Raw genomic sequence first — 552845 nt, 5'->3', positions numbered from 1 at the left:
GCTCTTCTCGGCGGCCATTCTACGATTCAAAAGCTGCGCCTCCGTCCTCCGCCTGTGATAGGCGGAACACTCAATTTCCCAGCAGCCTGTGTTCCGCCTATCACGGACATCCTCTCATACTCGTCCGTAGTATGAGAATGAACGGATGTCCGTGATAGGCGGAACACTGACTGCTGGGAAATTCAGTGTTCCGCCTATCACAGGCGGAGGCGGAGAAGGAGGCGCGGCTTTTGAATTTTAATGTCCGCCGTCTGTCTGCTCGATACGCTGATCGAGCAGTCAGACAGCGGTGACTCGAGTATAAGCCGAGGGGGCACTTTCAGCCTCAAAAAAGAGGCTGAAAATCTCGGCTTATACTCGAGTATATACGGTATGCAGATCAGGAAAGCCAGAAGTTCTCATTTGCAAACTTGCCGAAGGTCAGTATCTCCGTACTAAAGCTGGAGGGTCAGCATGAGGTCAGTCAAACCAGCATTTGACAAAAAGACAGCGATGGCAGCCTCAATGTTTCGCTAATGACAGCTTTCCTTCATTGTATTGCAGTTGACAGAATTTATTTAAATAAGGGAAAGAAAGAAGTCCGTTTTCTGGAAGCACATTCATATGCTGCGCTCATAGTCAGGAACACAAACCTTTACTGTGCGAGTCTGCTCTCTGGGAGAGGACAGGCTCTGCCACAAATATCTTTCTTCTGTTAGCTTGATGAACGTATGCAAATGATGGAGCAGACGAGCAACTACTGTGTGTACCTACATAACCGACTTACTGTTCTCTCAATCACTTTGGGATTATTCCTTATATAGCCAGCTATTGCTGCTATCCTTTCCTCTTTCTTCTCAAAATGTATATTTTTTTTCTTTTCTTGTTTGTTTGTTTTTTGTTATGGAATCTTTTAAATTTAAGTACATTTTAATGCAATTACTATGGAATTCAGTGTAAAAATAACAATAAAAAATAAAGAGTATATTGAAATGATATACAATGCATTGCTGTGATATGTCTGCTGCATTTCCACTAAGTAGGGATCCATCCTTGTATGTGGTTTGGTGCTTGACCCAGCACTGTCTTGAGTTCAGGGAGAAAGTTACTGACCCAACCCTATGTAAGATCCCCCTAGAGAAAACTGAAGCTTCTACAAGGCTTCTGTGCTTATTGGCAACTGAACAGGGTGAGCAAAGAATGGTGAGTATATGTTGCTGAAAATGAGACATTAAAATAAACTTGTTGCTTAGCCCTACATTAGGGTTTTGAAGCTGGCATTTGGTAACGCGAACCTTTAGGTCCCTCCACATATTTTCTATGGGATTAAGGTCTGGAGACTGGCTAGGCCACTCCAGGACCTTAATTTGCTTTTTCTTGAGCCACTCCTTTGTTGCCTGGGCTGTGTGTTTGGGGTCATTGTCATGCTGGAATACCCACCAATGACCCAATTGTAATGCTCCCGCAGCGTGCCAATGTACAATGACAGGGATTCGAGCAGGGAGCCAACCTGCTGCAGTACAACTGCGGCTGCTGGTCCTTAAGTGGTTAAACTGACTGCTGAGTGCAAAGGATTTACCTTCATTAGCACAAACGGAGCAATCCCAGGGTAGTAGTAAGAAAGTAGTCTAGGATTAAAGTGCCTCACCAATAATAAAGCTCCTGGTGTCTGTAATTTGACTTCAAGCTCTTAACAGACTTTAGAGAGCAGAAGTTTGTCAGTCACATGAGCCGGAGAGGAGATATTTGGGGTTACTCTGTACACAATGTGCAAACCAACCTCTAGTTACAAAGTAGTTTCAGTTAAGCCTTTTTTGGCAGTTTTAGAAAATCATAGCAACTGCAATGTAGAATTCAAGTTTAATAACTTCAAATGGCTTATGTGACAATTCGTTTTTATCAGCTTTTTGTGCTGCCTGAAATACAGACTGCCATTGATAAACTTCAACTTACTAATCCGAAATGTGGATCCAATTGCTTCAATTGTGTCTTTTGAAATCAACAAGTTTGCAGAAAGTGAATTACACCTGCTTCATTACTTGTTACAGGTCATTGAGTTTGAAAGTATTAAAACCTTTAAAACTATTAAAGGCTTAGTTAATTTTTACCAAAAAACTGCCTATGTTTAAAAGAGGTGTCTGAAAAAACCAAGCAGCTTTGACTAAAGTTGAATAATGCCCTTACTATAGGTGTAGGACCTTTATGTACCCCCTAAAGTCTGAGTGGAATATGCCCAGGACATTTCTAAGTGAGGCCTAGTTATTACTGTTCACCTCCACCATCACAGAAGGGAGCTCTCATGTGCTGAGCTCAGAGCTACTGCATCAGACGACACAAAAAGCATGTGAGGAAGTTTGATCAGAGAAAGAGCTTGCTCCTGTGATGGGGTGAGCAGTAAAGCTGCGTACACATCATTGGATTTTCTGCCGGGGAATGTTCGATGACAGGCTGTTGAAGGTAAATCTGACCATGTGTATGCTCCATCGGACAATTGTCGGATTTTCTGTGGGCAAATTTTGGATAGTAGGCTTTAAAATTTTCTGCAGACAAATGTCTTTTGTCAGATTTTCTGTGCGTGTGTACACAAGTCTGTCGGACAAAAGTCCAAAGTACAAACACGCATGCTCGGAAGCAAGGACGAGCCAGAAACGGTCAGTCTTGTAAACTAGCATTCGTAATGGAGAATTAACTTTCGTGATGTGGCAAATTATGAAATCTCTAAATGCAGCGCACATTCTCTTCTTCTTTAATGGGATAGTAACGAAGCTGCTTTGCTGGTGATACTGATGGAGTTATTGCAAACTAATTTTCAAAGGCGTTTTTTTCTAGTGATATCAAGAATATTATTATGCTTTTTTTTTTTGGGCACGTTACCACAACACCATTATCCCGTAGTTTGTAAGATGAAAGATACAACGATGTTGGTGTCCCTTGCCAATTTTACATTGTATTTTTTTTAAATGTAACTGCCTACTTCCAAACTGTTATTTGAAGTAAACACATAGCCAAGTATTATTCTACACAATTTTTTTCTTTGTGCATTAAAAAAAAATAATAATTTAGAAGTGCTATCTGCCAATAGAACTTAACCAAAAAGTTCATTCTATGCATCAAAAAGCAGAAAGTATATCAAATCATTATTCAACCAAAAAAATAATGTCAAAGCAATAACTCCAAGGCCAATAATAACATGTTATCCCCTCCGATTCCGCAACATGGCTGGTTGACAAACGGGCGTTCAGATACAAACTGAAAAGCGCGAAATGAAAAGTGTGAATCAACACTCACCAAACTAACATGAAATTAGCAGAAGAAGCCCAAAGGGTGGCGCTAAAGAGCAGAAAAAAACGATGTACTACGTTTGGGATTGTTGGCCAACAATTGTGTGCTGTTTGTTTGCAAGACAAGTTTGGGCCAACGCCCTTCGGACAAAAGTCCAAGGTTTTGTTCGCGGAAAATCTGATCGTGTGTACGAGGCTTTAGCGTTAGGCCTCTTAGCAACATCCTTAAAGTATTCCAGTCAGGCTTCAGAAGGTACATAAACAGCCTACACCTATAGCAAAGCCATTATTCAACATTTGCTTGTTGATCTACAGACACCTCTTACTTGCATTGGCAGTTTTTTTTTTTTTTGATAAAGGGGAACTAAACTCTAAATCAGCGATAGCCAAACAACTATCTTTTGCAGAAGGTGGTCAGAAATACCCTTTTAAATACAGCAGACTTATTAATGTGAATGTAAGGCCTCAGTTGTCCTTTTAGCTGCCAGCACATACAAAAAAGCAGCTAGCCCACACATATACTTATGTCCTAGAGCGAGCTTCCCCCAGTCAGTCTGGCCGCTGTCCTCTTTCCACACTCACACTTCCAAACCTTCACCGAAGTTCTGTGTGTGACAAAGTCATTGGCTGCTCAGGCATAGACAGACAATCAGTTATATCCCACACAGAGTCACAGTAAATATGCAAGAGTGAACCCAGCAGGCAACTGGACTTAACGTACAACTAAAGGATCCTGTATGATATCTGAACAAGTTTCAAATCTAGCTACCTTGTGATGCACATTAACCACTTGCCGACTGCTGCACGACGATATACGTCGGCAGAATGGCACGGGCAGGCATATGGGCGTATATATAAGTCCCTGCCTGCCCGCGGGTGGGGGGCCCGATCGGGCCCCCCCCGGTGCCTGCGGCGGTCGGCATTCCTTCGAGAGCGATCCGGGATGAGGGGGCGGCCATTCATTCATGGCCCCCCCCTCGCGATCGCTCTCGACGAATGGAAATCCTCCGTGACATCACTTCCTCTCCTGTAATGTAAACACAGGAGAGGAAGTGATGTATTCTCTCCTCCGTGTCGGTATTTTTCGTTCCGGCACCGAGGAGAGAGGTTCGGTGAGTTGCACCAACACACCACACATACAGTAGAACATGCCAGGCACACTCACACCCCCCCTTTACCCCCCGATCACCCCCCCAATTACCCCTGCCCCCCCCAGTCACAGTGACACCAATTGCTTTTTTTTTTTTTTTTTTGCATTGGTGTCATTTGTGACTGTAATAACTGTTAGGGCAGTTAGGGTTAGCCCCCTTTAGTTCTAATGTACCCCCCTAACCCCCCCAATAAAGGTTTAACCCCGTGATCACCCCCCGTCGCCAGTGTCACTAAGGCTGGGTTCACATTGCAGCGGTTTGAGAACGGATGTGATTCGCACCGCACTGCAGTGCAAATCACATCCGATCTCTGTGCGATTCGAGTTCAGCCATACAGATAGTATGGCTGAATTCGTGTCGCACCCGCCGCAAACTCGCACGGGACCCTTTTTTTGGTCCGCAGCAGAATCGGATCGCATGGGTGTTCACACCAGGCGATCCGAGTTTGCAGATCGCACTGCGATATGCGAACTGATCTGGGGGTGTCATTATTTCACTGACACTCCCAGCAGTTCGCATAGGGCAGTGTGAACTGCCGCCGGGAGGCATGCGATGCGGGAACCCGCCGCGGATTTGTGGCGTTCCCGCATCGCTCCAGTGTGAACCCAGCCTAATAAGCGATCATTTTTCTGATCGCTGTATTAGTGTCACAGGTGACGCTAGTTAGGCAGGTAGGTATTTAGGTTCGCCGCAACTTTTTATAGCGCCAGGGACCCCCATATACTACCGCATAAAGCCCCCTGATTGCCCCCTAGTTAACCCTTTCACCAGTGATCACCATATAACTGTTACAGGTGACGCTGGTTGGTTAGTTATTTTTTTATAGTTCAGGGCACCCGCCATTTATTACCTAATAAAGGTTTAACCCCCTGATCACCCGGCGGGTGTCATTTGTGACTGTAATAACTGTTAGGGCAGTTATGGTTAGCCTCCTTTAGTTCTAAGGTACCCCCCTAACCCCCCCAATAAAGGTTTAACCCTGTGATCACCCCCCGTCGCCAGTGTCACTAAGGCTGGGTTCACATTGCAGCGGTTTATGAGAACGGATGTGATTCGCACCGCACTGCAGTGCAAATCACATCCGATCTCTGCGATTCGAGTTCAGCCATACAGATAGTATGGCTGAATTCGTGTCGCACCCGCCGCAAACTCGCACGGGACCCTTTTTTTGGTCCGCAACAGAATCGGATCGCATGGGTGTTCACACCATGCAATCCGAGTTTGCAGATCGCACTGCGATATGCGAACTGATCTGGGGGTGTCATTAACATTTCACTGACACTCCCAGCAGTTCGCATAGGGCAGTGTGAACTGCCGCCGGGAGGCATGTGATGCGGGAACCCGCCGCGCATTCGTGGCGTTCCCACATCGTTCCAGTGTGAACCCAGCCTAATAAGCGATCGTTTTTCTGATCACTGTATTAGTGTCACAGGTGACGCTAGTTAGGCAGGTAGGTATTTAGGTTCGCCGCAGCTTTTTATAGCGCCAGGGACCCCCATATACTACCGCATAAAGCCCCCTGATTGCCCCCTAGTTAACCCTTTCACCAGTGATCACCATATAACTGTTACAGGTGACGCTGGTTGGTTAGTTATTTTTTTTATAGTTTCAGGGCACCCGCCATTTATTACCTAGTCTCACTAGTGTACCCCTAAATTTAGGGGTGTCTACTTTCCAAAATGGGGTCATTTGGGGGGGGTTTGTGCCATCTTGGCATTTTATGGCCTTCAAAACTGTAACGCCCTTAGAAAGCCTGAAGGCGGTGCTTGGTTTTCGGGGCCCCGTACGCGGCTAGGCTCCCAAAAAGTCCCACATATGTGGTATCCCCGTACTCAGGAGAAGCAGCAGAATTTATTTTGGGGTGTCATTTCACATATGCCCATTGCATGCGTGAGCAATATATCATTTAGTGACAACTTTGTGAAAAAAAAAAAAAAAAAAAAAGTTTGTAATTTTCCCGCAACTTGTGGCAAAATATAAAATATTCCATGGACTCAACATGCCTCTCAGCAAATAGCTTGGGGTGTCTACTTTCTAAAATGGGGTCATTTGTGGGGGTTTTGTGCCATCTTGGCATTTTATGGCCTTCAAAACTGTAATAGGTAGTGAGGAGTGAAGTCAAATATTTACGCCCTTAGAAAACCTGAAGGCGGTTCTTGGCTTTCGGGGCCCCGTACGTGGCTAGGCTCCCAAAAAGTCCCACATATGTGGTATCCCCGTACTCAGGAGAAGCAGCAGAATTTATTTTGGGGTGTCATTTCACATATGCCCATAGCATGTGTGAGCAATATATCATTTAGTGACAACTTTGTGTAAAAAAAAAAAAAAAAATTATTTTTTTGTCATTATTCAATCGCTTGAGGCAAAAAAATAAAATATTCGATGGGCTCAACATGCCACTTATCAATTTCCTTAGGGGGTCTACTTTCCAAAATGGGGTCATTTGGGGGGGTTTTGTACTGCCCTGCCATTTTAGCACCTCAAGAACTGAGATAGGCAGTCGTAAACTAAAAGCTGCGTAAATTCCAGAAAACGTACCTTAGTTTGTAGATGTGACAACTTTTGCGCAAACCAATAAATATACAGTTATTGACTTTTTTTTTTACCAAAGACATGTGGCTGAATACATTTTGGCCTAAATGTATGACTAAAATTGAATTTATTGGATTTTTCTAATAACAAAAAGTAGAAAATATCATTTTTTTTCAAAATTTGCGGTCTTTTTCCATTTATATCGCAAAAAATAAAAATCGCAGAGGCAATCAAATACCATCAAAAGAAAGCTCTATTTGTGGGAAGAAAAGGACGCAAATTTTGTTTGGGTACAACATTGCATGACCGCGCAATTACCAGTTAAAGCAGCGCAGTGCCAAATTGTAAAAAGACCTCTGGTCATTTACCAGCAAAATGGTCCGGTCTGAAAGTGGTTAAACTAAACCAAAAACTTTCTTCATTGCCTCTTTTGTGACTCATGGGGGTTTATTTACTAAAGGAAAATACACTTTGCACTACAAGTGCACTTGGAAGTGCAGTCGCTGTAGATCCGAGGGGGACATGCAAGGAAAATAGAAAACTGCATTTTTGCTTGCACGTGATTGGATGATAAAAAATCAGCAGAGAATGCCCTCATTTCAGATCTTCCCCTCAGATCTACAGCGACTGCACTTTCAAGTGCACTTGTAGTGAAACGTGGATTTGCCTTTATTAAATGCCTTCACCCCAGACAATACAGGCTTGTGAATCTGCAGGGACAATCCTGATTGCCACACTCCCAGAATTTTTTTTTGCATTTCAATGTGGTGCAAGTGTACACATGAGGATGGGATCTGATTTCAGGTGCAGTGCAGCATCACTACCAACCAGGGGCGGACTGACCATTGGGCCACTCGGGCACTGCCCGAGGGCCCCGGGCCACTAGGGGGCCCCATCAGGGTTGCCAGCCTCAGTAAAACCAGGGAAAGTATGTAAAAATCTGTGTTTTTTTTACATCTGTCTCTGATATGTCCCTTACCGACATCCTTTTGGTCTAAAAATCCAGAGATTATAGCTGCCCTACCTCTCCAGTACCTTCTCAGCCAATAGAACCATGTCTGTGTATACTGTGTGATTGTATACTGTGTGTGTGTGTGTGTTTGCCTGGGGGCCCCATAATCTCCTATTTCCCGGGGGCCCCATGAGTTGTCAGTCCGCCTCTGCTACCAACCCAAAACAAAAAGCTGCATTAGGTGGCCTTTCCTGGCCAAATCAAAAGGTATTTGAGGGACTTTTTAGGGGGTGTAAGAGAAAACTGTAAGTGCAAAAGCTACAACATATTAATGTGTTGAAAGCAGAACAAATGGGCAAACTGAAGTATTTAGGTGACTTTGACAAGGGCCAAATTATACTGACTAGATGACTGGGTCAGATCAACTTTGGAACTGCAGCTCTTGTGGGATGTTCCTGATCTGCAGGAGGCATTACCTACCAAAAGTGGTCCAAGAAAGGAAGACCAGGAAAAAGGGTCATGGGAATCCAAGGCTCTTTAATGCACATGGCAATGAAAGGCTGGCCCTTGTAGTCCAATCCAATAGAAAGGGTACTGTAGCTTAAATTGCTAGAAAATGTAATGCTGATTCCAGTAGAAAGGTGTCAGAGGACAGTGCTTTTGCAATTTGTTTTGTATGGGGCTGCATAGCTTGACCCATGTCCACAGCCAAAAGTGCATATAATGGGCATGCGAGCAGTTTGTATGCACCTCTGAGCTACTCTTATCTTACACAGTATCACTGAGCTGTCCTAGTTATTATCTGTATTATCATTAGTATCTCTTGTCTGGACCGACTGGATAAACTTGTGCACTTTTAGCCCAAGGAAACAGAACAACAGACCAATACAGCAAATAATTACTTTCCATTTAAACTCTTAAAAATACTAATGGATTGCAAGCACCTATAAAATGTCCACCTATAAGATGTCCATTAGCAAACTGATATTGGGTATTTTTTTTGTGTCTTCTGTGTCCCAGTGGAGAATTTTCTCTCAGTTCCTGTCCTTTAAACTGGCCATACACTAGTAGAATTTCTTTCAACCATTCGTACAGAAATTCTCATCAGTACACTCAATCACTTGACTAATACCTTTCAAAAGTACTTTAAAAATTTTGCTTACTTTTAACATTTGATTTTGGAATGAATGTAATTTCCTGAATGAATCCACATTCACTGTTAGAAATCTGCTTGCTGACTCAACTAAGGCTCCATTCACACTTGTACAACTCCAAAGTTTCCCTGACTTTGGAGTGCAATCTTGACACAACTTTGGGTGGGTGCAACTTGGATAACACTTTGGCTTTGACCAGAGATAATGGACAACTGTTGCATTGTATAACATTCAGGTACGACTTTCATGCAACTTTTGAGGGTTAACATTGCAGTCTATGGCCCTCAAGTTACATGAAAGTTGGACCAAAGTAGTGCATGAACTATGCATGAATCACACATGTATGAATGGTTATTATTGAAAAACATGGGGTACAACTTGTCATGCATCTTCGATGTTCAAAGTTGCACAAGTTTGAATGGAGCCTTACAGTATGAAATTTAAGTTTTCAAACAAATATTTTCTAGTGTATACCCATTACATGACTCCACAGGATGTGAAAAGAAATCTCCCTGAAGTGAGGGAAATCCATTCCCAGACAGTTTTCAAAGGGGACAACTGTCCCCTTTGGAATATTTTCCCTATATTTGTTTCCTCAATATTTTGGGTTTCTCCTCATTTCCAGTCCAGATGATAATGGCCACCAGGACAAGCAGAGAATATGAATCTCTTTAGTGTGTACAAGAACAATAATAAAAACCTTAAGAGCCCTTTCACACTGAGGCGTTTTTCAGGCACTAAAACTAGCGGCACTTTACTGCTACCGCCCCCTCTGCCCCCTCTAAAGGGTTTAATCCACCATTCTAATCAAAAATTTTAAAATAATTCTTGGATTTTGGGCTTTAAGGCTCATCCACATGAGTTCTGTGGGCACGGTACAACTGATATTAATGTTTTCAAATTCCACTATTCAACAAGCTGGTACCAATCCTTTGAACTACAAGTGGACATGCATGTATGCTGTAAGAAGAGGGGTCTATACATCAAAGCCGTGGATATGATTCACCCAACCAACCACTCATGCAACGAGCCATTCTGCCAAATTTAGTATTTCAACCCTTAGCAATATTTTGCAAATTGAATAGATAAAATCTGCTATCTGACATACCCTATAATTGATGGTTTGCTGCCATAAAACAATAGGAGGTCTCTCCATTGCCGGTATTAAAAAAGAGCTACAGTCTCCTATTCCAAAATGCAATAAAACATCCCTATGATCCTTAAAAAAAACTGTTTTAAAATTTGGATATTGCCAGTATTGTAAATAAATTGCCAAATGTCTGGGTTAGTTGCCCCTGATGAAATGCTGGTGGCGTCCATCCTAGGTGTAGGCATCTGAAGCCGGCACCAGTGAGTTCCAGGATGTAATGCAGCTGGTTTACCCAGCATGCACCTCCCGATCTCACATATGTGCACTAGTGGCGGTGCCCGGCGCACAGATTGCAATAGCAATGATGGTGAAATACCACAAGATTACACTATAAGCTTTCCCAAAGTCTCCTGGGATAGATGACACTGATCTCCCAGGAGTCCAAGGTAATCGCTTAATGAAATAATCGTCTAGGCGGCTGGGACCAAAAGTGCCACTAAATTACATTAAGAAAAGGTATTTATAAATAATAAAAGAGAATATGTATTTAGCCCTGTACTGCGGATGGTCATTGTGACCTGAGGGTTGGTTAAAGCTCCTGTATAAGCATCTTCAAAATTCCTTTCTAGTCGTTTACATTGCTTTGCTGAGACCATGTGATCATAATATTAATAATGATATAATATGTCAATGCCGATAAAACCCCAAAGATGCCATTTCTGAAACCATTAATAAAGGTTAGCTAGGTATCATCAATAAGGAAAAAAATGATGGAATCAGTAATGTAAGGGCTGTCAGGGACAAACCCTGTAGGAAGTAACTTTCTGCATTAATCACCTTGTTGCATGTCACCAAGACATCAATGATCACTGATAGAACTGTTATTACTCATGTGATGAGTCACTCATAGTTGTGTAACAAATGACTGTTTAAGAGAATAAAGCAATTACACATTTACATGATAAGAGTATATCTAATTATAAGGGCTGGTGCAGGTAGCTGTATGCAGGTGCACTAATCTTATAATCAGGAGGTATTTGCCCTGAGCTAACCAAAACTTGAAGCCCATCATTAGGCTTCCTATAAATGGAAGCTGGATAAAAAGACCATGTATTTCAGCTCCTAGGTGTCCTAGATAAACAAGAGGCCCCCTAGGATGCCTGAAGGCTGGTAGATCCCAAAGGGGACTTCAAGATCTGCCATTCCTCGAAGTGACATCACTTCTAACTTGTTTGCGGGTATGCAGTGAAAGGACTGTACTTGTTTTCTGTACAAAATCAGGTGATCAAAGACAAGTTACAGAAAATCACACTCTGGGGCAGATTTATTTAATTATTTTGCACTCACCATCATCATATGTTAATAAAGGTGAAGGTAATCCAGTGAAATACATTTTTCTTTCAAAACATGTTTCTATAGCAAACATGAGAAGAGAAAAAAAATACCATTTCGTACAAATCAGGCGAGCAATTATGCTGAATATTTAGGTAAAAGGATTACATATAAAATACGTTTATTGCAGACAGATACTATTAGATTACCATAGATTACTATTTTTTAAATCAGTGTTTTACTTTTCTGAGAATTTTTTTGTACCATTCAATGTTTAGTTATACGTGGTATAGAAAAAATGTCCCACTTGTGCTAGCCTGGCTGAATCTATTTGTTTTAGGTGTAATGGTATACAAAAGAAAATATTATGCAAATTAAATTGATAGATTGTAAATCAGATGATAACACATAGGCCAGCTTTAACCTTTTCAACATATCCAATCACTGTGTACTACACTGTCATCCAATATTATGAATATATTTGCGCATATACAGTTGTGCTCATAAGTTTACATACCCTGGCAGAATTTATGATTTCTTGGCCATTTTTCAGAGAATATGAATGATGACACAAAAACTTTTCTTTCACTCATGGTTAGTGTTTGGCTGAAGCCATTTATTATCAATCAACTGTCTTTACTCTTTTTAACCACTTGCTTACTGGGCACTTAAACACCCTTCCTGCCCAGACCAATTTTCAGCTTTTGGTGCACTGTACCCAAATGAATTTTTTGTCCTTTTTTTTTTTTTTTTGCAAATATAAGTTTATTCAAAATTTTCACATACATGGGGTAGGGCCCCCAAAGAAAAAGGGACAACAAAGACAGTGAAGGTCGCAGCCTCCATAATGTGCAGCATAGTAACAGGAAATACGACTATCAGCTACATATTACACCGTAAAGATGTAATCGACCTCATCAGGAATCCCCCCTCTGCCAGGACCGGCAAGGGGGTCCAAGAATATACCAAGTACAGTGAATAACCCAAGGTCCAGATCCAGAGGCCGAAATCACGACCACTGTAAGCAGTCATTAGGTCGCATATATAAGAAAAACTTTTGCAACGGCGCACAAACATAAGAAAAAGAAAAGGGGGGGGGGGAGATGAGAAAAGCAGAAAGGGGGGGATGATGTAGAAGAGAGAGATAATGAAAAGAGGGGGTGGAGGATTAAGAAAAAGGAGGATAAGGGAAGGAGGGGCAAGGAAAAGATTAGGGAAGGGGAGTGGAGGAAATTCGGAGTCCCCTGCACGAATGCCTATCAGCCCACCTGACTTCCCCTAGTGCCTTATAAGGGCTCTGCCTTCTGTCGAGTACACTAACACATTCCAGAGGGACCAGGTCTTTCGGTAAATTTCCTGCCTATCCTGAGCAGTCAGTATCAAATCTTCCATTTTGTTAATTTCTTCCACCCTCCACAACCACATGGCCACGGAAGGGGGAGTTTGTTGTTTCCAGAGCAGAGGGATACAAGATTTGGCCGCGTTGGTGAGATGGCGCAAGACTGACCGCGCATATCTCCTAGGGGGCAAGTCCGATAAATGTAAGAGGAAGATGGCTGGGTCATTCGGGATTTGCCATTCCGTAAATTTTTGGGCAATATTTCGGACTGCAGTCCAAAAGTCCAAGAGCTTGGGACAGGACCAAAAAACATGTATGAGCGTACCTCTATCTTCCCCGCAACGCCAGCAATGTGCCGGCGTGTCCGGGAAGACAAGGTGGAGACGGCTAGGGGTCAGGTACCATCTTGTGAGGACTTTATAATTCAACTCCTGTGTTTTGGTGCATATTGAAGATTTCAGGGTAAACCGTAGAACCTGCGTAATCTGTGCAGGCGTGAAGGTGCAGCCCAGGTCCCCCTCCCATTTCGCAAGACTAGAGATCCGGTGCGTTGGCGGCGGCGTATTCAGGAGCACATACATTTGAGAAAGTTATCGGGGGATAGGTTCCGTGCCAGAGAAGTACTCCTCAAATACCGTCAGCGGTCTAGAATGAGCCAAGGGGCCAAGGGGCTCGGGATGGACTGGAGGAAGTGGTGCAGACGCGCGGCATCCCAAAAATCTAAACCGTAGGGACCCCTTCGGTCCATAAGGGCACCAATAGAAACCCAGCCGTCGCGCGCTATAAACTGAGACGCCCTAGTAAGGTCGGAGTCACGTAATTGACGAAACTGCGTTGACGGTAGGCCCGGCGGAAATCTAGGGTTACCCAGAATCGGTGTCTGCGGGGACGACGCTGTCGTCAGGGAGCGTTGGAGCGCCGCCCTCTCACTCTGATACAAGGTGTTGCCTATAAGCGGATGGGTCTTCACTTCCCTCGGCAGCGCAGCCCTGCACCATAGGGCAGACTTCAGCGGGACCGGGCACTGATGTTGTTCTATCTGGGCCCACAATTTAGTGGGAAGATTGCGGGCCCAATCAATCACTCTACTCAAATGGGAGGCACTATAATACTGCCGAACGTCTGGTAACGCCACCCCTCCGTGTCGTTTTGGAAGAGACAATTGGGAACGCGGTATTCGAGGCTGCTTCTGTGCCCAGACAAAGCGGGTAAATAATGCCTGTACCTGTTTAAAATAAACAGGGGGGATTTTGATCGGCAGAGTCTGAAATAAATACAGAAATTTTGGCAAGATGCACATTTTAAGTAGATTACATCTACCGAACCAAGAATGGGTCCCCTTGTGCCATGAGTCCAGAAGCAGCCGCGTCTTAGTCAGCAAAGGGGGGAAATTGCATGCGTAGAGGTCTGCAAGGTCCGGAGGAATAGTAGTGCCAAGGTAAGTCAGGGTGGTCTTTGTCCATTTGAACGGAAAGCTGGATTGCAGAGCAGTGAGCAACCGTGGCGGAAGCAACACCCCCATGGCTTCCGATTTGTTAAAGTTGATTTTCAAATTGGACAACTTCCCATATACCTCAAATTCCTTGAGTAGATTGGGTAAGGAAATGCCTGGGTTAGTTAACGTGAATAGCATATCGTCGGCGTATGCCGATATTTTGTGTTGCACACCCCCCACGGCTACTCCCTGTATATCCGGGTTCAGCCTGACCGTGGCCAAAAAAGGCTCTAGAGTCAATGCGAACAGGAGAGGAGACAGTGGGCAACCCTGTCGTGTCCCGTTATTGATTGATAAAGGATTTGACAGTGCCCCATTAACCTTCACTTGGGCCGTCGGCGTGGAGTACACCCCAGATATACGTGCGATCATTCTGTCGCCTAGCCCTACGTGCCGAAGTACCGCAAACATAAATGGCCAGTTTACACGGTCAAAAGCCTTTTCAGCATCTGTGTTTAAAAGTACGCACGGCAATCCCGCCTTCCTCACCACATGAATCAGATTCAGCACCTTCGTGGTACCATCTCTGGCCTCACGGGACGGAATAAATCCAACCTGGTCCAAATGAATCAGTCGCTGGAGATGGCTTGCTAGCCGTGTAGCTAAAATCTTGGTGTAGATTTTGAGATCTAAATTTAGGAGAGAAATCGGCCGATAACTGCCGCAGCATGTCGGGTCTTTCCCCTCCTTGTGAATCACCGAGATGTGAGCGGCCAACGAGTCTCTAGTAAACTCCCCGCCTTCCCCTATTGCGTTGAACAGAGCAAGCATGGGTTGCCCCAGCAGGTCTAACAGGCGCTTATAGTATTGCAGTGTATAACCGTCTGGTCCCGGGGCCTTCCCTGGCTTCATTGTCCCTATAGCTTTATGAATTTCCGCTAAAGTGATGGGGGATTCCAGGTCCTCCCTCGCCGTCGGGGACAAGGAGGGCATTTGAGATTTTCCCAAGTAGTCAGTCAGGACGGTTGGGGGCGTGGGGCATGTTCGTAGGTTGTATAGGTCTGAGTAAAAATTTCTAAATTCACTAGTGATGTGCATGGGTAGATGGACTCTCTGACCTCCTGGCGCCACGATATGAGGAACATACGTCAGTAGCCTACGTTCCCTGACCAATCTTGCCAGGAGCTTCCCGCATTTGTCGCCGGACTCATAGGTCATCCTACGGCAAGTTTTGTCCTTTTTTTCCCACAAATAGAGCTTTCTTTTGGTGGTATTTGATCACCTCTGGGGTTTTTATTTTTTGCGCTATAAATGAAAAAAGACTGAAAATTTTGAAAAAAACCCGCATATTTCTTTGTTTCTGTGACAAAATTATGCAAATTATTAATTTTCTTCATAAATTTTGGCCACAATTTAAATTTATACTGCTACATATCTTTGGTAAAAAAAAACAAATTAGTGGATATTATTTGGTCTTTGTGAAAGTTAGAGAGTCTACAAGCTGTGGTGCGAATCGCACAAAATTGATCACATCTGATGTACTGGTGGCCTATCTCGCTTCTTGTGACCCGAACAAGCCAGGAAAGTACAAATACCCCAAAATGACCCCTTTTTGGAAAGTAGACATTCCAAGGTATTTAGTAAGAGGCATGGTGAGCTTTTTGATGTTGTCATTTTTTTCCCACAATTCATTGCAAAATTAAGATTTTTCATTTTTTTTTATTTTTTTCCACAAAATTGTCATTGTAATAGGTTATTTCTCTCACATGGCATGTGTATACCACAAATGACATCCCCAAAAAATTCTGCTACTCCGCCTGGCCACATAGAGAGACCCAACATGCAGGGAGCGCCATCAGGTGTTCTAGGAGCATAAATTACACATCTAACTTGTTGACTACCTATTACACTTTTGAAGGCCCTGGAGCACCAGAACAATGACACGTGACACTGATGACACATGGCACTGATACGTGGCAATGATGACACTTATACGTGGCACTGATGACAGATGGCACTAATATGTGGCACTGATGACAGATGGCACTTATACGTGGCACTGATGACACGTGGCACAAATACGTGGCACTGATGACAGATGGCACTAATACGTGGCACTGATGACAGATGGCACTAATACATGGCACTAATACGTGGCACCAATGACAGATGGCACTAATACGTGGCACCGATGATGCGGGACACTGATGACAGATGGCACTGATAAGTGGCATTGATGACACATGACACTGACAACAGATGGCACGTGACACTGACAGGTGGCACTGATGACAAATGGCACTGATACGTGGCACTGATGACAGATGGCACTAATATGTGGCACTGATGACAGATGGCACTATGTGGCACTGATGACAGATGGCACTGGGGACAAATGGCACTGACAGGTGGCACTGGGGACAGATAGCACTAACAGGTGGCACTGGGGGCAGGTAGCACTGGGGTGGATGGCACTGGGGCAGGATGGCACTGGGGTGGATGACACTGGGGCAGGATGGCACGGGGGCGGATGGCACTTTTTTTATTTATTTTTTTATTTTCGCACTTACGGCCGCTGCAGCCGTTCATCTCTCCCCTCTCACACGCTGTCTGTGTGAGGAGGGAGAGCGGCGCTGAGAGATGATCTCATATGTTTACATATGAGATCATCTCACATTGGACACGCCGATCGCGCTGTAAACGGCCGCTGTGATTGGCCGTTTACAGCGATCTGTGTTTGCCTGTCTCCGGGGTACACGTCAAATACAGAACTTCCCCGATGCGCGCCCGCAGCGGCGCACATTGCAGAAGTAAACACCAGGACATCCAGGGACGGCCTCCCGGACGAAAGCGACTGCTCTATAGCCGTCATTCGGCTATAGGGCGGGCGGGAAGAGGTTAAATCATAATGACAACAGAAACTACCCAAATGACCCTGATCAAACGTTTACATACCCCAGCTCTTAATATTGCCCCCTTTAACATCAATGACAGCTTGAAGTTTTTTTTGGTATTTGTGGATGAGGCTCTTTATCTTCTCAGATGGTAAAGCAGCCCATTCCTCTTGACAAAAAGCCTCCAGTTCCTGTAAATTCTTGGGCTGTCTTGCATGAACTGCACGTTTGAGATCTCCTCAGAGTGGCTCAATGATATTGAGGTCAGAAGACTGAGATGGCCACTCCAGAACCTTCACTTTATTCGGCTGTAGCCAATGACAGGTTGACTTGGCCATGTGTTTTGGATCGTTGTCATGTTGAAATGTCCAAGTACGTCCGATGCACAGCTTCCTGGCTGATGAATGCAAATTTCTTGTGCCTTTTGTAGCTCACACATCCCCAAAACATCAGCAAACCACCTCTGTGTTTCACAGTAGGTATGGTGTACCTTTCATTATAGGCCTTGTTTACTCCTCTCCAAATGAAGCATTTATGGTTGTGGTCATCATTATTACTTTTTTATCACTGATCTGGACATTTTGCATTTGCTCTGATGACAGATTTTAGCTTTTCGACTCAAAGCCATAAACAGCCAGGTAACTAGATCTTTTAGAAGCAGGCAGTGTACACTGTTCTCTCTGTATTGGTTGCCTTACCTTTGGGTCATTTTATAATTGAGGTATAGAAACTGGCTGCTGAAATGTGAAATCATGGCATCACAAATTACAAACTGTACCCAGCAGGTAAACATGGTAAATTATGCACCTCCTGGTGGACTATAATATGTAGAATAATAAATAAATTATTTAGAGCCAACTGCAAAATAGTGATATTTTAGCTGTTGCCTTGTGGTAGGTAGCAGAGACAAGTACATTTTGAAGCCTATTAGAGACATAAGACTTTACTAGATAATAAAACACACTGAAGGCTTGATAATTTATGGTGGTTCATTGAGAGATCTAACCGGTGTTAGAACATAGGCCACTGGATTCTAAACCTCCATTTGACTTAAATTTTTATATTAGTAGAAGGTTTGGGTTGGGATTGCATCTGGATATGAGGGAGTTTGTAGGCCTTGACAATGTGGAGATCTATAACGTTAGTGTTAATATAGCAGTTAGCGGCTCCTAAACCAAGGTTACCCACTACACCGGCCTTTCTCGCCCAGGGCTCTGCGGCACCCTGGGCATCGATCCTTCAGAGATTACTGGAGGTTCCTTGAGCAATGAGAAATTTTTGCCTCTCAGACAAGTCACCGCTGACACCAATGATTTTTTAATGTATCTGTAAGGCTTACATAGAAACATAAAAGAATGATGGCAGAAAAAAGACCAAGTGGTCCATCTAGTCTGCCCCATTTTTTTTTTTTTTTTTAAGCTTTTTTGTATGAGTATAGATCTATGTTTGTCCAAAGCATGTTTGAATCCACTTACTGTTGAATACTTCACCACCTCTATTGGAAGTCTATTCCAAGCATTAACTACTCTTTGGTTAAAATAAAACTTTTAGGGGTTTGCCGTTGCACACTTTTATATAATATAAAAATAATACTTCCTAAGATTTGTTTTGAACTTCCTTCCTGCTAGTGTGAGGTCATGTCCCCATGTACTTGATGTTGGCTTCATATTGAAAATACTTTCTTCCTGAACTTGCTGCATTTAAAGTTTTCAGTCATATCTCCCCTTTCCCTTCTTTCCTCCAGACTGTACATATTGAAGCGGTTGTAAACAGCTGAGCAGTTTTTTTTTTTGTACCTGCAAGGTAATTTAATAAGGTGCTAGCATGCTTCGCATACTAGCACATTATGTTAAACTTACCTTTAACCACTAGGGATCTGCGCTATAGCCGAATGACGGCTACAGCGCGGACCTGCTTTGCCGGGACTACGTCTATTGACGTCGTCCCATGCACGAGCGGCCTGCGCGCCCCCGGAGACTCGCCTGATCACGAATCGAAGCAAGGGGGCGATCCTGACCCCTTACCACGTGATCAGCTGTCAGCCAATGACAGCTGATCATGGGATCACAACAGAGCCGGTAATCGGCTATTTTCCTCCTCGAGCTGATAGCCTTTTTACTAAATTCTCAAAAGTTAAAATAAAAAGATATTTAACCCAAAAAGTTTGGAAATGGCTGCTCTACACATTGAAGGCCCTTGGGTGAAGAGTAGAGTTATAGAAGAAAAGGAGTGCTGAAAAGGATGAATTGATGCGATGGTTAGGCACGCATCATTGTCTTGCTTGAAAGCCAAAATCATTTTGGGGTAACATAATCCACTGTGTTCAGGGCTGGGGGACAGGGCTTAGTGATTGACTCTGTAGTGTAAAGTACAGTAAAAATTGCATTTGCTACAGAAAACGTCTGTGTATATTTTTTTATCTAATAAAATCTTAAGACAGCAATCCAGTGCATGTCGCCAATTATTTTTATTGGTGTCTTTTTATACGATTCGCTTCATTTTCTGTGCAGAAAGAGAAAATGTTTTATCTACGTGCCCTTGTTTTATAACAATCTCCTACATGTTTATACAGTTAACATCTGCCAAACTCTTAAAAGTGTCTTCACATATCACGCTCCCCTTCTCCTTCTGTAAAGTGGAATGCAGAACAAACTGTCACATTTACAAGTTAATACATATGTTTACTGTTTTTCCTGCCAAAGAATTTGCAATTCTGTTGTTTGGCTATTCTTGTGAATCTCACACCTTTGTCACGGATAACACTGCTACTTCTGCTTCATCACCCTGCCCACTGGTCAGATATGACGGTTCTGAATTGTGTGTCACCTGGCCGGCTATGTAATGTGGTAGATGTGTGTAAATGACAAGATTGACTGTACAGAGTAAAAGTATTACTCTACCCACTACAGTAAAATCAGTCTGTATATGCAGTAAAGCATGCTGGTTATACTCACTGTGGAACCTAAGGGGTTAATCCGTTGCATTGTGTAAAAAGGTTGTGTGATCTTCTCTGATCCTCCCCTCCTTCCACTGTCCCTAATAATTTCCTGATAACACAGAGTTAGTGGAGTCAGGCTGCACATGCTCAGTTTGGTGTGTATTGCTAGAGAGGTTTTTTTTTCTTCTTCAGAGAGTGCATGTGTTCAGCTCAGGACCAATCAGCACTGTTCAGACAGAGGGCCAGGGGTCCTGCAGTCTCATAGGATAGTCAGAAAACTCCTCCTACAAGCTTTAACCAGTGTTTGGCTGGACACTGATAGAAGTCACAAGCCTTCTCTAACTGCTGATGAGAAAAGGTATTTAGCAATTTATATTTACTAAAATAATTGTATTTCCATGTTCTGTGTACTGTGGGAGACCAGATATAGTGAATGCAGGGTCCTGGGTTTAACAGACTGAAAATGTAATCTTAATTAAAGCTGAAATTATATCTGCTTATATTTTACCCTCTCTAGGCCCCCCCCCCCTTATCAACATACTAATGACAATTTTAATTAAAACCTGTTTTAGTTACACATCTTATTTTAGTTCCAGTGACGTCATCTATGAGCAGTGGCGGTGCGTACATAGAGGGCGCAGGAGCACCGCCCCCCCCTCTCCTGCACCGCCCCCCCCTCTCCTGCACCGCACTATCACTATCACCCACTATCACCAATAGATAGATTCATGCATTGCATGAATCTATCTATTGTCACCGCTGCTGCCCCCTATTCAGGGTCCAGCCCCTTGTCGGGCGCCGGGCATCTGAATTACAGTGGCGGGGTTTCTTTGGAAGTTCCTGATTAAAGCTGTGGGCTCTGATAGGTGTCCTGATTAGAGCCGTGGGCTCTAATAGGCTTCCAAATGGGTAAACAGCGGGCGCAATGCTGTGCGTTCGCTGTTTACACAGTGTTGTGTTAGAGAAGCGAATACAGCGCTTCCCTAACACTGAAACGCCTCTCAGCCAATCAGGTTGCTGAGTCTGTGTTACCTGTCACCTGATTGGCTGAAATCACAGGCACTGTGATTGGACGCCTACCAGGCGTCCAATCATTACAGAAGATGAGCGCGGGAGAAGACATCGGGGTTGGATTTGGAGGACACCGGCACCACTCGCCGCCTGCTGCCGTCACCCACTGCACAGAAGAGACAAGGTAAGTGCTGGTCACAGTGGCAGCACACAAGGGGCACAGTGGCAACACACACGGGGCACATTGGCAGCACACAAGGGGCACAGTGGCAGCACACGGGCACAATGGCAGCACAGTGGCAGCATTTGGGGCACAGTGGCAGTGTTTGATGGGCAAAGTGAGGCTGCAATTGATGTTTTTTTTTTTTTTTTGTTTGCGCCCCCCCAAAAATTTTGAGCACCAGCTGCCACTGTCCCTGAGTATGTGTGTTTCTCTATGCAATGCAAGCAGATCATGTCTGGTGGGAGGGGTTAGCAGGGTGCTGTATATAACTCCCTGAAAGCATCATAGCACCATACCTCCCAACATTTTTAGATGGGAATGAGGGACACCTACTTGAAAATGTATGTAGGCATAAGACACACCCCCTGCCACACCACCTTAAAGGAGAATTAACCAAAAAAAAAAAGGTTAATTAAATCCACAAGTGCTTTTTTTTCCCACTACTATTGCTTTATATTGGCTTTTAAAATTTACAAATGCATCACTTTAGAATTTGGATGAAAGGTTTAGCACTGAGAAACACTTTTTGAAAGATAAGTGCATTTTATATACAACTGTATAGATCAGACCAAAATGAGGGACAGAGGGACATTGCTCCAAATCAGGGACAGTTGGGAGCTATGCACCACCCTGTCTCAGTATTTCTCTCAAGACCCCTCAGACCTGATTCAAGCAGTGGTATGGTTCTAGGGAGGAACTGTGTAAATATTAAAATGACTTGATGGGTGGATGTCAGACAGAGGCATCCATAAGCCTGCTCTGACCCTCAATGATTGAAAGAACTCCAATTAGCGAAATGGGTGAGCCAGAGTAGTCAGGCTGGGGAGGAAATGGCTAGATGATGCTGTATGCCCTCCAGCCAGGAAGTGAAGAGGGCTCCATCTGACTGGCTGCAGTTTCTAATACACACTGTGAGAAGCTCACAATGTGCAGTGAAATTGGAGGAGTAAGCAACTTTGTACAACAGTGCAATAGTGTTCAGTTTTAAATGTCCTTTTATAAATAAAATAGTACAGTATATATATCAAATGTGTATTTAGCTGTTGGTCTGATGTTCTGCTTTATTTTATCCCTAAAACTGTGTTGGGGGCAAGTTAACAATAATAAAATCATCATACCTCCAAACATGAGATGTTGAGAAAGAGGCACAGCCTTGAAAGAAAAAAGATGCGGCAAATGCAGAGCACTATGCCGAAAAAATGGATGTGGCAACACTACGCTAAATACTGTGCATGGCCGAAGGAACATGGTTAAATATAGTCTGAGCCTACTCACAGTATATATACAATATTCTGCAGCCCTTCTTTGTACCCATAGCATACTTCTTAATTACTGTGCCACAATCAAGGGTGTCACAGACACACATAAACCTGAAGGATAATTCTTAAAAATAAAAGGGACATTGAGCCAACACTTTGAGCATACCCTCGAGAAAGATTTGTTTAAAGCAGAACTACACTGCATCTGAGTACCACAAACCAAAAATTACGTTTCATAAATTTTTAATATTCAAACCAAACTCATCTATCCATCCAAGTCTCCATGCTTTATTTTGCTGATAAATCACTTTCCCGATGGACACCATGGCAGCATACATTTGTGTAGCCCCGCCCTCACTGCTACCTCATAGGACCCCACCCCCATACATTTTCAGGCTAAGCCAGAGGCCGTGTTCCTTATTTGTCCCCCTCACTCATAGGACCATTTTGTATGAAGTTTCCTACCTTTTTGGAAGACGTGGCGACTGGGTCTCATGCGGGACAGCAGTGTGGATATTGGGAGCATCCTGGGGTGTTCTGTGGTGTCCAAAAGTTTCCAGGATGGCTCCAGTAGTGACCGAGTCCCCGGCTAAAATCGGGATGATGAATGACACACGTGCGCAGAAGATTGACACCTGTAATAACGAAAGCTCTGCCAACAGCGAGCAGTTGCCCCTGGTCAGATGCCCTGCTAGCAGCGGGTGACCTCTAAAGTGCACCCAGCATGATGGTGTGCTCTGCTGTTCCTACCTCTGGGATCCTGGTCGCCTTGCATATGCATCGATTGCCCTGTGGAAGAGGTCCAGGATACATGAGTATGTTTGGCTTGAGGTCAGCAGAAGGGACCAGATGCAATGCGGGCTGCTAGGGGGGTAACTCCACTTATGGTAAAAAAATAATACCAAAATTAAAACATATGGAGAGGTTTATGCTCTGATGTTTTATCAATGTTTGGTGCAGTTGCTTTCTGTCCTGAACAGATATCTATCCATAAGGTTTCTGTTGGTTACGCTGGAAACCTTACTTTTTTCTGCATCCCACCCTTGTTTTTTGGGCTAGTTCCCAAATGTATGCTGCCATGGAGCCTTTTAGGAAAACGGAAAATTTCCTTTCAAATACTTACCGCCATTTTCCTTTCTTGATGGGCTCCATGACAGCAGGAGTTCCCTCCCAGTGTCATGAGTAGGCTAGTTATGGAACGCGGCCTCTGGCTCAGCCTGAAAATGTATGTGAATGGGGTCCTATGGGGTAGAAGTGAGAGCAGGGCTACCCAAACGTATGCTGCCATGGAACCCATCAGGAAAGGAAAATTACGGTAAGTATTTTATTTGAAGGAAATTTTCTGTTTTGAATCCCCCCCCCCCCCAGCATTTCTGGCTGTGGCCATCTTAAATAAGGACAGATGATTTATGTAGCATTTACTTCCTGGAATCAATCTGCCCTTAGCTCAGACATGCAGGAAGGAAGGCAAGGAAGGTGTGCTTAGCTGAGAAAACACCTCCTTTCAGCTGAAGACTCCTGGGATGGATGACATAATTTGCCTAGGCCTGGAAACCAGAAAGTAACTGAAGAATTGTAAAAATAGTCAATGTTGATTGAGAGACTGAAGTTCTACTTTAAACAAATGGAAACTACTTAGACATCAACAAGGAGTATGTAATGTGCAGTGTTCAGTACCATGCAAGGTACAATATAATGTATAAATATGCAGTGCAGGTCATAGTGCCCCTTCCACTGATGGTCAGTGGGAGGAACAAAAAGCCCAGCATCTGTGGTCAGTAGGAGGAGAAATGTTTGACGCATGATTTTTATCAGGAGGAAACCTAAGTAGTCAGTGGGAGTTAAATACTTGGCATCAGTTAGCGGAAGGAAATAATGGCCAGCAGAAGGAAAACAATACCTCAGCATCAGTGATTAGTGGGAGGACAAAAATTGCCATTGTTTATCAGTGGGAGGAAAACATGTCTGCTGTTGGTGATGGGGAAAGGGGTGGGAAAGGGTTTTCTTGACATTAGTGATCAGCATGAGAAACAATATCAAATGTCCCATTATCATTGGGGGATAAAATAACAGCAAAGGGCAAAAGTCCAGGGTAGGGTGACCCATAGGTAGACATGGCAATCATCCTAAGTGCAGCACACTATAGGCAGAGGTGTCTCTTTAATTAGGCACATTAGGTGGTCGCCTAAGGTCTCGCACTAACATGGGCCTCGCAGCTGCCTAATTTGCTGAACACATTACCCCAGTTTTGAGGGACAAGGGACCTTAACGCTGCTGTGCTCAGGCAGCGTTAAGAGTCCTGTCTCACTCGGGAGAGGACCAGGAAGCTGGCCGCTGTGTCCTTAACAATGAAGTCATTAGCTGTCAGCGGGGTTTCCTGGCCTGCCAGGCTACATGCTTGGATTAAGGATTTTAAAAAATGTTGGCGTGGGGGTTCCCCTCTAAATCCTTACCAGACCTTGGGGTCTGGTATGGATTTGGGGGGGACCCCATGCCATTTCTTTTTTTATTTTGGCGTGGATTGCCCCTTAAAGTGGTTGTAAACCCTTACAACACACTTTGACCTACAAGTAAGCCTAGATAAAGGCTTACCTGTAGGTCCAAGAAATATCTCCTAAACCTACACGGTTTAGGAGATATTTGCCGAAAGATAGGCACCGCTGTCTACGGCGCATGTGCCGTAGACAGCGGCGTGCAGGCGCACTGAGCGCGGCACCCGTCAACGGCGATATGCGGCGCGTGGTGGCTCCCGTGCGCATGCGCGGGAGTGACATCATCGTGGCTTCGCCGAATGACAGCGGCGGAGCGGCGAGACCCACTGAGAAGATGGATGCGCCGGACTACAGGGGACAGCGGTGACTTCGCTGGCTCCTGTGTCAGGTAAGTGACACATAATGAGCTACTATGCGATGCATAGTAGTCCATTATGAATGAATGAATGAATGAATGAATGAATGAAATACTTGTATAGCGCACAATGTGAACTGAATCGCCTCTAGGCGCTGTGGCGAGCTTTGATCATCTGCTAAAAGAGGAAGGTCTTGAGTTTTTTCCTAAAAGCCAGGTGATTTTCTTCCAGGCGGATGTTGATTGGTAGAGCATTCCATAACCGAGGCCCTTGGACAGCGAATCTCCGATCCCCCTTGGATTTATACCGGGCTTTGGGCACGAGGAGGAGGTTTTTGTTGGCTGATCGAAGACTGCGGTTTGGTGTGTAATGATTTATTTTCTCCATTAGGTATTGTGGAGCCTCTCTATGCATGCATTTGTGGGTGAGGCAAAGGGTCTTGAACGTGATCCGATTTTTTACGGTTAGCCAATGTAAGCTCCTCAGCGAAGGAGAGATGGATTCCCAGGGTTTTTTTCCTGTTATCAGCCTTGCCGCCGTGTTTTGGATCAGTTGTAATCGCGCAAGTTGATATTGTGGTAATCCTATGTAAAGCGAGTTTGCGTAGTCCAGTCGTGAATTAATGATTGTTCCAACAACCACTGCTTTGTCATTCTTTGGGATAAAAGGGATGAGTCTGCGAAGCATGCGCAGCAGATGGTGAGATCCACTGACTACAGATCCTATTTGCGCATCCATTGACATTTGTGCGTCTAAAATAACCCCGAGACTCTTCGCTTTGGTCTTTGGGGAGATAGTCTGCCCAAAGACGGTTGGTGGAGACCAGGAGGTTTTGGTTGCGGGCTTATGATTTGGGTGTAAGATAAGAAGCTCTGTCTTTGATTCGTTCAGCTGGAGGGAGTTAGTGGTCATCCAGTCCTCTATTGATTTGAGGCAGTTTTCAAGTTGTTGTTGGTGATCTTTTTTTCCATTGATCCGGAAATAAAGTTGCGTGTCATCAGCGTAAGAATGGAAGCAGAGATCTGAGCATCTGATGATTTGAAGGAGTGGGCGAATGTAAATATTGAAGAGAACGGGTGATAAAGGAGAGCCTTGAGGGACTCCGCAGGTGACTGCCCGAATTTCGGAGAGGAATTTTCCTAGTTTCACTGTCTGTGACCGATTTCCTAAGAAGGATGCGAACCATTGGAGATCTATGTCTTGGACTCCGGCTACTTCTGTGAGTCGGACGAGTAGAGTATTGTGATCTACTGTATCAAACGCTGAGTATTTGAAGTAGCACATAGTTTGTGGATGCTGTTGATGGTACTATGGGCCTAAGATGATGATCCTGATCAGGGTATTGATCCTGAGGAGGGGCTAGGTATCAGACTTGCCGCCGTGCCTGAGGCTATTAGCGCGCAAGTTGATCAGGGGATGCCTATATGGATGCGGAAGGAGTTGTTGTATTTGGTTGCTGGCTGTTCCGGCTACCTTTACTTAAAGTGAAGGTCTCTGCTCAGAAAAGAAGTCTGGCTGTGATCTGGAATAGTCGTCCTAGGATAGCGTGAAAAATGGAATGGAGGCCGGAGGTAGGGGTATGCTAACCTATTGGTTGTTCCTGATTGTTCCAGAGGAAGGCGAAAAAACCCCTGACAGTAGCAGCCAAACGCACCAGTGGGGCAAAAATTCCTTCCTGACCCCCGTAGGCGGTCGGACGGAGTCCCTGGAACAATCACTGGGGGGGGGGGGGGGAGTGGAGGTGCGAGCTTACCTGGCTGCGGTGGTCCCCGTTAAACACTCTGGTTCTGGTGAATCTGGCTTGCTGTCAGCCTGACGTTTCTGGAGAGCTGTCTGGTTGCCCCTTGCAGTGGGATCTTTAAAATGGAGGGGAGGATGGAGGTAGAATAGAGGTTAGAGACTCCTGTCTTAACTCCTGTTTTCAACTCCTGGTTATTAACTCTCCACTTTAGTTCACAAAATCCACATGCAAGCCACTATCAGGGAGCAAGCTCCTGGAGGAGTTTGTATAACTACCTTTATACACCTGTGCACAATTAACCCCTCCCCTAAATTGTCAGGAAGAAAGAGAAAAAAAAATGCTGTTTAAAAAGTGTCAGAAAAAAGGTCTTTTAAAAACTGCTAGCAAATGTATCAAATAAAGGAGGGGAGAGAAATAAATAAAACACCCCCAAAAACAACACTTGCAAGCAGAAGCAGTCAAGCAGAAGCAGTCAAAGCACAACTCCTGGTTATTAACTCTCCGCTTTAGTTCAAAAAATCCACTTGTGTTCACAAAATCCACATGCAAGCCACTATCAGGGAGCATTATGCTTTACCTTTGCAGGGAATGAAAGAGGAAGTAAACCCATCGGGGTTTACTTCCTCTTTAAAATCCATACAAGACACAAAGGGCCTGGTAGGAATTGGAGGGACCCCACAATGTTTTTTTTCCCACATGTTTTTATTGCTTTTTTACATTCAGCTGTCAGCGGGGAACTCCGCTGACAGCTGATGAGTCATCCGTTGTTAAGGGAATGCCTGCTGCGTAGCTGATGAACGGATCACTTGAACAATTTTTCCCATTATGGGCATGAGTGGGGCCTCATGTCTAAGTTCTACCTAAAGCCTCACAAAGCCTCTGACTATGGGTGAGATTCCCCAGATCAGCGGCACTGGCTGCCAACTCTGTGTGTGATTATGTCCAAGCCAGCTAAAGTGTTGCTCTAGTATATTTTGCTCTACCTAACCCTGCCCTGATGCTATTACTGCCAAATCCCAACTGTGAAACTACAGCCTGGATATGCTCAATAATAGGTAGCTTCTGAACACAGTCCCAACACAGTTAAAGTTGTAGTAAATCGGTGGTAGCTAAAAGTAAAAAATTCCTGCAAGGCAATGTCATAATGTGCTCGTATACATCGCATACGAGCACATTATGAGAAACTTACCTTTGAACTGAGCACTCCAGCACCGCAATGTCACCGCTGACAGGGTTAACATCTTCCCTCGGTCTTCTTTCCAGGTTCGCTATCATAAAATATTTACAAAAGTGTGAGGGGTGTACTAACTTTTGTGAGATACTGTATATCCAGTTATGTATTTACTCCCAGCATAAATCAATGCTTTATGTTCATTCCTAGGATATTTAGCACCATAAAGTCCCATTTTCTACCTTGGAATTCTTTTAACCTTTAATATGTTTCCATTGTCATTCCTTTTGTTTATTAATATTTCTGTGTGTTGCATCAAAAAATGTAAAAAGTCTTGCTTTCATTTGTAATAGGCTTTTCAATTCCTTTGTACCAGATAAGTAATTTTAGTGTCATAAAAAATAAAATGGATACTTTTTTTATATGTTAACACCAGAATTTTAAAACGAATGCTCAACAAAGTAGAAAAGGGCCACTAGTGCTCAGTGGAGGATAGAGAGGACATCGGTGTTCAATGGGTTACTTACAAGTGCTCCAGCAGCAGTATATGCTAGACAATGGGATCCGGGATTGAATTGAAATCCTGTGGAATCGGAGAATGGTGAGAGGCATAAAATTAACTTTACGTCTTAAATTCACACTGATAGTGAAAAATATGCAGCTTAACAACCTATTTTTATATCTCCATCTGTATGGTAGAAAATTGGAGTTGGGAAATCTCAAAACCATTCTAAGCCTGGAAACGGCAGTTAAGCATTGAAAATGTCTGTCCCCAGGATGAACCTAAGATTACATTGTAACATTAATCCAGACATTTACTGATTCAGCAGCAATGTTATTTATTTTAGTAGTAGAATGGCTCATGCCCATACATTACACAAATAAAATTTTCTTCTTTGAACATTTGTTTTGATGCTGGATTGCCTAATTGAAGTTTAACACAGGGGTAGGCAACCCCCGGCACTTGGACCACAAGCAGCGCACAAAGCCTCTTTTGCCGGCACTCGACCCCCTCCCCATCACAAGCACAGGGAAGTGTCAGTGAGACACTAATGCATTCCAATTTCAGAATTCCCCATGTCACACCTGCACATTGTAAAAGATGGGAAACATTGTTTGGTTATCTAACTTTGCTGTAGCTGCGATCGTCAGCTTTTGTGACGGAGGCAGAGATTAGGTGCAGAAGAGCAGGGTGGTACAGTGGTGGGACAGAAGAGTGGGGGGTACAGTGGTAGGGCAGATGTGCATGGGGTTACAGTTGTGGGGCAAATAAGAAAAAGGGTACATTAGTGGGACAGATGAGAAAGGGGGTACATTGGTGGGGCAGATGAGGAAGGGGGTACATTGGTGGACCAGATGAGCAGGGTGGTACAGTGGTGGGGCAGATCAGCAGAGCAGGGGGTTACAGTGGTGGGGCAGGTGAACAGGGAGTTACAGTGGTGGGGTAGATGTGCAAGGGAGTACAGTGGTGGGGCAGATGTGCAGGGGGTTACAGTGGTGGGGCAGGTGAACAGGAAGTTACAGTGGTGGGGTAGATGTGCAAGGGAGTACAGTGGTGGGGCAGATGTGCAGGGGGTTACAGTAGTGGGGCAGATGAGCAGGGGGCTGATCTGAGGCGTGAGAGTGCAGGATGTTAATTTCTCACTACTAAAGTAGTTTACATAATTTATTTTATAAAAAATACTTTTCATGATGGAGAGTGTGAAGTTGAAATTTTTTTGTTATAAAATCGGCGTGCTCAATTTCTTTGAAAACATTTTTCAGCACGCTGGGCTCAAAGGGTTGCCTACCCCTGGTTTAACACATAAATTTTGATCCATGTTATTGGAACACCATTTTACATTTTTGAAGATGTAGCATATATTTGTTTATTTTCTTATAGATAAAGTATAATAAGAATCAAGCAGTCTTAGCCAAAAACTCAGAAATAAGCTATAAACTATAACATGAATAAACATTCGTTGGAAGAAAAAAAACTATATGAACTTTGATGTTTATTACATAAAAGCAAATAGGATGTTCAAATTTTACTATAACCTACTGAATGGGATCAAGCTCTGCTAACTTCCATTATTCAATTGTAGCGCCGACTCCTGAGGAGCATGCGCTATATGTTTTTGAAAATGAATATTCCTGAAACCACAGTTGGGTTTTAGGGCTAATTTTGCTAAATTATGGTTTCAGTACCAGTCTGGCTGGATTGCACTGAGTTCTCCTTGGCCACAGGTGTTGCTGTCACCGCCGGCAAGTGGTAGAACACAGTTTAGCTGGGTGTATTGAGTACCACTTTTTTTGGAACCAGCCCAGTGGGAGTGTTCTCCTGCTGTGCACTCTGGGAGGTGGTATTTAAGGTACTGACGTCACGTGCTTTGGGGTTCCGGTCCAGAAGATATTTTCTGTCTGTTTGGTCTTAGTCCTCCTGACCAGCCCCCATGGCCTGGGGTGTGGATCCATGCAATTCCAAGTCTCGGGGCTGGATAGCCCGTGGCGAAGTAACTGCAGGGACAGGCCTGAATGGATATTGAGGCCTGAGGATTCAAAGGTGGTCCGATGCCGTCTCATCTAAGCAGAGGCCCAGTAACTGGAGAAGCATCCAGGGGAGGACTCTTCGGGAGAAGGCCATGCACAAGGCTTGCTTCTCTGAAGAAGCCTGGAGGCTCAGTTGAAGGACATTTTATGGATCTACACGCATACAGTATCGCCGGACTGGCTGAGAGATACTGGTACCGTATGATAGTTCTCTAAATTTGTCTATGTCCCTCGGTTACACTCAAGTCTGTGGCAGAGACTTTTCTCAAGTATTTCACATTCAAGTCTGTGGCAGACTTTTCTCAAGTATTCTACCTCCAAGTCTGTGGCAGAGACTTTACTTTACTTAACACCCTACCAGCTGCTAGGCCTAGTGAGGAGGTCTATCCAGAGGTTGTGAAAATCCAGCTGTGAAATGGTTATTCTCTGGATTTCTTCTATAAGAGACTTTCTATTTTTGCAGTCCTAAAGTACCTGAACTTCCTCCTAACCCTCTACCCTAACCTGAGAGATCTCGTTTCTATTTCAAATAAATAACCCAAAAAGGAGATCCAGTGTCAGTTTCTGCATTTCTTTGGGCCATCTACCATGGGAAACCCTAGGCAGAGACGAGGTCAAGAAGGTAACGTTAAGCCCAATGAAACCAGCAGCTCCTTTGGGGGTCAGTGCTACACACTCATATGCAAGCAAAAATGTCGTTTTTTTTTTTTTGCTTGCATATGGTTACATTCTAAAGGGACAGGGTGGTGGTACAAAAGGTAATAGATGCGGGGAATGATTTGATGAGGGTGGCTCGGGGACAGTTGTTAAGTAAGTGTGGGAGAGACTTCCCTGAATAAGTGTGTTTTCAGCAATCTCCTAAAGGTGGACAGGTTAGGGGCTGATCGTATATACGGCGGTAGGGAGTTCCAGAGGATGGGAGAGGCTCTGGAGAAGTCCTGAAGGCGAGCATGAGAGGAGGTAACAAGGGAGCTGGAGAGCAGGTGGTCCTGGGAGGAGCAGAGGGGACGATTTGGGCGATATCTACAGTTGAGGCTGGTGATGTAGCTGGGGGCAATGTTGGGGATGGCCTTGTATGTTGTGGTTAGCATTTTGAATTTTATATGGTGGGGTAGGGGAAGCCAGTGAAGGGATTGGCAGAGAGGGACAGCAGTCACGGATCGATTAGTGAGGTGTATTAGTCTAGCAGCAGCATTCATATTAGACTAAAGGGGGATAGCCTGCATAAGGGTAGGCCATTAAGTAGAGAATTGCAGTAGTCAAGGCGGGAAATAATCAAGAAGTGAATAAGTTGCTTTATGGTGTCATTAGTAAGGAACAGGGGCGGACTGACCAGTCAGTCACTCGGACGCCGCCCGAGGGCCCGAGGACATTAGGGGCCCGGACTCGGCCACTTGCAGTGGCTGAATTACATGCTGTGATGCGATAATAATACTGCTAACTGCGCGCTGCTCCCCGCCGACCCCTCCTTCCCTCCCATCCGTCCCAGGTGCTTGTACTGTATGCGTTGTGACATCACCTGGGACGGACGAGAAGAGTAGAGGGGCCGGCGGGGAGCAGCGCGCAGTTAGAAGTATTATTATCGGCATCCGGTTACTCGGTGAGTGAGGCCAAGACATCAAGGCCGCCACACGTGATGGGGGGTACAGATGTATGGGTCCCGGGTCCCCCTACCCCACAGTGTCCTCCTGGCTGTGCGTGTCCCCCTGTGTGCATGTCCTCCTGTGCTGTGTGAGTGTCCCCCTGTGTGCATGTCCCCCTGCGTGCGTGTCCCCCTGCGTGAGTGTCCCCCTGTGTGAGTGTCCCCCTGTGTGCGTGTCCCCCTGTGTGCATGTCCCCCTGTGTGAGTGTCCCCCTGTGTGCGTATCCCCCTGTGCTGTGTGCATGTCCTCCTGTGTGCATGTCCCCCTGTGTGCATGTCCCCCTGTGTGCATGTCCCCCCTGTGTGCGTGTCCCCCTGTGTGCGTGTCCCCCTGTGTGCGTGTCCCCCTGTGCTGTGTGCATGTCCTCCTGTGTGCATGTCCCCCTGTGTGCATGTCCTCCTCTGTGCATATCCCCGTGTGCATGTCCTCCTGTGTGCACGTCCCCCTGTGTGCATGTCCTCCTGTGTGCACGTCCCCCTGTGTGAGTGTCCCCCTGTATGCATGTTCCCCTGTGTGCGTGTCCTCCTGTGTGAGTGTCCCCCTGTGTGCATGTCCCCCTGTGCTGTGTGCGTGTCCCCCTGTGCTGTGTGCGTGTCCCCCTGTGCTGTGTGAGTGTCCCCCTGTGCTGTGTGCGTGTCCCCCTGTGCTGTGTGTCCTCCTGAGTGTGTGTCCCCCTGTGCTGTGTGAGTGTCCCCCTGTGTGCGTGTCCCCCTGTGTGCGTGTCCCCCTGTGTGAGTGTCCTCCTGTGTGCGTGCACCCCTGTGTGCGTGTCCCCCTGTGTGCGTGTCCCCCTGTGTGAGTGTACCCCTGTGTGCATGTCGTCCTGTGCTGTGTGAGTGTCCCCCTGTGTGTGTGCATTCTGCCTCCAGTGTCCCCCTGTGTGTGTGTTCTCCCTCCAGTGTCCCCCTGTGTGTGTGTGTGTGCGTTCTCCCTCCAGTGTCCCCGTGTGTGTGTGTGTGCGTTCTCCCTCCAGTGTCCCCCTGTGTGTATGTTCTACCTCCAGTGTCCCCTTGTGTGTATGTTCTACCTCCAGTGTCTCCCTGTGTGTGTGTTCTCCCTCCAGTGTCCCCCTGTGTGCGTGTCCCCCTGTGTGCATGTCCCCCTGTGTGAGTATCCCCCTGTGTGCGTGTCCCCCTGTGTGCGTATCCCCCTGTGCTATGTGCATGTCCTCCTGTGTGCATGTCCCACTGTGTGCATGTCCTCCTGTGTGCATGTCCCCCTGTGTGCATGTCCTCCTGTGTGCATGTCCTCCTGTGTGCATGTCCTCCTCTGTGCATGTCCCCGTGTGCATGTCCTCCTGTGTGCACGTCTCCCTGTGTGCATGTCCCCCTGTGTGTACGTCCTCCTGTGTGCACGTCCTCCTGTGTGCACGTCCCCCTGTGTGAGTGTCCCCCTGTATGCATGTTCCCCTGTGTGTGTGTCCTCCTGTGTGAGTGTCCCCCTGTGTGCATGTCCCCCTGTGCTGTGTGCGTGTCCCCCTGTGCTGTGTGAGTGTCCCCCTGTGCTGTGTGAGTGTCCCCCTGTGCTGTGTGCGTGTCCCCCTGTGCTGTGTGCGTGTCCCCCTGTGCTGTGTGTCCCCCTGCTCTGTGTGAGTGTCCCCCTGTGCTGTGTGCGTGTCCCCCTGTGTGTGTGTCCTCCTGAGTGTGTGTCCCCCTGTGCTGTGTGAGTGTGCTCCTGTGTGTGTGTCCTCCTGTGTGCGTGTCCCCCTGTGTGCGTGTCCCGCTGTGTGCGTGTCCCCCTGTGTGAGTGTCCTCCTGTGTGCGTGCACCCCTGTGTGCGTGTCCCCCTGTGTGCATGTCGTCCTGTGCTGTGTGAGTGTCCCCCTGTGTGTGTGAATTCTGCCTCCAGTGTCCCCCTGTGTGTGTGTTCTCCCTCCAGTGTCCCCCTGTGTGTGTGTGCGTTCTCCCTCCAGTGTCCCCGTGTGTGTGTTTGTGCGTTCTCCCTCCAGTGTCCCTCTGTGTGTGTGCTTTTTCCCTCCAGTGTCCCCCTGTGTGTGTGTGTGCTCTCCCTCCAGTGTCCCCCTGTGTGTGTGTGCTCTCCCTCCAGTGCCCCCCTGTGTGTGTGTTCTCCCTCCAATGTCCCCCTGTGTGTGTGCGTTCTCCCTCCAGTGTCCCCCTGTGTGTATGTTCTCCCTCCAGTGTCCCCCTGTGTGTGTGTGTTCTCTCTCCAGTCTCTCCCTGTGCAGGTGTGGCTTGAGTGTAGAGAGCAAGGGGGCCCCATGAACTTCTATTGCCCGGGGGCCCGATGAGTTGTCAGTCCGCCCCTGGTAAGGAAGGGTCAAATTCTGGAGATGTTGCAGAGGTCAAGGTGGCAGGATTTAGCTAGTGATTAAATGTGGGGGCTGAAGGAGAGGTCAGAGTCAAGGATTACACCCAGCACCCTCGCATGTGGGGAAGGACCAATGGTTGTGCTGTTGATCTTTTTTAAAAAAAAAATCACGGTGGAGGTACAAAGCAGGGCCCTTGGGGCATACCCCGGCCAATTGGTGCACATAACCGTGTGCATAACAGCATACAACTCACGGTGTATCTCAAAACTAAACATACTGTATCTAACTACAGTTAAAATTACTAACAACATATCTAGTATCCAGTTTCAACATGGTAGGATAGTGACAGGATATATCTATTCCTGTAGAGGACCTCTCATGCCTCTTATCTGTCAGAGCCGGACATTGCACGGACCGCTAGGGTCAAGTGAAATCACTTGACTATTAGTGTTTGTCTCCTCGGTCTTGTGGAACAGTTGGCGTTAGCTAAAGCAATCCACACCCAAGTGAGTGGTGGAGTTAGTACAGAGGTCAAGTGAAATCTAACCAGGGTGGCCCCCAACAGGCTGGTCATCTGTCGTGGACTCCGAGTCTGTCCACGAGTGCCAGACTTTTTCATATTTTTTGGGGCAGCAACGTGATAAATATGTTGCTTTGTATAGGGGTATAATTATGTTAATTAATGTTTTCCACAATGACAAGGTAGGAGGGTTGGCTGACTTTCATTTTTAGTACTATGGCTTTTCTTGCATAAAATAATAGGATATCTATTAGGGTGTGGATTGCTTTAGCTTACGCCAACTGTTCCACAAGACCGAGGAGACAAACACTAATTGTCAGAGGAATAGGTATAGTAGTCAATCTGTGGATAAATTGAGTTACCTCCCTCCAATATTCCTGAACCTGTGGGCAATCCCAGAATATATGTAGGAAACCAGCAGGGGTGCCATAGCATCTCTGGCAAGCAGCCAACGAGGTTGGGTATATCCGATGAAGGCGGTGGGGCATGTAGTATATTCTGTGCAGGATTTTGAATTGTATTAACTTGTCCCTAGATGCAACTAGTGGTTGTAGTGGGTAATCCCATGTCTTCCCAGTCTTTGCTGTCCAGCTCCTGCACCTCCTCCTGCCACAGGTCCCACAGCCCATCCAATCCAACCTGAATGGATGGCAGCAGTGCCTTGTATATTTGAGATAGTGGATTAGAGAGATTAGTATCATTTAGCAGAGTTTCGAGATCGTCATGCTCCACCTGGAGCTGAACCAATCTGAATTGTGAGTCAAAGGTGTGATGGAGCTGCAGGAACCTGAAAAAGAAAGAATTTGGGAGTTGGAATTTGTGTTTTAGTCAGTCTGTCAAAGGTAAACAACCCCAAACCATCGCAAATATCCTTCAAGTATTTGATGCCCTTGCTGGCCCACAGGCCGGGGTCTTGTAGAGAGGGAAATTCCTTCAGCCTTGGATTACACCAAAGCAGTGTGTTAGGGGACCATATGCCTTTCACCAGATTAGGTTATATTACCACTGTGTGCTAAGCCCTGACAACCGCTTTCATAGCTTGTGTTAAGTGTATCAGTGAATCCCCTATCCCCCTGAAAGGGCTTTGCAAAGGGCCTCATAAGATCCCAGATGTACTGCCTCAAGGATTACTGATGCACTGGTATCATTTGAGACCAGCCAGCTGTGGGCATGGGTGAGCATTGCTGCCAAATAGTATGCGTGAAAGTCGGGGCAAGCAAGTCCCCCCCTGTGTTTAGGGCCTGCATAGAATTTTCCTGATAAATCTAGCCGGATCTGATTGGGATCTCAAGTGAAGCTGAACCCTCCTTGATCACCCAATATTCAATAAGTTTGGGTCCCACTATTTCCTGGATTTGAGGGTCCTCTATCCAATGGGATGCCAGCCTCCAGCATCCCGGCTCGCGAGAGGTGCCAAGAGTCAGGCACCGCTCCAACGGGGAGTGATCGGAAAAGCCTGCCAGGACGTAGGAGGCCACCCCCAACATGCGACAGAGTTGAAACAGACCCAAACAACAAATCTATATGTGATCCCGATTTATGTGTAGCTGAGATATGTGAATAAGTCCTGTCCTCTGGATGTTTCCATCGACAAAGCTCTTGAAGACAAAGAGTGTCTGCCCATAGCATCAGATCAGGACGGGCAGATCTAAAGGGGTTAGAGGTGTCTTTGGTATGATCTAAAATGGCATTAAAGTCCCCCCGACTATAATTTTGTGGACCTGGAGGGGGGCGAATTTTGTGAAAATGGCATATAGGACGGTGGTATCAAATGGAGGAGGGAAATACACATTAACCATTACCCAGCATTGAGCATACATTTCAAGAATCAAAATTATATAGCGCCAGCCAGGATCGAGGAAAACCTGTTCCACCGAGCAAGGTAGTGACTTGCCTAGTAGAATGGTCACCCCCCTCGAATAGGAGGAGTATGTGGCATGAAACCCCTGTATAACCAATGCCCTTTTAAGAGCTAGGATCTTACTGCCTATGAGGTGAGTTTCTTGCAGAAACAGAACATGAGGTTTATGATGCTGCAGAAACTTAAACAACAGAGATCTTTTCACTTTGTCATTCAGACCTCTGATTTTCCAAGAGATCAACTTCAGTTCTGTACCCATCCAAAATAGAATAAATTTATAACCTTAGGAGCTAATTAGGTCCATACCCAGCAGTGTCCGGCTCTGAGGCCAAGGGGGGAGGCAGTCCAGATGATGCGGCTATCTAGGTATTCTGAGGGGAAATGAAGGAAGGAGGAAAACATAGTCCAGCAAGAAAAACAATGTAAGTAGTCTGGGTAATTAATTAAAACTAGATATAACTCCCTACTCCCTGACATATCCTCAACTATCGCCAAAGCAGTTTTAATCCCAAAACTTGATTGTAGAGAATGCGCACTTGAGGCTCAGTGTTCCAAGGGAATTCCAAGCTCGTGTGCAACCTGTAAGGCCGCGTACACACGCGCGGACTGTTCGCCCAACTTTGTCCGCTCAAACTTAGCATGGACGGACATGGCCACACACGACGGACGAACAGTTTGCTGAAACCGTGCGCGATGACGTGAACGGCACGTACGACGGGACGAAAAATACGACGTCCTATACACTGCATTATAACTTTCGGCGTGAAAATCCTTTCTGAGCATGCGCGCAACTTTGTTTGACGAACAAGCCTACACACGAGCGGACTGTTCGCTGAAACAAGGTTTCAGCGGACAGTTTTTCGGAAATTCCGAAAAACCTTGTCCGTCAAACTGTCCGCTGAAACTGTCCGCTGAAAGCCCACACACGAGCGGACTGTCCGCCCAAACACTGTTCAGCGGACAAAGTTGGGCGAACAGTCCGCCCGTGTGTACGCGGCCTAACAGTAGGCGAAATTGGGGGGAAAAGTATCCCTTCACGTTAGAGGGACTGGGTGGGAATTCTTCCAGATAGATGAAGAACACCAGGTCCTCCACTTAAAACTATCAGATCGTGGGGCTTGAGTGTGGAGCTCGTGTTGATGCATCACTGAGGTGGCTCTGTTGCTTATAGGATGTTTGGTAGGATAGAGCAGGCAAGGATATGGGGAATCCATGCAGCAGATAACTTTGTGGGGAGAGCCATTCAATGTAAGTTGGTCAGCCAGTCATCAGTATCCGCTGGGTATTCAAAGAACGAGATTGTTCCTTCATATTGAACCCGCAGGTGGCTAGGGTAGAGCATGCTTTATGTTCTTATATCAGAGCCGTCTACGAACATCATTGAAGGTTTTTCTCTTTTCGCTGCAAGTCAGCTGTAAAGTCAGGGAAGAGATGAACGGAGGGGTTGCCATATTTAAATGCAGGATGTTTGTGGGCTTCAGAGAGGATCCTATCCCTGTCCCAGCAGTTAAGGAAGCAGACCAGAAAAGGCTTGGGAAGGTTCCCTGGGATAGTACGGCCTGCGGGCACCCAATGGGCCCTTTCGACTACATAGTTGGGTGGGACTTCCGGAAGACCTAGAAGATTTCTAAAGAACCCTCCGAAAATTCAGCGGGGTGGTCCCCTTCATCCTTCTCAGGCAGCCCCAGGACTCTGATATTGTTATGCCTGAGACGGTTTTCAGCATCATCAGACTTTGCGACAAGGGACTGCACTGTGCGCTGCAATTGGGCAATGGAGGTGGCATGTGTGGCTGTAAGATCTTCGATGGCTGACTTCTAGACTCAGTTGCAGTCTTTCTCCCCCTTATTTTGTCGCGGTCATTCCTTAAAGGATTACACTCTACGGCTAGATGGTCTATGCACACCAAAAGTGAGCTTCTACTTTGCTCAATTACGGCGAGGATCGTGGCAGTGTTGTCCGGAGGCAGTGGGGCCGGCTCTACTGCTGCCGGGACCCTACCAGGACCCATCTCCAAATCTGCCAGCAAGACCTGAAGTCGACCGACTAATGTGGGATCCGACTGCGGGGAGGAAGACAATTGTTGAGGCTCCAGAGGGGAACACTCAGGGTCCAGGACAGCGGTCAGGAGGATGCTAGGGGTGGACCCAGGCGGTTGCAGGTATTGAGCCCCCAGAGGTCACAGTCAGGAGAGGTAGGTTGTATTCACTGTATACACTAGTAGCCCTCCACCCTCCGCTTAACCTGCAGGTAATGGCAGTCTATTGAGGATGGCCGGCTGGTGTTACCAGGCTGTGAAGGCTCAGGGAGCCGGGATAGAAGCAGAAGAATGTTCAGGCCAGGTTGGCCCTGGCGCTCCTCCGCAGGCCATTGGCTTAGGAAAGTTTGGTGGGTGGCAGGCTTCACTAGGCTGCACTAGGATGGACAGGCGATCTCGGCGGCCCCATGGACCACTGGACCCATCCAGGCACACAGGAAGACAGGCTGGATGGTGAGGGGAGTCCCTTGCCTCACTGCCAGGCAGGAAGTAGGCGGGGAAGATGGCGGCGGCCGTGGGTGTGCAGGATCAGTGTTTCCCGGGCCAGTCACGGACGGATCCTGCACAATATAGGCACAGGCTGCAGCGGCGTATGTAGAGGGATGGGCAGGCGGATGAACTGGCTGGTTAAAAGTAGTTAGGTGCATGGATGGCTGAGGATGGAGTTTAAAATTCCTGGAGTGCCTCACTCTCACATCTGCCGCCACTCACATCTGAACACGCTCCCCGTGCTGTTGATCTAAATGGTAATGTCATGGGGGGACCAGGAAGGAGGAAATATAACAAGCTCAGTTTTAGAAAGCTTGAGTTTGAGAAAGTGATGTGACATCCATACCGATATGTCATTCAGTAAGCTTGAGATCTGTGAGGAGATCGAGGGGGTGAGTTGAGGAGTGGAAAGATAGATCTGGGTGTCATTGGCGTAGAAGTGGTATTGGAAGCCATCAGAGGTTATCATCTGGCCCAGGGAAGAGGTATAGAGGGAGAATAGGAGGGGCCCAAGGACGGAGCCTTGGGGTACCCCAACAGAGAGAGGAAGAGGAGTGGAGGAGATGGAGTTGTAAGTGACACTGAAAGTACACTGAGATAGGTAGGAGGAGAACCAGGATAAAGCAGAATCACAGAGGCCAAGCGAGTGTAGTTTGCTAAGAAGGAGCAGGTGGTCAACTGTGTCAATGGCAGCAGAGAGGTCTAAGAGTATGAGTATGGAGCAATGGCCATTGGTTTTAGCTAACTAGTAGGTCATTGGTGAGTTTTAGTAGGGCAGTTTCGGACTGAAGATTGTTGTCCATGAAATAGTAACTCATTCGGTCATGGACAAGACGTCCAATGAGCTTGGAGGCAAATGGGAGCAGGGAGATGGGTCTTAAATTATTCAAACAGTTGGGGTCTAGTGAGGGTTTTTTAAGTATGGGGTTAACCAGTGCATGTTTGAGCAGGGAAGGAAAGGTGCCAGAGGAGAGGGAGAGGTTGAAGATGTGGGTTAGGGAGTTTAGGATAAAGTAGGACAGTGGTCACAGTAATTGTGAGGGGACAGGATCCAGGGGACAGGGGGGAGGTGGGCCATGGAGAGTAGTTTATCAACTTCATTGGTGGTAACTGGACAGAAGGAGGAGAGTATTGAGTGTGGTGTTGGACCTGATGTGTTGGGCAGGGGAGGAAGTTGAATGCTGGATATCTCCTTGCGAATTGTGTCGATTTTGCTTGAAATGGTTGGCAATCTGTTGAGTGGTAAGCAAGTTGGTGGGTGGGGGCAGTGGGAGGTGAAGTAAGGAATTAAGGGTAGAAAAGAGTTGACGAGGTTTGGATGAGAGGGTTTTGATGAGAGTAGTAGGTTTGTTTAGCAGGAGGCTGGAGTTGTATTTGGGAAGGGCAGATTTGTAGAGGGTAAAGTCTTGCAGGGACTTAGATTTATGCCATGTTCAACAAGAGAACAGCTGCATCTCTTGAGACTTCTGGCGTTGTCTGTTTGCCAGGGTTGTGGCACATGGGGCCTGGTTCTATGTGTAGAAAGAGGAGCAAGTATGTCTAGGGAAAATGACAGTGTGTTGTTGTAGATGGAAGTGGTTAGGTCTGGGCAGAACAGGGGTGCAATTTTGTTGTAAAGGCCATCAGCAGCAGAATGAAGAAGGGGTGAGGTTGTGAACAGCGGCGGACTGACAACTCATGGGGCCCCCGGGCAATAGGAGATTATGGGGCCCCCAGGCAATCAGAGATTATGGGGCCACATAGTATACACAAACACACACACATTAAACAATCACACACACAGTACACACAGACATGTTTCTATTGGCTGAGAAGGTACTGGAGAGGTGGGGCAGCTATAATCTTGGGATTTACATACTGTCCCTGGTTTTACTGAGGCTGGCAACCCTGATGGGGCCCCCTAGGGGCATGGGGCCCTCGGGCAGTGCCCGAGTAGCCCAATGGTCAGTCCGCCCCTGGTTGTGAAGGTCTCTGCAGGTGGTGGTTTGTGGGTTGGCAGCATGGGAGGTAGGAGACAAGGAGAGTGTGAAATGAATAAGGTTGTGTATAATGTATATACACACAAGTCACATACATCAATCAGCAATAACATTATGACCACCGACCAACCATCTGTGAATAATACTGTTTATCTGATTACAATGGCATCTGAAAGTTGGTGGTATATATTAGGCAGCAAGTGAACATGTGGTCCCTGAAGTTGATGTGTTGAGCTCTTTTTAAGTGTCAGAGACTTCTTTCCTGCGTTTCTACAGCCCTACACCCAGCACACAGATACATAGATGTGATCCAAGCCTAGGGGCTCATTCGCACATGAGGTTTGGGGACAGTGAAACCATGCAGTTAAGCTATATTTTTACCACCCCCAGCTGCACCGCCTTTAGCTGCAGAAGCAGCAGCTGAGGTCGTACACATGCTTCAGTCACAGCAGGAAATAGAATAGTGCCGTTGAATGTGATGAGGTATATCAGTATATAAAGTAACATACAATCATACATATACATACATAGGCACATACATAAACTCACAAGCTTTAATATACGCACATAGACTCACATACATACATACGGTATATATACACACATTCATACATAAAGTCACATACATACACACACATATTTACATACATACAAACACACATACATACACGTATATACACATAAGCTCACATATACATACACATATTTACATACATACTCACACATGCATGCATACATACTCACACAAATATAAACTTACATATACATACATGCACACACATCTATACATACACACACACATACAATACATACATAAGGCCTTTTAAAAACTGCACACACATCAGCATTATTTTCTATATTAAGTTGCGCTATGCTCTCATGTGAGTGAATACTAGCAATAAACCTTAATAATGCTAAATTATATATATAAAGTGACTCCATAAACAAATAAAAATTGATTGATTAACTGATTAGATCATGTTTTAAATAGTCCACTGTTTTAAGGTGATTTTCAAATGTGAAATTAACACACGATACACCCAAGAGTGATAGTTAAAAGAGATACAGACCTCCAAATAATCTCCTATTACAGGAGATCACACTCGCTTGTGGCTTAATACCCAGCCCAGGCCTTTTTAGAGATGGAACGGTGATCCCAACGTCTTCACAGAATGTAATCTTTCAGGGGCACTTGTTGATCATTGATCCCCAAAAAGGCATAAAAGCTTCCATAGTGTAAAATCCTAGGTTAATTTATTTAAATAAGAAAGTATTGCACTTACAGTTAAAACAATAAGAGATTGCAGAATAAAGGAGCTGGCCGGTTCTCGATAGCAGCCCGTCACTCCGGGACCTGCGTGAATGCGGTGAGGTCAGCATGTCGCATCTCCTTACACGTTCCGTCACTACTGACGTCAGCCTGTTGAATGCCACTATGTGTCTTATTCACACAAGAAAGGAAGCATACACACACATATTTACATACATACAAACACACATACATATACACATAAGCTCACATATACATTAGAGCTGCATGATTCTGGCTAAAATCACGTTTTTTGGCTTAGAAGATCACTATTCTCTCAGGATTCTCGAGGCGTAACATCATCTTTCACATTAAAACAAAAAAAAAAAATTGGGCTAACTTTACTGTTTCGTTTTTTGTTTTTTTATTCATTGAAGTGTATTTTTTCCCCAAAAATTGCGTTTGAAAGACCACTGGGCAAATATAGTGTGACATCAAATATTGTAGCAATTGACATTTTATTCCCTAGGGTCTCTGTTAAAATATATATAATGTTTGGGGGTTCCAAGTAATTTTCTAGCAAGAAAAATATTGATTTTAACTTAGGAAACAAGTCAGAAAAAGATTTAGTGGTTAAACCTGCATTTACACATCGTTAAAAACTTGTCAGACTGCCTGGATTCTTTCTTTACACACAGAAGTATATCCCTTTTGATCTAAGAAGGAAGAGTTAGTTACAATGTTTCATGTTAAAAACTTGGCAGTCTGCCTGGATGTTTTCTTTTGACAGCTGAGTGAGGAGATAAGTCTCTCCACTTGTTATATGAAAGAATCGTCAAACTTTGCATTGCAGAGATCATCAGGGGGGTTGAATCGAGATCATGATTTTTTAACGATTAATTGTGCAGCTCTAATATACATATTTACATACATACATACTCACACATACATACACACACATACATGCATACATACTTACATGTATATAAACTCACATATACATACATGCACACACATCTATACATACACATACAGTACATAAAGCCTTTTTAAAAACTGCAGTACTGTACCCATACCTGCACACACATCAGCATTAACCACATTACAACCCCAGCAAAAATCCACAGTCACACTTCATGAAAGGCAATTAGTTCCAGCATGTACATCAAACCTCTGAATATGAGATGCCAAGGGAGAGCTCACACTATTCTATGGGAAATGTTATCTGCATACAGCAAGTCTTCTAACCTATAGAGCATAGCTATGCTTTGCTACAGACTTTCCTGCCTGCTGGGTGTATGGCTCTCATATGAGGCAGCTGGACTGGTCATAGGCACATGCTATAGGGCTTCTGCACTGGTCACAGACTCATTTTATAGGGCCACAGGCTATTGTGCTTGCCAGACTGATACTATGGGGCTGCTGTGCCCGTAATCCACTTATCCTATAGGACAGAGGTACTGGTATCATATTAATTCTATAAGGTTGTTGTACTGGTCACGTGCGCCCCCTATGGATGGGCCACCACTGGTCTGCATAATATTAAGAAATCGTATGGTCTTATTTATCATTAGACATATGGCTTAGCATTTAAAATTTGTTCCCATTCCCATTGCGGAATCTGTAATTTTACTTCAATCTCTGCAGTAGTAAACCAAAAACCTAAGGAGGTAAAATAGCTATCCATTCACAAATTGGACAGATTTCCTCTAGTTGCTAGGTTTGCTAAGAGATGACACTTTAAATTTTTGTCTGTTATGGGAAATCACAGACAGCAACAGCTTGCTATACAAAGGTCATTATAGCATTTATTTTTGTCAAAGTGGAGTATTCCTTTAAAGGATAAAAAAAAACCAAAAAAAAAAAAACAGACTTAGTGTAAATGTATGCAACCGTTGCTTAGAATTCGAAACAAGAAACAAAATAACATTTGAATGTGTGTCTTTGATGATGGTTTCTTTGGTAAACTGCCTCTTGTAATGACGAAATCCTGAGCATTTTATCCATAGCACAAAGTCACCATTGTTGCCTAACATATGTTACCCTCCTCCCCCTTCCTCTCTGCTGCCTCTAGCTCTCAGCATGGTTTGCATACTTAGGGACAAGAGGATGTTGTGTTTTGTCCTATAGGAAAAGCAATAAGATACTTTACAATGACAAAGTCATAGTATTCTTACCAAAAATATCTCTACCAACCATAATTTGCCCTTTATGCAAATTGTATGCAAACACAAGTATGCATCTGCCAATAATACAGCTATAACAATAGAAAACGCTATGAAGATAGTTTGTGCATGGTTGCATACTATACAATAAAGTACTATATTGATAATGGACAACTAAAAAACAAACTGAACACAAAAAAATAAACCAGGAAGAGTTTGAGAACACTGGAGTTCTGCTTACAAAAAAAAAATACAGATCTGTGTTCCATGAACTATTTTTTTAATGAAACTATAGCATGAAAAATGTGTAATGACATATCAGCAAAAATCATAATAAATATTAACATTAATGTAAAGAAGAACAATTAGCAGCCACAAGTGCTTGGCCATTGATAGACTTATTTATTGGTACCCACGGGGCTTTTTTTCAATGGGAACGTGGGGGAATGCCGTTCCAGCACTGAATATATTTTATAGCAAGGAGTGCTTTGGTGTGCTGGAGGGTCTGTTAATGCTGCCTGCTGGGGGATCTATTGTCTCTGATGGGAATTTGTTTTTTTGTGGGAGTTTATTGTTGCTGGCAGGGGGTCTAATGTTGCTGGGGGTGGTCAAATGTTGTTAGGAGGGATCTACTGTTGAGGAGAGAGAGGTCTAATGCTGCTGGCTTCTGGAGACTCTATTGGTGCTGACTTCTGGGAGATCTGTTGTTGTTGCTGGGAGCCTATTGTTGCTGGGGTGGTATTTTGTTCTGGGGGGTCCATTGTTGCTGGGGGGATCTATTGTCGTGTGGGGATTCTACTGTTGCTGGGGATTCTACTGTTGCTGGGGTGGGGTCTATCAAATTCCATACAAATCACTTAAAGTGATTGTAAACGATCACACTGTAAAATAGCACATTCAGTTTAAAATAGAAAGGAAAGGCAAAACCTTTGTGTACAGAAAAAAAGGCATTTGTAATGTTTTTTTTTATAAATGATAACATTCCCTTTGTTCTCAGCTGCATTAGAGCTGGGGGGAGGAGAAGCAACCGTACACAGAGCTTGTCAGGGGGCATGTTAGGACAAGTCTGATCATTGGAGGAGAGTACACTGAGTTTCCAGCATAGGACTGACCATGATGTGTTCTCCTGTGTGGTCAGTTTTTAATAGGAAAGCAGAGGGCCTGGCAGGAACACCAGGGATTTCACATAAAGGAAGCAATAAAAAGAGAACAGGATACTTTTTCATACAAGTGCAAGCAGGCACATATCAGGAATTTGAAATGTTTGGGTAACAATAACATTGGGTAACACAAACATAGCACAAAACACTTTGTTCTGTATTCTCTAAACGGGGTGGTACAGAGAGGTGGGTAGAGGGTGAAATCATGGGACGGTGCTCAGAGGTGGTTAAGTGGAAGAGATGAAGGATGACTCAGAAGGGGGAGTTCCTGCACCTATTCTCTAAGAAAAAAGTCCTGGGTACCCATATTACCTATTTCATTATTTTAGACCTTAACTGCCAATGGCCATCTTGGCGAGGGCAGTAGGCCCCTGTTCCACCAATTCCAGTCAAAAAGTGAAAACAATCAGTGAATAGATTTGGCCAAACAGTTTGAGTCAAGCAAAAATTGGGGCCAAACATTGTGACCAGCTAAAAGGGCCTCTCTATTGACAGCTGAATGAAAAAAAAACATTGCTGACAATAGAAAACAGTGGAAAAAAATGTCCCCCCCCCCCTCCATACCAAGCCCTTCGGGTCTGGTATGGATTTTAAGGGAAACATGGCAAAATAAAAAATGGAGTGTGGTCCCCTCAAAATCCATACCAGACCCTTATCTGAGCATGCAGCCCGGCAGGTCAGGAAAGAGGAGGGTGAGCAAGCGGCCCCCTTCATGAAACATACCAGGCCACATGCCCCCAGCATGGGGGGTCCCTTGTCAAAGGGGGTTTCCAGATTCCGTTAAGCCCCCTGCCTGCAGACCCCCACAACCATCGCCCAGGGTGTTTGGGAAGAGGCCTGGTATGGTTCAGGAGTGGGCGGGGCACTTGCCCACCCCCCCCCCTTTCCAGACTTGCTGGGCTGCATGCTTGGATAAGGGCCTGGTATGGATTGGACCTCCATGCCATTTTTGAAAATATTTTTGGATTTGAATGCAATGGAATCATATTGCCGGAAAATTAAATGTCATTTTTTTTTCTTTATATATATGTCAGTTTTGCCGCAGCAGGTTTTATACACGATACAGATGCACCACTTTACAGGCAGACTAAGGGGACCCCTTGCACTATAATTTAAAGGAATATTTAATTTTTATTGTTTAAGCATCATTAAAATCCCTGCTCCTGTAAAAATTATCTTTTAAAAAATACAATTTGCATTGGTACATGTCCCCCAGGGCAGTACCCGGGCCCCCGTACCCTTTTTATTGGCAATAACTTACAAATAAGCCTCAAAATGGGCTCTTTTGATTATTCAAGTTCAGGTCCTATAGACTTTAATAGGGTTCGTGGTTCAGGTCCAAACTTTTGCGATGTTCCAGAATTCTGGCGTGAACCGAAACGGTTGGCGTTCGGACAAATTCTATCAGTGCACTGCTAATACTCTTGCTCAAAAATCAGAAAGTTCATTCAATTTCCTTTCAATTGAGTTCTGGGTAATCCAGTGGGAGAGTACATCCTTAAGCCAGTGCTGCTCAACTTCCGGCACTCACTAATTTCTGAAGTACATCTAAAGCTGAATTTTTTTTTTTTTTTTTACAAACCCCTCCCCATTTACTTTTGTATTTATTATTATAAACCCCACACCCATGCCTGCAAAACAAAACCAAAGAAATTCCCAGCTCAACTTACTGATCAGCCTGCAAATAACCAAATTATCCTGTCAAAGGTATACTGTATAGTTTAATTATTCTGCGCTCACCAAACCTAATAATGTGATCAATATTGTATAACATACAATATTACAATGGGGCGGGGTCACATGGTATATGTCACATGGGTTGGTCACATGGTGACCCCGCCCCCTTACGATGTCATAGTCCCCATGTGACATCAACCCATGTGACCAACCCATGTGACATATACCATGTGACACCGCCCCATTGTCACTATATAAGTGACCGCACAGCGCGGCTCTGGCATTCCGGCCGGAGAGAGCGACGTGTCAACATCTCCTGGAGAAGAAGAAGAAGAACAAGAAGAAGAAGAAGAACGGAAGGCGGCGACAGCGACAGCGGCGACAGAAGACCGGCTTTAAAAGAGCTACAAGAAGGCGCGGTGGCCCGGCAGAAGAACCGAAGGCGGCGACAGAAGAACGGAAGGCAGCGGCGACAGAAGACCGGGCCACCGCCTGCAAAAGAGCTACAAGAAGGCGCGTGGCCCGGCAGAAGAACCGAAGAGGGGGACAAGACCCCCGAAGTCGGGAGAAGAGGCCGGCGGCGGGGAGGAAGAAAGCCGGACTCCTCCGCTAGCAAAAGAGCTACACGAAGATAGCGGAGGAGTCCGGCGAGAAGACCCCCGAAGACGGAAGACCCCCGGAGCTGTGCAATAAAATATTTTTTCCCTGTGTTGTGTTTTTTTTTGTACTTTATTTCACAGGTGAATGGGTAGGGGTACATTGTACCCCATACTCATTCACATAGGGTGGGGGGCCGGTATCCGGGGGCCCCCTTCTTAAAGGGGGCTCCCGGATTCCGATAAGCCCCCCGCCCGCAGACCCCGACAACCAACGGCCAGGGTTGTCGGGAAGAGGCCCTTGTCCTCATCAACATGGGGACAAGGTGCTTTGAGGCACCCCCCCATGTTGAGGGCACGCGGCCTGGTACGGCTCAGAAGGGGGGGCGCGCTCGCTCGCCCCCCTTTCCTGACCGGCCGGGTAGCGTGCTCGGACAAGGGTCTGTTGTGGACTTTGGGGGGACCCCACGCCGATTTTTTTCGGCGTTGGGGTTCCCCTTTAAGTCCATTCCAGGCGGCGGAGCCCGCGACGTCTCCTTCGCGGGCCCCGCCTACCTGTACACGCGCTCGAAATGGGCGGATTTGCCTCCGCCTTACGTGGGCGAGTCCGTTCATTTCAAAAGTTGAGCGAACTGTTTGGCAAACAGTTCGCTGAAACAGTCCGCTCAAAAAGTGCCGTGTGTGGCCATGTCCGTCCATGCTAATTTTGAGCGGACTGTTTGCCGAAACTGTTTGACGAACAAAGTTGGGCGAACAGTCCGCCCGTGTGTACGCGGCCTGAGTGAATCAGTCCATGTGAATCAATTGTTAATGAGTTAAAAAGTCACAAAAAAACTCAAAAAACGGTTTTAAAAAATTTAACAAATGAAAGCAACTTCTGATTATTTTGTTACAAAAGTCCCAAATCACACGAAAAAATTGAAGTAACAATGAAGGCAACTTCTAGTGCTGCAGTTAGAAATCTTCAATGGCAACTGGCCAGTACTTTATATCCAAGTGGAGAAGTGAGCTTTTACGCGTTTCCCTGTAACAAGCATGGATATAAAGTACTGACCAGTTGCCATTGCAGATTTCTAGGTGCTGCACCAGAAGTTGCCTTCATTGTTACTTCATTTTTTTCTTGTGATTTGGGACATTTGTAACAAAATAATCAGAAGTTGCAACAGTACAAACAAATGGCCACTACTCTTACCTATTAATGGCCTTTGCAGAAAGGAGCACATGGAAGAGCAACACATGCAAAACAAAATCAAGGAAATTCCTAGCTCAACTTACCGACCAGTCTGCAACCACCTGAATTATCCTAACAGTATGCGGTAAAAACAGAGGTTTCGTTTGCGCACATTTGCATCCAATTCTGGGGTGCCTTGATGGGGCTCTATAGCTTACGCATGTATTTGCGTAACTCTACAGTCACATGCATACCTCCCAACTTTTTGAAATGGGAATGAGGGACGCCTATCAGCAAATGTATGCAGGCATAGGACACACCCTCTGCCATGCCCCCTTAAAGGAAAAAACAAAACCTAAACCTAAAAAAAACAGATTGATTAAATCCACAAGTGCTTTTTTACCACCACTATTCCTTTATATTGGCTTTTGGAATTTATAAATGCAGCCATTTAGAATTCAGATGAAAGGTTTAGCACTGGGAAACATATTTTGATAGATAAAAAGTGCATTTTATATACATTTATATAGATCAGACCAAATGAGGGACAAATGGGGAGGAATGAGGGACAGAGGGACATTGCTCCAAATCAGGGACAGTCCCCTCGAAATCAGGGACAGTTGGGAGCTATGCACATGGGCTGCTAAGATGTGATAAGGGGGAAATACATAGAGTAGAATACACACTGAAAACTGAGCATGTGTAGAGCTGCCAACACTGCTTGAATGGAATGACAAGTGTATGTCTGTCCTAAGTATTTCTTACAGAAATGTGTAAAATCTACAATGGTTGAGTGACCTCACTCTTTTCCTCATAGAATGATATAAGGTATCTGATAATAGGCATCCTTTGGCATCTGATTTAAGAAATCCTTTGTCCTCTGTATATACAGGCATGGGTGCCACATTTATATCTGTCAGATCACATGGACGCCCCACCTGTTGCAGTTCAGGCCTCCAGAAGTTGAGAAGAAGTGTCAGCCAGTCCAATCTGTTTGTGTGTGGGCAGTTTTTTTAAAGATCTTGCCACAAATGACCAGCTTTAATAGAGCTAAAGTAAAAGACAGAAGAGCGATAAATCACATCACAGCCAGTAATACATAGCAAAATGCAGATTCCAGGCCACTGCACCCCATCAGAATGCAGCGTAGAGACTGAGCTGTGCTCACCGAAAGGCCGAACTGTCCTTAGAGGGTATGTCATGGGACTGTCAGATATACATGTGAAACAGCAGAATGTAGGTCATTACTAGAGCCAACAGCCCCAGGCAGTGAACATGGTTAGCAGAAATCACTCTACTTCTATTAGGTACTTACAGAGAACAAGCCCTGTGAAGCAAAATGATAGCTTCTGTGCCTGAGAACTCAGTGAACAATATAGAAAAATAAAATCTATTTCTGACCAGAGGAAATGTGAAGGCACAAAGCCAAGACCATTTTTTTCATGCATATATGGTTATGTCGTTATGAATGCACAAGCTTCCTCATGATGATGAACCCTGGAGGCAAACAGTTCCCATATTAATGGAGGACCTACCCAGACATGGACAGACCAATGCCTTTCATAGAAATTGAAGGTTAATAAAGTCATATGTCATAAAGTCATATGCCAAATTTAGTGCGCAAATGCAAAAAAATTGTATTACTGCGTAAAAAAGGGCAAATTAACCTCTACGCTAACCTTTCCGGGGCGCTAATTGTCAGACTTTTTGTCTCCCGTCCATAATTGCTATTTCGCATCTGAAAGCTTCTGGCCAGTCACGTGAGTATCATGTGACCACCATGTGACTAGCACTGATACAGTGCACAGGACTGAAAAATACAAAAATAATAAAATTGAAAAGCCTACCATTGCTTAAAGCTAAAATACTATAGAGATTATCTGATTCTTCCAAATAATCAATATGATTGTATTTATTAATAATAATAATGAAAAAAAAATGATGTATTATTTCAACTGTATCCAAGAAAAATAATATTAATGCAACTTATCCATACTGCAACTGATCAAAATTCTTTTGTATTGAATTGTGTTTTAACTGTACTGGGTCTGCCTTTATTTTGTAATGCACTGTACAAAATGTTGGTGCTAAATCAATCCTGTATAATAGCAATAATAATACCACCAAAGTTCTTTAAGCTGAAATTGAATCTTTATATTTTTTCTCTTGCTCCGTTCTTCCCTTTCCCCCCTCATCAACATGCTAGTGAACTTTTTATATATTCCTTTCTGTTTTCATTGCATAATCATCTTCACTGGATGTCTGTGTTTCACTATGTACTGAGGCAAGAGCCCTCAGCACTGATGCAAGCAATAAGCTGGCTGTTGGGTGGGTATGCATGTATTTAAATGGCTTAATAGTGGATGTCAATCTGGAAGAGTGGTCAGTCCTAGGCAGACTGCATTGGCATGCGGGCCACTCTAGGCAATGCCCACATTAAATGCTAAGCCTTCATGATTGAAAGAACTGAAATCCAATTATTTAAATGGGGAGGCCAAGGACATTGCATCTGGGGTCATCCTCCAGTCAGGAAATGAGGTGGGTTCTATCAGACTTGCTGCAGCTTCTAGTGCACACTACGAAAAGCTTACAGTGTGCAGTGAAATTAGGGTAAGTAATCTTAGCAGGAGAGGAGCCACTTTAATAGTGCAGATAATTTCTGGTTACCAGTCGCAGTAAAAGATACTCTGGAACTTGCTCTCCAAGGTATGTAAAAATTGTATTTATCCTGCTTGCTCCATAGCAATGCAGGCAAACATATAATTGATGCTGGCAGCGCTCAAGGACTTTCTAGTATTTAGTGATCATTTTATCTTGGATGTTGGTCAAATGGTTATTGGCTATTGTCCATGTATCCTTTAGTAGATACACTTTATAGGGTTTGGACTTGACCATTAGTTGCATGGGGGCTCAGATCTTTGTCTCACACAAAGGCCCTTTATTGGCCAACTGCATGTGATCAAGAGGGAGTACTACCAATGGTTGGGGTGTGTGGAAGACTAGCTGTGAGTTTAACGTTTGAGGAGAATCTGGTTTAAATAAAAAAAGCTGCTGTAGGTATAAAGTGCAGGAACTAAGAAGTAACTACACAGATCTGCAACAGACTCCGAATACCTCCCAGTCCTGGCCGCATGTTAGGCTGTTCTGATAGACAAAGCTTTGCCACTTTCTGAGAGCTCTAAATCTTTTCTGCCTCCTACTTGCGCACTTTTTTTTTTTTTTTTTTTTTAATCATTTATTTTAATGTCATAAATTAGATACCCTGTAGTCCAGTGATGGCGAACCTTGGCAACCCAGACGTTTTGGAACTACATTTCCCATGATGCTCATGCACTCTGCAGTGTAGTTGAGAATCATGGGAAGTGTAGTTCCAAAACATCTGGAGTGCCAAGGTTCGCCATCACTGCTCTAGTCTTATCAGCTCCTATAACTCTAGTTCAGTTTCAGGAAAACAGCAATGTTTTCTGTACATTGCTGTACCTTTTCTGTGTTACTTCTGGTCACTCTTTCTTAGACTACTGCAGTCAAAAACTTTTGGATCAGGTACACAAGACGGTCTGCTACAATAAAACCATCAGGAACTTTACTTCTTTTGTTTCATGTGCTTCACTGGGTGGGCTAACAACACAATGATAAAAAATTGTTGCCACTGGCCACAGACATCTGGTTCTACATATCAGCTGTTCTGTTTCCAGCTATTCATATGTAAAATAAAACCAAACTACTGACATTAAGCCCAGGAAGACAAACGAACACACACAGATGAGGCAATTGTTTCATATAAAATTTTATTGTTCCAGCCAGGAAAAACACACAGGAGGGTGGTCACCAGGTTGGGGAGGTCAGCATGTTTTCTAGCTGATTCAACAAAGTTTTATTGAAGGAGTGACCTCTTCGGTGAGCGTCCAAATATCCTCTTGGGCTTGAGCACATGGAGTGAATATGGGCTCCTTGGCTGGCATCTAGAATACCCACAGGTGAAGATGTATGAATTTTGGGGAGGTGGTGGCTTCTGTTTCAAAATACTTTCATTTTGTAAACTTATACTGGTACCTAATAGGACAGGTGATAATGGTTATTTTGAGAGTCTGGTAAAGAGAATATGGGCCATATCCATTTGTAAAAAACAGAGTAGGGGTAAGTGCTAAGGAGCTGGGTGGACCAACTAGCATCAGAGGCAGCTGTGTAAACCTCCTGGAAGTGGAAGCAAAGTAATACAAAGAAAAAAAAATGAAAACCGAGCACTAAAATTGAGCGTTAGTAGCCAATGGTATAGGAAAATCTTGTCCAAGAAGAGGCTAAAAAAACATTGCAATGCTGTCCAATATTGAAGAATAAAAGTACATCTTTATTAGTAACAAAGGTGTGTAACAATATATAAAACAACTACCATATGGTGGTATATGCTCATGGTATCAATACTTTCTCACCAGACCCATGGTAATATCTCCTGGTGGGATGAGGAGAACATGGTATGATTGTGGATTGCCTGCTTGATGATCCCAGAGTGAGCAAGGTATCGCTAGTAATCGACCTACAGGGTTCTCTGATCAAAACTGCTGTTTGCAGATGCTGTCCGCAAGGTAACCAATAGGTAACCAACAGTATGGCCTCTCTCTAGACCCGCGATGGCGGCGACCATAAATTATGTCACCACTAGGCCAGATGTAACGTCCACGGGACCACGGTGTAGATGGTGGCTGAGGGAACTAAAAAAAAGCCAACCTGATGGATAACGCGTTTTAAAGCAAAAGCTTCTTTATAAAATCCAAACAATGAATAAAAGGAAGTTATTTAGACAACCCTGGGGTGGAAATGGGAGGGCCTGGGAGGTAAATATTCTCCACATCACACCAGCAATCCTGCCTGTCAAAATGGGAATATATTTTTATTATTCCTGATGTGGTATAAGGAAAAATTGATTCATAATCCTGATGTTTGTTTGGGGAAAGGGGGGGTGGATGGAACCCCATTATTGAAAGATTTAACACTTTCATTGCCAAATATCCATGTCTAAACAGTCGTGTTCACTGTCATGTTCTCCAAATCCCACCAGGAGATACAGTGCCTTGCGAAAGTATTCGGCCCCCTTGAACTTTTCAACCTTTTGCCACATTTCAGGCTTCAAACATAAAGATATAAAATTTTAATTTTTTGTGAAGAATCACCAACAAGTGGGACACAATTGTGAAGTGGAACGAAATCTATTGGATAATTTAAAATTTTTAGCAAATAAAAAACTGAAAAGTGGTGCGTGCAAAATTATTCCGCCCCTTTACTTTCAGTGCAGCAAACTCACTCCAGAAGTTCAGCGAGGATCTCTGAATGATCCAATGTTGTCTAAATGACTGATGGTGATAAATAGAATCCACCTGTGTGTAATCAAGTCTCTGTATAAATTCACCTGCTCTGTGATAGTCTCAGGGTTTTGTTGAAGGCGCAGAGAGCATCATGAAGACCAAGGAACACACCAGGTAGGTCCATAATACTGTTGTGGAGAAGTTTAAAGCTGGATTTGGACACAAAAAGATTTCCCAAGCTTTAAACATCCCAAGGAGCACTGTGCAAGCGATCATTTTGAAATGGAAGGAGTATCAGACCACTGCAAATCTACCAAGACCTGGCCGTCCCTCTAAACTTTCAGCTCAGACAAGGAGAAGACTGATCAGAGATGCAGCCAAGAGGCCCATGATCACTCTGGATGAACTGCAGAGAACTACAGCTGAGGTGGGAGAGTCTGTCCATAGGACAACAATCGGTCGTACACTGCACAAATCTGGCCTTTATGGAAGAGTGGCAAGAAGAAAGCCATTTCCAAAAGATATCCATAAAAAGTCTCGTCTAAATTTTGCCACAAGCCACCTGGGAGACACACCAAACATGTGGAAGAAGGTGCTCTGGTCAGATGAAACCAAAATCGAACTTTTTGCCCACAATGCAAAACGATATGTTTGGCGTAAAAGCAACACAGCTCATCACCCTCAACACACCATTCCCACTGTCAAACATGGTGGTGGCAGCATCATGGTTTAGGCCTGCTTTTCTTCAGCAGGGACAGGTAAGATGGTTAAAATTGAGGGGAAGATGGATGCAGCCAAATACAGGACCATTCTGGATGAAAACCTGTTGGAGTCTGCAAAAGACCTGAAACTGGGACGGAGATTTATCTTCCAAGACAATGATCCCAAACTTACAGCAAAATCTACAAAGGAATGGTTCACAAATAAACGTATCCAGGTGTTAGAATGGCCAAGTCAAAGTCCAGACCTGAATCCAATCGAGAATCTGTGGAAAGAGCTGAAAACTGCTGTTCACAAACGCTCTCCATCCAACCTCACTGAGCTCGAGCTGTTTTGCAAGGAAGAATGGACAAGAATTTCAGTCTCTCGATGTGCAAAACTGATAGAGACATACCCCAAGTGACTTGCAGCTGTAATCGCAGCAAAAGGTGGCTCTACAAAGTATTAACGCAAGGGGGCCGAATAATTTTGCACGCCCCACTTTTCTTTTTTTTATTAGTTGAAAAAGTTTAAATTATCCAATAGATTTCGTTTCACTTCACAATTGTGTCCCACTTGTTGGTGATTCTTCACAAAAAATAAAACTGTTATATCTTTATGTTTGAAGCCTGAAATGTGGCAAAAGGTTGAAAAGTTCAAGGGAGCCGAATACTTTCGCAAGCCACTGTACTTTTATTCTTTAATATTGGACAGCATTGCATTGTTTTTTAACATCTTCTTGGACAAGATTGTCCTACATCGTTGGCTACTATTACTCAATTTTAGTGCGCTGTTTTCATTTTTGTTCTTGGCGTATCCATTTGGCAGTCTGTAATCGTAAAAATGTTAAGAACCTCTGCAATAGAGCCTTCATGAAACAGAAGAGATCTTCATGTGTAATTTCCACCACCAATCCAAAAAATAAGAGGTTTATACCACATTTTAGAATAGTGGATGGAGCCATGCCTGTTGAATTTCTGCCTGTTAAACAAAGCTTCTGGGTTTAGTGGAAGGCTTTCAGTCCACCTAACCCTATAACTAGTGATGGACGAACTTCAGAGGGGACGTTTCGCGAACGTGCTCAAATATTCGGACCCCATTCACTTTAATAGCAGGCGAACCTTAAAAACCTCCAGGTCATATTTTCAGCCACAAAATACTTACTAGCTGTGCACACATAATCCCACACCACGGACACTGACATACCAGAAGTATTAAGTGAATCTGGGATCGACAACGACAAGCATTCTTTTTTTTATCTGTGAAATTTTGACAATTCAGGAGCGCATGAAGGCCATAAAGGAGAGGCAAGGTCAGGCCAGGCTATAAAGGGGGTGCAGGGGATGATCAGTGTCACAGTCAGGGCAGCGCAGTCCTGTGCCAGTGTCCCAGTGTGCCAACCTGTGCTTGAGCCCCACCCTCTGCCCGGCCCTTACCCCCACCTATGCAGGGCTGCACTGCGGTGATCCGGAGGTGCCAGCCCAGTGCTGATCCTCAGCCATGCTGCTGGCACTGCCTGTTGATTGGCTTCTCTGCTGCTATCTCCCTCACTGTCTGAAACCAGCACCGCGATAGAGACTGAGAACTGACACCAGCACCGTGACAGAGAGCACTGACACCAGCACCGAGATAGAGAGCACTGACACCAGCACCAGCACCGAGATAGAGAGCACTGACACCAGCACTGTGATAGAGAGCACTGACACCAGCACCGCGATAGAGAGCACTGACATCAGCACCGTGATAGAGAGCACTGAGACCACACCAGCACCGAGATAGAGAAAGCGCACTGACACCAGCACCGAGATAGAGAGAGAGCACTGACACCAGCACCGTGATAGAGAGCACTGACACCAGCACCAGCACCGAGATAGAGAGCACTGACACCAGCACCGTGATAGAGAGCATTGACACCAGCACAGTGATAGAGAGCACTGACACCAGCACCAAGATAGAGAGCACTGACACCACACCAGCACCGTAATAGAGAGCACTGACACCAGCACCAGCACCGAGATAGAGAGCACTGACACCAGCACCGACATAGAGAGCACTGACAACAGCACCATGATAGAGAGCACTGACAACAGCACCAAGATAGAGAGCATTGACACCAGCATAATTAAAGATCTCGGAGAAGGCAGCAACAGCGGGGACCAACCTCCTTGGGCTGATCTGGGTACTGTCGTCAGACTGCTGAGTGGCGGTTGTTGCTACCTCCTCTTCCTGATCCAATGCCAAGAATGGCTGCGCATCGGCAATGTCTTGTGATGGATCGGAAAATAATTCCTGTGACTCAAGCGGAGGGTATATGGTGGTGGTGTTGGTGGTAGTGTCTTTGGGGGTGCACACAGCAGAGAGTGAAGAGGGTGCAGATCAAGAGGATGAGGAGGGTGCAGAAGAGTAAGGCTGAGTGAACCACTCAACCAAGTCTGGTGCGTCCTTTGACGTAATCGAACGCACCTTCTGCAATTTGCCACTTTGGCTCAAGCCTGTTGCTCCTGCCCTACCCCTACCACCCCTGAGGAAGGGCCTGCCTCTTCCTCTGCCTGTCATTTTTTAAATGACCCTGTGACAAAAGTCTCTAGAGAAGTGCAGTATATGTGGAAGAAGGTATATAACACCCCGCTTCAATCTGTCGTTTTGGGGGCCACTGGTCTATCACACCAGTTATAATACTTTTTTCTAATTGCGTTTTTTCACTATTTGTAGTATCGCTGCAGAACCACTCAGCAGTCACAATGCTGCACAGTGGAAATGCACTATACTATGCTTTCTATATTTGAAAGTATTTTACACGTGTATTACACCCCTATATACTGCACACCAAATAGTACACCTATACCTATACCTATATACCTATACCTTGAAAGGACCTTTGTGGACCTAATAGTAGCTAGCTAGTAGCTAGTGAATTGCAGACTGTCCCTGCTCCAAACACCAAACTGTCCCTACGCTGAGAAACGACAGCTGCAGAATCGGTCAGCACTGCATGCAGTGCACTATAATATGCTTTCTGTATTTGAAAGAAAGTATATTATACGTGTATTACAACCCTATATACTGTACACCTATACCAGTCCTTAAAAGTACTTTTGTGGACCTAGTAGTAGCTAGCTAGTAGCTAGTGAATTGCAGACACCAAACTGTCCCTCCCTACACTGAGAAACAACAGCTGCAGAATCGGTCAGCACTCAGCAGCACTGCAGTGCACTATAATATGCTTTCTATATTTGAAAGAAAGTATATTATACGTGTATTACAACCCTATATACTGTACACCTATACCAGTCCTTAAAAGGACTTTTGTGGAGCTAATAGTATTAGCTAGTGATTCGCACAGCATCCTTTCCCTACACTGACAAAAGACAGAATGTAAAATGGCTGCCAGATCAGGTCTATTTATAAGGTAGGGGGTATGTCCTTGTGCTGAAATGTCTCAATTGGCTGTCCTGTACCCCATGATGGATGTGTCATGGGTCAAAATTCTTCACAATGTAAACAAATATGTCCGTAGCGAACAGCGGCAGAAGTCCGCCGGTTTGGCGAATTGCGAACGAGCAAAGTTTTCCGCGAACCAACCGCCGGGCGAACCGCAAGGCCATCTCTACCATTAACCTGTCGAGGAACACCTTCTAATTTGGTAGTGGGAAGTTTATATGATCATCAAATGGATGTCAGTTAAAAGTGGTTTATGAAGCAGAACAGTAATTAATGTCTCCTGCCTTTCCAATTATGGCTTGCAAATGGAATAATCTCTGGCCAATATATAGTGGATAAGGAGTGTTTTCTGTGTGTCAGTAGGGAAAACACCTGTGGTGCTTAATAGGCAGCACGGTGCAGATAGAGCATGCCAGCCTCATATATTCATAATTGATCTGCCGCCTCCCTTGTCTTGGATTCTGCAAAACCAACAGGGAATGCGAGCGTCCTTGCAATTACTGGATGAGGACAAGCCCTTAGAATTCAAGTGCAGAGTTCACACTGACAGTGTTGTACAGGGCTATAAGAAGCCAATGAGTGATTTAACCTGTCGATACTTTGACCTTTCAACCTACAGCAAGCACTGCCTGCATAAATGATTCTGAGAATAATCTCTTTGAGTGCTATTCATTTGATGAAACAAGGACAAAAAACATATAAATATAATAAAACGAAATTGCCATAAAGGTTAATCATATTGATAGGTTTTCTTGATAGAGCACCCTTTCTTTTCAGTTTTGTTCGATATTCACTGCCTTGCATCACTTACATGTGATGTGTAACTTGCTGTAAAGACTTTAAGGATATGGTGGCGTTACATACTGTATGCACGTCAGCATACATTGGATTTATGCGAGATCTTTAGATTAACAAATAAAACAGATCTAATTGATGTAAATAATATGAATTTGTGTTTTTGGACTTTTATTTATATGTAATTTGCATTCATGTTTTTAAATGGAGTCAGACATATTTTCTCATTATATACTCAATCTTTGCTTCGTGCTTTGCAGCACTACACAGTAGTTGTTCTGTCTTCCGTTTTTTTTTTTCAGACTAATACTCTACCGATTAAATGAAAATCGTACAATCTGGCAATGTACAAGAACAATTTTCATGTTTATCTCTTTGGATAATTTCAGGTAAACTCTAAAAAGCTGTGTACTAACGATCAGATTATCGTACGATCAACTTGAAAGCGATATTTTTCATCTGATTTTCTGATCATGTGTACCAGACTTAAGTACCTGATTTGTCAAAGTCAGCAGCTACAGAAATTGACTTTTACTTTTTGCAGACTCGGCTGAAGTTTCTACTTAAAACCTGAATAGTATGTAGGCAGGCTATTCGAATTGGCCTGCAAAGTAAAATCCAAAGTACTGCAAGTTATTATATGTAAAGGTATGAATGGGCTCTTAATCAAAAACGTAACTGTAAGCTGAAATAATGAAAATGGAATGTAACATACAGAGGAAGAAAATGCTATGTAGTAGTTGGTATTATTAGTCAAAGATAAGAATTGAAAGTAAAGGGACAAGATTCCAAAAATGAACATATAAAAATCTCCCTCACCATTAGTGATGGACGAACTTCCGACAGGACGTTTCATGAACGCGATCCGCGAACGTGCCCAAATGTTCGGACCCCATTCACTTTAATGGCAGGCGAACCTTAAAAACCTCCAGGTCATATTTTCAGCCACAAAATACTTACTAGCTGTCCCACACCATGGACACTGACACACCAGACGTACTAAGTGAATCTGGGATCGACAACAACAAGCATTCATTTTTTATCTGTGAAATTTGTCAATTCAGGAGCGCATGAAGGCCATGGAGGAGAGGCAAGGTCAGGCCAGGCTATGAAGGGGGTGCAGGAGATGATCAGTGCCACAGTCAGGGCAGCGCAGTGCTGTGCCAGTGTGCCAACCTGTGCTTGAGCCCCTGACCCCTCCCTCTGCCCGGCTCTTACCACCACCTATGCAGGGCTCCACTGCGGTGGTCCGGAGGTGCCTGTCCAGTGTTGATCCTCAGCCATGGTGCTGGCACTGCTTACTGATTGGCTTCTCTGCTGCCTCTCCCTCACTGACACCAGCACTGAGATAGAACACTGACACCAGCACTGCAAAAGAGACTGAGCACTTACACCATCACCAGCACCGAGATAGAGAGCACTGACACCAACACCGAGATAGAGAGCACTGACACCAGCACCATGATAGAGAGCACTGACACCACAGCAGCACCGTGATAGAGAGCACTGACACCACAGTAGCACCGTGATAGAGAGCACTGACACCAGCACCGAGATAGAGAGCATATTATACATGTATTACAACCCTATATACCAGGGATATGCAATTAGTGGACCTCCAGCTGTATCAGAACTACAAGTCCCATGAGGCATAGCAAGACTCTGACAGCCTCAAGCATGACACCCAGAGGCATGATGGGACTTGTAGTTTTGCAACAGCTGGAGGTCTGCTAATTGCAGATCCCTGCTATATACTGTACACCTATACCAGTCCTTAAGAGGACCTTTGTGAACCTAATAGTAGCTAGCTAGTAGCTAGTGAATTTCAGACTGTCCCTGCTCCAAACACCAAACTGTCCCTACACTGAGAAACGACAGCTGCAGAATCGGTCAGCAGCACTGCAGTGCACTATAATATGCTTTCTATATTTGAAAGAAAGTATATTATAAGTGTATTACAACCCTATATACTGTACACCTATACCAGTCCTTAAAAGGACTTTTGTGGACCTAACAGTAACAGACTGACTGTCCCTGCTCCACACAGCGTCCTTTCCCTACACTGACAAAAGACAGAATGTAAAATGGCCGCCAGATCAGGTCTATTTAAAAGGAAGGGGGTATGTCCATGTGCTGAAATGTCTCACTTGGCTGTCCTGTACCCCGTGATGGATGTGTCATGGGTCAAAGTTCTTCACAATGTAAACGAATATGTCCGCCGCGAACAGTGCCAGAAGTCCGCCGGTTTGGCGAATTGCGAACGAGCAAAGTTCGCCGCGAACTGACCGCCGGGCGAACTGCAAGGCCATCTCTACTCTCCATTAGCATAATTCAGTGATCCAATACACCTTCATGAAATTCACAAGTCAATACCTTCATATTAGTATGTAATATTATTTTCGATCACAGGACCGCCAATCAATTACAAACTCTTGTTCCTGTACAGGCAGTGGGCAGCCTTCTGAGGAAGCTCCTATGCCATCTCTCTCTAGCATTTTACATTCTAGACTGGGATGAGAAGAGGAGCAATTCTGAATGACAACACCTGTACTGTGATGGACACTACAAAAGTTAGCCGAATGGAATGGCTCAGCAAACAATGCCACAACCAGAGAGCTGGTAGGATTTACCAGTATTACTTGATGATGTGTCATCACCAACCTTGTTCTCCTTGAAAATGTGATTGTTACAACCCTCAAATTCTGTGCACTTGAGCTACATGGACATATCACATTACAGCAATTATAAGCATTATTTTTTTTTTTTAAACAAAAAAAAAGAGGTTTATACTTACCTGCTCTGCTGGAAGCACAGAGCATCCCTGAACCTTCTCTTCTGGGGTCAACCCGCCTGCACTGTCTACTCCTCTGTGTGCTCCTCAATAGCAAAATATGCACTAGGAACCAGGAACCAGGAGCCAGGAACTCTACTGCTGTGATCGGCAGAACATAGAGGGGTGTAGGTATGCTGCTGTGTCCATTAAGAGCATATATGCAATTACTGAAAGAAGGTGCCACTCTCCTGACTAGCCAGCGTGACACAGACAATAAAGGACGGCTTCAGTCTACAGGTTTCCACCAGGAGGCCATGCCCCCTTATGCGTTCATAGGGGGAATAATTCCTGATGGACAGGGCGAAACGCATCGGCGAGCGTGGTCTATTGGTGTGATGTGGCCAGGAGAGTGGCGCCTTCTTTCACTCAGTGCCTCCCCATAGCAAATCACTTGCTATAGGGACACACATGTGGGCTTGCTCCCGAGTTAAGCTGTATGCGTCCATTGACACGCAGAGCGACTTGGCCCCACCCCCACTCTCCCATCACAGGATTTGACTGACAGCAGTGGGAGCCAATGGCTCTGGCTGCTATTAGTGCAGCTTGTGACAGCAGGAAGAGAGGAGAGAAGACCTACAGCTGGACACAGCACTGGATCAGTAGTGGGGCTCAGGTAAGTATTAGTGAGGGGGGTTGGGGAAATCTAGCATTTGAAGGCACAAAGAGTGCACAAAGGCAAGGAAAAGTGTTAATATTGCTTACGGTAGCCAACATTTTTTATTCTCCTGTTTTTATTTTTCTACCTTTGTACAGTTACTCCCTATACCTGATTTCTGGGAACAGTCTATGGTTCGGTGGATTTGACCCTTAAAGTAGAACTTTCAGGCAAAAACGCAGTATTTTCTTAAAGGCAAAGCTCACCTTTTTGCACAAAATATCCTATGTGATTAGGAGCCCAATAGGGACTAAAAAAGTGTGCAGCTTTGTAAAATGTTCAATAATTTTACGGTCATACCTGTAGGCTATTTGGACTCCCCCACCCTTGCAAACTTGGCTGAAAAACTCCTAGTTAGCAATCCCCATGTCTTGCATTGTTGCTAGGATGTGGAAACTGTTGTTTTTCACTCCTGAGCATCCAACAGTTTTCATGTCCTAGCAGCAAGACAGGATTAATGGATTGCTAACTGTTTTTTAAGCCAGGCTTTATCTGGGCCCAAATAGCCTACAGCTTTCACAAGCTGCATAGTTTTTTTTTAACACCACTGTGGTCCCTTGACTGCGTAGGCTATTTTCTGGAAAAAGTAAACTTAGCCTTAAAGGAAATTTTATGTTGTGCTTGAAGTTCCACTTTAAGGATCAAATCTTCAGATCCAAAGATCATCCCAGGAAATCATTTATAATCAGCAATTATACACGTGGAAAAAAAAGAGAAAAAAAAGATTTGGCTGTAATAAGCAATACAGAAGCTTTTCCTTGCTCCATTTTGTCTAGTCGTCTGCTTCATAAATAAGTACCTTTGTGCACTGTGTGTCATGGGATAGATGGTAGGCTTCTTGTCAATGAATGAGTTAATGTGATATGCCCATGTAGCTCCGCCGCACAGAATGTGAGGATTGAAACGATCACATTTACAAGGAGAACAAGGTTGGTGACGACATGAGGGAGGAGAATTACATGTCCCAGAGGGAAGCCCGTGTTTAAGTCGCTCTACTGACTGCGGGGCGTACACAGCGCTAGACCAAGCTGACAAGTTTATTTTCAAACACACTAATTGGAACTTGCTGGGGGGGATTTCAAGGAAAAACATCTCCTTCTTAGAGCGTCAACGGCCATCTCAGGCTCACATAATTTGAAATGGATATGAAATTTGCTCTGCACGTTTGCATCTGAACACACATAAACAATCAATTTCCTCTTGTTTTGAATGCAAACACATTGTGGAGAGTATCCTGTAGTCAGTGTGACAGTTGAAATGACTCCATCTTGTACTGAATATAAGAAATATAGGACACCGGGAAGACGATAAATAAAAGATTACACATTACAGAATAAAAAGCAAACCTGTGACCCAAAAACAAAATACAATAACTGAAATTCATAAAGTCTGGCGCAGAGGGACTTTGCGAAAGTCTCTAACATGCATTCTAAAAGTGGCTCAGCGTGCGCCAAATTTATGTATCTGTCTAGAACTTGTACTTGAATTTGGTGCATGCTGTGCCTCTTTTAGAACACACGTGAGATACAAAATCTGTCTCTGCACGCCAAAAGAAAGTTGGTCTTAGTTAGCTCTGCTTTTGTAAGATACAACTGTCAGTATTTTATTTTAACTTTGGTGCAGATGTTGCGCCACAATAGAAAAAGTGAAGCAATCTAGAACCACCTGAATTCGGCACATGAGTCGCTGTCAGAGCCAAAACGATTGCAGATGTTTTTTGAATTAGGTGCAATACATTAAAGCGGTTGTAAACTATTGATTTTCAAAAAAAATAAAATAAACCTGCAAGGCAATGGCATAATGTGCTAGCACGCATTGCATACTAGCAAATTATGGAATGCTCACTTTGGAACAAAGCCCTCTAGTGTTATAAAATCACCGCTGATAGGGCTGACATGTTCCCCCGTCTGTCTTCCAGGTTCGTGAGCTCTGGCTATTGGCCGGAGCCGCAATGATGCCACTCCTGCGCATGGAGCTGCTGTTTCCAGCATGGGCTCTGAAGGTCCAGCACTGTAAGCCGGACCTTCAGAGCGTATACGCCGATTATGTCATTGGCTACATGCACTCTATATATCTCCAAGTTTAGGAGATATTCATAGTACCTACAGGTAAGCCCCTTTATAGGCCTACCTGTAGGTACAAATGGTAGTATAGAGTTTACTACCACTTTAACAAGAGCAATTAATGCCAGAAAAGCGGTTTAGCAGCTTTACTGAATTCCTCCAATAAATCTGTGGCTGAAGAGTGATGGGTACCTCTACACTGTTTGAGATTGAAAAGAAGAATAGAAACATTTGAGAAAAGACAGACTTCTGCCATTTCCCTGAACACAGGGCATGAAGAACTCATGTAAAAACAACTAATTATTACACATTCACCCACATTTCAATGGTTAACATCAGGAAAAAAAAAAAAGGGGTACTTTAATGTACAAAATTGCTTTAACCACTTGACCACTGGGCACTTAAACACCCTTAATAACCAGACCAATTTTCAGCTTTTGGTGCTCTCACATTTTACTCAGTCATGTAACACTGGACCCATATGAAATTTTTGTCCTTTTTTTCACACAAATAGAGCTTTCTTTTGGTGGTATTTATTCACCGCTGGGTTTTTTATTTTTTTGTGCTATAAAAGAAAAAAGACCGAAAATTCTGTAAAAAAAATAAAATTTTCTTCGTTTCTGTTATAAAATTTAGCAGATTAGTCATTTTTCTTCATACATTTTGGCCAAAATGTATACTACTACATATCTTTGGTAAAAATAAATACAAATTGGTGGAAATTTTTTGGTCTTTGTGAAAGTTATAGAGTCCACAAGCTATGGTGCCAATATCTGAAAATGTATCACACCTGAAGTACTGACGGCCTATTTAAATTCTTGAGACCCTAACATGCCGTAAAAGTACAAATACCCCCCAAATTACCCCTTTTTGGAAAGAAGACATTCCAAGGTATTTAGTAAGAGGCATGATGAGTTTTTTGAAGTTGTCATTTTTTCCCACAATTCTTTGCAAAATCAAGATTTTTTTTCCTTTTTTTTTCACAAAATTGTCATATTATCAAGTTATTTCTCACACACAGCATATGCATACCACAAATTACACCCCAAAACACATTCTGCTATTACTCCCGAGTATGGCAATACCACATGTGTGAGACTTATACAGCGTGGCCACATATAACCCAACATGCAGGGAGTACCATCAGGCGTTCTGGAGCACCCAGGCCAATTCTGACATTTCTCTCCTACATGTATAAAATAATTTATTTGCTAGAAAATTACATAGAACCCCAAAACATGATATATGTTTTTTTTGCAAAGAACCTAGAGAATACAATGGTGGTCGTTACAACGTTTTATCTTGCACAGTATTTGCACAGCAATTTTTCGACCGCGTTTTTTTTGGAAAAAAAAAATGTTTGTGCTTAAAAAAAAAAAAAACAGTAAAGTTGGCTAAATTTTTACATAATGTGAAAGATGAAGTTATGCTGAGTAAATAGATACCTAACATGTCACTCTTCAAAATTACACATGCTCGTGGAATGGCACCAAACTTCGCTACTTAAAAATCCCCATAGGCAACGCTTTAATTTTTTTTTACTGGTTACATGTTTTGAGTTACAGAGGAGGTCTAGGGCTAGAATTATTGCTCTCGCTCTAACGTTCACGGCGATACCTCACATGTGTGGTTTGAACACCATTTTCATATGTGGGCGGGACTTGCGTATGCGTTCGCTTCTGCATGCAAGCACATGGGGACGCATTAACATTTTTTTTTTTTTTTTTATTGTTCATTTTACTTTGAATTTTTTTTCCCCAAAAATACATTTTTTGATCACTTTTATTCCTATTACAAGGAAAGTAAACATCCCTTGTAATAGGAATATGGCATGACAGGTCCTCTTTACAGTGAGATATGGGGTCAATAAGACCCCACATCTCACCTCTAGGCTGGGAAGCCTGAAATAAAAAAAAAAAAAAAAAAGATTCTGGCTTTGATCGCATTGGCGAGTCGGTAGAAGCACCAGAGGGTGGCGAGGGGGGGGGGGAACGTCTATGGCTGGGTATTGCAGGGTATCACCGAGTATGGCTGGGTATGGCTGGGTATCTCCGAGTATGACTGGGTATTGCAGGGTATCTCCGAGTATGGCTGGGTATTGCAGGGTATCTCTGAGTATGGCTGGGTATGGCAATTTATGGCAGGGTATTGCAGAGTATTGGCGGGTATTGCAGAGTATTGGCTGGTATTGCAGAGTACTGACTGGTATTGCAGAGTACTGGCGGGTATTGCAGAGTATTGGCAGGGTATTGCAGTGTATTGGCGGGTATTGGCAGGGTATTGCAGAGTATTAGCTGGTGTTGCAGAGTATTGGTGGGTATTGCAGTGTATTAGTGGGTATTGCAGAGTATTGGCTGGTATTGCAGAGTATTGGCTGGTATTGCAGAGTATTGGCTGGTATTGCAGAGTATTGCCAGGGTATTAAGGGGTTAAATTCAGTGAGCAGTGATGTGGGCATTGCAGATGCAGCCCACAGCGCTGCTGACACCGATCTCTTCCCCCTCCGCTGTACCGATCGGTACAGAGAGGGGAGGGAGGAACCGGCGTCATAACATGACGCCGGTTTGTTTACAGGTGATCACTCCGTCATTTGACGGAGCGATCATGTGGTAAACGGGCGCGATGAGCGTTCACGGATGCTCTCGAGTGCGCGCCCCAGGGGGCGCATGAGAGCAGAATTCTGGGAGGCCGTTAATTAACGGCCTCTCAGCCCTTGTACACACGCTCGGAGAATCTGTCGGAATGAGTCTTATTGGACCGTGTCGTCAGATAATCCGACTGTGTGTGGTATGCATCGGACTGATTCTGTCCAAATCTCCGTCCGACCCAATTTTCCAACATGTTGGAAATATTTCCCGACCAACTGGGCCGGACGGACCTAATCCGATCATGTGTAGAGCATTTTCATCGGACCAAGTGCCATGCATGCTCAGATCAAATTCCTACATCAAAGCTATTGGCTACTAGCCTGAATGTAGTCCCATCGTAACGAAATTACGTCATCACGTTCTGAAAGATCGGATTTTTCGCCAACTTGGTCTGACCGTGTGTATGCAACCGTTTCGGACACAATCCGTCGGACTAAATCCGACGGGCAAAATCCGACGGATTTGGTTTGCAAAATCTCGTGTGTACAGGGGCTCAGAGTTAAACAACCACCCTGTAGCCGTTAATCGGCTATGGGCCGGTTGTTAAGTGGTTAAAGAAGAATTCCAGGCATGGATGTGGTCCAGGTTGGACCAGTGTAATTTTAGTCTTAAAACTAAAATGGCATTTTAGTTTTAGTCCCATTTTAGTCTTCTGCAATTGTTTTAGTCGTATTTAGTCGACTAAATCTCCAGTACATTTTAGTCGACTAAAATGTCCTACGTTTTAGTTGACTAAAATCTCCAGTACATTTCAGTAATTGCAATTTAGTTGTAGTCATAGTCTTTTGACTAAAATGGCATTTTAGTTTCAGTCTCATTTTAGTCTTTTGACTAAAGTGGCATTTTAGGTTTAGTCGTATTTTAGTCTTCTCAATTGTTTTAGTTTTAGTCTTATTTTAGTCCACTAAAATAGTATTCATTTAGTCGACTAAAATGTTTTAGTCGTTTTTGTCAACTAAATTAACACTGGGTTGGACCAATGTAACTATGTATATATCATAACTGGCTAATGCCCCTGGAAGCTGGAAATATACACTGCTACTCCATTTACTTCTGGGACCTGCTCCGAGGAGCTGCCGCGCTGCATTCTAAACATAGAAGATCGGACGATTGGTACAGGCGCCATTCATGGTTTGCAAAGCATTCTCTGATTGGATGCGGTTGAGAGGCGGGGCCGTAATGTCACACTTTTCACATCGTCCAATCAGAAAATGCTTTGCATTCATTCAGAGGTTGCAAAGCATTCTATGAATGGCACCCGTTGTAAGCAGCCAACATCCTGTGTTCAGAATAGAGCAGGGCAGCTGCTTGGCGAAGGGAACCAGAAGCAAATAGAGATCACTGGAGTAGTGGTGTCTTCCAGCTTCCAGGGCCATTGACCAGGTATGGTATGTGCATCGCTACGTTGGTCCAAGCTGGACCAATGTAACTCTGGATAAAATATCTATACCTGGAAATCTTAGTTAAATACTGTGGACCATCAATGGACACCCAACAACAATGCTTGGCAAATATTAATTAAAAACTTGAACTAATTAATACCACTTTAATGTACTGCCTATTCTGTGGAATGATGCTGATTATACTGAAACACTCACTGTGATGTGAAGAAATACTAATTACTGTTGTTTAGGTAAGTTCTTACAAGAGGCTATAGAGCTATCATCAGAGGATTGCTTTTTCTTCTGCTCCTGACATGTCCTGAGATCCACTGGTGTTTATGAGCCATTTCTGTCAGGGCTCCAATATCACCTTATTCATACAAAGTACGCTCTTAACTCATTTCTTGCTTCTCTGGAGCTTCTTTGGTATAAACTTCTCAGCGTGTACTTCACACTATCAAACAGCTTTGAACTGTCACATGTAATTGAGTTTAATATTTCTTGCTAATGCGCTTCATGAAAAAGGGAAATTAGTAGGAAACTACACCTGACCTGACATTTCCCTTAAAATATAACTGAAGGCAAAACTTTTTTCTTTTTATGTAGAGGAGTGGAGAGGGGTTAGGACACCTGTCAGATTTTTACTGTTCTCTATGCCCCTTTAAGGAGATTCACCTCTATTTCTTCTGGTGACCATTATCACCAAAAGTAAACGAAAATCCCAAGTTTACCAGAACAGGAATATAGGGGAAACCTTCCAATGGGAACACTAGTTATGGTGACTAGTGATAGACGAACTTCCGATGGGACGTTTCGCAAACGCGAATCGCGAACACGGGCAAAAGTTTGCGAACCGCAAAGTTCGAGGCGGACCCCATTGACTTTAATGGCAGGCGAACCTTAAAAACCTACAGGTCATATTTTCAGCCACAAAATACTTACTAGCTGTGCACACATAGTCCCACCACATGGACACTGACATAACAAAAGTATTAAGTGAATCTGGGATCGACAACGACAAGCATTCTTTTTTTAATCTGTGAAATTTTGACAATTCAGGAGCGCATGGGCAGGTCAGGGCAGGCTATGAATGGGGTGCAGGAGATGATCAGTGCTACAGTCAGGGCAGCGCAGTCCTGTGCCAGTGTCCCAGTGTGCCAACCTGTGCTTGAGTCCTTCCCTCTGCCCGGCCCTTACCCCCACCTATACAGGGCTCCACTGCAGTGGTCCGGAAGTGCCAGTCCAGTGCTGATCCTCAGCCATGGTGCTGGCACTGCCTACTGATTGGCTTCTCCGCTACTATCTCCCTCACTGACACCAGCACTGAGATAGAACACTGACATCAGCACCGTGATAGAGACTGATCACTGACACCAGCACCAAGATAGAGAGCACTGACACCAGCACCGTGATAGAGAGCACTGACACCACACCAGCACAGAGATAGAGAGAGAGCACTGACACCAGCACCGAGATAGAGAGAGAGCACTGACACCAGCAGCGAGATAGAGAGCCCTGACACCACACCAGCACCGTGATAGAGAGCACTGAGACCACACCAGCACTGAGATAGAGAGCACTGACACCACACCAGCACCGAGATAGAGAGCACTGACACCACACCAGCACCGAGATAGAGAGAGAGAGCACTGACACCAGCACAGAGATAGAGAGCACTGACAGCAGCACTGATACCAGCAACTCGCTGCGGGACCCAAAAATATGACACCGCTCAACTGGTGTGCTTTTTTTGTACAAGGAAGTGAGCCAAAGGTAGAAAAAAGGTCTGTGTGCTCGATTAAATAAATTGTTTATAGAGTTATGCATATACATGGTCTACTGGTCACGTGTTGAAGTCCTCCGAGATCCATGCCTCATTCATTTTTATAAATGTGAGGTAGTCAACACTGTCGTGAGCTAGGCGAGTGCGCTTATCGGTCACGATCTCCCCTGCTGCACTGAACGTCCTTTCGGACAGGACACTGGACGAGGGGCAAGCCAACCGTTCCATTGCAAATTGGGCAAGCTCTGGCCAGAGGTCAAGCCTGCCAACCCAGTAGTCCAGGGGTTCATCACTCCTCAGAGCGTCCACATCGGCCGTTAACCCAATGTAGTCGGACACCTGACAGTCTAGGCGTTCCCTGATGCTGGATCTGGATGAGACCTGTCGATGGGTCGGCTGAAAGAATGACCTCATATCAGAAGTCACCAACACATCTTCAAACCGCCCTCTTCTTGCAGGCGCTGTTGGATTGGTACCCGCAACTCTTTGGGAGTGGGAATTCCTCCTCTGCCAGCACACGCAAAAGCAGAATACAGCATTTCTCGAAGTAAGGCCTGGAAGTGCTCCATTCTGACAGCCCTCTGTGACGCTGGTAACATTTCTGCCATTTTGTGTTTGTACCGGAGGTCTAAGTACGTTGCCACCCAGTACTGGTCCTTGACCCTTATGCTTTTTATATGGGGGTCCCTGTTAAAACACTGGAGCATGAAGGCCCCCATTTGCATTAAACTGGAAGCGGTGTGGTGGCCTGGCTCCTGCTCATCATCCAGGATAATGTCATCCTCCTCGTTCTCCTCTCCCCATCCACGCACAACAGGGATCCCAGAAAGGTTTAAAGCATGCTCTTCTTGCTCCTCCTCATCTGCCCGGCACCATCCTCCTCTGACTCCTCTTCAGACTCCTGTTGTTGACTTGTCTCAGAGTAGCCCCCCCCTGGGAATTCATCCAGCATTGCGACTTCCTCATCTTCCTGCTCCTCCACAGCTTGATCAATGACACGAAGCAATGCACGCTCCATAAAGAAGGCATAAAGGTACCATGTCACTGATGGCGCCATGGCTGCGACTGACCAGTTTGGTGATCTCAACAAATGGCCGCAGAAGTCTGCATGCGTCGTGCATGAGCAGCGACTGGCGCAGTGAAAAAAAACAAGCTCCCCAGAACCTGTCCTGCCGCAGAGTTCGTACAGGTAGCCGTTAACTGCACGTTGCTGCTGGAGCAGCCTATCAAGCATATAGAAGGTTGAGTTCCATCGCGTCGGGCAATGCAAATAAGACGTCTGACCGGCAGATTGTGTCACCGCTGAATGTCAGCAAGGCGAGCCATGGCCGTGTAAGATCTTCTGAAATGGCCTGAGATATTCCTTGCCTGCCACAAGATGTCTTGGACCCCAGGGTATTTGACAACGAATCGCTGCACGACCAAGTTTAAGACGTGTGCCATGCATGGCACGTGCGTAATTTTCCCCTGTTTCAATGCGCTAAGCAGATTGGCACCGTTGTCACACACCACTTTACCAACTGTCAAATTGAGCGGTGTTAGCCACTGATCTGCCTGTGAACGCAAAGCTGAAAGGAGTGCGGGACCAGTGTGGCTCTTGGCTTCCAGGCACAAGGGACGCAGCACAGCATGGCAACTTCTCACCTGGCATGTCGAATAGGTTCTGGGGATCTTGGGCCGCGCAGCAGAAGAGACGCTAGCAGTGGAAAAGGAGGAGTCACAAAAGAAGAAGAAGGGGGCGCCTCTGGGTGTAGATTTTTTTAAAAAGCAATTTATTCACAAGTCATTCTAAAACAGAGAGATTTTGCACTCACATTTTCCATAAAATAAGCAGGCATGTAGAATAAGAGGGGTCATCTGATTTAGTCCGTCACTTCTGTTCTGTGATTGGCCTGATGAAAGAGCGCGGTCGTCTCCCCACCTCGACCCGAACGCTCAGGAAACGCGTCGCCCGCCGTGACGTCACAATTCCGCGACCCGCGTGTCACAGTAAACCAAGCCTCGCTTTGGAAGAACATCCCCTGCGTCCACCGAGCCGGCTTTTTTGAACAACAAACCAGTGGTAACGCCAGGAGAGGACAATAGGACACTTGCGGACTGGAACAGAAGTGACGGACTAAATCAGATGACCCCTCTTATTCTACATGCCTGTTTATTTTATGGAAAATGTGAGTGCAAAATCTCTCTGTTTTAGAATGACTTGTGAATAAATTGCTTTTTAAAAAAATCTACACCCAGAGGCGCCCCCTTCTTCTTCTTTTGTATCTCTGTAATAATCTAGGAGCCTGGTTTCAGCTCCCTGCGGTGGCAGCCCTGCGTGTTGAATTCCTACTTAAGGAACAAAAGGCATTCTCCTGGGACTTGATAACTATACTATCGCTTCATATACTTTTATACAGACAGCCTCTTTGAGCATATTATTATGTGATGTTTGCGCCTTAACTTGTTGTGTGAAAAGGAGGAGTCAGCCGAGGAGGAGAGGGAGGAGGATGGAGTAGGAGGAGGAGAAGAAGAGCCAGGCCTGCATGCAATCCGTGGCGGTAAAACCAAATCTACACGGGTGCCACGGGTTACATGCTTGACGGCCGTCAGAAGGTTCACCCAGTAGGCAGTAAAAGTTATATACCTTCCCTGCCCGTGTTTGCTAGACCACATGTCTGTGGTCAGATGTATCTTGGCACGACACTGTGTGCGAGAGATACATTCGCTTGCCGCTGAACATGGCCATAAAGCTCTGGGATGCCCTTCTGTGAGAAATACTTCCTTCCTGGGACCTTCCATTGTGGTGTTCCAATGGCCACAAATTTTCGAAAGGCCTCAGAGTCTACCAGTTTATATGGCAGTAGTTGGCGGGCTACCAGTTCTGACAAGCCAGCCGTCAACCGTTGGGCAAGAGGGTTATCCGGCGTCATCATTTTTTTATGCTCAAACATTTGGCCCACGGAAGCCTGCCTTTTGCAGAAAAATGTGAGGACGGCATGATGGAAAGTGGAGTGGAGGACAATTGTGAGGAGAGAGGAGAAGGAGAAGTAGAAGATGAGGCTGGACGGTGAGAGCCTGGAGTGTGGCTTTGTGGGTTCCGTTGCTCCCACTGGGCTTGGTGATGGCAACTCATGTGCCTTCTTAAGGCGGTCGTCCCTAGGTGAGTGTTGGGCTTACCACGACTTATGCGTTGACTGCAAAGATTGCAGATGGCAACACTATTAGCAGCGGACACGTTAAAAAAAGCCCACACTGCGGAGCCATGTGCCGGCGTCCTGGGAGCGCCAGATGTGACCGTACATGGTTGATGCCTCGCTCCTGATACATTAGCAGTCTGCTTTGTCCCTCCTGTGCAATCTAAGTTCCGCCTGCTTCTCCTCCCTATCTGCTGGTCCATATCTCCCTCTGAACTCCCCTCCTCTTCCTCTCTTGTGGGCACCCAGGTGACATCACTAGACACTTCATCATCGACGTCACCTTCCCCACCGCTATAATTAGAGATCTTGGAGTAGGTAGCAACACCGGGGACCAACCTCCTCCTTGGGCTGATCTGGGTACTGTCATCAGACTGTTGAGTGGCCGTTGTTTCTACCTTCTCTTCCTGATCCAATGCCAAGAATGGATCAGAAAATAATTCCTGTGACTCAAGCAGAAGGTATATGGTGGTGGTGGTAGTATCTTTGGGGGTGCACACAGCAGAGAGTGAAGAGGGTGCAGATCGAGAGAATGAGGAGGGTGCAGAAGAGTAATGCTGAGTGAGCCACTCAACCAAGTCTGGTGCGTCCTTTGACGTAATTGCATGCACCTTCTGCTGTTGCTCCTGCCCTACCCCTACCACCCCTGCGGAAGGGCCTGCCTCTTCCTCTGCCTGTAATTTTTTAAATGACCCTGTGACAAAAGTCTCTAGAGAAGTGCAGTATGTATGTGGAAGAAGGTATATAACACCCCTCTTCAATCTGTAATTTTTGGGAGCCACTGGTCTATCACACCAGTTATAATACTTTTATTTAATTGCGTTTGTCACTCTTTGTAGTATCGCTGCAGAACCGCTCAGCAGTCACAATGCTGCATGGTGGAAATGCACTATACAATGCTTTCTATATGTGCAAGTATTTTATACGTGTATTACACACCTATATACTGCACACCAAATAGTACACCTATACCAGTCCTTACAAGGACCTTTGTGGACCTAGTAGCTAGTGATTTGCAGACCGTCCCTCAGTCCCTACACTAATAAAAGACAGCTGCAGAATCGGTCAGCAGTCAAGTATAATAGGCTTTCTATATTTGAAAGAAAGTATATTATACGTGTACAACCCTATATACTGTACACCTATACCAGTCCTTAAAAGGACCTTTGTGGACCTAATAGTAATAGCTAGTGATTAAACTGACTGTCCCTGCTCCACACAGCGTCCTTTCCCTACACTGACAAAAGACAGCTGCAGAATCTGTCAGCAGTGCACTCAGCAATCAGCAGCACAGCAGTCAGCAGCAGTGCACCAGAACCCTATATACTGTACACCTATACCAGTCCTTAAAAGGACTTTTGTGGACCTAATAGTAAAAGCTAGTGATTAAACTGACTGTCCCTGCTCCACACAGCATCCTTTCCCTACACTGACAAAAGACAGTTGCAGAATCAGTCAGCAGTGCACTCAGTAATCAGCAGCACAGCAGTCAGCAGCAGTGCACCAGAACCCTATATACTGTACACTTATACCAGTCCTTAAAAGGACTTTTGTGGACCTAATAGCTAGCGATTTGTGTCACTACAGTCTGTCCCTGCTCCACACAGCAACCTCTCCCTACACTGACAAAAGACAGAATGTAAAATGGCCGCCAGATCAGGTCTATTTATAAGGTAGGGGGAATGTCCAATTGTCCATGTGCTGAAATATTTCAATTGGCTGTCCTGTACCCGTGATGGATGTGTCATCATGGGTCAAAGTTCTTTCACAATGTAAATGCATATGTCCGCCGCGCGAACAGCGCCAGAAGTCCGCCGGTTTGGCGAATCGCGAACACGCAAATTTCGCCGAGAACCACAAGGTCATCCCTAATGGTGACCACCAGGAATTTGTCTCACTTCCTGTTATGACTAGGGCACAAGGAGTGGAGGGAAATCTCCCTAAGAGCAAACCTAAAAACTGACAGGGATTATAACCCTCCCTTACTTATCTAAAATGAAAAAAAAAAAGTTTTGCCTTCAGTTCTACCTCTAATTCTTTTCAGGATAATATAGCCAGAAGGATAGTTAGCTCTTAAAGTGGTTCTATACCACCATATTAATGTACATTATATAATGATGTCTATTAGTTACTCTAAGCATACATCCACGATTATCTTTAAAAAAATAATCTGCCCCTTATATGCAGATATACATCATATATTACTGCCCCTTATATGCTGCATCCACTGCAATCCTGCCTCTGCACTGAAAGAACTTCCAGCCAGGGAGCTGAAACAACATGTACCAGCATCTTTGTGCTACCGAGCATGCATTCCCCATTCATTTGTAGCTTGTGTTATGATCTCTGGAGTCCATTGTCAATCACTGTGCACAGGAGGAGGAACAGAGGTGGGCAGTGGTGGTGAATCCATAGAGGGCGCAGGAGCCCCGCCCCCTCTCTCCTGCACCGCTCTATCACCAATAGATAGATTTATTCACGCCACTGCCGCCCCCTATTCAGGTGTCTGGCCCCTTATCGGGCGCCAGGCATCTAAATTACAGCGGCGGGGTTTCTTTGGAAGCACCTGATTAGAGCTGCCGGCTCTAATAGGCAACCTGATTAGAGCTGTTGACTCTAATAGGCTTCCAAAAGGGTCAACAGTGTGCGCATTGCTGTGTGTTCGCTGTTTACACAGCTTTGTGTTACAGAAGCGAATACATTGCTTCCCTAACACTGACCCGCCTCTCAGCCAATCAGGTTGCAGAGTCTGTGTTACCTGTCACCTGATAGGCTGAAATCACAGACACTGTGATTGGACGCCTACCAGGCATCCAGTCATTGCAGAAGACGAGAGGAGGAGTGCAGAAGACATCGGGGTCAGGATGAAATGGAGGACACCGGACACCGCTCGCCGCCTGCCGCCATCACCCGCTGCACACTAGAGACAAGGTAAGTGCGAGTAGGGGGCACAGTGGAAGCACTTAGGGCACAGTGGCAGCATTTAATGGGCACAGGCGTAGCATTTAATGGGCACAGTGGCAGCGTTCGATGGGCACAGTGGCAGCGTTCGATGGGCACAGTGGCAGCATTTGGGCAACAGTGGCAACATTTGGGGCACATTGGCAGCGTTCGATGGGAACAGTGGCAGCATTTGGGGCACATTGGCAACATTTGATGGGCAAAGTGGCTGCATTTTATGGCACAGTGAGGCTGAAATTGATGGGTTTTTGATGTTTGTTGTTTTTCTGAATTTTTCAGTTTGTCCAGTTGTAGTCATAAAATAAAAATAAACTATTCTTTTTTTTTTTTGGGGGGGGGGGGGGGTTCAGACCACTGCACTTACACAGGGAGTAGCTGTCTTGGTCCTTAGCCTGCTGTTGGGGGAAGGGCTGTTAGGTATAGGTCTGGAGCACTTCTACTAAAAGAAAATTACAAATGAATAATTTATTTCTGATACAGCCTTACTTGATAGAAAAGTAAAAAAAAAAAAAAAGAAAGCTAAACTTGTACTAGAACCGTATAAGCTGCGTGTCAAAAAGCAAAGAGCAAAAGACTAGTCATTAGTATTATTTGTGGTCGGTGGTTATGCCCAGTACTAGCCTACCATGCTTCGTTCCACACTGTGCTGTGTGTGTTGTCATCTTGGTAGGGGTGTTGGACTTTGCTTCCTCATGTCAGAGCTGCCCCCCTCCAATGACTGGTGATCTGATGATTGGTGGGGTAATAATCAAGAAGCAACAGTAATCATAAAGCCAGACAATGAATAAAGCAGAAGCGGGGAGATTCTTATACTGCAAGTCAAAAGGTACAACCTCCTCTCCAGCCAGGAGAACATAGAGCAGCACAGTAGTAACATCATAAATCTCACTCCGTATCTGGTCAGATTAGCAGTTAGTGGCAGCGAAGCCATAGATGATTTCACACCGCAAATATACCGCTATGAGGCTTTAAGAAGAAGAAATTCACTGCTATTTTTCAGGAGGCATTCAAGCAAAAGGTAGATTTTTCAGGTAAATCTGAAAAAATTTCAATGTATATTTCAGGATGTTACCTATAAAATAGCCTTTGCAGTTCAGGTCCACACAAGTTTACACTTTAGTATAAATGGTACCTTTTCAGCTTAGGCTGGGCCAAAGTCTGTCAAATAAAAGCAACAAGGACAAAAACCCAAATACTTTTTAGTAAAATGAAGTATAGAAACTTGTGGCAAACCCTTAAATATTTTATCGTTCTAACTGCTATAAACTGATGAAAAATAAAAATGTACAAGGTCTGTGTCTATTGGTTCTGTCATATTAAACAAAACACATACTGTATTATGGGGTTTGCCAGAAAAACCTGATTTTTTTTCTTATTTTCTATATTGAAAAATCAAAGACAAGATTATTTCATACTCCTTAGATTAGAAATTTTATCCACAATATTTCAATATACAGAGAGGCCACGGAGCAGCAGCCGAAGGCTGCTAAGCGGAGGGACAGCATGACAATTGTTTGCATGCACTGTCGCCGCTTTAATGTGTATTGCACGGGCCGCTTTAAGAAGCCGGGAGGCGGGGCCAAAGGGGGGGGGCGGAGCCAACACGTTCAGCGCGAAGCCGAGCGGAAGCCAGGTCACTCGTAGAGCGGAGGAGGAAGAGATTCCCACCCACCCTCCCCTGGGGTTGGTAGGATTTTAGTGTATGGGTGTGCTGGTTGTTTGGGGGGTCAGTTTAGAAGGGTAAGTGGTGCCGGTGGTAATTAGGTTGTACCCATCCATGGGGATGGGGATGGTTGTTGATGTACTTCCTGGTTACAAGGGGGTAACCGGAGGAGAAAAGGGGTAGGTCACTGCATTGGTTTGGGTTTAGCCTCCGAGACAGGGGATGCCGTCTGGAGGTCAAGAGGTAAAATAGATGGTGCAGTGATCAGTAGGGTCTTTGATATGCTAATGACCCATGTTCCAGTGTTAAAGGGAAAGTTTACAAGTTATTATTATTAAAAGTTATTTATAAAAGTTTATATTTTTTATTTATATATTTTGGTTAATAAATCAAGGCCTTTGGCCATTTACTCCAAACACAGTCTGGTCTGGTTTAATGGGGGGTAAGGGTTTGGAGGAAAGGAGGGGTGGAAGTGTCAGACAATACAAATGTCATGTACCAGAAATCATAACCAGTGCTATTTTTACAGGTATTAAAGTTAACCAGTAGTATGAGAATCAGAGACAGATTAGGAATTTTGGATTACTTGCTTCATACTTGTTCCACATTAATATTTGTAGCACATCTAAATCCCAAAACCAAAAAAATTATATATTGCAATTTACTGGTCCTTAGATGTGGTGGTTGCATTCGTTTTTTTTTTTTCAGGCTTTTTTTATTTTTACTTTTATCTGTTGACACTGCCAGAGAAATATTCATGTTGCAGGGGTACAATGATCACTTACCCTATTATACCAGCATAACAGGACAGGACTACATAAACCTCAGCCTCCTCTTCTCTATAACATAATTGGATAAGGTTCTGTAGTCCTCACAACAATGTCATTGATTAGAATGTAGCACACAGAGAACATAGGAAGTTATTAACTAACAAGATTGCTGGCAAAACCAGATTTTTTGCACTTAAAATTCAATGGTATATTTAACAGACTGAAAGGGCACAAATAAAGCTGGCTACCGTTTAGTTTCTTCGTTCAGTCAGCCGACAAAATGAAAAAACTGATTCCTGAATCCACACAAGTGGGACAGCCCCCGCTGTCAGAATACATTGATCAGCACTGTAGCAGATTGGCTGCAAGTCGCTAATCAAACAGTTTTCCAGTGGATCCATTCAACAAAAAACGATCTAAAGATCAGCTTCTTTTGAACAGGGAGGGATAGACAAAGGTCAAATTTGTCTGTGTGTACCCATAATTGGAAATCCGATCGTTTGGAACGTGATGACGTTATTTAGTTACGACGGGACTACGTTCAGGCTAGTAGCCAATAGCTTTGGTCTAGGAATTCTCTACAAACGATCGGACAATGTCCGATCGGATCATGTTGTTGGAAAATTTTATAGCCCAGCTCTAAAACTTTGTTGGTCGGATATTCCGATGGAAACAGTCCGATGGAGCCCACACACGGTCGGATTATCCGACAACATGGTCCGATCGGACATTTTCCGTCGGAATGTCTGACCGTGTGTACAAGGGCTTAGAGTTAGAGACAAGTAATCAACTAGCATTTTCACAATGTGGCCAGCAAAGGACAGCCTCCACGTCATTACCAGGGGGTTCCTTGAGCAATAAACAATATCTGTCTCTCAATGACCACTGATATCAAAGATTGTTTTAGCTAGCTGTAGGGTGGGTAATTTTCAAACTGATCAAGAATATTTGAATGGAGTCCTTCTTACACTAACAACTAACGTAAGGGAACCCTACACTGACCACTAGTCATGAACTTAGGGCTTGGGTTTGGTCTGAACCCAAAATTGTTTGCACCTGGAAGTTACTTGTCATTGCTGGAACAATGAACTGCAGATGGGAGATTCCTTGCCCCACAGTTGACTAATGCAAAGTAATGGGCATGCACGTGATATCATTGATCTAATGGGGGTTATTTACTAAAACTGGAGCAAGCAATGTCTGTTGCAGATAAAGTAAAAGCTTTAATGTACTAACTAAACTTAGAAGCTGTTTGGTTGTCATGCACAGCAGCACCAGATTCTGAGTGCACCAGTTTTAGTAAATCTCCACCAATAGGACCATTTGGTCATAGTAGGTTAATGATGTCATGAGCATACCTGCCTGTATACATGCAGCTGTCATGTCAGGAACATTCTGCCTGTGGGCCATTGGCCCAGCAATGACAGCTAACTTCTGGATTTTGACTGAACCTGTTTTGGACTGAACCCAAGCCATCCCTCCTGACCACCAGTGTTAGAAGGCACTTTTTCATTGACCATGAATGTCTGGAAGCATTTTTCCACTTAGCACAATTGTTGTCTTTTCTAGCCATTTTAACTATTCATTTAACCACTTCAGCTCCGGACCAATAAATACCTTAAGGACCAGAGGTCTTTTTGCAATTTCGCACTGCGCTGCTTTAACTGGTAATTGCGCGGTCATGCAATATTGCACCCAAACGAAATTTGCGTCCTTTTCTTCCCACAAATAGAGCTTTCTTTTGATGGTATTTGATTGCCTCTGCGATTTTTTTTTTTTGCGATATAAATGGAAAAAGAGCGAAAATTTCGAAAAAAAAAGATATTTTCTTCTTTTTGTTATAAGAAAAATCGAATAAACTAAATTTTAGTCATACATTGAGGGCAAAATTTATTCAGCCACATGTCTTTAGTAAAAAAAATGTCAATAAGCGTATATTTTTTGGTTTGCGCAAAAGTTATAGCGTCTACAAACTAGAGTACATTTTCTGGAATTTACACAGCTTTTAATTTATGACTGCCGATCTCATTTCTTGAGGTGCTAAAATGGCAGGGCAGTACAAATCCCCCCCAAATGACCCCATTTTGGAAAGTAGACACCCCAAGGAAATTGCTGATGGGTATGTTGAGCCCATTGAATATTTATTTTTTTTGTCCTAAGGGATTGAATAATGCCAAAAAAAAAAAAAAAAAATTTTTTTTTACAAAAAGTTGTCACTAAATGATATATTGCTCACACATGCCATGGTTATATGTGGAATTGCACCCCAAAATATATTCCGCTACTTCTCCCGAGTATGGGGATACCACATGTGTGGGACTTTTTGGGAGTCTAGTCGCGCACGGCACCCCGAAAACCAATCACCACCTTCAAGATTTCTAAGGGTGCAAATTTTTGATTTAACTCCTCACTACCTATCACAGTTTCGAAGGCCATAAAATGCCAAAATAGCACAAAACCCCCCAAAATGACCCCATTTTGGAAAGTAGACACCCCAAGCTATTTACTGAGAGGCATGTTGAGTCCATGGAATATTTTATATTTTGCCACAAGTTGCGGGAATATTACAAACTTTTTTTTTTTTGCACCAAGTTGTCACTAAATGATATATTGCTCACACATGCTATGGGCATATGTGAAATGACACCCCAAAATACATTCTGCTGCTTCTCCTGAGTACGGGGATACCACATGTGTGGGACTTTTTGGGAGTCTAGTCGCGCACGGCACCCCGAAAACCAATCACCACCTTCAGGATTTCTAAGGGTGCAAATTTTTGATTTAACTCCTCACTACCTATCACAGTTTCGAAGTCCATAAAATGCCAAAATAGCACAAAACCCCCCCAAATGACCCCATTTTGGAAAGTAGACACCCCAAGCTATTTACTGAGAGGCATGTTGAGTCCATGGAATATTTTATATTTTGCCAAAAGTTGCGGGAATATTACAAACTTTTTTTTTTTTGCACAAAGTTGTCACTAAATGATATATTGCTCACACATGCTATGGGCAGAAGTCAAATTACACCCCAAAATAAATTCTGCTGCTTCTCCTGAGTACGGGGATACCACATGTGGGGGACTTTTTGGGAGCCTAGCCACGTACGGGACCCCGAAAACCAAGCACTGCCTTCCGGATTTGAATATAAAATGCTACCAAAAAACCTGTTAGCGATGGCAGGGATCAGGCCTGACTCTGCGATCGCTGCAGTTATGTGTTTAGTGTTTTGTAAGTGACAGTGATCGATCGATACTGCACTTGGGTGGGCTGGGCAGAGGGGCAAAACGCAGGTGCCAGCAGGTATTTGGGCTGATCCCGCTAACAATGCGTTTTTTTGGAACCCTAAACTGCTGGGGACGCTAGTATAGATCTGATCAGATCAGATATTGATCTGTTCAGATTCTATACCACTACGGGAGGTGTATGCTTTGCGTGTGGGTGTTAGCGGTACTGGCACTAACCTAGCGCTGCCTGGGGCGACGCAGACCCTGACCCTAAAACCTAATTGATATCACCCGCCGGGTGATCAGGGGGTTAAACCTTTATTGGGTAATAAATGGTGGGTGCCCTGATGCTATAAAAAACAAACTAACCAGAGTCACCCGTAACACTTATACGGTGATCAGTGGTGAAAGGGTTAACTAGGAGCAATCAGGGGGTTCAAATTTTTATTAGGTAGTATATGGGGGTCCCTGGCGCTATATAAAAACCTGACGGGGAACCTAAATAACTAACTGGCTAACCAGCGTCACCAGTGACACTTATACTGTGATCGCTGGTGAAAGGGGGTGAAAGGGTTAACTAGCAGCAATCAGGGGGTTAAAACCATTATTGGGTAGTATATCGGGGTACCTAGCGCTATAAAAACCTGGCGGTGAACCTAAAAAAATAACTAGCTACCTAGCGACACTAGCGACACTGATGCAGCGTTCAGAAAAATTATCGCTTAGTGACACTGGCAAAAGGGGGTGAAAGGGTTAACTAGCGGAAATCAGGGGGTTAAAACCATTATTGGGTAGTATATCGGGGTACCTAGCGCTATAAAAACCTGGCGGTGAACCTAAAAAAATAACTAGCTACCTAGCGACTGTAGCGACACTAATGCAGCGATCAGAAAAACGATCGCTTAGTGACACTGGCAAAAGGGGGTGAAAGGGTTAACTAGCGGCAATCAGGGGGTTAAACCCATTATTGGGTAGTATATCGGGGTACCTAGCGATATAAAAACCTGGCGGTGAACCTAAAAAAATAACTAGCTACCTAGCGACACATGCAGCGATCAGAAAAATGATCGCTTAGTGACACTGACAAAAGGGGGTGAAAGGGTTAACTCTAGGGGCAATCAGGGGGTTAAATCTTTATTGGGGGGTGATAGGGGGCTACCCAGTTTTTACTGTCACAACTGACACTGAATGCATTGATCAGTAAAGAAATGATCAATGCAATCAGTGACACTGTGACTGGGGGGGGAGGGGGGGCGGGGGGGGATCGGGGGGCGATCGGGGGGGGGATCGGGGGGGGGTTTGTGTGCCTGTGTGTACCTACATGTCAGTGTAGTGTTGGTGCACACTTACTTTTACTCTTCTCCTCGTAGTCCGGTCAAAAAGACCGCCCCGAGGAGAATGACATCACTTCCTCCTTCCTGTGTAAACAATACACAGGGGAGGAAGCTTCTCATTGGCCAGGAGCGATCCAGAGGGGGTGGCCGAAAACCAACGGCCATCCCCTCATCACGGAGCGCTCCTGGACCGAATCGGACCGCCGTAACCAGCGGGAGGGGGTCTGATCGGACCCCCCACCCGCTGGAAGGCAATCACGTAGATGTACGTGATTCTGCCTGCCTGTGCCATTGTGCTGACGTACATTGGCAATACGGCGGTCCTGAAGTGGTTAATATCATGATTATTGCAGAAAACATTTTTGCCTTATAGGGGGTTATTTACGAAAGGCAAATCTACTTTGCACTGCAAGTGCACTTGGAAGTGCAGTCGCTCTGAATCTGAGGGGTAGATCTGAAATGAATGGAAGCTCTGCTGATTTTATCATCCAATCATGTGCAAGCTAAAATGCTGTTTTTTATTTTCCTTGTATGTCCCCCTTGGATCTTCAGCGACTTTACTTTCAAGTGTATTTAGTGCTACAGAACGATCTGCACTGGGTGTCAAATGTCTAGGAAAGCCACATTATTCTTTTAGAAATCGTTAAATATTTACAGCTTACTGTGATCAGGCTAATGTACTGTGAGCTGTAGATGTATTAATTTAGCAGGGGTTCCCTGAGACAAAAAAAAAAATGCTTGAGAGGTTGAGAACGACTGATCTAGATTGTGATGAACATTTTCTTCCATTTTGTGAGAAGATAGAATTTGCCATTCATTGATGATAATAGCATTCTTTTACAAATGTATACAGAACCCTTGAAAACACAAGCTCATTTATTTAATAAGCTGGGAATTAAGAACATAACATTATGGCTCTTGGGGATCAGGAATGCCACTTCAAGTAGTGTTTCCTCCAAGATAATAGACATTCCACAAAGAAGTCCAAGAATTGTGGTCAAGATGTCAAGGGAGGCTGCTGCAGTGCATTGTGGGATGTGGCCATGATTGTGTTTCACATCAGTAATTTGGCCAGTCCTCGCTCTTCCTGTCAGCCGTGCACCATATTCGCTCTCCACTGCCTCTATATCCTAATTCTCATTTCCTCTCTTACTTTGTCACTTCCTAACTCCTGTTTATAGGAGATAAGGCAAGAATGTTTCTGTAATTAGAAATTAGGCCTTAGCCTGTCTACCTCTCATCACATCTAATACTTTTCTTCCTCCTTACTGAATGGCGTTGCTTCATTACTGGTGTAGCTGTGTGAAAAACGACAGTTCTAAAAACCTGGGCACCCTTACAATGGCTTTTCCACTCATAGTGACCCGTGTATATAGGAGGCAATGCCAAAACACATTTTCCACATGCACGAATGGCAAATATGTGAAGAACGTGAACCTGCTGAGGACGTCAATGTGATTTGTGTGGGCTATGTCACATTATGAAGTTTATTTGGAATACATGTGCTGATGTGTTTTATTTCCCTGGGAAAACTAGCACGACCTTTCCAACTCTGTTTAGTCAAGTCCTCAAGCACTTCTCCAAAGTAAATCTGCCAATTATTGCACTATTCGCTTATTGTTACTTATCTAATTAGTAAACTGCTATATGCACTAGAGCATTTTACTTCCAAGTTTTCCACGGCCTGATTTTGAGGCCGGTCTGTTAAACAACTGTAGAAAAAGGGCCTTAAAAAAATGGAGGAAAGAAAACAGTCTATGTAGTCTACTGCAGACCAAGGACTCAGCTGTACAGTAAACCTGTAGCCATTTTGTAGCAGCACAAGAACCTGTGCTACAAAATGTGGTTTGTCAACCACTAAACCTAAATCTAGACTTGCATCTAAACTGCTGCTCTTATGAAAAACAACCTGCGCTGTGAACGCTTTTTAGATGCGTTTGACAGGTGGAGAGGAGGCGATGTGATGCCTCCTCACCCCTGTTTGAGAGACTTCCCCATTTTCTTGAATGGGTTGCATTCAGTGAGTTTTTCTCCCTCCGAAAACACAGCAGGAGTGATCATTTTTGCAGCAGGTGTGAAGCAAAACATTGGCACAATGGCATGGGCACACCCCCCTTCTCTACCTTTACAGCTTTAAGGGGGCGGTTGGGCTTAACCATGCATTTTTAATTCCTCCCAAACATTAGTCTAAACAAGCCCTCACCTGTACTATACTGAAATTGTTGTTACAAATAAAGTGATTGATAAAGTGTATCTAAATGCAACAAAACATAATTAAATCTATTGAAGCTTACTATTTTTTGGATGTGGCGACTGCATACGTTTTATTTTTTCAGACTGTATTCCTTTATTTTCACTTGGTGACCCTGCCACTCTCTCCGCTGTCAGAATACAAAGACACAGCTGGTAGGATTCCCCCATCCACCTCAAATGTGTGGATGGGGAAACCGGGTCAGTTTATTTCATTCAACCCACTAGTTGAACAAAAAAACTGACTAATGTATGGGCAGCTTATACACTATATTGTCAAAAGTATTGTGACACTTGCCTTTACACGCACATCTGTAGGATTCAATATTGAGTTGGCCCACACTTTGTCAAGTTCCTCCACCCCAAACTCGCTCATCCATGTCTTTATGGACCTTGCTTTGTGTACTGGTGTGCAGTGATATTGGAACAGGAAAGAGACACCCCCAAACTGTTCCTACAAAGTTGGGAGCATGAAATTGTCCAAAATGTCTTGGTATGCTGACGCTTTAAGCGATCCCTTCACGGGAACTAAGGGGCCAAGCCCAACCCCTGACAAATGACCCCACATCATAATCCCCCCTCCACAAATGATTTGGGGCAGTACACAAGCAAGGTCCATAAAAGCTTGGATGAGCGAAATTGGGGTGGCGGAACTTGGCTGGCCTCTAGATATAAACAAAGTTTATGTCTAGCAGTATCTCTGAGCTTGGCATTTGATGGGGAAGGTGAACATTAACAGTTAGGCATCCCTTAGCAACATCCTTAGTAACATCCTAGGAGTTTTCCAGTCAGGACTCATGAGGTACATAAATAGTTTACACCTATAGCAAGGTTATTATTCAACTTTAGTCAAAGCTGCAGTTTTTAGTTTTTTTTTTATCTACAGACACCCTTTATCTGCATAGACAGTTTTTTTTTTTTTTTTTTGGTAAATATGAACTAACCCTTTAAGCTTTTTTTCATCATATCCTCAGTTACATTCACCTACATTTTTAACTTGTTTACTTTAAATAAAACATGTTTGTGGTTACTCGCTGATTTACTTTACATCACACATATTGCTGACCTGTCATTCTGGAAATGCTAGTTGCCTGGCTGCCATACTAGCCCTCTTGCTCCAAAATAGTGAGTCATTAACCATGCAGATGATGAGGACTTTTCCATCTTGCTGGATTAGCATACTAGTACCTTGTGAGTGGATCAGGAAATAATAAAGGTGGGGGGTAAGCATAAAGCCAGTTTTTTTAGTCACGTAGGTCAGTAATGGCCACATCTGTGCTTCTCCGTGACAAATATCATTTAAAGAGGGAGTAAACTTGCTGACATTTTTTTTTTTAGACCTGCAAGGGAAAAGGCATAATGAGCTAGTATGCAGCACATACTAGCTCATTATGAAATACTTACCTTAGAACGAGGCCCCGACATCTCGCCTGATCCATGCCGAGGGAGCTGACATGTTCCCTAGGCGTGTCTTCCGGGTATCGCGGCTCCGGTGCGGAGTGGCCAGAGCCGCGTTATCGTCACTCCCGCGCATGCGCGTGGGAGATTTCTTTCCGGCAGGATGTGGCGTCTGCCGGGCTTTCAGCCAAAAAAAACCTGTGCGCACGCACCGCTGCAGTCAGCGGCTCATTGCGAGGGGAATATCTCCTAAACCAGGGATATGCAAATAGCGGACCTCCAGCTGTTGCAGAACTACAACTCCAATGAGGCATAGCAAGACTCTGACAGCCACAAGCATGACATCCAGAGGCAGAGGTATGATGGGACTTGTAGTTTTGCAACAGCTGGAGGTCCGCTAATTGCAGATCCCTGTCCTAAACCTTACAGGTTTAGGAGATTTTTTTTTTTACCTACAGGTAAGCCTTATTATATGCTTACCTGTAGGTAAAAGTAAAAAAAAAAAACACTATACAACCAGTTATCTTGCCATAGAGCTGGAAATAGCATAATGATTCAGTCTTATATAAGGCTTTATGTGGCTTATAGTCCATGATCGCTGTGCTTACATAACATGACCCAAATATGACATAAATGTCATACGTTTACTCATTTCCTCTACCACATGCCTCTCACCTACTTTGTTGTGAAAACCTCCTGATGGTAGGAGTGCCCATAGGCAGGAGAGTGTTACAAGGGCGGAGATGGAAAGAGGTAATTAAAGATTTGTAGGGTGGATCTAACCACAAGCAGCGATCACTGGTTACTAGCAGTGTAGATTCAGTCACATACAAAGTGATATACTGCATAGTCACCAAACGTAATTCAATTCATAAACTGACACTTAAAATATAACAACTTTTTTTTTTTAGTTTTGATAGAGTGGAGTGGGATTCGAAAACCTGTCATTTTTTATTGCTGTCTGTGTCCCTGTTAAGCTGGCCATACACAATACAATTTTCTTATTCAATTTCCCAACTATGTAGGCCTGCCTGATTGCATACAAATTAACCACTTACCGACCAGCCACCGCCGTTATACGGCCGTGGTTCGGCACGTTCCCACAAATCACTGTAGGTGTACATTGGCTCCTGTAAAGAGCTGTAGCAGGCACGTGGGCGCACGGTTTATTGCGAGGGGGGGACTCAATGTGCATGGCCAATAGCTGCGATGTCCGCCGGCCACCCGCGATCGAGGCAACGTGAGCCAGAAGGGAGATCTGTCAATGTAAACAGACAGATCCCTGTTCTGACAGGGGAGTTAGAGAGAGATCTGCTGTTCCTAGCTATTAGGAACAGCAATCTCTCTCCTCCTCCAGTCAGCCCAGCCCTCATACAGCTAGAAACACTTAAACTCTTGATCGCCCCCTAGTGTTAACCCCTTCCTTACCAGTGACATTTATACAGTAATCATTGGCTATTTTTCGTTATGTATAAATGTCAATGGTCCCAAAAAAGTGCAAAAAGTATCTGATCTATCAGCCGCAATACCACTAAAAATCGCAGATCACCGCTTCTAGTAAAAAAATAAAAAATGATAAAAATGCCATAAATCTATCCCCTATATTGTAGATGCTATAACGTTTGCGCCAATTAATCAATATACGCTTATTGCAATTTTTTTTACCAAAAATATGTAGAAGAATACATATTGATCTAAACTGATGAATAAATTCGTTTTTTTTTATTATTTCTGGGGATATTTATTATAGCAAAAAGTAAAAAATGTAGTTTTTTTTCAAAACTTTCTTTTTTTTTGTTTATAGCACAAAAAATAAAACACACAGACGTGATCAAATACCACAAAAAAAAGCTCTATTTGTGGGGAAAAAAGGACGTCAATTTTATTTTGGTACAGCGTCGCAGGACCCCGCAATCATCAGGTAAAGCGATGCAGTGCTGTATCCCAAAAAATGGCCTGGTCATTAAGGGGGGAAACCTTCCGGTCTGTAAGTGGTTAAAAGTGTTTAGGTTTGACCTCATATTATATGGTTTTGGTAAATCTAAAGAAAGGTTGTACAAGAACATTATATAATGTATGGCCAGGGAGATTCACTCTCTCTATTTCTCCTGTTTTTAATTTTCAATTATAATTGAATATGAAAGTAAAAAAACACCCACATGTTGGGTTGTTCCCAGAAAAGTAATAGAGGGGAAATCTTCCAATGGGGACACTAGTTCTGGTGACCCGGGGGGGGCCTCTAGGTAGGATAAAAAAAAAGCAAAATGTGCACTACTGTTACTGGGCCCTACAACGGATACAAACAACAACTAACCTACACAAATGTGATATCGCTGCGACTGTCAGGAGCAGGAGAACTTATTTTGGGTTGTTCTTTGTTGGTAGATTATGGTAGTAGCAAGAACTATACAGTTAAAAAACTATTTTGGCCCAGCTTTCCTTTGATAAAAAAAAAGGAGGCAATATCCATTACTATATACCAGCAAATGAAAGCCCAATGTGTCCTGAAAAAAACAAGGTATAATCCACATGGATGCACAAAATAGTTGTTACTAACAAAGCTGCAAAATTATGCTTAGGCATTAACATTTTTTTTACCTTTAGGTGCAAAGCAGTTAAAGGCATAGTCCACCTTTGGGACCATGCTTCATGTTACACCCCAATTTATGTTACACCCCAATCTAGGGTGTAGCATGAAACACAGCCACAATGAAATCTGAGCGCTGGGTGGCCATACAAGCACCTCCTGGCACAACAAAAGTAGATTTAAAAATTGACAGCTGGTGGAAAATGATCGCCCAAACACAGACTGCATCCAATCAGATATAGTCATTGTTCAGGCATTCACATAGCCTTGGGCAATGGGGATTTTCTCCTTTTGCGCTGTTATTCTGCACTCATTCTTTTAGCGCAAAGGGATGGATGACACCTGGGCTAGGTTACATAGTTACATACTAGGTGAGGTTGAAAAAAGACACAAGCCCATCAAGTCCAACCCATGTGTGTGATTATATACGTGTCTTATTTTCTTTATTTTGTTTTGGCGTAATCACACCCTGTCATCTTTCTCCACCAAGAGTGGCCTCCCTGTTGGAGCATATCTGTGTGGGGCACTCATGAACAGGTTAAATTAAATTGAAGATGTTGGTTCATTTTTGCCCATCTGTTTTTAACCACTTCAGCCCCGGACCAATAAACACCTTAAGGACCAGAGGTCTTTTTCCAATTTCGCACTGCGCTGCTTTAACTGGTAATTGCGCGGTCATGCAATATTGCACCCAAACGAAATTTGCGTCCTTTTCTTCCCACAAATAGAGCTTTCTTTTGATGGTATTTGATTGCCTCTGCGATTTTTTTTTTTTGCGATATAAATGGAAAAAGAGCGAAAATTTTGAAAAAAAAAGATATTTTCTTCTTTTTGTTATAAGAAAAATCGAATAAACTAAATTTTAGTCATACATTGAGGGCAAAATTTATTCAGCCACATGTCTTTAGTAAAAAAAATGTCAATAAGCGTATATTTTTTGGTTTGCGCAAAAGTTATAGCGTCTGCAAACTAGAGTACATTTTCTGGAATTTACACAGCTTTTAATTTATGACTGCCGATCTCATTTCTTGAGGTGCTAAAATGGCAGGGCAGTACAAATCCCCCCCAAATGACCCCATTTTGGAAAGTAGACACCCCAAGGAAATTGCTGATGGGTATGTTGAGCCCATTGAATATTTATTTTTTTTGTCCTAAGGGATTGAATAATGACAAAAAAAAATAAAAATTTTTTTTACAAAAAGTTGTCACTAAATGATATATTGCTCACACATGCCATAGTTATATGTGGAATTGCACCCCAAAATATATTCCGCTACTTCTCCCGAGTATGGGGATACCACATGTGTGGGACTTTTTGGGAGTCTAATCGCGCACGGCACCCCGAAAACCAATCACCACCTTCAGGATTTCTAAGGGTGCAAATTTTTGATTTAACTCCTCACTACCTATCACAGTTTCGAAGGCCATAAAATGCCAAAATAGCACAAAACCCCCCAAAATGACCCCATTTTGGAAAGTAGACACCCCTAGCTATTTACTGAGAGGCATGTTGAGTCCATGGAATATTTTATATTTTGCCACAAGTTGCGGGAATATTACAAACTTTTTTTTTTTTTTGCACAAAGTTGTCACTAAATGATATATTGCTCACACATGCTATGGGCATATGTGAAATGACACCCCAAAATACATTCTGCTGCTTCTCCTGAGTACGGGGATACCACATGTGTGGGACTTTTTGGGAGTCTAGTCGCGCACGGCACCCCGAAAACCAATCACCACCTTCAGGATTTCTAAGGGTGCAAATTTTTGATTTAACTCCTCACTACCTATCACAGTTTCGAAGGCCATAAAATGCCAAAATAGCACAAAACCCCCCCAAATGACCCCATTTTGGAAAGTAGACACCCCAAGCTATTTACTGAGAGGCATGTTGAGTCCATGGAATATTTTATATTTTGCCAAAAGTTGCGGGAAGATTACAAACTTTTTTTTTTTTTGCACAAAGTTGTCACTAAATGATATATTGCTCACACATGCTATGGGCAGAAGTCAAATTACACCCCAAAATAAATTCTGCTGCTTCTCCCGAGTACGGGGATACCACATGTGGGGGACTTTTTGGGAGCCTAGCCACGTACGGGACCCCGAAAACCAAGCACTGCCTTCCGGATTTAAATATAAAATGCTACCAAAAAACCTGTTAGCGATGGCAGGGATCAGGCCTGACTCTGCGATCGCTGCAGTTATGTGTTTAGTGTTTTGTAAGTGACAGTGATCGATCGATACTGCACTTGGGTGGGCTGGGCAGAGGGGCAAAACGCAGGTGCTAGCAGGTATCTGGGCTGATCCCGCTAACAATGCGTTTTTTTGGAACCCTAAACTGCTGGGGACGCTAGTATAGATCTGATCAGATCAGATATTGATCTGTTCAGATTCTATAGCACTACGGGAGGTGTATGCTTTGCGTGTGGGTGTTAGCGGTACTGGCACTAACCTAGCTCTGCCTGGGGCGACGCAGACCCTGACCCTAAAACCTAATTGATATCACCCGCCGGGTGATCAGGGGGTTAAACCTTTATTGGGTAATAAATGGTGGGTGCCCTGATGCTATAAAAAACAAACTAACCAGAGTCACCCGTAACACTTATACGGTGATCAGTGGTGAAAGGGTTAACTAGGGGCAATCAGGGGGTTCAAATTTTTATTAGGTAGTATATGGGGGTCCCTGGCGCTATATAAAAACCTGACGGGGAACCTAAATAACTAACTGGCTAACCAGCGTCACCAGTGACACTTATACTGTGATCGCTGGTGAAAGGGGGTGAAAGGGTTAACTAGCAGCAATCAGGGGGTTAAAACCATTATTGGGTAGTATATCGGGGTACCTAGCGCTATAAAAACCTGGCGGTGAACCTAAAAAAATAACTAGCTACCTAGCGACACTAGCGACACTGATGCAGCGATCAGAAAAATGATCGCTTAGTGACACTGGCAAAAGGGGGTGAAAGGGTTAACTAGCGGCAATCAGGGGGTTAAAACCATTATTGGGTAGTATATCGGGGTACCTAGCGCTATAAAAACCTGGCGGTGAACCTAAAAAAATAACTAGCTACCTAGCGACACATGCAGCGATCAGAAAAATGATCGCTTAGTGACACTGGCAAAAGGGGGTGAAAGGGTTAACTAGCGGCAATCAGGGGGTTAAAACCATTATTGGGTAGTATATCGGGGTACCTAGCGCTATAAAAACCTGGCGGTGAACCTAAAAAAATAACTAGCTACCTAGCGACACTAGCGACACTGATGCAGCGATCAGAAAAATGATCGCTTAGTGACACTGGCAAAAGGGGGTGAAAGGGTTAACTAGCGGCAATCAGGGGGTTAAAAACATTATTGGGTAGTATATCGGGGTACCTAGCGATATAAAAACCTGGCGGTGAACCTAAAAAAATAACTAGCTACCTAGCGACACATGCAGCGATCAGAAAAATGATCGCTTAGTGACACTGGCAAAAGGGGGTGAAAGGGTTAACTCTAGGGGCAATCAGGGGGTTAAATCTTTATTGGGGGGTGATAGGGGGCTACCCTGGACCTAACACTAACTGTCCTGACAGTTTTTACTGTCACAACTGACACTGAATGCATTGATCAGTAAAGAAATGATCAATGCAATCAGTGACACTGTGACTGGGGGGGGGGGGTTTGTGTGCCTGTGTGTACCTACATGTCAGTGTAGTGTTGGTGCACACTTACTATTAGTCTTCTCCTCGTAGTCCGGTCAAAAAGACCGCCCCGAGGAGAATGACATCACTTCCTCCTTCCTGTGTAAACAATACACAGTGGGAGGAAGCTTCTCATTGGCCAGGAGCGATCCAGAGGGGGTGGCCGAAAACCAACGGCCATCCCCTCATCACGGAGCGCTCCTGGAGCGAACCGGACCGTCGTATCCAACGGGAGGGGGTCCGATCGGACCCCCCACCCGCTGGAAGGCAATCACGTACATCTACGTGATTGTGCCTGCCTGTGCCATTGTGCTGACGTACATTGGCAATACGGCGGTCCTGAAGTGGTTAAAGATTAATTATAAGCTACAGTATATATACAGTACATATATATATATATATATATATATATATATATAGTATTTCAGAGAACTCTTTAAGGTAAGATTAAGGTAGATTGAGGTGATTTTCTGTTTTAGCATAGCTGTTGTGCTTTCTACATACAACCTGATCTGTTGTCTGAATTGCTCTATAATATTTATACAGTGCCTTGAAAAAGTATTTATACCCCTCAACATTTTCTACATCTTGCCATGTTACAACCAAAGACGTTAATGGATTTTATTGGGTTTGGACCAATACAAAGTGACACATACACTGTAATTGTGAAGTGGAAGGAAATAAATAAATGGTTTTCCAAAGTTTTACAAATAAATATGTGAAAAGTGTGGCATGCATTTGTATTCAGCCCCCCGAGTCAATACCTTGTAGAACCCCTTTCACTTCAATTACAGCTGCAAGTCTTTTTGGGGATGTCTCTACCAGATTTGCACATCTAGAGAGTGACATTTTTGCCCATTCTTCTTTGCAAAATAGCTCAAGCTCTGTCAGATTGGATGGAGAGCGTCTGTGAACAGCAATTTTCAAGTCTTGCCACAGATTCGGAATTGAATTTAGGTCTGGACATTGACTGGGCCATTCTATCACATGAATATGCTTTGATCTAAACCCTTCCATTGGAGCTCTGGCTTTATGTTTAGGGTCGTTGTCCTGCTGGATGGTGACATTTTGCCCCAGTCTCAAGTCTTTTGCAGACTATAACATATTTTCTTCCAAGAATGCCCTGTATTTGGCTCCATCCATCTTCTCACCAACTCTGACCAGCTTCCCTGTCCCTGCTGAAGAAAACCAGGGTTCAGGGCGATGTGCAGTGTTAGTTTGCTGCCACACATAGCATTTTGCTTTTAGGTTAAAAACTTACATTTTAGTCTCACCTGACCAGAGCACCTTCTTCCATACGTTTGCTGTTTCCCTCACATGGCTTTCATTCAACAATGACTTTCTTCTTGCCACTCTTCCATAAAGGCCAGATTTGTGGAGTGCATGACTAATAGTTGTCCTGTGGACAGATCCTTCCACCTGAGCTGTGGATCTCTGCAGCTCCTCCAGAGTTACCATGGGCCTCTTGGCTACTTCTCCGATTAATTCTCTCCTTACCTGGCCTATCAGTTTAGGTGGAACGGCCATGTCTTGGTAGGTTTGCAGTTGTGCCATACTCTTTCCATTTTAGGACGATGGATTGAACAGTGCTCCGTGAGATGTTCAAAGCTTGGGATATTTTTTTATAACCTAACCCTGCTTTAAACTTCTCCACAACTTTATCCCTGACCTGTCAGGTGTGTTCCTTTATGATGCTGTTTGTTCACTAAGTTTCTCTAACAAACCTCTGAGGGCTTCAGAGAACAGCTGTATTTATGCTGAGATTAAATTACACACAGGTGGACTAATTAGGTTACTTCTGAAGGCAATTGGTTCCACTAGATTTTAGTTAGGGATATCAGAGTAAAGGAGGCTGAATACAAATGCACGGCACACATTTCAGATATTTATTTGTAAAACATTTTGAAAACTATTTATCATTTTCCTTCCTCTTCACAATTATGGGTCACTTTGTGTTGGTCTATCACATAAAATCCCAATAAAATACATTTACGTTTTTTTGGTATTAACATGACAACATGTGGAAAATTTCAAGGGGTGCGAATACTTTTTCAAGGCACTGTATGTGAATGCATTGCTTGCAGGTCATTATGAGTGGTAAATCAGAGGTCCTGCTCTGAGGGTGGGGAGCTCAGGCACAATGCTGGCAAGATGTAGAACAATGAGGGTGTGCAGGATGTTGATTGTTGATAATAGTTTCCCATAGCATGTGGAAGAAACTTCGAGAAAGAATGTAAATACTGTAAATGCGCAAGATGGTCAGACCTGGATATTGAGAACTGAGGAGGGCAGGGGGTTCATGTACCTGTCGGTGTCATGATAATTGTGTACACCAGAGGTTCTCAACCCTGTCCTCAAACACCCCCAACAGGCAATGTTTTGGGAATTTCTCTTAGATAAAATATCTGTCCAAAATACTAAGCCATTGACTGATTTAAAGCGGTAGTAAACCCGCTAATGTTTTTTTTTTACCACCTGCAAAGCAAAAGGCATAATGAGCTAGTATGCACCGCATACTAGCTCATTATGAAATACTTACCTTAGAACGAGGCCCCGACATCTGGCCCGATCCACGCCGAGGGAGCTGACATGCTCCCTCGGCGTTTCTTCCGGGTATCGCGGCTCCGGCGCTGTGAGTGGCCAGAGCCGCGATATCGTCACTCCCGCGCCGGTTCAGCCACTGCTGGATTTTCAGCCGAGAATCCCCTTGTGCGCATGCGCCTCTGCAGTCAGCGGCGCATACCGAGGGGAATATCTCCTAAACCGTACAGGTTTAGGAGATATTTTTTTTTTACCTACAGGTAAGCCTTATTATAGGCTTTCCTGTAGGTAAAAGTAAAAAAAAGAGTATTCAACCACTTTAAAGCACCTGTGCAAGATAAAGGAACACATGTAAACAGGGCCTGATGGGGGTACTTGAGGGCTGAGGCTGAGAACCACTGGTGTACAGGAGGGCATGTGCATTCTGCAGCATAGTTGTTAATGCTTTTGAGATGTTTAAAGCCGCATTAACCCCTTACCGACCGGCTCACTTCTGAAGTTGTATACTGTTGTATGAGAATTTTCGCAATTTTAGTATCCTATTGGTTTTCAAAATGAGACTAGCATGCGAAAAAAACAGACAAGCCTTTGTCCGATATTCTTATCATGTGTACAAGGCATTACAGAGCAGATTGATTGGGGGAGCCAATGGCTCCTGCTGCTGTCAATCAAATCCACTGAGGAGGAGCAAGGGAGTAGCTATGGACGCACACAACCCAGCTTGGGAGCGAACCCGCACATGGGCCCCCATAGCAAGTAACCTGTATAATCACTTTAAAATGAATAGGTAGAAACCAGTGATTCCAGTAAAGACATGGCTACCATGCAAATTGCCATGGTAATTGGATACCATTCTAATTACACATTAATTGGAAGAACATAGCTGGCAAGGCGTGATCATGTGCCAGGTAAGAGATGACATCTTGGTATCCCGCCACTAGATCCATAATGGTTGATTTACAAAAGACAAATAGGCTGTTCACTTTGCAAGGAAATTTTTGTGTTCAGAGGAAATGCAGAGGAAATCTTCCCTTAGCTTAGTGAATGTGGGGAGAATTCACCATGCAAAAAATGCCCAATGCAATGAAAAAAAAGTATTTTTGCATCTACATGATTGGATGATGGAAGTCAATAGAGCACCCCATTCAATAAGTGAATACAGAAAGTAGAGAGAGAAACTGAGGGGGGGTTGTAGTCACATATGGTGTGTATTATATGCATCCATAAAACACAAAAGGAATAAACAAACAGCATTTATAAGCCTGAAAAATCTATTAAAGTGATGAGCAAACGGTTACTAATACCACTGACTGTTTGGCTTGTGCTTAATTTATCCAGGAATGCTGCCAAGAGAACGTATGGGTGTAGCCATTCCTTTAACCTTCAGTAATTAACCCACTAAACGAATCAAGGTGACTATACAGATGACAAATCATTAGTGTCTTCAGGACAACCATATGTTGCAACTCTACAAGACTTCAATGTGTTATCTGATTCTTTTATTTTTATGAACCAAAAGGGCAACTCCACTCTAAATTTTTAGAGAGTAGGTGGAATTACCCACATAAACCTGTATTAGGGGCTCCATTGATGAGATCTCACCTACAATAGTCTATATTTCATACCCTCTCCTAAAAATCCATAATTAAAGTCATTTTAAACCCTTTTTATTTTTATTCAAGAATTTTCAACAGCAGATTCCATCACTTAACGCTTGATGTATTTGTCAGGCACTTTTTTGATGCGTTTTGTATTTTTTAACCCTCATTTTATATGAATATTTGCATGCAGTTTTCATGCATTTTGCATTACGTCTTTTAAAAAAGAACATACTGTAAACACTGTTTTTTGGGGTGAATGGGTAGGGGTACAATGTGCCTGATACTCATTCGAGTAGGGGGGGAGCCCTAGACCCTGACAACCACAGCCCAGGGTTGGGGGGTAGCAGAGGGGACCCCACGCCATTTTCTTTTCACAATTTTTTTTGACTGCAATTTTTTTCATATTCTTATATTCAGCTGTCAGTGGGGAGCCTCGCTGACAGCTGATGACTCATCAGTTGTTAAGGACATGGCAGCAAGCTTCCCGGCCCCTTAGCAACCAGCTATAGACAGTGTTTTAAACAGAAAAATAAAAACCGCAAAACACATCAAAAATCACATCACAAGCATAACACTTGAATTTCTGATGAGATTCCATTAGTCCAGTCTATTAGACGCAAAACGTGTAAAAAAAAAAAAAGTTCCTGACACTTTCCAAAATCGCACCAGACGCAAAACGTATAGATGTGAGCGTGTATCATAGAAAACCATGTTAAATGGACTGTAGTGCATTTCTGTAAACTGCAAAACACACTAAAAAAAATGCAAAGGTGTGAACCTAGGGTTACTGAGTATGCAGCATCTTTTAATCCTTGCCTATATTCCAGTTTAGGGCCTGATTCACACCTATGAAGTTTTAGTGCTTTTTGCATTTTGCAGATTTGCACTACAGAACGTGTTCCATAGGAAACCATGGTAAATGAACTGTAGTGCAAATCTGCAAGATGCAAAAAGCACTAAGAAAGCATAGGTGTGAATCAGGCCTAAGCTGGTGCCATGACTGCTGCCCCGGGTTTCCTGTTTTAGGGTGACTCATTTCTATTGCACTGTCCTATGGAGCCACAGCCCATAGCTTAGGATAACAAGGCACTCTCCTTCTCCTAGCTCCTACCTTCTCCACCATAACAAAGTGACTTTGAGACTGCACTGCCCACTTTTAACTCTTTCTTGTAAAGACTGGAAATTCTGGAAAGCTCACCAAGAGAACAGGAGCCAGCAGCATTGAAATTTGTAAACTGCAAGGTTTAACCAAACATTTTTATTTTAGTGTGCTCAATGTCTTAAGCTAAAGAATGCCAAGGTCATACAGTAATACTGCTTTAAGGCCATTGTCCCAGAGAGCAAGTAATTGTGCTGCAAGTTTGAAAATGACTTGCTAAGCTCTTGCTAGACTTCACAAGTTTGTTGCACAATTGCAGCAAGTCCGCATTGCATGACTCCAGATCAACATTCATTGCAAACATTCTGCAAGTCTGTTGCAAGTTCTAGTTCAGTTATGTTGTGTAATAGTCATCCCACCACAGGGGGGCACTGTGGCTGAATTTTCATCATTCCTCCCTGATGTGTGTATCCTTTAAATTGGTGCTGGGGAGTGGTGTGCGGAGAGGTGAGTGGTATCCATGAGATCTGATATGGAGTTCAGAGAGGTAGAAATCAAGGAGTGACTAACCCTAATATCCCATTGGTGGAGCACAATCTAGAATGTTTTATTTTTCCTTGTTTATACGCTAGCAGCTCACCTTAAACAAAGACCACAGCAGGTCTAGTGGCGCTTTTAGGAGAGGAGCGTGGAATGTGATTTTCCATAAGGATTCATATATTAAAGACTTGTCAGACCAGCTGTGGATTTTGATGCAGGTGAGGAGAGGAGAGTTGGAAGTGAACTGCCATTCAGGATGTGTGGGATTGAGGGATTAAATAAAATTTGCTGCCACATAAGTACCGGTGAATCACCAGCATAGGTTTGTGACCCCAAAGATCAAAAATGTGTGTGTATGATATATATTACATATACCGTATATACTCGAGTATAGGCCGACCCGAATATAAGCCGAGGCCCCCAATTTACCCCCAAAAAACTGGAAAACTTATTGACTCGTGTATAAGCCGAGGGTGAGACATGGCTGTCCATCCCTGTGTGTCCGTCCATCCCTGTGTGTGTGTCCGTCCATCCATCCCTGTGTGTGTGTCCATCCATCCATCCATCCCTGTGTGTGTGTCCGTCCATCCATCCCTGTGTGTGTGTCCATCCATCCATCCATCCCTGTGTGTGTGTGTGTGTGTGTGTGTGTGTATCCATCCATCCATCCCTGTGTGTGTGTGTGTGTGTATCCATCCATCCCTGTGTGTGTGTGTGTGTGTGTGTATCCATCCATCCATCCATCCATCCCTGTGTGTGTGTGTGTGTGTGTGTGTGTGTGTGTGTGTGTCCATCCATCCATCCCTGTGTGTGTGTCCGTGCAGCCTTGTGTGTGTGTCCAGCCTACCTGTGTCCCGAGCCTCCGTCCCGAGCCTCCGTCCCGAGCCTCCTCCGTCCCGAGCCTCCTCCGTCCCGAGCCTCCTCCGTCCCGTGCCTCCTCCGTCCCGTGCCTCCTCCGTCCCGTGCCTCCTCCGTCCCGTGCCTCCTCCGTCCCGTGTCGTGCCGATGGATCGCCGCTCTTCTCGGCGGCCATTCTACAATTCAAAAGCCGCGCCTCCGCCTCCGCCTGTGATAGGCGGAACACTCAATTTCCCAGCAGCCTGTGTTCCGCCTATCACGGACATCCTCTCATCGTCGTCCGTAGTATGAGAATGAGCGGATGTCCGTGATAGGCGGAACACTGACTGCTGGGAAATTCAGTGTTCCGCCTATCACAGGCGGAGGCGGAGAAGGAGGCGCGGCTTTTGAATTTTAATGTCCGCCGTCTGTCTGCTCGATACGCTGATCGAGCAGTCAGACAGCGGTGACTCGAGTATAAGCCGAGGGGGCACTTTCAGCCTCAAAAAAGAGGCTGAAAATCTCGGCTTATACTCGAGTATATACGGTACTTACAGACACACCTACTCTTATGGTAGAGCCTGTACAGTGAAAGAAGTACTGTAGCACTTCATGAATGGCAGAACTGGTCAGAGAGAGATATTTCCCATCTCCCTGCCTGCACACAGAGCGATAATGCGCTTGGGGTGATTAGGGTGGGCCCAGGCACACCGGGCACACTCCCTGCGTATGCCTATGATCACCAGTTAAAGTGGAGGGCCACCCTAAAAAAATATATATATATTAATATTCTTAAAAATATATAAAAAAATACATTTGAAAAAAATAAGTTTTTTACTCACCAGAAACCCCTGTTGCTGCCTCTTCCTATTCCGCAGCGCTGTTTCCTCAATTCCTCCTCCTCGGTGAGCGGCCCCGTTGTCTTCTGGGATATGTGTGCGTCCCATGTGTGTGTCCCAGGAAACAACAGGGCCATTCACAAAGTGCCGCGCGGCTTGAGCATGCGCAGTAGGAAACTAGCCTGTTTCTCCTTAGTTAGGATGGCAGCGCCGCCAGCCGATCCGATGGACGGATCGGCCTCAGGGTGGCCAACATCGTGGGCTTGCTGGACAGTAATTGTCCTTATTAAAAGTCAGCAGCTACAGTGTTTGTAGCTGCTGACTTAAAAAAAAAAAAGGCCGGAACACCCCTTTAATCGGCAGAGAAAAAAGAAGCAAGCAGCGCAAATCTATAATCCCACAATCTGATGATAGTGAACCCACTGCTATTACCCTAATCCCTTACTGTACACGTGTGAAGTGCATTCAATCCAACAATCATATAAAGATACACTATGTGTCATTGCATAAAAGAATTAAACTATATAATAATAATCTAACATACAAAATTATTTGTTTCTATGAAACAAACCAAGTGCAAATGAAAAAACTGTGAGCTGACACAATGAACAATAAGTGTTTAGTGCAAGAAAATATTATTCATTAGTAAAGTGCATGCATCAAAAATGAATTTGTGTTCATTGTGAAAAATCCAAGAAAGTGATAATAATCTTGGATTTTTCTTGGGATTGCAAAATGGACTGCAAATATTTTGAACTTGAATTTTTAATGCACTTTACAAATGAATAATATTTTCTTGCACTAAGCACTTTTTGTTCACTGTCAGCTCATCATTTTTTCTTTTGTACTTTTTAACAGCATTTGCACTTTAATTGTTTGTTTCATAGAAATAAATACATTTTGTATGATAGATGAATTATTTTATACAATGACACAGGGTTTATCACTATATGATTGTTAGTTTAAATATATTTCACATGTGTACAGTAAGGGATTAGATTTAGACCCCTTTCACACCACACCGCTCATAGCGCGGGCGGTAAAACGCCGCTATTTTTAGCGGCGTTTTACCGCCGGATTTGCGTCGCATTTTGGCCGCTAGTGGGGCGCTTTTACCCCCCACTAGCGGCCGAGAAAGGGTTAAAACCGCCAGCAATACGCCGCAATAGCGGAGTTTTGCCGGGGGTATTAAAGCGCTGCCCCATTGATTTCAATGGGGAGCAGCGGTGGAGGAGTGGTAAACACACCGCTCCTTCACCGTTCCAAGGAAGTTGCTGGCAGGACTTTTTCCTGAAGTCCTGGCAGCGCACCGCTGTAGTGTGAAAGCCCTCGGGCTTTCACACTACACATAATGGTGCAGCTTCTTTAGGGCGGATTGCAGGCGCTATTTCTAATGCTATAGCGCCTGCAAAACTCCCTGGTGTGAAAGGGGTCTAATAGCAGTGGGTTCACTATCACCAGATTGTGGGATTATAGAGTTGCGCTGCTTGCTTCTTTTTTCTTGCCAAAAATGGAGACTTGCATAACTCTGGCTAAAGGCCCCATTTCCCTGGAGGGGAAAAAATCTATTATTCTCAATGGAGATGGTTCACATCTCCACTCCAAGTCACCTGATGCCGAACGCCTGTACCTCAAACTAATTCTGGAGCTTTTTTGTCGCTCGAATCGGGCAGATTTGGGCGTTTTTCTACTTTTTACATTGGTGACCTTTTGCCCTGTACAATTGCGGCAAAATGCGGTAAAAAAACGCAACAAAATCACGGTAAAAATTTGCACGATTTTCTGCCTGAAAACGTTATGCTCGGGTGTGAATGGGGCCTTAGACTTGCAGGGCTCTTGCTATAGACCAGTGATGGTGAACCTTGGCACCCCAGATGTTTTGGAAGTACATTTCCCATGATGCTCCTGCACTCTACAGCGTAGTGGAGCATCATGGGAAATGTAGTTCCAAAACATCTGGGGTGCCAAGGTTCGCCATCACTGCTATAGACTAACCACTGCAACTTTGCTCTTGTTAGAGACTTTCCATGCAAATTTGCTTCAAATTGGAGAAGTGTCAACTAGAACTTGTGCTTCAAGTGCACAACTTGCCAGGGAAGATGTGCAGCAAGTTCACAAGACTTACAAATCAATACTGCCACAAATGTGTGGCAAGTTATCCTTGCTATCTGGGGTGCCATGGCATGCCATGGCAATTCTGGTGTTGATATCTCATCACTGGCGCCTTTAAGTGGTATAAAAATGTGGCATCCAGCAGCTGCACAAATGTAAAATAAGTAATATAGATCAATTGACCAAGATTATAAAATATACTGGGAAATTACATTTTAAATATATAGGTAATATATATAATACTTTAATTGATGATATGACTGGGTGAAAAGAAAAACTGTTGTGTGTCATGATAAAAAAGGAAAGATCTATTTAGTGCTCTATTTAGTATATGAGATTGATGACATCCTTTTATAAGATTCTTTTCCTTTTGTCACCAACCGTGCTCATGACTCTGATAATAGAAAAGAAAATCGAATCCCTCCTAAATGCACAAGTGACCGTGTTGGTGTATATGTATCTATAATAAGGCTTAGCTGTAGCTACCCCGGATATCTCCTAAACCTGCACGGTTTAGGCGATATCCCCTGTATCAGCATGTGCTGATGTCATTGGCACATGCACACAGAAGCATGGTTTGTGCTGTTGCTTCAGTTAATGTCCCGTTACTGGTGGCTCCCGTGCGTATGTGCGGAAGTGAGGTTATCTCGACTCCGGCCACTCACATCGTCGGAGCCTGCGATACCCGGAAGTAAGTCCGGGAGCGATGTCGCCGACTGGAGCAGTGTACGGGGACTGCTACGGGGGTAGCAGTCCCCGATCTAAGGTCGAACTAAGGTGAGTATTTCACTATGCATACTAGCTCATTATGCCTTTGTCTTGCAGGTTTGTTTTTTGTTTTTGTTTTTTATTGTGGGTCTACAACCACTTTAAGTGACAGTTGGTCTTCACCAGAGCTCCTGATGGTGAACAGAACAAAGAATGCTAGTGGCCCTGGTTTTCTTTGCTAGGGCAGGTGAAAGAGTAGTTAGGTCCTGGCAGGGGTAACAGCAGGCAAGAGAGTAGTCAGGTCAATTCAGGTTGGCAACAAAACAGGCAGCTGGCAAGTAAGTATTTTGGCGCTTTCAGTTCTTAGGTAGCTTGCGATAAGACACAGCAGCAGTGAATTCAAAGGCTTTTGCTTAAAGCAGAAGAACTCACTTTAAATAATTTGTTTGGTCCAGCTTGGATTAGATTGATTTTTACCACTGCAGAATGGTTCTGGATGCTATGATTGAAAAAAAAAAAGATTCCTGTATGGTCAGCTTACCTGTGCTGTCTTTCATACCATATGACGTCTGTTATACAGCATCTCCGACATTCAAAACAGCCCTGCATTGTCATCAATGAATACAAGGCATTTTTTTAATTAGCTGAGGTAGAGATTGTGACATCATCCACCTGCTTCTTCATCTCGGGCAATCAGAGAGTGCCTTATATTCAAATTCTTTAATAAAAATACAAGACCTGGCTGAGATACTGTATGGCACTCTCATTCTGGGCATGGAAGGGAATTGTACCATACCCGTGCAGGAAGACAGCACGGCTTACTGTATGTAGTACAGACTATTACAAAGTGACCTACTATTTTGCCCAAATTAACATATAGCACCTTACTGCTGCATTTCTAAATTGGCTCCTTATAAGCAAACCTTTTTTTTTTTTTTTAATAGAGTAGGAAAGTGTTTTACCGTCTGTCAAATTTCTACTGTTGTCTTTATACTCACTGGGGGAGATTTATACCTATATTTGTGCCATCATTGAAGAAAGAATTTGCAGGGAAATATAACATTTTAGAGTTGTCTCAGAACAAGAGATAAAGGGAAATCTTCCAATTGGGGCACCTGTATCTCTCTTTGGGAGCTTTCTACTAACTTGAAATTCGACATGGGTCGAAAATCGACATGGGTCGGATTTCCAAACAAATTTTCTTTCTAAAATCAGATATTTTTTGCATTTTGTGATCCGATGGTGCTACCATTGATTTTGAAATTTGACCAACCAAGCCTTCAAATTTCACCTCCTGTTGCTACAGAAAAGATTTTTCTTGACCAGGAATCTTCTTTTCTTTCCGGGAATTCTCCTTTTTTGTGCCCATGTGCCTTTCCTTTTTCGATTTCTATTTCTAACACGAGTCTCCCATCATTAAATGGAAAAACTTTGACAGGAAAAAATTTGACAGGATATGCAGGGAACATTACCCAATTGTACACAGACAGGAAAACATAATCTAGTATTGGTTTAAACCCTTCTCTTCTTTATCCCAAAAATGTGGTATCTTTGTACAGTTTAGGGAAAATACTGACTACTGATAGTTATTACCCCAGACAGAAGTTGTATGTTCTTAATTTACTATCCACTCACACATCTGCAGCTAACCAGCACTACCATATGTTTGTTTGCATACCATGCCATTCTCATGAGGTTTGTTTTATTACCACGGATGGTCTAAGGCCGGCTATAGACGGGCACGGGTTGCAGGAAAGAAATTTGCTCAATTCCCCCATTAACACAGACAGTGTTGACAGGGGAATCCCTCCCACTGAGCCATTGTGTTCTCCTAATGGGGGAAACTGTCCCTGCCATGATTACAGCTAGCAGCTATAACAGCCGCTAGCGATTATCGCTTGTATAATCCTGCAGGCTGGTTATAGCCAAGTTTATTTATTGATCAACTTGGGTACATTCAGCCTGCCCATACATGTTTCGAATCTTGGCCGGTTTCTGCTGAACCTGGTGGCCTGGCTATGGTCTGTTTGACAAACAGCAATAGTAGGAGTATTTAAGAAAAAAGGGATGTGAACAACATCCATCATTTCCTAGGATGATAAACCGCCTTTTTTTATTTCGAAACCCCTTATCAAATAGACCAACAAACAAAACAGATGCATATAACATTTATGGGGAAATATAAATATGCATGTTTACATTTTCATGTCCAATGATTATGCATACTAATAATAATGTTTTCAGTCTGAGGCTGGGTTCACACTATTGCTAGAATTGGATGTGGGCTTCACTACATCCAATTTGCATATCAGGAGATTGCAACCGTCTCTCTATGGAACCTGTTCACACATATCCTGGGTGGCTCCAATGCGAATTGCACAGGAGTCCTGTGCGTCTTCTGGTCCAAATTCAGCCAAAAATTCAGACTGAAATCGGACCTGAAACGGTGACCAGAGATGCACCAGACCCCTGCAGTGAGTCGCTCCGTGCTTTAGTGTAAACCCAGCCTAAAAGAAAAATGACATCATTGCATAAAAATTCCAATTTGCATTGTTTGCATTTGTGTCTAATTGTTATATGGCCATTTGAAAAGGAGAAGAATGCGGTCAATAATGCATTCTGTGTATTGAGATAATTAATAGGGAGGAAGTGACTCAGTTAGAAATTGCCCTTCACATTCCACATAGCACTAGTGCTGTGCTTGTGTACTTAGGCTTTGCAAAGAGTATCATAAGTTACCTATTAAAAACATTAACTGAGACAGAACTATATATCCAATTATTGAAATGAAAAACCACAATGCAGTGCCCTGTGAAGGCATAATTACAGGATACCCATGTCACATTTTCTAATTACTTAGCTATATTTCAGGATGAATAATCAGCTGAAGAATCTGATTTATCTTGCAATTCCATCTAGAAAAGTAAAGGTTACAACATACTGTCATTACAAATTATAATATAAATAACATTATGCTCCCCTATATTCATTATTTTAAGTATATACATCTTCTCTTTTTATTTGTCTCTTTTAAATCCATGTAAAATGACATATATACTCAACCTGTATTTGATAATTGCTATGATGTCATATTGTCATCTGTTATAAACTTTCAATAAATTTTGACTGTGAAAAAAAAATAAAAGATAAATAATAAATAAAAAGATAAAAGATAAATAATAAATGGTTATGTTCTGCTTGGAAGAGAACATGTTTTATAATCTTTTTGATCCATTGAAAATAAAGGCTAACACAGTTAGGCCGCGTACACACGGGCGGACTGTTCGCCCAACTTTGTCCGCTGAACAGTGTTTGGGCGGACAGTCTGCTCGTGTGTGGGCTTTCAGCGGACAGTTTCAGCGGACAGTTTGACGAACAAGGTTTTTCGGAAATTCCGTAAAACTGTCCGCTGAAACCTTGTTTCAGCGAACAGTCCGCTCGTGTGTAGGCTTGTTCGTCAAACAAAGTTGCGCGCATGCTCAGAAAGGATTTTCACGCCGAAAGTTATAATGCAGTGTATAGGACGTCGTATTTTCCGTCCCGTCGTACGTGCCGTTCACGTCATCGCGCACGGTTTCAGCAAACTGTTCGTTCGTCGTGTGTGGCCATGTCCGTCCATGCTAATTTTGAGCGGACTGTTTGCCGAAACTGTTGGACGGACAAAGTTGGACGAACAGTCCCCGCGTGTGTACGCGGCCTTAGGCTAGATGGATAACAACCTACCATCACACAAAGTGAAATTTCACTCTACAATTAAATGAATCAGAGACATCAGAGGGTTTTAGGGGGTATGGCTCCATATTATGTGCCAACTAGAGGTCTCCTTTAATCTTTTAACATTTGTTAAATAATCTTGCACTTCACTGTTCAAGGTAATGGTGCATATGAAGAGGCCTCATTCAAGGTTTAAAGCACATATGCCATTCACTGTTTATTCAGCAAATTACACTTATCTTTTTATAATGTTTTATTTCACTCTAGTACATGATAAACTGCTTGCCTGTTGCAAGATTTGCCAGGTAGGATATATTTTTCAGATGGGAGCAGATGGTTGCTTTTTTTTTTTTTTTAAACATCTGTCAGCTCTGTCATTCACTATAAGTACAAGAAAAAAAAGGGTTCTGTAAATAATTCTAAACATTAGATGATAATTTTCCAATCCAGACAAATTGGGTAACAGTTGTAAAGATGTGACAAGATACCCTCAGTTGATCTATCTTGGAGAAGTCTGTTGGCTCTGTTGTATCTTACAAAGCATTTTCAGTTTTTCCCAATAATATACCTGCATGCAGGATGTCAGCTTATCAAATAGACATGCTGCACGTGTACCTATATAGACCCTTACACCTTTTATTCTGATGCATTGGTTTAACACATGCACACAACCTTGTGTTGCATTAAGGCAAAACTGCACCTGTACCTTTTTTACCAACATAGTGCACCACAATGTACAGTACTGCATTACCATGGCTTGTGGTTCACTGTAACACAGGTGAAAATGAAAACTGTAAAGCATTAATGCTACACATAAATGTGAAGGGACCCCATTAGACTGGTTTCACGCCCATGCAATATAGTTATGCACCTTTTTTGCATTGGTGTGCTATGGTGGCATTCATTTTGACCGTGCCATGTGGTGTGCTGCAATAGAAAAAAATACGGAAAATGCATTTTCCTGTCCGCTTTGGTGTAATGGTAGCTCAGGGCTGCCTTAATGCAATGCCAGCAGGTGCTGGCTGTCGGAATACAATAGCTGGCAGGGGTAATTCATCCATCCAGTGTGGATGGAAGAATCTGTTAGATTTCTTGAATCTCAGCATAACCGCACCGAACGTAATACCAATGGTCCAGTAGGCCACTTTTAAATTTAGATGTGGAAGCTAGGCAACTAAAAAATGAGTAGACCCTCCCTGAGTGAACCATTTCAGAGAAGAAACTGAGTTATTGAACCGCATTGTTGAAAGGTAGAAGGATAAGGTCCCAAAGGGTATGGTAGTTCATCGGTCTGAACCAGATAAGAAATGAAAAGAGGGAAACAGATACAATAGAATGAAGAAAGAAAGAGAGAGGCAAAGGGGGGCAGTGCGGAAAAAGGAAAATATGGAGAAGGGTTGGTGGGAGTTGCTTAGGTTGTCACAAAGGTCTTGTGATTCAAACAAAAGAGTTTATTGGGAAGTCAAAGAAACAAAAAGTTGTGAGTTAAGTGCTCAATCTCGGAGGAGGATCCAGGAACTACATGTAGTGCAAAATTGAGGGTATCTATCATACAAATGAGCTGTAAGTAACTCCAATTGTATTAGGAAGTTAAGTTTGTCAATCCATTCCTTTGTGGATAAGGAGATGGTTGTCTTCCAATGTCTAGGAATGATTGCTCCTACTGCAAGATGGAAGAAACGGAGTAGGCCCTTCTTTATAGTGGATAAGAACCTGAGAACATTGAGAACAAAAGTACTGTGGTGAGTTGACATTCATTCTGAATGACACCCAAAAGCAGTATAGTATAAACAAACACATTTACCTTTCAGGGTACTACAAAGCAAGATGTATGCATCGTGGTAAGCTGCTTTGGCCAAAAATGGCACTTGTCCACTTGAGGCTGAGGCAATGCACATCAACGCATACATTAATATTTGTTAACATGCACAGACAGATGTGAATTTAAACACTTTATTGATAAAAAGATTTAAAAAATAGGAAATGTATTTCTCCTTTTAGGATAGTGGATTGGGCCATGGCACAACTCATTACTTGGAGCCAACTGTACATTCATAGTACAGAAACAGTATTTTTTCCAAACTGCATACAGTTGTTTCAGACTGGTTGGCCATCCAATGTTCATTAGTAAAACCATATAATCATCCAGAAACATTCCAAAAAAGCATGATGTAGCAGCTTTCCTGAGTCTCATTTGTAAGTCTCTCATATGAGTCAACAAGTAAAATCTTGACCTGGGGAGAAGCTGAGATCTTTTCTAAGCCTGGATTTGCAGCAGCCGAAGGAAGCTTTCTTCTTGTGCTCATGTTATTGTAATCCCTTCTTAGAAAACTGGCCTCCTACACTAGTTTAACCAGGGAGTGTAACTAATACCATTACCACAGGTGTTAACAGTTTCATTCCCAGGGGACTTGTATTGTCAGTAACTCTTTGACACACCTTTATCTTAAAGATGTAACAGCTAGACTGGCAAGGGGGGAAATTAAATGTCTCTCTTACACCTTTGCAATGATTTCACTGTCCGTAGGATCCATAGCAATAACTGATGGCTTTGGAGGACAAGGTTAAGTTGTTACTTCTTTTCTCTGCTTTTGGTAAATAGGCTCTTTTTAAAGTCCAAGTCAGTTTTGTCCATACTTTTTTATGAGACAAACATCATATCAGTGATAAGGCGACAAAAAAAGGTCACCATAGTCTAAGATAATGAATAGTTTTATGTGGTAATGTGAGTATTTTCCACCCTAAATGAAAGTTACAAATAGATTGATATGGAGCTGAACACTACTTACGAAATAAATCTTTCTTGTTTTAATTAATTAATATAATATTTTTCTCATGACTATTTATCACTTAGTATCAAACAGATGGTACAGCGCTCTAACTAAAATAAAATGATTACTAACATATTAAAATTTATTAAAAGTCCAAAGATAGCTTTTGAGTCAAAAAGTCCACGTGAGGAATCTTCAGTGGTATACAGTCAGTTCATGCATAAAGTGACTTAGTGCCAAGGGGGGGACCACCACCAATGGTAGAATTGGCTGCTCACCTCATTGTATGGACCCTTTAAATTACAGAGGGTCGTATGCACTTAAATATCAACGAATGCTTATCAACTCGTCCAATCGCTGTACTCCTCTCAGACAATATCCGACCAATGAACAATGACCGCGGTTGACGTCACGTAATCTCCGTACGGACGGAGATCACGTGACGTCACCCGTGGTCATTGTTCATTTTAATGATCGTATGAAGCTTCGTTATTGTAAATGTGTTTTTTATGTATATTCATCATTAAAACGTTTTTCTATGGAGAGCACTATGGCCTGTCTTTCTATCCACATGGTCTTAGGAAATGTGAATACTGCTATATACCGATCCAGTGTGGGTATTCCACGAACGTGTCAGTTCAGTTGACTCTGAATGGGAGAAAGCTGTGTTTTCGTTTGTGAACCGGTCGGATATTGTCTGAGAGGAGTACAGCGATTGGATGAGTTGATAAGCATTCGTTGATATTTAAGTGCATATGACCCTCTGACCCTCTGTAATTTAAAGGGTCCATACAATGAGATGAGCAGCCAATTTTACCATTGGTGGTGGTCCCCCCCTTGGCACTAAGTCGCATGAACTGACTGTATACCACTGAAGATTCCTCACGTGGACTTTTTGACTCAAAAGCTATCTTTGGACTTTTAATAAATTTTAATATGTTAGTAATCATTTTATTTTAGTTAAAGCGCTGTACCATCTGTTTGATATATTGTATTTTGGGATTTGGTAATTGATCCTTGGTGTTCAGCAGCTTTTCGTAAAGGGGTTTTACTGCGCTGATTTTTTCTGTATTTATATTTATCACTAGTACTTGGTCTGCTTGAAGTGCTTGAAGTGGAGACAAGTGACTGTCAGTCACCGCTCCTTACTCTGCTCCTCCAGCGCTCACTGTAGCACTGGGCTGTGGAGGGGGCAGAAGCATCTTGCTCTGGCTCTCAGCCATGCGCTGAAAGGTGGATCTAGCTGTCAGGTTATTGTCAGGATCCTTCCCAAAGCCTCCATCAATGCTGGGAGTGATTATAGTTCAAATCATAAACTGACCGCCAGTGCTGGGGAGTACTTTGGCTGTGCCATCTCAGATGATATTGAGAAATAAACCCCCTAACAGCTAACTCTTGGTCACTGGAGAACAAAAGTAATTGTACTCCTGTGACTCAAAAGTTGGCCATATACTAGGTGAATTTTGACTTGTTCCTGATGAACTGGTTGAAAATTCACTTTGCGGGTGGCCCTATCAGCGCCCTCCCCATCCTGACATCTTTAAATTGAAAAACTGAAGGGGAAGGGTGGAAAGCTGAAGACTGAACAACTCTACCCAGCTGTTGAAATATTAACTCATCCATGCTCTATGGACAGAAGAATCAGCTCAATTTATTTTATTCAGCCTGCAGGCCAAACTAAAAAAAAAAAAAGATCAATGTATGGCCAGCTTTAGTTGAATGCCACAGAAATCTAAATAAGCAGAGCCAATGTAGATGGAATTAAATAAGAAGGCACAAAACAGCTTTTTTTTTATTTTTTATTTTTTTTTCACTTAACACACTGACTACAAAAAAATAGCAATATTATGTGTCATCCAATAATTAGACACCAATTTTGAGGACCTAACTGCGGATAGTAAATCCATTTTTACTTTGCTTAATGCATAATATAATTGTTTTAATTGGAGAGGACAGTTGTAAGACAAATTCTGTTTTTAAAACCTAGGTGCATTAGCGTATACATGTGATGGACTTCACTGCCTCCATTTGTGATAATAACCTCCTTATTGACACTTTAAATTTGCTTGCTGTTCTGCTCGTTAATTGTGGTTTCAGCCGAGACACAGACTTTCTCATGTTTGAGACCTCACTCTGCATCTCAAACAGCAAGGATATACCAGATGATTTGCTAATCGTATAATAGGGAATTATTGGTTAACAAAAATGTGACTCTTATAATAAAAATAGTAGGTTTTTACCAATAATATAGATTTTTTTCCCATATCTTGTAGGGGTGTAACGGATCAAAAAACTCACGGATCAGATTGTTCCTCGGATCAGAGTCAGGGATCGGATAATTTTTCGGATCAGCAAATAATAATTTAATTTGCAAAAACCTGTGAAAATTCCACCACCATATAGTCCCCACTGTAATATCCACAATCCCCCCCACTGTAATATTGGCTGAGTATGGCTGGGTACGGCTGAGCATAGCTGAGTATGGCTGGGTATGGCTGAGTATGGCTGGGCACAGCTGAGTATGGCTGGGCACGGCTGAGTAAGTCTGGGCATGGCTGGGTATCGCAGAGTATGGCTGGGCACGGCTGAGTAAGTCTGGGCATGGCTGGGTATCGCAGAGTATTGGCAGGCAGGGTATTGGCAGGCAGGGTATTGCTGAGTATTGGCAGGCAGGGTATGTCTGCATTTGTAAATTCCAAAAAACATTAAAAGGGAATAATAGTGGAAAAAAAAGCACTTGTAGGTTTACCCCATAATTTTTTTGTATAATTCTCCTTTAAGGGGGCGTGGCAGGGGTGTGTCATTTGCCTACATACTTTTACTAATAGGTGCCCCTCATTCCAATCTCAGAAAGTTGGGAAGTATGGGTGTGGCCTAGTAAAATCAATTTATTAATTTAGGCAGAAATGAACAATAAAGGGGCCCGGGCCCCCCTGTTTAGCTGACGAGGCCTGGGCCCCATACACCAGAAGCGGTTGTACTTCCTTATCAGCTGCCCTGATCACCAGTGTATATTCAGCTGCACTAGAGAATAAGATAATATATGTATTCTTTTTATTTGCTTTAAAAAATACTTTATTTCTCAAATGTTCATTTAAAAATGCCCATTCACACCAGCTGCCTTGAGCTGTGCTGGGCACCTATTGCAAGAGCAGTTCCAATGCATAGAAAATACAATTTGTTTGCTTTACAATTAGGGATGTTCACACTACTGCACTGCTGAGATGTGCACTGAAAAAAAAAAAAGCCCGGCAGGACGTACATTTTTCACCACAGTGTGCTGCATTGCAATGTGGTGAATAGAACTGAATGAAATGTCACCCTTTGTGACATTCCAAAAAAGTTTCTTACAAAAAAGTTACAATGTGATGTGCTGTTTTCAGTTCATCAGCACTGCCCCTGGCACAGCACATGCAGCTGCTGGCGGGGATAAGCCCTAACAAGATGGTCAGCAACTAAATAATATTTTAATCTTAAACTAACTTTGATTTGAATGTTAACATTATGCCTAACAGAACTTTCATCACTTAAGGACTAGCCTCATTTTGGAATTTAGGTGTTTACATGTTTAAACAGTTTTTTTTTGCTAGAAATTTACTTAGAACCCCCAAACATTATATATTTTTTTTCTAACACCCTAGAGAATAAAATGGCGGTCATTGCAATACTTATTTTTACATCATATTTGCGGAGCAGTCTTACAAGCGCACTTTTTTTTTTGGAAAAAGTGCACTTTTTAAATAAAAAAAAAAAGACAACAGTAAATTTAGTCCAATTTTTTTTATATTGTGAAAGATAATGTTACGCCGAGTAAATTGATACCCAACATGTCACGCTTCAAATTTGCGCCCGCTCGTGGAATGGCGTCAAACTTTTACCCTCAAAAATCTCCATAGGCGACATTTAAAAAATTCTACCGGTTGCTTGTTTTGAGTTACAGAGGAGGTCTAGGGCTAAAATTATTGCTTTCGCTCTAACAATCGTGGTGATACCTCACATGTGTGGTTTGACCACCGTTTTCATATGCGGGCGCTACTCAAGTATGCGTTCGCTTCTGCACGCGAGCTCGTCGGGACGGGTGCTTTAAAAAAATCTTATTTATTTTACTTTATTTAATTTATTATATTTATTTTATTTTTAATTTATTTTTCACTGTTTTAAAATAAATAAAAAAATGGGTCACTTTTATTCCTATTACAAGGAATGTAAACATCCCTTGTAATAGAAAAAAGCATGACAGGTCCTCTTAAATATGAGATCTGGGGTACAAAAGTCCTCAGATCTCATATTTGGACTAAAATGCAAAAAAAAATTAAAAATTGTCATTTGAGAAAATGACAACAGAAAAATGTTCCTTTACGAGCTATGGGCAGAAGTGACGTTTTGATGTCACTTCCGCCCTCCTATGGTATGGAGACGGGTGGGGGCCATCTTAGCCTCCCTCGTCTCCATACCCAGGACATGAAAGGACCCGATCGCCTCCGGCGCTAACGACGGCTCCAGTGAGCGGCAGAGAGTGCGGGAGAGGGGTAGCACCTTTTTATATAAACTTTTAAATATATGCAACAAAAACCTCTCATTTTTTAAAATGCAAATATTTAAATGGTTTATTTAGGTTGTGCTGACTAATTTATGTACTGGAAATTGTTTGTATTGTTTAGCATCTGGCCCTTCCCACGTGCACTTTACCTCTGCTAGTTTTCATTTGATATAAGTGGCTGTCATTTATTTTTTTTAATTTTTTTTCTAGAATTCTTATCCAATTCTATCCGCTTCTAGCATAACCACTCGCAGAAATCTGTACAAAGTTTGGGTTAAAATTATAGAACATAAGGGGGAGATTTACTAAAACTGGGGCAGCTGTGCATAATAACCAACCAGCTTCCAGGTTTTATTGTCAAAGCTTAATTGAACAAGCTGAAGTTAGAAGCTGATTGGTTACTATGCACAGCTGCACCAGATTCTGCATACATAGTCTTATGCTGGCCATACACTATATGCAGGGCCGGACTGGCCTACCGGGATACCGGGAGATTTCCCGGTAGGCCGCCTGCCTTGGGGCCGCTTTTGGTTGCGGCTACATTGCTCCGCTCTCTCCTCCTATATGGATCACACAGTGCGGGCTGGCAGTGGCTGTGTGTTCGGCCGCCATGATGTAACACAGCCCCGCCCCCCCAGACCTGCTCGTGTGATAGTAGATAGAATCAAAGCTCTGTCTATCACACGAGCAGGTCTGGGGGGGCGGGGCTGTGTTACTTCACGGCGGCCGAACACACAGCCACTGCCAGCCCGCACTGTGTGATCCATAGGAGGAGATGTTGCCTCTGCAGTCCCGCTCTGTGTGCCTGGATAGAAGGATCGCCGTGGGGCTGCATATAGAGGAAATTATCTTTCTATATTCCTCCATGCAGCTGCCGAATGCTTGCAGATGTGAAAGGAAGAGAATCAAGCATTCAGCGGCTGCATGGAGGAATATAGAAAGATCATTTCCTCTATATGCAGCCCCCCCCCCCTCGATCCTCCTATCCGACTTATTTTACTGCCCCCCCTTCACCTTGTGCTCCCTGCCCTCCCAGTGCTCTACTCCCCCACCACACTCTCCTACCCCCCCCCCGCTCTCCACACCCCTCAGTGCTCTTACCCCTCCCCCCCAGTGCTCTCCCCTCAGTGCTCTTCCCCCCTCTCTCCCCAGTGCTCTCCCCCCCAGTGCTCTCCCCTCAGTGCTCTTCCCCCCCAGTGCTTTTACCCCCCAGTGCTCTCCCCTCAGTGCTCTTCCCCCTCTCTCCCCAGTGCTCTCCCCACTAAGTGCTTTTACCCCCCAGTGCTCTCTCCTCAGTGCTCTTCCCCCAGTGCTCTCCCCCCCAATGCTCTTACCCCCTTAGTGCTCTTCCCCCAGTGCTCTTACCCCTCAGTGCTCTTCCCCCCTCTCTCCCCACAGTGCTCCCCCCCAGTGCGCTCTCCCCCCAGTGCTCTTCTCCCTTAGTTCTCTCCCCCTCTCAGTGCTCTCACCCCCTCAGTGCTCTACCCCCTCAGTGCTCTCCCCTCTAGTGCTCTCCTCCCAGGGGCTCTCCCCCCAGTACTCTTCCCCCTCTCTCCCCAGTACTCTCCCCACTCGGTGCTTTTACCCCTCAGTGCTCTCTCCTCAGTGCTCTTCCCCCAGTGCTCTCCCCCCCAATGCTCTTACCCCCTTAGTGCTCTTTCCCCAGTGCTCTTACCCCTCAGTGCTCTTCCCGCCTCTCTCCCCACAGTGCTCCTCCCAGTGCGCTCTCCCCCCAGTGCTCTTCTCCCTCAGTTCTCTCCCCCTCTTAGTGCTCTCCCCCCCTCAGTGCTCTCCCCCCCTCAGTGCTCTCCCCCTCAGTGCTCTCCCCTCCAGTGCTCTCCTCCCAGGGGCTCTCCCCCCAGTGCTCTCCCCTCAGTGCTCTTCCCCCCGCCCCCTCCAGTGCTCTCCCCCCAGTGCTCTCCCCCCCGCTCCCCCCAGTGCTCTCCCCCATTCTTTCTCACCCCCAGTACTCTCCAGCTCTCCCCATCACTCTCCGGCCTCCACCCCAGTGCTCTCCCCCCAGTGCTCTCCCCTTAGTGCTCTTCCCCCCGCTCCCCCCAGTGCTCTCCCCCCCGGTGCTCTCCCCTCAGTGCTCTTCCCCCCGCTCCCCCCAGTGCTCTCCCCCATTCTTTCTCACCCCCAGTACTCTCCAGCTCTCCCCATCACTCTCCAGCCCCCGCCCCAGTGCTCTCCAGCCCCCCATTCTCCCCACCCCTGTTCTTTCTGGCCCCCTGGTGCTCTCAAGCCGCACCCATCGCTCCCTGCCCCCCCCCCCCCCCCCCGTGCTCTCCACCCCTGTTCTTTTTGGCTACCCCCAGCACTCTCCACTCCCCACCCCTTTACTCTCAACTCCCCCCTGCATTTTGCCCCCACCCATGTGCTCTCCAACCCTGCCAGTGCTCTCCACCCCCATAGTGCTCTCCAGTCCCCCATTCTTTCCCCCCCTGTTCTGTTCTTTCTTGCCCGCACTGGGGCTCTCAAGCTCCCCCCCATTGCTCTCCACTCCCCTCCGTTCTTTGTACCCCCCCAGTACTCTCCAGCCCCCGTGCTCTCCAACCCTGTTTTTCTGCCCCCCCCAGTGCTCTTCGCCACCCCACACTCTTAGCCCCACCCAGTGCTCTCAGCCTACCATGCTCTCTGTGTTCTTTTTGGCCCCCCCGGTGCTCTCAAGTTCCCCCCCAGAGCTCCCCGCTCCCCCCTGCTCTTGCCCCCACCCATGTGTTCTCCAACCCCGCCAGTACTCTCTGCTCCCCCTTCTCTCCAGCTCCCACTCAGTGCTCTCCACTTCCCCAGGACCAGAGGACAGGCTGACTGGGGCCAGAAAATGAGGACAGCTGAAGGTGCAGGTGGTCAGGGACCACTCCATCTCACAGCAAACAGATCCTCTGGAAGGAGCACCATCCCCATCCAAAACAAGAACAGACCCTGCCTGCTGCTGGCCGTCATGGATATCCTGCTGGCATGCAAGGTACCGTACCGAACATCAACAACACACCTTCCCACATACAGGGACTGCAGACTGGGACATGGGGCACAGGAGGGGCTGCATTCATGGGCATAGTGAGGCTGCATTCATTGGCACAGTGAGACTGCATTCACAGCAGAGTAAAGCTGCATTTGATGGGCAGAGTGAGGCTGCATTAGTGGGCACAATGAGGCTGCAATGGTGGGCACAGTGAAGCCGCATTTGTGGGCACAGTGAGACAACATTCACGGGCAGAGTAAAGGTGCATTTGGTGGGCAAAATGAGGCTGCATTGATGGGCACTGGTGAGGATGCATTGAGCTCTTGCATCAAGTCTGCAGTCTCTGTCCATCTCCTGTATCATGTCTGCAGTCTCTGAGGGATTCTGGAGAGGAGTCAAGAGTGGGAGCGCCGCCAGGATGGGGGTCATGGGAGAAGTCAAACTTGTGTGGACTGTGGACAGGAGACTATAGGATAAAACCAGAGCCACCAAGCTGGAGCCGACTGACTGAGCCCTGCACAGTGCACCTGAGAGGAGGTCAGTGACAGCACCGCCAGGCCAGTCTGAAGGGGGGGGGTGACTGATGTAAGGGGGGAGTTAATACGATAATGTAAGGGGGCACTGATATAAAGGTTTTCCCCCTTATATTAGTAACCCCCCCCCCCCTTACCTTAATGTATTTCTGTGGAAGGTGGTCCCCCCCCACGTTCTGAGTTCCCCCCAGGATGATTGACCACTTACCACTTTTAAGTGGAATTTGCATGCATATGCATAATATATATATATATATATATATATATATATATATATATATATATATATATATATATATATATATATATATATATATAAAGCCCTGTAGAATGTCATATCTATATATAATACACTCTTTATCAAATGTGCTTTAAAATGTATGGTTTTTGCTTTCATGAACAAGGAAATAATGACGTTATGCTTTGGGGCTGGTATGACATTTTTTCCAGGGCTGGTTTTTATTCCCAGTCCGGCCCTGACTATATGTAAAAATTGTCTGAAATTTGGTCATTAGAACGTTTGTTCGTTCATTCGTTTTTTTTGGCCAGTTAATGGGCACAAAATCAAGATTTTTTCTGTGAATGCAGTAAAGTATTTATTTCTTCAAAACTGTATTTCCCCTTTAAATAATAAAGGGTGTGTACATGGCTAGAACAATCAATATAGCTGTAATTTAATCATATGAAGCAGCATTATTGCACATCTTAATGGAAGCACTTGCCTGCTGAAATCTATATATCCAGTTCTGCTCTGGATCCATTAATCTCTGTATGGTCACAATATTTGCTGGTTAGCATAAGTCTGTGATTGCTAAATGAAGAATTACCCTGGATTATTCAACTAAAGCACTGCTGAGTCTGGTTCCCTTGTCTATAGTGTACATCTCATACAGATATCTCATGTTTCATACTCAATTTCCAGATTAGAAAGCTTTCTGCTGGTCCATTGTTGAAGGGGTTGTAATGCAACAGGGCTGTGTCTGCAGATGGATTTAAAGGCAGTCATATATACAAGATAACAGGGCTGATGCCAAGGGGCTTCATTTGTATTAGTGATATGCAATTTGTGGAGCCCTAGTCCAACAAACCGATTTTAGATTGCATAAATTAGATGAGTAAAATATGAATTTTGATTGGTTAATATGGATTAAAAGAGAATTATAGCCAAAGGCTTTGGACATACTTCTCATGAGGGTCACGGGAGTGCACTTATGTTTGCACTCATGTGGCAGAATCAGCTGTTGGCAGGCTAAAGTCTGTCCTTGTCTGATATCACAGAGCCACTCCAGTTTCTGGATGTATCTTGACAATAATGTTGTTATCCAACCAGATGCCTGACCGCCAGCTTTCTCAGAAAGCCGCTGAGATGCTCCCACCCCTCCACAGCCCAGAGCTCCAGTGAGCGCTGGAGGGGTAGAGCAGAAGACCAGTGACTGACAATCACTACTCTATGCTCAGAGCAGACCAAGAACTGAGCGATCAGCAGTCACATCATTGCTCAGTTCTTGGGCTTAGAGCCAGAGGGGGATGGCTGCAGAATCGGATCGATGCTGCAGCCATATAGGTGAAAATGCATTTTTTTGTTGTTTTTTACTTCCCACACTTCTCCTTTAACATACACTTGAGTAGTGCACTCCTAGTCAGTAGGAGTTCCCTACAAGTTCACTGCTGTCCATAGGACATAGTGATCGTAGAGTGCGCCGCTGTGCACCCTAGAAGGCACACAAACAAACAGCGTGGGTGGGATAGTCAGTAGGAGTGCACCGCTGTCTTAAAGAACACAGTGATCACAGAGCGTGCCACTGTGCACCCTAGGGGGCACACAAGCAGCATGAGTAAGAAGTTTTATTACACCCTCCCAACTCCAGGAAGCAGCCGTACAGGCATATAGGCACCCCTAAAGTGACCCTGTTACCACAGGGTGATTTCTAAATGGACACCAACATGTAAAAGAAGAACATCTATACTTACCTGTGTCTTCAGCTCTGCTACTCCCTAGCCCTAATGCTGTGTACACACAGTTGGACATCAGAAAAGGTCCGACAGAATCTTTTCATTGGATATTCCGATCGTGTGTGGGCTTCATCTGACTTTTTTTTCTGAAAATTCTGACAGAGCTAGAAATCGAACACGTCTTTCCGACGGAATCAATTCCTATCGGGAAAACATCTGTATGCTATTCCGTCGGACCAAAAATGACGCATGGCCAGCTATTGGCTACTGGCTATTGAACTTCCTTTTTCTAGTCCTGTCGTACGTGTTGTACGTCACCACGTTCTAGACTTTGGTGTCATCGTGTGTAGGCAAGACCGTTTCAGCGGAACTCCGTCGGTCCTCCTTTGGAAAGACCGTCAGAGTTTATTCAGACGGAAAAAACAGTCGTGTATACATGACATTACAGGCATCACACAATTTGAGGTGTGTCAAATACCAACTCCCGTCACCGTATGGTTCCCATCATGCTTATAACATTTACTACAGGTGAATGTTTCTCTTGCAAGTGTTTCAAATGATAGTGATTAATCTAGTGAAAGTCACTTTTACTGATTTACAAATATACCCCTAAGCATTTGAAAACAATGCATTATCACAACTACTGAAACAAGAGAATCACACTTCAATGGACCTCAACACATGTGCTTTTCAGTGCACAAACATGCACCAATGTGAAATATCTGTGCATTGTGGTGCATTGGAAAAAAAATACCCAACAGAATGTCTAAGCTTTAGGCACTTAACCCCAAATCATAAAAAAAAGTGGTCACCTTTAGGCCTATGGCTATTGCATGGCTATTAAAAACATAGGTCTTGTAATATTCCTGTATTTCCTAACTACTGTATGTAGCACCACAAAATGATACTTGGTTCTGTATTTTCCAAAAGGAGTGGTAATGATAGCTGGGTAGGGGTGGAACTAAGGGATGGTGCTCAGAGGTGGGTAGGGGTGACTCATAAGGGGGAGAACCTGCACCTATTCTCTGAGAATAAAAAAAACTTGCACATATGGGAGCAATTTTACCAACTGAACAACCTGTATTTAGATTTACATGGCCCTTCTAGACAGCACATCCTGATTGGGGACCTCACTTTTTTCTAACTGTAGTTAAGAAAAATGGCTTGGTCACCTTACTGCCATCAGCCTCTGATTGGACAGAGTTAGTCAAGTTGAAAAAAGACACAAGTCCATCAAGTTCAACCAAAAATAAATAAATACAATCCCATATACACAAACCTACACCCACAGTAGATCCAGAGGAAGACAGAAAAAACAGCAAAGCATGCTCCAATTTGCTACAGCAGGGGAAAAAAATCCTTCATGATCCCCTGAGAGACAATTGGATTTTCCCTGGATCAACTTTACCTATAAATGTTAGTACCAAGTTATATTATGTACGTTTAGGAAAGAATCCAGATCTTTTTTAAAGCAATTGGCTGAGCTTGCCAGAACCACCTCTGGAGAAAGTCTATTCCACATTTTCACAGCTCTTATGCCCCATACACACGGTTGGACATTCCAACCACAAAATCCGTCTGATTTTTTCAGACGGATTTTGGCCGAAACTTGTCTTGCATACACACAGTCACACAAAGTTGTTGGAAAATCCGATCATTCGGAGCGAGGTGATGTACAAAACGTACGACGGGAATACGTAGAGGCCAGTAGCCAATTGCTTTAGTCTCCAAATTTTTTCTGAGCATGCGTGGCACTTTGTGTGTCAGAATTCTCTACACACGATCAGAAAAAGTCTGATCGGATTTTGTTGTTGGAAAATTTTAGATCCAGCTCTCAAACTTTTTCCATAGGAAATTCCGACAGAAAAAGTCCGATAGAGCCCACACATGATCGGATTTTACAACAACATAATCCGATCTGACTTTTTCCATCGGAATTTCCGACCGTGTTTATGGGGCATTACTGTGAAGTAACCTTTTCGTATTTGGAGATGAAATCTTTTTTCCTCTAGATGTAAAGAGTGCCCCCTAGTCCTCTGTGATGACCCTAAAGTGAATAATTCAACATCAAGTTCACGATATGGACCATTTATGTAGTTGTGTTGTACATGTTGATCATATCCCCCTTAATCTCCTCTTCTCAAGAGGGAATAAATTCAGTTCCTCTAATCTTTCCTTATAGCCTCTTATCAGTTGTCCTTCTCTGCACTTTCTCCAGTTCCCCGATATCCTTTTTGAGAACTGGTGCCCAAAGCTGAACTGCATATTCCAGATGAGGTCTTACATTGGACAGTGAAGGAGCAACAGCAGATAGAAGAGGTTATCTCTATATTCCTATCAGCAGGGCTTTTTATTCTCAGAGAATAGGTGCAGGAACTCCCCCCTTATTAGTCACCTTTCATCTCTAGTCCCCTGCAACCTCCGAGCACTGTCTCTTGGCTCCACCCCTACCCACCTCCCAGTACAGCTCCTTTTAGAGAGTACAGAACCAAGTATAATTTTGTGCTACTAAATTGTATGGAATCTGATAGACCCCCACCCAAGCAGCGACCCCACCACAGTAACAATAGACCCCCCCCCCCCCACATACAACGACAGACCTTCCCCCAGCAACAATGGACAAAATATCTCCCCAGCAACAATAGATCCCCACAAAAAATAGATCCCAGTGACAATAGATCCCCCAACATGTTAAACGGGGCTCAACAGCTTCCCCTCTCTCTCCAAGTCTGATTTCTGCAATTTACAAGTACTTTAATTAACTGCATTTAAAAATACATGTAATTATTTTGAATTATTAATTCTTAATGAATTCTTAATGAATACATAATTGGTTACTATTTTTCTATCACTAGGGCAGCTGCAAGCTTACAAATAACACAAGTACAGTAGATAAACATTGTTTTAATAAAAGATGTGGCAGATTGTACAATAGTGCTCATCACAGACTGAAGCAGTTTCCTTCTTCAGATACTTTCCTCGTCTGGAGAGGATGTTCCACACCGGCAGAGAGGAAGTCTATATTTGTTCAGGGTCCCCGGAGGAGAATCAGCAGTGGGAGAGTGACTGAACTCCTGTAACATTCACATCTCACATGTTTCCCATGTCCTGTAACCTTGAGGAAGCCGTACGCCACGCAGCACAGAAAACACCAGGATGTGGCTCCGGAAAAAATAGATAAATAATCAAACTGTTTAATCCTTCTTTCCAGTGGCTGGGGGTGCCTCATTTCCTGCCGCTCTGTTTTTGTACGGAAAGTGAAATCCATTTTCAAAGACATCCTAAAAATAACTAATCAAATCCATTTCTAGATGGAGAAACTGGAGAACCACATGGGACATGATGATTGTATGGAATATTCAAATGCAACCATTCTCAATCTTTTACATGATGATATATAACTGCAACTACAAATGGAAAAACTGACTTTAAAGTAAAAAAAAAAAAAAAAAAAAAGTTTTAATAAAAAACAGAACATTTTGTAATGATTTTTTAAGTGAAACAATTCAGTTTGCTTCTGTACTGAACTATGAACTTAAAGTGGTACTAAACCCACAACCGTAAAATTAGTTTGTTTAAGTAGTAAAGCATGCTTGTTATACTCATTGTAGAACCTAAGGGGTTAATCCTCTGCATTGTGTAAAAAAGGTGCTTGTCCTGTATGCACAGATCCTCCTCTTCTTCCACTGATTCCAAAACATGTCTGGATAAGACATAGCCTTTGGTGTCAGGCTGCACATGCTCAGTTTGGTGTGTATTGCTAGAGAGGTTTATTTTTTTTCTTGGGAGAGTGCATGTGATCAGCACAGGGCCAATCAGCACTGTCCAGACAGAGGGTCAGGGGCCCTGCAGCCTGATAGGACAGCTCAGTGCGGTTTGAAAACCCCTCCTACAAGCTTCACCAGGAACTGATATAAATCACAGGACTGCTATAAACTGCTGATGAGAAAAGGTATTTAGCAGTTTGTATTTACTAAAATAATTGCCTTGTTCTGTAAACTGTGGGAGACCAGATATAGTGAATGCAGGGTCCTGGGTTTAGTAAGGCCCCTTTCACACGGGCAGCTGTTCTGCCGCTGTTAAAAGCATGTTTTGTTATTTTGAAATTCAGAAAATCCTGGCACAGCGTTCACTTGCAGTTGTACATTGTGATTAGCTGCGTTTACATGCATTTAGCTGCGTTGGAACATTCTTGCCATTTCTGATATGCTTCCTGTTGTTTTTCTTTCCTTGTTGCCGCTGCTATCTGCAGGAGAAATAGTACACTGCGATTACCTGCAGTTATGTGCAGATAGCTGCAATAAATCGGTCCTGGACGCAGTCAAATAAATGTTTTCTAACTGCATCGAACCCCTTGTAACAAAACTGTAAACTCAGTGTGTGAATAGAGCCATAGGAAAGCATTGTCTAAGTATAGGTGTGGTAGATAACTTCATGTATCTGCAGCTAAAAGCTGAATTCTATCCGCCCGTGTGAAAGGGGCCTAACACATTACCATTTGCCGACTGCCTGCCTGTCGATTGACAGGCGCAAAATGGCACCCCTGCGCAAATCGCCGTAGCTGTACAGTGGGCGCTTTAACCACTTGAGACCCGCGCTATAGCCGAATGACGGCTACAGCGCGGACCTCCTTTGTCTATTGACGTCGTCCCGTGCACGAGCGGCCTGCGCTGCCCCCTGAGGGGCGCGCGCGGTGCGCTCTGTGATCGGCGAGTCTTTGAGACTCACCTGATCACTGGTCCGAGCAAAGGGTCGATCCCGACCCCTTATCATGTGATCAGCTGTCAGCCAATGACAGCTGATCATGTGATACAACGGAGCCGGTAATCGGCTATTAAAAAAAAGAGCCGATCACCGGCGGCCGTGATCGGGACATCAGTCCCGATCACGGCCAGCCCTGCCAGTGCCCACCTGCCCCCTGCCAGTGCCCACCTGCCCCCTCATTAAAAAATAAGTGCCCCCCGTCAGTGCCACCCAGCAGTGCCTACAGTGCCACCCAGCAGTGCCCACAGTGCCACCCAGCAGTGCCCACAATCTGCCTCAACAAAGGTGCTGCACCCCAGTGCCACATATCCGTGCCCATCAGTGTCATCTACCAGTGCCCATCAGTGCACAGCAGTGCTGCCCATCAGTGCCCAGCAGTGCCACCTATCAGAGCCACCTATCAGTGCCACCTATCAGTCCCATCTATCAGTGGTACCTATCAGTGCCCCTTAGTGCCACCCATCCGTGCCACTCATCCGTGTCACCCATCCGTGCCATCTTATCTTTGCCCATCTTTGCCCATCATTGCCGCCTTATCTGTGCCCATCGGTGCCGCCTTATCTGTGCCTATTAGTGCCGCCTTAACTATGCCTATCAGTGCCCACCAGTGCAGCCTATCAGTGCCCACCAATGCAGCCTATCAGTGCCCACCAATGCAGCCTATCAGTGCCCACCAGTGCAGCCTATCAGTGCCGCCTCATCAGCACACTTCAATGAAGGAGAAAAATGACCTGTTTGCAAAATTTTATAACAAACTATTAAACATGATATTTTCTAGGGATGTGGATATGACAAACTGTCTCTAGAACCGGTCCAACAATTTAATATATGTAAATTCCTCTCTATCACATTTCTGCAGAAAACCACAAATTTTGGATTTTCTATTGCATTCACTTTCAATGATAATGGTAAACATGACTAATAGAGAGGGTCAATCTACTTACCGAGGGCACATATCGCAACAGAAACTGACAGGTATTCTAATCCCTCTACGCTCTGTGCAAGATTAAAAAAGAAAAGTTTTCCCATTAGTAATACTTTATGGTAAAAAAAACCTTCTGTGGTGTGCTCTCCTCCAAGCCCCCCCTTATACTTACCTGAGTCCAAACTTGATCCAGCAATGTGCAACTCAGTCGCTCCTCATTAGCTGAGAGCAGCGGGAGCCATTGGTTCCTGCTGCTATCAATTTCAGCCAATGAGGAGAAAGAGGGGGTGGGACGAGCCATGCCCCACGTGTCAATGGACACACAGAGTGGGGCTCAGGAGCGAGCATGCACAAGTGCTCCCATAGCTAATGGCTAGGCGAGGAGCCGGGAGTGCCAGCAGGGGACCCAAGAAGAGGATGATCGGGGCTGCTCTGTGCAAAAACGGGACAGAGCAGGTAAGTATAGCATGTTTGTTATTTCAAAAAATAAAAATCCTAGGTTTACAATCATTTTAGAGTGGTTGTGAAGTTACTGTCCTAAAATTACACACAGACCTGTCAAAGAATATAATGTGCAAATTCACTGTTGAAAAATCAAAAAAATGGCATTTAGATACTTTTTTAGTTCTTTTTGATTATAGTCACGTGATGACTGTTGGTCAGTGGGCGTGACCATCTGTGACTGATGCAGCTCTAATGACTCAGAGATACTGCAGTTTGACAGTGAGGCTGTGGCTTGACATCGCTGTCAATCAAGAGAGGAGGGATGGGCAAGAGGCATGGCTCCAAACAGACTATGGAAGTTACAGGCAAGCTTGAAGATATGCAAACAGACCACACTGGCACAAATCGACTTCCATGCTTAGTTTACAACCGGGAAGAAGAACTGGCAGGATCAAGAGACACATTGTTAAATTTAATAAAAGGTAACAAACATTTTGGAGAAAACTAGTTAAACATGAACATTTGTATTTGAAGGAAATTTGTATTTTGCCCATTCAAATCAAAGTTGCAATTTTATTATAGTAGGGACAATAAGAAATACATACATATTGCATGCAGTGTTACTCTATCTCAGTGATGGAGAACCTTGGCACCCCAGATGTTTTGAAACTACATTTCCCATGATGCTCTGGCACTCTGCAGTGTAGTTGAGCATCATGGAAAATGAGGTTCCAAAACATCTGGGGTGCCAAGGTTCTCCATCACTGCTCTAAAACCGCCGTACAAAAGTGCTATACCAGTTCAAAGGTTAGAGGGGGCTAAAGGAGCGCAATACCAGATGATAGTGCTTGGCCTGATAAATGTCTGTCCAGGCATAGAAGCTACATTCCCATAAGCACGAGGTTTTCCTCCAACTTTATAGCGCAAGAGTGCTGCAAGTATTGATGAGAGGGTGTGTATGTGCAAAGTACAGAGCTGGTTTACAGCTGATCTCCAGACAAAACATTAATCCTTTAGAAAAAAACAAACCTAAAATCTCTTTGTACTTACCTGAAATTGTAATCCGTTGTTATTAGATCAACTTTTGTCAAGCAGGAACAGCCATAGATGGACCGAAAATAGGCTGGTCCCTGAATGGGCTGCTTAGTCATTTTTGGTAAACCACCTCTCCATTTATTCCCAGCCAAGCCAGTTCAGTAAATGACAAATACAGAGAGCTACATATACGCTAATTGTATAAAGCCATGGTCAAAATTTTTGATAATGACACAAATATACATTTTCACAAAGTCTGCTACCTCAGTTTTTATGATGCCAATTTGCATATAAAGTGCCTTGACAAAGTATTCATATCCCTTGAGGTTTTCCACATTTTTTCATGTTACAACCAAAAATGTAAATGTATTTTATCGGGAAGGTAAAGTAATTTTCTCGAATGAATCCCCTTTTCAATTGTTTGGGGCATTCGGAAAAAACCTTGTCCAGAGAAGAAAAGGTGAGCGCTACCATCAGTCCTGTGTCATGCCAGCAGTAAAGCATCCTGAGACCATTCATGTGTGGGTTGCTTCTCGGCCAAGAGATTGGGCTTACTCAAAATTTTGCCTAAAGGCCCATACACACGATCAAACTTTTTGACAACAAACATGCAAATTAGCTGTTATGGAGCAACATCCGACCGTGTGTACGCTCCATCGGACAAACTTTTTTGATTTTCATCGGACTTTTGTTGGCTGTGCGAACGGACAAACTTTCTGGCAACAAAAGTCCGATGGAGCAAAGTCCGATCGTGTGTACAGAAAACCATAGGACTTTTGTACAAAGTACAAACAGGCATGCTCAGAACCAATGCAAAAGATCAGACAACAATACAGAAGTTGACCAAAGGTGGTGGTAAAGAGCAGAAAAACCACATGATTTGGTGAAAGTTGGCTGAAAAAGTCCTGCCGTGTGTATGCAATACAAGTTCAGGGCCGACACCCTTTGTACAAAAATCCAAGGGAAAGTTTGTACAAAGTCCTATCGTGTGTATGAGGCTTTAGAAACAGCCATGAATACAGAATGGTACAAAAATATCCTCCAAGAGCAACTTCTCCCAACCATCCAAGAACAGTTTGGTGACGAATAATGACTTTTACCACATGATGGAGCACCTTGCCATATGCAAAAGTGACAACTAAACGGCTTGGGAAACAAAATATCGAAATTTTGGGTCCATGGCTAGGAAACTCCCCAGACAGTAATCCCATTGAGAACTTGTAGTCAATCCTTAAGAGGCAGGTAAACAAAAAACCCACATATTCTGACAAACTCCAAGCATTGATTATGCAAGAATGGGCTGCCATCAGTCAGGATGTGGCCCAGAAGTTGATTGACAGCATGCCAGGGTGAATTGTAGAGGTCTTGAAAAAGGAGGTTCAAACACTGCAAATATTGACTCTTTGCATAAACTTAATGTAATTGTCAATAAAAGCCTTAAGCCCCATACACATGATCGGACTTTGTACAAACTTTCCCATGGACTTTTGTACAAAGGTCGTTGGCCTTAAGTTTGTATAGCATACACACGATCTGACTTTTTAGGCAACAAACACGAACGTAGTGACGTTTCAACGTACTGACGACACTTCAAAAGAGGACATTCAATTACTCCAGCACCACCTTTGGTCAACTTCTTTATTGTTGTCTGATCTTTTGCATTGGTTCTGAGCATGCGTGTTTGTAAGGTCCGATGGTTTTCTGTACACACGATCAGACTTTGCTCCATCGGACTTATGTTGTCAAAAAGTTTGTCCGTTCGCATCGGGCCAACAAAAGTCCGATGAAAAACGAAAAAGTTTGTCCAATGGAGCGCACACACGGTCGAATGTTGCTCCAAAACAGCTAATTTGCATGTTTGTTGTCAAAAAGTCCAATTGTGTGTACGGGCCTTTAGACACTTATGAAATGCTTGTAATTATACTTCAGTATACCATAGTAACAGCTGACAAAAAAGATCTAAAAACACTGAAGCAGCAGACTTTATGAAAATTTATATTTGTGTAATTCTCAAAACTTTTGGCCATGGCTGTAACACACTTAAAAAAACGATTACTTACAGATTTATTTAAGTACTCCCATAGAGGTCTATTAAGAGAGGTCTTCATAGTTTGCATATACAGTAGATCAGCAATAAGGAAACACACAGGAATCTTGTGGATGGTTGAATAAATAAAGTGGCTTGTAAAGGTGAAATGAAAATGTCTGACCTTATGTCATTGTTGGAGAGTGTCTAACCTTTACGGTCAGACTTGTTGCAGATCTATCTCTATGTCTAGCTTCTACTGACCTTTCATATGCAAATTTTTTCCTCTGTATGACAGATACTGAAAATAGGACATCAATATATTTTAGGTTAAAAAAAAGTCTGAATCATTGGTCCAGAATGATAGGAATTATACATTATAAACATATTGTATGTAGACAGATTACAAAAATATAGCTTCTGTATAATATATTTATAAACCCCTTCTCTAAAATCGCATGTAATCTACAAGATGATTAAGTCAAAATTCTTAAACTAGTAAAACCTAGTGGTCCAGCCAAGAGGATCCATATTCAGACATTTACTGTTATAGAGTGACAAAGCACTGTCGCTTTCTCCTGGTTGTTCGCCTGCATTGTCACCTGTCACACAGGCTTCTGATACAGAATACAATTGTTTGTTTCAGCCCAGGTGGGGCGGACGGACCATTGGGCCACTCGGGCACTGCCCAAGGGCCCCATGCTGCTAGGGGGCCCCATCAGGGTTGCCAGACTCAGTAAACCAGGGACAGTATGTAAAAAAAATTTTTTTTTACATCTGTCTCTGAAATGTCCCTTACTGAGATCCTTTTGGTCTAAAAATCCTGAGATTATAGCTGCCCCACCTCTCCAGTACCTTCTCAGCCAAGAGAAACATGTCTGTGTATACTATGTGTACATGTCTGTGTATACTCTGTGATTGTATACTGTGTGTATGTGTTTGTTTCTACTGTGTGGCCCCATAAACTCTGATTGCCTGGGGGCCCCATAATCTCCTATTGCCCGGGGGGCCCCATGAATTGTCAGTCTGCCCCTGTTTCCAGGTATGTTCCACTGTTGTCACCATCAGGAAGCTGTCCTGAGAAATTGCATGCAGCCATCTCAGGAGTAGACAGTACAGTAGACAGTAAAGGGCCATACACATGGGTCGGATATCGGGGTGGCATTTGGCCCCTGTGTACGGCAGCCAGTCTGACAGAAGCCGGACGTTCATCTGGCTTCTGTCGAAGGGGTATAACCAAAAAAGATCTGCTGATCAGCACCCGATGGCTTAGAGCACCAATTTGTTCTAGCAGGGAAGCCACCCCCCTGTCAGAACACGATAGCTCAGCAGGGGAGATCAATGTACTAACATCGGATTGTTAGTACAGTGGCTCCTCCTGAGCTCTTCAGTTTTTTTTTCCATTCAGCCCACTGAGCTCACTACACAAATATAACTTATACATCGCAGTAACTGAAGGAGAATGGGTTCCCATCTCTGTATAATGGGGCAGAGCTGATCAGGTTTGTTTCATTGCTGTAGATAGCAGTAACAGACATGCATCTATTGTAAATAATTTATCTTAGACCTTATGTTAGTCTAATTTAGGGCCAGTTCACAACAAGGTCCCATAGGAATGCGTGTGCAGGTGGGGTGAAATGTGGCACGGAGACAATAACTCACACAGGTAGGTGCAATAAGAACTTGTATTGAAGCAAAGCAGCAACAGCTCACAACAAACCCAGAGGGATAGCTAATCAGCCGGGTGTACTCACAGTTCCAGTAGCGCAACAGGAGCAGGTTCCAGCCGGAATGACTGTTGAGGGGGGCAGAATGCGGCCTAGCCGTCTGGTGCCAAATACGACAGGAGTCCAGAACACCCTATGCTTTCCCTCCACATCAGAAACCTTTGCCTTCCACTATTACTGTCCCTAACAACCAGGGGTACCTGTCCCTTCTCTGTCCACTCACAAAAAGCACACCAACCCTGGGAGACAGAGCCTTAAATAGGCTCTCGCTGACCCATGAGGGATGCTTGAGTCACATGGGGTGGCAGCATTCAATGGGGGATAGTTTCTCCAGGAAACCACAGAGGAACCCGATTCCTCCTGACTTCCTATCCAACAACAGTAGCACTGTGGAGAGCGCCCCCATTCCGTGTAGAAAGTTGACTGCACCTGCCTACACATGTCCCATGAGGTGCATTTTGACAGCAGAGTAATTTGAATGGGCTGCAAAATGCACTGGACTGTGCAAAAATGAAGACTTGCGCAACTTTTAAACTTTTAAAAATGCATTGCATCAAACCACATGGTACTGCAGTACAATTTGATTTGTTGCCTGCAAACGCACTGAAGATTGCAAGGCAAAAATTGTTACTTTGTTTTTTATTTCTATGCCGATTATTACAGCAAGTTCATATTCTCCAATTAAATGTAGTAAAAATGTTACAAACTATCTCAATAATGTGTAATGGGCACCAATAAAAAATAAGTCTGCACAGCAGGATGGCAGTGAGGGAAATCTTTATGTTTGACACCTGGAACACATTGGAGCAGATTATCCCTCTGACCACATCCTGAAATGTAGTGTTGCTATCAGTTTTCCTCTCCCATGCAGTAATTCAGACCCTCTATACACATGGGATTGCACTCCAAACCCCCCCCCCCCCCCCATCTCCAAACACAATAAACAAATAATTAACACCACACTCAAATATTGGCATAAACTGGCCTTGGCACTTTTATTGGTTTTCAAATAAATTCATAACTTTTTATAACCATATCACAATTCTAAATCAAATCAAATTATCATTTGCAAAATTGCTTAGCTTTAATGACTCAAGCAAATTACATTTGATCAACTTTATAATAACAAGTCCCCCTTAGATACAAGGTGACATACCACATAAAGTGCACGGGACGGGGGGTGGGTATCTCTTCTTAGGCCGCGTACACACGCAGGGACTGTTCGCTCAACTTTGTCCGCTGAACAGTGTTTCGGCGGACAGTCCGCTCGTGTGTGGGCTTTCAGCGGACAGTTTCAGCGGACAGTCTGCTGAACAAAGTTTTTCGGAAATTCCGAAAAACTGTCCGCTGAAACTCTGATTCAGCGAACAGTCCCCTCGTGTGTAGGCTTGTTCGTCAAACTAAGTTCCGCGCATGCTCAGAAAGGATTTACATGCCGAAGTTTGCATTGCAGTGTATAGGACGTCGTATTTTTCGTCCCGTCGTACGTGCCGTTCACGTCATCGCGCACGGTTTCAGCGGACTGTTCGTTCGTCGTGTGTGGGCAAGTCCGTCCATGCTAATTTTGAGCGGACTGTCCGCTGAAACTGTTTGACGGACAAAGTTGAGCGAACAGTCCCCGCGTGTGTACGCGGCCTTAATACGAACCTTTGACTGGCAGCCAGAATTCTGGGACAGTGGGCCCTTTATATAATGAGCCCCACTGCTTCCCGACAATTCCACCAAATCTCATTGGCCCTGCTCTCAGGTAAGCTGGAATATTTAAAGGGCCACCGTATATTAGAATCCATTCTAACCAGTTTAAACACCCGGGGAAAGGCAGATTTAATTAATAATTGTGCCCCCCTTTTACATTTTACTTCCACTGTTAAAAATCCTAAGAGGAAGTTTTTAAAAAAAACTTTTATATGCCACTGCTGTCATAGTTAACATACTGTATAAAGCAGTGTGCACATACAAAAATGGAACTGGTAAAACTAAAAGGAGGTAGATGTGTGTTGGAAAAAAATTTCATGTCTTTTTAAGATGAGCTATCCTTACCCTTTCGGGAATTTATTGATGCCCGGAAAAAATGTAGCTGCTTCAGCATGTGTCAGTTAACTTAGGGCTAAACTCCAGAAATAAACTATTTTTGGACATTTGTTATATGAAATTATATTACCACTACCTTTTGTATCTCTTGACACTCCCTCTTAGATTGTAAGCTGTGATGAGCAGGGCCACCTGATTCCTCCTGTATTGAATTGTATTGTAACTGTACTGTCTGGCTTCATGTTGTAAAGCGCTGCACAAACTATTGGTGCTATATGAATCCCGTATAATAATAATAATAATAATAATACCACTAATGTTGGATGCCTAGCATGTGGATGTTGCTGAGTTATGTAAACTTATTTGTTTCATTCATCCCCAACACTACTGTAAGCACTGAACATATGGTGCTGAGACTTACAGTTCTGTTGGACAAAAACTGCATGTCCATCCTTGTGTCTCGGCAGCCCATTAAAGAAGAATGGACAGGTCTGATCGGGCCCTTAAATGCATGGCATTGCAATTGAACATTGCAGCATTGGGTTGGCTGTGTTAAAGAGGAAGTAAACCCTGGTGAGTTTACTTCCTCTTTCATTCCCTGCAAAGGAAAAGCACAATGGACTACTATGCATCGCATAGTAGACCATTATGTGTCACTTACCTGACACAGGAGCCAGCGAAGTCACCGCTGTCCCCTGTAGTCCGGCGCATCCATCTTCCCGGTGGGGTCTCGCAGCTCCGCCGCTGTCATGGCATGCGCACGGGAGCCGACACGCGCGGCATCTTTGTTGTTGACGATGCCGCTCTCATTGCGCCTGCGCGCCGCTGTCTACGGCGCATGCGCCATAGACAGCGGTGCCTGTCTTCGGGCAAATATCTCCTAAACCGTATAAGTTTAGGAGATATTTCTTGGACCTACAGGTAAGCCTTAATCTAGGCTTACCTGTAGGTCAAAGTGTGTTGTAAGGGTTTACAACCACTTTAATCTGTAGGCTGAAGACTTTTGTTTTTGTCAGTGGAGCCTCCAGCCTACATGTGATCAGGGGTGACATTGTAATCTCATGATCGAAAAGGATTTCTGCTAATCAGTGGGGACCTCAGCTGTCGTTGACAGCCAGGATTGACAACCAGCAGCCGTGCAAAGTGTGAAAAAGGGGATTGTCACAAGTGGCTCTTCTCTTCAGGTTATGAAGATTTTTGTAAATTTTTATGTTTTGGTTTTACAGTGAAATTGTGCTCTATTCATGTAGGACTATGCATAAGGCTCAATTTAAAGCCCATCCCTCTTATTGCTTATGTTTCTGTTTCCTCCCTAACTGCCCTGTTTGTCTGTCTGAACCACGTAAAAGCCAGGTTTAAGGTTGATCGGTAAACCTGGCTAAATATACTGTTTGTGCAAAATGTGCAGCTGTACAAGATCCCCCTGGGAATTAGAGATCTATTTTTGCTAGATGTGGGTTGGATGGGACCCCTCCCACTATCAGCTATATGTTGCTCACTTCTTTCTAGCTTGCAATGGATACACAGTGATTAAACCTAAAATACTTGGCCAGTAGTTCAACACTGGAGTCCAAAAACAGGAGCTCTTTGGAAACTGCCAACTACTCTCTAGTTACCATACACAGGGTTATCACTCCCCCCACAATCTAATGACAGCACTCAGTGCTGGGAATTGGCTACTCACCCAGCATTGTGGAAAGGGAGAATCCCAAGCTCCTCCATACCCAGAAGTACAAAGCATATCACTTCAGTGCAGCAGGCAGATCAGCTGAAGAGCAGACAGAAGGTGAATATTAGTAGCTAGGGGTAAGGGATGGATCATATGAAGTTGAAGTTACTTGCACGAGCAAAGCACAGGCTCAAAAAGGCAGACCCTAACAGTAGCATTACATTATACACGAAAACCCTCATAATGGAAAAATAGCCACCTTCACAATATATCCTCCTAAAATCTCTCCGATTTCATGGCAGTAATCATATACTCCTATACCACTCTCATTGCCTGTAGCAAGCAAGGGAAATCATGCTGCTACTGTGGGGTTGCATTTGCAAGTATATTGTTCGTTAAAGTGTGTCCATATCAAGTTCTTAAAGTGGTTTTAAAGCTTCAAGGTTTTTTACCTTAATGCATTCTCTGCATTAAGGTGAAAAACCTTCTGTGTCCAGAAACCCTTTAGAGGCCCCCCCTCCCTTCTACTTACCTGAGCCCCATCTCGATCCAGTGATGTGCACAAGAGCAGTGGCCATCTCCCTTCTCACGGGGCAGATTGATTTCCTCAATCAAATCCTATGACGAGGGAGCAGCCCCACTGTCTGTATGTATGAACGAAGTTAGCGGGGATCGGGAGCAAGCCTGTGGCTAGCTGGGGGGGGGGTACTCAAAGAGGGGAGAAGTGCCAGTGGGGGACCTGAGAAGAGATGCATCAAAATCATTGCACAGAGCAGGTAAATAAATATGTTTGTTTTTGTTTTTTTAAACCCTGAACCTGTAATATTACTTTAACTAAAACCCCTAAAAAAAAAATACCAAAACAATGATTTGTTAAATTAGTGTTAAGCCTCATTCACATGGGGGATTATGGGCATACAGTAGACACTTGCAGCTAGGATCACAGGTGTATGTGAAAAGCTGCAGCCAAAGCAATCACAGGCTGAGAGGAGTCGTTCTAATTCACATATCTTCACATCAAGTGGTTACCTGTGGTAAGGGACAGATGTCGGACCTAGGCACAGACATATGCACAACAGATGCTCTTTTCAGCCTGTCATTACTTTGCACAGGTAAGGCAGCTACAGCTGTTCACATACATCTGCATCCCCAACAATTTGCTGATTATGCTCACTGGAATCTACTGCATGCCCAGATTACCTGTGTGAATGAGACCCTAATGACAATGACTTTACACAAAGGTGTTTACTTCCTCATCCTCCACTCCAGCTACTTGGCTCCTGCCTCCACCAGCTTTGTATTTATATACAGTATGCACAATTAGGACAAAGTGTAGGATGCCTGGCTGCTCCTTCCTATGCTGCCCATAAACTAAGTAATATGGGGGCTTTCAATCAACTTCAATCAACTATTTCAAAGCTTTCAGCAACAGAATATTAAAATACAATGCAAATTGGTATTAAGAAAAACATATGACTGCTACCAAAAGGGCATTTTCTATTGGTTTATTTGGTTTGGTCACTTTAAACCAGGACACATATGTGGTTCAAATGTTGCCTCAGCAGAATAAATCTGAGCTGTGACACAGTAATGTCAAAGAACACCATTATTTTTCAATAGTCAAAGCAGATGCCAGATTTTGCCTACTGCTGCTCAAAGCTCCTGGCAAACTTTAATCCCTTTTGAAAAACCTAATAAATTATTGATTTTACGGTCTTTTACAAGCTTTACTTGAATTAGATCAGAGTAATCAGATATTTCTTCTGTAGAAAGAGTTACAATTATGAAGGTCTTTCTTCCAAGTATTATTTTAGTTTTTATGGAAAATAAGAAGTCTGTCTTGTTTCAAGTCTGTAAAGACCGTTGTGGTGGGTGGGTGATGTCACGTCAAGGCAGAATCAGGCTGAGTAATGAGACCTGAAAATCCCACAGCTGGTAACTTAATAACGTTTGACCTTGTGAATTTAACCTTGTAACCAATACTAGCATTTGTTTCCCTGGTCTTACCATATGTGCTTTATAAGGTCCCAACTTCCCATAACATACAAATGTGCCAGGAACGTCTCTATTTAATTGAAATTACATTTGTGTGTATCTTCCTGGGAAAGCTCCTTGAAATAATGCAAAATATACTACACTTTGTATTTTATTTAGTTATAATATATCTATAGAAAATCCAACCAGAACGCTATCACTGATCTCAAACGTATTCAAGCGCTCTATGTCATTTTTTGACGTAACCTGTCATAATAAAAATAATGGGCTGCCATTGCTTAGATCTCCTTCTGAAAATGCTAAATGCCCAACTATCATGCCAACTTCTGCAGTCCATACTTTCAGAGTCACTAACCCCAAAAAAGCATGAAAATTAGCAGTTTAACTTGGCACATAAAATTTTCAGGTCAATGACTCGAAAGGGACTTAAGTTTGACAGCCAGGAAACTAGTATTTGCAGAAAGAGGTGAATGAGTGCAGACTCACAGTACAGGAACCCTCTAAACACAACAAGAAGCATCAATCAAAATGACATGCCAGCAACTACAGTGTAACAAGAAACTGCTCACAACAAAACATAGAAGTAATTATTGACTCCCCCATCTAAAAATGCTAGTTAATTGCCTATCATGCTGGTCCTGTTGCTTCAACACTTATAGCCAGATCAAATATGCAATTGAGAACTTCTTTCCTTTCTCCTTTTCCTTATCTTTTCTGATCTGCACACTGGTTCCAGGTTGGTGACTTTGAATTTCCATAAGCTCTTTGATAACAATGAAACAAGATGAAAAATACATATGAGTAATCCAGTAGCAATGCTCATCACTCCTACGTCTCCCCCTTTAAACACCATTGAAGATTTTTTTTTACGAACCATCCCAATCACTACCCTCTGGTCCAGATGGATTTTCAGCACTTTCCTAACAAAAACATGTTGAACATAGCACCACACCTGCCCCAACTCTTTATTCAAATTAAAATAGATGTCTCTTTCTCCTCCATAATATTGACTGCCAAAATAGCAATGGCTCCCAAACCAAATAAAGATCCCAAGTCCTGATCAAATGGCCATCTAATTACTTCTTGAATATGGATGAAAAACTTCTCTCAAAAGAAGCAACACATTACTTAACAAACTCATCCAGAATAACCAGGCTGGGATTGTTCCTATCCACCATGGTGACTACATCCGAAAGATTCTTCAATTTAAATTTCACTTTCACCTTATAGTAAAATGCAAAATCTGCTAATAGCACCACATGTCAGTACTGCATCAGTGGGCCTTTGGTACTTTCTGTCATGGATGCAAGCTATTAATACAGAACTACAAACCAAACTTTAATATTATGGCTTTAAATCTTTTCTGTTCTGGATTAAATGTGGCACTTAACAATTTGTTCATATCATCCCTGGAACCATGGTCTGAAACCATAAGACTAAGCTAAAATATTAAAGAAGTTATGACCAGTTTTTTGCCTTCCTCTGGATCAATTGTGGGCATAAAATTGTGTATATTGGATTGTACGATATTTTTTATTTTATTTATTTATTGTTTTTAAGGTTGAACTGGATGGACTTGTGTCTTTTTTCAACCTGACTAACTATGTGACTATGTAACCACTGGTGGCCGTAGAACATAAAATCTCGTTTTCATGAATGATATATTGCTGTCTCTAACTATTCCATGTTCTCCTCCCAAACTTGTTTGTAAACCTGGATGATTTCGCCTCAGATTCATGGCTCGGTATGAGCTGATCCATATCAAAGGCAACATTTTCATATATCATGTTTTAGTAAAAATACACATCATTAAGATGGCCTACTTACTTAAATTGTATTATGCATTCTGAGATATCCCTTTCCAGACCCTTCTTCACATTATTTGCATATAACGGTGCAGGCCCCTGCAATTTATCTAGGGCAAATCTAGAGCCAGACTAAAAGACAAAAAAACTTCTATTTAGTTTAAAGATACAGGAGGCATTTCCCTTTCTAAAATTCATAGGTATTATCTGCCAACTAACATTGCTCTGTTGTTCCACTTGCACTGCAGTCTACCATTCTGGGCCTCTTTGGACTTAATAGACTGCCACCTTATTTATTTATTACAGGTATATATATATAGCTCCGACAATTTACATGGTGCTTTACATCTATAATGTACATCCAGGTCAGTCTCTGCCCGCAAGGAGCTTACAGTTTAAGGTCCCTAACTGACATTCATACATACACATACTAGGGCCAATTTAGACAATAAATCAACCTATTAGCATGCCTTTGGAGTGTTGGAGGAAACCACAGTACGCAGAGGAAACCCACGCAGGCACAGAGATAACATGCAAACTCCAGGCAGATAGTGCCGTGGTTGGAATTCAAACTGATGACCCTAGTGCTGCCAAGTAGAAGTCTTAACCACTGTGCTGTCTGTTCTCATGACAAAATTGATATGGGTTTTACTGCCCTGCTCCCCAAAAACCTTTAATCATAGGCCCCTTTCACACTGACAGACCAATTGGGTCCTCCTGTCAGTTTTTCAGGCGGACTCAATCAGACTATCCATTGCTCTCTATGGAGCAGTGTATGTCAGCTGACATGTGTCCTCTGACATCCGATCTGATCCTGTCCGCTAAAAAAAGACAGACCATAGACCATAGAGCAGAGCGGACATGGACATGTCATCTGCCTGCTCCTCAGGTATCAGCAAAAACATCCCCTGCTGAGCGGGCGGATCAGCTAGTAGACCCTGCCAGTGTAAAACGGGCCTTAGCCTTAGGACAGAATGAGCTCCCTCTTTTTAACGTTCAGTGAAGAAGCAAGCTTTTAAATCTTTACTCTATGTTAGGGCGCACAGTGTTCAAATCTAGTCTACAACAGATTAGACATGTGCATTCGTTTTCGTCCGAATGCATTTTCGTCCGAATTTCAGCTATTTTCGTTTTGACAAACGATAACGAAAGCACAGAATCTGAAAAACGAAATATCCGACATAAATAAATGCTTTATTTTCGTTTTAGTTGTTACAACAGTTCGATATAGAATAGGAGATTCGACATGACTCTGACAATAACAATCTGTGTCTATAGAACTTGTGGTCGAATGTGCCTAACCTTACCTCTATTAGTCCAAGATTATATAGAGAAAATATTCGACAGAGAAAAAAGATTTGACAGAGAGAAAAGATTCTGCAAGTTACTGTCTTAAAGTGTTTGGGGACCCGGGTCCTGCCCCAGGGGACATGTATCAATGCAAAAAAAAGTTTTAAAAATGGCAGTTTTTTCTGGAGCAGTGATTTTAATATTGATTAAAGTGAAACAATAAAAGTGTAATATTCCTTTAAATTTCGTAGGGGGGGGGGGGGTCTATAGTATGCCTGTGAAGGGGCGCATGTTTCTGGTGCTTAGAACTGTCCCTGCATAAAGTGTCATTTATGCAGGAAAAAAAGTCCTTTAAAATCACTTGCAGCTATTATGAATTGTCAGCTCCGTAATACAGAGAACACTCATTGAAAGTCATTGATAAAAAAAAAAAAATAAATAAAAAAGCGTGGGAGTCCCCCAAATTCAATTACCAGACCCTTCAGGTCTGGTATGGATATTAAGGGGAACCCTGCGTCAAATATAAGAAAAAATTTGACGTGGGGTTCCCCCTAAATATCCATACCAGACCCTTCAGGTCTGGTATGGATATTAAGGGGAACCCCGCGTCAAATAAAAAAAAACATTGACGTGGGGGTCCCCCTAAAAATCCACACCAGACCCTTTATCCGAGCACCCAACCTGGCAGGCCGCAGGAAAAGAGGGGGGGATGAGAGAGCGGCCCCCCCTCCCTCCTGAATCGTACCAGGCCACATGCCCTCAACATTGGGAGGATGCTTTGGGGTCTGTGACCCCTCAAAGCACCTTGTCCCCATGTTGATGTGGAGAAGGGCCTCATCCCCACAACCGTGGCCGGTGGTTGTGGGGGTCTGCGGGGGGTGCTTATCAGAATCTGGAAGCCCCCTTTAACAAGGGGACCCCCAGATCCCGCCCCCCCCCTGTTTGAAATGGTAAGGGGGTACAAAAGTACCCCTACCATTTCACAAAGAAAGTGTAAAAAATAGTTAAATAAGACAAACACACTTTTGAAAAATTCCTTTATTAAAAATAAAAAAAATAAAAAAAAAGATTCTAGCGGTGGTAATCCACTCTTGCTATCCAGCGACGGATCTCCGGGGTCCAGCGATGGATGATCTGATCCAGCGCAGCAAATCCATCTATCTTCTGTCTCCACGGAGGAGACACTGCAGGGATTCCGGCGGCCTGACGTTTTTTATATGCGGAGGGCGGGGTCACCCGTCACCTGACCCCACCCCCTCTGATGCAAGGGGAAACCCGGGTTTCCCCGTGACGTATGGGTGACTCCGCCCCCCTCTGATGTAACACAGGCAGGTTTCCATTACATCCGAGGGGGCAGGGTCACCCATACGTCACGGGGAAACCCGGGTTTCCCCTTGCATCTGAGGGGGGCGGGGTCAAGTGAGGGGTGGCCCCGCCCTCCGCATATAACAAACGTCAGGCCGCTGGGATCCCGCAGTGTCTCCTCAGTGGAGACAGAAGATGGATGGATTCACTGCGCTGATTCAGATGAGCCATCGCTGGACCCCGGAGAGATGATCGTCCGTCGCTGGATAGCAAGAGTGGATTACCACCACTGGAATCTTTTTTTTATTTTAATTTATTTTTAATAAAGGAATTTTTCAAAAGTGTTTTTGTCTTATTTAACTATTTTTTACACTTTCTTTGTGAAATGGTAGGGGTACTTTTGTACCCCCTTACCATTTCAAACAGGGGGGGGCGGGATCTGGGGGTCCCCTTGTTAAAGGGGGCTTCCAGATTCTGATAAGCCCCCCGCCCGCAGACCCCCACAACCACCGGCCACGGTTGTGGGGATGAGGCCCTTCTCCACATCAACATGGGGACAAGGTGCTTTGAGGGGTCACAGACCCCCAAAGCATCTTCCCAATGTTGAGGGCATGTGGTACGGTTCAGGAGGGAGGGGGGGACGCTCTCTCGTCCCCCCCCTCTTTTCCTGCGGCCTGCCAGGTTGCGTGCTCGGATAAAGGGTCTGGTATGGATATTTAGGGGGAACCCCACGTCAATTTTTTTTTTTTAATTTCACACAGGGTTCCCCTTAATATCCATACCAGACCTGAAGGGCCTGGTAATTGAATTTGGGGGACCCCCACACTTTTTATTTTTTTTTATTTTTTTTTTATCAATGACTTTCAATGAGTGTTCTCTGTATTACGGAGCCAACAATTCATAATAGCTGCGAGTGATTTTAAAGGACTTTTTTTCCTGCATAAATGACACTTTGTGCAGGGACAGTTCTAAGCACCAGAAACATGCGTCCCTTCACAGGCATACTATAGACACCCCCCGTACGAAATTTAAAGGAATATTACACTTTTATTGTTTCACTTTAATCATTATTAAAATCACTGCTCCCGAAAAAACTCCCATTTTTAAAACTTTTTTTTGCATTGATACATGTCCCCTGGGGCAGGACCCGGGTCCCCAAACACTTTTTAGGACAGTAACTTGCATATTAGCCTTTAAAATTAGTACTTTAGATTTTGAACGTTGGAGTCCCATATACTTTAATAGGGTTCTAAAGTTCACACAAAGTATGCTATATACTAGCTCAGTTGAATCTTCTTTATACATTCGACAGACACCATAAGCCTTCAAAGACAGATTCGACCGTAATTCATGTGGATTTTCGGACGAATGCAATTTTTGAACGAAAAACTAAATAAATAAAAATGAATTTCGGGAGTAACTAAATTTATTTTTTGGACGAAAACGAAATTCCGAAACGAAATATTTTACTCTGCACATGTCTACAACAGATAATGAGACCTGCTAGCACAGTATAGACAGGGTTAATTATGGCAAATACAGCTTGTCAACCTCTCATAAACAAAGGGAACAAAGTAGGATTTTCCAGTGCTGGAGTTTTTAAAAAAAATAGCATCTAAAAAAGTAAACTGCAGCTTGTAAATATTTTTTAAAGTTATGCCATGTTAGTAGGGACATGTAACAAATATAAAGTAGGTGTTGTCCTAATTTATCCTAAAGTGGATATACATTTTAAGGATGTTCATACTTTACTCAAACCTGATGGAGTCAAATCCTTGAATGAATGAATGAATGAAATACTTATATAGCGCACAATGCGAACTGAATCGCCTCTAGGCAACTCAGCAACTCTGAGGCCGCGTACACACGGGCGGACTGTTCGCCCAACTTTGTCCGCTGAACAGTGTTTGGGCGGACAGTCCGCTCGTGTGTGGGCTTTCAGCGGACAGTTTCAGCGGACAGTTGGACGGACAAGGTTTTTCGGAAATTCCGAAAAACTGTCCGCTGAAACCTTGTTTGAGCGAACAGTCCGCCCGTGTGTAGGCTTGTTCGTCAAACAAAGTTGCGCGCATGCTCAGAAAGGATTTTCACGCCGAAAGCTATAATGCAGTGTATAGGACGTCGTATTTTTCGTCCCGTCGTACGTGCCGTTCACGTCATTGCGCACGGTTTCAGCAAACTGTTCGTCCGTCGTGTGTGGCCATGTCCGTCCATGCTAAGTTTGAGCGGACTGTTTGCCGAAACTGTTGGACGGACAAAGTTGGGCGAACAGTCCGCGCGTGTGTACGCGGCCTGAGACTCATATGACATCCCTCTTAGGGAACGTGTTTACTGTTTACAAATTAGTCACTACCTTCTTAAACCACTTCAAAACTATCGCTCCCTTTAGGCTACTTTCACACTGAGGCGCTATAGCGCTAGAAATAGCACCTGCAAAGCGTCCTGAAAGAGCCACTCAATTCGCTCGAATATGAAAGCCTCAAGGGCTTTCACACTGGAGCGGTGCACCTGCAGGACGGTCAAAAAAGTCGTACAAGCCACATCTCTGCAGCGCTATAGGAGCGGTGTATTCACCGCTCCTAAAGCGCCCCTTTCCATTGATAACAATGGGGTAGCGCTGCAAACCAGCTGGCAAAGCGCCACTGCAGCGGCGATTTGCATGCAGTTTTAACCATTTTTCGCCCGCTAGCAGGGGTTAAAACCGCCCTGCTAGCAGCCGAATAGCACTGCTAAAACGATGGTAGTGGTAAGTGCTGCTAAATATAGTAAAATGAAAAGTAAATGATCCGTAGACTCCTTGCCCTTATCTCATGAATTTATGCTTTGTTAGGCCGCGTACACACGGGCGGACTGTCCGCCCAACTAGGTTCGTCAAACAGTTTGACAAACAGTCCGTTCAAAATTAGCATGAACGGACTTGACCACACACGACGAACGAACAGTCCGCTGAAAACTTGCGCGATGACGTGAACGGCACGTACGACGGGACGAGAAATTCGACGTCCGATACACTGCAATGCAACCTTCGCCGTGTAAATTCTTTCTGAGCATGCGCGAGACTTAGTTTGCCGAACAAGCCTACACACGAGCGGACTGTCCGCTCAAACCAAGTTTCAGCGGACAGTCTTACGGAAATTCCGAAAAACTTTGTTCGTCAGACTGTCCGCTGAAACTGTCCGCTGAAGCCCACACACGAGCGGACTGTCCGCTGAAACACTGTTCAGCGGACAAAGTTGGGCGAACAGTCCGCCCGTGTGTACGCGGCCTAAGTGTTCTCTAAAACAATGGCCCTTAGAAAACACCAACAACATTGGGAAAACAAACATAGTTCTTTTTTATTCGCAGAAGACTGGAAAAATATATGTGAAGCTACCACCAAAAGCTCTAAGAACAGTTAGCCCTAGAAAGCTCTGATTCTGTAGCAGTGGTACCACACTTTGGACCAATTAGCACAGTTTACCTCAAGATACCCCCACATGTTTCAGAGGATACTCCCAATCTGGTGTGTAACTGCAATTTTTGTCATCTGTGTCCCTTTGGGAAGATTTCTCTTTACTTCCTTCGCCATAGCCAAACAGAAAAATGATGGCCCCCAGGTCACCAGAACTAGTGTCCCCATTGGAAAATGTCCCCTCTATTATTTTTGTGAGGGATTTTCCTTTGCTTTCACTTTTTATGATAATGGTAAACAGAACAAATAGAGAGGGTGAATCTCCATAAACAGGGGCAGAGTTAGCAATAAAAAACTAGGTGTTCTAGTCCATCACTACTCTACCCAAGACTAAACAAAAAGTTTTGCTTTTAGCTTTAACACAACACATTGATGTACCATTAAAATGTTGAAATGCCATATACGGCAGTTTGCGTCTTACTATGTGTTACCACATTGTATATAAATGTAAATGTGTCCTTAACCTAAGTTTTCTATAAGCCATTTAATAGGCTTTCCCTAGTGCTTATTGGTGGCACTGCAGCATCTTGACAAGGGTTTCTTTGCTTTGCGACTTTTCTCTTTGAACTACAGGGGACCGTGCAGCGAGCCTGAAAACATTCGGCTGTTTTTTTCTCTTCTAGAGACACAAAAAGGGGATTCAATTGACAGCTAAGTATAGAAGATGAATGTCAAGAAGAAAATTAGAACCACTTAGCGGTGGCTCCGATATTAAATACAAAAGCTTTCCAACTGACTGGAGGGTAATAAGCGGGTAATAATTAAATAACCAAAGTAGTTAGTATCATATTGTAAGTGCAGGAAAGTCTGTCTGCAGATTATCAAACCATGGCTGTCAGATGATGGAATCAAAAAGACACGCTAGCTGGTTACATTACAGTCTAAAACAGAATCATCTCCAGTTATACTAAAAGAGCATAATACAATATAAACAATAGAATACATACAACTGACACCCATGTTTTCATATGGAAAGAAGAGACAAATCTCCCCACAGTTCTGGTGAAACATAAAACTATTTACCTGTGCCTTACCATGAGCTTAGATGCTTTGAAACTTTTCATCTCTACCCAGGCACTTGTTATTTTTGACATATGGATATCATTCCCGTTCTATGGGGGAAACTGCAATAAGTTGAATTGCATGTTACATAGTTACACAGTCTGCTTAAAAAAAAAGACTCAAGCCCATCAAGTCCAAGCCAGGTTGGAGGATCCCTACTGCAATTGGGACATGGGAGCCAACACCCCACACTTATACAGATGTAGCCAGCAAGTGGAGGCCCTGGCCAGAGCAAAAGACCGGGGAAAGTTAGACCTGCACCTAGGAGAGCCGGATGTGGTCTTCTTGACCATAATAAAGGTGGGGGCTAGAGTTGGTTGTGAAAGGCCTTTTAGGCCTGTCCAAAGGTTCCTGAGTGAGGTTATTGCCCTGGAAGGTCCCAGGAGAAGTGTACCTATGGAGGAGGTGACAGCAGAGTTATCATTCTCTTTGTGGAGGTAGAGACTGTTAGAGGGAAGATTGCGTACTTTAAAAGCCGCATTATGCTTTCACATGTGACTACTGCAGACTGTCAGTCAACCCTGGATAGTATGTCGATGTAACTGTTGTGCCATTTTCCAGGTACCACACGTAAGGTGCAGCAACCCTATTTATGTGTAGACATTTCTTCCTTGGGCATATAAAGGTCAATGGAATCACTAGGTCAATGGAATGTCATGTGGAGGCCTCTGGCGTGGAGTGGGGCACAATGTGGTGGAGGGTACAACCTTAGCAAGATGTTCACTGTTCTAGAAAGGAGAAGAACAGGGTAAGGACTGGCACTTATGGTGTCGGCATCTTGCCAATCCCAAGTTCCTACTTACAATACTTACAAGCAGCTGCAACTATAAAATATTTCCAGCCAGGCAGCCTTCTTTAAGTCTCCCGGATCTTCTCAGAAACAGAAATATCAGTTGTTTTGGAATCTCTACGGTGCTTATTAGTAATAATATTAGAATCTGATCTATCACTAGCCATGTAGGTGGGATATACAATATACAAGAAGGATGTCTGAGGCTGTCACCCCTCCTCCACCCCTCCCCCCTTGGGCTTAGTAAGGTTCAGCAAGAATGCATAGCTGTGATATGAGATACCATCTCATCATTTTCTTTGGAAATACAAGCTCTCTTATCCGAGGTTTCTCTGATTGGATGAGCTTGATTACTTCAACTTTATTGTTCCCAAAAGGGAAGTATAGCAAGTAGCAAGAGTCTATCAAAGTGACAAAGAGTCTGCTATAGCTAAGCTCGGAGACCAGAGCCTCCATCATTTCGGTTTCATTCATTTTCTCCCTATACATGAGATATTCCTACAACACTTGCAAATGAACTAGTGACGCCGACCATGCTATTTACAGAGTTGCTGTTTCTTTTATTGGGCTAACGATCAGAGTCTGTTCTTTATTCAGCAGCCTTACAGAATGCTGACTGTCAGACTAATAATGTAATTGTCTCTGAGGTGTGATTATATTTGACAGATCAAATACACAAGTGCCAGATGATCCTTTCTATTAAAGGCAGTGACAGACAGATGAGAAGTGCCAAGTGACAAGATGAAAGGATGTTGCAGAAGGGAAATGAAGAGAACAGAAAGGTCTGAGGATGTAGGAGAAGCAGGGGAGATTACAAGGGTAAAAAAAGGAGAGTATAAAAGGCAAAGAAAAGACAGTAAAAGGCAGTCAGGATTATGCATGGCGGTGTCACACTACGCCAGGCATTGTGAGGCTGGCTATGGAGGCTAACATGACTTATTGAGAATGTTGGGTGATGATCTGTCCGTCCTTCAATGACTCCCGTCACCAGTAACACTGTGTGCTTTATGTTCTGTTTTGTGGGTGGATGCACTGCAAGTATGGTGAAAATAAAATAAAAGCTAAAATGAACCCATTTTTTGTAAGCGATGTGTACATATTGGATGTCATGCTTTTACTGGGCCATGTATGGGCAGTGTTTTAAAGCAGATCTAAACATAATCTCTCTGAGGAGGTCCCCATGTGAGTCAGATCTATACATCTGCAATCAGCTCATGATCGCTGCTGATTGGAGAACTTTTGCTTAAACTCAGACAGGGGCATGTTGCACATCTGCAGAGAGACCACTGCTTCCAAGCAAAGAGGAAGCATTCTTCTCTACAGTATGCTGGCAGGGGACAGACAGTTTTACTATTAATGTGGCTGCTATCTAAAGACAACAAACTGTAATGGCCCATACACACGGTCGGACATTCCGACCACAAAATCAGTCTGATTTTTTCTGACGGATTTTGGCCGAAACTTGTCTTGCATACACACGGTCACACAAAGTCGTTGGAAAATCTGATCGTTCGGAACGAGATAACGTAAATCAAGTATGATGGGACTACGTAGAGGCCAGTAGCCAATAGCTTTCATCTCCAATTTTTTTCTGAGTATGCGTGCCATTTTGTGCGTCAGAATTCTCTACACACGATCGGAAAAAGTCTGATCAGATTTTGTTGTCGGAAAATTTTAGATCCAGCTCTCAAACTTTTTCAGTCGGAAATTCCGACAGAAAAAGTCTGATAGAGCCCACACACTATCGGATTTTCCGACAACATAATCCGATCTGACTTTTTCCGTCGGAATTTCCGACCGTGTGTATGGGGCATAAGACTTTGCACACCTTTTGTTTTAATGCATCTAGAATGTATTCAGCTCATTTAAACAAAACTTTCAATTGACTTTTAAAGGGTAACTCCACTTTTGTGTGAAAAAAATATATAAAAAAAAAAATGAAATAGTATATTTTATATAATTGTGACACAAGTCATAATTTGTAATTTAAAGCGGAACCTCACTCAAAAAGCAAAATTCCACTCTTCTGCCTTCTCCCCCCTCATCACTCGGGGGAGAGAGTACCCGCTTACACTTTTGCTTGGATCGATTAAGTGATCTAAGCAGAAGTTCGCACCCCCCCCCCCCATTCCCGTGACACATAAAAGGTGTCAGAAGGCTGCAGGACCATTCAAAAGCATGTGCAGTTGGAAGCCAGCTGTGAAGCCACAAGGAGCCACAGCCAGCTTCCCACTCTAGAAATGGTGGTGCGGTGGACCCAAACACCGGCAAAGAACTGGCCCCGGTGAGGACATCGCTGGATCCCTGGCCTGGTAAATCTGCTTTTATTAAAAATCACTTTTAATTTTTGGGGGAGAGACTGAAGCAACCCAGAGGTGTTCCATACAGAATTGATGTATAGAACATCCCCTGAAATGTAATTTCCTGCTTGTGTGATTAACTCACTAATTTCCCCAAAAGTCTGCACTAGGATATGAGTTTTAGGCATCCTCTGCAGCAAAAATTAGATTTTTGATTAGATGGTTAACCATTTCCAGGCCCCGCTTGTTTCCTCATTAGAACCCTTGACTGATGGCAGTGATGTCAGCGGAGAGCGGAATTCAGACCACTCTCCGATGCAAAACGGGTCACAGGAGTGCAAAGCTAATTGCAAAACTAAAAAACTAAAAAGCTCAGGCTGGGGTTCTCCTTTAAATAGATTTTCTTTTTATTATTCCTCCTAAATAAAATATAGAAAGAAAATATAGAAAACACTAAGCATGGCCTTTAAATGTAAGTGCACACAAGAAGTCATTGTAAATGTTGTGAATAGTGAATTGCAGGCTTGTTTTTCCCTGCGCCGCTCTTCGTTAAAGAAAAAAAGGTTGATCTACACTGTGTGTAGGAATCCAGAAACTTTCAGTACTAGATAACTGCTGCCAAGGAAGATTTAAGTTGCCCTCAAGCACCTAATACTGATTTAATTAAGCAATAAATGGAACCGGTTATCACAGAGGTCACCATGGACATAGACCTGCTGATTTCTCTTTATCATTTTACAGCCATGTCTGTCTCTGCTGGTAATACCAGAGAGCAAGCACTGATTGTTCCATGTGACAAAAGAAGGCCTGCAATATTTCTGTGACATCACAAGCCATGCTGACCTCTCTGATAATGTGTTGTCTGTGACATTCAAAGGTCAGGGGTCATAGAGGGCAAACTATGAAAAGCCTATTGTTGCAGAATGGAGAGTCATTGCTGTCTCAAATTTTAAATCTTGATGACTGAATAATTTATTTTAAAGGGCTACGACAGAGAATTGTAATTATGTTACTATTTTTAGTCAGGGATAAGGATCAACTGAACATCACTTTTTATGCATCTTCTACATTATACATGCTTCAAGGTGCTCATCTCCAGGGTCTTGTCACAGGATCCTTGGACACCAGGTGAAGATTTCAGGGTTAAACACATATCACATGCCTAAAAGAACACAACTTTATTGGTTCTTTTTCAAAAAGAGCAATGCAACAAAGTCTTAAGGCTCATTCTTAAGACATATTCTTATTCGGGACCCAGGCGTAGGCAGATTTTTCTAAAATGTATTTTGTGCATTCACAAAGTGGTGCAGCATGCACCAAATTCAATTAGAAGTTCTAGACAGGTACATGAATTTGGTGCATACTGCACCACTGTAATGCCGCGTACACACGATCTGTCATTCCGACAACAAAACCGTGGATTTTTTCCGATGGATGTTGGCTCAAACTTGTCTTGCATACACACGGTCACACAAATGTTGTCGGAAATTCCAAATGTCAAGAACACTGTGACGTACAACACGTATGACGAGCCGAGAAAAATTAAGTTCAATAGCCAGTGCAGCTCTTCTGCTTGATTCCGAGCATTTGTGGAATTTTGTGCATCAGAATTGTGTACACACGTATGGAATATCTGGCAGCAAGTTTTGTTGTGGGAAAATTTGAGAACCAGCCCTCAAACATTCCGACAACAAGCTCAAATCAAACATTTGTTGTCAGAAATTCCGACCGTGTGTACGTGGCATTAGAATGCATGCGAGACACTTTATGACAAGTAAGAGTATATGACTTTTGTTATGGTACTGTTGGAGTTCACTTGGTGATGGGAAGCACTGGAAGCATAATCTCTAGCACTCACACCAGGTTCCAACCAAGCCACAAAGGCTGCCTAGGTAGCAGATTTAGACCACATATACAGTATGTGTCCCTGAAAGCAGCAGAGAGTTCAGCAAGTCCATTGCCAGGGTAAACACTAACACTCAGTTAAGCAGTCCATTACCTTTAACTGACATCTAGGGGATTAGCAAAAGAGGGATAACAACCTCATAAAATGTGAGACACACAGAATATCACCTTTTAGCCAGTTCGAGGAAGTTACATTATGGGGTAAGGGGATGCATCCAGGGCACAACAAAAGGGCACTTTAGAGAACTTGTACAGAAAATATGGGGAGGCCAACTGGTTGAATTGGTCAGCTGTATTCTTAAACTACTTTAGTGAAGAACTTTGTTGTCACTCAATATGCCTGGTCTGAATTTATAAAGATGTGCATGTATGGTGTCGAACAGGTCTTACTAAGGGGATAAGAGAAGTTAGAGAAGATACGGTACAAAGGTCTAACAACCAGATAAGTTACCCTAAGGAGGCTATATTTCCATTGCTAATGATCACCGCACATGTGTCATGTGCTGAAGCAGCCAACCAGTCAGGAAGCTGGTGACATGGCAAGGGTGGCAGAGACTCTGGTAGTGGGTACTGGTACTGTAGGGGTTTGATGCTTGGCTCCTTCACTAGTGATTGGTTCTTCATGTACTAGGACTGTCCTTTGTGGCACAGGGTACCCTAGGGACCTAGCCTAGAAGTCACAAGTGATAAAGTGATTCCTCAAGTGGAAAATAAGCATGGGTTTATCAAGAAGTGAGCTTCCTTTATCCAATAGGACCATACAGATCCACTGAGAGTGAGGTGACAGGACTACTGAGTTTGTGGAGACCAGTACAAGCTGAGCAGTATTGGTTTAGAAATGCTGCACAACCTTAAAGGAGAGAAGTGTTCTAAAGTATAATGAGGAACTGTGTTTGTAGTAAATGATGTGAAGTGTTACAAGAGTCAGCCCAGATTACAAAGAGTTAACGGTATTCTGATGGGGGAGTCTCACTTTTAAGTTACAGTGTTGCCTTAACGCTGATTTAACATGACCACAGCCTCAGTCTGCCACTGGGGGGCACTAATGAGAGCTCGCTGCAGGTTCCCCAACTGAGTGTGTTAAACCTCACCCACACTTGTGTGTTTTTTCGCATTGCTGTAAATTCACAAGCATACAGTAAAATGACAGAGTCTCTCAGACCTTTAGGACCCGTATAACCAATATAGAAGACCTTCTGAGGAACATGGTGTATTCCTTAAAACCTATTAGCATTCTTGCATTGTGTGGTCCAGTGTTGCAAAGGTCTAGATTTACTACATTCATATGAATTTACAGTTTTTGTGAATGTTTTTACACTTTTATTAATAATTGGTGCTTGAGATAATGCACTAGGATAGTGCCCCCCCCTCCCCTTGTAGTTTTCTACAGTAGTGCATGTGTTCATGTGCATGCTCCAGAGTGTATGCCCAGACACATTTGAATGCCCAGGGATAGCACTGGCCTCAAATGGAACATTGAAGTAATGGCCTAACTCAGTGACAGTGCTGACTGGTTATTCAGTTTGTTCCTTGCATCCTGACTTGTGCTCTGCATATGCTTCTTTGTTACTGACCCTACTTTCTCCTGACCCAACTTGGATCCTGCTCTGTACTGTTGCTTAACCAGTTTCTGAACTGTATCTGGCTTATGACTTCACTACTGCCTCTGACTACCATAAAGGGCCTGCCCTAAACAAGCCCAAGAATCACCAGCAGAAGTCTATGTATACACCTTCTGTCTGCCTACTGCTGTTACTGGTTGATCTTCCTGGTTGGCATCTCTAGTCTGAGGTTCTATAAACAATATCTTCCAATACTTGTGTTATTACTATCCCTTAGCACAGTGGTCTCCAAACCAGATGCAGCTCTTTGCTTGCTTTTGCCTGACCCTTGGGGCACTGTTTCATCCACTGATACTGACAATGGGGCATAATTCCCCCACTTACACCAATGTAGGGGGCACAATTCCTCCCAATGATACCAATGATGGGGCACAATTCCTCCCGCTGACACCAACAATGGAGCATAATGACATCAATGATGGGGCGCAATTCCTCCCAATGACATCAATATTGGGGCACAATTCCTACAACTGACACCAATGATGGGGTGCAATCACTCCCACTAAAACAAACAATGGGGCATTATTTTTTCCCACTGATGTTGGGACCTTTACTACTACCATTGGCCATAGTCAGGCCCCCCTAAAGTCTGAAAAACAGTAAACTGGCCCTTTGTTCAGAAAGTTAGTAGACACCTGCCTTAGCACTATCGGTCTAATTTTCAGAGGCTCTTGAGCTGGAGACACAAAAAAAAACCTGCTCTCCTTATTTTGGTTTCAGGTACGTGACACGTGCTCTGTAAGTGAGACAGAGTAATAAGTACATCTTTGGTAAACAACTGCTGAAATAGCAAACAATGGGAAGAAAAGTCTTCTAGAAGGTTTATTGTTGTTAACAAGTCTGAGCTGACCTAAAGACTTAAAGGGGTTGTAAAGTCTCAGGGTTTTTCACCTTAATGCATTCTATGCACTAAGGTGAAAAATCTTTAGTGGTCCAGCTGCCCCCCCAGTGCCCCCCTTTTACTTACCTGAGCGAAGCAGCTCCAGGCGCCCTCTCAGGTCTTCATTGGATAGCTTGATAGCAGCAGGGTGGGGCCAAATCCTGCTGTCTGTGCCAATGGATTCAGCAGCAGGACTTGGAAGCATGCCCGCATGAGTGCCCCCATGAAATGCCGCTGTGCGTGGGGGCAATTGATGCAGAGAGGAGCCAGGAGCACCGCTAGGGGACGCCAGAAGAGGAGAATTGGGGCCACTCTGTGCAAAACCCTTGCCAGGGACAGCTGTGTTGATGGGGGAATCGAGCAATTTTCTTTCCTGCAACCCATGGTTTCAGTGAAGAAAATTGCTTCATCTATGCCTGCCTTACAGTGAGGTAAAGAAAGCACTGTGCAGGTTTTCTGTAACATCTAAAAAAGTCATATTTGTTCAGCAAAAATATAAGTAAACAAATGCATGCCAACATATAACCAGGCCATGTAACTGGGTTTAGGAGAAAGAGCTGTGTTTTCTTTCTTCAGTGAGGAATGACCACTCCAACTACATCAGAGCCTCCACGACTGCTTCAAACAGCCTAAAGAAGTTTATCTAAGGTGGCAGGACTCTGCTATTGGTCACAAACTGAAATGTAAAATTCTAACTCTATCCTTGAAATGACTAAACAAAAATAAGTTTTTTTTATGGGGGGGGGGGTTAAATTAAAACACAATTTTAATACAATGTGATACATATCAGTGGTGTCACAGTACTGCCTTTTATGTAAAACAGATTGAGTTTAGTCTAGTGGCCAAGAGCAACATAGGTCCATAGATGTCAAGAAGAGCCTGTTGACCGCGTTGTCTAAATAAATGTTAGGCCGTCTCTCCTTGTTAGGAACACGAAGGATTCTGAATACTATCAGTACAAGACAGAAAAGTACAGAAGAGCTTTTTCTTCTCATTGACCTAGATACAGGCAGCAGCTGAGGTAGTGGAACATGGGTGGTATAAAGCGCCAAAGGCAGTATGATAGCCTGTTTGTGTGCTTCGTGTCTTATATAAGCGCCAGATTCTCATGCTTGCTCCTTGTGTAACACTATTCATTGCGTTTTTCCAGGAGATTAATATTTACAATTATTTCAGAGAATCTTGATGTGAAAATGGATGTTATGGTGTTATGAGCAGATAAAATCCACAGATTTCACCAAAGTGCACGTGTACATTTTGGACCTACGTACAAGTGTGGAGTGTGCAGATGGTGCTACTACGTCTGGGCCCAAGAAGTCAGGTGGTCCAAGCATAACTGTTACCCACCTTTTATTTGCTGTGTCTTCACATCGTATGATGTGCTGAATAAAGCAGTGTGTTTTTTTAAATGTAGTTATCTACTATTGAAGCTTCTAGTAGGGAATACAGACTGACAGAGGAAAAATGTAACCCAAATGCATGTTTTTGTGGTAAAAGAACTACAGCCACACGCAAAGTTTTAAAGAGGGCCACATAGAAATTAGATCAATGGCAGGCAGCATCACCAGTACACCCAGCACAGCTTGTACTAAATGTCAGGGCCAATCCTGTGCCGGTGCATTGAGTGCACCATGCCCAGGCGCCCCATGCTGAGGCAGAGGGGGGGCACCAAAGCTCAAGTGGCACTCACTTACATTCAGCAGCAGCGGCTCCGATTTACTCACACAGTGCTTCAGTATTTGTTCTGGCCAGCCGAGACTCTCTTGTAGCATGGCTGGCCTCTACTGCCCGCAATGGTTGCTAGGATCGCCTACAGCCTAGCAACCGGTGATGTCACGAGGAGCAGAGCGATTCAGATTTAACTTCTTCCTCCTCCTTGCCTAGTGAATTTTGGTTCCACCCACCTCCTCCTCCCATCTTCTCCAGCATGTCTGCACATGCCTCTCAGAGCCTATCGGAAGGGAGATTAGAGCATGTCAGAGCATGAGCAAGTTGATCTGCACATGCCTAAGGTAAGGCGGACGAATTAAAACATGTGTGTGTGTCATTAGGAAGCATGAGCTGGCAGCAGATGACACCTGTATGGGGATGGGAGGAGGAGGTCACAAAGACGGATTTCAGGAATTCATACTGGGACTTGTAGTCCCTCACTGTGTAGGATGTGACCTCCCACCAAAAGTGAAGGACTACAAGTCCCAGCATTAGCCTGTCAGAGCTAAGGGTGTAGTCCTTCACTTTTGGGGGGATCACATTCCTAAATCTCAGGGGCTCATGTTGGGACTTGTCCTCCACTAGTTGGGGGTGGGGGGTGTCACATCCTCAGCTCTGAGGGGTTCATGATGGGACTTGCAGTCTGTCACTTTTGGGGGATGTAACCCTTCCAAAAGTGAATGACTGCAAGTGCCAGTATGAACCCCTCAGAGCTGAGTATGTGTCACCCACCCCCAACTAGTGGAGGACAACAAGTCCCAATAAGCGTATATTGATTGGTTTGCGCAAAAGTTATAACATCAGCAAACTATGGGATAATTTTTTTTTTACTAGTAGTGGTGGAACTCGTTGCCATAGAAACATGTGTAAAGGGGAGGAGTTAGTAAGATGACCACACCCATGTGGGGGTGCCACAATTATTTCTGCACCTAGGCATCTGTGACCCTAGGATCAGCCCTTCTAAATGTCTTCTGTTTATAGCGCACAACCAAAATTTATGGTTAGGAGATTGTTGGCCAAATGAGCTGCAATGGCAGAAATATCGCTGTTATATGGGCTAACATACATGCTGTGAAATATGAAGAGGTTTCGTTTTTCTTGTACACGTCAGCATGCTTATGTACCATACACCTCACTTACTGTTGTCCTACCATAATGCTATGGAAATAATTTTTATCCTGTCAGTAGATTCTTTGAGGGGCTCCACCTCTGAAACTCATTATTAGAAAATAAGAAAAGCTTGACTTACTACACTCCAGCTGGAAAGGATGAAGGCTGCAAAAACAGCAAAGATGGCATTCATCTTTAAATTTTGTGTAAACCATACAAGGGGTACAGGACTGTGGAGATGGAAGAACCAATCATCATATGGGCAACCCTTTACGAGTAACCTATGGGGCACATAAGCAAATTACTCTACTGAATACAGAGATCCTGCAGTGGTCCTGTGCACTGCACCATAGTACTGCCACAAAACATGATTACCCTATCAAGTACGTCATTTTAATCATAAGGGTAAACTGCTGCATTCATTTACACCGGTTAGTCATGACATTATGACCACCCATCATAACATGACCACCCACCTAATTTAAAGTAGGTCCTCCTTTTGCTGCCTAGAACAGCCTAGATCCATCAAGGCATGGACACCACTAGACCACTGTAGGTATGCTGTGGTATCTGGCCCCAAGCTGTCAGTAGCACATCACTGCCTCCACTGCCTTGCCTTCTTCCCGTAGTGCATCTGGGTGTCATCTCTTCCCCAGGTAAGCGACACATGCACCCAGCCATCCACATAATGTGAAAGAAAAACCTGACATGTTTCAAGACAGGGTTTTGAGACTCTTCTTCAGAGGTGCCTAAATCTGAATTGGAACATCCCATCTGTGAGAGATGTGCAAGAGGAAAAAAGCCACCATATTAAAAACCCAGGATATCTGCTGTCACCATTTAGATGTCCCTCCAAAGCTAGAGGGTCAGGACGCCACAACAGTACAACTGCTGAGATAACCAGAGTGGGCAAAGAAGAATCCCTTTTTTAATTCATTGGGGTCATCTACAGATGGCTCAGGAAAAATCCAATCAGCCAAACTGCTAAACCATTGGGTACCATTTACAACTTTGATGGTTCACAGAATGTTGTATACAGGCAGCATAGCACAGTAGCAGCATCAGACAAAACCAACTTCTTCCATTTATTTATTTAATGTACGTAGCGCTGTCAATTTATGTAGTGCTTTACATATGTATTATACAGTCATACTAGTCCCCGCCCTCAAGGAGCTTACAATCTAAGGTCCCCAACTCACATTCATACATATACCGGGGCTAATTCAGACAAGAGCTAATTAATCTACCAGCATGTATTTGTAGCATGGGAGGAAACCAGAGGAAACCCACACAGACACAGGGAGAACATGCAAACTCCACTCAGGTAGTGCCATGGTTGGGATTCGAACCAACGACCCTGGTGCTGACAGGCAGAAGTGCCATCTACTAAGCCATTGTGCTGCCCATTGCTCTGTGGTCCAGTTCTGATGCTCACGTAAACATTGTAGGTGCTTTTGGCTGTTGACACAGGTAATTATGAACACCCTGACTGGTCTGTGGCTACGCCTTCACTCCACATGTGCATCAATGAACCTTAGCAAGCCATGACCCAGTCACTGGTTTTCCTTCCTTGGACCACTTTTGGTAGGTTCTGACCACTGCAGACCGGGAACATCCCACAAGAGCTGAAGTTTTGGAGTTGCTCTGACCCAGTCGTCTAGCCATTACAATTTGGTCCTTGTCAAAGTCGCTCAAATCCTTACAATTACCCATTTTTTTCTACTTCTACTTTCAAGACAACAATTTCAGGGGAAATATGTTCACTTTCTGCTTAATATTTCCAATCCACTTTCAAATACTATTGTAACAAGATAATCAGTGTTATTCACTGTACCTGTTAGCGTATATAATGTTATGACCGGTCAACATATAGAATATAAATAGAAAAGTGATGGCAGAAAAAAGACAGAGTGGTCCATCGAGTCTCCCCCCTTTTTTTTATTTTATTTTTTAAGACATGTTTTGTATTTTCATTTTTGTTAGTATATATCAGCAATGCTTTTAAATCCTGCTGCCTCCCGGTTTATTTTTATTTTTGCTTGTTCATTTAATAATATAGACATAATATGGAAGAACATCTGCCTAGGCAGACTGAATATGTCCTGTATGTATTTGAATGAAGAAGACATGACTGTAGCCAGGGACTGCAACCATCTAATGTACGGTGCTGTGACTAATAGAACTGACTTCTTCCTTCACTTCCATGTCAGCCCCCGAGGCCTAAACAAAGGAAAACACCAAGCTTTCACTGCTCAAGAGATCCTGAGAATAAATTCTACAACACAGAAACTACACAGCTGTCCTTGTTTTTAATTATTGATATCTACCGACCTTTCACCCCTTCCTCTACACCCACTCAGCTGCAGCCCATTTAAACAGATCAAACAGATCGGATTGCAGTAATGTTGTCACCAGTTATAGATTATAAATGGAAGTAAATGTTCATGTGAGAGAACATGCTTTAGGGTGGCCATAGGGTGATGCTTCCTATTCAGAACTTATTTTGAGACTATCAAGCCATTTCTAAACACATAAAGGTTGATAACAAGCAGTACTTTATTTTTAACAACTTAATATTGCAGTTTCCCAATTGTTTTTTTTTTTTCACAAGAAATCAGTTTGCCAATTCTTAGATGTGGCTTCATTCGTTTTATTTTTTTCTAGACTTTTTTCCCTTTATTGTTACCTGGTGATCTGACCAGTAAGTCTGTAATTTTTCTATTTATTTTACCAGACCAGGCTTTCCAGCAAAAGTGGCAGGTATAGGGTTGAGACAAACCATTTAAGACCTCATTCTCACCTGTGCGTTTCTGGTACACGTTCAGAAATACATGTTTCTGCATGCTAATGCGCGATAGAGTGCAACCTTTCCCTAACCCGTATACCTAAATGGAAGTGGACGTTGTGACAGATATTTTTTAATGTTGTACGCATGCACGCCTCCCAACTGTTTGAGATGGAAAAACGAGGGACACCTATTGGCAAAAGTATGGAGGCATAGGACACACTCCCCGACACGTCCCCTTTAAGTGGTTGTAAACCCTTACAAACCACTTTGACCTACAGGTAAGCCTAGATTAAGGCTTACCTGTAGGTCCAAGAAATATCTCTCAAACCTATACGGTTTAGGAGATATTTGCCCCAAGACAGGCACCGCTATCTACGGCGCATGCGCACTGAGCGGGGCATCGTCGATGACGGCAATGCCGCGAGTCTCGGCTCCCGTGCGCAAGCGCGGGAGTGACGTCATCGCTGCTCCGGCGAATCACAGCGACGGAGCAGCGAGACCCACGGAGACCCACCAAGAAGATGGACGCTTGGAACTACAGGGGACAGAGGTGACTTCGCTGGCTCCTGTGTCAGGTAAGTGACACATAATGGATTACTATGCGATGCATAGTAGTCCATTATGCTTTGCCTTTACAGGGAATGAAAGAGGAAGTAAACTCACTCTTTAAGGTGGCATTTAAAAACAAAAAAAGATTAGTTAAACCCACAACTGTTTTTTTTGTTTTTGTTTTTTTTACCCCAATTATTGCTCTATACTGGCTTTTGCAATTGAGAAAAGCAGACATTTAGAAATTGGATAGAAGGTTTAGCTCTAAGAAATATTTCTTGAAAGATAAATAGAGCATTTTTTTTCTAAAACTTATATAGATCAGACCAAAATGAGGGACATATGAGGAGGAAAGAGGGACAGAGGGACTTTGTTCCAAATCAGGGACAGTCCCTCAAAATCAGGGACAGTTGGGAGCTATGAGTATGCATGCTAAGCAACGTATAAGTGCAACATTTGCAGTTATTTATAACCTCCTAAGGTGGCTCACAGTGGCTTATTAGTTAGCATATGCTTTGCAGCAATGGGGTCCTTGATATGAATTTTGGCCAGGACACTATCTGCATGGAGTTTGCACGTTCTCCCTGTGTTTGCTGGGCTTCCGGTACTCTAGTTTCCTCTCATGCTGCTGGGTGAATTGATTCCTGTGTAATATGGCCCTAGTATGTGTGTACAAATTGACAATGCATATGTGTTATCACAAAGAGAGCAATTGGAGACTGTTGAGGAAAGATCTAGAGGCCTACCCCATAAACAAATCACCAAGAAAACTGTGGAAAAAAGCTCTTAGGCATATCAGAAATGATGCCCAGAAAGCTGGCTCATAGAACTGCAGAGTCGGATGCAAGGATTAAGCTGGCTATAGATGGTGCGAATAATCACTCGATTTCCCCATTGACACAGTCAGTGTTGATCGTGGAATAAATCTTGTGGTGCTATTGTGTTCTCAGGGGGACGCAGGGAGCAATCCCTGCTTGGAGAAAACTCAGTGATCGACTCGGGCGACTTAGGCGAAAACCCGGTGATCGACTTGGGTACAGTCAGCCTACCCATACATGGTTCAAATCTTGTCCGGGCCCTGCAAAACTGGCCGAGATTCCAACAGTCAATGGCTTGCTTTAGCCTCCTCAAATCACCAAGTCAAATGCTCAAAAAACACCTGAATCTCAGCACTTGAAGGACAATCATAGACATTCAGCCCAAGTGTGAATGTAGCCAAAGACTGGCTGAGTGTTCAAACTAAGTTCACAACAGTATAGATTTTATCATATCAATTTTAAAAATAGAATATCAATAATGGCCTGACGTTAGAGCATTTTCAGAACAAAAACTTTACATCGAGTCAAAAACAAATGATTCAAATAACAAGCCCTGGAGCAGTTGGAAGCCTTGTGTTCTCTCAGGGAGTGATCCAGCCATAGGTTTGCTTTAATTCAGACAGAAGGGACTTCAACCACACCACAATGCTGATGCTAATGAAAAAATGCATTATGTGCAAGATGGTTTAATTATGGGCCTGCAGAATACATTTTTTTTCATAGAAAGCACAGATGTCTGGACAGCATAATGTAAAGGATATTACGTAAACCGGGGAAATCAGCTCCCATTTGTATTATGTCTGACTAATTGGTTTTGTATAATTAGCATAAAAAGAAATTGTTATAGTGTATTGATATACATTATCACAGGAACTGCTGTGTTCATGGTGATTAGCAGCCATTTTTTTTAACAATATACTTTTTAAACTAAAATGGATCTTTCTTCTGAAAAGCACATAGAAATTCCCAGGAAAATACTAGAGAGGTGTTCCTCATTCTCTTTAACACAGATTCTCCTTTTCAAAGTACTCAGAAATATACAGATTAAAGAGGTTGTAAACACGGTTGTATGCATATCATACTAGCTCGTTATGAATTACTTACCTTAGATCGAAGCCCCCCACATCAGTCCCAGGGCCAGATTAAGAACATTGTGGGCCTGGTGCTGAGGATTTTGATGGGGCCTTTTATAAACAATAAATAAATAAAAATGCAAACTATTTTTTGTTATAACAAATTAAATTAAAGAGAGAGAGAGAGGAAGAGAGAGAGAGAAAGGGGATGAAAGAGGTGTGAGGGGTAAGGGAGGGAGGATGAGAGAGAAAGGAGGGGATGGGAGAAAGAGGGAATGACATCAACGCAGCTTGGCCAAGGCAAATGACGGAAGGCACAGAACCCAGAAGGAAGACCGGGTGAAGATGGAAGTGCCCGGGCCCCGCCAAACTGATCACAGCACAGCACTGGAGGTCTGACAGGTAAGTGTACCCTAATGTGCTAATATGCTGGGCACACTTGTACATTATGGCATAACCTCCCCAAGGGCCTCTAAAAAGTAGTAATGTTAGAAAAGTTTACTACCGCTTTACTATCACCGGAGCCTCTCATGGGGCCCCTACTGACCCTGTGGCCCTTGGGCAGTGCCTAAGTACATGGTTGTCAACATTTCAAATATATTTTAGGGACGCTTTTTTTACAAGTGCTATGTTTAGAGTAGCTGACATCCCCCGTGTTCCTCTATACATCACAATAGTAATTACAAAATAAAATAAGTACTAATAATGGGGCAGAACAAATATGAGGACTGTGAGATTTCCTTTAGTTGAACTGACAAAAGTGCCCATTCTAGAGCTGGTAACATTGAGGAACATATAATTTTAACATATAATTTTAACATATAATTTTAAAGAACAGTTTTTGTGGGTAAGAGGCATAGGGGAGGAGTGTAGATGGTATAAAAGTGTGAAGTATGTGCAGGTGAGGGAGAGAAATGTGGAGGGTCTAACAGTGAGCACTATGTACATGAGAGGAGTGCAGAGGGTATGGCAGAAGGCACTATGTACAGGAGAGGAGTGTGAAGGGTAAGTGTGAAGGGTAAGACAGTGGGCAGTATGCACAGCAGAGGAGTGTAGAGGGTATGAAATTGGGCACTATGTATAAGAGAAGAGTGTGGAGGGTATGACAGTGGGCACTATGTACAGGAGAGTAGGACAGTAAGCAGTAATTACAGGAGAGGAGTGTGGAGGGAGGGTAAGACGGTGGGCACTATGTATAGGAGAGGAGTATGGAGGGTATGAAAGTTAGTAGTATGTACAGGAGTGGAGGGTATGACAGTGGGCACTATGTATAGGAGAGAATTGTTGGAGGTATGGCAGTGGGCACTATGTATAGGAGAGAAGTGTTGGAGGTATGACAGTGGGCACTATGTATAGGAGAGGAGTGTGGAGGGTATGACAGTGAGTAGTATGTACAGGAGAGGAGTATGGAGGGTATAGCGGTGGGCACTATGTATAGGAGAGGAGTATGGAGGGTATGACAGTGAGTAGTATGTACAGGAGAGGAGTATGGAGGGTATAGCAGTGGGCACTATGTATAGGAGAGGAGTATGGAGGGTATGGCGGTGGGCACTATGTATAGGAGAGGAGTATGGAGGGTATGTCGGTGGGCACTGTATAGGAGAGGAGTGTGAAGGGTACGACAGTGGACACTATGTACAGGAGAGAAGTGTATGACAGTGGGCACTATGTACAGGTGAGGAGAGTGTAGGATATGACAGCGGGCGTTATGTATAGGAGAGAAGTGTGGAGGGTATGACAGTGAGCAGTATGTACAGGAGAGAAGTGTGGAGAGTATGACAGTGGGCACTATGTATAGGAGAGAAGTATGGAGAGTATGACAGTGGGCACTATGTATAGGAGAGAAGTGTGGAGAGTATGACCGTAGGCACTATATATAGGAGAGGAGGATGAAGTAATCTGGGAAGGAACAATGTAAAGGTTTGTGGAAGGATGTTTAGGGACTGCGTAGTGGTTAAGCGGGCCAGACATGGATTGAAATTACACCAATTAAGCAGAGACCAGCCATAGTCGATCTATGTATGGGCTAGCTGGTTTTACACAAGTCAACCTATTAAGCGACTTGAGTGCAACCAGCCTGTCAGGTTTTCCCCAAAACAATCAGTGCTGCCAGCTATAGTTAGCAACACTAATCATTGTATTCACTGGCAGAACACAATAACACTGCGGGAGTGATTGCCCCATTCACAGGTCAGCAGGTGAGAGGGTGTGTGGGGACAGGCTGGGGAGAGATACTAGTCAGTCCCTGGGTAGGTACTGGTTAGTATCAGAGCCAGATACACACAGGTTACATGCGCCAAGATCATTAGAGCGAGAGCAATAATTCTAGCACTAGACCTCCTCTGTAACTCTAAACATGTAACCTGTAAAAAAATGTAAAGCATCTCTTAGTGCACAACAAAAAATCGTGATAACTTTAGTGTTTTTTTTTTATGAATGAAACAGTTTCTTTCCAACATAAAAAGTTGCAAATACCACCATTTTATTCCATAGGGTGTCGGCTAAAACAATATATAATGCTTGAGGGTTCTGAGTAATTTTCTAGCATAAAAAAATGATGATTTTTACATGTAGGAGAGAAGTCTCAGAATGGGCCTGGGTGGGAAGGGGTTAATTATCATAAGTAATATACAAATAATTATTATAAGCTCTGTGAGTTCATCCTCTCAGTCTGCAGCAGAGTGTTCCAGCTTGTATTTATACTGCCGCTCTGTATGTAGCTTCTGACAGGCTGCGCAAGGGGACCTGTATCTCCGGAACCATATATGATAGCAGCCCCATATTTTAACCAGTGCTGGGGTGGGTCTTTAGCTACCTACCCACCAAATATGGGGTCTCTGTGACTCCTAATCGCCGAGCTACAATCCTTGAAGTCGATCTTTTTTTTTTTTTTTTTTTTTTTTTTGGGCAAATGGGCCTATTTTGAGAAAGGGGCCTGGAGCTGCAGCTCCAATAGCCCCTATGTTAATCCGGCCCTGATCAGTCCTCGTACACCGCTCTGTCCGGTGACATCACTCCCGGAGTTACAACCAATTTAAGCAACTTATTACATCTTCCCCTATAAGACCCTGAAAACTTTCCTGGTATAACCTTCAAAATGTATTTCAAAAATTCCAAGGCGATTAAAACTTTATCTCACTCCTCTATACCCACTGAATGAACTTAGTAACTGAACTATATATATAAACTATAGTCCACAGGGTTCAATATTGAGTTGGTCTACCCGTTACAGCTGTAACAGCTTCGGGGAAGTCTGTCCACAAGGTTTAGGAGTGTGTCTATGGGAATGTTTGCTCATCCTTTCAGAAGCGCATTTGTGAGGTCAGGCACTGATGTGGACAAGAAGGCCTGGCTTGCAGTCTCCGCTCAAATTCATCCCAAAGGTGTTCTATCGGGTTGAGGTCAGGACTCTGTGCAGGCCAATCCAGTTCCTCCACCCCAAACTTGCTCATTCATGTCTTTATGGACCTCCTTGAGATGGAGGAACTTGATTGGCCTGCACAGAATCCTGACTTCAACCTGATAGAATACCTTTGGAATGAATTAGAGCGGAGACTGGGAGCCAGGCCTTCTCGTCCACATCAGTGCCTGACCTCACAAATGGGATTCTGTAAGAATGGTCAAACATTCTCATAGACACACTCCTAAACCTTGTGAACAGACTTCCCAGAAGCTGTTATAGCTGCAAAGGGTGGGCCAACTCAATATTGAACCCTACGGACTAAGACTGGGATGCCAAATAAAGTTCAGATGTGTGTAAATGCAGGCATCCCAATACCTTTGATATATCCTTGTGTGAAAATCTGATCTCAGATCTTCGATATTCCTGGACAAAATATTCTGAGTCCAAATGAAGGTCTGTTAGGAATGCCAAGGTCACATATAAAAGGTACCTCATACTGGACAGAACATACACTTTCCATTCACATTGCTGCTCCAGATATTTCTAGGGATGTTGAAAGCAAAGAAAACCTTTTAATTACATGCTGGGATATCTCACTATTCCAAATGTTTTGGAAGGAAATTTAGATCTTCATTAATCAAATGGTGTCATTATACCGATCAGCCATAACATTATTACCACTGATAGGTAAAGTGAATAACAGTGATTATCTTGTTACAATGACATTAGGGAGTGGGTGGGATATATTGAGCAGCAAGTGAACATGCTGCCTCTTAAACTGATGTATTGAAAGCCGAAAAAAATGGGCAATTGTAAGGAATTGAATGACTTTGACAAGGGCCCAGTTGTAATGGCTAGACAACTGGGTCAGAGCAACTCCAAAACTGCAGCTCTTGTTGGATGTTCCCAGTCTGCAGTAGTCAGGACCTACCAAGAGGTCCAAGGAAGGAAAACCAGCAAACCGTTGAGAGGGTCATGAGCGATCAATGCTCATTGGTGCGTGTAGGACGTAAAGGCTGGCCTGTATAGTCAGATCCAATACAAGAGCTAAAAAATAGTAAATAGTAAGTTCCTTTTCCTTTGAAGTACATCACGGGACACAGAACCATAGTAATCACTATGTGGGTTATAGTCCACTTTCAGGTGCTGGACACTGGCCCACCCTAAACAGGAAGTTGCCTTCCTATATAACCCCTCCCACTACTGGATGTATCTCAGTTTTGTAGCAAAGCACTACACGTGTATACCAGAAAGCGTGGCGTGACCTCTGTGTCCCGTGATGAACTTCAAAAGAAAAGGATTTTACAGGTAAGCTGTTATAAAAATCCTATTTTATTTAATTGTATGTCACAGGACACAGAGCCATAGTAATTACTATGTAGGATGTCCTAGAGCAATGCCAACTGAGGGGAGGGAGACAAAACCAAAGTAGGGCACCATGAGATCAGAGGATTTATACTGCTGTCTGCAGGACACAGAGCCATAGTAATTACTATGTAGGATGTCCCAGAGCAATGCCAACTGAGGGGAGGGAGACAAAACCAAAGTAGGGCACCATGAGATCAGAGGATTTATACTGCTGCCTGCAGTACACTTCGCCCAAAGGCGACATCCTCATGTCTTTTTACATTCACCAGATAGAATCTGGTAAATGTATGGATTGAAGACCAAGTTGCGGCCATGCAGAATTGAGCCATGGAGGCTTGGTGATGCACTGCCCACAAGCACTAACAGCCCTATAAGCTTGAACGATTACTTGTCAAATCCATTTAGAAATAGTAGATTTCGATGCTGCCTGTCCTCGTTTAGGACTTTCAGGCAACACAAAGAAAACATCAGTTTTCCAAATCTGAGCAGTCGACTTTAAGTAGACTTTGACTGCTCTAACCACATCAAGAGAATGCAGTGATTTTTCTTCCATAGAACAGGGTTTTGAGAAAAATGAAGGTACAACAATATCCTGGTTTAGATAAAAACTTGGTATTACCTTCGGTAAAAAGTTAGGATGAGGACGCAATACTACTTTATCCTTGTGAACAATAAAAATATGGCTCTTTACAAGAAAGAGCAGCCAATTCTGATACCCTTCTTGCAGCAGATATGGTTACCAGAAAAAAAAAAATCCTTGTCAAAAAGGACCAAGGGAATATGTCGTATCGGGGCAAAAAAAAGGCTGTTTTGTAATGCCGACAAAACTAAATTCAAGTCCCAAGGGTTCGGGGGTTACTTAACTGGAGATTAAGTCGTGTTACCCCCTGAATAAAATTAAAACCAAAGAATGAGAAGCAAGTGGTCGTTGAAATAATACCTATAAGGCCAAGACCTGTCCTTAGAAAGCACCCAAGGCCAGCCTTATTTCTCACCCCATCTGCAGAAAGTCAAGGATTCTACCTTTGACCTATTTCTTAGGTTGCAACTCCTGGTTTCACACCAGGATACATATGTTTCCCAGAATCCATAATATATAATTATGGAGGCCAGCTCCCTTGCATTAACCAAGGTAGAAACTAATGAACCTGACAGCCCACACTTCTTGAGGGTGTGGGTCTCAATAGCCAGACCGTTAAATTTATAGTTTTTAACCCCCCTGGCGGTATTCCCGAGTCTGGCTCGGGGTGGAATTTTTATACCAAAAGCGGTATCCCCGAGCCAGACTCGGGACTGCATCGCTGGATCCAGGAGGATATTTACTTACCTTCTCCCTCGGATCCATTGTTGTCTCCCCGCTGTACGAGCGAGCCGTGTCTCGCTCGATCTATCACGGAGCTGATCTCCGTTCCCTGCGAGCGTTGCGAAGCACGGGGACGGAGATCGGCGCCAAATTCAAAAAGTGAAACACACAGTATACATACAGTATAATGTAATCTTACAGATTACATTGCTGTATGTAAATATTTCACATCCCCTTTGTCCCTAGTGGTCTGTCCAGTGCTCTGCATGCAGTTTTATATAATAAAAACTGTTCTTTCTGCCTGGAAACTGGAGATTGTCCATAGCAACCAAACTGTGACTTTACATCAAAAATGGTTTTAGACAGCTAGAAAACAGCGATAATAAATTGGAATCACTCGCAGAATTTAGCAATAGCGATTTGTGGGGAGATCCGTCATCAAATACTGAAAAGTAATGACAGTGACAATTCTGCAACTGAGCAAATTTCAGTGTTTTTGATTTGATTACATTATTGAATAATTTTTATTATTGTTATATTATTATTTGGTACAATTATTTATAGTTATTTATTATATTATAATTTATGATTTAATTTTTAAAACTTTATCATACCCGGGATGTCTGCTAGACTCTGGTTTGGACAGATTTAAGAGAGTTATTCCTAAGAATTACAGGACTACAATATAAAACGCCAAATTTTCATGCAAAATAATGGTACCGCTTTTAGCACCTAAAATCCGAAATAATCGTACCGCCAGGGAGGTTAAAGTAGGATGGAACACCGGACCTTGTGAGAGAAGGTCTGGCTGTGATGGTAGGATCCATGGGTCCCCTACTGCCATCTTTATGATCTCAGTGAGAACCGATTCCACGGGAATAGCAAGGCATCTGTTACACATGCTAGCGGATCCTTTGTTCTTGACACAAAGTTGTCAATTTATTTGTTGAACCTGGACGCAAACAGATCTATGTCTGGGATCCCCCATTTTTGACATATTGACAGGAAGATATCGGGGTGAAGGAACCATTCTCCGGGAACAAGTGCTGGTGACTCAAGTAGTACGCCTGCCAATTTTTGATTCCGAGAATGAAGACTGCCGATAGGCAAAGTACATTGTTTTCTGCCCAAGATAGGATATGATGCACCTTTCTCTAAGCCGCACAACTTCTTGTGCCCCCTTGGTGATTAATATAGGCCATTGCCTTGGCATTGTCAGATTGAATCCTGGCAGGACAATACCGTAAACTGAATGTTCAGGACCTCAGGACCAAGAGCTCTGCCTAAATTTCTAAAATGTTAATGGACAAGGCCATTTCTGATGTGGGCCACTTCTATTGGACCATTGCCTCTTCTAGGACTGTTCCCCAACCTAAACAAAAAAGGTTACCATTTGTTGTTATCACTTCCCAGGTAAATGAAGGAAGGATTTCCCCTTAGTAGATTTTTGGATATTAACCATAAACTGAGGCTCCGGTGCACCCAGCCTACAGCACCTGGTATTTCCAGGTGGTCTCTCATCTGGGTTCTAATCAGGCCCAACCCTGCTTAGCCTCCAAGATCAGACGAGATTATGCGCTATCAGGGTGATGTGGCCGTAGGCTTTGGAGTTAGACGCATTGGGAATGTAGAGCTTCAACCCTTTGTTCCAAGCCGATAGGATACTATTTTACAGCAGTCTCGAATGAAACTGAGCATAAGGAACGGCCTCGAATAAAGTCAACATCTTTCCCAATAACCTTGTGCAAAGTTGAATAGAAGAAATTCATCTTGCTTCAACCACCTAAATTAGTTCCTTTATGGCGCTGATCTTTGCCTGGAGTAAGAATACCCTTTTCTGGGTGTACCTATGATCGGACCCAAGTATTTTAGCCTTCTTCATGGTTTTAAAGAAGATTTCTCCTAGGTTGAGAATCTGACCTAGATTATCCAGGTAGTTGAATGTGGTGACCATACTTTGGTCTAAGCGGGCTACCGACTGGTCTATCAAGAACAAATTGACTAGGTAAACCATAATCATTATACCTTGGGCCCTTAATCTGGCTAGAAGAGGGGCCAGAACCTTTGTAAACACTCAAGGTGCAGTAGCTGGACCGAAAAGCAGAGCTACACACTGAAAATTAAGATTTTCCACCTTGAAAAATAGATATTACTAGTGAGTGAGGAAATAGGCATATGGCGGTATGCATATTTGATGTCGATTGACGTCAGAAGTTCTCCTCCTTGTAGGATGGAGATAACTGATTTGGACTGACTCCATATGAAAAAGAGTGGTTATATTCAGGAATGGAATTTCGATTTTTGAGATCCCGAATGTCCATTCGGATTTGGCACTGTGAAAAAAGAGGTTTGAATCAAACTCCAACCTCTTTTCTTACATGGAGACCCCCATGATCACTTATTTCTTTTTCTCTGGATCCTTAGAAACGTTTGATCTGAAAACAAGGAGATGGGAACTCTTGGAACTCCAGTTTGTACCCTGGAGCTATTGAGGAAGTCCCCCATTCGTCTCGACACTCTTCCTGCCAGATTCTTGAGAACTGCAGAAGAATTCCCTGTATTCGATTGAACCTGACGTGGAAGCTGCTGTGACTGCCTGGAGGCAGATGCTGCTGGCACAGGAGAAGGAGCTTTAAAAAGAAAACACATTTACTCCTTTTCTTAAATGGCAAAAGGGGTGCTTTCTATTAGAATTTCTTTGGATATATTATCCAAAACATCCCCAAATAGATGTTATACCGCAAAAAGGAAGACTAGCCAGGAGCTTCTTAAAAGGCGCTTAGCGAAGTGCGCAAGGCCTGAAGGTTAGAATCTCTCATAGCAACTATTGCAAACATAAAGTTGCCTCCTGGGCCCGCTGAGCTGGATAACCTTGAACACCTGTTTAAACTGGTCTCTCAATGATTAAGCAATTACTGTCAGTGCAGGCTGAGACACTCAATCTGCCAGAGAAAAAAATGTGTTTTTTTTTTTTTCAACAGGAATTCCACCTTTTTATCCATTGGATCCCTAAGCATTTGAGCATTTTCTGCTGGACAAGTCAAACTTATTCACAGAGGATGTAGCAGCGTTAATTGCTGGTATACCCTAATTTCCTCCACCATAGGATAAAGTGTGAGAAACTTTTTAGGAGGGAAAAATATGCTTATCTGGGTGATCCTCTCATATACCAAAAAGCTTTTCCAGCAACGAATGGACAGGAAAAGGCCCGAACAGCTTGAGGAGGCTTCAGTTTACCTAAACACTCAGTTAAGGGTACATAAATGTGGAGCGGATCATTCAGCAAGAAATTGCACCATCAATCTTAACATTGGAACAGCTGATTCTCCCACATTTGACACCTCTGAAGAGGAGTCATCAACCTCACCACAGTCCCCTGAGGGAATTCGTCTTCTCCTTCCCCTAGTTTCTCAGTTTGAGGGTCCTGGGTAATGGAAGAGAACCTGTTGCATTTTGACCCCAACTGGGATGCGACTTTTTTTTCAAATATCATAAAATAAACAGGGGCTGCAGTGTTAAAAACAGTTGCAGACATTTCATGGCTCAGATGCTCACTCTGACCAGCCACCCCCTCTCAGGGGAGTATGCCATTTATAGAGATGAGTAGGCTTTCCAGAGCTTGAGGGAGACCCTTTTAGCTCTTTTTTGGGGGTTTCAACCCCCCTTCTTACCATAGCCCGATGCACAAAGCAGAGGTACTACCAGAAGAAATCACATCCACTGCTTGAGCAATAGTCCAGCCACAGCTGCTGTTATTAACGCTCAGCCTCATGCAAATAGTAAATGTGTCAAATAGGAAATGTCTGTATCAGCAATACCTCTTTTATGCTCTTCTTTGCTCTTATGTCTTTCCAACAATTTTGCAGCCAGCATAAATGGAGTTTTTTTTTTAAAACACACTCCCGCATTGGAGGACACCAATGCCCTGCTAAGCCTCGCCCCCACCTTCGCTTAGCGCCCCCTCCTTTCTTTTTAAAAAAAAGAGTTTTCCTGTGCAAGCACGGGCCTCAGATCTGACGGGACCGGATTAGTGAGGGAGGGATGGCGTGGAGGAGACCTGGAGGCCGCTGCCGTGTAGGAGCGGTGGAAGAAAACAGCATTGCCGATCGTTTTTAGTTCTCCTTTATACTCAGCCTCTTGAAGAGGGGAAGAGTTCAGCTCAGGTGGGGGTGTCTGGAGGAAGCAAAACCCCCAAACTTACTGGAGGTCTGCTTGCTAGCCGGAGGAAAAAAGCCTGCTGCTTCTGTGACATAGTGTGACTCTGAGCAAAGCATGAGAAGGTACGTGATCCATACAGCCCCCAGTGGTGACACTTAGGCATGACAACATTTACTTTAAAGGATACATTTCATAAGAAAATGAAAAAATTCCTTAGAAAAACTCCACTTAGCTTTCCCGCCGCAGGGTTTTCTGTGATAAAACCAACAGACCCAATCTTCACCCTTCGCGGTGGGTTCCATTAACAAACCTTCAGGAACAGGGGACCCTCGGGGAACCCACAATCCTGGACCTGTAAAAAGCACCCTGCCAGTAAAACTTTATGGCCTTAATACCAAAAGTACTGAATCCCGGGTTCAGCTCTCTAAAAGAGAAGCGTTATAGGTAAAACTTTGTTTGTCGGGTTCATTCATTTTGGCATAAAAGACACTTTGAATGGATCCGGCTGCATAGCTTGCCCCAGCAAGGATTGCTCCAGAGGAGCTCAGCACAGCACATCTTTACTCGTGACCAATACCTAAGACACTGGCGAAAAAAACTGAGATACTCCCAGTAGTGGGAGGGGTTATATTTAGGGTGTGTCAGTGTCCAGCACCTGAAGGTGGACTATAACCCACATAGTAATTACTATGGCTCTGTGTCCCGTGATACGCGATTAAAGAAAAGCTAATGTTGGTTCTGGTTCTAATGATAGAAGGGATAGAAGGGTGTCAGAACACACAGTGCATCACATTTTGTTGCGTACAGGCCTGCACAGACTGGTCAGGGTGTTCATGGTGACCCGTGTCCACAGCCAAAAATGCCTACAACGGGCATGTGAACATCAAAACTGGACCAGGAAGCAATGAAAGAAGTTGACGGAGTCTGATGAATTCAAAAATGGTTTGAGGAACAACGAGTTTGAAGTGTTGACTTCCAATCCCATCGAGCACCTATAGGATGTCATAGAAAAAAAGTCCAATCCGTGGAGGCCCCACTTTGCAACTTACAGGACCTAATTGATCTACTACTGATGGCTTGGTGTATCTAAATCCAAAACTTTAATTTAGTTTTGAATAGAATATGAAAGGGTGAGAACCTTTGTCAGCGTTTTGCCTCTATCTGTATCAGTGCTGGCTAGATTCATCCTCTCTATGTCCCACAATGGTCATTTTCAATGGGACTCCAATTCCAAGATTGAGAGTTGTCACTGACATAGGAATAGGGGGAAGTCTTCCAATGGGAACACTTGTTCTGGTGACAGGTGGAGAGATTTCCTCTAACCTCTTGTTGTGTATACAGTACAGAAAATAAAGGAACTAAAGCTGGCATCCTGCCATCCTGGTTTCTGAAACCTTGATCCAACATGACCATTTATGGGAATTGTTCCTATCAAATAGTACGCAGCAACAGCCCTGAAGAAGGGGGAGTCTATTCCCCCAAAACACGTCAGCTTGATTTGCATGTTGCTACTTTTTAATAAATAATATGTCTATGGACAATACTTTAGGAATTGCATTTCTCTGGACACCGGTTGCTCCTTTCTTTTTTATTCAATAAAATAAGAAAAAGAAGTATGAGAGGAGCTTTAACCTTTCCCTACTTTGTCTAAAACAAAAAGAAGTTGGCTTTAGATATATATTTTAACACACACTCATTTACTCCATTAATCTTGCAACTTTCTGGTCAATCACTCTAAACTGGCTGCAGCCATAACTCCTTTTCAAAATCAATGATATTACAAAAAAAGAAAACTCACATATCCTCTATAGGAATTATGAAAATGGCAAAACATCTGGATGAATAAATTCCACTGTACACAAAAAATTCACTTTTCAGATCTGTGTCCTCGTGGACAAAATTTTACTCTTACTGCAGTATGGTTTGTTTACTTACGTTTGCTTTAACACTTAATTTTTGTCACACATAATGTTCGTTGTGTATATCCTGTTGTTTATGGTTTTGTTCATAATATACTGAAATGATTGATGACTTTTGTATCACTTCCCTTTCCCTTTAGATTGTAAGCTCTCAGGAGCAGGGCACCCCTAACTCCTTTGTCTTGTATTATAACTACACTGTCCCTCTTTATTACAAAAGTGCTGCACAAACTGCTGGTGTTATAAAAAATACTGTATAATAGTAATAATAATAATAATATTTAATGCCCCAATATGTTTGTTGTAAATAAATCATCTATGAAATCATGTTACAATAAAATGTGTACCGTTTGGAATTATATAACTTTTATATTTTTTCTTAATGTCGTTTGCAGCAAACCATTTTAACTTGTGCATACGATAAATTAATGCGGGGGGAGGTGGTTAGTTTTTATTTTTTTTGTTTATTTTTTTCAGTTCATATGATTGCAATTTATAAATTTGAATTTTCATAAATTTAAAAATTCGTAAATTCGAAAATAAGAAAAATCTGAACATTCTAAAGAATAACTAATTAACTAACTAATAATAACTAACTATTAAATTATAGGAATTGGAGTTTCCTTTCAAATTTGGCTATTAGTGAACGTAACAAATACGAATTTATACAAATCCCGAATTTAATCCCGAATTATCCGAAATAATGAATGCCGCATCTAAACAAATGGAATGGAAAAAATTAATAATAAATAATATAAATAAAAAGTTTGTGTTATTTATTATTATTGATTCATTACGTTCCATTTGTTTAGATGCGACATTCGTTATTTTGGATAATTCGTAACTTCGGATAAATTGTATTTGTTACGTTCACTAACAGCCAAATTTGAAAAGAAATTCCAATACCTATAAATTTAATAGTTAGTCATAGTTAATGCAGGCCATACATGATCAAATTTCGAACAAATTTTATTTTCAAAATCAGAAAGTTTTTTTTTTTGTGATCCGATGATGCCACCATTGATTTTCGAAATTTGGCCGACCAAGCCTTCAATTTTACTTCATGTTGCTACAGAAAATAATTTTCGTGACCAGGAATCTTCTTTTCTATCCATAAATTTTCTTTTCTTATTACATTTCTCACACGATTCTCCCATCAGTGATTAGAATATCATTTGTTTTTCAAAAAATTGTCCGATTCCTCAAATTTGATTTCCACACGAAAATCGGCTGTTGCTGCAAGCCCACTAATGGTGCGAAATTCATACGAAAATTCTTAGATACGATTTTCGAAAGAAAATTTTTTCAAAATTTGAACCGTGTATGGCCAGCATTAGTTATTATTAGTTAGTTATTATTTCAGATTTTGGAATTCTTGGGTGTTTGGATTTTCCTATTCCGAATTTAGGAATTTAGGAATTTTCAAATATTCAGAAAAATTAGTTAAATGGGTTTTCATTAATTTGGGTATTGCCGAATTTGTCAAAATTCGTTAAAAAACTACCGTATATACTCGAGTATAAGCCGAGATTTCAGCCTCTTTTTTTAGGCTGAAAGTGCCCCCTCGGCTTATACTCGAGTCACCGCCGTCTGTCTACCCGATCAGCGTGTCGAGCAGACAGACGGCGGCCATTCAACTATTCAAATGCCGTGCCTCCCTGTCTGTGATAGGCGGAACACTCAATTTCCCAGCAGTCAGTGGTCCGCCTATCACGGACATCCGCTCATCCTCATACTACGGACGAGGATGAGAGGATGTCCGTGATAGGCGGAACACAGACTGCTGGGAAATTGAGTGTTCCGCCTATCACAGACGGAGGCGCGGCTTTTGAACAGTGGAATGGCCGCCGTCTGTCAGACGAGAAGAGGTGCGGCGATCCTGGCATGGCCGCAGTATGTGCAGAAGCACACAGGCTCGGGACACAGGCTCGGGACACAGGCTCGGGACACAGGTAGGCTGGTCACACAAGGATGGACGGACACACAGGGATGGACGGACACACAGGGATGGACGGACACACAGGGATGGACGGACACACAGGGCTGGACACACAGGGATGGACGGACACACAGGGATGGATGGACACACAGGGATGGACAGGCATGTCTCACCCTCGGCTTATACACGAGTCAATACGTTTTCCCATTTTTTTTGTGGTAAATTAGGGGCCTCGGCTTATATTCGGATCGACCTATACTCGAGTATATACGGTAATTCAGAATGAAACGAATTTCACATGTCTAGTATTAGCCTTATTCAATAAACAGTATAAAAGTGTTCAGTTCAAGCATGATGTTCCTTGTAACACTAGAACATTTTAAGAAAATTTAATTTTGATTTGTTGGTTTGTGTTACTTTAGTGGCACTGTCCAATAAATAAGACTAATAAGACTAATGTCTTTTCTGATAATGTTAAAGCGGAGGTCCACCCTAAAATGGACCTCCGCTCATCGGAATCCCCCCCCCCTCCGGCGCCACAATCGGCACCTTTCAGGGGGGAGGGGGGTGCAGTTACCTGGATAATCCAGGTAACTGCACCCACTTCCGGGCTAGCTCTCTGCGGAACGAGCATAGGTTACGCCCCCGTTCCGCAAGCGCCCGCCCCCTTCAGCAAGTGCCCCGCTGCCTGCTGGGAAACACACAGCTCCCAGAGGCAGCGGGGACCGTCCGGATTGCGCCGCGCGGCTTGCGCATGCGCAGTAGGGAACCGGGAAATGAAGCCGAAAGGCTCCATTTCCTGATTCCCATACCCAAGATGGCGGCGGGACCCGGCAGCCGAGCGAGCGATCGGCTTCGGGTGCCGACATCGCGGGCGCGCTGGACAGGTAAGTGTCACTATTTAAAAGTCAGCAGCTGCAGTATTTGTAGCTGCTGGCTTTTAAAAAAAAAAAAAAAAAAACGCGGAGTCCCGGTGGACTCCCGCTTTAAGACAGTGGATTTTTTGTATTGTTTTTTTATACAATGTGTGATCATTTTAAAAATTCTTCTGTAGTTCACTGCTCAGATTAAAGTAGATTTAAACTTTAATTTGGTTACCTTAAGCATTTTACTGTGTATCATAAACAATTGACCTTTTTTGACATTAAAAATTAATAAAAATAAAATACTTGTTTTCATTTTTATTTTTGTTTTACCCTTCTTTGCATCTCAGAGTTCCTGATCTCCTCCAGCTTCTTTACAGAGACTTTATGTTTTTGTGCACATGCTCTAGTGAACAAGGCCTCAACAACAAATGTGAAGGAGTGCCAAAATGCTCAGAAAAAAAGGAATGAGGCTTAACAAACCTTGCAGCTCTAAAAGGATGCAAGAAATGCAACTTATTAGAATGTTATAACTTCACTATAGTGTATGTACAACCCAGCTCCCTTGGCTATCTGCTAGAGCAGTGATCTCTAAACTGTGGCCCGGTGGGGGGGGGGGGGGGGGTGGGGGGGTGCTACAGATGTAGCCTTTGCCTGGCCTTATCTGGCCCTTGGGTCAATATTCCTCCAACTGACACCAACAATGGGGGCATAATTCTTGCCACTTACACCAACCAAGGGGGACTATTTTTTCTACTGATTCCAATGATGGGGCACAATCCCCCCACTGACACCACCAATAGGTGCATTATTCCTCCCACTGACACTAATGATGGGGCATTATTCTATTCCTACCACTGACACTAATGATGGGGCTCTTTTCCTTCCACTAATACCAATGACAGAGCACTATTACTTCCACTGACACTAATGATGGGGCAATATTCCTTCCACTGACACCAATCATGGGGTGTTATTTCTCCTACTAAAGATGTGGCGTTGTTTACTCCTTCTGACAATGGGACATTTTCTACTCACACTGGCCACAGTCCGGCCCCCCTAAACTGTAATGGACAGTAAACTGGCCCCTTGCTTAGAAAGTTTGGAGACCCCTGTGCTAGAGCATAGATTTAGTGTAGAGAACATAATTTATTTCTGTAATACAAAATTTCATCCTAGCATTGAAAGACTAAGTGGTAAGATTTGTCATTTTGTTACACATAAGGGCAGCTAGCGACCCCTTTTTTTACGCCAGGTTACCCCTTTTTACGATAGACAATGAAGATCTAAGAAGTTGGTATCCATGAAGTTGTTATGGCCTTTACAAATAACTTACATAGTTTTCTTTAATCTCTTTTAGTGCTCTTAGTGCTAGTTACACAAGTTAATCCCTTAAAACTCCCTGCTATTCCATTCACTGACATTCCTCTCTCTGTGTTATCCTGACCCAATCCCTAACTGGTCCTCTAATTATTCTCCAATTAGCTGCAAGACGGCAAGGAACTAATTCTGGGCGAGACTCTGAACTGTGAGTTAATTTGAGTATCTCGAAGGACTAATAGTGAATCTTCTGTGCTAGAATTTTCCATACATATCATTATGCACAAATAAGGCAGTATAAGGAAATTCCTTTAGAGGAAACTTTTAATTAAGCACAGTGGGGTTGATACACAAAGATAATCATTTGGGTTTATACTCCTTAACATTTTTACTGCTTCAAACTGTCATCCATTTTGCACCTGAGGTGACCAAACCAATTTTGCTATTTTTCACATTCATATTAAAATCTTGAAAAGATCTCCCAAATTATATATTCCCTAAAAGTGCACGACTTATAGAGTTTGTGTGTATATGCACGGTTGATTTGTCTGTCCTTTAAGGCCTCATTCACATAGACGAAGGCCTTGTTTGCCTGCACAGGGATGCACAGATGTTCTAAGCATCCCTGTGCGGACATTCACATTTTTGCCAACTGGGACGCAGCGGCTGCATGCAAGGCTGCAATTTCACAGCGCTACTTGAAGTTTGTTGAAAGCTTACTGAAATGAATGGGGTGGGCAACTACGTGGCAAAGGAGGTTTAATGTGGAAAAATGTAAAAATGTCATATGATGCAAAAATATTAATGCAATCGACTCACTGGGGGGAGAACCTCTGGGGGAATCTAGGATGGAAAGGGGTCTGGGCGTCCTAGTAGATGACAGGCTCAGGAATGGCATGCAATGCCAAACTGCTGCAAGCCAAGCATACAGAATATTGGCATGCATTAAAAAGGGGATTAACTCCAGAGACAAAATTATAATTCTCCCACTTTACAAGACTCTGGTAAGGCCGCACCTGGAGTATGCTGTCCAGTTCTGGGCACTAGGCCTCAGGAGGGATGTGCTGGAACTGGAGAGCATCCAGAGAAGGGCAAAAAAACAAATAAAGTGTCTGGTGACATTAGTTATGAGGAAAGAATCAAAGAAAAGACTGGATGGCCGCACTCTGTTGAAACCTTTATTGAAGACGGTTTAAAAATTCTTCTGGTACAAAGACGTCAGAGGCACAGGATCAATGAAAAGCTGACATGTCCCACCCCACTATGGGGCTTGTTAGTTATGAGGAAAGGTTACGAGCACTGAACTTGTTCTCTCTGGAGAAGAGACGCTTGAGAGGGAATGTGATTTCAATGTACAAATACCACAATGGTGACCCCACAATAGGGATAAAACTTTTCCACGTAAGGGAATTTAATAAGACACACAGCCATTCACTAAAATTAGAAGAAAAGTGGTTTAACCTTAAACTGCGTAGAAGGTTCTTTACTGTAAAAGCAGTAAGGGTGTGGAATTCCCTTCCACAGGCGGTGGTGTCAGCAGGGAACATCAATAATTTCAAAAAACTATTAGAAGCACCTGAACGACTACAACATACAGGAATTTACAATGTAATATTGACAATCACACACATTAGACTTGATGGATTTGTGTCTTTTTTCAACCTCGCCTACTATGTAACTATGAAGCCTGCTAGTAGCTTATTTAAAGTGGAAATCAGCAGCACTTCCATTAATATCTACAGCATGTATAACATTTCCAAACAGGAGCTGAAGGGCGCTTTAAACGCTTGGAGAAAGTTGCTCGAAGCTTGCTGAACATTTTATAAAAACTGTGATTCACATTGCTCTTTTGAAAGCTGAAACACCCATGTAAAACAGGCCTAATAGTTAATAGTTTATTTTGGATAAAAATTGTAAACCCTCCTACTAAGTATAAAAGCTAAAACTGCAATAAGTTGTGTTATGCTAACCTGTACGGTATCTCACAAAAGTGAGTACACCCCTCACATTTTTGTAATTATTTTATTATATCTTTTCATGTAGCAACACTGAAGAAATGACACTTTGCTACAATGTAAAGTAGTGAGTGTACAGCTTGTATAACAGTGTAAATTTGCTGTCCCCTCAAAATAACTCAACACACAGCCATTAAAGTCTAAACCGCTGGCAACAAAAGTGAGTATACCTCTAAGTGAAAATGTCCAAATTGGGCCCAAAGTGTCAATATTTTTTGTGGCCACCATTTTTTTCCAGCACTGCCTAAACCATCTTGGGCGTGGAGTTAATAAGAGCGTCACATGTTGCCACTGGAGTCCTCTTCCACTCCTCAATGATGACATCACGCATCTGGTGGATGTTGGAGACCTTACGCTCCTCTATCTTCCATTTGAGGATGCCCCACAGATGCTCAATAAGGTTTAGGTCTGGAGACATGCCAGTCCATCACTTTTACCCTCAGCTTCTTTAGCAAGGCAGTGTTCGCCTTGGAGTTGTGTTTGGGGTCGTTATCATGTTGGAATACTACCCAGCAGCCCAGTCTCTGAAGGGAGGGGATCATGCTCTGCTTTAGTATGTCACAGTACATGTTGGCATTTATGGTTCCCTCAATGAACTGTAGCTCCCCAGTGCCAGCAGCATGCATGCAGCCCCACTGATCCATGCCCTTAGTCTGCTTGCCTTCACTAAACTGTTTGCAGGCTTTCTTGTGCATCATCTTTTCACATGAAAAGATATAATAAAATATTTACAAAAATAGGGGGGGTGTACTCACTTTTGTGAGATACCGTACAGGTTAGCACCTTTGCGAATTGGAACCCACATCCAATTTGCAAAGGTGCTAACCTGTACGGTATCTCACAAAAGTGAGTACACCCCCCCATTTTTGTAAATATTTTATTATATTCGCTTAGCAGGAGAATGTGACTGGCTCTCCATGGAGCCAGTTCACATAACTCCTGGGCAGCTGTGGAGCGCAGTGCACAGAAACGCTGTGCAGCTTTGGCTCAGTTTCAGGGCTGAATTCAGGCAAAGATTCGGCCCAGATTTGTCCCTGAACCGGAGAATGGGGACATACAGAGTATCTGTGGGATTCACAGCTAGTTCCAGTGTGAACTGAGCCTAAAACAATAGTAGTGGTAACAAAAAAAAGCACTTGTGTTTTTTTTGTATAATTCTCCTTTAAGAGGTGAAGGCAGGGGCCTTATCCTATACCTATATACTTTTGCTGAGAGGTGTCCCTTATTCCCATCTCAAAAGTTGGGAAGTATGTCTAAGCTTTACTCTAAGCCACAAGAATATTGGTGAACATGACATAAATTTTTACAGCTCTCCTTGCTCATTCCAAAAACTCCTACACATGCTGTGCTTGCCAACTCTCAGAGGGCATAGCCATGACCAGGGCTGTCTTAATAGCATCATGGGCCCCTGGGCAAAGTAATTCTCTGGGGCCCCTACAATGGAGACAGAGCAGGTAAACAGACATCAAGTAGGTCGGAGGCAGACAAGCAGAGCTTCCCCTTTTGGGTGGAGCTCCGCACTTAACTACATGAACAATCATTCTGTACAGAAAAGAAACAGTGCTAAAATACTACATACATAAAGCTGTCCTGTACATATAATATATTTGCTAGATTGATGCCTCCCCAGCACTATGGCTCCTCTACACCCTAGATATCCCCCCCAGCACTCTGGCCCCTCTACACCCTAGATATTTCCCCAGGCACTGTTACCATATACCATAAGATACCCCTTGTATTGTGACCCCACTGCATCCCCGATACCACCCTACACTGTGGCCTCTCTAGATCCTTGATACCTCTAGCACTATAGCCACCCAAGCTACCCCAAGCATTGCTACCCCCTATACACCCCAGATCCCCCCTCAGCATTGTTTTCCCCCATACACCCTTGATATTCCCCAGCACCATTATTCCATCCATGTAGTACCCCTTTTTTCAGTGGAGATACAGTGCATGTCAACTTTTTGCTATGTGCCCACCTGGACTCACCTATGCCAATCAAGCAGGCAGAAGGAGGGGCAGAGTAGGGAGCATTCCTCTGGGCATTCCCATTCCAAGCCCTTCGGTGCAAACAGTGCTGGACAGCTGGGCTCACCATGACACCATCCACAATGCTATTTCCGCAGGCGGGCACTCAGTGCTGCCGACTCAGCAGCTCCAACTCCAGCTTCTACCCAGCAGCCTTCGAATCCCAAGCATTCAAGCTGCATGGGGCGGGGTCAGAGCATTACTGGTGCTCTGGCCCTGCCCCTCCCTGCTGGCTGTGAAATAATAGGTATAGTTCATACAGCATACCGCTGCCAGCCTGCCTTCCCTGTGTATCCGTCACTCTCAGTGCCACCATGGGGCCCCCAATTTTGGGGAAGTGTGGGCTCAAGGACCAGCTGCTTTGGGGAAAGTGCAGGGGCCCCCCATGCAGCTGGGGCCTCTTGGCAGTGCCCAGGTGTGCCCACTCATTAAGCCACCCTGGCTATGACATGATGACCCTGGCAGTTAATGGGCTAAATAAAATCTGTAATGAGAAAGTATTGAGGCTGCCATTCCTGTCCTCTCTTTTCTACATTTCTAGTAAGGCCGGCCATACACAGATTGCAGGAAAGAAATTTGCTTGATTCCCCCATCAGCACAGACAGTGTTGACGTGGGAACCCTTGCTGTCATGCCATTGTCTTCCATTTCCATTGGCCTCCCCCTTCTTCTTTTGGGTTTTACCAGTCATTTTTTATGTAATTCTTCTTGGTCATCTAAAATGTGAGGGGGTGGTTCCCTTGCCTGCATATTTTCTGCTTGAAGGTTCCTGTCGTCTCAGTTAGGAGGTACGCACTTGGCTTGTAAGCTAGGATCCTGGAGCAGTATTTTCATGAGGACATGTAGGCATTTTCAGCCCTTGTTTTATGTTACATAATATTTAGGTACAGATCCACTTTAACTACTTCACCACCAGAAGGTTTTACCCACTACATGACCAGACCATTTTTTACTGTTCAGCACTGTGCTACTTTAACTGGCAATTGCTCGGTCATGCATAGAGTCTACAAACTATGGCACATATATATAAAATTGATCAGTCCTGATGTACTGGCAGCCTCTTATTTCCTGAGGCCCTAAAATGTCAGGACAGTACAAATGACCCCTTTTGAAAAGTAGACAATCTAAGGTATTTAGTAAGAGGCATGGCAAGTTTTTTGAAGCTATAATTTATTGTCAGAATTCTTTGGAAAATTAAGAATGAAAAAAAATAATTTTTTCCCACAATTTCTTTTACACATTGTCACTGGTGTAGTGCAGCGTCATCACAAGATGGGTAAATTTAATTCTTTTTTTTTTTACATACTGATGACAGCATGTAAAAAAAAATAATAATCCTTTTTCTTTCAATTTTTTTTACTTTTTTTGGTTAAAAAAAAGAAAAACATACTATAACCAGAGTTCCATAGTTTAGTGTCATCATGGTGACACTGTACTACTCTGGGTGGGTTGATCAGGGATTTTTTTACAGTATTATTGCTTATGACAATGAAGATCACGGTTATAAGCAATAGTTTTACTGTCATGAATGGCTTTCATTCATGACAGTTTGCTTAATATTGTAATACTTTGGCTACAGCTAATCACATGGTACAGGGTGCCATGTACCATTGAATAGCTGTGGGCCAATCACAGCATCACAACAGTAAGCAAGCAAGCTGTTATGAATGGTAGCCATGTATGACAACTTTTAAGGGCTGTGGAGATTAAAGATTAATTCCTTGATTAATCGATACTTTTTTTTGATCGATCAAAATTATTTTGATTGTTACTCACCTCTCCGCCGGTTTCCGGGTCTTCAGGGAGTTCCATCGGAGATCTGGTGACGTCACGGACATGGACATCCCCAGACTCCTCCCCCCTTCCCCAAGTGCCTCCGTCTGCTAACGAAGGGGGGGGGGAGTCCGGTGACAATGAGGTTCTGATTGAACGTAACGCGTATGGTGGAGGAGCTACGCAGGACGTCACCCGCTGCTGCCCTACGGAACTAACACGATTTTCGGCTTTACATGCTGTGTTTTTATCATCTTTATGTGAGTAGTTTTTGTTTGAACACAAAAAGGAAATCTTATACTTAAGCGGTGAGCACTTAGATCTTTTCTTTCTACCCATGACCTGGCGTCCTTGCTGAGATCTAAGGAGACGTGAGAGAAGTTTATGTTCCGTGTTAACCCTTTTGATACCCGCTGGAATGACCACCTGTTTGCACAGGGGTCCATGCCATAAGGTGTGAGTGATTAGTTAGACCGGAGGTGGAGGGATTGTCGATTAATTAATCGAAATTAGTCGATTAATTGATTTTAAAAAAATCAATTAATCCAACACGAAAATTTTAATCAGTAACAGCCCTACAATTTTTCTTACTTTGTAGTCATGTGATCACTATGATTAGTGCTAGGGACGGGGGTTGCGATTGTGACCCCTGCAACCCCTTATGCTACGCCCATGATCTTTAGTATTGTATTGCAGTCCATCTTTACCCAGCTTGACCAGAAGGGTGGTGGGCTCCACCAAACTCCTGGGCTCCAGCAAATTACCAGGACTCCTAGACACACCCAGAGTATATAAATCCCATTGTTTCCTGTCCTCAGGTGATCAGACAGACCTTGCCTTGGCACATTAGCTATCACCAGGTGGGGGGAGGGTCTGTATTTGTTGTTCTTGGCATGCATGCCACTGAATGAGACTGTTGGAGCACGCCAGTTCATCCTAAGCCCCATTCACTGTGGTGACACTATGCTTGCTTGGCTCCTGAAATACTGCTCTTCCAGTGGGATGGTCCCTTATCTTCAGATGCCTCCTTGTACAACCATCCCTGGGACTTCTGCTGCAATGTGGACATTCAAAACAGAGGTTCTGTCATAGGATGCGCACGGTTAAAGCACTCCGGCGCACAGCTGTGTGCAAGAGGAATAAACGAGAGCACACAAGCACACACACACAGGGTGTGACCCCTCGCTGACCTATAAAGGAAGTGAGGTCATCCAAACACACTGCTGGTTTGTCTTCAGCTTCCTGTGATTCCCACGTCTGCTTCTGTTATCTGTATTACCCGTTGTGACCCGGATTGCCTTATCGACCTCGCTGATCTTCTCCTGACCCGACCTCTGGCTTGATCTTGGACTCCTGCTTTCTAACGTGTTTGACCCTCAGCCCGCATCTGGACTTACCTGCTGTCTCCTGTGTTCGACCCCCGGCTTGTCTTGGATGATCCTTCTGTCTCAGCGTTCCTGGTACTTATCTTCTGATCTGGACTGTGTTTGACTCCTGGCCTGTCTCCTGGATTCTGTCTTTGCCTTACGGACTTGCTACCATTGCTTTTGGACCTTTCCACGGGACATCACCTCTCAGCTCTGCTCAAGCTACCTGCTGATCTGCTAGCAAGTGACTGTCCTACTGGTAGCTTGTGCCTCTTGGTGCAACCACTCTCTGTGCCACTTTCAGGGGTGGTCTGCGCCGAGTCGCAACAGCGACCGCTCTCGGCATCTTGGCCTCGGTGAGTACATTTATATGATAGTACAAACCAGCCATGACAGAGGCCAACAGAGCGGGTTCGCCATTAGAAGTCCTGTGCCAACAAGTCTCTGCACTCACAGAAGCAGTACAGAGACTACAGGATGGCTATGCGCAGATCGACAGCAGGCTTCAGCGACTAGCCACAGCTCCGGCACCCACAAATCCTACGCAGGCCTCAGTCAGCGATGCCTCCACACCTCATGTCCAGCCTCCACCCGGTATGATGATGGCAGTACCCGAACCACGAGTACCCACGCCTGAGCGATTTTCAGGCGACCGAAAGAAATTCAGAGCCTTTAAAAATGCATGTTCCTTGTACTTGGCTTTGCAACCCAGGACCTTTTCTTCAGAGATTGTCAAGGTCGGATTTATTATCTCTCTTCTGGCTGAGGAACCCCAGGCCTGGGCCCATAGCCTTATGGAACAGAGAAGCCCCTTGTTAAACTCCACAGACACCTTCTTTGAGGCTATGGGACAATTATATGATGACCCTCAGCGTACTGCCACGGCTGAGGCCACCCTGCATGCTCTATCACAGGGGAGAAGACCGGTGGAGGATTACACCGTTGAGTTTCGCAAGTGGTCAGCTGACACCGACTGGAACGAGGCGGCCCTGCGTTATCAATACCGGTTAGGGCTCTCCGAGAACCTAAAGGATGAGTTGGCCCGAGTAGAGACTCCTGCCTCCCTGGAGGAATTAATCCAGTTGGCTACAAAACTGGACAGACGGATGCGCGAGCGGCGCTATGAACGCCTCCAGGCCCCTCGGCCTAGTTGGATGCTTCCTAAGGCCACTGTCCCGTATCCGCCCATCCCGGTTCCTTCGGGTCCCTCAGCTTCGGAAGGGGAGCCCATGCAGCTAGGTTTGGTCCGTCCTCGTCTCACCCCAGAAGAGCGACAACGAAGACGCCAAGCCAATCTGTGCTTATACTGTGGGGGGCTTGGACATTTCATTCACAGCTGTCCCGTGAGACCCCGTAAGTTGCCCCCACGGTGTGTAATGAACTACCAGAGTGTTGGTCCTGCTCAAACTTATGTGACTCTCTCTGTTTCCCTACAGCTGGCAGAAGAGAAGATCCCACTCCCAGCCGTGATTGATTCAGGGGCATGTAGTTGCTTTTTGGACATCTCCCTTGCACAGCAACTACGCATTCCAAGCCAGAATAAAGCAACACATCTTCTAGTCCATTTAGCAGATGGATCTCTGCCACTCTCAGGTCCAGTAACACAGGAGACACTACCTTTGCTCACTATTACAGACTCTGGCCATAGAGAACTTCTACGCTTCGACCTAATATCATCTCCCATGTTCCCTATCATCCTGGGACTTCCTTGGTTGCAGGCTCATGATCCCCAGATCAGATGGAACAAGAAGGAAGTGTCCTTTACATCCGCTTACTGTATGCAGCATTGTTTTGATTCTGTTCCAGCTCCTTGTATGACCGTGGCCCCCACCACTGATCACCTGCAGCACATTCCCCAGGTCTATTCCAAGTTTAAGGACGTCTTCGATAAAAAGAAGGCTGACCGTCTACCACCACACAGACCATATGACTGTCCCATTGAACTGTTACCTGGCTCTGAGATCCCTTTTGGACGAATTTTCCCCTTATCCGAGACTGAACTAAAGACTCTCAAAGCCTACATTGATGAAAATCTTGAAAAGGGGTTCATTCGCCCATCTTCTTCGCCAGCAGGGGCAGGTATTTTCTTCGTGGGAAAAAAGGACGGATCCCTTAGGCCATGTGTTGACTACAGGGAACTTAATAAAGTCACAATCAAAAATCGCTATCCACTTCCATTCATCCCTGAGTTATTCCAGCGCTTAGGATCTGCCAAAGTATTTTCCAAACTGGACTTGTGGGGGGCCTACAATCTCATTAGAATCCGTGCTGGGGATGAATGGAAGACAGCCTTCAGATCAAGATTTGGCCATTATGAATATCTTGTTATGCCCTTTGGCCTGTGCAATGCCCCGGCCACATTTCAGCATCTAGTAAATGACATCTTCAGAGACTATCTTGATAATTTTATAGTGGTATATTTAGATGATATCCTTATTTTCTCTGCTTCTCTTGAACTCCACAGGGTCCACGTGCGGAAAGTCCTCACCATCCTCCGACAACATCGGCTGTACCTTAAGGCGGAGAAATGTGAATTTGAGATAACTACAGTTCAATTCTTAGGATTCATCATTTCTACTGAGGGCATCTCCATGGACCCCCAAAAGATCAAGGCAATCTTGGAATGGCTTGCTCCAAGGGATAAGAAAGCCGTGCAAAGGTTTATAGGCTTCGCTAACTTTTATCGCAGATTCATCGCCGGGTTCTCTTCAATAGTCGCCCCCATTACTCAGCTGACCCGCCAACACACCCGATTTCAGTGGTCTCAAGAAGCCCAAGTAGCCTTTACCAAACTAAAGACCTTGTTCACCTCAGCTCCTATTTTACGGCATCCCGATCCAGTATTACCATTCGTACTGGAAGTAGATGCCTCAGAGACAGCCACAGGAGCCATCCTCTCTCAACGACAAGGGCCTAAAGCTTTGTTACACCCGGTGGCTTTCGCATCTCGGAAGCTAACCCCACCGGAGAGGAATTATGACGTAGGCGACCGAGAACTATTGGCCATCAAGTTCGCCCTGGAGGAGTGGAGATACCTCTTGGAAGGAGCCACTCATCCCATCACAATATTCACAGATCACAAGAATCTTGAATATCTGCGGACTGCCAAACGCTTAAGACCCCGTCAAGCCCGTTGGGCGCTTTTCTTTTCAAGATTCCAGTTCCATATCTCGTACCAGCCCGGATCCAAGAACAACAAAGCGGATGCGCTCTCGCGCATGTTCCCTGAGTCTTCCCAGGTAATGGAGCCTAGTACGATCTTGTCTCCTCACAACTTCCTTCTACTCCCACAGCCTGACTTACTTACGGCCATCAAAACAGCTTCAGTCCATTGCAATGACCCAGTCCTATCTACCTTGGAAAAACGTGACAATCTGTTTTGGGCCCGAAACAAGGTCTTCGTTCCCCTTGAGATTAGGACTCAAGTTCTAAGGATTTGTCATGATCACAAATTGGCCGGCCACTTTGGGACACAGAAAACAGCAGAACTGATCTCTCGTTCTTTCTGGTGGCCAGGTTGGAGACAGGACTGCCAGACTTACATTGCCTCTTGTGTACCGTGCCAGCGTAGCAAGGGTCCCAAGATCAAGCCCTGGGGTCTGTTAAGGCCTTTGCCCATTCCTGACCGACCTTGGGCAGACGTGTCAATGGATTTTATTGTGGAGCTACCGCCCTCGGAAGGTTTCACCACAATTCTGGTAGTAGTCGACCGTCTTTCAAAGATGGCCCATTTCCTACCTATGGTCGGTACTCCCTCTGCTCTGGAAACTGCCAATCTCTTTATTAAGGAGGTTGTCAGGCTCCATGGGGTTCCCAGCAGTATCACGTCTGATAGAGGTCCACAGTTTACCTCTAGATTTTGGAGAGAACTCTGCAAGATACTGGAAATCAAGATCTGTTTGTCATCGGCATATCATCCCCAAAGTAACGGGCAAACGGAACGGACAAACCAAACCCTTGAGCAGTATCTTCGCTGCTTTTGTTCAGGATCTCAAAATGATTGGTCGGCCCTATTGCCATATGCAGAATTCGCCTACAATAATTCTATTCATACAACTACCAACCAGACTCCCTTTTGGATCAACTGTGGGTTTCACCCTTCTTTCCTCCCTAACTCCATCCCAGAATCCACTGTTCCTGCGGTCCAAGATCGGATAGCCGCCATCCAATCTAATTTCCAAAGGATCCAGGAGAACATACAGAAGGCCCAGGATGATTACAAAAAATACCATGATAGGGGAAGGAAGGAGAACCCTACCTTTAAAATTGGCGAGGAAGTCTGGCTATCTGCCACTAATCTCAAACTTCCTTGTCCCACACGCAAGCTGGGTCCCAGATTCATAGGACCATTCAAAATCAAAAGGGTAATAAATCCTGTAGCCTTTGAACTAGCCCTCCCTGAATCATACAGGATACACCCTGTTTTCCATGCCTCCCTTTTGAAGCCATTGGTTCCTAGTCCTTTTCCTGGAAGGGAAGTGCCTCCTCCTCCACCCATCAAGATCGATGGAGAAGATGAATTCGAAGTAGAAGGTTTACTAGGATGCAGGAAAGTCGGTAGACAAATACAATACCTGGTAAAATGGAAGGGGTATCCTTCAGAAAATAACTCCTGGGAACCATCCAAGAACCTTCACGCTCCCAAATTAATAAAGACATTCCATCAGCAACATCCGGAATTGATGGCTAGCTTGGGCGTCCGGAGGCCGCCCCTCGGGGGGGGGCACTGTCATAGGATGCGCACGGTTAAAGCACTCCGGCGCACAGCTGTGTGCAAGAGGAATAAACGAGAGCACACAAGCACACACACACAGGGTGTGACCCCTCGCTGACCTATAAAGGAAGTGAGGTCATCCAAACACACTGCTGGTTTGTCTTCAGCTTCCTGTGATTCCCACGTCTGCTTCTGTTATCTGTATTACCCGTTGTGACCCGGATTGCCTTATCGACCTCGCTGATCTTCTCCTGACCCGACCTCTGGCTTGATCTTGGACTCCTGCTTTCTAACGTGTTTGACCCTCAGCCTGCATCTGGACTTACCTGCTGTCTCCTGTGTTCGACCCCCGGCTTGTCTTGGATGATCCTTCTGTCTCAGCGTTCCTGGTACTTATCTTCTGATCTGGACTGTGTTTGACTCCTGGCCTGTCTCCTGGATTCTGTCTTTGCCTTACGGACTTGCTACCATTGCTTTTGGACCTTCCCACGGGACATCACCTCTCAGCTCTGCTCAAGCTACCTGCTGATCTGCTAGCAAGTGACTGTCCTACTGGTAGCTTGTGCCTCTTGGTGCAACCACTCTCTGTGCCACTTTCAGGGGTGGTCTGCGCCGAGTCGCAACAGCGACCGCTCTCGGCATCTTGGCCTCGGTGAGTACATTTATATGATAGGTTCCTTCACCCCCTCTCCAACCCCCCATGAAGCTTATCCAAAGATCCCTGTCATCAACCACCTTGACTGTATAAGATGTAAATACTTACCTTTTTGCAGCTCGATCCAATCTAGTCATGACCCTATGTGTCAGCTAGTGGCAGCATAGAGGAGAGATTCATTGACAGCAGCTAGTAAAGCCTGAAATGAATAAGCTCCTATGTCCCATCGGTTGGCTATGCTCCCTGCTCTCCCCTGCAGCTGCTCCTGACTGACAAAGGGGAGCCAGATCAAATGACTGGACTGAAAATAGCTAAGAATATACATCTTTCTTACACAAGTTTATCAGAATAGGTGTTAGGAGGGGGAGGAGCATTTTTAAGACTAGTTAGGTTTACCCTGCAATTCTACTAGAGCTGTACTGTGCCATTTATAATTAGTAGTGATGCTTTCTTATACCCTGGTCTCTTGTATATGGTTATTCTGAATTATACTGTCACCTAGTGGTCATTGTGGGACTTCCATTAAAGTCTATGGGCACAAGTTGGATAGAAGTCGCCTTGAAGTACTACGGGAACCTTTTCTGAAGTCGGAGCAACTTCAGTAGTGTAAGACAGCTCTCATTGACTAACATTGTATTTTTACATGTCACAGGACTTGGGGTCTCACAAGTCGGATCCCAAGTCTCGGCAGTGTGAATCGAGCCTAAACCTGCCTGGTTACTACTGTATCTTTGAATGGAGCTCTCCTAACTAAACCACAAATCTGAAACCACAAATCCACAATCGTTGCTAGGTAGCACCTCTAAACAAACAGTAAATTAAGGGAAGCTACACACATTTAATATACACTGAGTCTGTACTACACCCACATTCATTTTCAAGAAACATTTACAGGTCTCAACTTGGAGCTCAGCGATCCTATTTTTATTACTTATGTAATACCAAACTTTGTAGTACAGACGTACCTCAGACACGTCCACCCGAAAGTGCAAGTGCGTCTTTGGAAATCATGTTCACATACTGGAGCCTGGAGAGTTGTGGCAGGGCAGTTCAGCTGACTGGGCACAATGATTAATGCCAGTGATCAACTTATGGGATGCCAAAGGGTGCCCTGAGCCACACCTGTTTCCACAACTGCCAATACTCAATGCTTCATGAGACTGAAACTTAAAGCGTAAGTCCACTCAAAACTTCCCTGAAAAGAGTGGATTAGAATCTGCACCCATGTGGGGTTTGCTCTTGTTTCTGGGGCTCCATCAGAGTGACCTTTCTGCCTTACCATCCCAGTGACAATGGCTTCCCCAGACAGAAAGGGAATAAAGATTTGAAAGAAAAATGTAAACGTATTGTAGCTTATCATTCTTTAGTGTCCATGCACACTATAGGCATTTTCAGGAGTTTACAGGCAGAAAAAAATCCAATGTTTTTTTTTTTCCTGCCTGTGAACTCATATGCCCGTAAACTCCTGAAAACACCTATAGTGTGCATGGACTCATAGACTAACATGAAGGGGAGTTAAAGTGTTACTAAACCCACAACAGTAAAATCAGTGTGTATATGCAATAAAGCATGCTTGTTATACTCATTGTGGAACCTAAGGGGTTAATCCTCCGCATTGTGTAAAAAGGTTATTTGATCCTATCTTCTCTGATCCTCTCCTTCTCCCACAGTCCCCAAACCATCTCCTAAAAGTACAGAGCCTTGGAGCACTCTGCACATTCTAATTTTGGTGTGTACTGCTAGAGATTTTTTTTTTGTTTTTTTGGGGAGGAAGTTTGCATGTGATCAGCATTGTCCAGACAGGGTCAGGGGTCATTCAGCATCATAGGACAGTCAGAGCAGAATGAAAACTTCTCCTACAAGCTTTATCCAGACACTGTTAGAAGTCAAAAGACCGCTGATGAGAAAAGGTATTTAGCAGTTTTTATTTACTAAAATAATTGCATTCCATGTTCTGTGTACTGTGGGAGACCAGATATAGTGAATGCAGGGTCCTGGGTTTAGTAACACGTTTTGAGCTTTTAAACGCCTGTAGCAGCAGCTTCTTTGAGCTGCAGTGTGTCTAAAGCCCAATACAAACGATCAGACTTTGTACAAACTTTCCTGTGGACTTTTGTACAAATGGCGTTGGCCGTAAGTTTGTATTGCATACACACGATCTGACTTTTTGGGCAACAAACGCGAACGTAGTGACGTTTCAACGTACTGACGACACTTCAAAAGAGGACGTTCGACTACTCCAGCGCCACCTTTGGTGAACTTCTGTATTGTTGTCTGATCTTTTGCATTGGTTCTGAGCATGCGTGTTTGTACTTTGTACAAAAGTCTGATGGTTTTGTGTACACACAATCAGACTTTGCTCCATCGGACTTATGTTGTCAAAAAGTTTGTCCGTTCGCACAGCCAACAAAAGTCAGATGAAAACCGAAAAAGTTTGCGGTGGGATGTTGCACCAAAACAGCTAATTTGTATGTTTGTTGTCAAAAAGTCTGATCGTGTGTTACAGGCCTTTAGGCCGCGTACACACGCAGGGACTGTTCGCCCAACTTTGTCCGTCAAACAGTTTCGGCAAACAGTCCGCTCAAAATTAGCATGGACGGACATGGCCACACACGACGAACGAACAGTTTGCTGAAACCGTGCGCGATGACGTGAACGGCACGTACGACGGGACGAAAAATACGACGTCCTATACACTGCATTATAACTTTCGGCGTGTAAATCCTTTCTGAGCATGCGCGGAACTTAGTTTGACGAACAAGCCTACACACGAGGGGACTGTTCGCTGAAACAAAGTTTCAGCGGACAGTTTTTCGGAATTTCCGAAAAACCTTGTTCAGCGGACTGTTCGCTGAAACTGTCCGCTGAAAGCCCACACACTAGCGGACTGTCCGCCGAAACACTGTTCAGCGGACAAAGTTGGGCGAACAGTCCCCGCGTGTGTACGCGGCCTCAGATGTGGTGGCTGCATCAGTTTTCACTTTTCGGGCTAAACACATTTTCATCAAGTACAGAAAATGCCCGTTGATCTTTCCAGAAATGGAGTGTGCTTGTCACTTTATATGGGCTTAAAAGAAAGCACAAAGATCCTTATCTTTATTGTGTAAACTACTAATCCCATAGATCCACCATGTAACACAGGTGAACAAAGGTAAACATGTTTGAAGTCCAGCCTGTATGACAACCATGACCCCCCCGCCCAAAAGGATACAATGAAGAATGGAATGTAGACACTATGGGACAGGAAATGTATTATTTGCAGGATCACTGGGTGAAAATAGAGAAGAAAAAAAGCCTGAAAAGAAAAACAAAGCAGCCATATTATCTAAGGACAGGTAAACTACAATATATTGCAGTTTTGGTTTATTTTAAAATAAATATTATAACACACACCTTTCCAAGATAATTAGAATAGATTGCAGCAGCCTGCGTAGGTTACCTGCTATCTGCATGAATCATGTTCTTCTTACTCATGCTGTAATGATGTGACACAACGCACACCCTCCACCCCCATATACCTGATATCACCTGCAGCCTACACTCCTGGCTCTACCGGCGTCCTATCCCTACGCAGCATTCTAGGAAAACTGTTTATTCGCAGTACCACCACCCACCCCCGTTCTCTCTCCCACTCTATTGAACTCAATACAGATGGCAAACAATGTGAACAATACCAATAAGGAATAGCTGTATACACCAATTAGACTGATAAGCTGTCAGGAGCCACTGAACAATGCTGGTTAATGAGTTACTAGGAGGTTAGTAATACACTGCATGGTATGTGGTTCTTATGCAGAAGCAAATACCGCTCCTATCCAAATAATGTCATAAACTGTATTTGTTATAGTAACTTTATAAGTGTTACTGTGATATTGCTGGTAAACATATCTTCGACGTGACACCATTAAACAGACGTATTGTACTCAGCTTCCTTTATTAAAATCCTTGAAAGGAAAACATTTATGTTGCTTGAAATATGGGGTCTCTTTTCTCTTTTCGTGTAATCACCTGCAAGAGAGAAAAAAAGGAAGAATCAGATTGATTGTCAGAGGCGTCATGTTTTCTAGTATAACTTCAGGCATAGTTCCACTGCTATCTCGGCCTTTGCACGGTGCATTCAGACTGGTAAATTTTATAATTTGTTACATAGTTACATACTCAGTAAGATTGAATAAAGACACCAGTCCATCCTGAGTGAGTGTGGGTCTATAATTGTCCCTATCCCTGTACATTGTGTCTCATTAAGATGCTCATCTATAATATTATTATTTAAGGTACCCATATAGCACTGTCAATTTATGCAGCACTCTGCACATACATCACATTAGTCCCCACCCTCAAGGAGCCCACAATCCAAGGTCCCCAACTCGTATTCATATACTAGGGCCAGTATTGGACAGAAGCCAATTAACCTACCAGCATGTCTTTGGAGTAGTGGGAGGAAACCCATGCAGGTGCAGGGAGAACATGCAAACTCCAGGCATGTAGTGTCATGGTTGGGATTCAAACCAGCGACCCTTTTTACTGCTAGGCAAGAGTGCTACCCACGACACCACGGTACACCACTGTTCTGCTCACCAGTATAACACTGCTTTATGTGTACTGCCCGTCAACATCAACATTTTGAGTCTGTTCACACAACAGTGGTGCAGTGGCGTGCATGTTACTGTGTTTGTGCAATGTGGTGTCATTCATTCTGAATTGCACCCCAACTGATCATCCCAACATTCTTGCACTGCACCACAAAACAGAAAATGGAATACTTACCTTTCTGTAATTTTCCTTTCCCCGTGCCTATCAGTGGCAGCATGCGCATGGTTGGCTACTCTGCCCCCAGTGAACCACCAGGACCATTATAATTCTATAAAAGAAAGCCTCCATTCTGGTAACTAGATTCAGTTCAGCCATAAGAATAAGAAAAAGGGAGGGGAATATGCGGTCATGGATAGGCACCAGGAAAGAAAAATTAAGGAGAGGTAAGTATACAATTTCCACGGTGCCTTCATGGCAGCATACCCATGGTAAATAAATCACTATCACGGAGGGAATGCTGAAGAAAACAGAATTTTTAATTCTTCCTCCAAAAATCCCAGGGGTAAGACTAGTTGGATCTAGGCCAGCCTTTCTCAACCTTTTCAACACAGAGGAACCCTTGAAATAGTTCTCCGGTCTCGGGGAACCCCTGCTAAAGATTCAAAATCTACAACTTGTGATACAATGGTGTGATGGTCAGTTGGAAGAATGGTCCTTACACTTGTGGTCATTGGGAAGAATTACCTCCTTACAGATAGCTAAAAAGATCAATGATGCCAGTGGGAACTTATCTGAGAAGCAGAAATTGCCCAATGCTGAAGGAACCCCTAGCAACCTCTGGAGGAACTCAAGGGTTCCATGGAACCCTGGTTGAGAATCACTGATCTAGGCTGTAGTGAGCCATAAACGTGGAGAACGAGGACCAGCTTGCTGCCTTGCAGATTATCTCTGGAGAGATCTTTGCCAAGGCTGCCCATGAAAATAAAATCCCTTTTGTCGAGTGTGCATTCACTTTCTGGGGAACAGGAAGCCCACTAGCCCGGTAAGCCCTGTGTATAATCCACACAATCAATCCCTTATAAAGCGTTCTACCAGAAGATTTAGGGCCCATTTGGTGTCCGTGCCTTGAGGACAGAAACGAGAATGTGGGCGGGGGGAGGCGTTGCTTTCTTTTATAGAGTTATAATGGTCCTGTGGGTTGGCTGGGGGTGGAGCAGCTAACCATGTGTATGCTGCCATGAAGGCACCAGGAAAGTGTGTTACATTGGACTGGCAAAAATGCTGCATGCATGATTTCTGGTCCATAGTTTTGCATTGCAACCATTAAAATTCAGAGTCATTGACCCTCAAACAAGTATGCAGATCAGAAACAGAAGAAGTTTGCACAGGTAACTTTGTAAAGGAAACAAAGTTCTGAAAAAAAGAACCTCAGCACCAGCCAAACAGCTAGGGCAGGCCAGCAGTGGCCACTTCCAGTTTTTTCCTCATAACAGGTTTGTACAAGCAAGCTTTAACCAAGCATTTGCAAAGTTTTCTGAAAGCTTCAAGAATCTTTCCTGAGGCCAGCTTTATACGGAGCAAATTTGCTGCTAGGGGAATCCCTCCCGCCAAACCATTGCGTTCACCTGGCGGCCGGGGGGGGGGGGGGGGGCGAAGCAGTCCCCACCAAGAGAAAACAGTGAATATTGCTAGCGGCTATAACAGTCACAAGCAATAATCATATGTAAAATTTGGCAGGCTGGTTGTACCCAATTTGATTGAAGGATCAGTTTGGGTACATTCAGCCGGTTCCTGCTGGACTGGCCTAGATTCGAACCGTTTATGGTCGACATAACGCCTTAAAAAAATCCACCCCAGCTTGGGAATGTTAACACAGATCTTGAAGCATGTCTCAAGGCAATTTTTTTTTTAAAGTGGGCACAAAGGGTGCATATCCCAGTAAACAAATATTGATAATCGTAAAACAAGTGATTTAATCCAAGTGTACACAAGTAATTACATGTCCATCAATCAATGTAAACATATTCTGTGAAAAGTCCAGACCAGGGTTGACCAGATATTGCCCACAGTGATAATTATAAAGTGCCTTCAGTGTATGCTGCAAACACAAACACGTGCCCAAGTGCTTATCCCCAGTGCTCAGCTCCTTAGCAGAGAATAAAATCTGAACTAAAGGAGATCAACATGCGACTTGCTGCCAAACAGCTATAATGTCTTTCAAAAGCTCTGGCTCTGTGTGTTCAAAGGATGTCATAAATACCCCATATACAGAACTCTGACTCAGCAGTGTCTTGAAAAAGTATTCATACCTCTTAAAATTCTCCACATTTTGTCAACCAAAAACGTAAATGTATTTTATTGAGACTTTATGTGATAGACCATGCAAAGAGGCGCATAATTGTGAAGTGGAAGGAAAATGATAAATGGTTTGGCGTGCATTTGTAGAACCGCCTTTCACTGCAATTACAACTGCAAGTCTTTTTGGGGATGTCTCTACCAGCTTTGCTAGAGAGCTTAGAGAGTGACATTTTTGCCCATTTTTCTTAGAAAAATAGCTCAAGCTCTGTCAGATGTCTGTGAACAGCAATTTTTAAGTCTTGCCACAGATTCTCAATTGGATTTAAGTCTGGACTTTGACTGGGCCATTCTAACATATGAATATGCTTTGATCTAAACCATTTCATTGTAGCTCTGGCTGTATGTTTAGGATCGTTGTCCTGCTGGAAGGTGAACCTCCACCCAGCGCTGGTGCAAGAATTTTTGACACCCTAGGCGAAACCTCATTTTGCTGCTCCCCCCCATTGGCTCCACCCCTGACCCCACCCCCTTTGCAATATGTGACCCACCTGACCATTACACAAACACTGACCATTACACAAACACTGACCCATCTACCTGACCATTACACAAACACTGACCCACTTACCTGACCATTACACAAACACTGACCCACCTACCTGACCATTACACATACACTGACCCACCTACCTGACCATTACACAAACACTGACCCACCTACCTGACCATTACACAAACACTGACCCACCTACCTGACCATTACACAAACACTGACCCACCTACCTGACACACACTGACCTACCTACCTGACCATTACACACACACTGACCAACCTACCTGACCATTACACATACACTGACCTACCTGACCATTACACATACACTGACCCACCTACCTGACCATTACACATACACTGACCCACCTACCTGACACACACTGACCTACCTACCTGACCATTACACACACACTGACCCACCTACCTGACACACTACATTGACCCACCTACCTGACCATTACACACACACACACACTGACCCACCTACCTGACCATCATACACACTGACCCACCTACCTGACACATTACACTGACCTACCTGACCATTACACACACCTACCTACCTGACTCCTATTTCCTGCACTACTCACCCCATCCCCCACACACAGCTCGCTGTAGATAGGGAGGATCCACCCTCCTCCTCACCTCTGCTCCATGGACCATCACATCCAGGTTGTCCTCAGCACTGGGCGGGCGGTGTTGCTCTCTGGTGCCCCCGCTGGCCGGGAGGTCAGCTAACAGATGCTGCACCTCTCGATGCTCTGATCTCCACCAAGCCCCGCCCCTCCTCTGCAAACACACACACAGCGCCGCTCCAGAGGGACAGGCTGGAGCAAAGGAGTCCCGAAGCGGCGCTGTGAGCTTTTACTCTGAAGAGAGCGAGGGAACAGCGGGGCGCTCAGCAGGACACATCGGGGGGATTGGAGGCATGATACAGAGGCCTTGGCTGCGCCCTGGGGGGTAGTGTGCCCTAGGCGGCTGCCTACTCCGCCTAGTGGTAGCACCGGCCCTGCCTCCACCCCAGTCTCAAGACTTTTGCTATGCTTTTGCTAATGCTATGTACACACGATCGGACATTCCGACAACAAAACCGTGGATTTTTTTCCGACGGATGTTGTCTCAAACTCGTCTTGCATACACACGGTCACACACATGTTGTCGGAAATTCCAAATGTCAAGAACGCGGTGAGGTACAACACGTACAACAAGTTGAGAAAAATTAAGTTCAATAGCCAATGCGGCTCTTCAGCTTGATTCCGAGTATGTGTGGACTTTTGTGCGTCGGAATTGTGTACACACGCTCGGAATTTACAGTGTCCAAATGTCAAATATTTCAGCTTATCAGTGAATAGATGTGGTGGCTCAATCATTTTTCTTTTTTTTAAGGATGAGTACATTTTCTACAAGTACACAAAATTTTCTCTTGACCCTGGTAGAAATGTTGTGTCCCTGTAAAATCCTGACAATTCAAACAATGTTATCTGCCTCCCCAGCTATCTTCTATGAACTAGTAAACAAATTTCCTACATGTAAAAATGGGGAGAGGAGGAGGCGTTTGTAGCCGTAATCAGGAGAGCAGCCTAGGGTGACAATGCTTTTTTTTTCTTTTGCGGAGGGGAGATTTAGATACTCCTTAAAGCGGAGTTCCACCCATTTAAAAGTCAGCAGCTACAAAAAATGTAGCTGCTGACTTTTAATATTCAGACACTCACCTGTCCCACGTTCCAGCGATGCGAGCACAGGAAGTCTTGCTCCTCTGCCCCTCCTCTCCACGGCGCCGACATTCTAATTGTGGGCGCCCGGCTGTGGCTTCACAGTCGGGTGTGCACTCTGCATGTGCGAGCCGCGCTGCGCACTATGAATGGCCGGGCAATCTTCTGGGACCTGTGATGTGTCCCAGAAGTTTGTGGGGAGGGGGGAGAGGTGATCTTCCTTCCGGCGGTGCGGCACCAGGGGAGGAAGTGGGAGCCCCCCCCCAAAAAAAAATTAGATGCCAAATGTGGCATGTCAGGGGGTCACCAGCACTTAACCACTTGCCAACCTGCCGCCGCAGTTTTACTGCGGCAGAATGGCACGGCTGGGCTAAACGACGTTACGTAACGTCGCTTCTCCCTGTGGCCACTAGGGGCGCGCCGCCGATCACTCGTGACAAACACAGATTCCGGTTCTCTGAGGGGAGAAGGGACTGATCATCTGTTCATACAAAGTAAGAACAACAATCTGTCATCTCCCCTAGACAGTCCCATCCCCCCTTCAGTTAGAACACAGAGAGGGAACACAATTAACCCCTTGTTCACCCCCTAGTGTTAACCCCTTCCCTGCCAGTGACATTTTTACAGTAATCAGTGCATTTTTATAGCACTGATCACTGTATAAATGCCAATGGTCCCAAAAATGTATCAAAAGTGTCTGATGTGTCCGGCATAATGTCGCAGTCCCAATAAAAATCGCTGCCATTACTAATAAAATAAATAAATAAAAATGCTATAAATCTATACCCTATTTTGTAGACGTTATAACTTTTGCGCAAACCAATCAATATACGCTTATTGTAATTTTTATTACCAAAAATATGCAGAAGAATACATATCAGCCTAAACTGAGAAAAAATTTGCTTTTAAAAAAAACAAAAAACGGGGATAGTTATCATAGCAAAAAAGTATAAACTACTGTGTTTTTTTCAAAATTGTCGCTCTTTTTTTGTTTACAGTGCAAAAAATAAAAACTGCAGAGATGATCAAATACCACCAAAATAAAGCTCTATTTGTGGGGAAAAAAGGACATCAATTTTGTTTGGATGCAGCGCCGCACGACTGCGCACTTGTCAGTTAAATCGATGCAGTGCCGAATCGCAAAAAATGGCCTGGTCATTCAGCAGCCAAATCTTCAAACAGTTAAAGCGGAAGTTCCATTTTTGGGTGGAGCACTTTACTGAGGGAGCTTGCCACAATTGTTTAAAGTGACAGTCAGCACTCCTATTAAGATAAAGGTTTACCTCCCCAAGAGGATCTCTATATTGCTTTTAAGCCTTGTCCATACCATCTTCAGATTGTATAAAAGCATTATGTGCAGAAAGCCTTTGCAAAGCTTTTTGGTAAGGTTTGAACAGCTTTCCTGAAGCCTTTAAAGTGCCCTTTAACTCCAGTTTGGTTAATTCAAACATTTAATGATGGAAGTGCTGACTGTCACTTTAACAAGCTGCTTCAAGCTTTCAACAAGTTTCAAGTAGTGCTGAAGCTTATTGAAATCCTGTTAGGACACATTTGCACCTTGGCATGCTGGTGTGTTTTGTTATCGTGTTTATGTGCTAGGGCAATCTTTTCAGTCTGGCAATGCACCAAAACATCTATTTTTGGCAAGTAATACACTGTGGTGTGCCTCAATATATGCATTTTGGAGCTGTGTTGCCGTAGTTAATTAGTGGGCCATTTAAAATTTGTGACACACCGCACTCTGCATACACTTTGTGAAGGCTTAATAAATATACACTCCACTTCTCTAAATATTAAGGGTTCATCTACACTTTTGTTTGGGGGGTGGTAAAACAGGCGGTCGCCTTAATCTTAGACAACAGCCAGAGGGGGTTATATACATGGTGCAGCAAAAATGATACCCCACGTAGCATATGGCAGACAGTACCACTGCTGAATGTGACCCATTGAGGCCTGGTTCACACCTATGAATTGTTTAGCATGTTTTCAGTTTTTGAAGAAACACACTACAGTCCATTTAACATGGTTTCCTGTGGATGTAGTATACATCTGTGCATTTTATGGAAAGGGCCAGGGTTTTATTTCTGGTTTTTGGTTCCATAGACTTCAATGGATGAAAAGCATGTATTGAAAAACGCAAAATGCACCTGTAATATGCAAACTGCAAATTGCATAAGTGTGAATCCGGCCTTAGGCTGGATTCACACCTATGCATTTTTAGTGCTTTTATTCATTTTTCAGATTTGCACTAGTCCATTTAACATGGTTTCCTGGCGCATCATGGCAGCACACACACTGGGTTGTGACTCCGCCCCTCATAACCTGATAGGATTGGTTAGCTATAAGTGTTGAAGAGGAGTCCACCACTGCATTCTCCTTTTTTTTCCTTACCTGTTAGGACTGACGGGATAAAGCACGGACCTCTTACCGCTTCCCTCCAGCTAGGTTCAGCCTCTACTAGTTGGAAGCCCTGACTGTACAGTCTCTAAACCAGCTATATACGGGGACCCCACTCTGATGGTCTCAGAGGACTTGTATTTTTCATTTTTCTTAAACAGGCTCAGAACACTCTGCAACGGCCTCCATCTTTTCCTCCACGTAACCTCTTACCTGCCTTCGCTTAGGCCACTCTCTGTTTTTTTCTGTCATCTTTTTTTTTCTCCCATACTACTGAGCCTTTAGTAGTCCAGATTTATTGCCCTTTCCAACTTGTTAGCTGTGATCGGCTTGGCGGCGTGACCAGAAATGACGCGAGTCTCTTCTCGCCAGTTTCAAAGATTGAGTCGGGTGCTGCGGATCGCCGTGGCGCCAACCTCACTTCCGCCATGATGGCGGTCTATTTAAAAATGACTCCTTATGCTTTACAGCCTTACAGTTGGTTCCCCAATCCCCATGCTTACTCTCTGCATTTCTGCATCTGTTTATTGCTGCCACTAGTACTACTAATGCCTCGTACACACGATCAAACAATCCGGTGGAAAAGTCCGGCAAACTCAAGTCCGCCGGACAATCCGCCCGTGTGTAGGCTCGAGCGGACTTTTTTTACCCAAAAGTCTGGCCGACTAAGAAAGTATTTTTGCACTCCAATATGTCCGCCGGACTCGCATTTTGGCGGACAGTACGGCCGTGTGTGTGCTAGTCTGCTGTACTTTTGAAATGAGTGGACTTTTCCCGCGCGGAGAAAAGTCTGCTCATTTTGAGCGCGTCACCAGGTAGCCAGGGCCTGCGAAGGAGGCGCCGCTGGCTCCGTCACCTGGTATGTACTTAAAGGGGAACCCCTATGCCAAAAAATCGGCGGGTGGGTCCCCCCTAGGTCCATATCGACCCTTATCGGAGCACGCTACCCGGCCGGCCAGGAAAGGGGGTGGGGACGAGCGAGCAGAAGTTCCGTGTGTGGGCAAGTAGCTCGTTCGGAAAGTCTGGCAGATACTCCGGCGGAAATTCCGCCAGACTAAGTCCGCCGGATAGTCTGCTACGTGTGTACGCGGCATAAGTCTTCTGACCTGGTAAAACGCTGCTATCACCTTTTGTTTCTCTTATGGACGGGTGCCTATCCTGTTACTGAGCTTCACCGGGATTAACCCTTCTCTTTCCAGATATACTCTATCTGTTGCTCTTGGAGGCCGCTGCCCCAGCAGACCATCCACAGCCAGTGAGGTAAGAGGCATCATATTTGGGTAAGTAGTGAAGAGGAGTAAAAGAGAGCCACGCCACTAATATCCCTTTATCCTGATAGCTCTGGCAGGTCATCAAGATCATCTCACTCCAAACGTAGGGAATGATCCCCATTTAGGCATTCACACTCCAGAAGAAGCCGGTCAAGAACCTCCTCCCACCACCACAGTAAATTGTCATCCTCTCACCAAGCGCAGCATAGCCACCATACCCGACCTGCAGCTAATGCCTGCTGGGTGTGCGGAGCGCAAGCCCTCCATAAAAGGTTAGCTTGGCAGATATGTGCTGAAGAAGCGACCAGGCAAAAGGAATTGGATGCATTAGAAGTGTCGAATATAATCAGATAATCTGTTCTGCAGGTGTCAGCCACAGAACCAATTAGACCAGTTCAAAGCACATCAGCGACAATCTCTTCCATTCCGCAGGAATCATATGGCTCATCAGCTGAAGAAGATTCTCCAGTGTCAGTCGGTTTTGATTTTGCTTTAATAGACCCTTTCACAAGGTCAGTAAAGGAGGCGATTGGTTGGGAGGAACCAAAGGAAACACCCCGCAAGCTCAGGAAATACTTTCCTAACTTAAAAAGAGACCCAGAGACCTTCCCTTTTATCGATGAGCTTGAAAAGTTAATTAAAAATTAGTGGCAAAAAACCAACAAAAAGTCTAGCCTGAACAACAGGATAGCAAAGCTATATCCTTTAAAAGAATCAGCTATAAACCCTCTCATTGTGGCACCTGTAGTAGACGATTCACTAATGCGTCTGGCTAGACACGTGACATTGCTGATAGAGGACGCAGTGACTTTCAGAGATGTCTTGGACCGAAAAAATTGACTTCGACCTCAAGAAAGCCTATTCAGCAGAGGGAGTAGCCTGCAGACCAGCTATCCCCCCTAGCAGCGGTTGGCAGAGCAATTAACAGCTGGACCTCCAATGTTGAAAAACTACTGTCAGAAGCAGCTGACCAGGAGAGAATCGTATCTGCTCTACAGGAACTCAGCCTAGCAGGAGACTTCATAGCCAAAGCTGCAGTAGATATAATAAGATCAGCAGAAAGGGCGGTGTTGTCTTTGGTTATGTCCAGAAGAGCCCTATGGTTAAAACCGTGGGTTGCAGATACAAATCAAAGCAAAGCAAAGCAAAGCAAAGCTTCCAAATCTAACTTATGCAAGATCCCCTACAACGGAACCAACCTCTTCGGCCCCAAGTTAGACTTGGCTATCTCAAAAGTTCCGGGTGGAAAATCAGGCCTTATCCCCTCTGACCATAGGCTGAAGCGGCAAAAGATTCCCCCTTTTAGATGCAATCTTCCTGAAAGATACCGAGAAGCGAGATCATACAGACCAGGCAAAGAGTTCAAATGGAATTGGTTGAATACCCAATCATCTTTCCTGAGGACACAGAAACAAAAAGCTCCCAGTATCGGGGACCAGCTAAAGTCGTTGTGATGGCACCTCCATCCAGCCTGTGTTAGTGGGAGCCAGGCTCAGGCTATTTACACAGGTATGGGCAGATCATATAAAGGATCAGTGGATGATATCCACAATCTGAGAGGGCCACAAATGAGTAGACAGCGGCGTGCAGGCGCACTGAGCATGCCGCTGCTAACAATGATATGCCATTAGTGGCGGCTCCCGTGCGCATGTGCGGGAGTGATGTCATGCATAGTATCCCATTATGCTTTACCTGTGCAGGGATACAAAGAGGAAGTAAACCCATAGGGGTTTACTTCCTCTTTAAATTGGAACAAAAGCAAGCTGGATCCAACCCAATTGATGATCTTTTTGGGAGCAGAACACAGTGGGTCTCCCTCAAGAAAAAATAGGACCATTGGTCCAGAAAATAAGAAGATTAATGGAAGCAACACACTTATCTAACAGGACATGCCTCAGCATATTGGGATCCATGTCTGCCACCTTCCCAATGGTCTGGTGGTCCCAATGGCATACAAGGACATTCCAGATCTCATTCCTGAAGCAATGGAATGAAACATCAATGAACCAACGAATCTTCATCAACAAATTGGTAAAACAATCTGCATGTTGGTGGACATGAGTCAGCAACCTAAAACGTCCACACATTGTGCCCCCTCAGCTGGAAATAACCATGTCAGGCACCAGCCTCCAGGGTTGGGGAGCACATTGCCAAGATTAGGCGGCCCATTGCCGTTGTTTTTTTTGCCCCTGGGGCACTACGCCCCAACATCCTGGAGCTCAGGGCCACCTTTCAGGCTCTTCTAGCGTTCCGGCCATTCCTCACAGGAAAGAGTGTATTAGTACGCATGTACAATACGGTGGCAGTAAATAACTTCCGGAGGCAGGGGGGCACCCGGAGCAGCTCTCTCATGCAGGAGGTGCGCCCTATTCTCGACTGGGCCCAGATCCATTTGGAAGACCTGAAAGCGGTGTACGCCCCAGCAGTGCAGAACCAACTTGCGGACGATCTAAGCAGAATGTTCATCTTGAACAATGAATGGTCACAAAGTCACCAGGCCTTCCCCCTTCTAACATACAAGTGGGGCATTCCCGATATCGGCAGCAACCCCAATGAACAACAAGTGTGCCAAGTTCCTGGCAAGAGTCGCCTATCCAACGGCATCAGGAGTCGACTGTATTCATTACCAGTGGAGGCTCCGTCTAGGTTATATATTTCCTCCAATTCCCTTAATAGCCAGATTCCTGGCCAGACTGAGGAACTCAATCTCCACAGTGATAGCGGTACAGAGGACCCATTACCCCTTCTGGTAACTCCGGATTTACTCTCACAGGGCCAGTTCCTACATCCAGCACCAGAAAGACTACACCTAATGGCTTGGAAATTGAAAGGGAGAGGTTATTAGATCAAGGTTGCTCTTTAAGGGTGGTGGCTACCTTGCAACAGGCCAGGAAGAAGTAAACTATCAACACTTATAATTTGGGAAAGATTTACTACATTAGCACAACAACTGTCCTGGAATCCACTTTTTCCAGCGGTGTCACAAATTCTCAAATTTTTACAACTAGGCCTGGAAAAGAGTCTAAGTTTGAGTACCATAAAGGTTAAAATATCTGCCTTATCAACCATGATGGGAATAAAATGGGCCTCCAATCCCCTAATAATTCAATTTCAAAAAGCATGCTTGAAAATAAGACCACCTAGAAAGCCGACCTTCCCAACATGGGACTTATCAATAGTTCTAGAGGCCTTATCAAAAGAACCCTTTTTTCCTTTGGAGTCGATATCCTTATGGGATTTAACGCTCAAATTAACCTTTTTAGTGGCAATAACCTCTGCAAAAAGAGTGCCCGAATTGCATGCACTATCAAGGAAAGAGCTTCCCCTGGTTTTCTATCCTGATAGGGTTGTTCTAAGACCGTCTGAACAATTCATATTTAAAGTGGTATCTGCTTTCCACTTCAGTCCAGAGATCAATTTACCAGCGTCCCTTACTAGCCAAGGGAATCCACATCCATTGGATATCAAATCAGTTATTTCTCCATATCTGGAGGCTACTAACCCATTCAGGAAAGCAGAAAACTTGCTAATTATACCACATGGCGCTAAGAAAGGCCAGGTAGATTCTTCCAGGACAATAGCCTCTTGGCTAATAAAGATCATTAAGAGGGTGTATGTGATCCAGCTTCTTCCAATACCCAATGACTTGAAGGCTCATTTGACCAGGGCAGTGGCGACATCTTGGGCAGCATATTGTAGAGTGTCGCAGAAAACGATTTGCAAGGCAGCAACCTGGTCTTCTAGAACCATGTTCATGCCTCATTACAGAATAGACCTGACTAGGTTAACAATGGTTGAATTTGGAAGATCGATCATTAAAGCTAATTCTTCCATATCCTGTGGATAAAAAAAAAATCTTTGAAAAGCACTCACCCATGTAGCAAGTTATTTCCCAGTGTGTGTGCTGCCATGATGCGTCAGAAAAAATGAAAATGGCAGCACACAGATACCCACCCATCTAAGGTAATAGATACTGAGAATGCAGTGGTGGACTCCTCTTCAACACTTATAGCTAACCAGTCCTATCAGGTTGTGGGGGGTCGGAGTCACAACCCAGTGTTGTGGGATGTGTCAGGAAAGGAAAATTACAGAAAGGTGAGTATTCATTTTTCCGTTTTCCTATGGAACACGTTCTGTACAAATCTGCAAAATGCAAAAAGCACTAAAAATGCATAGGTGTGAATCCATCCTTAAAGGATAACTCCACTTTCGTGGGAAAAAATAATTGCTAAATAAAAAAAATAATAATATAGCGTATACAATTGCATCACAATTTATATTGTAATTGAATGTTATTAAAAATTACCTTTCCTTTTCAATCTGTAGCTCTGTCTTTTTCTGAGACTGCAATGCAATATGGCTACCTGGAGGTGTTCTTTAAGTGAATGGGGCCGCACCAACACTGCCATGTGGTACAGTGGTGTGGGCTTTACAAGATTCTGGCTGGGTTCAGACTGATACGAATTGGTCATGCGTTTCCCCCGCAATTCGCATGACAGGAGAATGTGACCGGCTCTCAATGGAGCTGGTTCACACAGCTCCAGGATGGCCGCAGTCCGTATTTTAAAAGGGTCCTGTGCGTCTTTGACTCTGTTTCAGGTGCCAGTTCAGGCAAAAATTCAGATCCTCCTCCCCCCTCCATCTTCACATTTGGCACATAATTTTTTCCTTCCCCTGCAGCCTTCTGGGACAAGTCACAGGCCCCATAAAACTACAGGACCATTCAGATAGCGCAGAGTGGCTCGCGTATGCGCAGTGAGCAGACAGCTGTGAAGCCGCAAGCAGTCATAGTCAGCTGCCCACAGCTAGTATGCCAGTGCCAGGGACCAAAACCTGGAGAAGAAATCTGCCTGGTGAGGATAACGCTGGATCCTGGGGCAGGTGCGTGTCTGTTTATTGAAAGTCAACAGTTATGCCGCGTACACACGAGCGGACTTTTGAACATCCAAAGTCCGACGGAATGATTCCGTCAGACTATTCGATCGTGTGTGGGCTGCAACGGACTTTTGATTCGCCAAAGTCTGACGGACTTTAGAATATGGAACATGCTTCAAATTTTTCCGACGGAACTCCGCCGGACCCGGTCCCTCCGAAAAATTTGCTCGTGTGTATGCTATTCCGACGGACTAAAACCGACGCTAGGGCAGCTATTGGCTACTGGCTATGAACTTCCTTATTCGAGTCCAGTCGTACGTCATCACGTTCGAATCCATCGGAGTTTAGTGTGATTGTGTGTGGCCAAGTCCGCTCAGTCGAAAAGTCCGTCAGAACTCTGTCGGAACTCCGGCAGAACTCCTTCGGAAGTCTGTCGGACATAAGTTCTCTCGTGTGTACGGGGCTTTACAGTTTTTGTAGCGGCTGACTTTCATTTTTCAAAATATGACTGAAAAACTGCTTTAATACAAATTAATCTTAACCCCTTCCTGCCTGCCCTGGCGACCTTTTAAAAAATGCAAAAAGTTGTGAACACCTGGGGGTGGGAAAGATCAGGTAATCACTTGACCACTGTGATGGGCTTTAACTGTGGTCACATGCTCCAGAGCCTACCAGGAGACCAAAAGCTGTCTTTCACAGCTCGATTTCTGAGCTTGGTGCATGCAGTGAGCGTACTCTCAGCACAGAAACATCGGCCACCCAGTGATGCATATATCTGACGTGTGGGCATTAAAAGTCCACCCTTTTGTGACTGCATGTGTGTTAGGCAGTCAAAAAGGGGTTGGAAAAAATGTCCTTGATTAAGCTCCCTCCCGCAGGGTGAAATGCATTGGGGGCATGACTGAGGCTGTCATTCATCCTTTTACGTGGATCTGCTTAATGATGTGCAGCACATGGACATTTTTTTCTGCCATGTTGAAGCTTGGAGGCGGGATGAGCTCTCATCCTGACCAGCACTCGTTGCAGTTGGCTTTGGACTACACCTCTGACTTGAGCGACACCCACATTTTCTACTTTTGGGTCATAAAGGGGTTATTATAGATTAGAAATATGCCTATCGCTGACTTAGCACAGGCTCTGTGGCTGTCATCCTAATTCTGCCTACTGACCTAACCAAGCATGCAGAAGACAGTTTATGAATTTTCAGACTTCACTTCTTGCATGCTTGACCCTGTTTCTAGGTAGGTGGTCGAGGATGAACACATTTATAAATAAGCCTTCAATGGCAGCTCCCAGAACGACATTACTGTCCAGATCACATTTGGCTTTGTGTACCTTTATTTAGGTGTAATGTTAATAAGCATTTTTTTCTTAATTTGAATGGCAGCTTTCAATCGCCGTTTCATAGTTTTGGTAAACATCTAAGTTCCTACTTTACATACATGCCAAATTATTGTTTTACAGCCTTCTTTATATGAACATATGCCATTGAAAAAAAATCTTTTCTTTTTTTTTTTTTTTCTGCTACTTTGGGTCAACAGTAAAAACAGGCTGACACTATTGTGTATTGTACATTTAACAATATGCTTTGTTTGCAGACATCAAAGACAGGAGCTTTAGGAGATTTTATTTGTTGCACAGCTGCTCCTTTTGCTGCACAGGGCTGGATGGTAGAGCCTACATGGTGTCATGATTATAAAAAGCACATATTTATTATATTTAACATACATGTAAATCTTAACTGGCCACATACCAGGCCACATGTCCTCAACATGGGGGGTGGGGGGGCTCAGCTTTGGGGCAGTACCTTGTCCCCATCTTGATGGGGACCAGGGCCTCTTTCCCACAACCCCGACCAGTCATTGTGGGGGTCTGCGGGCAGGGGGCTTATCAGAATTTGGAAGTATGGGGCACATATTATCCCACTCATGGCATTTCATTTCCTTAACCACTGTAAATCCTAAACATTTGCCATAAAAAAAATCAATGTTTGCTGCCACCTTATTTCATCCTTTGTTGCTTCTCAGTGTTGCTAATCTCCTGCAGCCTTTTATATCCACTTCCTGTCTTCATGCATACACTCCAGTGATGGTTGCAGGGAATTTCACAGGGCTGCTTCTCTGGAGATAAAAAGAGCAGACCATGCCTGCACATAATGGGCTCCATTCACAACAGCAGATTGCATGCGGTATTTAGGGGTTTTCCCAAATATCGCATGCCATCCAGAAAATGTCAATTCACTATTGCTTAATGCGGTATTTAAAAAATAAAGTAAAAAACACTCGGTAAATAATACAACAAACAGTAAAAGTCAATTCACAAAAGGGAGGGGGATGTGTGCAGTGAATAAGTACTGGTTCCCACATGTGAAATTAAAGGAACCGGCAGCAGCCAGCATCCTTAACAACCAATAAACAACATGGTTGTTAAGGACACAGTAGCTGCCCGCTCCTTAACAACCAATGAGTCATCACTTGTCAGCGGGGTTCCCCGCTGACAGCCTAATGTAAGAAAAATAAATAAGAAAAAAATAATTGTGGGGAACACGGGGGGGGGGGGGGGGTGTGTGCCTTGGGGCAGCACACTCTGGCCAGTCGTTGTGGGGGTCTGCAGGCAGGAGGCTTATCGGAATCTGGAAGTATAGGCTACATATTATCCCTACTCCACCAAAAAAAAAAAAATGAAGTGAAAAAAAAGACAGAAGGTAGTTTTTGACAAGTTCTTTATTAAAATAAATAAATAATAAAATAAATGACCCCCGGTGTAGATCATCATCAAGCACGATGCCCTCCGCCACCGCTGACCTGAAGAAAAAAAAAGAAACGCTCCCATTGAAGGCTTCTGCCATCTGACAGCTCCACCACTCCTCCTGGAGGAGGAGCATTTGAGTGACAGCATCTTCATCGCCCATTTACAAGTCATGGTGCATTGTGGGAGAATAGTAATATAAGCAATGTGAATTCCTTTATTTGCAGCTAATCCAGCCAAAAACACACTTTCAATTCTAAGGCAACAGTAACTTGCTCACTGTATTGTATCTATGAAGCGTTACCTTATATACACTTTAAATGTATATTTTTAAAAACAAAGTTGCAAAGCAATTCACTCAGTAAAAGTGCATGTTCATTTGATCTATGTAAATATTATTATGCCCTGTGATGAGCGAATGATTTTCATAGATTTATAATGCAAAATACCGCATTTGGCCACTAGATGGCACTAAGTATGATAGGAATTTGCTATAGTTCTTGGTTCCATATAGTGGCCAAATGCGGCATGTTTGTTTTAAATCCATGAACATTTTTAACCAGGATGAGAGTGCATGCACTTTTACTGGGTGAATTGCCTTGCAAATGTTTTATAAGAACGCCTCTTATGCCACGTACACACGATCAGACTATCCGGTGGACTTGGTGGACAATTCGCCCGTGTGTGGGCTCCGACTGACTTTTTTTTCCCAAAAGTCCGGTGGACTTAGAAAGTAGTTTTGACTCAAAAATTGTCACTTCGCTGGCCCCGTCACCTGGTATGGACTTAAAGGGGAAGTCCTACGCCGAAAAAACGGTATGGGGGTCGCCCCCAAGGTCCATATAAGACCCTTATTCGAGTGCGCAACCTGGCCGGTCAGGCCGCCCCCACCCCAAAGCACCTTGTCCCCATGTTGATGAGGACAAGGGCCTCTTCCCGACAACCCTGGCCGTTGGTTGTCGGGGTCTGCGGGTGGGGGGCTTATCGGAATCCGGGAGCCCCCTTTAATAAGGGGGGCCCAGATACCGACCCCCCACCCTATGTGAATGAGTATGGGGTACAATGTACCCCTACCCATTCACCTGGTGAAAAAAATGTAAATAAAACACAACACAAGGTTTCAAAATCATTTATTGCACAGCTCCGGGGGTCTTCTTCCGTATTGGGGGTCTTCCCGCCGGACTCCCCCGCTATCTTCTGCTAGCTCTTTTACTAGGGGAGGAGCCCGGCTTTCTTCTTCGTCACCGCCTGGGGGTCTTCTTCCGACTTCGGGGGTCTTGTCCCCCTCTTTGGTTCTTCTTGCCGGGCCTCCGCTTTCTTCCTTTAGCTCTTTTACTAGCGGTGGCCCGGTCTTCTGTCTCCGCCTCCTCTTCTTCCGACTTGGGGGGTCTTGTCCCCCTCTTCGGGCCTCCGCTCCTACTTCCAGCTCTTTTACTAGCAGTGGCCCGGTTTTCTGACGCCGAAGTAGGAAGAAGAGGCGGCGGCGACAGAAGACCTAGTCCGCCTGAAAAGTCCGGTTGTGTGTGGGCAGGTCCGCTCGTTCGGAAAGTCCGGCGGACTTTCCTGGTGGTTTGTCCACCAGACTAAGTCCGCCGGATAGTCTGATCGTGTGTACGCAGCATTAGTGTCAATGATTAGGCACAGGAGGTAGGAGTGATCAGCAAGCTCTTGACTCTACTACTCAATGTACACTACTACATGGGTTTTGAATGAACAGCTCTAAAAGCATCTCTACAATTACAGGCTTTTGTGCAACGTGAGCACTGCTACTCAATGCAAACTATGTTTATGTTTAATCGACCAGAAGGTGCCTGGTGTATTGTAGACTGCAGTTATAAAGAGACTCTAAAAATGATTTTTCATAAAATCTTCGGCACATGGACTTTTGTATCTTCCATACAAAAATAATATTAAAACGTTATTTGTAGTGAAACAAATTCAACTTAAAGTAATACTGATGTGTTCCAGTGCTACAGATTTAAATCAACGAACAGCTAAAGGATTAAGAAGGCATGTTTCCCCTCTCACTCATACAGCAGCTGCAACATTTGGCACACACACTTTTTTTTTTAATGTAACTTGCTGAGTTCAGCAATTTTACAGCATGTTTTGATTGCTCACAGGTGGGACAGATTTATGCACGTCCAAGAATTTCTTTTTTTATATAACTATGCGTGTCCTAACAAAAAGGTGCATTCAAAATAGCTGATGTGTAATAACAGCCGTTATCTGTTTATTAAAGAGAAACAAACACGGCACTTAAAATATATGATAAAATATATCTAATTAAAACTTTGTCTAGGATTTTCAAAAAATTATATTGTTTATTGAATTATAATAGTAAATTATTGCTAAGCTATGTAAAAAAAAAAAGAAAAAAAAAAAAAAAGTGTAGTGAACCTTTCCCTGGCAGAGCAGTTTTGTATTTTTTGCACATGCATTAAAATTGTCATTTTAGGCCTGAAGATTAGGTAATCCTCCAAACACATGAATATGGTGCAAAACATTAATAAGAGGGATTAACACCAGAAAAGTGGCGTAGCAGTTTTATTGAATTCTGCCCTATATATTTTCCAGGAGAGACCCTAGAGCAGCCTTTCTCAAATTGTGCAACATAGAGGAACCCTTGAAATTACTTTCTGGGCTCGGGGAACCCCTGCTAAATATTATGGGTTAAAGATGTGGCGCTCTCTAGAATAAATAATGCAAATGCAATCAATAAAATAAATTCATCCAAATAAGTAAAAATTAAAATAAATAATAAATGTGAACAGTCCAAATGGGAAAGAAATTCCACCAAACAAGAACTAATCACCATCCATCACGTCAAATAGAAAAGTAGTAATAGGATCCTATCACCTTCACCCAATAAGACTGACCCTTACCGTCAGTGCATGGGTAATGCACATATAATAAAAATGGCTCAGATAGTGATTCGTCCAAATCAGAGCGATGATGTAAATCTCCTCACAACATAGGGCAAAGTCAGAGACCTCTAGACATGGCTCAGTAATCATGGAAATATAAAAACACACCGCTCATTGCACAAGCATCTTAGAATAAGTTCAGCGTTTTATGAAAAGTAAAAAAACACACTCACATTTTGTAGGACAAAATATGCAAGATAAGAAGCGACCAGCGCTTCTAACCAACAAGGTGGCCGCTGAGCATAGGGAAGAATGCTCCTTTTAACTATGGCCATTGGGAAGAATTACGTCTTTGTAGATAGCCAAAAAGATCATTAGTGTTAGTGGGAACTTTTCTGAGGGGCAAAAACTGCTCATTACTCAAGGAACCCCTAGCAACCCTATTATTATTATTTAAGGTACTTATATAGTGCTGTCAATTTACGCAGCACTTTACATATACATTGTACATTCACATCAGTCCCTACCCTCAAGGAGCTTACAATCTAAGGTCCCTAACTCACATTTATATACTAGGGCCAATTTAGACAGAAGCCAATTAACCTACCAGCATGTCTTTGGAGTGTGGGAGGAAACCAGAGTACCTGGAGGAAACCCATGTAGGCACAGGGAGAACATGAAAACTCCAGGCAGGTAGTGTCGTGGTTGGGATTCAAACCAGCGACCCTTTTTACTGCTAGGCAAGAGTGATACCCAGTAGACCACACAGAACCCTGGTTGAGAAATCCTGCCCTAGAAAATACAATGGTGGTAGTTGCAATATTTTATGTCACACAAGTGCATATTTTCAGTAAAAACCCCTTTATTTATTTTTTGTAAATTCTTTTTATTGAATTTAAAAGTTAAGGTATACAGTGCCTTACAAAAGTATTCACCCCTTTGGCTTTTTACCTATTTTGTTATATTACAGCCTTTAGTTCAATGATTTTTTTAATCTGAATGATATGTGATGGATCAGAACACAATAGTCTAAGTTGGGGAAGTAAAATTAGAAAAATATATACATAAAACTATTTTTCAGAAATAAAAAAATGATAATTGGCATGTCTGTATGTATTCACCCCCTTTGTTGAGAAGCCCATAAAAAGCTCTGGTGGAACCAGTTACCTCCAGAAGTCACATAATTAGTGAAATGATGTCCACCTGTGTGCAATCTAAGTGTCACATGATCTGTCATTACATATACACACCTTTTTGAAAGGTTGCAGAGGCTGCAACATCTAAGCAAGAGGCACCACTAACCAAGCACTGCCATGAAGACCAAGGAACTCTCCAAACAAGTAAGGGGCAATGTTGTTGAGAAGTGCAAGTCAGGGTTAAGTTATAAAAAAAATATCCAAATCTTTGATGATCCTTAGGAGCACCATCAAATCTATCATAACCAAATGGAAAGAACATGGCACAACAGCAAACCTGCCAAGAGACAGCCGCACACCAATACTCACGGACCAGGCAAGGAGGGTTTTAATCAGAGAGGCAGCACAGAGACCTAAGGTAACCCTGGAGGAGCTGCAGAGTACGACAGCAGAAACTGGAGTATCTGTATGTAGTGGCGGGCTCCTGAAGAGCTGGCACTATGTGATTTCAAAATTTAACTTTACACAAACTACAGTTTGGTTTGGGTCTATTTGCCTAAATTTGACTTCTGTGTCAGTCTGACTGGGCTGTGAGATGTTCAGCCTGGCCACAGAGGGGCGCTGTCTCCGGTGGCAGGCGTGGAACTATGGTCTGGTTGGGCATTTAATTTACTTTCTCTCTGAGTCAGGTCAGTGGGAGTGGCCCTCCCGCTGTGCCCTCTGGAAGAGGGTGTTTAAGATGCAGAGGTCACGTGGTTCGGGGTTCCAGTCCAGTATGCTGTGCTGATTACATGGTCCTGGTCCTCCTGTCCAGCCCCCAGGAAGGCTATGGCCTGGGGTGCGGATCCACCCGACTTTAATGCCTCGGGACTGGCTAGCCCAAGGCAAGGGAAGGATTCCAAGGTGGATGGGTGCTGTCTCAGATTCAGGAGAGACCCATTGAGCTTCCAGTATTCCAGGGGAGGACTCTTTAGAAGAATACTACGTACGGGTTGGTTTTCTTAACAAGAGCCTGGAAGGGCTGAAGTAACCAAGAGAATTCGAATTTGTGGATATCGCCAAGCAGGCTAAAAGATCCAGGTATCCTACAAGTGTTCTGCCGCTTAGTTTCCCTATGTGTTCTGCAACAACGTCGGTGATAAAGACTTTATTCCTGAGTAAACACCTGGTTGGTTGCTAGGCCTTGTGAGAGAGGGACTGTCCAATCTGAGTGTTCATCCAGCTGCGAATTGCTATTCTCTGGATGCAGTCAAAGTAAGCAAGTTCTTTAACGTTTTTGGACTTTGACATTGAGAGTACCTGAACTTTCCTTTCCAACCCTCTGATCCCAAGTTAAAGACTGTTCAATGGTTTGAGTTTTTGTAAATAAAATCCATTCAAGTGGACCTATTGTCAGTCTCAAGTTACTGGGCCATCTACCACAGGACATCCCCTAGACGTGAAACAAGGAGAATGAAAGGTAACGGTAAGCCCAAAAATAACCATCAGACCCTTCGTGGGTGAGTGCTACATGTACATAAGAACGACAATAAGTCGTAAGCTCCATGGAGTTGGGCTTTATGGCAGAGTGGCCAAAAGAAAGCCATTACTTTAAGCAAAAAACCAAATGGCACGTTTTGAGTTTGCAAAAAGGCACGTGGGAGACTCCCAAAATGTATGGAGGAAGGTGCTCTGGTCTGATGAGACTAACATTGAACTTTTTGGCCATCAAAGACAATGCTATGTCTGGCTTAAACCCAACACATCACATCATATGACCCAAAGAACACCATCCAGCAGTCGTGACTGGGAAATTGGTCAGAGTTGAGGGAAAGATGGATGGTGCTAAATACAGGAATATTCTTGAGCAAAATCTGTACACTCTGTGTGTGGCCTGGGAACCTCAGACAACTTCTGTCTAGGAGAGAAAAAGGCTTTCTTTCTTCTCTTTTCATCTGGTCATCCAGCCATTAAGGTTTTACACTATCTGGAGCCTTCATATTTTTTATGTGCCACTGCATTGAGTGGAGAGCTGTGCACGGAAGGGGAGGAGCTGTGAAGGACTGTGCTAATTCCATGTTATGGATGTTACAAGATCGGAGGGTTAGTTTGACAGCGTGAGAGCCCACACACCGTGTTTACACCTGTTGTGACCCTCTGTAACGGGGGTCATGTTTTTCTGGTAAGGAGCCAATTTATATAGAGCTGGTGGTGGACACAACACGCACTTTTGAAGAATTTTATTGGAGTTCAGCAGTTTTCACTTCATCACGGGTGGCTGGTTATTTATGATGGACACTATCTATATATATTTTTGAATTATATGTTTATATTCAATGTGGGGATTATAATTATTTTATTTGTGATAATTGAAAAAAAATTACACATAATTATTGCCTTCGGAGGAAGGGTTTGTTATAACAGTGAGGGGTTTTAGGTCATTGACTTAAGATATTTATGTTGGCTATTGGCGCTACCTCCAATGATTATAATAAAGCTATTAAAGATACCGTTAGTGACCCTCACCACTTTACAAGCTGGAACTAGATCTATATTAGTAATACAACACTTTCCCTATTTTCTGTATGTATAGATTGATAACTCCACTAGTGTACACCTATCCATATAGGCAATAGCCTCTGCTAGTGGATGATAAATTATATTTATAACGAGAGCCTTAAATCAAGAGTTAGACATTAAAGAAATAGAATAATAGAAAATTAGAACAAATATGTAAATAGAACCCGTTGTAGAGTGCTTTGTAGGTGAATGTGATTGGTTCCACTAAATTATACAAATATTCCCCTCACAGATGTAAAAGTAGCAAATTTCCAAAAAACATCAAATAATTATCCTTAATATTAGTGTTTATACGTATTACCCCTATAACTCTCAGTAACTAACACTTCAGTGCCAATACCTATGTGAACATATCACAACACCTATCAGCTAGTGTAAGTTAAATTGATCAGTGCCTGAATCACCCACAAATAAGTGATTCCTATGCACACATCAACAGAGGGATATATATAAAGAAGAAAAGGGCTTATTCCCCCTATTTTTTAACAGCGTGAGAAAATATTATATATCTACAAATTATATATAAGCCATATACAAATAGTGAAAGATTGTACTAGAAATTGTGTAAGACCTTCCTATCCATATGGGAAGTGTGAAAGCGAAAAGAAGCGAAAAAAATGGAAAAAACAAAAAACCTGAGAAAATTTTAAAAATAAAATTATGTAAAGTATCAAGGTAGTCCACAATAGTTCCTCTGTTAAATGTCCAGTAATATGCAAATTTCCAGCTTAGGAGAAACAAAGAGGGTGACTTTCGTGATCATAAGTATTTTGGGTGACTTCCGTGCTCATTCCCCCTTTTGGGTCCCCACTCACCAGATCCACGCACCCCCTAAGGGGTTATAAGCATGTAGGTTCTGCTCCACTTTGTGCTTTGCTATTGAGGGTTCCACCACTCGGCTGTATCCTCCGCGCTCTGCCACAGGTTTTGGTTCGTCGTGCAGGAAACCGATCTATGCCCGGTAGTAGTTCCTCAAAGGGGAAAAAAACCAACTCTCATGGTGTAGTATGTCGGGTACCCAAAAAAACTTTTTTTAGGGAAAAACTTTTACCACATTGTTCTAGAGTCTTTATAGGATGATGTTTAAATGGTCACAAAATAGCCCATATTAATCATTTTAAAAAATCTTAAAGCACGGACTTTGATTAAAGCCCGTGTATCTAGGGGGGCAGCAACCTTTTTGCATTCTCTTTCTGTGCGACAGCACTTATTCCCTTCCCCATAACTGTTTTCCTATTTATCCTGTTTCCCTCCATAAGCGCGGCTATTTCCATATAAGATATTTATGTGACTGGTGATATTAGAATTATAATATGTTGCACAAGCACAAGGTAAAATTTGTGATTTACTTTTATTTTTCATACTATTTATAGGTTAGCGTAATTCATTATTTTCTCTATTTTTTCCCTCTGTATAATTGGTGTACAGTAGAGTTGCAGCTTCCAAAGGGTCTTTTTGTGTTTTTTAGAAATACCTATTCCGTAGCGCAGTTTGTTTTTCTCTTTCTTCAATGACCCCAAACACACTGCTAAAGCAAAACTTCAGTGGTTTAAGGGGAAACATGTAAATGTGTTGGAATGGCCTAGTCAAAGCCCAGACCTCAGTCCAATGGAAAAATCTGTGGTCAGACTTAAAGATTGCTGTTCACAAGTGCAAACCATCCAACTTGAAGGAGCTGGAGAAGTTTTGCAAGGAGGAATGGACAAAAATCACAGTGGTGAGATGTGGCAAGCTCATAGAGACTTATCCAAAGTGACTTGGAGCTGTGATAGCCACAAAAGGTGGCTCTACAAAGTATTGACTTTAGGGGGGTGAATAGTTATGCACATTGACTTTTTCTGTTTTTCTTGTCGTATTTATTGTTTGCTTCACAATAAAAAAATAAAAAAAATCTTCACATTTGTGTTCTGTAAATTAAATGATTCAAATCCTCAAACAAACCATGTTAATTCCAGGTTGTGAGGCAACAAAACATGAAAAATGCCAAGGGGGTGAATACTTTTGCAAGGCACTGTACAAAACAAAGCCTATTGAGCATACCCAGGCTTAAGAACACAGAAAAAAATAAATAAATAAAAAAAAAATAAAGGCACACAAAACATAAGAAGTTGGCAACCAAAGTCAAGGTGGCCATACTAATTTCTGCTAGTAGGCACTAAATATGATTCAAGAGAACAATTACCCACATAACAATGAAATAACCAATGTCAAATACTGGGAAGCAGATAAGCACTTTTTCTGGGGGCACTGGCGTTGAGAAGATACTTTGTTAAATATGTAAATATGATCGCATTTTGATCAATCACATCATGAATCTACACGTTGGAGACAGAGATGCAATAAATAACTTATGATCGTTACTTTTGATCGTATCTTAACTATCGTTCTAAACCCACCTCCTCCTGTGTGCCATATCAATCAAATGGGTTACCGACTATAGATTGATTATTCCAACCAGAAAATAATCGATAATTTATCGAAGCATGTATGGCCATCATTAATCCAGCATGCACAGCAATATGTAACATGGGTAGCGCAATCCTCGTTTTTGTATTTAGGCGCCTTGTGATGCATGCTTTTAGATGTATGTGCGTGTACATAGGAGGTTTTAAAAATAGTTTCTTTATTTTTTTGTCTTATTAACATTTTTCAAACTTTTTTTCCGCTAAACTTTGTATCTATCACATAGGGGACAAATAGCCTCCTACATGATTGTCTATATACAGTGACAAGCTCTTTTTAATGAGACATCAGGGGTCTATTCCAGGCATTTTTCTCAAACTGTCCTGAATGTTAGAATGGAGTTTTATGCACTAGGGTTAAACGCTCAGTATTCATAAGGCCCTATAGGTGAACCTATGATGCAATTGACTTCCAAAGGTTCTATGGTTCATCTCACCCAGCAGGTGAGATCGTGATTTTCATAGTTGGGAACTTAAAGGAATTTACACAGCTATAACAGAATTTAGTGCTGGTTTATTACCATAATTCCTATTCTGGAGATGTAAACAAAGCTCAACGTGTTTGACATTTCTCTGAGTCACACATGCTGCACCCTTCAAGTATCGGCTGCCAGGGGAGACCTGGAGGAGGAACTGTGAATGCCACAAGAGTGAGAGGGATGGAGAGCAGGAAAAAGTGTTGTGTGGGGCCAAGGTAGAGGAGGTGGGGATGAGCTGCCAGCACTGGTTTTCTACTGGCAGGAATGATATCTACAGAGAGATAAATGTTTTTGTTTGCAGTGTATGTATGTTGTAAGCCTGGTGTATTCATGTTGTGTGCATGCTTATGCAGTGTGTAAGTGTGTTGTAAGCATGTGTATGAATTATGTATGTATGTACATAGGTGGTACTGCTGTGCTATGTATAAGAAAATGGCGATGAAACTGAAGGGGGTGCTGTGCACTAGGTTATATCCTTCGGATTTTTTAAATATGTAAATTACATACACCTGACCCTTGCACTCTGTGTATTACCCACTCCTGACTCCCACACTCTGTATGTTACAAACCTAACCACAGCACTATATACGTTACTCACACCTGACCCATGCAGTATGCACGTTATATACAACTCTAATTCCAAAAAAGTTGGGATGCTGTAAAATCGACATAAAAACAAAATACAATGATTTGCACATCTCATAAACCCATCTTTTATTCAAAATAGAAAACATATCAAAATGTTTAAACTGAGAAAATGTACCATTTTAGGAAAAAAATAAGGTAATTTTGAAACTGATGGCATCAACATGTCTCAAAAAAGTTGGAACAGAGCAACAAAAAGCTGATAAAGTAAGTGGTACTAACAAGGAAGACCTGGAAGAAAATTTTGCAACTAATTAGGGCAAAGAGCAACAGGTCAGTAACGTGATTGGTATAAAAAGAGCATCCTATAGAGTCAGAGTTCCTCAGAAATAAAGAAGGGCAGAGGTTCAGCAATCTGTAAAAAGCTGCATCGAAAAATTGTCCAACAATATTCTGCAACTTAAAATTGCAAAGACTTTAAATATATCATCTTCTACACTACATAATATCTGCAGAAATCTCTGTGCACAAGGCCGAAACACAATGTTGGAGGTCCGTGATCTTTGGTCCCTCAGATGGCACTGCATTAAAGGCAGGCATGATTCTGTGATGAAATCACGGTCTGAACACAGCTCGCCTTGCCATCCAAAAATGCAAGGTAAAGCCCTATCATACCCAGAGGAAGTCATATCTGAGCATGATCCAGAAATTCCACCGTCTTCTCTGGGCCAAAGTTAATTTAAAATGGTCTGTTAAGTTGAATCAAATTTGAAAATCTTTTTGGCAACCATGGGTCCCGCATCCTCTGGCATATGGAGGAGAGGAACATTGTGCCTTGGTATCAGCACTCAGTTCAAAAGCCTGCATCTTTATTGGTATGGGGGTGTATTACTGCATATGAAATAAACAGCATGCACATCTGGAAATCAGTGCTGAAAGATATGTACAGGTTTTAGAGCAGCATATGTCCCCATCCAAAGGACATCTTTTTCAGGGAAGGCCTTCCAAATTTCAGCACAATGCATACTACTGATGCTTAACTGGTCTGTCTGCAGTCTAGACCTTTCACTATTTGAAAATATTTAGCACATCTTAAAACTTAAAATACAAGGACCCAGGACTGTACAGCAGTTAGAATACAGTTAGAATACTATATCATACTATATCAGACTGACATTATTCTCACTAAACACCAGAAACTGGTCTCCTCGGCTCCACCGTGCTAAACGTGGCCCTGTCCCAACTTTTTTTTAGATGAGTTGTTATCAATTTCAAATTAGCTTTTTTTCCCCTTAAATTGATATATTTTCTCAGTTTAAACATGTGATAAGATTTCTATTTTCTCATTGTATTTTGTTTTTATGTAGATTTTACGCAGCGTTCCAACCTTTTGGGAATTAGGGTTGTCGCTTTGACTTCTGCACCCCGTACGCAGGCTGAAGTTTTAGGACCCTCATACTGTTAACACAATTTTGACAGAACTCACTATTCAGTGCAGCACCCTACTCCGCCACCCATTCTGAGGAATTCTGATTTTCAAAAGCTTCCAAGTATGGTGATTTACAGAATTGCCACTTGCTGTTTTACGCAACTAGATCAGTTCTTCTTTCAGGCACTGTTGATTGAGAGGCTGTTTCTAGACTTCTTTTCCGCCTAATAAACACCTGCCTTTTCAAACTTTTAAATGTACTCTGTAATGCTTTAATCATAGAAATGACTGATTTCCACCATTGTGCATGGTAGATATTTGATTTTCATAGGCTGTGTTTTTTTTTGTTAGGGAACTGCGCCATCTATTGGAGAGAACTGTAAAGACAATGAGAATGAGTGCACTCGTTGTGTGTTGCTTCAATCTGAAAGTTTAAAACTATAAAATGTAACACATACTTCTCCTTGACAGAGCTCTCCTTTAGGGAAAAAAATTAAATGGCTATAGTGGTAACAAGGGCCCTGTACATATATCTTTTTACTATGCCCCCAGCCTATTCCTGGCACATGTGTCTGGGGTTGCCAACCCCTGATGTAAACTTTATAAGAGCCTGCAGGCTGAATGTGGAACATATGACAAATTCCCTCATCCATTCTATACTGGACAGGTGGATGAATCTCTGATTGAAGCTATTGTATTTTGACAGGTGGCACTGCCATGTCAAAATACCCATCTGAATGGATGCAAGTACTGTTTGGCCAACAATGCCTGCCTCCTTTGATTTTTCAACTGAAGAATATTGGACAGGAAGCAGCCAGTTCATCAAGAACCAGAAGACGTTCGAACATTGTATGCCCAGCCTAAATTGGCCCCTGTATGTGTGCATTTGAAATGTGTGATTTCTGTCTGCTCTCTTCTTCCTCTGCTGTCTGCATGAGTCTTTTCTGGGAGTTAACGTGGACACCAGGGAATCCCAAGTGATAGCCCCACCACCCTCCAGCACACAGCAGGTGGTTGAAAACCTCAGATGTGCACGTTTCCCTATGAGACTATGTAGGGGGATGTCCATTCCCTTCACTCAGGTCTCAGATTACACTCGGCTCTGTGCTGTGTAGTGTGTGACATCAGATCCCTGCCCCCTGTCACCTACAAGCTGATTATTAGCCTTTGATGTCTGTGCTATAGAAAGCTGTAGAGAACAGAGGGCTTCAGATAAAACAGGTACGACCTTTATAGGAGTATTCAATTCATCACTCTGTATCCCCCAAGGCTAGTCAATTCAGGGAGTTACAGCCACTCTGTCATTTCAGCAGCAAAATATGCACAGGGAATGAAGATTACAAGTATTTCTATATAGGACAGATTCAAGGATAAGCACAATTTTAAAAAAATTACCATCTTAGCCAAGTTAGCAGCTACAAATAACATTTGCAGATTCCCTTTATGTTTCTTGACGGCTGTCATCAAGGGTTCAATCAGCTTAAAGTTCTCATAATTCCACTGTCTTCATAATAACCTTATGGTATTGTACCACTCGTTCATGCAACCCTGCTGTTGACAGGGAGAGCTAAGCTGCTTGCAGGAAGGTTGCCTGCAGTATGTTAGTTTGGAAATTGGCTGGCTTAGCCTGGGGAAGGGTTAATGTCCTGCACCGCTGTTCCTGGCCTTTTTCGACCATGCCTATCCACCCTGTGTTACATAAATGGGGAGAAAGGCTCTGTCCTCTTCTCGTGATGCTGTAGTTGTCATGGAGCACTGAAAGGGTTTGCTGCACCCAGTAGTCTGTCAGAAGACCCCGGGAGGCTGGAGCGCTACCACGTCTTGGAAGATGCCACCACCTCAAAAGGTATTCCTGGGCAGCCTAGTTGAGTAGGGAATGTTGCACTGAATAGTTCATGTTGGACTTTGAGGTGGGTCCCCATTTTATCACTGGAAGTGAGATGATAGAAGTATGCTGGACTGATGGACAGGGCACGGGTTCTGTGGTGTCCCTCCTAAATGCAACAAATACACTAAGGTTATTTAGCACCTCCAAGTTCCTCAACATGGTACTGGCACAATACATGGAAGGAGTTGTAGTCTGACAGTGATCACATCATCTGATAGATGTGATGTAGGTGATGAAGTTAGTATACTCCTCAGCTGCATCCTATGAAAGACAATGATGTGCAACTAAATATCTATTTAAAAGGTTTTTTTTTTAAAATACTCTGGTATGGGAAAAAATTCAATTATAAAGTGTTAGTAATTAGAGGTGTCCATACATACCTACAGGGACAAAATCTCTTCAAATAAAAAGTTTATAAGTAGCATTACCACCATTTAGGCCAGCCTCTTTCAGATAGGATTCCAGAATAGGTTGCTAGGATCTCATTGTCAATCAGATAAGAAACCACCCCAACACCAGTAATGTTATTAGCTAACTGTAAGGCTCCATTCTTCCTAATAAATACCAATTTGAGGTTTATAATCCCAACTGACCACCAGTGTGCTGGTGCCCTGCTTTCATTAGCTCTTCCAATGACCACCAATATAAGGGAATCCTTCTCCTTAAAGTGGTTGTAAACCCTTACAAACCACTTTGACCTACAGGTAAGCCTATATTAAGGCTTACTTGTAGGTCCAAGAAATACCATGTAGGTTTAGGAGATATTTGCCAAAAGACAGACTGACAGACAGACTGTCTATGGTGCATGCAACGTAGACAGCGGCGCACAGGCGCACTGAGCGTGCCGCTGTTAACGGTGATATGCCGCGAGTGGCAGCTCCCGTGCGCATGCGCAGGAGTGACGTCATCGCGGCTCCGTCGAATGACAACGACGGAGCAGCGAGACCCACCAAGAAGATGGAGGCTCCGTATACAAGGGGACAGTGGTGACTTCACTGGCTCCTATGTCAGGTAAGTGACACATAATGGACTACTATGTGATGCACAGTAGTCCATTATACTTTACCTTTGCAGGGAATCAAAGAGGAAGTAAACCCATCAGGTTTACTTCCTCTTTAAGGGCTGCTTGTTGCTGTGTTTTTTTATTATTTTTATTTTGGCGTGGGATTCCCCTTAAAATCTACACCAGTCCCGAAGGGCCTGGTATGGATTGGGGGGGGGGGGGTGTAGGGGGGGCCACACCGCCTCTTTTTCACATTTTTGTATTGCTGGCAATGGTATTGTAGTCCCGGAAATTTAAATGTCATTTAATCATCATTAAAATCACTGCTCCTTTAAAAACTGTATTTTAACAAACACTTTTTTGCATTGATAGTATCAAAATAAAATTGTAAAGAAAATTTTAAAAATCCATACAAGACCCCCAGTCCAACAAAGCACATTGTTCCCATGTTGGGGGCCTGTGTAATCTATCTAAACCCCTAAATCCCAAGAACCCCCCCCCGCCCGAGTGAGTATAAGAAAAAAAAAAAGAGACAGCTTTTGAGTTCCTTTATTTAAAAAAAAAAAAACAATGTCCCCCTGATGTAGATCTGATGTCCGCCGCCACCACTGGACCTGAATAAAGAAGGGAAAAAAAACACTCTGCCCCTAAGGAAGGCTGACCACCGAATTTCTGCTCCGCTGGGTGACAGTTCCTAAATAGGTAAGGGGCGGGGGGGCACCTAGTGATGTCATCTGGTGGCCCCATCCCCTTATGACGTCACTGACCCAGCATGCAGCAGTCAGTGATGTCATTAGGGGTGGTGCCATCAGGGGACCCTGCTCCTTACCTATATAAGAACTGTCACGCGGCAAGGAAGGTAGTCAGCGGTCAGCCTTACCTGCAGGCAGGGTGTTTTTTCTTCTTTTTTATCGGGTCCAGTGGTGGCAGATCTACATTGTGGGAAATTGTTTTTTCTTTTTTTTATAAAGGAATTGTCAAAAATAGTTTTTTTTCCTTCTTATTAACACTTTTTCCGTGAATGAGTAGGGGTACAACGTACCCCTACTCATTCACATACTTAATGGGGGCTTCCAGATTCCGATAAGCCCCCTGTCTGAAGACTCCCACAACCACAGCCCAGGGTTGTCAGGAAGAACCCTGCCCCATAGCACCCCCGCATTGAAGGCATATTGTATGGTTCAGGGCGTGCCCCCCCCCTTTCTTGGCTTGCCAGGCTGCACGTTCAGATAAGGGTCTGGTATGGATTTGGGGAGGGACCCTACGCCATTTTTTGGTGTGGCGTCCCCCTTAAAATTCATACCAGAAATTCATACCAGACCCAAAGGGACAGTTTTTTTCCCACTTTTTTTATGTTTTTATTATTCATCTGTCGCAGGGAAGCCCATTGACAGCTGATGACTTATCGGTTGTTAAGGATGCAGCGGCCAGCTTTCTGGCCCCACTTCTTAACAACCAGCTTTCACTGTGCCCTGAATGGGCAAAGCTTTGCCCAATCTTTGCTTAGAATGCACTGTGTAGCGTGCAGTGCATTGTGGGGCGCCCGGCAGGAGAACATCCTGCCTAGTGCCCTGCAAATTTGGGTGTTCACCCAACACTGTTCTCTCATTTATTCCTATATTTCAACTTACTGTTCATGCACATACACAGAACAATTGTAGTTTTAACTATCAACCTTCCTGTCCACAGCACTGCATAGATTACTAGTTTTCTGAAGAAAGACACAGAAGGTATATTAAATGCGTCAAATTCATTTTATATGCTTCTTGTAAAAAAAAAAGTTGTACACAATAGTCCTTGTGTTCATAATTGGCCTAAAGAGACTGGGAGTTTTTAGCTACTTTTATGTGTAAGTGTTTTGTTGTATGTATGTATGTACTTTTTTTTATATGTTTTTTTGTATGTATATGTTTTTTTATATGTTTTTTTATGTTTTTTTGTATGTATATGTTTTTTTATATTTTTTTTGTATGTATGTATGTATGTACTCTGAATGTACTTTTGAAAGCACATCATGGTGTAAAATCTTCTAGGAACAAATGTGGTATCCGAGGTGGCATTGTGGTAGCCAGCAGCAGTAAATCTGAATAGATAAAGTCCATGCACAGTGTGGCAGCTTAATATGTGAATGAAAGAAAAAGCATCCCAGAGAGTCTGGAGGAGTGTTGGGTCCCAGATATGGAGACTCAGACAGAAAAAAAAACCTGGAACGGAAAGGGGTGGAAGTACCTGCACTGAAGAATAATCATCTGCAATAAGGAAAAATGTTAATGAAAGAAAAAAAAATACTGCAAGTACATTTCTAAACAAAGTTTGATGGTGTTTCATATATTACACAAGGATAAGCACCTTTTTTTTTTTTTACCAAATTTATAGTAAATCAGCCCTCAGCCCGCCTTCACATCATAATCCCCTTTTACAACGCAGTCCCCCTTTACATTACAATTCCCCCTTTAAAGCAGTCCCTGTGTCCTCAGTTCCCCTTCACATCACGTGCCCCTTTAAATGAATGTAACATAGACTACAATGTAAAGAGGGAACTGTGCTGCAAAGGAGGCACTGTGATACAAAGGGGACTATAGATGCAGCCATACAAATTAAAAACAGTTTGTCTGGCTTTAGTTTTAATTCAGCATATTTGTGGGAAAACAATGATCATTTATTTAAGACACATCATTTAAAGAAATCTTGCTTGCTTTGTGTGAATCGGCTTCATACAAGCTGTTCTGGTGCAGCAATGCAGCAAATTAGGTTAGATATTCCTTATCTTGCTATTTAATTTACAATACAATGAATAATCTGCTTACAAAAATGATGATGCCATTTAGAGCTTCAAAGCTAAAGAAATTCTATTCAGTGTAGCGGTGCCCCCGTGGGGTCGCTGCGTGTATCAGCATCCACACATTTTACCCTGCTGGTCAGACATCCATTTTGGCACACTTTCCCAGACAATGAACAGTCTCTTGCTTGTTTTTTTTTGTTTTTATTAGGGAATTAAACTTGGATGGGGAAAAGGGACATGGGATGCCCAGATAATGAATCTTTAGCAATGGAAATAAATGTAGTTTGAATCCAAATCTGACAGTCTCTTCCTCTGCACATCGCCTCAAGATCACTTGCTTCATTTCACTGTTCAGATCTAGATTCCTGTCACCATTAGCACATGGGTAGGCTTCACTCTGAATAAGTTCCAACGTTTTCCTGATGGCCCATTACATGCAGTGGTCTGCAGTTCCCTTTGTGATAGCAACCATTTTAGATCCAAGCACATCCAATGCAAATCCTGCCAGCCCTCCTGGCTGCAATGACTTGATTTCAACACAACCCCACAGTCTCTCCCCCTGGCTCCACATCCAACTCCTGGCATGTCTCTTCCAGAGATTTCCACTTGGCTTTTCACTTACCGACCCTGGCATAGATCTCTCCTGAATGACTTGCCTGGCGGTGCTCCCAACTGTCCTCTTTCCTGCTCCAAGACACCTCTCAATGACTGTATAGAGAGAGGACTCCTCCCAGCTCCTGATCTGAGGTACACCACCCCCTTAGAAAGGGGGTTCCCTCAGACCAGGGCAGTCTAACACTCCATCATTCAGTTCTTCCCCCCGACAGCTCCTCATACAGCAGCATATATATATATATATATATATATATATATATATATATATATATATATATATATACGGCATGCCCCTTGCAAATCCTAGTTGGGGATTGGTCAGGGCTCCCACATGCACCCCATGTCACTCCAGTTTTCTGCCCTGTCCCTTTTCCAGAACCTTCTCCCTGGATACAGAGGAGGCACATGTCAGTCACCTGCTGCTACACTAAAACCACTCCCCTGACCCAGATCAAAACAAACAGGCCTACCTGCTTAAATTTACCTGCGCTGGCAGTATACACAAAAACCCACTACACTAGCACCTACCTAAAACAGCCGACTTACAAACCATTCCTACTTACAAACAGAGGGAGACAACAGGAAGTAAGAGGAAATCCACCCCTAGGAAGAGAAATTAACTCCTGTAAGAGTTATTATAGGAAAAAGGTACCTCCACTGATGCTTTATCACCAAGGCTTGTTTCCACAACGACCCAGCATTTTCAAAATCCAGTTGACATTGGGACAGAAAGTGAGATGAAATCTTCTGAACAGGGGCACAGACAGCAAAACAAACATTAAAGGGGTGTTAACCCTTCCCTATGCTATCCAAAAAGCTTTTGGCTGGAGCTACACTTAAAAAAATGTACCTGTTTCCGAATTAGAAACAGATTCAACTTAAGAACAAACCTACAGACCCTATCTTGTTTGTAACCCAGGGACCGCCTGCAATCAAGTGCTTTTCTTTTCTTGAAAGTTTCACTTGAAGATGAAAATTGCTCATTTGCATCTAGTCTCCATTACCCTGGGTTCACGATGCGGGAACCAGCATTATTCCAGTGCCAGTTCCCACATCGCTCCTCTCCCGCAGACAGTTCACACTGCCTTCTGTGAATCGCTGGGGAATCGGACCGCATAGGTGAGAACACCCATGTGATCTGATTCTAGTGCGGGGAAAAACAAGTTCCTGCACTATTTTCTGTGCAAATCCAAAGAGAGTTCAGCCACACAACTGCATGGCTGAACTCGCATTGCTCAGATATCGCAGGGCAGGTGTGAATCACATGCCATCTCTGAGCTCACAACGGTATGAACCCAGGTTTAAAGATCGTATGGTGGCTTAAAATTCGCATCTCTGGTGATCTGAGTACACTTCTGTACTTCCAGTTCATTGGCTCCTGTCTAACTTGGACCTAGTATGTGTATGTATGCATGAGAGTTTAGATTGTAAGCTTCTTGAGGTCAGGGACTGATGTAAAATGTACAATCTGTAACGCACTGCATAAATTGTTGGTGCTATATACGGTATACCTATTATAAAAAATCTGTGACTGTGTCCCAACACAAACTAAAGAACTAGCCGTGTGAAGGGATCAGCACGTGTTATCATACTTAGCCACAAGATGGCAGCAGAGACAAAGTCTAATGAAGGAGGACCTTTAGATGTAGTGGGTTTATCTAAGCAGCACATTAGTTTCACAGTTTAGCCAATGGGGTTTATTTACTAAATGAAAATCCACAAGTGCACTTGGAAGTGCAGTCGCTGTAGAACTGGGGGGGGGGGGGGGGGGGGGGGGGGCGTGCAAGGAAAGAAAAGAAAATTAGATTTTTTCCCTCATAGTTACCTGTAAAATCCTTTTTTTAAATACATCATGGGACACAGAGTCAGCCTAATATTCATTACCTGCTGGGTTATACTCCATCTCCAGGTGAATGGACAGTGGTAGACCAAAGGTCTACAAACGAGAAATGATCCCCTACATAACTCCTCCCACACAGGAAACACGCATCAGTTTTGTAGCAAGCACTGAATCCTCAAAAAAGAGGGGAGGGATCTATGTGTCCCATGATGTACTCAAAGAAAAAGATTTTTCAGGTAAGCATGATGAACAAATCCTATTTTCTTTTTCATACATCATGGGACACAGAGTCAGGCTAATATTCATTACTTGCTGGGACATCCCAGAGCAATAGCCTTGAGGGGGAGGGAGACACCCTGCCAAACGATAGCCATCAGAACTTATACGGCAACCCGCAGTACACTGCGGCCAAAAGCCAAATGCTCGGCTGCTCGAACATCCACTTGATAACATTTTGTGAATGTATGCACTGAAGACCAGACAGCAGCCTTACAAATCTGAGCCACAGATACCTGATGGCGAAAAGCCCAGGAGGTTCCAACATCTTTGGTAGAATGAGCTCTCACCCTAAAGGGAGGAGCTTTATCTTTCAGACCGTAGGCCTGAATGATCAATTGACAAACCCAATTGGCAATGGAAGCCGTGAAAGCCGCCTGCCCTTTCTTGGGTCCTTTTGGTAAAACAAAAAGGAGTCGGATCCCCAGATCTCCGCAGATCTAGACAAATAAAATTGACTGCCCAGACAACGTCCAATGAATGCAGTCATCTCTCTCCTGCTGAGCAACGCTGAGTGAAAAAAGAAGGCAAAATAATGTCATGATTTAAATGAAAGGCCGATACCACCTTTGGCAAAAAGGATGGAACAGGTTGTAACACGACCCTGTCGTGGTGAAAGATCAAGTATGGTTCCCTGCACGAAAGGGCTGCCAACTTCGACACCCTTCTATCTGTCGTACTTTCAGGCAGATCATCCTCCTGGTTAGGCCTATCAGGCCATTTGACCTGATCCTTTATGGACTGGCAGATATCAATTGCTGCAACAGCTGGCTGAATAGCTGAACTGGCCAAACAAAAGGAAGCTTTTAATAATGACTCAAATTTTTTGTCAACAGGGTCTTTCAAACCCTGTGCATTATCTACTGGACAAGTTAAGTTCTTGTTTAAGGAAGAGACTGTTGCATCTACTGCTGGCATGCTCCATCTTTTCATCCATGAGATATAAAAGGGAAAACCTCTTAGGAGGAACAAAAATCCTGCCAGGATGTTCCCAATCAGCAAACACCATCTGTTCCAACAGGGGGTGTAGAGGTAAAGCCTGTACGACCTGAAGATGCCTGAGGGATCCCAAAGAGGACCAGGGGGCTCAGTCACCTCTGCAAGAGGCAACTTAAAGGCAGAACGAACCATTTCGATCAGAGTCAGGATCAAAAGCCTCTACTACTGAGAGGCAGACATCAACTGGATATCTTCTTGTCCAGATTGCTCAGAAGCAGATTCATCTGTCAGGCCCTCCACAGACTCCTGAGCTTTAACCTCATCCCCATCCTTAACCCATTGCTCCAGACTAGGAGGCTCTGGGGGGGGGGGGGGGGGGGTCGTTCATGCTTCTTGCTACCCTGTGGGATGGAGGCAATCATGCCAGCAATCCTGTGCTCTAACCTGGCTAGGGCAGAGGACAGTTCATCCTTAGTGATAAAGGGTGAAGCAGCAGCGTTGACTGTAGGCACAATACCAGATAGGCGCAGCGACTCAGATTGCCCGGAAGCCTCTGGTCTTTTAGGGGATACAACACTAGGGATAGACTAGGTTCATCAGGAACTAATGACATCGGTGTGCCCTTCCCTGTGCCCTTCCCTGTAGTGTTAGTCCTGTTCCTCTTTTTTTAAGACATTTATCAGCCACAAAAAGAGAGTACTTGGGTGTAGTATTAAAACACCTCAGAAGGGAGAGGCCCTTTAATACGGCTCGCCAAGCCCCTATGTAACAATCCTGCTAAGCTCCTTTAACCTGCCAAGCAACACTTGGTGACACACGTGACCTGGGTAAGGAAAAAATGAACCGCTGCAAGTGTCTGCTCTGTGACCCACAGCTGCCTTCTAAAAGCACTGCATGCTTGGCTTACATAGCTTAAAAGTGGTTGTAAACCCTTACAACCAACTTTGACCTACAGGTAAGCCTAGATTAAGGCTTACCTTGTAGGTCCAAGAAATATCTCCTAAACCTACACGGTTTAGGAGATATTTGCCGAAAAGACAGGCACCACTGTCTACGGCGCATGTGCCGCAGACAGCGGCATGCAGGGTTTACTTCCTCGACCCAAGAGGGTTTACTTCCTCTTTAAATAAGCTGGGTGTGCACTGGAAAGTTCTGTGCATGTGTATGCATGTGCATGCAAGTGCTTGGTCCCAGCGAACGGGCGTGGCTGTATTCCACGTATGAAGCAAATTCTTGTGCACCCAGATAATATAGGCTACTGCGCATTTGTGGCGAAGTCATGTGCACCATGGCTGCTAAACAAACAAATTGCTAAGTCCTAAGGCGCTTTTGCAAATGCACTTGCGCCATGGTCGCCAAACAACAACTGCTGAGCACAGTGGCACTCTTACGAACACACGTGTGTCCTGGTTAACCAACATGAAATAGCAAAAAAGGTATGCGTTGCAAACACCCACAGCTAGCCCAAAAACTCCACCGTATGGTCACTGCACACAGGTGTCCAGCCTCTAGCTAGCTTGACTGATTGTTACAATCACTGGGACACCCCACAATAAGTAAAGGGGTTTCACTTACTCGTCCAGGCACATGGCAGCTTAAAAACTAAGAGCCCAATATTCACCCTTCATGGTGGGTTCCTGTCAACTGAGGACCTTCAAGGACTGGGTACCCTTTTCATGTTTGGGTCCACTCCCTTGGACATGTACAGCACCCTACAGGAATGCCTTAGCACTGTAGTGTCCAGGATTCCACTTCGCAGGGTCCAGCGCCCAGAGGCCGCATTACAGACAAAACCAGGATCTTGAGTCTTCTTTGCGAGGCTCGGGTACAATTTATGTAAGCATATGAAGCCTGTATCAATTGGATCTGATCGGTCAATCCCTTGATTTATTTAAGAACCGTTTGTGGGACTAGAGACCTGGAGCTCAGAGAACTCAAACAAACTGTGTCATCCACCTTGCAGACGCTGGTAAATAAAAACTGAAGTGCTTCCTGTGTGGGAGGGGTTATATAGGGGATCACTTCTTGTCTGAAGACCTTGAGTCTACCAGTGTCCATTCACCTGGAGATGGAGTATAAACCCAGCAGGTAATGAATATTAGCCTGACTCTGTGTCCCATGATGTATGAAAAAGAAAACAGCGTTTTAGCTTGCACATGATTGGATGACAAAATCAGCAGAGCTTCCAAGTGCACTTGTAGTGCAAAGTGGATTTGCCTTTCGTAAATAACCCCCATTGAATAATTTGTGTTATATAATAATGTGATGAGTTCTGTAGAGATACGCTGGCCATACGAGGATCAAAATTTTTTCCTTCTGAATCACCTAGAATAAATATACCCCTTAGCTAGAGTATAGAAAATAATAAAAAGATAAATATATTTACTAAATCCCTTCCGATATAATAAACCCAAAAAACTGTTATACCAAAATCTAAAAAATAAATCTGAAACATAAATATATTTCCCACTACAATAAGTGTCCGTTGACCTCAGTGAAATGATTCAAACTCAAAGTGTAAACCAGTATAAAAAATCCCACTTATGACAATTATGTGCTCAAAATAGAGACAAACTGTTCAGCTCGCCAAAGTGCGTTTCCCCCCCCAGGACTTCACTCTCACTGAATATTAATCAGCCCCATTTACGAAAAATTATAGCAGTGTTAAACCCAAAAGAAAACATTTATTATATTGCTGCTTTCCAATTCTTAGATGTGATAGCTGCATTTTTTTTCCTTTTTAGGCTATTTTCATCTGGTGATCAAGCCAGCACGTCTGTTTTTTCAAAAGAACAAGCTCTCCTGCAAATGTATCAGTTTACAGGGATGGGACAAACCATTTAAAACTGGCAGGGTGCTTATAATTATCAGCTTTTATTTAAGTAAAACTTTTAAATTTCACCCCTTGAAATTTTCCAGATTTTTTTTTTTGTTACAACCAAAAACGTACATTTATTTTATTGGGATTTTAATGTGATAGACCAACACAAAGTGCTGCATAATTGTGAAGTGGAAGGAAAATGATAAATGGTTTTCAATATTTTTTACTAATAAATATGTGAAAAGTGTGCCGTGTATTTGTATTCAGCCCTTTGTAGAATTACCTTTCACTGCAATTACAGCTGCAAGTCTTTTTGGGGATGTCTCTACCAGCTTTGCACATCTAGAGCGTGACATTTTTGCCCATTCTTTTTTGCAAAATAACTCAAGCTCTGTCAGATTGGATGGACAGCATCTGTGAACAGCAATTTTTAAGTCTTGCCAATTGAATTTAGGTCTGGACTTTGACTGGGCCATTCTAACACATGAATGTACTTTGATCTAAACCATTCCATTGTAGCTCTGGCTGTAGGTTAAGGGTTCATCTACTGGAAGGTGAACCTCCACCCGTCTCAAGTCTTTTGCAGACTCTAGCCCTGTATTTGGTTCCATCCATCAACTCTGACCATTTTCCCTGTCCTTGCAATATACCCAAATGTCAATACCTTGGGGTGTCTACTTTCCAAAATGAGGTCATTTGTGCTATCTTGACATTTCAATGCCCCTGAAACTGATAGGTAGTGAGGAGTAAAATCACCATTTTATGCCCTTATGCCGCGTACACACGACCAGACTTATGTCCGACAGACTTCCGAAGGAGTTCTGCCGGAGTTCTGACAGAGTTATGACGGACTTTGCGAATAAGCGGACTTGGCCACACACAATCACACCAAACTCCGATGGATTCGAACGTGATGACGTACGACTGGACTCGAATAAGGAAGTTCATAGCCAGTAGCCAATAGCTGCCCTAGCGTCGGTTTTAGTCCGTCGGAATAGCATTTTTCCGGTAGGAACTGGGTCCGGCGGAGTTCCGTCTGAAAAATTTGAAGCATGTTCCATTTTCTAAAGTCTGTCAAACTTTTGCGAATCAAAAGTCCGTTGCAGCCCACACACTGAGCACAACAAGACACAAGGCAGTTATTCTGGATCAGCAAGGTCTCTCTCAGGCAAATATTTCAAAGCAGACTGGGGTCTCCAGATGTGCTTTTAAAGCTCTTTTGAAGCAGCACACAGAAACAGGCAACGTTGGGGGCTGTAGATGCAGAGGTTGGCCATGGACACTTGCAGCAGATAAGACACATCATGCTTACTTCCCTTTGACATTGGAAGATATCCAGCAGTGCCATCAGAACATAAATGGTGGCAACCAGTGGGACCCAGATACATCCATCTACTATAGCCAGAGAAGTCTTGCCAGAAGTAGTCCTTAAGGAAGGATTGCAGCCAAAAAGCCACACCTCCGACATGGAAACAAGGCTAAGTCACTCAACGATGGACAAAAAACATAGGAACTAGGGTGCTAAAAATGCTAGAAGGTGCTCTGCACTGAGGAGTAAAAATTTGAAACATTTGGGTGTAGCCGGAGGCAGGTTGTTGGCCAAAGGGCTGGCAAATGGTAGAATAAGTGAGTGTCTGCAGGCAAAAGTAAAGCATGGTGGAGGTTCCTTGTAAGTTTGGGGCTGTATTTCTGCAAATGGAGTTATTGATTTGATCAGGATCAATGCTAAGAAATACAGGCAGATACTTATCCATCATGGCATACCATCAGAGAGGTGTGCTATTGGCCCTATATTTATTCTGCAGCAGGACAACAATCCCAAATATACAGCCAATGTTATTAAAGCGAGGTTCCCACTTAAAAAATAAAATAAAAGTCAGCAGCTACAAATACCGCAGCTACTGACTTTTAATAATCGGACACTTACCTGTCCCAGGGTCCAGCAATGTGGGGGATCAAAGCCCCACTCGCCCCCCCTTCCGCTCGGCAGTGCTGGCATTTTAACTGTGGGTGCCCGGCTCTGGTTTCACAGCCGGGCACCTACTACGCATGCACGAGCCGCACGGCGCGCAGTCACTGGCCGCGCAATCACCTGGGACCAGTCACATGTCCCAGATGATTGAAAAGAGGGAGGGGGAAGGGAAGAGACGTCAGGAGTCCAGGCGACGAAGGAGGCAGACTACGAGGGACCCCCTAGCAACAGGCATTTAGAGGCGAGTATAAAAAAAAAAAATTCTCCAAATGTTTTTTTTTTAGCACATTAATAATTTTTTTTTGGGGTGGAACTCCACTTTAATAACCATAATAATACGATGTTAATATATTTAGTGTAAAGAACAATAAATCCTGGAAGTGATGGTTTGGCCCTCACAGAGCCCTAATCTCAACATCAAGTTTGTCTGGAATTACATAGAGAGACAAAAGGGTTTGAGGCAGCCTACAGTCACAGAATTTCAGTGGTTAGTACTCCAACTTACCTGCTGAATTCCTTCAAAAACTGTGTGCAAGTGTAACTAGAAGAATTGATGCTGTTTTGAAGCTAAAAGGGTGGTCACATCAAATATTGATTTTATTTGGATTTCTCTTCTGTTCACTTACTTCCCAGTTTGTAAAAAAATAAACTATCAACCCTTTTATTTCTAAAAGCATTCATTCATTTTCACACCTTCCTAAAACGTTTGCACAGTAGTGTGTGTGTGTGTATCTATGGGAAGGCTGTCCACGAGGTTTAGAAGTGTCTTTGGGAATGTTTGACCATTCTTTCAGAAGCATATTTGTGAGGTCAGGCACTGATGTGGACAAGAAGGCCTGGCTCGTAGTCTCTGCTGTAATTCATCCCAAAGGTGTTCTATCGGGTTGAGGTCAGGACTCTGTGCAGGCCAGGATCCTCCACCCCAAACTCACTCATCCATGTCTTTTTGGACCTTGCTTTGTGCACTGGTCCAAATCATTTCGTGAAGGGGGGAATATGGTATGGGGTTGTTTTTCGGGGGTTGGGCTTGGCCGCTTAAGGCACCAACATATCAAGACATTTTGGACAATTTTATGCTCCCAACTTTGTGGGAACGGTTTGGAAATGGCCCCTTCCAACACGACTGCACAAACTAGATCCATAAAATCATGGATGAGCGAGTTTGGGGTGGAGAAACTTGACTGGCCTGTACAGAGTCCTGACCCCACCCAGGTAGAACACCTTTGGGATGAATTAGAGTGGAGACTGAGGGCCAGGCCACAATTGCGCTACTGGAAGATTGGTCAAACATTCCCATAGACACACTCTTAAACCTTGTGGGCAGCAGGGTGGGCCAAATCAATATTGAAATCTACAGACCAAGACTGGGATGCCATTAAGGTTCATGTGCGTGTAAAGGCAGATGTCCCAATACTCTTGGTAATATAGTGAGGGTGTAAGTGTATTTCATAAAAGAGAGTACACCCCTCACATTTTTGTAAATATTTTATTAAATCTTTTCAAGTGACAACACTGAAGAAATTACACTTTGCTACAATGTAAAGTAGTGAGTGTACAGCTTGTATAACAGTGTAAATTTAGTGTCCACTCAAAATAACTCAACACAGCCATTAATGTCTAAACCGCTGGAAAAAAAGTGAGCACACCCCTAAGTGAAAATTTCCAAATTGGGCCCAAAGTGTCAATATTTTGTGTGGCCACCATTATTTTCCAGCACTGCTTTAACCCTCTTGGGCATGGAGTTCACCAGAGCTTCACAGGTTGTCACTGGAGTCCTCTTCCACTCCTCCATGACAACATCACAGATGTTTGAGACCTTGCGCTCCTCCACCTTTTGTTTGAGGATGCCCCACAGATGCTCAATGGGGTTTAAGTCTGGAGACATGCTCGGCCAGTCCATCACCTTTACCCTCGGCTTCTTTAGCAAGGCAGTGTTTGTCTTGGAGATGTGTTTGGGGTCGTTATGTTGGAATAATGCCCTGCGGCCCAGTCTCTGAAGGGAGGGGATCATGCTCTGCTTCAGTATGTCACAGTACATGTTGGCATTCAGGGTTCCCTCAATGAACTGTAGCTCCCCAGTGCCGGCAGCACTCATGCAGCCCCAGACCATGACACTCCCACCACCATGCTTGACTGTAGGCAAGACACACTTGTCTTTGTACTCCTCACCTGGTTGCTGCCACACATGCTTGACACCATCTGAACCAAATAAGTTTATCTTGGTCTCAGACCACAGGATATGGTTCCAGTAATTCATGTCCTTAGTCTGTCTTCAGCAAACTGTTGGCAGGCTTTCTTGTGAATCAGCTTTAGATGAAGCTTCCTTCTGGGACAATAGCCATGCAGACCAATTTGATGCAGTGTGTGGCGTATGGTCTGAGCACTGAGCACCCCCCCCCCCCAACCTCTACATCAATGCTGGCAGCACTCATATGTCTATTTCCCAAAGACAACCTCTGGATATTACGCTGAGCACGTGCACTCAACTTCTTTGGTTGACCATGGCGAAGCCTGTTCCGAGTAGAACCTGTCCTGTTAAACCACTGTATGGTCTTGGCTACCGTGCTGTAGCTCAGTTTCAGGATCTTGGCCATCTTCTTGTAGAGCAACAATTCTTTTTTTTTTTCAGATCCTCAGACAGTTCTTTGCCATGAGGTGCTAGGTTGAACTTCCAGTGACCAATATGAGAGAGTGCGATCGATAACACCAAATTTAACACACCTGCGGCCTTGCAACACTCACGAGTCACATGACCCCGGGAGGGAAAATGGCTAATTAGGCCCAGTTTGGACATTTTCACTTAGAGGTGTACTCACTTTTGTTGCCAGTGATTTAGACATTAATGGCTGTGATTTATTTTGAGGGGACAGCAAATGTACACTGTTATACAAGCTGTACACTCACTGCTTTACATTGCAAAGTGTAATTTCTTCACTGGTGTCACATGAAAAGATACAAAAAAAATATTTACAAAAATGTGAGGGTGTGTGTGTGTGTGTGTGTGTGTGTTTATTTTTTTATTCACAGTGCACTTTATAATTATCAACTATTATTACAAATTATGTCACAACATTAATTTGCAGTAGCTCAATCAGTACGAGAGTATTACAGATTAGTATCTTACAGTTTCATCTACATATATTACTATATTGTTGGCAGATTTATGCAGTTTGAAGTAATATAAATGTAACACTATTGCTGGGAATATCTCCAAGAGACAAAGTGCGTCATCTAACCCTCAAAAAAAAAAGAAATAATAATAAAAAGCTGTGGGGCTTGGCTGTGATAATTGTGTTCCTCAATCAGACTGGATTGCTACTTTTGGTGTCATTATCACACAAATAAATTCTATTTATTTTTATTACATTTACTACTTAATTTGCTTTCATCAGCAGACTGTCAGAATACTTAAAGTATAACTAAAAGGCAAAACATTTTCTTTAGTTTTGGATAGGGTGGAGATAAATTAGAACACCTGTTAGATTTTATTGCTGTCTGTGCCCCCATTAGAGAGATTCACCCTGTTTGTTCTGTTTACCATTATCATTGAAAGTAAAAATAAAATCCAAATTTTGGGTTGTCCCCAGAAAAGGAACAGTGGGGAAATCTTTCAGTGGGGACACTGGTTCTGGTGACCCCAAGGGATTCCCTTAATTTGCAGGGATTTCCTCTCACTTCCCGTTTGGTTATGGGACAGGAAGTGAAGAAAAATAAATCGGACTGGGTTTATAACCCTCTCTTGCTTTACGTAAAATGAAAAATAAGTTTTGCCTATAGTTCTACTTTAAAGCAGAATTTTTTTTGTGCGTGTGTTTTGTTTGTAATTGCACCTGGTGATCCTAGCTGTAATGCACTTCCTGTTTTAGGAAGCCGCCACGCTAGAAAGAGGAACAAGGAAGACACCTTTTGACAGCAGCATTGGAATGTAATGAGCCCATATTGACAGACTGAGCAAGATATGTCATGTCTCTAAAAGAAACCTGTTCTGCAATAAACAGCCTGCCGACAATTTTTGAAAGCTGGACTTCAAGGCCAAGTTCACCTTAAAAAAAAAAAATACTTTGCAAGTTAAAAATTGGCATTTTTTAAAGCAGGGACTGCAAAGTATTGCACCTGCGATCAGTAGATCCAGTGTGCAGTTTCAGGCTCCTATACATAGCCATCCTTCAGCTTTCAGGCCATACCTCTGTACCGGCTGTCAGTTTGCAAGGTGGGGGGAGTGTGAATGGACTACGAGCGCACCAATTAGCAAGCTCGCAGCCCATTCAAACCTACAAGTCTGTCTGCCACGGTGTACAGATTCCTGTGAATAAATGACAAAGCTGTGCTTTGATGGACTCAAAAGGTAGTTGGATGCGCACAGGCTAAAGCCAGCCATAGATGGATCGATATTCAGCCATCTCAGCAGGGACCAGACAAATTTCAATCCCTCTATGAGCAGACTGGTTGTACAGAAGTTAATATCTTGATTAACTTCTGTACAACCAGTCTGCTTTTTTTCCACTTGATCAGTGCTGCAGGTTATAGCCAGCAACACTGATCATTTTATTCTAACAGTGGGGGAACCCCCTGCTGTCAGAATACAATAGTTCCACAGGAGGGGGAATAGCCACACACGCAAGTGTCAACAGAAGTGGATTTTGGGAGGTTTTAGTATTTGGTGGTCTCAGAGAAGCAGCAAATTGTTCAAGACCGGTGCCAATTCCTGCCCTATTGTCTGAAATATTTGTACATATCTTGCAAACAATAAATCATTGTATATGTTTATTACTTCTGTTTTGCAACTTGAGAATTGAATTTGAGGTCACAAAGAACTACAGTGCCTTGCAAAAGTATTCACCCCCCTTTGCATTTTTCGTGTTTTGTTGTCTCACAACTTAGAATTAACATGGAGTGTTTGAGGATTTGCATCAATTTACAGAACATGCCCACAACTTTGAAGGTTTTTTATTGTGAAGCAAACAACAAATAGGACAACATAACAGAAAAAGTCAATGTGCACCTTTTGTGGCCATCACAGCTCCAAGGCGCTTTGGAGAAATCTCTGAGCTTGACACATCTTACCACTGGGATTTTTGCCCATTCCTCTTTGCTAAACTGCTCCAGCTCCTTCAAGTTGGATGGTTTGTGCTTGTGAACAGAAATCGTTAAGTTTGACCACATATTTTCTATTGGATTGTGGTCTGGGCTTTGACTAGGCCATTCCAACACATTTACATGTTTCCCCTTAAACAATTCAAGTGTTGCCGTCTTAGCCTCAAATCACACACACACAGAGTGGCACAGGTTTTGTTCAAGAATATCCCTGTATTTAGCACTAGCCATCTTTCCCTCAACTCTGACCAATTTCCCAATCCCAACTGCTGAAAAATATGCCCACACCATGCTACCACCATGTTTCACTGTTGGGATGGTGTTCTTTGGGTGATGTGATGGGTTTGCGCCAGACATAGTGTTTTCTTTGATGGCCAAAAAGTAAACATTTAGTCTCATCAGACCAGAGCACCTTCCTCCATACATTTTGACAGTCTCCCACATGCCTTTTCGCAAACTCAAAACGTGCCATTTTGTTTTTTGCTGAAAGTAATGGCTTTCTTCTGGCCACTCTGCCATAAAGCCCAACTACAGTTGCAATAAAAAGTATGTGCACCCTTTTGGAAAGATATGGATTTCTGCCTAAATTGGTCATAAAATGTGATCTGATCTTCATCTAAGTCACAACAATAGACAATCACAGTCTGCTTAAACTAATAGCACACAAAGAATTAAATGTTACCTGGTAACATGTGAGCTGGTCTCAGTGCTGTATGTGTGAAAAGCTGCTGCTGGCTGTGGAGGGACAGAGCAGGTGGATGGCTTGGTCAGGTTAGTGAACACAGGTTTATTCCTTTTGGCACATTATACTTTACTGAAGCTAGGGTTAATATCAGCTAATGGCGCTGAACTATAGCCTAGCAATGTGTATTCTTTTACATAGTGCCTTATGCTTCAGGCTATGAATGGTAATGGGACCAGGAACTTCTCCAAAAGGTAATTTGTTTTGCACTGTAAACTAAATGCATTTCCAAAAGAATGTCATCCTCCTCTGAGAGGGTTACGGCTAGTCAGACGAGCCATCAGGGGTAGAACACTAAAAATTTGAAAAGAAGATTAATGCTATGATGTCTCTCCATAGTAGGACTAAACATGGCAGATTCCCATCTAGTCCTCGGGCCCTTTTGTTGAGGTGCAGGAGGCTGGGGATCAGGTAGATCTTCTAAAATTTTGGAAGATACTTACTTATCCTCTTCGGAGGATCCTAATATGGAAGGAGTAGCATCACAAGGCAGGTTACATAGGTTGAAAAAAGACACAAGTCCATCCAGTTCAACCACAAAAAAACAAAAAAAAAAATCATACAATCCCTTATACCCAATTCTATACTCACAGTTGATCCAGAGGAAGGCAAAAAAAACCAGCAGAGCATGATCCAATTTGCTAAAGCAGGGGAAAAAAATTCCTTCCTGATCCCCTGAGATGCAATTGGATTTTCCCCGGATCAACTTTACCTGCAAATGTTAGTACCCAGTTATATTATGTACACTAAAGAAATAATCCAGGCCTTTCTTAAAGCAATCTACTGAGCTGGCCAGAAGCACCTCTGCAGGGAGTCTCTATTCCACATTTTCACAGCTCTTACTGAGGTTGCTTGTGTACTTCCTTAATTAACCCTTTTGTTGCCTGCAGCACAGGCTCTTGAGGTATGTGCCTCTAATTGGGTTCATTAGAACCTCCCCCACCTGGGGATGTTTTTTCCTATTCATGCATAGCTTATGTATTCTGAATGGCAACGTTTCTATGAAGAAAGTGGGGGGGGTTCCAGCAATTGATGCTGCAATCACCCCAGTGAGAAGAGTCTCACATGTCTGGTGGATAATGTACTGATGTTAAAGGATCCAGCAAATTAAAGTTGGAACTTCCTTTTAAAGACAAGATGTATTTTGCAGTTCAGCAGCGCAGCCGGTTCTTGCTGCAATTTGTGTATCTCAGTCCATTAACCCTTTAACATTCTGCTCCACCATTTCGGTGGAGTACATTTTGAGTCAGGCTAACTCATTGAGAAATGTGGACTTTGAGGGGTTAAGGAAGTTTGTAGAGATACCTGAAATTCTGCGTGATCAGCAGGCCCAGCAATGGGCTGGTGTATCTAACGCACTGTCTCACAGTAGATGCTATGAAATACTCTATTGTTTAAGCCTTATGGCTTATGCTTAGACTAGTGCATTCTCGCAGTGTTCTTTGGCTGAAATATTGATCAGCGGAAGCACCATGTGAAAGCTCTTAGCCAGTTTGTTTCCCTTCCTGGGGTATGGCTATTGAGAGACGATCTGGATAAGTACATCCAAAAGACCTCTGAACGGTTCTCTTTACCAGTAAAAAGAGGTTCAAACATTTCTCGTTTTATCGTGCTGCCTCGTCTATGCCTGGGGCATCTGCTTCTAGGCAGTCTCGATGGCCTCAACCGTCAGGTTCAAGGGAAAGTCCCCAAGGGCAGCACCAGGATCTTTGGGCAGAAAGCCCATGAAGCAGAATGCTAAAGCCTTCTCATGAAGGGGCGCCCCCACTGGTTCAGGTAAGGGGAAAGGTCCTGTGATTCTCAAGATCTGGCAGGAATAATGTCAAGACAGATGGATTTCTGCAATTTGTTTTCTCTAGGTTACGACTAGAGTTCAGAGAGTTTCCGTCTCCTCAGTGTTCCTAAGGATCCCAGAGAAAAAAAGTCTTTCTTTCTGGCCACTAAATTAGCTGTTATCCCAGTCGGAGATATCAGAGGTTCCCTTAGTGCAGTGTTTATCAAATCCAGTCCTCAGGCCCCCCCAACAGGTCATGTTTTCAGGTTTTCCATTATTTTTCACAGGTGATTTGATCAGTTTCACTGCCTTAGCAATTACCACAGCCGTTTCATCTGAGGGAAATCCTGAAAACATGACCTGTTGGGGGGGCCTGAGGACTGGATTTGAGAAATACTGCCTTAGTGGAACAGGGAGTTTTGGCTCAAACTTTTTAAGGTTCCAGAACTGAAGAGAGGTAGGATCCGTTCTAGATCTGGATCTGAATCGGTACTTAACCACTTTCAGACCGGACCAATTTGCTGGTCAAAGACCAGACCACTTTTTGCGATTCGGCACTGCGTCGCTTTAACTGACAATTGCGCGGTCGTGCGACGTGGCTCCCAAACAAAATTGACGTCCTTTTTTTCCCACAAATAGAGCTTTCTTTTGGTGGTATTTGATCACCCCTGCGGTTTTTATTTTTTGCGCTATAAACAAAAATAGAGCGACAATTTTGAAAAAAACGCATTATTTTTTACTTTTTGTTATAATATATATCCCCCAAAAATATATAAAAAAACATTTTTTTCCCTCAATTTAGGCCGATACGTATTCTTCTACATATTTTTGGTAAAAAAAATCGCAATAAGCGATTATTGATTGGTTTGCGCAAAAGTTATAGCGTTTACAAAATAGGGATAGTTTTATAGCATTTTTATTAATAATTTTTTTTATTTTTTTTTTACTAGTAATGGCGGCGATCTGCGATTTTTATTGTGACTGCGACATTGTCGGGGACCCATCGGACATTTTTGACACATTTTTGGGACCATTGTCATTTATACAGTAATCACTGCTATATAAATGCAGTGATTCCTGTGTAAATGACACTGGCAGTGAAAGGGTTAACCAGTGGGTGGCAGTGTAGGGGTTAAGTGTTCCTAGGGGTGTGTTACTAACTGTGGGGGGGTTGGGCTTTCATTTAGTGTACACTGATCTCTGCTCCAATCACATGGAGCAGAGATCAGCGTCACTAGTTGCTAAGCAGAATGGGAAAATGTTGTTTATACAGCATTTCCTCCATTCGGCCACTCCGTGAGACGATCGCGGGGATGCCCGCGGCGATCGAGTCCGCGGGTCCCGCGACCGGACTCACGGGGGTCCCGACCATATTCGTTGCCGCCGTCCCGATGGCACGGCGGCAACGAATATTGGACGTACATGTACGCCAATATGCCTGCCCGTGCCATGCTGTCGACGTACATCGTCGTGCGCTGGTCGGGAAGTGGTTAAACATCCGATCCTTTCATAATTCGATCAGCTGTGTCCACTCTGCAAGGAGGGGAGTTGTATATCTCCATGTGCCAAATTTTCCCGCTCACCAGAAATTTCTGTGTTTTTGACACATAAAATTATCTTTTCAGTTGTGGCCCTGCCATTCGCCTTAGCCACAGCACCACAAGTGTTCTGAAAGGTTCTGGCACCTCCTTTAGCCAGATTAAGGAGTCAAGGCATAGCGGTCCTAGCCTATTAAAAGATCTACTCTCTAATAGATCATTCAGTCTTGGGTCTAAAACCAGAGTCTGATCTCAGCCGCAACTATCTGAAATCTCTAGGTTGGATACTCAACCTAGGAAGATTCTCCTTAAAACCACCAAGGAGATTACAGTACTTGAGGGCTGGTTATAGATACCATACAGAAGAAGGTATTCTTACCCCAGACAAGAATCAGTTCCATTGTAGGATTAATTCAGCTTACCAAAACAAAGGGAAAAGTCCTTCATTCAGCTGTGCAGGATATTTTTAGGGAAAGTGGTGACCGTCCCTAACGTGCAGTTTTATTCAGACTGCTTCAAGACACCATCCTGTCTGTCTGGAATAAAAGATTCAGGCCTTTGTTTCCAATACGCTTGGCTCCCAACATTATCAGAGCCTAAATTGGTGGTTTTTATCCAGCAAAAGGGAAAATCTTTATCCTGGAAGGTGTTAACAGATGCCAGCCTTCTAGGCTGGGAAGCAGCCCTGGAAAAAGATTCTGTCCAGGGGAGATGGTCCAGGTTAGAGGACCTTGCCTATCAACTTTTTTTGGAAGTTTTGGGCAGTACGTCTGACCCTAGAATCTTAAACGGTCAGACTACGGGACTGTCCTGTCAGGATTGAGTCTGACAAGGCCACGGCGGTGGCTTAAATCAATCACCAGGGGGGCACGAGAGGTCCTGTAGCCTAAAAAGATGTAAATAATGTTCTAGCTTGGACAGAACACAACATTCCTTGCCTATTGTCAATTTTTATTTTTCAGGCATTCTACTTGAGTCGTCAACAATTATTTCCGGGAGAATGATCTCTTCACCCCCACATCTAGCGATATGTCAGGGATGGGGTATTCCAGACATGGACCGATTTGCATCCAGATTCAACAAAATTGACAACTTTATGTCGAACAAGGGGTCTGCTAGCAGGCGGAACAGATGCATTAGTCTTCCCATGGGATCAGTTTTCACTGATCTTTGCATTTCCTCCAGTTCGGCTACTTTCGGCTACAGTTCGGACTCTGCCATTATAGCTAGACCTTCTTGCACAAGATCCGGTATTTCATCCTACCTTACAGACAAAAATTTAACAGGTTTGACTGTTGAATCCCACTCTCTAAAAGATCGTGGGTGATCTCCTTCGGTAGTGTCTACTTTGATTAATGCCAGGAAGCCAGCTTCCAGAATCACTTACTTTAGAGTCTGGAAGGCATATGTTTCTTTGTGTGAATCCAGGTGTTGGCACCCCGGGAAGTATGTCATAGGCAGGATTTCCTGCATATGGGATCTGAAATTAAGCTGGCCTTGACTTCTATCAAGAGTCAGATCCCAGCCTAGTCAGTGTTTTTCCTATGGCCTCTTGCTTCCTACTTTTGGTGCGTAGCTTATTCAGGGGGTAACATGGTTTATCCCCCCTATCAAGACACCTCTAAATCCTTGGGATTTAAAATTGGTCTTATCAGCTTTGCTGAATCAGCCGTTTGAACCTTTACTAGAAATGTCCTTGGTTCTTTTGACAAGAAAGATAATCTTTTCTGGTTGCCATTTCTTCTGCTAGAAGAATATCATCTACCTGCTGTCTTGTAAGAGCCATATTTCATCATGCATAAGGATGAGGTGGTTTTATGTCCTCATCCTGAATTCCTACCAAAAGTGGTAACAGGTTTTCATTTAAATCAAGATATTCTTCCTTCTTTCTCCCCTGAGCCTTAATCTAGGGAAGAGAAGGCACTATATTCTCTTGATGTAGTAAGAGCGATCAGGTCATCCCTCAAGGATCACCTTTGTCACCAGGTCTTTTCAACATTTACATCCGCCCACTCCTCCAAATGATCAGATGTTCAGACCTTTGCTTCCACTCATATGCGGATGACACGCAACTTTACTTCTGTATCACTGGACAAAAAGATCACCACCTACAACTTGAAAACTGCCTCAATTCAGTAGAAGACTGGATGACCACCAACCCCCTCAAACTCAACGAATCAAAGACAGAGCTTCTTATCCTACACCCAAATCATAATTCCGTAACCAAAACCTCCTGGACTCCACCCACCGTCTTTGGGCAGACCATCTCCCCAAAGACCAAGGCCAAGAGTCTCTGGGTTATTTTAGACTCACAAATGTCAATGGATGCACAAATAGGAGCAGTAGCCAGTGGATCTCACCATCTGCTTCGCAGACTCATCCCTTTTATCCAAAAGAATGATAAAGCCTTGGTAGTTGGAACAATCATTAATTCACGACTGGACTATGCAAACTCGCTTTACATAGGATTACCACAATATCAACTTGCACGATTACAACGGATCCAAAACATGGCGTCAAGGCTGGTAACAGGGAAAAAACCCTGGGAACCAATCTCTCCTTCCCTGAAGAGCCTACATTGGCTAACCGTAAATCGAATCACATTCAAGACTCTTTGCCTCACCCACAAATGCGTGCATAGAGAAGCTCTGCAATACCTAGCTGAGAAAATACATCATTATACACCAAACCGCAGTCTTCGATCAGCCAACAAAAACCTCCTCCTCGTGCCAAAAGCCCAGTACAAATCTAAGGGGGAATGGAGATTCGCTGTCCAAGGACCTCGGCTATGGAATGCTCTACCAATCAACATCTGCCTGGAAGAAAACCACCTGGCTTTTAGGAAAAAAACTCAAGACCTTCCTCTTCTAGCTCATGACCAAATCTCGTCACAGTGCCTATACAAATATTTCATTCATTCAGAGTCTATTTAAGGGTGACCGCTCAGGTTCACAAAACACAGGTTTTGTTTATACTGCCAGAGGGTCCAAGATGTGGACAGGAAAGTCAGGATCCACTATTTTCCAAATGGATTTGTCAAGCGATTATTCACGCTTCAGCTTAAAGAAAATTCTTCCTTCTTATGTTAGAGCACACTCATCCAGGGCGATTAGTGCCTCTTGGGTGGTGCATCATCAGGCCTCTATGGCTCAGATCTGTAAGGCTGCAACTTGGTTTTCGGTTCATACGTTTATCAGATTTTATCAAATCGCTATTAAAGGTCATGAGGATATTGCCTTTGGGCGCAGTATACTGCAGGCTGCAGTATGAGTCCTCTGGCCCCCTGTTTTTTGTTGTCTCCCCCCTTCAGTTGCCATTGCTATGGGACATCACACATAGTAATTACTATGGCTGTGTCCCCTGATGTAAGAATAGGAAATAGGATTTTTAAAACAGCTTACCTGTAAAATCCTTTTCTTTGATGTACATCAGGGGGACACAGTGGTCCCTCCCTTCTTGGTATACACTTGTATTGCTTAGCTACAAAACTGAGGACTCCCAGTAATGGGAGGGGTTATATAGGGGAGTACACACCTTAGGGGCGTGCCAGTGTCCAGCACCTGTCGGTCCGGTATAATCCACATAGTAATTACTATGGCTCTGTGTCCCCTGATGTACATCAAAGAAAAGGATTTTACAGGTAAGCGGTTTTAAAAATCCTGCATGTCCTGTCTTTTAGATGTAATATACCTTCTTTCATGCTTTTGACTTCAAAAGAGTTCAGTCAGTGAGGAGCCATACGTGTGGACTGCGGTCAGTATATCATGCAGGGATGGCTCAGTATGCTCAGTATCTGAAGTGCTTGCTGTTCCAGAGGAGGGGGGGGGGGGGGGGGGGGTATTTCTCACTGTGTGCTCTGCGGCTATGGGTGCCATCCTCTGACATGCTGTGCTGTTTGCTGGGATTGCACTTGGAATGTTTTTTGCTGCATATGAGGTATGGGGCTATGTGTTTTTGTGGCTGCCTGTATCATGAGCATACCTTTCTAGGGGTGCAGCTGCTGAGGGTTGATGCTCCTTTCCCGCATGCTGTAGGAGCGGGGATCTGCTATTTTGGCCATGCCGTGAGGCTCTCCTTTAGCCTCTTTGACATCCCCGTTTTTGATGTGTGGTGACTGGGTGTCGCTGTAGGGGTGGCTCCACACCAGGAGCGAAGTATCCATTCTATTTCTGTAGTATTTCAGGCTCACTGCAGGATTTTGTATGTCAGACTGCTGGAGCATGTATGAGGCATGTCCGCTCACATGGAAGTCCAAGCCCCCCCCCCCCCCCTCAACCCAATGTATCTATAACCTTGCTTACTGTGAGGCTCCAGTTTTTTGCAAGTTTCATCAAGTGATAAATCCTGTCTCCTGAAGAGTTTTTTTTTATTTTCTTCAACAGACTTTTTGCCTGGTTCAGTTTGATCAAGCAGATTGGGCCTTATACAATCATTTGTCCAATTCGAGATTTACTCCTCGTGATAATTTTGGTACCTTGTGGAAGTAGAATTTAGGAGGATATGAACTGTTCCCAATGTGGAACTGCCCATTCTTGCAATAAATCTGTTTCTATTGAAGGTATTCCCTCCTTTAAAAAAAAGCATCTCTACTGCATAACCTTCTTGTCATGGCAGACCCTCCACCTCTAAGCCCAGCAGACCTGCTCAGAAGCCTTCTGCAGATTGAAGGTTCAACCCCACCCCTAAATATGGGGGGGGGGGGTAGGACTTGGGTATCTAACATTTCCTAAATGTCTATTGCAAGATTTAGACGTCTGCCTGTTCTTCAAAGGTATCCATCATGAAAGAGCTTTTCTACTTTTTTTTTTCTCCCAGCTACACACCGTAGCAGTACAGTAGTTCCTATGTTGCTGAAAAAATCCCCACATTCTTTCATGTGGATTTTTCTTTTTTTTTTCTGTACCCTTCATCGCACCATGAACTTTCCTATCCCAGGGTGCCTTGGAGGCCTTTTGCTACACGGCTCCTGAGCCTAATTTTTGAACCATATGGCCAAATGTGAACGTTGACACTTTCCTCATTTTCAGTACATCTATACCCACCTTTATACTGTTCAGGGTACCTGGGTCTAATGCACTCTTTCAGCATGACGCCTTTTCTTTCTTTTTTTTTTTTTTTTTCTTTTCTGGTTCCATGTTTAGGAACATATTCTCATTAGCACCTCCTGGTTGCTCCTCCATTAGAATTTCAGCTTATGTGGGTGGACTCTTAAGAGAGCCTCTGCTTGGGTTTTCTCCCTCCCAGGGTCACTGGGGACTGGTGGGAAAGTTGGCATCACTAACTTGAATCTAATTTAGTCCTCATTACCATTGGGCCTCATTTACACTGGGTGTACTACATATATTTATACGCTCATGTGAGGGTCTTGTTTACCTTTTACAGGTGTTCCATGCATCCCTGTGCAGGCAGGCACACCGATATAATTTGGGACGCAGCAGCTGTATGTACATAGCCACTGCTTCCAATTTTGACATCTGTGCATGTGCAATACCTCTTCATCCCAGTGTGGATAAATGCTGCCTTTGCCTGCGTGTATGCTGTATTACATGCCACGTGAATGAGGCCCTATACATAACTCCCTAGCTTACAACCCCCAGAACCTCAATTCTGATATGTCCTTCCCTATCAGTGTTGAATTGCCAAGTCACCTGTTAACCTGTACAAAAAGCTAGGTTCTTAAGAAGTGAACTCCGTTTGGTGGCTTAGTACTGGAAAATGCTGCATTGCCTTAGTTGTCAGCGGTATACTACAATTTGTGGGCTGATTTCCCTAAATCACCTGTTATACACGCCGGGTGCCAGGATGTTTAGGCACCAATGCATGCGAGTAACTTTTAATTGTTTTTACCAATACATTTTTAACGGCAATGCGCAATGATTATTTTCTTTTATTCCTATCCACTCATATGAAGTAACCTACTGCAAGATACTCCAGCCACGGATTTCTCCAGGGGTCTCCCTACACTCTTGAATGACCATACTAGAGATGGATGTACACTCTCACCGCTATGAGTTGACCAAGTATGTGGGGCACCCAGGCTGGGCACCTTGCAACAGGGATTCTTATTGAACACGTTCAATATCGCATTATTAGGACTGTCAACCACTTTCAGACCGGACCATTTTCCTGGCTTAAGACCAGACCACTTTTTGCGATTCGGCACTGCGTCGCTTTAACTGACAATTGCGCGGTCGTGCGCTGTGGCTCCCAAACAAAACGTCCTTTTTTTCCCCACAAATTGAGCTTTCCTTTGGCGGTATTTGCGCTATAAAAAAGCGACAATTTTGAAAAAAAAAAAAAACTCTTTTTACTTTTGCTATAATAAATATCCCCAAAAATATATTTTTTGGGGGATATTTATTTTTTCCTCAGTTTAGGCCAATACGTATTCTACATATTTTTGGTAAAAACAAAAATTGCAATAAGCGATTGGTTTGTGCAAAATTTATAGCGTTTACAAAATAGGGGATTGTTTTATGGCATTTTTATAAAAAAATTTTTTACTAGTAATGGCGGCGATCAGCGATTTTTATCGTGACTGACATTATGGCAGACAGATCGGACATTTTTGACAAATTTTTGGGACCATTGTCATTTATACAGCAATCAGTGCTATACAAATGCACTGATTCCTGTGTAAATGACACTGGCAGTGAAGGGGTTAACCAGGGGTTAGCCGTGTAGGGGTTAAGTGTGTTCTATGGGCGTGTTACTAACTGTGGGGGGCTGGGCTGTGTGTTAGTGAACACTGATCTCTGCTCCAATCACAGGGAGCAGGGATCAGCGCCACTTGTTGCTAGGCAGAACGAGGAGATGCTGTTTACATCGGCATCTCCCCGTTCAGCCTCCCCGTGAGACCATTGTAGGTATCCCCACGGCGATCAAGTCCGCGGGACCCGCGACCGGACTCAGGGGGCTCCCGACCAGCGCGCACACTATGGCAGGGCGGCAATATCAAGTAAGTTGATACTGCAGCTGGTGGAATTACATATGTGAAAATTATATAATTGCTACTTCATTGGCGCTTAGAATTTCTTAAAAAAATGTTTTACCTGTTCCGTCTAACAAATTAATTCAACTTAAGAACGAACATATACGACCCTATTTTGTGTGTAACCTGGGGACTGCCTGTATAGGCTTTTTTGTTTTGGAATAGACCATCTCTTCCTGCCTCTCCCCACCTCATCCAATCACATCACAGGAAGCTTTGTAGTCACTAAAGGCTTCCTGGGAATGGCTGAGAAGGGCTTAGCCCATATTAATTATGCTGGAGCTGGGATATTGTGCTGCATACTGAATGGCTTGGCTCAAATCAATTAAAATGAAAGTGCAACCACTTTTACCTACAGGTAAGCCTATACGGGCTTACCCGTAGGTGCTGGAAATATCTCCTAAACTGTATTTACAATAAAGCTGTGTGCCAATGTCTACAGCGCATGTGCACTTTAGAAAGGGCAGATGGTGCTGTTTCTAAAGGGGGTCATGCCGTGACTGGCGGCTCCGGGCAGTCAGAGGCGGAGTTCGCGGCCCTGAATGGAGGAGGGTTGAAGATGGATGCTTGCTGCTATTGGGGACAGCGGTAACATCGCAGGCTTCGTTTTCAGGTAAGTGACACATAATGGGCTACTATGCGATGCATAGTAGCCCATTATAATTTACCTTTGCAGGGAAGTGAGGTAAAACCTCCTCTTTAAGTTTGACAAAGCAGAAATTTTTGAGATTTCAAAGGATTCAACCTACTAGCCAAGGATCCACAATTTAGAAGGCCATTAGACAGAAAATTCCTTTAAACATTCTGTTCCTAGAGGACTGTTTGATGTACAGCTAAGCCAAAAATATAATGGTGTTAAGGTTTTGGACCTGTTGTGGATATTGAACTGTGTCTTAACAACTGAGGCCTTGCTATAATGCCCTTTTAATTGTTGACTACTCCTTCCACATCTACTACCTTTGATCAGAAAAACTGATTGTTAGGAGTCACAGCATTTGTCGCAGGTAAAAAGACCAAATCTACACAACCTATGTACTTTCATTACAAATTTCTGTTGTGACTGAAGTTCTACTTGGTGTATATAAAGCATAAATTTTGTGAATTCTTCACACCCTCCTGTATGTACTATGCATCATCCACTGACAAAATGTGCTGGGGTACAGATCCATACACTTCTAAACTCTGTACACATCATGCATAATAAAAGCAATGGTTTGCAGACATTGGTCAGCTCAGTCCTATGAAAGTGCTGACCAATGAGTCTTCTCTTCTGAGACAAAAGAAAAGACTCTCATTGGTTAGCCATGTCACTTGATCATGAGGCAGCGCTCACATTATGCTTTTACACAGCCTTTCGGCCTGTGTCGAGTGGTAAATCAGATGTGGGCGTTGGATGATTCCTAGCACATGCAGATAAGCGGAGCAGGAGGAAACATGTTAGTAGTTAATCTATGTATTAAAAGTGAAATTTACCCTTTTAAAACCAAGAACAAAAACTGTAATAAAGTGAAGTTTACCGGTTCTTGCTGGTTGCATTCATTTCTAATCTAAATGTATGTTTCACTATGCAACCCTGATAGTAGCACACTTTGGGGACTCTAAAATTTTTCTCCTTCATAACTTGGTGGGTAAGAGTTCTGTAGGCCACCTAGCTGAACTTGGGGGGGGGGGGGGGGGGGAAGAGGGAGATAAATATCTCAATGCTTGAGATAAAACAGAACAGTGTACAAGACAGAACAGATTTGGGTCTTTCCCAGGGTCAACTTTATTTTTTTTCTCATTTAGCTGATATAACAAATTATATTTAACCAATCAGAGTTGTTATATGTTAGGATGTACATCATATACTAATTACTGGCCTGTCTTACTAAATTGTGAGATATGTAAGAGACTGCTTCATGGTCTCCTTACATAGGATTGTGCTTGAAGAGTTGCTGGTAAAAATCAGTGATAGTCCCAATATTAATGTTCCATCAAACAATGGTTGCCGTGCAGTGGGAGTCAGAGGGCCCAGAGTACAAAGAGTTTGATTTTGGCATGCAAGTTAAGAGGCCTTTTTTTTTTTTTTTAATGAACATTTTAAACAGAGGGTTTCATCTTTCCCCCAAAGCCTTTTTATGCTGGTCATATATACTTTCTTCTTTATTGTTACAATGGTTTTGACCACTTCCAGCCCGACTCACAATGATATATCGGCACTTTGAAGAGGAATATCGTTATGGCAGCAGCTAGCTGCCATAACCCCTGGTATCCTCTTCTTCAGTGAGCAGTCCGGTTTCAGATAAGTGGTCTCAGCGACAGATTCACTGCAAGATCACTTTTACCGGTGGCGGGAGAGAGCCCCTCCCACCACTTATCAAAGGCAGCAGCGGAAGCGATCGCATCCTTCTCCCTGTTGGGTATGGAGATGAGTGAGTGGAAGATGGCCCCCACCAGTCTTCATACCATTGCAGGGTGGAAGCAATGTCAAAATATCACTACTGCCCATAGCTCTTAAAGGGACACAACATTCAAACAACCTTTTTTTATTGCATTTTAGTGTAAATATGAGATCGGCGGTCTTTATGACCCCACGTCTCATATTTAAGAGGTTCTGTCATGCTTTTTTTTTCTCTATTACAACGAATGTTTACATCTCTTGTAGTAGGCATAAAAGTGACACCATAATAGTTTTTTTTTAAAGCAGTGTAAAACAAATATAAAAAAAACTGCGATCGTTCGAGCAAGAGCAATAATTTTAGCACTAGACCTCCCCTGTAACTCAAAACATGCAATCTATAGAATTTTTTTAAACGTCGCCTATGTAGAGCGGGTGCAATTTTGAAGCGTGACATGTTGGGTATCGATTTACTCGGTGTAACATTATCTTTCACAATATAAAAAATTTATGAAAAAATATATTTATTTCCAAAAAAGTGCGCTTATAAGACCGCTGCACAAATACAGTGCAATGACCACCATTTTATTCTCCAGGGTGTTAGACCCCCCTAACATTATATATTTTTCCAAGTAATTTTTCTAGCAAAAAACTTTTTAACTTAAGTAAATGCAAAATCTCAGAGGCTTGGTGCTTAAGTGGTTAATGTACTCAGGCTATGGAAAGCTTAACAGGTACTCCCAAGACACATCTGACATTTTCGAGAGAAGCTCCAGTACAAAGAAATTAGATTTTTAATGGTTTAATGTCTACTCTGCAGTGCCCCTGCCAGATGTATATTTTTTGTACTTAAAGTGGTTGTAAACCCTTCCACATAACTTTAGCCCATATTAATCATCAGTGAATAAACTGCAAATTGCTGTATAGATGTCACTATACCTCCTCCGTCTGCGTGTAATTTGTCCCGCTCTATTTGCTGACATCACTCGCGCTTGAACATATTCTCCCTGATTAACAGCATGCACTTTGTGGCGTTAGTCCAATAATATATATCTGTTGCCTTCATTTCTCCTCTCTGCGGCACTGCGCCGAGATACCGCAAGATTTTAAGCGGGACACAGTTGCCATAGCAATCCCAGAGCTAGAACGAGGCTTGGCTAAGGAAGCATTGAGCACGTTTGAGATTACAGCTAGGAATAGAAGAGAGGGCGGAAAACCATACTTAAAATGGATGCTGACATATACCAGGAAGCACAGATTTTAAAACTGCTGGAAAAAAAGAAACAGGCGAATGGGGGATATTATACTGTAGATTATGTTGTAATACTGTATTGTACTGGGTTTATTTTAAAAACAGCATCTGAGGGGCAGAGTTTACTTCCTCTTTAAAATATTTTTCTTTTACATTCCCCCACTGACACAGCCCCTCTCTTTAGACCATTGGGTTGTTACGCCACCTTTAGAAGACTAGGCATAGCATGTAATTAAAAACTCAGAACTTCTAGTTCCGCCTAAGGGGCGGTCCCTTAGGTAACAACCCCTCAGCCTGCCATGCAGCTTAGTGAACTTTTGCCTAGTGAAGAAGGACCTAGGAACCCTGCGGGCTCATCAGTCCATGTTTTCTCTGCAGAAGCTTTGCTTTTTTCGCAAGATTAAAGATCCTGTGATCTGCTATCAACAGCTGGCTGAATACTCTTATCCTTGTAGTCTCCCCAGCCTGGCCAGCGAGCGTGTGCAGACCAGAGCTCCGTTGTGGGTCGGCCACGACAGGCCTCAGCTCCAGAGGTGGTCGGCGAGCGTTAATGCTCCGGGGCACACATATGACCGGGCTACTGCTGTCTGTGTCAGTGTGCCGGGCCAGCAGCCACCCCGTACTGATCGGAGAGTGGGCCTGTGGTGGAATGTCTCCCAGCTCTTCAGGACTGGTAAGTACAGCTCTCCCTGCTTCGGTGGGGCTGAGCAGCTGGGTATTCCCTAAAAGGTCGATGCGGGGGGGGGCCCTCACCTCCCTCTCTTCTCTCCCTGTCCCCATCCCCCCCCGTGGGGGATGCTGCACGAGGCTGCTGAGCGGTGTGTGTGTCATATGCAGGGGCTCTCACCTGGGGGCGACTGCATTGGCTGGCTGTGCCCTGGATGTGTGTGGTTCTCTCCCTGGGGGTGTCTGGAGGCTGTCCCTTTCGATCGCTGTTTAATGCCATTCTTGCCTGTTTGTTTCACTTTCCCTCATGGTATACAGTGTTCGGTGGCCATTTTTGGTGGGGCAAGGAGCAGCATGCTCTCCTGTAGCTCGGTGGCCATCTTCCCTGTGTTTATGTCCTTTATCCTGGATGCTCGGCGGCCATTTTCTTGAAGCCTGAACACGGGTTTGGTCAGTTTCAGCGCCACATACAGCAGCTCTGGACAGCGCAGTGTTATCTCCTATACCAGTGATGGCTAACCTTGGCACCCCAGATGTTTTGGAACTACATTTCACATGATGCTTATGCACTTTGCAGTGTAGCTGAGCATCATGGGAAATGTAGTTCCAAAACATCTGGGGTGCCAAGGTTCGCCATCACTGTCCTATACACATGGGAGCTGACAAGGGACACAGGCACTACTAGCTGGACAGCGCAAAACCAGTCAGGGTGGTGAGTCCTGCGGGAAAGAGCCTCTCAGCCAGCAGCAGTTAGGAGGGTGGGACCATCACTGTACTAAGTCACCATCAGGTGGCAGACAGGGTAGGGTCAGCATGGCTTCAGAAACTGGCGTTTCTTCCCAAAATCCAGGCAATTGCAACTGGTTCGCCTGCAGACTGTGCAGTGCCTCTGGACGCTTTGTCGGCAGTCCTCCAATTCATTAATTGCCAAGATGGAGGTGGTGCATGGGTGCAAAGGTGGTAAAAAGCACCCCCCCCCTTCTCCGGGGATAGCTCTGACGCAGACTTGAGCCCTGCTGGTGACCCCTGCTCTGTCATTTCAGATGATGCTGACCACGACCAGACAGTGAGGAGGAGTCCCCGTCCGGCCGCGACAAGGTGCTTGTTGGAGCACATATCACAGCTGTGCGTGATACCCTGAAAATTCAGGAGTCAGAGGATCCCTCTGCTGATCTAGCAGTCCCTTTTGGTCCCATAAGCCAGCCCGTTCACCTAAGGTGTACCCGTATCTGACTTATTTTGATAAGTTCATTTACAAGGAATGGGGTCGACCGCAACTGACCTTTTTCGGTCCCCAATCACATCGTGATGCGTTACCCCTTTTGAGGAGAGCCTTCGCAAAAAGTGGTCAGCTCCTCCAATCGTGGACCTACCAGTATCCAGGTTAAACAAAGGAACCACGATTCCGGTAGAGGGGACTCCTGCTTTTAAGGACCCCAAGGACAGGAAGACTGAGGCAGTAACTCGTTCCTTGTTTACAGTTGGGGGGGGTCAACCATGCGACCAGTACTGGCATCCGCACTTGTGTCTCAGGCACTAACCGAGTGGGCAAAACTTTTGCACTGCGAATTGGGTGAGGAGCAGGCTTCTCCTGTCTGCGTGGAACTAGCAGACCAACTAGTGCAAGGCCTGAAGTACATTTGTGACGCAGCCCTGGATACCCTTCCTCTGTTATCCAGGGCTTCAGTGTCAGCAGTGGTGCTGAGGCGCCAGATTTGGTTAAAATGCTGGTCTGCTGACCAGACATCCAAGAAAGCCCCGACGGATCTTCCTTTCCTTGGCGACCGGCTCTTTGGAGCCTCATTGGATGACATTATTAAAAATGCCACAGGTGGTAAGAGTCCACTAATCCCACAGGCCAGGAAGGCTAAGGAACCATGCCGTAGGCAAGATCCCTCTTTTTCTGCTCACAAACTGCTTTTTCGTCTGCCCGGGGCTTTGACTAAGTGCCCCCAGCCCAGCAGGAAGACCTCTGAAGGACCTAATCATCCCTGGAACCGCAAGCCTGTGAGCAAAAGTGCTACCGCATGAAGGTTTTCCCCGCCCGCAACACGGGTGGAGGGTCGCCTTAGGGAGTTTGCAGGCTGGTGGGGCTCTCGGCTGTCTGACCAATTGGTCTGCGCTGATTTCCTCAGGCTACAAGATAGAGTTCCTCTCTTGGCCGCAAAACAGATTCTTCCCTTCCAGCATACCCATACTCTCCTTTTGGGGGCGGTAAGGGACCTGCTGAGTCACGAGGTGATGGTACCTGTTCTGGACTCGGAAAGTTTCCAGGGGTTCTACTCAAACCTGTTTGTAGTCCCTAAGGAGGAAGGGGTACGTCCAATCTTGAACCTGAAAGCCCTCATTTTAGTTTTTGAAAGTACAGAGGTTCAGAATGGAATCAGTTCGCTCAGTAGTCCCTGCACTCCATCAAGGGGATTCCCTGCCGTCCTTAGACATCCAGGATGCATACCTGCACATAACCCATATGCCTCCGGCATCAGAGGTTTCTGCGTTTTGCAGACGGGGAAGCCCACTACCAGTTTGTGGCTCTCCCTTTTTGGTTTGGCATCAGCCCCCCCCCCCGAGTCTTTACCAAGGTATTAGCTCCTGTTTTGGCGTCTCTGCAGCAACGAGGGATCGCGATCATGGGATACCTAGACGATCTTCTCCTGAGAGCATCTTCCACCCCAGAGTTAGAAGAGGATGTGGCGATCACCATGCAGACCCTGCAGGAATTTGGGTGGCGGTAGAACCTAAAAAAAGTCGGTGATCATACTAGCTCAGCGTTTGGAGTACCTAGGCTTGCTGCTAGACTCCATAGAAGCGAGTGTTTCTCCCTTCAGACAAGCTTCAGCCCAGCCTCTGAGCCACAGTAAAACTGCTGATGAACCGTAGGTGGTCGTCGCTACGCTTCTGCATGCAAGTCCTGGGACTCATGGTGGCCTCCTTCAAGGCAGCACCATATGCCCAGTTTCCCACCAGAGTCCTGCAGAAGGAGATTTTGACAAAATAGGACAAATCTCCGTTGTCCCTGGATCAGCAGATTCAGGTGAGTCAGTTAGTCAGGGATTCCCTGATCTTGTGGCTGAGGTGCCCGGCCCTTCGGTCCGGGAAGTCGTTCCTATCTCTGAAGTGGACAGTGATCACAACAGACACCAGCCTATCCGGCCGGGATGGAGTAATGGGAGTTCAGTTGATCCAGGGCCTCTGGTCGGTAGAGGAATCCAAGTTGCCTATCAATCTGCTCGAACTGGGAGCCATCAGGCTATGCCTCTCCACATGGTCAATAAGACTTTGAGGGCGTCCGATCGGGGATCCAGTCAGACAACGCCACAGCGGTGGCGTACATCAATCACCAAAGGAGGAACAAGAAGCTCAGCCGCCGCACGGGAGGTCGCTCACATCCTTCAGTGGGCAGAGCGACATGTACCAGCCCTGTAGGCCATTTACATCCTGGGAGTGGAGAACTGGCAGGCGGATTACCCAAGTCGCCAGATGCTGGACCCAGGAGAATGTAAAGTAAACGCGCTACAGAGTCAATAGAAAACCTCCACGGAAACACAACTGCTTCAATTGAGTGCAAAGCCAAAAAACAGTGAATTGATCATAAAGTGCCAAGTACGTCTTATAAATATGCAAATAAGTAAACACTCTCCAGAGGTGATATAAGTGAACCACCCTAATAATAAACAAATTATATACAAGAAAATAAGAAAGAGTATACCTAGACCAAAAAAAAGGGGTACACTCTCCTGATCACATGGAAATAAAAACTTTAGAATTAAACAAAAAATATATATAGTAGTCAATGCACTACAGAGCCGGCTGTAACATACGTTATATCAGAATGAATCCTGCCTCTATAGATTAAATATACATATTGAAATCCATCAAATAAAAATAAAAAGATATAAATATTCAAGTCCATAAATAAACAACAGTCTCCTTTAAGTGCAAGTGCTTTGTGCAAACTTGTGCAAATTCAACTGAGGTGTGGATCTCCCAGTGCTTAATCCCGTTGTGATCACACTTTAGTGGGCAGTGGCCCCTTACCTATAGCAAGGAGGGATTCGCATAGAGGTATATAGATTTCTTTATATGTCTTCTCTCCTGGTAAATTTGGTCACCTTCTCCTTTAAATTTTATTCTTATTGCTCCAATAGATTAATAGAGAGGGAATACCATAGTGTAGTATTTCACAAATAGCATTTATTAAAAATTTTCATACACAGGGTACTCACACATTAATAGATAGAAAAAAGCCTTTTTCTAGTAATCAGCAGAAAGTGCATCCACAGTCATCTTTCTTCACGTCCCTACGCGTGACTTCATCAGGGGATCAGTACCAGCTGATCTATGCCTTTCCTCCGCTGAAACTGTTGCCACGTCTGCTCCGCAGAGTGGAGGCCGAGGGGATTCCAGTAATACCGATTACCCCAGATTGGCCTCCGTGTCTCTGGTACGCAGACCTAGTGCACCTGGTTGCGGACGCCCCTTGGCGACTGCAGTTACAAGAAGACCTTCTTTCTCAAGGTCCAATTCTCTATCCTGCTTTACCATCGCTGGTTTTAACGGCATGGCTATTGAGAGCCAGGTGTTGAGGAACCAGGGTCTTTTGGACTCAGTGATCCCAACTATGCCGAGAGCACGGAAATCTTCTCAGAAGATATATCATCATACCTGGAAGGCCTACATCTTCAAGTGGGAGGAGAAAGGATGGGCGTCCGCGCTGCTTTTCTATATAAAGGATCCTTCCGTTTCTACAGCAAGGAGTAGACCAGAAATTGGCTTTAAGCACCATGAAGGGAAAATGTTCAGCTTTGGCTGTCTTTCTTTCAGCGACCCCTGGCGTCTCACTCTCTAGTGAGCACTTTTGTTCAAGGGGTCCGACATGTAGTTCCTCCGGTGTTCCCACCGTTACCTCCGCTGGATCTGAATGGTGTTGTCGGCGCTTCAGAGACCGCCAGTTGAAAATATCAAAGATTGCCTTGTTGACTCTTTCCCAGAAGCCAGCACATCGGCCAGGAGGGTTTCGGAACTGGCAGCCTTGTCTTACAAGTCGCCTTATCTGGTTATCCACAGGGATAAGGGGGTGTTTCGGCATTCCACAGCAATGAAAACATTGTGCTACCATCTCTGTGTCCTAAGCAGACACATCCTAAGTTGGTGGCCCTTCATGCCCTGGACGTGGTTCGGGCTCCGAGGTTGTATTTGTCTGCCACAGCTCCATTTCGGAAGTCAGACTCCCTGTTTGTTACAGTGGCTGGTCCGAAAAAAGGCATGGTGTTCTCGTCGGCCACAATTTCCAGGTGGATCAGACAGATTGTAGTACAGGCCTATGCCTTGAAGGGACAGGTGGCCCCCTTTCCAGTCACGGCCCACTCCACAAGGTCAATCGGAATGTCTTGGGCCTTCCAAAAAAGTTCCTGTTTTTTTGGGTAAAAACGCTGTACTTTTCAATAAATGCACTGTTGCATTTATTACTGCAGTTCTGGTGCGGTTTGAGGGTAGTGCCTCTCTGTTGAGGCGCACCGTTTTTTGTGGGTAAAAAAAAAAGTTTGGTTATTCCTACACACTGTCGTTTTTTGTGGGTAAAGTTTGTACTAGTTCCCACATGCCATGGTGGATGAAGTTTTTTGTCGTTTTCCCACCCCTCGTTTTGGCAATGCTTGGGGACGTTCCAATGGTCTAAAGAGAGAAGCTGTGTCAGTCGGTGAATATAAGAGAAAATAGGATTTCTCTTATATTCACCGAGCGACACAGCACCTCTTAGCCATTGGGTTGTATACCTTACGTTTCGGAGAATACTAGGCAAAGTTGTAATACAACACTCAGTTCCGCCCATGGGGGCGGTCCCTTAGGTATCAACCCTCCTGCCTGCTAGCAGAACTCAGGTTTTATTTTGCCTAGTGAAGGAGAAAGACCTAGGAACCCTGCGGGCCCATAGGTCCGTGTTTTTTTTTTAGGCAGAAGCTTGGCTTTTTGCGCAAGATGAATGATCCTGTGATCTTCTATCAACAGCCAGCTGGGTGACAGGCTGGTTCACTTCTCCTTGAAGTCTCCCCAGTCCGGCCATCGAGTGTGTGCAGGTCGCAGCTACGGCTCGGCAGGCCATGACATACCTCAGCTCCAGGAGGTGGTCAGTGAGCTTTTATGCTCCGGACTTAAGTACAGCTCTCCCTGTTCTGACAGGGTTGAGCAGCTGGGCATTCCCTGGGAGGTCGATTCGGTGGACCCTTCACCTCCCTATCTTCCCTCCTTCCCCCCCTTCTGGGCGGAATGCTGCATGTGACTGCTGAGTGGTGTGTGTGTGCCTATATAGGGGCTCTCACCTGACATGGGGGGGCTGGCTGAATGGCAGTGGTCCTGCGACCTGTATGGTATGCCCCTGGTAGGTGCCTGTGAGGGTATGCTGGGAATGGTGCAGCGCTGTGGCTTTGCAGGTTTTTTTTATATCTACCTCATGGCGATGGTTGGCAGCCATTTTCTATGCGATTCCTATTCAAGGCACTGGCGGCCATTTTCCGGAAGCCTGAACATATTTCAGTGTTCCTTGACAGCAGCATGGCTCGTGTACTCTCACATCCTTTTTTCCCCCGTCTGTGTACTGGACGCCGAGTGGCCAATTTATGGAAGCCTGAGCATTTTTTCTGATCGTTTTAGCAATTGTTCCAGCGGTTATCACCAACTCAGGTGAAATAACGTTGCTAACAGGTATTCCCAGTCCACCCTGTCAAGCGCTTTTTCAGCATCGGTCGATAACAGGGTGGGCTGGGAAGAACCCCGTACATATGCCAAAGAGGGTACGTAGGGAATTTTCTCACGCTTCTCTACCAGGGATAAAGCCCGTCTGGTCGCTTAAGACCCACTTTGGAATCAGGGAGAGGAGCCTATTTGCTATAACCTTAGCATACAATTTAACATGGAGATTCAAAAAGGAGATGGGCGGTAGCTTCTACAGACACTAGGCTCTTTACCGGGTTTGGGAATAATTATAATATGTGCTGTAAAGCGCTGAGCAAACTGTTGGCGCTATATAAAACCTGTATAATGTGCATGGAGGGTTTCAGAGCGAAGCTTAACACCTGTTGGAATTGTGTTAATAATGTCTGTATCTTAGTAGTTCAGAAGATAGGTTTCCGGGGGGCAGAGCTCTGCGCGCTATCAATTTTCAAGGGAAGGTCTGTTGCGCGGCCTAGTAGGCCGTTAAAGATACCGCGGAAGGAGAGGAGGTGGTCATAGTCAACAGTAGCTTTGGGTAGTCCTCTTATCCTTATATTGTTCCTGTTGCGGTTTTCTTGGTCCTCAATCTTATAGAGAGCCATCCTGTGTGCAATGGTGAGGTTGCGAGTGGTAGTTTGGGGGCTTCTAATGGCAGCCGCATGGAGGTCAAGATGCTGTTCTGACTCCACCACTCGATCTAGCACCTGCGACAGGTCCCAGCACAGTTCCTTTTTGATAGGGCATTGCAGCCCCAGAAACATGGACAACAGCTCTGATTTAGTGGGCAAATCACCAACCAAAGCCGCCACTCCAGTGTCTGGAAGTGCTGTCCTCCCCCTCTGAGCCGGCCGACAAAGCTGGAGAGAGATGTCTGGGTTCGGGCCTATGACGGGAGGTGGAGACAGTGCCACGGAGCTCAGCCTATTCCATCCATGTTTACGATATCCTCTGGTTTTCGCAGCTAGAAATCGTTTTATGGATCCTAAAGAGGTTCCCTTCTTAGGTAGAGATTTGCTTGTCCTCGTACACACGGTTTGAGAAGTGGTAGCGGTGATATTTTGTTGGTTAGTTTGGTTAAAGTTAGTGTCAGCTCCAGAGCTTGAGAAATGTATTTTTCTGAGTCTGGAGTCAATGAGAAAAGTCTTCACCGCTGCGTACCAAAGCCACACCCCTTTTTTCCATTTTTAAGCCCTGGTTGATTGGGCAACACATACTTGGGTCACAAAGCAAATACGTTTTTGTTAAACAGAGATCCGCAGAGTGAGACAAACAGCACTAGTCGCATGCTGCACTTTCTACATTCCAGAGCCTATGCTGAACTATCTGATTTGGCCTTACACAGACTTCCCCTACAGGAGCATGGGATACATCCAGAAATTCACTCATTGACACACTCCACTTTGTCATGCCTTGATTTAGCTCTGGGCAACCTGCTATGACCCTAAGGTCACATATCTTACCAGAGGTCTCTGACCACTCCCCGGTACAACTCAGTTTAACCTTCCCTACTGTAAAATTCCCTATACATTGGAAGATGAATACTTTCTGGATTCCAGTTTAGAGACACTGAACATATGCAAAATACAAGTGACAAAAATAGTGCACCCCGGATCAATCAGGATTTATACCCAATAGATCTACAGCACACAACCTACGCAAATTATATCTAAATATGCAGATTCCAACAGATAATCAAGGTCAAAGAGCCATCCTTTCATTAGATGCCGCTAAGGCCTTTGATAGCGTAGAATGGAATTACCTTTGGATAATTTAACTTAAGGGAGGCGTTCATTTCCTGGACTAAACTACTATACAAAAAGGAACTGAAAGCTTGCATGAGAATTAACACATTGTCCCCCTTCTTTGATATACACCGGGGAACAAGACAGGGCCGCCCGCTATCCCTGTTGCCCTTTGTTCTGTCCATAGAGCCTCTGGCCGCTGCCGTCAGGGGGAACACAGCTATATGTGGCTTTAAAAGAAAATATGTATGTATGTATGTATGTATGTATGTATGTATGTATGTATGTATGTATGTATGTATGTATGTATGTACAGTGGTGTGAAAAAGTGTTTGCCCCCTTCCTCATTTCCTGTTCATTTGCATGTTTGTCACACTTAAAGGGGTTGTAAAGGTAAAAGTTTTTTCACCTTAATGCATTCTATGCATTAAGGTGAAAAAACATCTCACACTGCCGGCGCCCCCAGTCCCCCCGTTTTACTTACCTGACCCCTCGAAAATCCCGCGCTCGCCCCCGCCGTCCTCTTCGCCGCTCAGCCTGGCCGCTGATTGGCTGGAGTGGATGGATTGAAAGCAGCGCAGCCATTGGCTCGCGCTGCTGTCAATCACATCCAATGACGCAGCGCGCCGGGGGGCGGGGCCTTGTGATACAGCGAGCGGCTATAGCCGCCGGCTGTATCACGGGAGCGCGCCCGCAGTGCTTCTCCCCAATGCGAGGGAGCTCGCATTAACGTGAGAAGCACATGCGGGAGGAAGCAGAGACAGCCGCCGAGGGACCCCAGAAGAGCAGGTTCGGGGCCACTCTGTGCAAAACGAGCTGCACAGTGGAGGTAAGTATGACATGTTTGTTATTTTAAAAAAATAAAAAATTTTACTTTACAACCCCTTTAAGTGTTTCGGAACATCAAACCAATTTAAACAATATAGTCAAGGACAACACAAGTAAACACAAAATGCAATTTGTAAATGAAGGTGTTTATTATTAAAGGTGAAAAAAATCCAAACCATCATGGCCCTGTGTGAAAAAGTGATTGCCCCCCTTGTTAAAACATACTATAACTGTGGTTGCCCACACCTGAGTTCAATTTCTCTAGCCACACCCAGGCCTGAATATTGCCACACCTGTTCACAATCAAGGAATCACTTAAATAGGAGCTGCTTGACACAGTAAGGTCCACCAGAAGATCCTTAAAAGCTACACATCATGCCGAGACCCAAAGAAATTCAGGAACAATTGAGAAAGAAAGTCATTGAGATCAGTCTGGAAAGGGTTATAAAGCTATTTCCAAAGCTTTGGGAATCCAGCGAACCACAGTGAGAGCCATTATCCACAAATGGCAAAGACATGGAACAGTGGTGAACCTTCCCAGGAGTGGCCGGCCGCCCAAAATTACCTCAAGAGCGCAGCGACGACTCATCCAAGAGGTCACAAAAGACCCCACAACAACATCCAAGGAACTGCAGGCCTCACTTGCCTCAGTTAAGGTCAGCGTTCATGCCTCCACCATCAGGAAAAGACTGGGCAAAAATGGCCTGCATGGCAGAGTTCCAAGGAGAAAACCACTGCTGAGCAAAAAGAACATCAAAGCTCGTCTCAATTTCTCCACAACACATCTTGATGATCCCCAAGACTTTTGGGACAACATTCTGTGGACCGATGAGACAAAAGTGGAACTCTTTGGAAGGTGTGTGTCCAAGTATATCTGGCGTAGAAGGAACACTGCATTTCATAAAAAGAACATTATACCAACAGTAAAATATGGTGGTGGTAGTGTGATGGTCTGGGGCTGTTTTGCCGCTTCAGGACCTGAAAGACTTGCCGTGATAAAAGGAACTATGAATTCTGCTGTCTACCAAGCGATCCTGAAGGAGAATGTCCGACCATCTGTTCGTGTACTCAAGCTGAAACGAACTTGGGTTCTGCAGCAGGACAATGATCCTAAACACACCAGCAAGTCCACCACCGAATGGCTGAAGAAAAACAAAATGAAGACTTTGGAGTGGCCTAGCCAAAGTCCTGACCTGAATCCTATTGAGATGTTGTGGTATGACCTTAAAAAGGCCGTTCATGCTCGAAAACCCTCTAATGTAACTGAATTAGGACAATTCTGCAAAGATGAGTGGGCCAAAATTCCTCCAGGACGCTGTAAAAGCCTCATTGCACGTTATCGCAAACGCTTGGTTGCAGTTCTTGCTGCTAAGGGTGGCCCAACCAGTTATTAGGTTTAGGGGCAATCACTTTTTCACACAGGGCCATGATGGTTTGGATTTTTTTTCACCTTTAATAATAAACACCTTCATTTACAAATTGCATTTTGTGTTTACTTGTGTTGTCCTTGACTATTGTTTAAATTGGTTTGATGTTCCAAAACACTTAAGTGTGACAAACATGCAAAGGAACAGGAAATGAGGAAGGGGGCAAACACTTTTTCACACCACTGTATGTATGCGGACAATGCGCTCATTGTTTTGGGCAACACATCTGCCTCCCAACAAATCTCAAGGAATTAATCTGTAAATTTGGAACCTTTTTGGGGTTCAAAATAGACTGAGACACATCCAATATGTTTCCATTTGATCCCCTTGTGTCGCCTCTTCCCTCAACAGCAGACCAGATCAGAGTGGTAGATGCACTTCGGTATTTAGGCATAGTTATTCATCCCAACCTGGAACTCTACGTTAAACTTCATGTAAATCCAGATTCAAAAATTCCAGGAAGAAACAGCCAGTTGGATTAAACTTCCTCTCGGTTGTGGGACGATGTAATCTGATAAAAAAAAAAAAGGTCTGGGGTCCACAACTTTTGTATGTGCTCCACAATGCCCCCATCTGGATTCCATGTATTCAAAAAATACAACACTATATTCCATTCCCATGATATAGGAGGAAAGAAGTGCCATGTATTAAATTGGAGACGTTGCAAGAGGCAAAAGACTTGGGCAGGCTAGCAGTCCCGAACCCATACTATTTCATAGCAGCTCAATTGCAACTCCTAATGGGATGGCAGTACCCCAGGTCCTCCGACCCCACAAGAAATGTAATACGCACTTTATGGCAGGGGCCTTGTGGAATGCAGGAGAATACAGAAAAATACCCGAGTACCAAACTATGGTACTTAGACAAAATATGGGCCAAGGTCGAACACTTTCATTATGCAGGATACTCTGAATGGTCTCGTATCTGGAATAGCAACTTTTCCAAACTGTGTAAATTGCAAGGCTTCTCCACATGGTCTAGACATGGGGTGGTACATGTCCCGCAGCTATACCAAGGTGGACTCTTACAGAATTTTCAATCTCTGAGGGAGGAGTTTGGTCTACCAAACGTCTTGTTTTTCCAATTGTCAGAAACCATGAGACAGAAGTACAATCAAATCACACTTGTTTATTAATAAAAATAAAAAGGTAAAATAGAGAAAAAAGCGTAGTCAAGCATAGCCAGAGTCCAGTAGCCAGATCGGGTAGTCAGCCAGTCCAAAGTTCATTAACCAGATCGGGTAATCAGCCAGGCCAGAAGTCAGGGATCCAAGGAGAAAAACTCTACAAGCAGGATAAGAAGCCAGGAGGAATGTCAGCAAGCCAGTCTTGAAACAAACAGCAGGAGATGGTTCCTTGTGATGTGACCAACGTGAAGGCAAAGGAAAGAATGAGCTGGAAGGCTTTAAATAGGTAGGTCAGACGAGCATCATTGGGAACAGCTGGTAACTGTGAGAAGAGAGCTGGCAATTAGACAGCTGAGCGGCCAGCGCAGAGGAGGAAGGGCTAAGCCAGCCATGACAGTAGCGCCCCACCCCTCGGAGGGTCATCGGGCTTGAGGGGAAACAGTCTATGAAACTCGGAGGAGGACAGGGGCATGCACCAGGTACTGTATGCGCCCACAGAACCTACGGGAGTCAACAATAAATTGTACTTCATACTCCTCATGGTTCTCAACCTGAATAGGGTGAGGACGTGGCACCGAGGTGGTAAATCGATTACAGACCAACTGTTTCAATAAGGAGACATGAAACACATTCGAGATGTGCATACTAGGAGGAAGGTCCAACACGTAAGCTACTGGGTTAATCCTGCGAAGGATACGGAAAGGCCCAATAAACCGAGGTGCAAACTTCAGTGAGGGAACACGAAGCCGGAGGTTGCGAGAGGACAGCCAGACCCTGTCTCCAACCTGGTAGGAAGGCATCTGCGGTCAGCATGGAGTCTGTACCTATCATTAGCATGACGCAAAGCCTCCTGGACTTGTACCCAAGTGGAACGAAGAGCACGGAGATACCCTCTAACGCAGGAATACTCTGTGGAACAAACGAGTCAGGCAACATGGAAGGTTGGAAACCATAATTCGAAATGGAGAAAGCGAGAGGCAGAATTCAAGGCACTGTTGTGAGCAAACTCTGCCCAAGGTAATAGGTCAGATCAGTTATGATGGTCAGAAATATAGCAACGTAAGAATTGCTCCAGGGACTGATTGGCTCGTTCTCTGGCCCCATTAGACTGCGGGTGATACGCAGAAGAGAACACAAGCTGGATTCCCAACTATGCACAAAAGGCTTGCCAGAACCGGGAGACAAACTGACTGCCCCTGTCTAAGACAATCACCTTGGGTAGCCCATGTAAGCGAAAGATCTCCTGGGCAAAAATGGATGCCAGTTCCTTAGAGGTGGGCAACTTAAGTGGAATACAAGGACACATGTTTGAGAACCGGTCAACCATCATAAGGATAACAGTGTTGCCTTGGGAGTTGGGCAATTCCACAATGAAATCCAAAGAAAGGCGAGTCCAGGGCCTCTCTCCATTGGGTATAGGTTGTAGGAGGCCCACTGCAAGGTGTCGTGGAGTCTTACTCCGAGCACACATGGGACAGGCAGCTACGAAGGCAGTAACATCAGCCCGTAGACTAGGCCACCAGAATTGTTGGGAGATGGCCTAAATGAGTTGATTCTTCCCAGGATGGCCAGCTGCCTTGGGAGAATAGCAAGTCTGGAGCACTGCAGTACGGAGACTCTCTGGGACAAAGCAGCGGTCACAAGGTTCATCAGGAGGAGCATAGACCTGAGCAGCAAGAATTGTCACCCAAAAGGAGAATTAAGACTGGTGCGAACCGTAGCCAAGATATGATCAGGAGGAATCGTAAGAACCGGAACAGACTCAGACTTGGAAGTGGAGGAAAATTGTCGTCACAAGGAATCAGCCCTTACATTCTTAGTACCGGGTAAGAATGAGACAATGCAATTAAAGCTCAACAAGAAAAGAGCCCATCGCGCCCTTCTGGGAGAGAGTCGCGTAGCCTCAGACAAGAATGTAAGATTCTTATGGTCAGTAAGAATAAGAACGGGCACAGTGGTACCTTCAAGGAGATGTCTCCATTCTTTCAGGGCTAAAATGATCGCTAACAGCTCTCTGTCACCAATCTCATAATTGCACTCAGCAGGTGACAATTTCTTGGAAAAGTAGCCACATGGATGTATAGCGCTCTCAGTTAGGACGTTGAGACAGAAGGGCGCCAACTCCAGTCTCAGAAGCATCAACTTCTAGGATAAAAGGCAACGTAGGATCAGGATGTGCCAACACAGGAGCAGAAACAAAGGCAGCCTTGAGAGTCTCAAAGGCCTTAATGGACTCCGGACACCAACTCTGTGGGTTACCGTCCTTTCTGGTCATATCAGTCAGAGACTTGACCAGAGACGAGAAGTTACGAATAAACTTTCGATAGTAGTTGGCAAAGCCCAGGAAACACTGCAGAGGACGTAAACCCACAGGTCGAGTCCACTGTAGGACAGCCGACAGTTTCTCTGGGTCCATCGAAAAACCAGCAGTGGAAATTACATAGCCCAGGAATGTAACGTGTTCAGGATGGAACTCGCACTTCTCCAGTTTACAACAGATTGTTCTCTCTAAGTTTCTGAAGTACACGACAGACATGTGTGGTGGCTCTCCAGGGAAAATATGAGGATATCATCGAGATAAACTACCACACACAATTGCAACAAATCGGAGGACATCGTTAAATTCCTGAAAAACTGCTGGGACGTTACAAAGGCCAAAAGGCATTACCAAGTATTCATAATGGCCTGTTCTGGTATTAAAAATTCAGATTTCCACTTGTCAACCTCCTTAATGCGCACGGGATTGTATGCCCCTCTCAGGTCAAGCCTTGTGAAAACCGTTTCTCCCTTAAGGCGGTCAAATAACTCAGTAATCAATGGAATCGGGTAGGCATTCTTAATCATGACACGATTGAGACCCCTATAATCTATACAAGGTCTCAGTTCACCGCTCTTTTTCACAAAGAAGAAACCAGCACCAGCAGCAGACGAGGACTTGCGGATGAAACAACGAGAAAGTGCATCAGCAACATACTCCTCCATGGCCTTATCCTCCAAGACCGACAAAGGGTAAAACAGGCCATGAGGAGGTATGGCACCAGGTTGAAGGTCAATTGCGCAATCATAAGGCCGGTGTGGAGGCAAACTACCGGCTTGACTTTTATCAAAGACATCGCCAAAATCACAGTACTCCTCTGGCAGGGAGGGGAGTGAAGCGGGGCACAGGACCTTGGATGCCTTCAGGAAGCATGTCTCACTGCATTATGGTGACCAGGAGAGAACTTCAGCATGGAGCCAATCAAAAGAGGGATTGTGTCCCTGTAACCAAGGAGAACCAATAACCAGCGGAAATCTGGGTGAGGAAATAACTTGGAATTGGATTATCTTATGGTGAAGAGCCCCTACGGCCATGGACAACGGAACCTTCTCATGAGTCACATGGGCAGGCTGTAAAGGTCTCCCGTCAAGAGCTTCAATGACAAGTGAAGTGTCACGCAGCTGCAGCGGAATCGAGTGCTGCGAAACAAATGCAGCATCAATGAACAGGAATGAAGCCCCAGAGTCGATTAGAGGCTGTATCTCGATGGAGGACTCAGCCCAAGAAAGGGTGACCAAAACCAGGGGCTTATTCTTCTAGGTAACTGGGGATGAAACAACGCCATCTAAGGTCTGTCCATGACAGGACCTCAAGGTTTGGGCATTCCCCTGGACGGGTAGGACAAGACTTCAAAAAGTGACCTGCCTGGCCACAATAAAGGCACAATCTCTCCTCCTAAAGTCTCTTATCCGCAGGGAGACACGTGAAGCCCAGGTGCATGGGTTCATCTTCACTGACCAACTTTGTACCAGAAGGCATGGGAGGGACTACAAAGCTTGGAGGCAAACGTACAGGAGGCTTCCGCAAGCGCTCCTTAAGAGAAAGTCTGAGTCTGGAGTCAATGAGGATGATAATTGAGATAAAGCTCTCCAGCTCAGGGGGTATATCTCGGGCTGCTATCTCATCCTTGATGGAATCCGAGAGACCATGAGAAAAAGCAGCCATGAGGGCCTCATTGTTCCAAGCAACCTCTGCTGCCAGAGTACGAAATTCAATGGCGTAGTTGGCAACAGTTCTCGCACTCTGATGGACATGAGGCACTTGGCAGCAGAAGCGGAGCATGCGGGAACGTCAAAAACCCTTTTAAAAGGAGGCCACAAACTGAGGGCAAGTTAAGACAACGGGTTTTTGCGTCTCCCATAGAGGGGTAGCCCAGGCCAAAGCTCTCTCAGAAAGCAAAGATATCATGAAACCTACTTTGCTTCTGTCCATGGGAAACGCCTAGGGCAGCATATCGAAGTATATCTCAACCTGATTGAGAAACCCTCTGCATTAAACTGGATCGCCCCCAAATCGCTGGGGAAGCAGAGCAGAACCAGACATACCTCTTATAGAGGTAATACTCGAGGCGGGTGCCTGCACAGAGACTGGCGCAGCAGCAGTGACAGCCTGCGACTCAGGTTGTACCGGAGCAGCCACCGTGGGGGATTCCAGGTGAGGCGTGCGATTCAGGAGAGTTTGTAACGCCAAGGCAAACTGATCCATGCAGTGATCTTGCTCCTCCAATCTGGAAAAAATATTACCAACAAGTGGATTGGACTGTATCTTCTGAATTCACGGCCTTCGCGTACTGTCAGAAACCATGAAACAAACTGAGACAGAAGTACAATCAAATCACACTTGTTTATTAATAAAAATAAAAAAGTAAATAGAAAAAAGCGTAGTCAAGCATAGCCAGAGTCCAGTAGCCAGATCGGGTAGTCAGCCAGTCCAAAGTTCACTAACCAGATCGGGTAATCAGCCAGGCCAGAAGCCAGGGATCCAAGGAGAGCAACTGCAAGCAGGATAAGAAGCCAGGAGGGATATCAGCAAGCCAGTCTTGAAACAAAAATCAGGAGATGGTTCCTTGTGATTTGACCAACACGAAGGCAAAGGAAAAAGTGAGCTGGAAGGCTTTAAATAGGAAGGTCAGACGAGCATCATCGGGAACAGCTGGTAACTGTGGAAAGAGAAGAGAGCTGGCAATTAGCCGACAGCTGAGCGGCCAGCCCAGAGGAGGAAGGGCTAAGCCAGCCCTGACACCAATACCTACAACTTAGACATGCCATTTCAGCACAGGCTACACTGTCCACATGGGAATTAACTAGACCCTCGGTACTCACATGACTAGCAACATCATCATGTGGGAAAGGACAGATATTCTCTACGACTCTCTAACATCACAGGTATCCAAGGGTATGACATTGAAATGCAGGACAAGCTGGGGGGGGGGGGGGGGGGGGGAGAGATACAGGTTGCATAACAGATGAAGAATGGTCCGTTATAAAGGAGAACGTACCCATAGTGTCACTTTCCTCTTCCCAAAAACGTACAATTGTTCATTATACACCGAACTTACCGTACCCCATATAAATTACACAGATGGCATAGAAGAGATGATCCATTTTGTCCTCATTGCAGGATAGATAAGGGATAGATTCACATGCTCTGGAAGTGCCCTAAACTGCAGAGGTATTGGTCTGAATTCTATTAACAAAATATGGAATCTTATATTTGCAACTGACCCCAAGCTGTGTTTGCTGGGATGGTTATACGAGGAATTATATATGCCACACACCTACATAGACAGACATTCTCAAGCTAGGAAATAGCTTTCGGTAACACCACCAACACACACGGAATGGGTTAATGCATATAAACGACACCCTGCTGAGGGAGAAGTTGACATACCAACACAGAGGTAGCCCAACACAATTTTAAAATATATGGGATCCCTGGTTGGAGGTACCCATTTAGCCCCCTTCCAACTGGTCCAGAATAGAGTACTTGGTGGCAGGACATAGACACCGCCCCCCTCTTATGAGAATGGTGACTGCTTACACAAGATAAGTAAAGGATGGGATGGTCACAGACTCAAAAAGTGGATCAATTTGAAAAAATATTTCATTTTATTAGATAGCTAACAGAACACTGGGAACAATGGGGGGAGGATGGGATAGCCCTACACCGACCGATTGTCCTTTTTAGGAATGGGAACGGAGTAGGGGAACAGAAAATCAAAGACACGTTTACTAAATAAACACACAAAATGGTAGACAGTTATATACATGCAGAAATTTGTCTTTTTACATGGACTGTAATTTCACATAAAATAAGGTTGAAGGAGAAGCAAAACCGATCGGCTGTATATCTAGATAATATGTCCTCAGCAATGCTATTTGATGTATGTTTTTGTTAAATGGAAGAGTTTTTTCTCCAGGTTTTATCAATTAAACAAAAAAAAATAGATACACTGGGGCGGCCCCAGCAAAGCTTTTGCCAGTGTCCAATTATCTGAAGATAATGGCATACAACCCATGGTCCAAGAATCAGCTCCTTTGCCCTCTATGATTAGGATGAGCTTCAGATTTTAAAAAAAATTATATTATGTCAAATAATACAATATATCACAAGACGCACTCAAAAATACATTGGGCGTTTCCTTTTACCAGTAGTGTAGATTATGCATGTAATTTAACAGCCAGAGTAAAAGCTAAGGAGTAATATTATGGTCATATACCTTTTTATGAGATGACAGAATGCAGTTGCATCCATGACCTTTTAAAAACTGGCCTGTGGGTGGAAAACAGATTATACCAAGTCCCATAAAACCATTAGAACCAGACGTTTATGGGGTGTGTTTTGGAACAGTTATACATACAATAATGTTAACACGGAAAGTTGATCAAACCAAAATTTAAGTATAACTGCATTTTTCAATACAAAACATTTGTAATCATCTCTTCCGTATGGGGGGGAGCCACACAATAGGTTTGTCTTACCATAGCTGAATCCGGCTTCCAGCACTATAGCCTTGCCATGTGTTTGTGTCAATCTCCTCATGGCCACAACAAGAGGGAGATGACAGGGAATGGAAGATCTGCTCTGCATAGATCAACGCATCCCTGAGACCAGAATTTTCACAGTGAGACTGTAAAAGTATTTCTGGAAACAGGATTCATCTTCAGCAAATGTAAGCATTTTGTACTGACATGTCTCCAATGGCTGCTGGGACAAGTGCACATGTAAAGTTTTAGTAAACATCAAGATATAATCAAAATGGGTTGCATTTAGCAGTGGATCAGTCACTTTCACTGATGGACAACACTTAACATTTGGCTATAATCAAGGAATTTTACACATTACCTGAGCAAAGTCTCCAACACAGGTGTTTGTAGCGGTTACAGCATCCCATAAACCTCCATTGTTTCAATCATAAGGCCAGGTGTCTTGGCTGTGTCCCCAACCCCCCCACCCCGAGCTGAAACTTACGAAATGCAAGGTCCAAGTGGAAATGATAAATGCTATACATGTCCAGCATAGATTTACTTGTCAGAAAGTCCCTCATTGGGCCAAAAAAATATAGATATATAAAATAAGTGCATGACATGCATTGCTATAATCTAGCTGTTAACCTCATCTTAAGTACCCACAGACACCACCAGCCAGGGTTTCTAATGGGAAAGGTTAAGGCGGCCAGCTTGATTACTGCCAATTCCCTCTAATAAGCTGCTACAAGATAGTGAGAAAAAGCTAAACATAGAAATATTTGCAAAAATTGACTTTATAGGCACACACATATAAGATACAAATAGAAGTTTTAATTGGATAGAGTTAAAATCATTTTAAACAAAAAAAAAAAAAAAAAAAAAAAAACACATTAGTGCATGATTCCAAGGACTCAAGTAACCTTATATTCGAATTAGGGCTGCAACTAACGATTATTTTCATAATAAACTAGTTGGCCAATTATTGTTTCGATTCATCGAAAAATCGGTTAATAACCTTTAAAAAACAAAAAGGTAATCTTGCTGCAATTTACATTTTTACATTTTTTTTTGGCCAATTTGTTGTTGGGCAAATTAAAAAACACAAATTGCCGCAAAAACGCATTATTACATACTTTTCTGCAGCTTCTCCATTGAAGTATATTGACCCAAAAAAACAAAATGGCAGTTTTGCTTTAAAAAAATAAATTAAAAAAAGTCCTCGTCTTTTCCAAATACGCAGCAGCTGAAAAAAAAAATTATGGATGTGAACGTGTCCCATAGGAAACCATGTGAAAGAACTGTAGTGTGTAGTTCTGCAAAATGCACCAAAAAACAGAGGTGTGATCCAGGCCCAGGCCTGTTTAGTAACATAATGGGGTTAAAAAAACTAAAATTAGTACAAAAAGAACAAATAATCACTACTGTAAGGGGTTCATTTTTTACTATAGGACTTTACAGTACAAATTTGCTCTTTGTACTATAAATGGCTAAATTTAGTTTTTTTTAACCCCATTATGTTACTGGCCGATTAATCGGTTATGAAAATAGTAATCAATTAATTTCATAATCGATTAGTTGTTTCGGCCCTAATTCGAATCCAATGAATTTAAATTAGAAATAACCGGTAGCAGCATCCAAAAGGAATAAAGTGCATGGAGTAGTAAATTCCCAGTATGAGATTCCCTCTTCTTCCCCCTCCTCCATTCCTCTCCCCTTCCCCTTTCTTTCCTTGGATCCCAGTATAATTACCATTTCAATGCAGTTATTGTTTTGTTTTATGTATTGGATATTGTTATATTTAATCTTTTTTTTTTTTTTTTTTTTTTTTTTATATGTTTAGATCATTAAGCTCCTGAAGAAGCACAATTGTGCGTGCAACATGTAGAGCGATATATGGTCCTGCAACCTCATACTGTGACTCTACTACTCCATGCACTTTATTCCTTTAGGATGCTGCTACCGTTTATTTCTAATTTCAATTTATTGGATTAGAATATAACAAGTGAAGGTGTTACTTGAGTCCTTGGGGCTCAAGCATTAATGTGTTTGTGTTATGGTTAAAACGGTTTTAATTGGATAGAGTTAAAATCAATTTGTATCATATGTGCGCCTATAAAGTCAATTTTCGCAAAAAAAAAAAAAATTATATATATACACACACACATACATACATACACACACACACACACTAAATCCTTTTGACAGATGCTACAAGAGTGTCTGCATGTACTTCAATTCTGCTAAGACCAAATTAGGGGCTGAGCCGACAGTTGTTCATGAACCATCTGGCAGATTTTGTAGCTTGATGGCAGTTCCATCATTCTTGGGAAAAACAAAAAACTGCCTACTCTGGTAAGGGGCGCCGGTTGGGAAAAAAAAAATAAAAATACACCCACAGGTCAGGATGATGCCATTTCTGGGAGTTTTTCAGCCAGACTTGAGGGGCATTAATGGCCCACACCTATTGCAAGGGCATTTAAAACTTTAGCCAATGCAGCAGTTTTTAACCTACAGGCAAACCTTACCTGCATAAGCAGTTTTTTTGTTAAAAGGGTGAGCTAAAGTGTCCTCAATACATTAACATGCAGTGCTCAGTTTTTTCAAAACTTCTTCAGGTGCTCATGTGATTGCCCTTCCCTTTCTGTCCTACAGATGTCAGGCCACAGAGAAAGCAACAAAATGGGAAGCTGAAAAAGTAAAAAACAGAGCTGCAATGAAGACAATTCATAGGGAGGTTTGTCACAAAAGTCTGTAAAGGTGAACACAAACCCTTTAAAGCTGACCTCCAAGCAGATAAAGACACCCAAATAGAGCATTTTTTTTATGGATGAGGTTTAAAGTTCCTGAATTTGACCTCCTGTTGGCTTAATGCAGTCCCTGTAAAGTAAACAGAAGTGAAGAAGCACAATGGAAAGCAGTTGTCCTGGAGGAGAGAGAGAGAGAGAGAAGAGTGACAGATCAGTACATAAGGTGTTTCACCTTTCACTGTTCAGTCACAAGAAGTATATCTGCAGGTGTAGCTGGACATCGGCAGAGTCCTCTGCTCTGCCAGACAGCCATGTAGTGTGGCAGAACTGTGTAAATCTTGGAAGTAGATGTATAGGAGGAATAAACCTTTTGGCAGGTAAATTACCCCCTCTCATGTATTTCATCTGTTTGCCTGGCATTCAGCTTTGGACCAAACCATGTCACATTAGAAAAATGAGAGCTGCCAACACTTCATTCTAACTATGCTACTTAGTGCAAGGACTTGTAATACATGTGCAGATCCAGCACTCAACCTAGCTGCATTTTTTTTTTTTGCGAGTCAGGCTCTCAAAGGGCACTCGAGCAAAGTCAAAGATGGCAGCCGTTGACCTCTTCCAAAACGACAGCTCACATATTTCCAACTTGCTAGAGCCTTTGCTAAAGTCCTTCGAATGGCAGAGAAACATGTCATTGCACAAGTGAAACAAGCTCCAGTTAAAAACAATAAAAAACAAAAAACAAATTTACCTCGAAAATTAAGCCAATAAGACTGAAAAACAAGGATTCCAATGTTTTATTAGAGGAGGTGGATTGTATCTGGATGGTAAAATACAGTTTACAGGGTCCAACATAGCAGGATATCACTGTAAAAGTAAGGGCCCAGGCAAGGGATGGAATGAAAGCAGTAGGAAACTGGGGCTTTTCGGAGAGAACATGTATGGGAAATATTGCATGATGCGGCAGCTTCCATCTCACTTAATGCTTTTCCGCACTGGAAACAGCAATTACTAAGAACACAAATTTCAAATAAATTAGAACTTCATTATTTTGCTGTCATTTGGCAGAACATAGGCAAGTTTACATTACTTGTGGGTATTGTTTAAATAAGGCAACACCAGCCAGCACACAAGTTTTACGTTCAATGTTCCTCACTGTGCTATGGATACTCTGACACTGGCCTTAGCCAAGAGGGCAACCAGCAGAAGCACTCTGGCATGGAAATAGTAAGTCAAAATACCTTTCAATAGACTAACACAGATAGGAAATAAAGCAAAGTACTTGCTCATGGGAAAGCAGAGATTTGGAAAATGGATAATATAAAAACAGATATTCTTGGGGGAAAAAAAAAAAGAAAAAAAGAATTGAAATTAAATGGGGAATTGTAAGATCTACATTGTTTTTAAAGAAAAATAAAGCAAAAAAAAAAAAAAAAAAAATTATTCTACCCCCCCTAACTACTATTAACAAATTTAAGAATTCTACCCATCTAGGAGCGTCACTTCAGAACTTCAGTTTATTTGTCCTATTTTCGTTATAGCTTTGTGTTCTCTACATGCTTACAAAAGAAATTAATAGACTGGCATTTTCCATTCACAAAGTGACAATGGGTGCAATTTCACGTTGTGTGGGGGTTTGGGGCATATTAGGAGTAGACAAACCAAGTTTATTTTAAAGTCAGACATGGAGTAGCAGAACATACCTTCAGAAACACAATGTAGAAATAAATAGACCAAATCAACTCCCCTCTACCAATGCAGCGCTTGGACACAGAACAGAGCAGCATCACCATTTAGTAGTGTTGACAACACCTCAATCCTTTATTTTGGTCCAGATTTATTAAGATGTCTAGAAATTAGACACTTGGTTGCAATTTAATGTTGCTAGCTGTGTGCCTGCAGCAGCAAAATATGCAAAACATTCAATTGCAAACCACCTGTATCCAAATGATCTAAGATTTTTGAACAAGATGTTGAGTTTGGACTTTACATGGTGGAACATACATCTTTGATAACTCAGTATAAAGAGCAAAAACCCTTGGGCCTGTCAGCCAACAAGTAGACCTTGCTTCCATTTGGGAGAAGCCACAAGAGATTTAATAGCAAAAGGTTCTGTGTGCCAAGGTCAACGTAAACTTCTCAAAAAGCAGAGAAATCACAGAAAGCCACACAACTGTGAAGATATTAATTAAAAAGAAAAAAACAGTTGGCAGATCATTTTCTATTCTTGGATGGGCTTGCTGATTGGCTGATGGAAAGGCTAGGGATCACAAAGTAAAGCCCACCGTGACCAGTTTGGAATTGGTTTGCTCCCAACACAAAGCCCCAAAATATCTTCGGTAAGGCAATGCTCTTTGCACGTTGTTATAAAAATACACTCAACATCTTCACATGCTGCATCTATTTTGTGGTAGACCGTGCTCAGGTGAACATGGCTCCCTCCCCTACACAAAACAGAGGCAGCCGTTGTAGAATACAAGATTTATGAGCTTTCAACATCATTGACAGGAACTGGTACCACAAGCCCCTCTAAAGGATTAGGGTAGCAATTTTGGCCCTCACATAGCATAAAGTACTGGGTCAGAACACAACTGGGACTATAGGAGAGTCAAAGCTCTACTCAGTGAGTGACTGGGATCTAGTATTTATGTGCATGCAGCTACTGGAATCAGTAGGATTCAAATGAAAAAATGATAGGTCTGCAAACTGAAGAAATTAAAAAAAAAGTCTATAGAGGCAAATACTTAAGGCTTTTGTTTGTCTATCAGAAGGTCGGTGAAGGACGTAGCCAGTGACGGTGTGGGTTCACTCATACCAGTCTACTCAAACCCACACTAATGAGCAACATTCATACAGAAATATTACACTTAATTACAGTAGTATAGCATTAACTTTTTAGCCAGTGTACATAGAAAGTGTTACATTTTTCATTCCCGCCCACCCCCCGATTTTTTAACATTCAACCTCAAACTTCGTTGTGATCATTATACTCTGTTTCACTAAACACAATGCCAAACGGTCCTGGAATTCGTTTGCACAGGGCGTAGTGTGCCTTGAGGAAGTAATCTGCATGGCTGTCCAGCAGCAATTAAATACCTTAATGAGGAACTACAGTGCAAAAGCAACATCTAGCACCAGTTTCCATTTTGATGGAAAAAATAAAAATAAAAAAAATGAATCTTTATATAGGAACTAAAAAGATGGAGCCTAAAATTTGTCAGAAATCAATTGCACATGCCTCCTAAACACATTGGAGTCAGCTACAATGCAAATTCTATAATCACAGTACAAAGCAATGCAAAGCAGCCAATTTGTGGATGTAGCTCATTACCTTACTGTTAGCAACCCTATTAGCTGACTTCTCATGAAAAAAAGGCTTCCTCCATTGTGTAGGTAAACACTCATTTATGGAATTAACAGTCTTATTATAATCAAAAAATAAAGTGTACCATCCTCCAAGAGGTTTTTTTTTAAAGTTGCCCCTATACTGAATTTTAGGAGGTACAGCCAACAGGATGATAAATAATCAAATTTAGAGTGAAGAACCCATACCCCCGAAACAGTTGCAAGCGACTACATAAAGGTTCAGAAATTGAATCTGGAAGAACATACAGAAAAAAAAGGGGGGGGGGGGGGGGGGGAGTATAAAAACACATTTCACAGTCGACAAAGCATTACAGCCTTTCATTTAAATAAATACAAAGCCCCAAGTTTTTTCACTAGTATACTTTATGTAACCCCTTTGGTTCCCATGGGGCACATGCCGTGTCAGCACTTCACAGTGTATTCCACAAGCTCCTTAAGCTTCTAGAGCCTTTGTGATCAGCAAAATTAAGGTTTCATGTAAACAATATATTATATATAAAAAAAAAAATTAAAAAAAAAAAAGGAGCTTGTGTGCCTTATTTTCTGAAATCTCAATACCATAAGCTGCATTTAAACAAAAAAAAGGGCCAAAGTGTTAGTTTTGCAATTCAAAAAAACAATAAAAATGGCATTGTTAGGAGGACATTAACTGGCATAGACAGATTTCCCCCCCAACCAAAACAATAAAAATTCTTATTGCTGGCTGAATTTCTTTATCACTTCAGTATCCTTAAAGGCACGATATGCATTTGAGATAAAGCTGGTAAGCGGAAAGCTATGACTTTGCAATCACCTTCTCCATATCCTGAAATGGCCAATTTACTTTTCCTCCAGCGAATGTGTACCAAGTCTATCTGATCTAGTCATTCCTGTAAAAGTGTAGGTACCAGATACAATATTAGCTATAGTCACTTTGTGGTAACCTCATGGATAACAAACACTATAAAACAGCAAACACTGGAACAACCCCCCTAATCACATGTAGAGTTGCCTTAGAATATAAGGGAGCTCCTCTACACAAACAGCAAATCGTGCCTGCGACTACTGGCTTCGTCTCCTGCACCTACCACATTGGGGAATCACTGACAGGCAGATTCACTAACAGCTAGTGAGGTGTGGGAGGGGACAGCAAGTGTACCCAACTGTTCTGATTTGGAGGATGCTCTGTAAGACCTGGAAATATCAGCAAGTAACGCACAGATTGAGTTTCAAGCAACAGGTTTCTAAGATGAATTTACATCTTTCCATTCATGGTAAAGAATGTTCAAACCTGCACTACAGCTACAAATGAAAATAGCACCCCAACGAACATGTACAGTGTTAACCAATGCACCACAACTTCAGAGCATTGCAACACATGTACATGAAGTGCAAGTTTGTTTTTGTGCACAAATGTTCTTTAAGGGCCCATTCAAAGTGAAAAATAAAATAAATCACAACACATTTAGACTGCCATCTGATAAATCATTTAGCAACACAACTGGCCCCACCTATTACAAACCCCATGTTAACAGTAGAGGGAGACTATCATAAGGACTATCATAAGGAGCTTGCATGGATAACTACACCAGGCCAGATATACTAGTGCCTAGTATGCAGGTATCAAAAGCCTGAAGGCTAGTTCACACCACGAAAATATTCTACAGAATCATGTGCTGGATGTGTTTCTGATGCATTTCCTAATGCGTTCCAGATTTTTTCATTGTACTGGGGTATGGTGCTTGTCCTGTGCAGGGAAAATGCAGCACGTCTTTCTGGAACTGCAAGCACTGGTGTGAACTATGCCATTGAAAACCAGGTAACCTACTATGCGTTTTGGATGCAGAAAATAAACACTGGAAAGCATACTAGCCCTCAATTCAGATGGTGGTTGAAGAAAGAAGCTGATCTACAACTACAGATTTAACATGTGAGAAAGTCTTAAAGAAAAATGCTTGAAGATCGTCAAAACTGATTTTTAGTTTTTGGTAGATACTGGTAAGTTGATTCACCCACTGCTGTCCTAATATTTTTAGGGACCCTGCTGGTCACATCTCCATATAGCAGTTCCTAAAGCTGCCCCACCCACATGCATCTCCTCTGGCATTCTCCCTAAACCCAGCCACGGACAGTTTGAATAATGTATAGGACAGCTGAACATACCCAAGTTGATCAATCAACTTGGGTACAACCGGGGGGGGGGGGGGGGGGGAGAAATCGAGCAAATTTCTTTCCTGCACAGGAAACACAGACACGGGAGTCTAGACCATCTGCATGCAAGTTAAAAAAAAAAATTGTTTAGAGGTTGAAGGGAAAATTGTACTGAAATATGTAAGCTACCATTGTGACCTTCTGAAAATACCTTTACGTCAATACTCTAAGTAATTGACCCAAAACATACATGACTTCTGAACTAGGTCACTGCCACAATGTTCTTTAGCTACAATTCAGGCATTTTCAGGAGAGATCAGCAAAACGCAGATCCCCCCCCCCTCTGTATAGGTTTATTTTAAACATAAATTTAGAGCTTCGACTAAAGTACACATAAGGGCCAATTAGAAACTAAAGCCCCAGACGGGCTGAATGTCGGGAGACATTGGCCAATTCAATACAAATTGGCCGACATTCAGCCCACATGTAGGTCATCCGGCTTCTGTCGGACGAGCATGCTGAAAAACCAGCAGTGGACTGGCTCCTGATCATTGGCCGAGAGCGCTAATCGGATAGTTATGGTGGAGACGGGGAATTTTGTGGGTGCTCCCTTCAGAAAACATCTTAGTGAGGGAGACCGCTTTACTAATGAGGGATTGTTTGAGTAGCGGCTCTGACCAAAGCAGTTAAGGTTTTTTTTCCGTTCAAACGAGTTTCTTTTGGGTGTAAGCGTTGCGATTTGCCACGATTGCAGCACGTTTGGGGTGGCATTAGAAGTAATGGCATTGTCAAAACATCCTGCATTTTGCAGCCATTTAAAATTGCAGGGCAGAATCAGCGATTCCGCCCCCAATCATGTGTGAATACAGCCTTGGAGAGTGTACCAGGCTTTAGCAATATCGAAACATATGGAACAATTCACAAATGGGATCATAAAAGCATGCAGAGAACGCAACACTTTAAAAAGGTTCAATTTGAAAGTTTTCATCCTACCACCCAAAGTAATTTTACTACAAAAAAAAACAACTAAGTGCTTAAAAACAACTAATGACTCTTACAGTCAATACATTTTAATGGCAGAAAGTCTAGGGAATTTTTTTTTTTTTATTGCCTACAACCTATTACATTCTCATCGTCATGCCATTTAAAAGGTTAAAGTGTAAAGGCAGAAAGTTTATCTTCATGCATTCTAAGCATAAAGATAGAGAAAACCTGTGTAGCAGCCTCTGCAGCACCCCCTCTTACCTGAGCCTCATCTCTGTCCAGCAATGTCCACAAGTGTCTTAGCCATCCAGGACTCCCCTCCTGATTGGCTGAGACAGCAGCTGCACCAATGGCTCCCGCAGCTGTTAAAGTCAGTTAGCCAATCAGGGTAGAGGTGGGGCTCCATGTCTGAATGGACACAGCTGTGTCTTGGCTCAGGTGCTCCCATAGCAGGCTCCTTGTGGTGGAGGCACTCAACAGGAGGGAGGGGCAGAAGCAGCGAAGAACAACCCAAGGAGGAAGATGATCCACGCTGCTCTGTGCAAAACCAACTGCACACAGGAGGCAAGTATAACACTTTTTTGTTTTAATAACACAAAACTTTACAAATCACTTTAAAGAGGAAGTAAACCCTTCCAAACAACTTGGACCTATAGGTAAGCCTAGATTAAGGCTTACCTGTAGGTCCAAGCAATATCTCCTAAACCTATATGGTTTAGGAGATATTTGCCCGAAAATGGGCACCGCTGTCTACGGCGCATGCGCCGTAGACAGCGGCGCGCATGCGCACTAAATGCGGCAAATCCAAGAATGGATTTGCCAAATTTGTCGACTCCCGTGCGCATGCGCGGGAGTGACGTCATCGCGGCTTCGCCGTATGACAGTGGCGGAGCTGCGAGGCGCGACTCCCGTGCGCATGCGCGGGAGTGACGTCATCGCGGTTGCGCCGCTGTGATTCGTCGGAGCTGCGAGACGCCACAAGCAACATGGATGCGGCGGACTACAGGGATCAGCGGCGACTTCGCTGGCTCCTGTGTCAGGTAAGTGACACATAATGAGCTACTATGCGATGCATAGTAGTCCATTATGCTTTACCTTTGTAGGGAAAAAAAGAGGAAGTAAACCCATCAGGGTTTACTTCCTCTTTAAGCTGGCAGCACTGTACACATTTGGGCTTGCTCCTGATAAACTGGATTAAATTCGCTAAGTAGCTGGCTCTGTCAGCCATCTCCTGCCCGGCATCCCTAGATTGAAAAAATGAAAGGAGCTGGGTAGAAAATGGTCTTCTGAAAAGTGGCTGCATCCAAGTGGATGTAGTCCCTGTACAGGTATTTTGACAGCCAGCTTTATCCATGGACTGTCAGTGTATGGTTAGCTTTAGTTCATTTAAAAAAAAAGAAAAGAAAAAAAAATACTGGGGTGGGGCGGGGTTCGGGGGGGGGGGGGGGGGTTGGGTGAAGTACAGAGTGCACTGCACATGCATTTGTAGACTAGGGAGAACGTTCCTTCTGGTGATGTTGGGAGAGTTTTTAACAGACAAACCGTCCCAGTTTTTTTTTATTTATTTTTTTTAAAAGAGGAACTAAAAAACTTTCAGCCTGGAAGACCAACAAATTTTTCATCCTGTGACAGCAAGACAAGTGAGGGAACGGTCACTGAGCAGGAAGTCACAGACCGTAATAATAAAGCTTTAGAAGAGCTCTTACAGACTAAAACAGTTTTTAAGCCTCCTGTCACTAGATAGGGGTATATTTATAAAGCAGTGAATTGACATTCATCAAATATTACACTACAAATATTCCTGCTACATTTGGTTTAAACAGACTGATTCACCTCCAGTGAATATTTGGAAAAAGTCAGGTTTACAGAAAATTATATTATATTATATCTATATATATATATATATATATATATATATATATATATATATATATATATATATATATATATATATATATATATATATATATATATATATATATATATATATATATATATATATATATATATATATATATATATATATATAATTTATATTACACATACACTAGTGTTTTTAACCCCCAATAAGTGTAGAAATGATCTCAAAATTCGACTGGACATATACACAATCTCACTTGATCAGGTAAATCTTGGAAATAAACAGGCAATGTTCTTCATTGGTTTAGTGGTTTTGATAAACAGGACTATAAAGGAATGATTGGTGAGGTGTGGGTGGATGTGAAGTGACATATTGCTTTTAGCTTTATGGTTAATAGTGGCAGCAACACATTCAAACTTACATTAATATACTGTGTGCTGTTAAATGTTCCTCTGATCTAAGCAGAAGAAATGAAGGCATTTGTAAACTAAACTTGTCAGGCCTGCATTTCTCTTGCAACCAACCTCATCAATGAAGTCATCTCATTTCTTAAAGCGTAACTCCACTTTCTTTTTTTCTCAACAAAATTCCCCTCTGGGCGATCTATGTACATTGCAAGGACTACAAGAACCTTTGTTGCAGATTCCTACCTTTTGTTATTCTGAAGTAATCCATGTGTGTGTTCGTCTGTGCCTCTGTATAGAGTGGTTTCATAATTAAATGTCAGGCGTGGAACTGAAGAGCACTAATGAGGAAATCTGCTGAGTCTGCATCTCTTTACACACATTCCTATTGAAAGTATCTCTCAAAGACATTTTTGTTGCAAGGGATGCCTGAAATGTGACATATCTTTAGGCAGACTTCTGTGAAAATCAGTGAGCCAACCATACAAGCAGGGAATTATGTTTCTGGGGAGTGGTCAGTACAGAACAACTCCATGTAGCCATATTGTAATGCATTCTCAGAAAATTACAGTGTCTGCAGATTGAAAAGGAAAGGTTATTTTCAATAACATTTAATTACAATATGATTAGTGTCACAATTATATGCGCTATTTTCTTTATTTGCATCCCCTCCCCGCCCACGAAAGTTGAGTTACCCTTTAAAGTGACATGTACTTGAAGACTTTGATGCCTGTGTGCCCAATAAGACAGCTGTCCAACATGTCTCAGGGGAATTATCCAATCAGACAACTTAGGAAACCTGCCTAATCTAGCCCTCCAGCTAAGTTGGAAATTCAAGTTTTCACATGTATGTCATCCACCCTGGGCTTAAAGTGTTACTAAACCCACAACAGTAAAATCAGTCTGTATATGCAGCATAGCATGCTTGTTATACCTACTGTGGAACTTAAGGGGTTAATCCTCTGCACTGTGTAAAAATGCTGTTATATCCTGTATGCACAGATCCTCCCCCACCTGCACTGTATCTGGGGAAGGCCAGCTAACACAGGAAGGGTAGCAATCCTGCACATGCTCAGTTGTGTCTTACGATGGAGAGAACATTTACTTGTTCTCAGAGCTAGCCAGGTGACATATTGACCCCACACATGTGGCCGTATATACAGGATGCAGTGGAAATCTCCTCCTACCTGAACGCTGAGCACTGGTGAAACTGCAGTTTATCATGTAACCGTGGTATAAAATCATCCAAAAAGGAATATAGTGGCAGTAATTTAATAAGATTTATAAGCTGTGGGCACCGTGGGGGGGTGAACTATTTTCATATTACTGGGTTGAGTAACACTTTAAGGATGATGGTCAGTTGTGCTTGCACACCCAACCATTCTCTACAAATTATGACCCAGACAGTGATTCTATCAGCTCCCAGTGAGCTCTTTTAGGACTACAAAAAATTATTTCCTCTATGGAACTTTTTTTTACTATAGCATTAGTGTACCATAACATCATCCCGTCTTTAGAGCAAATATACACCCTAAAAGGTGACAAGCTGTATTCTCCGCAAGGTTAAAATAAAGGGAGGATCTAGAGGAGAAAGCGAGATATTTCCAGTGCATGATGGACAAACGTAACCTGCAGGTCTCTATATTATACACTAGATACACTCTTAATTTGAGTTAGGTTGCCTTTATTTACAATATAATAAGTGTTAAAAGCTATCATTTAGCATGCCTGTGCCTTTAAATTTTAAAAGCCAAGCTGTCTTATGTTTTGTTGCAAGTCAATTTAAGGCACTATAGCAGCTAGGTGACAAACAAAAATGAATAAAACTAAGGCCAGCCATAGACTGAGCAGTTTTAGTTTCTGCAACCACAGGTTGCAGGAAGGGGGGGGGGGGGGTTGCTTCATTCCCCTATCCAAAGTGTTAACAGGGGAACCCCTCCTGCAGAGCCATTGTGTTCTCCCGGCAAAGGAGGCTGTCCCAGCCACAAGGACACAGATAATTGCCAGCGGCTCCAACAGCCGCTAGCAATAATTACATGTAAAATCCGGCAGGTTGGTTGTACCCAAGGTGATCGATCAACTTGGGTACGTACAACATGCCCATACATGGTTCAAATCTAAGCTGGTTCCTGCTGAACTTGCCGACATTCAAACCATCGGTGGCCAGATTTATGTACCAAACTGCTTTAGTGCACGCAAGCAGCACCAAAAAGGGAAAAAGTTAGTAGGGGAGAAAAAGACATTGCTACTTCTTATCTGGGTCCTTAATACAAAAAACTTAGACTAGACTATACCTGTGCTCATATCAAACACAGGAAGAAAAGAACTTGGCTGATGCTACAGAATTTACTAAACATGAAGGTTGTGTCCTTTTTCCAACCTGGGGTACACGCCTTGTTCCCTAAAGAGTTCAAATAACCATCCAAGCAGCAGCACAAAGTTCTGTTGAACCCTTGAAGAACATAAATGCAATCAAATAGGTATTGGAACAAAGTGTTCATAGAAGCTAACCCTAAGCCAGAGAGCACATTTTTCACCTACATCTATTACTTATCTATGGCAGGACACAAGTGGCCATGGATTCCAGTGAGAAGCCAACATGGAAACCCGGCACAAAAAGATATTGTGCACTGTGTCTAATGTGCACGGAGTAAAATCTACCAGGCAGGGGCTGGAAATCATTGTAAACCAGAAGGACCTTTGGGCTCTTAGCTTAAAAGTGACTAATACACAACACTGTTGAAATGCACTCTTTCTGGCTAAAAACAATGGAATTTTAATGGTTTCTTTAATTTGTGTGCATTTCTATTGCATTTCTTGGCTGCACAGTAGTCAAATATGGGATACAATGAGACAGGTTACTTTTCCTCAATGGCACAAAGATACCAGTAGATTGCAGAACAGAGGTACATCAATATTAGGATCTGTGGATCCCGCGTATCTAATTCCCTGACAGTGCTAAAGAGGAGGAGATTGACCTTTTCAACCTGTATTGCCTGAAGCAAGAGTTAAGGGGAGCTGGGGGGGGGGGGGGGGGGGAGAGAGAACAAGGCATAACACGCATTAGGGCTTAGTGTTCCCAAGATAAAAACAAAGCAGCATATAGAAGCCCCTCAGTGTCAGGAAGATAAAAAAAAAAAGAGAAGGCAACACAGTCTCCACAACCACTGACAAAAGTATTGTAAGGGATAGAAAAAAAACAAAACAAAAGTACACTAAACCTAATGAATTGCAGCACCAAGTGGCTTGCATTGCATATAATGATCACAACAAGTTTGGCAATTGAAGAGGATACAAGAGCCTTGCTAATCACTTAAGACTAAACCCTCTCATTTGCAGTGTGACTGTAGCCTACCTATACCCTGGATGCTGAACATGAATACTTCGACTATCAGCTGGCTCAGGAGCTCTACTCATTTGGGTTCTTTGAACCTTGCCAAGGGGGGGCATGCCCTGATCTCTAAAGCAGGACTGCTGAAAGTCCGTTCCAGAAAGGTAATCCATGGTCTGCATCACGTTATTCGGATTGGAAGATCCGCCCCCAACCGCTCTATAGTGAGTACCACCAGCACAATCCAAGGGTGCACCAGCTGCCTGTGCTCCATGGAAAGGCATGGTGAGGTCCTGTGATCCAGAACTGTCGCTGTTTGGAGTAGGCAGAATGTTATTCCATAGAGGCTGAAAATAATGTCCATTAGTATATGGCAAAGGACCCGGCAAGCCATTCACAGGAGGGGAAGGGGTAGGTTTATCAATGGGGGGTTTCAGGCCAAAAGACTGGCTCATGCACAGTTCTTGAGGGTAGTTCTGCTTGCTGGGAAAGCCCTGCGCAGAAATCTCTCTCTGAGTGTGTTTTCCAGGAACTGCAGATTCTCCACACATTTGCTGCAGATGTGCCAGCTGATGCTGGTTCCATGACATAGGTTTCAGGTCACCAGGGTATGAAGAGGGAACTCTGCTCATGTTCATCATGGGGACATTCCCAGAGGCAGCAGAGGAAATAGCAGCAGCGGCAGCATGGTCTACAGCTGATCCAACACAGGAAGGCATAGGGATGCTGTGAGTAGAGACCCTGGTGCTTGCATTGATGAGCAGGTTACGACTAATAGGGCTGGGGTTGGCAATCTGTCCCTCACAAACAGAGGTAGTGCCTATACCGGCCCTAGCCTGACAGAACTGGTTGATCTGGTGCACAATGCTTCCAAGGTCTGGCGGTCTATTTTGCTGCAGGGTTGCAGCCATAGAAAGTGGGATGGTTGAGGTAGACACTGTCACATTCGGAGGAGCATCTGCATCAGGCATCTTTCGAGTTCCATGTAAACCAGGCTGCAGAATGTTGTTAGCAGGGTGTGGCAGAGTCTGGTGAGTCACACCAGGGGCATGCTGTAAAGTTGACTGCTGGGGCATGCTTTGGACATGTTGTGACCCCATGTTCTGTGGATGCTGAATTCCCTGTGAATGCTGCAGCGCTTGAGACATATTCTGAGAGTGCTGCAGGACCTGAGGGAGGTTTTGTTGGTGCTGCAGAGTCTGTGACATGCTCTGCTGACGTGGCATTGTCTGTGGAATTCCCTGCGCATGATGCAGTGCCTGCGGCTGTGGTATGCTCTGTGCATGTTGCACACTTTGTGGATGCTGAAGGGCCTGCGGCTGTGGGATGCTCTGCGTATTTTGCAGACCCTGAGAATGCTGCAGCCCCTGTGGCATGCCTTGGGGGTGCTGCAACGTCTGAGGGTGTGGCAGGCTATGGGGGTGCTGCAGTCCAGGTGGCATGCTCTGAGAGTGTGACAAAGTCTGCTGTTGCATGCTCTGGGCATGTTGCAGAGTCTGAGCATGCTGTAGGGCTTGCTGGGGGCGGGTAAGCCCCTGAGGGTGATTTAAAGTGCTAGGTGCAACATATGGAGCAGAGGGAGGATTCATCATAGAGTCTGGCAAGAGGCGGGCGCGATTGCCGTCAAAGCCCTTCAAAACACTTTTAGCAGGGGACTTGACAATTGCAAGAAGTCCAGTCTTTGTGCTGACTTGTGATGGATACGGACTATACCGCTGCCCTGATGTATCCAGTCCGTTAACGGTGCGGCGTATATGCTTTCTCTGAGGAACCTTGACGCTGTTTGGGAAGATTTTTATTGTAAGGGGATTATTGGCAACTGTCTTAGCATATGCATCCAATTCTGCTGGAGTAGGATGCTGAGCAGATCTCATCTTCTGTGTAGTATCCCCTGCCAAAAAATAACAAAAAACAAACCATGTTAAGGCTTGTGAAGCTTAAGAGGAAACCAAAAAATATGACCAAATTAACATGCTGAAAAGTATATATACTCAACATACTTAAGTCTGACATACGGTAAAACTCACATGTAAATTTTCATACCAATCTCAGGACTTATTTAAAAAAAAAAAATTTTTTTTTTTATAGCTTTAAAGTAAGAAAAAATTTATTCTGCTGAATACATCCCCTTTGGATTTATTCAAAAGGAGCCACAAAGCTAACAAGAGACCATTTTGTAACTCCTTTCACACTATAGCATTGAAGCTCTCCTTCACAGTGACAAGCTGACAGTGAGGCCTAGATGGGCCCCAATTTTAGGGATCCTGAAGAACATACAAAAGCTTGGAGAGGTATGCTACTTCCAGGTGGTACTTTCCAGGCTTATTGATAGTATAATACTCCCGAACCATATCTGAGTTGCGTTTATATTTCAAGAAAGCTCAGTAATTAAGCATAGCAACTTACTATGACCAACCACACAGTATTTGGCTACATATTCAGTGGTTGAAGCAAAACTCCAGACAGACATTTTTTTCACCATGCTGCTCAACTTCATTTTGGTCTAGTGGGAATATTAAGTGCAGCGCTGCACTTAATACATATGGATTAGCGCTGTACTTGATATTCCCATTATCCACTCAGTTTGATTATAATGTTTGCAGCTTTTCTTAATCTGTTCAATAGCGCAGTGTACTTTTTAAAATTTAGTCCTCTTTGTCTCAGCCTGCACTGCATGGGTTAACTGCTCATTCTGGTCTAGGGCAGTGATGGCAAATGTTGGCACCTCAGATGTTTTGGAACTACATTTACCATGATGCTTATGCACTCTGCAGTGTAGTTGATCATGGAAAATGTAGTCCCAAAACATCTGGGGTGCCAAGGTTCACCATCACGGGTCTAGGGGTTCGGAAAGCTGAGATGCTCGCTTAATCCTCCAATCCTCCCAGCGCAAGACCAGTCCCTTCAGATTCTGCCCCTCCTGAGTCCAGTGGTCTGTCATAACACCCATAGACCGGCTCTGGACGTAAAGACATCAGGAACAATCCACCACTGGATGTGGAGGAGCGTTTTCCGGAGAAACGGGTGAATATAGGTGCTGTGTTCACCCCAGGATAAAACAAGCAGTTAACCTGTACAGTGCATATTTGCCAAGCTGAGCTTTACATAAATCCTCCAAAGTGAACACATATTACATTCTGAAACATTGTACATAAGGCTTGAAACCGTTAAACTATAAAAGATGCAAGAGCTGTAAGAGATACGACCACGTGTCATTGGCTCCATCCACACAATCGTCTTGGAGTGGGGGAAACAACTGCTCAAAATTTAAACGAGTCCACAAAAAGAAAAGAAAAATTCCAAAAATATTTGGAGTAGAAGCTTTCATATCTAACCACTGTAAGTCGAAAATTACACCAATTCAGAATTGCTAGCCTTTTCTTCCGATTTATGGCCAATATTCAGCATGTAGCTGCACATTGTGGAAAGTTATGACATGCAGCAGGAAAAGTATATTTTCAGACATCTCAAATAACCAGTGCCGTTTCCCACACTAGCTCACAAATAGTCCCGCTAGTTCAGAAATGTACCTGGCAGACATCAAACCAAAAGCCAAGAGTTGGTCAAATTATTTTCCTACATGAAGTGGACTTCTGCCATAAATCAGTGAGCTTTGACAATCTCTCAGAGATTAAAAAAAAAAAAAAAAAAAAAAAAAAAAAACACAAACAACATTACAGTAAAGTACCCGTCATTGCTGACAACCATCACTAGCCAGTGACCCCTGAAGGGTTATATAACAGTCCACATTTTTTTAAATTATTTCTGTTGAAGAAAAAGAAAGACGCCAAAGTGTTTTGGATGGCACTGAAAATGTGCAATTAGCGTTCTTAATGAAAGTGAACCTGTCTTTGCCCATGCAAGACACAACAGGTTCACTTAACTGCCATTGCACATATCTACTCTCCATTTATTAGCTGCTGGGAGTGGGAGAGCAAGCTCTCACCACTTGGAACTTAGGCTCCTTTCACACGTGCGGACAGTATGTCGGCATTTCATCCATTTTCAGATGAAATACATGCATCCCTATGGGATAGCGGGCGTCAGCGGATGAATATCCGCTGACACCCGATATCATCCACCAACCCCCCCCCTCATGGTCAGATTTTGCAGACGGTGCAAAATCTTTTTTGCTATCCGTCTGCAGAGCGGACTGGATGAACACGGACAGGCGGTCTGTGTTCATCCGATCCCCCCATAGGGGAGAGTGAAGATCTGACAGGGCGGTCCAGGGACCTCCCTGTCATCTGCTGGCTCAGTGGGGATCAAAAGAGCAATCCCCGCTGAGTAAGCGGATGTTCACAGGGCAAATCATCACTGATCCGTTCCGTGTGAAAGGACCCTTTTGGTTCAGTATTCTTTTACCCCATGACAGCTCTGGAGCCTGGCGATTGGCTGTTTAGGCACCCAGAGCTGTCATATGGAGACAGAAAGAGCCCTCAGCCTTGTGTAAGGCTTGAACGAAGGTGAGCAAGGCACATGCACCCCATATCCATGGGAGTACCAAATACAGTGACGCAGGGAGCAAAGGTAAAACGGCAGTTTAGTGAATCTATTTTTTGCCCTACATGGGAAATACAGCTGTTCAGTGACCCTACTTGCCTTGCTCTGCCTGTTAAAGCACAGCACTGTCAAAACCTATACCTTGCCCATTAAGAAAAGAGGAACAGATTTGCTGAGTAGAAGGCATTCCGCAGTGCTTCTAGTTACCTTTCCCTCACTTCACTACCACACTATATCAGGGAACATATTTATTCCTTTCCCCCACCTTGATGCTTAAATCTGTATCAAGCTGGCCGACCACCCTTACATGGTGGTCCTTAGCCCAGTGTGAGCTCTGACCCAGAAACTGCACAAAGTTGTACTAAATATTAAAGGCATGGAAAAAAAAAAAAAATAAAAAAAAAAAAAAAAAAAAGGGGGGTGGGACCTGTGTTTTTCAGCGAGTACAAAAATCCCATTTTGCTTCTTGTTCAATAAGAGGCACAGAAATTGATAGACTTGGGATGTTCAAAAGCAGTCCAATTGAGAGGTGGTCCCACAGAAAAAAAAAAAATAAAAAAGCAAAAAGCCCCACAACACTATAGCCTCACTAGCCTTTATTTATGCCATGTTATAAATAAAATGTAATACTTTTTTTAGAACCATACTCTGGTGTATATACGTTCACCTTGGTAACAGACACTTATATCTCCAATTAAAATCCCATCACTTCTGAGGGAGCAGCGTCTCTCCTACTCTTCCTCCTTTTAACTAGCCTCACTAGAAGGACTGGGGGTCGCCTGTAGCCAGGAACCACCTAAAAGGAACAACACATGAATATGAAAGGTGGTGAGCCTCTATAAAATTGGAAGGGAAACCTGGCAACACAACCAAAGGGAGAGCCCAGAGGATCAAGCTCTTGCTTCAGAACAGGATGAAAGGGTCACCAGAGAGGAAAGACTATACGAGAGAACTGAACCTGAGAAAAGTCAAGTACCCAGAACCCACCAAAACAAGTGGCCCAATACAACTCCCAGGGGGCAAGGTCAGGTAAAGCAGTGGTTCACAAAGTCAGTCTTGTACCTTTAGCAGAGAAACCGCCCCATAGCATGTTTCCACCTCCATGCTTCACTGTAGGGATGGTGTTCTTAGGGTCAGTGTCAGCATTTTTCTTCCTCAAAACATGGCATGTCCCCCTACTCAAGGCAGCACATGTACAGCCATGCCAATGAACATCTAAAGCCCCATACACACAGTTTTTCCTTCAGATTTACCAAAACCATATAATGAGGTCAAACCTTAGGCGTTTCAATTTATATGCAATCAGGCAGGCCCTTGCACTACATGGTTTTGGTAAACCTGAAGGATAAAACTCAGCATAAAAACGGACAGTGTGTATGGGGCTTAAATGATTCAGAGAAGGATTGGGAGAAAGTGCTGTGATTAGATGAGAACAAAAATTAAAACTCTTTGGGCATTAACTCGACACGTTTGAAGAAAAATGACGACTATGACCCAAGAACACCATCCCTATAGTTAAGCACGGAGATGAAAACGTGCTTTGGGGCTGTTTGTCTAAAGGCAACTTTGACGCATTGAGGGGCCATGTCTTGTAAAATCTTGGCTGAGACCCTTCTTCACTCAGTCAGAAAACTGAAGATGGGTCGTGGATGGGTCTTCCAGCATGACAATGACCCAAAACATAACGCCAAGGTAACAAAGGAGTAGAGGTGAGCATCTTCACGATTTGATTATCCAGTCAACGATTTGAATCGATCTTGCGATGTATCATGGATTACTGCCCATGCACCTTTTATTTTATCTGTTCTTGGAAAAACCACAAAACTCACTGCATGTAGCAAAGTCTAAAACACAGAATAGAACTTAAAGAGGAGCTCCAGGCTCCCCCAAAATATTAGAGGAGGTTGTCAGACTGCAGACATGTTACAAGAGATTGTCAGAGACTGGACAATGTCCCCATAATGTCCCCCCAAATGACAATATAAAAAAAAAAAAAAAAGCCACCAATGAAGTTGTGATGTGAATAAAATTACCAAGACAATAAGACATACAGAAACCATAATTAATGAAATGGTATGGTCACTTTAATGTTTAGGTCCACCATCAAGTTTATTTTTATTATGGGCAATCATAATTTGGCAAATTTGCACATAATAGTGCACCAGATATAAACTGCCAGTGTCTGACTTAACCACATGCCGACCGGCGCACGTCGATATACGTCGGCAGAATGGCATGGACAGGCAAATGGGCGTACAGGTATGTCCCTGTACAAAAGACACAATGGAAAAAAAAAAAAAAAAAAACACCACAACTTTCCATAAGCCCTTTAAGAGACCCTATGGTCTGCAGGAAAAAAAAAAAAAAAAAAAATGCTGCATGTTTTGCCTACCCCTTAACCACAGCTGTGGTTCCCAATTTATTTAGATCCAATGAAGCATCGATAACCATGGAAAGAAGACCAGGAATCTTAGTCAAGATTAGTTAGCCAGAAAAAGAAAAAGGATCAGGGCAGAATGTTGAGGATTTTTTTCTGAGGGCTGCAAACAGCCAGAGATGGCAGACCAATCCCACAGTAAAGAGGTTTAATTAATTCGGTCCTACAGACAAAACACTGTTATCTGCATACAGTAGCTGAAAGGAAAAAAAAAAAGCCGCGGCTAGGGTGCTTTGCCTACTGACAATTCAGAAAGATACTGGACATTCTTCTAAAAAGGCTGTACATACAGGCCAAGTCAATAGAAACCAGCCAACATTCGGCCTGTGTACGGAAGCCGGTCTGACAGAAGGGGCATGACTGAAAAAGCTCTGCCGATCGGCATCCGAGCAGTGCTCTCAGCCAATGGCAGTGCTATGCTAGCTGTGTTCTAGCTCAGCAGGGGAGATCGCAATACTAAAAATTGCATAGTAAGCACAGCGGTTCCTTCTGAGCACTTAAGTGAGCCTGGCTGCACCTCAGATCTTCACAGAAGAGCTCTGTTAAGCCTAGTACACACTTGTCACTCCTTTGCATTCAGCTGCTACTGGCTGAAAAGCGCAGGGTTCACAGGCAGCGGCCTTCTGAAGGACCATCTGAGTGGAACCAAAATCCTCTGCATCAACCAGGAGTCTGGCAACGTGTCCCGTCACAGGGAGGACCTCTTCCCAGAGACTAGGGCATTTCAACACATGCATGATGTTCAACACAATCCAAAAGCAGGAAACTGTCAATGTAGGACCCCCGAACATGAAGCTATACGATGCTACTCCCGGGGATGGGTTACTCCAAAAAGTGGTACGCCCCCGGGAAAGTAGGAAGAGGCTATCCTAGTCATCTGAAGAGGTTTGGGGGCAGATAGAAGCTGGGAAGGAAATGTGGGAAGGAGGTCAGCCTGAAGGGGTGTTCCCCTTGATACAAAATCCCACATTCTGTAAATGAGAGGAAAGATGGATATCCTGAAAAAGGAAAAGAAAAAAAAAAAAAATTGTACATGTGTAGGTTTATTTCAAGGATGACTTTAGCAGTACTTCCATCACTGGAGACAGGTGGTAAACAGTGAAGCCCAGCAAGACCCTACCCAATTGAATCCCACAGGAGTCAGGCCTTTCAGAAGCATGCCAACAACAAGGTTCCATAAAACTGAAGCACATCACCGTGGGGATGCCAGAGCAGGGCACTGGGAAGAGCCCAAGAAACAGGACTGCCCAAGTGAAACCAATGTTTTGTAATCTTGTCCAAGGAGGGTAGCAGATTGAGCCAACCCCGATTAACCTTGTAGGTCAGAGAGTCCCTCTGGGAAAAAAAAGGGACACTGAATGGTATTCATGCACAGAGGTTGTTTACATTTCATAGGACGGGGAGCTTTGGGAGAAGGAGACCAGCCCCAAAACCTACTTAGCACAAGGAGACCTGTACTGGGAAGAATCTAGACAGACTGGGAAAGGTGCAAGGTCCTGAACCAAAGTGCAGTGAAAATTAGAAGGGGGTTACTGAAGGGTCAGCAGAGGAGAACCCTTTCCAGTATGCACATTCAGTTCCCCCACTTGGAATGGAGTGTGAATTATTCAGAGGGAATAGTATATCTACAAATTTGAGACTTGCAGGCTGAGCCAGAATCAGGCAGCCTAGAGGCACCTACAGAAGCAGATGTAGAAGACAGCGATTCAATTATCTTCCTAGACCCTCTCTATACTGGGCCAGAGAACGCTCTGGCCTCCGGAGACATTACTAATCAGTGTCTAGTGCAGGGTCAAGGAGATGCCATCCTACGAAGGCCAACCAAGCAAGACGCACTTCAGGATACCTCATCAGTATGCCAGTAGCACAACCTGCAGTCCTGCACATTTGTATGGACATCAGGCCCATGTAGGACATACGTTTAGAAGCTAACAAGCCATCGCAACTGAAGCATAAGGGTCCAGACATTTGCTCCATGCACTCTTAAACAAGCATCTACCTTTGGGGGGAACAAACCAACTGGCACAGTTTTATACATTAGGGTTCCTGCCAAAATAGGACAGTGGGTAAACAAACATGGGTTCTAACCATTAGCAGAAATATTTGAAAGAAAGCATTTTTAACTGACTGGTCATTATCCTCCTAAAATGGTTCGCTGGTTGATCCACATCTGAAACAGTCTACCATTTAATAAATGCCCTCTCAAAAAAAGGGGCCCAGCACACTCAAGCAGGTCTACTCAGGGTGTTACCAATCTATATAGGAGGAATGCCTTGAAATAGCAGGTGTAATGGGACCATCTTTATAACTGTATGAGCTATAAAAGACCCAAGGTGGGAGACAGCCAGCTGATCCTCCAAATAGGGAGTAGAACTAAACGGACCAATACGACTCCCTGTAAATCTGGGGTGACAGCAGGGAACACAGTGCATCAAAAACAGTCTTAATCAGAAAGACTGTTGGGAATCTGAAATAAAGATGGTGACAGGGACCAGTGGTCTAAACTAATATGCAGAAGATGGTGCTATAAGGCACTGGGAACCTGTGATCAATTAACACAGGGAGTTAAGCGCACATGGTGACAAATCCTGAGAGGACACGAAAGCCTTGGAGTCCCCAGGTCTTTACTCCATTTCAGCTATGGAGCAGAGGAAGACTGAGGAAGATGACAAACCGACATGGGGTACTGGGTTCTACAATACAGGCTCAGTTTCCTTCACAGGATACCAAGTAAATGCCCAATAACAATTAGGGGCTTATGGGCTGGGGGTCAATGGTAGCAACAGGACAATGTGCGTCTCTGTGCAGACATGTGACCCTGCATCAGTAATGCAAGGCCTCAATTACTGAGAAACTCAAAAGGCAGCTGTTGCTGAGGAGGGTCATGGTGACCTACCATGAGGATTATGGTAGGATTGGTGCTCTCTCTCTTAGGCTGACCATCAGGAAGGAGTGTTGCATGCTCTATTTAGCGGATGTCGTCAGCAGTTCCAAATTGTCAGGACTTTAGAAATGGCACCCAACAGTGAGGCTAGGGGGGTAAGCTCCAGATGATTCAGCCCAATCGACTCCTAAGCGAGTCTTCAGACATGGAGGTCACACACTTGGAGCTGTGCCACCACTCTGGAAGCACAAATCATTTACGACCAACTTAACAAGTACACTCAGCTCTGGAAAGCACCACAATTTAGAGCCTAGTACCCAAAGGTCACTAGGTAATGTTTGCCAATGTCCAATCTTGATGTAGGCAGCAGTAAAGCCCAACTGTATCCAAATTCCAGTGAACCTCAATGAAGTAAAGCCATATGCAATTTGGAAATCAAGTTTTACTGTAAATTTGAGTCTGGCCTAGCACTCCAGTTTCATCCATGCTTATAATTTGAGAGCATGCTCAGTTCTCAGCATAGGTAGAAAACTGACCATGCTGTGCTCTCATGCCCAGTGTAGTCCGTTTTTAATAGAAAAGCAAAGTGACAGGCAGGAACACCGGGCATTTCACACAAAGAAAGCAATACAAAACAGGATACTTTTTCATACAAATACACATCAGGAATATAAAAGGTTGGGTTCACATTTTCTTTAATAGAATAAGGGGATTGCTAGAATTTTGTAGTAAATTTTGTAAATTTCTGTAGTATATACAGTATGTATGGGCTGCATCTTGATACACCAGACCCACTACTTGGATAACAGTAAAAATGATGTACCAGGGCGTGTGGGTCACAAATTAATTATAGGGTAAGCACAATGTAATAGAAATTCTAGCTCGGCTTTGTAGTTTTACATCAAACCTCCAATGATGCTAGGCTACCCTTGCCAATGATTAAATTTATCTCCATTTTCTATAGAGCAGAGATAAGTACAGCATTCTCTAGAGAGAATTTGAATGAATACCAGTACTGCCCACGTAGCCCCAGTTTCCAGTATATAATATATACATAAGGAAAAGAATACAGGGGACAATCCTGGACTCATGGGAGCTACATGCTGAATAATCAAGGTCAGTAATTTACATTGTAGGTGGAAAAAAAAACAAAAAAAAAAACCCACGAAATTCTCACCAAGACCACTCCAACATGAATGAATAGGAGCCAGTTTACATGCACCATTTAAAAGCTGTTTCTAGTACTAAATGCCTAAAAGCCACCTCAGTGTGAAAGGGGTTGTATACCTTTTGCTCAAATAGCAAATTCACAGACGAGGTGCTCAAAACACAAGAAACCAAGTCTGTCCAGGACAAAAACTACAGCAAAGGACCACGAATTTGATTAAAAAAACATTAACCTGCTGAAAACAGACACGTGGCTGCTGTAGATTTCAGCAAAGCCACTGTTACTTGGTCAGTGCTGCCCAATGTTTGAGATGAAAATTCCATACCAAATATATAGTGGTATTCGCAAATGTGAGTGGGCCAAAAAATGCGTTTGTATTACAAACAGGAGTCACTGTGGGCATTTGTATCTGCTGTTAATCGATGTATTATATTTATATACCATGTTCCTTTCTTCATTCACCCAGGTAACATCACAAAGGCACAATAACACAGATATGCATTCCCTCATCACATACCCCCTTTGTTTCAAGTCGAGAGGATGAAATCTGGGCTAAAGTGCCGACATGACAGAGCAGGCAAAGTTTACTCATATTAAATCACTGTCTGCCAGATGGACAGCCTTGAACAAAACCAAGCAGGGAGCTATCTAGGGCAGAGCTGAAGCAGCCTCTGGACCAAGAGGGAGTGCCGTGATGTAAATTCCTATGTGCACATAATTCACAATTATTACACTATCTGCAACAGGGCAAATTGCACCAAATGCAAGGGCCCAGATGCTGAAATATTCACCTCCTGGGCTTCGTCCTGGCCCATGAGGCTGTCACTGATGGCCAGATGTACTAGCACTAGAACCTGCTGGAGGCAATGGCACTTATTGTGCAGCCTGCTATGCACAATACCCAATATAAAGTCTGCAGCATAGTGGGCCAAATGCAGCCTACAGTCAGCATGTGGGGCTCCAGGGCTTTACTGCCATTCTGGACAGATTCTCTTCAATCGATCATACTCACTTATTTGAGCAGAAAGCTTACGCTCATGCTTCATGTAATGATTCATGGCCGTCCTTAATGAGAAACCTGAAGAAAGGGCTCTACCTCTCTTCCAATGCAGCCCACAGAGTGTCTGCTCAACAGGTTGGCTCAGATTCGCCTCACAAAATTCAGTCAAAGAAATGAGTCTAAAATAAACAATAAATCGCCAGTGCTCTTGGTAGATAAACACCAATTTTAAACGTGTTTTTTTTGGCCAGAAAAGCTATCAAAAATAGAAGGTTTTTTTTCCTGCCTCTAAATGCTGAGCTTAAAACATGTCTCTAAACGATCTAATGTGCATGGACATAGGCCAACATTAGTTGCTTCTAAAGGCAAAACATTAAATTCCTATAGGAACAGTGGTTTAAGCCAATGTGCATGAACCCAGAAGCAACCATATTATATTGCAGCTCATCAAATCTTAGGCCCCTTTCACACGAGCAGACTCCACTCCGTTGATGTCGGCTGAGCTGGCAGATGACAGGCAAGAGTCTGGTCACCGAGCAGGGAGGGACCTGTCCAAGCCCTGCTGATTTCTATGGGGAGATTGGACGAAAATGGATGTCCGTTGTCATCAGATCACATCCGATCTGCCAGAAGGATGGGAAATGTATCCCCATACGTCTGTTTTGAGGGGATCTGATGGGATGGCAGACGGGTGTCAGTGGACATATCTCTGCTGACATCTGCCTGCCCATAGGAGTCGATGGGTGGCCCACTGATCCGCCTGAAAAACGGACAGGCAGTTCCAAGCAGGCTTACCGTGTGAAACAGGTCTTAGATGTGATGGCTGCAATCATTTCATTTTTAGGCATTCTTTCCTATTTTTTCACCTGGTGATCCAGCCAATAACTGTCAGAAAAAAAAAAAAAAAAAAAGTCGTCCTGCAGATTGCATCAGTTATGCAGATGAGACAAACAGCAGTGCTAATTCAAGTCAATGTGGCCATGCTGCAACCACAAGCCAAACACTTAGCATGTGGTTACGATGTGTTAGTTGCATTCAAAATTGCCAAAAAAAAAAAGTGAAAAAAAAGTGAAAAAGGAAGAGGCATTCAGGAGGCAGCAGGATTGCCTCCTGAATGAGTAAGAACAACGCTGGATCCCTGGACAGGCAAGTGTCCTATTAAAAATAATCAGCTATACTATGTCTAGCTACTGCCTTAATTTTTCAGGGGGAGACTAGAGCGCCCCTCTAACGAGCACTACAACATAGATCGGCTTTTCACTTAAAATACTCCAACTAGAAAGTGAGCAATTTCCCCATTGTTTTCTCACACAGGCATGGTAACAGTCATGCAATACACGTAAATTAAGACACTGGAACATTTCTCGCATTTCAGACGCAAGACAACAAAAAAAAACTCTCACTAGAGAACTTACAAATTGCTAGCGAAGACAGACGATTGTGCTACATCGAAATCGCACCACATCGGAAAAGCAGATTTCTGCAACTTACTAGACCTGTTAGAGAGAAGGTATAACAGTCAGAAGGCAGAGTAATCATGTTTGCACCTGTAATGGCAAGGCCATTGGCCACTGAAGAGAAACTATAGCTCCATGCCCTGTATAAATTTGTAAATCTGCAAGACTCGTTAGCTCAAACACTGAAAAGTGAAAAAGCCAAGAAAAAAAACCCCCCCCACAGATTTGCTCATCATCCAGAGCCTAAAACTGATGCCATTTCAATTACATAGCTGTGTGCAAAGCCCGCTTTACTCAAGAACCTAAAGCCTGTCGTCAGCACTCTCTCTTCAAGACAATGGTCTTGATAAAACTGTAATTAAAGTCATTTTCAGAGAATTGGTAATCCTTTGACTGCAGATTAAGAAATGTAGCTGTAAAATTATCAAAAACTGCATCGGGCTCTTGAGTTACTGAGAGAAAGGGACTACAAAAGCAAAGATTTTGGAAAAGGCAGAACATGACTAAGATCAGAGACTTGAAGAGATAAATGTGCGTCTTCCAACAGTGTCCACCCCTTCACGTCTGTGAGCACAACTGTTCTGTGGAGTGATCAATTGGGGCGTTTAAAACACCACACCCCCCCCCCCCCCCCAACACTTTCTGGTTGCTGTTCTCTTGCAGAGAACTTGAAGCCCCCTTTTATTGAAAGAGTTCAATGTCCATTTTTTTGGGGCGGGGGAGGGGTGTTGGGGCAGATTGGACGATCTACAGGTGACCTAAACCTGGCCATAGATGTATCAAAATTCAGCCAGTTAAGCAGAGAGTGGCCGAAAACCCAATCCAGGTATGACCAGTCCCAAATCAACTTCTGTCAAACAGGCTAGATAGACAAATTTTTCTTGATCAGCCGACTGCAGTCGCTAATCAGTATTCCGACAGTGTTGGGGAGGATTCCACCTCAATTGTGTGGATGGAGGATTCCTTTTTTCTCTCCATCAGCCCACTAAAAAAGTAGTCTACAGCCAGTCCTAGACTAAGACACACATGATGGCTAACAAATGATTTGACAACTACTAAACCAGGCACATAAAAACACAAAACCTCCAACAGATCTAGCAGCCTGCTGAAACACTGAGGGGTGCATCTATAATCACAGCGGTTCATCCACAAAAACTGCATGTTACGGTAATTTGTTCAGTGTAAATGTGGTGAAATCAAGTTTGCTCAGGCTAGATTGCCAGGAGAAAGTTTTTTTTTTTTTTTGCAGTAAAAGTAAAAAAATGGATTATAACCACTAGAAGGTGATGAGGCGTGTATGTATTACCTGTAATTTATCACCATCTAGTGCCCATAATGAAGTATTAATCCCAAAGTCATCCCCCGTGATCCGATTCACAGCCATGTGGCTCGAGTCAGCCAATCGCATTGCATTTTGCAAACAGTTTTTGGGGCATTAACATTGACAACCACAGCAGTTCATGCGATTGTGATACAGTCTGGGAAACGCACAGGAATCGCTGAATCCCGCACCAGTATGAACTGGAACTGTATCTGCAGAGAGAACAGCCCATGAACATTCATTTTTGCCCCATTTACACCAAACAAATTTACATGCAGTTCAATAGACAAGTGTTTCTCAACTCCAGTCCTCAAGGCGCCCCCCAACAGGTCATGTTTTTAAGATTCCCCTCAGATAAAACAGCTGTGGCAATTACTAAGGCAATGAAACCGATCAAATAACCTGTGTAAAATAGCAAGCCTGAAAACAAGACCTGTCGGGGCACCTTGAAAACTGGAGTGGAGAAACACTGCAATAGACAAACAGCTTATACAGTTTTAAAGGCATCCCAAAGTAAAGCCTAAGTGTAAACAGATCTGTAAAAATGGACACAAAAATCATGGCTGCTACTGGCTTTTTTTTTTGGACAATCCCACACAGACAGTGATGACTCAAATGTTCTCACTTGGGCACAAGACAGCGAGGAAAGAACACAACTGATTGTGGAAATCCTACTTCAACTAGGCACCATCTAAAGGTGCCTGGCAGAACTGCATTCAATGAAAGTGCATATAAAATCAAATACCTAGTGCCAAAGAACGGTTATTCTCTATGGCAACCAGGAGACTGGGAATTGTCCACCTTATGCTACACTACCAACAAGACTGACCAAGACAAAGAGGGGAAAATACGCTTGCGCAGTAAACCACTGACCCTACCCTCAGAGAAACCAGATGATATCACATTTCAGACAACAGTTTTGTCCTGCAAGTTGAGCGGATCAAAGACAGCAGAGTTCACAGAGTGCCTACTGATATATGGCTGAATCAGGGACAGCCGTGTCCTCCATTCATACCCTTAGTCTGATTTTATACAGCCTAAAAATCAAGTGAGGTTGTCAAGTGAGGCTTTGCTTGCTACAACCGGGTCATGTAGTTTGCTGGTCGAAAACAATTTGTAGTTTTTCACAAACGGCTGCCTCTTTATTTAAAAAAATAAAATTAATTAATTAATTAAATAGAGGAGTCATTTTATTCAGAAGAAACTCTGGAATGTTTAAGCAAAACAGAAGCCATTCGAAGGTGGGCAACAACCTTACCACCTAATCAAATAAACTTGGGCATAAAACTGTGCACTTATGGCTAACCTTGTCGGGAAATGCTTACAACCTGGTACCAATCACTCCCCTTTCTATAACAGAAAACGGATGAAGCCGTTACCTTGAGCATGCATGGTTCACCTTGGTTCGAGCGAAGTCAGAGATAACTGAAGTGTGATCGAGGACACCACTGCTGTGCTGTGTATGTAAATGGTCAGATAAGGCAATAAATGAGACACATACATTCACCACCAGTAATACTAGGGCTGCACAGTTACTGGGGCAAAAACAAAGAAAATTGAGTCTTATAATATACAGTTTTTTCTCATAAGTTTACATACCCTGGCAGAATTTATGATTTCTTGGGGCCATTTTTCAGAGAATATGGATAACACTAAAACTTCTTTCACTCAAAACTTTAAAATCATATATTTTATTTTAGACATATTTATATTTTCTTGGGATTAAAATGTTTAAAACTCAGCTATAAGAATGTTTTCAAATTCTAAAATATATAAGGCCATTTATTGTCATTCCCACGAGAATATTTTGAAATTCTTCTTTGCTTTGTATCATCCGTACTTCAATATATGTCTACTTTTTATTTCTGGTATCACATAATTTGTCTTATATTCTGTACATGTAATTTATTTTAACATAAAATAAAAAATTTTTGAACGAGAAAACTTCTTTCACTCATGGTTAGTGTTTGGCAGAAGCCATTATCAACTGTGTTTATTCTTTTTAAAACCATAAATGGCAACAGAAACTACCCAAAAGGACCCTAAACAAAAGTTTACATACCCCAGTTCTTAATACCTTATATTACCCCCTTTAAAATCAATGACAGCTTGAAGTCTTTTGTGGTATTTGTTGATGAGGCTCTCTATCTTATCAGATGGTAAAGCGGCCCATTCCTCTTGGCAAAAGCCTCCAGTTCCTGTAAATTATTGGGCTGTCTTGCATGAACTCCTCGTTTGAGATCTCCCCAGAGTGGCTCAATGATATTGAGGTCAGAAGACTGAGATGGCCGCTGCAGGACCTTCACTATATTCTGCTGTAGCCAATGACAGGTTGACCTGGCCTTGTGTTTTGGATCATTGTCATGTTAGAATTTGCAAGTACATCCCATGCACAGCTTCCTGGCTGATAATGTAAATGTTCCTCTAGCCATTTTTGATTACTGCATTCATCTTGACCAAATTTCCTGTGCTTTTGTAGCTCACATATCCCCAAAACATCAGAAATCCATCCCCGTGTTTCACAGTAGGTATGGCTTACTTGTCATAGGCCTTGTTGACTCCTCTCAAAAATGTAGCATTTATGGTTGTGGCCAAAAATCTTAATTTTGGTCTCATCACTGCAAATGACTGTGCCAGAAGGTTTGAGGCATCCCTGCGCTGTTTGGCATATCGTAAGCAGGATACTTTGTGGCATTTGCATAGTAATGGCTTTCTTCTGGCAACTCGACCATGCAGCCAACCTCTTAAACTGCCTTTATTATTGTGCATCTTGAAACAGCCACACCACGTTTTCAGAGAGTCCTGCATTTCACCTGAAGTTTTGTGGGTTTTTCTTTGCATCCCGAACAAACTTTCCTGACAGCTGTAGCTGAAATTTTAGTTGGTCTACCCGATCATGGTTTGCTTACAACAGAACCCTTTATTTTCCACTTCTTAATTAGAGTTTGAAATTGAGTTTCCTTGGATATCTTTTTACATGTCTTTCCTGTTTTAGAAAGTTAAACTACCTTTCCCCGCAAAGCCTTTGACAATTTTGTTTTCCCCATGACTCACAACCCAGAAATGTCAGTGCAGCACTGGATAAAAGATGCAAGGGTCTGTGAGGAGTCCAGAAAAGCACTGACCTTTTATACACACACTAATTACAATCAAACAGATCACAGGTGAGGATGGTTACCTTTAAGGGCACTTTCACACTGGGGCAGGCATCGGCGGTAAAGCAGTGGTATTTTAGCAGCGCTTTACCATTGTTTTTGCTATAGTGCCTGTAAAGTGCCTCAGTGTGAAAGTAGCCCAATAGCCATTCAAACCCCTTTTTGTGCATGTTATCAGGCCAAAATCACCAGGGTATGTAAACTTTTGATCAGGGTCATTTGGGTAGTATCTGCTGCCATTACTATTTAAAAAGAGTAAACAGTTGATTGATAAATGGCTTCAGAAAAATAGAAAAGAAAATAAAATTCTGCCAGGGTAAACTTATGAGCACAACTGTATAATATGCAGGCAACAAAATTCTGGTCAAGATGTCAAAAAATTCAAGGGGGGGGGGGGGTGTTTTCTAAGAGAAGAGATTTAACTCTACAGATCTAGATTTTTGGCATCACTGGTCTTAAAGAGGAACTAAACTCACCAATTTAATCATTTCCCAAAACTGTTATATTCAGAGGCATGTCCCTCCCCTCTGGTGATAACTGTTGCCAGTGTGCCTCAAACTTGTAAGCCCTCAAATGGCTGGTGTCATAGCTGATTACATATGTAAAATCTATACAGAAGCCTAGAGGCTAAGATAGCACCATGCTCAGCAATAAGAGCATAGGAGTAAGGATGCATCAATATATCTGCTGCTAACAGGGTTATTTGTGTTTTTGTTTTTTTATAGTCAAAAGTGCTGATAATGGCCGCCGAAAAACACCGTTTTCATAGATCATGCGGCTTTAAAAAAAAAAAATAAAAAAAAAATGCAGAAAAAGAAACAGTATGCATTTGTCACATTTTCAATGCGTTTCAATGGGTAGGGGAATTTTTTTTTAAATGATCAAATATGCACCAAAAATGTGGCAAGCAGAGATGTGTTGAGGTTTTTTAAAAACTGCTTAGTGTGAAAGCTGCCTATTGGCCGAAAAAGGTGTCTGTAATGGCCAAAAACATTCATATTCATTTAAAGTCATGATATAAAATAAAAAAACCTAATACAATTATATATATATTTTTTAAACAGTCCATTTTAGTTTCCGTTTTTAGCCAAGTGCACCCTGAATTTTCGGATTCGGTGCTCCACTAGATAGGAGGGTTTAGTACTGCTAAGAGGAAGTAAAGTTTAAATTTATTCACAGGAAACTAAACTAACAATGTGGTTGTGTGGACGGAGCCCAGCATGGCCACAGTGTTTTCAAACGGTGACAGCAGGTGCAGAGAGAAGATCCCCTGTCCAGTTTTAAAGCAGAGAACGATGGCGGAGGGAGGTGGGTCACTAGAAGCATGATACACCCCAAATATATGTGAAACATACTCCTAAAAGTGACCTCAACCTTTACGTTTTTATTTGAGCCTTCTTCAATGTCTTTTTGGCAAGCTTGCATTTGACTCGAAATTGGCCATTTAATCCGACTTAAATCAGATATCGAGCAACTGCCTTGGACAGCTCATTCACAGAACGTTTGATTCCGCCCACTATATCAAACATACCGTATTTTGATATTTGTATGGTGTTAATTCTGGAAAAGGAGGAATACTGAACACTTTCATTTTACGTCTTGGATTTTTCTCCACTGTTCAGCGACATTGTAGACAAGCATTGAATGGATACAAATACTTACAATGGCCAGTTTCTAGTCAGCCATTCTATATAAATTTCCTAAAAATGTATTAAAAAAAAAAAAAAAAAAAAAAAAAAAAAAAAAAAAACCACACACACACACACACATTGTTGCAAATGCTTCAAAAAAGTGTTGGCTGGAACTTGTCCTTCATTTCTTAGTTGCCTACATAAACTGCATTTAAAAATGACATGTCCAACCAACTACCCTATAGCCATGCTGCATTGTACTGCAGACCCGACAGTGGCATCACCCCATTAAAGGAAATGGAAATTCCAATCTAACAGCAAGATCAACAATAAAACAATGTTACAGGGGGACAATGCCTTTTCTACAGAGGACACGTGTGCGTTGTAATTTAGCTTAGTGTGTCTAGATTTAAAATGATCTTATCCGCTTTAATGCATTTGGCAAAGGTCAAAATGGCTGGCTAATTAAACCGGGTACTGAAGCAGTACCCACTGGAATAGGTTTCCAGTGCTTTCTTACTGGCACAATGGGCCTAAAGAATCCATGTAGCAGAATAACGTAAAATATCACTCTGTGCTGCCTAACAGTATTAATCATACTGAAAGTTGTGAAAAAAAAAAATATGTTATTGCTGTTGGCAAAGCCGATTCAAATTAGCCAAGCACCCCCAACTCCACTTATTTGATCATACTCCATGCCCCAGCCATTTAGAACTATCAGATAATGACCAAAGGTTCTGACTACAGCCAAAAAGCCTCTATTTAAAATGGACAATCCGGAAGCATTTCAACACATATTGGGCAAGGCACAGTACAGTTTTCCAAGTATGAGCAATTTCAAGAAAGCAAGATTGGACAGTATTTTTCCCAAACTCGCGATCAGACGTAACAGCTTCAATCATTATTAAAGCGGGAGTCCGCCGGGAGTTCCGCCGTTTTTTTTTTTTTAAAGCCAGCAGCTACAAATACTGCAGCTGCTGACTTTTAAAATAATGACACTTACCCGCCCAGCGCGCCCGTGATGTTGGCACCTGAAGCCGATCTCTCGATAGTCTCTCGGGTGCTGCCGCCGCCATCTTGGGTATGGGAATCAGGAAGTGGAGCCTTTCGGCTTCATTTCCAGGTTCCCTACTGCTCATGCGCGAGTCGCGCTGCGCAATAAGGATGGTCCCTGCTGTCTCTGGGATCCGTGTGTTTCCCAGCAGGCAGCGGGGGACTTTCGGAAAGGGGCGTAGATTCTGCGGAAAGGGGCGTACCTTCTGCAGAATCTACGCCGGAAGTGGGTGCAGATACCTGTACTGTACAGGTATCTGCACCCCCCTCCCCCCTGAAAGGTGCCAATAGTGGCGCCGGAGGGGGGTGATTCCAATGAGCGGAAGGTCCACTTTAGGGTGGACCTCCGCTTTAAGTGAATGTATAGATGTACTAGCAGCAAGCAGAAAAGCTCAGCGTTGGGCCTTTTTAATCCATGCCCTGTGCAGGGCCATGTTTACAGGGACACAGATGTGGCATGCATCCCATAGCTGTCAATTGGGACACAGCTACTGCTCTCAAAGTGACATCCATGGGAGTGCATGCCCCAAACGCACCCCGAGTATGCCCAACAAACGCAGCCAAAGCATACAAAATAGCATTATACTAACCAGAGAGTTCAACTATGAAAGGAGGGACAGTCATTTCATTGTTGCCAAAATATTGCAAGGCAATCTGCCTGCTCTGGTTTTCTCAGGGAGAAAATAAGCATTTTAGATGCAAGGTCCTATAATAAAAAATAAAAAAAAAAGTACCCTTTCTAAAAGCAGAACCTGTAGGAGGGGAAAGAGGTAGCTTACACCCAGGTGACATGAGATCATCCTCCAAGATCAATAGGGAAATGTAGAGAACTCCCAAACTCACCAAATGCTCCGAGCACTGTTCGTCTTCTGAGATCTAGAGTGCTCACTATTATCCAGGACCTTATCCCTTTCCAGAGGTAAGGCAAGCTTATTTATGACAGGTTTATATATACACTGTACATTTACATCAGTTCCTGCCTTCAAGGGGCTTACAATCTAAGGTCCCAAGCTCACATTCACACATACTACGGCCAATTTAGACAGGAGCCAAATAACCTACCAGCATGTCTGGAGTGTAGAAGGAAATCAGAGTTCCCAGAGGAAACCCACACACACAGGCACAACATATAAACTCCAGGCAGGTAGTGTCATGGTTGGGATTCATACCGACGACTCTAGTGCTGCTAAGTGGAAATGATAATCACTTAGCCACTGTGCTGGCCCATTATCTTTTGCTTTCTTTCTACAGGTAGGGTTGGGTGAGAAAGCAGGCCTTCATCCGAAAAGGACAGCATCCTCCTCTTAAGCCCCATACACACTATCAGATTTTCTGCAGATTTTTTTTTTCCTTCAGACTTAGCATAGACTAACCATATAATATGAGGCCAAGGAGTTGCAATTTGTATGCAATCGGGCAGGCCCTTGCACTACATGGTTTAGGTAAATCTGAAGACAAAAATCAGCAGAAAATCTGATAGTGTGTATAGGGCTTTACTCCTGTTACACAATCGTATTTTTCCCCCCTGAAAGTACCTTTTTTGCTGGTACTCACTCCCTCAGAGGTTTCATCAATCTGCCCATCTTCTCTAGCTGTGTCCTGAAATTTACATCACACATACCATAAGGCTACAGGACCAGTGACCCTGCAGTCTGATCACACGCATACACAGTAGGGGGCCAACTGTGACTAGGATGTAACAGCCAGTTCCCACATGAAAGATGGTGAGACAGATGATCAGAAGCCCTGCAAAAAAAAAAAAAAAAAAAGTGGATTGTATTAAAGACAGCACTGGGTTTTGTGCTGCCTGTTAATTTCCCCAAATCCCAATGAGGTTTCTATTGAAAACATGGATCTTGCAAATTCAGCAGATTTCAAACATCCAATGCCATGCTTAGTCTAGAATAGGCATAAATTTAGGGTTAATAGAGATGGAAGAACCGCGCTATTCAGCACCAGGAGTGGGTAAACACAAGCCTAAACCGGCTAGATATAAATCCTATATATATCTTGTATACCTGTATGTGAATGATTCTAGATTGCTGCCCCCCCACAAAAAGAGAATCCCCTTGCAAGGGTTTCTTTCAAGAGTGGAAATAATATAACAACCGGGGAAACTGGCGCTACCTAAAAACAGGTACTCATACCACCTAAAATAATAAATATAAATAACAACTAAGGTTTACACCCGAAAAACCCCAAGACTTTCCTGCTCCTATTGAGCCCAGGAAGAGATACAAAAAACACAGCTCCGCCCAGAAGATATTAAATCACACAATTTGTATAGTATGTCTCCAAACCAACGCAAATTCTGTAAGAGAAGCTAAATATCAAGAAATAATAATGCTAACTGCGATTAATCGCAAGAACGCATCAATGCTGAAATTAGCTACCAAATTTAGGGTTATTGCGCATGTAGACAATATTCATTATTGCTATTTTCACACAACTGCTTGGGACATAGGAGATGCAGTCAACTGATGTCTATACTGATTCACGTGATCACAGAACTCACAGAAATAGAGCAAGCTGGGTTGGCATTAATTTTGTTTTTGCCAGCAAATACATTTATACTTAATTGTGCTATCATATTAGAGATCAGATGACTATAGCTCAAGACAAGGCAAAGGTTACATCCATTTATATGAAGGCTTTAAGTAGTTTGTCATATTGAGGCGTTTCCTGTACACATCACAGCAACACGTAAATGCTTTAATGGCTAAAATGTAAGAGTAACTGATTGCAAGTTATTGTAAATGAATCTGGTTAAAAGATTTACAGGCATGGCTGACTCAGAGCTCCATTTCGGAATGACTTCACACTTGTGTGGTTGTACGTGGACAGGTTACTGCAATGCACCATGAAACGGTTTGCATTATATCCCAATGTACTAAAGAAGGGGTGTCAAACTCAAATTTCATTACAGGGTGGCATCAGCATTACGGTTGCCCTCAAGGGGCTGGTTGAATCTGTAAGACTATATAAATATCTATTGATCATATTAAAGAATTGCATCAGTATTCAATTACTGCTCAGACAGAATATGGTTCTACCATGGCGTTCTGTGTCAGCAGTGTCCAATGCACAGAGAAGCATAGGATCTAGCGGAGTTCTGTCATCCGGTCTGATGAGAGGGCCAAATGAAATGGCCTGAGTGGCCAGATTCATCTTGTGCTCTTTGTGTTTGGCACGTGTACTAAAGCGATGTAGGTGGGTCTCAACACTGCCACACACTGCATCAGGAAAAACAGTGCACAGAAAGGGAATGGTGTCACCAGCTCACCATGGATCCACAGTAACTAAGTGACCACATGACAAACTGTTTCAGTGCAACACTTGGAAACCCACAGAATGATGCATTGACTCAGTTTGCAAGGTGATCGGCTTATTAAATATTTGAATAAGGTGCTACAAACCCAGTGTTGTGCACCAGCAGTTAATAGAAACAGAAAAAAAAAGGGCAAGTCCATTGAGTCTACTATCCTCTAACACCCCCACCCCCCGCCCCCCAATCTCGTTTGTTTTTTTTTCTTTAACTTTTTTGTATGCGTATAGCTTTAGACCCTTCCCACTGAGGCTCTTTGCAGGCGATTTAACATGAAAAATAGCGGCTGCATTCACACTGGAGCGGTGCATTGGCAGGACGTCAGAAAAAGTCCTACCAGCAGCTTCTTTGGAGCAGTGAACTCACCGCTCCTAAAGCGCCACTGCCCATTGAAATCAACGCTTTCCGGGCAGTTTTAACCCCCCCCCCCCCCCGAATAGCACTGCAAAGACGGTAAAGCACCTCTAAAAATAGCGGCGTTTTAGCGCCATCGTGGCTCAGTGTGAAGGGGCTCTTAGACTTGCCCCAAGCTTGTTTGAATCCATTTACTGTTGTGTTTCCTGACTCGCTACCTCTGCTGGAAGTCTGTTCCAACCATCAACTACCCTTTTGGTAAAATACTTTCTAAGATTAGTTTTGAACTTTCCTTCAGTTTGAGGTCATGCCCGTGTTCTTGGCTTATTAAAATCCTGCCCCCCCATGAATCTTATGCACCCCTGGATGTATTTAATACTTTCAATCATGTTAACCCTTTCCCTTCTTTTCTCTAGACTGTACATATCAAGTTCCTGCAGTCTTTCCCGATACATTTTATCCCTCAGATCTTTCACCATTTTTGGTACCCTTCTCTGAACTCGTCTCTTAATATCCATTTGTAAGAACTGGACCCAGTATTCTAAATGAGTATCTTAACTAAAGATCTATATAGGGGAATCAGGACCTCCTGCTGGTGACCCCTCTGGTAATGCATCCTAGAATTCTATTCTTTTACCACTGTCTGCCCATTTTGCAAACATCTGAAAAGCACCTCCTTTTTCCTCTGTAGTGCTGACCAATGCTATACCCCCAACTGTACACTATCAAGGGATTATTTTTCGCTAGGTGCATTATTTTACATTTTAGAAACATTGAATTGCAATTTCCACTGCTTTCACAAATCTTTCAGCAATGCCAAATCATGTTCCAAGTTAGACACCTCGCAGGATATCAACCCCCATTATACACCTTTGTGTCATCGGCAAAAAGACATTTATGTCCTGTTTAATGTACTGACACCAACCAACCTGCTGGCATTCGCTACAGAACTTGCTTACTTCCTGGAATTCTCCCAAACATTTGCAATAGGAATATATTGAGAAAATAGTCATGGTTTTATTTTTGTTAATGCTGGTACATTGACAGATCATTCAAAATAATTGGGGTACCATGTACAGCCCCAGTCAAGTGTTTCAATTCTGCATTCTCAGCCTGTAGAATAAACTGGAGGAAAAAAATCATTAAGAAATCATTAGCTGCATTTAGAAATGTCATCTGAATGCAGGTTTGAAACCTGAAGTGTGACTGAGGCCCAAGGTTACTAGTTGCTTGGCTGTCTCTGGCATACTTTTGAGTCACTAAACCAGAACAAGCATGCAGTTGAATGTCAGACCTTCTGATCTGCATATTTGTTCAGGTCACTGCCTCAAATAAAGCCATTTGATCAGCAAGACAGCCAGGCCACAAGCGTTTTCAGAAGCGGTAATCATCAAGGTTTTCCTCTATCTTTCAAAAAACATTTGGTCACCGAATATTTTAGCTGATATATAGTAAATGGCTGTACTTTACATATGGTCATTGGCATAACAAAACTTTTCCTCACTCAGTGGGTTTGACGAGAGTGAGTTGAGAGTTATACATAATCCTATTAAGATACTTCTTACTAACAAAACACTTCCTGATTTGGTGGTAGATGTGACTTTTCTTTTTGGGAAATTGTGGTGGGTTGCTTCTGCCCATCTATGGATCTGGAATCTTCTCCACAAATTGGAGTATTCCTAGAGTACCTATGTAGTGGAGAACCAGAGATTACTTAACATTGACAGGAGTGATAGTTCACTTACCCCTAGGACTACTAGTCTAGTGCGGGCTTCATAGTCTACCTATAGTTTCTACTCTCTACCATTTTTCTTACCCCCCCCAGGGGTATGAAATGTGTGTCTTTTCACACAAATAGAGCTTTCTTTTGGTGGTATTTGATCACCACTGGATTATTACAAAAAATACTTTCTGCTAAAACAGCATTTTTATTTAAATGAATTCATCAATTTAAAAAAAAAGAAAAAAAAAATGCCCAAAATGTATTCTGCTACAGGTCTTTGGTGAAAAAAAAATGACAATAAGTGTATATTGATTGGTTTGAATTAAAGTTATAGCATCTACAAGCTATGGTATATATATTGGAATTTTTTTATTATGCTAGTAATGGTAATGCTGATTAGCGACTTACAGTGGGACTGAATAGTGCCGAGAGCAATCTGCTGGGAGGACCCAGGAATGTCACTGCAACCACTTTACTGCATTGTTTAAGTGAACATCATTTATCCATGCTTATAATCCAGCACTAGGTGTAGTGCTCTGTTTGTGAGTATCTGTCTTTTGGCAATAAATTCGTTTTTTTTTTTTTTTATCTATACGGTCTGCACTATATATATATTTTTCGATTTTATAATGTCCATGTGGGGAGTTTGAGCCATCATTGATGACAACGCTGTGATATCCAAGGAGCTGAGTTACACCCCTTTGATCTACCCAAATCCTGGTATATGACCACTACCAGTGGTGAATGGTCCATTTGATCTGTTCAGTCAGGGGTCAATTTTTTAAGGTGAGCGGTTTGGCTGTCTGGTGGTGGGAGCACCTATTTTCGGTGATTAAGGATATCAGTATGCATTCTATCCACTGAGAAGAATTAAGGATTGTTGATCAGTACCATCACAGACTGTTCATTCACTTTTTATCATTTTCCTTTTTGTTGTTGAGATACCAATAGGGTTTTTTTTTTTTTTTCAGCGCTGCACTGCTGTTTATGATGGAGCAATCTGAAACTGACTGACACTGGGTGGTAGCTGGTTACCAGACACCAATACAGTTATCAGTGCTAATATACACCGTACTAATGACATGCTGGAAAGGGGTTAACTGTGTGCCTAATATTGGGGTTGATTTACTAAAACTGGAGTGTAAAAAATCTGGTGACGCTGGTAGCCAATCAGCTTTAACAAAAAAAAAACGACTTTTTTTATGCAGAGCCAATTTTCTCATTCTCCAGTTTTAAATAAATCACTTCCAATGTGTAATGCGTGCAATATGTGCTGCTTCTAATTTAACTAATCTAACTTAGGTGGTTGTTTTGTTTGAGGGGAAAAAGGAAAACAGTCACATCGTTGCTCTGTTTACAGAGCCCTGCATTGTTAGTAAACACAGGGCTCTGTACTGTGATCCGTTAAGCCGAATAGCAGGTCCTGGCCATTATTGGCGGGGACCTGCGGACCAACTTGTACTGTACCGAGTCAAAGCATGAATGGGGCGACACGTGCGTCCCCCAACCGGGAAAGGCTGAATCATGTACATGATCAGAAACATAGCAGCCGCCATTTTGCAGTATTTTTGCAATGGGGTGGTCAAGTGGTTAATAGGATGCAGCAGCCATTAAGAGGAGCACCCTGACTGGGCTGTGCACTTAGTGCCAATTTACTCCAATGCGATTCGGGAACCAGCGCAATTCCCACATAACAGAACTTGCAGGCAGTTCACACTGCCTTATGTGAACCACTGCGGGTGTCAATTGAAAGTGAACGATACCCCAACATCGGTTCACGCATCACAGTGTGAACTGTGAAATCGGATCGCATGCAATCAGGCGCAAAATAAAGTCCTGCACAATTTTGGCCTGAATGCGATGCAAATTCAGACAGACATTCAATCTGCATGGCTGAATTCACATCGCATAGAACTCTTGTGATCTGCAAAGCAGTGTGAATAACATGCGATGTCTCACATTGCACCGGTTTGAACCGGCACTTATTCTGGCTTGGATAAGCACAGCGGCTGTGACGCCCTCAGGAAAACGATGGTGCTGCCTTCTATAGTACTAAGCTGGGGGTGGTATGTGATGTGTCCTAACAGCTATAGGAAGACAGTATGGAGCTGCATAAGGGCGTCTCCATCTAGCGGATTCTGCTTGTTTCCACTAATTCCCACTGAGCAGGCGGATGACAGGGCCTGTCCACTCCACTGTGCAGAGCGAAAACACAGTCCAATGTCCTCAATGGGGAACCAGACTGCCAGTTCGTTTTCATCCAATCTGTGTCCTCCGCTGGATGGAGAGACGGGAGAGTCCGATCAGGTCTCCCTTAAAAACTGGCAGGCGGACCTGATCGGAAAGCCCATGTGAAAGGAGCCTATAGCAGAAGCAATGATTCTGGCAGGCTTTAGTTACGGTGAATGTGGCCCACAGGGGATTCAGGATAGGAATGGTGAAATCATCAGCATGGGATGTAATGTGATTGCAGAGTGTCTTTCCACCTAAACCTAACTAATCCTAAAACTGTCCCCTCCCAAACCTATGCTTACTAACCTGTGTAATAGAAGATATAGATACCCATTGTCAACCTGTTCCAGTCACATGATCCTGTGGCAGCTGCAGTGGAGAGGAGGGAGTGCTGACAACGAACAGGCCATAGGAGCCTGTGTGTGATGTCACCCCTCTAGGTTTTACCAATCGTTATCAGAGCACTCTCTCCTCTCCCCTGCAGCTGGCACAGAACAAGGATCACAATACCAGAGCAGCCTGAAAAGGAGTATATATATTTTCTTACACAGCTTAGTCCCCATAGGTGATAGGAGGAGTGCGGGGGCCGTTTAGGACTAGTTAGGGTTAAACTGGAACTGGTGAGCCAACCCATTAAACATGGGGGGGGACCAATAATGGGAACATACTGACCATCTCACAGAAAAATGATTCACAATGGCCACATCCCACACCAAAGGCTTTCCCTGGATATGATGTGGAGGGGAGGGATGGGGGCGATGAGGTAGGTGTGTTCTCTGGTGGAGGTGCAAGCCCCCCACCAGCAGATGACAGGTCCTCTTACCCATCTATGGAGGTGTATATATTATGTATAACCATGGAGAGGAGGGCTGGTGAGGGAGGAGGGGGCGCGACGGCCATAGAGAGAGGAGGGCTGGTGAGGGAAGAGGGGGCGCGACGGCCATAGAGAGAGGAGGGCTGGTGAGGGAAGAGGGGGCGCGACGGCCATAGAGAGAGGAGGGCTGGTGAGGGAAGAGGGGCGCGACGGCCATAGAGAGAGGAGGGCTGGTGAGGAGAGGGGGCGCGACGGCCATAGAGAGAGGAGGGCTGGTGAGGGAAGAGGGGGCGCGACGGCCATAGAGAGAGGAGGGCTGGTGAGGGAAGAGGGGGCGCGACGGCCATAGAGAGAGGAGGGCTGGTGAGGGGGGGGGGGGGCATAGAGGAGGAGGGCTGGTGAGGGGGGGGGCATAGAGGAGGAGGGCTGGTGAGGGGGGGGGCATAGAGGAGGAGGGCTGGTGAGGGGGGGGGCATAGAGGAGGAGGGCTGGTGAGGGGGGGGCATAGAGGAGGAGGGCTGGTGAGGGGGGGGGGGGCATAGAGGAGGAGGGCTGGTGAGGGGGGGCGCATAGAGGAGGAGGGCTGGTGAGGGGGGGGCGCATAGAGGAGGAGGGCTGGTGAGGGGGGGGCGCATAGAGGAGGAGGGCTGGTGAGGGGGGGCGCATAGAGGAGGAGGGCTGGTGAGGGGGGGCGCATAGAGGAGGAGGGCTGGTGAGGGGGGGCGCATAGAGGAGGAGGGCTGGTGAGGGGGGGCGCATAGAGGAGGAGGGCTGGTGAGGGGGGGCGCATAGAGGAGGAGGGCTGGTGAGGGGGGGCGCATAGAGGAGGAGGGCTGGTGAGGGGGGCGCATAGAGGAGGAGGGCTGGTGAGGGGGGGCGCATAGAGGAGGAGGGCTGGTGAGGGGGGGGGGGGGGGCGCATAGAGGAGGAGGGCTGGTGGGGGCGCATAGAGAGGAGGGCTGGTGAGGGGGGGGGGCGCATAGAGGAGGAGGGCTGGTGAGGGGGGGGGGGGCGCATAGAGGAGGAGGGCTGGTGAGGGCGCATAGAGCAGGAGGGCTGGTGAGGGGGGGGCGCATAGAGAGGAGGGCTGGTGAGGGGGGGGGGGCATAGAGAGGAGGGCTGGTGAGGGGGGGGGGGGGCATAGAGAGGAGGGCTGGTGAGGGGGGGGGACCATAGAGAGGAGGGCTGGTGAGGGGGGGGGACCATAGAGAGGAGGGCTGGTGAGGGGGGGGGGGACCATAGAGAGGAGGGCTGGTGAGGGGGGGGGACCATAGAGAGGAGGGCTGGTGAGGGGGGGGGGACCATAGAGAGGAGGGCTGGTGAGGGGGGGGGGACCATAGAGAGGAGGGCTGGTGAGGGGGGGGGGGCATAGAGAGGAGGGCTGGTGAGGGGGGGGGGCATAGAGAGGAGGGCTGGTGAGGGGGGGGGGCATAGAGAGGAGGGCTGGTGAGGGGGGGGGGACCATAGAGAGGAGGGCTGGTGGGGGTGGGACCATAGAGAGGAGGGCTGGTGGGGGGGGCCATAGAGGGGAGGGGGACCATAGAGAGGAGGGCTGGTGGGGGGGGACCATAGAGAGGAGGGCTGGTGAGGGGGGCCATAGAGGGGAGGGGGACCATAGAGAGTAGGGCTGGAGAGAAGGTCTGGTAATAGGGAGGTGAAGGAGTACCATAGAGAGGAAACTGGCGATAGGGCGGTACGGGAGTACCATAGAGAAGAAACTGGTGCTAGGGAGGACCATAGAGTGCGCTGGTGACAGGGAGGGGAGCCAGCAGCTGGTGCAGGCCCCGAACAATGGGACACTTACATTTCTGAAGTCCAGTGTTCATCTGCGGGAGAGGGAGAAGCAGGAAGGCGAGGTCATCTGGTCCTGGGGATCAGGCCAACATGGCAGAGCCGCACTAACACCGCATGAGGCTTGTCCTATAGAGACAGACAAGAGAGAACACAGATCAGTACCGGACATAATATCCGCGGGGCGTAGCCGGGGACGGGAGCAACGTGCGGCCGGCTTGTAGGCGCAGGAAGGCCGCAGCGGCGCCGCTCACCTGGGCTGGATCGGAAGGAGATGAATGGCAGCGCTCTGCCCCGTCCTCCTAGTGCCTGCTGATTTGCCGATTACTATTTGGTGAATCAGCAGGCACTGAGAGAGGGGCCGAGCTCTACCGATCGGTCCGCCCGCCGCCGCTGACGTCAGCGCGGCGTGTCGCGTCAGGACGCTTCACGCATGCGCGAAAGCTTCTCACTAGCCAGACGTACCACGCCCCTCTCGCGGTCGCAGCAAGCAGTAGTAGGGGGGAGGATCAAGGCGGGGCTGTGTGCGGCACTATAAGTTGCAGCGGGTTCATAAACTATCCGTAGGGGCGGGGCCACAACACGTGTATGTCATTTACACGGCTCTGACGTAAAAACATTATGATAGCTTTGCGATCAGTCTGAGCGCAGTACAGCAGAACAAGGTGCGGGGGGGCGTGTGAGGAATCACTAAATGTCATGAGACAACAATGGAGGCCGCCATCACTGACCTCTCATTTCATGTGTCAGCCCAGGAGCACATGGTGCGAGCATAGGACACAGGCCGGAGCCTGCAGTGCGAGCTGCATTGTGCTGACCACACCAAGCGCAGTCCCAGCACCACACTACCCTAAAGGGGATCATTGATCCCTGACCAAGCCCAGTCATAGCACCACACTGCACTAAAAGGGGATAACTGGTCCCTGACCAAGCCCAGCACCACACTGCCCTAAAGAGGAGCATTGATCGCTGGTCAAGCCCAGTGCCAGCACCACACTGCCCTAAACGGTATCATTGAGCCCTGACCAATCCCAGCCCCAACACCATACTGCCCTAAAGGGGAGCACTGATCACTGACCCAAGCCCAGTCCTAGCACCACACCACCCTAAAGGGGGTTTTCTAATCACCTTATACACTTTTATTGTGAAGATACCTTCAAGTTGAACTCTTTACCAGCACACAGCTATTTCCCCCCCCCCCCACCCCCCACCGCCAGTCTGGGTGCCCTTGAAAAGTATTCCAGTTTTGAGGCACCCCTGTCCAAGGCTTGGTTCGCATTACTGTGTGTTTGGAGGGATGGTAAAACCACGTGGTTGAGCTGTTTTACCAGCCCCAAGTGCTCCCCCTTTAGCTGCAGAGGCAGCAGCTGGAAGTGCACACACACACTGTGGCTGCAGCTGGAGGTATACCCAGGGGCACTGATAGACCAGTACAGCTGGCCCTGTTGTACCAGGGGGGCCAGGGCAACCTGAACAGATAAGTAATTAAAAAAAAAAAAAAATCCTCCAGCAATGACCGATCAGAGTCCTAAATACCGCCAAACATCTAGCCCCGGACGTTAAGACCCCATTCACACCAGGGCGTTTTAGGTGCTATAGCATTATAAATATCGCCTGCAATCCAGCCTAAAAAAGCTGCACCATTGTTTGTAGTGTGACAGCCTGAGGGCTTTCACACTACAGCGGTGCGCTGGCAGGACGTCAGGGGAAAAGTCCTGCCAGCAGCTTCTTTGGAGCGGTGTGTTTACCGCTCCTCCACTGCTGCTCCCCCATTTAAATCAATGGGGCAGCGATGTAATACCGCCAGCAAAACGCCACTATTACGGTGTAATGTCGACTGTTTTAACCCTTTCTCAGCCGCTAGTGGGGTAAAAGTGCCCCGCTAGTGGCCGAAATGTGCCGCAAATCCAGCGGTAAAACGCCGCTAAAAATAGCAGCGTTTTACCACCCATGCTATGAGCGGTGTGGTGTGAAAGGGGTCTTACTTTTTAAGTTTTTTTTCTTTACTGATAGCTATGTGGAGAAAAGGTAGCAGGAGGGGAGGGACAATGTTTTCTATTTCGGGCGAGAAAGAATGCCTCTACAGTGCCCGCTCCTCATCTCATGCTGGCTAGTGCCGTCCCCCTGGCGCTGCGGAGTGATTCCTCTTTCCACGTGAGAGAAGTAGCAGTGAGGCGGCGACTCAGGTGAGCAGCGGCAGCAGAGGACGAAAAAAAGAAGCAGCTGGCATCGGCATCCCCTCTGACTGTAATGGGGGGTGATGTCGTAATGTGCTGCAGACAGTGCCGCCAATGCCGCAATGTGCTGCAGACAGTGGCATTATGGAGGGGCCAGGGGTGGGGCTAAGGGAGAGACCATGGGTGGAGCTGAAGGGGGACCCGTCAGGTAGGCTGTATGGGGCCCCATGATTTCTATCAGCGGCCCTGGGTATACCCACAGGTGAATGGAGCTGCACTGCAACCACTCCGCAACTATGTGCTTTGCATGCGTTTGCGGTGTGGTGATGTTGCATTTATGGGATTTAAACAGGTGGTGGGGAGGCAACATATCGCCTCTTTACCACTTGTCAAATGCCTCTCAAATGCAATCTGAGCATGGAATGCTTTTCAGAGGAGCAGCAGTCCTTGCTGCTATTACGAAAAAACCCTAAAAAACAAGAAATGTTCTGATAGTACAGGAATAGGGGGTCAGGATTAAAAGTAACATACATACACACGCACACATATATACATACACATGTAGACACATGTATAAAGGCCCTTTTAAAAGTTCTAGTGGAGTACCTTCCTTCACACAGTAGGGTACTGCACTGTAGGGGGAGGCAGAGAGCACAGCACACTCCCCCCCCCCCCCCCCCCTTTACTTTCACTTTACTAAGGCTGACTGCGCTCCCTCCCAGTGCCGATGTACAGGGATCGGGAGCTCGGGCTTACCCATCAACCTTTTTCTGCCATGATCCCGTGGGGCGCCCCTGAGGACCACTGGCAGTACCCTGGTTGAGAAAGGCTGCTTTACACTATAGGATTGTAATAGACATAGGGCTCTTTTCTGTATACCCCAAAGTGAGTAGTAATACATCACTTTTAATGTGGGTGTGACCAAATTGTGTTAACAATGGAAGGGGCTTAAAGGGGGATAAATAAAACAGTGGATGGTGTTAAAAAAAAAAAAAAAAATATATATATTATTTTTTACAATTTTTTTTGTTATAATTATACATGATTTATTTAGCACCAACAGTTTGCACAACACTTTACAATATAAAGGGAGACAATACAGCAACAATACAAGAGGGTAAGGAAGGCCTTGCTTCTGTGAGCTTACAATCTTACAATAGACAGGGTTTGACATAACAAAGGTAGTAACTGTGGGAGGGATGAACTGATGAGGGAAATACAATTTTCTTTAACAACCCTGATTCACTCCATATCAGGGGTCTAAACAAACCCCTGATGTCTCCATTTTGGGACAAAGAGAATTTAGGACAGATATTCCTCAGTCCTTTTCTCTGCTGCCTTAGCTGCACTGGACAGTGAATGAATGGGAGGTGCTCTGTGCTGGCAACTTCTTACTCATCCACAAACTAAAACATAGTAAACACTGTTTACTATGCTTCATTTATGAACACAGGGAGTGATGGGTACCAGGGGAGCACAGGGGCTGCAGAAGCAAGAAGAGGCATTCCTAGAACTGATCCCCAGTATTTTACTCCTGTAGCAGCTTAATGCTGGCAGGAAGGAGAGGAGGAGAAGACATGTACTACAGAAGGAAAATACAGGTAAATGGTTCTAGTTAATGCCACCCCTCCTGTCCCGGTGTGGCAGGGTGGCTGCATGGGGTCCTTGGAGCATGGGCGGGGTCATTTAGAAATCTTTTGAAGTGATCGCACGATAATCGGATCGTTCGTACAGAACTTTCGAGAGCCGATCAGGACAGTTCATCTGATATTATTCTATCGGACATGCACAGAATTTTTTTTCGTACAATGCCAGATCGTACGATTTTCGTTTAATCAGTACACCTATCGTTCGAAAATGCAATACAAATGCATTACAACACACAACATCACTTCCGATTTTTTTTTCTGTCGTGCAGGAATTTTCGTGACTTTAGTAAATTCATCAGATTCAATCTGAGATTAGCATGCAATAAAAAACGGACGATCATTCGTCCGATAATCTCATCGTGTGTATGGGGCATTAGGCTACCCCCATGGTCTGCTCTGAATAATGTGGGTTTCAGGCGAACTAAAACCCAGACACTTGATTCAAAAGTGGAATGTCTAGGTGAATCCCAGACAGGTGGCAACTCTAGCGGTATTATGTTCAGCAGAGGAGTACGGAGTGTTTGATGGTTGGTAATGTTCAGCAGAGGATTGCGGAATGTATGACAGTGGTTAGTATGTTCAGCAGAGGATTGCGGAGTGTATGACGGTGGGTAGTATGTTCATCAGAAGATTCAGAGTATATGACGGTGGGTAGTATAAAAATAATTAAAAGTCAGCAGCTACAACAAAAACCGCAGCGGCATTCTTACTGTGGGCACCCGGCTGTGGCTTCACATGCACGAGCGATGCCGCGAAATGCAGAGCAGTCATCTGGGACCTGTCACGGGTCCCAGATAACTGACTGCATAGAGGGGAACTGACGTCAGGTGCCCGGGCACTGAAGGAGGCAGACTACGAGGGACCCCCTAGCAACAGGCATTTAGAGGCGAGTTGCATTTTTTTTCCACATTTTTATTTTTTTTAGGCATTTTAATCATACTTTTTTTTGGGGGGGGGGGCACAACTTTAAAGGAGCCCTTATTCTTTGCTCTAGTACTGCAGAGGCCACAAGGCAGTGGCATGCACAGCACCAGTACTAGCCTACCACCCTCCTAAAGATACAGCTGCCTCTCACCCCTCTTCTCTCACAAATCTTCCTGCCACTTTAACACCTGTTCCTTAAGACCCTGCACATAAGTCCTTCCTTTCCCACCAACTTACCTTCCAACACATCGCTCAGAATGAGTCCCTGGAGCTTGCATCCTTCCTGGCAAATTCTCCAAATTTGGCCAATAATACCACCAGCACCTGTCAGGACCAGCCGGCGGTAGAGATGCTCCACCTCCACCCCTGTAATGTTCTGCTGCTGCACACTGATTGACTTCTGCGAAAATCAGTGAGCCAATCACACAAGCAGGAAATTATGTTTCTGGGGGGCATTGTGTACACATTGTGCAATTGTATATGCTATATTCTTTTTTGTTTATTTGCTATTTTTCCCCCCACAAAAGTGGAGTTACCCTTTGAGTTAACACTGACACCCGCTGCAGATCGCAAGTGCAGTACATTTTGAACACGGTGCGGGAAAGTGCATTCTGGTGTGAACTGGACCTCAGAGAGACTGCATCCAGAGCCGTGCAGTTGGCCCTGTATGCATGTAAATGCACTGATGAACAGAAAGATTCATGCAGCTGCATACAGAAATAGAAGGGACAATATAAATGAAACAGTGTGTGTTTAACTCACCGCTTCCATCGCAGAGTCAGACACAATATCCGCCGGCCCTCAGATGTTCATGATAGAGATTTCAGGCAGACCAGATGGTCGCCGGAGTCTCTATGATCGTCTGGAGGCCGGGCGCAATGTTATGACGTCACGCCCAGCCTCTGCATTCAAAAACTGGCGCCGCCATGACTGGGAAGCTGTGATTTTTTTTGTTTTGTTTTTTGATTTTAGGCTTCCCAGCCTAGAGGTGAGATGTGGGGTCTTATTGACATGTAACCAGTAAAAAATGTTAAAGCGTTGCCTATGGGGATTTTTAAATACCAAAGTTTGGCTCCATTTCAATGAGCGCATTGAATTTTGAAGCGTGACATGTTGGGTATCTATTTACTCGGCGTATCTTCATCTTTCACAATATGCAAAAACATTGGGCTAACTTTACTGTTTTTTTTTTTTAAAGCATGAAACTGTTTTTTTTTTCTGAAAAAAAAATTGCTGCGCAAATACCGTGCGAGAAAAGTTGCAATGACCACCATTGTATTCTATAGGGCCTTTGCTAAAAAAAAAACATATAATGTTTGGGGGTTCTATGTAATTTTCTAGCAAAAAAATTATGAATTTTACATGTAAGAGAGAAATGTCAGAATTGGCCCGGGTGTGAAGTGGTTAAGGACCAACTCACACCCATATACGTCGGCAGAATGGCACAGCTGGGCACAATCACGTACAGGTAGGTTGCCTTTAAGTGCCCAGGTGTGGGCGGCGCACTCGCGACCTGATCCTGTGCGCCGTGTCCGCGGGACCCACGGACCCGATCGCTGCCGGGTGTCACAGACCTGAAGAACAAGGAGAGGTAAGTGTAAACAAACCTCTCCTCGTGCTTCCTAGTGAGGCTGTCACTGATTTATATATATATATATATATATATATATATATATATATATATATATATATATATATATATAACTGTTATAGGGAAAGACGATCAGTGACGTCAGACGCCAAGCCACACCCCCCTACAGTTAAAAAAACACACACAATTAAACCCTACACGGCCCCCTAGTGGTTAACCCCCTCACTGCCAGTGAAATTTTTACAGTAATCAGTCCATTTTTGGCACTGAAAGCTGTATTAATGCCAATGGTCCCAAAAATGTGTCAAAATTGTCCGACGTGTCCGCCATAATATCGCACTCACAATAAAAATCGCTGATCGCCGCCATTACTAGTAAAAAAAATGATTACTAAAAATGCCATAAAACTATCCCCTATTTTGTAGACGCTATAACTTTTGTGCAAACCAATCAATCGATTATTGTGATTGTTTTTTACCAAAAATATGTAGAAGAATACATATCGGCCTAAACTGAGGGGAAAAAAAAAATTTTTATATATATTTTTGGGGGATATTTATTATAGCAAAAAGTATTGCATTTTTTTCAAAATTGTCGCTCTATTTTTGTTTATAGCACAAAAAATAAAAACCGCAGAGGTGAATAAATACCAACAAAAGAAATCTCTATTTGTGGGAAAAAAAGGATGCCAATTTTGTTTGTCAGTTAAAAGGACGCAGTGCCGAATTGTGAAAAGTGGTTAAAGCGGTGTTTCACCCGCGAATTTATTATTATTTTATTTTTTTTAAAGTCAGCAGCTACAAACACTGTAGCTGCTGACTTTTAATAAGGACACTTACCTGTCCAGGGAGTCCGCAATGTTGGTCCCCTCGTGCGCAGGTGCCGACATTCTAATTAAGGGAAACGGGCAGTGGAGCTTTGCTGCTTCACTGCCATTTTCCTACTGCGCATTGTACAAGCCATTCAGCGCTTTGTGAGTGGCCGGCTGTCTTCTGGGAGGACACACACACGTCCCAGAAGACATCGGGGGGGGGGTGGGCTCGCCGAAGAGTAAATTACATCCTGTGCCGCGGACCGGCTGGATCGGAAGTACAGGCTGTACTTCCTGAAAAGGTAAGTTAGAAAAAAAAAAATTTGACTAGCCAAAAATGAGGGGTGGAGAGGTGGCCTTTTATTTATGACCACCTCTCAAAAGTGGGTGGAACTCCACTTTAAGTTTCACTTCATCATTTATTAAAAATAGAAAAATCGGTCATTAAAGATAGCATTGGTGTAAAATGACCTCACACAATAGGGGGAAAACTTGTAATGAACACTTCAGAATGTAACCATAAAATCATTTAATGGGTAAAAGTCAAAGAAACAGACATTCGGCAGACTGCGACATCTCAGACTATGTAGGAGGCTTTTCACATGCTGTGTTAATGTCACACTGACCAAAAAGAAAAGTTGTCAAGTGGAAGAATTCAGTACAAGAATAACAATATATTCGTCTAATGTGCCGTAGACTGAGGGACAGTGATAAGGAACAGAGACTATTCTCAATTCCTTATTAACATCTTCTCAATAAAATAAATAAAATAATTCTGAGCACTTTGTGACCTCATATGGTGCATCCGGAAAGTATTCACAGCGCTTCACTTTTTCCACATTTTGTTATGTTACAGCCTTATTCCAAAATGGATTGAATTCATTATTTTCCTCAAAATTCTACTAACAACACCCCATAATGACAACGTGAAAGAGGTTTGTTTGAAATCTTTGCAAATTTATTTAAAAACAAAACAAAAACAAAAAAGAATTACACGTTCAATGGATATAAAAAGTCTACACACCCCTGTTAATATATCAGGCTTCTGTGATGTAAAAAAATGAGACAAAGATAAATAATTTTAGAACTTTTTAGACCTTTAATGTGACCTATAAACTGTACAATCTCAATTGAAAAACAAACTGAAATTTGGGGGGGGGGGTTAAAAAAATAAATAATAAATAATGTGGTTGCAGAAGTGTGCATACCCCCTTATACATGAGAATGCAGCTGTGTTCAGAATTAGGCAATCACATTCAAACTCATGTTAAATAGGAGTCAATACATGCTTCCATCATTTTAAGGGCCTCTGACTAACCCCAAATAAAGTTCAGCTGTTCTAGTAGGTCTTTCCTGACATTCTCTTAGTCACATCCTACAGCAAAAGCTATGGTCCACAGAGAGCTTCCAAAGCATCAGAGGGATCTCATTGTTAAATGGTATCAGTCAGGAGAAGGATATAAAAGAATTTCCAAGGCATTAGATATACCATGGAACACAGTGAAAACAGTCAAAGTGGAGAAAATATGGCACAACAGAGACATTACCAAGAACTGGACGTCCTTCCAACATTGATGAGAAGACGAGAAGAAAACTGGTCAGGGAGGCTGCCAAGAGGCCTACAGCAACATTAAAGGAGCTGCAGGAATATCTGGCAAGTACTGGCTGTGTGGCACATGTGACAACAATCTTCCCGTATTCTTCAAATGTCTGAGCTATGGGGGTAGAGCGGCAAGACGGAAGCCCTTTCTTACAAAAAGGAACATCCAAGCCCGGCTAAATTTTGCAAAAACACATCTGAATGTGTTATGGTCTGATGAAACCAGGGTTGAACTTTTTGTCCATAATTCCAAAAGATATGTTTGGCACAAAAACCAAAACACCATACCCACAGTAAAGCATGGTGGTGGCAGCATCATGCTTTGGGGCTGTTTTTCTTCAGCAGGAACAGGGGCCTTAGTCGAGGTAGAGGGGATTATAAACAGTTCCAAATACCAGTCAATATTGGCACAAATCCTTCAGGCTTAAAACATGAACATAAAGAGGAACTTCATCTTTCAGCATGACAACAACCCAAAGCATACATCTTAATCAACAAAGGAATGATGGAGGTGGATGAATGGCCCCTGAAGGCAAACTGTATATGGGGGCGCAATCTGTCCCTGTGCACCTGTATTTGCTTGAATATGTAAGGTCGGCCATACACGGAGCAAATTTCAAATTTTCAAGGAATTTGCTTGATTTCCCCATCAACACAGACAGTATTAATGCAGGAATCCCTGGGGTCTTCTGGCGGGGGCAGCCGTCCCCGCTGGTAGAAGACAGTGATTATCTAATAATAGCAGCCGCTAGTAATAATCGCAAGAGAATCCAGCAGGCTGGTTGTACCCAAGTTGATCGATCTATTAACTTGGTACATTCAGCCTGCCCATTATTGGTTTGAATCTCAGCCAGTTCTGCTGAACCGGCCAAAATTCTGTGTTTGGCCTGCCTAAGTTACCAGGATACAGCCACAGCCCGTCATTGATATGTACAGATGGCTGTGCACAACACCTGAGATCCCAGGGTGCAGAAATATACTCGTTTTTCTTGGGGGGGGGGGGTCCCCAAGAAATTCCTGTAATTTATAGGGATTTCCTTACTTCCTTGTTTGGCTATGAGAAGGGAAATCTCCCCACTGGGAGAAAGTGGTCAAAAATAAACATTACAGGGGCTATAACTAGGGTTTCACAGATATCTATTTTAACCAGCGAGTACCAATACTTTTAGTCAAGTACTCGCCGATAGCTTTGCTGTGCGACTTGAGCCCATACAAAATGAATGGATCGCTCAATCTCAATCAATGCAAAGAATCGCATGTGATTTGAACAGGAGTCTTTGGTGAGATCAGACCACTTATGGGTCATTTGCTTTTAAAGTTAAAGCAGATGTAGCTATGACACTTTGATAAAGCATCATCTATCGTAAACATGACTTTAAAAAAAGTTAAATACATTACTTGTTTGAACATTTTCATCATTTGTTGATCTCTCACGAGTTGCTGATCTCATGCAGCCTGTTTGTAGCCACTTCCCTTCTAAAAGCATGTACTCCGGCAATGGCATTTCTCATGGAGGATTTTGTGATGGTGACAACAATGGATCCATGACTGAGCAGCATTGTTTCCAATGGTCACTCTCCACTGGGACTATGTGTTACAAACCTTTAAAAGCGTTTACAGGCATCAAGCCCTTAGGCATTAATTTACTTCATTGGGCTGAATAAATAATTTATTCTGGCCATTGAAATGAATTGACGCTCAAGTGCTAAATGTGCATAGCATTAACATGCGTTTACAAGTGTCAAGAGTTTTTTCTGCCTTTAAAAGCCTCTGCCACTAAACGCTGCTAAAAGTCTATGTGTGCATGGACACCTCAGCTAAGGGGAGTTTAGAGGCAGAAAAAAGAAAAAACTGCCAGACGCACCTAGGAGCAGTTGCAAAAATATCCAGTGTGTATGAGGCCTTACCTGTATGGCATAACACCAATGCCAGGTCTACAGGGGGATCTGATTTCAAGGGGGGAAGCAAGGTCCCTCTGCAGCCATGAAACACTGTTGGGATTTTGCAAGAAGGCTGTTTACTTGCATCTCATTCTGATGTAATGGGCTTCACTATCTTTATTATCTGGATTTATGGTGCCTCTGCTGTTGTGTCATTATGTGATATGGACTTAAAGCGGAGTTCCGCTTAAAAAAAAAAAAAAAGACAAATACTGCAGCTGCTGACTTTTAATAATCTGACACTTACCTGTCCCAGGGTCCAGCAATGCGAAGGAATGAGGCCCCGCTAGTCTCCCCCTCCTCTCTGCGGTGCCGGCATTTTCACTGTGGGCGTACGGCTGTGGCTTCACAGCCAGGCATGCACTGCACATGCGCGAGCCAAGCGTTGCGCCGTGACTGGCCAGGCATTCATCTGGGACCTGTGACCCTGATGATTGCCGGGGGGGGGGGTGATCTCCCTTCCGTGCAGGGAGGAAGCGGGTATCTCCCCCCCAAAAAAATGACATGCCATATGTGACATGTCAGGTGGTCACCTTCCCTTAAAGCGGGATTCCGCTTTTTTTTTTTTTCTTACCTGTGTCACAGGTGGGCGACTGCTACCTTCGCTTAGCATCCACGTCCGGCGTTTTTTTGACCCCCGGCACGACGATTCTTTTCCTCGGGATGACTTTTAAAAAAGTGCTCTGGCGTTTTCCATTTTAAGTGTGGGCGTCTGAAGCCCACTGGCATTTACTTCCTGTATATCGATGACGCTCGGCTCCCAGCATGCTCTGCTCCATCTCGCACATGCTCAGTGATAGCAGTGAGCAGCAATGAAAAAGTGCTGTTTCCTTTGTGTGCTTTGTTTTGCTTCCTCGTGTGCAATGGTGGTAATGGCAGATACAGCTGCCTGCCCACTTTAAAAATGGCAAATTCGGACAAGCCCTCGTCACATGACTGGCCTCCTAACGAAATCTCGCGAGATTTCGCAATTTCATTGTCCCCCCCATGGATTCTTGGGAAATGGCTTAGAAATTTCCCAGGGACCATTGCGAGGATGATAGACACGCCTACTCCCACGGGAGGACAACCCGGAAGTCAGCAGAAACATCTGAAATAAAAGGTAAGTAAAGAATTTTTTTTTTTTTCAGGGTTCATTTAGGTAAGTATTCTATCTGGGGATTTTAATAACATGAAGTTTCATTTTTAGGTACCAAACCGCTTTAAAGAGGAAGTTCCATTTTTGGGTGGAATTACGCTTTAATTAGTTTCTTAGGGTAACAATATAGGAGTGTAACTGGGGGACAGAATGTTGTCATCTTTTAACAGAAGTGCCTGAACTAGGACCATCATGGCAGGACCACCAGCAATTTTAAAGAAAGTTGCAAAATACTGAAAATGACATTAACAAGTCAAAATATAAATGAGAAATTAGTGAATGGGTTTCCATATAAAGTGCAGAACCCGACCTGCTCACACCCCGATAGTGAAACCAATATAGAAGATGTAGGAGGTTCTCAATGTTTGAGAGAAAAAAAAAACTGTAGGATTAGTAAATTATGCTACAATATCAACTACAATAGGTACTGTAGTTCTTTTAAAGCTAAATTCCATGTCACTTTCTAAAATCTGCTAGCTTATTAGAGATTAAAGCGATAATAAACGCAGTTTCTTCACTTGTACCTACAGGAAAGCCTATAAGAAGGCTTACCTGTAGGTACAGTGAATGTCTCCAAAACTTGCACCGTTTAGGAGATATTCACACTGCATACAACCGCTGATGTCACCGCCGCATGCGTTCTGAAGGTCCAGCATATTGTGCCGGATCGTCATAGCTTGTGCTGTAAACGAGGGCTGCCGCGTGGATGCGCAGGAGTGACGTCATTGTGGCCCAGGAAGGAAGAGTGGGTGAAGATGGAAGCCCTGTCAGCGGTGACCGCATGCTGCTCGAGGGCTTCGTTGTAATGTAAGTCTCGCATAATGTGCTAGTATGAGATGCATGCTATGACATACGTTGCTTTGCATGGGGATTTTTATTTTTTAGGATACGGTTTACTACCACTTTAAAGCGGTGTTCCAGCCGCCAAAACATTTTTTTTTTTTTTTTTAAAGTCAACAGCTACAACCACTGTAGCTGCTGACTTTTATCAAGGACACTTACCTGTCCAGGGAGACCGCAATGTCAGCCCCCCCGAGGCTGATCTGTTCGCAGGATCGGGTGCAGCCTTGCAATTTCACTGCCCATTTCCTACTGAGCATGCACAAGTCGCGTGGCACTTAGTGAATGGCCAGCTTGTCTTCTGGGACACACGCAGGTCAGAAGGCAATGGGTGCGCTCGCTGCACAAAAGGATAGGACGTCCTGCGCCGGGGCCCGAATGGATTGGAGCTCCCAAAATTCAGGACGGACTGCAGAGACACTGCCTTCTCACACAGCAGCAGCTCTGCTGCCCCTCCTCTCTGCTGTCCATTCACAGAACACCTTATATTTTGTAAATGAGTGAACATAATAAAAAGCACTCTGTGATAGGGCCAGGGGAGGGGTGGGCAGTGTGTCTGCATATGACTCTGGAGGAGCTGAGACTAGAATGTCTGGCGTGGGAGTGCTGGAAGTCTGGCGACAGCTATGCTCCCAGGGCTCAGTAAAAACAAAAAATTGTAAATGAAAGCGATAAGTCCACAAGGTGGCATGCACCACTTTGGAGGTAACCCCTAGTAATTCAGAACAATTTAGAAAGTTGTTGAATTCCCGGAGTTCTGCTTTAAATACAAAACCTGTAAACCCTACATTTCAGAACCAAGGACTTATTCACGCCAAGTGGGTTAAATTTGCATTTTCAATATATTTTCCTTTGAAGACTCCCATTTCAGTCTACCTAAATTAAAAAATGTGAATAAAATGTGAATCAAGAAAACAAAATGAAACATGCAGGATTTTATTTTCCTGATATACTTCAACCCAATATACTGTACTGTAGTGGCGTGAACCAAATCATTTTCTAATGTACATGAACTTTGCATGGGTTGGTGTAGGAAAAGGCCTTCAGTGTAAATCAGTAAACCAGTGTAAATACAACCCTCTGTGCCCTGGACCAAATAAATATCCCTATATTCATTGATTTATTGAAAGCAAACTGGGGCAGTCTGAAAATCTACCAATATTTGCCCTACAGAGATGTACATGCCCACCTTATTTATCCATTCTAGCTCTATCTAAAGAATATAATAACTGTTAAGCAGTTAAATGTATTTTTGTATACAGCTATTATAAGTAATTAAAGCCATCTTGGTATCAGCCTCCTTTAACCCCCAGCACAGGGAGACTGGAAAATGCTTACAGGGGGGAGAGCACAGGGATAACCTTTATGGTGTGCCGCTGCCGCTTTACTGTCCATAGGAAGGTTCAGGACCTGGCTCTGCTGTCCGGCAGGGGTGTGTACTTGGTAAACACTGACTTTATAACAGAGCTATATATTTTTATACATTTTAAAACTTTAAGGTCTTTTGCATTCAGGTCATAGGTTCTTGTATGCATACAGCGCAAGCACTGATTGGATATGCATACTGCCAAAGTGTAAAGTATTTCAACCTGTCATTCTTTTTCACAGGCTGCTTACAGCTGGCTGCATGCACCACCTGTACTGCCCAGTCACCAAAAACACGCCCCATTTTTATGCGTTTTTATGCTTATGCTATGTGCAAATCCACCCAGTTCAAATCCCAACCACGACACTACCTGTCTGGAGTTGCATGTTCTCCCTGTGCCTGCGTGGGTTTCCTCCGGGTACTCTGGTTTCCTCCCACACTCCACAGACATGCTGGTAGGTTAATTGGCTTCTGTCCAAAACTGGCCCTAGTATATGAATGCGAGTTGGGGACCTTGGATTGTGGGCTCCCTGAGGGTAGGGAGCAATGTATGTGTGGAGCGCTGCATAAATTGATGGCACTATATTGGTACCTTAAATAAATAATGATATAATAGGGGAGCATCTTAATGGGACACAATGTACAGGGATAGGGACAATAGTAGACAGACACTCAAGTTGAACTGGATGGACTGGTGTCTTTATTCAACCTTACTATGTAACTATGTAACATTTGAAAACAGTCTTGTGGGATCTGTGTCAGTCATAAGTGTAAAAGGCCTGAAATGAGAAAATGAGAGCGAAACACTACAAGTTTGACTTGTAATTATTTTATTTTCCTACACAAGTGTAATGGCTCAATACAAAATGTTCAATAAGCAGAATATTACTGTGGCATGACAGGCTCTCGGTGTCAGTGGGAATTGCAAGGCATTATGCCTGCATATGGTATAGTTTGGCTGAAAAACAAAAAAACACATATTTCAAACCCACTCTACTGTTAAAGGGGCATTCCAGCCAATAATTATTATTTTTTTTTTAAAGTCAGCAGCTACAAACACTGTAGCTGCTAACTTTTAATAAGGACACTTAACAGTCCAGCAATCCCGCGATGTCTGCAGCCTCATCCATTGGATCGGCTACCGGTGCCTCCATCTTAAGGATGGGAAACAGGCAGTGAAGCCTTGTGGCTTCACTGCCCGTTGTCAGGTCACCTTGAGGCGAGGTGACAGGTGCACACCGTAGGGATCAGGAGTGCACCGCAAGGTTGTGGACCCTACGGCTGACTGCTGCAGATGGGAGACAGATCCCACTGGGGTTAGAGCGTAAGATTCCCTGGGGCACGGAGTCTAAGAGCCAGCAGGTGTTCACCAGCACCTCTGGTGGTGAGGATGGACTTGGCTGCAACTGGCTCCAGGTCGCGACCCCCAGGGTCCCCCAGCTCACACCCACAGTAGGCAACAGGATGATAGGGATGGTGAGGGACAAAGCCAAAGTCGCGGCCACAAGCAGACAAGAATAGTCAGGTACACGCCAAAAGGTCAGAATCACAGGCAAACAAGGATAGTCAAGACACACCAAAGTCGGTAACGGAAACCAGTAGCAGAGCACACAGCAGGAAACAGGAAGCTAACACACAAAGGAATACACAATGGTTGATCAGCACTGATGGCCTGCAGTGCACAGGTTAATATAGGACTCCCTGATAGGGCCTGGGGTGGAGCCATGCTTAGAGGAGAGGTTATAAAAACCACCAGGTGGAAGTGGCTGGCCTCTTAGTCTGAAGACATGAGGGGAGGTAAGCAAACAGGAAGATCACTGCATAACCATGACACCCGTTTCCTACTGTGCATGCGCGAGTCGTGCAGCGATTTTTCAATGGCCCCATTGTTTTCTGGGACATACACATGTCCCAGAAGGCAACGGGGCCGCTCACCAAAGAGGAGGAAGTGCCGCAGAATAGGAAGAGGCAGATTAGGAAGACTGCCTAGTAACAGCGGTTTCAGGTAAGTGAAAACATTTTTTATTTATTTTTTATGATTATTATTTTTTGGCTGGCCCTCCACTTTAAATTCAAATTAAAGAGAGTCTCTTATAAATTTAAACACATGTTGATAGACTAGTATACTAGTTGTGTGGAGATGAAGCGGAGGCTATTCAACTCACTACAAATGATGGCACTATACTGGAATTTGTATGCAGACAGTGGATCAGGTAGCCTCCTGTGACCGCTGTGTGAAAATTGCAGCTTAAAATACAGAACTAAATGAAAAGCTTTTTTACAAATAGTTATAATTATGAAAAAAGGAGTTTAAAAGTCAGGTTCATCTTTTGAACATGTTACACGGGTATAACATGTAATAAGTTCTTGTCAAATTGTTTTTATTAAGTTCAGAAAGGACATTACAGATATCTTCAGAAAACTTAATATTTGACAAACAGAAATGAACCTCATCACTATTAGGTTAATAGACTTTCTCAACATATAATATGTAACCAAAAATGCAATAAGAACATTGGTAAAAGTTCTAAAAGAATCTAGACTAATACTAAATGGTTATCCAAGCCAGCTGAAATTAGGATATATTAGCTTAAGGAAGAAAGTTATAGTTTGAGGGATCCGGAGCATCAAAATAATAAGAAGAGATGAGAGGATAGATATCCATAAAAGAAGAGAAGAAAAGAGACGAGAAGGAAGGAGAGGGGAGTCCATCGGGGCGATCCAAACACCGTCACAAGATATAATAAGATATAATAAGTCTATTCATAGAACATCATCTACCGTGGCAGAAGAAGCTTATCATCGAAGTTTGATGGTAAATGGCATTTTACCCATGGGTGCACCGCATACTAGCTCATTATGAAATACTTACCTTAGAACGAGGCCCCGGCATCTGGCCCGATCCACGCCGAGGGAGCCGACATGCTCCCTCAGCGTCTCTTCCGGGTATCGCGGCTCCGGCGCTGTGAGTGGCCGGAGCCGCGATATCGTCACTCCGGCCACCGGCCACTGCCGGATTTTCAGGCCGAGAATCCCCTTGTGCGCATGCGCCGCTGCAGTCAGCGGCGCATACCGAGGGGAATATCTCCTAAACCGTACAGGTTTAGGAGATATTTTTTTTATCTACAGGTAAGCCTTATTATAGGCTTTCCTGTAGGTAAAAGTTAAAAATTCGAGTATACAACCACTTTAACACTTCCTACAGCTTCTATGCAGAAGTGAGCCTGATTTTTCACTTTCCAGCTTTAGTAAATAAACCCCATTGTGTAACTAAAAGTGGGGTATGCCTGTACAGAATAAAGGGGTCAGGAGTGGGTATTGATTAGTTCAGGGGGTCAGGATTGGGTAATACATAGAATACAGAGGATCTGGAGTATGTAGCATACAGAGTGCAGGGGTCAGGAGGGGGTAACAGGCAAAAGTAGCAAATAGGGTAGGGTCGCCACCTGTCCAGGATTCACCCGGACAGTTCGGGTTTTGAATCATGTGTCCGGGTTTCAGTCCACTTGAAACCTGGACACAATATTAAGGCTGTAATGCAGCGCAGAACAGTGAGGGTGAGGGGGCACTATGCAAGCCACATTACTATTCTCCTTGGAGCGCCCAAAGGTGTCCTAGGTCTTTTGCAATCCTTTACAGAATCCCCCCCAAATTTTTTTTGCTGTGCACCACTAAAGTGTTCGGGTTTGGCTTGAAGAAAAAGTGGCAACCCTAAAATAGGGGTATACAAATGTTATCTCCCGTGTGGCATTTGATATCCCAAAATGACCCATACCATTAAAGGGGACCACTTGCAACTGTGTACAATGAATGTAGTTGCAGCCAGGTACAGGTTTTATTGGATTAAATCAGGAGGCAAATTATTGCTTCCCCACCACCTAGCAAAAACCCACTGAAAAGTGATCCACTGTGGATGACTCTTCAGCGGCCAACACAAGCATTCACTAATACACAGCAATTATGCACATGAGATGTGTCACTCCAGCCATGTGGTTACTGTGGCAGCATTAATAGTGTATATTAACGCAATAGAAAGTACAGCAGGGAAAAGACTTTCACTCTGGGCACGGTGAATACCCACAATATTTTAGATATGTGGGAGAGCAGTATGCAGTATGGCCAACTTTATGCTCAGAGCCCGGGCCCAGTCTCTACCTCCACCTAACATCCCCCGACTTCACAAGTACCTGGTCCTGCTGGCTTCTTTTATCTGGGGTCCTCATGCAGTGCTTCTCCTGGGGTGGGGGGCTTGGATCCTCTGGATCTGGGAGCGTGGGGACCCGCCAGAAGCTGAGCTCCTCTAAAACCTCTGCTTCTTCCACCTGGGCAAGAAGTTGGACAGCCGGAAGCAGAAAGCAAAGTATTTAAACACTTTCAGGAGTAATCTGCAGCCGTATGTCCAGACAATTACATTACACAAGTCCCGGCCGGCGTATTGATATAGAAGAGATTGGGACTTGTGTAATGTACTGTATGGAATAGTCTGGACACACGGCTGCAGATTACTCCCAAAAGTGTTTAAATAATTTGCTTTCTGCTTCCTCCCGCGCACACTACATGGGACCCTAGCTCAGGATTAGTATAGTCCCTATAATGTGGGAGTCCCCCCTCTGCCTCTGGGACCCCCTACAGGGCAGGGCGCAGTACAGGAGGGCTGGTGGTCCCCCCCTATCAGCGGCCCTGTAACAGGTACCTAGGAGTTTTTTTTACTTTCAGTAGAAATGTGGAAAAACTTTTCACCCCCTAACTAATACTGTTGGGTGGTGTCTACCAAACACTTGACAGCTGTCAGTTGAAGAGAAGTCTACAGCCTACAAAACTGATGCAGAGCGCAGATCCAATATGAGGCTGTATCTGGACTTTAAGGATCCGTTCAACATACAGTTTGCAGAAGGGTCATGTTTATGTGTGATCTGCACATCCACAGCCAGCAACCTGCTAAAAATCAATGAAAGGCTGACAGATGCAGCAGCTGCTGTACGGATCTTTAGGTGTCACTAAACCCACATCATAAAAAAAAAATCAAATGCTGTTCATACTCAGTCACTATGGTGTTTGTTTTCTGTATTCTGAAAAAAAAAACGGTTAACCCTGCTGTTTTCTATCCCCCCCTTCTGTCCAGGTCCCCAAATCAGCTAGGGATTTTGCAGAGCAGTGTTGGCAGCTCTGCACGTGCTCAGACTCCAGTGAGTTTCTCTTCGGAGCATTTCCACCCCATCACATCGGAATAGCCCACGTAACTATAGAGTCACACATGTGTAAGTATACACAGTGGTAAATGACAGCACTCCCTCCCTCCTCCTCGCCCACTAACCAACTAAATACAATGGGGGCAGGATATTACATGTAGATTGACTAAGGCTTCTCCTCCATGTTAAAGCGGGGTTCCACTGTCTCCAAGGTTTTTTTCATCATGACACTGATTAATATATGTAAAGATATAACTCACTTGATCATTTTAAAAAGAATTCTGCAGTCCGTTTTCGCCACAAAAACTAAGTTATAAAAGTGTATGCTGACGGTTGTCATTTTGCCTGTGGGCATGTGAAGCCCACAGGCATCCTCTTCCGGGACACTGTGCGTCTAATGGTCCAGCATGCACCACCCGTATCCCTGATCTCGTGCATCCGCAGTAATCGGAGCGCCGTTCATCTTCTGATATTTTTGCAAATTGCTTGTCATCCATACTGCGTATGCGCAGTACACGACACGGCACTATCCAACGGGATAGTATTCGACAGGACACCGCCAACAGCTCACAACGGCGGCACGGCTCTATCGAAATCCCGCGAGATCTCGTGGCAGGCATCGGCAAGGACTCCTGGGAATAATGACAGGAGCTCCAAGGAGTCATTGCAGGTGAAAAGGAAATGACGAAATAGCCGCAGTTGACCCGCCCATATCCGCAGATAAGAGACAGGAAGCAAAGAAGGACATTACAAAAAAAGGTACAGAAGAAAAATATATATATATATCCATTTAGTTAAAAACACATTCATGGCATTTGCTTGAGCAAAATATTAAAAATAGGATGGAGCTCCGCTTTAAGAATTTGTAAAGGTAGAAGGTTTTTTTTTAATCTCAATTCTATGCATGATAAAAAAAACCTTCTGCATGTAGCAGCCTCCCCAGAACCCCATAATTACTTACCTGAGCCCCATCTCTGCCCAGCAATGTCCACAAGTGTCTTAGCCCCCCAGGACCCTCCTCCTGATTGGCTGAGACAGCAGCGGCACCACTGGCTCCCACGGCTGTCTATCAAAGTCAGTTAGCCAATCAGGGGAGAGAGGGGTCAGGGCTTCGTGTCTGAATGGACACAGGGAGCTGTGACTTGGCTCGGGTGCCCCTGTAGCAAGCTGCTTGTTTTGGGGGCACTCAACAGGACGGAGGGGCCAGGAGCAGCTAAGCAGGACCCGAGAAGAGGAGGATCCTGGCTGCTCTGTGCAAAACCAACTGCACAGAGGTGGTAAGTATAACATTATTATTATTCAAAATTTATATAGCGCCAACAGTTTACGCATGTTTGTTTTTTCTTTTTTTTTTTAAAGAAACAAGACCTTACAATCACTTTATTCTTTGAAAACAGAGTGGTGGGGTGTGACACAGTCTGTGACTGGCAGAAATCCACCCAAACCATGTTATTTCCACCAAAAAAATAAAGATTTGATTTCAAATATATATTTTTATAACAATTTAAAACAGTTTATTGATTTTTTATTTTTTTTACTCTGCATCTTAAAGGCTGTTTTTTTTTGAACATTTGACCAGTAGCCGAGGTCTAGAATCTCCTCCAGCTTATGTTTCCCTGCAGACAGGTTGGAAAGAGCTGGGTCATGTGACAGCTGTATATCAGTTAGGATTTCGATTTTTTTTAAAATTAAAATAATGACGGTGCCATCATCCATATACAGAAATAGAATTAAACAGTGTGTGTTTAGTATCAGGCTGGTCCACACCGGGAATCGCAGAGGACCACAAAGTGATCCAGGTGCAGTGCAAATACAAGCCATTCATTAGAAAGGTCTGCAATTGTGCCGGGCCACACCAAAAGTGCATGCACTACTTTAAAAAAAAGCAACTCGATCACATGATACTACACAATGCGATCCGGTACAGACAAATGCATTTCATTTGCGGTGTCTTTAAAGAGTAACTTCACTTTTGTTGAGAAAAAAAAAACATTCCCCTCTGGGTGATCAATGTATATTACAAGGATTTTAACAAACTTTGTATTCCTACCTTCTGTTATTCTGAAGAAATCCCTCTGCGTTTGTGTCCATGTGGGAAAGTGACTCTAATGGGAATCATAATTTCATAATTATCAATCAGCTGCTGCACCTGGTGGGCACTAATGAGGAAAGCTGCAGGGTCTGCATCCCTTTAGACGCGATTTCCTATTGGGAGTATCTCACCAAAATTATATTTTTGTTGCAGGGGATACGTAATATCTGATTTATATCTTACTGCAGACTTCTGGGAAATTCAGTAAGTCAATCACACGAGCAGGAAATTATGAATTTGGGTGGCGTTCTGTACACAACGCTTCCAGGTAGCCATACTGCATTGCATTTTGCAGAAAATGAGAGCGGCAGATTGAAAAGGAAAGGTCATTTTTAATAACATTCAGTTACAATGGGACTTGCGTGGTAATTGCATACGCTATGAATTTTTTTTTTTATTATTTGCCATTTTTTTCTCCCACGAATGTGGAGTTACCCACCACTTGCTGACCGCCTAACTGTAAATATATACATTGTTACTTTGACATTAAATACTGTTGTCTGTCATAACCCAGGTATCATTATTTCCCAGTCGTCTCCAAGCTTAAAGTGGTTGTATACTCAATTTTCTAACTTTTACCTACAGGAAAGCCTATAATAAGGCTTACCTGTAGGTAAAAAAATATCTCCTAAACCTGTACGGTTTAGGAGATATTCCCCTCGGTATGCTCCGCTGACTGCAGCGGCGCATGCGCACAAGGGAATTCTCGGCCTGAAAATCCGGCAGTGGCCGACCGGCCGGAATGAAATCTCCTGCGCACATGCGCGGGAGTGACGATATCGCGGCTCCGGCCACTCACAGCGCCGGAGCCGCGATACCCGGAAGAAACGCAGAGGGAGCATGTCAGCTCCCTCGCCGTGGATCGGGCCAGATGTCGGGGCCTCGTTCTAAGGTAAGTATTTCATAATGAGCTAGTATGCGGTGCATACTAGCTCATTATGCCTTTTGCTTTGCAGGTGTTAAAAAATTAAATAAAAAATTGTGTGTTTACTACCGCTTTAACGGACCTGTCGGTAAGCCCAGAACCGATCTGTTCCTTCTGGTACCCGGGCAGGAAGCAGAGTGAAGGTAAGATAGCCCCCTACTCGGCTATATGCTCTTGGAGGACCAGAATGATATGATGGCACTTCCGCCTTTAGCTTTTTACCCCAGATCTCTTAATAAACAGGATCGGTCATGCTTATTTCTATTACAAGGGACGTTTACATTCTTTGTACAGGCGACTTACAAACAACTCCTATTCACAAACGGAGGGAGACAACAGGAAGTGAGAGTAAATTTACTCCTAGGAAGGGAAATTCATTCCTGTTAGCCCTTGTACACACGGTCGGACATTCTGACGGAAAATGTCCGATTGGACCGTGTTGTCGGATAATCCGACTGTGTGTGGGCTTCATCTGACTGTTTCCGTTGGAATATCGGACAGACAAAGTTTTAGAGCTGGGCTATAAAACTTTCCGACAACATGATCCGATCGGACTTTGTCCGATTGTGTGTAGAGAATTCAGATCGGACAAAGTGCCACGCATGCTCAGATCAAATTCCTAGACCAAAGCTATTGGCTACTAGCCGGAACGTAGTCCCGTCGTAACTAAATAACGTCATCATGTTCTGAACGATTGGATTTTCCGACAACTTTGTCCGACCGTGTGTATGCAACACACGTTTTCGGACAAAATCAGTCTGTCAAAATCCGACGGATTTTGTTGTCGGAATGTCCGACCCTGTGTACAAGGGCTTAGAGTTTTTATGGGGAAAAAGAGTACAACAACCCAATATTTTCAAAATCCAATTGTCATTGGGACAGAAAGTGAGATGAAATCTTCTGAACAGGGGCACAGGCAGCAAAATAAATGTTACAGGGGTGTTAACCCTTCCCTATATTATCCAAAAAGCTTAAAAATTGTTTTTTTGGCTGGAGCAACACTTAAAAAATGTACCTGCTCTGACTTACAAACAGATTCAACTTAAGAACAAACCTACAGACCCTATCTTGTTTGTAACCCGGGGACCGCCTGTAATAGGAATAAAAGTGGTAAAAAAATAAATAAATAAAAAGTGTAAAAAATAAAAAGTAAAATAAATAAGAAATAAAAATACAATTAAAGCACCCCCATCTCGCCGAGCTCGGGTGCAGAAGCAAACGCATATATATGTATATATGTATGTAAACGGTGTTCATGTGAGGTATCGCCACGATTGTTAGAACAAGACCAATAATTCTAGATTATATACAAATAAATTGTAACAACTTTTATTTTATTTATTTTTTATTCATTAAAATGTATATCTTTTGCAAAAAAATTGCGTTTGAAAGACCGCTGCACAAACAGTGTGAATATATATACAGTGCCTTGCGAAAGTATTCGGCCCCCTTGAACTTTTCAACCTTTTGCCACATTTCAGGCTTCAAACATAAAGATATAAAATTTTTATTTTTTGTGAAGAATCACCAACAAGTGGGACACAATTGTGAAGTGGAACGAAATCTATTGGATATTTTAAACTTTTTTAGCAAATAAAAAACTGAAAAGTGGTGCGTGCAAAATTATTTGGCCCCTTTACTTTCAGTGAAGCAAACTCACTCCAGAAGTTCAGCGAGGATCTCTGAATGATCCAATGTTGTCCTAAATGACTGATGGTGATAAATAGAATCCACCTGTGTGTAATCAAGTCTCTGTATAAATGCACCTGCTCTGTGATAGTCACACAGTCCACAGCGAAAAGGATGCTCACAGGCGATACCAGGGGGAGGAAGTGTATAAAATTGATGGAATGCCGCTTTAACACTGGCACCCTCTGCTGATCGCAAGTGCAGTACAATTTGAATGCGGTGCAAGAAACCACGTTGATTTCTGATGTGAACTGGCCCTCAGAGAGACTGCATCCAGAGCAGTGCATCTGTCCCTGTATGTACAGTTGTGCTCATAAGTTTACATACCCCCATCAGAATTTATGATCTCTTGGCCATTTTTCAGAGAATATGAATGATAACACAAAAACTTTTCTTTCACTCATGGTTAGTGTTTGGCTGAAGCCATTAATTATCCATTAACTGTATTTACTCTTTTTAAATCATAATGACAGCAGAAACTACCTAAATGACCCTGATCAAAAGTTTACATACCCCAGTTCTTAATACCGTGTATTGCCCCCTTTATCATCAATGACAGCTTGAAGTCTTTTGTGGTATTTGTGGATGAGGCTCTTTATCTTCTCAGATGGTAAAGCTGCCCATTCCTCTTGGCAAAAAGCCTCCAGTTCCTGTAAATTCTTGGGCTGTCTTGCATGAACTGCATATTTGAGATCTCCCCAGAGTGGCTCAATGATATTGAGGTGAGGAGACTGAGATGGCCGCTGCAGGACCTTCACTTTATTCTGCTGTAGCAAATGACAGGTCGACTTGGCCTTGTGTTTTGGATCATTGCCATGTTGGAATCTTCAAGTACGTCTCCTGCGCAGCTCCTTGGCTGATGAATGCAAATGTTCCTCCAGTATTTTTTGATAACATACTGCATTCATCTCACTCACTCATCCCCAAAACATCAGCGATCCACCTCCATGTTTCACAGTAGGAATGAAGCAGCCACACCCCATGTTTTCAAAGAGTCCTGTATTTCACCTGAATGTGGGTTTTTCTTTGCATCCTGAACAATTTTCCTGGCAGTTGTGGCTGAAATTTTAGTTAGTCTACCCTACCGTGGTTTCAACAGAACCCCTCTTTTCAACTTCTTGATGAGTTTGAACACTGCGGATTGGCATTCTCAATTCCTTGGCTATCTTTTTATATCCATTTCCTGTTTTATACAGTTCAACTACCTTTTCCTGCAGATCCATTGACAATTCTTTTGCTTTCTCCATGACTCAGAATTCAGAAACATCAGTGCAGCACTGGATGAAAGATGCAAGGGTCTGTCAGGAGTCCAGAAACTCATTGACCTTTTATACACACACATAATTACAAGCAAACAGATCACAGGTGAGGATGATTACCTTTTTTTTTTTTTTTTAACAGAAAGAGGATGATTACCTTTAATAGCCATTTCAAACCCCTTTGTATCCAATTGTGCATGTTATCAGGCCAAAATTACCAGGATATGTAAACTTTTGATCAGGGTCATTTGGGTAGTTTCTGTTGCCATTATGATCTAAAAAAAGAGTAAACACAGTTGATTGATAATAAACGGCTTCGGCCAAACACTAACCATGAGTGAAAGAAAAGTTTTTGTATTATCATTCATATTCTCTGAAAAATGGCCAAGAAATCAAATTCTGCCAAGTTTTGTAAACTTATAAGGACAACTGGAAATGCTCAGATCAACGGAACAGAACGGAAAGCCGATGCACCTGTCAGCCTGTCATTGGGTGTGCAGTTGGCAGCGCTGGGGTATAACCCCCGTTATTCTTTGATCTGTGATAAAATTGAGACTTGCTTGGTGAAGACTCTACTGCGTTTCATAAAACAGCAATAAACTTTACCCTAAATGAAATAAAACCAGAAAAAAAAATACTTTGAAGAAATAAGCACTGCAATAACCTGTTGATTGTACAGCTCTGTGCGCTCGCTACGTAGAGTGCATTTATCGCTTCCCTGCGCCGGCCACTTTCACATTTATTAGCAGACTGTTGCGACTTGTAAATAAATTGGTTATACCAAGGCCTGCTACACTTACACAAACAACGTTAGAAAAGAAAGACCTTGACACAATCTGCTACATACCTGGTGTGTGAGGAAAAGCGACGCAAGCAATAGCCTTGGCATGATACACCGTCACAAGTAAAATGGTAATCTACATTACATTATTAAAGCAAAGCTTTTCAGTTGCAGCCCCATACAGCAAGACCCGCAATTTCTCACAGCAGTGTTTTCAAAGGCCTTTAAAAAAAAAAAAAAGGAGCAAAGTCACAATACTGCCTTCCAACCTTCAAAGCTTATCTGAAATACATTAGGAAAGACGTCCTGTGACCCCACCATTTACAATTCAAACAAGCCTTTCAAAAGCCCATGAATACAAATGAAGGGAAAGAATTCCACACGCAAATTTTCCCAGCATCCGCCTATTGGAAGTGGCAACTGACAACACTATTCAGGGCGCCCTTCGCCACCCTTTCACTGCCAGCCGGTTCACACTTGACAGACGCTGACAGAGATGCAATGAAATAGTCGTCTGTGGGGACAGCAGCACCGCAACTCTGTCAAAATGACAGATAATAAGCAAGGAAATGACTTATCACACATTTACAGATCCCTTTCCCAGGTCTTCACACAGTATGCAGGATAAATATGTGCCTTCTTGTCACCAACATGAGGCAGTCGTCCCCACAGGGACATTGTCTGCAGTAAGTGACTCTTCTGCCTCATGTTACAGTTACAAATAAATATCCCCGTTTTAGGCCTCGTTCATATAGGCGTATGAGGCTGTATAACATATATCGCTGACGTATTTCCACACCCAGGACACACAGCTGCCTCACACAGCTGAACTTAGTAATAAATGGCTGTATGCAGTGCATAGATATGGGCGGACAACTCCAGACGCAGGCAGTTTGCCTCCAGGGGAGTACAGTTTTAGACTTTATTAAAACCTTGTAAACTTTACACTTAAAGGCTAAGTTTGGCCTAAATAAAAACAAAAACAGAAACACTGGCACAGAGGACACAACTTGCAGTTAGGCCTCGTTCACATGGGGCATAATGACTGTACACCCATGGGGGGCCGTGTTTACATGTACAGGTGTTCCACGCGTCCTCATGCAGGCAGTCCCAATGCTGTCAACTGGGGCGCAGCGGCTGCACGGACACAGCTGCTGTTACCAATAGGACATCTGTGTGGGTACATGGCCTCAGACCGCATCTTAGATATGGTTGTCTACTGCCCTAATAAAGCTAAGGGGCTGTCAGGATCTCTCACCAACAGAGTTCAACTATGCTTGCCCTCCCCTGCTTGATCAGCGATTCATAGAAGCCATACTGCAGCTTCTATGAATGAAACACAGGATCTATGAATGGAGGGGGGGGGGGGGAGGGGTGAGCTGTATTGAGGCTTCTGTTAATGGCAGATCATGCAGAAAAGGGCAGACATACTCAAGCTCTTATGTGTCCTTTGTGCTGATTCTTCGTGTTTTTCTTCTGGTGCGTCCGGGGTTAGGAAAGATGAAGATTCCTCCGAAAACACAAAGAATCAGCACGTGGGACAAATCATACAAACTGTAAGTTACTGTATTTATCGGCTTATAACACACACTTTTTTTACCCTGAAAATAGAAGGTAAATCATGCCTGAGTGTTATATGCCGATATCTGTATTTTTACCAACAGGGGGCAGGGATCGGGCGGTCCACCCCGGGTTGCCACCTATTGGGAGGGTGTCAGGCCAGCTGCCCAGCCTCTCCTGGCCGTAGAACAGCGCTGCCAGTAAACTCTATTGCCACGTACACAAGAACGTTTTTTTCTGTCAGAGTAAACTCTGATGGTTTTTCCGACGGAGTCCCACTGAAGCGGTCTTGCCTTCACGTGATTACACCAAAGTCCGTTTGTCTAGAATGCGGTAAAGTACAGCACCACGTACGACGGAACTAGAAAAAGGAAGTTCAATAGCCAGTAGCCAATAGCTGTCCTAGAGTAGTTTTTGGTCTGCTGGAGCAGCATACAAACGGTTTTCCCGATAGGACTTGGTCCATCAGAATTTTTGAAAAAAAAAGTCCAATTAGGCATAGACACGATCAGAATATCCGATGAAAAGATTCTGTCGGAATTTTTCTGCCGGAAAGTCCGACCGTGTGTACACGGCATAAAGTTCAGAAAAACATTACTGCAGTGCCAGCCCTTTGTGATACTCCCCTCCTCCTGTGTAACACAATGTAAATCTAAGCCTCTAAATCCCTTAGGCCCCTTTCACATGTGCAGACCATTCAAATATGCCTGTCAGTTTTTTCTGGCGGATCTGAACGGTCGCTCCATACATCTCTATGGAGTGACGGATGTCAGCGGTGACATGTTCGCTGACATCCGATCCACAAAAATCCAGACGGATGGATGTCCTATTTTCCACCCATCTGGCGGATCGGATGAAAATGGACAGGCAGTCTATAATCATCCGATGCCCCCATAGAGGAGAGAGGTCTCTCCGATGGGTCCGTCCCTGCACAGTGTGCAGAGACAGACTTGTCATTCGCCATTTTTTGCTATATGGCACTGCGTCACTTTAACTGAAAATTGCACGGTCATGCGACATTGTATCCAAACAAAATCCATGTCCTTTATTTCCCCACAAATAGCACTTTCTTTTGGTGGTATTTGATCACATCTGCGGTTTTTATTTTTTGCGCTATAAACAAAAAAATTTGACAATTTTGAAGAAAAAAAAACAAATAATATTTTTTACGTTTTGCTATAATAAATATCCAAAAGAAAAATGTAAAAAAATAAAAATAAATAATTCTTCATCAGTTTTGGCCAATATGTTTTCTTCTATATATTTTTGGTGAAAAATAAATAAATCGCAAAAAGAGTATGTTGATTGGTTTGCATAAACGTTATAACATCTACAAAATAGGGGATAGATTTATGGCATTTTTATTATTTTTTTTACTAGTAATGTCATTTATACTGTAGTAATACTACAGTATAAATGACACTGGCAGAGAAGGGGTTAACTCTAGGGGCGATCAAGGGGTTAAGTGTGTTCTAGACATGTGTTTCTAACTGTGGGGGGAGTGGACTGACTGATAGTACAGAGATATCACTGTTACTCATCACTAGGAACAGACAATCTCACTGTACTCTGCTCTCAGAACGGGGATCTGCTTTGTTTACACTGGCGGATCCTCATTCTGACTCTCTGTGGAGCGAGCAGGGCTGCTGGCAGAGAGCATTGTCTCCAGCGCCGTGCTTGCGCCCACTATATCTATTACACGAAGCACCTTAACGGTACGGAGATCTGTGTAATAGAGTTGCCTTAGTTGGCAAGTGGTTAAAGAGGAGTTCCAGTAATTTCTGTCCATTAAAAGTCACCAGCTAGAAAAAGTGTAGTCTGCCTCTCCTCTCCCCAGCCCCCCGGAATTACAACTGTGGGCACCTGACTGTGACAATTTATGGCTTCACAGCTGGGTGCCCACAGTTGTAGGCGCCTTCAGAACGGTCAGGGCCATTTTCAAGGAACTGTGATGTGTCCCAGAAGATTCCAAGGAGTGAAGAGGAGAGGAGAACCTCCGTTTGTATCTACTAGGCAGTCCGACTGGAGGCAAGAGTGGGTACCTGTCAAAACTAGGTACCCAACTGTGGCATGGGGGGGGGGGGTTCTTAAAGCGGAATTTTCCCTTTTGGGTGGAGCTCCGCTTTAATGACTCAAAACACTGAAGCCAAAATGATCAGCATGCCATCCAGAAAAGCATTTGCAGAACGGAACGTCAGCTTTGGCAGCCTTCATCTTCCATTATTTTGTCTCCAGTTACATACCCAATATAAAACTCAGCTAGTATTTTTTTTATTTTTTTTATTTACATTAAAATTAAATTTTATTCATGCTTAAGGTGAATCTGTGCCCATGATATGGACATTTAAATATTTACAAAATTTTTAAAGCATAAGGGCCAGTTCACACTAGAAACGCACAGGAAAGCAGACCGCACTCCTGTGCGGTATGATTTTTACACGTTGTTTCTAAATTCTTGCTTCCCAGCTGAAGCGGACGTCATGTTCGCTATTGTCTTCTGAGTCTGCAGAGCAGTGTACTTACGCCTTTGTTTGTTCTTGCCACAAAGCGCAGTAATTTTACATCCAGGCCTCGTTTTTGTTTTGGGATTACTATAGCAACCATGTCTCCATATAGGATAACTGTACTTGCGTGCTTCCAAAAATAATCAGGGCCTAAGTTAACACCCCTTGTGTCGTGCAAAGTCGCATGGGCCGTTTCAAAAACTCAGCCGAAGGCTCGGCATTCTTGCGATATTGCAATGCAATGCAAGTGCCGATTCCAATAGCACGGCAGGAGTCCATCTTCACTGACGGCACAAAGATCATGCTGTGGGTGGCAAACAGCATGGTCAGCTACCTTGAGATGATTGACAAGATTCTCCCGGGACCGATTCCCCATGGTTCTCATGATAATTGAAACTCCACGAGGTGAGATCTTTCATGGAGACCAAGAGAGAGGGAGATTGACAGTTATTTTGTGTTTCTTCCATTTGTGAATATTCGCATCAACGGTTGTCACCCTCTCACCAAGCTGCTTGGTGATGGTCTTGTAGCCCATTTCAGCCTTGTGTAGGTCTACAATCTTGTCCCTGACATCCCTGGACAGCTCTTTGGTCTTGGCCATGGTAGAGAGATTGGAATCCGATTGATTGCTTTTGTGGACATGTGTCTTTTATACAGGTAACAAGCTGAGATTAGGAGCACTCCCTTTAAGAGAGTTATCCTACTCTCAGCTCGTTATCTGTATAGAAGAGCACCTGGGAGCCAGAAATCTTGCTTGATAGGGGATCAAATACATATTTAACTCATTAAAACGCTAATTTATTTATAACTTTATTGAAATGCGTTTTTCTGGATATTTTTGTTGCTATTCTGTCTCTTACTGTTTAAATAAACCTACCGTGAAAATTATAGAATGACCATTTCTTTGTCAGTTGGCAAAGGTACAAAATCAGCAGGGGATCAAATACTTATTTCCCTCATTGTAGTAAAAGTCAAAAGTGGGGATAACGTGAAGAACAGTGACCAGTAAGTTAAGACACAATGTTTATCATGAGAAAAAGTCTGGATTGTGAGTGGACTAGCACTTTAAATTGTGTGTGTATTTTTTCCCATTGTGGGAATGGGTACACTAATGTACCCCTGTACTAATTCCCTTGAAAGGGGGCGAATTTCTAGTCACCTCATATTTTAAAGGGTCTTTCAAATTCAACCATATGTCCCCCTATTACCCCCACCTCCTTTTTTAAGGAAACAGGTATGAAAGTACCCCAACATTTGAACACGTGTGCTTTACAAGCAGGACAGTGTCTTTGCCACCCCACCTATCCAAATGTTGAAAGACATGTGGCCTGGTATGATCTACTGCCTTCCCTCTTCTGGCCAAACAGACTGCAAGTGTGGTCTAGTGAGAGCCATGAACGATCTTTAAAAATAATTTCTAGTTACTACATACTAGGGCTGAAACAACTAATCCTGTAATCGACAACTAATCGATTATGAAATTAATCGATTACTATTTTCATAATCGATTAATCGGCCAGTAACAAAATGGGGTTAAAGTTAATGAGTCTGATGATATTTACCAGATTGACCCTTTAATAGTATATCTCTCCTCTAATTGTATATACATCATTTCTCTCCTCTAATTGTATATACAGTATATCTTACCTCTAATGGTATATACAGTATATTTCTCCTCTAATGGTATTTACAGTATATCTCTCTTCTAATGGTATATACAGTATATCTCTCCTCTAATAGTTTGTACAGTATATCTCCTCTAATAGTATATGCAGTATATCTTTTCTAATAGTATATACAGTATATCTCTCCTCTAATAGTTTGTACAGTATATCTCCTCTAATAGTATATGCAGTATATCTTTTCTAATAGTATATACAGTATATCTCTCCTCTAATAGTTTGTACAGTATATATCCTCTAATAGTATATGCAGTATATCTTCAATAGAAAATACAGTATATATCCCCTCTAATATATACAGTATATCTCTTCTATCTGTTATTCTCAGAGTGGATTAGATATTTTGCTCCAAAACCATATAGTTCAGGGGTCTTCAAACTATGGCCCTCCAGTTGTTTAGGAACTACAATTCCCATCATGCCCAGCCATGTCTGTGAATGTCAGAGTTTTACAATGCCTCATGGGATGTGTAGTTTCGCAACAGCTGGAGGGCCGTAGTTTGAGGATCCCTGATATAGTTGGTTATTTATATTTATGACTGCATATAGAGATATTTAAGAATAAATTGCCTTTTTTTAAAACTTTACATATTAACTAAATTATACACCACACTTTTTTTTAAAGGTTATTATCCGATTAATTGAAACAATAATCGGTCAACTAATCAATTATGAAAATAATCGTTAGTTGCAGCTCTACTACATACACCTGGCTTTCTATATCATTTTGGTTATAAAATATTGAGGAATTATAAACCAGCCCTGTACTGGTTTATAAGTGAACAATGTAATGGACCCCTGCTTCTGTGCAAAATTCAGTGGGCTCCATCGACTAGGTTTGGCTCTAGGTTTTTGGAAACAAATCTGCAAGGTTCAGGCCTGTATTTAGCTATTCCCAAACACGGACATAAACCATACTTGCTAGCACATTCTGTAGTTAAATGTTAAGCTGTATTTAAATGGCAGGCTTATTAAACTTTATAAAACTGAAGGAACAAGGAAGACAAACTGTACTTTTACCTTGAAAAAAGTCTACAGTCAGGTGTCTAGAAATCTCACAGATCAAAATAGAATATTCCCTTCAAAATGTTCTGAGGCTAATTATGTTGAGACATCAGGTACGGAGAACATAGGCTTGTTTCAATTATTGGCAAGATCAAAAAAAGAGGAGCTTCTGTTTCAGCCTCTGTTCTCAACCGTTCCGTATAAATGAGCGTCCGCAGAAAAAAAAAAAAAAAACAATGCAGAAAAATGACAAGAAGCACGCTTCAGGTTTTCATATGAAGCAATAATCATGCATCCCATGCAAGAGAGATAAATTGATCTTTTGTAGAGGAAAAGTGCCATAAGAAAAAAAAAGGTTTTCTACATAAAAAGCTTAACGGAAGAAGACACTAGTCACTGAATCGGAAATCATAAAAGCAAACATGCCCATCAAATCTTAATAAAACAAATTGCTGGAAAGTCACTTCTTCTTAAGTGAACATTCAGAAGGACCGCATACTGTCACCATCACCAAAATACTGCTTTACGTAAAAGCTTTAAGATTCTGTAAAGTTGAATATTTTATTCAATTGTAGATCAAAAGTAAATTCTGCAGCTCCTTAAAATGTATACAAAACCAGTCACATTAATCCCTGTCCTTAAAGTTTTCAATCTAATCTCTCCACCGCAGTCGTACAGAGAATATGGAAAGGCCAAAAAGAAGAATATTGGCCTACCAGCAAAAATCGAAAACCTGTTTAAACATAGTGCATACATACACATTTTATGTAGAAAATGTCTATGTACGTAAGATCTACCAGAATAATTAAAAAGAAAAACCCAAGTAGAACGGGGTCTCCAGGAAAGTGTCCGTATTGGTCAAAGGGTAAACGAATGATTCATTGGTCAATGACAAATATAAGTACTTTCCTGGAGACAGAGCATTATTGACCCCCCTACTACTTGCTTTTTTTTTATTTTACTATTCTGGTAGTTTTTATGTACATAGACACTGTTGAAATGCAAAACTTTCATCTCCTAGGCATTATCAAACTGAGAAACAAAAGATAAGACTAGTTAATTAAAACTATGCACCGGGCAAAAACCGAACTGCATAGTTGAAAATAAAATGGCCTTACATGCCAATATATTTGACAATTCTGTTTAGCTAGTCTTGTGATCTAGGTTCCTCTGTCAGACTGCATAGCCAAGTCCTTGTTTTCATGCACGTAAACAGTATAGTCTGCTACTTGGATGTCAACATTTATTCATGTGATTCAGAAACCCGTCAGACAGCATGGTAGGTACTTGACCCACCTTGCAGACTTCACAAACATTAAAGTAAAACAACTCTGTACAGGAACCACCACCAACCTGTGACTGAACTGAATGAGGCCTTAGGAAGATCTTCACTGTGGAGCCTTCCCAGGGCTACAAAGCCTCTCTTCAAAAGTTTACAGGTTTTACAGTTCTGGAAAAATTCTCTGAATGCCTGATGATATTCAAACTCTGCCTCTAAATCTTCACTATGATGATTTCTGAAACCTAGATGAAGGAAACAAAGCTTCCACTTCTTAAATAAAATTATGATGGAGATGATGTCCTCAGAGTTGGACACACTGAGGATTGCTGCCGCTTACTGCAACCTAAATTATTAATCCTTTGGAATTTATATATCTCCTGGACTGAAATACATTTCATGGACTGAGCTGGTTGCCCCATATACTTTAGAAATGTCCAAAGACCCTAACCACCAACTGTGTGCCAGAACTTACTGATTTATTCACCAAATATCCTATACCCAATTCCGAAAGAAGGAAGAAGGGAAGATCTAAGGATCTAGATCAAAAAAAAAAAAGTAAAATTATAATTATTTTCTTGATTGTTCACCTTTAAAGACAATAACTACTACACTGTAAGGTGGTGGCCATAGGTGAGCTTGTCCGGCCTGTGCGGAGCTTTTGTCAACAACACACTGCACATTGTAAGGTGCAAAAGGAAGTATATCCATGAATGTCCCTATTTGCAAAGTAGATCCAAAAGACAAATGATGGTAATGGGGATACTAACAAAGCCTTAAATCATTAAGTAAATAAAAATACTCATATCACTAAGGATTACATTGAGGAGCCCCCAATTTATGGAATCCCATCTAATTTGACTGATTAGTGGAGTCAGAGGATAAACACTAGGGTTGCACCGATACAAGTATCAGTACCGATACCAAGCATTTGCACAAGTATCGGTACTCGTGCAAAATGCACCGACACCTGAAACTGATACTTTCAGGCTCGGTTCTTTGAGCGGTCAGTAGGTCTCCCTAATGTTAAAGAAGTCTGATAATTGGAGCTGTCAAAAAAAAAAAAAAAAAAAGCAGCCGGCAATGTTTAACAACATTGCTCAGCCCTGAAACACTAAAATAAAAAGAAACATTGTTTATTTTTGTATATTTCTGTTTCTTCATCTGCAGATCAAAGGGATGAACAACTGTTTAACCCCTTAATAACCCTTAATTTACTCTAATCAGCCTTAAACTCCATATTCTCCTCCATTTAATTTTCCTGCTTTTTTTCTTTTGTTCACGTCTATTGCATAAACGATAAACAATTAAAACTTTTTTTTGTTTGCTTTATTCGTGAATATGTTTAAACATATATTAACATATATTTACACATTTCACATTGAAATAGCGCTAAATAAAAAAAAATCGTAAATAACTTTTCAATGCTTTGTACCATTGCTGACAGCTTAAAGAGGAAGTAAACCCTGATGGGTTTACTTCCTCTTTCATTCCCTGCAAAGGCAAAGCATAATGGACTACTATGCATCGCATAGTAGTCCATTATGTGTCACTTACCTGACACAGGAGCCAGTGATGTCACCGCTGTCCCCTGTAGTCCGGCGCATCCATCTTCTCGGTGGGGTCTCGCTGCTCCGCCGCTGTCATTCGGCATGCGCACGGGAGCCATCTTCGTTGTTGACGATGCCGCACTCAGTGCGCATGCACCGTAGACAGCAGTGCCTGTCTTTCGGCAAATATTTTCTAAACCGTGTAGGTTTAGGAGATATTTCTTGGACCTACAAGTAAGCCTTAATCTAGGCTTACCTGTAGGTCAAAGTGTGTTGTAAGGGTTTACAACCACTTTAAGTTCAAATAAAACAGTTGCGGTTGGTATCAGTAATTGATATCGGCGAGTACTAAAAATAAAAAGTATTGGTATTTTTACTTATTGTAAAAAAAAATGGTATCAGTGCATCCCTAATAAACACCCCCACCTACAGCATCAAAAAATCTCTGAAACAAACAAGGGATAGGGGGGCAACAGAAAAACGTGAGGTGCTTACCCAAAATCATCTGTGGGGATGAGTGGTGGGAGTGGCTGTTGCATTGAAAGATCCTGTTGGTTATCACAAGTTTTAAAACATTTTCTGTGTTCTCTATATGTTGTAATAAAGTGGATTTTTTTTAAAATGAATATTATCCTTTGTGTGTGCTATACCATTGGAGGCAATTCAAAGTTCCACATGAAGTGTATTTTTCTCGATCTATATATTGCCTGTGATGATACCTCCAACAGGATGTGATAATCAACATGCTATCCCAACATATAGGCTTGAGCTGTGTATTATTTGACATCAAGCTCAGATTTATAGAGCAGCAATCTGGACCCAGGATTCATTAGTGGTAAGGCCCGATTCACACCTAGGCATTTTTAGTGCTTTTTGCATTTTTCAGATTTGAACTAGAGTCCATTTAACATGGTTTCCTATGGAACACGTTCTGTAGTGAAAATCTGCAAAATGCAAAAAGCACTAAAAATGCATAGGTGTGAATCAGGCCTAACTTATGTGTTAAAAGAAATCCTGAACTTCCACGTTTACGTTTTTTCATAACCGATTAACATTGCCTAAACAAAAACGGCAATGCTGATCAGGTTAACATGCTGAAAATATTGGCATAAAGTGTAAGGGTAGATTTTTGGGGTAACAGCTGAAACGATCTTGCAGCATGAGATGAAACGCTCCCAGCATTTAAACCACAAATGAACTCTTCAGAGAAAGCATCACAACATCAGATAATTGGAAAACATTTCAAGACATATTTGGGAAGCCGTTTACAAAAGCCTAAGGGAACGCACAGTTTTACTGTCTTCTGTAATACAAACTGTACTCTTGTAAATTGCTACAGCATTGGAAACTGTGTGGAAGGCATGCATGGAGCAAGTCTTTTTTTTTTTTACATAAAACAGCATAGGAATACAAGACACAAGAGCTTTCAAAACGGTTCCATGTAGACAGCAGCTATCTGATAAACACCCCTTGCGGGTTGTGTACCTGCAAGATACCCGCACCACAGATATTTGTATGGATTCAACTTCAGAAGCATTTTGTCAGCAAAGGCACGGCAGGTTTATACAAAGGCCTGGAGCCAGGTAGCTAAAATAAAGAACAGCTGGTGTAACTTTCTGGAGACGTTTCAACTGTCACTAATGAAACATGCTTCTAGTGCCTGAGAAATTCTCTGCCAGTGTTGTGTCAAACACTGTCCCCTGTCATATAGTGTCTGCCTTGTAGTGCGCTAGCGCAGTATGGAGGACAAGGAGACACCGAATATAAACGGCACCTGCGCACTGAGTCCAGGTTCAAGCCCCACCATCCAAGTGGACATCGAGTTAGAATAAAAAAATTGCCGTGCGAAGCGAGGCTGTGCCCGAAGCACGGCGAGCCCGCGAGGGGCACTGTAACTAAGTGCTACCGTATGTCCACTTGCATGGTGGGGCTTGAAACTGGACTCAGGGTAGAAGGTAATAGCAAGTGCGCAGGTGCCGTTCATCTACGGAGACCTTCGGAGTCTCCTTGTCCTCCGTACTGCGCCATACAGGGCAGACACTATCCGATGGGGGGACAGTTTTTGTCAGAATACCAGCTCTTAGACTGCACTGACTGGTTCCTGAATTCTACTCAATGTGGCTATACACACATAACAATATGATCATACGAAGAATCATTAAATGTGACTCACAATCCAAAGATCCTCCAATCGATTTAGACCCCTTTCACACCAGGCAGGCGCTTTAGCGTTAGAAATAGCGCCTGCAATCCGTCCTAAAGAAGCTGCACCATTGTCTGTAGTGTGAAAGCCCCAAGGGCCTTCACACTACATCGGTGAGCTGGCAGGACGTCAAAAAAAAAAGTCCTGCCAGCAGCTTCTTTGGAGCGGTGAAGGAGCGGTGTGTTTACCGCTCCTCCACCGCTGCTCCCCATTGAAATCAATGGGGCAGCGCTGTAATACCGCCGGCAACACGCCGCAATAGCTTTAGTTAATAGTTTTAACCCTTTCGCGGCCGCTGTAAAAGCGCCCCGCTAGCGCCTAAAATGCACCGCAAATACGGCGGTAAAACGCCGCTAAAAATAGTGGCGTTTTACCGCCAACGCAATGGGCGGTGTGGTGTGAAAGGGGTCTTAGAGAGCTCCTAATTTTTGTCATGGTAATCGGCTATGGCGGAATTTTGTAGATTCATTCTGACTGATTGCAAAAAATATGCATGTTTCAGGGAGAATTTATTGTAGTTCAGATTGGTTAAGTGATCATTTTTAATAGATTGTTTACATTTTTGCCCAATGGATCATATTTTTTAATGATATTTTCACTTAATCTGTTGATTGGTAAATAGATCACTTGTTCTCTAATGTTCTTAACAAAATCAAAACACAAATCACTGTTTTCTTACTCCCCATTTGGGTCGGCACCCTTGGCATTTTCCATCTAGCGTGGTCTTTCCGCCGATAGACCGGGTAGTAGAGAGGAGGTGGAAAAGAGGAGGGGAGACCTATTTATAAATTGATCCAATTACTTTTTGTCCATGAACTTCCTTTACGTCCCTATTTGCTTCACTACTTCAAGGAGGAGCTCCAGTCTCCCCCCAAAAAATTAAAAGTCCGCAGCTACAGTACTTGACCTATCAGCACCACTTAGCTTGACAAAGTCAATTTAAACATCAACTGAGCTGGGTGAAACATTTTTGGCTGAACAGTGACTGCATCCAATGAGATGCAGCCACTGACAGGGTTTTCAGAAAACCACAGGTGCTGTGGCTGTCTGAATACAATAGTTGCCATGGGACATTCCTCCTTATCACACTGTTAAGTCTAGTGCACACTATCACATTGTTAAGCCTAGTACACACTATCAGCGGGTTGAATAAAAAGAAAAAACTTGACAGCTCAGGTCGGAGCCGCCATACTAACAATCCTACGTTAGTCTAGTCATCTCCCCTGCTGAGCTATTGTGTTCTGACAGGGGGACGGTCTCCCCACCAGAACATTCCAGTCAATGCTCTCGCCCAACATTTGACCTGTGTGTACTAGGCTTTAAAATGATACTAAAGTCTTGTTTTTTTTCTTCTTAAAAATAACAAACGTGTCATACCTACCTGCTCTGTGCAGTGGTTTTGTACAGAGCAGCCCAGATCCTCCTCTTCTTGTGTCCCTCTTTGCCGCTCTTGGTCCCTTCCTACTGTTGAGTGCCCCCACAGCAAGCACCCGAGCCAAGCCACGGCTCCGTGTTTCCATTCAGACACGAAGCCACTGCCCAGCCCCACCCCCTCCCTCCTCATTGGCTCACTGATGACTTTGATTAACAGCAGCGGGAGCCAACGACGCTTCACTGCTGTCTCAATGAGGAAGGAGAGTCCCGACAGCCAAGTCTCTCGTGCAACATCGCTGGATCAAGATGGGCTCAGGTAAGTATTAGGGAGTTGCTGCACACAGAAGGCTTTTTAACTTAATGCATCAAATGCACCTTAACATATAATGTTACTACCAGCCTCTCTCCTTTATCTAACGATAACACAGTGCATACATGTTTATTGAAATCGATGCCTCTGAATACCTTGTTTTCATCGATCTTTAGGCTGGTCACGTGACTCCCAGCCACTCTGCTACTCTGATCCCCGAGTTACAGTGGGAGGGGCCAGAATCTCACTCTGATGTCAGCCGGGGAGGTCACGTGATCACCATGCTGGGCGCTCAGCCCCTCCCACTGTAGCCCTGGATTGGAGGATAGTAGTCATGTGACCGGCCTGAAGCTACATGGAAAAAAAGGTATTTACAGGCTTCGTTTTTAATAAACATTTACGCAGTGCATTATAGATGCTTAAAAGAGGGGGGCTGGCAGTGAATTTTTTTAAAAGTTAACTTTTCTACTAACAGCAAAAATGTATATGTATATGTATATGTATATGTATATATATATATATATATATATATATATATATATATATATATATATATATATATATTACACACACATTTATATACATTTGGGTTTTTCACACAGTCCAGTTCACAAAGTTGGCTGGAGTCATAAAATATAAGCCAGGGTGGGATATAAAGTGTTTATATTATTTAATAAAAGGTTAAAAATTGAGCATTGCTCTCCTATTTCTACTCTACCTTAAATTGCCCCTTCCTCCCTTCTTTCACATAATTGCAAACTTTTTTCTTTAATTACCCCCCCCCCCCCACACTTTTTTTTTTGCCTGCAACCCCACAAAAAGCATGTTTTCATTTTTATCCATCACAGTATTTCCGCAGGTCATAAAAGTTTTCGCACAGGTTCGGTTGTGATTTTATTGGAAGGGTAGTTTAGGTATAAACACTTGGTGTGGCTCTTGAAATAATGCTAACAGGAGAACACAATTACAACGTCCAATCAGACAAGCACTGATATGCCATTTAGGTTCCTCGAGGTCTTCAGAAATTTTCCAGGATATACGGGGAGTACAAAGAGTTCAGCTCCCATGAGAACTATCAGTATGAAGCAATAGCAACAGTTTCCATACAGATTGTTGGGAGTCCAAAAGGGCCGCCCAATCAAATAAAACAAGCTGTGTAACCATATCAGATATAACTTGCTGCCCCCCCTTTATGTCATGACATTACATGGGAATGTTAAACAACCTGCCCAAGCCTATTTGTAGATCACAACGGTGATTAACCTCCAAATATCCTCCATAGATTATAAAAGCACAATGTGTATAACCACAGGCAAGTGGCACAATATACAGTCTGCAATCAGCATCTGACTCAGTCAAAATCAATTACAGTATGCTGCACCATAATTAGCTAGGAATTGCCTTACAAAAGGGTTTCATCTAGGTCACACTTCACTTTGTATCTCTGGGCTGGATAGGAAATGGCTATGAAAGGGAAAGGAGCTGCAGGGCATTCACCTTGGAACAGTAGAATGTCACAAACAATGCCTAGATTAAACTAAAAAGAGTTCAGAAATAACCAGGATAAATCCATAATTGACGATCCCTTCTTGGCCAGACATTGGCACAGTCCAGTTCACAAAGCTGGCTGAGGTTAGAAAACATCATAGGCCAGGGGGTGGGATATAAAGTTTGTGTTCACAGTTTTATAAACTGTGACTAAGGGCACTTTCACACGCACAGCGCCAGAGCGTCGGCGGTAAAGCGTCGCTTTACAATCGTTTCAGGCCACTAGCGGGGTGCTGTTAAGGCTACTTTCACACTGGAGGCGCTTTAGGCCCCTTTCACACGGGACAGATCAGTAATGATCCGCCCCGTGATGATCCGCTTGCTCAGCGGGGATCAATCCGTTGTCCCCGCTGAGCCGGCGGATAACAGGGCGGTCCCTGCACACTGTGCAGGGACCGCCCTGTCAGCTCTCCATTCTCCTCTATGAGGGATCGGACAAACACGGACCGTCTGTCCGTGTTCATCTGATCCGCTCTGCAGACGGATAGAAAAATAGGATTTTGCTCTGTCTGCAGAATCGAACAATAGCGGAGGCGGACGATATCGGGTGTCTGCGGATCTTTATCCGCAGACACCCGCTATCCCATAGGAATGCATATATGTCCGTATTTCATCCGCAAACGGATGGATGAAATACGGACATAACGTCCGCATGTGTGAAAGGGGCCTTTCAGGTGCTATAGCGCTAAAAATAGCGCCTGCAAAATGCCTCTTCTCTCACTCCCGCGTGAAAGCCTGAGGGCTTTCACACAGGGGCGCTACACTGACATCAAAAAAGTCCTACAAGCAGCATCTTTGAGGTGCTGTAGGAGCGGAGTATACACCACTCCTAAAGCGCACCTGCCCATTGAAATCAATGGGCAGCGGTACTTGGCTGAAGCTTTTAACACTTTTTGTGGGGGTTAAAAGCATCCCGCTAGTGGACGAAAAGCACCGCTAAAACAACGGTAAAGTGCAACTAAAAATAGCGCCTTTACCTCTGATGACCGATTGCCGCAGTCTTAAAGTGCCCCAACACCCGACAGCGGGCGAAAAAGGGTTAAAAGCGATGGCAAAGCGGTGCTGCTCATTGATTTCAATGAGGAGGTTTTTAAATAAAAATACACAGAGGACACTCGAAAAATCCTACAATGCATTACCCAAACTCTCACAATGCATTGAAAAAATAAAACACTGAACGTTAATTAACGCACGTTTAGTGTTATTTATGGTCAGAAAAACGGCACTTTGAACGAGATTTTATGGCATTCAGAGAACAGCCCATAAACTCCACTGCTGATAAAAGCTAAGAAACATCCATGTGTGCATGGACACACATGATAAAAGAGTGGAGTTTATGGGCTGTTAAAAAGAAATGCAAACTGCCATTTATGAGCTCCAGTGTGCATGGAGCCCAATGATGCTGCAGGGGGGGTTCAGACCTGGTGTCTCAGACACCTCTATAGCAAGTGGGAACAGAAATGTGTTATTGCTCAGTGTAAACAATTACAGGGGGGGGGGGGGTGACAAGACCGGTGGCCAAGGAAATAAATGGCATAGCAGCCTCCAGTCTTACAAGACGAAGAGGGTAAGGAAGCCTGGGATTTAAATATTGAACCTTTTTAAGCTTTTCCCTCTGCTTTTCACCTGGTGACTTTCTTCTCACAGGTGACATCTAGGAATGTAATCAGGGCACTGATCATCAGTGCCCTGATTACAATTAAGTGCCCACCACTGCCAGCAATCAGTGCCAACCAGTGCCCACAAGTACCAGCAATCCGTGGTCACTGGTGATGCCAGTCAGTGCTGGCTATCAGTGGTGCCCATCAGTGCTCATCACTGCTGCCCATCAATGCCACCTATCCGTGCCCACCAGTGCCACCTATCTGTGCCCAATGCCCACCAGTGCCACCCATAAGTGCGGCATATTCGTGCCTCCTCATCAGTGTCGCCTCATCAGCGCCCATCAGTGAAGTAGAAAAATTAGTTATTTACAAAATTTACTGACAGAAGCTAAGAAAAATTAATTTTTTTGTAAATTTTTGGTCTTTTTTAAAAAAAATTAAATTTTTATTTAGGAAAAAAAAAAAACAGGAGTGATAAAATGCCACCAAAAGAAAGCTCTATTTGTGTGAAGAAAATGATAAAAATGTCACATGGTTACAGTGTAGCATGACCACGCAATTGTCATTCAAAATGTGACAGCCTGAAAAAAGGCCTGGGCAAAAAGGTGGTGTAGGTGCCCTGTATTGAGGTGCTTAATGGCTCATTTACACTAGAGTCATGACCCAGCGGGACATGTTTTAAACTATACAAGAAAATGAATGTGCTTCAATGAGAATGTGGAACTGCACGCTTAACGTGGGGACTGTGGTGTACATGAGGCCTAAAAGAGAATAAAAACTCTCATCTAAAAGAAATTTGTAAATACAATATGACCTGGTTTTCACAAATTGCAGCCTGGGAGGACGGCTCGCTTCAGAGGCTCAAGTTACTAACATATGACATCTTCATATGACGCTGGGAGGAGAAAGCTCTGTAAAGCACTAAACAGACACGACACAGGTAAGGTATTATGTGGTCAGTGAGCCTCTATGGGAGGATTCATGGGGAGGAACTGATGTCAGAAGAAGAAGGTATGAGGCCTGGAGGCTTTACACTCATGTGACCTTCTTATGGCGAGGAGTCCATAGTCTAAAGTAAGTAAAAGTGTTAAAGCTAAAGAGGAGATGGAGAAAAAAACTTTAGATTACACTAAAATTTGGAATGACTTTAGCTTGATCCAATAGAAGAGCTACTGTAGCTCATACTGCTGAAAAATGTAATGCTGGTTCCGATAGAAAGGTTTCAGAACACTCAGTGCGTATTGTCCTGCATAGCCACAGACCAGTGTCAGGTGCCCTTGCTGACCCCTGTCCACAGCCAAAAGTGCCCACAATGGGCACAGGAGTATCAGAACTGGACCACAGAGCAATGGAAAGAAGGTTGCCTAGTCATAGGAATTGAGAGAATGGTTTGAGGAACACAACAAGTTTGAGGTGTTGGCTTGGCCTTAAATTCTCCAGATCTCACTCAATCCAATCCAGTATCTATGGGATGTGCGTGAAAAAAAGGTCTGATCTATGGAGGCCCCACCTCGCCACTTACAGGACTTAAAGGATCTGCTACTGACAGCTTGGTGCCAGATATCAGAGGTCTATTGGAGTTCATGCCTCAACGGGATATGGTGGGTGGTCATAATGTTATGGCTAATCGGTGTATGTATTTATTTCATGATACCAGTATTTTTATTCAAATATCTTTATTCAGTGTTTAACCACTTCATTACCGGGCCATTGTCAAATTTCATCCGCAGATGGGATCTCCCATCCTGGGTAGGCATCATATGACGTCCTCAGCTTGCAAGCGGTATAGAGGGAGCGCACGCGCGCCACATCACTTAGGCGCCAATGCGCATGCCCAGCGCCCGCAATGTCCACCGGACACCTGCGAACACTCATGACAGAGGAGGAACATGAAAACACACAGATCCACTTCCTGTCAGAGGAGAGGAGACAGATTGTGTGTTCCTAGTATATAGTTATACCGATTGTTCTCCTCCCCCAGTCAGTCCCACCCCCCCAAAATTAGAACACACAGTCAGGGAACACATTTAACCCCTTAGTGTTAACCCCTTACCTGCCAGTGACATTTATACAGTAATCAGTGGCTATTTATAGCTCTGATCGCTGTATAAATGTCAATGGTTTAAAAAAAAAGTGTCCAATCTGTCCCTCGCAACAATGCAAGCACGATAAAAAAAAAAATTGCGGATCGCTGCTAGTAGTAGTAGTTTTTTATAAAAATGCCATAAATCTATCCCCCATTTTGTAGATGCTATAACTTTTGCGCGAACCAATCAATATGCACTAATTGCGTTTTTTTTACCAAAAACATGTAGAAGAATACATGTTGGCCTAAACTGAGGGAATATTTTTTTTTTTCATTTGGGATATTTATTATAGCAAAAAGTAAAAAACATTGGGGGTTATTTACGAAAGGCAAATCCACTTTGCACTGAAAGCGCACTTGGAAGTGGAGTCGCTGTAAATCTGAGGGGTAGATCTGAAATGAGTTGAAGCTCTGCTGGTTTTATCATCCAATCGTGTGCACGCTAAAATGCTGTTTTTTATTTTCCTTGCATGTCCCCCTCAGATCTACAGCTACTCTACTTCCAAGTGCACTTGCAACGCAAATTGGATTTTCCTTTAGTAAATAACCCCCATTGTGTTCGTTTTCAAAATTGTCACTCATTTTTTTTTTTGTTTATAGCGCAAAAAATAAAAACCGCAGAGGTGATCAAAGAGGTGATCAAATACCACTAAAACAAAGCTCTATTTGTTTGGGTGCAACGTCACACGACTGCACAATTGTCAGTTAAAATGACGCAGTGCCGTATCGCCAAAAAATGGCCCGGGCAGGAAGGGGGCCATATTCTTCTGGGGCTGAAGTGGTTAAGCAATGACTAATAACATAAGTGTTGGTGATGTCACTGTATGCAGCAGCTCAAGTTTACACGCACATACGTTTTAAGTGTTCAACGGAGAAACTTTGGTGTAAAGATAAACGTTGATTGGGGTAAAGATTGCTACAGATGAAAGGAAAAAAAATGTCTGGACTTTTGGAACTACAAGTACGTTTTTTGCATGTCGCGTTTCTTACTGCAGTACAGGAACAGTAGAAATATATTGTTTTCCGTGATAGCAGGTGTGTTGCTGCAGTACATAAAAAAAAATAAAAAAAGATCTGCTGCTTGCAGAGAGTTTTTTGCATTTTAATCTCCATTTAAAGCAATGTGAGCGACAAAAACACATCGTAGTGTGATTGTTTAAGGGCAAGCTACAGTAAAATTAAAATTATGACAAAACAAAAAAGGAATCCAAAAGAAAACACAAATGCCAACACAACCCTGCTAGCAGACTTTCTACAAGTTTCAAATAGTGCTGCAGTCAGTCTTTCAGCAGTATTAGAAAAGTGCTATGATTAGTGTTTAGAATCCTCTAATTTGAGATAAAATGTTCTTTAAGGGCTTTGAAAAAAAGCTTCTTGAAGCTTACGCAAAAGCTTTGCAAATGCCTTGTAAAATGTTGCTCTTATATAATATGAAGACCATAGGTAGAAGGTATAGAAGAAACTTGTACTGTGGGAAATTTGTGGACTGCTACGGTTGACTTCTGAGTCACTGTACTGGAAAGAGCATGCAGCCAGCTAAATAGCTCATAACCTGCACTTGTTTTGGGTCTGAAAGTATAGAAGCCATTGGGTAAGATTGACACCACCCATCCAGAATTTTCAAAGGGAGGTTAGCAATGGCCCCCTGTATATTTCTTATGAAACTTTTACAATTTGCATTAATCTATTTTGGAAGCACCAATTTTAAGTTTGGTTCACACTGCTGCAACCCTAAAGGTCATGTGACTTCCAGTGCAACTTTGCATTGCGACTTGATACGACTTTGGCTAATCATAAAGGGGGGGGTTTCATTTACTAAAGGCAAATATACTGTGCACTGTGAGTACACTTGCTCTAGATCTTAGTGCATGAGTGGAAGCTCTGCTGATTTCTAGTTCCTTGCATGGGATTAGGTATTCTTTGCAAAGTGAAGCTTCATCTCATTTACTAAGCTATGGAGCAACTGCACTTGCACTGCATAGTATATCTGCCTTTAGAAAATCAAGCACAGAATGTGAAACACTGCAGCTTAAGGCACTAATGTCGCAGGCAAGATGCAGAAAAAGTAATGCAGGAACTATTTGTTTTGTCGCTGTAACTTGTTTTTCAGCAATAAAGATGGCACCCACTGAAATTAATGTGTTTCGACTTGTCATGCAACCTCGTCTCGCATCGCAGCAAGTTGCATGAGAAGTTGCAGCAGTGTGAACCAGGGCTAAATATGCTTTGTGCCAGAAACATCATTTTAGAGCCATTAAAAAAGGGACATGTCACAGTAATAAATTAGTTATTAGAATGAGTTATTTGCTATATTACCTTGCAGATGGAAGACTACATTTTGGTTACCACAATGGTAATTAAATCCTGGCAGTATTGCACCAGTCTACCCCACCCTTACTGGTCAGGTATCCAGGACCCCTTGTGACTACTTGATTGTAGTGTAGGTGAGATATACCCAAATATACCTACTTCAGGCTTCTTGCTGTCATTCACATGCAGTAACTATTAGATTGCCTATGCTAAGTTTAAAGGGCTAAAAAAAAAGCACTACAATAGCACTTACAAGTACAATGTTAAAAATTGTAAAAGTGGATGCAGGGACGCTGGCTGTGCTCCACCTGCATTCACTAGGCTAAAGTGATGTGTTGCGCTCAACTATACCCAATGCGTTTCGTCAGCACGTCTGATGTCATCAGGGGTCACATGACGGAACACATCTCTTCCATACATACATACTACCGCCAATATGAGACTATTCAATCCAATTCAATCCTCCAGACCGATGATTAAACAACGCCTATTTAACTATGCCTTATAATATATAACCTGTTGTTTACCTTTATTGTGCTATATTAACCTGATATGGAGTATTTGTTTAAATTAATTTAAACACCTAAATCTAAGTTTAACGGCACACTGCCTCTGATGGGGGTTTGAGAAATGACTAATCCAAATGATATTACACCATCTTGTGGTGATTAAGGATATTGCCCACATGTCTTATAGAATTAAATCCAAATGGAATCCCTCATTGATTGACACAATCAGGTTACATCTCATCTTAGTAATTGGATAAAAAAACCTTAATTATACAAAAAAAATATTTAAATCTATATCAAGATTAATACCTGTAGGATTAAGCATATTTAATTTTAAAAAAAACTCTGTTTTGTTTTTAGATATTCTTTGTATCTATACCTTTCTTCCCACCTTTGTTTTAATTAATCTAATGTCTTGCTCTACCAATGTTTTGAAAACTTCCAAAAAATTATTGGATGATTTTTTGGAATTAAATGTGGATTGATTCCTTAAACCACTATCCTTGAAGATACTTGTGTTAACATTTTCTATTGTGGGCTTCTCAGCTAAATGTTTTTTGATACATACGTTTTATTACCAGAAATGTAAAGCATGTAAAAAACTACAGGGAAAAATAAAAGGAAAGTAGATACATTTCAATAATTTAGCACAGGAAGGGATTATAACAGTAAAACGTTTATTACATGTAAAATCGACCAAATTCAATCTGGAGGATTGAATCGGATTGGATATTCTCAGATGGGTGGTAGTATATATGTATGGAAGCGAGGTGTCTGGTCATGTGACCCCTGATGACGTCAGACATGCTGACGAAACGCATTGGGTATGGTCAAGCACGATACATCACATCCGCCCAGTGGATATAGTTCTGGTAAATAGGCTGTGTGACAGGTGTTGGTGGAGGAAGACCCCTAGTCACCTTTTGCTGGAATAAGGCAACTTTATGCACCATCAGAAGTCATTGATGGAAGTTAATGTACACTACGCTTTCATTAGATTGATTTTTTGGTCACTGCACATTTCACTTGAATGCCCGCCGGAGGTATCTGGGGCAGTCACAAGTATTTGTCTACACTTTAGAGTACTTTTATGAATATTGTTATAGATTTGGCATGTTTATTTTATTATGTAAATGTATCTATATTTATCCACTGGAGATATCTAGTGGTCAGTCATTGTTATAACCTACTTAAAGTGCAAAATGAAGTGCATCAGTATAGGGTGGCTGGTTTATTATAATTTCCCACTATAGTATATTATATATATATATATATATATATATATATATATATATATATATATATATATATATACACACACACACACACACACACACACACACACAAATCCCCTTCACAATGAGCAGCCCCTATAAATAAATTTTAGCAACCTTTGCGCAGGTAAGGGAATTACACAATTTAATTTCTCCTTCCCTTTATATTTCACTTGTGACCTGGAATTACTCTATAAAAATGTATTTATCCTCAGCTACCAAAAATGCACCAAGCTGTGACCCCCCTGGTCCTTTACACTAGAAAAAAAAACCTTAAGACTTTCATATAAAATACGTTTCAGGTAAAGGTTTTGCTATGGCTAAATCAACTGTTCCAGAAATACATCAAGTACAGAGGGCTGACAAGGACACACTGCAGAACCGGCAGAGAGTAAATGCAGAGTATTGCACTTACTTATCCCTCCACTGCAACTTTGTCATCTCATGTTATTAAAGCCCATCAAGCTCATATTTTAGCCCTGGGATAACCACAGGCAAGTCAATTTTTTGGAAGTAATTATCGCTGCTATGTACAATAAAAGTTAATTGGACATAATTGAACTGAAGCCCTAATTTGAATGAAACAGTCGCTGGCAAGCTGCCATTCCCTGCAAACGAAACTGCTCCTGATAATTTGCGGACAAACAAGAGCTGACTCTTGCGGTTAACTCCGCCACATGACAGCAAGCAGCTTTGCTAATTCCTAGCCCAGCATGCCAAGATGCAAGAGCTCAGATGACTGCTTCCCAAGACGAGGAAACCTGACTTCACTAGCTGCCAGATGCAATACAACCACTAATTGTACTAGAGGAAAATGACTAAGAGAGACTGGTACTCCAAAAAAGTTATCAGAAGAATTCAATATTAAAAGGACCACTAAACCCTGCTGACACCGCTAAAGAACAACAGAAAAAATAAAACTATACACTTCAGCACACACAGCTGCTTATCCCATATGGACAAGAACAATTGTTACATTTTAGCTATGGGCCTACTGATTCAGCAGAGATGTTGTCATTACCTAAAATAACAAAGCAATTATTTTCAAACAACTAGGGCAAAGGTTCCCACCATGGGGTCACAGGGCATTTAGGGTTACGCAAAAAAAAAAGAAAAAAAAAACAGTAATGCAAAAGCAGGTAGCCTGGCTGCAGGGTGTAAATTTTTTTGTTTGGGGCTGGTGGTCAACTTAGTTGCCGTATTGAAATGCATAAAGCCGATCCAGGCCAGTTGGAATTTTGTGAGCTTCTCCCTCTTGCTGACCTCTCCAGTCTACCAGTTGTTATAACCTACCCCCTCCAAAGACGAGATTAGAGATAGAGATAGAGATAGAGATAGAGATAGAGATAGACATAGACATAGACATAGAGATAGACATAGAGATAGACATAGAGATAGACATAGAGATAGACATAGAGATAGACATAGAGATAGAGATAGACATAGAGATAGAGAATCGCAAACCAGAATGATTCACCTACAATTACAATTTAAAATTTGCTGCTTTTTAAATATGCAGATACAAAGTTCAAATGTTATTCTATAATTTGTTCTGTTCATTAAGACATGACATTATGCTTAACAATGCTAAATAAAACAGAGGTTTTTTGGGGGGGGTTTAACGAACGTTTACCTATTATTCCTCTTTAATTTCTCATTATTTTATTTCCATAACATATTGCAGCAATTTCTGCCTTCCACAGAGAGAATAGTAAGAAACCAGTGATATTTTCTTGAGCACTTGAGACCACACCAGTGTGTACAGTTACAATGCCTTGCAAAAGTATTCGCCCCCTTGGCTTTTTACCTATTTTGTTACATTACAGCCTTTAGTTCAATTTTTTTTATAATCTGAAATATATGCGATGGATCAGAACACAATAGTCTCAGTTGGTGAAGTAGAATTCGAAAAATATAATATACATAAAACTATTTTTCAGGAATAGAAAACTGATAATTAGCATGTGCGTATGTATTCATCCCCCCTTGGTAATGAAGCCGATAAAAAGCTCTGGTGCAATCAATTACCTTCAGAAGTCACATAATGAAATGATATCCACCTGTGTGCAATCTAAGTGTCACATGATCTGTCATTACATATATACACCTTTTTGAAAGGCCCCAGAGGCTGCAACACCTAAGCAAAAGGCACCACTAACCAAACAATGCCATGAAGACCAAGAAACGCTCCAAACAAATAAGGGACAATGTTGTTGAGAAGTCAGGGTTAGGTTATAACAAAATATCAAAATCTTTGATGATCCCTAGGAGCACCATCAAATCTATCATAACCAAATGGAAAGAACATGGCACAATAGCAAACCTGCAGAGAGACAGCCACACACCAAAACTCACAGACCGGGCAAGGAAGGCATTAAAATGGAGACCTAACATAACCCCAGAGGCTAGAGTATCTGTACATAGGACAACAATAAGCCGTGCGCTTCATAGAGTTGGGCTTTATGGCAGAGTGGCCAGAAGAAAGCCATTACTTTCAGTAAAAAACAAAATGGCACATTTTGAGTTTGCAAAAAGACATGTGGGAGACACACAAAATGTATGGAGGAAGGTGCTCTGGTCTGATGGGACTAAAATTAAAATTTTGGCCATCAAAGAAAACGCTATGTCTGGCGTAAAACCAAAACATCACATACAGTAGGCTGAAATTCCATCCAAAGTCCGTCTAAATCAGCCATTTTCAACTAGAGTTACTCCAGAGGTTTCTTGAGTTCCTTAGTAGGTCTAAGGCCAACAATCACCTGTCTGAAGGGGGGAATTCTTCCTACTGATCGTTGATATAAGGAGCATTTTCCCACTAAACCCTGTTGAATTGGTTTTATCCGGGCTTCTCTGAGACCTAAAAATTATTTCAAGGGTTCCTCTGGGGGTAAAAACATTGAGAGGATGCTCTGAATATATCAAATTAAGGGAATTAAAATAAATTAGGGGTCTTCTTGATTACAGTATAGTTGACACTGTTTATGGGATAGCAGCAAAAATAACATTTTACTTGTTACATAGTTTCATAGTTAGTAAGGTTGAATAAAGACACCAGTCCATCCAGTTCAACCTGAGTGTCTACAATTGTCCCTATCCCTGTACATTGCTCACTCACATCAGTCCCTGCCCTCAAGGAGCCCACAATCCTAGGTCCCCATTCATATACTAGGGCCAATTTTGGACAGAAGCCAATTAACCTACCTGCATGTCTTTGGATTGTGGGAGGAAACCAGAGTACCTAGAGGAAACCCACGCAGGCACAGGGAGAACATGTAAACTCCAGGCAGGTAGTGTCGTGGTTGGGATTTGAACCAACGACCCTGGTTGGGATTTGAACCAATGACCCTTCTTACTGCTAGGTGAGAGTGGTAACCACTACACCACTGTGCTGCCCACAAAGTTGCTGTTTAAAGTAGTACTCTGGGCATTTAAACAAAATGGCAGGAAAACTGCACTTGGTGCTCAGCCTCGAACAAAAATCAAACCAACAACAAAATACGTAATACCAGTGTTGAACCAAGCTTAAAGTGAATACAAGTGTTGCTACATAGCGCAACACTTGTATTCACTTAAATACTCTGGGCATATTTACTTTAGATAGTGGGGAAGGGTTAGAACTACTAGCAGATGTTTATTGCTGTCTGGGTCCCCACTGAGGAAGATTTACCACCACTTCCTGTTTTTTGTCATTGACACATGAGATCCCCCCAATGGGAACGCTTTGTTTTCTGTGTTGCTGATTGGAAAATCCTTTCCCGTTTCGGCAACCACTGTCATTGGAACAGGAAACGAGGGAACATCTGCTCAAAGGAGATCAATAAAGCAATACAAACGAAAGAGAGGTTTTAACCCTTGCTAGCACAATAAGATTGTTTTAAGGCTGCATATGTCCCCACTTTTGCCTACATCAGTACCAAAAAAAAAAATTGGAGTGGATATTCCTCCCAGTAGGGACCCAGCAAGACACAATCAACACATTTTATAACTTTCTCCCACTGAACTTCTAAACTAAAAAGGAAACATTTTTGGGATTTCACTTTCATGTTGAGTAAAATCTGTAAAAAACGTGATCTGTCCCCAATTCTCAGCAATCTAAATCCATAAACATCCATATCCTATTAACTAATACTGAATGGTTGCTAAATGAAGCCTGGTTCCACTGAAAAGTAGAACTGGCAGCTACTTCTGCATGAGAAGCCAAGCATTCGGGAACCAAGGGGAGAAGAGCCAGTGAACATGGCCTGTGTTAGAAGATACAGTTGCTGACGTAACCTTGTAAATCAGGCAGACACCCCATGAGTCCGCATTGTGCCTAGTATACCAGATTAGGTAAAGGCTTTGCATAGGATTGAACAAAAACATAGGAAAGCAAGCTCTAGAAAAGACTAAAAACCAATGAAATTAAAAAGAGCTCTTGAAAATTGTTTTACGATTATGAGCTATAAATCTGATCTCCCTAGATTTCCACTTAACACTGTCCGCAGAAAGCACATTCGGCTTACCGCTGAAGAAAGTTCACCTGAAAGTCACAGAGTGCTGTTCTTACAGGCCATTAGACAGTAATCTTGCCGAAAACTTCTTAGTCATTTAAATAATGTTGGCTTCAGCTATTTCACGTTAATCCCTGCTGGGCATTTTCTGTATTATGTGAAGCTGGGAAGAAGGTTGGCAATAAGACAGAAGCAGTTTCCTTAAACAGGGAATTACAAAACAAGCCCAATACATCTACATACAGTACACCCTGAACTCACATATATTTAAAAGGAGGCTAATTTAGTGTGTCCCTCAAGCTACTCTACTCAAAGAAAAAAAAAAGATAAATCAGATGAAGATAACCATAGACTTGTGTATGTAAAACATGCATTATTACAATCAAATTCCATGTTAATATTAGACGAACGTAAAAGGAACCCTAGTTTCCTGACAAAATGGGAAAGAGAACTCTATACAACATTCTCCTAAGCTCAAAAAGATAGAATTCTCCTCTTCGCACATAATGCCTCTTCGGCAAATACAAATCAAGGAAACAAATACAAAATACTAACCCGTTGGTATAAAACACCCCAAATTTTACATAAAATTCATCTCCAAGGGATGCCTCTTTGTTGGCGATGACGGAAAACGGAGGGATCACTACTACACATTTTCTGGGATTGCCCATTATTGGCTAACTTCTGGTCTGGGGTTAAAACTCTGACCAGATGGTCACTTTCCGACAAGCCAGCCATTTCTCTCCTACACAATATGCAAATTATAATTCAAACGCTATAGGAATTCACTTCCTAAACATCTTTTAAAGCCCCTATAAGCTTGTATATTGGCTCATTGGAAAAATACAGACCTGCCTACCATGGAACAATGGCATGCAAGCGTTTCCAATATACAATTGATGGTACAACATACAGCATGTTTAAAGGATCAGAAAAAAACGCTTTAAAATATGGATACCGTAGTTGATGTATATGGATATTTAGATATTTGAAAATATCTGCTATTGGACTTTCATTGGAGGGAGGAGATCTATCCACTCCCTCCATTTCCTTTCTTCTTTCCACGTTTAACTGACATCTTTATCGCCGCCAATAAACTGAAAAAGGAGAGCGTGGCAGGGAAGTTGTTGGTCGATACCACATAATGTTTTAAGCCACATTACTTACCATGTATCTCTACTAAGGTAAACTGATTCTAAAGCCTCATACACACGATCAGATTTTGTACAAACTTTCCTGTGCATTTTTGTACAAAGGGCATAGGCTGTGAACTTGTATTGCATACACACGGCAGGACTTTTTCAGCCAGCTTTAACCAAATCACGTGGTTTTTCTGCTCTTTACCGCCACCTTTGGTCAACTTCTGTATTGTTGTCTGATCTTTTGCATTGGTTCTGAGCATGCGTGTTTGTACCTTGTACAAAAAGTCCTATGGTTTCCTGTACACACAATCGGACTTTGCTCCATCGGACTTTTATAGCCGGAAAGTTTGTCAGTTCGCACAGCCAACAAAAGTCAGATGAAAAGCGAAAAAGTTTGTCCGATGGAGTGTACACACGGTTGGATGTTGCCTTAAAACAGCTAATTTGCATGTTTGTTGTCAAAAAGTCCGATCGCGTGTATGGGCCTTAAAAGGTATTCATTTTTTTTTTTTTTTTTAAAGTAACAAACATTTCATACTTACCTGCTCTGTGCAATGGTTTTGCACACAGCCTCCCCGATGCTCTTCTTTGCTATGGGGCACTTTAGCAGGCACTCTCCCAAGTAGGGATGCTGTGAATGGGCATTGTCCATTCACACACAGAGTGCACTTCGGCCCCGACCTAGCTCTTTCCTCATTGGCTGTAAATGACAGCAGCAAGAATGAATGAATGAATGAGATACTTATATAGCGCACAATGCGAACTGAATCGCCTCTAGGCGCTGTGGCGAGCTTTGATCATCTGCTAAAAGAGGAAGGTCTTGAGTTTTTTCCTAAAAGCCAGGTGATTTTCTTCCAGGCGGATGTTGATTGGTAGAGCATTCCATAGCCGAGGCCCTTGGACAGCGTATCTCCGATCACCCTTGGATTTATACCGGGCTTTGGGCACGAGGAGGAGGTTTTTGTTGGCTGATCGAAGACTGCGGTTTGGTGTGTAATGATTTATTTTCTCCATTAGGTATTGCGGAGCTTCTCTATGCACGCATTTGTGGGTGAGGCAAAGGGTCTTGAACCTGATCCGATTTTTTACGGTTAGCCAATGTAAGCTCCTCAGTGAAGGAGAAATGGATTCCCAGGGTTTTTTTCCTGTTATCAGCCTTGCCGCCGTGTTTTGGATCAGTTGTAATCGCGCAAGTTGATATTGTGGTAATCCTATGTAAAGCGAGTTTGCGTAGTCCAGTCGTGAATTAATGATTGTTCCAACTACCACTGCTTTGTCATTCTTTGGGATAAAAGGGATGAGTCTGCGAAGCATGCGCAGCAGATGGTGAGATCGACTGACTACAGATCCTATTTGTGCATCCATTGACATTTGTGCGTCTAAAATAACCCCGAGACTCTTCGCTTTGGTCTTTGGGGAGATAGTCTGCCCATAGACGGTTGGTGGAGACCAGGAGGTTTTGGTTGTGGGCTTATGATTTGAAGCCAATGGCTTCAGCTGCTGTGTGAGCTAATGAGGAGAGAGACACCTGGGAGAGCCGTTGCTCTCATGCACATCGTTGGATCATGATGGGGCTCGTTTATACGGGGTGGGGGGAGCTGCACAAGTGTTTTTTTTTTTTACCTTAATGCATAAAATCATCAAGATAAAAAACCTTCTGCTTTTAGAACCACCAAGTTCAAATCTGCCCTTTCTGGGGAATACGGATGCATTTTGGATTCTCATGATGTACTCAAATATTTTGTACCATATTATGTATGACTGAATGTTCACCCTGTCGCTGGTCCAAAGAATTTATAGATGACCACAGACTGCAAAGACCACTGCTCCAGCATCCCAAAGCAGTCAATCATGACCCCGATTTTTGCTGCAATCACATGACCTGAGATTTCTGACAAACCTTTTGGTTCAAGCTCTGCGTGAAATTCCTGGATACCCATTGGAGGGAAGCCCTGCTTGCATGTGATCTGACCAAGCAAAGTCAGGGAGCTTTTTAAATGACTGTCTTCAGCTTGATCAATTTGGCTTTGACAAAAAAAAATTAAAAACCTGGAAACTGTTTTTTTTAACGCGTTTCCCAGAAATGAAGACCTAGCCTGATTTTCATGGAGGGCTGCAATATAAGCCCTAGTAAAGTCCTTGCAAAAATATATAATCTGTTTTATAAAAAGTTTATATAATGTCCACTGTGTCTCCTTTTGTAACTTTATTGTCGAAAATACCTTATTTACAGTGCCGCTGGGTGCTCATGTGACCTGCCGGATCTTCTCCTCTCCTCCCAGATAACATCAGCAGCCCCTCCTTCTGCAGTGCTCGGAGCGGGGCTGACATCAGTGTGGATCTCGTCCCCTCCCTTTGCAGTGCTCGGAGCAGATCTGACGTCAGCGGGGATCTCGGCCCTTACCTCGGCAGTGCTCGGAGCGGATCTGACATCAGCGGGGATCTCGGCCCTTCCCTCGGCAGTGCTCGGAGCGGATCTGACATCAGCGGGGATCTCGGCCCTTCCCTCGGCAGTGCTCCGAGGGAAGAAGAGCTCTGGCGGATCACGTGAGCACCCAGCGGGAGTGTAAATAAGGTGTAAAGTTACTAATGTTAATAATGTTAATAATGTCACTAGACATTATATAATCTTTTTACAATACGGATAAACATATTTTTACAGTTACTTTAATGAAGGTTTATTTGTGGGCTTAAAGATGTCATAATGATGACTCCTGAGCTGACAGGGGGAGAGGGGGACATAGATAATAAATCCCCCGAAAATAAGCCCTAGTGTGTTTTTTGTAGCTGAAATTAATATAAGACCCGGTCTTATTTTCGGGGAAACACGGTATGCAGAGCTTCACCACATTTTTTACTCTCCAGTTTGAGTAAATCCACCTCAGTAAGCCAGTCTTGACTGCAGGGAGAACTCAGACAATAGTGGTGACTAGAGAGGAGATTAGGTGTGTTCAGATGCTCTTTTGGACTTGCGTGGCCGAGTCTGCCAAGAAGAGGTCACTGGAAATGGGCCAATCCTCTACGGAGAGGGTATTCTGCATCTTACAGCCATGCATATACAAGGGTCATCTGTATGTGTAACTGTGGAGCATTGAATGTCTCAGCCACAGATATATATATATATATATTATATATATATTATATATATCTCAACAATTGTATCGCTCAGTAGTTATAACACACAAAACGCAGGTACAAATAATATTAGTGTCCTCAGCCACAGATGACTGACCCATTGTAGGTGACAGGTTCCTGATGGGCTTGGAGGAGTATTTGAACTTGTCTGAGCTCATCCCTACTGGTGACTAGCCATTTGCCCTCTGCTTGCCTTTTTTTTTTTCAGCTAAGCTTTCTTACTTAGTTCAGCTCCTCTATAACATAACAGAAAGTTGCATAGAGTTGGGAACTTTGTTACTGGCTGCAGCATATGATGATTCACACCATACACAATTCATTTAGAGCTGTCCAACAAATATGTAATCCGTTTAATTATATTTTTTTATAGTTTTGGTAAATCTAAAAGAAAATTGTGCAGAGATTGTATGATCAGATTGTATTGTAAAAATTGTAAGGAAAATGTTTTTTCAAAAAAGAAAACAAAAAACAAACATGTATATACTTACCTGCTCTGTGCAACAGAATTGCACAGACCGGCCCCGATCCTCCTCTTCTTGGGTCCACTGCTGGTGCTCCTGGCTCCTCCTCTCTTGCTGCTGCCCCAATACGAAACTGATTCACATGGGGTGCTCATACAGGCTCGCTCCCGAGCCCTGCTGCTGCATCTGTTGACAAAGTCAGCGGGGCTTAGCCCCGCCCCCATCACTGGAGTTGACTGACTGGAGGCTCCTGCTGCTATAGATCTGCCCAGGGAGGAGGAAAAAAGCTAGGATAGCCACAGCTGCCATGCACAGCACTTTAATGCGATGGGGTTCAGGTAAGTATAAGGGAGGTGAGGAGGGAGTCTGTGACACAGAAGGTTTTTTACCTTAAAGTGGAATTAGAGTCAAAACTTATTTTTTTTTTGGGTAGTGCAAGGGAGGGTCATAACCCCTGTCAGAATTTTTTTTTAGCACCATCTGTGTCCCATTGCAGAGATTTCTTTTCACTTCCTGTCCCATAGCCAAAGGGAAGTGAAAGGAAATCCCTGCAAATTAAGGGAATCTCTCTATCACTTTTCTGGGGACTACCCAAATTTTTGATTTCCTTTGACTTTCAATGATAGTTAGGTTGAAAAAAGACACACGTCCATCTAGTTCAACCATAAAAATAAATAAATAAAAAATAATATCATACAATCCCATATACACAATCTTATACCCACAGTTGATCTAGAGGAAGGCAAACCCCCCCAGCAAAGCATGATCCAATTTGCTATAGCGGGGGAAAAAAAACCCCCTTCCTGATCACCCGAGAAGCAATCAGATTTTCCCTGGATAAATTATCTATAAATGTCAATACCCAAATATATTATGTACATTAAGGAAATAATCCAGGCCTTTCCTAAAAGTCTACAGAGCTGGCCAGAACCACCTATGAAGGGAGACTATTCCACATTTTCACAGCTCTTACTGTGAAGAAACCTTTCCGTATTTGGAGATGAAATCTCCTTTCCCCTAGGCGTAAAGCCCTGGACCCCTTATATATATATATATATATTTGTACATGTTGATTGATCATATCCCCCCTTAATCTCCTCTTCTGAAGATCTCCTCTTCTGAAGAGTGAAAAAATTCAGTTCCTCTAATCTATCCTGATAGCGAAGCTCCTCCATGCCTCTTATCAGTTTGGTTGCCCTTCTCTGCACTTTCTCCAGTTCCCCGATAACCTTTTTCTGAACTGGTGCCCAAAACTGAACTGCATATTCCAGATGAAGTCTTACTAATGATTTGTACAGGGGCATACAGATAGATATCTCTCTCTGGAGTCCATACCTCTCTTAATACAAGAAAGGATTTTGCTTGCTTTGGAGACCGCAGCTTGGCATTACAAGTTATTATTGAGCTTATGATCTACCAAAACCCCCAGATCCTTCTCCACTAATGATAATGGTATATAGGACAAATAAAGAGGATTAATCTCCCTAATGGGGGAAATAAGAACTTACAGGGGGTTCTAATCCTTCTCCACACTATCCAAAACAAAAAAAAAAGTTTGCATTTATTTATACTTTAACCACTTGAGATCCGCGCTATAGCCAAATGACGGCTACAGCGCGGATCTCCTATTCCGGGACTACGTCTATTGACGTAGTCCAGTGTACGAGCGGCCTGCACGCCCCCTGAGGGGCGCGAGCGGCGCGCTCTGTGATCGGCGAGTCCATGAGACTCGCCTGATCACCGATCCGTGCAAGGGGTCGATCCCGACCCCTTATCACGTGATCAGCTGTCAGCCAATGACAGCTGATCAGGTGATATAACGGAGCCGGTAATCGGCTAGTATTCCTTTTTTCTTTTATTTCTTTTTTTTCTCCTCGCGCTGTCAGCGCGAGGAGAAAAAAAAAAGCCGATCACCGGCGGCCGTGATCGGGACATCAGTCCCAATCATGGCCAGCAATGCAAGCGCCCACCTGCCCCCTGCCAGTGCCCACCTGCCCCCCGCAGTGCCACCCTAATAAAAAGTAAGTGCCCCCCGTCAGTGCCACCCAGCAGTGCCCACAGTGCCACCCACAGTGCCCACAATCTGCCTCAAAGGTGCTGCACCCCAGTGCCGCCCATCAGTGCCGCCCATCAGTGCCCAGCAGTGCCGCCCATCAGTGCCCAGCAATGCCACCTATCAGAGCCACCTATCAGTGCCCATCAGTCCCATCTATCAGTGCCCATCCGTGCCACCCATCCGTGCCACCCATCCGTGCCATCTTATCTGTGCCCATCTTTGCCGCCTTATCTGTGCCCATCGGTGCCGCCTTATCTGTGCCTATTAGTGCCGCCTTAACTATGCCTATCAGTGCCCACCAGTGCAGCCTATCAGTGCCCACCAATGCAGCCCATCAGTGCCCACCAATGCAGCCCATCAGTGCCCACCAATGCAGCCCATCAGTGCCCACCAATGCAGCCCATCAGTGCCCACCAATGCAGCCCATCAGTGCCCACCAATGCAGCCCATCAGTGCCCACCAATGCAGCCCATCAGTGCCCACCAATGCAGCCCATCAGTGCCGCCTAATCAGCACACTTCAATGAAGGAGAAAAATGACCCGTTTGCAAAATTTTATAACAAACTATTAAAACATGATTTATTTATTTATTTTTTTGCATCTTTTTTTGTTTGTTTAGCAAAAAATAAAACTCTGAGCTGTAACTAAATACCACCAAAAGAAATCTCTATTTGTGGGAAAAAAATGATAAAAATTTCATTTGGGTACAGTGTTTTATGCCCGCGCAATTGTCATTCAAAGTGCATCAGCGCTGAAAGCTGAAAATTGGTCTGGGACTGAGGGGGCTTTAAGTGCCCAGTAAGCAAGTGGTTAATGCATAGAATGCATTAAAAGAGAAGTATGGGTATTTTTTATTGCAGAATCTTAATTACCTAGAGAAATACAGCATTGGTCCAATGCTGCATCTGTCCCTCACCAGCTCTAACACTGAGAACTGAGCGATCAAACACTGCTGATCACTCAGTTCTCAGGGCTCCCTGAGCAGAGAGCTGGTGACAGTGGGTCACCACTGTCTGCTCTGTCCCTTCTCACTCACTGGAGAGCTGGGGTGTAGAGGGGCCGGGAGTGGCCGGCTCAGGCTCTCAGTAGCTCAATGAGAGGCTGAGCCGTGTGATGGTACAGGCATGTCGGTGGATCCTGACCATATGGTCATGTTCTTTCCCAAGCTTGGACCAGCTGGCTAGGTGACGGCAGCTGACAGCAGGCTTTAGCCTGATTACTGGCTCATCTTAAAGGGACAACGGTCGAGAAAAGGAAGAGGCAATTATGCCACCTATCAATGCCCACAAGTGCCACCTATTAATGACGGACAAAAATTACCCGTTTTAAAATTTTATAACAACATAAAAAAAAAAAAAAAAAAAAACATTTTAAATTCGGTCTTTTTACATTTAAAAAAAAATAAAATAAAAATCGCACAGGTGATCAAATACCACCAAAAGAAAGCTCTATTTGGGGGGAAAAAAAATTCTAAAAATTAAATTTTGGTACAGTGTTGTATGACCGCGCAATTCAAAGTGCATCAGCTGAAAATTGGTCTGGGGGTTTAAGTGCCTGGTAAGCAAGTGGTTAAAATGTTAACTTCCTTAGATGCTCCACTGACCCATGAATGCATCCTTAGTTTCCATATAGGATTAAATAACTATAAAATAAATGTTACCTTGTGTAAGCGCTCATAAAAACACCTTTTTAGTACCATGCTATTAAGATAATTTTTATTATTATAAAAGCAGAATGTGCTGATTCCTGGTGACAGACCAGCTTTACCAAGTGCCAATCACACAATTACAGCTAGCTGTGTTTTCAATGAGTCATACCAGCAGTGGATGTCACCCATGTCGTTTTTACAACATTTATAGCTAGGTAATCCACACAGGGCTTCTGTGTGCAATTATTAACTCTGCATCCAATTATTTTATTGCATGCACAGCTGATCATAACCATTGATTAAATGTTCACACAGAAATCAGATCTAGATTTATACGGATAATATAACCACTCTATCATTCTCCATCATAAAGATTTTCTGTATAATCACTCAAAATCATTCAAGTGCCCTTGTTTTGCTGAAACATCATTTGGCTGGTGAAGCAACTGTTGTTCATGAATATATAAGCAAGTTGGGGGTTCAAGCACAGGAACGTGATCAAAAAAGATACACAATGCTAAACAAACTATACTATAAAGCAGGGGTATCCAAACTTTCTAAACAAAGGGCCAGCTTACTGTTCATACTTTGGGGGGACAGTTGGTCAGTGCAAGTGGAAAATACCCTGGTGCCAATGGGAGTAAACAATGCCCCATCATTGGTATTAGTGGGAGGGGTAGTGCTCTATCGTTGGTATCAGGGGAAAGAACAACGCCCTGTCATTGGCGTCAGTGTGAATAATTGTGCCCCATTGTTGGTGTCATTGGGAGGGATAGCGACCCAAGGGCCAGATACGTGGGAGAGGAAAAAAAATAAAGAAAAAAAAATTCCTAAATTCTTGAAAATGTAGCAGTACAAATGCAAACTCTCCCAGGATAAAACGCAGGCTTCCACCACTCATGAATAAGGGCTGCACACTGGTGCGAGGTCAGAGATCGGATGTGATTCGCACCGCACTGCAGTGAAAATCACATGCGATCTCTGTGCGATGCGATTTCAGCTACAAAGAGCATATGGCTGAATTCACATCAAACTCGCACAGGACCCTTTTTTGTACGCCCATGCAATCTGATTCCTGTCCAAGTTTGCAAATTGCACTGCAATATGCAAACTGATTTGGGGGGTGTCATTAACTTTTACTTGACACTCCCAGCAGTTCACATAGGGCCGTGTGAACTGTTGCCGGGAAAAATGCGATGTGGGAACGTGCAGTGGATATGAACCGGCCCTTTAAGTGGTTGTACACCCTGTACAACCACTTTTACCTACAGGTGAGCCTATATTAAGGCTTGCCTGTAGGTTGCAGGAAATCTCTTATAAACCTCCATAGTTTAGGTCAGTGATGGCAAACCTTGGCACCCCAGATGTTTTGGAACTACATTTCCCATGATGCTCATGCACTCTGAAGTGTAGTTGAGCATCATGGGAAATGTAGTTCCAAAACATCTGGGGTGCCAAGGTTCGCCATCACTGGTTTAGGTGATATTTACAAAAAAGCAGTGCGCCAATGCCTAATGGGCATGCACAATTTATAAAGGGCACAAATGTTGCCGTTTCTAATAGGGGTCATGCCGTGACTGACGGCTCCGCGTGCATGTGCGGAAGTGACGCCACGTGACTCCGGACAGTGACAGGGCCGGAGTTCGTGGCCCCGGAAGGAAGAGGGGTGAAGGAGGATGATTCCAGGCCGCAGGGACATCGGTGACATTGCAGGCTTTGCTTTCAGGTAAGTGACACATAATGGGCTACAATGCAATGCATAGTAGCCCATTATGCTTTACCTTTGCAGGGAAATAAAGAGGAAGTAAAACCCATCAGCTTTCACCTATCTCCAACCAGATAAGGAGGACATGCTTACAGGTTTTTTCCCCCTATTTGTCCTGTTGATTATTATTACTGAAAGAAAATTTCAAGTGGTCACAAGAAGAGAAATAGAAACCCTCCAAATGGCACACTAGTTCTAGTGACTACCAGGGATTTCTCTTACTATGGATGGATTTCCTCTCGCTTTCAATAGTGGCTTTGCAACTAGAAATGAAGAGAAATCCTAATGGGATGCAGGTGCAAAAACCTGACAGGGATTATAACCCTTCCTTTTTGGAATATGAATCTTGGAACGTGTTAAAAAAAATGCATATAAATTGGAAGATCTTACAGGTAAAAAGGAGACGTCTCTTCACCTAACCATCCCTTGTTGAGCGTACAACCCTCATTAACAATATTTCCTTAATGTAATATAGTGGGGTTAAACCGCTATTTACACAGCATGATTCCAGCCCCAGTGTTTCCCTGTTAACCCCATGATTAGGGATGAGCTCCGGCGTGTTCGGACAGCCCACGTGCAGCACCGCCAGGAATTCGGCCCTGCGCTAATCACAGGCAGTGAGACATTTCCCGATGAGTGGCTGCAGAGATCGGGAAATGTCTCACTGTCTGCGATTAGCGCAGTTCCAACTTCCTGGAGGGCTCTGCGAACACGCTGGAGCTCATCCCTACCCATGAAATACCAACTTGGCATTCTGGAGCATTACACACACTGTTAAAGTAGAAGTAAACCCACTTATTGTTTTCATCTTGGCCTCCGTTTAATCTTCAACTGCCATGATGCTGCACATGTGATCGGTTAGGACACCAACCATTGGATGGTTTGACAGTTTGATTGAAAGCACAACCAATATGACAGTTACATTCCATTACATTTTTACTGTAGAAAAGACATGCAATGCAATAATAGAAACTTACCTTCTTGCTTGCTGTCTTTTTTTGGAATGTACATTGAGCTGTGCAAGCGCAGCTGAGTTTACAATCCAGCACGGCGCCTGTGTATAACATCTTAGTATCGCTTATTCCCATCGAAAGTTAAAGCAGAGCTACAGGCAAAACGTTTACTTCATTTTGGATAGAGCAAGGGAAGGTTATTCCCATTGTGTCCCATTGCGGAGATTTCCCTTTCCCTGTCCCCTAGCCATACAGGAAGTGAGAGGAAATCCCTACAAATTAAGGAAATTGCTTGGGACCCCCAGTCCCTGTTAGAAGATTCCCCCTCTATTACTTTTCTGGGGACAACCCAAAATGTGTGATTTTCTGTTACTTTCACTTTCGATGATAATGTTAAAGAGGACAAACAGAGAGGGTGAATCTCCTCGGGCACAGTAAGCAATATGACCTGACAGGGGTTCTAATCCATCTCCACTCTATACAAAACTAAAAAAAAATATTACATTTTGCCTTTAGTTATACTTTAATCGCTCATTGCGCCTTTACCTCCCAGGTAACCAGTAGACTCAAAATAAATAGCAAAGAATGCTCACAGTGCTTTCCATAACATGTTTAAATTTATTTACATGTCAATACAAATCCACTCACATGGTAAAAAACCAAGTACAACCCCTCAATAAATCAAACACAGTAAAACAGTAAATACAGTAAAACCTTGGATTGCGAGCATTATTTGTTCCCTAAACATGCTTGTAATCCAAAGCACTTGTATATCAAAGAGAATTTCCCCATAAGAAATAATGGAGACTCGAATGATTAGTTCCACAACCATTTATTCAAAAGTCCTTCAGTTTTTAGTCCACATAAAAAGATTATAGCAATGTGATAGATTGTGTAACCATAAAACGTCCATTCACAAATGGCAGCCTCCACAAGGGGATTAGTAAAATCCAGCAGGAGCTACAGAGTATAAAAAAGAAGCAGGGCGCCACTAATGCCCTGCACACACGATCCGAAAATAGGACAACAGATCGTCCGACTTTTTTCGCTTACTAGTCACAAGTAGAAATTGAATAGGTTACTAAAGTCACGAAAATTCTTGTATGACAGGAAAAAAAATAAATCAGAAGTGATGTTGTGTTGTAGTGTATTTGTATTGTATTTTCGGACGAGAACTGACTAAACAAAAATCGTCTGATCTGGTATTATAGGAGAAAAATTTTCGTGGTTGTCCAATTGAATAATAAATCTGTGATGATCGACTCTCAAAAGCTCTATACTAACGATCCGATTATCATAGGATCGCGTAGAAATCTGTATTTTTTGTCTGATTTTCGGATCCTGTGTACGGGCAAATAGTGAAGCAATATGGTTACATTTATTGAAGGTACAACATTTAGCACCTCACATGGTTGATGATTAAAAAAAGAGGCACATCTAAGTAGCAGGCATCCGGGGTAAAGCTGTCCACATAGACCATCCTCCTCATCAACTATGTGAGTTGCTAAATGTTGTATCTTCATTAAATGTAACCATATTGCTACACTTAGAGGCACTTCTCTTCTCTTTTATACACAGTTGTGACATGACACTACTTGCATATCAAGACATCCCTTGTATATAGAGTCAAAATGTATTTAAAAATTTTGCTTGGCTTGCAAAAGGCTCTCAAACCAAGGTTTTACTGTACTGCTCTCCTATGTTGCGGACAAAGAGCCCCTGAAGATGCTATGCTGATGCAACACATAGGGAGGGAGGAACTTTGAGTGACATCATGATGCCACCAGTGACACGTCCATAGAAGGATTCCGAAGAGTGGAGGCAGTGAGTGGTACTGTGGTGAGAGATTATGCACAGCAATACAGGAGAGTGGTGTTTATTCAGTGGAATGGACCTGAAAAAGCATTAACCCTCATGGGAAAAGTGATACTAGGTCCTATATACTATAAGGACCCATTAAACAAGGTGATGGCAAAACTAGTGCTTTGTGGGAATCATGGTGGAGAGTACAACATTTATTTTGCAGCAGGACAACAACCCCAAACTTGCAGCCAATGTCATTAAGGACCATCTTTTTTTTTTTTTTTTAAGTGAATTACTTTAGACACAGATTTTCTTATATTTTTTTTTATTATTATTATTATATGAGCTATATGAGCTAATTATATGAACTATATGCCTTCAGTCTCCCTCTCTCTGACCAATATGCCATACAGCACATTTGAACAGGCAGACAGGAAGGACAAGAGATGGGGGATGAACTATTCTTCCAGAGTTGCTCAAGTATGTACTTGAATTTGAGACTGAGCTATTGAGCTCTGCAAACAACACACATTTTCAACAGAGCAGCTAACAAAGGAAAACATGAAAAGAAATTAGCACTTAATCCCGAATATAATTAACTAAGAAAACATATCTCTACGTTTGTCCAGATTACCCAAGGTTTTGTATCAGTAATATATTTTTCCTTAATAGGCTTGCAGTTAACTTACAATATTTTACAAGACGGTGAGATAAAATAATGTGTTCTGGTGCTGGACTTCTTCCAATAAAGAAAGTAGAACATTTCCCCCAAGATTATCGATTCTCTTCCTTATACAGACATATTTTACTTTGCAGCTTCTACATTGTTCCAGGCATTCACCATTACTGTATACCTCTCCGGGTAGAAAATCAATGCTCACTGTGTTTATAACGCCAAAAAACGGGAATGCTGGCATTTTGCAGAATACAAATGAGGCAATTTCTAACCTTTTGCTATCTTTAAAAAGTATGTCAGGGAGAGGCAAGAGACCCGCATAGAGACGGTGCTTCTGCTGTAGTATGACTAAATCCACAGGGCGCATGAAACAGGGTTCTAGCTGATAATATGAATATAAATTCAGAAGGAATTTAAAATGATAAAAAAAACACATTTCGAATAAAAAGATCATCCACAGCAGGTAAAAAAAATATATATATCTTTCGCCTGGTCAATTGAACCGAGCAGAGGTTACACATAGTGAAATGTGCATGTCATATTGATCAGTAGTAGACAGCTGATGTTATATGCAGATTTAAACTTTTAGGGCTAGTTTACACTTGCTTCAAAACATGGCTTCGGACACGCTTTGTTAAAGCTCTCTGTATGCCAGTCAAAGCCCCATCACTAAATAAAATGGTTGGCTTGCAGTCCTGTTTACTAGGGCTTTTACTTGGTGCTTCGATAAGGCTTTGTGGGGCTTCAAGCGAGCTTTGCCATAAAGTTCTATAATTTTTGAAGCGAAGCCTGTGTAAACAGGACCTTAATGTGAAATATGTGCTTGACCTCATCCCTTTGGCTTCCAAACCTCCACCACATTTAAGGACCAAGTAAGACGTTCAAGAAGTGGGAGGGGACACTTGTACTTTAAAGTGATTCTAAAGTCTAAACATATTCTACCTTAAATGCATTCCTTGCATTAAAAGGGAAAAAATGTTTAGGCATTGATTTTGCCCCTTGCAACCTACCATTGCAACTTACCTGAGCACTCATTTGACCCAGCAATGTGCACGCCTGCATCTCTTTTCTCTCCTCCCTTCCAGGTCTCACTGACTTTGCTGGGGCACTGGGAGCCATTGGCTCCCAATGATGTCAATCAAAGCCAGTGACGAGGTAGCAGGGGGAGGGGCTGAGTCCCACTGTCTGTGTGAATAGACGCAGCAGCGGGACTCGGTAACAAGCACGCATGAGTGCCCCTATGGGAAGTGGCTTCCCGTGGGGGCACTGGACCGAGAGGAGGAGCCAACAGCGCCGGCGGGGGACCTGAGATGGGGAAGTTTGGGGTCACTTCCATTGCACAGAGCAGGTAAGTATAGAGACGATTATTAAAAAAATTAAAAAGCAAGATCCTTTACAACCACTTTAACAATGAAAATGGAAATGTGTATACAAATTCAACTGCCTTTATCTCTGGAGCTACTGGTTGCTTTAACATGTTTTTTTTACTGCTGGTAACCTCTTGCATATTTTTTTCATGTTTAGTCTATATTGATCGATTTTATTTGAAGGTTTACTTTAAATGCATCCTTGACTCCATTACTGTCATGTAAGGTAATATATAAAGGTTCCTTCATGTATTTTCATGGTGTCATTTGTTGGCCTGTATGCACAGCCTATAATGGAGTAAAACGTCAGATTTCTGTGTCAGCAACTTCTGTTTGTGTAGAAACATTGGGCATGCAGCATGGCACTATGTAGGTTGATGCATGACCTCTGTCTGTAGTTTGAGAACTGACATTTCCTGTGTAAAAGCTACATATACCCCACAATCCCAGAGTCCCAGTGTACTGCTCTTCAGGTGAGAGTTTGCTACCAGTAATTAGATCTGCCAGACACAAGCATGCAGAGCATTTACAGATGCAGAGAACACACTGATGCAGCTGGAATATGTTTTTTATTTAGTTAGCATGCCAATATCTGTGATGTGATCAAGTGTAGGTGGCAACTCATGCACTGAACATTGTGTTGTTCCTTTGGCAATAAGGGAAAGTCAACTTTAGCAAACCATGTATATTGAACTGATCAGCCATGACACTACAAACTTCAGCCACAACATGGGAACCCATCAATACATGGTAAGGTAAACAAGACACAGGGAATACAACTACACTAATACCGAACAACAAAATCATTTGAAAGCATACAATTTAATTATGAGCATTTTTCGTAATAATTAACAATCACTATTGCACGTTTTAAAAATTCAGTTGTCAAAACACTGCTTGACTTTGTAAATCTCTATCAGAGACCTATACTGGAACCTTTAAAAGCCAGGTAGAGAAACTAGATCATGACAAAAACTGCAAATGCCCAGCAAGGGCATTAAAGTACACCTGTCAACACATGGAGTGTACACAGTAGACGCTTGCACATGAGCTGTGTGGTCTCTGTTCGCCATATGCCACGCGTATGTGGGTTGCGCTGTGTGCGTGGCACGTCGTGATGTCGCGCTCTGCACAGGAGTAGCAATGCCAGTCAGGGCTACTGCATTCTGGAATGCTGAGGAAGCCACATGGTGGCTACTAACTAGCGCCCATAGTACCATCACCTGGGGGGGAGGAAGACAACACCAGCATTAATTGGGCTTTCTGCTACAACAGGAGGCACCATATATATATATATATACCAGGCTACATGGGGGTCAAATACATGATCCCACGCATAACCTAGAGATTAACACGATAAAACACATGGTCAAATGTAAGTAGTACATCACTATTATTTTTAATCAATGTGCCTAGCCAGCTACATAATCAGTTTAGGATATCTCTGTTAGTAGCATGTTGAATCTAAACTTAAAATTTAATATTGACTATCTGGCTCTTTGGTTTCTTCTTTTTAGAGCCTGTGTCTTCCCTGCAACATTGGCAGTCAGACACTATACGCTATTGAAATTGACCATTTACATCAGTATTACCATAGCCCAAGGTAAAACATGTCATTGGAAATTATTTCCGTTTTCTCACCATTTTGCTCACCACTCTTTGTGTTTGTTTTGTGGATCACTTGCACAGCAGCTTTTTTCTCACAAGTCATTTCATACTCTAAGTTGATATGGGGTAACTACCCATAAAATATCAGAGTTGATTTATGCATTTACACTAGTTTTCAACGTATGATCACTCATGCATCCAATTTATTAATTTTATTTTGGTTTTAATTTGTAGCTTTCACACACACTCAACATTCACTTACACACTCACTATTGGACATATGCTTCACTTTTCTTTAATATTACTATTTAAATTTTGTTTTGATATATTATTAATATTTGGGAATTATATAATAGCGATTTAACCTACATGCTGCATAACATTAAATTAGTTAAAAAAACATTTTTTAGAGGAAAAATATACTAGACATGTATTCCATTTTCATTCATTATACTAATTTAATTCTCCCTTGATACATTAACAGTTGGGATATCATTTGCTGGTGCCATCTTCTTCCTTTCTCCTTAGGGTGGCATAGAGCGTGGCTTCTTGCAAGCCCCTTTGGGCTGATTTCCCTCTTCCGGGGAGGTGAGATGGCCATGGGGTCCGCCAGATCATCCAATGGATTTTAGATCACTGGCTATGAGGTCATTCATCCCAGTACTCAGCGGTAAATATAGCTTTGTTATACACATGTCATTTAATGTACTATACAAAAAATGGGTTCTGTTGAAAGTGTAAATACTAAATCTGCATCTTTTTTAGAGCAAACTATCCCCCAGAAGAAGACAGTGACTATATAGGTCGAAACACGTCAGCGTTTTTTGACATGACAATCACTGTAATGTAATGCTATGCATCTATGTGTTTGTATTGCTGTATTCTGGTATATGTAATTTGCCTCGGGACCAAAGCTCATTTTTTAATGTGTAACATGTGATTTAAATTGTTTCTATTAAAAAAAACTTTTTTATATATTGATCGACTATGACATTTTGCTGCTAAAAAAAAACCCTTGGGGGAATTTTCCCATTTTAAGTGGTGGGCGCTTATTGCCACTGAGGCTGTAAAAGAGATGGGGAGAGATTAAGCTGGACTGGAGAAAGTAGTTGCTATCCACTGGTTTCTAGTCTCTTCTTTCAACACTTTTCTGGCCATCTTGAAGGCAACGTGGCATGGTGGTGCCAAATTATTGAGTTAGAAAAGCTGGTTGCAGAAGCAGCTCTAACTGCAAAGTCAGTACGTCACATTCCCTGGCTGTCACTATGATTGGAAGTGAGACCTGTAGAAGAAGCACGCTCTACATTATGATTAGGAAGGTGGGCCAGGAAAGAGGTTACATCACAATTACCAAAGCTTTAAGAAAGTGGCACCTGGGACCCTTCAAAACCTGATACTTAAAAAACAAAAACAAAAAAAAAAAACTGCACAGTGTCTGTAAAATCTATCAACATGGTGTTTTACTTCCAGAGAGTGGTTAAAACGAATGTGGATGTAAACCCTCCCCTATACCCAGTGAAGTGAACAGCCTCATATGATACACAGAGATAAAACAAATCCTCCTACATAAGATTTATTTGTATATCTGCTGTGTTCAATTTTCTATATTCTTTAGAAAGTACGCATCATGTTAGAGATTCTCTCTCCCTGTTCCAGCAGTGGGAGGGGAGTCTTGGCATACACTGATTGGAGGAAAGGCACACCCCCCACTTCAAAAAAGGCAGAGGAAGAAAAAACTTGCAGAGCTGTGCTATGAATAGACCAGCTCTCTGCTAATCTTTTTATGACAACCTCCCTGACACAAATTTTCAGCTGCTTTTATTTCCTGTATCTGAGAACTTGTCAGAAGATATGCTGATAACAAAATGAAACAGGACTTAGGGCTTTGGAGAGGGATAAGTAAACACTACAGATATATGTGCTCAGGTCAAATTTCAAGGATCTGTTTTACATCCACTTTAGAAAAAATAGAAGCTAGAGCAACTATTCTCAACCAGGGTTTCTCCAGAGGCTGCCAGGGGTTCCTAAACCACTTGCTTACTGGGCACTTAAACCCCCCTCCTGTCCGGACAAATTTTCAGCTTTCAGCGCTGTCGCACATTGAATGAAAATTGCATGGTCATACAACACTGTACCCAAATTAAATAATTTTTTCCCACAAATATAGATTTCTTTTGGTGGTATTTGATCACCTCTGTGTTTTTTATTTTTTGTTAAAAAATGTAAAAACACAGAATAAAAAAAAAAAAAAAACACATATACACACACACACACACACACACACACACACACACACACACATATATATATATATTGTTATAAAATCTTAAAACAGGTAATTTTTCTCCTTTATTGATGTATGCTGATGAGGCGGCACTGATGGGTGAAACTGATAGGCAGCACTGCTAGGTGGCAGTGATTGGCACCACTGGTGGGCATTGATAGGTGGCACCTGTTGGCAATGATAGGTGGCACTGGCAGATGGCAATGGCAGGGGGTACTAGTGTGCACAGATGAGGCATAATTGCCTCTTCGGGACCGATGTCCCTTGCAGATCAGCCGGTGAGATATATATATTTTTTTCTCCTCACGCTGTGAGCGCGTGGAGAAAAAGAAACCGAATCCCGAAATTTTGTTTACATCATGTGATCAGCTGTCAATGACTGACAGCTGATCACATGGTGGTAAGGGGTCGGGACCGGCCCCTTACTCAGATCGCAGAGAGCATGCACAGGGGAGGCCATCATATGACAGTCTCCTGGAAATTCAGGTCCGCCCTGTGGCCATCATTCAGCTATAGCACGGACGTCAAGCGGTTAAACAATTAGCAAGTTCTTCCTCTAATATGTAACCATTGACGATTAACCAATAATCTTTTTCGCTATCTAAATGAGGGCATTCTTTCCAATGTTGAAAGGTGGTTACATTGCTACTCTATTGTATAGATAGCGTATAGCTATCCTAACAGGAAGTGTGTTACTGGCCAGATCACCAAGTAATAATCAAGTAAAAAAGAATAAAATAAAAAGACATCTAATAATGCAAGGATATGATAATTTTTAGCTATAAAAACTTAGGCTATAAGGGGTTCCAAGGTCTGCCTAAACCAGACTTTGTTTTATCTAAGGTCCTGAGGGCCCCTAGGGTTCCTCCAGAAGGTATTAGTGGTTCCTTGAGCAATGGGCAGTTTCAGTTTCTTAGATATATACACTAAATTTTTTAAGCTATGTGCAAGGAGAGCATTCTTTCCACTGACCACAAATTAAGTACTCGTTCACACGGGCACTGTGGCTCGTACAGCGCAAATGAGCAGTTTGAAAGGCACGCAGGGACAAGTGTGTGGCCCCGAATGTATACCATGTGCGTACAAGGGTGCTCACCCACCCCTGCACGCCTGTCAAATTAAGACATGCAGTTAACGCTGTACAGTGCAATGCGCCCTCATAGAGCAGTCATGTCCAAAGTCCGGCCCAGGGCCACAAAGGATATATAGGCTGGCTGCCTCGGAGGGAGGAGGCGGGACGAGTGCCGTGCACACAGGAGTAGTATTTCCCGTTTACACAGCAGCCTCTGTAATAGTAAGTCCCGTATCCGGCGCTACCATTGGATGATTGTTCTGTCCATCAAAGGAGGCGGGACTTTTTCTTAAAGAGGCTGCTGTGTAAATAGGAGATTCTCCTGTAGGATGTCTTTGGCGCTCGTCCTGCTCCCTCCATGTCCCCTCCAAGCCTGCACTGATGGCAATGGTGGGTTTATTCCATGCAATGGTGGGTTTATTCCATGCAATGGTGGGGTTTATTCCATGCAATGGTGGGGTTTATTCCATGCAATGGTGGGGTTTATTCCATGCAATGGTGGGGTTTATTCCATGCAATGGTGGGGTTTATTCCTGGCAATGGGGGGTTTATTCCTGGCAATGGGGGGTTTATTCCTGGCAATGGTGGGCGCTGCATTCCTGGCAATGGTGGGCGCTGCATTCCTGGCAATGTTGGAGCTGCAGATGGGCACTGACCCTTATTATGCTTCACAGTTCTTTATTTGAAATGTAAAGTGTTTTTTTTTTTTCCTGAAACTTTTCTCTTAAAGTGAAGGTGCGTGCTATACGCCAATAAATACGGTATATCCAAATAATACACCTGAGTTCATCTCTTCATTACACATAGCCACAAAGGCAAGAGAATTCTTGTTGGGCAGTGTATTAGTGCTCGAACGAACACACTCAGACCGAATTTTAATGGTTCAAAGAATGTCAGGCAAAATGGTTGGCCTTCGCGCATGTTCACTTCATCAAATCTGGCCCTCTTTGAAAAAAGTTTGGACACCCCTACCATAGAGCAATATAGGCTGCATGCATGCAGTTCTAGCTACATAAATCTCAATCACATTGTATGGATAACAGCGTTCATGTGATTGAGTCTGTAAGAAGCATTCTTCCTACTCCCCATCAGACTAATGTACTGTGAACTGTTATTTCAAGGGTTTCTCCACATTAAAATAGTTGGTCTAAACAATCCATGTATATGCAATTAGGAAGACTTTGCCGTATGTAGTGGTTTGAAAACTGAAAGGAGATTATGGAATCAAATTGTAAGATGTGTGGCTAGCATAACCATACATATCTAATAAGACAGGGTAGAGCATGTTTGGGGAGCCAAGCACAATGTCCAGGGTTAGTTAGAGGGCCCTCAAGCATTGCTAAACCCTTACTAAAGCCACCAACCACTTCACATTTGAATTCCTGCCATGTCAAGATCTTTTTCTAATCTTTGCGGTTGAGGAGGCACCAAAGCATACGCTCATAAACCTGCACACGAGTAAATTAACTTACAGTATTCGGTCTGGGAACAATCACAAGACAATTTATTCTCTGCAGTACCTTAATCATTCTTATGTGCTAGGGCTGTAAAATCCTACTTTAATCTTAATAAAACAGCATTAAGCAGCAGAAGATATTGCCATGGATTTCCTGCATTTTGAAGAATATGAAGCTTAGATCAATAGTTCAAGCAGGAAGAGATAATGGCTGTTAAGGTTTATTATGTGCTAAAGAGATGAGTACAGCGCTGATACATCATGTACTGATTGTTTTAGAAATGAGATACTGTTTGTTAAACTATTTGGCTGTTCATCTTTAGTTTATGTCACAAACTTGAGGACTGATAAAAGCAGCAACAAGCAGGTAATGTAGGTATACGGGGTCTCAAGTATCAAAAGATGTTTAAAAAGAATACAGCGTCTGTTATTTACACATACAATCAGACTAATTGTTTTTTCAATATTCATTAGAAAATTAAAGTGATACTAAAGTCTCGTTTTTTTAAATGTAAAAACAACAAACATGTTATACTTGCCTGCTCTGTGTAGTTGTTTTGCACAGAGCAGCCCAGATCCTGCTTTTCTCGGGTCCCCAGCAGGCGCTCCTGGCCCCTCCCTCCTGCTGAGTGCCCCCACAGAACACAGCTTGCTATGGGGGCACCCGAGCCGCAGCTCTCTGTGTCCATTCAGACACGGAGCCACGGTTCAGCCCCACCCCTCTCTCCTCATTGGCTCAGCAGAAGGCAATGGCGCCACTCTGCTGTCTTAATCAGTTAGGCAGGGACAGCCGAGTCTCTCATGTAACATCGTTGGATCAAGATGGGGCTTAAGTAGGTATTAGGGGGGCTTGCTGCACACAGGTTTTTTTTTTTCAACTTGATGCAAAAAATGCATTAGGATAAATTAAAAAAAAAAACTTCTGCCTTTACAATCACTTTAAAAGCAGGATGTGAATGGCTTGTATGAGCATCCTTCTCCATTCCACATAATCAGCACAGTTGAGTGTACATTGAAAGTGTAATTTGAAAATTCACTAGGAATTAAAGAAGAAGTACAGGTATGGATATTTTTACATAGTTACATTGGTCCAGCTTGGGCAAATGCTGCTATGCATATACCATACCTGTACGATCCCTCTAGAGGCTGGAAATCACTGTAGCAGGGAACCCCTACAGCAGTATCTTCAATAACTTTAAGGATCCATGTCAAGTGGCTACCCTGCTGGACTGTGAGCATAGGAGGCTGCCCACTGGGCACAGGCGCCATTCAGAGATCATTTTGCATTGTTTTCAATGGATGCAAAGCATTTGTTGATTGGACGAGGTGGAGAGCGTGATGTCACCACCCCAACTCTCTACCTCGTCCAATCAGAAAACGCTTTACATTCTTTGAGAGGGTGCAAAGCAACCTGTGAGTGTCACTTGTGCCTAGTAGCCAACTTCCTGTGTTCAGATCACAGCAGGGCAGCCGTTTAGCATGGGACCCAGAAGCCAGCAACTATCACTAAAGTAGGGGTGCCTACTACAGTGATTTCCAGCTTCTAGAGGGATTCCACAGGTATGGCATATGAATAGCTGCATTGGTTCAAGCTGGACCAATATAATTTTGTAAAAATATCCATGCCTGGAATTCTGCTTCAAAGCTGAAGTATAAACCCTCCAAAGCAGGGGCTGCCCCTTCACTGCAGGGGTTAAATGGTCAAAAAAACGGTTTTACATCCTCTGCTCCCACAGGTTACTTCGCACTAGAAGACCAGACCCTGCAGCCTCCTCTTTCCTAAGCTTCTGCAGTCGGATGCCCTCTGAAGTCATAAAGACCAATGCAGGTCCCTTAGCCCTGCACTGGACATGAGGATACAGAGGAACAGTCCACTATCAACGCACGGTCTGCCAGGGCAATGGAAAAATCAGACAAGTAAAACTGCTTTTCTTGTTCCCGATTTCTAAATGAGCATTTAACCTTTGCTGTGCTGGGGCAGCCCCACTGCAAGGAAAGATTTTTTTGCTTTCCCCAGAGTTGGTGTTTAGGCACAGCACTTGGGCGTTAAACAAGATTCTTGAACGCAAAAGAAATCCAGGATTTGGTTATGACGCCTCTGCTAACAGTAATGTCTCCCATTCTGCAGCTTCCAAACATTACTGAGCAAGATCTGCAATTACAGATTTCATATAGGGCACCATCTGCTGGTGAAATATTGCATTGCAGTATTCATGCATGGCAGGAACTCCAGGCAAACAGATACGGGTTTGCAATGCATATATCCTGTTAGAAGTTTTACCCTCCAGGCAGGTATCACATACACTTCCTGCTTCAGGAATTCAGCATCCTGTACCATCTTTCCACTTCTAGTGTCTTTACTGGACAGAGAATCTGCATCATCATCTGTGTTCAGTGAGCAGAGAACTAAACTATGGAGCAATAAACCGGACCTAAAAACCAATAAGCTACATCTGGAAGTAGCAGTGTGTTCCTCGTGACTAAGAGTCAAAATGTGTGTATTACAGGCTAAATTACAACTGTAGAATGTATTTCAATCATCTATTCTTAAGCCTGAAATCCCATTTTGACAGTTTTCCAAGTTTATTTTCTATGTACAGTATATTAACTGTTGGCCGGGCAAACCAGGAGAACTTCAAGGTGGATTCAAACAAATCTGCATTGTAGAGCATGTCTAAATGTTGGGCCAATGTATTATAGGCATGAATTGTTTGGGAATGAGTCAGAATTAGTTTTCCTGCTCGTTCAGAACATTTTAGTATCAAAATAGACGGACTTTTGTCCTCCAGAGGTCCACTTCTGAGTGCTTGAAAGAGCTTTGGTGGACAAGGTCCACTGTGTGACTACTACACAGAAAGGCATTTCACCTATAAAATCCCAATAATGAATATGTTTGTTGTGGCGACCCACAGTGGCCCTGTCATTGGCTTAAAGGCCTCGTGCACACTGGGCATTGACCCAACTCTTCCGAATGCCTTTCCCTGAGCAGGAAAAAAGCGGTTCCAAACGTTTGAGCATTCTTTTCATTGGCCAGAGTATTCATTTATTCTGGCTTTTGAAATGAACACTCAAAAGCTAAATGTGTCTAGCATTTAGGTATGTCAGGTGTTTTTTCTATCCAAAACACTCCTCTACTGAACGCAATTTTGGTGCGTCTAAATTTCTTCCCTAAGACCCCTTTCACACCAGGGCGTTTTGCAGGCGCTATAGCGTTAGAAATAGCGCCTGCAAAACGCCCTAAAGAAGCTGCACCATTGTGTGTAGTGTGAAAGCCCCGAGGGCTTTCACACTACAGCGGTGCGCTGGCAGAACGTCAGAAAAAAGTCCTGCCAGCTTCTTTGGAGCGGTGAAGGAGCGGTGTGTTTACCGCTCCTCCACCGCTGCTGCCCATTGAAATCAATGGGGCAGCGCTGTAATGCCGTCGGCAAAACGCCGCTATTGCGGCGTATTGCCTGCGGTTTTAACCCTTTCGCGGCCGCTAGCGGAGGGTAAAAGCGCCCCCCCCCCCTAGCGGCCGAAAATGCGCCGCAAATCCGGCGGTAAAACGCCGCTAAAAATAGCGGCGTTTTACCGCCACTGCTATCAGCGGTGTGGTGTGAAAGGGGTCTTAAGGCTCCATTCACACTTGAGCGCACTGATTTACTGCCCTTTTTTTTTGGGTGTTCTTTAAGCTCTTTTGCAACTTTTTTAAAAATGTTTTAGGAGCGTATTACAAGCATTTTACAGCTTCATGCGTTTGTTTAGCCAATAGAAAGCACTAAGAAATTATGGGTGTTGAGCTGCTATTTGAGCAGAAAGTGCTCATAAAATGCTTCAATCAGGTGTTTCTATTGAAGTCCATGGGGCAAAAAATGCTTGCAATCTGACTTTTTTGAGCTTCAGGCGTTTTGCTTCTGGAGACAGAATGCTCACATGTGAACAGAGACCATTAAAATCAATGGGATTTGACTAGTTGAGCATTTTAGAGGTACACGTTTCAAGCAGAAAATCGCTCAGGTGTGAACTGGGCCTAAACACCTTTGTGTGCATGGACCCATTGGCTAACATTGGGGCATTTAGCAAAAGAAAAAGAAAAGAGTCAAATGCCTTTTTGCAGATCATTGTCTGCAAAAGAAAATTTCTTAAACCCTGGGGCTCCTTCTTTTGAATTTCAGACTTTTGCAGAGATATGGTCTTTTCTCATCTGACATACTTCCAGGTTTGTTGAATGCATATTCCCTTGATGCAAGCTGTGGTTGTTTTTAAAGGGGTTGTAAACCCTCGTGTTTTTTCACTTTATTGCATCCTATGCATTAAGGTGAAAAAACACCTGGCAGTGACCAGCCCCCCAGCCCCTTATTTCTGTCGGCAGAGACACGCTCTCCCTCTCTCCACGGGGTCCCGACTCTTGATTGGATAGATTGACAGCAGCAGGAGCCAGTGGCTGCGCTGCTATGAATCAAATCCAATGACACGAGCGCCAGAGCCGTGTCTCTATGGGTGCAAATGCTGGACTCAGGAGCACACCCACAAGGTAGAATAGAGCTTCTCCTAGGGGGTTATCTGATGCAGGGAGGAGCCGCGAGAGCCGCTGGGGGACCCCAGAGGATGAGGTTCGGGACCACTCTGTGCAAAATTAACTGCACAGTGGAGGTAAGTACGATATTATTATTATTATTTTTTTAAATAACAAAGATTATTTACACTCACTTTAGTGCCTGGTCCTCTAATGAAAGCTGTGGCCCTGCCTCACTATTTTACACAGTAGTGACGTAGAAGTAAGTGGAATAAGCCACAGGGCAGGGGGAGCAGGCAGCTAAATGAGAAGTGTCCAATGTGATAGCGAAGATCAAAGAGCACCAAGATCAACATCCCTTCGACCATGGGATTGTACATTGCTGCACTGCTCATAACTGGGACATTTAGCTTTACACTATTGCCACGAAAAGGCTGTCAGCTACATTTATGACAAGAAACACAGAACTGTGTAACACTGGTGTCAGCCTCTTTATCACAGTCAGTCACAAAGGGGTTGGTTTACTAAAAATGGAGAGTGCAAAATCTGGTGCAGCTCTGCATAGAAACCAATCAGCTTCCAGGATTTTTTTTGTCAAAGCGCAAGTGCTCAAGCTGAAGTTAGAAGTCGCTTTGCTACCATGCACAGCTGCACCAGATTTAGCATTCTCCAGTTTTAGTAAACCAAACGCAAAATGTCTCAACACATCTCGAATTACAATGTAACCTTATGGCCCGTACACACTATCTGAATATCGTACGGCAGATCGTATGATTTTTTTCGCTTAACAGTCGCAAGTAAAAATTGAATAGGTAACTAAAGTCCCGAAAATTCTCATACGACAGAAAAAAAAAAAAAAAAACGGAAGCGATGTCATGTGTTGTAATGTATTTGTATTGTATTCTTGGATGACAACTATACTGACTAAACAAAAATTGTATTAGCTGGTATCATACGAGGAATATTTCCATGCTTGTCTGATTAATATTAATAATCGGATGAACTATCGTGATCGGCTCTCGAAAGTAGTGTACACACAATCCGAAAATTGGACGATTCTTCCTCGGACGACAGTTTCTGTACGATATTCGGATCGTGTGTATGGGCCATTAGTCAGCACAGGCAACGCAATATATTAATATACAAAAATCCTAAAAGAATGTCTTATTAGTGTTGGTGGAAAAAAACAGGAACCCTTTTCTAACATAAATATGTTGGTCTTCTGTCTTAAGACATGGCTTTTTCAAACATAAGCCATTTTAGTCAGAATTGCCATTACCTCAGCCCTACTCTCCAGTGATTTTTAACCGTTAAGTACATAATCAGCAGAAACAGCCCAGCTACACAAAAGTTATACTGATGGTAGTTAAGGCCACTAAGGCAGAAAATGACTCTCATTATATGAAAAATGATAAACAGCATGTGTAATGCTCCCTCTCGGCTGCAGCTTCAGCCTCTTCATACAAAGCCGCCAAGCATAAATGCTGTATCAATTTGCATATATTGTATAGTAGTTGTGTGGCCTGTTGGCTGACTGGAAGTTTAAAGACACACGGTTTCAATGATAAATCCTTCTAATTTTACAATTGGGACTATTTTTTTTTTTTTTTTGCATGCTAGTCGCATATCAAAATTGGAGAGGTTACTAAAGTTACAAAAATTCTTATACGAATAAAAAAAATCCTAAGTGATGTCGTGTATTTCTATTGTATTTATGGACGACAACCGTACTTGATTAAACGAAAATCGTACGATTTGGTATCGTACAAGAAAAATGTTCATGTTTATCTGATCGGCAAACATCGGATGAACTGTCATGATTGGCTCTGGAAAGCTCTGTACTAATGATCTTCTTATCGTATGATCGCTTCGAAAAACAATTTTTTGTCCAATTTTCAGGTCACATGTATGGGCCATTAAACTAGGCTGCGCCCTGGCAAACAGTGGCTTCAGGAAAGGCATGCCAGTAGACAAGATGGCTCCTCTGGATGGACATACAGTGGATATAAAAAGTCTACATGCCCTACATGCAATACTTAGTTGAAGCATCTTTTGATTTTATTACAGCACTCAGTCTTTTTGGGCATGAGTCTATCAGCATGGCACAGCTTGACTTGGAAATATTTGCCCACTCTTCTTTTCTAAAGCACTCCAAATCTGTCAGATTGCGAGGACATCTCCTGTGCACAACCATCTTCAGATCACCCAACAGATATTTATTCGGATTCAGGTCTGGGCTCTGACTGTGCCATTCCAAAACTTTAAAGGGGAACTGCAGTCTGCTCACATAATTTGTAAAAAAAAACAAAAAAAAAAAAAAAACACCTTTGCCATTCTGAAGCTTCCCTCCAACCACTTTGCATATTATTTTATATACACTGTGATTCTGTACTTGCCAAATATGCTGCAGAAATTTCCCCCACCAAGTCTGGCTGCATCCATTTTAACTGTGGGCAGCTGAAGCTGCTGCCTGTTCACTTCCTGGATTTACACAGAGGCACGTCTCCAGCTCTACAACTCTCATTGGCCCTCTTATGGCTCATCCCCCCTCCCTTCCTAGCAAACTCTCACAAGAGAGAGAGAAAGAGAGCACTGTGCATGATGTCATAAGCCTAGGCTAATAACCCGACAAGAAACACAAAGTGGGCTGTATAAGGTATTTACTGGCAGAAAAAAACAAAAACAAAAGGTAGAATATTTGATAGACTGAAAGTTGAAAAAAATGACTGAAAGCTTGAGTTAATCTTCTGGTGAAGCCATTCCTTTGTTGACTTGGATGTATGCTTTGGGTCGTTGTTATGCTGAAAGATGAAGTTCCTCTTCATGTTCAGCTTTCTAGCAGAAAACTGAGGGTTTTGTGCCAATATTGACTGGTATTTGGAACTGTTCATAATTCCTTCTACCTTGACAAAGGCCCCTGTTCCAGTTGAAGAAAAACAGCGCCAAAAGCATGATGCTGCCACCACCATGCTTCACTGTGGGTATGGTGTTCTTTTGGTGAAGTGCAGTGTTGTTTTTGCGCCAAACATATCTTTTGGAATTATGGCCAAAAAAGTTCTACCCTGGTTTCATCAGACCATAAAACACATTTTCACACATGCTTTTGGGAGACTTCAGATGTGTTTTTTCAAAATATAGCCAGGTTTGGATGTTTTTCTTCGTAAGAAAGGGCTTCCGTCTTGTCACTCTACCCCATAGCCCAGACATATGAAGAATACGGGAGATTGTTGTCACATGTACCATGCAGCCAGTACTTGCCAGATATTCCTGCAGCTCCTCTAATGTTGCTGTAGGCCTCTTGGCAGCCTCCCTGACCAGTTTTCTTCTCGTTTTATCACTTTTGGAGGGACGTCCAGGTCTTGGTAATGTCTCTGTTGTGCCATATTTTCTCCACTAGATGATGACTTTCTTCACTGCGTAAGGAAACAAAACAACCACTGATAGAGCTTTATTAAAATCGAACACAAAGCAAAATGAATACTCACAAACGAGTATTGATAAAAAAGCATAATCAATACAGCAGGGTCCACTTCTCTGAACATCAACAAGCCCAGCAGAGCCCGCTCAGGCTCTGAGGAAAGGGGTTCTCTCCTGAAACACATCAGCCATTGCGTTGGGGTATCGGTCGATTTACTTGACATCAGGTCCGGGCTTGTTGATGTTCGGAGAAGTGGACCCTGCTGTATTGATTATGCTTTTTATCAATACTCGTTTGCGAGTATTCATTTTGCTTTGTGTTCGATTTGAATAAAGCTCTATCAGTGGTAAGGCACTAGGTCGGTGAGCCCTCCTTTTTTGTTTTGTTTCCTTTAGCCTTTGAATACCCATCATTCTGAGGAGGGCTGCAAGACGCTGGACACTACCTTGTGAAGTTGATTGCACCACATACGGAGGACCTTGACACCAGAGTGCAGGAGAAGTTTTTCCTTTCTTGTGTCTTCACTGTGTTCGATGGTACAGTATCTCACAAAAGTGAGTACACCCCTCACATTTTTTGTAAACATTTTATCTTTTCATGTGAAAACACTGAAGAAATGCCACTTTGCTACAATGTAAAGTAGTGAGTGTACAGCTTGTATAACAGTGTCAATTTCCTGTTCCCTCAAAATAACTCACACAGCCATTAATGTATAAACCGTTGACAACAAAAGTGAGTATACCCCTAAGTGAAAATGTCCAAATTGGGCCCAATTAGCCATTTTCCCTCCCCAGTGTCATGTGACTCAGTAGTGTTACAAGGTCTCAGGTGTGAATGGGGAGTAGGTATGTTAAATTTGGTGTTATTGCTCTGACTCTCTCATACTGGTCACTGGAAGTTCAACATGGCACCTCCTGGCAAAGAACTCTCTGAGGATTTAAAAAAAAAAAAGAGAGTTGTTGCTCTACATAAAGATGGCTTAGGCTATAAGAATATTGCCATGACCCTGAAACTGAGCTGCAGCATGGTAGCCAAAACGATACAACGGTTTATCAGGACAAGTTCCACTCAGAACAGGCCTCGCCATGGTCGACCAAAGAAGTTGAGTGCACATGCTCAGCGTCATATCCAGAGGTTGTCTTTGGGAAATGAGTGCTGCCAGCACTGCTGCAGAGGTTGAAAGGGTGAGGGATCATCCTGTCAGTGCTCAGACCATACACCGCACACTGCATCAAATTGGTCTGTGTGGCTGTCATCCCATAAGGAAGTCTCTTAGAAAGATGATGCACAAGAAAGCCTGCAAACAGTTTGCTGAAGACAAGCAGACTAAGGACATGGATTACTGGAACCATGGCCTGTGGTTTGATGAGACCAAGATAAACTTATTTGGTTCAGATGGCGTCAAGCGTGTGTGGCAGCAACCAGGTGAGGAGTACAAAGACAAGTGTGTCTTGCCTACAGTCAAGCATGGTGGTGGTGTCATGGTCTGGGGCTGCATGAGTGCTTCTGGCACTGGGGAGCTACAGTTCATTGAAGGAACCATGAATGCCAACATGCACTGTGACATACTGAAGCATAGTATGATCCCCTCCCTTCAGAGACTGGGCCGCAGGGCAGTATTCCAACATAATAACTCCAAACACACCTCCAAGATGACCACTGCCTTGCAGAAGAAACTGAGGGTAAAGGTGATGGACTGGCCAAGCATGTCTCCAGATCTAAACCCTATTGAGCATCTGTGGGGCATCCTCAAACGGAAGGTGGAAGAGCGCAAGGTCTCTAAAATCCACCAGCTCTATGATGTCGCCATGGAGGAGTGGAAGAGGACTCCAGTGACAACATGTGAAGCTCTGGTGAACTTCGTGCCCATGAGGGTTAAGGCAGCGCTGGAAAATAATGGTGGCCACACAAAATATTGACACTTTTGGCCCAATTTGGATATTTTCACAGGGGTGTACTCACTTTTGTTACCAGCGGTTTAGAAATGAATGGGTGTGCGTTGAGTTATTTTGAGGGGACAGCAAATCTACACTGTTATACAAGCTGTACACTCATTACTTTACATTGTAGCAAAGTGTAATTTCTTCAGTGTTGTCACATGAAAAGATATAATAAAATATTTACAAAAATGTGAGATACTGTATATCTAATGCCTTGGAAATTATTTTGTACCTTTCTCCTGACTATTACTTCTTAACAATGAGATCCCTCTGATGTTTTGGAAGCTCTCTGTGGACCATGGCTTTTGCTGTAAGATGCGACCAAGAAAATGTCAAGAAAGATCTACTAGAACAGCTGAACTTTATTTGGGGTTAATCTCAGGCACTTGTGTACTGAGTTTGAATGCGATTTGGAACACAGCTACATCCCCAGTGATAAGAGGGTGTGCACACACTTTGTTGTTCAACTGAGTTGTACAGTTTATAGGTCACATTAAAAAGGTGAAAAAGTTCAGAAATTATTCATCTGTCTCTCATTTTTTATATCACAGAAACCTGCGTTTTAACAGAGGTGTGTAGACTTTTTATATCCACTGTATGTGCTTCTTCACAGACTAATTTGTGTTCCTTCTCGTTGACATAGGAATTGGGCACATGTGCACGCACAATGGTGCTCATACCTATGTGCATAGGCGTGCTTATGTGCACTTATGTTGGCATCTAATGGGCTATTCAAACTGTGCCAGTGCTCAGGATTAGTGCTGCTTTGTCTTCACCCTTGTGTCTATCCCGATACCCTGTAATTCTGTATTCTGACTCCAGTCGCTGACCCGACGTACCGAACTACTCCCTGAATTCCGCCTGCATTGACCTCGGCTTTTCCTCTGACCACCGCATCTGCCTGGACCATTTGCTTCTCTTCCTCTGATCAGTTCATGACCTGCTTTGTACTCTGACCATGCTCCTGCCTGTGCCTTGGCATCTGATCTGCTCTGCCTTTGTATGACTCGGCCTAGTCTGACTATGCTACTCTTCTGGTACCTGCTTATAATCCTGCTGTGCCTGCTGATCTACAGTCTGCTGCCAGCACTTGCCTCACTGCCTGCTGTCGCCAGTACCAGTCTGCTGCCTATTAGCTTGCTTGCTTCGCTGAGGACCACCGATGACTTCTCCTGCCTGCTGTGGAAACCTGCTCTGCTACTTGGCAACACTGCACTCTTGTGCCTCCTGTTGACACTACCAGGGGCCCTGAGTCAGAGGTGTAAGAGGCATTCATCTTCATATTAGGCTCTGCTACCGGGTACTTGATAAGGGGCCATAGTTGAGCTTTTTTAACAACATGACCAAACATGTAAGGAGGAGAGTGACAAAATGTTTGCATCAGATGTATTTCATTTTACTGACCTCCATAAAAAGCCAACATTTTCAAGCATGCGGACACAGCTAAACACAGCTCTCTAAAGATGAATCGCTTCTAAAATTCTGCAAAAATTTACACCTTTCGGGACTGGTGATCACCTGGTCTCCTGCAAATCCTACGTCACTACTGTGTCACAGGGGCCGTTCGTAATAAGCAGCACCTTTCCCCACCTATCACTGACTGATTTAGCGATGAGCAGTGCCTCTCTCTGCCCGTTCATGCCCTATATGTCATAAAATATGCTGCAGAATCCTGCTCCCGGCCGCCAGAACAGAACGTTTGGCTAGTGAATAAATGACATCACAGGCAGTGAAAACAGCGTTAAAAAAGTGGTGGAGGCAGAATACATTTTTTTTTTTTTAATTAAAATGTGGAATAAATAAATATTGCATTCAACTGTAAAGCCTTATTTTTTTTCATCCCAAAAAACGTTTATTTTATCCACAAATAACTTCCATTGTTTGCCACCCTTAAGCCAGAGGTATTTTCAAGAGCGATAATGTGCAATAATCTTTGAAAAATACACAATTTTATAAAATAATATGCAAGTAGTAAAATTCATCTGATCCATGCAGTAATACCTTTAGCGATTTGAAAAATCCATTTTCAGATATTAAGAAAAGCAAACCACACATGTTAATGAAAATTCTACATGCTTTATTCTTTTGTGAATTAAGCCCGAAGTTTGAATGAAAAGTACCTCTTCATGTATATTATACATGCCATTATTTAATCAAGCTTTAAGTCTGTCGAAAAAATAAATAAATAAATAAATCTTTTTTGCCATAAGTAGAAAAAACCATTGTTCCACAGCAACAAGCCGTGGCAGCCTATAATCACATGGTCTTTGGCTACCAATTACTTCAGCAAAAAGCTTATTGTATTCATTCAGCAAAGAGATAAGAGGATCAAAACGCTGCCCCACGTACATACTGTAGCAGATTACAAATTATATAGAGAATAGCATATAGGATTACTTACATTAAGTTGATCTTTTTCATATGTAAATCTAATAAAAAAAATAAATAAAAGCATGTCAGTTTCGTTACATCTTATTCATTTACAATATCATTATTCATACTGTCCACGCTGTGAAAATAGAAATATACAGCTGAAAACTTACAAGAACCTATGCAAACTGAATCGCCTCAGGGCGCTTTTGCCACCGGTGTCCATCTGCGGTATAGTGCAGTCCTTTACCCCATAGGGTCCCGACACGCTTACAAACACATACACATATTTTGGCCAATTTTTAGACAGGGTCTAATTAACCTACCAGCATGTCTTTGGAGTGTGGGAGGAAACCCACGCAGGCACAGGGAGAACATGCAAACTCCAGTCAGATGGTGTTGTGGTTGGGATTTGAACCAGCGACCCTATTGCTGTTCGGTGAAAGTGCTAACCACTACACAACTGTGATGTCCCCATTGTTCTTTTCTGCTATCTATATTAATATATTTCCTAGGTCTCTAATCTTCTACTATTACAACGCATGTAGCATCTTTCCACGATCTCCATACCTTCATGCCTGTGGCCTGGGTGCTGTTAGGGTTGACTTATTTGCACTATGCTTGTCTACACACGTACTTGTACATCTTACTTGTACTCGACATTTTGTTTTAGAAGACCTTTTGTTGACCACTTATTGCACTGTATTTACAGCAGCTTTATTTTTATTTTATTTTTTACAATCCCCCTATAAATGGACATTTAGGACCCTTTGTTGCATTTCCTTGTTTGCGATGCTCAAGGCGTTCCAGGAAAATACTTGACAAACCCTTAATTTTAAAAGAGGAATTCCAGGTATGGATACTTTATACAGTTACATCGGACCAATGTAACTATGCATATACCATGCAAGCATTCTCCGATTGGATGAAGTTAAGTGGTGGGCGGGGCAATGCATGACGCTCTACCTGGTCCAATCAGAGAACACTGCATTTATACAGAAGATAAAAAGCATTTGCAGAGACAGAGCACGCTGTCAATATGGCAGCTGGGTGGATTCCCACATTATTGTCAGGATCCTGCCAGAACATGGAGAGGCTCTGTGACATCAGCCAACCGTGGGCTTTAGCATACTGACAGCCGATTCTGGGTCACAGGAGTGCGCTTATTTCCCAGAAGAGTAGTATGGCCAAAAAAGCTTTGGCCATACTTCTCTTTTAACTCGCAAAACAAAAGCAGTACCCGAACTATGAGCTGATCATTGACATTCGAGCAGATTTATGACAGTCTGACTACATATGATACTGAAGTCCATCTCTCAGTGAAAAACGTATCCTGACAAAACTGCAGAGGCTCAGAGAGGACAAGTGATGGAACCAGTGAACACACTAGCCTACAACACCACAGGCTGGCCATACACACACAGAATTTTGGCCGAAACTGGTCATTTTCTGAAAGAAACTTTACCGACGATTTTGAACGTGGGCTCAGCTAATGATGGATCCAAAGCAAAAACTTTTACTGTTTCAACTAAAGTGTATATAGTAATCAAAACAATAAGAATATTCTGTCTTTTATAATTTATATATGCTTTTATTGTTATCCAACCATCACAATGATCATGTAAACAAGTTTATTCTGTCAGTTAGTGGCCAATTCACTTTTGACCCCTACGAATAATCACTTAGTCTGCAAACGGCCGGAAATTCTGTGCGTGTATGTCCAGCATTAGAGAGGACAAGGACTACAGCAACTACAAAGCTTTAGGGGAAGCCGCATTGTATTCTAGCACACTGGATTCTCCAACTCTATCACATAAGCATTTCGGTGAACCTACCATTAACATAGGTCTCAAGCAGGGTTTCAGCACAAATATCTCTACTGTGGTAAACATTGTATAAAAACCATCTTTCCTTTACAGTTTGGTGAGGAAATGGCCTGGAACAAGCATGTCTCCAAAGAAGTGTTGCGACACCTGATATCAGAGGTGCACCAAATGGAAATTTTGCTGCCAAAACGGAATACGCAGGATGCACTTGACCGAAAATTACAGTTTTTTTTTAAATATACAGGCTCTCCTCACTTAATGACCAGTTCCATTCCAGCGACCAGGTTGATAAACTAATTGATCGTTAAACGAGGAGTCACAAGTGATCATTATTTTAAGCATTCTACTGTATTCTGGAAAAAAAAGGTCAAAACACAAAACTCCAACTCATTAGCATTGCATCAAGTACAGAACACAAACATATTAACCACTTAAGGACCACCGCATGGCAATGTACGTCGGCACAATGCCACCGACAGGCACAAGCACGTACATGTACGTGCTTGTCTTCCAGCGGGTGGGGGGTCCGATCAGACCCCCTCCCGCTGGATGCGGCGGTCCGTTTCGCTTCAGGAGCGATCCGGGATGAGGGGATGGCCGTTGGTTTCTGGCCATCCCTTCTCGATCGCTCCTAGCGAATGAGAAGCTTCTCCCGCCTGTGTATTGTAAACACAGGCAGGCAGGAAGTGATGTCATTCTCCTCGGGGCGGTCTTTTTGACCGGACTGCGAGGAGAACACAATAGTAAGTGCACCAACACTACACTGACATGTAGGTAAAAATAGGCACACAAATCCCCCCCCCCTCCCAGTCACAGTGTCACTGATTGCAGTGATCATTTATTTATTGATCACTGCATTTAGTGTCAGTTGTGACAGTAAAAACTGTCAAGGCAGTTAGTGTTAGGTCCAGAGTAGCCCCCTACCCCCCCCCCCAATAAAGGTTTAACCCCCTGATTGCCCCTAGAGTTAACCCTTTCTCCCCCTTTTGCCAGTGTCACTAAGCAATTGTTTTTCTGATCGCTGCATTAGTGTCACTGGTGCCGCTAGGTAGCCAGTTATTTTTTTAGGCTCACTGCCAGGTTTTTATAGCGATAAGTACCCCCATATACTACCCAATAACGGTTTTAACCCCCTGATTGCCCCTAGTTAACCCTTTCACCCCCTTTTGCCAGTATCACTAAGCAATCGTTTTTTCTGATCGCTGCATTAGTGTCACTGATGCCGCTAGGTAGCTAGTTATTTTTTTAGGTTCACCGCCAGGTTTTTATAGCGCTAGGTACCCCGATATACTACCCAATAATGGTTTTAACCCTCCGATTGCCCCTAGTTAACCCTTTCACCAGCGATCACCGTATAAGTGCCACTGGTGACGCTGGTTAGCCAGTTAGTTATTTAGGTTCCCCGTCAGGTTTTTATATAGCGTCAGGGACCCCCATATACTACCTAATAAAGATTTTAACCCCCTGATTGCCCCTAGTTAACCCTTTCACCAGTGATCACCGTATAAGTGTTACGGGTGACTCTGGTTAGTTTGCTTTTTATAGCATCAGGGCACCCATTATTTATAACCCAATAAATGTTTAACCCCCTGATCATCCGGCGGGTGATATCAATTAGGTTTTAGGGTCAGGGTCTGCGTCGCCCCAGGCAGCGCTAGGTTATTGCCAGTACCGCTAACACCCACGCGCAAAGCATGCACCTCCCGTAGTGGTATAGAATCTGAACAGATCAATATCTGATCAGATCTATACTAGCGTCCCCAGCAGTTTAGGGTTCCAAAAAAACGCATTGTTAGCGGGATCAGCCCAGATACCTGCTAGCACCTGCGTTGTGCCCCTCTGCCCAGCCCACCCAAGTGCAGTATCGATCGATCACTGTCACTTACAAAACACAAAACACATAACTACAGCGTTCGCAGAGTCAGGCCTGATCCCTGCGATTGCTAACAGTTTTTTTGGTAGCGTTTTATATTTAAATCCTGAAGGCAGTGGTTGGATTTCGGGGTCCTGTACGTGGCTAGGCTCCCAAAAAGTCCCCCACATGTGGTATCCCCGTACTCGGGAGAAGCAGCAGAATTTATTTTGGGGTGTAATTTCACTTATGCCCATAGCATGTGTGAGCAATATATCATTTAGTGACAACTTTGTGCAAAAAAATAAATAAAATTTTAATATTCCTGCAACTTGTGGCAAAATATAAAATATTTCATGGACTTAACATGCCTCTCAGTAAATAGCTTGGGGTGTCTACTTTCCAAAATGGGGTCATTTGGGGGGGGTTTGTGATATTTTATGGCCTTCGAAACTGTGATAGGTAGTGAGGAGTGAAATCAAAAATTTGCACCCTTAGAAATCCTGAAGGCAGTGATTGGTTTTCGGGGTGCCATACGTGGTTAGACTCCCAAAAAGTCCCACATATGTGGTATCCCCGTACTCAGGAGAAGCAGCAGAATATATTTTGGGGTGCAATTCCACATATAACTATGGCATGTGTGAGCAATATATCATTTAGTGACAACTTTTTGTAAACTTTTTTTTTTGTGTCATTATTCAATCACTTGGGACAAAAAAATATATATATTCAATGGGCTCAACATGCCCCTCAGCAATTTTTTTGGGGTGTCTACTTTCCAAAATGGGGTCATTTGGGGGGGGTTTGTACTGCCCTGTCATTTTAGCACCTCAAGAAATGAGATAGGCAGTAATAAATTAAAAGCTGTGTAAATTCCAGAAAATGTACGCTAGTTTGTAGACGCTATAACTTTTGCGCAAACCAATAAATATACGCTTATTGACATTTTTTTTTTTACTAAAGACATGTGGCTGAATACATTTTGGCCTAAATGTATGACTAAAATTTAGTTCATTCGATTTTTCTCATAACAAAAAGTAGAAATATCTTTTTTTTTTTTTTTTTAATTTTCAGTCTTTTTCCTTTTATATCATAAAAAATAAATATCGCAGAGGCAATCAAACACTATCAAAAGAAAGCTCTATTTGTGGGAAGAAAAGGACACAAATTTCGTTTGGGTACAACATTGCATGACCGCGCAATTACCAGTTAAAGCAGTGCAGTGCGAAATTGTAAAAAGACCTCTGGTCCTTAGGCTGACAATTGGTCCGGGCTGAAGTGGTTAACAACAAAAATCCTACAATACAATGATGTACAGTGCCCAAAAAGATCTGGTCGTAAAGGCCCGTACACATGGTCAGACTTTTTGACAACAACCATGCAAATTAGCTGTTTTGGAGCAACATCCGACTGTGTGTACGCTCCATTGGACAAACTTTTTCTGTTTTCATTGGACTTTTGTTGGCTGTGCGAACGGACAAACTTTCTGGCAACAAAAGTCCGATGGAGCAAAGTCCGACCGTGTGTACGCAAAAGCATCGGACTTTTGTACAAGGTACAAACACGCATGCTCAGAACCAATGCAAAAGATCAGAGTACAATACAGAAGTTGACCAAAGGTGGCGCTGGAGTCATTGAACGTCTTCTTTTGAAGTGGCGTCAGTACGTTGTGACGTCACTACGTTCGTGTTTGTTGTCAAAAAGTCCGACCGTGTGTATGCAATACAAACTTGTGGACCACGCCCTTTGTAAAAAAAGTCCACGGAAAAGTTTGTACAAAGTCCGACCGTGTGTATGAGGCTTAAGTCTGAGTGATCGTTAAACAGGTAAGTCGTTAAACAAGGAGAGCCTGTATATATTTTTTTATATACGATAATATTATATTCGACTTTTATATCAAAAAATAAAAGTCGAATATTTTGTATCAAAATGCACCATAAGCACGGTAAAATTTCTGTGCATCTCTACCAAATATACTAATGGTCGTGAGCCAATGGTTCAATAATTAGTGAAGCCAGGATCACAAAGCAATGGAATATGAAGCTTTAAACACAAGTCCGCAATGGCAGCCCAACTTTAGTAGTCTGAAGTAACCTGCAACTTTTTTTGGGGGGGGCGGGGGGATTTCTTTTTACTGAAAAATGTTGCATACACACGCAAAATAAAATACATAAAAGACAAAAAAAAAATTTGCAAAAAAATGTGACTGCAAACTACAGTTATAACAAGCAATACAGGTAAAAATTAAAACAAATAAGTCAATTGCCCTCGGTTAATACCGCAAGTGTCCCACAACACGACATCAGGAGAAAAAAAAATCTCTCTACAATAGCACCCTCCTATTAGAATATGTGGCCTTGTATAGGGAAGGGCCTTATGTATTAAAGCTTTCCATGCCACAACTATTGGAACAGCAGTTTTTGTCCATGATAGTATTAGAAGTTTTCTTGCATAGTAAAATAGGGTAAGGAGAGTACGTATAGCCTCAGTAGGAGCTAAATCATCTCCTAAGCTCAAGAGACAGTTGGAGGGGGTATGGTGGTAATATCTTGGGCACACCTCAGCCCAATATATCTGCATAGCCGGGAAATTCCAAAAAACATGCAAGAAATCAGCCGGAGTGGTTGAGCAACTCCAGCATGAGGAAGAATAAACCTGCGACTTTAAATCAGTTGTACAGTTGTCTGGAAAAGATTTTCAAAAATGTGATCTTTTTCTACGAACAGAAAAATCTATTTGACAGCTGGAATTTTTAATTGTTTTTCCACAGAGAAATGCAAACGACTGCATACAGTACATATTATAAACAGCAGCAGCTTTTTTTCGGCAGCAAAAATGGTTACAGTTTATGGAATTTATAATTGCCCAAAAGATTTCATAAGCACCGATTTACTGTATGTCTAAGAGTATCCTAAGGCATATGTCACATTAGCGATCAGAATTGCGAAGACTCAATTTACCGCCTGCTTTGGCAGCCCTCCATCTATTGCTGTCTAAATCAAAAGGTCTCACCTGTTGCTACTCCCTCATTAGCAAGTCAGGCCTCTGCCGCATCGGCCAACAAAGGGGTGGCTTTCATTAGGGAAAGTGGCAGATGAACTTCTGCCATTGGCAACACCTTATCAGTGTAACATGTGGCCCTAAGAGATGCGAGACGACTGGATACAACTATGTATAGATTGGAGCCGACAGGAGTTGGTTATGTTTTTATAATGATTAAAGCAAGGTGGAACCTGGAGAGTCAATTATTTAGACCTGAACATAAAGAACAAGTTTACCTTTTTTCTAAGCCATTCCTCCCAACCTTCCTAAACAACCTACCTTTGTTTCACAGTGGCAGTTTGTTTCTTTGTGAACAAGAAAAAACAAATTTTCTTTTTACCAGCCAGCGGGTTGATAGATCAACTCCTGCTAAGCAGGAGTGGCTACACATCGATTGAAATTTGGCTGATACCTGCTGAACCAGCCAAAATTTCAATCCATCTAACAAGGAACTCGTCAGGAAAGCAATATGGGAGCTACAATCATTTGTATTGTTTTCTTACTATGAGTTAAAGGGTTTATTTACCTATTCAGAAAAAATGAAAAGGCCATCTAACCCCCCCCCCCCCCCCCTCCTTGCTCTCCACTGTTTTTACCGCTGTCGTAATGAACTGTCAGTGCCCACCCAAGTCAGTTCGATGGTCTGTGGATTTGAAATCATCCCTCTTCCCTCTGAAATATTTCCAAGATAGATCAATTCTGATTGGTCAGTGCTACCACTTAGGTAGGTAAAGCATGGAGTGGAGTGTGTAGGGTGTTAGTTCACCTTTCCATTTTTTTCTGGACAAGAATACAGTTAGTAAATTATCGGGATGCCTGCTATGCACATACTTGGTCATGCCAGTGACTCATCGAGTAGCAAACAATGGATCAGAATAGAAACCCTTGACCATGTACCTTCAAAACACAGGCTTCTTTTAAACATTTGAAAGGTGGGGGTCACATCTAAGGCTCCTTTCAGACCGGTGGACTCCGCCTGCTTAGCAGGCAATCTCTCCTCTGATCCCTACTGAGTAGGTGGATGACAGGTCCGTGTCGGCTCTGCATAAGCCGACACGGAGACAGCCCACAGTCTTCTCCTCTATGGGTGGTTGGATGGAAACGGACCACCTGTCCACTTTCGACTGTCACCCGATCCCCAGCCATCAGTTTTTAGCAGAAAGAATAGGATTAGATGTCGGTGGTGTCAACGGGGCACGCCTGTTGATATTTGCTGCTCCATAGAGGGCAAAGGAAGGTCCGCCCACGTGAAAGGGGCCTTATAAAAAATAGGCTACTTTCTCACAGAGGCCCTTTACAGGAGTTTTAGCGCTAAAAATAGTGCCTGGAAAGCTCCTCTCAAAGTCTGAGTGCTTTCACACTAGGCCGGTGCACTTGCAGGATGGGAAAAAAAGTCCTGAAGTGGACAAAGTCCTGCAAGCAGCATCTTTAGTGGTGGTGCGGCAGCGGCGCTTTTCAGGTTCTTTTAACACTTTCCTTGGCTGCTAGTGGGGGGTTAAAAGCGCCCCGCTAGCGGCCGAAATGCAGCGCTATAACGGCGGCATTCACCCCAATGTAAAAGGGGTCATAGAGGGGAAATTTAAAAAAGGGGGAGATTGTAGGAGATATCCGATAGTGCTAAATATAGGAAATGGTAAATGCAGGTAAATGCTTTGGCATCTGTGAAACCCACTGAACTGCTTTGCTGAATAAAGCGGAAAAACTTTAATGAGAAAGATATGCATTTTATACCGAACATCAAATCCAGGACATATGCTGTAACATGCCTAATGCATAATGTTATAGAGATTGTTAACAGGCCGCTGTGTAACCTAACCATCTATTAGCTGATATTTATTCCAAGTTGACCTGCTGTCAGTTTTTTTGACTGCTGCTTTAGCTCTCAAAGAGCAGACCTGTACATGACATCCAGAGGATTAAACTGATTGAAATGCAATTTGCCTAGCAACTCTTCATTAGGCAGGGTTTAAAAACAGGCCAGCAATCCAGTCCACTTCCTTATCTGTTAGCTGAAAATATAACAGACTCCACCGTGCCTTTTACCCAAGGCTAACCATAGACATTAGCTAGCGCTCTGAAGAAATGGGCTAATTTCAATGTTCATTTTTCTAATATAAGGATAGTTTTGATAAAAGAATCCCAACTTTCAACCATTGCACTTAAAGGAGTTATAAAGTCAGAAGGTTTTTATCTTAATGCATCCCCCCCCTCAGCCCCCCTAATACTACTAATACCTAAGACCTGACCCCATCTCTGTCCAGCGATGTCCACGTGTGACTCGGCTCGGGTGCCCAAAGCAAACTGCTTGCTGTGGGGGCACTCAACAGGAGGGAGAGGCCAGGAACACAGAAGAGGGACCCAAGAAGAGGAGGATCTGGGCTGCTTTGTGCAAATCCACTGCATAGAGCAAGTATAACACTAATACAAGGCTTCTACATTATATGGCACCATTGCATATATACCTTCCAAAACATGTTTTTCTTGTTGATAGGCTCATTGTTAACAAGTCTGCTGACCATTGTGTTGTGTCTATGGCTTGTCTTACAAATGCCTACAAAAAGAGAATATTTGACCAATCAAACTATTCTACACGAGTATGCCCTTCCTATGTGAGCTTGGCTGGCTAAATGTATTGTTCTAGCCAATCATTTTGCCCCTAAAATAATCTGGTGACCTTCTCCCTTGCTACCTCATAAGCCTGATCATAAAGATTTGTCTCAAGTCAATGTGCATGTTTGTACAAGGATCCTTTGCTACAGACATAGTTCAGCAGTCCGATCATCCTTACACAAGTGACCATCACTAAAGTCTTTATAAAGGTGTACCTCAGACCTTTGAACATTTTTTCAGAAAGATCAGTCTATAAAAAACAGTTTTCCAAGTACAAGACATTTTTGCACACAATGGTTCGAATATTCCATGATGGAAGAATGTGAAAAGATTAGTCATTCTATTTAAAAAAAAAAAAAAACGGGGGGGGGGGGGGTTAAATCACATACTGTACCTTGGAAGGAGCTTGCCCCCTTTCACAAACCTGTATGGTAGGATGACTTATGAGATATTTGGCCAGAACACTACTTTATGCTTGTATGCAGGGCTGTATTTGCACATTAAAATGGTTCTAAAAGGCATACTTTTTATCTTAAAGAGGTTGTAAACCTCCCTGTGTAAGTTGTACCTATAGGTACTGTAAATATCGCCTAAACGTGCGCTGTTTAGGAGATATTTACTTGAAACCGTGCTGATGAAGTCATTGGCGCATGCGCTCCAACGGAAGGTTTCTTGAGGAGCGTGTGCCGTGACCGGCGGCTCCCACACGCATGCACGGGAGTGATTTTACCCGTCTCTGTCCAGTCACACCTTCGGAGTCCGTGGCCCCGGAAGACAGGTAAAGATGGATGCAGCCTGCAGCAGGGATGATGTGGGCTTTGTTTGCAGGTAAGTGTCGCATAATGTGCTATGCGGTGCATACTAGCACATTATGCCTTTACTTTGCAGGCAAGTAGAAAGCAAGAAAAACCCACCAGGGTTTACTTCCTCCAACGTATTCTAGGCACTGCAACTAATCAGAAAAGATTTTACCAAGTGGTTATACTGAATACGACTCATTTATGAATCAGTCTAGAAAGGATTGGTGAAACCAATAGTTTTTCCCCAAGAACAGAAAGAATTGTAGGTATCTGCAACAAAGTTTATTACAATGCTTGCATAGATCACCTTGAGCAGGGATCTCCAAACTGTGGCCCGAGGGCCAGATGCGGCCCTCCTGCTTATATGAGACACCATTCCTCTCACTGACACCAACAATGGGGCACTATTTCTTCCACCATTACCAGTGATGGGATACTCTAATCCTCTTACTAATAGGGACACTACTCCTATTCCTATTTGACCACTAACCCGAAGGCCATATTTATTCTCACTCATGCCAGGCCTGACATTTTCTACCCTGCTGGCCACAATCCGGCCCTCCTCAAGCCTGAAGAACAATAAACTGGCCCTTTGTTTGAAAACTTTGGAGACCCCTGACCTAGGTGGTCTTGTTTTCTCAACAAATGTGGAGTTACACTTAAAATTCAGAAGCCTGTCAGTCAAAACTAAGAGCCATGGAAAATATACTTCTATTGACAAATGAAAAGGCTTGTAAAAGGTTAGGAACCGGTGTAATGGCCCTGGGATTTGTCTAGCCCAAATCTAGTAATTTGATGATGTAATGACATTCACTATCCTAACTTTTATTATTGGGAGTGGATTGATGATTATGTATTTCTCAATAGCATTTATTAGAATTATCTGACTTAATGGAGCATCAAGGCCTACATTTTTGTAGACACTTGTCTTGCTCTTCTGCATTTTCCTTGTAAATGATTAGAATAAAAACAGGGCAGAACAGCAAGAATCTTTGCCAGGTGATCGTAAGATCCCATATTACAAGTACACAAACAAACCTTTATTAAAGATTCTCCATTTGTTCAGTACATGGGTAACATGCAGTAAATACAAAATTAACTTGACATGCAGCTAGGAAAGCACAAATTAGAGAAGACAACTCCTGTAAACATATCTACTTTTATAGAGCTTTTACGGAAATTCTGATATATATTTAAAGAAAACAACACAAAGTATAAGGACACACAGGCACACAACACAAAAAAAGATCTTTAAAGCATATATAAATACAGAATGCTGTAATGTTATTCACAAAAAAAAAAAAAAAAAACTTGAATGCTCCAGTTGCGAGAAAAATCACAGGTTAAAACCACCTTGAGAACTATCAAAAAAAATGTTTTTCTTATAGATGCTTTAACAGGGGCCACCAAGACAATAAAAAAAAAAAAAATATATATATATATATATATATATATATATATATTATATAGGTGCGACATTATCCAGTCTTCAGGTGGGTTTGAGCTGTTATTAGATATATAAAAACGTATACAAATGTCCACATGCAGATGATTTCTACAGGGACCACTGAGAACTTATATGCATGGCTTAGATTTGTAACTTTTTGTATGTCTTGTATAGTTGGTGCACCATCATCCAGTCCTCTGTGGGTTTAACCTGTCATTAGTAGTAGTGTATAAATGACCACATGCATACTTCTATGGGAACCATCGAGACCTTATATAAATAAGTGGCCACCGCCGCCACTTATAGCTGGTCTTTGCACCAAGGAGCACCGGAAGGACGATGTATGTCAAACAAAATAACAAATACAAAGAGATTTTCAAGCTCAAACCTACTAACCAGCCAGCCACCAACCAAATTGACCACTAAGACCTTAAATGCATGTCTTAGGTGTGTAACTTATACATGGTTCGTACAGTTGGTGCACCATAATCCAGTCTCCAGGTGGCAACATTATCCAGTCCTCAGGCGGGTTTTACCTGTTATTAGAAGTATACAAATGTCCACATGCAAATTTCTACAGGGCCCACTGAGAACTTATAGCATGGCTTAGATGTGTAACTTTTTGTATGGCTTGTATAGTTGGTGCACCATCATACAGTCTCCTGGTGGATTTAGCCCATCATTAGTAGTACTTAAAATGTCCAAATGCATACTTCAACAGGGACCAATGAGAATTTATGCACGGCTTAGATGTCATGCCAAACAGTTAGAACTCCAATAAACAGGTGACCAAACTAGAGGCAAATATACAATAGTACTCAAACAGAAACTAAAATCATAAGGGCTTCATACAAGGTATAAAAGTAAAAATCCATCCAACAGAAAAGGACATGGAGAACACCACCAAATTAGAAGACATTGTGAAACCTCAATAAGAGTTACATATAGGACTCTGTTGCAAAGGCTTGTGTGGAGGATCTTTTATTTTTCTTTTAGCCAGTTTTGCGATTCAGGCCCAGCAACAGAAAATACATCAAGGTGCTGGACCTATCTGCAGACCTTAATGCAACAATGTAATATAGACCTGCCCAGTCTGGAACCCATCCTTCTGCTCATCCCAAAACTTGCCTCCTGCATGTTCCTACTAACCAGTGAGGTATTCTAACTAAGTAATGGGTCAATGAGAATGAGAATGGGCAAAAGGGAGCCAACAAGCAAACAAAGACTGCTGAATGTATATGCAGGCACCACTAGGCCACTACTTACTACTCGTTAAGTCACTCACATTTTTTTCACATTTCTAACTGGAGCTAAAGCTTCAGGTGGGCTCTGTTGCATAAAAAAAAAAAAAAGAAAGAAAATGTACTTACCTGTCCTGACACCGGTTTCTGATATTGGTCCGATTGCCGTGCCCAATACCATTCAATGTGGTTTTATCCCCTGACCCCTGCCTCACTGCAGGACACAACACTGAACTCATTGGGGTCAACACATTACAAAAATAAAAATACATTTTGTGGAAGATTCAAGACATCTGTGTTATGTTGGGTTCAAACCTATGCGAATTGGATGCAGGTTTCCCATTTGCAGGAGAGTGTGACCGGCTCTCAATGATGCTGGTTCACACATCTCCGTGGTGGCAGCAGAGCGCACAGCAGAAGGGTCCTGTGTCTTTGGCTCTGTTTCAGGTCCAAATTCGGAATTTAAATAGTGAACGGGGACGCACCAGACCCCCTGCTGTGCCCCTGCAGCCACACATAGTGTGAACCTGCTGAAGGTTCTATGGCTCTTTACCATAATTCATTCAATACATTTATTTCCTAGGATCATTGGCACCATCTAGTAGCAATAATGCAGTATTTCTCAACTGAGGTATTTCAATTCTAAGATACAACATAAGGCAATTTACACTGCAGATTTGTGGCGCTTGTGGGAATGATTCACACAATTTTTTTTATGCATAGATCCCTTAAAGCGGAGTTCAAGCGTTTTTACTCCCCCGTGTTTTTTGCACCTAAGCATATATATCAAGTGGCATTATTAGTTATTGTAGGTTTTTCAAATGTTATTTATTTTTAAAAACGTACTTAGCAGTCCCGTCTTCAGTGTGGGCAGCTGAAACCCACTGGTATGCCCTTTCACGATATGGTGCTGCTAGCTACCCAGCATGCCCCTCCGATCGTGTGCATTCGCATAAACAGCGAAGCAATGCTACAAGCGGCAGAGGTGCATTGACTCCTGGAATTGAGGACACTCATATCCCAGGAGCTAATGCCTGGCCGAACATCCGCTGCAAACAATGAGATTACAGGAAATCATCACAAACACACTGCTCTTGTGCCAAGCAAAATTTGATCTCTACTTTCGTTGTGCACGAACATTCATTAATTTCATATACGGTGTACACAGTGCCTTGAAAAGTATTCATACCCCTTGAAATTTTCCACATTTTGTCATATTACAACCAAAAACGTAAATGTATTTGATTGGGATTTTGTTAGATAGACCAACACAAAGTGGCACATAATTGTGAAGTGGAAGGAAAATAAAGGGCTTTCAAAATTAAAAAAAAAAAAAAAAATATCCGACAAGTGTAGCATGCATTTGTATTCAGCCCCCTTTTTTCTAATACCACTGACTAAAATCTTGTGGAACCAACTGCCTTCAGAAGTCACCTAAAGAGAGACCACCTGTGTGTAATTTTATCTCAGTAGAAATACAGCTGTTCTATGAAGCCCTCAGAGGATTGCTAAAGAACCTTAGTGAACAAACAGCATCACGAAGACCAAGGAACACTCCAGAAAGGTCAGGGATAAAGATGTGGAGAAGTTTAAAGCAGGGTTAGGTTATACAAAAAATATCCCAAGCTTTGAACATGTCATGGAGCACTGTTCAATCCATAATCCAAAAATGGAAAGGGTATGGCACAACTGCAAACCTAGCAAGACATGGCCGTCCACCTAAAAACTGACAGGCCGGGCAAGGAGAGCATTAATCAAAGAAGCAGCCAAGAGGCCCATGCCATGGTAACTCTGGAGGAGCTGCAGAGATCCACAGCTCAGGAGGGAGAATCTGTCCACAGGACAACTATTAGTCGCGCACTCCACAAATCTGGCCTTTAAGGAAGAGTGGCAAGAAGAAAATCATTGTTGAAAGAAAGCCATAAGAAGTCCCTTTTTCAGTTTGGGGGGAGCCATGTGGGGAACACAGCAAACACGTGGAAGAAGGTGCTCTGGTCAGATAAGACTGAAATTCAACTTTTTGGCCTAAAAGCAAAATGCTATGTGTGGCGAAAAACTAACACTGCACATCACCCTGAACACACCATACCCACCGTAAAACATGGTGGTGGCATCATCATGCTGTGGGGTTGCTTTTCTTCAGCAGGGACAGGGAAGCTGGTCAGAGTTGATGGGAAGATGGATGGTTCCAAATAAAGGGCAATTTTAGACGAAAACCTGTTAGAATCTGCAAATGACTTAAGACTGGGGCGGAGGTTCACCTTCCAGCAGGACGACGACACCAAACAAACATCCAGAGCTACAATGAAATGGTTTAGATCAAAGCATATTCATGTGTTAGAATGACCCAGTCAAAGTCCAGACGTAAATCCAATTGAAAATCTGTGGCAAGACTTGACAATTGCTGTTCACAGACGCTCTCCATCCAATCTGACAGAGCTTGCGCTATTTTGCAAAGAAAAATGGGCAAGAAGAAAACTCTAGGTGTGCAAAGCTGGTAGAGACATCCCCAAAAAGTCATGCAGCTGTAATTACAGTGAAAGGTGGTTCTACAAAGTATTGACTCAGGGGGGCTGAATACAAATGCACCCCACACTTTTCACATATTTATTAGTAAAAAATGTGCCACTTTGTGTTGGTCTATCACATAAAATCCCAATAAAATACATTTCCATTCTTGGTTGCAGCAACATGACAAAATGTGGAAAATTTCAATGAATACTTTTCAAGGCACTGTATATGGTACGAGGCACAGTCATAGGCATAAACATAGCATAAAATTTCCATGCATCCCAAAATCAAAAATGTTAAAATTCGAACCATTGGTTACCAAATAAAATCTTTGGGCACTTTCTGACTACATTTGTGGAGTCACTGATGGTACTATCGTATGCTCCAACAAACTATTTTTTTCAGAATTTCTAAGCTAACGTTTGAAAGAAATTTTACCTGTGTAGAATCTCGTTTTGATTTCTAATGTCCGTAAGAACATTTTTCCAGGTTCCACAAGAGAAAGAAGGTGGCAGTGACATTCAAACAAAGAAATACCAGTTTTGGCTGCACTGACCGTTTAAATCCAATTTCCAGCCATGCTATAAAACATGATTAAAACCAAAAGCTCCCAGCATCGTGAATTTACTACTATAAAAAGAAACAAAAAAAAAACAAGCAGTGTATATTCACCTTCTAAGAAGTCAAGGCAGGTAACTCTAGAGAAGAGTAGAGTGCAGCACCAGCATATTGATTAAACTGTCATAATTAGCCCCCAGTTACACTGACCTCTGAGACATACAGTACATTCGACTTACCGTGCAGCCTTAAAATTCGTTTTAATGTTTTCCAAAAGGTCTCCAAATAATTGACATTCAGCCTGTCTGCATGAGGCGCTAAGCATTAGTCATGCTGTTTGCTAATAACCGGAAGATAAACTTGTTCCGCACATCTAGTTAGAGATGCCCAGTTGCAGCAACTTTTAGAAATTATAGCAATCCAATTAGCATGCATGCACCAGCTGGCTGGGAGATGCCAATTTTAGATCTTTATGTTTAAAGGCTAATTAGATTTTTTTTTTTTTTTTTTTTTTTTTTTTTTTTGCCTCTTTCATAAAACTGTGGCGCTGACCCTGTTTCCAAGGCTGGAAATTCTGGAGGAAGAATATATTTAATGTTTATTTAAAAGTGGTCAGGAAGACCAAAAATCTACGATGCTAATCTGACGTTTGACCCATAATATATAAAAAAAAAATAAAGGTAACAGAACTGTCAGGTCTTTAATATAACCTGCAAAGGAACTTTTTCCATCTTCACTCAGAAACCCAGAATATTTTTTGCCAGACCATAGGTGGGGGTCAAGCTATTGCAGGCCATATACAGAATGAATTTCATCCAATTCCAGATTATTTGACCAAAATTCGAGCCATGGGTGGCCACGTCAGAACCACAGCAAAGGGAAGAAGTCAGGAGGAAAAATGTTGGGCAAATAGTGACTGCATCCAATTAGCTGTAGCTGTTGTTCAGGTATTCTGACAGCTACAGTTGAGGCTGTCAGAATACAATAGTCAGCAATACTCAGCAGGGGAGATTCTTCCATCCCAGTTGGAGATCGAAGAAAAATCTAACAAACATTCAAGGAGCCAGGTGAAAAACTGTCAGCCAGAATGCAGCTTAATCCAATAGATGCAGCCACTGTTTGGGTATTTTGACAGCTGTCATGGGTCACAAACCTTTTTCTCCAAATGCATTAGGGTTAAATGCTACAATAGAGTTTACCAGATTTTTTATTTTAACCTTGTTTTGGACAGAGTGATTAAAATTAAAAGTGATACTAAAATCTGTTTGTTTCCAATTGTAGGGGGAGAGTTCCTATTGACTTCTATCAGACTGTACATTTTCTGAAAGCACATCAAAGATAAAGCACACCGTATTTTGACACTTTCATGAAAAACGCACAAACCGCAGCAGGCCGCTGTAAACAGGCCTCTTCCTTCATCAACTGATGAAGGTTGTGTTGTTTTGCCTCTGAAATGGTTCCAGATTGGCAACCAGTACCCAGGCTTTGGACAGCTCCCTTGGACAGTTCTTCCGAGGTTCCCGCAGCAGCTCTCTGACACTTTCTCTGGATCTTATTACTGGCATCTACTGCCTCTCCAAGATCCCTGCAGCTCCAGTCAGAACGATTACCACTACTGACGGCTTAACATTAGGCTACTTCTATGCCCATTTTACACTGAAACTTGTGAGAGTATTAACATTGTTTTTACATGTTTTATATGAATAACATTTTGCTGCACTATTGGGCAACCTGGCGCCTCTCTCCCCTTCCTATAAAAAATGAGCCTCTCCCCCACATTTTGGTACCGTTTCAATCTGCTGACGAAAAATTGGCCTTGATTTTCATCATAGTGTTTGTCAATTGACGAAAATTCTAAATGATTTTCGTCTAGTTTTCGTCACTGAAAACATCTCTGATGAAAATTATGACAAAAATAATTGCTTCAACGAAATTAACATTGCATGTGAATGAGATCTAAGGATACACATTTTAAAAAAGTGCCAGTTATTTTTGGCTGGGTCTAAAGAAATTTGAAAATTACAGTCACATGGATTAAATAGAGATCCATATCCTTCTGTTAAAACACTTTTTTGGGGGCACTGGTAACAAATCTGCACATATCCAGAGGGAACTTGAATGACCCCACTCCAGGGGGGTATAAGATTTTTGTAAAAAGTACACAATTTATTCAAATTGATGCTGAGTTTCCCTGGGCCATGAATGTTCATTATCACACGCACATAAATAGGGTATACCACATTACAAAGATATGAAATGATCCTTTGTCTCCCTGCCTGATATTCTTGGTAGAATGTACAGTCATGACCAAAAATATTGGCACCCTGAAAATGTTTGCATTTACAAATGTTTAGTCATTCTCATGTTTATTTCTTTAGTTTGTATTGGTATGACACAAAAGTGGAGAAACAAAAAGTCAATTCTGACACATTCCACACAAAACTCCAAAAATGGACTGGACACACCTTTGGAAAAAATAAGTGAAATCAAATTGCTTCCCGTAACCATCAATGAGTTTCTAATACCTCTCTACTGGAATTTTGGACCACTCTTTTTTCACCAACTGCTCAAAGTCTTTCAGATTGGAAGGGATCCTTTTCCCAACTGCTGTTTTGAGATCTCTCGACAGGTGCTCTAGGCCGATTCAGAACTGGACTTATTGCTAGCTAGTCCAGTACTCTCCAGCGCTTTATCTTAAACCATTTCTGGGTGCTTTTTGACGTGTGGTTTGTCATCGTCCTGCTGTAAGACCCATAAACCCTGACGGAGACCCAACTTTCCGACACCGAGCACTACATTGCACTACCGAATTCTTAGTCTTCAGATTTAATAATTATACATGCATTTTTTCCATACATGGTCAAGACATCCAGTCATCCAGTACCCGAAGTCGCAAAGCACCCCCAAAACATCAGTGAGCCTCCTCAGGTTTGATTGAAGGGACTGTATTCTTTTGTTAAAAGGCCTCAATTCTTTTTCTGAAAACAGTAGAATGATAAGCTTTAACAAAGCTTTACATTTTTTTTTTTCGTCTGTCCACAGCACGTTCTCTCAAAATTATTTTGGTTTCCTCTAGTAAGTTTTGGCAAACTCCAATCTGGATTCTTTTACGTTTCTGTGTCAGCAGTGGGGTCCTCCTGGGATGTCCTCTCCTACCACAGCGTCCCTTTTCATTCAGATTGCAACGTATAGCATGAGCTGACACAGTTGTAGCCTGGGAGTTAGGGTCAGCTTGAATTTGTCTGGAAGATGATCAAGGTTCTTTATCCACCATTCAAACAAATCCTTAGTTGCAATCTTTGGTCAATTTCTTCTTCGTCCATGTCTAGGGAGATTAGCTACAGTGCCATGGGCTGTAAACTTATTGACAATGTTGTGCACAGTGGACACAGGAACATTAAGATCTGTGGAGATAGAATTGTAACCTTGAGAGCATTCTTTTTTTGTTCTCAAATCCTCAGACAATCCTTTGCTGCTCTTTCTCTTCTCCGTGTGGCACAGAGACACACAACAGAAAGATTGAGTCAATTTTCCACCACTTTGGTTGCCTGAGTGATTTCTATATTTAATTGATATAGGCAAGTTTAGTTACAGATTTACAGGAACATCACAAACTTTGAATGCAATTATTTCTTACAATTTTGAGAAGGTGCCAATCACTTTGTCCAGTCCATTTTTGGTGTTCTGCGTGGAATGTGTCAGATTTGGCTTTTTGTTTCTCCACTCTTTTGTGTCATACCAACACAAACAAAAGAAATAAACCTGAGAATGCCTAAACATTTGTAATTGCAACAATTTTCTGGGCAAAGTGGTGCATTATCTGACAGAAATGCAGGGGTTCAAATATTTTTGGCCATGACTGTATGCCTGTCTTGGCTACGCTTTTTTCTTACTGTTCTACAGCAGCCCTAAAGCCCTTATTCAGTCCATGGCTCCATCAACAAAAGTCAACTGAAAAACGAACCGTTTTTTGGTCCAGGTGGTCCCAGATAGAGCCACCCATGGTTTAAATTACAGCTGAATAAAGAGGAAGTAAACCCTGATGGGCTTTACATCCTCTTTTTTCCCCTGCAAAGTAAAAGTATAATGGGCTAGTATGTATCACATACTAGCCCATTATGTGCCACTTACCTGCAATTGAAGCCCACGCTGTCCTATCTGGTGGCGCAATCCATCTTCGCACCTCTACCTTTCCGAGGCAGCGGACTTAAGCTCTGTGACTCCGAGTCTCATGGGAGCCATCCGTCACAGCACTTGCTAGTGAAGAAATGGCACGGAGGGTCGTTTCTCCACAGTGCATGCGCCAATGACATCATCGGCGCACTACAAAGTAAATATCTCTGAAACGGCACATGTTTAGGAGATATTTACAGTACCTATAGGTAAGCCTATAATGAGGCTTACCTATAGGTACAATTTCTGCATTGGGGATATACAACCACTTTAAGCGAGAATCTTCCAAAATTCAAGCCATGTATGGAAGGCTTAAAAGGGTTAGCTCAACCTTTTAAAAAATAAATACTTCAAGCAGTCTAGAAATACCGTTCCATAATTCTAAACAAACCCAATTCAATAACATGCATTTATGCTCCTGCTATACCTGTAGGCCAGTCTGCCCCAAATGCTTCTGTCTTCTTTTCTAGGACAGACCAGCCTCTAAGCATGGTATACATGTGCATTTTTTTTTTTGTTTAACCAGAAGGTTAAAAAACAAACTGACCAATCCCCACATCAACACAAACGGCAGTGCCAATGTATTCTAACATAATATTGATTGCAGATCTGCATTAAATTGTGCCCTTTAGGCCTCAGGCACACGGACACTTAGTAGCAACTGTGTGCGGAGGCATAAAATCCCCGATGCCTTCTGGTGCTCAGGAAGCAAAACATGCTGCTGCTAAAACAAGTGAATGGCTTACACAGCCATACGCTGGTAAACGGCAATGGCTTCTGCACTGGCACTTTCCCACACATGTCAGAAATCTACAGGGATTTTTACTCCTCAGCACACAGGAGCTGCTAACCATCCATGTGTACAAAGACAAACATCTGCCCAGAGTTCTGCTTAAGGGCCGGTTCACACTGCGGGCGATGCGAGGCGACACGACTCGCCTCGCCGCTATCTTACAAGTCACCCCCGTTCTGTACAATGGAACCGTTCTGAGAGGAGCGACTCGAGTCGCTCTGACTCAGAAAAAAGGTTCCTGTACTACTTTCGGGCGACCTCGGGGCGACTTGCATTGACTTCTATACAGAAGTCATCTGCAAGTTGCCGCTGAGGTCGCGGCAGGTCGCGGCGAGGCAAGTCGGTGTCACCTCGCATCGCCTGCAGTGTGAACCGGCCCTTAAGTGTCTTATTTTTAGAAAGCACGGAGTGCTTGCCCACTTTCCCCAATGGTAGTAAGGGGCAGACAGATCCTGACAAGTCAGCTCTTGCAACACTGCTTTGTCAGGTGATCACTGTAAAAAGACAGTGATCAGCAGTAGGGAGGCAAAGTATTCTCACAGTACTTTTATAAAAAAAAAATAAGTACCCTTGGCTTTAGATAAGAGCCTTGTCACAGCAAGTATACAGTAAAAATATACAAGGTTGCCAGCATGCACAGCTCATTATAATAATGCAACAAAACGGGCTTTCTTGCACATGCATGCACTACATATAGTTAAAAATAGCTAGTTGAAATATACAGCTTAATTTGGGATTGCGTAGTAAGTAAAAACACAGATTCACACTGACCGGTGGTTAAAGGGTAAAAAGTTAGTTGTTCTGAAGAAATCCAGAGAGGGCGAGGGGCAGGCCCTGATATAGATATGGTTCAGGTGAGGTAGAATTATGTATATTCAAAGAGAATGTGTGCTAAACACATTTGATGGGAGTCCAAGCAGGCATTTCCTTAATCCAATAATGGCAAAGTACAACCACAAAAAGCCAAAGCATTTCGGGTCAAGGCTGGGTAATGCCGATACTCATGAAATAGTAATCTCTACCACTTTTATCAAAATACTCAGGTTGTCGTGGAGTGTCTACTCTAGAGGATATTTTGATAGATGTTAAAGGCCTGAAAAAAGGGGGACTGTTTGGCCCCGAAACACTTTATTTTTTGTGGTTATACTTTTTCCATTTGTGGATTATTAGAATGCCTACTTGGACTCACTATGTGTCGTGGATGGAATACACATACACGTGGATGGAATACACATAATTACTCTACAGAACAGAATACACATGGCTGTTTTAGGCCGAACTAAAGACTTTACATTATACACAAAATAATTTGCATCTTGCTCCTTTAACTACCCTCTGTAGCATTATAAAATGGTATGTCTAGATAGTTTACATTTGTTCCCTTTTCCAGCTCTGAAGCCTGACGTGTCAGAAGACAGCTAAGCTATTTTGCTTAATTTTTAATATGGACCTTATTTGTCAGGTTTCTTCCCTCTTACATGTTCTAAATCAGCAACCTCCTTTGCCATTATAATGATGCTCTATTGCCAGCATAGGGCACAGAGCTTTGTAAATAGCTGCGGGGAGTAAAGCAATTTAAAGGCGATGTCTGCGATTTAATGCGGTGTCAACTACAGCCTTAAGTGTATTCTTTGGTGGTTTAGTTACACAAGCCAAAAATCAATACTGTACGAAGGGCCTGGTGTCCTTCAATCCTTTGTCAAACATGGCGGCCCCTGTGTGTGCGTTTGAGGGTTTTATTCCGAGATCTCGGCTAAGACTTTGCTTCACTGTAGCACTGACAGCGATTGTTTCAATATCAGTCTGACCTTTTAACTGTACAGATGACAGTCCTTTGAAACCCACTGTGCCCTTTAAGAAAATAGCATGGTGCCTTAAAGGGAAACTAGAAAAGTATTTTTAGTAAATATACAGTAAATTCTCAGTTATTATTGTAAAGTTTACCTTGAAATAACTTTTCACTATATTGTAAATCTTAGACAGAATAGCAGTTTCTCAATCAAGTGGCTGTTTGTATTGGTAGGCAGTGCAATCACAACGCCATGAAATTACACATGTTTATCTGCAAGGGGTTCATGTTTTTTGCCCTCTATTGCATACTGCATGGGACCTCTAGTGCAGCTTCTCTCGGCCTTTAGTTTCAGGTCTCAGGGAACGCCTGCCAAAAATTACTCTATCTACAGCTCATGATACATTAGCGTGGTGGTCAGAACAATGCTCCTTACACTGGTTGTCTGAGAAGAATGAAATTGAGAGATAGCTAAAAAGATATTTGGGGGCATTGGTTATTTATCCAAGAGGCAAAAATTGTGCATTGTTCAAGGAACCCCTAGTGACCTCTGGAGGAACCCTGGTTGAGAAAGGCTGTTCTAACGCAGGGGTCTCCAAACTTTGTAAACAAAGGGCCAGTTTACTGTCTATGATGGAACGTCCAGCACCCAGCATGGGTGCCTTTGTCAAAATGTAGCTTCCCCCACTCTGGAACCAAGAAGCAGGTATTATAGCTGATTATTGAACCCAAAATAACCAGACGACACTACCTTAAGTACAAACTGGAACTCACTTTATTGAAAATTCACACAGAATATATAAACACACAAGATTAGGTAGGGCCTGATCACATTACCTTAACAATACAAACTGTAAACACAGAATAGAATTAACATACCTAAGAAACAGCCATCATAAACATAAGGCCCCTTTCACACATGCGGACCGTTCAGATCCGCCTGCCAGTTTTTTCAGGCGGATCTGAGCGGGCCCTCCATATAGTTATATGGAGTGTCGAATGTCAGCAGTGACATGTCCGCTGACATCCGATTCACCCTGAAAAATCACGACAGATGGATGTCCTATTTTCCATCTGTCTGGCAGATCAGATTGGATGAAAACGGACAGGCGGTCTGTAATCATCCAATCCCCCCATAGGGGAGAGCAGACTCTCTGACAGGTCCCTCCCTGCACAGAGTGCAGAGATGGAATTGTCATCCACCAGCTCAGCGGGGATCAACGGAACGATCCCCGGGAGCAAGCGGAGTAGTGAAAACAGACAGCCCATGTGAAAGGGGCCTAATGCTAATCCACATCTAGCACCTAATAGCTCACAGTGCTCTAATTAACATAAACTACTTAACAACTAGTCACTTAGCCAAACCTAGGTGCCAAGACCGTTCTTTGATTAATCAGGGATCCCAACTTATCTCAGGCTGTCCGGCACCAGTCTACAACAGTCTATGAGACAAAGCTCATACAATTTTCCAGCAGTCTGAAAAAGTAGAATACGTTTATCGTCATAGATTTCTTAAGGGAGATTGTTGAAAAATATTTCTGTCCCAAGTAGGGAAGCTTCTCCAACCCAGTCTGCAGGAGGGCCACTATAATTCCTCTGACCATTACACCTTTTCATCCACTCGAGAAGGGAAATTTTATTGTCCTTATTCAGAGAATTACTCCAAGCCACGCTCTCAGCGTTAACCATGTTGCTTTCCAACATTAGAGAATGATCTGCTCTCTCCATGGGATCAGAGGCTGAACTGAGTTCTTTACCATGCTCTGATTGGAAGAAGCAGACAAAATCCGCAGTCTCCTCCATGGGCCATAATCAGTGGGTAAGACGCTTGCCCCTAGTTCCCTCCCAAAGACCCTGTCCTGGTTGGGTCTGTCATACTGTCCTTGAGACATTAAAGGGCCAGACCGTGGTCATCGGAAGTAGAAAATGTCTCGGCATTAATGAGAGTAAACAATGTCGAATCTTTGGTGTCAGTGAGAGGATTTGTGCCCCATTGTTGCTGTCACTGGGAGGAATTGTGCCCCATCATTGGTGTCATTGGGAGGAATTATGCCCCATCATTGGTGTCCGTGGATTAAATAGTGCCCTAAGGGCCAGAAAAAAGAAAGCAAAGGGCCGCATCTGGCCCCCAGGCTTCAGTTTGGAGACCACTGCTCTAGTGAATACTGCATGGGCGTAATACAAGGATTCACTTCTGCAGATGCCCCAAGAATCTAGGCCTTCAGCTAAGTAGAAGCCATGACCATGCTGGAAAGGAGATCACCACCCAAGGTTTACCAGCATCATTAAAAGATCCAGGGGAAAAATAAACCATTACATTCTCCACCAAGAAAAAAAAAATATTAAATGTTGGTGACACATACTTATTCCATCAATGCAAACAGTAAAGTATAGACCAAAGCAGCTAGCAATCAAAGATATTTTATTGATCTACCTTTGGTAAACAGAGATCGAGTTAGGCAATCTTTTTGGCCATCACTTATCAAAGTGCAAGAATTTGGTACCCACACACAACATTGCTACATGCCTAGTACAAGGTGGCACTTTATTCCCACCACTAGAGACCATCAATGTATAGAACAATGTGGCCCCTACCAATTCTGTCCTATGTGCGCCCTTCTCATTCAATGACAGCTGTGTTTTTTAAAATAACTTACAACAAAAGATCAGAAGAAAGGGAAATTAGGGACAGGTAGAAACACTCTAATAGATGCCATGTTACTGGCAAAGAATGAAAAAAATGATTTCTACTAAGAACTTCCTGTAATTTAATGATTTCATAATTTCCCACGGATTTAGTATTAAATGCTATACGTTCTTGCACTCTAATCTCGCATTGAAACATTTCCCAGTATATTGTTAATAGCATGTGTGCGTCCACACACTTTCGTTTTTTGAAGTGTAACCAAGGTCAAAAAATATACACATAAGCTTCAAGTTTGAATTCTGAATTGTTTTATACGGATTCTTCAAAAATCTGTGTATACTGAGGCCCCATACACCTCAGCATTGTTGCAGAGAAGCCCATCTGCATCCATTTCCTTTATGCCAATGTCTAGAATTAATTCTGCTCTCTCCGGCTTCTGTCAGCCACCTTGCAATGGTGGATAGCAGTTCACTACTTCGAGTTTTTCTAGAGTGAATTGCCTTGCACTGCGCTGTGCTGAAAAAAAAAATGCTGCATGCCCTGCAGATCATTGCCACTGCTAATGGGCACGAGAGAACACTGGCAGGATCAAGAGATATTGTTAGCCAATCTGAAATAATAAAAGTACAGAAGAATACAGAAATGTAAGACATGATGTTTTTTTTTAATGATACTTTAGGGGCCTGCCTGATTACATACAGATGGGTTGGATAGTTTAGGCAGGTCTTTGTATAATTTAATAAATAGTGTATGATCAGATTGTAAAATGTATGGTGAGCTCCTCTCTGCTTTTAATACAGGCCAATAGGCTACTGGGAATGTGCTTTCTTAAAGTGTTACTAAAACCACAACAGTAAAATCAGTCTGTATATGCAGTAAAGCATGCTTGTTATACTCACCGTGGAACCTAAGGGGTTCATCCTCTGCATTGTGTAAAAAGGCTGTTTGATCCTGACTTCTCTGATCTTCCCCTTCTTCCACTGTCCCCAGTCCATGTCCCGATAACAGAGCCTTTGGAGTCATTCTGCACGTGCTCAGTTTGGGGTGTATTGCTAGAGAATATTTTTCTTGGGAGAGTGCATGTGATCAGCACAGGGCCAAACTGTCCAGACACGGGGTCAGCGGTCCTGCAGCCTCATAGGACAGTTAAGAGTAGAATGAAAACTTCTCCTACAAGCTTTAACCAGACCCTGATAGAAGTCACAAGACTGCTATATACTGCTGATGAGAAAAGGTATTTAGCAGTTTAGATTTACTAAAATAGTTGCATTTCCATGTTCTGTGTACTGTGGGAGACCGGATATAGTGAATGCAGGGTCCTGGGTTTAGTAACACTTTAAGGAATCACACTCAGGAAAAAAAAAAAAAAGAGTTCCCTGGTGCCACCCTTTTGTTCTTTATTTCTGCAGAACAGACCATGTCTGGCTGCAATAGCCTGTATATCTTCCCAACAACAAACAGTTCTGCTTTCTGACGATTAACGTGTTTCTTCTCTTTACCACAATAGTAACACTTTTTTTCTTCATAAAGTTTACAGGTAGGATGTAGGTGTTCAATTCTCTGCAGTTTCTGAATAGTTTGCTATGTTTTTACAAGCAGTCTGTGGCTGAACAATATAGAGGAAGCATCAACTGCAGGGAGCCTGTGAAATGGCAAATAAAGCAGCTCACACTTAACTAAATAGAAACTGTGGAATTGGGGTCAGACATTACGGCCTGCCATAACACGGGAAATGTCAGCTGTTTTTCACAAGGTTTTAGCACTCCTACCACAACCCACACACACCTACAGAACTGATGTCCTGCCCTGCACTGCATGTACTAACACTAAACAACTTTTAGCATTTTAAAAGCATGCACGTCCATGTATTTTAGTATCAGTTGACATTTTTAGCTTGATGCCAGCAGAGTAAATGTACCGGAAACAAGATCTCTGCACCCAATACCCAAAGTGTACCACCTGCTGTAGCCAACACACGAGGGGCTCTTTCTCTTTCTGATGGAGATCTCACCTACATTACAATAGAACTCTAGACCAATAAAACATACTGGTGGTGCTCAATACATGGCCTGCTGGCTCTCTTTGTGCAGCCCGCCATATTGTGGACTGGGCCACCACCTGGTAGGTCTCTGTGGACTTTTACGGCAGCACATGGCTGGGTGCTGAAACACTCTCTAGAATAATGAGATCAGGTAAACGACACCAAAGACTCCAACTTTATCTTCAGTTTGCATTGCCATATGCTGCAAAAAAAATGAAGCAACCTTTTCAGGAGCCGAGATGCTTTTACAGCCAATTCATTGTGAATGGGCTCCCTAACTTGACGCAATGCACCTCAACGCACAAAAAATTCATTGCTATTGTGTGGCCCTCTGGAAGTGTCAGTGGGTACACCTGAGGCCCTCTATTTTCAAGATGACCACCACTGGCATGCATAGTTCAAATACATACATGCCATCTGCCTTGTAAAAGGTTTTACTTGAAAAAAAAAATTTTGAGCAGCCAATCTTACGATCCAGGGTCCAGATAGCTCAGCTGGCTCCCTACTGACTATACTGCAGTTGAGCCATACCCATCTTGTCTGACACCTACACCAACATGTCATTGGACAGTAGTAATAAATTACATTTTTGGGGGAGTTCCTAAATATGTGCTGCCAGTCTTAAAAGGAGGGCACCATTTGAAAAAGAGGGCACCTATTAAAAAAAAAAAAAAAAAAGAAGATGATCAGATAGCTGTAGACTGAAATAGAAAACTAATTTTAAACACGAGGCCTTACACCCCAGAAATGCTTATTTAGCACATAACCTGCACTGACAAGCAAAACAATTGGAAGTGTCAGAAGTGTTAAAAACTGCTGAATGTGATAAACAAGTGTTTATTTTAATGTTGTTCAATGTCAATGCTCTCTAAAACATCCATAGATAGATACAGTTTTATAGGTATACATAATGGTTTTTTTTTTGGACTTCAAGGCTTTTCTCCAGCAGTTGGCAAACACCTCACCAGAGCCATAAACACGGACTCTCTGTACAGGAAATAGGTATTCATGTGTCTCAATCCATCATATATCCCCCCCAACAAAAATAAGAGGATTATTACTTATTTCAGAGCAGTGGGTGGCGCTACGCAAATGACTAATTTATGCCACATCAGGCAGATGCACATCCAGACCCGCTGCTTTTCTGAATCTGCGATGATGCGCAAAAATAAAACACAGGGGTGTACAAAAAAAGTGCATGTGAACACCACACACAAAAAAGTGCACTTAAGGGTTTCTCTCTTGTCCACCCCCAAAGGCATAGGATTTTACACTGACCCCACTGGGGCTCAAGGCTCCTGACAGGAGCAAGGCCTGACTTGGTCCACCAAGCCATAGGGCCTGGTGGACCCCACTCCTCATGGTCAGCCAAAGCCAACCAACCAGTACTAGGTGAGGGGGCTCACCTGAATACACAGTTCAGGGGGGGAAGGAACCTGATGGCCACACACTCTTCCCCTAGACTACAGAATAAGCCCAAGCACCCACACCCTCCATGCAAGTGAAAAGACACAAATAAAAGTGCAGAAAGTGACAGACGTGAAAAAAAAAAAAAAAGCCTAGCCCAAAGAGGCAGAGTAAGCACAAGTTTTGTGACCACGTGCACAACTCTCGTATGCGTTTCCCATGCGCATGTGGTACTAAGGGCATCCCTGGGGCGACCAACTGCAAGGGAGCACAGTACCTCAAATTCCCTGCCCTCCCAGCCCATGGCCAGACAAGGTAGACCCATTTAAAACACGAGGCACTAGGTCCTTCCAGTATTCCCAGAGGAATCACTCCCATGCCCCACATCCTGTGGGTGCCCCGGTTTCTGTTCCAACCAGTACTAGCCCTCAGAGCACCCATCATACCATCAGGGATACTATACAGCCAGCCATTCCTACCAAAAGGCCACAATGACGGCAGAACACCCCTACTGGACACTGATAAGAATAGATGCTACGCTTGATCCTAGACAAAAGGCAGAGAAGCCGAGATCCAGGGCCACTGGTGTCTAGTGCAAATATAGCCTAATATTATACATCTATTTACTCTAAACTGCATACAACTGTTTTGGGCTTTTTGGCTACCATCAATGCAGGGTATGCAAACCAAGCTCTACTCCATAGAAGCCATTGGTTTTCCCTTCACTGTACTGATAATGGCCAAAAAGCCAGAAACAGCTAAATGTAATTTGGAATAATCAGCCCTATAATATTAGGCTATATTTGCCCTATACACCAGCGGCTCTGGGTGTTTATCTGGCTAATGGGCCATAAAGGAATGATTTGCAAAGCTCTGCCCAGTGTCCTCAAATGAGGAATATTCTTTTTGGAATAAGTGAATGAATGAGAGAGGTCTTCTGTTTCAAGAAGCCATTACTGGGCTGATCGTGCTGGAGGGCTTCTTGATTGCTTTAGTCCCTTCCCACCATAACCTGTATGTTTGTACCATCTCTGTAGAGAAAAAGAAAAATCTGTAAAAATGCTTCAGAATAGTATTTTCTAAACCATTTTTCTATCTGGCACAAATGTGAGTTAAATTGGTTTGTGCGGTTTTCCTCCCTCCTCCCTAGATGTTGAAAAAGTTCTAACTATATCTATCTGTATGCCAAGTGCCGGAAGCGCTGCATGTAACCCCTTGGCAGGGCTGGGGTGGTTCTTTTATTATTACTTGATTTCTTTAATCTGTGACACACACTGAATGTTCCAGCCTGGGCAGCGGCTGATTGATGCGTAAAAGGTGTAAATGGCTTCTGTGTTAAAGCTCTCAGTGGGAAGTTGTCTGTGCCTGGGGACTAGTGGCCATGAGTCAGCTAGCATATTGATGATGTGATTTTTATCTCTGGGGTTTTTCACACAGTTAAGCTCGGACTTCTGAGGACTAATGGCTGAGGGAGTTGAGCGATAAAATTAATTAGCTCCGATATTGAATATGCAGCCGCGGACGGCTAGTCTGTCTGCAATATGTTTTGTCAGCTCTATTTTCATGATGCTGGCTATAGCAAAGCTCGGCTTGACAAAGGGAAGACCATTTTCTATAGCGTAATAAAAAATAAAAAAAGTTTCATTTTTAAATGAGTACGAGAATTGCTAAATAATGGATTTTTTAACCTATAGGCTTTGCTGCCAACCAGCAGCTCTCCAAAATGCAACAATTTCATTTGTGTGTCTCACCCACCTGTCTACTACAAAATGGTGACCAATATTTTAGAGAGGAAGTAAACCCTGATGGGTTTTACTTCTTTGTTCCCTGCAAAGTAAAAGCATAATGGGCTAGTATGCATTGCATACTAGCCCATTATGTGCCACTTACCTGCAGAAGAAGCCAGCAATGTCACCGCTGTCCCCCACTGTGTGGCCGCGTCCATCTTCAACCCCTCTTCCTTCCGGGGGCCGCGGACTCCGGCTGTTACTGTCCAGAGTCACGTGACGTCACTCCCGCTCATGCATGTCACGGCACAGTCACTATAGAAACGGCACAATCGTGCCCTTCCTTCAGTGGGCATGTGCCGATGACGTTAGCGCAGGCATATATGGCGAATATCTCTTAAACCGTACAGGTTTAGGAAATATTTCCAGTACCTACAGGTAAGCCTTAATATAGACTTACCTGTAGGGAAAAGTGGTTGTACAGGGTTTACTACCACTTTATAAGTGATACTAAAGTCTCTTTTTTTTTTTTAAACAAACATGTTATACTTACCTGATGCTCTGTGTAAAGGTTTTCCACAGAGCAGCCCAGATCATCCTCTTCTCAGGTCCCTCTTCGGCGCTCCTGGCCCCTTCCTCCCGACGCGTACCCCAACAGCAAGCAGTTTGCTATGTGGGCACCCAAGCCAACCCCAGCTCTGTATGTCCATTCAGACATGGAGCCGTGGATAGGTCCTGCCTCCTCTCTCTCCTCATTGGCTCACTGACTTTGACTGGCAGCAGACGGAGCCAATGGCGCTCTGTTGCTGTCTCAGCCAATGAGGGAGAGTCCCAGGCAGCCGAGTCTCTCAAGCAACATCACTGGATAGAGAGGGGGCTCAGTTAAGTGTTAGGGGGGCTGAGAGGGGCTCCTACACACAGAAGGTTTTTTTAGCTTAATGCACAGAATGCATTAAGATAAAATAACATCTGTCTTTACAATCACTTTAACCACTTGCCGACCGCCGCACGACGATGTACGTCCTATTTTTGAAGAGGGATATCTCGGTAACGGCAGCAGCTGCTGCCACAACCGAGATATCTATCTCTTCAGGCGGCGGTCGGCTGTACGATAACGGTGGTCTCCGCGGCGGATTCGCCGCGAGATCACCGCTATCGGCGGCGGGAGAGGTGCCACCCCCCCTCCCGCCGCCCTCCCGCACCTTCCGCCGCTTACCGGAGCCGTCGGTAGCGGCGGAGGCGATCGAGTCCTTCCGTCTGCTGGGCATAGAGACAAGTGAGGCTAAGATGGCCCCCACTCGTCTCTATACCATAGGAGGGCGGAAGCGACGTCAAAACGTCACTTCCGCCCATACCTCTTAAAGGTATATATTTTTTTTAAATGTCAGATTTTCTTTTTTTTTTTTTTTTTTTTTTTTTTTTGCATTTTAGCCCAAATATGAGATCTGAGGACCTTTTGCCTTTTGACCCCAGATCTCATATTTAAGAGGACCTGTCATGCTTTTTTCTATTACAAGGGATGTTTACATTCCTTGTAATAGGAATAAAAGTGATCCATTTCATTTATTTTTTTTAAAAAGTGTAAAAATAAATAAAATAAATTAAAATAAATAAGAAAAAAAAAAAATTTTTTTTAAAAACACCCCGTTACGACGAGCTTGCGCACAGAAGCGAGCGCATACGTGAGTAGCGCCCGCATATGAAAACGGTGGTCAAACCACATATGTGAGGTATCGCCACGATCGGTAGAGCGAGAGCAATAATTCTAGCCCTAGACCTCCTCTGTAACGCAAAAAATGCAACCTGTAGAATTTTTTAAAAGTCGCTTATGGAGATTTTTGAGGCTAAAAGTTTGACGCCATTCCACGAGCGGGCGCAATTTTGAAGCGTGACATGTTGGGTATCAATTTACTCGGCATACCATTATCTTTCACAGTATAAAAAAAATTGGGCTAATTTTACTGTTGTCTTATTTTTTTATTCAAAAAAGTGAATTTTTTCCAAAAAAAGTGCGCTTCTAAGACCGCTGCGCAAATACGGTGTGAAAAAAAGTATTTCAATGACCGCCATTTTATTCTCTAGGGTGTTAGAAAAAAAAACAATATAAAATGTTTGGGGGTTCTAAGTAATTTTCTAGCAAAAAAAACTGTTTTAAACATGGAAACACCAAGTCCGAAAAAGAGGCCTGGTCCTTAAGTGGTTAAAGAGGGATGGGAGCAAACGACTAGAGGTACGCCTGCAACAACCTCCCAACCCTGCTGTCATGGGTGAATGTCCCCACCCCCACATTATTATTGGCCAATCACCATGGTGTCAGAAGGGGAGAGTGCGTTTCAGTATATTTAGAAACTGGCAGGAAGCGATTGTCAGTCAACTTAAACTCTGCCTACAGCATGCTATTGCAAATTGAAATAAAGATTTGTTTGAGGCTGCATTCAAACCTGAGAATTTCATTTTCAGGCAGAAAGTCAAGTGTTTTTACCACGATTTTGCACAAGTCAAAAAGTTCACCAATGTAAAAAGCCGAAAAATGCCTGTAATCTGCCCACAAAAAAGCTCATGTACATTTTTGAGCTTCAGGCCCTTTGCTTCAGGCTACAAAACCTCAGATTCGAACAGTGGCCATATCAGGGGACTCAAACTGGTGGCCCTCCAGCTGTTGCAAAACTACCAGTCCCATCATGCCTCTGCCTGTAGGAGTCATGCTTGTAACTGTCAGCCTTGCAATGCCTCATGGGACTTGCAGTTTTGAAATAGCTGGAGGGCCAACAGGTTGAGACCCCCGATTTAATATGATAGGATTTGGCTTGTTGGGCGTTTTGCGAGCTGAAAACACTCAGGTGTGAATGCAGCCAGAAGCTTTATAACACTCTGTTGCAATTACTGTATTCATTTTAATGCTTTAACCTTGGAAATGTTGTGTGACCACTGAACAGCAGTGATTAAATAAGGTACTGAGATTTATTTACCTATATAGTCCCGCAATTTACACATCGCTTTACATATGTTATTATACCTTCAGATCTGTCCCTGCCCTCAAGGAGCTTACAATCTAAGATCCCTAACTCACATTCATTTATACTAGGGCCAATTTAGACAGGAGCCAGTTAAACTATTAGCATGTCACTTTGGAGCCCACGCAGACACAGGGAGAACATGCAAACTCTATGCAGGTAGGGTCATGGTTGGGAATCGAACCAACGGGACCCTAGTGCTGCGAGGCGGAGGTACAAAAAACGTAGCCAATGTGCTGTAATTTTTTTTTTTATACTGCCGTGGTCTTTATATTGTACATAAATAGAAGGAATGATAACAATTAAACATTGTATGTTTCATTTTACGATTTGATTGGCTACATTTCTGCTGTATTTGGTGTATAGAAATTCCACAGAAATGTAATTTCCTGCTTGTGTGATTTTTCCAGAAGTCTGCACTAAGATAGAAGTAAAATTGAAGGCAGCCTCTGCAATAGGAATTATATTTTTGGTGAGATACTCCCTAATGCCACTTACACGCGAGCGGATTTTCCGTCGGAAAAATCTTGGTTGGTTTGGCTTGCATAAACACGGTGACATAAAAGTTTGCTGAACTTTTGACCGTCAAGAACGAGGTCATGTACAACACTACGACGAGCAAAGAAAATGAAGTTCAATGCTTCCGAGCATGCGTCAAATTGTTTCTGAGCACGTGTAGGAATTGTGCGCGTCAGAATTGCTAGAGACGATTGGAATTTCCCATCAAAACTTTTTCCTTCCGAAAAATTGAGAACCTGCTCTCAATCTTTTGCTGGCGGGAATTGGGCCATACGCATTGTTGCATTTTCCGAACAAAAGCTCTCATCGGTCTTTTGCTGGCCGAATTTCCGATCGTGTGTACATGGCATAAGGGTTAATCACTTCTAAAGGGATGCAGACACTACAACTTTCCTCATTAGAACCCTGCAAGTACATCAGCTGATTATATTGAAAACAGACACGCCCATTCAGGGATCAGCCCTCTAAGGACATAGTGGAACAAACTGCTTTTTCTTAATAACAGAAACAGGTAGGAATCTGCTACAAAGTTTGTAAACATCTTTGCCATGTACATTGATCACCCAAAGGGGATTTTTTCACTCTAAGTAGTCATGTCCTCAAGAAGTCCTGCTCCATATACCCTACCCTGAAGATAACACCGTGCACCGACGTTTCCGAATCCAGAGAGTATGTGATGAGTGAATTTGCTCATCGGCATTCAGTCACTCTTCAAAACAATTATGATCTGGCAATAAATACGAAGCTAAGCCGTTGGCTGCTTTGTGCTGAGTGCCAGCAACGAAGACAAGAAAATATAAAGGAAAACTGAAGAGCAGCAGGCCTTGTTTTTCTTAGTATTCTGTATAAGCAGAATCACATGAAAGTAAATATTCAGAGGAAATTCACAGCAAGGCACCACCCTGATTGAGATATCAATGTTCTTACAGTTAAAAAAAACATCCTGTTATGTATACATGAGATAACAATAGAAACAATGTGATATTAGCAGCAAATGCTCTCTGGAATCAACTAGGGAAGAGAAGAAGATACCTACTATTAAAAGGGGAAGTGTACCTACCTCTAGTGACAATTAAAAGTCATGTCTAAGAAAATTGGAAATCCCCGTCTTGTGATCACTGTCTAATTACAGGTGTCACCTTCTCATGCAGATACCTGACTTTATAGCTATAATTTTTAGATATCACTTGCAGCAATACCTGCTGGTGAAATGTGGTATTGCAATGCAACCATAAACTATGATGGTCGCCTATGGGAACATATGTATTTGTGATGAATGTGCTAGGAAGGGCGGGTCCTTGATATAGTTTTACAAAGCTACCTGACAGCACAGCTAAAATTTTTAGATTTCACTTGCAGCACTACCTGCTGGTAAAATGTGGAAGTGCAATGCAACCATAAAATACAATGGTCGTCTATGGGAACATATTTGTGATTATACGTTGGGAAGGGGGGGTCATTGATATTGTTTTACAAAGCTACGTGACTTTATAGCTATCATTTTTAGGTTTTGCTTGCAGCAATACCAACTGGTGAAGTGTGGTATTGGTGGTATTGCAATGCAACTATAAATCTACAATGGCCATCTATGGCAATGTGTGTATTTGTGATGCATACACTTAGAAAAGGGGGGGGGGGGGGGGGGAGTTACTTGATATTTTGTTTACAAAGCTACCCGACAGCACAGCTATAATTTTTGGATTTCGCTTGCAGCAATACCTGCTGGTAAAACGTGGTATTGCAATGCAACTATAAAATACAATGGCTGTCTATGGGAACATGGAAACAAATTTGTTAAAGCGTAGTAAAGTCTTTTTTAGAAGTTTAACCTACAGGTAAGTGTATAATAAGGCTTACCTGTAGGTAAAAAAAATATCTCCTAAACCTGTATGGTTTAGGAGATATTCCCCTCGCAATGCGCCGCTGACTGCAGCGGTGCATGCGCACAGGGGGTTCTAGGCTGAAAATCCAGTAGACGCCAGGCCCTGCCTGAAAGAAATCTCGACGCTATGACAATATCATGGCCCCCGGCCACTCACAGCGCCGGAGCCGCGATACCCGGAAGACACGCCAAGGGAACATGTCAGCTCCCTCGGCGGGGTTCGGGCGAGATGTCGGGGCCTCGTTCTAAGGTAAGTATTTCATAATGAGCTAGTATGCGGTGCATACTAGCTCATTATGCCTTTTCCCTTGCAGGTCAGATCATCTGTCTTTTTTTTTTGTTTAGTTTTTGCATGCTAGTCTCATATCAAAAAGAAAAGAGGTTACTAAAGTTACGAAAATACTCGTATAACAGACTAGAAATTCGGAAGGGATGTAATGTGTTGTATTTGTATTGTATTGTATTTTTGGACAACTGTACCGATTAAATGAAAATCATAACCATCCGATACTTTTGCATGAACTGTCATGATTGGCTCTCAAAAGCAGTGTATCAGATTATTGTACGATTATTTTTGGTCCGATTTTCTGATCGTGTGTACAGGCTTTTAACCACTAGCCGACCGGCCAGTTTTACTGCGGCAGGTTGGCTTGGCTGTGCAGATCAGCGTAGCTGTACATCGCTCCTTTAGCACCCGCCGCGTGTCCCCGGAGCTGATGCCCGCAATCGCTCATGACAGAATGAGAACCGGGATCTGTGTGAGTAAACACACAAATCCCGGTTCTCTCATGGGAGGTGACAGATCGTGTGGTTATACAAAGTATAAACACTGATCTCTCTCCTCCTCTAGTCAGTCCCATCCCCCTTACAGTTAGAACACACATAGGGAACACAGTTAGCCCCTTGTTCGCCCCCTAGTGTTAAACCTTTCCCTGCCAGTGTAATTTATACAGTAATCAGTGGGTATTTTTAGCTCCGATAGCTGTATAAATGTCACTGGTCTAAAATAGTGTCAAAAGTGTCCGATTTGTCCGCCGCAATGTCGCAGTCCTGATAAAAATTGCAAATCGCCACCATTACTAGTAAAAAAATAAAATAAAAAATAATAAAAATGACAAATCTATCCCCTATTTTTAGATGCTATAACTTTTGCGCAAACCAATCAATATACGCTTATTGCAGGTTTTCTTTCCAAAAATATGAAATAGAATGCATATCGGCCTAAACTGAAGAAAAAAAATGTTTTTTTCAATTTGGGATATTTATTATAGCAAAAACTACAAAATATTGTGTTTTTTGCAAAATTATCGTTTTTGTTTGTAGCGCAAAAAATAAAAACTGCAGAGGTGATCAAAAGCTCTATTTGTGGGGAAAAAAAAAGGACATCAATTTTGTTTGGATACAATGTCAAACGACTGCGCAATTGTCAGTTAAAACAACGCAGTGCTGTATCGCAAAAAATGGCCTGGCCAGGAAGGGGGCAAATCCTTCCGGGGCTGAAGTGGTTAAGCAGATCTATAGGCAAAACTTTTTTTTTCCCCCATTTTGGATAGGACAAGGGAAGGTTCTAACCCATGTCAGGTTTTTTTTTTCCGCCATCTGTGTCCTATTGCAGAGATTTCCCTTCACTTCCTGTCCCATAGCCAAACAAGAAATAAGAGGAAATTCTAGCAAATTAAGGGAATCCCTTGGGGACCTCCAGGTCACCAAAACTTGTGTCCCCATTGGAAGATTTCTCTGCTATTACTTTTCTGGGGACAAACCACATTTTGGTATTTTCTTTTATTTTCACTTTAATTCATAATGTTAAAAACAGTAAGAATAGAGAGGGTGAATCTCCCGAACGGGGGCACAGACACCAATAAAAATTGACAGGTATTCTAATCCATCTCCACTATCCCAAAAAAAAAAAAAAAAAAAAAAAAAAAGCCTTTAGTTATACTTTAACCACTTCAGCCCTGGAAGATCTGTTCCTCCTTCCTGACCAGAGCACTTTTTGCAACTTGCCACTACGTCGCTTTAACTGATGATAATTACGCAGTCATGCCATGCTGTACCCAAACAAAATTTGCGTCCTTTTTTCCCCACAAATAGAGCTTTCTTTTTTGTGATATTTGATCACCTCTCTGGATTTTATTTTATGCGCTATAAACAAAAAAAAAGCGATAATTTTTAAAAAACGTATTTTTTTACTTTTTGCTATAATAAATATCCCCAAAATTAAAAAAAATTATTTCTTCATCAGTTTAGGCCAATATATATTCTTCTACATATTATTGGTAAATAAGCATATATATTGATTGGTTTGCGCAAAAGTTAAAGCGTCTACAAACTATGGGAAAGATTTTTGACAATTTTATATATATACATATATATATATATATATATTTTTTTTTTTTTTTTTTTTTTTTTTTTTACTAGAAATGGCGGTGATCTGCGATTTTTAGTGGTACTGTGACATTGCGGCGGACAGATCGGACATTTTTTGGGACCATTGACATTTATACAGCTATCAGTGCTATAAAAATACACTGATTACTGTGTAAATGTCACTGATAGGGAAGTGGGTGATAAAGGGGTTAAATGTATGTTCCCTAGATGTGTTCTAACTGTATGGGGATAGGACCGACTAGAGGAGGGGACATATCCTTGTTCCTACTTAGTAGGAACAAACAATAGGTCTCCTCTCCCCTGACATAACAGGGATGTGTGTTTAGACACACAAATCCCTGTGCTGGCTCTTGTGCACAAGGTCGCGCCCAACTGCCACATGCATTGTTCCCCTGCCATTCAGCGGTCACGTGCCGCATGCTCCTGCCAGAGCACGCATGCCCTCTGGGGGCTCTTAAAGGGGACCATGTACCTGTATGGGGTTTTGCCCATCGGTGCCATTCTGCCGCAGTATATTTGCGTGAGGCGGTCGGCGAGTGGTTAAGGAGTCACTCTCTTCCAACAAGCAATCAAGTCCTGATCAAATTCAGCAAAAAAAAGCAGCTTTAAATTAAAAGGAAAAAGAATAAGGTTGCAAGATGAGCCAGGAGGATATGGAACCGAGGCGGGCATACCTTGGACATCAGGTATCTCCATTGGGCCCTGTAGTGGGCCAATCTCAACATCAAGAGTGGTGACTTTACCATAGGGATTGAAACATCAAGTCCTTTTAGCTCTACTGACCAAATACCAATGGCCGAGAACCTGATGGGTTAGACCAGTGATTCTCAACCAGGGTTCCCCCAAAGGTTGCTAGGGGTTCCTTCAGCATTGGGCAATTTCTGACTCTCAGATAAGTTCCCACTGATTCCATTGATCTTTTTAGATACAGTACCTGTAAGGAGGTAATGCTTCCCAATGACCACAAGTGTGAGGACCATTCTTCCCACTGACCATCACACTAATGTATCATGAGTTGTAGATTTCTACATTTTTAGAAGGGGTTCCTCGAGACTGGGGAACTATTTCAAGGGTTCCTCTGTGTTGAAAAGTTTGAGAAAGGCTGGTTTAGACCATTATGGCCAACACCAATTCTGATTATTTTAGCTGAAAGCAAGTTGCCAGACATGTGCCGTGCAGTTGATGGATGTGCATGTCCGGTATAAAGAACAATTCTCAAAGGGCTTGCTAGTTTCTGATTGAATGATCAACAAATATAATGTATGGATACCTTTATACAATGCCAGATTTTTATCTCCAGTACGCTTTGCCTGATGCCAGACTGAATCAATTGCAGACAGTGGAAGAAAAATACTAGCAGAGCGCTAACAACACCTTTGTCACTGCGCATTGTAAGCTAAAAAGACAAATACTGCAAGTTAAGCATACAGTAATATAATGCAGAAGACAGAAGTGCTGCCTAGGTAACAAAAGGAAATGTACAAATGAATTATAGCCTGGTAAGACAAAAGCCTCTGTGAATTTACTTGCAGTTTTGCACACACCAGCCTTGAAAACCATGACTAAGCTTACTGCTCCGGGGAAAAGGAAGTGACTAGTTGAGCGGAGGGATGAAAAAGAGCTATTAATTTAGTATTACAGGTTTTTTTTTTCTTATCAGGTTTCCTTTCTGAAAATGTAGACAACAGCAATTTAAAGCACTTAAAGCAGAACTCCAGGTAGATATGAAAAAAAAAAAAAAGTAATCCAGTGAGATGTTATTTAAAGAAAATTATATTTTACATGACAGTAGCATAAATACCTAGGACAGAGATATGCAATTAGCGGACCTTCAGCTGTTGCAGAACTACAAGTCCCATGATGCATAGCAAGACTGACAGCCACAAGCATGACACTCAGAGGCAGAGGCATGATGGGACTTGTAGTTTTGCAACAGCTGGAGGTCCGCTAATTGCATATCCCTGACCTAGGGGCTTGCTTATACTTGCGGCAGCAGGGTGGTACATACAGGTGGTGGGGCCACGTTTTTATCCCCCCATTCCTCTAAAGAGGTAGTAAAGTGACAAAAGAAAAAAAAAAGGTTTCCCACCGCAAGGCAATGTTAGAATGTGCTAGTATACATTATGCAAAACCCACCTTAGAACAAAGCCCTCCAGTGGCACGCTATCCCCAATGACAGAGCTTCCATCTTCACTCAATATTTCTTCCGGGTTTGCGGGCTCTGGTCGTTTGAATGGCTGAGATGCAATGATACATGCTGTCCATTGAGAGCACAGTGCGCCGGTGACGTAACCAGTTACACCATTATCTCTTTAACCACTTGCCAACCGCCGATATACGTCACACGATGTCGCCGGTGGGCAAAATGGGCATGCCTGCACGTCCCCTTTAATTTGCGGGGCTAGTGGGCGTGAGCGCTACATACAGCGTGACCGCGCCCGTGGGTCCAATGGACTCTATGTCCACCGGTGTTCCGCAGACTCGATGCCCGCCAGTGTCCAGCGATCGTGTCACAGAGCGGAAGAAGGGGGAAATGCCTATGTAAACAAGGCATTTACCTGTTCTGCCTAGTGACATGGCAGGGATCCACTGCTCCCTGTCATCGGGATCGATCGCTGTCTTGTCAGTGGTAGTCCACCCCCCACCCCGCAGTTAGAATCGCTCCCTAGGACACACTTAACCCTTTGATCGCCCCCCCAGTGTTTAACCCTTTCCCTGTCAGTGTCATTTACACAGTAATCAATGCATTTTTATAGCACTGATCGCTGTATAGATGACAATGGTCCAAAAATAGTGTCAAAAGTGTCCAATGTGTCTGCCATAATGTTGCAGTCAAGATTAAAAAAAAAAAAAACGAATAAAAACAAAAAAATGAATAAAAATGCCATAAATCTATCGCCTATTTTGTAGATGCTATAACTTTTGTGCAAACCAATCAATATACGCTTATTGCTATTTTTTTTAACCAAAAATATGTAGAAGAATACATATCGGCCTAAACCAAGGAAAAAATGTTTTTATATATATATATATATATATATATATATATATATATATATATATATATATATATATATATATATTTTTTTTTTTTTTTGGTGATATTTATTATAGCAAAAAGTAAAAAATTTTGCTTTTTTTTTTCAAAATTGTCACTCTTTTTTTGTTTATAGCGCAAAAAATAAAAACCGCAGACGTGATCAAATACCACCAAAAGAAAGCTCTATTTGTGTGAGAAAAAGGACGTCAATTTTGTTTTGGTGTAACGTTGCACGGCTGCGCAATTGTCAGTTAAAGCGACGCAGTGCCGAATCGCAAAAAGTGCTCTGGTCAGGAAGGGGGTAAAATCTTCCGGGACTGAAGCAGTTAAAGGGTGTACTTTTAGGCAATATTCATAGTATCTACAGGTAAGCCTTAATATAGACTTACCTCTAGGTACAAGATAAAAAAAAAGGAACTTTACTACCACTTTAAAGCGATAATAAATCCAAAACCAAACACTTTTTGCATTTTACCAATTTGCAGACATGATAGTGGCATTTTTTTTTTTTTTTTTTTAGGCTTTCTTTCATGATCACTTGGTGGTCTCGCCAGTAAGTCTGCTGTTTTAGCAAAAGAAAAAGCTGTCCTGCAGATGTAGCAATTAGAGGGTTGAGACAAACCATTTAAAGCGTTTGTAAAGGAAATTTATATTATATTTATATATATATATATATATATATATATATATATATATATATATATATATATATATATATATATATATATATATATATATATATATATATATATATAAAAATATAAAACAAACATCTCTATACTTACCTGTTCTGTGCAATGGAATTTCACAGAGCAGCCCTGAACCTCCTCTTGTCAGGTCCCCCTCTGCTGGCTTCTCTTTCCTGTCTAGTGCCCCACATGGGAAGCCAATTCCCATGGAGGAACTCGTGCGCGCTCGCTGATGCGTCCATTGGCTAAGAAAGTGGGACTCGGACCCGCTCCCTCATCACTGGCTTTGACTGACTGCATTGGGAACCAATAACTCCAGCAAAGCCAGTGAGTCCCCCCCCCCCCCCCCGAAGTGAGGGGAGAGAAGAGCTGAAGATGTGCACAGTGCTGGACAAATGAGGGCTCGGGTAAGTATAAGGGGAGGGGGGGTGAGAGGCAACATTCGATACCTAAACATTTTTTACCTTCATGCAAAGAATGCATCGAGGTAAAAAAAAATGTTCAGGCTTTATAACAACTTTAACACTGACAGGAGTGATCACAATGGTCAGCTTTTATTTATGTAAAACCTTTATCCCAAAAGAAAAAAAAAAAACGATCGCTTTAACTGGTTAAAAATTGTTAGTTGGAGTTTTGCTTCAATTTGTTACTGAACTTAAATCTGCTAGTAACACTCCTTAGACTGACAATGCTGCTGTCCAAAGGTGTCCCCGTTGCTCCTTCTTCCACAGTGGAGGCACTTTAATACAGGAGGTGTGTTACTGGCCAGATCACCAGGTGAGGAAAAGCCTTAAAAAATAAAAATGATGCAGCCACCACATCGAATGATTAGTAAGCTGCAATAGATGACATTGTTGGTTTTAGGTTTACTACCACTTGAGACTGCAAAGGCAGCTGGACACGGGTTTACGCATGTAGCTGCCACAATGCTCTGCATCATGGGCACAGCAAAAACGATACTCCCTGCTGGGCTCCATGGGCAGTGCCGCCACCGAAATGATCCAGCAGTGCAGTGCAGTGGCACAGCATTTACAGGGTTAAAACAGGTGGTGAGGTGATATATTACCTCGTCACCTCGTGTCAAAGGGCTCTAAAAAGTGTTTCAGAGGCGCATCAATTATCTGCACTAGTATCAGTAACCTGCAATATTCCTCAGCTCTCATATTCAGAGAGAAAAGGACCTCAATCAGGACTCTCTTTGCACGCTGCTTTTAGTTTCTACAAAAGCAGGCGGCAGAGTGATGACCTTATCAGTGGGCAATGAAGCAGCCGCAGCTCAATCAATGGCAGGAGGCAGATTGGTGAGCAAGACGCATTGCCTACATGGTGAGGTCACCGACCTCAATGCATTTGTTCTTGTGCTGAGATTCCGGCACCAAGAACAAAAGGAAACTATTCAGCACCATTAAAGTAAAAAATTGACTCCCCAAACGTGATCACCTATTCTTCACACTAAACTCCCCCAAACCTTTTACCAGTTTCTTAAAGCATATCTATGGTCAAAACGTAAAATTATATATTCATCTCCACCTTGAAATTCAACAATATCTAGGCAGCTTCACACTCACATTGTGAAGATCTCCACATTCACATCCTTGAATTATGTGACACGTATTCACTGTGAGTAGACACCATTGTGTTAAACATTTCACAGAGCCTGCCTTTTTACTACAGAGGTGCTAAGAGGAGGAGTTTCAGGAGGCGGAGTCAGTATGGGAATCACTGGTTGACGGCAGCAAGGTACCATGGGATATGTAGTCCTTAGAAACGGAAAGTAAACAGTGGTGAAGAAGCTCCATAGCATGCAGGGAATCCAGAAAGTTGTAGAAAGAGATGACCAGCAGACAGGCCGTGCTTACAACACAAAAGGAGATTTTTTTTTCAAATATGTATGCTTATATTAGATTGACAAAAATAAATATTGATTGTACTGCTATTATGATGCCAACGTTATGAAATTAAAGTGTATGCCGTGTGACCATAGATCTCTAAAAGCCACCTCCACCCTTAAGTTCAGGAGAGAGCACCCTCAACAATTGCCCTCCCATGCAATAAAATATCCAAATGTCCCTTAATGCTTGACCTTCCAACCGTTAACCTAGTCTTAAGTGTAACCAAACCCACATCATAGAATTATAACAAACTATCGATATAGTGTATATTATATTGTGTTCATACTCAGTCACTCTAAGTTTTGTTTTCTGTAAAAAAAATAAAAATATAAACTGGTTTATACTGTTGCTCTCTATCTCCCCCTTCTGTCCATGTCCCCAATTGAGATAGGAATTTTGCAGCTGTGGTAGCATATGCTCAGTTTTCATTGAGTTTTATGCTTAGCATTTCCTATTACCTCTGAGTAGCCCATGTGACTATAGAGTCAGACATGTGGGTGTATACACAGTGGTAAGTGACAGCCCACTCCCTCCTTCCTTCACGCCCACTAACCAACTAAACACAACGGGGGTGTAGATTAACGAAGGCTTCATCGCCCTCTTATTCTAAGACACAGGCTGGAGGGCAGTGACACAGCCTATGACTGGCAGAAATCCACCCACACCATGTTACTGCCGACAAATAATAAAGATTTGATTTCAAATATATATTTATAAGACAATTTAAAACAGTTTATTGATATTTTTTATTTTTACTTTGTACTCCAACGGCTGTTTTGTTTTTGGTTTTTTTAGAAGCCCCTCCTGCCTGTTTCCCTGCAGACAGGCTGGGGAAGATCTGGATCAGGTGACAGCTGTATATCAATTAGAAATAAGGTACTCAGATTTTTTTTTTTTTTTTTTTTATTATTAAAATAATTACAGTGCCATCATCCATATACAGGAATAGCAGGACAATATAAATTAAACAGTGTGCGTTTAGTGTCACTGTAACCCTGACTTTACTGCAAACTATGCTTGTCCTGCATCATTAGCCTCTGGGCAGGCAGCATGCAAGTCTCACTTCCTGCTTTGTACCGATCTGCCTATGCGATTGGGCGGTGTGACTGGATTACAAGTGCAGCTAAACACATTTTAAGGCCCTTTGGCAGGTCAGACTGTCCTTCCTGTACATAGCTGTCCTCAGCCCCCCCCCCCTCACCATCACATCACAACTCCCCCTTAACATCAGTTGTCCGCAGTCCTCCTTTACATCACAGAACCCCTTCACATCACAGACCCCCCCCCTTTAAAAGCAGTCCAACAGTGCCCCCTTCACATCACAAAGACCCTTGCAGTCATAGCCCCCCTTGCCCCCTTTCCATCACAGTCCCCCTTTCATCATTCAGCCTCCCCTGCATAATACTAATAGATCAGAAGCACAGCAGCTGGGCCCCCTCTCTCATCCCCACAGCGGGCAGGGATGGGAGGTGCTGCATCTCAAGACAGAGGGTGGGAGCTGCACAACTTATTACAATCCCGCCCTCTGTTCCGATATGCAGCTCATCCCACCCCCAACTGTTCAAGGATGATAGCGGCGGCAGAGAAGAAGACCAGAGAAAGCTGATAAGTGTCATGGCCGTGGTCCAGACAGGACTGTCGTTTGGTCTGGGTTCGGACCGCGGTCCACCATTTAGTGAACCCTGCATTGGAGGGTTTATTTGGATTGGCTCCCTTTTAGATAGAAAGAGAAAAGTCCCCTATATCAGATTTAAATTGTTGTTTTCTTCCCGATTTGTTCTTAAATTGGCCTCAAAACACCCCACCACCACCAGTACTGTATACCACAGGCCTCGCCCAACAGAAGCCCCTGTGGGGTTTTTCATACTTCTGCTTTTAACTTTACCATTTTCCTATCTACCAGGCTGGAAAACTGCACATCCGCCAATCACCACCATTGTCTCTGACAGTGTACGTTTAGATCGGAAGGTCTATGGTCAGGTCATCAGATTGCAAGCTGATTAGCACAGGGAATGACAATGCCTGCATGCTCTGTAAAGCACTGTTATTATTATGGACATTATAAAAAATAGGTATCATTAAAATAGGTTTATAGATGACATCAACCAGATTTTATCATGGGTAAAATCAGAAAAATATGTGGAAATACTTGTACTTCTAAATAATAAAGATAAAATATATAACAGAATGACCAGGACAGAATTTTCCAGTATTCTCTACCCCTGTTGCCTTTATTACTCTTAGCTTGGTGTCCTTGTTTCTAGCCTTGTTTACTTCCTTCATAACACAAAGCTAGCTGATCCTACTTTGCACACTATATAATCTAACCACATTCCAGTCTTTAGTTGTCATGCCAGTCCAAATGAGTTCAAAGGACCGCAGTAAAGATGTTAACGTGACAAAGTTCTTAAAGAGACACTGTTGTTACAACTAAACTGTTTAGTTTAAAGTGGTTATAAAAGCATACTTTTTTTCCCCCCTAAAATAATAAAACACAGCAGCGGGACTCGTGAGCGTGCCCGCACGAGTGCCCCTCAGGGAAAGCGGCTCACCGTGTGGGCACCCAATGAGGAAATGCAGCTGTGTACGTGGGACTGCCTGCATAGGGATACACGGAACACCTCTGCATCACTGTGCCAACAAACACGACCCTCGCACGGGCATTCAGTTAAAGTGGTTTCTGAAGGCTGAAGGTTTTTTTTTTTTTTACCTATGCACAAAAGGTTAAAAACCTTTAGTGTGAAGCCCCCCCCAGCCCCCCAATACTTATCTGAGCCTGATATCGACCCAGCGATGTGCACAAGAGCAGCTCCTCTCCCAGCTCTCTCCCTCCTCACTGGCTCAGAAGCAGCAGCAGGTGCCATTGGCTCCCGTTGCTGTCAATCACAGCCAATGAGCAGGGGATGGGGCCTAGCCCTGTTGTATGTGTTAATAGAGGGCTCGGGAGTGAGCACAACAAATGCCCTACAGTAAGCCTATAGGTGATGTCAGTGCCTAAGTTCTGTCAACGATTTTTTCCCTTTATCAAGACTGGCTGCTGGAGAGATCATGTGACTGGACTGGACTGCCCTCAGAATAGGGAAGTAAAGACATTTTCTTTTCAAAGGGTAGATAGAATAGGGTTTAATAGGGGAGTGGGAGCAGGTTTAAGCTTAGTTAGGAAACACACACAGGAGGGCACAAACATCTAGTCTAGTGCATTATCCAAGATTAATACAAAAAGCCAAATAGTCAAATGGATACTCACAGACCTAAGTAACCAGCTCCAAAAAATGTATGGGAATTTTTTTTTTTTAATCATACTTACCTAGGTGGATGTAGCATCGGTCTCCCGCCAGCTCTAACACTGAGAACCAAGTGATCAAACACTGCCAATCGCTCAGTTCTCACAGCTCTCTGCTGTGCCCCCCTCGCTCACTGGGATGTGCTGTGGAGGGGGTGGCAATAGCTCGCCGAGAGGCTGAGCCGAGTGCCAGTCCAAGCATGTGGGTGGACCCCGACCATATGGTCACGATCCTTCTCGAGCCTGGACTAGCTCTGTGACATCAGCTGCTGAAAACGTGATCCACAGGGGAAGTACAGCCTAACAAGCTCTAGCTGTACTTCTCCTTTAACAAATCCAACTATCAATCAGTGGGGCACCAAGTTACCTGACTGGTGCAAAGCAGTGTCGGCAAACTGACGCGTTTCAGGGACCCAACCCTTCCTGCCTAAGAATAGGCTGAACTTACACTAAGTGCGCATGTGTGAACAAGGCCTTAAATGTACCAAGCTGAACAATGCAAGTTTAAGGCTGGGTTCAGACTAGTGTGAATTGGATGCGGAGGTTTACCCACATCCAATTCGCATGTCATGAGACTGTGAGTGGTTCCCAATGGAGCTCGTTCACACATCTCCAGGACGGCTGCATAGCTGTTTGCAGAAGAGTCCTGTGCATCTTCTGGTCCATTTAAGATCTGAATCCAGCCAAATATTTGGGCCTGATTTGTCCCTGAAACAGAGAACAGGGTTGTACCAGATCCCTGCTGTGAGCCACTCAGGACCCCTGGAGTTCAGCTGTAGTGTATATCTGATGCCTGTGACCTCACTGCGGCTCTGACACGTTTCGCATTGTAAGCTACGACTAAGTTCTAAGTGACGTGCTGAATTACATGAACAATGCAAGTAATACAGAGTGCAACTCTTCTTTGCTTTTGTACTTCTTGAGTTGTATTATTCTCCAAAGACTGTACATACATACATACATACATACAGGGCTGCAACTAACGATTATTTTCATAATCGTTTAGTTGGCTGATTATTGTTTCGATTAATCGGTTAATAACCTTTAAAAAAAAAAAAAAGTGGGTCAAATTGACGTTCATTTTCAACCACAGTGATGGGAAAATTTGGAAATAATAGAAAACTTCTTAGTCATTTTAAAAACAAAATGTTAAAAACAAGTGAAAATTTCAAACAAAATTCTTTCATTCAGCGAATGTACAAAGATTTTTCATCTGAAAATTGATCCCTGAGGCCAGCATAAGACTCGGTACACACCTACGCAGTTTGCTTTTCATCTGTTTCTGTAGTGCTTTTTGCTGTACGTTTTGATTTTTGTGCACGCGATTTTACTGAAATTTGCATTTTTGCTTTTTTTTTTTTTGGCAGATTAAAAAACACAAATTGCTGCAAAAACCCATTACATTCTTTTCTGCAGCTTCTCCATTGAAGTATATTGAACCAATAAAGCACCATTTTGTGTTAAAAGTCCCTGACCCTTTCATGTGAACGTGTCCCATAGGAAACCATGTAAATGAACTGTAGTGCATTTCTGCAAAAAGCACCAATAAACACATAGATGTGAACCAGATCTAACATGTTTAGTAACAAAATGGGGGTTAAAAAAACGAAAATGAGCCCTTTATAGTAGAAAAAAAAGCAGATAATCCGACTGTAAGGGGTTTATTTATTTTTTTACTGTAGAATTGTGAAAGTAATATTTACAGTAGCGATTTGCTCTTTTTGTACTATAAAGGGCTCATTTTAGTTTTTTTAATCCTATAATGCTACTGGCCGATTAATCGATTATGAAAGTAGTAATCGATTAATTTCATTATCGATTAGTTGTTGATTAATCGATTAGTTGTTTCAGACCTACATACATACATACATACATACAACCATGAAATTGGAAAAAAAAAAAAAAAATGGACTGGTTAGTGAATTGATGGGCTCATCATACACAGTAAGGCTTAATGTACACGGACGTTTTTACAATCCATCCTAAACGATTTAACTTGACAAATAGTAACCCATGTTTAAAACGTCCGTTTAGCCACGTTTGCGTGTAGAAGCAGTTGAAAATAATTTTTTTTTTCTCAAAATAGACAAAAATATAAAATGCCTATAAACGAAATGCGGTTAAATGCAAATTACCGTATTTAGAAGCTTTTGGGGCTTGAAATGCATCTAAACTCAGGGTCTGAACTCATTTTTTTGCTTTCCAAAAAAGGCCTGTAAACTCTACTTCCTAAAAACAACATTAAACGAACCTGTGTACATGTACACATAAGATAACATTGGATGAGTTCAGAGGCAGCTGAAAAAAAGCATCCAACTGCCTCAGAGCATCCGTTTACCAGCAACAGTGTACACGAGGCCTTAGGCGTCATGCACACCGCTGATGGTAAACCAACGTTTAGGAGCAGTTGGGCATTTTTTTCAGCTGCTCCTGAACTCTCCTCTATGTTATCTCATCAGTACATGTACACAGGGTCATTCATAGTCGTTTCCAGGCAGTTGCATTTAGAGGCTTTTTTTGGAACCCATAAAAATGCACTCAGAAGCTGTGTTTAGAGGCATTTCAAACGCCAAACGGCTGTTTTTAGACACTGGTTTTAGCTCTCAAGTTAAATTGTTCAGGAGAAGTTTAACAACGTCCCGTGTACACGAAGCCTAAGCAGATGAGTGCTTATGAACTTTGAAAGAGCGTATTTCCTTCCAAACATTACCATGCCTTTAAATTCCAGGACACAAGGGAAAATTCCTGAACTGCATTTTATCACCCACTTGACATTTCACTGTATTTACCCCAAACCAACTTAGTACATATCACAATTTCACAGTCCACAGGACAAAAAAAAAAAAATGACATATTAAGCAGAACTTGATATTGTTGCAGCACACACACAGGTTCTGGGTCCTTTATCTGCAGGAAAATTCTACTTGACGTGTTATATGTCTGAGCAGGGAGAAGCGCGATAGCGGGATGGAGGAGCATACAGCCAATAATAATAAGACATCGGGGAGCAGAAACAGTATGATTGATCACCAGCCTCCATAATGACTGCAGATCTCTGGCTCATAATTCTGCAACAGCTATGTCTAATTATGTTACTTAATACAATGCCTCTCAATTACAAAGTTCCCTATAATTATGTGTCAAAAAGAGTTGCGTGGTTACGGCAGTGATAAAACCCTGCTGGCATGGGACTCCTCTACTACTAACACCAGACAGGGGGAAAACGACAACACTAAAATTCCCCAAAAATTCAATACTGTGTAATAGAAATGTCAGTCACCGACATTGCAAAAGAATTTTAAAACCTGAATCATCTATACATTGGAAATATTTTAGCAAAAAAATCCCCACTTCTGAGTAAAGATAAGAGATTCAATTTGCAATTTGCCGTGAATTGGGCTAATCTGATAATATGCAGGCAAGCTGTGATTCGTCTGAATATTTGTGTGGAGCAGAGCATGAATCATTAATCCCGACAAGCAGATTAACGATTTCCGCAATCCGTCACAGATCGCAGAAATTGGCAAACAGATAACTAGGCAAATCAGCAAATTGCAATTCACCTGAAAAGTATCATGGCCAATAAGCAGCTGCAAATCAAAGTGATTAGTTCTACTTCTAAAGATAATGGGGATGGTAATTGTCCCCCTCAGCCACTTACGTTTTGCAAAGTGAATTGAATACAAATTGGGAGGTTCTGCATTTCCTCTAATCGCATTGGTATAGCTCAGTATTTAAAGCTGATCTCCAACTTTTAGTGATCTTTAAATAGTTAATTTGGATCAAGCTTCACCAAACAAACCATTACTTTTACTACTAGATGTGCCCACTATGTGTGCTGTATAAGGGGTATGTAGCCTCCGTTACATGCTGTATACAGCGCTGTGTACCAGCGGAGGGATGGGAACTTCCCATCCCACTTCCAGAACAAAATCAAGTCAGGATAAGCATTGCTCAATCATTCACAGGGAGCTTTGTGTTGCATGAATGAATGCTAATTTTTCTCTGAATGGGAGACTGCAATGTCATCAGCCCACCCTATTCATTTAGGCCCCTTTCACACGGGTGCTTTGCTGATCGCCACTGAGCAGGCAGACGACAGGTCCCATCTACTCCGCTGTGCAGAGCGGACATGGACACAGTCCCGCTCACCTCTATGGGGTAATCAAATGGAAACAGACTGCCTGTCTGTTTTCATCTGATCCTATCCAATGCTCTAGATGGATGCAAGTAAGGACCACCATTTTGCGGATAGTATCAAATCAGATAGCGGAAAATGTCAGCGGATGTGTCTGCTGACATCCGCCACTCCAGAGGGGAGACTGTAAGGTTCAATCAGGACCGCATAAAAACTGATGGGTGGACCTGATCAGACAGCTCGTGTGAAAGGTCCTTTACAGAACGCAAAGCTCCCTGTGAATGGCTAATGTCTCAGTCCAACCCAATTTAGTTCTGGAGGCCGGACAGAAGTTCCCATCTCTCCCGTTACACAGCCATGTAGCCAAGACTACATACATCTTATACAGTGCACACAGCTGGCACACCTAGTAGTGAAGTAATAGTTATTTGAGATCAAGCTGCTCCAAACTACTTAAATGTCACTAAAAGCTGCAGATCAGGGTAACTCTACTTTTGTGGGGGGAAAAATAGTAAACAAAAAAATAATAAAAGCATATACAATTGCTACTCAAGTAATTTTTGTAATTAAATGTTAATAAATTAGAAGATAGCAGATCCACCTGTTTCTCGCCATCAGCCAGTCATATGACTTATGCAAGAAGATGTCCCACAGATCCAGCAGGTACTTAGGCAGATTAAATCCTGCTCAAAAACACAACTGGCATGCATGGATAGAGCAAGGGGAACCACAAATCCACCAATAAATCCCCCCCCCCCCACGGTGTCCGTGGTATATATAATGTTGCCACATTTGGGCAGCATTGGAATCTGACATACTCTTCTTTTGGGGGGGTCCCCTGTATAGGTGTCCCATTGGTGATGCCATATGGAACTCAAATTACTGGCAGAACGATTCTTTATGGTTGGATATAGAACAATTTAAGATCTTACCAGACGTTCCTGGCCACTGTTGCCACTACCAATTTTCTTTCCACTCAGAAGCAGTGTCCAAGCTACTCATCATTATGTCCAAGATTGTAAGGTCCTGAGGAAGTAAATATTGAGAAATGTGTTGACCTTTTTTGTTTGATCTCTTGGTGTAACTGTGCTAGCCATGTCCTGCCCTTATGGGAGCTATTGTTATTATGATACAGGATTAGCGCCAACAGTTTACATAGCGCTTTACAACTTGAGGGTAGACAGTACAAATACAATACACTTTAATTCAGTAGGAATCAGAGGGTCCTGCTCCTTAGAACTTACAATCTAAGAGGGAAGGTCAAGAGATGCAAGAGGTAATAACTGTAGGCAATGTGCTGATTGAGAAGATAAATGTACAGTTGTTAAATGGGGGCCAGATAGGCTTCTCTGAAGAAATTTGTTTTCAGGGACCTAGATTTGGAATGTTTTTTTATGCGATTTTAAATTTGTAATAAACTTTGTGTTCATTTTTTTTTTTTTTATATTTATGTGTCTGCCCTCTCTGTACCAGTAAAGTCCAATCATACCTTTTTTTTCTGAGGCCTTTTGTGATTGTGTATTATGGTTTACATTTTGGATAAAACCTAAATTTTTACCCTAGAATATTTCCAGTATTTGATGTTAAATTATGGTTTCAAATCTGTATAGTACCTATAGTTCTTGGTTAGGTTTGATGATGTTTGTTGTGTAACATGGGCCCCTACTCTATGCTGCTTAAATAGGTTTGGGCCCCTAAAACTTTTCAAAACTTTATCTGAATTCAGCCCACCATTTCTGCAAGAACACACTGATTTACAATGCAAGGACCTATTTAGAGAAGCAGTGGTGGAGGCTCTGATAAAATTCACCAGAAACTTGCCACAGCGCCACATTTTACCTCCCTGCTGTTGGTGCCAATTTCCTTCCCACTGTTGATAGAGTTCACAAACATTAAACAAGACAGGTTTTCTTTTAGATTCATTGCGAAGCAGTGGCATTTCCACCTATTGGATGAATTAAATAATGTTTGCTGTGAGGTAACATAGTACAGGCATCACCGCAACTGGTAAATACAGCAGCCTCCTCTCAACTGAAATCTCTCCGACATTCATTCTTAAAGCAACACACAAAGACTTTGATGATCACAGTTGGTGGGGACATGTGAAAACCAACTGTATGATAAGAAATACTGCGTTAGGAAATCTCTGCTAACACAGCAAGGCCTCAAACACTGCCACTAAGTCCATTATTGTTTAACTTTCTTTGACAGCGATTATCACCCTATCCAGCAAGAGTTGAAGTTACGGGGTTGAGACAAACCATTTAAGAATGACAGGGGCGTCTACAATGGTCAGCTTTTATTTATATAGTTAAAACCTTTATCCCAAAAGGCCAAAAACCAGTTGCTTACATCGTATAAAAAAGTGTCAGCTGGAGTTAGACTTTAATTGTTATTTACTTATGTAAACTCCAGCTAAACCAGAGGTTTGCAATAGCAGGCAGCCAATGGGTAGATCGAACACATTCCTGCTTTGCCCATCCTTCCCCTCTGCCTCCGCTGCTCTCATCTTGACAGAGCGGAGATCTGGAGGCAGCACAGTACTGAAAGAAGGGCAGAGGCAGACAATGCCTTAGTTAACCTTTCAAGTAAATCAGCAAGTCATTGGTTGCTAGGACGCGGGCAGTCCTAGCAACCAATCACCAGCTTGTTATTATGAAAGTTAACTGCCGCCCTCCGTTCAATACTCCGTTACCTCCTGTACACACGCTGTAAGATAGTGGTGTGCTACCTACACACTGCACTAGTGAGGGGGGGGTGTGAAGTGATGGGGCAGAGGACACTACTGTGAGGGCAGAGAACATTACTGTGGGTAGAGGACACTACGGTAGGGGGTGATGTGAAGGGGGGCAGAGGGCACAACTGTGACACACTGTTCTTCGTGCAGTCTTTTTATTGGGGGCTTGATAGATTATTTTTTTTTGCGTTTGTTTTTAAAAGGGCAACCCTTGCTGCAGTTGCACGCATGCCTCCTCCACATACAATACATGTTTAAAAGCCCTGCATTGTACATGATGATGCTGAAGGACCACTCACAGCCCGGCATGCCAGAGGGAAAGGAGAACAGCACTGGAGCCAGCCACATCAGGTTTAAGAGAAGTAATATAGCCTCCTTTGTCCCCCCCCCCCCAGATCCCACTAGCATTTACGTGTTGCGGGGAGTCGGAATACAATAGAACAGTGGGAGAGATCCCTGAATCAACTTTGCTTATGTTGATGCAGGGATCTGTGAGTTTTTATTTTGTTCAAACTCAGTGTATTCCCTGCTCTACTGTGACAACTCCTGAATTTTATATTTTCTATCAGGGCCAATTGGAAGGGTAAATCTCTTCAGCAGAGACAAAGAAAGCAATTAAAATCTCTCAACCAAGCTGTCAAACCATCAAATGGCTGGTGTCATAATTGATCACATGTGCAGCATCATGGCAGTTGAAGATAAAACAGAGGCCAAGATGGCAGCTTCCTTGGCTGAAAACAATAGGAGGGTTTAGTTTTGCTTTAAAACCAGCTGAGCGCACTTTATAAATGACAAGTGACAAGCGAGTTCTCGGCTATCCCCTGCAGCCAAAATTTAGAGGACAGTTTACAGAACCACGTGGTGGGCAATTCTTGAAGCCTCCAAATCGGCCACTGCATTTAAAAATTGATTAGCTGCAACATTTTCACTTGAGTTAAATTTTCAATTTTGACTAGCGTGTACCTTTAATTATTTATTGGCATAAAGAAATCCGCTAGGAGCAACAGCTCCACTTCAGTTCCAGTTATTATAAAGGAACCCCAAGGCACAAAAGTAAAATTACCGGTAATGGGTTTTCTAGGAAATCTTCCAGAACGGCACACCCGAGATGTCACCCTTACGTCTTAGGATCTCCCTTTCAGACACCAGGCCGTGAAAGAAAGCTGGAATCCGAGTGTAAAACTGATCCCTGGCGAAGATCATGGCTGGAGGGGAGATGGAAGGGAGGAGCCACCGACCATCTCTTCAGGGTGGGGAACCATGCCCATTTCGGCCACCAGGGTGAAATCAGAATGAGGTACCCGTCTGACCGAGATAGTTTCTGCAAAACCCGGGGAATGAGCACCAGGTGAGGGAATGCATATGGTAGGGGAAAAATCCCAATTTTGGGCTAGTGCGTCCCCTGGCCAGGGAGAAGAACTTGGGAACCTTCCTGTTCTTCCTAGAATCAAACAAGTCTATCTCTGGCTGGCCAAAACATTGACAAACCAGAGAAAACACCTTGTCGTTCAGCTCCCACTCCTAGGGCTGCAACTAACGATTATTTTCATAATCTATTAATCGGCCGATTATTTTTTTGATTAATCGGATAAAAAAAAAACTGAAAAAGGGGAGAAATATATATATATACACACACACACACACACACACACACACACACACACACACACACACACACACACACACACACAGTGTCCCCCCAGTATAGATGACACATTCCTCCCCTCTCACATGGTGTCAATGCCCCACCTCCTCTCAGTGCTCCCCTCCCCCCCTCCGGTGTCTCGGGTTTTCTCACCCCTTCATGGTGACAGCGGCTCCTCCTCTGTGTGCCGGGGTGGTGTGGGGCAGAGTCTCAGTCCGGACCCGCCACACGTGACTCGGCCGACTCCTCAAAATGGAGCGAAGGGCACCCCTAAGCCGGGAGATGGATGCACGCATGTGCAGAGCACAACCTCCAATGACGGCAGCGCTGGAAAGCGGCCCGGCGAGGGCTTAATGCTCCTGCGCTCTGCGGCGGGTCTATCGGAAGGCTGCTGGGTAGAGGGGGGAGGAGGAGCCGAAAGCAGCGCAGGCGCGTTGCTGGCGGGACGTCAGCTGGGTGGAGAAAGCAAGCAGGCGTAGCTGCGTGGTCATGGACGTGGTGCATGCGTAGGACACGGGAGGATACACAGGATTCTAATGGACCGGCCGAGGGGAAGGTGCAGACTAGGGGTGCAACGGATCAAAAAACTCACCGATAGGATCATTCCTCGGATCAGAGTCACGGATCGGATCAATTTTCAGATCAGCAAAAAAAAATAACACTATCCCCGCCCCCCACAGCCACATTATTTAAATAAAAGGTATAACACTATCTCCCCCCAATAAAATGCAGCTTATTACAAGCATAAAAACATAGTCAGCATATCACTGCCTTGTGGGAAATCCCACCCTGCGGGTTGGACTGTACACTAACATGTCGTCCAAGCATGGGATCAAGGCTATCCCTTGGAGGTGTAAAAAGGAGAATACTTTGGCGAGGACCTTGGTAAAGATCCTTGGGCAGGCAGCCAAGCCGAAGGGGAGCGCCCTGAACTGCCAATGTTGGACCCCCTGGTCCGTCTGAACCACGAAACGCAGATATTTCTGGCGTTTCAGGGCAATGGGTATATGCAAAAAAGCATCTTTTAAGTCTAGCGTGACCATGAAGACGCCTTCTTGGGAGGTGTCTTCTGACCGTGTAAATGCTTTCCATTCTGAACTTTTTGTAGAGCAAGCATTGGTTTAGTTGCTTTAGACTTATAATTGGTCGAAACTTGCCAGAGAGCTTGGCTACCACAAATATATGGGAATAAAACCCCCTGCCAGTCTGGCGCACAGGAACAATAACCTCCTGTTCTGCCAGTACACTGATACGCTCCAGAAGGCCCTCTGCCTTCCATGGGTCCAAGGGAAGACGGATGAGGACTAAGTACAGAGGGGGAATGGAAAAAAATTCCAGTCTGTAACCCTCCTTTATCAGACTTAGAATGTAAGGGCTCTGTCTGATTCCTTCCCATTGGGGTAGGAACCACAAAAGCCTTCCACCAACCTTTATGTTGGCGCCATTTCGACTCTTTGTTGGAAGGTCCGGCCCCGGAAAAAAGCATACCACCTTTTACTTTGCCCTTGCTGAACCCCCACTTCTTTCTAGGCCCCTTCTTTCCCTTAAAGCGGTCTTTTGACTGGGGGCCTCAAAAAAAATGTTTCCCTCCATCCCTCTTGGATCTTGTTGGGAATTTTTTGCCCTTATCAGACGAATGGGATAAGACCTGTTCTAGACCAGACCCAAAGAGTAAAGAGCCCTCAAAGGGTATCCCACAGAGATGTGATTTAGAAGTAAAATCCCCATCCCAGGTTTTCACCCAAAGGGCTCTTCTAGCAGAGTTTAGAAGAGTTGCCGACTTAGCAGTTCTGTCTCCACTGCAGTGTCTGCTATGTAAGCTACAGCTTTACCAATAACCCCCAAGGAATCTAACACCTCCTTGGATTTATTTACTCGTGCAACATGGTCTAACAACCTGCCGACCCATGCATCAGCATTCTTGGCAACACAAACGGAGGCCAGTGCTGGCCCCATAGCTGCAGTGTTGGCATCCCAGGCTCTGCGTAATAAAGTTTTTGACCTTTTATCCATTTGATCCACATATTTCCAGAATCATCAAAGGAGAGATACGAACGTTTGGAAACTTGTGCTAGGGAAGCATCCAAACGTAGTTTTTTAAAGAATTTTTCTACTTCCTCTGCTTTAAAAAAAACATTTACACTTCCAGGCCTTTAATCTTAAAACCTTCCACTCTGGTTCTTTCCATTCTCTAAGGATAATATCCTTAAGAGACTGGTGTACTGGGAAAGATTTTGCCTGAGGTCTGCCAAGTCCCCTGTATAGCTTATCTTGTGCTGAGACCTGGGTATCTGAAAACCCTCAGAGGCATAGACAGCCTTGAGGAGACCCTCCATATCTTCTGATGCAAAGAGATGTCCTCCCTGGCTTGTCTCAGGTTCAGTGTCTAGGTCAGAATTTTCTCCTTCCTCTCGAGAGTACTGGTCCGAGACCTCTGCCCCTTCCTCATCAGAATCTGGGACCAAAGCCTGGGACCCCTCAGTGTGGCTTGCCAGGGTTCCATCCTGAGAAGGGGAACTCTCCCTAGTGGAAGGGGCCTCTTGCCGCTTCTCCACTGAAGCTTTAAATGACTGGAGGGTCGCTAGCATCTCCGCCTGTAGCTCCCGACATTCCTTCATAGCCTGTGCAGGCTCCTTTCCTGCTAATCTATAAATGTATCTAAAGCAAAAGGGCTTAGCGTGATCTGGCGGGATTTTCATTACAATTACTACAGCGTTTAGTTTTAGCTGTGGTTCTTCTAGATTTACTGGCTGACCCCTGATCAGTGAAATCCGTTCCTGAAAGAAAAAAAGAGAAACACCCTGTCAGTGTCTGCCAGGAGGCTTTTGCCCTATGGGGGTGTCCTGTGGGGGGGGGGGGAATAGAGCCACCCCAAATCCTTCCCCCCACCAGCCGAGTCACTCACCCCCTGTGGTGATCTCTGATGCTGCTATTTTCGGTCTGTCCTCCATCTCCATTCTTCTAGTGGATCGCCAATAGGTGGATCGCTCTGGAAAGGCTGGCGGGAACCTGGGACCGCAGTCCCCCGCTCCGTTACCACTTTATATCTGCCGCGCTGTCTAGAAGCCGGCGGAAATGACGTCATACAAGTGCGCCGTCCATGCCAGGGTCCTTGTCCGTACATGCACACACTGAGCCGAATGACGCCGGCTCCCACAATGCTAAGCTTGGAGTCTGGATTCAGGAAGGTGTTTGCCTCAAAAGGTCCATGGGGCTATCCAGCCACCCTCTCCCTGAGACAATATTACGAAAGGGGGAAATATCCCCCCTGGAAAGAGCTAAGCTCTGTCAGATCCTGCGGCCTCCACTGACCACTTTTTCTGACTTCCCAGGGGGAGACCTCCTTCCCAGACCTTAGCCTAAGGATAAAAATTAAAAATTTGCTGCCACCCTGTGGGAATCACAATCAATAGCTGAGGGAGAGTGGGAAGGGAGGGGCCTTTTGAATCTTGTTGATTGCATTTCCTGTCAGTTGGGACTCGTCATCTCAGGTGTGCCGTCCTGGAAGATGACTAGAGAAATTGAGGTTACTCTTTGGATTTATGGGTTCCTTTCTAATATTTTTCATAAGCCTTTCACATCGATAATGATCTCCTTGACTTTGATTTATTCTGTGCACCCCTGTTTTAGGAAATGCATTGATACTTTACTCATTGCAATGCCTAAGATTGCATTGTTGTAACATCTATGACATATGCCTTAGGAGAGTGATAGAATAATGAAGAACAGAAATATTTCCTGCATGAGGTGACATTCCGAACATTTGTCTTGGAGCCAAGTCTCCTTTCCCCAACACAATGATGGCCTGAATAGACAAATATTTCAAATTCACACATATGCCACAGTGTACAAGGTTACATTTGACAGAGGCCAGTGCCAGAGAAATAAAAAAATGAATAAAAAGCGGCCAACATCCTGCTTTCGGAGTGTAGCCGATTGGTGCAGTACATGAAGGCAACTGAAAGCAGTAGCAGTATCTACTTCAGTGATTTCCAGCTTCCAGGGGATCAGCCTGGGCCAATGTAACTATGTAAAAAATAAAATAAAAAAAGACCTGGAATTCTTCCTTAGTTGGCTGCTGTCACTATCCTGAATGAGTCAGCATGCGCAGAATGACCTTGGCTGATTATGAAAGCTGAAGCCATGCTGCACATAAAAGGGGCAGACAAGTAAACAATAGTGTGCAATGGCGTGGGTGGCTACATTGTGGGCACTGAGCAGTAATGGTGGCCAATAGAGTCAATATCTAAAGTACACGCGTAAACATTACATTAACGTGTATGAACAATGATTGATGCAGGTACTTGCTGCCAGCAAATATATATATATATATATATATATATATATATATATATATATATATATATATATATATAGATATATGCCCTCAAGGAGCTTACAATCGGATGTCCCTAACTCACATTCATACACATATTAGGAGCAGTTTAGACAGACAATTAACCTTAACCCAAAAACGATTGGATCCTAAAGATTCTGTTATCGACCACAGCTCTGTAAAAGAGCAAAGATTGAAAGCATGGTCTGTGGGATAGGCTTTTGCTGAGTCATCCCTGACCAAGCCTTGAAAATCTGAGTCCCAGGCTGTTGATCCACCTGTAATTTGGAATCGTGGACCTCTGATGGTAGTGGATAATGATTGGATCCATTCGGAGGGGGATTGGATTCAGCTGGATGCCCAGTGGCCTTGGCTACCACAGCCGTTCTGAGCTCGTAGGACGCATTTCCGTAGGGTAGAGGTGTCCAACATACATGGTAAGAGTACCCATCTGTTTGATACGTTATATCAGTTTGATGCAAGATTGACCGTGCTTTTGGATGCTGGACGACCAGACCCTCTGAATTTGAATAGAGATCAGTGGACATTCATATATATTGTTTGGACTTTTCACCACTGTTCTATTTTTTCACATTTTTATTTACACTAAAGTTTAAGTGTAGTTGTACCTTAGCGCTGCACTTTATATGTGTGTAAGTCTTTCTCAAATCACCTTTCAGGACAACCATGGGGAGGGATAACCGAGAAACTTACCCTAAGTTGGGACTACTGCCTGCCGAAGGCTTGATCTGTGGTGGACAGTAAATCCAACCTATAATTTCGGCCCAGGAAACTGCCGTTGATCTCGCAGAATGAGCGGAAATACCTGATGGGGGTAATTCTCCCTTAGCTTTGAATGCCTCCGTGATTGCCCATCTAAGCCATCTGTCCAGCGTGCTTTTATACGCTTTCTCCCCTTCACGTGAGCCTGAGACTATCACAAAGAGTGCTTTTGACTTTCTGAATTTATTGGTGGGTGTTAGAATGTGTAGCAGGCATCTTCTCACATCCAATGTGTGGAAAGGTTCTTCTCCTGGATTGGCAGGAGCTGAGGAGAAAGTAGGCAAGACTTTTTCCTTTGAACGGTGAAAAGTTGAAGAAACATTAGGCAGAAATGATGGATCTGTTTGAAGACTTACCCAGTCTGAAAAAACTTTTAGAAATGGTTCTGTCATTGCCAGGGCCTGAAGCTCGCGGACTCTTGCTGGTGTGATGGCTACCAGAAAAATTGTTTTAAGAACTACGTTTTGTAAGGTTGCTTCCCCGTGAGACTCTGTAAAACAACTGACAAATTCCAACTGGGAAAAACTTTAAGGGCTACTGGCCTAATTCGTGCAAGTGTCTTCAAAAATCTTGAAATGAAGACGTCTCTGGATAGAGTCTTCTCAAAAAGACCAGATCGAGCCTCCACCTGGGTTTTCAGGGTACTGGCTGCCAGCCCCTTCTCCATTCCGTCATGGAGAAATTCTAAGACTGACACTAAACTTTTGATCTGAAGGTCCTTAGAAGTGCACCAGGAATTTAACTTTTTCCAAACTTTCAGGTATATGGCCTAAGTTACCTCCTTTCTACTGGAAAGTAGGGTCTTCACTAATTTATCCCTTGGCTTTCATGACGTCTTCTTCAGAAACCAGGCAGTTAGATGTAGCCGGTCTGCTTTTTGGGTGGTACGTTAGCAGGTTCTTTCTAGGTGGCAGCTTCCATGGAGGTTCTGCAGCCAGGTTTAGTAGTGTAATGAACCAGGGTCTTTTCGGCCAGAAGGGAGTGACCAGGATCAGAATGGTATTTTCCTCCCTGAATTTCCGTAGAACCAGTGGTATCAGGGGAAAGGGGGGGAAGGGGGGGCGTAGCACAGCTGCTAATGCCACGGATGGATAAAAGCATCTATGCTTACTGCCTGGTCTTCTCAGTGTAATGAGATGAACTTCTTTACTTTTGATTTTTTTTTTGGCTGACAAACAGATCTATTTGAGGTTGCCCCCAAGTTTCGGAGATCATCAAGAAAACTTCTTGGTTCAGACATCACTCTGCTTCCACCACTCTCCTGCTTAGTAGGTCTGCTGGGATCCCTTCAGATGGACTGCTGACAATGAGGCCACATTCTGTTCTGCCCAGGGAAGTAGCTGACTGGCCAGTTCCAGTAGTCCTCTGCTCCTATTTTCTCCTTGTTTCAATACATAAGCTACTGCAGTTGTATTGTCTGAGAGAACCTGAACGTGTTGCCCGTTTACAACTTGTTGAAAGGCTAGGAGACCAAGAAAATGGCCTTCAGTTTCCTCCAATTTGAGGAGTTTCGGGCTTCCACTTTGTACCAGGCCCCCTGAGGGGTTTGGCCGTCCAGGTGGGCTCCCCAGCCCCAAGGACTTGCATCTGTTAGACGCTTGTCTAGGGGAAAAACCCAGGAGAGACCTTTTGCCAGGTTGGATGAATTCCTCCCCCACCAGAGTCCCCATTTTATGTTTGAGGTAAGTTTGATCTGTTTTTCTAGCGACTCCTGGTGCAACCATCTTTGTAAGATATTCATGTGGAGAGGTCTGGAATATAATCTGGCCCACTTAATAGCTGGGATCGATGCCGTGAGAAGGCCTAAGATTGCCATGGCTGATCGGACTGAAACGGAGATTGGATCTTCTTCATCTTCTCCTGTGGCAGAAAAAGTTTTCTAGATTCAGGAGCTACTCTAAGTTCTTGAGGTGAGCCCAAGACATCTGAAGATAGTTCAAGATCTGTTCTTTGGAGATCGTGAAAAACAGGTCATCCAGATATGGAATCACTGAAATCCCTCTTAGCCTCAGAGGCTCCAGGGCTTCCACCATCTTTGTAAAGATTCTGGGGGAGTATGAAAGTCGGAACTGCAGAGCTCTGAATTGGAGCTGCCAGACTGAAGTCAGGTTTCTTATTCCATACCTCCGACTCCTTATCTTGGAAAAGAAACCTTCTCCTAAGGGTCTTGGAAAAGAAGGGGCCTCTCTCAGGGTCCATCCATTCTTTCTTTACTGTGTCCGAGAGGATTCTATGGACTGGGAGCACTCTATGTTTGGTGCCATCCAGTCCTTGGATTTTATCATGAACCGACAGGGTAGTGTATTTCACTCTCAGAAGGTCATCCACTGCCTACAAAGGTAGTTTGTTCCTAGAGGCTACGCTTTCGTCTTCCTCATCTGAATTCCTGAGGGAGGGAAGAGTACTTGCCCCCTCATACCCTTAGTCCATGACCTCTACTACTCTAGAGGTGGGTGTCAATGAGGTGGATGCCCACGGGCTGGATGGTGGATGCTGGGGCTCAACCTGGCCTGTTGGGCTCTGTACCATCATGGACTTGACCAAACGCAACAGGTTTGTAAGTTCCCGTACTGAAGAGAACAAGTCCTTGTAATGCTGGGATGTTTCCTCTTCAACCAAGTCCTTAATACAGGACCTGCACATTGCCTTCTGCCATGAATCTCTGAGGGGGTTCTTGCAGGAAGGACATTTTCTCTGACTTGGTGGGTTTTAATGCTTGGATTTTCCTAAAGCTTTTTCCTGCAATGAGAAAAAAAATGAAACTCACCTAAGGGCCCCGGACACAAATTTCCAACCGTTAGTGTACAACTAGACCCCCACCAGACAGAATGACCCCCATCAGACAGAATAAAACAGTGCCCTGAGCAATCCCCACAGCAACCACCAAGTCCAAACTGCAGAGTCCGAACAGAGTAACCTCTGGCTGTGCAGCCACAGGCGCCCTGCAGGAAGGATCCCAAAATCAACCACAAAATTAGGCCCATATGCACAAGAATAAAGGCACCACTGTACCCCTCTTACCTGGGCCTGACCGGTGCCTGCTTCCACCATAGCCGTTGGTCTCTCCATGCTAGCAGAGAGCAGTGGGGTACTGAGAAAAACCATCTGGTTCTTGAATCACCTGGTCAAGGCATCAACAAGGGCCGAAACCGGAAGCGCCGGTCGACAGACCTGTCCCCTAGTCTCTATGTTCCAGCTGCTTGGAACCACTTGTGCCACACCCCCCGCAGGAAGCCACGTCAACAGACATGACGTCACACACGGGCCGGGACCCATAGCCGTCATGCGAGACACTCCCGGCCACGCCAGTGGACCCCGGGCACACAACGCCTCCTGCGGGCCCTTGCATCCCCTGAGCTGGAGAGACTGGGGACTACAGAACACTCCCTGCCCTAACTGGGGGGTGCTGGGATGGTCACTGCACAACTCCACAAAAGGTAAGCCTTCTCCCTCCACCTTGGAGAGAGCACAGTTCAATGGTTCCAGCATGCGCTTCCACCATGGCGGAGAAAACAATAACTGAAGCCATGGTGGAAAAGGAGGGATTTAAAGGCTGCATGTGTTTCCTGGAAAATGGGCAGAGCTGCACTCTCTCCAAGGTTGTCCCAAAATACGATTTGAGAACATTTTTGCAGCATTGACGGTCCCAATGAGCACAGTGGCCTCCATCATCTGTAAATTGAAGACGTTTGGAACCACCAGGACACCAGAAGTGGGGGAGAAAGGCCTTAGGGAGGTGACCAAGAACCTCTTGGTCATTCAGAGTTCATCTTCCAACAGGACAACGACCCTAAGCCAAGATGATAACGGAAAACGTTTTTTTCAGGAAACAATGAGATGGAATTTATAGGCACGTATAAAATTATAACAAAATTTATGCACATAGATAAAAGGGGGTTTCATATAACTTATAAGAAAAAGACAATAAACATCTAAGTGAAAAAAAAGAAAAGGAGAGAAGAAAAAGAAAAAAGGGACCCAGGGGTAACATTCAAAACACCAAAAATGCCACTTTGTAGTCCTTCCTGTGGAGTCTTAAGTTCTACTTTGAAAATGCCTCCACTGGGGTATGACATAGCATGGTGGGGTGTCCACTTGTCCCGTTGATTAAAAAGCGTTAAATGCTCTGCTCAACATGTTTCGCGATTATGAGATCGCTTCTTCAGGAGCTTCTATATGGTATAGAAAGAAAAAATATATATATAAATTTGTAAACCTATTTACACAATAACGTACAGTCTATGCACTCACATCTTATCCATGTTATACATCATGTTGGAACTCACCACTCTTAGTATTTGGTGCGCTTTAAGAAAAGCCCCACATCAGAAAGGCCGCCATTACCCAATGCTAGGAGGGCCAAAGAAGAAGAAAGACCCCCCAGCGAACCCCCAACATACAGAGGGGGAGGGGAGGGGGAATTTTGGTCGATCTAGATTGCAGAAAAGGAGGGATTTAAAGGCTGCATGTGTTTCCTGGAAAATGGGCGGAGCTGCACTCTCTCCAAGGTTGTCCCGAAAGGAGATTTGAGAACATTTCTGCAGCATTGAAGGTCCCAATGAGCACAGTGGCCTCCATCATCCATAAATTGAAGACGTTTGAAATCACCAGGACTCTTCCTAGAGTGGGCCATCCAGCCAAACTGAGCTAGTGGGGGAGAAGGGCCTTAGGGAGGTGACCAAGAACTCGATGGTCAGAGTTCATCTTCCAACAGGACAACGACCCTAAGCCAAGATAACAACGGGACATCTCTGTGAATGTCCATAAGTGGCCCAGGCAAAGCCCAGACTTGAACCCCGATTGAACATCCCTGGAGAGAAAATGTCTGCATCACGATGCTTCACATCCAACCTGATGGAGCTTAAGAGGTCCTGCAAAGAAGAATGGGAGAAACTGCCCAGAAATAGCTTTGCCAAGCTTGTAGCATCACTCAAAATGACTTGACGCTTTAATTGGTGCCCACTGTGCTTCAACAAAGTATTAAGTAAAGGCTGTGAATACTTATGTACATGGGATTGTACGTGTTGTTTTTTTTATTAAATTTGCAAAGATTTCAAACAAACTTCTTTCACGTTGTCAATATGGGGTATTTTTTGTAGAATTTTGAGGAAAATAATGAATTTAAACCATTCTGGAATAAGGCTGCAACATAACAAAATGTGCAAAAAGTGAAGCGCCGTAAATACTTTCTGGATGCACTGTACATAGGATTGAGCCCTAAATCAAATGATAAATCACACTGTACTGAATTGCAGGATGTTGCGAGGCCTATCTTCTACTATGTGGAAGCATGTCAGATTCCAGAAGGGAGAGAGGAAGCAACATGCCCTTGAAGGCGGTTTTGGTAAAGATTGTCAAAAATGATGCCTAGGCATTGCATACCTTTTTGTTTAGATCGTTGTCCCAGCACAGATTGACTTTTCTCCCGGCTTCCTCTGTGTGCAGACAACTGGTACACTTTTGGGAAACCATTAGGTGGAGTGATTAGCATAGGAAAAAAAATGACTCGGCTTCCCCAGCACCAATGACGTCCACAGAGGACAGTAGAATGAAAGGTTCATATAAATGTTATATAGGATTAACACAGGTGTTTGGCATAGCAGGTTCCCTCTTATAAATTCCTTCAGTTCAAATTCTCAGCTCTCCCACCAGCAACTAACCGTTCCACACATAAGATTTTAAATAGAGATTGTGATTATTTATTGACTTCTCCAGAGCCAGCAATAAAACTTCACAACATGCGGCTGTCTGAAATTTCTCTCATTTTCACTGAAAGGTGCGCGCTTTGTTTTACACCACAGAGACGGCTCCTTTCAAGCTAATGAAAGCATGCAGTATTCAGTAAACAGTCTCAATATCTCCGGGCTAAAACCAGGCAGGTTTAATCAATATACCGATTCTCATTTAACAATTCTAACTCGGCTATATATGTAATTGTGCTGCATATTTTTAGACCGCATTTACCAAGAATTAAAGGTACATGCCAATAAAACATGAAGGTTTTGCAATCAATCTGACACAGGAGGAACATCCTATTTGCTGACGGCCTCTAATTTTAATTTATGCGACTGCCAGTTACATGTAGTTGCCAGTATGCGTGCATGCTGAATAGCCTGAACCTTAGAAGAAAATGCAGGCCATACCCAATAAAGTCAATGCTATAAATCAATTGTGGCAAGCTTTTTCTTAGTATTGTGCAAGGCACGTTAGAGTTTTAATAGTATCTTGTTGGGTGCCCTTTACACTTATTTTGTATTCCCTAGTCTTATTATTATTCAGGATTTATATAGTGCCAACAATTTATGCAGCGCTTTACAATGTAAAAGGAGACAAAACAGTTACAATACAATAGGATTAAGAGGGCCCTGCTCAGGAGAGCTTACAATCTAATAGGGTGGGGCAGGTGGTACAAAAGGTTAAGCTGTGGGGAATGAGCTGATGGAAGTGGTAGGAGATTAGTTGGAGACATGATAGGCTTCCCTGAAGAGATGGGTTTTCAGGGATCGCCTGAAGGTAGCAAGAGTAGGGGATAGCCGGACCAGTGGAGGTAGCGAGTTCCAGAGGATGGGAGAGGCTCTGGAGAAATCCTGGAGACGAGCATTGGAGGAGACAAGAGAGCTTGAGAGTAGGAGGTCTTGAGAAGAGCGGAGTGGACAATTTGGGTGATATTTGGAGCCAAATTGGTGATGTAGCTTGGGGCAGAGTTTGTGTGAATATGCTGTGGTTAGTATTTTGAATTTAATTCGCTGGGTGATTGGGAGCCAGTGTAGGGATTGGAGGAGAGCGTTGGCAGTTGGTAGTATAACAGCTATACATTCTTGTAAAGAACTAGCCAGGACGATTTTGAGAAGCACTGATTTTTCTTTCTTCCATCAAGCCTGCGACTGTACAGTGAATGGAGAATCAGCACAATAATGAGCTCATCTCTTTGTCAACTCTGTTCTTTCCTCATTGATCATTGCTGCAGCACAGCTGACTAGTTCCTCATGCTGCTACTCCTTGATTCCAAGTCAAATTCATAGGAAATAACCTGCTTTCATTCAATAAATATATACTTAATACACTTAACCCATAATTTATTTTAAAATAAAAAACACTTGTTCACAACTACGTGAAAAGACAATCAACAATTGAAATGAAAGCCTGTGCTGCTGCTGAGATCTAGGCGTGCACTACTCACTTTAATATGTTAAAGTACCATAACCCAAATTGATCCAGTGCCACACTTGTGTTTTTCGGAAAAATGGTCTGGTAATGGAGTGTTGCAGGCTGGTATTCAAGTGACAGCATACGGCTTGTATACACAAATATCATTTACCAACTCAGAATCCAAATTTCTGATGTACAGGATGTACAATAGGAAATCCACATGGGATCACACTTAGCTGGAGCCATAGACCATCTCGGGGAAGACAGTTGGTCCTTACATGAATATAAAGTGCAATGTATGTAAATGTATTATACAATGGAGACTACAAGAGCCAACAAAGAGTCTCAGAATGTCAGCTAGCGAATGGTGTGAGATGGAAGACTAATTCGCGCCTGCTATAATGTGATTTTCAGAAGTAAAGGAGACTGATGTTTATTCATACACTGGACTGCAGCATGAGACAGCATAAAGACTGCAATAATATGCAACAAGGGCATTGATCCGGCACCAAGCTCAGATCCTCAACACAGGCATCTGTCTAATTCCTGTTAATTAGCACAAGGCTCTTGATTTATAATGCCCTTCATTGGTTGTGTGGCACATGACACTGAAGATGGAATGCTTCCTTCTGTTACAGAACCGTACCCATGAAGCGTGCCACTGGCCCTCTGTAGCAGTATAAAAGCTTTTTTACTGTCATTAAATCCATTTATTATTCAGTGTTCGGCATCATGCCTCACTGTATAAAGATTTTCTTAAAGCAGAACTGCTGGGAACAAAAAAAGAACATGTAACATATACAATAGAGCACCTTAGTGCTGGCAAGGGTTCGGGGAGAAGCATGGCCAAAGCACTTTTGGACATACTTTTCCTGTGGGTCACATGAGTGCACTTAGTTATGCACTCCTCTGACCCAGATTAAACCGATAGAGGGCTAAAAGGCCACGGTTGGCTGATGTCAGAGCCGGTCCAGGCCTTGCAGGGATCCAAACAATAATGTTGGGATCTTCCCAAATGTCTGGACCGGCAGCTGGCTCAGCCTCTCAGCACATACCCTGTTTCCCCTAAAATAAGACCTAGTGTGATTGTCGGTGATAGCTGCAATAAAAGCCCTACCCCCAAATAAGCCCTAGTTAAAGTCCTTGTAGGTCTTCTTTTCAGGATAGGGCTTATTTTTGAGGAAACAGAGTAGGGCTTATTTGGGTGGTAGGGCTTATATTGCAGCCAACACCGACAATCACGCTAGGTCTTATTTTAGGGGAAACAGGGTAGCTGAGAGCCAGAGTCAGGTGCACTCCACAGTCCGGCTCTCCAGTGAACGTTGCAGGGGCAAAGCAGAGAGCGGTGACTTGACAGTCATCAACCTGTGCTCAGAACAAAGGTACTCGGTCTTGGAGCCAGAGGGGGACAGTTGCAGCATTGGATCGATGCTGCAGCCATCTAGGCGAATAATATATATATATATATATATATATATATATATATATATATATATATATATATATATATATATTTTTTTTTCGCACTTCTCTTTTCACCACTCATCTCGCCTGGGGAATGATGAATATGATCATTTACTGGACTGGTTTTAAAGCCCTGAAGGATGTCTGCGAGAGCAAAGAACATGGGAAAGCTTGCCATACACTAGTAGAATTTTGTTTTGAAATTTTTTAAAAGTTTTAATTTCAAAAACATTTGTTCAATTTTATAATCAATAATACTCGTTTTCGACTACAATGACAAGAAAAGTTGAAGAATCAGTATGGAAAATATTTCCTGAACTAATTTCTAACAGCATATGCAGTTTTTGTTCAGGAAAGTCCATTCATTCCAAACTTAAATGATAAAAGCAAATAACAATTTGAAGTACTTTTAAATGACATTTGTCAGATCATTGGATGCAATGAGATTTTCCATAAAAACATTTGTTCGGAAATCTACTAGTGTATGACCAGCTCAAGTATATTACCTTATAATACATGCCCTAGACCAGTAGTCTCCAAACTGCGGGCCTTTGCTTGCTTTTATCTAGCCCTTGGGGCACTATGCCTCTGAATGACACCAAAAGTGGGGCACAATTCCCCCCCCCATGACACCAACGGTGGGGCACAATTCCTCTCACTGATGGTATACAACTACTCCCGGTGAAAAACGATGGGGCATTATCTTTTTCCCCCACTTCCAATAGCCACAGTCCAGCCCCCCTAAAGTCTCAAGGACAATAAACTGGCCCATTGTTTAGAAAGTTTAGCCCTCATTTTATCCAGTGCTGTGAACGTCTGCAGCTCTTCTCTCCCCTCACTTCTTGGGGTCTTGGGCACTGCTGTCAATAAAAGCCAGTGACAAGGGAGTGGGGGACGGGGCAGAGTCCCGCTGTCTGTGTCTACCGTGCAGATGGGTCCCCTAAGTAGCGTTTTCCTATGGGGTACCACTGAGAAGAGAAGGAGCTAGGAGCACCAGTGGGGAGTGGTGGGGGGGGGGGGGATCTGAAAAGAGCATGTTCTGAGCCGCTTTGTGCAATTCCATTGGACAGAGCAGTTAAGTATAAACCTGTTAATTTAAAAGAAAAAAAAATATTATTTGCGTTTACAATTACTTTAAAGAAACAGAAACTGTTGCAAAGTTGCCCACTTGGAGATCCTGCACTCTCTATTGCAGGCCGACACCACTAGCATGCTACAATAAAAGCGGTTTCCTGAATTGAAGCGCATTGCAGTGCTCAGTTGCTTCTCCCTCTCCCAGTCTGAGCTTGATCGTTCAGGGGATTGCAAGTGGCTAATATCTAATCCAATTCAGGTACTTACACTGCTTGAAATGTAAAAAGCTCAATTTACTGGTATTAATGAATACAGTGCTGCAATAATTTGCATCCATTTTATCATCTCGGAGTTCAGCGTCAATATTCTGATGTTTTGTGGTTACATGAGATGATAATAGTAGACTTCTTATTGTTCTGTTTTTTTGGGTGCTTCACTAGAATCACATTTCTAGCAGTGGGGTCTGAGGCCTACATGGGTAAGAAGTCCAGGTCCTTCAAGTCAGAGTTTTGCTGAGGCCTTGTAACCAAATGCCAAATCCACCTCTAGGACTGCAAATCTGCATGCTGGACCGGTAACACTAGTGGGCAGAAATCAATATATAATCACAGCAGCCAGTATAGCAAACAATTATCAAATCTGCAGGGGGCTTCTTAGGAGTATGGCACAGCCACTAACCTCATTAGAGGTTATAAATATATATTAAAAAGGGAACTTTTCTTTTTAATTAATAAGCAGGATTAGTGAAAGTGGGACGTCCATTATAATTAAACCTTCCTACTGCAAAGTAGCTTTTGATTATGTTTGGCCATAACAGGAACGGTCTGAATAAAATATCTACCGTATATAATTGAGTATAAGCCGAGTTTTTCAGCCCATTTTTTTGGCTAAAAAAAAACACCTCGGCTTATACTCGAGTGAGTGAAAAAATGTCCGAAATAGAGGAGAAAAAGGGACGGGGCCGTGTCACTGGGTGACGCTTATGAATCGGCCTGGCACCCCTGTGAGGTTCCCCTCCCTCCCATGCTGTGTCAGATTGTCGTGCAGCCGCATAATGATGTCCTGCCTCCTCTTGTGATGGACAGCACCGTGATCCAATGCTAGGAATCATTGTGCCGTGTGTCATAGGAAGCGGGACATCATTACCACGGCTGCACGGCGATCTGACACAGCGGGACATCTCATTACCAGGAACTGGTAAGCTTTATATAATGCACTGGCAGGATATATACAGGCCCACAAATTCTCTTACAGCTATGATGGACACAGACAATTCACATAATATTCAAAATAATACTTTCTATTTTTGGGTCATTTGTTATGTATTATTCAACCACTACCCAAATGGACGGGCTAGCTTTCGTTTTATGCTAACTAGATCAGATGCCATAGCCACACAAAGCAAGCCAGTGTTGGAAAGATTTCTAGTAAAAGTGATCTCTTGAGTTACAGTATAGTGACAGGAAGCCTTGGCTAATGAAAACTTGGCATGTGTCTAAGAGAGGCTTCCTAGCCTTAACTGACCAATATTTGAGAATGAAGGAGGAACATTATTCACTATTCATAAGGGATGGGGATAGAGCTTTTACTTAAAGCGGTGTTTAACCCAAAAACTAAAATTTGTTATAGTACAGCTTACCAATCCTTAGATGTGGTGGCTGAATTTGTTTTCTTCCTTTTGTTTTTTTACCGGTAGCTGCTGCATTTCCCACCCTAGGCTTATACTCGAATCAATAAGTTTTTCCAGTTTTTTTGTGGTAAAATTAGGTGCCTCAGCTCATATTCGGGTCGGCCTATACTCGAGTATATACGCTATTTGGTTTCCACCAGATCTCTAAACTGTAAAGAAAGCCTGTACCGAAGGAAATCATAGACTGCCATGGCTGACCTCTTCAAAAATGCTGTCTGGCATTTTAATAATGATTCAGTGGTCACTGACTATGCCCTATTCAAAACATCCCTTGGCTATGGTGCGGCAAGAGAACCGTGGATGACTGAGGTATCCCAATTAACAGCAGCCGTTCAGCCTGTAAAACTCAAAGACAGACTAAATGGAGTTGGTGTTCTCCACAGCTGTAAGCAGGTGTTCACATTTTTCCAGACATCCAGTGGTTACCTGTGGTTGGGACAGATGATTCCCCCCCCCCCGGGCACAAGCGTCCAGGGTCGGACATCTGTTGCCATCACCAATTGGAACAGCTGGGATCGTAGCCCCAAGTATCTGCAGGTTTAGTGAATGAGACCTTACTTTCACTGACTCCAAAACAAGTATGCAAACCAAGTATACAGATTTTGCTTTGGCTTCACCTGCAACAAACCTGTTCCAGTCAGTAACCTAAAATACTGAACACAGAGACAACCATGTACTAGTACATTTTCATGAAGGAGGTCAGTAATGGTAGCCTATGGATTTTTTTTTTAGTACATACAGGTGTGTATATAAAACCCTCATAAAAAGTTTTGGCTACACATATTTTATTCATCTCACCAAACATCCTATCTTCCATCTATATTTTCAACATCAACAAAGAAAATGAGCCAATTTATGAAAACTAGTACCCTGTTTGAGCATTCACCTAAAGCGGAGTTCCACCCAAAAGTGAAACTTCTGCTTACTCGCCTCCTTCCACCCCTCCGGTGCCACGTTTGGCATCTTTCGGGGGGGGGGCTATTTTTGACAGGTACCATTCCCCCACTTCCAGAAATGGTGCCGCGCCGAAGCTTGGCCCCCCTCCTCCTTCCTCTGCTACCGGGCCAATTAGAAAGCGCAGTGGGCATGCGCAGTAGGGACCCCTTACCAGCAATGGTGGCAGCTGCACCCGACAGCCAATCCGAAGATCGGCCGGGGTGTCAACATCGTGGGCTCACTGGACAGGCAAGTGTCCATATATAAAAACGTTTGATTTTTCGTGGGGTGGGCGTACCTCCCTTTTTAATTTTTTTGTTTTTTTTTAAGTTTTGGATAGAGTGGAGAGGGATTAGAGAGCTGTCACTTTTTATTGCGGTCTGTGCCCCCATTGGGGAGATTCACCCTCCATTTGTCCTGCTTACCATTATCATTGAAAGTAAAAGAAAATCACAAATTTTGAGTTGTCTGCAGAAAAGTAATAGAGGGAAAATCTTCCAATGGGGGACACTTGTCCTGGTGACCTGGGGGTCCCCAAGGAATTCCCTCAATTTTCAGGGATTTCCTCTTAACTCCTGTTTGGCTATGGGACAAGAAGTGAAGGGAAACCTCTGCAATGACCTACTGCGTAGACTACATTCACACTAGCCTCCTGCATTTACCCTTTTCGCTGCCAGAGCTGTTTTTGCGTTTTGTGCACTTAACTTCTTATGTCACACGATATCAGCACAAAGATTTATCAAACATAAATTTCAGTAAAAAGTACACTAAGGTGAAAAGGAGGGTAGAGCGTCACAATTTTAAAAAAAAAGGTTACCCCACGGACACTCCTGGCTCCTCCTTTTCTCAGTGTGCCCCCATAGGAAGCCACTTCCTTTGGGGGCACACCTGCCAGGCCACTCCTGAGCCATGCTGTCTGCATCCACACACACGGACAGCACAGCATGGCTTCACTTGTCCTCCCAACCCCTCCAGCTCTCTGCACACAGATGTTGATTGACAGCAGCTGGAGTCAATGGCTCCCACTGATGTCTCAGTGAGAAAGAAGAGAAAGCCGCTCAAACAGACACACCGCTGGTTCAAGAAAGGACTCAGGTAAGTATGGGGGGGTGAGGGTACAGTATAGAGGGATATTTTTAACCTTAATGTAGGGAATGCATTCAGTCCAGCCTTTACAACCGCTTTAATTTTAGTACAAACAAACACAATATATTACCCAATTTTTTGTAAAATATAAAAGAACAGGTTGCACCAAGTAAATAGGTACCCAACATGTCAAGCTTTAAAATACTCACAAATTCCATAGGCACTGCTTTAAAAACTCTTACAGCTCATCAGTTTAGAGTTAACAATGAATAATGGCCCTAAATTTATTGCTCTCACTCTGACACTGCAATATGTGTTACGTGTGACGCAACCAATGTTTTTGTATGTATGAGGTGTGCGTTTATATACATATACATAAGGGAGGCTCAAATTTTTTTTTTTTTTTTTTTAGTGCTTTGGGATATTTTTCAATTTTATTACCCTTTTTTTTCATGCAAACTTTATTGCTATCATAAAGGGAACCAATAGCCTGCTACGTGAATACTTTTTTTTAGTCACAGGTTTCATGAAACATGTCTACCCTGCACTTCACTGAAGCTAATAGACCACAGATCATGTTTAATTTGCTTTTTCTGCATCCACAACAGCCGGTGAAAGTAATAGCAGAAACCAATAGTCATGTATTCCACATGGGTCCTGGGTTCCTTCCAGCTAGGGAAGATCAGCACGATGTCCTTCCCCAGGAACACCTACCGTGTGGGACCTGGTCCTGTTTCACCAACACTCCTGCTGCTGTCAATTTATGAAATTTGTCAGTGGTAAGGGCTAATCCAAAATTGTTTGGACAGTTTAGAAAAAAAAACAAAAACATATGCTTCCCAAATTGAGTTCTCCTGCATTTAAATGTACTTGCGTTTTTACGTGGGTTCAAATTTGTTCAGAATAGCTAATCTGCCCTGGGATTTCACAGAATTCTATTTTCTGTAAGCATAGCTGATCTGAACACATTAATGTGGGGAGAATTAAACCAGTTAAGAATACATGCGTTAACAAGGTGTGTCTAAAAAGTTTGGTGAATGGTCCGATATCTCAATGGCAACATGGGCCAGGTGCATGGGCATGCACATGGCTATCCAGAGACACGTTGAGAAGCGCCACCTCGCGTGGAGTACACGTAACCATCAGGGTAAACCCGCTGCGGGCAATCAAATGCAGTCAGTGTGAGAAGTAGGGTCAATGAAGCAACGAATGAACATCAAGTTCTGCTACAAAATGGGAAAACAGCTAGAGAAGCATGAAATGTTGGTGCACATGTACGTGACGAAAGCTGTGAGCAGAAAATTAGTTTACGACTGGTTCAAAAGCTTTGGCAAAAGGAAAAAAAAAAAATGAAAAAAAGATTAGCCACGATCGAATCAGCTGTCAACAAGCAGAACCCCAGACATGATCGAGAGAGTGCAACAAATTCTGGTACGAGATCGGAGATTGACTAGGATTGGTGGGGGAGGAATGGGCATTAACAAGGACGCGGTGTGCATAATCGTCAACAAAAATTTGGGTATGCGGAAGATCTGTTCCTGGTTTGTGCCGCACAAGCTGACAGAGGAACAGAAAGCAAAAGGGAAGGAAACCTCTGGAGATTTCATTACCATGGATGACCAGGATCCATCCTTTCTGCAGACCATCGTCACAGGGGATGAGACCTGGTGCTACCAGTTTGATCTGGAATCCAAGCGGCAATCGATGGAATGGCGTCCACCGTGTTCCCCGCGACCCAAAAAGAGTCGCCTGCAAAAGGTCAGGAAATCATGAAAGGCGCACGTTTTGCGGATGTGGCGGCAATTCAAGAACGTATACCAACGGTTCTGCAATTGATTCCTAAAGAGGCCTTTCCTGAAAGTTTCCAGAAGCTTTATGAACCTTGCCAAAGGTGTGTTGTGAAGGATGGCGATTATTTTGAAGGCCGATAAAGGTAATTTGTTTGTATCTTGTGTTTTGTTTGTTTTCTGATACCATTCACCAAACCTTTTAGACACACCTCGTATATGCATTTAGAAATGTCCTCTAAACACATGTATGCTATTGTCGGGGTGAACAAGGCCTAGCTTCGTGCAACAGATCCATTTGTCTTTCTCTCAGACATAGAAATTAGCTCAGGGTCATCACATGACGCTTATACTGCAAAGTAACATCCTGACTCGTAATAAAAAAAAAAAAAAAAAAAACACATTCTGCTGAGCTTCCAATAGGAAAACCGCATGACATAATATCTTCACCCCGGCTGGAGATCAATGCTAGACAGAGGATTTATTCCCTACAGAACATCTAATAAAACAAATCTTTTTTGCTAACAATTCAGTGTTATAATTGTAAGCCTAACTCCAGCCACACATCTTTTTTTATTTAGTTTTGGATCGAATTGGGAAGAGTAAAAATTTTGGTTAGGTGTTAATTTCAGCCTGTGACTTCCTTAGGTAGATTTTATTCTCACTACCTGTCCTTGTGTAATCAGTACATAAAAAGGTGTGTGCGGGGGGTGTAGTGTCATATTTTGCTCCCCATCGTAGAATGCTCCGGAAGTGACGTTGCAAAAAGAAATTTCACACTGCGCATGCGCGATGGGTTTCAAACACTTGCGCCATGCGTTCCAAAGTATTTGCAGCAATGCACTTCAATGAAACCGTCAGATAATGTCATGGAAGTGACGTTAAACTTCAGACGGAGTAGAGAGCGGCGGAGAGACAGCGGGTAACCGTGGCTCGGGAAGGCAATTATCTGATGGTTTCAGTGGTCTGCATTGCCACAAATCCTTTGGAATGCATGTCGCATGCGCAGGGTGAAATTTATGGCCGCAATGTCATTTCCAGAGCATTCTACGATGGGAAGCAAGATATGACACTACAGGGGCACCCCAGCAATGAATACATTAATCTAACCTATCTTTACATTCCTATTTTAGGATAGGTCACTGGTGGAGAGATTTCCCATCACTTCCTGTCCTGACAGGAAGTAGGATGCAGATGACATTAAAATCGGGTTTAAGTTCCATTGAAAACTAAATAAAATGATTAATTTTGGATAAAGTGGAGGAGGAACACCAGAATGTGAATAACATGTTTGAGCTATAGTTGGATTCTAAACAATTGTTCCATTATATTCCAATTTATACATAATGGGTCTCTACGCACATTTTCAAGTAATAATAAAAAAGGTAAAAAGATACATAGATATGTAATGTATAGTGAAAGCATTACAATAATCACAGTATTAAAATAGTTAGGTCTATTAGTGGGTCCTGAGGACAGGAGTTGAGAACCACTGGTTTAATCCATAGCAGACCATACAAGTAGCCTTCAGTGCTATCCATGTCCAATCCCCATACATAGCCTTGAGTGTTATCCAATAAGTAGCCTTGAGTATAATCTATGGGAGCCCCCACAAGTAGTCTTGAGTATTATCCATAGCAGACCCCCATATGCAGCCTTGAGTATTATCCATGGCAGACCTCTATACTGTAAGTAGGCTTGAGTACTATCTATAGAAGACCCCACAAGTAACCTTAAGTATTATCCATGGCAGACCCTATATTTAGCCTTGAGCATTATCAATGGCAGACCCCATATGTAGCCTTGAGTATTGTCCATAGCACACCTCCATATACAGCCTTGCGTATTATCCATGGCAGGCCCCATAAGTAGCCTTGAGCATTATCTATGGCAGAGCCCTATACTGTAAGTAGCCTTGAGTACCATCTTTAGAAAACCCCACAAGTAGCCTTGAGTATTATCCATAGTAGACCCCCCATACGTAACCTTGAGTATTATCCATGGCAGACCCCATATATAGCCTTAAAGTGGAAATTAACTGTATCTAGCACTACAAACTGAAACTGCTATTTAAATTCATTTTTAATACTTAGAGCAAACACACCCATTCGTTCATGATTTTGATGAGAAATCACACCAACCTAGCATTTCTAGCAGCAGCCATTTTGAGTAAGGTCAGAGGATTCATGTACTATTTACTTCCTGTATATCCATCTGTCCTTAGCTCAGGCATGCAGGCAGGAGAGTGTACTTGGCTAAGAAGGCCCCTCCAGATGAAAGAAAAAATGCCTGTGAAGACTCCTGGGATGTATGACATCATTTTGGCCAGAAACCAGGAAGCAACCAAAGAAATGTAAAAAAGAACAAGTTTAAAACAAGTAAACTATTTATGGCTAAAATGATTAAAAATAGTTAATGTTGATTCAGAGAGTTTAGTTCTGCTTTAAGCATTATACATGGTAGACCAAAAAGTCTTGAATATTATACATGGCACACACCATAGGTACCCCTGAGTATTATCCACAGCAAACTTAAATATAATAATATTTATTACTGCATTGTTACATATTAAATGGCTGGGGAAAAAAGACTGTAAAAGAACATTCTGTGTGTTTGCACAAGTAGGTGGCCTCTTAAGGCATGATAATTTCTGGTCCAGTAAAACAACAAAACGAATCTGCTCATTTCTAATCTAGGCAAGATAATGCAACCAAAATACCACCAGGATCCACCAAATTATTAGTGGCCATCAAAGAAATTTTTTACAAAACAAAAAACTATAAAATCTTTAACAGTTGGTATGGCAAGCAAGGACCAACACAAATCAGATCCACATGACAGGATTGTGAAAAATAAAAATAGACTATATCTGTCACATGCATCAAATGATAAACAGAAAAATGACAATCCAATGAGCTTTCTTAGGCTTCGTTAACACTAGTGTGATTACAGATGTGACTTCAGTCGCATACAATTGCATGACACTGGAAATCTCATCAATGACTTCCGAATCGTCATTTCAATGATTGATTGCCATGCACAGCTACTCCAGTTTTGATCAATTCCCTTTGTCTCAAAGAATAAAACATTAATTTGGGTACAGCGTTGTTTGAGTGCGTAATTGTCAGTCAAACTATGATGGGACTAGAACTAAAAATGGCCTGGTAATGAAGAGGGGGTGCAATATGATATTGAGGTGGTTTATTATGAGAGAAGTATGGCATTTGGAGGTTTTGCAGATTTAAGCCCCATACACACTATCAGATTTTCTGCTGATTTTTTCCTTCAGATTTACCAAAACCATATAATATGAGGTCAAACCTTAGGAGTTTCAATTTGTATGCAATCAGGCAGTCCCTTGCACTACATGGCTTTGGTAAATCTGAAGGAAAAAAATCAGCAGAAAATCTGACAATGTGTATGGGCTTGAGACTTACGTAGGTGGATGCAGCATTGGTTCGATGCTGCATCTGTCCTGGCCGGCTATAACAAGAATTGAGCGATCAAACACAGCTGATCGCTCGGTTCTCACAGCTCCCCAAACAAAGAGCTGGTGACTGTCAGTCACTGCTCTCTGCTCTGTCCTTCCTCGCTCACTGGAGTGCTGGACTGTGCAGGGGGCAGGGGCGGGACCAGCGGCTCGCTGAGAGGCTGAGCAGGATGCTGGTCCAGGCATGTGGGCGGATATTGCCTCCAGTATCATGATCTTATTTAACCACTTCCCACCCGGCCAATGCATATATATACGGCCGGGTGGGAGCCGTCTACTCCTGATAGGCCGTTCAGGAACGTCCTTCAGAAGTAGCGGGATCCCGCGCGCGTGCCCGCGCAGCGGCGCGATCCCGATGTGCCCGTGTCACCCGGACACGGCACATCTCAGATCGGCAGGAGGGCTCTGTGATTGGCCCTCCTGATCACATGACGGCCGTGTCCAATCACGGCCGTCATGTGATGTAAACAAACAGCCGGTTTCTAGGCAATCGGCTCTCCTCTCCTCACATGGAAGTCATCGCTGAGGAGAGGAGAGCAGAACGCTGCAGCCGGCTGATGATCAGTGAGTATGAGCTGTTTTTTACAGCTTTTTACTCACTGATCATCAGTCTAGTGTCAACACACAACACACCACACAGTACAAACACAGTCCCCACACATGTCCCCAAAACACACATGTCCCCAATAATAAAAACATGTCCCCCACATATGTCCCACTAAAATCACATGTCCCAATGATTATCTGCACACATATGTACGTGATCACCTGCACACATATGTACATGATCATTTGCGTACATATGTCCCTGAGCACACAAACCAATTATTATACACTTAACGGAATTTTTTTTACCAAAAACATGTAGCAGAATACATTTTGGCTTAAATTTATGACAAAATTAGATTTTATTGGATTTCTTTTCAAATAGAAAAAAGAAAATATTGTTTTTTTTCCAAATTTCCGCTTATATCGCAAAAAATAAAAAACGGAGTCGTGAATAAATAACACCAAAATAAAGCTCTATTTATGCGAACAAAATGATAACCATTTCATTTGGGTACAGTGTAGCATGACCGCGCAATTGTTATTGAAAGCGCTAGAGCGATGAAAGCTGAAAATTGGGCTGGGAAGGAAGGGGGTGGAAGTGCCCTGTATTGTAGTGGTTAAGAATGGACTGACTGCCTGCTGAAAACGGGTCAGAGGTGTGCACAATGAACTGCAGTCCTGTGATCCTCAGGAGAAGTACAGCCAAATGAGCTTTGGCTGTGCTTCTCCTTTAAAGTATAAAAGTTCACCTTTTGAACATGTTAGATCTGTATATCGGGTGCAACATATTCATGCATCCACCTCAACCCCCCTCCCTGTGACAGCAGGTGGGGGTTCCTCTCGCCCCCAGCCCCTGTCAGATTTTAAAACTGGCAGGGTTCTGCATGGGCACATCATTCATTCACAGGGATCTGTCAAATAATAAACTACAACTGAACTGAAAGCCAGTGCAGAGGTATAGGCAGAAGGCTGGAGGGAGACTGTACAGGAGATCTGCTGACCATGAATGCAATACTTTGCAGTCTACTGAAAAAAACCCCAAAAAAACACTTTTTTTTTACCTGCAAAAATATGTGCGTGCATTATTATTTTGCTAAAGGTGAACTTCGCCTTTAAAAGGACAGCACCTCGCCAGCATCATAAGAGTTACTTCTAGGAAAAACCTGAAAGGGGCGTGGCATAATACTTTGGATGTCAACAGCACATGACATGACTCATCATGACAATTGAACTACATGACCTGATGCCAGGATCTTCCCTCCAGCATAGGAGGCTGTCCACTTACCAGGTTAAGGGCCCCAAGGACTTACTCACATCACCTTTTCAGCATTTGGAGTGCGTTTTTGCATGCATGTTTTTTGTGATTTCAATGCAATAGAGTGCTTTCCTTTTCCTCTTTTTTTTTTTTATTTTGACACTTAAAAAAATCTTAGGACTATGCTCTCTTAATTACATTTACATGCATTTTGACATGTTGCAGGAGAAAAAAAAAATTCCCCTTTTATTTTTTTTTTATTTTTTGGAAAGCGCTAGAAATTAACAAACTGGTGTGAACTAAGGTTCCTAGGTAATACTCCATATTCCCATTGCACACGTTTCTGGATAAAACTTAAAAAAAAAGATTTGGGTGCTGCAGCAACGGTCAGCTGGAGACTGGTCCAAAAGTCCCAATGCAGATATTTTCCGGCGCACCATGGATCAACAAACGAGCGTCCAAACTGATTTAGTTTATTGCATGATCACATCAAAAAATGGTGCAAAGTTTTGGAGCCACGCAGAGTCCCCCCTCATCAGGCATGTGACTGATGAAGGGGCATTGCGTGGCTATGAAACATTGCACTACTTTGTGATGTGATCAGGCGATAAAAATTCAGTTTGGGACACTATTTTGTTGATCCGTGATGCGCTTGCAAATATCTGCAGTGTGACTTTTGAACCAGTCACCAGCTGGCCGTTGCTGCAGCACCCAAAGGTTCATAGAAACACATGGCAATTACTGTACATGCATTCTGGATACAGTTTAAAACTGCAGCTGGTGTGAGCCAGTCCTAATCCTCATCTCCAACATTCCATGAAGCATTTCTTTATTACAAAGCTACGTCTCTCTGGGGAGGTTCTCTTCTAAATCATGTCCTTCCAATGATGACTATGGATCAGGACAATGGAGCGCCACAGTGACTAACTCTGCCCTGTACACAGCTGATGATAACCAATAATTCTCATCTAGACAGCAGATGTAAGTATACATCATATAGGAGCAGTGCAGTCACATGATCACCTTGTATAGAGTACTGATCTCTTATAGGAAGGTCATTAGGAGAGTGATCCACACATCCCATAATGAAGAGCTGGTGATCACAGCAGCTGCATTAAGAAGCCTCATCATCAGTACAAAGGAGGCAATAATAATAATAATGCAGCCAGCCTGCTGTGACAGGGGAGGGATGACCCTTCATAGATGGAGGACTGCAGCACCTGGCACACATGTATACAGCTGAGGATCTCTACAAAGGAATGCCGGGTCCTCCTGTAGCAGGCACAATGCAGATGGATGCAGGGGATGGGGATGACAGGTGATCACACATCATCCCTCTGCAGATCTCATCAATCATCACCCAGAAGGAGGAGGAGGAGGGAGCCTGCCGCCCCGGATCACAGGCTGTCTGCTCCTTCTCCCGGGTGATCGCCTGCACGGAAGGTACAGCTGTGATTGTGGATGACATAAAGGTGACAGTATGGATCATTGTACACACTGACCTCCATACAGGATCTGTCCTGTCCACCCCTCCTCTGTCCCCATCACATATGTCTCCGCACACACAAGCTCAGCTGTCACCAACTTACCCGGGATTCTTCCACCGTGCAACCATGAACAGACTGATCCCCGACTAACACACTGCAGGGCCGGGCTCAGCACACATCGGAAGTGACGTCTGCCGCTGGGACACTTCCATTGCCAAGGAGCGCCATTGTGGAAGAGGGCAGTGATGGAAGGGGAGCAGTGTGCAGCTCTGTGCATGAATGAAATACCAATGTGAAATAAAATACATAAACCTTGTATAGATTCTTCCCACAGTATTCAGTATGTAGTCTTCTCTTTGGGGGGTTATTAGAAATGTCCCTCCACCAAACAGGATAGTGCGCTAAACTTGTAGGTGACTAAAGGCCTGTAAACACACGAAAAGAAAATCAGAAGTTACATTTCATCCGATAAACGATCTGCCAATTTTTCGGATCGTTAGTATGGTGCTTTCGACAGCCGAGTGCGAATTTTCGTATGACAAAAACTGAATGTGCAGGCTATGAAATTTTAACACAATGTACGATTTTCGCTTAAAGTGGAGGGCCACCCTAGAATAAAAAATAGCATTAATATTCTTAAAAAAATATATATTTTTTTTTAACTTACCTGAAACCAATGTCTTCCTAATCTGCCTCTTCCTATTCCACGGCGTATCCTCCTCGTCGGTGTGCGGCCCCGTTGCCTTCTGGGACATGTGTGTGTGTCCCAGAAAACAACGGGCCATTCACAAAGCGCCGCGCGACTTGCACATGAGCAGTAGGAAACAGGCAGTGAAGCCGCAAGGCTCCACTGCTTGTTTCCCTTCATTAAGATGGCGGCACTGCAGCCGATCTGATGGACAGGTTAGCCTCGGGGAGGGGGGGGGGACATCACGGATTCCCTGGACAGGTAAGTGTCCTTATTAAAAGTCAGCAGCTACAATGTCCTTAAAACTAAGGACACTATTGGAAAGCTGAATAGCGTTTAACACACTGGGTCCCCAAGACAGCTTAGTATATTTTACTGAATGCCTATGCAATTGGTGTACACGGCAGAAAAATAACACATGCTGCAATTTTTAAAGTTTTTTTACTCAAACTCACGTTAACGCGTTTCAAAATGATGAATGTGAAGAAATACTACAAAAATTAATTACAAAAGCTTTTTAAAACAAAATTCAGATTACATCTCTGCACTGCTTTATAGCGTGACATTACTGTCTCTCCTGCAATAAAGAGCTGCCTGCTTGCAGTTTGTGAAAGCTTAATACATTGTGAGGGGTTAGCTCGGCAGCGGGTGTGTGTGACCCCCTGGATGGGTTCACAACACAAAATCAGGCACAGCAGACAGCGATGTAGGTGCAAAAAAACAAAAGATGCAGTTTATTTATGCTACATGCAGTGATACATATAACAGCCAAACAAAAAAAAATAAAACATGAAAATAAATCCTGGTCAGCTTGACCTCTAACTACACACTTAGATTCCCTGTCTAACAACTGAGAGCAGCCTTGTGCTGCCCCAGTCCCTGTCCCTGTCCCTGTCCCTGTTGTAGAGGTTTGCCACACAGGCATTAACTCACCGCACAGAACAGATCTCACACTCCCCAGTCTATACAACACAAAACTGGTTCCAGGATGGAGCATCTCCCTAAGCATGCTGGGGTTTTTTGTAGAGGTCTTAATGAGCCCACTTACTTCAGCTGGGCTCATTAACTCTTCCCCTCTAATTGTAAAGGTCTGCATAAAGCCTAAATCTAGGGCACACATATTTCCCATCCTGGATACAACCAGGTGACTTTACCTGCGTGCTGCCACATACCCCCCCCCCCCCCCTCTTGTTTCAACCTTGGGGTTGTAACACAAGCAGTCAGACACGCATGTATCCGAGACAAAGCATCCACATTCCCCATTTTAACACCAGGGCGATGCTTAACTGTAAAGTTAAATTCTTGTAGGGCCAGGAACCACCTATTTACCCTTCTATTGGTCTCCTTGTTCTGAGCCATCCACTTTAAAGGAGCGTGATCAGTCACCAGGTCAAAGTGCCTACCTAGCAGATAGTAACGAAGGGAATCTAGAGCCCACTTCACTGCTAAACATTCCTTCTCAATCGTGGCGTAATTTACCTCATGGGACTTCAACTTCCTGCTGAGGTAAATGACTGGGTGCTCTTCCCCGTTCCAGACCTGGGATAACACTGCTCCTAACCCAACGTCTGATGCATCAGTTTGTACCACGAAGTCCTTAGAGAAGTCTGGTGAGTACAACACTGGCTGGCTACATAAGGCTGTTTTTAAGGACTGAAATGCTTCTTCAGCCTCTGGGGACCATTTAACCATGACCGACTCTTTCCCTTTTGTCAGGTTGGTGAGGGGCACAGCCTGAGAAGCAAAATGGGGAATGAATCGTCGATAATAGCCAGCGATTCCCAGAAAGGCTCGTACCTGTTTCTTGCTGTTGGGACGTGGCCAACTCTGTATGGCCTCGACTTTATTGACTTGGGGTTTTATCACCCCCCTCCCAATAGTGTACCCAAGATATTTGGCCTCCTCCTGTCCAATGGTACACTTCTTTGGATTGGCCGTAAACCCAGCTTCCCGGATAGAGTCTAGGACTGCTTGTACTTTCGGCAAATGTGAGACCCAGTCTGTGCTATGGATAATCACATCATCCAGGTAAGCTGCAGCATATTTCTGATGGGGCCTCAGAATCTTATCCATTTTCCGCTGGAATGTTGCCGGTGCATTCTGTAACCCAAACGGCATTCTCTTATATTGGAATGCCCCATCTGGGGTTACAAACGCAGTTTTCTCCTTGGCCGACTCGGCCAGGGGAATTTGCCAATAGCCTTTGGTGAGATCAAGAGTTGTCATATATCGGGCTGTTCCCAGCCGGTCAATCAACTCATCTATACGCGGCATGGGGTAGGTGTCAAATTTTGTAACTTTATTTAATTGTCGAAAATCGTTACAAAACCGCCAGCTCCCATCAGGTTTGGGCACTAGTACGATAGGACTGGACCAGTCACTCTGGGACTCCTCTATCACACCCAATTCCAACATCCTTTGAACCTCCCCACATATTGCCTCCCGTCGGGCCTCTGGTATTCTATAAGGTTTTAGTTTTACCCTTTCTCCTGGAGGGGTGATAATGTCATGCTCTACGCCAGATGTTTGTCCCGGAAGCTCAGAGAAAATCTCTTTGTTACGAAGTACAAACTCTTTAACCTCCTGTTGTTGGGGTTTCGATAAGGTGTCTGCTATTCCAACCTCAGGAACTAAGCAATCAGGCTGTACTTGTGACAAAGTCTCTGCGACTAGGGATTCCCTATCCCTCCAGGCTTTCAGCAGATTGACGTGATAGATCTGCTCCGGCTTTCGCCTTCCTGGCTGTTTAACCCTGTAGTTCACCTCACTAATTTTTTCAATTACTTCATATGGACCTTGCCATTTGGCCAGAAATTTGCTTTCAACCGTAGGGACTAGCACCAAGACCCTATCCCCCGGGGAAAAAGTACGGGTCTTGGCCCCACGGTTGTACACTCTCTGCTGTGCTAACTGCGCTTGGGTTAAATGTTCCTTTACGATTGGCATTACCTGTGCAATTCTGTCTTGTATCAGGGCGACATGCTCAATCACGCTCCTGTGAGGAGAACTCCCATTTTCCCAAGTTTCCTTGGCGATATCCAGCAGCCCTCTTGGGTGTCTCCCATAGAGCAACTCGAAGGGTGAGAAACCCGTAGAGGATTGGGGTACCTCCCTAATGGCAAACATTAGATAGGGTAATAGACAGTCCCAATTCTTTCCATCTCTATCCACCACCTTCTTTAACATTTGTTTAAGGGTTTTGTTGAATCTTTTAACCAACCCGTCTGTTTGGGGGTGATACACAGATGTACGCAATTGCGTCACTTTGTACAACTTGCATAATTCTTTCATAACCCTGGACATAAAGGGTATACCTTGGTCCGTAAGCAGTTCCTTACAAATACCCACGCGGCTAAAAACAAGAGATAGCTCTTTGGCTATGGTTTTGGCCGAGGTATTTCGGAGAGGAATTGCTTCCGGATAACGGGTGGCATAGTCCAATATAACCAAAATGTACTGATGGCCCCTGGCGGACTTCATTATCGGACCTACCAAATCCATTGCGATCCTTTCAAAGGGGACCTCAATGATAGGAAGAGGTACCAGCGGGTTACGGAAATGTGGCATAGGTGCCGACTTCTGACACACGGGGCAGGAGGAACAATAATTTTCTATTTCCTTCATGACCCCAGGCCAATAGAATCTCTAATACCAATACCCTCTCTCTGGTTTTCTCTGTCCCCAGATGACCTCCCAGAATGTGCCCATGAGCCAATTCTAACACCAACTTCCTGTAAGGTTTGGGCACTACAAGTTGCTCAATGGTTTCTTCTGCCCTTTGAGCCACTCGATACAGCAGGTCCCTTTCCATAGTGAAGTAAGGATAAGGGCAAGTCTTATCTGGGTTCACTAACTCGCCATCTATTTTCACCACATTTTCCCGTGCCTTTATTAGGGTGGGGTCTTTTAACTGTTCTGTGGCAAAATTTTCCCTGTGAACCTCAAGATCCGAAAACTCCACAGACGGCATTTTTTCATCTGAGGATGTTGGCTCCCCCCCAGTTTCTCGAGTTTCCCCCGCCAATACCGACAAGGGAAATTCAGGAGAGTCCTCACCACTCCCAGAGGAATTCTGGTCATCTTCCTGGTTTATAGGGGCACCAGTGGGGGGCTCAGGACAATCCCAGAGTTCCCAGAATTTTGGAAAATCCCTTCCCACAATAGCATCATGTGGTAAGTGAGACACTAACCCCACCTGATGAGAGAGGTTACCTTTGGGGGTCTCAAAAAACACTGAAGTTACAGGATACTCTCGGGTGTCCCCATGCACACAAATAACAGCCACCCTGTTCCTCCCAGAGACCTCTGTAGTAACTAATTCAGCTTTTATCAATGTTACCAGGCTACCTGAATCCAGCAACACATCAACATTTCTACCATTAATACACATTTTACATAAATGTTTCTCAGGTCCCCGAATGGCAGTGCATGCAACTGTCGCAAACAGCGACTGACGTCTCTCCCTTATAAAGTCACATTGCATAGGCTCATCCACAACGGGGCAATTGGCTGCAATATGTCCCTCTTGCCGGCAGCGGTAGCAAATAATCTTTTTCGCTGTCTCTTGCAGCATGGGCTTCCTGGGCTGCTCCCGCCAGACCTTAGGTAGAACTCCCACCCTCTCACTCTCTCCACCCTCACCCCTTGGAGTCACCTTACCCGCCACTGGGAATGATCTGGTCTTAGGGTGGAAAGTCCGTGAGTCCCTGGAAGAGGTGGTCAGGTTCTCTGTAGCCAAGTACCTCTCAACCAGATCCACAAGTTTATCTGCATTTTCTGGGTCTCCATGGCTTACCCATTTTTGGATGGCAGTAGGAAGAGCTCTCAGGAAACGATCCATAACAACACGTTCCACAATGTTTGGTGCGGTCAAAGTCTCTGGCTGCAGCCACTTCCTGCTCAGGTGAATGAGATCATACATTTGAGACCTGGGGGGGGTTTTCCAACCTGAAAAGTCCAATTATGCACACGCTGAGCCCGGACGGCCAGGGTGACACCCAGCCGTGCCAATATTTCTGTTTTTAGCACCACATAGTCTTTTGCTTGGTCAGGCTCTAGGTCATAATAAGCTTTCTGCGATTCCCCAGTTAACAGAGGGGCCACCAGTCCAGCCCATTGCTCCTTAGGCCACTTTTCCCTTTCAGCAGTCCTTTCAAATGTGGTCAAAAACACCTCCGGATCATCCTCTCCAGTCATTTTTGTCAATAAACGGCTCACACCAAAGGATGCGGTATTATTGTAACCACTTGCTTCATTGGTCTGCGGACGTTGCTGTATTAATGTCTCTATTTTCTGTTGAAAATTCTGCTCTTGTTTCTGCAATAGGTCTATAAAGCGGGCTTCAGATTGCTGCTGTGCTTGTTGCTGAGCTTCCAGGCTCTGCTGGTGAGCTTTCTGCTGGGCTGCAAGGCTCTTTTGTAAAGCTGCATTTGTTTGCTGCTGATTTGCATTTGCTTGCTGCTGGTTTGCATTTGCTAGAGCCAGCTGTCTCAGTATCTCCTCCATGCTGGCCTTTAAAAAAAATTGAAAAAAAAACTGCCAAAATTCTCCACCAACTGTGAGGGGTTAGCTCGGCAGCGGGTGTGTGTGACCCCCTGGATGGGTTCACAACACAAAATCAGGCACAGCAGACAGCGTTGTAGGTGCAAAAAAACAAAAGATGCAGTTTATTTATGCTACATGCAGTGATACATATAACAGCCAAACAAAAAAAAATAAAACATGAAAATAAATCCTGGTCAGCTTGACCTCTAACTACACACTTAGATTCCCTGTCTAACAACTGAGAGCAGCCTTGTGCTGCCCCAGTCCCTGTCCCTGTCCCTGTCCCTGTTGTAGAGGTTTGCCACACAGGCATTAACTCACCGCACAGAACAGATCTCACACTCCCCAGTCTATACAACACAAAACTGGTTCCAGGATGGAGCATCTCCCTAAGCATGCTGGGGTTTTTTGTAGAGGTCTTAATGAGCCCACTTACTTCAGCTGGGCTCATTAACTCTTCATCTCTAATTGTAAAGGTCTGCATAAAGCCTGAATCTAGGGCACACATATTTCCCATCCTGGATACAACCAGGTGACTTTACCTGCGTGCTGCCACAACATTTAAAACAAAACATATGCAAAGTCCGAAGGCCTGTTCACGCCATCACGTGAGATAATATGTGTGTTAACACAATGTACAGTAATGTGCATTGCATGTGTAGTGGCGGCTCCTGAAGAGCACGCGCTATGCGGTTTTTCAAAGTTAAACTTTGCCTAAACTGTAGTTTGGTTTGGGTTTATTTGTCTAAATTGGACCTCTGCATCAGTCTGACTGGACTGTGAGGTGTTCAGCCTGGCCACTGGGGGCACTGTCTCTTGTGGCAGGCTTGGAACTATGGTCTGGTTAGGTGCTTAGGTTACTCTCTTTCGGAGCCAGGTCAGTGGGAGTGGCCCTCTCGCTGTGCCCTCTGGGAGAGGGTATTTAAGATGCGGAAGTCACGTGGTTCGGTCCAGTATGAGGTGCTGACTTCATGGTCCTGGTCCTCCTGACCAGCTACCAGGAAGGCTACGGTCTGGGGTGCGGATCCACCCGACTTTGATGTCTTGGGGCTGGCTAGCCCAAGGCAAGGAAACTAAAGGAGGATTCTGAGGTGGTTGGGTGTCGTCTCTGGTTCGGGAGAGGCCCAGAGTACTTTGAGCATTCCAGGGGAGAACTCTTTAGAAGAACACCACGTACGGGTTGGTTTTCTTAACAAGAGCCTGGAAGGGCTGAAGTAACTGAGAGAATCCGGTCTTGTGGATATCGCCAAGCAGGCTGAAAGATCCAGGTATCCTACAAGTGTCCTCAAGCTTAGTTTCCTACGGGTTCTACAACAACGTCTGTGGCAGAGATATTATTTTGTATGTTCTACAACAATGTCTGTGGCAGAGACTTGTTCCTGAGTAAGCACCTTGTTAGCTGCTAGGCCTTGGGAGAGAGGGACTATCCAACCTGGGTAACCTTCCAGCTGCGAATAGCTATTCTCTGAATGCAGTCAAAGTAAGCAAGTTCTTCAACGTTTTTGACTTTGACACTAAGCCCTTGTACACACGGTCGGAGAATCCGTCGGAATGTGTCCTATCGGACCGTGTCGTCGGATAATCCGACTGTGTGTGGTATGCATTGGACTGATTCCATCGGACCCAATTTTCCAACATGTTGGAAATATTTCCCGACCAACTGGGCCGGTCGGACATACTCCGATCATGTGTAGCGAATTTTGATCGGACCAAGTGCCACGCATGCTCAGATCAAATTCCTACATCAAAGCTATTGGCTACTAGCCTGAATGTAGTCCCATCGTAACGAAATTACGTCATCACGTTCTGAAAGATTGGATTTTTCGACAACTTAGTCCGATCGTGTGTATGCAACAGTTTCGGACAAGATCCGACGGAGAAAATCCGACGGATTTGGTTATCGAAATCTCTGACCGTGTGTACAGGGGTTAAGAGTACCTGAACTTCCTTTCCAACCCTCTAATCCCAAGTTGAAAGACTGTTTAATTGACTGAGTTTTGCAAATAAAATCCATTCAAGTGGATCTGTTTACAGTCTCGAGTCACTGGGCTATTTACCACGGATATCGCTTATACATGCCACAAGGAGAACAGAAGGTAACGGTAAGCCAAAAAATAACCAGCAGCTCCTTCGGGGGCGGTTAGTGCTACACATGCATTTATGAGATGTGGTACCATTCATTCTGAATAGCTTGCAAAATGACATGTGTTGTTGAGCACCACAACAAATTTTGGATGAACCCTCTGCACACTGTTATATACCCTTTCTAGCAAACTTTGCAATGAAAAACAGGGATTTTTAGTTCACACATATTGAAATAAATGTTTAAACTGGCCAACTGCATCAAAGCAATCCCTCTTATGGCCAGTCCTACTCTACTCTGCCAAGGCAAAGTTTACAGTGGACACACTGCCAACCTGGGGCACACAAACACAAGGTGGGGGAGAGCTACTAGGTTCAGGTCTGGTCCCTGACCTGTATTGCAACAAAAACAAGATATAAAGTACCTGTGCTCTTGTTTCTGTTGCACAACATTATAACATACTGCTGTGCATGGTATTGTGGTGGGTTACAAAAAATAGTACATGCTCATTTTATGGTCCGTTAGACAGCCCATTCAAATAAATGGGCTGCCTAACGATTATGTCAACCCAACATTTCATATTACTAACATGTACCTACTGTATCATGTACTTGTATGAAAAAGTATCCTGTTCTCTTTGTATTGCTTCCTTTGTGTGAAATCCCTGGGGTCCCTGTCAGTCATTCTGCTTTACTATTAAACACTCACCATACTAGGCAGGAGAACACAGGTTAGTTTTCTAGCTATGCTGGAAACTCAGCCTGCTCTCCTCCTAAAATGATCAGACTTGTGCTGACATGACACCCCCCACACAGCCATTCATTGGGAAGAGCAGTGTTCTGCTGCTTCTCCTCCCCCTGCTCTCTGAGCTCCTTATGCAGCTGAGATCAGAGGGTATGTGATCACTTATAAAATGGTAAAAAAATGTTTTATTTAGTTTTTTGTTCTTTTTTCTTTATATGTTTATACACTATATGTATACACAAACGTTTTGCCTTTCATTTGTATTTTAAGGCTTCATGGATGTTGTTTAACCTCTCCTGAACAATTTAACTTGACAACTAGAAACTGCCGTCTAAAAATGTCCATTCAGCCATGTTTACATGCCGCGTTTAGCTGCATTTAGCCACGTTTGCCTCTAGAAGTGTTTGTTAAAATGAAAAACGTCTGTAAACAAAACGCTGCTGAACGCAAGTAACCGCATTTAGCAGCGTTTACAAGTTGTCACAGGCATTTGGCATTTTAAATACCTCTGAACATCCGTCTGAACCCATTTTTTTTACATTCCAAAAAAGGCTTCTAAACTCAACTGCCTAGAGCAGTGATGGCGAACCTTGGCACTCCAGATGTTTTGAAACTACATTTCCCATGATGCTCAACTATACTGCAGAGTGCAAGAGCATCATGGGAAATGTAGTTCCAAAACATCTGGGGTGCCAAGGTTCGCCATCACTGGCCTAGAGACTACTATAAACGACCTAGTGTACATGTACTGATAAGATAACATAGAGGAGAGTTCAGGAGCAGCTGAAAAAAATGCCCAACTGCTCCTAAATGTCCATTTACCAGCAGCAGTGTACATTAGGCTAGGTATGGTGCTATCTATGTTGGTCGATAATAAGGGTGAGTAAAATGAGTTGTTTTTCAAGGTGACGGTTCACAGATACCTTAATACAATGCATGTTAATGTATGGCATAAAACACATGTGCTAATGAAAGCAACAGTGTGAACTGACCCAGCCCTTGATGTTCATTTTCTTTAAATAGTCGCCACAGCCAATCATGCTGATTGGAGATTACCTCTCACTTTTTGTTTCTACAGGGCGGAAAATTCAAGTGTTACTAAACCTACAACAGTAAAATCGGTCTGTATATGTAGTAAAGCATGTTTGTTATACTGACTGTGAAACCTAATTGAGTAATCCTCCACATTGAGTAAAAATGCTTGTTTGATCCTGTCTTCTCTGATCCTCTCATTCTTTTACTGTCCCCATCCATTTGCTAATAGAACAAAGCCCTAGGAGGCACTCTGCACATGCTCAGTTTGGTGTGTATTACTAGATAGGTTATTTTTTTTTTATTTTGGGGGGGGGGGGGTGCATGTAATCAGCACAGGGCCAATTAGCACTGTCCAGACAGAGGATCAGGAGTCAAGCAGCCATTTAAGGCAGTTGGAGGAGAATGAAAACTCCTCCCACAAGCTTTAACCACTGCTTGGCTCGACACTGACAGAAGTCACAAGATTGCCATATACTGCTAATGAGGTAGGGTATTTAGCAGTTTGTATTTACTTTAAAAAAAAAAGGATTTTCCATATTCTGTGTACCGTAGGAGACTAGATATAGTGAATGTAGGGTCCTGGGTTTAGTAACACCTTATATACTATATACTATATACTATACTATACTTTAAAACGGTTGTATACTCTATTTTTTCACTTTTACTTACAGGTAAGCCTATAATAAGGCTTACCTGTAGGTAAAAAAAAAATCTCCTAAACCTATATGATTTAGGAGATATTCCCCTGGCAATGAGCCGCTGATTGCAGCGGCGCATGTGCACAGGGGTTTCTCGGCTAGAAGCCTGGCAGATGCCGAACCCTGCTGGAAAGAAATCTCCCGCGCGCATGCGTGGGAGTGATGATATCGCCGCTCCGACCACTCACAGCGCCAGAGCCACGATATCTGGAAGACGTGGCAAGGAAACATTTTAGCTCCCTCGGCATGTATCGGGCGAGATGTCAGGGCCTCGTTCTAATGTAAGTATTTCATAATGAGCTAGTATGCGGTGCATACTAGCTCATTATGCCTTTTCCTTTGCAGGTATGAAAAAAAATTAAATAATTTCAGCGGGTTTACTACCGCTTTAATTATGACAAATAAATGTATTGTAAGATGTTAAGGAATTGCATATGTAAACTGCAAAATAACTGATATAGCTGTCAACCTATTTACCAATAATCAATAATATGTAAGAATTCACATTGGAAGTCATAGAATATCAGCTCAAGATTATACTTTTCCCCCTTTTCTCACCATTATTCATTTGTTGGTCATGATAACTGGATGGCCTGTGGTACAGTAGCACCAGGTTTCCAATAATAGAGAAATATGAAATATGATAGTCTGCCCTCACTTGTAAAAGCATCAGTGAACCCAGTGAGCAATAGGCTTTCCGATCAGGTCCGCCTATCAGTTTGTCAGGCAGACCTGATCGGATGCTCCATTAAGTTCTATGGAGTGGCGGATGTCAGCAGTGACATGTCCACAAACATCCACCGATATCCGATCCGTTCTTGTCCATGAAATTCAGACGGATGGAAACCCTATTCTCCATCCGTCTGGAGAATCAGATCGGATAGAATCATATAAAAACGGACAGGCAGTCTGTTTTCATCTGATATCTCCATAGAGGACAGCGGGGCTTTGACAGGTCCATCTCCGCACAGTGAGCGGAGATGGACCTGTCATCTGCCTGCTCAGCGGGGATCAGCGGATGGATTCCTTTTGAGCAAAGCACAATTCGTACACAGACAAGCCCGTGGGAGAAGACCCTAATTCTTATAAACCTATAGCAAAGGAAAATAGAAGATGTAAAGTTATCATTTTGAAGAGTAGATTGAAAACTGAAGGGTACACCTTGCTGCTGTGGACTACACCTCCATAAACTCCACTGCATATTTTTATATGAGTACTTTCTATGTCAAAACAACAATAACAAACTAATAAAAAAGAGATCAAACTTCATCTTTAATCGGTTAGAATCTTGTAAAAAAAAAAAAAAATAATGATAAGTAGGTATGGTGCTATGTATGTAGGTCAATAATAATTAAGACTATTGCCCTCTGCTGGAAAAACATCACAACTGGTCAAAAAGAAGTAGCTGCAGTATACAGCAGTAGTGGGTCTACTAATAAAATTATATAAATATACAATTCTATCACATCTGATTATAGGCTGTAAGGTCTGATTTTTCAGTTATGAAATTCTAGCTACCCGCCTGGCTGTTATTATTTCACTGTTTGCCCAGCGTTCAGCTTTAAAGCCCAACTCCAGGCAAAAATGTAAATAGGGCCTTGTGTATCAATTACCTTATTCCTCAGTCTTGGTTACAAACACCTTTTCCTAAGCCATCCTGCATCAAAGTCACAATTTCCTTCATGAACCAAGGTCATTTCCTGCCCTGGTGACCTGGCATTTGATCCTGCTTGTTATCTTCATGTGCACTGGTCCCCTCATTATATGAAGTGTTGCCTCCATCAACAAGACAAATGCAGGCAGTGAAGTGGACACCTGAAGAAGAACCTAAGGAAGTAAACAGAAAAGGAGAGAAGGATCATCAGATGACCATGGTTTCTGGTATTTTGATAGGTCTTTTTTTTTTATCCTGGAGCTGGGCTTAAGACGGCTTTCACACCGAGCCGCCCCGGGCGTCGGCGGTAAACCAATGCTATTGTTAGCTCTGCTCTACCGTCGTTTTAGCGGCGCTCTTCGGCTGCTAGCAGGGGCTTTTAACCCCCGTCTAGTGGCCAAAAAGGGCTTAAATCCGCCCGCAAAACGCCGTCAGAGTGGCGTTTTGCCTGAAGTATCGCAGTGCTTCCCCATTGATTTCAATGGGGAGCAGTGGTGGAGGAGCGGTGAGTTCACCGCTCCTTCACCGCTCCAAAGAAGCTGCTGGCAGGACTTTTTGTGACGCCCTGCCAGCGCACCGCTCCAGTGTGAAAGCCTATATACAGGTGCTATTTAAGCACCTGAAAAACGTTGGCAGTGTGAAAGGGGTCTTAAAGTGGAACTTCACTCTCCCAATCAACATTATTTTTAATCCTCATGCTACTAGCATTTCTAAACAGATAGGAAAGTATATCATATTTACTTGTTTTAAACTTTTTTTTTACATTTTTTCAGTTACTTACTGGTTTCTTACCTAGGCAACTGATGTCATACCTCCCAGGAGTCTTTAGGAGGGGAGGAGAAGAGGAGTAGAGGGGTTTTCTCAGCTAAGCACACTCATCTGCATGCATGCTTAAAGTGATTGTAAAGCTTTGTTTTGTTTTTTTGTTCTTTTTAACAAACGTTATACTAACCTGCTCGGTGCAAGGGTTTTGCACAGAGCAGCCTGGATCCCCCTCTTCTTAGGTCCCCCACCAGAGCTCCTGGCTCCTCCCTCCTGTGGAGTGCCCCCATAGCAAGCAGCTTGCTATGGGGGCACCTGAGCTGAACTGCAGCTGTGTGTGTCCATTCAGACATGGAGCTGCGGTTTGGCCCCGCCCCATTGTTCTCTCTTCATTGGATAACTAACTTTGATTGACAGCAGCGGGAGCCAATGGCGCCGCTGCTGTGTCTCAGCCAATCAGGAGGGAGAGTCCCGGACGTCCAAGGCATTCATGCACATCGCTGTTATCGAGAGGGGGCTCAGGTAAGTATTAGGGGGCTGAGGGCGGATGCTGCACACTAAAGGTTTTTTATCTTAATCCATGAATGCCATTGACACAGACAGCAGGACTCGGCCCCGCCCCCCATCCCCCCTTTCACAGGATTTAATTTATAGCAGTGGGAGCTATCAATCTATCCAATGAGGACCCGGGACAGCGTCTGAAGCTGCTGTGCTTGTCCCTGTTGCTGGAAACAATCAGGCTCAGGTAAGAAAAAGTGGGGCTCTTGGAGATCAGCTTTGTTTGGTGAGTGCAGTATATGTTGACCGGTACATGGTGGAGTGGAGCATATATTGTCTTGTGGTGCACGTGAAACTTGGAACACTGAATACAAGTTCTGTTTTGGGAATCTCTGGGACATTTAAGATTTGCATATATTTACAATTTTTCATAGATATAAGTGCAAGCGCTGTTTTTTATTTATTTTCTTGTCTAACACATTTGGTTGTTCACCAGCAGCTATATATTTTATTATGGTGTTATTCACTGATATTCATACGTTTATCACGTAATTGCGAGTATTATTAATAATTTTTATAGAGGGAGAATACATTTGGTATTCCTACAGTATGTGCATAGCATCCCTGCAGCCCCACAATCTATCCTGTACACAGATTAGCTACACAGTAAAACCTTGGATTGCGAGCATAATTTGTTCTGGAAACATGCTTGTAATCCAAAGCACTCGTGAAGTGAATTTCCCCATAAGAAATAATTTAAACCCAGATGATACAGGGTATAAAAGAGAAGAGAGGCGCCTCTAAGTGTAGCAATACGGTTACACTTATTGAAGGTACAACATTTAACAACTCACATGGTTGATGAATAAAACAGGCAAATCTAAGTATGCAGGTATGTGGGGTAAAGCTGTCCACATAGACCATCCTCCGCACCGCCGCCTCTCACCACTGTCAGTCTGCAATCGTGACTGGAAAGACTACCCTGCTGTAGAGCGATCTGAAAGCGAGGCTTGAACCGTCTTTGGCTCAGTTTCAGGGATGAATTCAGGCAAACATTCGGCCCTGATTCGTCCCTGAAACGGAGAAGAGGGATGCACCGGACCCCTGATACGAGCCGCATCCATCAGAGCTGTGAACCCAGCCTGACTTTGCTGAGGATTTGCTCAGTTTTAAAGGTAATTCTGTTATATTGTGTTAGTATATGATGCATACTTTATTTACCAATGAGAAGCTAGATAATTTATTATTATTAACTGTAACAGGAGTCACTTTGGGTGGGAGGCTAGTAGAACCCAGCTTACCTTAGAGAGGTTGGGAAACTCTTGTTTCAGCTCCCCAGGCCTCTCTTATGTGTAAGTTACCCTGTCCAGGGTCACCCTGTGTCTGTTAGGAGGACAGGGTGAGCGAGAAAATGATGGACAACTACTTAATGAGCGCTGAGAGCTTGGTTTGGATTACTTCAAATGGGACAGAAATATTTATTAACAATATCCCTTAGAAAATCTATGAAGATAAATTAATTCCACTTTATCAGACTGTGAGACTCATAGCAGATGTTAATAGGGTTGTTAAGGCAGTACACACAAGCACTGCCAGCCCGACTGCTAGTATAACCTGTAGTATACAGTGCATGCCTTTTTGTAAAATTCATTTTCTAAATACCTTTTTCTTTCTCCCCGATCAGCTGTCAAGTGACCACCCCTTACACTCTCTTCTTCTGAAAAATGTACTGGGGAGGGAGGGGCCAGGATCTCCCTATGACGTCTTGCAGAGCGGTCACGTGACCTCCCTCCCTAGTGTATACATCAGAGGAAGAGAGCAACGGGTGGTCATGTGACTGATGATCAGGGAGAAAGAATAAGCTATTTAGAAGAAGGATTTTACAAAAAGCCAGTATATACCACAAATTATCTTAGCAGTGGGGCTGGAAGTGCTTGTGTGCAGTAATGTGTGTACTGCACGAAACAGTGCTACAAGGGGAGGGGGAGAGGCGGCTCACACACAAACTAGCTAACAGGCAGGAAGGGGGGGGGGGAGGAGGACACAGGAGACAGAGGAGAGCCGAGAGCAGGGCTGTGGATGATTGAGGCACGTAAACTGACCACAGTGTTAGGGCACAGCAGCCATAATTAACCGTGGTCAGCTAATAGGGGGTCGGGCAGAAACTAGCAGGGCCAACCAGGTCATTCAGGTTTTACTGAGAGCCAAATTACACAGCACAAGCACTGTGCTGTTATTCATGCTTTAAAGGAACAGGATCCTTTTTTTTAGGTTTACAAATGCTTTAATATAATCAGCAAGGCACCTGGTGTGGGTGGTCCACTGCTATAGTCTAGTCACCCAAGCTAGTTTAAGTGACCAGTTAATAAGCTCAATTTAATGATATCACTGTCAGCTATTAGTTGCTAGAGGTGAATTAGCATAGTTTATGTTAGCTGTTTTTAGTTATGTTAGTTATATTCGTGTATACAATTTCCTTTGCATATTATAATGTAATCAGAGTCACTTGACCTGGTGCGGTATATAACTCCTGTTTCAATAAACAGTTCCAGTTCTCATACAAGCTATTTGTCGGCTAGTCTCGTATGGTCAGCTATAAAATCTGGTTCCTATGTCCAGACTGGAGGAAGCTGTATACTGAAGGAAGCCCTCAAGTGGGGTGCTGGATGGTTCCATCACATTAATTAATGAATAAACGGGTACTTCTTCCCACTCCTTTGCGGATATGTAAACCAAATGATTTTGTTTTGTTTACAGTTTAATGTTTGTGTTTGCTTTTTTGTGCGTGTCTGACTATTACTTTATGATTACTTTGCTATTTCTTCTTCTTTTATTTTTTATAAAGTAGTAGACTTTACTACTATGGCTTTAATAAAAAAAAGTTTTCTATTTATGATAATAGGTTGGGAGCAATTCCTTTCTTACATAGTTAGTCAGGTTGAAAAAAAGACACAAGTCCATCCAGTTCAACCACAAAAAAAAAAAAAAAAAACAACAAAATAATAATAATATCATACAATCCCATATACCCAAATACCCCGGATCAACTTTACGTATAAATGTCAGTACCCAGTTATATTATGTACACTTAGGAAATAATCCAGGCCTTTCTTAAAGCAATCCACTGAGCTGGCCAGAACCACCTCTGCAGGGAGTCTATTCCACATTTTCACAGCTCTTACTGTGAAGAAACCTTTGCATATTTGGAGATGAAATCTCTTTTCCTCTTCTAGTTATATTATTGCTCAGTGAGGTTCTGTATTATTGTACATTTCATACATAAACCCCTTTTGAAATGAATGCCTTTGTAAAGTTATTATCTAAGAATCTTCCCATTCCTTCCTACCAAATGTATTGTGGGTGTAGGGCATTATCATAGACAGCAGATGGCCTCCTTTACATCAATGTCCTCCTTTGGTAGGAGTTTTCCAGGTAGCACTTTTTTGGAAAGATATACAATAATAACCTTTGCACACAAAATCTGATGCAGCTGCACGTAGAAACCAATCAGCTTCCAGGTTTTACTGTCAAAGCTTAATTGAACAAGCAAAAGTTAGAAGCTAAGTGGTTAGACCCCTTTCACACTGGGACGCTTTGCAAGCGCTACAGTGCTAAAACTAGCAAAGTGCCCTAAAAGAGCCGCTCCATTCATTCCAGTGTGAAGCCCGAGTGCTTCCACACTGGAGCGGTGCGCTGGCAGGACGGTAAAAAAAAGTCCTGCTAGCAGCATCTTTGGAGCGGTGAGTATACCGCTCCTCCACTGCTCCTGCCCGTTGAAATTGATGCGGCAGCGCGGCTATACCGCCAACAAAGCACTGCTGCAGCAGTGCTTTGCGGGTGTTTTTAACCTTTTTTCAGCCACTAGCGTGGGTTAAAAGTGCCCCGCTATCGGCCGAATACCGCAGCAAATATGACGGTAAAGTGGCGCTAAAAATAGCGCCGCTTTACCGTCAACTGACCCACAGCCCTAGTGTGAAAGAGGCCTTAATATGCACAGCTGCACCAGACCCCCCTCTCCTTTATGTCCTCTATCAGGGATGATGTGGGTTTCTGAACTCCCCCAAGATTTATAATCCATGTCCAGCCTGTCAGAGGTCCCCATTCCCAGCACCATGCACAGATAACATCAGAAAGTATCATTACTCCTGCCGGTAAATTGCTACGATCGTCCTGATAACAGGAGACATTTTATTGACTGTGCCGACGCCTTCTTCAACTAGTTTATGAATAAAATCACAACAGCGAGAGAAGTGTCTGTGAAGATGTTGTTTTGCCACTACTAAAAATGGGCTCGGGTGTCTGATGACATCTGTGTTAGTGACGTCACTTAGGCGACATTCCAATATGGCCGCGCCCGTGGATTCACCATGAGACAAGTGTAATCCGGAACGAAGATGTGGGGTGCCGCTGTCAGGGTGGTGGGGGCCGGCTGTGTCCGGGGACTGGTCGGGAGAAGAGCAGGTCAGTGTCCGCTGGGTGTGATCACTAGGATGGGGGAGGGCACCAGTCACTGCATGGCAGCTTTCCTTACAGCCATAGCTCCCAACTGACCCTGATTGCGAGGCACTGGCCCTCATTTGGAGCAATGTCCCTCTTTTGGTCTGATCTATAAAACTGTATATGAAATGCACTTTTTTTTCTTTCATAAAGTGTTTTTTTTTCTTCACCTTTTTGTAACCTTTCATCCAAATTCTAAAATTCTGCATTTGTCAATCTTAAAGGCTAATATAAAGGAATAGTAGTGGTAAAAAAAAGCTGTGACTTGGCGCCGGCTCCCCGTACGGGACGTGACTTGGCGCCGGCTCCCCGTACGGGACGTGACTGGGCGCCGGCTCCCCGTACGGGACGTGACTGGGCGCCGGCTCCCCGTACGGGACGTGACTGGGAGCCGGCTCCCCGTACGGGACGTGACTGGGAGCCGGCTCCCCGTACGGGACGTGACTGGGAGCCGGCTCCCCGTACGGGACGTGACTGGGCGCCGGCTCCCCGTACGGGACGTGACTGGGCGCCGGCTCCCCGTACGGGACGTGACTGGGCGCCGGCTCCCCGTACGGGACGTGACTGGGCGCCGGCTCCCCGTACGGCACGTGACTGGGCGCCGGCTCCCCGTACGGGACGTGACTGGGCGCCGGCTCCCCGTACGGGACGTGACTGGGCGCCGGCTCCCCGTACGGGACGTGACTGGGCGCCGGCTCCCCGTACGGGACGTGACTGGGCGCCGGCTCCCCGTACGGGACGTGACTGGGCGCCGGCTCCCCGTACCGGACGTGACTGGGCGCCGGCTCCCCGTACGGGACGTGACTGGGCGCCGGCTCCCCGTACGGGACGTGACTGGGCGCCGGCTCCCCGTACGGGACGTGACTGGGCGCCGGCTCCCCGTACGGGACGTGACTGGGCGCCGGCTCCCCGTACGGGACGTGACTGGGCGCCGGCTCCCCGTACGGGACGTGACTGGGCGCCGTCTCCCCGTACGGGACGTGACTGGGCGCCGTCTCCCCGTACGGGACGTGACTGGGCGCCGTCTCCCCGTACGGGACGTGACTGGGCGCCGTCTCCCCGTACGGGACGTGACTGGGCGCCGTCTCCCCGTACGGGACGTGACTGGGCGCCGTCTCCCCGTACGGGACGTGACTGGGCGCCGTCTCCCCGTACGGGACGTGACTGGGCGCCGGCTCCCCGTACGGGACGTGACTGGGAGCCGGCTCCCCGTACGGGACGTGACTGGGAGCCGGCTCCCCGTACGGGACGTGAAGCCAAGGATCTAAAAATCGATCTAGTAGTAGAGTCGAGGATTTAAACACAAATTGAACAGTTGAGCCCAGGATTTAAAAAATAGATACCATGATTTAAAAATAAAATAGTTGAGCCTAGCATCGAAACATAGATCAAACAGATGAGTACAAGAATCTAAAAATAGATTGGACAGTTGGGCTCAGATTTTAAAAATAGATTGAATAGTTGAGCCAATATCTAAAATTAAATTGAACAGTTGAGTCCTGGATTTAAAGTGGTTGTAAAGCCTACATTTTTATTTATTTTTTGTTACCTTAACTGCTGGTCGACCGCGCTATAGCTGAATGATGGCTACAGCACGGTCGTCTAGTTCTGGGATGCCATCACATGACAGCGTCCTGTAATCGCTCACGGTGGCACGCTCTGTGGTTGTAGTGTCTTCTGGACACTGCTGATTACAGATTGAGGTAAAGAACCTAAGTCCCGGTTCACACAGGGGCGACTTTGCTGTCTGACAAGTCGCGCTGCATTCTGTACTATGGAACCGTTCTAATAGGAGCGACTCAAGTCGCTCCAACTTAGAAAAATGTTCCTGTACTATTTTTGGGGCGACTTCAAGCGACTTGCATTGACTTCTATACAGAAGTCGTTTTGCAAGTCGCCGCTGAAGTCGTGTGCAGATGGCCTCTGCAAGTCGTGTCACCCCCTGTGTGAACCGGCATTTACTGGCTCTTTACCACGTGATCATCTGTGTCCAATCACAGCTGATCAGGAAAATAAACAGATTCCGGTGATCAGCACTCCTTTCCTCATACTGTCAGCATGAGGATCGGAGAAGAGAGCCGATGACCGGCATCTCTAAAAAGGACATGGACTGATGATCAGTGTCCTCATTACCAGTGCTGCCAATCAGTGCCCATCAGTGAAAGAGAAAAATTACCTGTTTGCAAAATTTTATAACAAAGTATGAAAATGTGTGCGCTTTTTTTTTTTTCTTGGTTTAGCAGTGGTGATTAAATACCTCCCAAAAGAAAGAGCTATTTCTGTGCATACACTGTTGCATGACCGCACAATTGTCATTCCTAGTAGGCAAGTGGTTAAAGCATCCCTTGCAATAAGGTAAAAAATGTTTAGGTGTCAGCAGCCCCTTCATACCTCACTCCCCCCCCCTTACTTCATTTTATCCAGCGCCGTGCAGCTCTTCTCTCCCCTCACTTCCGGGTGTTGCTGGCTTTGCTGGGGCACCCAGTGCTGTCAATCAAAGCCAGTGACGAGGGGGCCACTGTCTGTGTCAATGGATGCATTAGCGGGGGTTGGTTGTGAGCATGCACGAGTGCCCCCATGGGAAGCGGCTTCCCATGGGGGCACTGGACAGCGTATAGGGGCCCAGAGTGCTAGTGGGGGACCCAAAAAGAGGAGGTTTGTGGCTGTTTGACTGATATAGTTTATTTCGGTGCCAATACGATACTGATATTTGCGCCACCTCTCAGGCCGATAGACGATATTGTGTGTCGATGTGTTGTACAGTTAAAAAAAAAAAGTGTAACTTATTTTTTTCTTATCACTGTTATTGCTGTCACAAGGAATGTAAACCTCCCTTGTGACAGTAATAGGCAGTTACATGTACTCTTTATGGAGGGATCAGGGGTCTATAATACCCCAAATCCCTCCTTTGCACTTGAAAGTATTCAAAACATCAAGATCAGCGTTTTGAATACTTGATATCTTTTAAAACTGGTGCCTTTAATTTGCCAGTAATTCAGGAAGTGATATCATGACAGTTTACTAGGCCTGAGACCCGAATGAAGCACCAGTATTGTTCGGTTCTTTGGCCAGCCGGTGGACATGCTGGCTGGTTGCTCAGGCCTCCTGGTGGGACAGGAGAGCCCAGGCGAGCGGCGGAACGGGGTAAGGCCCCTCCCGCTGCTTGTAATAAGAGCCAAGCGGCTACTGAGCAGCATTGGTTGTTCTTACAATAATGCCAACCGTCTGCTCTAAAGAACGGTACCGGATAATGCCTGCAGGTGCATACATCAGCCAGAACCCCTGGAAGCAATATCGGTAATATTGTGTACGCTTGTGCCTCATACCGATACTTCAAAAAAAGTGAATATCAGCTGCACTGATAATCGGTCGATCCCTATTAGCTACTATGCACAGCTGCATCAGATTTAGCATTCTCCAGTTTTAGTAAATCAACCCCACTATGTCTATTCATTGTCAGTTTCTCGTTGAGAATGTCCAATGAACCTAGCTTTGACCTTGGCCACTGGCTTGAAAAGCCAAACCATTGCAATAGTTTTTGTGGCCTTTAAAACATGGATCATGAGGTTAAATTGTGATTTCAAAAGACCTTCTGGCTGTAGGTTAGGATGCCCTTCACACAGATTTTTGAGGTAAGGGGGTGTCAAGCAAAGTTTGGAACATATTGTAAACCTGCGTCTATAGGTTTTATACATAATGTGTGTGTGTGTGTGTGTGTGTGTGTGTGTATATATGAGTATGTATAATAAATATAATATATACAGTGGGGACGGAAAGTATTCAGACCCCCTTAAATTTTTCACTCTTTGTTATATTGCAGCCATTTGCTAAAATCATTTAAGTTCATTTTTTTCCTCATTAATGTGCACACAGCACCCCCATATTGACACAAAAACACAAAATTATTGACATTTTTGCAGATTTATTAAAAAAGAAAAACTGAAATATCACATGCTCCTAAGTATTCAGACCAATTTGCTCAGTATTTAGTAGAAGCACCCTTTTGATCTAATAAAGCCATGACTCTTTTTGGGAAAAATGCTTTTTCACTCCTGGATTTGGGGATCCTCTGCCATTCCTCCTTGAAGATCCTCTCCATTTCTGTCAGGTTGGATGGTAAACGTTGGTGGACAGCCATTTTTAAGTCTCTCCAGAGATGCTCAATTGGTATTAAGTCAGGGCTCTAGCTGGTCCATTCAAGAACAATCACGGGGTTGTGAAGCCACTCCTTCGTTATTTTAGCTATGGGCTTAGGGTCATTGTTTTGTTGGAAGGTAATCCTTCGACCCAGTCTGTGGTCCTGAGCACTCTGGAGAAGGTTTTCGTCCAGGATATCCCTGTACTTGGGCACATTCGTCTTTGGCCTCATGCACACGAGACGCTGTTAAACGCGTGTTCAGATGCAGTTGGACACTTTTTTTCAACTGCCCCTGAAATCATTCAATGGTATCCTATGTGTCCATGCACACAGTCCCGTTTTTTTGCCGATTTTATGCAGTTGCGTTTAACCTCGTTTTTCCAGAAGCAAAAATTTCCACGTTTCAGATGCAAAACGCAGTGAAACGCGGCACCCGCGTTTAGCCGCGTTTGCGTTTTATAAGCGCTTTTAAAGGAACCCAATTTTTTTGGACCTGAAAACTCAGAAATATGATCTGAGAATGACATTTTGCGACCCGAATTTGGGGGCCCGTATCTTGGGGCCACTTACTGCCAGGAACCCCAAATTCGGTATGCAGACACTAGCACTACAACATATCCAAATTTGAGGTTCCTATCACCAAGTGACCCAGAGATAGGGGGCCCTAAAGTCGGGTCGCAAAATGTCATGCACTTTTCTGCATCAGAGATACATGGCCTCAAAGTCAACGGTGACCATCTGCGGCAATGTAATTTGGTCATTAGGGTTGGGTGTTTATGGTAAGTGGTTATCCGTTAGGGTTAGGGTTATTGTTTAGGATTAAGGGTTGGATTAGGTTTAGGGTTAGGGTTAGTGTAAGGGTTAGGGTTAGGGTTATTGGTTAGGGGTAGGGTTAGTGGTTAGGGTTAGGATGAATGGTTAGGATTCTGGATATTTTAATAAGGCATTAAAAAATATTATACTACCATATACAGCAGCAAAGAATTAAAATCTATTAATCAATACATATTTCACGATAAAAAATATATAAAAAAATTGGCCAAATAAATTTAAAACAATTATAAAAAATCGAATTAACATAGATTTGCTTTTAAATAAAACAATTTGAAACTAGAAAAAATGAATAAAAAAAGATATATGAAAAAAAAACTATTTTAATATTGTTTTATATTTAGAAATAATGAAAACATTTTAAAAATTGCCACAAGAAAATTTTAGGTATTTAAAAAAATTGGATAATTTGCTATAAATAGACATTATTTTTTTTTTTTAAATAAAGGACAGAGAAAAAAATTAATCTGTACATCTATAGATAAATATATTTTATAAATATATACACATACCTGATCGTTACCAACAGACTTTCCTTTGGTGACACACTGTTTCTCATATTGGTGTCCATGAATGTCAGACCAGGTCGTACTTTTTCTAAGAGCAGATCAAATGTGACAATGGACATCCGGCTAAAATTAAAAAACTTGTCGGGGTAGGTACGGAGCTGCACATACATGTTTGTGAAATATCCAACGGACATTCACTGTCCCATCCACGGATGGGTCCAATATCGATGAGCTCTGACTCTGGACCTCTCACGAAATTTGCGATGATGTTGCTGTCTCATCAAGAGTAACATCAGGAGCATTTCCTGACATATATTCAATATGGGATCCATTTCAAAATATATACCACAGAAAGAGAGGCAAATGCAAGTGTACAACTGCTCTCTATGCTGCTGCTGCTCACTCTGATAAAAATAGCAGAAATAGTTAAAAAAAACATGCTTTGAGAGCTTGGGGAGGGTCTACATGATATCTTTATAAACGCTTATAAACGTAAATGCGGCATGCAAACGTGGCAAAACGCGCGTTTTCAGCTTTTTTTGAGCAGAGTTTTCACCTGCGTCTCGTGTGCATGAGGCCTTTCTCTCGATTGCATCCAGTCCTGTCCCTGCAGCTGAAAAACACCCCCACAGCATGAGGCTGCCACCACCATGCTTCACTGTTGGGACTGTATTGCACAGGTGATTAGCAGTGCCTGGTTTTCTCCACATATACTGCTTAGAATTAAGGCCAAAAAGTTAATCAGACCAGAGATTCTTTTTTTTTTTTTTTCTCACCATCTTGGAGTCCTTCAGGTGGTGTTTTTTTTTTTTTTTTTAAGCAAACTCCATGTGGGCTTTCATGTGTCTTGCACTGAGGAGAGGCTTCCGTCAGGCCACTCTTCCATAAAGCCCCAACTGGTGGAGGGCCGCAGTGATGGCTGACTTTCTACAACTTTCTCCCATCTCCCGACTGCATCTCTGGAGCTCAGCCAGAGGGATCTTTGGGTTCTTTACCTCTCTCACCAAGGCTCTTCTCCCCTGATAGCTCAGTTTGGCCAGACAGCCAGCTCTAGGAGGGGTTCTGGTCGCCCCTAACGTCTTCCTTTTAAGGATTATGGAGGCCACTGTGCTCTTAGGAACCATAAGTGCAGCAGAATTTTTTTTTGTAACCTTGGCCAGATCAGTGCCTTGCCATACTTCTATCTCTGAGCTCTTCAGGCAGTTCCTTTTTGACCTCATTATTCTCATTTGCTCTGACATGCACTGTGAGCTGTAAGGTCTTATATAGACAGGTGTGTGGCTTTCCTTATAAAGTCCAATCAGTATAATCAAACACAGCTGGACTCAAATGAACGTGTAGAACAGGGATATGCAATTAGCGGACCTCCAGCTGTTGCAGAACTACAAGTCCCATGAGGCATAGCAAGACTCTGACAGCCACAAGCCTGACACCCAGTGGCAGAGGCATGATGGGACTTGTAGTTTTGCAACAGCTGGAGGTCCGCTAATTGCATATCCGTGGTGTAGAACCATCTCAAGGATGATCAGAAGAAATGGACGGCACCTGAGTTAAATGAGTGTCACAGTAAAGGGTCTGAATATTTAGGACCATGTGATATTTCAGTTTTTCTTTTTTAATAAATCTGCAAAAATTTCAACAATTCTGTGTTTTTCTGTAAATATGGGGTGCTGTGTGCACATTAATGAGGAAAAAAATTAACTTAAATGATTTTAGCAAATGGCTGCAATATAACAGAGTGAAAAATTTAAGGGTGTGTGTGTATGTATAAAATATATATATACACCCCCTCTTATTTTTGTAAATATTTTATTATAACTTTTCATGTGACAACACTGAGGAAACGACACTTTGCTACAATGTAAAGTAGTACATGAAGTAATTGGTGCAAATAAATTTTATTCAAGGGTGATTACGGATTCCCTCTATCTATTGCACTTTTACCTTGTTTATTCCTATAGTTAGCTAGTCTATTAAAGCTAATCACATTACTGTTGATATCAAAATAATACAGGGTTAGCTATGAAGCCAAGCACACTGCTTAATAAAACAAGGTCTTATATATTTCCCAAGAATATAGGAAACGCTAACATGAAAATATTAAAGAAAGATATATTACAAACATATACCAACAGAACACATAATACAAGAATATCAAAGATACTTATCGCAATGCTTTGTATCATCTGTCTGGGCTCAGATGGCAAAGAGAGATAGCCATGAGGCTCAAAAATGGTGGAGAGAGAGCCAAGAGTGATAAGAGTAGAGACAGAGATGGCTCTTTAACTTGTTCAGTCCTTTAGGCTACTTTCAGATTTTATTATTTTTTTTTTTGGTGTGTTACCATCGTTTTAGCGCCGCTATCGTGGTGGTTTTTAACCCCCCCGCTAGCAGCGGAAAAGGGTTAAAACTGCTCACATAGCGACACTGCAGTGGCGATATGCCGGCGGTTTAGCGGCGCTGTCCCATTGCTTTCAATAGGAAGGGGCACATTAGGAGCGCTGAATACACACCTCTCCTACAGTGCTCCAAAGATGCGGCTTGCAGGACTTTTTGTATCGTCCTGCTAGTGCACCGCTGCTTTAACATGGGAGGGGCGCTATACAGGCTCTATTTTTAGTGCTGTAGCACCTGTAAAGCACCTCAGTGTGAAAGTAGCCTAATACTTCAATCATATACCATCCAGACCAGACCCATTGCCATCCCATCTAGACTTTCGATGAATCAGTATTTATGAGGCTGTCCTCCTCAATATATTTTACTGTCCGTCCTGCTGTATTGGACTCTAGGGACAGCATTGTCCTTGTCTATGTATCCTGGTCAATCTTCAATACTTTTGATCTTCTATAGCAGGACATTCCTCACCTTTAGGGGTGCAACGGATCATCCGTGATCCGAACCGGTCACCCTGTTCGGATCGGTACACCCCGTGTATCCATGGAGTGTTCCGCTGCCTTGGCCTTAAGAAAGGCCACGGCTTCGGCCTAGCTCCAGAGTGGCGGCCATCCTGGTACACCCGGCGGCCGTTTACAATGTAATCGCTCCGTCAAATGATGAGCGATCATTTGTAAACAAACCGGCATCATGTCATGACGCCAGTTCATCTCTCCCCTCTGTGTACTAATCTGTACAGTGGAGGGGAGAGATTGGATGGCAGCAACGCTGTGGGCTGGATCTGTAGTGCCCACAGCGCTGCTTTGTGACAATTGCAGTCACATCCAGCCATACTCAGTGATACCCAGCCATACTCTGCCAATATTACAGTGGGGAAGATGTCCATTACAGTGGGGGAGATGACATGGATATTACAGTGGGGACTATACGGTGGTGGAATTTTCACAGGTTTTTGCAAATTCAATTATTTTTTACTGATCCGAAAAATGATCCGATCCGTGACTTTGATCCGAGGAACGATCCGATCCGTGAGTTTTTTGATCTGTTGCACCCCTAATCATCTTGTCAGCTATGGTCGCTTTCAAGTTTGTGTTATAGCAACAGACTGTCTGGAGCCAAGAGCTGTTCAAAGAGATTCCAGGCCACCCCCAGGAAAGCAAATGCTTGGTTGTATCAATCAGAAAGAAACTCCAGAAATATGATATTAAATCAAGTTGCCTTCCAACAGTACAGCTTGTATAACAGTATAAATTTGCTGTCCCCTCAAAATAACTCAACACACAGCAATTTAATGTCTAAACCTCTGGAAACAAGTGAAAATGTCCAAATTGGGTCCAAAGTGTCAATATTTTGTGTGGCCACCATTATTTTCCAGTACTGCCTTAACACTCGTGGGCACGGAGTTCACCAGAGCTTCACAGGTTGCCACTGGAGTCCTCTTCCACTCCTCCATGACGACATTACGGAGCTGGTGGACGTTGGAGACCTTGCGCTCCTCCACCTTCTGTTTGAGAACGCCCCACAGATGCTCAGTAGAGTTTAGGTCTGGAGACATGCTTGGCCAGTGCATCACCTTTACCCTCAGATTCTTTAGCAAGGCAGTGGTCATCTTGGAGGTGTTTGGGGTTGTTATCATGTTGGAATATCCCCCTATGGCCCAGTCCCTGAAGAGAGGGGATCATGCTCTTCTTCAGTAAGTCGCAGTACATGTTGGCATTCATGGTTCCCTCAATGAACTGTAGCTCCCCAGTGCCAGCAGCACTCTTTTTAGAAGAGTCTTCCTTCTGGGATGACAGCCATGCAGACCAATTTTATACAGTGTGCGATGTATGGTCTGAGCACCCCCGGTGTATGGTCTGAGCCCCCCCCTTCAACCTCTGCAGTAATGCTGGCAGCATGCATAGGTCTATTTCCCAAAGACAACCTCTGGATATGACGCTGTACACGTGCACTCAACTTCTTTGGTTGACAATGGCAAGGCCTGTTCTGAGTGGAACCTGTCCTGTTAAATCGCTGTATGGTCTTGGCCACTGTACTGCAGCTGTTTCAGGGTCTTGGCAATCTTCTTATAGCCTAGGCCATCTTTATGTAGAGGAGCAATTCTCTTTTGTTCAGATCCTCAGAGAGCTCTTTGCCATGAGGTATTTTGAGGGGACAGGACATTTACACTGTTATACAAGCTGTACACTCACTACTTTACATTGTAGAAAAGTGTAATTTCTTCAGTGTTGTCACATGAAAAAATATAATAAAATTATATACAAAAATATAAGGGGTGTACTCACTTTTGTGAGATCGCGTGCGTGTGTGTGTGTGTGTGTGTTTTAGGAGCTTGAACATTCAGTGAACAAGATTTAGTGGTACTTTTCATTCGTCTAGTGGATAATCTCATTATACTGGACTTGTTCTGTTACATTGAAAATGTCTTCTAGCTTGTCCAAGTCACTTCCTCCAGTTCTAATGAGTATCAGGAAAATACTCCAGCATTTATTTTCACACAGGTAGCACCTACACCTTTATCCAACTACCATGGAAGTGCAAATGGTATTGTCCGAGGGCAGGATGGGAATTGTGAAAAATTGTGGCGCCCCTACCCCCAACCTGGTCTTTTAAAGTGGTTGTAAACCCTTACAAACCACTTTGACCTACAGGTAAGCCTAGATTAAGGCTTACCTGTAGGTCCAAGAAATATCTCCTAAACCTATATGGTTTAGGAGATATTTGCCCGAAAACGGGCACCGCTGTCTACGGCGCATGCGCCGTAGACAGCGGCGCGCAGGCGCACTGAGCGCGGCATTTCCAAGAATGGAGCTGCCGCGCGCGTCGACTCCCGTGCGCATGCGCGGGAGTGACGTCATCGCGGCTTCGCCGAATGACAGCGGCGGAGCTGCGAGACGCCACCAACAAGATGGATGCGGCGGACTACAGGGGACAGCGGCGACTTCGCTGGCTCCTGTGTCAGGTAAGTGACACATAATGGACTACTATGCGATGCATAGTAGTCCATTATGCTTTGCCTTTGCAGGGAATGAAAGAGGAAGTAAACTCAGAGTTTACTTCCTCTTTAATGGATAATTGTACAAAAGTACTGTTATCCTTTCAGGCTAGTGGGTCAGAGTAATGGCACTTGCCATAAATGTGTTGTGATGTGTTTTGTGTTAATGCACAACAGCCAGTCAGTTAGCAATGTTTTAATTGTGTAAGTGCGTACTGCACCTGTGGTACTTCAATGATGCCCAGAACCTTGTTACATTTGAAGGCAGACTATGTAAGAAAGTATGGCCGAAACAACTAATCGATTATGAAAATATCCATGGCTGTGCTCTCCGTTGTTTCGAATCTTACCTTCCTCCTCTCCAACACCTCTTACCATTGGGATCCCCCAAGGTTCTGTCCTTTGGGCCTCTACTATTCTTGATCTACAGCCTCCCATGGCTTCTACTACCATGTATATGCCGATGACTCCCAAATCATCTATCTCTCTACCCCTCAGCTCACCCCATCAGTCTCCTCATACATGACTGATTTACTAACCGACCTATCAGCCTGGATGTCGCACCACTTCCTCAAACTGAATCTAAAACCAAGATCATAATATTTCCTCCCCCACGTGCCCCTTCCCCTGACTTCTCTGTCAAGATCAATGGCACAACTATCAGTCCCATCCCCACATACCAGGGTGCTAAGGGTAACCCTGGACTCTTAACTGTCCATTCAGGCCCACATCCAATCCCTGCCCAAATCATGCCACCTCAGCCTCCGCAACATCTCTAGAATACGCCCCTTTTTAACAAATGACATCACAACAGCTTCTAATTCACTCCCTGGTCACCTCTTGCCTCGACTACTGCAACTCACTCCTCGTTGGACTACCTTTACATAGACTATCCCCCCTTCAGTCCATAATGAATGCTGTTGCCAGACTCTTCCACCTTACCAACCGTTCAGTGTCCTCCACGTCTCTCTGCCAATCCCTGCACTGGCTTCCACTCACCAAACAAATAAAATTCAAAGGACTAACAATTTACAAAGCCGTCCACAACTCTGCCCCCAGGTACATCACTAACCTAGACTCAAAATGCCAACCAAGCCGCTCTCTTCGGTCCTCCCAAGACCTCCTGGCTCTCTAGCTCCCATTGTCACCTCCTCCCATGCTCGCCTACAGGATTTCTCCAGAGCTTCTCCCATCCTTTGGAACTCCCTACCCCAATCTGTCTGACTGTCCCCTAATCTATCCATCTTTAGACAATCCCTGAAAACCCTTCGCTTTAAAGAAGCTTATCCTGCTTCTAACTAATACACTGTTTTACTTTCTCCATCAGCTCCACAGCTATTACCTTTTTTGTATCATTTTACCCTCCCTTCCTAGATTGTAAGCTCTAACGAGCAGGGCCCTCTGATTCCTCTTGTACCAAATTGTAATGTAACTGTAAAGTTTACCTTCATTATGTTAAGCGCTGTGCAAACTGTTGGCGCTATATAAATCCTGTATAATAATAATCGATTAGTTGGCCTGCATACAGAATGCATTATTTGTTTACATATCAGGAAATACAGTGCAGCACACATACAACTCAGTACACCATCCATAAATGTCCATAAGTGCCTGAGAACATGTGAAGAGCAATGCCTGATGGGACATGTAGTTCTGGGCAGGAAGGGAGTGGTTCTAAATCGCGTGTGCAAAAATGCATAACGCACAGCAAAAAGCACTGTAGAAACAGATCAAAAGCAAACTGCATAGGTGTGAAGTGTGAACCAAGCCTTATGCTGGCCATACACTTATCGATTTTCAGACAAGAATATTCATGCGATAAATCTTTGTGCATTCGCTGAATTAAAGAATGTTGTTTCAAAAATTCTCTTGCTTTTTAGCATGAATGTAATTTCTGAATGAAAACCACATACACTGTCTGAAAATTCATTTGACCAAGAAGTTTTCTATTCTGTTTCTTGGAATTTTCCCTTCACCGTGGTAAAAAACGAACATTGATGTGACCGCACTGACCGAAAATTGAATGAATGTTCTTAAAATTAATTTTTTTTTTTTTTTTTTTTTTTTTTAACTTTACATATTAACTAAATTATACACCACACTTTTTTTTTTTTAGTTTTTATTATCAGATTAATTGAAACAATATTCAGCCAACTAATCGATTTATTAAAATTGTCAGTTGCAGCCCTATAAGAAAGTGGACCTGTAAATTACTTTGCACTAAGTCTTTTGAAGTCGAACCCAAAGTTGGCCATAGATGAATCAAAATTCGTGTGGTTCTGCAGTGACTGGCCAAATATTGATCCATGTGTAGCCCCTCCCGACGATCGACTTCTATTAAAAGAGAATGTTGGAAATGTTTTCTCAATCAGCAACTGCAGCCAGTGGATTCTGACTGTAGGGGGTCCCCGCTGTCACAATACAGTGTCTCAGCAGGGAGGATTCCACTATCCACCTTGCTTGTGTGGATGGAGGAATCCTTAAAAAAAAAAAAAAAAAAAATCAGCCTACTGGCTGATTAAAAAGAGAGTAATCTATGGCCAGCTTAAGACAGTTTTGCAATTACCGTATACTGAAACGGCACACTTGTATGGTATGTATTCTTCCATTTTGCAGTGGTGGATATAATTTATTTTATTTTTTTCCATAATATATGTTATTGCTACCACAGATTTTCACAAACTTTTATTTTTCTGTTTTTAGCCTGTGTCATACTTGTAAGGAAGCGAGAGCCTCTGAGGATAGCCACATTTGCAGCATGTCTGCATGGAAAGGAATCTGCTATTGGGAGTTTGCTGGGGGTGAGCCAGGAGCAGCCTGCAGAACATGGTCTCACTCCACAGCCACCAGCGGTTTCCTTTAATAAAGGTAAAAACTACAAATGTTTCCTATTACTGTCTGGGAGGGTATATGGCTACAACACCTATTAATATATTGCACATTTTCTCGCACTAAAGGTGAAGTACAGGTTTTTTTTTTTTTTTTCGTTTTTTCTTACCATAAAGCAATTTTTAATTGGACTTTCAATTTTTTTTTTTTTTTTTTTACATGCTTTCTCTATAATGTTTGCTATTGTATTTAACATATGCACTACTTTGCAAAGGTTTTAGGCATTTGTGAAAAAATGCTGTAAATGTTAAGCATGCTTTCAGAAAAAGAAGTGTTTAGTACTTTTATCAATTAACAAAATGGAAAGTAAATGAACGGAAGAGAAATCCAAATCAAGTCAATATTTGGTGTGACCACCCATTGCCTTCAAAACAGCATTATTTTTTTTCTAGATACACGGCAGGTAGGTTGTTCCAGACACCTTGGAGAACAAACCACAGATCTTCTGTGGATGTAGGCTGCCTCAAATCCTTCTGTCTTTTCATGTAAACCCAGGCAGACACCATGATGATGAGATCAGGGCTCTGTTGGGGGCCAAACCATCACTTCCAGGACTCCTTTGTTCTTTATCCTGAAGATAGTTCTGAATGACATTGCCTGTATGTATGGGGTATTTGTCCTGCTGCAGAATTTATTTAATTTGCAAAGGAACCTCCATGCTTCACTGTTGCCTGTGACACTCATTATTGCACGTCATTCCAGCTCTTTGGCGAACAAATTGCCTCCTGCTAAATCCAGATATTTCACATTTTAACTCCTCAGTCCAGAGCAATGGCTGCCATTTTTTCTGCACCCCAGTCCCTCTGTTTTCATGCATAGTTGCGTTTTTTAGCCTTTTTCAAACATTGGAGGTATGGCTTTTTGGCCGCAATTCTTCAATGAAGACCATTTCTGGCCAGATTTCTCAGACTGTAGTTAGGTGTACCTGGGTCTTGCTTGTTCTGACAGTTTTGTGCTAATGGCACTTCTGGACAACTTCCGATGTCGAAGGGAAGTAAGTATGATGTGTCTTTCATCTGCTGCATAAAGTAAAATTCCAGTCTTAACCTACTCTCAGCCACATTCTAAGCTTAAAGTGTTACTAAATCTACTAAACCCCCAACAGTAAAATCTGTCTGTATATGCAGACTAGCATGCTTGTTATACTCGCTGTGAAACTTAAGGGGTTAATACTCTGCATTGTGTAAAAAAGCTCCTCTCTGCACAGATCTCTCTCCCCCCCCCCCCCTGCAGGGTCTCTCTTGGCAAGGCCAGATAACACACAGTGAGGGTAGTAAAGCTGCACATGCTCAGTTTTTCCGGTCATATGGTATTGACATCAGACATGTGGGCCTGTATACAGATCCTAAATGACAGCCCAGTCCCACCCTCCTCCTCCGCGCCCAATAACTAAAGAACACAGTGGGTGGGACATCTTGATTCATGGATGATCCGCCTCCCATAACAGCATGAGGACACAGACTGTACTGGAAATCTCCTCCTCCTACCTGAATACTAAGCACTCGGGCAAACCCTGCAGTTTATCATGTGACCATAGTATACAGATCAGCCAAAAAGGTATATAGTGGCAGTAATTAAATGTAAAAAATGTCTAAGCTGTGGGAACTGCAGGGGAGCAGATTATTTTCATATTACTGGGTTTAGTAACACTTTAATCTAGCTAACCCTGTAAAGCAAAAATTGCTATACTTACCTTTTCTGAAGCCGGTTCCCAGCAGCTGATGCTGTGTGCAGGAGAAAACCGACAACAGCTGGGAAGTGATGTCACAATAGAGTTACTATGGGGCTTCCCTTGTTTGCTACCACTCTTGCACACTCCCACACACTGAAGCCACCTCTGACAGCTTCAGCATGGGACCGGAACAGCTGTAAAATGTAAAAAGTACAGTGATTTCTCAAGTTGTCTTCTAGGGCCGCACCTGAGAGAGTAGACTCCTCCCACCTGCAAACAGTTTACTCCTACCTGCATGCGTCAGTTCTAGTGTTTCTTCCAGACCAAAAGGAGCTACAAGCAGTTTATTTTCTTCTAGGCTCTCTGCTAGTTGCAAGGGCCTTCCCGTTTGACTGCCTCTACAAGCTTTTAGCGAGGTTAGGTAGCTTCAGGACAGGGTAATTGGAGGACCTCCTGGGGGTCCTTTTTAGCCTGAGGTTTCGCTCCAACTGGTGGGTTAGCAAACACCCCCCCCATCTTCAAGCATTTGTCTGATCCTTGATTGTCTCTCCCTCATTGCTGCAGGCCAGGGGGCAGAGGGTGTCTGCTCTTCTTCTTTTTTTTTTCCCCCAGGCACTGGCTCCCAGCTGCTGTGTTTGGTCTGGAGCACAGGGTGGACCAAGATGGTGGTGTGTTTCTCCTGGGTTGCAGCGATATCATAATTTCTGACACACTTCCAACTAGCTGAATCCAATACATCCAATGCTTCTTCAAAAGAGCTTGAACAGCACATCTTGAAACCCCAGTCTACTTTGAAATCTTTTCCTGGGAGAGACCTTGCTGATGCATTAAAACTACCTTGTGTCTTGTTGTGCTCAGTTCTGCCATGGTGTATGACCTGTGACCTGAAAGTCTTTTATAACTTCATCTTGGTTGCAGAGTTGGGCTGTTCATCACCCAGTTTTACGTCACCTGCACAGCTGTTTCAGTTAAATCGTTTGTTAACCCCAAAAGAATAAAAATGTATCCTGTTACATATTGTACAGTACAGTTTTTGTGCTGTTCCATTTGGCCCTCTGTAAAACCTGTCTGATCCTGCCTGGCTATACCTTCCCCCTGTATGCTGACCACGATATATCAGGGCTGCCGAGCCCTGACACCGTGGTCAGAGTAGGCGCCTCCATCATCCGCAGCCCTGCTCTGATGTGTCTGTGTCTCCCTCTGTCCTTCTCCCTCCTCTCTGCCTGACACCCCCCCCCCCCCCGCTAAAAATAACAGTTTTTTCTTCTATAGTTCCCTCTGATTTGTAACAGCTCCCCAGTGGATGTCAGTTATAAAAATGTGCAGTATAATAGTTTTACTTCAGAGCGCTGTTCGGCGCCCATGTGACTGCCCACCGGTCTACTCCTCTCCTCAGCTGATGTTAGGGGGGGGGTTCCCAGCACCTCCCCCTGCAGCTATCGCATCAGGAGAAGAGACAGAAATGACATCCATTGGGGAGCTTAAAGGTGCTGTAAACCTTTGTGTTTTTTTTTTTTCACCTTTTATGTACCCCTTGCATTAAAGTGAAACCCCCCCCCGTTTTTACTTACCTGAGCCACTGGGGACATGCATTGTCCTCCTGCCTGGGGTTCTCGGCTCTTACTCCGATAGATTGATAGCAGGGCAGCCATTGGCTTCCGCTGCTGTCAATCAAATCAATGATGTGGGGGGTGAGGCTGAGTCATACATTCGGCGGCTATGGACAGCGAATGCTGGACACGGGAGCACCCCAGCAAGGTAACCCTCTCGGGGAAGCGCTTCCCCTTGGAGGTTATCTTATGTGTGGAGGAGCCGCCGGGGGACCCCAGAAGATGAGGTTTGAGGTCACTCTGTGCAAAACGAGCTGCACAGCGGAGGTAAGTATGATATCTGTTATGTAAAAAAAATAAAATAAAACCCTTACAATCACTTTAATGTTATATATCAGAGGGAACTATAGAAGGAAAAAATATTGGCTTCACACACACTTTAATCACTGTTTCAACTTGGATCTGAAATTGATGATGGGTATCCTCTACTCCGCTATCAGTACATGAGAAGGAAATCTGAAGTGAATAAATATATTCTGTTTGAGAAACATACATACCTCTATCGCAATGCTCTACTTAAGTGTGCTGCAATATGGTCCAATTGGATAGTTTCTCTCGTTACTTGTGGGATATTTATTAGTTTGGCAAATATGTTAGTGGGGTACAAGTGCTACATTGATGTATTTATTTAACTGTAACTTGTGTCTTTAGTGCTGTATTTTTTTTTTTTTTTTTTTTTTTTTTTTAGTTTTTATTCTGTGTGACAGTGGGGTTGATTTACTAAAGACAAACAGATTGCTGTTGCTCCAGAGCTTAGTATATGAGGTAAGGCTTCACTTTGCAGAGTTCCCAATCGCATGCAAGGGGAAAAAAAAAAAAAGCATTTTTGCTTGCACATGATTGGATGTTGTAAAGTAGCAGAGTTTCTGGAGCAACTGCTATTTAAATGTTTTTTTAGGCATGTGTAGAAAAAAAACAAAGAATTCTTTGAGAAATAGAAGTGTTAAACATTTATTTTTTATCAATCAAACAAAATGCAAAGTGAGCAAACAGAAGAAAAATTAACATCAAATCAATATTTGGTGTGACTACCCTTTGGCTTCAAACCAGCATCAATTCTTATACTTGCACACAGTCGGTTTTTGTAGGATTAAAGTTAGGTGTATGAATAACCAATTGTACAGGGGCGGATCCAGAGTCTAGCCTCGGGAGGGGCACTGCCAGAAAATAAGGTGTTGCTTACTTGTATTAAAATATATGTATTTAACATATCATACAGTCATAACCTTGTTTAAAATAGTGACACTGTTTTAAAGTGTTAGATGCATCCCCATGCCGGCATCCCATGTATTTGTATTCTAACACATGGCTGCACGGATACAGCCACTATGTCCCAATATGACATGCTGGTGTGGGTACCTGAAGGCACACGGCAAGCATTCTGGGACCCGCGCAGGACATATTGGGACACAAAAGCTGTGTGTGTCAGTAGAAATACAGTGCCTTGCGAAAGTATTCGGCCCCCTTGAAATTTTCAACCTTTTGCCACATTTCAGGCTTCAAACATAAATATATAAAATTTAAATTTTTCGTGAAGAATCACCAACAAGTGGGACACAATTGTGAAGTGGAACGAAATCTATTGGATATTTTAAACTTTTTTTAGCAAATAAAAAACTGAAAAGTGGTGCGTGCAAAATAATTCGGCCCCTTTACTTTCAGTGAAGCCAACTCACTCCAGAAGTTCAGCGAGGATCTGTGAATGATCCAATGTTGTCCTAAATGACTGATGGTGATAAATAGAATCCACCTGTGTGTAATCAAGTCTCTGTATAAATGCACCTGCTCTGTGATAGTCTCAGGATTCTGTTGAAAGCGCAGAGAGCATCATGAAGACCAAGGAACACACCAGGCAGGTCCGTAATACTGTTGTGGAGAAGTTTAAAGCCGGATTTGGATACAAAAAGATTTCCCAAGCTTTAACCACTTGAGACCCGCGCTATAGCCATATGACGGCTACAGCGCGGACCTCCTTTGCCGGGACTACGTCTATTGAGGTCGTCCCGTGCACAAGCGGCCTGCGTGCCCCCTGATAAGACTCGCCTGATCACCGATCCGAGCAAGGGGTCGATCCCGACCCCTTATCACATGATCAGCTGTCAGCCAATGACAGCTGATCATGTGATACAATGGAGCCGGTAATCGGCTATTATTAAAAAAAAAAAGAGCCGATCACGGCCAGCCCTGCCAGTGCCACCTCAATAAAAAATAAGTGCCCCCCCGTCAATGCCACCCAGCAGTGCCCACAGTGCCACCCAGCAGTGCCCACAAACTGCCTCAACAAAGGTGCTGCACCCCAGTGCCACATCTGTGCCCATCAGTGCCGCCCATCAGTGCCCAGCAGTGCCACCTATCGGAGCCACCTATCAGTGCCCATCAGTCCCATCTATCAGTGGTACCTATCAGTGCCCCTTAGTGCCACCCATCCGTGCCATCTTATCTGTGCCCATCTTTGCCCATCAGTGCCGCCTTATCTGTGCCCATCGGTGCCGCCTCATCAGCGCACTTCAATGAAGGAGAAAAATGATCTGGTTGAAAATTTTATAACAAACTATTAAACATGATTTTTTATTTTATTTTTTTTTTTTTTTTTTTTTTATGCATTTTTGTTTAGCAAAAAATAAAACTCCCAGCTGTAATTAAATACCACCAAAAGAAAGCTCTATTTGTGGGAAAAAAATGATAAAAATTTCATTTGGGTACAGTGTTGTATGCCCACGCAATTGTCATTCAAATTGCATCAGCGCTGAAAGCTGAAAATTGGTCTGGGCATGGGGGGGGTTTAAGTGCCCAGTAAGCAAGTGGTTAAACATCCCAAGGAGCACTGTGCAAGCGATCATTTTGAAATGGAAGGAGTATCAGACCACTGCAAATCTACCAAGACCTGGCCGTCCCTCTAAACTTTCAGCTCAGACAAGGAGAAGACTGATCAGAGATGCAGCCAAGAGGCCCATGATCACTCTGGATGAACTGCAGAGAACTACAGCTGAGGTGGGAGAGTCTGTCCATAGGACAACAATCAGTCGTACACTGCACAAATCTGGCCTTTATGGAAGAGTGGCAAGAAGAAAGCCATTTCTCAAAGATATCCATAAAAAGTCTTGTCTAAAGTTTGCCACAAGCCATAAAAACATTATTTTTATTTTTTTATTAAATTTTATTTAGAAAGTTTTTTTTTTTTTTTTACAAGTAGAAAACCTAGAGATGCACTGGGGTCAATTTACTAAAGGGGTAAAAAAGGCTGTTCGGATTGGAGAGTAGGCATTCCTAAACAGGTTTCATTTGCATGCAGACCATCTTAGAGAACGCACATGTAATTGAGGTGTACTTAATTGAAAGAAGAAAAATACAATAAACTAAAGAAGTGGTCCAGGGACAGTAAGGCTGGGAGGAAGTAAGGGCGCTTTCTGCAGTTCCTAATGCACAGTGTGAGAAGCTAACAGTGTTCAGTGAAATTGGAGTAAGCCATTTCAGTACAGGAAAGGAGCCTATACATCTGTGCAAGACTGAAATTTGAGGCTTGAGTTCCGCTTTAAGCAAGTCAAAATATTAAAACTTACTGTAGTCTTCTTCCTTTTTTTTTTTTTTTTTTTTTTTTTTTCCCTGATTGCTTTAGTCAAAAGACTTTGCTTGAGTCAATAGGAAGAAAAGCATGCATACATAGGGAGCTATTATGGTTTCTTCTATGTAATCTAGTCAATTTTATGCAGTTTTGTTTATTAAATTATTTTCCGTCTGTCTCCACAGCTGATCAAGATGGTTTATTGAAACATACCCCAGATCAACCAGAGAACCCCAAAATCCTTACAGTTGCTATCATAGGCGCCCCCAATGCTGGAAAATCAACATTATCCAATCAGCTACTTGGCAGAAAGGTATCCAATAAAGAAGTCTCATTTAATGCATTCTATATAAGTTATTCAAGAGGGTTACATAGACGTGTGTGTGTGTGTGTGTGTGTGTGTGTGTGTGTGTGTGTGTGTGTTTGTTTTTTATTTTTTATATGCAGCATTGTAAGTGGAAGTTGGTACACAGAATAGGCTGTCTTTGCAAAAGATAAACCCTGTCATAGTAATAAAGTCAGACTTTTTAGCTTTTTTTTTTGTTTTTGTTTTTTTGGGCTTGAGGCGGAGAATGCTTAAGGTGGCCACACATATCTATGTGATCGTTCAATCAATGCAACCCAAATTATAGCATTGAATAAGAATCGTAAACTACATAACTCCAGTTAGGTTTAGTAAGCTTTTGATCCATTTACTTTTCTGTTCATTCAAACAAAATGCTATATATATATATATATATATATATATATATATATATATATATAAATATATATAATATATATATATGTGTATGTATGTAGTGATACCCAAGGATCCCCTCACATTTTGGAGGGATTTCCAAAAGGGGTTATAACCCTCCCTTACTCTATTATACCTGGGAACATTTTGGGTGTTTTTTTTTTTTTTTTTTTTGTCTTTTAGTTCTACTTCAACCTCATCCCTTCCTTCCTGCTGTCCTATAACATAAGAATAGTTGTATTATACTTACCTGTCCATGCCTCCAGACATCTTCTTGCTGCTTGTACTCCAGCACAGCTGTAGCAGCAGGTCACAGCTTCCCTTTTTTTTGAATTTTTGACCTGGAATAAATATGCTGAAAATGGATGTCAGAATATCGGTGTATTTTCAGAATCTGTGATCTAGAAAGTAAGCAGGGGATCCATCAATACAATAACTAGGCAACTAGATTTTTCAGAAGGAGTGGCTAGCAATCCAACCTGTGCTGGGAACATTGAAACTTCCATTGTTGAATTCCTTCTGAAAATGCTAATTTACTGGATGCCATGCTAATCCTACCACTACAATACTGCAAAGTCCCAGCACTAAAATAGGCACATATGCCAGCAGTTCAGACTCTCGCCTCACTTATAGGACATATATTCCAGCTTAGTGACTCATTTGGGTTGAAAGATCAGCATGAAAGCCAGGCAACTATTATTTTTACAACATCAGAATCTATAACCGACTATATACATTCTTGAAGACCTCTTTGATTACGTCCCAGCTCTACAAGGTATGAAGCACTATAGTCGCATCTTGCCATGTCACTAAATCTGACCTACTGTAATAATTAAGCCAAGCTAGAATATGACCACCTAGGCAGTAGTTGATATAATATAAATGGCTACCGAGGCCTTCTCTAGACCATCCTGATATACACTTCAAACTGTCCCGTCTCCTCTCTGTTTTGATCATGTAAGGATTTTCAGGAAATAAGAAGCTTTTTAAAGTGTTAGCAAGGTACCCCCAGAATGTAAAATCTCTTGGTTGGGTGAGACAACTGAAATAATGTGAATTATACTTATCTGTGTACCCCTGAGCCATGGGAACTTAACTGCAAAGTTCAGTATTGAGTACACTTGCATTTTGAAAAACATTTGGCGTTGGCTGTCTATGGATGTGTATGGAGATTTCCCCATTAACCTGTTGTTCAAAGGATGTAAACACATTGGGGCCTTTTTAACTTTAACATCAATTTTAGTTACATTACTCCAGTCTCTTGCATTTCTGGAGGTCTCTAACTGAATGTCGAGAAAATATGAGCGCAGAGCCGGATAGAATGACCAAAAAAAGCTGCCAACATCCCAAATATGGAAGAAATACAAAACTGCATTCAGATAGCAGCAGAAAGGGCAACCCCTCAGGGACTTTGAAGCAGTAAAGAGGCAAGTTGTAAAAATAAGGCTGGACTCCAATTTTATTAATATATAATTGTAAATTCAAGTGTATTTATAAAACGTGATACAGCATAACATAACAAACACACTCTACATATACAGAGGAAAAGTATCCACAACAGTGGGATATATCCTAAAATAGCAGCTTATAACACAAGCTGACTAAAGGGGTCCCCCGTTGTAACCCAAACGTGTTTTGGAATTAATTCGTTCTTCTGGGATTAATTTTTGGGGTACACAAAGCATAATGTTTCCACCACCATGTTTGAGGGTGTGGATGGTGTTTTTGGAGTCATAGGCAGCATTCCTCCTCCAAACACAGCCAAGTTGAGTTGATGGCAAACCGCTCGATTTTAGTTTCATCTGACTAAAACACTTTCACCCGGTTCTACTCTGATTCTTTCAGATGTTCATTGGCAAACAAAAGACAGGCCTATACATGTCCTTCCTTGAGCAATGGGACCTTGCGAGAGCTCCAGGTTTTCATTCCTTCACAGCATAATGTCATTTCAATTGTTTTCTTGGTGACTATGGTCCCAACTGCCTTGAGATCATTGAAAAGATTCTCCCAGTTTTGGGCTGATTCCTCACCTTTTTCATGATCCTTGAAACTCAACGAGGTGAGAACGTGCATGGAGCTGCAGACCGAGGGACATTGATGGTTAGTTATTTTGTGTTTCTTCAATTTGCGAATTATCGCACCAACTGTGGTTACCCTCTCACCCTGGGGTAAGGTAGCCCATTCCAGCCTTATGTAGGTCTAAAATCTTGTCCCTGACATCCTTAGACTGTTCTTTGGTCTCGGCCATGGTGGAGAGATTGAAATCTGATTAATTGTTTCTGTGGACAGGTATCTTTTATACAGGTAACAAGCTGAGATTTTTACGGGAGTGCTCCTAATCTCAGCTTGTTACCTGTATAGAAGACACCTGGAAGCCAGAAATATTGCTGATTTACCGTATTTATCGGCGTATAACACACACTTTTTTTCCTCTTAAAATCAGGAGAAAATCGCGGGTGCGTGTTATACGCTGATCCTGCGCGATTTTTGGCCTCTGGACGGCTTTTGGCCGAAGGCGGCCAAAAGCCATTTTTAAAAATAAAAGCTGACATCACTGAGGGGACAGCAATGCACAAGGCTGCAATGACAGAAAGGCTGCATGACGGACAGGCTGCAATGATGGACAGGCTGCAAATGACACCGACAAGGCTTCAGATGAACACTGATAAGGCTGCATTGATGGGCATTTAAATGTACGTTTTTTTTTTTTGTTTTTTTTTTTTTGTTTTGTTTTTTTCCTTAACTTTCCCTCCTAAACTTGGGGTGCGTGTTATACGCTGGCGCATGTTATACGCCAATAAATATGGTAAAGGGGATCAAATACTAATTTTACTCATTAAAATACAAATCAATTTACAAATTTATTGAAAAGTGTTTTTCTGGATATTTATGTAGTTGTTCTGTCTCTGACTGTTAAAATAGACCTACCTTTGCCATGACACAAAAAATTGAGCTTAAGTGTATTCTGTTTCCACTGATCATCCTTGAGGCTAGGTTCACACCTATGCAAATTGTATACGGATTTCTCCACATCCAATTCTCATGACAGGAGATTGTGACCGGCTCTTTATGGAGCCAGTTGACATATCGCCATTGCAGCTTGTGCGTCTTTGGCTCCATTTTAGGGCCAAATTCAGGCAAATATTCAGATTTTGTCCCTGAAGCGAAGAACAGGGACGCATCGGACCCCTGCTGCGTGGTGCATCGGTTGGAGGTGTGTACCCCAGCCTCAGATGTTTTTATTACTTGGAGTCCACCTGTGGTAAATTCAGTCAGTTGGACATGATTTGGAAAAGCACACACCTGTCTATATAAGGTCCCACAGGTATCCGTGCATGTCAGAGTACAAACCAAGCCATAAAGACCAAGGAATTGTCTGTAGACCTCCGAGACAGGGTTGTATCCAGGCACAGATCTGGGGAGAGGTACAGAAAAATGTCTGCAGCATTGAAGGCCCCAATGAGCACAGTTGCCTCCATCATCCATAAGAAAAAGTTTTGAACCATTAGGACTCTTCCTAGAGCGGGCCTCCTGGCCAAACTGAGCGATCAGGGGAGAAGGGCCTTAGTCAGGGAGGTGACCAAGAACCCGATGGTCACTCTGACAGATCTCCAGCATTTCACTGTGGAGAGAGGAAAACCTTCCTCAAGAACACCCATCTCTGCAGCACTCCACCAATCAGGCCTGTATGGTAGTGTGGTTAGATGGAAGCAGCTCCTTAGTAAAAGACACATGATGGCCCGTCTGGAGTTTGTCAAAGGGCTGCTGAAGGACTCTCTGATAATGAGAAACAAAATTCTCTGGTCAGATGAAACCAAGATTAAACTCTTTTGCCTGAATTGCAAGCATCATATCTGGAGGAAACCAGGCATCGGAGTGGCTACGGGACAACTCTATGAATGTCCTTGAGTGGCCCAGCCAGAGTCCAAATGGGTGCGCCAAGCCTGTATCATCACACGCAAAAAGATGGTGTGTATATATAATCTCTTTAATAGATTTGCAAAGATTTCAAACTTCTTTTTTTGTTATCATTATGGGGTATTGTTTTTAGAATTTTCAGGAAAATAATGAATTTAATCCATTTTGGAATAAGGTTCTAACATAACAAAATGAGGAAAAAGTGAAACAAATACGTTCTTGGGTGCGTAAAGGGCTTGGAGAAGTGGGGGTGGAGAAACAGCAGTACACAAATCTTCCCAGTGAATGGCTGTGCGGAGGAGGTGTCAGCACAGGTATGATCATTGGACAGGCAGGCCGTTCTGCACAACCAGAAAAGTGACCATGCTGGGAAGGATGTGCTTTTATGCCTAGCATGGTCAGTTAAAAACAGGAAAGCAGGGGGGACTGGCAAGATCACCAGGTACTTCACACTAAGGAAGCAAGGCAAAGAGCGCAGGATACTTTTTAACAGAACTACACGGTGCAGACACCTATCAGGAATTTGAAATGGGGTAACCTATTAAGGAAGGTATTTATAGAGGAATAATAACATTGAAAATCTCTTGTCTGATTAATATTTGTACCATATTTTTTTTTTTTTTTTTTACAGCTATTTCCAGTGTCCAGTAAAGTGCACACTACTCGCTGCCAAGCAGAGGGTGTCATTACAGAAAGCAACACACAAGTGGTAAGTGCACACTGGCATCTTATGTGTACTATGTGTAGTCATAGAGACATTGGGGTAGAAACATGAATATTTAGATTAAATATTAAACTTTCTCTTATATTCACCGACCGACACAGCTTCTCTCTGTAACAAATGGGTTGTTAGCCCTATCACTAGGAGAATACTAGGCATAGTTGTAATACAACACTCAGAACTCTTAGTTCCGCCCAGGGGGGTGGTCCCTCAGGCTACAAACCCCCACCCTGCAAAGCAGCAACAGTTTTATTGTGCCTAGTGAAGGAGAATGACCTAGGAACCCTGTGGGCCCATAGGTCCGTGTTTTTTACGCAGAAGCTTGGGTTTTTGCGCAAGATGAATGATCCTGTGATCTACTATCAACAGCCAGCTGGGTGACATGCTGGATACCCTTATACTTGTAGTCTCCCCAGTCCGGCCATCGAGCGTGTGCAGGTCGCAGCTACAGCTCGGCAGGCCACAACATACCTCAGCTCCAGAGGTGGTCGGTGATCTTTTATGCTCCGGAGCGTACATATGACCGGGCTACTGATGTCTGCGTCACAGTATGCCGAGGCCAGTAGCCTACCCTGTACTGATCAGGAGTAGGTCTACAGTGGAATGTCTCCCAACTCTTCAGGACTGGTAAGTACAGCTCTCCCTGCCCCAGTCGGGCTGAGCAGCTGGGCATTCCCTGGGAGGTCGATTCGGGGGTCCCTCACCTCCCTCTCTTCTCTCCCCTGTCCCTATCTTCTCTCCCCCTCCCACATAGTTAGCTCCTGGGAGGTGCTTGTGAAGTCTGGCTGTGTTTTCGGTACAGCGCTGTGTCTGCCACTTTTTTGTCTCTGTCCCTCATGGAGCTGGCTGGCGGCCATTTTAGGTGTGGGCGAGGGCAGCATGTCTTCTGGGCTTAAAGCGCCCATTTTCCCAGTGCTTTCCTATTCAGGACACTGGCGGGCATTTTCTGGAAGCCTGAGCACGTTTCAGTGTTCTCCATCAGCAGCTACATGTGCTCTCAGCTTCCTGTTTGATGTTACTGGATGGCCTTTCTATGTAGTCTGAGTGCGTTTTTTTCAGATTGTTTAAACAATCATTCTGACGGACTGCCACCAGCACAGTTTTGGTTTCCTCTGCACCTGGGAGCACTAGGGGTCTACAGGCACTGCTGTGAAGAGTGCGGAACTCCTCAGGGTGGTGAGTCTGGCGGGTTAGAACCCCTCAGTCAGCGGCAGCAAGGAGGGTGGGACTGTCACTGTCCTAAGTCCCCCTTCGGGTGTCAGACAGGGTAGGGTCAGCATGGCTTCAGAAACTGGTGTTTCTTCCCCCGAAATTCAGGCAATTGCAACCGGGTCACTTGCGGACTGCGCAGTTCCCATGGACACCCTGATGGCGGTCCTCAATTAGTTTGTTGCCAAGATGGAGGTGGTGTGTGGGAAGAAGGGTGCTAAAAAGCACCCCCTGCCTGCCCCCCCCCCCCCACATCCTCTGGGGAGAGCTCTGATGCAGACTCGGGTCCTGCTGAGGCCAGTGACCCCTGCTCTGTCTTGTCAGACTACGCTGACTTATCACAGCTGTGCATGATACCCTGAAGATTCAGGAGCCAGCAGATCCCTCTGCTGATGTACCGGCCCCTTTTGGGTCCTGCAAGCCAGCACGTTCACCTAAGGTGTTCCCATATCTATCGGACTTATTTTGACAAGTTCATTCCCAAGGAATGGGGTCGCCCGCAATGGACTTTTTTTGGTCCCCAAATAGATGGCGGTGCGTTACCCCTTTGAGCAAAGCCTTCTCAAGGAATGGTCGGCTCCTCCGGTCATGGACCCCCAGTATCCAGGTTAAATAAAGTAACCACGATCCCAGTTTAGGGGACTCCTGCATTCAAGGATCCCACGGACAGGAAGGCCGAGGCGGTGGCTCGTTCCTTGTTTACGGTGGTGGGGTCTGCCGTGCAACCTGTACTGGCATCCGCACTTGACTTGACTGAGTGGGCAAAACTTTTGCACCATGAATTTGGAGAGCAACAGGCTGCCCCTGTCTGCGTGGAACTAGCAGACCAACTAGTGCAGGGGTGCTCAACCTGTGGCTCTCCAGCTGTTTGTGGAACTACAAATCCCATGAGGCATAGCAAGACTTTGACAGCCACAAGCATGACACCCAGAGGCAGAGGCATGATGGGACCTGTAGTTTTGCAACAGCTGGAGAGCCACAAGTTGAGCACCCCTGAACTAGTGCAAGGCCTTAAGTACATCTGTGACGTGGCACTGGATACTCTCCCTCTGTTATCCAGGGCCTCAGTGTCAGCTGTGGTGCTGAGGCGCCTAACTTGGCTAAAATGCTGGTCTGCTGACCAGGCATCCAAAAAAGCCCTGACGGATCTTCCTTTCCTTGGTGACCAGCTCTTTGGAGCCTCGTTAGATGACATTATTAAAAATGCCACCGGTGGTAAGAGTACACTACTTCCACAGGCCAGGAAGGCTAAGTAGCCACGCCGTAGGCAAGGCCCCTATTATTTTTTTCCGCTCACAAATGGCTTTTTCGTCCGCCCGGAGCTTCGATAAAACGTCCCCAGCCCGACAGGACGCCCACGGACAGTCAAAAACGTCCCTGGAACCGCAAGCCTTACGAGCCTGCGAGTAAAAGTGCTACTGCAATGGATCTGCGATCTGATTTCCAACGGGTACAAGATAGAGTTTCTCTCTTGGCCGCCAAACAGATTCTTCCCCTTCACCATACCCGTATGCCCGGTTTGCCGGGAGGCCATGTTGAGGGCGGTAAGGGATTTGCTGAATCGTGGGTTGATTGTACCGGTTCCGGACTCTGAACACTTCCAGGGATTCTACTCAAATCTGTTTGTGGTTCCCAAGAAGGAAGGGGTACGTCCGATCTTGGACCTAAAAGCCCTCAATCACTGGTGAAAGTGCAGAGGTTCAGAATGGGATCAGTTTGCACTCCATCAAGGGGACTCCCTGGCGCCCTTAGACATCCAGGATGCGTACCTGCTCATACCCATATGCCTTTTGACATCAAAAGTTTCTGCGATTTGCAGTCGGGGAAGCCCATTACCAGTTTGTAGCTCTTCCTTTTGGTCTGGCATCATCCCCCCGAGTCTTTACCAAGGTACTGACTCCAGTTTTGGCGTTTCAGCGACAACGTAGGATCGTGATCGTGGGATACCTAGACGATCTTCTCCTGAGAGCATCTTCTGCCTCAGAATTAGAGGAGGATGTGGCGATCACCATGCAGGCCCTGCAAGAATATGGGTGGCTGTTGAACCTCAAAAAGTCAGTGATTGTGCCGATCCAGCATTTGGAGTACCTAGGTTTGCTGTTGGACTCCAGGGAAGGGAGAGTTTTTCTCCCTTCAAATTGTAGACTCTCAGATCCGTGGTCAAACTGCTGATGAACCGCAAGTGGTCGTCACTCCACTTTTGCATGCGAGTACTGGGACTCATGGTAGCCTCCTTCAAGGCAGTACCTTACGCCCAGTTCCACACCAAAGTCCTGCAGAAGGAGATTTTGACAAAATGGGACAAATCTCAGTTGTCACTGGATCGACAGATCCAGGTGAGCCAGTCAGTCAGAGACTCGTTGATCTGGTGGTTGAGGTCCCCGATGATTTAGTCCGGAAAATCGTTCCTTCCTCTGAAATGGACGGTGATCACAACAGACGCCAGTCTATCTGGCTGGGGTGGAGTGATGGGGGTTCAGTCGGCTCATGGCCTCTGGTTGACGGAAGAATCCGAGTTGCCGATCAATCTGCTCGAATTGAGAACGATCAGGACGCGCTGGTGGCTCAGTGGGATCAGTACCGGCTGATCTGCACCTTTCCTCCACTGAAATTGTTGCCACGTCTGATTCACAGAGTGGAAGCCGAGGGGATCCCGGTAATACTAGTTGCCCCAGATTGTTCAACTATGTTGAAAGCACGGAAATCTTCTTCTCGGAAGATATACTATCGTACCTGGAAGGCCTACAGCTCCATGTGTGAGGAGAAAGGAGGACATCCGCGCTCCTTTTCCATATCCAGGATCCTGCTGTTTCTCTAACAAGGAGTTGACCAGAGATTGGCATTAAGCACCATCAAAGGGCAAATCTCAGCCTTAGCTGTCTTTTTTTTCAATGACCCCTGGCATTGCACTCCTTAGTAACTTCGTTCAGGGGGTACGACACGTAGTCCCTCCGGTGCGTCTACCATTACCCCCATGGGATTTGAACCTGGTGTTGTCGGCGTTTCAAAAACTGCCATTTGAAAATATCAGGGAGATTTCCCAGAAAGTGGTCTTTCTAATGGCCATCACATCTGCCAGGAGGGTTTCGGAACTGACGGCCTTCTCCTGCAAGTCGCCCTATCTGGTTATCCACAGGGATAAGGTGGTGTTGCATCCACAACCGTCCTTTCTACCGAAGGTGGTCTTGGCTTTTAATATCAATGAGGACATTGTATTACCATCTCTGTGTCCTAAGCCGAAGCACCTTAAGGAGGTGGCCCTTCACGCTCTTGATGTGGTTAGGGCTCTGAAGGTGTATTTGTCTGTCATGGCTCCCTTTCGGAAGTCAGACTCACTGTTTGTTTCGGTGGCTTGTCCAAAGAAAGGCATGGCGGTCTCATCGGCCACCATTTCCAGGTGGATCAGACAGATTGTAGTACAAGCCTACGCCTTGAAGGGGCAGGTGCCCCCCTTTCTGGTCTCGGCCCACTCCACAAGGGCAGTCGGAATGTCTTGGGCCTTCCGACACCAAGCGTCGGTCGCTCAGGTGTGTAAGGCAGCGACCTGGTCGTCTGTCCATACGTTTACCAAGTTCTAAAAGGTAGACATCAGTGCATCGTCTGCTGCCCGTTTTGGCCACAAAGGTTTGCAGGCGGCCGTGTAGTTGCAATTGAATATGCAATAGATATTTTTTCCTGGTTTTTCGATAACTCAGTACTGTTATGTTAATGCGCTGTTGCATTACTTCCGCAGTTTGGTGCGGTCTTGGATCACTCCTGTTGAGGATACCTTGTTTTTTTGTGGTGGTTTTCCACGCAGTGCTGTTTTTTTGTGGGTTTAGTTTCACTAGTTCCCACTTGCCATGGTGGATGAAGTTTTTATGCTGTTTTTCCCACCCCTTGTTTTGACAATGCTTGGGGACGCCCCATTTGTTACAGAGAGTAGCTGTGTCGGTCGGTGAATATAAGAGAAAATAGGATTTTTTGTACTCACGGTAAAATCCTTTTCTCTGTAATTCACTGACCGACACAGCCCCCCTTCCCTCCTTTTTATCTTTACGTTATACTGCTTGTTGACGTACTGTTGCTGCTTTTGCAGGGTGGGGGTTTGTAGCCTGAGGGACTGCCCCCTGGGCGGAAATAAGAGTTCTGAGTGTTGTATTACAACTATGTCTAGTATTCTCCTAGTGATAGGTCTAACAACCCATTTGTTACAGAGAGAAGCTGTGTCGGTCGGTGAATTACAGAGAAAAGGATTTTACGGTAAGTACAAAAAATCCTATTTTTTTTTGCATGATGAAATTATTTGAAAAAAGCACAAAACATAGCAAAAAAACTGTTGCAACTTTAACATAAACAGCTGATGCCTACACTTGCAAAATCGCTTCCATATCCAGTCTCATTCTCTATAAAACTTTATTCTGGTGTCACTACCGATAGAGGACATGTTTTAAGTTTATGTTCTGTACATACAATGGAAAAAATTTAATTGTTTTAAGTGGAATAAGTTTATTTTTCTTTTCTCTCCAGATTCTCCTCGACACACCTGGTATGGTCAATGCCATCAAAGTAAAAAGGTAAGGTGCTCTCCGACATTTGCATTGAAGGAGGTATTCTGTTATTTTATTAGATGGTATATATAGGACACAAAGGTAGTAATGTTTTATTTACTCCCTTTGCTAAGATCTGTTCTGAACTCTTCTCCACCACAGGCATACTTTGTACATGGGTCAGAATGTTTCTCAGTTAAGAAGTGGGAGCAGGCATCTGTTACCCTTTTTGCAATTTTCAATAGTTCAGTTAATCTCATTATATCAATGCTTAATAATTCATGTTTAGTTTATCTTTTTTAATATAACCAACTTTCTTGAAGCCTGCAAAAGCAGGCATCGGCTTTTGCGCCTACAGGCCCCAAATGTGCATTCATGCCATACTGCTGGTGACTATATCATGAGCTTATTGAACTGACATGTCGTTCTTATGGAAGAACAGGCCTTCAAAAGTCTTCCTAAAGTGAACCTTTTTAATGTTTAAACTAACAAAAATTGACCTTTTTAATGAAAACACTCTCAAATTCAAGACCAGACCCCACAAGGTGCATATTATTACCTTTTCTTAGCCCCCCAAAAATATTTTTTTGTGTACTTCGCTGAAATTTGTTTCACTTTGTTGCTGGGACCACTGAGAGTGCCTCAGTAGCCAATAGGGGCACTAATAGGCAGGGGAATGGTAGTTGCTGTGGCCCAACACAAATTGAGCCCCAGTATGAAGGGAAACTGATAAAACAAAGGCAAGCAAGGAGGAGTCTTTGCCTACAAAATGTACTTGCAGGTACCTTTCAACTGGTGCCTAGTGCAGATAAATATACAAGCAATGACAGGTTTGCTTAAAAACATTTTGCATTGGCTAAGAAAAGGAGTGTCACACCTAAGGATCGAGTCTGCCTTCTAGTTGATCAGTTCACTCTCGGGTGAGAAATAAAAATACAATTACATAGTTGCATAGTTAGTCAGGTTGAAAAAAGACACAAGTCCATCCAGTTCAACCAAAAAAAAAAAAAAAAAAAAAAAAAATATATATATATATATAATATAATATATATATATAATATAATATAATATAATAAAATATACCAGCCCATATGCCCAATTCTATACCCACAGTTGATCCAGAGGAAGGCAAAAAACCCCAGCAGAGCATGATCCAATTTTGCTAAAGCAGGGGAAAAAATTCCTTCCTGATCCCCCGAGAGGCAATCGGATTTTCCGCGGATCAACTTTACCTATAAATTTTAGTACCCAGTTATATTACGTACACTTCGGAAATAATCCAGGCCTTTCTTAAAGCAATCCACTGAGCTGGCCATAACCACCTCTGCAGGGAGTCTATTCCACATTTTCATAGCTCTTACTGTGAAGAAACCCTTTCCGTATTTGGAGATGAAATCTCTTCTTCTCTAGACGTAAAGAGTGCCCCCTTGTCCTCTTTGTTGACTTTAAAGTGAATAACTCGACACCAAGTTCCCTATATGGACCCCTTATATATTTGTACATGTTGATCAAATCCCCCCTTAATCTCCTCTTATCAAGAGTGAATAAATTCAGTTCCTCTAATCTTTCCTCATAGCTGAGTTGCTCCATGCCTCTTATCAGTTTGGTTGCCCTTCTCTGCACTTTCTCCAGTTCCCCGATTATCCTTTTTGAGAACTGGTGCCCAAAACTGAATGGCATATTCCAGATGACTAATGATTTGAACAGGGGCAAAATGATATCTCTCTCTGGAGTACATACCTCTCTTAATACAGGAAAGGACTTTGCTCCCTTTGGAAACCGCAGCTTGGCATTGCATGCTATTATTGAGCTTATGATCTACCAAAACCCCCAGATTCTTCTCCACTATGGATTCCCCCAGTTGTACTCCCCCTAGCATGTATGATGCATGCATATTCTTAGCCCCCAAGTGCATAACCTTACATTTCTCAACATTAAACCTCATCTGCCACATAGTCGCCCAATTAGACAGAGCATTGAGGTCGGCTTGTAAATTGGTGACATCCTGTAAGGACGTTATTGCACTGCATAGCTTGGTGTCATCTGCAAAGACGGAAATGTTACTCTTGATCCCAGACCCAATATCATTTATAAAGATATTAAAAAGCAAGGGTCCCAGCACTGAACCTTGGGGTACACCACTCATAACCTTAGACCATTCAGAGTAAGAATCATTAACCACTACTCTCTGAATTCTGTCTTTTAGCCAGTTTTCTATCCATCTACAAACTGATGTTTCCAAACCTGTAGACTTTACCTTACACATGAGCCGTGTGTGCGGAACTGTATCGAACGCTTTTGCAAAATCCAAATATATCACGTCCACCGCCACCCCTCTGTCCAAGGTTTTACTTACCACCTCATAAAAAGAAATCAGGTTTGTCTGACAACTCCTGTCTTTCATGAATCCATGCTGTCTGTTGCTCAAAATATTTTTTTTCCTGCAAGAACTCGTCTATGTGGTCTTTTATTAATCCCTCCAGTATCTTCCCAACTATAGAAGTTAAACTAACGGGTCTATAATTACTTGGTAAAGACTTTGTTCCCTTTTTAAATATAGGCACCACATTGGCCCTGCGCCAATCCAGTGGTACTATTCCTGTCATTAATGAGTCCCTAAAAATAGGATACAATGACTTTGAAATTACAGAGCTCAATTCTTTTAGGATCCGTGGGTGGATGCCATCAGGTCCAGGTGCTTTATCCACCTTTATTCTGTCCAAATATTTCTGGACCATATCACTTATGAGCCATTGTGGATTAGGGGCTGCGTCAGTACCACCCCCATTGTAGACATGAGCTCCCCCATGCTCCTTTGTATACACAGAGCTGAAGAAAGTATTTAATAAGTTAGCCTTCTCTTTGTCCCCAGTCACCCACTCCAGATTATTTTGCAAAGGGCCTACATGCTCAGACTTAACCTTTTTACTATTAATATATTTGAAGAATTTTTTTGGGGTTTGTCCTACTGTCTTTTGCAATCTGTCTTTCATTTTGAATTTTTGCATCCTTGATTTCCTTTTTACAAATTCTTTTATATACCTTGTAACATTTAAATTACACTAGTGTTCCTTCATTTTTATATTTTTTGAAAGCTCTTTTTTTTATAGTTTTATAGCTTTTTTAACTTTGGCCGTGAGCCACATCGGCTTTATTTTTAACCTTTTAAACTTATTGCCCATGGGAATATACTTTGCCGTGAGATCACAAACAAGCTTTTTGAAGAATTCCCATTTCTGTTCTGTGCCCATTGGTGCCAATATTCTCTCCCAGTCTAAGTCCTGGAGAGCAGCCCTCATCCTTGGAAAACTTGCTCTCTTGAAATTAAGTGTTTTTATCTTTCCCGTATGTGATTTTTGCTTACAGCTAACCTCAAATGAAATCATGTTATGGTCACTCCTCAGTCCACTCAGTTCCAATGTACTTAAAAAAAATAAAAAAAATCTTTCCATATTAGACAACAATTTTTTTGGTCTTGAAGAGGCAGTGAGCCAATTACAGGAGCAGTGGGATACATATTCTGGGAAATCCTGTCCACAATATGAAGACTATTTTTTAGTTGCAAGTGATTGTAAAGCTTCATATTACTATTATTATTATTATTATTATTATTATTATTATTAATAAAATAATAAACATGGCACTTTAAAATGTACCTGATAAAACTTTAAATAAAACTGTTATTGAAAAATAAATAAATAATAATAAACATGTTTACTTGCCTGCTCTCTGTGCATTGGTTTTGCACAGGGCAGCCCCCATCCTCTTCTCAGGTCCCCTGCCGAACGCCGATACTCCTGGCTCCCCCTCTTGCGCTAGTGCCCAACATGAAAAAACACTTTCTATCGGGGTACTCTTGTGGGCTTGATCCCTAGCCGCCCTGTCTGCGTCTATAGACACAGTCAGGGTGGCTCGGCCCCATCCCAGCAGATGTATCTTTTTCTAGTTAAAAAAACTTTTTTTCCCTATTGACGAGTATGTGAAAAGGAACTCATGCTTTGTGCGATGAAACAAATATGCTTTCTATGTATGTGTACATGTGTAATATTTTATAATAATTTACAATAAAAATTAGAATTAAGTAAAAAAACACAAATTCCCTGCTCGCTTACCAGCCAGCCTGCAGCAAACCGAATTAAATATGTCTCACAGTTCACGTTAAAAACAAGGGGTTTAATTTGCATACATTTGCAAATATATGCTTTTGCCGGGTGTCCAGTGCATCCCTATACCATTTTTAAATATATACAGGATTTATATAGCGCCAACAGTGTAAGCAGCACTTTACAATATATGATGGGATCTCTCCCTTAATCTAACCATTATTGTATATGTGCTCCAATTTTTAAACTCTTAAAATTATAGAGTTAGGTCGGCAGTACACTGGGGTGCCGTAAAATGGCTGCTGCAGCTTATGCATGTATTTGCAAATGTGTGCAAATGAAACCCCTTGTTTTTAACCTGAACAGGGGAATCCCTCCTGAGCAATTGCCTGCTCCCTGTGGGGGGAAACTGTGATTATTGCTAGCAGCTAAAGCAGCTGCTAACCATAATTGTGAATCTGGCAGGCTGGTTGTACCCAAGTTGATCGATCAACTTGGTACATTCAGCCTGCCAAATAATCAGCCAGTTCCTGCTGAAGTGGCTGAGATTCGAACAGTCTATGGCTGGACAATTTGGTTTGTTGCAACCTGGCTAGTAGTATAACTAGGAATTGTTTGTTTTCTGGCATGTGTCGCCCTTCTATGTGCTCCTTGGTGCAAAGGCAGTTATATATTGGGGTGGTTCCCATTTGTATCTCTTTCCTGGTGTATAGGATTTTAAAATGGTTCTAAAGGCAGAAATGTTTTTACCTCAATGACTTCTCTGCATTAAGGTTAAAAAAAGGTTTCCTCCATGCAGATCTTCTCCCCCCCCTATACTTACCTGAGCCAGATCATGATCCAGCTCTGCATGAGAGCAAAGGCTCTCTTGGCTCTCTCCCTCCCTCATTGGCTCAGACCCAGTGGCGAGAGCTATTGGAGATATCAAAAACGTAGTGTAGCGCTGAACAAAATTATGAATGACCTAATTAGTGCATCATCATACAATAATTAACCCAAAACACCTTAAGTGTGAAGATTCATGTAAAAAATTATATATAGAAATGAAATTACAATTCCAAAAAATGTAAATAGAAAAAGTCTCTATGTAAGATGTTGATCCAATCCAAACGTGAAATACGGGTCACCATCCACCTTCTCAAGATGAAGCTAGCATGCAGACACCCTGTGATATTCCCGTCACCTTTAGAAATAAAGGCTTACCAGATAGTATGGATCCAAACGAATATATATTCGAAGGATCATGCAAGCTTGTACACTTAGAAGGCGAGATTATAGATGTAAAATGTCCAGGGAAGTAACAAGTCAGACTCCACATAAAGATGTCCTCAACTAGTTGTTAAATCCTCATCGGTACACTCCAGCACAAAATGTTGAAAATTCCAAAAAATGTAAATAGAAAAAGTCTCTATGTAAGATGTTGATCCAATCCAAACGTGAAATACGGGTCACCATCCACCTTCTCAAGATGAAGCTAGCATGCAGACACCCTGTGATATTCCCGTCACCTTTAGAAATAAAGGCTTACCAGATAGTATGGATCCAAACGAATATATATTCGAAGGATCATGCAAGCTTGTACACTTAGAAGGCGAGATTATAGATGTAAAATGTCCAGGGAAGTAACAAGTCAGACTCCACATAAAGATGTCCTCAACTAGTTGTTAAATCCTCATCGGTACACTCCAGCACAAAATGTTGAACTCATACAAAGGAAAATAAGGAGCCACAATAGTGTAAATCCATTTAAAAGAAAAAAATTTAATAAAAAAGTAATGAACTCACATGTAACCAAAAGAAATCAAGCGCTTATTCCATAAAAACAGTGCTACAGCAGTAGTCCCGACGCGTTTCGTCCTCTACAGACGTCATCTGGGGTAGCACTACACTGTAGCATCCTCACTTTTATAGCAAACAATCAATTTGGGCAAAAATTCCATCTGCCTGTGTCACCGCGTGTCATTTCCGGTTTAAGATGGCGCCCGGCGTGCGTTCCACGCCTCATTATAATGCTGCAGCAAGAATTGACAAGCAAATCATGCCATAACATATATAAAATGAACCAATAACTAAAACATAAATTGGCCCAAACATTAAAAATATACCAAACGTAGAAATAAAATTTATTCCCCTTTATCATACCGTTAATACTATTTCCGGTTCATGACTGAACAACTAGGGGGCGTGGATATGGTTCAAATCGTTATCTTACCCGGCCCCTCATGCCGACAGAGCCACCCCCATTACAGGAAAGTACTCACCTAGTGGGCGTAACGTATATAAGGAACAATGATGCTTCCGTCTCGCGACGCTGAAACGCACCGCGTACCGGAAGCAACAGCATTACAGATGCGTCCGACATCAGAGGCGGCGTGAGAGGAAATACGTCACCTCCAATCAAACAGCATCAAACCCCGGAAGTGACGTAAACAAAAATACGTCACCTCCGGCCAGAATGTGTCCGACACCAGGAAGTGATGTAAAGGGAGTACAACATCTCCGGTGTCCAATAGGACGCTTGCAAACACCTTCCGGACCATACATCACAAAAGGGCTGTGCAATTAACGTACACCCATACTCCTCAATGAAAAAACATCATATCAGTATGTATGGAGTGGGAGCAGTTGCGTATAGGCAACAAGAAATATACTCAAAAAATATGTACAAAATACACATCAGCACCGACACAACGCATGCCCAAACATACATTGTGACAAATACTGATAGCATCTAAGGCAGATAGAATTCTGTCCCAAGACTAATAATAGTAATAAACCATAAATAACAATGATAGAGACACCTACCACTTACATGAAGATCAAAAATATTAAAACAAACAAATTAAAATAAAAAACTAAAATAAAACACTAAAATAAAATGTTGCCAATATACATATTAACCATTATTAATGAAGGCGTTAATATCCCATTCTATATTTAAGCCAAATGGCGAGTGAGATCGAATAGTATATATCCAGTAGGTTTCTAATCTGGAAACACCCCGAGTCATAGCACCACCCCTCCACGGGGGTGTGTACTTGTCAATAGCTAAAAATTGGGTACCTGTTGGGTCACTGTTATGATGTTCCCTGTAGTGTCTCGGGACAGTGTGTTTAGAGACCTTACCCTTTATTAAGGCTATGTGTTCCCCTATTCTAATCGCAAACGTCCTTGTCGTCCTCCCCACATATTGTTTACCGCACGGGCAAGTAATCAAATATACTACATACCGGGTGCTACAGGTACAGAATGATTTTATGGTATGTGTTCTGTTTGTTGTTGTTGATGTAAACTCAGTTGTTTTATGTCTACCGGCTATATTAAACTGACATACCACACATTTTTTACAAGGATAAAAACCTGTTAGATTGTGAAAGAATGATGGACGACAGGGTGGATTAATAACATTGGGAGCGATACAGTCCCGTAGAGAGGGTGCTCCCCTGAAAAGTACTTTCGCCCGCTCAGGTAACTTTGAGTTGAGGACTGGGTCACTTCTAAGTACATCCCAATGTTTATTAATAATGGTCTTAATCTGTTTATGCTGTACAGAAAAAGATGTAAGCATAGACCATCTATAAGTGTCCTCAGGTTCATGGCGCACTTTCTCAATCACTAGGCTCTCCCTATTCGTGTCAATAACTCTCTGTATCTCTACATCAAGAACCCTAGCATCATATCCCTTATCCTCAAATTTTTGTTTGAGTATTACTGCTTGTGACCTGAACGTATGTCTTGATTTCTTTTGGTTACATGTGAGTTCATTACTTTTTTATTAAATTTTTTTCTTTTAAATGGATTTACACTATTGTGGCTCCTTATTTTCCTTTGTATGAGTTCAACATTTTGTGCTGGAGTGTACCGATGAGGATTTAACAACTAGTTGAGGACATCTTTATGTGGAGTCTGACTTGTTACTTCCCTGGACATTTTACATCTATAATCTCGCCTTCTAAGTGTACAAGCTTGCATGATCCTTCGAATATATATTCGTTTGGATCCATACTATCTGGTAAGCCTTTATTTCTAAAGGTGACGGGAATATCACAGGGTGTCTGCATGCTAGCTTCATCTTGAGAAGGTGGATGGTGACCCGTATTTCACGTTTGGATTGGATCAACATCTTACATAGAGACTTTTTCTATTTACATTTTTTGGAATTGTAATTTCATTTCTATATATAATTTTTTACATGAATCTTCACACTTAAGGTGTTTTGGGTTAATTATTGTATGATGATGCACTAATTAGGTCATTCATAATTTTGTTCAGCGCTACACTACGTTTTTGATATTTGTTAATTATTCACTGTTTTATCCTTGTGATTGTGTTAGCAGCTTTTTTTTGTTTTTTGGATAGCGCAGTGTCACAGGGAACGTCTTTTTGTCTATATATTGAGAGCTATTGGAGACCCCTGCTGTCAATCACAGCCAGTGAGGAGTGGGTGTCTTTTATGGACACGCACAACATGGGAGCCAGCCTGCACGAGTGCCTCCAGAGCAAGTGGAGCGCTGGTGGGGGATCCAAAAAGAGGAGGATCCAGGCTGCTTTGTGCCTAATCATTGCACAGAGCAGGTAAGTATAACATTGTTATTTTAAAAAAAAAAACATTGTAACCTTTTTTATAATCACTTTTTAAAGTATAACTAAAGACAAATACTTCTTTTTTTATTTATTTTTTATTTATTTTTTTGTATGATAGTGGAGAGGGATTAGAACATCTGTCAGCTTTTTTTGTTTTTGTTTTTTTGTTAGGGAGATTCACTCTCTCCTGTCCTGTCTACCATTATCACTGAGGGTGAAAGAAAATCACCTGAACAGATATAGAGGGGAAATGTTCCAATGGTGACAACCAGGAACTCCCTCATTTTGGACGGATTACTTCACAATTTGTTTTGGATATGGGACAAGAAGTGAGGGGAAACTACTCACTGGGACACAGATGGCAAAAAATTTTTACATGGGTTAGAACACTCCTTTAAAAACGAATACAAAAAAGTTTTTTGCTATTTATTTATTTAATTTTTATTTCAATTATTGATTCAGTGGAGTCCTCAGTTTGAATCCCAATCAGGGCAATATCTTCAGGGATTTTGCATGTTCTCCCAGAGCTTCTGTGGCTTTGGTTTTCCTCCCACATGCTAAAAACATTCTGGTAGATTAATTGTATACAAGTAAAGGCGCAGGGAACTAGAGCAATGCATATCCCACAGTGTTATTAAAGTGGTTGTAAACCCTATTTACAACACCGCTGGTAGTAGAAGGCCGGCCGCGGTAGAGACCACTGTCTCCACTGCGGCCGGCTTCCTACTATGCGGCGTTGTACCGAGCAAATCGCCTCTTTCTCCCAGGAATGGATTGACAAACTGATGACCAGATTCCCCCCATGCTGGCACTTCTCCATGACTACTTATGGCTTCTTAAATGTGAGTTGCCTGTACTAAGTGTTATTAAACTTATGTTGTGTCTGGTAGAATAATTGGTTGTAGTATGTGTGTGATTCTAAAAGTCTCGAATACAGCCTCCAATTTCAGACCCTGGTAAGATTGGTAACTGGCTAATATAGCTCTGGTACACATTTCAGTAATGGCTCTGTGGAATAAGTAAGGTTCCAAGGTTAGAAATCCATTAAAGATCGCAAAGTGTTAATGGTAGGGAAGGGATTAACTTGCAGTGAATGTTACATTCTCTGTTTTTATAACTATGTCCCAAGTGAATGGATGGGTTCATGTATGAAGATATTTGTTAATACGTGAAGGCAGTGTTAGTGATTGATCAGACTGGGGTATAATTGAGTTTGAAAGTAAAGAACGGCATGCGCGTGTACATTAAATTGATTGTAAATGATCAACTTTTAAAACAACCCATTCAGTTTAAAATATAAATGAAAGGCAAAACATTAAAAAAAAAATCCTTTTTTTTTTTTTTTTTTCCCTCATTCTTTTTATAAGTAGTCACATTCCCTCTGTTCTCAGCTGCATAAGAGCTGGGAGGAGGAGAAGCAGCAGCACACTGATCTTCCTAGTGAATGGCTGTGCATCAGGGAGTGTCAGGATAAGTCTGATCATTGGAGAAGAGCAGGCTGAGTTCCCAGCATAGCTAGAGAACAGACCACAGTGTGCTCTCCTGCTTAGTGTGGTCAGTTTTAATAGGAAAGCAGAGGGATTAGCAGGAACACCGGGGATTTCACATAAAGTAAGCAATACAAAGAGAACAGGATATTTTTCTCATGCAAGTACACCTTACAGTGGGCATATATCGGGAATATGAAGTGTTGGGGTAACAAATGCTTGAATATTGTGTGCTTTATACAGATCCTGCATTTTGCATTCTGTTTTGGCTGACTACATTATTTTTTTTATTTTTTTTTTCTTCTGTAAGTCTTGCTGCTTCCTACAACCTAGGCTTTTAATGATTCTTTCTGTAACCATGTAAACAGACCGACCCTGAGAACTGAATTCATAAATCGCTATTTTCTTTAACACCCACATGGTGCTTTCTTGTCATGAGGCTTCGATCCAAGCGAAAGATCAACAATATATACATATTTGATCATTAGGTTTGTATTCATGTTGGCTTTAGGACTTTGCAGCAGGACGGGAATCAATGTACGGGGTAGAGAAGGTTAATGTGAGATTAGATACCATTTAACAGAGCTGGTTGGGACAGTTCTACAAGAAGTGAATAGTGTGTGTGTGTGTGTGTGTGTGTGTGTGTGTGTGTGTGTGTGTGTGTGTGTGTGTGTGTGGGGGGGGGGGTGGTGGGGGGGGGGTTGCAGTTAGGCGGGCCATAGACGGTGAAAATTTCTTTCCTGCAACCATGAACAATTCCCCCCATCAACACAGTGTTGACAAGGGAATCCCTCCTGCCGAGCAACTGTTTTCTCCCAGCAGGGGAAGCTGTCCCCGCAAGGAGAATACATTATTTATTGCTAGCAGCAAGTGAATCCTGCAGGCTGATTGTACCCAGTTATTTATTGATTTATTTATTGATCAACTTGGTACATTCAGCCTGCCCATTAAAGTGTTGTATAAACCCACAGCAGTAAATCCAGTTTGTATATCCAGTAAAACATGCTCGTTATACTCACTGTGGAATCTAAGGGGTTAATCCTCTGCATTGTGTAAAAGGGCTGTTTGATCCTGTCTTCTCTTATCCTCCCCTTCTTCCACTGTCCCCAATTCATCACCTGATAAGATGGCGCATTTGGAGTCACTCTGCACATGCTCAGTTTGGTGTATTTTGCTAGAGAGTTTTTTGTTTTTTTGTTCTTGGAAGGGTGCATGTGATCAGCACAGGGTCAGTCGGCACTGTCCAGACAGAGAGTCAGGGGTCCTGCGGCCTCATAGGACAGTTAGAGTAAAATGAAAACTCCTACAAGCTTTAACAAGACA

The 552845-nt window shown here is 43.4% G+C and overlaps 2 protein-coding genes and 1 pseudogene across 7 annotated transcripts in view; 1 reads left to right on the top strand and 2 right to left on the bottom strand.

Moving 5' to 3' along the window:
• Window positions 1–169711: 169711 nt before the first annotated feature.
• Window positions 169712–169830, bottom strand: LOC143984629 (5S ribosomal RNA; annotated as a pseudogene).
• A 24540-nt stretch (window positions 169831–194370) lies between these two features.
• Window positions 194371–491601, bottom strand: FAM222B (family with sequence similarity 222 member B). Of its 6 annotated transcripts, none has more exons than XM_077480403.1 (5): window positions 491532–491601; window positions 460894–460987; window positions 408681–408708; window positions 321752–321871; window positions 289231–292785 (listed from the first exon to the last, which is right to left on the bottom strand). In XM_077480403.1, the coding sequence occupies exon 5, from the start codon at window positions 292766–292768 to the stop codon at window positions 290915–290917; it is 1854 nt and encodes a 617-aa protein (XP_077336529.1). In that variant the 5' UTR covers window positions 292769–292785; window positions 321752–321871; window positions 408681–408708; window positions 460894–460987; window positions 491532–491601; the 3' UTR covers window positions 289231–290914. The 6 variants fall into 6 exon arrangements, with proteins under 6 accessions (XP_077336526.1, XP_077336529.1, XP_077336527.1 ...); XM_077480401.1 differs by having other exon boundaries at window positions 321756–321871; XM_077480400.1 differs by lacking the exons at window positions 408681–408708; window positions 460894–460987; window positions 491532–491601 and adding exons at window positions 194371–194988; window positions 321997–322146 and having other exon boundaries at window positions 290919–292785; window positions 321756–321871.
• Window positions 491602–509462: 17861 nt separating this feature from the next.
• Window positions 509463–552845, top strand: part of ERAL1 (Era like 12S mitochondrial rRNA chaperone 1) — a 96443-nt gene continuing 53060 nt past the window's right edge. The window contains exons 1-5 of the mRNA XM_077480397.1: window positions 509463–509596; window positions 523203–523367; window positions 530418–530545; window positions 535521–535598; window positions 541329–541375. Of these exons, the coding sequence (XP_077336523.1) occupies window positions 509530–509596; window positions 523203–523367; window positions 530418–530545; window positions 535521–535598; window positions 541329–541375 (485 nt within the window). The 5' untranslated portion in view covers window positions 509463–509529. The remainder of the gene's footprint in view (window positions 509597–523202; window positions 523368–530417; window positions 530546–535520; window positions 535599–541328; window positions 541376–552845) is intronic.

This window comes from Lithobates pipiens, unplaced genomic scaffold (assembly GCF_037356315.1).
Source record: "Lithobates pipiens isolate NorthernLeopardFrog02 unplaced genomic scaffold, aLitPip1_a1.2 Scaffold_16, whole genome shotgun sequence".
NCBI classification, from domain to species: Eukaryota; Metazoa; Chordata; class Amphibia; order Anura; family Ranidae; genus Lithobates; species Lithobates pipiens.
The sequence above is the reverse complement of the archived record's forward strand: the minus strand, read 5'-3'. Positions and strand labels throughout refer to the sequence as shown.

Bases quoted from the DNA above. Each gene is read 5' to 3' on its own strand.
- FAM222B (XM_077480401.1), bottom strand. From the start codon at position 321,777: ATGAACACTGGACTTCAGAAAT. The intron at 292,786-321,755 runs GTAAGTGTCCCA...ATTTTTTGGCAG, and splicing joins GAACACTGGACTTCAGAAAT to GGGATACTACACAGAAGATG.